Source organism: Rhinatrema bivittatum, chromosome 1 (assembly GCF_901001135.1).
Source record: "Rhinatrema bivittatum chromosome 1, aRhiBiv1.1, whole genome shotgun sequence".
Lineage (NCBI taxonomy): Eukaryota > Metazoa > Chordata > Amphibia > Gymnophiona > Rhinatrematidae > Rhinatrema > Rhinatrema bivittatum.
In genome coordinates this window covers 333,688,682-334,260,625 of record NC_042615.1, presented here as the reverse complement: position 1 = coordinate 334,260,625, position 571,944 = coordinate 333,688,682, and the positions used below count along the sequence as shown (strand labels likewise).

Below are 571,944 nucleotides of genomic sequence, written 5' to 3'. Positions count from 1 at the left end.
CGTGACACACTGACCCATGATCGTCACAGGGCTAGATGTAAAAGTACAGTTTGCATCCACGGGAACCCCCCTGACCCACAATAATGGATGTAAAGCAGAATTATGACATTCCCCATACAACTCACGCTACAAAAAAGATATTCTGGTTCTGGTGTCATCTCAGTAACAGCAACTCAAACTCCTTCTACTTCCAGGCTCAATAGCCCTACTTATGAAAAGACAGCAGTTTACCACCAATGCATGTCCTCTTGAGAAAACACAACAAATAAGACTGATAAAACTCTTACATGCTAGTAAAATATTTCATCTCGGTAACAGACACAGAACCGCCCTAACATACTCCCAGGATCTGTAGTAATGCACATAAACTAATCCGCACACATTTACACCTGTATTATGGAATACACTCAAATAGGAGCAACCCTATCTATGAAACGGCAACACTATAAATATTAAATCAGGCCCTAAAAACCAATACACCTCTTATTAGGAAAACAGAACTAGCAAGCAGCTATAGATCCCCACACAGAAATAATTGTAAAACTATACTAATAAGCAGAATAAATGTTTCTAAACAGCTATGAACAGAATAACATCCAACGATTAAAAACTCATAAAAACTATTTAAAAATTCTCCAAACACCAATAAAATATTTCAAAAAAAGCAGACACATCACATAATATTAAATAATTAAAATGGCAGTCAATCAAGAAAAATAAACTTAAAAAGCCACCTTTACTTACTCCCCTCCAGCAGCTCTCCTACTCCTCTTCCATGCAGGCCGTAACACACAGCAGAAGCAGCAGTAGAGGCTAAGCTCTATGCTCATGGTCCTCTTCCTTAATGCCCATGTCTCTCACACACACACACCATACCAGTCATGCCCCCATGACCAGTTTCTGTCTCTCACACACTAATCATCTCCCAGTCTTTGACACACACACCAGTCACCTTCCTGAACAGTTTCTCTCATGCCATACACACACACAGGCTTCCCACTCCCGTGTTCTACTTACATATACGGGCTTCTCACTCTCATAATCATTTTCTCTGTCTCACACACACTCACCAGTCTCTCACTCCCATGCTTGTTCTCTCCACATGCACAGGCTTCTCATTCCCATAATCACTTTCTTTCTCTCTCACACACACACACACACACACACACACCAGTCACCTGATCTCTCTCATGCATACACACACACAGGCTTCCCACTTCCATGTTCTGTCTTACATATACAGGCTTCTCCCTCACCTGCTGTGTCTCACACACACCCAGGTTTCTCACTCCCATGCTCACTCTCTTCACATGCACAGGCTTCTCATTCCCATAATCACTTTCTCTCTGTTACACACACATACATACACACACACACACACATACACATACACCAGTCTCTCTCTCATTTCCATGCTCGCTCTCCACTGCACAGGCTTCTCATTCCCTGAATCACATTCTTTCTCTCATATTCACACACACCAGTCTCTTTCTCTCACACACCCCGTCACCTTACCAACCAGTCTCTCGCTCTCATGCATGCACACACACACAGGCTTCCCACTCCCATGCTCTTTCTCTCACATAATCAGGCTTCTCACTCCCATGCTTTTTTTCACACACACACCCCCTCCCCCAACAGCAGGCTTCTTACGTCCATGCTTTCTCACATACCCAGATTTCTCACTTCAATGCTTTTTCTCTCTCACACACACACATATCAGTCACCTCCCTGACTAATGTCTCACACTCTCACATACACATCAGTCATCTCCTTGAGCAGTCACTTTCATTGTCTCTCACATATACACACACATCAGCTCTCTGACCAGTTTCTCTCAATCACACGCAGGCTGGCTGCTTCTTTCTCACTCACTTCCTCTTCTCCGCCCCTCCCCGAGCACAAATGTTAGCTGCAGCAGCCTCCTCCGCAAGCCAAGAAAGTAGAATCCCATCGACCGCGGGAGGCTCCTGCTGCTCTCTCCTTTCTCGATTACCGGCTGCTTCGATTGCCCGGGGGCGATGATGCTGCTGTCTCGCTGCTACTTTATCACGCGGCACGGGCCGTCTCTTTCTCCTTACCGCGCACCGCGTATCACTTCCTGTTCCGGGTCACGGGGGGGGGGGGGGGGGCGCGGGAAGAAGAAAAGGCCCAGCCACAAGTGCCACAGCTTCTTTTAGCGCCGCTGCCGTTCCCGCTGGGCTTGAACGTGCTGATAGCTCAGCGGCAACGGCAGCAGGGAAGAAAGAGCAGCGGGAGAGACCGGGAACACGCGACACAGCAGCCGGTGCTTGGCGACACTCTAGGGTGTCGCCAAGCACCGGTTGAGAACCGCCGATCTAGTATCTAGGTCATGCAGTATAGCAGGGATAGTCAACCTTTCCTACATTCGGGCCGATACAGAAAAAAGTGCAGGAGAGGCCTATGTGCGTGATTTAGTATCGGCCCGCATGCAAATGAGGGCCCGCGGTAAAAGGAGGCGCTAGGGACACTAGCGCATCCCTAGCGCCTCCTTTTTGACAGGCGCGGCAGCTGTCAGCGGGTTTGACAGCCGACGCTCAATTTTGCCGGCGTTGGTTCTCGAGCCCGCTGACAGCCACGGGCTCGGAAACCGGACGCCGGCAAAATTGAGCATCCAGTTTTCGACCCGACAGCCGCCGGCCGACTTCCAATTTTTTTTTTTTTAACTTTTTTTACTCTTCGGGACCTCTGACTTAATATCGACATGATATTAAGTCGGAGGGTGCACAGAAAAGCAGTATTTACTGCTTTTCTGTGCACTTTCCCGCTGCCGGAAGAAATTAGCGCCTACCTTTTTCTGAAAGTAAAATGTGCGGCTTGGCTGCACATTTTACTTTCTGAATCACGCGCGAATACCTAATAGGGCCGTCAACATGCATTTGCATGTTGAGGGCACTATTAAGTTCAGCGGGTTGGACTGTGTTTTCCGCCCCTTACTGAATAAGGAGTAAGGGAAAACGCGCGTCCAATGGCAGTGGCAATGGAGCGCACTGTACTCTATCGGCCTGAGAGATAGGGAGCTACCATTACTTTTACGGGGGGGGGGGGGATGTTTCCACACCTGAAAGAAAAGGCCAATCTTCTCTCCCCCCCCCCCCCCCACCAGACCCAAAGACTCCAATAAACCATTCACTCTCCTAGACACACATACAAACACCCTCTCAGACACAAAGACACTCATATACTCTCAGCCACACACACGTTAGGACCCCCGTACCAAGATTTTTTTTTTCCATGTTGCAGCTTTCTGTGATTCCTCCTGTTAGTATCGCAATGATATTAAATAAGAGGAGCCACAGAAAAGCTGTATTTTTTGCTTTTCTGAGCATGGCTTGTGGTGCCTCAAAACTTAACACAAGCTCTGGGCTGATGTTAAATTTTGAGGGTTAAAATGTACATGTCAGATGCCCTATTTTTTTTTTTTTTTTACACAGGGATACTAGCTAATAGCGCTCATCAACACATGTGATGAGCAATATTAGCTATGCGCTGGTATGGGCACACGGTTTGGACGCACTAATCCCGATATTGCATTGGGCATATGTCTAGCGTGTCCAAAACGCAGCATCCGATATTGCATTGGCCCCTATGTTCTATTGGTATGCGTTGTTAGCGGTACCACCTACAAGGGATTTTAGGCTTCAGTAAACTAGATTGAGAGTCTTCCCCCATTTGGTGCCGTCCCTTTGGAATATTCGCTCATTGGAGGTTCAAGGACGGGGATTTAAAGGCTTTTAGGAAAGAAATTAAAACTTTTTTTTAAAAGCTCTTAATTGATTGTTTACATTTTTATACTATTGTTATAGTGTCCTTTACTTGTATTTTATGCATGTACATTTATGTAATCTACCATGATTCCTTATTTGTTGAAAGAAGTGGAATGTAAGAATTTTAAAATAAGTAAAATATAGTATGCTTATGTAGAGGGAGGAGGAAGGGGAGATAAGGAAAATGAGAGAAAAAGGTTGAATGAATCGGGTAGTGAGAGGGTGGGGGAATAATGCAGGAGGAAGGAGACTGATGAGGATGAGCTTGTGGGCATAATGCTCTACATCAACAAAAGAGAGTAGTGAGATGAATTGAAAGGAAATGGCGACAACACCCTATCCCATCAAATCTGTCCAATTACTGTCTTTTTCTTTTAAACTACCAGGATGCCATTATTGCAGCAAAGAAGGCATATATTTACTCCAAGCTATCAACATCATTCAATAATCGCAAAGAGTTATTTCAATCTGTTAAACAGATTATCAATCTGATCTCAGCTCCTATTACTGTGCCATCTCCAGCCCTAGGGCAGAATTTAGTAGACAGTTTTGCAATATACTTCAATGGAAAAGTGATTACTTTCAGGAAGGCATTTCAAAACTCATCCAACATAGTAATTGATAGTTTACTCTCAGAAAGAATGAGATGGGAACACTTTGACACTGTGTCAAAGTCTGACGTCATTCACATTATTAATAAGATGAACTCATCCACCAGTCCCCTTAATCCTTGCTCCAGGGCTCTATTAAATCTCATCAAAGTAGAATCAGCTAATTTCATTGCAGAATTCATCACCGATTTCTGGCACCTCCCCAGGTTCACTAATATCAATATGCCTAATAGTGAAAAAAGTATCTGCAGACCCAACTCTACTCTCAAATTTTCATCCCATCTTGTCCTTATTATACCTTGCTAAGATACTAGAAAACAATACTCAATAACTCACTACTTTCCTCTACTCAAACTCCACTTTGGATCATTATCAATTCGGATTTCGGAAATTCCATAATACTGAAATGCCTCCTTCTAGCTTCGACACCATTCAGCAGGGATTTGATCAAGGAACTTCTTTCGCACTCATTCTATTAGATATTTCTTGTGCTTTTGACACCATTGATCACTTGATTCTTCTATCTAGGAAGCGGTCTCTTGGTATGGTTGGTATTCTCCTTTCTTGGTTCACTGCTTATCTGACTAACCGATCTCAACAAGTAAAATTTGGTTCAGAGAATTCAGCTTGGGTTCCACTTACCTCTGGTGTACTTCAAGGCTCTGTATTTTCAGCCCCCCTTTTTAACATCTATTTGACTACATTATATCAGGTCTTGGGGTACACTACAAATTGTATGCAGATGAGATGAAATTTTTCTTTCTGCTCAAAGCATCCTGGACTCTCACTGAGCAATTCATTTCACTATGTCTTTCTACCAACTATGACTGGCTTAACCACAATAAACGTACTTTAAATGTCACCAAAACTGAAATCATGTTTCTCTCCCGATTCCTTCCTTCTCATATCCCCAAGAAAATAATTTTCAGAAATCAAAACGTCTTTCTTCAAACTACGGATCTTACGGCACCTGAAACCACTATTGGATCCCCCTGACTATCGAACAGTTCTCCAATCACTACTCTTTTCTAGTCTTGAATATTGTAACTCTCTTTTCATAGGTCTCCCGGTATAATCCCTTTACAGATTATACAAAATTCTGCAGCCTGGTTGTTGACTGGAATCTCTATGTGTGATCACATTTCTCCTGTTTTACAAACACTTCATTGGTTGCTAATTTTATTTTGAGTGCAATATAAACTTACCATTTATACTCTCCTGCACCATATTCCATCGCCATGGATACATTAAACATTTACACTCCCACCAGAACCCTATGATCTTCCAATCAGGGACTATTTGATGTTCCCTTACCAAGAGCAGTTCACTTGGAGGAAACCTTTCTTATGGAATTCCCTTCCCACGCAGATAATCTCAGAGCCAAAATTCTTCAAAAAAGCTCTTAAAACCCACTTATTCCAAAAAGTATACTCTATATCAGTGGTTCACAACCCTGTTCTGGGGACCCCCAGCCAGTCGGGTTTTCAGGATATCCACAATGAATATGCATGAGAGAAAATTTACATTTTATGGAGGCAGTGCATGCACATTTTCTCTCATGCATATTCATTGTGGATATCCTGAAAACCCGACTGGCTGGGGTGTCCCAGGACAGGGTTGGGAACCATTTCTCTACATGAATCATCCAGCATTGCTGTCATAGATATATACCTGAGTCCTTCATTATTTGTGATGCAACGGATGTTGATTTGTTTGACTTGATGTCATTTTCTTGTTCATTTTAATTTAATTATGTATGGTTTTTGTAGCCTGCCATGAAAGTAGGAAGGGCGGGTAACAAATATTTAAAAATAAAAATAAATAAATTGTGGAGAAGAATGAATTGTGGGACTTTGAGTGCTTTCTGGCTTTTGTTTTGTCTACAAGTCTTTCCTATGTCCACATTATTTTCTCCTCTCTGGAAATTTAAATACTGTACATACTGGTCACACATATTCAGAACCTACTGTTTTCTTTTTTGCTGGGGGCGCTGTAATTAGTGTTGAGTTCAACACCCCCCAATCATTTTCAAAAGTTAGCTTCTATGCTTGAGTTGCTGAGTCTGTTATCTCAGACTCTGAAGACGTTTGATGTAGCTGGGGGTGACTCTATGGCTGTGCAAAAGAAGGACCCCATGTTGGTCACCCTTTGCAAAGCGTCATGTTTCTTTCTCCTCCTGGATGCATTCATGAGTTGATTGACCTTGAATAGAGTGCTCCAGAAGCAAACTTTAAAGGGGGGGCATGCTTTGGACCCCTTGGATTCATGCTTTGGCTGCTGGATCCAAGGGGTCTGTACACCTTGGATCCAGCGGCAAGGGAACAGTTGTATTTCCCAAAGGGAGATGCGCTGGTGTGTTTTGTGATCAAGTGGGCCACCGTTCTGGTAGAAGGAGGGGCAGCTCTAAAGGATGCTCAGGATAGGAGAATTGAAGCTATTCTTAAGCCGGCCTTTGAGGCCATGGTGATGAATTTGCAAATTGCCTCTTGTTGCTCCCTGGTGGCTTGGCTAGTCTACGTCTCCCTCAGGAGACTGATGGAGCGGGGTGGTTTTAAAAGTTGTGAGTGTGGACAGATAATGTCCATTACTGACAGACATAAGTTTTTTACTACTGTTTGAGGTCCAACTATGATCAAGAAAACTGCCATACCTGTAGTTGAATGTCCCAGCAGTCTCAGTGGTCTAGGGCATAAAAAAATAGAAGGCCTACATTGAGCCTAGCGTAGCCACAGTAAATCCTCCTGGAGTGCAGGCTTTGCCACCTCAGGAGGAAGGGAGCTAAGCTGTAGCTCCTCCAAAAACTCCCATCTGCTCAAGCAGCTGTGAGGTCAAGAACCGAACTCTGGTTTGCATCGAAATCAAAGTGGCGCCATTCAGAGAAACCATCGGGCACTGAAGATGCATAGACATTGAATTGCATCAATGTCGATGGTGCAGAAGAAGTCTGGCTCCTCCAAACACGATGCATCGATGAAAAACCGATGCATAGTGCACTGACACATGATGCACCTGACACACCGAGGAATGGTGAAGCAACGCTTCTGACACAATGCATTGAAGCACCTGTCGCACAGCATCTTCAAGATCTTGATGCTTGGTGCATCAAACCATATGACGTATGACCCATTGAAGCAGCATGTTGTATCGATGCACCCGAGGTATCATCAATGCAATACGGTGCATCAATACAACTTCTCGATGCACCATTGTACCCTGATCAGACCTGCAATCCATTCCATTCTACACCTCTTTGTTCTATGCATTCGACGCATGAGGGGTCTCCACATGGCCCATGTTCCAAACACTCCAGGTCTGCTTACCACTCCACTTCTAATCCAATCTTGCGAGACTCTTTTAAAAAATCCAGTTACGCCTCCTTGTCTCATGGAATCCCAAATCTTGCATGCAACCTTACCCTCTCAACTGTATGCTGTGAAGGCCAGTTCTGTGATCTCCAGTAGAATGTTGCATCTATCATCTCTTATTAACAGAACACTTGCAGTCTCACAGTTGCTATTACAAGGCTTACATTTGAAAGCTCCAGACACTATTTGTTCTGTTCTCCCCTAACAGAGCTCCTATTATGAAGCAAGAACCTATTTCGGTAACTGAGGAAGATGTTCTTCCTCCTACACCAGCTCAAAGAACTCAGCACGCAATTGATCAAGTGACAGAAATAGTCAAGACTTTCTTTTCATCACTTTCTGGAGAATCTACTGCCTCTTTTCCTTAGTTGCCTTCCTCTTTCCTTGCAGTGCTGACTCACATACAGTGATATCTACATTGCCACCAATGCTGGATTCTCCAAACCTTGGTTCTTCATCTTAAGTTGCAAAAGATTCTTCCTCTTCATCCAGGCAAGCCAGTTCATACCAGTGGATTGTGCACTCCAAACAGCAGATGGAGACTGAGAACAAAGACTCATTGACGTCACCCTCATATAGTTCTGCTCAGGCACCAGTCAAATTCCAGTGCTTAATTGTGCATTGACTGAAAAATAATTTTCTCCAATTAGTTTTAAATGTGCTACTTGCTAGTCCTTCTATTATCTGAAAGAGTAAGTAACTGGTTCACATTTACCCATTCTAGACATCTTATGATTTTAAAGACCTGTATCATATCCCGCCTCGGACATCTCTTCTCCAAGCTGAACAGTCCTAACCTCTTTAGCCTTTCCTCATAGGGGAAAGTTGATCAGTTTTGCTCCATTCTTCCCAATGATCTCCAAATCACTCAGGATGCTTTTCTAATAGACGGGGAACAAGCCTTGTGTATGCTTTCCCACCCCTACATCTGGTAGCGAGAATGATTCAGAAGTTGCTTTGTGCCTACACCTGCATGATTCTCATAGCTCCAACATGGCCCAAACAAGTCTAGTATGCACATTTTTTTAAACTCCCAATATATCCTTCAGTTCAGCTAGGAATAGATCCTCATTTTTTGCTTCAGGAAGAGGGCAATTTGCTTCATCCAAATCTGGTGTCCCTTAACCTCACAGCATGGATATTGATTGCTCAATAATAGCCAAACTGTCATTGCCCAAATTGATTGAGGATATCGTTCTGTCATCCTGCAAACCTTCAACCAGGTGCAATTACTCCTTTTAGTGGAATTGAATCAGTACTCATTTTGGTGCATCCAGAATAGCCTCAACACATTCTCTTGAAAACCTAGGCACCTTTTCTTCATGTACATGCACCTCTTATCAGACTCTGGCCTAGATATGTCTCAGTAAGAGTACACTTCAGTGACATAGCAGAATATCGTACATTGGTGAACATTAAGCCCTTCTCACATTATCTTCTGGTGGTGAAATTCATGAAAGCTTTATGGCATTTGAAGCCTCCTGTTCGTAAATCACCAGTACCTTGAAATCTCAACAGTGTCCTTATCAAATTAAAGAAACCTCCCTTTTAACCACTTGACACAGTGTTACTGACATACCTTACATGGAAAGTAGTCTTCTTAGCTGCTGTAACCTCAGAGGATAATTTTCAAAAGGATTTACATATGTAAATGTAACTACTATTGTAACAATTTTCAAAACCCATTTACCCACGTAAAATGCACTTACTCGTGTAAATCCTATGGACAATTCAATGGCATATATTGTAGCAATTTTTAAAAGCCCACTTACATGGGTAAAGTGCATTTACATGGATAAAACCCATTTTTAAGCATGTAAATGTTTTTGAAACCAGGCCTTTAATACATAGAATAAGTGAATTACAAGCTTTTGTCTTCTATGCACCTTATATGCAGCTCTTCCACAATATGGTGGTCCTTCGTATGCATCCAAAATTTATGTCAAAAATAGTATCTGAATTCCACATCAATCAGTCCATATTCAGCCTACATTGATGAGAAGCAATTCCATAGCTTGGATAATAATCAAGCTCTGGCCTACTGTAAGAGAAGAATTCAGTTGCATTGTCAGGCTTCACAGCTATTTGCCTTGTTTGATCCTAATCGACTTGGCGTTCCGGTGTTGAAGTGCACCTTATCCATCTGGATAGCTGCATGCATTTAACACTGCTACACATCAATAGGACTTGAAGTTGCCAATCCGGTGAAAACATATGAGGTTAGAGACATGGCTACCTCCATTGCCCACTTGTGAGAAAATCCTCTCAAAGACATCTGCAAATGTTATGGCCGCGGCAAACCGCGACCGGGGCTGACCATCATGGCCGCCGGCCGTGGCGGTCCGCGGCCGGGACCGGTAACTCACCCGCGACATCGGGGGGACCCGGAGGCTCCTGATGGAGCAGGGAGCTCCCTCAGATGTTCTTCTCGCGGCCTCGGCTACTGCCCGGGCCAGCCGCGGAGCCCAGCGGGGCTGAGATGACTCCTCCTCCTTCCTGGCTGCTTAGGGCCACGCGCGCGGCTGAAGAATAGATTTAAAGGGGCCACAACAGGAAATGTCGTGGCTCCCTTCTGAAGCTGCTTCCTCTTTTCGGGTATTTAAGGCAAGGTCTGCCTCTCAGACCTTGCCTTGGTATTGAGGCTCAGTTCCTGGTTTCCTGTTTGGTGTTCTGGATCCGCTTCTCATCCCGCTTCTGCTCTTCTCCCCGTTGGATTGATTCTTTGGCTCCTGACCTTTGGACTGGTGTTGGTGACTTCTCTGGCTTCGACGTGGACTGGCTCTGGACCCTTCTCCCTCTTGTTCCTGGATTGGCTTCGGACCATTCTCCCGTCTGCTCCTGGACCGGCTCTCGACCTCTTTCCGGATTTCGACCCTTGGATTGGACTGGGACCATTCTTCAAACCTACTCCCCGACCTCTTACGGCCTGCTGGAGGCGCCAGCCATCTGGAAACCACGACCTGCAGGAGGCGCCTGCATCCAGACCATCTTCATTCTTCAGGGAGTCTCCCAAGTCCCAGCGGCCGTGCCCCTATGGGCTCCACCTGGGGGAGTCACGAGCTTCCAGGGTGAAGTCTTCAGCTCTACCTCTCCAACAGGCCTTGCCATCCGACGGTAGAGGCCAACAAGGGTTAACTTTCCTCTCAGTAGCGCTGACTCTACTTCGGAACAGGGGTCCACTCTCCAAATCATAACAGCAAGGCTGCTACAGCCTCTGGCCCCCTATGGGAGAAGGCAGTGCTATAGGGCACATGAAACATGGTGTGCTATCTCCTCGGTCACATTTTGTCCTTGCTTGTGCTGCTAGGTAACCAGTTAATCCTTGGATCCAGCCTCAGTAAGCAGATTGGCTCAGTAAATAATTGCACAAATTCTGAAATTATCACAACTGTGAGGAGTTTCTGTGAAGAGTGTGGAGTTTAATGAAGCAGGCTGCAACTGGGTTAGAAACTGAAAAGCTCTCCAGTGGCTCAATGGCATAGCACTGACTTGTTAAGTAGGCACAACCTATCTACTAATCTTAATATCTGTTCAAAAAAATGTGTCAGAGCTCAGTTCAGTTTCTAGGATGTCTTTCTTAGGAGTTATATACATAAGAAGAAGATAGCGTGTTGAGAGCCTTTTTGACGAGGCCTTCACTCAATTAACTCATTAGGAAGACCAAATTTCTCCTTATCTCTGGACTTTATGTAATTTAATGGCACACAATGCTATATAGTACTTTGATTAATAGGCTTATTAACCTTTTTGATTGTAATCTGCTTTGAGTCCATCCCTGGCAAAAACTGGACATCAAATGTTTATAAATAAAATATCTAATGAAAACAACTGAAAATCTTTTCAAGCAATAGAATGTCCCAGATTATTTGGAGTCAAAGGGACTAGAAAAAAAATAACATATATAATAGTAAGGCAAGCAGACCAGACTCTTTACCTCTTTCTTCCCTCCCATGGTAGAATAGAGTTGTGCCATAAGAAGGGCTACAGATTACCTTCAGCCAAGGTGAAGTCTACACAGCTCCAGTTCGCTATGGAGTCATTATTGCAGCAGGTGACTTGCAAGCAGATTGGAAAACCTCTTTTCCAGCCTCTCTGCTAATATACAGGCCGAAACAGTTAACCTGCCCTTGGACGCGCATTTTCCCTTACCCCTTATTCAGTAAGGGGCAGAAAACGCGCGTCCAACCCGCGGCACCTAATAGCGCCCTCAACATGCACATGCATGTTGATGGCCCTATTAGGTATGTCCGCGAGATACAGTAAGTAAAATGTGCAGCCAAGCCGCACATTTTATTCTAAGAAATTAGCACCTACCCAAAGGTAGGCGCTAGTTTCTGCCAGCACCGGGAAAGTGCACAGAAAAGCAGTAAAAACTGCTTTTCTGTGCACCCTCAGACTTAATATCATAGCGATATTAAGTCAGAGGTCCCGAAGGGTGTAAAAAGTAAAAAAAAAAAAAGAAAAAAAATTTAAATTGGGCCGGCGGCTGTTGGGCCAAAAACCGGACACTCAATTTTGCCGGCGTCCGGTTTCCGAGCCCGTGGCTGTCAGCGGGCTCGAGAACCGATGCCGGCAAAATTGAGCATCGGCTGTCAAACCCGCTGACAGCCGCCGCTCCGGGTCAAAAGGAGGCGCTAGGGACGCGCCTTTTGCATGTTTCTACGGCACCAACTAATTTACATACTGAATCGCGTGTACCAGCTTCAGTCATTCCACACCTCGTTTAGAGCCTGCTTCGCATGAAAGCGTGGTCCGCGACCAGCCCATGGGTAGTGGCTGTGTAGGGCGAGCTGCATTGCAGTCTCAACCCAGTCCTTGATCCTGCTTCTGAATACCTTGCCTGCAGTACCTCGGTCCTGAGTCTTCGTCTGTGCACTCAAGTACCTCGTTCCTGAGTCTACGTCTAGAGTCTCTATGTTCCAGAGCCTTCGTCTGCCCTCGTCCGTAGTCCGGCCTGCTGCTTCTTGCCATTTCCTTGTGGTAGGTCCGAAAAGGCTGGGAATGGTCGGAGGACTGTTCAATTACCAATACCATTGTGTTGGCTCCAGAAGCATGCAGGTCTGGCAGAGAGTCAGACTGTCCGTCTCCACCCATGCTGGGACATGCCTCACCTACCCTCGGTGCTGCCTTGGAGTTCTCTGGAGTCGTGCCGAGGCCCAAGGGCACACTATCCCCTCAAGATGGGATCGCTCTCCTAGCGCTCCCCATCCGTAACAGAATGCAAGGCCTTCTCGAATAGGAAGGCCCTCTTCCCTAACAGTAAGTGAAGTTGAGAGTTCTTTTTCATCAGATTCCCCCATCTACCCTGCTCAGATCTAGTTCAAGATTGGACCACAGGATTTACGGCTGTACTTCTCAGGAACTCCTCCATAAGAGCGAATGCCATTGCAGTCCCGGCCTTGCAGTACAGTTTTATTCTCTGTAAGAAATGTCTTGTAGAATGATCCAGCAAGTTTAAGGACCAAAGCTCAGAGGTAGCTCTTTCTTCCTCAGGGAAATGCTCCAGGATATTGGTGTAAGGGTCATTTAAGGTCTTGAAATGTGGACCCTGGCAATGAGAGGCTGGAAATCTGAAAATCTGGAGAAAGAGTCATTTGTACCTGTGAGGAATTGGGGAAGTAGTAATGTTGGTATTCTCCTGTAATGGGTTTTGGAATGAGGTATTTGCCTTGCAGTCTGGATCATGCAAAACAAACTAAGAAAAAATTATAACATACTGCGTATGAGAAACTGCAGGACAGAGCAGCTGCTCACATGGCCAACACCATTGTTGCACAGATAAATGTTTTCATTTGATACCTTTGAGACCCTGAAGGATAAAGACTGGCAGTAGATGCCTATGCCTGTCTACTATAAGGGTCTAGAGGTCCTGTGTCTGGGTGCCTCATGTCTGGGATCCAGGGGTCTTGGGACCAAGGATCTCGGTTCTTTGAGTCTCATGTCTGAGGTCCTTGGTTCTTACAAAATATGCTTTAAACTTTACTTCAATTTAAAGATAAAGTTACAAACTGAGCACTGAAAAGCCAGCACGAAATAAAACACATTTTAGTGCAGTTTGATAAATAGGAATGGGGCAAAATTTCCAATTAGGTACAATAAGTAAATGCCTAGAAGCAACTGGTCCATAGAAGGCCCCGGCTTTTGCCAAGTGAAAGTGCTTCCACCAAAGAGAAGTGACACCATGAAAGTACCAAATGTGGCAGATATTAGGGAAGGATTCCTTCTCAATTCCTTGGGATCCTCGGAGGGAGAACCTCCAACCCTCTACCTAGATGAGCGAGAGCTGTAATAGGTGTAACCCTGAATAGGATGTAAAAACCTGATAGTCCATTATAATTAATGTGCATAGTGATTTACATATTAGTGTATTACATTTTAGCATACTTTGCTTATAAATATTTAGTGCACTTTTTCAGGTGTGTTAGCATAATGAATTGAAGTAAAATAGCACACTAAGAAAGTGCATTAAATGTGCACTGATGGGTGCACTATTAATAGTGATACACAACTGATAACATCAAGAGTCAAGAGTTATCAACTGTAATCCATGTTACCAACAACAAAAGTGGACAAAATGAAATTTAGAAATAAAGGCTAAAGAAGGCGTCAGCAAGCCTGACGTTGTATGTTCACACAGAGACACCAACCGGTCTTTTCAATCATTCGCCTTCTTTTAAATTTATTAACTTCCAACAACTTTTTGTTCAAAAATTTTTTCTTTTTCTTAAAATATCCTCCGTCAGTCATAGACTGACAGAGGATTTCAATAGGGCCGTATTGAAATTAAATACATCCGCTTTAAAGAGTCTATGACTGACGGAGGATATTTTAAGAAAAAGAAAAAATTTTTGAACAAAAAGTTGTTGGAAGTTAATAAATTTAAAAGAAGGCGAATGATTGAAAAGACCGGTTGGTGTCTCTGTGTGAACATACGTCAGGCTTGCTGACGCCTTCTTTAGCCTTTATTTCTAAATTTCATTTTGTCCACTTTTGTTGTTGCACTATTAATAGCTCATCTTTCTACATTAGCCTCTTAGGAGAAAATCTAATCAGATCTCAGAACGGTTGGAGGGAAATAAAAAGTGTGTTTGTACTTAGGTGAAGGGGAGTTTGATGAGTAAGTGGATTGGAGGCTATTACTGAAGTATCCATTTTGGCTCCTCCTCCTGCATGTTTTGAATCTTTTTACTGGATGTGACAAATTGCTTTTTAGATGACTGTCTTTTGGCTCTCTCCTTTTACAACAGTTTCTGTTTTGATGGGGCTTCTTCTGATATTCTTACCTAAAAATTTATTTGGACAGAAATCAAGCCTTTGAGACAAGGATTTCTAAAGTGTCATCAAACCAGTGCCCGATTTAACAGATTTGTGCCAATAAGCAGGACTAGAGTGTAATGGGGGTGGGAGACCTTGGAGATTGAAAAAAGGGGGAAGTCATTTATCCCCCACCACCCCCAAAAGTACCAGAGTTCCATAGCAGTATCCCTTTGAAGTGGATTCCTGGAGCAGGCTTCTCTTTTGACAAGGGTATTTGGTGCCATCAACATTTGGCGCCCTAGGCAATTGCCTATGTGGCCTATGGCTAAATCCAATCCTGCACCAAAACATGAACTTCTGAGGACATTAAATCTCACAAATTATTTCTAGGTTCTCTTTTCTCTTGTTGTGGAAATGTTTCCTTAATAATGTGCAAGCTTGAGCAGCCGTGAACGGGAATTACTACACAGGATTTGTGGTAAAAGCCACCCCCTTGGAGACAGACATGATGCTGCTGCTGTTATTGTTTGTTTAGAAGTGTTGACGTGTCAGTGCAATCCTGGTTTTTGGGATGGATTTATTTTTTGCTAGGTAAATGAAATCTGAAGATGACTCGGCCACATGGAGCAGGAGTTGAATAAAAGAGGATAGTTTAGACTTGGTGTAAAATATCCCAGATAATCGGCTTTGCTCTAGTTGCATTTCTTTGACAGATATAGAGATGGGAATCAAAAAAATTTTCTACCATTCTACAAAGTCAGTGTTATGTTATGCCTAGGCAGAAATGGGAAGAGAGGCCTGAATCTGTTGGAGGATTTACCATAGGCATTACAGGAAGCCTTTTATCTGTGAGTAAAGTTAAGGCATGTTAGCAGTTGTTATGTAGGTAAATATATATTTAGGTGATGCAAAATGGAAGTGAAAAGTTAAAGCATATTAGTGGTTAGTTTCTGTTTAAGAATTAGGTAGCATACAGTATGCATGCTAAAAGCACCCATGTGCTTTTATAAAAACCAGCTATCTGTGCAGATGGCCAAGCAGGGGCAAAATAGCCCACACACTTTTGAAAATCGAATGTACATGTGCTGCTTTACTCCCCCTTCACCTAAACACACTACAGAAAAATACTGTAAAAGAGGGTGACACGATTTTTTTTTCAGGTGTATTAGTGACAGGAAGAAGTGCAAGCATGGGATTGTAAAACTCAAGTGAAGGGTGGCTATGTAGAGGCTGACAAGGAGAAAACAATTTGCTTAACAAATATTTATTTTCACTGTTCACTGAGGAAAGGCTTGGAGTAGGATAACAGAATACTGCTACTGTTTCGGTCCTGGGCCGGGCCCCAGTCCCTCCACCTACCTTGGGGCCGGCCCGGGCCGCTGAAAGAACTCTCCGTCCGGCAAGGTCGTCCTAGCCTCTCCCGCGGCACTCCCTCCTTGAGGGAGACGCTGTCGATCCGCCACGTCAGGTCCTGCCCCCTAGGTGCGCGCGCAGGGGCTCAAGATTTAAAGGGCCCAGCCCGGGAAGATTCAGGACAGCTTCCAGATAACATCAGACGCTGCAGGGTTATTTAAACCCTGCAGCTGGGCCCATACATAAGAACATAAGAAAATGCCATACTGGGTCAGACCAAGGGTCCATCAAGCCCAGCATCCTGTTTCCAACAGTGGCCAATCCAGGCCATAAGAACTTGGCAAGTACCCAAAAACTAAGTCTATTCCTTGTTACCATTGCTAATGTCAGTGGTATTCTCTAAGGGGCGGATTTTAAAAGTCCTGCTTGCGTAAATCCGCCCGGATTTACGCGAGCAGGGCCTTGCGCGCCTGTTTTCCATAGGCCTGCCGGCGCGCGCAGAGCCCCGGGACTCGCGTAAGTCCCGGGGTTTTTTGTCGGGGGCGTGTCGGGGGCGGGGCCGATCGACACGGCGTTTTGGGGGCGAGATGCGGTGTTTCGGGGGCGGGCCCGGGGGCGTGGTTTCGGCTCGGGGCAGTCCGGGGGCGTGGCTGCGCCCTCCGGAACCGCCCCTGGGTCGCGTCTCGGCGCGCCAGCAGCCCGCTGGCACGCGGGGATTTACTTCTCCCTCTGGGAGGCGTAAATCCCCGAACAAAGGTGGGGGGGGGTTTAGATAGGGCCGGGGGGGTGGGTTAGGTAGAGGAAGGGAGGGGAAGGTGAGGGGAGGGCGAAAGAGGGTTCCCTCCGAGGCCGCTCCGATTTCGGAGCGGCCTCGGAGGGAACGGAGGCAGGCTGCGCGGCTCGGCGCGCGCCGGCTGCCCAAAATCGGCAGCCTTGCACGCGCCGATCCTGGATTTTAGCAGATACGCGCGGCTACGCACGTATCTACTAAAATCCAGCGTACTTTTGTTTGCGCCTGGAGCGCGAACAAAAGTACGCGAACGCGCCGTTTTTAAAAATCTACCCCTAAGTGAACTTAATAGCAGGTAATGGACTTCTCCTCCAAGAACTTATCCAATCCTTTTTTAAACACAGCTATACTAACTGCACTGACCACATCCTCTGGTAACAAATTCCAGAGTTTAATTGTGCGTTGAGTAAAAAAGAACTTTCTCCGATTAGTTTTAAATGTGCCCCATGCTAACTTCATGGAGTGCCCCCTAGTCTTTCTACTATCCGAAAGAGTAAATAACCGATTCACATCTACCCGTTCTAGACCTCTCATGATTTTAAACATCTCTATCATATCCCCCCTCAGTCGTCTCTTTTCCAAGCTGAAAAGTCCTAACCTTTTTAGTCTTTCCTCATAGGGGAGTTGTTCCATTCCCCTTCTCATTTTGGCAGCCCTTCTCTGTACCTTCTCCATCGCAATTATATCTTTTTTGAGATGCGGTGACCAGAATTGTACACAGTGTTCAAGGTGCGGTCTCACCATGGAGCAATACAGAGGCATTATGACATTTTCCGTTTTGTTCACCATTCCCTTTCTAATAATTCCCAACATTCTGTTTGCTTTTTTGACTGCTGCAGCACACTGAACCGACGATTTCAATGTGTTATCCACTATGACACCTAGATCTCTTTCTTGGGTTGTAGCACCTAATATGGAACCCAACATTGTGTAATTATAGCATGGGTTATTTTTCCCTATATGCATCACCTTGCATTTATCCACATTAAATTTCATCTGCCATTTGGATGCCCAATTTTCCAGTCTCACAAGGTCTTCCTGCAATTTATCACAATCTGCTTGTGATTTAACTACACTGAACAATTTTGTGTCATCTGCAAATTTGATTATCTCACTCTCGTATTTCTTTCCAGATCATTTATAAATATATTGAAAAGTAAGGGTCCCAATACAGATCCCTGATGCACTCCACTGTCCACTCCCTTCCACTGAGAAAATTGTCCAGTTAATCTTACTCTCTGTTTCCTGTCTTTTAGCCAGTTTGCAATCCACGAAAGGACATCGCCACCTATCCCATGACTTTTTACTTTTCCTAGAAGCCTCTCATGAGGAACTTTGTCAAACGCCTTCTGAAAATCCAAGTATACTATAGCTACCGGTACACCTTTATCCACATGTTTATTAACTCCTTCAAAAAAGTGAAGCAGATTTGTGAGGCAAGATTTACCCTGGGTAAAGCCATGCTGACTTTGTTCCATTAAACCATGTCTTTCTATATGTTCTGTGATTTTGATGTTTAGAACACTTTCCACTATTTTTCCTGGCACTGAAGTCTGGCTAACTGGTCTGTAGTTTCCCGGATCGCCCCTGGAGCCCTTTTTAAATATTGGGGTTACATTTGCTATCCTCCAGTCTTCAGGTACAATGGATGATTTTAATGATAAGTTACAAATTTTTACTAATAGGTCTGAAATTTCATTTTTTAGTTCCTTCAGAACTCTGGGGTGTATACCATCCGGTCCAGGTGATTTACTACTCTTCAGTTTGTCAGTCAGGCCTACCACATCTTCTAGGTTCACCGTGATTTGATTCAGTCCATCTGAATCATTACCCATGAAAACTTTCTCCATTACGGGTACCTCCCCAACATCCTCTTCAGTAAACACCGAAGCAAAGAAATCATTTAATCTTTCCGCGATGGCCTTATCTTCTCTAAGTGCCCCTTTAACCCCTCGATCATCTAACGGTCCAACTGACTCCCTCACAGGCTTTCTGTTTCGGATATATTTTTAAAAGTTTTTACTGTGAGTTTTTGCCTCTACAGCCAAATTCTTTTCAAATTCTCTCTTAGCCTGTCTTATCAATGTCTTACATTTAACTTGCCAACGTTTATGCTTTATCCTATTTTCTTCTGTTGGATCCTTCTTCCAATTTTTGAATGAAGATCTTTTGGCTAAAATAGCTTCTTTCACCTCCCCTTTTAACCATGCCGGTAATCATTTTGCCTTCTTTCCACCTTTCTTAATGTGTGGAATACATCTGGACTGTGCTTCTAGAATGGTATTTTTTAACAATGACCACGCCTCTTGGACATTTTTTACTTTTGTAGCTGCTCCTTTCAGTTTTTTTCTAACAATTTTTCTCATTATATCAAAGTTTCCCTTTTGAAAGTTTAGCACGAGAGCCTTGGATTTGCACACTGTTCCTCTTCCAGTCATTAAATCAAATTTGATCATGTTATGATCACTATTGCCAAGTGGCCCCACCACCGTTACCTCATCTTACAATGAGGTTCACTCACTTCTGTGTTTCTAGTTGCAGTCCTGACTTCGGCTTGTTCCTGGCTACTGACTTCGGCATGTTCCTGGCTTCTGACTTTGGCTTGTTCCTGGGCTCCGGTTCGACCCACTGAGTCCTGCACTTCCATCCAGGAGGCCTCACCTAAGTCCAAGCGGCTCGGGTTCTCACGGGCTCCTCCCTGGGGGGATCTCGAGCTTCTAGTGGTGAAGTTCCAGTTGGCCTCCTGGCATCTGCTTCCTTTTCTTCACTCCAGGACGTCTCTCCAGCTGCCGCCCACAGGACACCTTGTAAGTCCAAGTGGCTCGGATCCTCACGGGGTCCTCCTGGCGGGATTTCGGGCTTCCAGTGGTGAAGATCCCTCTGGTCTCCTGCCTCGGGCCACCTACCGGTTGCAACCTCTGCTGGGGGCCTCCCCCCCAGTGTGTCACCATCTTTTACAGCCAGCTCAAGGTCCACGAACTCAACAGTTTGCAAGGCCATGGACCCGGCGGACCTTGCTGGCCTCCAGGCCATTCCTGGCATTGCCCAGCGACTACAACAACAACAACTACATTGTCTGGATGTCCTGACAGCCATCGTGGAAAGACTGGCAACCTGAATGGTCGCTACGCCTCCATTACCACAGCCGGTGCCTGCTCAGATGCCTAGCCTTGAACCAGTGACAACCACGCAGCTTCCACCCCATCTCAGTATTCAGGGGGACGCTAAACAGTGCCGTGGTTTTCTCAACCAGTACTTTGTTCGTTTTACCCTGCTTCCATCACAGTACCCTTCTGACCTAGTCAAGACCAGCTACATCATCTCCCTGTTGGAAGGCCGGGCTCTTGTCTGGGCGTTGCCGTTATGGGAACGTAAAGACCCCATCTTGGGGGATCTGGAACAATTTGTGGCTACGTTTAGACAAATTTTCAATGACCCTGCTCGTAATTCCACGGCAGCTACGAAACTACTACGCTTACGTCAGGGTACTCAGTCACTTGCCGAATATGTGGTCGAATTTCGCACCCTAGCCACTAAGCTAGACTGGAGAGAGGACAGCCTCCACGGGATTTTCTTGGAAGGTCTGTCTCCTCACCTCCGGGATGAACTAGCGGCAAGAGAACTTCCCGATGACCTGGATTCCATGATAGATCTGGCAGGAAGGATCGACCATCGGCTGCAGCTATGTAGCCACGAAGCGAGACCCACTCGGAGATTCAATAATGTGGTTCCTGCTTCTCCACGGTTGATGACGTCTCCTCCAAAACTCTCTGGCAACCAAGCACCAGAACCTATGCAGCTGGGACGAGGTCCTCTCTCCCTGGAGGAGAGAACTCGCCGACGTTCCTTGGGCCTTTGTTTCTACTGTGGCAACAAAGGACATTTCCTGGCTCAATGTGATGAACAGCCAGGAAACGCCAGGTCCTAGGTCTCATCGGGGAGCTGACCCTAGGAGAAGCGAATATCGCTCCTCAGTGCACTGTACCAGTGACTCTAGAATATCCTGGGGGTTCGTTTGCTACCCTGGCCTTGCTGGACTCCGGAGCCGGAGGGAACTTTATTCTCCATGATCTGGTCCAGCAGTTGCAGTTGGGAGTTCAGCCACTCCACCCGCCACTCTGAGTTTCCTCCATTCAGGGAACCCTTCTTCCGGGAAGTATTTCTACCAGCACCAAGCCATTGACGCTCCGCATGGGACTTCTTCATATGGAGGAAATATTGTTCCTTATTCTAGAGAGATCTATCCACCCGGTTGTGTTGGGCCTTCCCTGGCTTCAAAAACACTCCCCAGTGATCAGCTGGGAGACTCTTCAAATTGCATCCTGGAGCACCTCTTGTTTCCGCTCCTGCTTAACCACGGTCTCTTGATCCGGAGTTCCACTGCTTACTACTTCCCTTGCTATACCCGAACCTTATCAGGACTATGCGGATGTATTTTCCAAAGAAAAAGCTGAACTTCTTCTGGAACACCGACCCCTTCGATTGTTTCATTGACCTACTGCCAGGTACCATGCCCCTGAGGGTACCTTTGTCCTTCCCGGAGATCAAGGCTATGTCTAGCTATATACAAGAAAACCTGGACCGAGGCTTCATCCGACCCTCCATATCTCCGGCCGGTGCCGGCTTCTTTTTTGTGGCTAAGAAAGATGGATCTCTCAGACCTTGTATCAACTATCGCGGTCTGAACGCCATAACCAAACGTGACAGGAACCCGTTACTGCTGATTCCGGAACTCCTAGACCGTCTACAAGGAGCTCAAATCTTCTCCAAATTGGATCTCTGGCGGGGCCTACAACCTGGTAAGGATACAACCTGGCGATGAGTGGAAAACCGCCTTCAACACTAGAGATGGATACTACGAGTACCTAGTCATGCCTTTTGGTTTGTGTAATGCCCTGGCTGTTTTTCAAAACCTCATGAACGAGGTGCTGAGGGATATGTTGCATACGTTGGTAATGTATTTAGATGATGTCCTGATCTACTCCAAGGATTTGGCCACACATCGTGTACACATTCGACAGGTCCTACAGAAGCTAAGAGACAACCGCCTCTTTGCCAAATTAAAGAAATGTCAGTTCGAGTGAACATCCCTGCCTTTTCTTGGGTACATCGTCTCCTCCACTGATTTCTACATGGACCCAGATAAGGTGGCAGCTATTAAAGATTGGCCTCGCCCTATGGTAGTGAAGTCTCTTCAACGTTTCCTTGGCTTCGCCAATTTCTATCGCCAATTGATACCACACTATTCTCGCATAGTGGCTCCGCTCACTGCTCTTACAAGAAAAGGAGCTGACCCCAGGAATTGGCCACAAGCGGTGCAAAAGCCTTTCAGGAACTAAAGAGAGCCTTTCTTCGAGATGTCTGTCTTCATCATCCCAACCCCCAACTCTAGTTTATCGTCAAAGTTGACACGTCTGACATCATGGTAGGAGCGGTCTTAAGCCAACTATCCAGGACAGGGAAATCCTTGCCATGCTCGTACTTCTCTAGGAGATTCTCCCCGGCGGAGACGAACTACAGTATCGGCGACAAAGAATTACTGGCCATTAAGCTGGCATTTGAAGAGTGGTGCCAGTGGCTTGAGGGGACCCAACATCCTGTAATTGTCTATACTGATCACAAAAACTTAAAGTTTCTGTGTCGAGCCCAACATCTTAACCCTCGGCAAGCTCACTGGTCTTGTTCTTTGGCCGCTTCAATTTCCTCCTTCACTATCGATCTGCATGTAAGAATGTTCGGGCTGACACGCTCTCCCACACCGCTGAGACTGAGGACACCCCCAAACCACCTCAGTACATCTTGGACCCGGCCAAAGTTCTCCTGGCGGTCTCCACAGCTGTACCTTTGGGCAAGACAGTAGTACCTACCCGTCAGCGCAAGAAAGTGCTGTCTTGGGCCCACGACTCGCTAACTGCTGGCCATCCCAGAGTCGCCCGAACCTTGGAGCTATTGACCAAATACTAGTGGCCACAAGTTAAGAAAGACGTACTTCTCTACATAAGTTCTTGCCCGACCTGTGCTCAACAGAAACCTCTGCCCGGTCGCCCCTGGGGCCTCCTCCAACCATTACCCACTCCTACTGAACCATGGACCCATCTCTCCACGGACTTCATAGTGGACCTGCCTCCCTCTGAGGGTAAGACGGTGATATGAGTCACGGTCGACAGGTTTTCAAAGATGGCTCATTTTGTGCCCCTGGTCAAGCTACCAAGCGTGCCTGAACTGGCACAACTCTTTACCCGGCATATCTTCCGCCTTCACGGACCCCCTCTCCATATTTCTTCAGCCCAAGGATCACAGTTCACGGCCAAATATTGGAGAACACTCTGCAAGAAGTTTGGGGTTCAATTAGACTTCACCACGGTCTTCCATCCACAAGGCAACAGTCAAGTGGAATGCACGAACAGAACCTTGAAAGCCTTCCTTTGAGCCTTTGTTGGGGACCAACAAGATGACTGGGTGGCTCTACTGCCATGGACAGAATTTTCATATAACTTCCATCGCCATTCAGCTACCAACAAGCCCCCTTTTCGTGTGTTCTATGGGAAGCAACTCAGACCTCCATTACCTTTGCCTCTGACAATATCATCTCTGGCAGCGCAGATTTCCACTCGACAGCTACATATCTTTTGGAAGTCCACATGGGAGAAGCTTCTACAGACCGCCGCTAACTCAAAGAAATATGCAGATCGGCGGCGCCGCCCTACGCCAGTATTTCACCCGGGGGACAAGGTATGGTTAAGCACCAAGAACATCCAACTACGGACCCCTTCCATGTGTTTGGTTCCTCGGTATATCGGTCCATTTGCTGTTGTGGAACGGGTGGGAGCAGTCTCCTATCGTCTATGTCTTCCGCCCACCTTAAGGATCCACAACGTTTTCCACGTGTCCTTACTCAAGCCATTGATTCTGTCAGTCTTCCATGACAAACCTCCAGACCCCGCTAAACCCACTGCTGAGCCAGATGTGATCTATCAAGTAAAAGAGGTCCTGGATGTTCGGTTCTTTCATAGAAGATGGGAATACCTTCTCTCTTGGGAAGGGTATGGCCCCAAGGAAAATACTTGGGAGCCAGCTTCCAATATCCTAGACAAGAATCTTCTTCGCCAGTTTCGCTTGGACCATCCTGTGAAGCCCAAGCCCCCTGGAAGGGGGTGTAAGAGAGGGGGTACTGTTACGGTCCCAGGCCGTGCCCCGGTCCTTCCACCTACCTTGGAGCCGGCCCGGGCAGCTGAAAGACCTCTCTGTCTGGCAAGGTTGTCCTGGCCTCTCCTGCGGCACTCCCTCCTCGAGGGAGATGCCGTCGATCCGCCGTGTTGGGTTCCACCCATCCGTGTTGGGTTCCACCCCCTAGGCGTGCGCGTGCGCAGGGGCTCAAGATTTAAAGGGCCCAGTGCGGGAAGATGCAGGACAGCCTCCAGATGACGTCAGACGCTGCAGGGATATTTAAACCTTGCAGCTGGGCCCATACCTTACCTTGCAACGAGGTTCACTCGCTTCTGAGTTTCTAGTTGCAGTCCTGACTTCGGCTTGTTCCTGGGCTTTGACTCCGGTTCGACCCTCTGAGTCCTGCACTTCCATCCAGGAGGCCTCACCTAAGTCCAAGCGGCTCAGGTCCTCACGGGCTCCTCCCGGGGGGATCTTGGGCTTCCAGTGGTGAAGTTCCAGTTGGCCTCCTGGCATCTGCTTCCTTTTCTTCACTCCAGGACATCTCTTCAGCTGCCGCCCACAGGAGACCTTGTAAGTCCAAGCATCTCGGATCCTCACGGGCTCCTCCTGGGGGGATCTCGGGCTTCCAGTGGTGAAGGTCCCTCTGGTCTCCTGCCTCAGGCTGCCTACCGGTTGCAACCGCCACTGGGGGCCTCCCCCCAGTGCGTCACCATCTGTTACAGCCGGCTCAAGGGTCCACGAACTCAACAGCTACAATTAGGAATTTTAACAAATTGATCCAGCTACGAATTCGGAGACTGGCTAAGACATGGAAATTTTCACCTTCTCTCACATTGGTTGAAGATATTGGTTCCACTGGAATTTTAGCTGACATTGAGTTTATCTCATGTGAAGATGTACAAAGGGTGTGACATGAACTTTCTGCTATGTGACCCAACATCATCATGAAAACGCAGGCAGAGACCTGATACCAATTTATGATTTTCAGCATCAGTTTTGAAGACTCATTTGCCCTTTGAGGAGGCAAAAATGCTTTCCTTTGTGATGTAGCTATGCATATTTGTTAGGATTTCGCCTGTTATACAGATCCTACATTTATGATGCCTCTCCCCCAGCAGAGGCCCTCAGTATGCCTTATCACTAGTTTTGTGCAGTTCTTTCTTCTCTGCCCTTGTTATGCCCAAGTTCCAGCCCTATGTAAACCTGTCTTGCCATAGTAATCTTGTTTTCTCATTATGTCACTCCTGGCTCCATGATCTGATCCTTGTTCTTGTCTTGTCTGCCTTGCCTTGTGGTCTACAGGCCTTCTGTCTTGCTTTGCCTTGTGATCTTTGGGCCTTCTAGTCTCTTGCCTTCCCTTGAGGCCCTCGGGCCTATCTTGTCTTGTTCCCTATCTTGAGATCTTTGGCCTATTTTCTCTTGTATCCGTTTTGGGACCTTCAGGCCTATTCTAACTATTCCAAGCCTTGCTGCCTTTGGGTTTCTGTGTTCTTTGTTCTGTGTTTCCATTGTCTGCCTTATCTAAGTCCTGCCACAGTCTACCTTGTTGGTCTTGCCCTGTCTGTTCCAGTGTCCAGTTTTGCCTGTGCCAGAGTCCTGTCCCTGCCTTGTCACACCCTTGTCTTGTCTAGTTCCAAGTCCTGCTTAGTAACCAGCCTGCCCTAACCTGCCTACCAAGCCTGCTTGCCTTGTTCTGCCAGCCAAGCCTGCCTGCCAGCCTGCTTGGCTTTTCTTCAACTATGCTTGCCCAACTGTGCTTGTCCAGCCATGCCTGTCTGGCCCTGCTTTCAGCCTTACCTGTCCAACCTTGCCTTGTTCCTGCCTATGTGGACTCACCACATTAACATACTGCCACCATAGACACCTACTGGCCCCCAGAACCCAAGGGCTCAACTTTTTGGGAGAAGGAGCTGACTAGGCAGAAGACCGGCCCTTATCTTGCTCTGAGTCCTGTCTTGCAGTCCCATGCCACTCCCCAGGGGTTTCCTGGACTCTAGGGCCCGTAATAGTGTTCTTATGAAGTCTACAGAATGAAGAGTGATCATAAAACAGAAGGTGGCAGACTGTGCTTCTTGAAGGAAGTCATCTTGGTAAGGAAAAATAAAAACATTGTTTATCCTTAGGTAAGCTGTGACAACTGGTAAGCACTTTATAGAAACTCTGGGTGCTACTGAGAGACCAAATAGGAGAACACAGTATTAATAGTGATGTTCTGCTATGGCAAAATGAAGAAACATTCTGTGTTTGTTGTGAATCAAAATCTGTGTGTGGGTAAACATTCTTGAGGTACAGAGAAGAAAGCCAAGTGCTGTTTTATAACTGGGGAAGAATAGCACTTGAATTTATTCTGAATTTTTCTTCCTATAGGAATTTGTTGAAATTCCTGAAATCCAAGATGGATCAAAGGCCACCTATCCTTTTTGGAATCAGCAAGCTGGAAAATCTTAACTGCCATCCAGCATTCAGATATTTTTACTAGGAGGAGAATTACAATGTGTTTTAGAACACTTTTCCTTTTTTTAACACAGACTCCACTACTAATGATTAATGCAGAAGTTAGACCTTGAGATGACCTGGAGCTAGTTGATTCCTATATTTGATATCTGATTTCCTTGATGTCAGAAGGATAGACAAAGTGTTTGCCACATTCTTGCTTAAAGTTCCTGCAGAAGTCTGTGTTGCGAAACTATTACTGTTTTTTGGGTGATTGAATGTATTTAAGGAAACTAAATGTATCCTCTCTACATTCCAGTTCCTCTTATAGATGGAAGGATATTTCCCTTGCCATCTTCTGAGCAAAAGTCAGGTATAACATATCTTCAGGAGAGATGTATTCCTGGGATGTTGAGGTGAAGGGTCTGAAAGAAAACCTGTGGACTCCTCTTTGTCCAAATGATAGGAGAAAAAGCTATATGATGATTCTGAATTCTCCTGAGATTCAGATAATATAACAGGTTCTTTTAGTGTTAACCTATCCTTGGATAAGAACAATTCTGGTGCCTGGGAATGGATTTTCGTTTGGATCATTTCATCTCTATTTTGATAAGGTAGCATAGTGGATTGAATATCCAATTTGGAAGCCATCCTGTTCCATGGAGGAAGAAGAGAAGGCAATTATAGCATTTCAGACATTTATAGGACTTCTTGGAGTCACGTGATGCTTATGTAGGAGGAGGACATGAACATGCTAGCCTCCTGTGGACCTTTTTCAGAAATATTATTTTTAGTGCATCCCCAGGACTATAAATGGCGAAGCTTTACCTAAAGATGGTGTAAGTAATCCTATCTCAACCTTGTGGTCCGGGCAAACCAGTAAGACTAAAAAACCTGCAGGAAAAGTAACTGCAAAGAAATTAGACTGGAAGACCAGATAGTGGATAAGGACATGGCTGGTAACTGGGCAAACTATAAATTACTATAAATAAATAAGAATCTCATTATTTGCTGCTGGCAGAGATTATATTGACAATCAGGGAAGTGCCACACAAATACCGTACACATTAGCCTCCATGATCATTTGGAGATTGTGGTAGACAAGGTGGCACAATTAGTTTCCTCTATCAATGAAACTATCAATTGTGTGGACAAACTTGAAACAAAGGTGTAAGAGATGGGAGATTCTCTTACAGTTACTGTGCAAAAAATTGAAAAGCTAGAACACAATGATTCCACCCAGCCATCAATAAACTTATAACTGACAGAATTCATCATACCCTGGGGCTTGCCCCCAAGGATGAAAAATGTCATTGAGTTTTAATTTTTAAATTACATTATTTAGTGACAAAGCCCAAATAATGGCATATCCCACAAAGTAGGAACTCTGCATTTTCATAAGAACATAAGAAGTTGCCTTACTGGGTCAGACCGAAGGCCCTTCAAGCCCAGCATTCTGTTTCCATTCCAGGATACAAGTACCCAAACATTAAATAGATCCCATGTTACTAATGCTGGTAATAAGCCGTGGCTATTTCCTAAGTCAGTTTGACTAATAGCAGTTTATACACTTCTCCTCCAAGAACGTGTCCAAACCTTTTATAAATCTAGATAAGCTAACTGCCTTAACCACATTTTCTGACAATGAATTTCTGAGCTTAATTATGTGTTGAGTGAAAAAGAATTTTCTCCAATTTGTTTTGTGTTACTTGCTAACTTCAGGGAATTCCCTCTAGTCCTATTTGAAAGAGTAAACAACTGATTCACATTTACCTGTCATGATTATGTAGATCTCCATCATAGCCCCCTCAGCTGTCTCTTCTCCAAGCCTGAAAAGCCCTAATCTCTTTAGCCTTTCCTCATAAGGGAGCTGTTCCATCAGCAAGGGGTATTGAATCAAGCACAAGTTGCAAGCACATGTGGTCTTACTGAGGGCTCCTGTTTTGGCTATGTTTAATAGTCTAACTTTATTCTTTATTTTTCTAATATATTTTTCTTTATCTCTTCTGTTTTGAATCTGTTCTTATGAGTGGCAGGAATATTGTTTTCCAATAGACATTGATTATTTCTCTTGTTCTACTTCTGTCTTGATTGTGGCTGAATAATATTTAAAAAACCCTTTTTCTCCAATAGTTTTCTATTTCTGCAGGTTCTTACTCTGTCTTGTGTGTTGTGGTATTATATTGTAGGGGTGTGCAATTGTTTTCGCCGTATTGGCAATTCACAACATATATTAGGGATGTGAATCATTTTTTGATGATTTAAAACAATTGTCAGATATATTTTAAATCGTCAAAAATCGTTAGAGCCGCGATACAATAGCAATTCCCCTGATTTATCGTCAAAAAATCGTAAATCGGGGGAGGGCGGGAAAACCGGCACACCAAAACAACCCTAAAACCCACCCCGACCCTTTAAAACAAATCCCCCACCCTCCCGAACCCCCCCAAAATGTTTTAAATTACCTGGGGTCCAGTGGGGGGGTCCCGGCGCGATCTCCTGCTCTTGGGCCACGGCTGCGTTAATAGAAATGGCGCCGGTGGCCCTTTGCCCTTACCATATGACAGGGCAAAGGTAGCGCCGGCGCCATTTTGGTTCCTGTCACCCGACGTCACGAGTGCAGGAGATCGCTCCCGGACCCCCGCTGGACCCCCAGGGACCTTTGGCCAGCTTGGGGGGGCCTCCTGACCCCCACAAGACTTGCCAAAAGCCCAGCGGGGGTCCGGGAGCGACCTCCTGCACTCGCACCTTATTGCCAATATTCAAAATGGCGCCAGCGCTACCTTTGCCCTCACTATGTCATACGACTATGTCATCAGTGACTCACAGGAAAGGGTCGGACAGGTTGGCACGGATACCGGAATGCAGCATATCAGCACTAACATTTTGTTAAATGCACTGAATGCAGCCAATCGCACTGTCATTCAGTGCTCGGTGACGATTTTCCTGATGACCCAGCACTATATGTACTTCAGCACGCGGTGTGCCATGCACTTTCTTTGCAGGGGTGGTGTGGGGAGGTGGTCTTTGTGGAAGGAGGTTGCACTGAGAGCTAGCTAGGCTAGTTAGTAAAGAGAAAAAAAAATATTTATTCTTTATTTGACTGCAGTGCCTGTGCCAGCTAGCTCTGTTTGTTTTTTAAGCAGTTTATTTAGGTGATCTGAGACAGTCTCTTTGTGCCAGGGAGAGAAGCTGCTAGCAGTACCATTTTTTTCATTCACCCTCTGGGCTAGGCTGCAAGCAAGCACGATTTGGGTGTTGTGGCTGGGAGAGATATATTCAATTTTGCTAGAATTTGCATTGGAAAATATATTTCATCGATTTTCCAGCTGTGCCAACAATTCCAGCTTTTTAAAACTGAGTTTGTTTAATTGAACTCACTCAGTCTCTCTGTGCACTGGGCTTCAGTGGGCAGTGGGTAGTTTAACAGACTGAACTTTATTATTGGGACGGTCTGTGCAGTGAAATCCCCAGTCTGGCTCATTTCTGCTTACAAGCAAGCTGCATGTGTGTGCACACCACATACGTTACATTAGTGCATAGCAAGGCACTGTGACAGTGGGCAATGGGTAGTTTAACAGTCTGAACTTTATTATTGGGACGGTCTGTGCAGTGAAATCCCCAGTCTGCCTCTTTTGTGCTTACAAGCAAGCTGCGTGTGTGCGCACAACACACCACACACGTTACATTAGTGCATAGCAAGGCACTGTGACAGTGGGCAGCGGGTAGTTTAACAGACTGAACTTTATTATTGGGACGGTCTGTGCAGTGAAATCCCCAGTCTACCTCTTTTGTGCTTACAAGCAAGCTGCGTATGTGCGCATACCACACATGTTACATTAGTGCATAGCAAGGCACTGTGACAGTAGACAACCAATAGGTACTAGGCAGTGACATTAAATCCATAATGTCAGGGAAAACTAGATGTAGTCGAGTGATTGGGACTGGCAGAGGAGGCACTTCAAAAGACACTATTGCCACTCCCCCATTAAAGTTAAAAAGGGACCTGTTGCAATCTAAACTCTTTGGAGGGGCAGGCAGTTCCATCCAGAAAAAAATGAAATCTGACCATGATGCATCGCCATCGCCACCACCTGTTTCTGGCCCTGTAATTTTAGAGGTGAGAGAAGGGGAGGCTGAGTCATGCCAGACAAAATGTCGACACCCAAAAGCAGCAGGGGGACAGAAGTCTTGACTAACACTTAGCGTTGACAATGTAGTGCAATCACTGTTATCTTCTGATTCAGATGAAGAATCATCTTGTGTGGGATTCTCATCAGAAACGGAAGAAGTAATAGCTGACGAAGCTTTAGGAGGATCAGTTAGTCCTGTCTTAGCCTCCACTTCAGTGCAGCAGGGGAGAGATGAAACTGATGAGGAGGAGGAGGAAGAGCATTCAACGCAGGCACAGAGGGTGACTGAGGCCCCTGGCATTGCTTCTCAGGGTGCACCCACTACCTCAGCTCCATGCCAACATCCACCCCCAAGGCTTTAGAGAAGGGAGGATCACGAAAGATATCTGCAATCTGGAGCCACTTTAAAGTGACAGATGACCCGCATTTTGCTCAGTGTAATTACTGAGGCAGGGATATTAGCAGAGGCAAGCAAATGGGACATCTATCTAATTTTGGCATGACGCATCATATGAAGAGGCAACACCCAACAAGAGTACTTCCAAGCAGCGTAAACTGGTTCAAAAGCAGCAGAGTCAGCCCATGCCCTCATCCCCTTCTAGCAGTCAGGTGGCAGGCCAGCAACCCCCTGACATGTGGCAGAAGCGACAACCCACCATGGAGAAAATGGGGTGGAGTGCGGTAACGCTATCCCGGGGTAGGAGGCAGGCAGCCTCAAAAGCTCTAACCAGGAGCATTGGGGAAATGATTGCCCTTGATGACCAGCCCTTGCAGTTAGTGGAGAATGTGGGTTTCAAGCGTTTTCTGAAGGTCGTAGTTCCAAATTACAAAGTCCCCTCCAGAACCACATTTAGCAGAAAGGTCATCCCCAACCTGTACAAGCAGTGTCGCAGTCGCATGCAAGCACTGCTAGCTAAGGCAGAGGGGAGAGTGCATTTCACCTGTGATATCTGGACCACCATGAATGCTGCACACTCTTACCTCTCCCTGACAGCACACTGGTGGGACCTGGCTGAGGCAGGAGCAGCCAGCAGCTCTATTACTGAACAAGTATCAGGGTGGAGGTGGGTTTTACTGCACACCCACCTGACGGACCAGGCCCATACCGCAGCCAATATTCTAGTATGCATCAGACAGATGCCAGAGGGCTGGCAACTACATCAGTGAGACAGGAATCCTCAGGCAGGGTTCTTTGTCACAGACAATGGTGCAAACATGGTTAAGGCAATAAACAAAGGGCACTTTAGGAACATCCGATGTTTTACACACACTCTGCACCTGGTAGTGAAGTCAGCTCTGGGGTTGGATTCCAATGACAAAGAGAATGAATACCTGCATAGGTTAATACAGAAGTGCAGGAATATAACTGCACACTTCCACAGAAGTGTGAAGGCGGGGCAGGTTCTCCGACAAAAGCAGACTGATTTGGAGATGCCTCACAAGCATCTCATTTAAGACATTGCCACCCTGTGGAATTCCACCTTTATAATGCTAGAGAAGTTAGTGGAGCTGCAGACACCCCTTCATGAACTTTCTGGTACAATGGACATAGGTGTGCAGCATCCCCTAGGGCATCATGATTGATTAGTCATGAGTCAGCTGGTAAAAATCCTGCAGCCCTTCAAGGATGTCACGGAGGAGCTGAGTTCCAGAAGTGCCACCTTGGCTGACATCATTCCTATAGTTATTCTCCTGGATGAACATTTGGAGGCCGTTAAACAGGAAGAGGAAATGACAGTTGAGGTGCTGCATTGTCTGGACGTTTTACAGCAGCAGGTGGAAGAGAGATTAAGGCCTTTAACAGAACACATTCATGCTCGCCACAGTCTGTGATCCCCGTATGAAAGGGAAACTCGCCCTACAGTACGATTGTTTCTTATTGGTGAAGGACCTGCTGTTAGCTAAAGTCCGTGAACAGGAGCACCATAGGCAGAGACAGATTAGAGATGGAAACAGCGGGCCCTTCAGAGAGCTGTGCTGCTAGCCCAAGCAGGAGCAGTTAAAAAGGGACCTGTCGCAATCTAAACTCTTTCAGAACGCCAAAGCAGCTGGCATGAGTGACTCTCAGCCCACCCAAGCAAAGGAGTCTCCCAGCCCACCCAAGCAAAGGAGACACCAGCACAGCTGTCAATGACACGGTATCTCTCAGAGCCGACAGAGAACATGCAGATAGATCCGCTGGCATATTGGGCATACAGGTCCACTGTATGGTCACACCTAGCCAAAGTGGCTTAGTGATATCTGTCATGTCCACCAAACAGTGTGCCAGTGAACGTGTCTTTTCAATAACAGGGGGATATCATGAGCCCTCACCGCTCAAGGCTGGCACCAGAGTTGATGGAAATGCTAGTGTTTTTGAAAGTAAACCTGCCTTTGCTTGGGTTCCCAAATTTTCCCTGTGAATGGCAAGATGAATAAAAGCAATTGAAAGCCTTGTAGCTCCAACTGCCTCCTATGCTCCAGATAATATAAGCACTGCAGCACATGTACCTGACCTGAAACACTGTGCCTGACCATCCACTGTCTAGACCGTACGTCCCTACAAGGGCCTGACCTGAAACGCTGTGCCTGTTCATCCAGGCCTTATGTCCCGACAAGGTTTTGACCTCGATTGCTTTGCCTGTCTGTCCAGGCTTTTATGTCCCTAGGTGGTATTGACCTCTGTCCTCGATTGCTGTGCCTGTCCGTCCAGGCCTTATATCCCTACAAGGGTTTGACCTCGATTGCTGTGCCTGTTCATCCAGGCCTTATGTCCCTACATGGGCTTGACCTCTGTCCTAGACTGCTTTGCCTGTCCGTCCAGGCCTTATGTCCCTACAAGGGTTTGACCTCAATTGATGTGCCTGTCCGTCCATGCCTTATGTCCATATGTGGGCTTGACCTCTGTCCTCGACTGCTGTACCTGTCCGTCCAGGCCTTATGTCCCTACGTAGGCTTGACCTCTGTCCTCGACAGCTGTGCCTGTCCGTCCAGGCCTTATGACCCTACGTGGGATTGACTCTGTCCTCAATTACTCTTCCTGTCCATCCAGGCCTTATGTCCCTACAAGGGTTTGACCTCGATTGCTGTGCCTGTCCGTCCAGGCCTTACATCCCTACAAGGGTTTGACCTCGATTGCTGTGCCTGTTCATCCAGGCCTTATGTCCCTACATGGGCTTGACCTCTGTCCTTGACTGCTGTGCCTGTTCGTCCAGGCCTTATGTCCCTACAAGGGTTTGACCTCGATTGCTTTGCCTGTCCATACAGGCCTTAGATCCCTACAAGGGTTTGACCTCAATTGCTTTGCCTGTTCGTTCAGGACTTATGTCCCTACAAGGGTTTGACCTCGATTGCTTTGCCTGTCTGTCCAGGCCTTATGTCCCTAGGTGGTATTGACCTCTGTCCTCGACTGCTGTGCCTGTCCGCTCTGGCCTTATGACCCTGGGAGGGATTCACATCTGTCCTCGACTGCTGTGCCTGTCCGTCCTGGCCTTATGTCCCTGGGTGGGATTCACCTCTGCCCTCAACTGCTGTGCCTGTCCGTCCTGGCCTTATATCCCTACATGGAATTCACCTCTGTCCTTGAATGCTGTGCCTGTCAATCCAGGCCTTATGTCCCTACAAGGGTTTTACCTCGATTGCTTTGCCTGTCCATACAGGCCTTAGGTCCCTACAAGGGTTTGACCTCAATTACTTTGCCTGTTCGTCCAGGACTTATGTTCGTCCAGGACTTATGTCCCTACAAGGGAAATTTTCTCAGTGGAAGGGAGTGGACAGTGGAGTGCCTCACGGATCTGTATTGGGATCCTTACTGTTCAATATATTTATAAATGATCTGGAAAGAAATACGACGAGTGAGATAATCAAATTTGCAGATGACACAAAATTGTTCAGAGTAGTTAAATCACAAGCAGATTGTGATAAATTGCAGGAAGACCTTGTGAGACTGGAAAATTGGGCATCCAAATGGCAGATGAAATTTAATGTGGATAAATGCAAGGTGATGCATATAGGGAAAAATAACCCATGCTATAATTACACGATGTTGGGTTCCATAATAGGTGCTACAACCCAAGAAAGAGATCTAGGTGTCATAGTGGATAACACATTGAAATCGTCGGTTCAGTGTGCTGCGGCAGTCAAAAAAGCAAACAGAATGTTGGGAATTATTTGAAAAGGAATGATGAATAAAACGGAAAATGTCATAATGCCTCTGTATCGCTCCATGGTGAGACCGCACCTTGAATACTGTGTACAATTCTGGTCACCGCATCTCAAAAAAGATATAATTGCGATGGAGAAGGTACAGAGAAGGGCTACCAAAATGATAAGGGGAATGGAACAACTCCCCTATGAGGAAAGACTAAAGAGGTTAGGACTTTTCAGCTTAGAGAAGAGACGACTGAGGGGGGATATGATAGAGGTGTTTAAAATCATGAGAGGTCTAGAACGGGTAGATGTGAATCGGTTATTTACTCTTTCGGATAGTAGAAAGACTAGGGGACACTCCATGAAGTTAGCATGGGGCACATTTAAAACTAATCGGAGAAAGTTCTTTTTTACTCAACGCACAATTAAACTCTGGAATTTGTTGCCAGAGAATGTGGTTCGTGCAGTTAGTATAGCTGTGTTTAAAAAAGGATTGGATAAGTTCTTGGAGGAGAAGTCCATTACCTGCTATTAAGTTCACTTAGAGAATAGCCACTGCCATTAGCAATGGTTACATGGAATAGACTTAGTTTTTGGGTACTTGCCAGGTTCTTATGGCCTGGATTGGCCACTGTTGGAAACAGGATGCTGGGCTTGATGGACCCTTGGTCTGACCCAGTATGGCATTTTCTTATGTTCTTATGGGTTTGACCTCGATTGCTTTGCCTGTCTTTCCAGGCCTTATGTCCCTAGGTGGTATTGACCTCTGTCCTCAACTGCTGTGCCTGTCCGTCTAGGCCTTCTATCCCTACGTGGGATTGACTCTGTCCTCAATTGCTCTTCCTGTCCAACCAGGCCTTATGTCCCTACAAAGGTTTGACCTCATTTGCTGTGCCTGTCCGTCCAGGCCTTATGTCCCTACAAGGGTTTGACCTCAATTGATGTGCCTGTCCGTCCATGCCTTATGTCCATATGTGGGCTTGATCTCTGTCCTCGACTGCTGTACCTGTCCGTCCAGGCCTTATGTCCCCACGTAGGCTTGACCTCTGTCCTCGACTGCTGTGCCTGTCCGTCCAGGCCTTATGTCCCTACGTGGGATTCACTCTGTCTTTAATTACTCTTCCTGTCCATCCAGGCCTTATGTCCCTACAAGGGTTTGACCTCATTTGCTGTGCCTGTCCGTCCAGGCCTTATGTCCCTACAAGGGTTTGACCTCGATTGCTGTGCCTGTTCGTCCAGACCTTATGTCCATACATGGGCTTGATCTCTGTCCTCGATTGCTGTGCCTGTCTGTCCAGGCCTTATGTTCCTACAAGTGTTTGACCTCGATTGCTGTGTCTGTTCATCGAGGCCTTATGTCCATATGTGGGCTTGATCTCTGTCCTCGACTGCTGTACCTGTCCGTCCAGGCCTTATGTCCCTACGTATTCTTGACCTCTGTCCTCGACTGCTGTGCCTGTCCGTCCAGGCCTTATGTCCCTATATGGGATGGACTCTGTCTTGTATTACTGTGCCTGTTCCTCCAGGCCTCATGTCCCTTCGTGGGATTGACCTCGATTGCTTTGCCTCTTCGTCCAGGCCTTATGTCCCTAGGTGGGATTCACCTCTGTCCTTGACTGCTGTGCCTGTCCGTCCTGGCCTTATGTCCCTGGGTGGGATTCACATCTGTCCTCGACTGCTGTGCCTGTCCGTCCTGGCCTTATGTCCTTGGGTGGGAATAACCTCTGCCCTCAACTGCTGTGCCTGTCCGTCATGGCCTTATATCCCTACGTGGGATTCACCTTAGTCCTCGACTGCTGTGCCTGTTCGTCCAGGCCTTATGTCCCTACAAGGGTTTGACCTCGATTGCTTTGCCTGTCCATACAGGCCTTATGTCCCTACAAGGGTTTGACCTCAATTGCTTTGCCTGTTCGTCCAGGCCTTATGTCCCTACAAGGGTTTGACCTTGATTGCTTTGCTTGTCTGTCCAGGCCTTATGCCCCTAAGTGGTATTGACCTCTGGCCTCGACTGCTCTGCCTGTCCGTCTAGGCCTTATATCCCTACGTGGGATTGACTCTGTCCTCAATTGCTCTTCCTGTCCATCCAGGCCTTATGTCCCTACAAGGGTTTGACCTCAATTGATGTGTCTGTTCATCCAGGCCTTATGTCCATATGTGGGCTTGACCTCTGTCCTCGACTGCTATTCCTGTCCGTCCAGGCCTTATGTCCCTACGTAGGCTTGACCTCTGTCCTCGACTGCTGTGCCTGTCCGTCCAGGCCTTATGTCCCTACGTGGGATTGACTCTGTCCTCAATTGCTCTTCCTGTCCATCCAGGCCTTATGTCCCTACAAGGGATTGACCTCGTTTGCTGTGCCTGTCCGTCCAGACCTTATGTCCATACATGGGCTTGATCTCTGTCCTCGATTGCTGTGCCTGTCTGTCCAGGCCTTATGTTCCTACAAGTGTTTGACCTCGATTGCTCTGTCTGTTCATCCAGGCCTTATGTCCATATGTGGGCTTGACCTCTGTCCTCGACTGCTGTACCTGTCCGTCCAGGCCTTATGTCCCTACGTGAGATTTACTCTGTCCTGTATTGCTGTGCCTGTTCCTCCAGGCCTTATGTCCCTACGTGGGATTGACTCTGTCCTGTATTGCTGTGCCTGTTCCTCCAGGCCTTATGTCCCTAGGTGGGATTCACCTCTGTCCTCGACTGCTGTGCCTGTCCGCTCTGGCCTTATGACCCTGGGTGGGATTCACATCTGTCCTCGACTGCTGTGCCTGTCCGTCCTGGCCTTATGTCCCTGGGTGGGATTCACCTCTGCCCTCAACTGCTGTGCCTGTCCGTCCTGGCCTTATATCCCTACATGGAATTCACCTCTGTCCTTGAATGCTGTGCCTGTCAATCCAGGCCTTATGTCCCTACAAGGATTTGACCTCAATTGCTTTGCCTGTCCGTCCAGGCCTTATGTCCTTACATGGGATTGACTCTGTCCTCAATTGCTGTGCCTGTCCGTCCAGGCCTTATGTCCCTACAAGGGTTTAACCTCGACCGCTTTGCTTGTTCATCCAGGCCTTATGTCCCTACAAGGGTTTGACCTCAATTGCTTTGCCTGTCCGTCCAGGCCTTATGTCCCTACATGGGATTGACTCTGTCCTCAATTGCTGTGCCTGTCCGTCCAGGCCTTATATCCCTTCAAGGGTTTGACCTCGATTGCTGTGCCTGTCCATCCAGGCCTTATGTCCATACATGGGCTTGACCTCTATCCTCGATTGCTGTGCCTGTACGTCCAGGCCTTATGTCCCTGCAAGGGTTTGACCTCGATTGCTGTGCCTGTTCATCCAGGCCTTATGCGCATACATCGGCTTAATCTCTGTCCTCGATTGCTGTGCCTGTTTGTCCAGGCCTTATGATCCTACAAGTGTTTGACCTCAAATGCTGTGCCTCTTCATCCAGGCCTTATGTCCCTACAAGTGTTTGACCTCGATTGCTGTGCATGTTCATCCAGGCCTCATGTCCATATGTGGGCTTGACCTCTGTCCTCGACTGCTATGCCTGTCCGCCCAGGCCTTATGTCCCTACGTGGGATTGTCCTCGATTGCTTTATATGTTCATCCAGGCCTTATGTCCTGGGTGGGATTCACATCTGTCCTCTACTGCTGTGCCTGTCTATCCTGGCCTTATGTCCCTACGTGGGATTCACCTCTGTCCTCGACTGCTGTTCTTGTCCATCATGGCCTTATGTCCCTTTGTGGGATTCACCTCTGTCCTCGACTGCTGTGCCTATCCATCCTGGCCTTATGTCCCTGGGTGGGATTCAACTCTGTCCTCGACTGCTGTGCCTGTCCGTCCTGCCCTTATGTCCCTAGGTGGGATTCACCTCTGTCTTCGAATGCTGTGCCTGTCCATCCAGGCCTTATGTCCCTGTAAGGGTTTCACCTCGATTGCTGTGCCTGTTCGTCCAGGCCTTATGTCCCTATGTGGGCTTGACCTCTGTCCTCAACTGCTGTGTCTGTCATTCCAGGCCTTACATCCCTATGTGGGCTTGACCTCTGTCCTTGACTATTGTGCCTGTCCATCCAGGCCTTATGTCCCTACGTGGGAATGACTCTGTCCTCGATTGCTGTGCCTGTCCGTCCAGGCCTTATGTCCCTAGGTGGGATTGACTCTGTCCTGTATTGCTGTTCCTGTTCGTCCAGGCCTTATGTCCCTACGTGGGCTTGACCTCTGTCCTTGACTGCTTTGCCTGTCCATCCAGGCCTTATGTCCCTACAAGGGTTTGACCTCGATTGCTGTGCCTGTTCGTCCAGGCCTTATGTTCCTACGTGGCCTTGACCTCTGTCCTTGACTGCTTTGCCTGTCCATCCAGGCCTTATGTCCCTACAAGGGTTTGACCTCATTTGCTGTGCCTGTCCGTCCAGATCTTATGTCCCTACAAGGGTTTGACCTCGATTGCTGTGCCTGTCCGTCCAGGCCTTATGTCCCTACAAGGGTTGAACGCGATTGCTGTGCCTGTTCATCCAGACCTTATGTCCATACGTGGGCTTGACCTCTGTCCTTGATTGCTGTGCCTGTCTGTCCAGGCCTTATGTTCCTACAAGTGTTTGACCTCCACTGCTGTGTCTGTTCATCCAGGCCTTATGTCCATACGTGGGCTTGACCTCTGTCCTCGACTGCTTTGCCTGTCCATCCAGGCCTTATATCCCTAGGTGGGATTGACTCTGTCCTCTATTGCTGTGCCTGTCTGTCCAGGCCTTATGTCCCTAGGTAGGATTAACTCTGTCCTGTATTGCTGTGCCTGTTTCTCCAGGCCTTATGTCCCTACGTTGGATTGACCTCGATTGCTTTGCCTGGTCGTCCAGACCTTATGTCCCTAGGTGGATTCACCTCTGTCCTCGACTGCTGTGCCTGTCCGTCCTGGCCTTATGTCCCTGGGTGGGATTCACCTATGTCCTCGACTGCTGTGCCTGTCCGTCCTGGCCTTATGTCCCTGGGTGGGATTCACCTCTGTCCTCGACTGCTGTGCCTGTCCGTCCTGGCCTTATATCCCTAGGTGGGATTCACCTCTGTCCTCGAATGCTTTGCCTTTCCGTCCAGGCCTATGTCCCTGCAAGGGTTTGATCTCAATTGCTGTGCCTGTTCGTCCTGGCCTTATGTCCATCCATGGGCTTGACCTCTGTCCTCGATTGCTGTGCCTGTCCGTCCAGGCCTTATATCCCTACAAGGATTTGACCTTGATTGCTGTGCCTGTCCGTCCAGGCCTTATGTCCCTACAAGGTTTTGACCTCGATTGCTGTGCCTGTCCGTCCTGGCCTTATATCCCTAGGTGGGATTCACCTCTGTCCTCGAATGCTTTGCCTTTCCGTCCAGGCCTATGTCCCTGCAAGGGTTTGATCTCAATTGCTGTGCCTGTTCGTCCTGGCCTTATGTCCATCCATGGGCTTGACCTCTGTCCTCGATTGCTGTGCCTGTCCGTCCAGACCTTATATCCCTACAAGGGTTTGACCTTGATTGCTGTGCCTGTCCATCCAGGCCTTATGTCCCTACAAGGTTTTGACCTCGATTGCTGTGCCTGTCCGTCCAGGCCTTATGTCCCTACAAGGGTTTGACCTCGATTGCTGTGCCTGTCTGTCCAGGCCTTATGTCCCTACGTGGGATTGACTCTGTCCTGTATTGCTGTGCCTGTTCCTCCAGGCCTTATGTCCCTAGGTGGGATTCACCTCTGTCCTCGACTGCTGTGCCTGTCCGCTCTGGCCTTATGACCCTGGGTGGGATTCACATCTGTCCTCGACTGCTGTGCCTGTCCGTCCTGGCCTTATGTCCCTGGGTGGGATTCACCTCTGCCCTCAACTGCTGTGCCTGTCCGTCCTGGCCTTATATCCCTACATGGAATTCACCTCTGTCCTTGAATGCTGTGCCTGTCAATCCAGGCCTTATGTCCCTACAAGGGTTTGACCTCAATTGCTTTGCCTGTCCGTCCAGGCCTTATGTCCCTACATGGGATTGACTCTGTCCTCAATTGCTGTGCCTGTCCGTCCAGGCCTTATGTCCCTACAAGGGTTTAACCTCGACCGCTTTGCTTGTTCATCCAGGCCTTATGTCCCTACAAGGGTTTGACCTCAATTGCTTTGCCTGTCCGTCCAGGCCTTATGTCCCTACATGGGATTGACTCTGTCCTCAATTGCTGTGCCTGTCCGTCCAGGCCTTATATCCCTTCAAGGGTTTGACCTCGATTGCTGTGCCTGTCCATCCAGGCCTTATGTCCATACATGGGCTTGACCTCTATCCTCGATTGCTGTGCCTGTACGTCCAGGCCTTATGTCCCTGCAAGGGTTTGACCTCGATTGCTGTGCCTGTTCATCCAGGCCTTATGCGCATACATCGGCTTAATCTCTGTCCTCGATTGCTGTGCCTGTTTGTCCAGGCCTTATGATCCTACAAGTGTTTGACCTCAAATGCTGTGCCTCTTCATCCAGGCCTTATGTCCCTACAAGTGTTTGACCTCGATTGCTGTGCATGTTCATCCAGGCCTCATGTCCATATGTGGGCTTGACCTCTGTCCTCGACTGCTGTGCCTGTCCGCCCAGGCCTTATGTCCCTACGTGGGATTGACCTCGATTGCTTTATATGTTCATCCAGGCCTTATGTCCTGGATGGGATTCACATCTGTCCTCGACTGCTGTGCCTGTCTATCCTGGCCTTATGTCCCTAGGTGGGATTCACCTCTGTCCTCGACTGCTGTTCCTGTCCATCATGGCCTTATGTCCCTTTGTGGGATTCACCTCTGTCCTCGACTGCTGTGCCTATCCATCCTGGCCTTATGTCCCTGGGTGGGATTCAACTCTGTCCTCGACTGCTGTGCCTGTCCGTCCTGCCCTTATGTCCCTAGGTGGGATTCACCTCTGTCCTCGAATGCTGTGCCTGTCCATCCAGGCCTTATGTCCCTGTAAGGGTTTCACCTCGATTGCTGTGCCTGTTCGTCCAGGCCTTATGTCCCTATGTGGGCTTGACCTCTGTCCTCAACTGCTGTGTCTGTCATTCCAGGCCTTACATCCCTATGTGGGCTTGACCTCTGTCCTTGACTATTGTGCCTGTCCATCCAGGCCTTATGTCCCTACGTGGGATTGACTCTGTCCTCGATTGCTGTGCCTGTCCGTCCAGGCCTTATGTCCCTAGGTGGGATTGACTCTGTCCTGTATTGCTGTTCCTGTTCGTCCAGGCCTTATGTCCCTACGTGGGCTTGACCTCTGTCCTTCACTGCTTTGCCTGTCCATCCAGGCCTTATGTCCCTACAAGGGTTTGACCTCGATTGCTGTGCCTGTTCGTCCAGGCCTTATGTTCCTACGTGGCCTTGACCTCTGTCCTTGACTGCTTTGCCTGTCCATCCAGGCCTTATGTCCCTACAAGGGTTTGACCTCATTTGCTGTGCCTGTCCGTCCAGATCTTATGTCCCTACAAGGGTTTGACCTCGATTGCTGTGCCTGTCCGTCCAGGCCTTATGTCCCTACAAGGGTTGAACGCGATTGCTGTGCCTGTTCATCCAGACCTTATGTCCATACGTGGGCTTGACCTCTGTCCTTGATTGCTGTGCCTGTCTGTCCAGGCCTTATGTTCCTACAAGTGTTTGACCTCCACTGCTGTGTCTGTTCATCCAGGCCTTATGTCCATACGTGGGCTTGACCTCTGTCCTCGACTGCTTTGCCTGTCCATCCAGGCCTTATATCCCTAGGTGGGATTGACTCTGTCCTCTATTGCTGTGCCTGTCTGTCCAGGCCTTATGTCCCTAGGTAGGATTAACTCTGTCCTGTATTGCTGTGCCTGTTTCTCCAGGCCTTATGTCCCTACGTTGGATTGACCTCGATTGCTTTGCCTGGTCGTCCAGACCTTATGTCCCTAGGTGGATTCACCTCTGTCCTCGACTGCTGTGCCTGTCCGTCCTGGCCTTATGTCCCTGGGTGGGATTCACCTATGTCCTCGACTGCTGTGCCTGTCCGTCCTGGCCTTATGTCCCTGGGTGGGATTCACCTCTGTCCTCGACTGCTGTGCCTGTCCGTCCTGGCCTTATATCCCTAGGTGGGATTCACCTCTGTCCTCGAATGCTTTGCCTTTCCGTCCAGGCCTATGTCCCTGCAAGGGTTTGATCTCAATTGCTGTGCCTGTTCGTCCTGGCCTTATGTCCATCCATGGGCTTGACCTCTGTCCTCGATTGCTGTGCCTGGCCATCCAGACCTTATATCCCTACAAGGGTTTGACCTTGATTGCTGTGCCTGTCCGTCCAGGCCTTATGTCCCTACAAGGTTTTGACCTCGATTGCTGTGCCTGTCCGTCCAAGCCTTATGTCCCTACAAGGGTTTGACCTCGATTGCTGTGCCTGTCTGTCCAGGCCTTATGTCCCTACGTGGGATTGACTCTGTCCTCGATTGCTGTGCCTGTCTGTCCCTGCCTTATGTCCCTACAAGGGTTTGACCTCGATTGCTTTGCCTGTCCGTCCTCCGTCCAGGCCTTATGTCCCTACATGGAATTGACCTCTGTCCTCGACTGCTTTGCCTGTCCATCCAGGCCTTATATCCCTATGTGGGATTCCCCTCTGCCCTCGACTACTCTGCCTGTCCATCCAGGCCTTATGTCCCTACCAGGGTTTGACCTCGATTGCTTTGCCTGTTCGTCCAGGCCTTATGTCCCTAGGTGGGATTCACCTCTGTCCTCGACTGCTGTGTCTGTCCGTCCAGGCCTTATGTCCCTACGTTGGCTTGACCTCTGTCCTCAAATGCTGTGCCTCTTTGTCCAGGTCTTATGTCCAGTCCTAACGGCTGAACCCTCATTGCAAAGGGAAACCTCAGTCTCTGGCAATTCAGACTAGTAATCCTTCATAGCATGGATCCTTAAATAAAACATTTTTTTTTAGTTTCAGGGCAGAGAAGAGAACTTCCTCCGTCTTGCTTATGAAGTCATTTTCTGTTTGCAAATGCTTAAATCCTAACAATTTGTACGTTTATACACTCTATGGGCCAACACATTCCAGGGAGCCCTTTCCTGCTCAAAGGAATGGGAACTCTCCCACCTGTTGACCCATGTTCAGAACAAGAAAAGATCTCCAAGGTACTTAGACTGTGGCAAACACAACACAGTGAGACCATGCTCACAGTGAGACCCTGCTCCAGGTCGCCATGCTTTGAAGGCTCATGCTCCACTCTAGGGGAGAACCCATTCCGGGGAGCCCTTCCCGGCTCAAAGGAAAGGGAACTCTCTCCGGGTGTAGCCAGCCTGTATCTACCCTCTGCCCCATGATGAACCGCTGTTTACATGGTAACCTCCTCTGCCTCAGCCTTGAAAATTCTCTTTTGTATATCTGCTAATTCTACCAGATTTTAAAAGACCAGCGAGAGCTCACTAGACGCCAATGGAAACACCCCACTCTAGGGGCGAACCCATTCTAGGGAGCCCTTTCCTGCACATAGGAAAGGGAACTCTCCCCGGTTGTAGAAAGCTTGTATCTACCCTCTGCCTCTGTGCCTTGCTGCCCTACACCAGGTGACTCACTCAACTCCTTGTGGTGTTCTGTCCACTATCATGGTTGCTCAGTGTGTTGGTGCTAGTCTTTCTCCTTGCTATGTTCCTCCTTCATTATGCTGTAGGATGTCGATGTCACTTGTTTTGCCACTTTGCCTGTTGTGCTGCCTTCGAGGGTTCATGCATCTCTTATCGGTGCTCTCTTTTGAAGCTGTGGTGTGTTTCTGACACTCTCGCTGCTACTTTGTGCCTCTATTAAAGCACTCTTCTTGCCACTCCTGGTACCCCTTTACCCCTTTAAAGTACCTTAGGCTATTCATGCTACTTTGGTGCCACTTTGCCACAGTCTAATTACCTTGGAGCTGTTTTGTTGTGCTGATGATTGCTCCCCAGAAGTTTCATCAAAATTGATAATAAAACCCCAATTCTGCAGCCAAAAATAGGCTGCAAATTCTTCCCCCATTGACTTTAATAGGAACCGGAAAACGAATGCATGTATCAACGTATCAGGGCGCCATTGAACGAATGCAACGTATCTGGGCCCCGACGTATACATATCCTGAATGCAACAAATACTTTCTGGCTGCACATCCCTATTATATTCGTTATTATTCTTAAAATCTTTCAAGTCGATTTTAAAACACCCATGTGTGCAAATATCGGGGGATACGCATGTGGCTGGGACCTATGTGCGCTGAGCGCATTTTAGAAAGGGCTCGGCCACATTTGTAACTCCTGAGACATGCAGAAGTGCTGGGCCTGAAGAAAGGGGTGGGCCAGGGGGTGTGGTCTGGGTGGAGAGGGGCGGGGCAGGCCGGTTCAGCGCCATTAGATGCTATCCTGGGAAAGCGCACACCGGCAGCCAGCCAGCGTACAGAGTTTACTTCTGCTCCAGAAGAGCAGTAAGTATAAAACAAAACAATTGGGGATAGTTAGGGTAGGTTTAGGGGTTGGGGAGGAGAGGGGAAGAGGGAGGGTTAGGGTTAGGGAACTGGGCAAAGTCCCAATCGTGTCACCGCGCAATTCTTTTAAAATTCCCCCAGCACATGGGGGAGGCTGCCTGCCTGCATATGCACACGTGGACATTAAAATCTGGCGCACATGCATGTGCAGGAATCGCATTTTATAACGTGCGTGCGCCAGGAACCATGCATGGGCTTTTAAAATCTACCCCTCCGAGTGCTTTAAAGAGAGGACACAGGACTCTACCTAGCAGACATTCTGGGTGTGATGAAATTGGTTGCACAGCAAAGGGTTATTAAACTAAGCACAAGTCTCAAGCACTAGTAGTCTTGCTAAGGGCTACACAGTTTACCTGGTTCCTGTTTTGGCTAAGTTTAAAAGTTTAATTTAATAAAACTTTCTTCTTTATTTTCCAATATATTTTACTTTATCTCTGATGTTTATTTCCTCCCACCCCTAGAATGTTTCCTTCTTAAACGGTTCTTCCGTGGACTTATATTAATTGAATAATAATAGAACTGAGGTACCAATCTCTCAACTTGTTTATAAGTCACTATTAACACCATGTCCTTTATTCATTACAACAATTGTGGTGCTTATGACCCAAGGCCTATCATTTGGTGAATTAAGGATTGCCTGATTTGCCTTTAGCTGTCTGACATGAATAAGGAGCTCATGTATCTGAAAGAGAAATTGTCCAAATTTCAAATAACCTCCTTCCATGCAGCATCCAGACTATCTCTCCCAATTCTCACAGAGGATTCAGAAACCCAGGTATAAATTGTATATAGTGGGCTCTGGTAGAACAAGAACTGTGACTCTGAGACACCCAAGTTCCCCAATTTTGAAGCATCCTGTGTATTTACCATCACTCCCTCAGAGAAGTCAAACATCCAGGATTCAGAATCTCAGGAATAATTGGATTATAGTTGGCTCTAGTGGAATAAGGCCTGTGATAAAGAGATACCGACTTTCCCTGCTGTTACCCTTACATAATGCATTTTCTGCATTGGAAAATGAGGGAGTCCCAGCAATAGAATATGAAGTAATGTCTGAAAGGGAAGTAGTCACGTAATGCACCCAAAAACCTTTCAACATTATCAAATGTCATAAAGAAAGCTGCTTCTGCTGGGAAACTCAGTCATCAGAGGAACCAATTTGGGAACTCAATGAACCCCCCTCCGCGCCCCCCCCCCTCCCAAGGGAGAGAGGGTAAAGAGCCTGCTACCATTTAAGTGAACTGCAGCAGAAAAAAAAGTGGACAATGCAACTATGTAAAGTGAACCGCCAGTCCAGGAAACCCAGAATGAGATTGAAAAGAACGCCAGACCCTTTACTATAAAGGTGCTTAAATGACCATTGAATAGATGATTCAGGAAGGGGATTTGCTATTAATAGCTTGCAGAGAAATATCACTTTAAATCAAAGGAGAGCAAAATTGTAAATGACAGAACTATGACTGGAAAAGTCCTACACTGGAGAATTCTGAATGAGAAAGGAAGTTTTGAGAGAAATGTACTGAAAACCAGTTCTTGGAAGCAAACTAATTTTCACCCTGACTAACAAAAGGAGCCAGACCCTTGGGTACTTAGTTCCCAGACAAAAAAAGATTTAGAAAAACAGGCAGGATGGAAGGGTGTGCACACATTCTCTTCCCATGGTCCTCTCTGCTTGTTGGCCTTTTGGCTGAGAGAAGGTAAACCATCTAGGCTGGGTAACAGTGAATGACTGGCCATGAGCTTAGCGGAGCTAAAATCATTGAAAGTTGAGACTGCAGAGGGCCTGAATCACTGAACGCTAAACAAGCCATGTGCCTAGTGGAGCTGTAAACCCAAGCCAGGGAAAACCCTCCTACCAAGGGAAAAGAACTGAAGGACATCAGCAGATCTGGAGGCAGAACAGTCCCCCAGGAGGGTATGAACCCCAGTGGCAGATCAGGAGGTGACCCAGGGACTCCCTAAAGCAATGGGACCCCTTGAGCAAAGGGACCCCAGTGGCAGATCAAGCAGTCCCCCAGGAGGGCATGGACCCCAGTGGCAGTTTTAGTGGTCCCCCAGGAAGAAAAGAACCCCAGCGGCAGGTCCAGAGGTGCAGTTGGGTTCCCCAGGAGATTATGGACCACAGCAGCATTCCAGGAGGCAGAGTCAGGTCCCCCAGGAGGATATGGACTCCAGCGACAAACTGGGAGATAGAGTCAGGTCCCCAAGAGGGTGTGGACCCCAGTGTTGGCATAGACCTTTCAGCAGAGCAGAAGCAGCACCAAGGAGATGGCAACAGTTTAGATACAACGGACCCCCCCCCCCCCCCAGGCCAACACTGCCCACCAGCCCAGTTGCATGTTTTCACATGGGTGAGACTTAGGAAAAAAGGGGGGGATAATAATAACACTTGATTAAGCGGGAACTCAAGAGGTATGGTGGTATACTGTGGGGGCCAACAACCCCAAATTGCCAAATATTACATATTCTTGCTACCTTGTAAAAATGTATATAGTTGTGTGGCCTGAGACTATTAACCATGATTAGAAAAGTGAGCTGTTTGACATCCTATAGAAATGTATATACTTATATAGTCTAATAAACCTATATGTATTTGTACATACTACTAGCCTTTGTTCACAGTCCCATTTGTTTTGTTGGGGTGAAGGTAGGGAAATCCCACCCCCAAGTGGAGGCACCATGCGCCAGGAATGTGAGGACCGATGGAGTCTGTCTTGGAGGGGGGCTCTCGCCAGGTTGGTCCCAGACCCTAGAAAACCCCACGAGGTAAGCGGTCAAGGGGGCATTATATCAATAAAATATTATATGGCAATTAAAGATTATATGGTAAGGATGGCCTACATTTCTCTGTAGTAGGAAACAAGATGCTAAGTGAAAAATTCAGTTCATACATTAACAGGCATTAAAACTAGGCAGTGGGGGTGGCAGAAGATGGCAAGTGAATTTGGTATGACACCCCTACATGAAACAGGAAGAGGGAAAAGAAAGTAATAAAATCAATCTGCTCAAAATAGCAGAAAAGGTTACTAGGAAGAGCAGCTGGAAAGCTATGATTACAAATGCTCATAATCTGGGCAACAAAATCCCAGACCTGCAGGCCTTAATAGTAGAGGCAGCCTTGGACATTGTTGCTGTTTCAGAGACATGATTCACAAATTTTCATGATTGAGAAACGGCCATCCCAGGCTATAACTTGTTAAGAAGGAGGATTAGCTCTCTATATCAAAACAATATCCAAGCAACTGAATTGTAAGCTACTTGGGGTCAAGAAGAAGCATTATATACTGTCCTAAAAAAAGAAGATGGTGCTTCCATTTTTACTAGAGTGATCTACAGGCCAACGACTCAAACAGAAGAACTGGACAAATAACTCATCCAAGACATCCAAAAGGTGGGAAAGAAGGGAGCTGCTTATTGGAGATTTATTCTTCCAGATGTGAATTGGAATATTCCTTCTGTGGAATCTACAAGAATTAGAGTGATAGTGGATGCTCTTCAAGGGGCCGTATTCAAACAAATGGTATTAGAATCTATTAGGAAGAATGTGATACTTTATCTAGTGCTCACTAATGGTGATAATGTCTCTAATGTTTGGGTAGGGGCTCTGTTATGCTCAGGCTTGTGAACCCTTGGGCCGACGGGAGGATGGTATACCTTAGGAGGAAGATTCATAGGTTCTCCCGTCAGGTGGTGAGGCAGGACAGAAGATGCGACCAGCTGACCCTCGACACTGGAGACGACGGTGGAGGGCAGATGAAGAGTCATGATGTCAAGGAGAGGAACTGTGTCTTCGCTACTGGAAGTCCGCGGTCCCCCCCAGGAGGTGCCCATAGGGACCCGGACCACTGGGACTTAGGTGGACCTTTGAGAGGTCAAGAAGTCGAGAGTTCGGTGCAAGGGCTAACTGGAGCTTCACCTCTGAAAGCTTGTGATCCCCCCGGGAGGAGCCCAGGCCGCTGGTCCAGAAGAAGTCCGAGGTCAAGAGCCACAGGGTCGTCGCTTACCAGTCTGAGGTCTTGCCACTTGCCAGTCCAAAGTCACACACCAGGAATCACCGCTAGCCAATCCGAAGTCAGGAACCAGGAACACCGAGACAAGACAGGAACAAGGATCCCAACTGGAAGAACTCACCCAAGCAAGCAGACCTGACTACGTGGGGGCCACTTCTCTGGCCATCGGCAGGAACCAGAAGTCCAGACAATCAGTCATGGACAGCCAATCGACAGGAGTGAGGTCCGGGGCAAGCAGCAGCTTTGAACAAGGCTGTGAGTCATTCTGGATCTGCCAGTCCTTGCAGATGTTGTAGGAATTCTTGAAGGGGGAGCTTGAACCCCCAAGCTTGGAAACAAGTGTTCTTAAGTTAAAGGAAGTATGGGCTGGGACCCACAAACATGGAATCAATTCTAGGAAGTGCCGAGAGTGGGACTTGATCCCATGACTTTCAGATCAAGGTCTCTTCAGCTTAGGCACTACACCACATGCTAAGTCTAGGAATGAGCAGGGGAAGCCTCCTTTTATACTTCCTCTGCTCTGGCTCATAGGGAACAGCTGTAGCTTGTTAAAGGGATCAGGTTCCTTTAATTCTAATGAGGAGGTGCGGCCTCACACCTAAAGATGGTGGTGGCCATCTTGGATTTCCTCCGCAGAGGAAAGGCTGCAGGGATGCCGCGAGGGGGGAGCAGGGATGGCTTCCCACCCAGCGGTCAGACTGCGGCCCGCGCAGAAGCGACGGGCACCAGCTCAGCGGTTATGCTGGGAGCTGCCGCGGTGGGTCACCACTGCAGCGAGGTAGGGGGCCGTGGTCGTGGCCGTCCATGGCCGCGGAACACAACAGGCTCACCTGAGCACCAGTGATCAGACAATATAGTTTGATACCTCAAATAGGATATAGAGAAGTCAAACGAAGACTCGAGTTTTGAATTTCGCAAATAAGGACTTTGACAAAATGGGGACGTACCTGGAGGAAGAACTAGAAGACTGGGAGAAAATAGGTGAGGTAGAACAACAGTGGGCCAAATTAAAATAAGTTATTACAAAGGCAATAAATCTGTATATTACAAAAGTAAACAAATGTACGAGGAAAAAAAAACTGATCTGGTTCTCTAAGGAGCTGTCTGAAAAAAATAAAGACAAAAAAAACAGCATTCAAGAAGTATAAAGGATCCCAAACAAGGGAACACATGGAATAATATCTGTTAAAACTGAGAGAGACGAATAAAGAAATAAGGAAAGCAAAGGATCAAGTGGAAGAGAGGATTTTCAAAGGGGCATGGGATAAACACTGTGGATTTCTAAAGGCTAGAGGATGGGAATAAATAAAAAAGCTTGGGGGAAACCTGCACGGAGCAGTAGTTACTACCTTGGGAAGCTTGCTGGGCAGATTAGATGGACCATTTTGGTCTTTTTCTGCCGTCATTACTATGTTACTATGAGGTGACAAAACATTTTTCAGATATATCAGAGAAAGAAAGGAGGCCAGAAATGGAATACTAAAATTGAAAGGTGACATGATGCAATGTGTAGAGAGAAAAATGAAGAAATGGCAGAAATGTTAAACAAATATTTCAGTTCAGTGTTCACTAAAGAAGGCCCTGGAGAAGGACCATTGCTGGTGGACAAGACCATAAGAGGGAGGTTCCGTGTGACATGCATGGAACCCGGCATTAACGTGGCGCGAGGCAGAATTTCCTCCCCTACCTCCCGCCATTCTACAGCAGCTTGGACACCAGGAATCGCAGCGGGGGGATGGAACTCACCGATGATGTACGTAAGGGGCGGGAGCACTTACGGCATGATCCCAGGTATCACGGGATCACTAACTGGGGCCCCACTTTTAAACTCTCAGTTGGCAGTATTCGCCATCTTGTTGGCCAGTGACCACGTTCCCTCCCACCCTACCTTTAGTTAATAGGCATGTAATATTGGACAGTTAGCGGAATATGTTAGCATATTATTGATGAGTTATGCATGTACATATTGTCACAGTTGGGGGGGGGGGGGGGCGCGGGCGTACCAGAGTCGTTAGGAAACTTGGTGGTGGATGACAGGGATTTGGGCAAACCTCAGGGCCTATTGGACGGTATGGTATTTCTAGTGGGCATGGGTTGCCTGGATCTGGTGGCCCCTTACTTAGGTATTTGGCGGGGGGGCCGGAGGTGGGGACTGTCTTGCTGTGACAAGGCAGATGGCAATTCGATGCCCGGATCGGGGTTTTCAGTATCCACATGCGGCTCAGGTACTGAGATAGTTGTGTTTGTGTTATTAGTCAATAAAAGCTGTGGCCTGTTTTTCCCAAAATGCATTTCACAGTGTTTTATTGACTCTATTTTGTGTTGTGGTGCTAGTCATGCAGGGCTGGTCGGGAGGGGTGGGGTAAAGCAGTGGTGAAACTGAAAACTTCTTTATATACAAAGCTTGCTATTAATAAACTAAGTCTCGTTGAAACTTCTGAAGCATGGTCCTTGCCTCACAGCAGGGGAGTGGAAAGCAGAGCCGTGGTTGCAAGCCCTGACTTGGGCAAGAAATCACAACACAATCTCCAGTGTTATTATTGCTGCTGACTACAATTAAGAGATCATCAATGCCATATACAATGAAATTTAAAGTGGGATTTGATGCAAAGAAATGCACAGGGCCTAAAAAACTGTCTTCTCCCCCACTCAGGGAATCGTGGACACTTGGCTACAATTTACTTCATGGGAAGACTTGTACATTTAAAACAGTGTTTGAAGCATGGTTCCTGGGACCCTATCCAGGATGTGTTAGCCCAGGGGTTACAGACATAAAGGGCAACTCCTGACCCCTTTCGGTCATCTCTATCTTTCCTTAACAAGTTATAGCCCGGTATGGCCATAGCCCATTCATGAGACTCACTGAGTTATGTCTCTATAATAGCAACAATATCCAAGTCTGCATGTATTATTGTTTTACTGTTTTATTGTTGTATTTTTTGTTATTTAATGTTTGTTGTTTTATGTTGTGTAGTTTATTATATGTACCCAACGAAATATAAGAACATAAGAAATTGCCATGCTGGGTCAGACCAAGGGTCCATCAAGACCAGCATCCTGTTTCCAACAGAGGCCAAACCAGGCTACAAGAACCTGGCAATTATCCAAACACAAAGACGATCTCATGCTACTGATGCAATTAATAGCAGTGGCTATTCCCATAGGGGCGGATTTTCAGAGCCCTGCTCGCGTAAATCCGCCCAAAACCGGGCGGATTTACGCGAGCAGGGCCCTGCGCGCCGGTAGGCCTATTTTACATAGGGCTACCGGCGCGCGCAGAGCCCCGGGACTCACGTAAGTCCCGGGGTTTTCGGAGGGGGCGTGTCGGGGGCGGGCCCGAACCGCGCGGTGTTTTCGGGGCGTGTCGGGAGCGTTCCGGGGGCGGGCCCGGGGGCGTGGCTACGGCCTGGGCGGCCCGGGGGCGTGGCTACGGCCCGGGGTGGCCCGGGGGCGTGGCTACGGCCCGGGGCGGCCCGGGGGCGTGGTCGCGCCCTCCGGACCCGCCCCCAGGTCGCATCCCGGCGCGCAGTAGGCCCGCTGACGCGCGGGGATTTACGCCTCCCTCTGGGAGGCGTAAATCCCCCGACAAAGGTAAGGGGGGGGTTTAGACAGGGCCGGGCGGGTGGGTTAGGTAGGGGAAGGGAGGGGAAGGTGAGGGGAGGGCAAAGGAAAGTTCCCTCCGAGGCCGCTCCGATGCTTGGAGGGAACGGGGGTAGGCTGCGCGGCTCGGCGCGCACCGGCTATACGAAATCGATAGCCTTGCGCGCGCCGATCCAGGATTTTAGCGGATACGCGCGGCTCCGCGCGTATCTACTAAAATCCAGCGTACTTTTGTTTGCGCCTGGAGCGCAAACAAAAGTAGGCTATTCGCGCTCGTTTTAAAATCCGCCCCTAAGTAAACTTGATTAATAGCCGTTAATGGACTTCTCCAAGAACTTATTCAAACCTTTTTTGAACCCAGCTACACTAACTGCACTAACCACATCCTCTGGCAACAAATTCCAGAGCTTTATTGTGCGTTGAGTGAAAAAGAATTTTCTCTGATTAGTCTTAAATGTGCTGCTTGCTAACTTCATGGAATGCCCCCTAGTCCTTCTATTATTCGAAAGTGAAAATAACCGAGTCACATCTACTCGTTCAAGACCTCTCATGATCTTAAAGACCTCTATCATATCCGCCCTCAGCCTTCTCTTCTCCAAGCTGAACAGCCCTAACCTCTTCAGCCTTTCCTCATAGGGAAGCTGTTCCATCCCCTTTATCATTTTGGTTGCCCTTCTCTGTACCTTCTCCATCGCAACTATATCTTTTTTGAGATGCGGTGACCAGAATTGTACACAGTATTCAAGGTGTGGTCTCACCATGGAGCGATATAGAGGCATTATGACCATTTTCCGTTCTATTAACCAGTGGCGTAGCCAGAATTGATTTTTTGGGTGGGCACAAGGTTAACATAGGTGGGCACAAGGCATGCAGGTCTACTAGTTGTTTTCTTACTGATAAATAATGCCATATACTGCACCCTAGAATGGCTTTCTAAGTAGTTTGCAACAGCCATTATGTGTCATGTATGAAACTTTAAAATAATTAACTTCAATTATTTCAAGTATAGAAAACAATCAAATCCAATCATATAATAAAACAAAAATTAATGTATTCTTTCATGAACCATCTTTGCAGAAACCCAGAAATCTTCATAAATACAATAAAATATAATTAATCATCAACAGGCTGGACTACTACTACAGAGAAACTATATGCTAGAAATACTCATTTCTGTCACAAACAGGCAAAACTGAGACCGACCCTTACCTAATATAGAAATTAGAGACTATAAATTAGAAACAGAAACATGCAGAAAAAAACAAAATAGAAAGCCTGAGAAACTAAAATTTCTGAACAGTGGAATACTTAAGAAAGAGCAAAATACAAAAATATAAGAATGCACATTCCCAAAGATGACATATTTAAATTGCTAACATCTCTCTCTCTCTATATATATATATATATATAGATATATATTTTACCTTTGTTGTCTGATCTTTGTATTTTTCTAATCAGTTGGTCCTGGTCTCTCTTTCCCATTTTTTCCCTTGTCGCTCATTTCCTAATTCCTCTTCAGTGTCTTTTCTACTACTGTCTTCTTCCCTTACACACACACACACACACACACACACACACACACACACACGCTTTCTCTCACAGACTCCCTCACACACTCAAGCTCTCACTCTCATATGCTCTCCCCCCCCCCCCCAGCTCACATTCTCTGCAGACACACATACAAGCTCTCACTTTCTCACCCCTCCCCAGGCTTATATTCTTATGCACACACAGACGCACATCCAGGCACCCATTCTCATCCACACACACAAACCCATTCTCCCATTCTCACCCATATATATACACATTCAAGCTTCCATCCTCACCCACATATTCAAGCTTCCATTCTCACCCACATATTCAAGCTTCCATTCTCACCCACACACACAAACCCAGGCTCCCATTCTCACCCATATATATACACATTCAAGCTTCCATCCTCACCCACATATTCAAGCTTCCATTCTCACCCACATATTCAAGCTTCCATTCTCACCCACACACACAAACCCAGGCTCCCATTCTCACCCATATATACACACATTCAAGCTTCCATCCTCACCCATATATACACACATTCAAGCTTCCAACCTCACCCACATATTCAAGCTTCCAACCTCATCCACATATTCAAGCTTCCATTATAACCCACACACATTCAAGACTCCATTCTCACTCCCATACACACCCAGGGTCCGATTTTCACCCACACACACACAAGGCCCCCATTCTCATCCTCACATACACATTCAAGCCTGTGCACAGTTTCCGCTTCCTCCCCCCAGAGCAGGAAGATCAGCTGGCCTCTCCTGCTGCCACTGGCCTCCTGCTATCTTCGGGCCGTATGGCTGACCTATCTTCCTGTTTGGGGGGGGGGGAGAAGAGCGGAAGCGCCGCGCACAGTTTCCGCTTCCTCCCCCCAGAGCAGGAAGATCAGCTGGCCTCTCCTGCTGCCACTGGCCTCCTGCTATCTTCGGGCCGTATGGCCGACCGATCTTCCTGTTTGGGGGGGGGGGAGGAGAGCGGAAGCGCCGCGCACAGTTTCCGCTTCCTCCCCCCAGAGCAGGAAGATCAGCTGGCCTCTCCTGCTGCCACTGGCCTCCTGCTATCTTCGAGCCATACGGCCGACCGATCTTCCTGCTGGGGGGGGGGGGAGCGGAAGCTGTGCGCGGCGCTTCCGCTCTTCTTCCCCCCCCCCCAACAGGAAGATCGGTCGGCTGTACGCAGGAGGCCAGTGGCAGCAGGAGAGGCCAGCTGATCTTCCTGCTCTGGGGGGAGGAAGCGGAAACTGTGCGCGGCGCTTCCGCTCTCCTCCCCCCCCCCCCCCCAAAACAGGAAGATCGGTCGGCCATACGGCCCGAAGATAGCAGGAGAGGCCAGCTGATCTTCCTGCTTTGGGGGGAGGAGGTGGAAGCTGTGCACTGCGCTTCCGCTCCCCCCTTCCCCCCGCAAACAGGAAGATCGGTCGGCCATATGGTTGTAGGACCGCTTCCCCACGTGTGCCGTGATGGCGCGCCAGGCATGGGTTCTCCTCTTCACTGTCGCGGGGATGGGATCCCGCGACAGCCTTGCAGTTCTGGTGTCAGTTGGGTGGGCCTGGGTCTAAATTGGGTGGGCAGCTGCCCACCCAGGCCCACCCGTGGCTACGCCACTGCTATTAACCATTCCCTTCCTAATAATTCCTAACATTCTATTTGCTTTTTTGACTGCTGCAGCACACTGAGCTGACAATTTTAAAGTATTATCCACTATGATGCCTAGATCTTTTTCCTGGGTGGTAGCTCCTAATATGGAACCTAACATCGTGTAACTACAGCAATGGTTATTTTTCCCTATATGCAACACCTTGCACTTGTCCACATTAAATTTCATCTGCCATTTGGATGCCCAATTTTCAAGTCTTGCAAGATCTTCCTGTAATGTATCACAGTCTGCTTGTGATTTAACTACTCTGAATAATTTTGTATCATCCGTAAATTTGATAACCTCACTCGTCGTATTCCTTTCCAGATCATTTATATATATATTGAAAAGCACCGGTCCAAGTACAGATCCCTGAGGCACTCCACTGTTTACCCTTTTCCACTAAGAAAATTGACCATTTAATCCTACTCTCTGTTTATTTTATATCGCCATTATATACATTAAAACATTCATATATATTATGGTTTCCTTGATGTGGTCAGTAAGGAATTGCTAATGTCTATATTTGTTGATGCTTTATAGTATTGTTTATTTGGTTTTATTTTATGGTTTGATTGCTTGCTATTTGATATTATTATTTATTATGAATGTTTAATGTATATAATAGGCGATATAAAATAAATAAATAAGACTTGCAGATCTTGAATTTTATTGCCCAGACTGTGAGCATTTTGATCATAGCTTTCAAGCTTCTCTCTCTTGGCTTGCTTCTCCTCCTGATTTCTATTTTGGCCATTTTCCTGAAGAGTGGACTATTGAGCTGATTAGTTTTGTTAATTTCTCCACCCATTTCCTGTATTTGTTGGGGTGACATTCCAATTCCATTGTCTTCCTTATGCCACCCTCATCTTCTATATGTCAACATATTGTGGCCAAATCCTTAACAATTCTTCACAAGCCAAAACAGACAGTCACCTTACCCTTACGTGAACTACTCTGGGAAGTTCACCATTTTTTAGCAGCAATAATGGGACCAATGGCAATTACGAGGCATCCACAGATACTTCAGATTCCTTGTTATATCATCCTCCAATTCAAATTCTGTCCAGTGCTGCGAAAGGGATGGAGCATAATGTTGCGAGCGCAGCCTATGGCTGGTATTGAGGGCATGGAGGCGCGGTTGCTAGCTCATGGGAGAGCGTGAGCCCCTGAACCACAGCACGACTCAGAGAGGATCCCCAAGGCACACCGTGGGAGGTGAGAGCATGCAAGCATGGGTGGAACAGGAACAAGGCAGGACTAGAACTAAGGCAAGGAACTTCAGAACAGGAACATGGCAGGATCACCCCTCTCCTGGACCTGCACGCACCAATGAGACCCAGCAACATAATGCTGGTCTCAGGAGTAGCCCTCTGGCCTCTCGGAAACCCTTCCAGACCCACCACTTGGGAACAATGAGTGTGTGAGGCCAGACGGAGGCTGAGGACTTGGAACTTGGAAAACTCAGACGAGGACTTGAAACTTGGAAGACTCAGAAGAGGACTAGGAATTTGGAAGACTCAGACGAGGACTTGAAACTTGAGAGGTAAAGGTGGGCACTGCCCCTCAGGGTGCCCTACACAGCCCCCATAAGCTGGTCATGGACCACCCTGTCTGACTGCGTGCATTACACAACCTGGAGAGGCTGGTTGCGGACCACAAGGGAGCAAGACAAGTGCCGGAAGGGGATCCAACCAAACGAGGCTCCAATGACCAGAAACAGGAACTGGATCAATACAGATTTACCCTCGGGGTGGCCATCTGGAGGACTCGAAGAGCTGGAAGACTCAGAACATCAGGAACATCAGGACTTCAGGAAATGGAACAACAGAACATCAGGACCTCTAGACATCAGGACCAAGGAACATCTGGAACATCAGGACATCTGGAACTAGGTCAAGGCAACAAAGGAGCTCCGACAAGGGACGAGACCAGGAACATCGAAGACATGGAACGAAGAGCCATCTTAGACATGAAGACCACGGAGGACCTTGACCGGTGAAGAAGAACATGGATGACCATGGGATCCAGATCCAAAGGCCCTGAGGAACAGGAAATGAGCCCTTTTATAGGGCTGAAACAGAAAACAAGCAGAGACTGGCTTCCGGTGGGGCCACGGTCTTTTCCCGCCACTGGCCTGGGAAGGGCCCAGAAAGTGAGGCAGCACCAACGACAGCGGCGTCTCTGCTGCGAAGATGAAGGAGCAGGCCCTGACGGCGGCACTTAGGCCGTGAAGGAAAGAAACGGCGGCGGCTCCCTGCCACAAAGGTGAGGACAACCCGGGGTGGCACTAGGCCGCGAAGATCAAGGCAGTGGTGGTGGCTTCAAGGTCCCAGCGGCGGTGTTGGACCTCGAAGGCGAAGACAGTGGTGGCTTCCTGCCACGGAGAGCATTCAGCGGCATCTGCAGCAGCGGCACTAGGCCATACAGAAGCGGATCCCAGCAGCGGCTAGGCCACAAAGAAGAAGAAGGTAGCACCGGCGGCAGCTTCAGCTGCAAGAGGAACATTGGTGGCACCAGCAGGGCCATGAAGAAGGCATCAGTGGCATCCGGCCGCGCAGGCAAGGCCCCGGGGAGCGGCGAGTGGTGACAGGAGCAATGTGGCAGTCCAGGCTGCGAGTCCAGCGGTGTCAGCAATGGCGGCGAGTGAGGGCCTGCTCGCGGGATGAGCTCCATAAACAGAAATGTAACACATAACACTGTGCTAATAAATGAAATAAAACTGCCAAGTAGTAATTTCTAAAATTCAGTAGTCCAGCCCCTCCCTCAGACATAGGTCTCTGAAGCATCTTCAAACTAATTCATGCCTTTCTCTGTTTCCAAATATATCCCACCATAATCCTATTTAGAGAGGAGAAAAATGAAGCTCATAAATTTAAGAGAGAGCATCATGAACAAGTACATCATCCCTGGCAGCCAATTCGTTCGAACAATATTTATCTTACCCAACCAACTAGCATACAAATCTTTCCATTTACATGCGTTCTCTTTAAAAGCAAAGAGTATTGGAAGGAAATTCAGTGAATATAATTGACTTAAGTTTTCAGATATTAAAATCCCTAAATACCTAATTTGCCCCTTGACCACTGCAATCGTCCTGTTAGTATCTCCTCCTGAGTTGGGTCCAACACCAAAATCTCTGATTTAATAGTATTCACCTTGTATCCTGAAAATGTACCAAATTCCGTCATTATGTCAAGGACATTGGCCAGCAAGATTTCCAAATTGGATAAATACAACAGTATATCATCCTCATATAAGACGGTTTTCTCTTCTTGTTTACCAACCTAAATACCTGTAACTTGGGGGTCATCTCGAATAAGAACACAAGCGGTTCAATGACCATTGCGAATAACATTGGTGACAAAGGACACCACTGTTGTGTACTTCTCCCTAAGCAAAAAGGAGCAGATAACATGCTGTTTACTCGCACTACCGCCATGAGTCTTTTGTACATAGCCTGGATCCAACTCCTAAAATTAAGGCCTATTCCCACCCTATTTAACATTGTATCCATATACTCCCATTCAAGGCAATCAAAGGCCTTCTCTGCATTGAACATTATTGGTACAGCACCCTCTGGGCCTTGACGCACCTCAAAAATCATCCACGAAAGTTCTTTGAAGGTTATCGTTAGAGTGTATCCCAAAAATGAAACCAGTTTAGTCTCGTGAATAAGCTTATGTAACACATGATCTAACCGCCTTGCCAGTACCTTTGCAAAAATCTTAAGGTCTGAATTCAGTAAAGAAATGGGCCGATAGGACATACAGTCCTCTCTCACCTTCTCTAGCTTCAATATGATGTTAATACTAGCCTCAATCATAGTAGAAGGCATTTTACATAGTCTCTAAGATGTCCTGAAATACCCGCATCAACACAGGGGTGAAATGGACACTAAGGGGGTCATTTTCAAAAGCGATCGGGGTCTCAATTCCATCACCCGCAGGGACTGATATCCTCTTCTTCTCATCCCTGAGCTATTGGACTGTTTACAAGGAGCAAGGATATTTACTAAATTAGATCACCAAGGAGCATATAATTTAATACGAATAAAGCCAGGTGATGAGTGGAAAACCGCATTCAATACTCGTGATGGGCATTACGAGTATTTAATCATGCCTTTCGGACTTTGTAATGCACCAGCGATTTTCCAAAATCTGATGAATGAGGTTTTTCAGGACATGCTTCATTCCTCAGTAATCGTATACCTAGATGATGTCCTCATATTCTCTAAAGATATTAATATCCATCGACAAGTACGTCTGGTGTTGCAATGGCTCCGCAAGAATCGCCTATTTGCCAAATTTGAAAAGTGTGTATTTGAACAACCATCTTTACCCTTCTTGGGATACATCGTGTCAACTTCAGGATTCCATATGGACCCAGGAAAGGTAATAGCCGTTAAGGAATAGCCTCGCCCAGTTGGAGTAAAGGCTCTTCAACGCTTTCTGGGGTTCGCAAACTTTTACCGACATTTCATTCCCCATTACTCTCAGAAGGTAGCACCACTTACTACATTAACCAAAAATGGGGCCAATGCCAGAGAATGGTCTGCAGAAGCAATCCAGGCATTCGAGGAATTAAAACAAGCCTTTCTGCTCGATTCTTGCCTACATCACCCAGATCCCACTCGACCCTTCATAGTGGAGGTAGATGCTTCTGACCGCGGTTGGGGCAGTTCTCTGTCAACTATCTGACAAGGGATCACTTCTTCCTTGCTCGTACTTCTCAAGGAAGTTTACTCCCGCAGAGAAGAATTATGGAATAGGGGACAAAGAACCCTTAGCCATTAAAATGGTGTTTGAAGAGTGGCGCCAGTGGCTGGAGGGAGCTCAACATCCAGTCGTGGTATGCACCGATCATAAAAACCTGGAGTATCTGTGTCGTGCACAGCATCTGAACCCCTGACAAGCTCGCTGGTCCCTGTTTTTTGCCGCTTTAATTTCTCCTTACACTACAGACCAGCCTCCAAAAACATACGAGCAGATGCCCTCTCCAATACCACAGAATCTGAGGACTCGCCCTCCGTACCCCAATACATCCTCGACCCCGCTAAGGTGCTCCTTGCAGCCACCGATGTGGTGCCCGCTGGAAAGATGGTAGTTCCTCTTCGTTTATGCAAGAAGGTCCTGTCTTGGGCCCATGATTCACTCACAGCAGGACATCCTGGGAGGCTTCATACTAAAGAACTAATATTGGTGGCCACACGTAAACCAAGATATCAGAACATATGTAGACTCCTGCCCAACCTGCACTAAACAAAAACCCTTACCAGGACATCCTTGGGGGTTGCTGCAACCGCTCTCTAGTCCTGTGGAACCGTGGACTCATCTTTCTACAGATTTCATTGTGGATTTACCAACATCCGAAGGGAAACACGTTATCTGGGTTTCAGTAGACAGATTTTCTAAAATGGCTCATTTTGTAGCTCTTAAAAAGCTTCCATCTGCACCAGAACTTGCACAGCTTTTTTCTGAGCATATCTTTCGTTTACATGGATTACCACAACATATTAATTCTGATAGAGGAACACAATTTACTGCAAAATTTTGGAAAGCAGTTTGTAAAAAATTTGACATTCAATTGGACTTCACTTCAGCTTTTCATCCACAGGGTAATGGGCAAGTTGAAAGAATGAATAGAATTTTAAAGACTTATTTATGACTATTCATAGGAGCGAAGCAAGATAATTGGGTATCTTTATTACCTTAGGCGTAATTTTCTTATAACCATCATATTCAATCAGCTACAGGATTTTCACCATTTCAATTAGTTTATGGAAAACAACTAAAACCACCCTTACCTCTTCCATTGACGGTACATTCACCTGCAGCTCAAATTACCGCTCAAGAATTTCAATCACTTTGGAATTCAACACAAGCTAATTTGATTCGGGCTACTTCAGCAGCCAAGAAAGTTACAGACAAACATTGCAGATCTGCACCTATTTTCCAACCTGGAGATAAGGTGTGGCTATGTACTCGCAATATTCGACTCAAATTGCCATCTATGCGTTTAGCTCCTAGATATATTGGAGCATTTACAATAGTTGAGCGAATTGGAATGGTGTCCTATCGTCTGAAACTTCCTTCTAATCTCTGAATTCATAACGTATTCCATGTATCACTACTTAAGCCATTAATTACATCAAGGTTTCATCATACTCCACCTGAATCAACAACTACAACTGCGGATGCAGATATCATTTATCAGATTCAAGATATTCTAGACGTCCATTTTTATCATCGACTTATTTTATCACCTAAGTCAGATTAAGAGTCCACGAATCAAATAATTAACATTTTTCTTTTTAAATGAAGCCACTGAAATAGTGTCCTCATAGAACCACTTTCCCAGCATCCCATAATACCTTAGCTCCTACATCTTCTAATTATTAAACATTAAATATTTCATCCATCTCTGAACAATTCTCTCATAGATCCCCTTATCTTGCAATATTCATTCATTTAACACCCACCTCACCCTCTGAGAAGATGCAGACCCAATTTGGAGCGTCAATGAAACCGGCACATGGTGGGATAAATCGATTGTGTCAAACTCACACTCTCTTATTCTCCAAGCGACTTCTCTACCCATCCACCACATAAACATTTTGGAATAAGAGTGAGGTAGTGGAGAGAAGAAAATATAATACCAAATTCCTGCCTCCATATATCAATTAATCCCAATTCTCGCATCTTCCCTTTTTATAAATTTAGTGTACCCTGTTTCCTGAATCGGTTGTGGAGCAAGCCCAGATCAGTCCAAGGCAACATCCAATGCAAAATTAAAGTCCCCACCCAACAATCATATGCCTCTCCTCTCCAAACACAAAAAGTCCCAGAGATCTCTGAAAAACTGTTTAGAAGGCCCATTTGGACCATACACATGACTTCCTCCCTATTCAATGTGCCTTGCAAAATTGAGATATCTCCCTTCTGTGTCTGCAATTTTCTTTCTGTAACAAAAGGTAACATTGTTGCCCATCAGAATAGCGACACCTCTTGACTTTCCCCCTTTCCAAGAGGCAATGTGATAGTCACTAATCCACTTAACCCCTAATTTGTGCTGATATTTGTAAGTCAAATGTGTCTCCTGCAGAAAGATCACATCCACCTGCATCCGCCATAGAGCAAGCAAATCTTTTTAGTCTTAATGGGATGACTGATTTCATTAACATTCTATGAACAAAACCTTAACATACCAAAAACAAAAGGTACATTATGGTAACCATCTACCTTTACTGCTGAAAAAGTAAGAGATCTGAAGTAATAAAGAGTCAAGATCCTTGTTGAAAAAGCAATTTTGCAAATCAAACCCCCATCCCTACTCCTTCCCCCCACCCAACACCCTTTAATAACTCAACACTCTCCCAAATTCCCTCACTTAGACCATCCCCCGCCTCAGCCCATGAACCATCTCCCATTCTTGCCCTCCTCCCCACACATCCAAAATCCTCCATCACAAAGCAGGAATACATACACCCCAGGATCTCCCCCCATTGGAGAAATAGCTGAAGACAGAGCAGTAGAAAGAAGAGAAAGAGAAAAAATATTTAAACTACCAGAAATTTAAAAAAAACCCTACGATTCACCCACAAATCAATTTATTATGTTCAGCACATGTCCAGATTTGGTGATCTAAAAACTGTGATGCACTTCCTTGTGATCTCCTCTTTTGATTATTGTAACTCGTATTTAGGTTTACCCAATTGCACCATTTGTGCCGTGCAATTATGTATCTATCTTGGTTTCTGTAATATATAGTTAGGCTGTCTTGTATTCATGGTTTTAATGTTTGTAAGTGAATCAGGTTGAGGCTGGGTCAGATTATGTTATTGATAAAAAGCAGAGCATTTCTAGCATGGAGGATTTGTAATGAAAAGGATGTGACAGAATTAATTTGAAATATACAGTGTTTGCCTTTTTGCTATGTTTGTAGAGGAGCAAGGGAAGACATTTGTATATTTGTCTAATGTTTTATAAATATTTGTGATTTTAAGATTATGAACGTTGTATTGTAATCTGCCAAGAAATGGTGATTGGTGGTCTAGAAATTTTTTTAAATTAATAAATTCATTTTGAGGCCATGACAGTAATGCAGGGGTTGAGGACTGCATGGTGTGTTTGTGTGTGGATAATTACTTTATTTGAATAATCCTACCATGATCCAATTGTCATTTCTCAGTGAGGATAGAATTTATACAACTTCTTTCATCACAGACTGCAGGACATGACAGGCGGTGGGTGGTTTCCACCTTTCCTAAGGGCGTGCTGAGCTACAGGAAACCTGCCTGAAGTATTCAGTGTGCAGCATGTCAGACCCTTTTTAGGCAGCCAGTGCCAGGATTGTCTACAATAGAGCGCCAGCTACAAACTGTAGCAAGTTCACTGAGGGGCAGGCATCCCTGATCAGCCTTTCCAGTACAGTTCCTGATGCCTTTTCATTCAGAGCAGTGGGAAACAAGATTCTGTCCACGTTTCTGACGGCCTGCCTGACTGAGAGGCTTGCAAAAGAAGGTAAGAGTGCGGCTCATCTCCCTCAGTCCCAGGCATTGTACACAGGTACAGTCTGGCAGAGCGAGCGACATAAACCAGGGGCAGGGATTCGATTTCTGGAAGTCAGACTATTTTCATGTAAGCCATTTTTAGAAGTAGTTTCATGTTTTCAAGTCAAGCTGTTGATGATCGTGTTCCACCTTCTGAAAGATAAAGAATGATAAGAGATTTGGGGAGTAAAATGATTTTATGTAAATATTTTTTAGAGGCTTTTAGAAGTTAAAAAAAAATCTAAACCAAAACAAAGCAAAAAAAAAGCTTTGGTCATTTGTGATCAAGGCTTGAATTCAAGCGAACATACGCTATGCCCTTCACTATAGCACTCAATGAAGCAAATTTGAAATCTTTTACTTTATGAAATTAAATCAAAATTGGCACTTCTCATGGAACAAAGGATGGATGAAACAGGCAGTTGTGGATCGCTAATGCCAGCGTTGGTAATTTGATGAAATAGGAACAGTTATACTTTGCCACTCTGAGCCACTTTATCCATGAGCTGAATATCAAAGAACCTCACTCAGATCTTATCTTTTCTTTCATTTTTAAATGTAAGTCTCGGTTCCATTATATTCTGTGCTGCTTTGATAAATCTGTGGCATCACAGAGCCAAAGACTGAGGACCCAGAGACACCACACATGACAGCTGAACCTCAAGATACCTATGTTTTTGTATTAATTACATTTTCTTTAGTTGAGCTTCCCTGGGTTGTTTTTTTTAATTGTTTTTATTTTTTTAGTGTTACTAGGTCTTTAGAGAAGCCTGAACTAGCCTTCTGGTTTAATGGTGCCATGCAATAAGCCTGATTCAAACCAGTTTCCCATTGACACTGGAGAGTTTGAAGCCCTTTATGGAGTCGTATCACTACTGGCACTAATTGGCACCCAGGTTGGCAGTATTATCCAGGCAGAAGGGCTCCCCTCCCCACACCACATTCCATAAAAGCAGGCAGCATGCCACACACCAGCACACATGAATGTCTGCCACAGAGAGGCCAGGAATGAATCGGTGTGGAAACCTAATTGCTGTCTTGCAGCTTTGAAGGGTACCCCCAGAATAATGTTACAAGGATATTGTCAAAGTAGTATGGGCAGGCTGCTACTCTTGCTGCTCATGCTGTACCCATTTGCTGGAGAGAGGGGGAAAAAAAGGGGTACCTTAGTTTCTAGGGCTATCTTTCTACAACTTTTCACTAAAAATATATTTTTGTTAGGCAAAAAAAAAAAAGATTAGTGAAATAAAGGAACAAGTAAGCAGACAGTTTTTTAAAAATCTTTTTTGTGCAGCAGATTATGCTTACAAGCACACATTACAAATTAGCAACTTCAGGGCATGACTCATCATGCACTTTTCTTTAAGGCAATGCTAGGTTCTCCAGGGTGGCTGGTCCAAGTTTGAATACAATGGATTGCACAGCAGGAAAATACCTTTACTGCCTTTTACTGGCTCTGTGGCCAATAGCTGCATCACAAGGTAAGGCTACACAGTTTCTTTTCTTTCTTGCCTGTTTCATGGATGCTTCAGAATTGGTAAAGCTTTGTATAGCCTTTAAACTTTCACACTACCTTTTAGTGCACAGAGGGCCTGATTTGCTGTGCTTTTTTTCCCCTGTATTTACAGATCAGGAGAAAAATCTGAATGAGTCAGGCCCAGACTGCCATGAGGATCTTACCTCATAAAGACAAGAGCCACCTGACTTTTCTTATTATTTATATTCATCTACATCAAGATTTCACCTTGAATAACAGCCTCCTCACTTCCTAGGAACATAATGCTCTTGGGTGGAGGAGTAGCCTAGAGGCTAGAGCAGTGGGCTGAGAGCCAGGGGGTTCGATTAATAGATTCCTGCTTCTTCCACTGACACTTTTTGTGATCTTGGGCAAGTCACTTTACTCTCTGTTGCCTCAAGCTCAAAACTTTGTAAGTCATCAGGAGCAGGGAAATATCTACTGCATTTGAATATAAAGCACCTTGAGCTCAGGTTTGGAAAGGCGAGTAATTAAATCTAAAATCAAAATCCAAGGCAGGAGAAAAAAGTCCTCTCTGTCCTACAGAGACATTAGGGGCCTTAGCACTAATATCTATAAAATGGAATCTACTTGTGGTATAACCCAGAGTTCAGGTACAGAGTATTGTTTCAAAAGTCAAAAAAGTCCATCTGTCCTAGTTTAGAAGTTTTCTTACATTTCTGGGAGTTGAATGGGATTTCAGTTTTTTTTTAGAGGTAAAAGTCCATTATTTCTGATTCTTATTTTTGGAAATATTTTGAAGTTGAAAGATCCTCTGAAATGCTGGGTACAGCATTGAAAAATAGTCTACAACTATTTGGCTATATTTGCCCTTTATCATTCTTAATACCTGAAGAAAAAACTGCATACTTTACCTAATATTATGGAAAGTTTCCCACGAAGGCTTAAACGTAGTATAAGGAGGGTTATTTTCTAACTGTATATGTTCGGGTAAAGTCTGCGTTTACTTGTTATGCATAGTCTTTACCCCAACATTTCAAACTGAACCCGTGCACATAAGTTTGCTTTGAAAATGTACAGATAATTTGGCTGATATGCGCACACAGACTAACTCACATAAAGCTACATCACCTCTTCAGAAAGCATAACTTGTGTGAGTAAACTTACGTGCATAGGGGCAGATTTTCAAAGCTTATGGGCGTAAATCCAGGTGGTCCTGCGCACCAAGCCAATTTTGCATAGGCCAGGGGACGCGCGTATGTCCCGGGGCTTGAAAAAAGGGGCGGGGATGGAGCCTCCAGGCACAGTGGCCATTTGACGCTATGCCCGGGATCGCAGGCCGGCCATTGGCCGGCGTGCGCAACCTACACCTGCCCGGAGGCAGATGCAACTTATAAGATAAAGGTAAGGGTGGGGTTTAGGTAGGGCTGGGAGGCGGGTTAGGTAGGGGAAGGGAGGGGAAGGTGGGGGGCGGAGGGAATGGAGGAAGGCTGCGCGGCTCGGTGTGTGCAAGTTGCACAATTGTGCATCCCCTTGTGCGTGCCGACCCTGGATTTTATAACATGCGCATGGCTGCGCACGCATGTCATAAAATCGGGCGTACATTTGTGCGCGCCGGGTTGCGCACAGAAATGTACGCCCGCGCGTACCTCTTAAAATCTGGCCCATAGTTTTTAAAATCCAAAAGTATGCACATATCTTCCAACTCTGCTCTTTCTCCAATTCCCCTCCAGAATACCTATTATCAGTTCATATAAAAGTATACATACAACCAGATTAAGTGCATATTTGTATGCACACAGAGCCCTGGGCTATTTTCTAACAGCCATTTACACAGATAAAATTTGGTTTTATGAAAGTAAGAAGCTTTGATTGTTAAGCCCTAAGAGAGTTATTTTCAAAGGGTAGTGTTTTATCTGTAGTCTGGCTCTTTAGAAAACTGTGTGACCGATATGCACATAGAATTATGTGCATGCACACTGTATACACAGGCTTTTACACATGTAGAGGAGAGGCATTCTGGGGATGGCGAATGTGCATAAATTCTCTTGGCAAAACTATGCATACCAAATAGCAGGTGCAATTATATGCAAAACAGTTTTATCACTATAATTTTCAAAGCAAACTTATTTGCGTAAGTCTGCTTTGAAAACTGGTGTAACTTATTCACATATTTGCTGGCTAACTTGTGATGTTACAAAATTACCTCCTAAAAGTGGAAATGCACATGTACCAGAGACTTTAAACCTGTACTCTGCAAAAATTTTCCTTTCATTGCAGGTTGAAATTCATCTCATAGCTCCTTTGTCAGATTTAAATATACACTTTAGTTCCACATAATTACAGTGACACTTTGTCTGAGGCAGTAAATAAACAGTAGGTTAGACAGTCTGTATGGCACTACTTATTAAAGCCAAAGCAGCAAGGGTGCTGCAGGCATTTAAGTCTAAAACTGCTCAAACAAATTGCTGCGTGGGAAGAATAGACTGATATCCTTACAGCACGAGCATGTTGGGTACCTGTGAGTCCAACTTGTCAGAGAAGGGGGTTGTATGAGGCACAGTCAGCATTACTGAGCCTAGAAACCCATTCTTAAGGTCTAGATTTGATCCGTGAACTCTGCTATTGCTCCTCAGATCAACAGGGCTGGGGATGCTATGAAAACAGCGTTCCCCCCTGCCCCGCCCCCCAACACCCCACTCAGCTATTACTGAATAGTGACACCTAGTGGCTGGCCTAATGGCATATTTGTACCAGGCTCCCAAAAGTGCCGCAGTCTATGCCTCTCAGCCAGAGGACTGCTTCTGCGATGACTGGGCTAGAAGAGAGGATGAGATGGTTTAAATATGAGGATAAAATATGGGTAAGTCACAGTTGTAAGCTCACAGTGCCTCAGTGTTTAATCCCGCATGTCATTAATGGATTCAGGAAAGATTCTGACTGGGCTTGGAGTTCAAGGCTGTCAAAAAAAAAAAATCCCGCAAAAGCTCTATTAGGCAAACACCTATGTTATACAAATCCACAAAAATAGTGAGGCAGAGCCTTCAAGTGTCCCTTTGTTGCTAAGAATCACTTTGTGACAGCAAAGTGCTCAGGTTCCATGTGCAGTCCTCCATCGCACAGCTGTATAGGTTTTTCCCACTCTGTCAAAACTCTCCAGCCTCCGTGGAATCTAAGTAGTAAAATTATAAATTTAAACAGAGCAAATATATATATTTTTTTAAATACATGAAGTTCACATTTTCAAAATTTGGCTTGTATGGGGCCAGCCTCGTGACGCAGCCCAAAGTACTGCATGCTGCAGCACAGGAGACTCAAATTTTGAGTCCTACTGCCTGACAGGGCCAACAGAGGTTGGGTGCAATATGGAAGTGATATGCTCAGTCCCAAAAAGGGAGGAAGAGAAGACGTGAACTGCTACTGCAGCAGCCCCTCCCAGTCAGAGGAGTGAGTCTCTTAAGCCTTCCTGGCCAGGAAGAGCACATGTTATCTGGCCATGCCACCTAGGGTGGGGTTCCACAAAAATACAGGAGAATGACACCAATTACATTAAACAAATGTTTGTATGATCCCCTCTGATTTTTTCAATGGTTTGACCTTCAGTTTCATTGCTGCTAAGTATTCCTGCAGCTGCTGCTTATGGGGTGACAGCTTTAGACTCCATGCTGGCCTTCTGATGGCTTGTAAAATTTGGGGGCCGATGCAATACAGTGCGCTGAGCTGAGCGTACTGTTAATGTGCAGTCTGACGCGGGTAGAATAGGCGCTAATCAATCCCGTAATTTATGTTTTTATTTATTTATTTACGTTTTTTTTATATACCGAGAAACGTTGGGAACATCTTCTCGGTTTACAGAAAAAACATAATGCAGCAACAGGCTTTACATTGAATATGGAACACAGAGTGATCAATCTAAGGGTATCCAAAAACCAGAAGAGAAACGTTGAAGACGTCTACTTGGTTTACAGAAAAACGTAATGCAGTAACAGGTTTTAGAATGAACAAGGAGGACAGGGTGACAATTCTATAGGGTATCCAAAAACAAGAGGAGGAGTTACAAATAGAACGCGTAGCAGGAAATTGTATAAAAATTCTAAAAAAAAATATTTACATAGACAAGCGATGCACTGGAGATGAATAACAGTGCAATGTGCGAGGCGGAGGAGAAGGTATAATTGAAAATTGAGGAAGTTAATTGGGAAGGGAAAAAAGGGGCAAAGGCTTAAGGGTCGGGTAAGAAAAGTTAAAGGAGTAGGGTATGTAAGGCGGGGGAGGTAATTGTTATTTATGTGAAGGCTTGTTTGAAAAGCCAGGTCTTGAAGTTCTGTTTAAATTTCTTGGGGCATGGTTCCAGGCGAAGACTTGGGGGCATGTTGTTCCAAAGTGTGGGACCTGCTATGGAGAGAGCACGGTCAGAGTTTGTGAGAGGGTGTGTGCAAGGTTGCCAGATGTTGGTTTCTGGTGGGTGTGCTAGAGGTACGAAATTGGAGGTGCTCGTTGAACCAGTGCATACTTTTGAAGTGTGGAGATTTATGGATGATAGTGAGGGACTTGTATAGTATTTGGGAGGTGATTGGCAGCCAGTATAAGTGTGTGAGTACAGGGGTGATATGGTCATTTCGGTGGGCATTAGTGAGGATCCCAGAGGCCGCATTTTGAAGCATCTGAAGGGGTTGGATAGCATATTTGGGAAGGCCTAGTAGGATGGCATTGCAATAGTCAAGTTTGGACAGAATGATAGCTTGGAGAATAGTGCAGAAGTCGTTGAGATGTAGTAGGGGTTTGAGTTTTTTTTAGAGTATGAAGTTTGAAGAAACCGTCTTTTAGAGTAACGTTGATGAACATTTTAAAATTAAATTGATTGTCTAGGGTGACGCCGAGGCTACGGACATGGGGGGCGAAGGTGATGGGAGATGGTGGTGTGTTGGGTAAAGATAGGTTAAGGTTGATATTGCATGGTGAGATGACTAAGAGCTCAGTTTTAGTAGTGTTGAGGGCAAAGTAGTTGTCAGAAAGGAGGGAGCTGATTGAGGCGAGGGCCGAAACCCAGGTTGCCATGGCATTGGACAGTGTGTCAGAGATGAGTATGAGGATCTGTATATCAATCGCATATACGAAGTATATGCATATAGGAAATAATGCAATAAGGGGATTAGCGCATATTCAACACGCATCCAACATGGAGTGAATCCAATAGCGCTCATCACATGCAAATGCATTGAATGAGGCTATTAGGCATTCACTCCCAATGCAAAAAACAAATGTGCGTCTCGGACGCACATTTAACTGTCATCTATTAATGCCTGCCTGGAGCAGGCGTTAATAGCTGTGTGCATCAAAAAAAGTACAGAAAAGCAGAAAAAACTGCTTTTCTATACTGCCTCCTACTCCCTCTGACTGGGAGGGGCTGCTGCAGTAGCAGTTCACGTCTTATCTTAATATCATTGTGATATTAAGAAGGATGAAAAATAAAAGTAAAAAATAAAATTGACAGTCGGACCCATCACGAAAACCGATGCCGAGTTTATCAACGTCAGTTTTCCTTACTGGCGGACAGCCACGAAAAACGATGCCGATAAACCTGGCATCGGTTTTCGTGATGGCCATCCGCCGCTACGGAAAACCGACGCCGATAAACTCGGCATCGGTTATCGTGAACGGCGTACAGCAGTCACAAAAATCGATTGGGTTCACGTTAGCAAAGATGTGCTAGGGTTGGCACTGTTGGAGCTGTCTTTCACTCTCACCTCCTGAAATTGGGTAATAGGGTGAAGAAGATCTAAGATACAGTCCCACAGTTTCCTGCAGCAAGAATGAGAAAATTCTGGAACTCATTGGCAAACATTTCCATCTTTTATATTACATTACAAAAATGTGGCCTGGTTTGGCCTCTGTTGGAAACAGGATGCCAGGCTTGTCAGACCCTTGGTCTGACCCAGCATGGCAATTTCTTATGTTCTTATGGTCTTAACTTCGTTTTCCATCCTTGCATGTGTCTGTATAAATTTTTTTTTTCCTGTATAATATATGCTTTTTTTCTGGTTGAGAGGTGTTCCCTTTCTCAACCCACCCACCCAATGATCTCTCTCAGGCCCTCTTCTGCCCCCACTACAATAATCCCCCCATTCCCTCCTCTCCACCCTTCACCCCCACTGCCACTCACATAGTCCCCTTAACAGAACAGGAGGGGAGGTGCTGTATTAGGGAGCAGAGGAGTGTTTCCTTGCTCTGTTCTGTCCCCTCCCAGCCTCACCCCTTTCATCCTGTTCCTTTCACAATGGGTTGGAGGGGAGGGGATGAAGCAGGATGTAACTGACTGAGAGAGGTTCCACCCAACCGGGAGGCAGCAATTCTGCGGTCTGCTTCCCCACCCTCCAGAATTTTGCCTCCCCAGGCACACGCCTTTCACCCTTTAATTTACTGCTCACTGAAAATGAATAGATCATCTTACATTCTCTGCTCTTGACACCATCAAAGTGACCAGGCTGTGGTCTGATCTCATGAGCCATAAAGGTCAAAGCCTGAATTGAGGATAAAAAGAAGCAGGTCGATACTGTAAGACCGCGGGAGAGCGGACGAACGCCAGCTCTCCCGGCACGCGCACCAGCCCTTCGCCGGTGCGGGCGATTCAGTATTTAAATGAGGTGACGCGGGAAAAACGGGGAAAAGGAGGCGCTAGGGACACTAGCGTGTCCCTAGCGCCTCCTTTTTGTCAGGAGCGGCGGCTGTCAGCGGGTTTGACAGCCGACGCTCAATTTTGCCGGCGTCGGTTCTCAAGCCCACTGACAGCCACGGGCTCGGAAACCGGACGCCGGCAAAATTGAGCATCCGGTTTTCGGCCCGACAGCCGCAGGCCGAATTCAAATTTTTTTTTTTTTTTTTTTTTACTTTTTTTTACCTTTGGGGACCTCCGACTTAATATCGCTATGATATTAAGTCGGAGGGTGCACAGAAAAGCAGTTTTTACTGCTTTTCTGTGCACTTTCCTGGCGCCGGAAGAAATTAGTGCCGACCTTTGGGTCGGCGCTAATTTCTTAGAGTAAAATGTGCGGCTTGGCTGCACATTTTACTTACTGGATCCCGCGCGCATACCTAATAGGGCCATCAACATGCATTTGCATGTTGAGGGCGCTATTAGGTGCCGCGGGTGGGCCGCGTGTTTTCCTCCCCTTACTGAATAAGGGGTAAGGGAAAACACGCGTCCAGAGCAGGCTGACAGTGCGCTCCGACGGAGCACACTTTACTGTATCGACCTGTGAATAAGGGGTAAGGGAAAACACGCGTCCAGAGCAGGCTGACAGTGCGCTCCGACGGAGCACACTTTACTGTATCGACCTGTTAGTGATTTCACTGACAACACTGATCGGACAGATCTGACCTGGAAACAAAAGAGCAAGAGCATTCAGGGAACCATGCAATTCAGTTTCACAAAGTCACTCTCAGTACTGGAGATACATTTCAAGCAATCAATCTATTAAAGTTGTGCTAAATGTCTGCAATCTGTTTTGTACCATTACAAGTATAAGAGGGTCGCCACAACCACCCTTACAGTAATGCATAGTATTAATGTCAGAGAGGAGGTGTAGTGCTTTTCAGACACTCCCTGAGGAAAGTGTCTGAGGTTTAGGATAGTGATTTTCAACCTTTTTTCTGTTGGGACACACCTTTTAGGTGATGCTCACATGTGGGACACACTGAACACATGATCATTATGGGGCTAAATGTAAACATATATTCTGCAACCTCAGAAATCTCCTGCCTCCCAGCAGTCGGTGAAGAGCAGAACTAGGACATTTCCCCATACAATTCACCATACAAAAAATATATTCTGATTCCGGTGTCATCCCAGCTCCAGCAACATTGTAAAATAATACAAAACCTGAAAAGAAAAAAAAAACAACCTCTGCACATGTGTAGCAAACCTGCCATACCATAGCAGCACTTACTCCAAGGACTGAAACAGCAATAGCCCCTTCCTATGAAAAGGCAGCAATGCACCATCAATGCAAATCCTGTTGAGAAAACCAAACAAATAAGACTGATACAAATCCCTACATGCTTGTAAAATACCTCACCTCTATCACAAACACAGGGCAGGCAGACCAACCTTCACTAAACACAGAATGAAAGACCACAAATTACAAATTATTACAAAATATGGTGGCCAGTGTAATTTTTGGTCTTTAAGATTTGACCATGTATTTCCCCTACTTCAGAAACTCCACTGGTTACCAGTTTGATGTAGAATAATTTTTAAGATTTTCTATCTTGCTTACAGAGCAATCTATAAAGGGAAACCTGATTACCTGGCAAATCTTTTGACTCCGTACAGGCCTACTCGAACTTTAAGATCCTCTCAGCTGGAGTTATTAAGACTTATTTTCCCATGGGAATTAGATTAGAGATTACCAGACAAACCACCATCCAATATCAAACACCTTTAATTTGGAATTTTCTTCCTTCAGATTTAGGAAACAAACAGAACTATTTTAAATATAGGAAGCTTTTGAAATCTTGGTTGTTTACCCAGGTTTTTCCACTCTTCTGCTGACCACTGCAAGATTGTCTGCACAAGACTCCAAAATTTCAGCTGTTAACAAAATAAAATAATACTGGGTCAAACTGAGGGTCCATCAAGCCTAGTATCCTGTTTCCAACAGTGGCCAATCCAGTTCACAATTACTGGCAAGATCCCAAATAGATCCTACGCTGCTACTGTGCAGTAATAAATAGTGGCTATTTCTTAAGTCTGCTTGGTTAATAACAGTTTATTGACTTGTCCTCCAGGAATTTGTCCAAGCCTTTTTTAAATCCAGCTATGCTAATTGCCTCAACCACATCCTCTGGTAATGAATTCCAGAGCTTAATTGTGCATTGAGTGAAAAAGAATTTTCTCTGATTTATTTGGAATGTGCTACTTACTAACTTCATGGAGTGCCTCTTAGTCTTTGTATTTTTTGAAAGAGTAAATAACTAATTTACATTTACCCAGTCTAGTCCACTCATGATTTTATTGACCTCTATCATATACCCCCTTCAGATGTCTCCTCTTCAAGCTAAATAGACCCAACGGGGTAGATTTTAAAAGGTTGCGCGCGCACATGTACATCCGATTTTATAACATGCGCATGCAGGCGCACGCATGTTATAAAATCCTGGGTCAGCGCGCGCAAAGGGGTGCACAATTGTGCACCTTGCGCCCACCGAGCCACACTGCCTTCCCCCGTTTCCTCCCCCCTAACCTGACCTTCCTACCCCTTCCCCTTACCTTTCCCCCCAGCCCTACTCTAACCCCCGCAAAATTTGTATCTTTACCTTTTGCGCCTGCCTCTGGGCATGCGCAAGTTGTGCGCGCCAGCAGCCTGCCTGCACGCGATCCTCCGACACAGTGGCAATGGCCGCTGTGTCGGAGGCCTCTGTTCCTGCCCCCAGACCGCCCCACCCCACTCCTGGACCGCCCCTTTAGTAAAGCCCCAGGACTTACACGCGTCACCGGGCCTTTTTAAACTAGGCCCGGCGCGCGTAACCTTTTTAAAATCCGGCCCAATATCTTTAGCCTTTCCTTATAAGGTAGCTGTTCCCTTTATGATCCTGGTCACCCTTTTCTGTACCTTTTCCAATGCAACTATATCTTTTTTGAGATGTGGCGGCCAGAACTGCACTCAGTACTCTAAGCGATACAGGGGCATTATGACATTTGCCATTTTATTCTCCATTCCTTTCCTAATAATTCTTAATATTCTGTTTGCTTTTTTAACCGCTGCTGCACTCTGAATTGAGGATTTCAAAATATTGTCTTTTCCTGAGTGGTAACCCCTAATATTTAACCCAACATTGTGTAACTACGCTATGAGTTACTTTTCCCCATGTGCAATACTTTGCACTTGTCCACATTAAAATTCATCTGTCAATCTTGCAAGATTGTCCTGCAATTTTTCACAATCCACTTGCGATTTAACAACTCAGAATAATTTTGTATCATCTGCAAATTTAATCATTTCACTCATTGCTCTCTTTTCCAGATCATTTATAAATATAATAAAAAGCACTGGTCCCAGTACAGATCCCTGAAGCACTCCACTGTTTACCTTTCTCCACTAAGAAAATTGACCATTTGGTTCTACTCTCTGCTTTCTATCTTTTAACCAGTCTACAATCCACAATAGGACAAAACCACAACTTTTTAATTTTCTTAGGAGTCTCTCATGGGGCATTTTCTCAAACACCTTCTGAAAACCCAAATAGACTAGATACATCAGCTCACCATTATCCACACGTTTATTAACTCTTCACAAATATGTAGCAGATTGATGAGGCAAGGCTTCCCTTGTGCAAATCCATGCTGGCTGTCTCCCATTAAACCATGTCTTTCTATATGTTCTGTGATTTTGTTTTTTAGAATAGTTTCTACGATTTTTCTCAGCACGGAAGTCAGACTCACTGGTCTATAGTTTTCCAGATCACCACAGAGCCCATGTTAAAGTTCGGGGTTACATTGGCTACCCTCCAGTCTTTCAGGCATGGCAGATAATCCCAAAAATAAGTTACAAAATACCAGTAACAGGGCAGCAATTTCATTTTTTACTTCTTTCAGAGCTCTGGGGTGTATACAATCTGATCTGGGTGATTTGCTACTCTTTAACTTGTCAATCTGCCTTATTACATCTTCTAGCTTCACAGTGATTTGTATCAGTTCTGATTCATCACCATTAAATATAATTGTCAGCACAGGTATCTCCCCAACATCCTCTTCAGTAAACACCAAAGCAAAGAATTCATTCAGTCTTTCCATAATAGCCTTATCTTCCCTAAGTGGCCATTTAACCCCTCGATCATCTTACTGTCCAACCAATTCCCTCACAAGCTTCCTGCTTTGGATATATTTTATTTATTTTGGATATATGTCATCCCTCTCATCCAAAAGGAGTATGTGGTATTAGTTGCATACACATCCTGGCCCGTAGGCGGCACTGATAATAGCTTAGTTTCATTTTTCAGGTCAATATGATGTCCATGTCTCTTTAATAACACTACAAAACAGAGAAGCCAGAAGATCTGGAGAGCAAGAGAAAGGAAAATGTCTACAGAGAGATGAAGATAATCTGACCTGACTGTCATAAGAACATAAGAAATTGCATACTGGGTCAGACCAAGGGCCCATCAAGCCCACCATCCTGTTTCCAATAGTGGCCAATCCAGGCCATAAGAACCTGGCAAGTACCCAAACATTAAGTAGATCCCATGCTACTGATGACAGTGCTAGCAGTGTAGCAATGGAAAAACAGAACCATCACCAATCCTCAGCCATTAAACAATAAAATCAAGAGATATAATAAATACATAAATCATAATAGTATAAACATATTAATAAAAATAATTTTTTCAAAATAAATGATGAATGGAAGAGCCAATAATTAAAAACTCATATAAAATTTGTTTTAAATTGCCCAAATACCAATAAAATATTTCAAAACAGCAGACATATCAAATAACTAATAAGGATAAAGATTCATGCTCTTCACTTTTGATTTCCAGTCACCCTGGGATTGTTGTAGATTAGTAGGAAAGAGATGTACAAACTTTCTCCTCCTTCTCTCATAGATATATATTTATACATACACACACACTCCCTCTTTTATATACATGTACATACACTCACACCATTCTCATACATCTGCTCAGACATACACACACGTTTACCCATGCTCCATCTTATATATACATACACTCACACAAGAAATCTCAAACATCTACATGCTCAGATATACACACATGCTCCCTCTCTCACATACACATACTCAGGCACACTCATGTTCAGAAACAGACACATGCTCAGATGCTCAGACACACACACAAATAGAAATGGCAGGCCTGGACTCCCACCCATTAAGAGAACACCTTATGCTTGGATACCACAACCTGTCCTGATATAAACTGTATAATTTATTGCTCAAAAAGAACTATTTAGACCTCTTACCCCATCTTCCCTAGAGTTTGTTTTCTTCACCTATCTCAATGCTCCCATTCACACACACTTGCTCAGACACACACAAACACATTCCCTCTCACACACATGCTCAGACACACTTATACCCATGCACCCTCTCACACATGCACAGACACACACATACATATGCTCACACACATATGCTCACACACACACACACACACACACACACACACATACACACACGTTCCCTCCTGCTCATATACACATTTATTGGCTCCCTCTCTCACACATACCAAGGACTCTCTTGGCAGCCCTGGGCTCTTTTCCCCCATGCAGGAAACTCTGGAAATCATAACTTATGACATAATAACAGTGTTCCAACTAAAATATAAATTTGAGATATGGCCTCTGGAACTGATATCCGGGTTCAACCATTACAGGCTGTCCAGCCTGAAGTAAATTTAAAACACAGGATTTATCTGGCTAAGTCCAAAACTTAGCCAACCAAACCCTTCTGTATATTGAACCCCATCATACCCATTAACAGTGTGTGAGTAACTTGATTGTCAAACACACACACAGTGATGCGGGGGAAAATAGTTACATAAGAACATAAGAAAATGCCATACTGGGTCAGACCAAGGGTCCATCAAGCCCAGCATCCTGTTTCCAACAGTGGCCAATCCAGGCCACAAGAACCTGGCAAGTACCCAAAAACTAAGTCTATTCCATGTAACCATTGCTAATGGCAGTGGCTATTCTCTAAGTGAACTTAATAGCAGGTAATGGACTTCTCCTCCAAGAACTTATCCAATCCTTTTTTAAACACAGCTATACTAACTGCACGAACCACATTCTCTGGCAACAAATTCCAGAGTTTAATTGTGCGTTGAGTAAAAAAGAACTTTCTCCGATTAGTTTTAAATGTGCCCCATGCTAACTTCATGGAGTGTCCCCTAGTCTTTCTACTATCCGAAAGAGTAAATAACCGATTCACATCTACCCGTTCTAGACCTCTCATGATTTTAAACACCTCTATCATATCCCCCCTCAGCCGTCTCTTCTCCAAGCTGAAAAGTCCTAACCTCTTTAGTCTTTCCTCATAGGGGAGTTGTTCCATTCCCCTTATCATTTTGGTAGCCCTTCTCTGTACCTTCTCCATCGCAATTATATCTTTTTTGAGATGCGGCGACCAGAATTGTACACAGTATTGAAGGTGCGGTACACAGTATTCAAGGTGCGGTCTCACCGCAGGGGGGATCCTGCTCTGAGCTGTTTACTATTAACTGGATAGCACGCAGCAAGATGTGAGCGTCGCAGCTCTGTGCACCCTTCGCACAAAACTGACCTTTTCAGGAGTTGATTTTCTCATCTTCTGGCCTACGGGCCCCTCATCCCTAGCGGAAGCAACTATGGGGGAATCACAGTTGGCGGTGGTAACAACGCTGGAACCGGAGTTTAAAAAAAATATTTGATAAATTAGACTCTGTGTCAAGCTGGATGGCAGCTTTTGATACACGTCTGGGGGAAGCTGAGCATCGAGTTTTAGCTAATCAGGATGAGCACCAGTCCATTACAGCATGGCTCACCGAGATCCAAACTGCACTTATAAAACAGGAAGACCACCTTGAGGACTTAGAGAACAGGTCCATAAGGAATAACCTCCAGCTAGTGAGGCTACCTGAAACCATCCCAGAGGTCCAACTGATCCCCTTTTTGGAAGGCTGGTTGCCGAAGGAGTTGAGCCTGAGTCTTGAGCGGGGGCCCCTAAGGATCGAACAGGCCCACAGAATAGGAATGCATCAGGACCGTAATGAGCACCCATGAGTGGTTATTGCCCGGATCTTAGACTTTGCCTACAAAACTGATATTCTCCGGGAAATACGCATAGGAAAGCGACTTGCCTATGAGAATAAAAATATACTGATTTTTCAGGACTACTCCGCCAAGCTTGCCCTAACCAGGAAGGAGTTCGCCCCCGCCTCTATAAATTGGGCCTATGCCTGGTGCTGATTTACCCAGCACGCATGCGTGTACATTTACCGGAGGGGATACGTTGGTTATATACCTCCAGGGAAGCATTGCAGATGGCAGACCAGATGGAAAGGGCAAAGAACAATGGGAAGGACTGACTGGGGCTGGTTTGAATGCGAGAGGAAGACAATTCATAACCTGAGGCCTGCTGAAGGAGAAATATTAACTTCTCTCAAACAATAACAAATAGTACAATATATAGAGAAAAAGAACCAATTAATACATATTCAATTAACAAACTTAATACAGAAATTTGTATTTTTCATATATTACTAATACATTAATCAAAAATCTGGAAATCACTAGATACAATGTGCAATCCATAACATTTCTCTTACTTATACAATTAAAAATAACTACATTAAAATTCATAACTCACAAAAACCAAATCACACCATACACAATCATAATTACTCATTCTCACATCCAATCCTATTCCCATTAAAAAAATGTCCTAACATATATATCTCACTACATACATGCACAGCAGATCCCTAATATAAATTAAACTCCCACTTTTTTATTTATATCTTTATATAATATCATGGTAAAGTCATTATACCTAAAGAGTTTGACTTTCCATATGTTCCACATCCTGTTGTTCTATAATTTTATACAGTTCCTAAAATTCATAAATCTTTACTTAATCTACTCGGACGTTCTATAGTTTTGGGGACTGGCCCTGTTTTAGAACCTTTAGCCACATTTATTGACCATGTCTTACAAACTTTGATTCCATTGATTGATTCATATGTAAGAGATTACACAGGTTTTATTAAATCTTTATTAGAATTGTCCTCCATTGATTCTTCATTATATTGGTATATAGTGATACCGATATTGCATCACTATATACCAATATTCTGGAGCAGGCAGCCTTGCAAATTATAGAACAGGCTATGGAACATATGGATATGGCAGAAAGTAGATATAGATTCATTGTTCATTTAGCAGAATTGACTTTGATGCATAATTATTTTTCATTTGAATCTCATTTTTATTTACAGACAAAATGGTCCCCATGGTAACACCAGTGGCCCCTACAGTTTCTTGTTTATATGTAGTGGAATTTGAGAGACAATTCATTTATGCTTCTGATTTCTTCATAGATATTATATTTTGGAGACGTTATATCGATGACCACTTCTGGATTTGGATGGGTAGTGAAAACAGGCTTAAAGTATTTAGTCAGTGGATTAATACCTCGGACCCTAATTTAACATTTTCTATCCAGTCTAAATTGCATACTATTTCATTTTTAGATGTTAAAATATATAAGCAGGGAGACAACATCATAACACCAGTGCTTCGGAAATCAACAGATAACAATCTATTACACAATATGAGCTTCCACTCTCATCCTTTGAGAGAAAATAATGAGGTGGGACAATCTTCGAGATTCCAATATTTGTATTCTTTGACTGTTGAACATAAGCAACTACCGACCAATCTCAAACCTTTCATTCCTCGCCAAACTAACAGAGAAGGCCGCACTCAAACAACTGAATGATCATCTAGATGCTAACAACATCTTATACCCAACTCAACACGGCTTCAGAAAAAATCACAGTACAGAAACTCTTCTTATCAACCTATCAAATACTATTCTAAGAGGATTTGACCATGGACAACGTTACATCATCATTCTTCTCGACCTATCAGCTGCATTCGACACAGTTGAACACAGTACCCTAATCTCCAGACTATCTGAAATTGGCCTATCAGGAAAAACTCTAGAATGGTTCACATCCTTTCTCCACAATAGATCCTACAAAGTAAATCTAAACAACCACACCTCACAAGCCATCCCTCTTGAAACCGGAGTACCACAAGGATCCTCTCTTTCGGCCATTCTCTTCAACATCTACCTTTTACCTCTCTGCCAACTTCTCTCAAGCCTCTCCATTACCTACTTCCTACACGCCGACGACATTCAGCTAACCATTCCAGTATCAAACTCCATAGAGAATGCACAAAACCGCTTCCACAACCATCAACAAAATCAAACTCCTATTAAACCAACTAAAACTTTGCATCAACACTGACAAAACTGAATGTATGTTGATTGAAAAAAGCATCTCCAGTGATCATCTAAGCCACCCCATTGTCATTGACAACAACCCCATCAAACTAAAAGAACATGTGAAAGACCTGGGAATCTGGATCCACCCCCAACTCAACCTTAAAAAACACATCACCATGAAAACTAAAGAAGGATTTCACAAACTTTCAATCCTCAAACACCTAAAACCCCTTCTAAACCAATCAGACTTCAGAACCATCCTTCAATCCCTGATCTTCTCAAGCATCGACTATTGCAACGCCCTCATGATAGGTCTTCCGAAATCTACCCTACACCCCCTACAAATTCTACAAAACGCCACCGTGCGAATTCTCACTGGACTCAAAAGAACAGACCATATCTCACCCGTGCTAAAAGAGCTACACTGGCTCCCCATAGCAAAAAGAATTGAATACAAAACACTATCAATGATTCACAACTCTATTCACCACAACGACCACAATTGCCTCAACTCCCTTCTACAAATTCACCACACTCAATGCAACACGAGATCAGCCAATAAAGCACGTCTAGAAATCCCACCAGTCACCACAGCCAAATTAACTACCACCAGAAAAAGATCCTTTTCAATAGCTGGACCTCTCCTCTGGAACACTCTTCCTTCCAGTCTCAGACTACAAAACAACACCAAACTGTTCAAAAAACTACTCAAAACATGGCTCTTCAAGCAAGCATACAAAGACGGAATAGGTTAAACCAACGACTTTGACAATTCCCTACATCCCTACTCCTCCACCCGCCCTAACTACCACATTTCCCCTCCTCTTTCCATTAAACTCCCCCTCCAGACTCAACTTCTTTTCTTCCCCTTAGCTCATCCTCCAACCCAGTACCCATCTAATCAACACACTACCTGATCATCTTAACATTCTTATCACTTGATAATGTATCACTAACCTACTGTCAGTATTGTTCCCAAAATCTTTTACTCACTCTTGTTATGCAGCCCCACTAATCTTTTGTATATATTCGCTATAAATGTAAGTCTGTTAAAGTATGTCTATGCTTTAACAGTATTGACATACTTAGACCTTTAACAGGTCTTTTGTATATATTCGTTATGGGGCGGATTTTCAGAGCCCTGCTCGCGTAAATCCGCCCAAAACCGGGCGGATTTACGCGAGCAGGGCCCTGCGCGCCGGTGAGCCTATTTTACATAGGCTCACCGGCGCGCGCAGAACCCCGGGACTCGCGTAAGTCCCGGGGTTTTCGGAGTGGGCGTGTCGGGAGGCGTGTCGGGGGGCGGGGCTGGAGCGCGTGGCATTGCGGGGGCGTGTCGGCAGCGTTTTGGGGGCGGGTATGGGGGGCGTGGCTACGGCCCGGGGGCGTGGCCGCGCCCTCCGTACCCGCCCCCAGGTCGCGGCCCGGCGCGCAGGAGGCCCGCTGGCGCGCGGGGATTTACGCCTCCCTCCGGGAGGCGTAAATCCCCCGACAAAGGTAGGATGGGGGTTTAGACAGGGCCGGGCGGGTGGGTTAGGTAGGGGAAGGGAGGGGAAGGTGAGGGGAGGGCAAAGGAAAGTTCCCTTCTAGGCCGCTCCGATTTCGGAGCGGCCTAGGAGGGAACAGGGGTAGGCTGCACGGCTCGGCGCGCGCAGGCTATACGAAATCGATAGCCTTGCGCGCGCCGATCCAGGATTTTAGCCGATACGCGCGACTACACGCGTATCTACTAAAATCCAGCGTACTTTTGTTTGCGCCTGGAGCGCAAACAAAAGTAGGCTGTTCGCGCTCGTCTGAAAATCTACCCCTATAATTTTAATTCTGTTAAAGTTGTTCCACTGAATTCAATGTATAGCATTGTTAAAAATGTAAACCGGAGTGAAGGCCCCTGCCAATACTTCAGTATATAAAAGCTTATAAATAAATAAATAAATAAATAAAAGGTAGGCTCAAGGTTGACAGGTTAATTGACAGGTTTCTAGTTGAAAACGTGCTTATAAAAGAGCCCTATATACAAATAGAGAGAATTTATGAGTGAAAAAAAGTAAGGATCCTTTGACGCATATAGTTTGTTCTATTCCATACTCATTTAGGACATCAGAGATTAAGAAGATTGTGTTGAATCATTAGCCAGTTTTGTCCTTATTGGTGCCATTTAATCAATGGCCCATTTTTGCAGTTAAGAAGGGTAATAACTTGAAGGGTAATGTTTATTGTAACATACACAAGATACTTCATCGGATGGATTAGAATGTGGTCAGTTTACATGTGATGTCTGCTCTGCTTGTACACATGTATTATGTCTGTAAACATTTCCACATCCTAATTTAAAGCATCCTTACAAGCTATCTGGACATTTTATGTGTCTGCCTAAAGAAGTGATTTATGTGGTAATTTGCTCTTGTAATTGTTTATATATTGGGCAAACAAGGAGAATTATTAGATCTAGGATTATCGAGCTTAAGAGATGTATAAGATCGAGGAAAGAAAATGTTCTATTTGTTAATCATTGGATATGGATATCACATTTAATGGACAATCTAAAATTTTTTGTGATTCGTCAAGTTCAATTAGATAGAGGTGGAGACATTTCCCTCAAATTATGGCATTTGGAACAACTTTTTTTTTTGTGGCATATAGTGAGACCTGATGGTTTAAATAATCAGATTGAATGGATAAGCAGTTTTTTTGTGAACTGATTAGTTTTTATTTGTTTGGGAGCGCTAGAGAGCGGTCCCGATTCCGGGGGGATGGGTGTTCCCTTAAACCACGGCATAACTGCAGAGCTCCGAAGAAGCGCCGAGGTAGGCAAGATGTGTCCAAGCATGGGCGGACAGGCCAAGCTCAAAGGGCCTGACCTCTTCCGAACCTGAACGCACCAGAAGAGACTCAACAACGCAATGCTGGTCTCTGGGGTAGCCCTCCGGCCATTCGATAGACCTTTCGGACCTGCCGCCTGGGAACAGCAGATGCGAAAGGACGGACAGAGATCGAGGATAAGCGATGGTACAGGAACTGGAACAAGACAAGAGTACTTGGAGACTTGGACGAGACGAGGAGGCTTGGAGACTTGGACGAGATGAGGAGATTTGGAGACTTGGACGAGACGAGGAGACTTGGAGACTCGGATGAGACGAAGGACTTAGAACTTGAATACAGGATGCTCAGACGTGGATAGAGATACAGGATTCTCTGACATGGCTGAAGATACAGGATGCTCAGATGTGGATGAAGACTCAGGGAAGTGAGACGAGGACTTTGGATAGTCAGACTAGGACAAGGATTCAGGATACAGGTACAAGTACAGGCCAAGAACTGCACCGCAGCACGCCCTATACAGCCACATATGGCTGAAAATGGACCACGTCGGAAGCGAAGCAGACTCCAGCGAAGAAGTGAAGAGTAGGATCTGGAAATATGGCAGAGATTCAGGAGAAGCCTGCACTGAGGCACGCCCTACAGAGCCTCCCTTGGCTGGTCACGGACCATGCTGGAGCGGAGCAGGATCCGGCTTGAGTCTAGGTCATGGACAGAAGCAGGCATGAGGTACTCCGAAGACTAGGTACAGGATAGAAGACTCAGGATTCAAGACTTAGAACTTGGAACTTGGATTCAGGAACATTAACAGCAAGGGTCTTTCGGAAGCTTGCGCTGCAGACACAAAGGTAGGCCTTGTGCCATGAAGCACCCTACACAGCCCCCCATGGACTGGTCACGGACCACGACAGAGGCTCGCCAGGAAGGATAGATGAAAGGATCCTGGAGGCTGGGGGAAGAGCACATCAGGATCAGAACTGGAATGTAGAATATCAGGTACACCAAGACACCAGGACCTCTAGACACCAGGGCATCTGGACATCTAGGACATCTGGACATCAGGGACGTCTGAAACATGGAGCATGGAACATCAGGACTAGGAACATCCGGAGATTGGAACATCTGAAGACAGGAACATCTAAGGTCAGGACAGACGAGGACACAGGATCCGACGAGAGACCAGGAAGTACAAATGAAGATGGAGACGAAGGACCAGGAATTCCCACGAGGAACAGAGTGCCTTAAAGAAGTGAAGATGGATCACAGAGGTCTCCTGGATCGATGAGCTGAAACAATGGAGAATCCAAAAGCAGACTAACTCCTTGCAAAAGCCCTGATAGACTGATGAGAGGCCCTTCTTATAGAGCTGAAGAGGAGATGCCTTGGAAATGTTATCAAGTGGGGCTGCAGGGCTCTGCCCACCTTGGGTCCTTTAAATGTTGAAAGGAGGCAAGGCTGCATACCTAAGAGAGGGGCAGGACCAGGGACAGTGGCAGCGACGTCCACACCGCGAAGCAAGGCCCAGATGTTGGTGGTTCCCTGCCACAAGGCAGGCAACTGTGGCGGCACTCCCTGCTGCGGGAAGATCCAGCAACGGCGGCTCTGACCACTGCATGGGTGATGGCGGTGGCAGCAGCCTCTGGGCTGCGGAAGGAAGGAATAATGGCGGTGGCTGCCAGGCCGCAAAGATGGCAGCAATGACGGTGGCCTCCAGGCCACATAGGAAGCAGTATTAGCGGCAGCCTCCAGGCCGTGAAGGAGGAAGCATCGGTGGCGGCCTCCAGGCCGTGAAGAGAGAGATGGTTAGCTGCTTATCCATTCAATGTCCTCTGGGCTGCGCTGCAGGTAAGAGGCTGCTTGTTACTAGGTCTGCAAGCAGTGTTGTAACATTATTGAGTCAATTTTGATTGGCTGATACATTTATATTAAACACAATGTAAATTGTTTTCACCAATACTTGTAAAACTTGTTCTGCATTGAATGAATACTATTCAAAAGGAGGAAAAGACCTCAGAACCCAACATGCATTATTCCAACAGAGCATATAAGCACGTTTTCTCGTCAACATGTTTATATGCTCTGTTTGAACAATGCATGTTGGGTTCTGAGGTCTTTTCCTCCTTTCGAACAGTATTTGCTCAATGCAGAACAATAATATTACAAGTGTTGGTGAAAGCAATTTACATTTGGGTAGATTTTAAAAGGTTGCGAGCGGACGTACATGTACACCTGATTTTATAACTTGCGCAGGCGCGCGCAAGTTATAAAATCAGGGGGTCGGCGTGTGCAAGGAGGTGCACAATTGTGCACCTTGCATGCGCCGAGCTGCGCAGCCTTACCCCGTTCCCTCCTTTCCCGTGTTAGGGAACTTCCCTTCCCCCTAACCTGACCTTCCCACCCCTTCCCCTAACCTTTCCCCCCCTAGCCCTACTCTAACTGCCCCAAATATTTTTGTTTTACCTTTTGCGCCTGCCTCTGGGCAGGCGCAAGTAGTGCGAGCCAGCCGATTGCCGGCACGTGATCCTCAGCACAGCAGCAAATATGGCCACTATGCCGGGAGCCTGACCCCGCCCTGCCCATGTCCCGCCCCTTTTTGCAAGCCCTTGGATTTACGTGCGTCCCGGGGCTTTACATGCGCCGCCGAACCTTTTTAAAATAGGCCCAGCGCGCGTAATCTTTTGAAAATCCAGCCCATTGTGTTTACTGTGAAGTTGTTTGCTTTCCATTGCCTGTAGTGGTTGACATATTTATATGTCAGAGTACGTGAAACCATTGCCATTGTAGGTGATCCTGTTGGAGTTAGTATAGTGGATTAAACCAGCAGCTTGATGGTAGGTGTTTGTGTTATATTTTAATGCATTTTTTTGTTTTTTTGAGTTGATTTGATATGTCTTTACAAATTTTCATTACGTAGCATTAAAAATGTTTTTTTGATTACAGAGATGTGCTTGTGTGATCTCTGGACCATGATGTAATCAGTTTAAATATTGGGCCCTTTTGAAACTTGATCCTTATGTGATTTACAGGAAGAACAATTGTGTTTTTATGCTTAAAAATCTGTATTCAGTGATTTCACCAGTAGACAACTGAGTATGGTTTACTTTTAATTTTACATTAGGTGGTGGAGGCATCACAAAGGTTTTTTTTATATATTTGCAATATAACAGTTTACAAAAGACGGGTAATGCTCTGTTTTATTTGTTGTAGACCTTTCTTAATTTTTCCCAAAACCAGGCTTTTGTCTCCTTCTGAATTGTTTAAAAAATATATATATGAGGTGTTACAGATTACTAGACAGAAAGTGATTTCCCTTTCTAAATATTATTTGCCATAGTTTAAAGCTAGGCCAGCTAATAGAGAAAGGGAAGCAAATTATATGATTCTGTAGATAGCAGTGATGTTTGTTTTTTTACAGTTATTTAATGATAATATTTAAACAAGGGCTACTTTGCTTGTTTCTTTTCTTACTGAATCAGATAAAGACCTGGTTATACTCAGTATTTTAAATATAAATAAGAGTTATTTTGTGGCCAAAAACTACACATTTTTCCTGATGTTTCAAAGTCCACACAAGTGAAGAGGAAACTTTCTTCTTCAAATGAAGCAACCTGTACTGGATATTGGGGGCACATTCTACCTAAAGTTTCCATGTAAGTGTTTGCTAACATATCATGGTAACAAATTTATATTTTATAATTCCTCTCACTTGGAACGTTTTTTGTTAGATAAGACTCATAATTAGATATAGATGGGAAGGGAGGGAATGAGGTCACTATAAATATTTTGCAGCAAAGAATCCCCCATCCATCCTCCTGGATGTGGACTTGAAAGGAATTACAGATAATTTACCTTATCTTTGATTGCAGTGGATTTATTGGTTGTATTTTACCTTTTTATCTTTAATTTTGATTTATATGAAAATAAAAAATTCAATAAAGATATAATTATTATTTGTTGTAGACTTTATCCAGTTGTGATATAATTCCCCCCTGAAGAAGCCTATGATAGGTGGAATGAGGGATTATTTGACGGGGTAATTCTGTTTATGTCGGAGGGCAATTATAAGAAGAGCTCTGTTTATTAGAGTGGCAGGTACAAAAAGTGTTTGGAGAATCCCACATATATATATAAAAATCAATTTATTTATTTATTTATTTAAAATAATTTATATACCGGAGGTTCCTGTATAATATACATATCACCCCGGTTCACAAAGAACAGTAACTATCGCTACAAATAGCGGTTTACATAGAACATAATAAAAGAAGTTTTACATTGAACAAAAACTAAGTAACAAGTTTTTACATTGAAGTAATTGAAATTAATGAATTATTGAAAGTAATGAGATATTATATAAAGATATAAGTGAAGGAGTTTCATTTGTATTAGGGATCTGCTGTACATGTATGTACAGGCATATTTATGTTAGGACATTTTGTAATGGGAATAGAATTGGATGTGAGAATGAGTGACTATGATTGTGTAGGGTGCGATTTGGTTTATGTGTGATGTGAATTTTAATGTGGTTATTTTTAATTGTATAATTAGGAGAAATGTTATGGATTGCATATTGTATCTAGCAATTTCCGGATTTTTGATTAATGTATTAGTAATATATGAAAAATAAAAATGTGTGTTTAGGAACGATAACTTTCAAAGTGGCAAATGAATGCACATTCTTTCGCTGTGCCTAGGGATGCAGCTATTTTACAACATACACGCGTATATGCCCTCACTATGACGGCGATCGGCACCATTTTGAGACTCAAAATGTTATAAAATAACAAGGCCAAGTGCACACGTGCATCCAATTTTAAGTGGACGTGCGCCTGGACACACAAAAGCCATTTTTACCGCGTAAGTGGGGAAATTTGAAAAGGGACGCACGCCGACACCATTGCCTGTTTCACCAGTTCCTCCCCAGTTGGCCCAGTTACCAGCTAGTTCCTCCAAACCCCCTTGGTTTGATAGTCTGTACACCACCTAGTTACCCTAGACCCTTTACACCTCTCCGAAATGGCTTGCTAGGTTTTTTGTTTTTTTGTTTACCTTGCACGCCATCCATAGCAGGAGCAAAGTTATGAGGCAGGGGACCTTGGCATGGGTCAGATTGTGTAAATATTTACTTGCAAATTTCTGGTTACATTTTCAAAACTCCCATGTATGACCCATACTCTGTCCAGATCTCACCTCACCCCACCCCTCTTTAAGAAGTCCCAGTGTGTGCATGCTGTGGGAGATACGCATGTATCCGGGCGTCTTTTAAAATCTGCTTGGCGCGCGCCAGCCCAACATATTTGCTCATCCCGTAATTGATGCGCGCATCAGGCTTTTAAAATTCACCTTTAAGCTTGTTAATTGAACAGATATTAATTGGTTCTTTTCTTTCTCTATATTGTACTATATACTTACTGAACATGACAGAAGGAGCCATTTTTGGTATCTGGGTAAACCAGTTGGAGGAAGGCTGGCAATCAAGTGTTGGCAATTGCAGTGGTGATTGCCATTGTGGCTTTCAGTCAATGAGCAACAGAATATCTTCTCTGCAGTTTTATACTTCCATTAGGGGAGAGCAGCAGAATCATTTAAAAGGACCGGGTTTGTTGAAGCTCATTTGCCACAGCTGAAAGACCTGTTGCTCTGTTTTTTCACACGAAAAGTTTGTTACCTTTATAAAAGGGCAGGAAGAATGACTGGCAACAGTCACGTTTCAGGTTCCATATGTTTCATTCCTTTGTCCGTGAAATGATTGTTCATTTATCTAATGGCAAGCAGTATCTCCGGAGAACACTAAAAACGCGGGCAGTGAGAACGGCCTTCTGTCATATAGGTCACTTTGCAAATATTAAAGTGGAGAAGATGAGCAGTTGACAGTATAGCACTAAGAGTTCTGGGATCCTTGTAGAGGTGGTGAAAATCAAGACTCAATCAGTGAAGGTGTTTACAAGCATTTCCACATTTTTATTCAAAGACGTGGTAGATCTCAGTCCCCTGACATGGACTGTATTTTGCCACTAGGGCTGCATCAGGAGGGACAGAAGCCCATAGCTGCCAACAGATAAAAAGGAGAGGGTGTAGACAAACAAGGATCCAAAATAAAGTAACAAACACAGCAAAAAACAGCAACACAAAACATAAACCATAAAGTGTAAACAGAGAATATATAAAGCAAGGTATATGAAATAATAACTGTAAATTTGAATACTAAACAGAGGTTTAAATGTTTAAAACTAATATGAATAACAAAAACTTAGAAAATAATACATTTTTGAATGTAACAACAAAATGTAACAGCAAAATGTGACAAGAAGTGTGACAAAAGTAGAGACAGGAGGGGAGGAGGGGGAGGGGAAGAAAAGAGGGGAGGGGGAGTGAGGGAGAAGGAAGGTCACTTTACCAATGTGGATGAGGATATGATGAGCAAGGTTATTGGGTCCAGCTATGAGTGGCTTATATAAAGGCCTAGCCCCTTGTCCAAGAGTAGATCTGGTGCCCATGTCCTGTGTGACGTTTTGCAGGGTAAGTGATTTGCAACTGGAGCCTTTATGTGGAATGAATGAAGCTCTATTTCCCACTGCCCTTATCCTTGCTGTCCTATGTTAATGTCAGGCCATGAAAGCAATGAGGGGGTGACTTGTGAAAGGTCTGAGGTCCTAATGCAGTACTTTAAGGTCAGATATACTTTGCACTTTATGCATAGACACTTGGGCCAGATGCACTGATGGGGTTTTGCCATTTTGTGTGAATGAGGAAGAATGTTTAGTACATAGGCCGCAAAAAAGCGGAAAACCCTTTAATACATCTGGATCTTAATAGGTAAGACAGTTATCATTCAATGGAGAAGAAAATGGATTGCATAGATGGGAAAAGGTGATTTATTATGTTTTCACATATGTTGACCTTCCATGCCAAGAGGTCATCATACTTTGTACCTTACTAAGTCATTGACGGGAGCTTTGGAACTCTAAGGGCCAGATTTTATAACATGCGCATGGGCGTAGATTTGTTCACTTAACCCGGCGCAAACAAATCTACGCCTGATTTTATAACATGAGCGCGCAGCCGCGTGCATGTTATAAAATCCAGGGTCGGCACGCGCAAGGGAGTGCACAATTGTGCAACTTGCTTGCGCCAAGCCGCGCAGCCTGCCTCCGTTCCTTCCCTTCTCCATCTAACCCACCCCCCACTCCTAACTAACCCCCCCCCCCGACCTTTGTTGAAGAAGTTGTGCGTGCCGGCCATCCATCCCCCAGCCCAGTGGCTGTTCCGGAGGCCTCGGTCCCGCCCCCGGAACGCCCCTGGGCCGTTGCCTCGCCCACACCCCCGCCCCGGAACACCCATTTTTTCAAGCCCCGGGACTTACATGCGTCCCGGGGCTTGTGCACGCCGCCGAGCCTATGCAAGATAGGCTCGGCGCGCGTAGGGGGAGGCAGGGGTAGGTTTTTGGGGGTTACGCGCTTATCTTACGCGCATAACCCTTTGAAAATCTACCCCATAGGCATTTTTTATATGTGCCATGCTGCTGTATTTTCTCCATTTTTTTCCCCTAAGGATTCTCTCAACCATTTGAAAGGATATTTAGATGAGGTAGTGAGTTTATTGAGGCTTGGGCAAGCAGTTTTAGCTTCTTGCTTGTGCTTTGAGTTGACATCATGCCTTTAGCATCCTCCATGCACTTGGTCCTTCCTGTTCTACAGTAACTTTGCATGTCCAAAAAGAAATGAGGCCCCTGTATGTTTTAGTGAAGCAGATCATGCTTTTCCAGGTTTGGTGAGAAGCCTGCCCAAAATTCCTCATTATATACTCCATTAACAGTTGTTTTGATACTGCCTGTCCAATTAGCCACTTTTTCAGCACAACATGGCATACATGATATTCTCAAATAGCTATTCACCTCATCCTTTTCAGACCTTTAAATGGGTGAATTGATTTCAATGACAAGAGAAAAATACTCCTTTCAAAAAAATCTGAGGAATAGGTATATTTAAATTGAACAATTTTCATCTATCCATCTTTTATATATATATATATATATATATATATATATATATATATATATATATATATATACAAATACTGTGCCAGAAAAATATAGCTTGGTGGCTTAAAATGGATGGTACTGTATCTTGTCTTGTACACTCATCATCCAGCCAAAGCAATGGTTATATCTTGTCACTACTCCCATGTGATTATTAACCAACATCTGGGATCTTGGGTTTTCCAACACTTTTACTAAATTTTGCATTTTGGTATTCTATCATGTTTGCTACAGTTTTTGAGTTTAATTGCTGATGTAATTTTTCAGTTGTCATTTCAGCCTCCATTCCCAAGCAAGAAGACAACAATTCTCAGCTTTCCCAAACAGAGAAAGATACGAGTGCACCAGATTCTGACTGTAATGTTAGAAGTGAGTATGCATGCTAGCAAGAATCATTTTTTTGCTGTTTCTAAATGGCATTTATCCACATGATGGTTTTTCTTGTTTCCCTGATGTGTGCTTAAAGGTGAATTTTAAGACCTGCGCGCAGGAGCACATGTACATGCATTTGCCAGCTTGCACACATGGATGCATTGATTGTATAAAATATGCGCGTATATGTGCGCATGTTATAAAATCGGCTATACGTGCACATAGGCGCACAATTTTACATTGATGCACGCATCTGCTTGCAAATGCCGCCTCGATCGCATAAGTGGGGATTGCATTAGTAGGTACACGCGCCGACACAATTACCTGTTTACCCAGTTTGTTCCCAGTTTGCCCCAATAAAGGAGAGGACTTCCTAATCCCCCTACCTAACTTGCCTCCCTTTTACCCTATTAGATCCGACCCTTAAAACCCCTCTGACTAGCCTAGTTCTTTTTTTTTTTCATGACTTACACACCGTCCATAGCAGAAGTAAAGTTATGCATATAGGGACCCTGGCGCGCACTGGTGAGCATAAATACTTATGCGCTGGTTTCATTCATATTTCCTGGAACGTTCATGCCCCGCCCATACCACACCCATGCCCTGCCCCTTTTATGAAAAAGATTTTTACTTGCATTCCTGGAGATACGTGCATATCCAGGTGTCTCTTGAAATTTGTGCGGTGCATGCTGGGCTGATATATGCATGTATCTCCCAGCTTTGGTGATTGTAGGGCTTTTAAAATTCACCCATTATGTAATAATTAACATTGACCCTAACTACTGTACTCATAACCCACCTGGCTGAGTTACTGCCATTCTTGCCCTCACTATTAGAACTTAATGCCTCCTATGTGCTCATTACCTGCTTATGGAAATATTCGTCCTGCTTATGGAAATATTCATCTATCTGGACTCTAGACTGGGAGTCAATTTCTGGGTAGATATTCTATACCTATTTATACTAAATAAGAAAGCTGGCTTGCAAAGTATTCATAACCAGAATTGTTCTTTAAATATTTGACACCCAGCATCATTTTTCATGATAACTAATTTAATATCAATTTAATCCCAGCCATAACTTAATTTAATTCTTCTCAGCCATGGGTTTGCTGTCTTAGCTCAAATCCCCTTAGTTGTTCTTTGTTGTGTGTTTTGTCTGTCTGTATTGACTAGATTGTAAGCTCCCAGGAGTAGGAATTATCCATTACATCTCTCCTGTTTACATCTGTTATGTGCTATAAAAATGATTACTAATAATAATAACAACAATATTCTTGAATGGTTAATGAATTTTTTCATCTCCCCATAGCTTTGCTTTGCATGTCTGAAAAAAATGAGCAAGATATAAAAGTTATTTCACAGAAAACATGTTTAGAGATCATAATATTCTGTTTGGTTCTCCTAAGCTGTATTGTATGTTATCTAGTATTGGAAGAGTTGGATCTGATGATAAAGTAGGGACATATGACAAAAGTAGCAGCCATGACTCATTGAAACTAATGCTTCCCTTATGATAATTTGTATTTCTGCATGAGGAGGTGACTTCATCTGGAGTACTATGTACAGTTCTGAAGGCTACTCCTCCAAAATTATATAAAACAAAGCAGAGTTAGTTCATAGGAAGAATGCCCAAAATAATGCAAAGTTGAGATTTACACCCTTATAAACAAAAGTGTGTTACCATTGTAACACAGAAAGCATGCACTATTAATGAAGAGGGCCTCGCTGTAAATAAAAGGGCCTTTGGTAAATAAACACAATTAATTTTTGTGAATAGCAGTGTTAGAGAGGGAGGATATGATATATTCAGATACCTCAAAGGTATATTTTATATACAAGAGGCAAACATTTTCAGTGGGAAGAAAATTCTAAAACAAAGGGTCATGGTTAGACTCATAGCATATGGAAACTTTTTTTTTCTCAGAAAGGGAGGTGGATACATGAAACAATTTCTCAGTGAAAATAGTGGATGAAAAACACTAACGGATTTTTTGTGGTATGAAAGCGAGGACAAATCTAGAAATCAAGCTGTCATGTAATGCCTTAGCACTATCCCTAACACCCACTCTGGGTTAATCCCATGGACACTCAGAGGGTCCTGTCAAGCATTGCTCAGGATTCCTTGCACTTGAGCACATGCCCCTATACGAATAACCTCCTACTTGCTAACTGGGCCTCTGCTTGCCTCTGGAGATGTACACTACCTGCAAGATATTGACTGATGGTTTCTAGGGATACTGAAATCCCACAATCCCAACTGTCACACAGTTCCTAAAAAAGTACTTATAGACCAAATATAAAAAATATTGGGAGTATCCATCTGTTACAGGACAGAACTAACAAACTAAAGAGTTTATTAACAGAAAAAGATGTAATTTGCAAACAGCCACCAGGTAAAATAAAAAGAATTCATACAGTTAACACTATCAAAATAAGTTACACTATACTTAATCTGTGCCTGATGAAATTCAGGAGAGGCTGTCCACACAAGGATGTGTAAAGCTGAGACAAGGCCTTGGCATATATCTGGTTCTTCTACACTCCCATCCAAAACTGTAGCAACTTCAGGGTTAGTTTTTTGTATATTGTTTCTGAAGGACTAATCAGGGCACAAATTACGGTAATAGTTTTCTAACCAATGGCACTGCAGGATGTTACAGTCTTATAACTCCCTGATGATTTATTTTTATTTATTTTTATATACTGATATTCGTGGGACATCATACCAGTTCACATAGTTTAAGTACATAAATAACAAAATTTGTTAAAATATATCAGTTAAAAATATAAAACGTGATCACATAATACATAAAATATACAACAATAAAATAAAACAATAAAATAAATCAAATTAAAAAAATGATAAAAAAAAAGAACATCAAATTAGACTGAAACAGAAATATGGCCGAGGGAATAACCAAGATTTCATGTGTGCTCACCAAATGCCTGCTGAAAGAACCAGGCATTTGGTGAGCCTCACTCTGAGTCGAGCAAGCATTTTAAGCCTCAATTTGAACTACAGTGTTGTAAAGGTCAAATACCGCCTTGCTAGTTAGCGTACGGGACAATGAGCTGTCTCTGGGAAAACACAAGTCCCAGGACAAAACATGAAATCGCAGTGCATATAAATCCCCATGTTTTTGCACATAGACAGAATCTGCAGTATTACAAAAGGAAGATAAAATGGGCAGACTTGCTGGAACTTTTGGTTTTTTTTATCTGCTGTCATGCTCTATGTTTCCATTTTTATATAATAAAGCAGTCAATAAAGCATGGCTTTCCTGTACAAGACATAGGATCTTGACTTGGATTCAGAGCTGAATGCAAGTGACTCCAGACCAGGTTTCCTGTACGGTAGGATGAGAATGTAACCCCCATTCTCCCAGGACAAGCAGCATAGCAATCCTCACATGTGGGTGACATCATCTGATGAAGCCCGGCATGGAAAACTTATGTCAAAGTTTCTAGAATTTTGACTGAGCCTCTCTAAGCTTGCTCAGGTATGTATTAACTATGTGGGGTCCCTTCACTCTTTTCTGTGGAACATGATGTTTTGCAGTTGAGTCTGGTCTCTCTCTCGTGTTCTCCTATTTGGGAATTTTTCCGGCATTTTTTCCTGTTTTTTCCAGGCTTGAACACCATCAGAATTATGCAGTCAATGCAGGGTTCCCCCAGTTCTCTCCTCTATAGATCCTTGGTCAGGGTTTTCGAGGTTTGGGTACATTTCTTTTTGGGTCAAAAGGAAATGTACCCATGGTGTGCTTGATGGCCACCACCATTGAATGTGATATTGAATCCCTTTTATTTCGTGACACCATATCTTCTTTTGGGGTTCCAATGGTGCTCTCAGTGCAGGAGGATTATATCTATCACGGACCTCCATGATAGATGTGTCCTTTGCCTGGGGGCATCGTATGACATCCTGGGATGCTGCAAGTATGCTCAGATGACTCCTAAGGGACACCAGGCTCGGTTGGAGAAGATGGACCAGCTCTTCGGGCTCCAGAAAACCGATCCATTGGCATTGGAGACAAACATCAAGGGACCTCGGAGCTGCACCGATGGCTGTTGAGCCATCAATATCAGTGAGGCTATGAGCTCCGTTGGTGTTGATGGCTCCCAGGGACTCCGGAGAAAGGTCATTGCCCAGTTCTTCCAAGCCAAAGGCTTTGGGAAGAACTGATCTGAGCATTGTGGAAAGCCAAAGAAGCATCAGCCTCAGTCCCCATTGATGCATGATGCTGGGCATGGGGATGCACCAGCCTTGGCTGCGATGCCCTGAAGTGACCTGGGTGAGAGTGCTAGTCCTCCATGGTTCCCAGGGGTTTGTAATGGCTCCACTGTTCCTGCTGTCTGCCACTGATCCTCCTCTCAGTTCTGAAGAAGATCTGGTCACACCTTCTGAATCCCAGTCAATCTTGGTGTCAGCGATCTTCGAGGAGGAACTGGAGAAGCGAGTGAAGCAAGCCTCGGCGTTGGTGCACCAATGGCACCGAGTCCAGCTCAGATGCTCCTGAAGCCACTGCTCAGCTTCCTGCACATGCTTATTGGAGTGTTACCTACATCTTTACCAGTGTCTGTGCCTGGGGCAGCATCGATCCAATGATCATCCACAGTTCCTTGGAGGAGGAAACTCCCCTATCAAAGGAGGCGGCCTCAGAGTCCAGGCCCACCCATCCAGCTGAGTTGGTTCCTTTACTACTGGCCGAGGACCAATTGCCTCGGGATCCATCCCCTATCAATGACAGTGTTGCGTCCGTCGGTCTTCGACGGCTTCGCCCCACCTACCTCTCTCTACTCACGGCTCTTCCCACTCACCTTGGACTGATGGCCGCGGCGGCAACTGCTTGCCGTTCTCTCCAGCGTCCCTGGACTGGCTTTGGTGCTGCCTCCTGCCATTCTCCTTCAAGGTACCTCTAGGGCGCGCACGCGCACGCCACCCTCATCTTTAACTCTACATTGGTGCGAACCTCAGAGGCATCCCCCTGTTCTGACATCACGTCTTCCGGGTATATCTGCCTACAGTATTTGCTAGCTCGTTGAGTTAGCAACAGGATTCTTACAGATGGGATTCGCTCTCCGTTCCTAAGCTACTCTGCCACTCCAGCGCTATCTGGAACTCTTACTACCCTTCAGGGTCTCTAACGGGGTACCTGCTCCTCGGGGGCCAATTTGCTTCTTTCAGGTGCTATCAGGAAACCGGTACTCGCTCCTCAAGGGCCCATGTTCCCTGTGTCACTGCCTGCAACCTCTACCCTTCTACTTGGAAGAACTAACTTACAGTTACCATCAGTGAGTACAGAAACCATCTCTCTCCACAGTACTGCTTCACTGGAATCAGGTACTCGCTCCTTGAGGGCCTGCTCTCCACTCCGGTGCCATACCTCTCGTCTAGTGGAATCTCTGTTACTGCTAAGTGAGTACAACGCTATCGAGTCTCTCTGCTCTAAGGGATCAGGTACTCACTCCTCGAGGGCCTGCTCTCCCTGCCTCGGAGCTTCTCCTATTTCTACATTGGGACTCTGAATGTTAATCTATTTGTGTGCTCATAACTCTCAGTCTCTTTCCACTACAGCACTGCCTTGCAGGGGATCCGCTGTTCCAGCATTCTGTGTGAGACACGCCCAGCCGGGCTGTACAACCACTACTCACTATTGCCACCTCTGGTGGCCATTCACACTGTTTAATAAAAGATTCAAATCTGTGTTTGTCTGTCCAGAGTCTAGCCTGACACCGTGATCCCTCACGGGACTGCCCCCCCCCGTGAGCGTGGTCAGCTGCCACAGTGTCCAAGGATCCACCCAAACACCATTAACCATAACAGACAGTGATCATAATCCCTATAACCCTGGGGGGAGGCTTCTCACATATTTCATGTGATGACGCATCGAATGAACTTGTTAGGAGCGCAGAGGCACGGTCCCATCCCAAGGGAGTATGTGAGCCCTTGGATCACGGCGTGGCTCAGGGAGGAACCCCAAGACACACTGCGAAAGGTGAGCAGGTACGAGCATGGGCAGAACAGGAGCAAGGCTGGACTGAAGACAAGGCAAGGAACATCCGGAACAGGAACAAGGCAGGCTCAGCCCTCCAGTGGATCTACATGCACCAATGAGACCCAGCAATGCAATGCTGGTCTCGAGAGTAGCCCTCCTGCCATTTGATAGCTCTTCCGGACCCACTGCTTCGGAACGATGAGTGCATGAAGCCAGACGGAGGCTGAGGGCAGGAACAAGGATACTCGGAGGATTCAGATGTAGACTTGGATACTCGGGAGACTCAGACAGACTTGGATACTCAGGGGACTCAGATGAAGACTTGGATACTCAGGAGACTCAGACAAGGATTCAGGTTGCTCAGAAGTTTCAGGCAAGGATTCAGGAGTCAGGCGAAAGTACTGGGTGAGAACTGATTCACAGCGCGCCCTACACAGCCGCCCATGGCTGGTTGTGGACCACGCTGAACGCGAAGCAGACTCCAGACGAGGCAATAGAACTTGAAGCCAGGACAAGACGAAGATTCAGGAGAGGCCTGCACCAGGGCATGCCCTACATAGCCGCCTATGGCTGGTCACGGACTATGCTGAAGCGGAGCAGGTTCTAGCAGAGTCTTAGGCATGGACAGAAGCAAGCACAAGGGACTCTGAAGACCAGGACAGGATTCAAGACTCAGGATTCTCGGAGGCAAGGCATTAAAAACAGGAGTCTTCCGGAGGCTTGCGCTGCAGAAGAAGGCCTTGTACCACGAAGCGCCTTACACAGCCCTCCATGGGCTGGTCATGGACCAAGACGGTGGCACACCAGGAAGGGTGAACAGACGAGGGACCTGGGAACTGGACAAAGAGCTGAAGATGAGACTGATGGCGTCAGGACAGGAACATCGGACATCAGGAACGTGGAACATGGCAAAACATTAATGTGCGTCTAAAAACATTTTTAGGCTTAAAACTTAACGCCTGCTCTTTGTACACAAAAGCAGAAAATACTGCTTTTCGGTATATCCTCTTACTTAATATCATTGCGATAAGTAGGAGGAACAAAATCTTAAAGCAAATTAAAAAAAAAAAGTTTTAAAAAAGTGCCAGCGGTCGGGTTCCGGAAACGGACGCTCAGTTAACAAGCGTCCGTTTCCTGAACCCCTGGCTGTGCGCTGATTAGGAAAACAGTTGCCGATAAATTCGGCATTCGTTTTCTAAACCAGAGGGCAGCCGACCACTCGCAGGCTCCTGTTGTCAAGGAGGCGCTAGGAGCATGCAAGCGACCCTAGTGCCTCCTTGACAACGTGACCCCCTAATTTAAATATTGCATCGCACCTCCAGAAGGGGTGCCTGGGGGCGTGTTAGGAAAGTGCCCGCTTTCAGCGCATTTTGATTGCATCGGCCCCAGGGTTTGGCTTCTCCAGGTGCAGTCTTCCTTGCCCATGGAGTCTAAACATATCCACTTTGCAGCATGGGCACACCTGGGCAGACAGGAGACATGAGCCTCTCCTCCACTGCCAAAGCATTATTTTCGTTTTTAATTATACTGAATACTAATTTAACACCTATTGAAGGGTCTTATTTTGCATTTATGCGCCTTCAAAACAATGTTACACAATTTTGGATCTGGTTTATTAAGCTTTTTTTCCCATTGACAAAGAATGGGAGAAGAGTCTTAATAAATCAATCCAAAGAGAGAAAACAAATAGGTAGAGGTTCAGAAAGCTGCAGGAATCCTCAATCCTCCCTCATAACCTGATGGTGATTATTTCTCAAGTTAAGTCTTTATTTCAGGTCATGGAGAGTGCTAAAATACAAATGTTATCTATCAGTTCAAAGCAATAACAGATCTTCCCAGGGGAAATGAGAGTGAAGGGAACATAGTAGTGAGTGATGTTAAGTTCAGCCTGATTTCATATATATGGTGGATGGCGTAATATTAACTTGCTCTTTTAATTATTTTCCAGTATTAAGAAAAAGATCAAGTCCTTATGATACCTGGATGACAGGCTTTGAACCAACTGAGGTAAACTGCCAGATTTTTCCAATCACACCTCCAATGCCCTCAGTAGCAGAACCAGTACCGATGGCAACAGACACACCCACACCAACAACCAGGAGTACTACCACCATGGCCAAAACTAAGGCCACGTCTAGACCTGCTCAGCCAGCTGTGCCTGGAAGAGGATCCAGACTCTTTTATCTCTCTCCCCTTGTGCCATACAGGAGCTATGTCCCGTCTGTCAGATACCAAAGTTTTCCTTATATCACACCACAGTTGAGTTCACTTGTTCCCGTTTACCACCCTGGCTATTTTTTTCCTTTGAGAATGAGCTCCTTTGGCTATAATTTGCTTCCCAATGGCAGCCCCCTGAGGGCTGGCTCATCTGAGGAGAGTCGCAGGAAGCGGGAAGCTCCTAGCATATTTGAAGAGACTGATGCGATACCAGAATCCAAGGAGCGAAGGTCTGCCATCAATCTGCCTTCCCTCAAGGTGGGCACATCTGAATATAAGTCTGCAGGTGAGCTGGCACCTGGCAGACTAAGGGTTAGCAAACCGGCCTCCATTGATGCCCTCAACAGGAAATTATTCAACCTAACAGCCCTTCTGGGAAAATGGACCCAATCAAGAAGAAAACGCAGTCAATTAAATAACCTAAATCTTCACAAATGGAAAATCCTCCCCAGAGTGAATAGTTAGTTCAAGAAATCCACCAGCTAAGAAGGCACCATGTTTGTTATCCCGTTGCCCCCTATTACATTTGATACAACTTTCCACTCATGTTTTTACTATTGTCTCTGTGATGTTCTCTCTAAATACTGGTAGACCTTAGTGAAAATAAGAGTGTAGCTTTCTGCACAAATGGCAGCAATTATTTTACTGGTGGCAATTTGTATCCCACTAAACATTTGGAACTGGTTCTCATTACGTTGTTTGTGTTTTTCATTTCATGAACCAGTGTTTCCCAACAGAAATAAAATAAATACTGGAGTAGCAGTATAGTTGAAATGTAGCAGTAAAAAAAGTGGAGATCGGTGTATAAAAGAGACCTTTATTGAAATTTGCCCAATTTTTTTTACTGCTACACAGCAACCTTGGTTCGGCTTCCGATTTGTTTTCTGGGTCCAGTAGTGTAGGTGAAATACACTAAGTTCTAGGTGTGCAGTATTTTCTAGTCCCTTAATTGCGCAATCTAGGTGTCTCTGCAAGCTGACCCGATGATAGGAGCACATTACTGATGACATCATATAACCAAAGCTGAATGCTAGAATCTGACATCAGCAAAGTGTATTCTGTAGTCCAGGGGTTCTCAAGCTAGGCCTCAGGACACACATAGCCAATCAGGTTTTTGGGAGACCCACAATGAATATGCATGAGATAGCTCTGCATGCACTGCCTCCATTATATTCAAATCTGTCTCATACATATTCATTGTGGATCTCCCGAAAACCTGACTGGCTAGGTGTGTCCCCAGGACTGGCTTGAGAACTACTACTGTAGTCAGTCTTAATGCAGCTACCGGATAATCATGTGTATTGATTGAACACTGCCTACCAATTCAGTTTGTCTTTACAAACAATGAGTGCAGTCTTTGTTTTCACTAATAATGTTACAAGTGTTTGACATGGGATTTTTATTCATTCAAATCTTTTATCATTCAAATGAGTAACGTTTTGGTGGACCATTAACTGTTTTATTAAATGCTCTGCTACGGAGAACTCGTTCATGCTATCCCTGTCTCCTGTGTTCCTTGTGTTGTTTTATATTTCTCTATTCATTTTGGTGACTTTAATTGCTCTGTCAGATAGAATTTGTTTTTAATCACATTTTTTTTTTCGGGGTTGGGGAGGGCTTCCAGCTCAGGCAGAATCAAGGCTGGGATCCAGCACCAGGAGGCTTTCATTTGCAACTATGCAGGGATGGGTTTTTTTCCCCTATTTTACAACCCCTCACAACTCAGTCTAATGATTGCAGTGGCAGTCCTCATCTGGGGGCCATACAGCAGGACTCTTTCTGGAAGTCTGAAATCAAGGGCCCAAAGGCCAGCCACTCGTGTTTCTGTTGCATGATGACTGGAATTGACCTTCTCCAGGGAATGTTTGGGTCGATCCATAAAAGGGTCGGTTTGAGAGATATGCAAGGCTGGCAAAAAAAGATGTACCACAGCTTGAAAAAAAAGATATTCAGGGAGGGGAGGTGGAGCCACCAAAGATGCTATATTATTGCCACCTTCCGCTCTGCCCTTTGCCAGTCTAAACAGTTAATCACACATGCACACACATTCAGGTTTTATTTACCTCCCAGCGGCCTCCAGTCCACCCTGAATATATTTATTGCTGCCTAGGCAGGAATAAGTCTAGTTGAGCCTCCATTTTACTATACAGCTCCCTTTATGTTCTAGGGGAGAAAATGTATTCACATTAATTTATTCTCTTCCCGTGCTACATCATGGCAGCCAAGCTATACCACCTTCTGTCTTTTTACTCATTCAGACAGAAGGTGTCAATGTGAAAGGAATGAAGGTATCATTTCAGCCTCTTTTACCCTTGTTCTTAAGAGACAGTACAGCTTTCTCTCCCAAAGATTGTGGCACTAATCTTAAAAGCATTTTAGCAGACAACCAGTATTCTTATTAGACAACCAGCCTAACACTCGCACTAACCACCTATTTGCCTCTCTTTCATCATACCTCACCTACAAATCTTCTCTCACATACATGCACTACCTGTGCGCATACTCAGGGCTGGCACTGGGCTAAACAGCGCCCTGAGGATTAAGGAGACAGGAACAAGGTCTTCCTCTTCCCTGGCATGGTAGTGCTCAAGCTTACTGCTGATGGGAGTCCCTGCTCTCTTCTGCCCTCTCCTAGCCCCCAGACAGCTCTTCCCTTCCTGTCAGTGCCTCTGTTTTGTTGCTGCAGCCCATGCAATTCACCGAGCAGCTTTTTAAACAGTGCAGTTCTCTGTGTCTATGGAGTTCCTTGTAGTTCAAAGAACTGATGACTGAACTTGGTCCACAGGAAGGAAAAGGATTCTGCACTTCTCCTTCAGCCTCCCCCAGGCTTGGCGACTCAGGAGGTCACCCAGCTTGCTTATACCTTTCAACGGCTCTGCCAACACTGTACACACATACAGTCACATACCTGTGACGGGCTGTTGCACAAGGGGTGGGCAAGAAGAACCACCACTTGTGGCACCAAATCGGGAAGGCACCATACCACCCTTTTGAGGGAGTCTACAAACAACATAAACCCAAAAGGGAAAGGAGGTTCCAAAACCAGCCCTTGCCTGGGGCACCATTACATCCAGCACCTGCCCTGCCTGTACTCGTACCCATGAGTCATGTTCATGCATCAACAAACCTATCAGAAAAGACAGGAGACAAAATGTAAACAAACTACATATATTCTATTGAAAATATATGAACATTTTGTTTTAATTTTCTGGGGGTTTCTGGTCTCTTTCAGGAACGAGGGGCACTTTCTGTACATTCCATAGCTGATGACATGCAGTTTCCCTGTATGTGCTGAAGCACTGCAGCAGGTGAGCCAGGTTTCCTATTATATTTCAGTGGTTCTTATCCCTATCCTCAGGATCTCTCTGGCCCAGACTGTTGGTGGGTTTTTTTTGGGTTTTTTTTAGGATATCCACAATGAATATTCATGAGATATATTTGCATGCACTGCCTCCATTGTATGCAAATATATCTCTTGCATATTCATTGTACATAGCCTGAAAATCAGAATGGCTAGAAGTCCCCATAGAATCAAATTGAGGACTACTGATGTAGGTCACTTTCCTAATGTGGATGGTGGGGATGCTGGGCAAGACTCCGGGATACTTGCAGGAGTGGCTTACATGGAGGCATAGCTTCTGTAAGAGGGCATGGCTGCTGAGGATGCCTTGTGTATTGTCCTGGAGGGTAAGCGTGGTAAAAATGGAACCCTTCTGGGGGAGCGATGAGGCTCCTTTTCCTATTACCCCTGCACTTGCTGTCTTGTGTTGATTTGTTCAGTGCTGTAGATTCAAATTCTGCCTCTCCCACTGACACTCCTTGCGACCTTGGACTAGTCACTTTGTTTCTTGTTGCCTGAAGTACCCCATATTTTAAGCTCTTTGGAGCAGAAATTCACTGTATCTGTTTGTAATTTTTTGTACAGTGCTCTGGCTTTTTTGGGATCTGTATAAATATCAAAATAAAACTAAAATAAATTGAAAAATAATGAAAGCAGTCAGTACAGGGACTAGGTATTGAATAGTCTACGTAAGAGAAATGTCTGCTTTGCACTGTAGCAATGCTATTTCCTAATAGGCAGGACAACTGTCATTCAGTGATGGAGAACAAATGCTACCTGCATAAAATATGTTATTTTGTAATGCTTTCTGACATGCTGAGCTTCCTTGCAAGCAGTTCTTCATGGTTTGTACCTTGCTAAACAAGACAACGAAAGCAAAATACACCTTGCTCATATATTAGCAAATCTCAAAAAACAAAGGGGGAGATTTTCAAAGGGAATCGCGCGTAACCCCCAAAAGGCTGCCCCTTCCACCCCCTGCGTATGCCGAGCCTATCCTGCATAGGCTCGGTGGCGCATGCAATTCCTGGGACGCGCGTAAGTCCCGCAGCTTTCCTGGGGGGGGGGGGGGGGGGGCGTGTCGCGGCCGGCGCATCATCGGGGGCGTTCCGGGGGTGGGACTGAGGGCATGGTTCCGACCCAGGGGCGTTCCGGGGGCGTGGCCGCGGCCTCCGGACCAGCCCCCGGACCAAAACATGGCACGCCGGCAGCTGGCCGGTGCGTGCAAATTATGCCTGCCTCAGGCAGACGTAACTTGTAAAATAAAGGTAGGGGGGGTAATTAGGGCTGGGGGTGGGTTAGATAGGGGAAGGGAGGGGAAGGTGGGGGGACCGGAAGGAAAGTTCCCTCCGAGGTGGCTTCGATTTCGGAGTGGCCTCGGAGGGAACGGAGGATGGCTGCGTGGCTCGGCAGGCGCAGGCTGCCGATTTTGTGCAGCCTTGCGCACACCGACCCTGTATTTTATAACATGCATGCAGCAGCTTGCGCATGTTATAAAATCGGGAGTAGATTTGTTCGCGCTGGGTTGCGCGAACAGATCTTCTCCCACACGCACCTTTTAAAATCTACCCCAAAATGAGCAAGTGATTATCTAATACATTGACTCACTGGTATCATATGAGCATGCTAATAGGTCAACAAACTCACATCTGGATTTTGTATAATGTAGCAGCATTAGTTCTAATTATATACCAAAGTTCATTTTGTTTAAAAGTGATTTTCTTTTTCTTTTTCTTTGCCAATAAAAATGTCTTAACTACTATAGTAGTTGAAAAAGAACTTGAAAAATTGAGACATTTTTATTGGCAAAGAAAAATTGATAAAGATCACTTAAAAAAAAAAAAAGAGTACTGGTGTTCAAAAATATTACAAGTTCCACAGGGAAAGAGATTTATAATGAAAATATCATTTGAAAATATAGTGATGAATAGTTTTAAATTCTGCTGCAATCCGGCTTTTATTGTATAAGGAAAAATATTTTTCTTTTTGCCATGTATAGTAACAGGTAGATTTTAAAAGCGTTGTTCGCGCAAAAACGACCCTATACACACATATGTGGGCCATGCGCGAGCAACGAGAAGTTTAAGAAGCCAGGAAGTACCCGCGTACATACCTGTGCATGTGTGAATAATAAGAAGGCAGAAAAAGGAGTGGGACAAGAACATTCTGGGGTGGGGTGAAGACTTAACGAGCATAACCCCTGAATTTTCCAAAGCTGAACATGGCAACGTGCGCCTTGTTTCCTGTGTAACTTTACTACTGGTCCTGATGAGGTACAAGTCTGGAGATTTTGGGCCACAAGGGGTCCTGCACAGCAGGGTGAGGGAGAGAGAAAGAGAGAATCTGACACTCTATGGGCCGGATTTTTAAACATACGTGCGCGGGGTCAGCGTGCACGAGGGGGAGCACACTGGTGCACCTTGCACGCACTGAGCCCTAAGGGAGCCCCAATGGCTTTCCCCGTTCCCTCCGAGGCCGCTCCGAAATCGGAGCGGCCTCGGAGGGAACTTTCCTTCGGCCCCACCTTCCCCTCGCTTCCCCTAGCCGGCTGCCCGCGCGCAATCCCCCGGCATGGCCGTTGTGCTGGAGGCCTCGGTCCCGCCCCTGCCTCACCCCTTTCATAAAGCCCCGGGACATATGCGCTTCCCGGGGCTTTGTGCGCATCGCCGGGCCTATGCAAAATAGGCTCGGCGTGCATAACCCTTTTAAAATCCGCCCCTTTATGTCTCCCACTGTAAGAGGGGCACTTTCAACTCAGGGTGGGTTTGGGGGCAGTGTTACATTGGTCTGCCTTGGGTGCAAGGGCCTGTAGACCCTTGTAACAGATCTCACCCTTGTAACAGATCCCACCCTGAGTTGAAAGTGCCCCTCTTACAGTGGGAGATATATAGTGTCAAATTGTCTCTCTCTGACTCCCCCCCCCTATGGTCGCTCGTAAGTACACATGAAAAGGCTACATGCATACGCATGGTAAGGATATTTTAAATGATTCACATGTACTTGATGCACAATATAAAATTGAGTGTATTTTTGCTTGCATGTCTAATATGCGTGTTTATTGGTGCACATGAGCTCCTTTTAAAATTTACCTGTGAGTATTCATTTTGTGATAAAGTTGTATTTTCTTTCAAAGCAGATCTTTTAAAAGTAATCTTTTGATTTTTATGGTTAAGATTTTCTGAATTTCATTCAAATCAGCCAAGGCCAAGGTCTTATCTTCAAACAATGCCCTAATCAATTGGTAGCATAAAAGGTCAACAACATTTCTCAAAATGCTAGGATATCAGGCTAAAAATTATATCAGAAGTATATTAGAAATCAAAGTCCATCTAATGAGCAAAATCTAAAAGAAAAGCCAGGCACAGGAAAAAAATTTATAGAATTTATTAGAAATAATGTAAGAAATTACACCCACTGTTTCAAATCCAAACTTTGATTCTTCAGTGATACTCATATTATCAAATATTTCATCCTTTTATACTGTAAATGCTAAAACTAATGTAATTAACAGATTTTTTTTATTGTGCCCACCAAATAATCACCACAATGATGTTGGCTGTGATTATTCAAAATGTAAACATATTAAGCTTTTAAACCAATACCTGGACATTTAAAACTAATGAGCAAATTTTCAAAGGAGTTACATGTGGAAAATTAGCATATGTGCACATAAGTAGCTTGTATCACATATATGCTAGTTTATAAACATCAAAAGTATTTGTGTATTTTTTGTTTCACATGCATATTTACTTGTGCAAGAAAAGGTATGTCTAGGGGTGTTCTGGGGTAGAGCCAAGAGGTATGTTCAGAAGTTATGAGATTTATGTAATTCATTACGCAACTTATTCACACAATTTTATTCCTAATTAACTAGCACAATTTATATCAGACTCATCTTTGCTGTTTTTGGGTGGGAGGTCTAGGTGAAAGTAGGAGGGTCTCAGTAAACTGGAGTTGGACTGAGTGAACTGGTGGATGTATTAGCAAACTGGTGATTTCAACTATGCATGCATATTTTAAAATATACCTACTTCCATGTATAAATCAGGGTTTTATGCGCAAATCTCAATAAACCTGGAAGATCTAATAGGGCAAAATTGATAAACTGAAGAGTAGCAAATCAACTGAACCAGATGGTATACATCCCAGAGTGCTGAAAAAACTGAAAAATGAAATTGCATATCTACTATTAGCAATTTGTAAATTATCATTAAAATCAGTTATAGTACCTGAAGATTGGAGGGTGGCCAAAATAATGCCATTTTTAAAAAGAATTGCAGAAGTGAGCCAGGAAACTACAGACTGCAGAACCTGGCAAAATGGTTGAAACTATTATAAAGAACAAAATTACTGAACATAGTTTAATTGGACAAAGCCAACATGGATTTAGCCAAGGGAAACCTTGCCTTACCAGTCTGCTACATTTTTATGAAAGTGTGAATAAACATGATAAAAGTGAGCCAGTTGATATAGTATATCTGGATTTTCAGAAAATGTTTGACAAAGAACCTCATGAGAGAATCCTGAGGAATTTAAAAAATCATGGGATAGGAGACAATAGTTAAAAAATAGAAAACAGAGAGTAGGGCTAAATGGTCAATTTTCTCAATGGAGAAAAGTGAATAGTGGAGTGCCTCAGGGATCTGTAATGGGACCATTGATGTCGGTGCTCTTAGGCCCTTAGTCCCAGTGAAACACTTTTAGACATGTCACATATGAAGTCATTATTCCTGTACTCCTGGGGTTTTTTTTATTTTTGATCATAAGCAGTTTTGAAATTACTATCGACATTATGGTTTCACCCTTGCACTTGTTTTTCCTAGACAAAAGACGCCATAAGTTAGGTAAAAGATAATGAAATACAAGGCTTAGAATATTTTGAACTAATATGAGGTTAGTTTACATTCCATCTAAAGACAGAGACAAGGTCAGTTTACATTTTATCTAAGATTATAGAAACATATCTAGAACTAGAACAAGTACCAGGCCAACTGACAATCCATCTAAGATTATAGAAAATACTCTTAGAACAAGCACAAGATTGCTAATGCTAGCAAATTCCAAGAAAACATTTACATATGAGACAAAGATTAATTAACTTGGAGAATGAAAGCAAATTACCATATAGCCATTCAGATTATTTGTTTATAATAGAAAGCCAATCATAGAAATGTTTACAATTATGTAACCTAGTTTAGGGGTTAGAAATATACAACTGAAATTCTATATAATGCTGTGTTATCAGTAAAATCATTTAAGAGGGAATGTATGCTAGTGTCTTGCCTGGCACTCTTCCTCTTCATAAAGTACCTTATTATTTAATATCTAAGATTTATATTATAGCAGTTAATAAAAACTTTATCTACAGCTAGTGGCTTTAAGCATTCTTATTTTCAATGAACCACAACAATTGGCAACCCAGATGGGACATGAACCCACAATCTCCATCCGGACCTGGAGGAGACAGTAGGTGTGATTGCCTGCTTGGCTGCTCTGTTTAAGGGAGAGAAGCATGATGGTCTTTTCCTTACCTTCATCCTCTCTCCCCTGCCAGCTGGCTTTTTCTCTCCTCTACTCCAGAAAGGAAACCTGTTGATTTTAGTTTTTATTTTGCAGAGCTACAACTGGAGAAAACTTTATTAGGATAAGATTTATGATTTATAGTATAAGATTTATAGTTTAAGAGTTTAGCTAGGGATGTTTGGGTCCTTAGTTATAGTTTACTTGGGTCAATCAGACTAGGACATATGCAGCTTCCTGGAGGGTTATTCTGTGATAATTAGCTAGATTAGATAAGAGACAAAGACAAGATTTAGATTAAGATATGATGATAAAATCAAAGAACTAACAGTTCTGAATTTTAAGATAAGGTATAATGAGATGTCCAGTAGGAGTGAATAAATGAGAGAGAAATTTGAAGTACTTGTCAGTCTGTGTTGTGTATGTGTAAGGGTATGAAAAACAGCAGTACTTGCTAGTGTGAATGTATAATCATTGTCTCTGGGTAATGTATTACTAACTAATGACTTTCTCTGGGTAACGTGTGTTACTGAGTAATGTATGAATACAATTTAATAGTTTCTGTAAATTTAAGGTAAGTAACAGTTTTTTTAGTTTTATATAGTTAAGATAATGATTCATACTTTTAAGGTGTTTTATGTTCTGTTTCTGTTTTGTTTCTGTTAGGCCAAAGGCACATTTAGTAGTGCTTGGAACGTTACATGTTTCTAATGACTTTCACTTGTTATCAGGAGAAAGACTTGAGAGCAACTGAATCTGCGTGTGTGTGTGTGTGAAAGAAAGGCAGAAACATTTAAATATGGCTGCAACTGTATGTGTGTATGTCACTACTGTTAATTTTGTGAATCTAGCTCTGTGCCACTGTCAATTTATGTGTGTGTATGAAACTGCTATGGAGTTTTGTCTGAGTGTGTATGTCTCTCTGTAAGGGTTGTTTAAGAGTTCTACTCAATGGGGCAGATTTTATAAAACTACGCATGCACGTACTTTTGTTCGTGCACCAGGCGCAAACAAAAGTACGCCGGATTTCAATAGATACGCGCGTAGCCGCACGTATCTGTTAAAATCCGGGGTCAGCGCATGCAAGGCTGCCCAAAAGCGGCAGCCTGCATGGGCCGAGCCACGCAGCCTGCCTCCGTTCCCTCCGAGGCCGCCCTGAAATCGGAGCGGCCTCAGAGTGAACTTTCCTTCCACCCCCCCGCACCTTCCCCTACCTAACCCACCCCCCCAGCCCTATCTAACCCCCCCTACCTTTGTTGCACAAGTTACGCCTGCCTGAGGCAGGCGTAACTTGCGCGCAGCAGGCCAGCTGCTGGCGCGCCATGGTCCAGTCCAGGGGCTGGTCCGGAGGCCACGGCCACGCCCCCGGAATGCCCCCGATGACGCGCCAGCCTCAATACGCCCCGGCACGCCCCTGATGACGTGCTGGCCGCAACACGCCCCCCGACAAGCCCCCGACACGCGTCCCGGGGCTTTGTGCGCACCGGCAGCCTATGCAAGATAGGCTCGGCGCGCGCAGGGGGGGGTTGGGGTAGGTTTTCGGGGGTTATGCGCATAACCCTTTAAAAATCTACCCCAGTATGTGTCTCTATGTCCATTATGTAAAATGTAGCACTAACAATAAAATTCTGGGAAATCTGATAGCACTTGTGAAATTTTTATTATTACATCTTAATGCCTTGCAGAAAATAAGAGCTCTCTCTATATATTTTCTTTTCCCTCAGCTGAAAGTTGCCATTTTTCTCCCTTAAAGCAAGTTATGCTAACTTGTACTGCTCCATCCAGTCTATTTGTGTAATTGAAAATTAGTTGAAACTCCTGTCCCATTATTCTTAAGTATTGTAAAAATGCTCAATGCTTAATTAGTGATAATTTTTTTTTCTTATCAGTTGTGCCATGAAAAGCAGATGGGGGAGCTGTCTTTGTTTCATGTTCACTGTAGCTGAAGAATTTATTTTTATCCTAAATAAAGTTCTAATTTGTTCCTTTAAGCCATTTAAAATCCTTCTTAATTTCTGTCTCAATGATTTCTTGATCTTTGTAAGTACTGAAGAAAGTTTGTTGTATTTTCCTTTATCTGCTACAGTGTTAGAATATAGGATAAGGGTCAGAGTCTGTACCTCAGCTTACTTGTGTTGTGATCCCCCCTGCTGCTGCGCTACAGGAGGTCTCTTACCTTCCTCCAGAGGCCGCTCTGAAGCCAGGGCCTTGCCTAAGTTCCATCCGGGACTTGCTCCAGGGCCTGAGAGGCCTAGCTGTGCCTGTGGCTTGCATGCCTCTGTGTTTGGACTTCCTGCTTCCGGCCACGCCCGTTTCCCTAGGGGCTGGCCCGCAGCTCTCTACCCCAGTTATAGGACCAGCGGTGGGCAGTCCTGGCAAGCTCCTCCCAGGGAGTTGCCTTCTACCTCCAGTATTTAAGGACTTTCTGTTCACTTGCAATGGGCCTTCGGATCAGGTCCTACAGTTGTCTGTATCCGTGCTGATCCAGGTCTTCTGTGATCACATATGCTTTGATGGATCCCTGTCCAGTGTCTCTGCCTAGATGTCTGATCCTGTTCCTGCCAGCCGTAAGGACTTTGGATGTCAGTATCCCAGCATTGGAGTTCCTGTTCGCCTGGGTCTTCCCCGCACCCTCCTTTCCTCAGCGTGGTCCGCGACCAGCCTTTCTGGGCTGTGTAGGGCGCGTCTGGGACGGGGTGGTCCGTGACCAGTCTAGCTGTGCTGGCTGAGTAGGGCGCCCTGATGGACAGTGCCATGTTTCCGTCCAGCCTTGTCTACAGTGTCTTGCTTCAGCCCTCGCCCGGATGTCTTCATGTCTCTGCCTTGACCTGTGTCCTCGTCTGGTTCCTGAGCCTTCTGTCCTGTTGGGCCCTGGAGTGGCCAACAGGAGGGATTCGTCCCACGGGCTCTTGAGCTTCTGCCAGCCGAAGGGGCTTCGGATGTGAGTATCCCAGCATCTGAGTTCCTGCTCGCCTGGACCTTTTCCTTCTTGCTTCAGCCCTTGCCCTGATGTCTTCAGTGTCTTGCTTCAGCCTGTCTAGTATGTCTGCTTCAGCCCCCGTCTGACGTCTTCTGTATAAGGACTCTGTCTGCCCTCGCCTCTGTCCGGCCTGCTGCCCATTGCCGTTCCCTGCGGCGGGTCCGAAAGGGCCAGGAACAGTCGGAGGACCGTTCATCAGTCAACTTCCCCGTGTTGGCTACCAAGGGCATGCAGGTCCGGCTGAGGGTCGGACTCCCTGCTTCTGTTCCTGCCTGCCTGGCTCACCATGCCTGCTCAGCTCACCTCCCACGGTGTGGCTTGGGGCTCCTCCTTGAGTCCTGCCGTGGCCCAAGGGCTCACCACCCGCTTACGACGACCGTGCCTGCGCACGCTTGTAACAACTTGTAAGTTTTACTGAGAAAACACATAATTTACAAAAAGTTAACCACATTTACATACATGAGGTAAAAATGATAATTTGAACCAATTAGTAAATAAACTGAGTTACTGATGTGTAAATCAAAATATTTTGATCTCTAGAGACTCCAGAATTGCTTCTGCCATAAAAACAATGCTTGCACTATTGTTTTGTGTATAATGGTGACCCTGATCTTAATGTGTGAAATATTTATGGTACACATGAGGAAGGAAAAACTGTTATGTTATATTATTCCTCTGTTTTTTCTTTCCAATTTCCTTTTCTCAGTGTGTTAAAAAACATCATTATGCATAAAATAATATTTTTTTCTTTTATTCTTCCTTGTTCCTGAATTAAAAGGAATACAATGAAGATTTTGTAAAAAGATTTTTACTTACTAATACTTCAACAAAAATGTATGAATACTACAACATTTGTCAATATGCAAATTTATATTATACTGTACGATAATTAATTGGAAAGAAAATCTTTAATATAGTCTTCCCTGTGCTGAAAACACTGAACTATAAAATGCCTTCAGAAATGTTTAGACTATTGTATGTGATTTGTATTAATGGTGTAAACCGTTTGGATTGGAGATAAATGGTATAAAAAATAATAAATAAATAAATATTCAATTTCCTTGCATAGAGAGAAAAGAGAGATTCTCTGTAATCAAAGTTATTTTCAAGTTCTTTCTTTTTTTTTTTTCTTTTTTTTTTCAATTTTATTTTTATTGAAATTTCAAATTTTCATAAAGACATTACACCTTTGCAACTCTAATACATCCAAAAGCAAAAACATTTTAACATCTTAACACGTTTGCAATCCGTGTAAAATTCTATTTAGATTACAATAAGGAAATAAAGAACTAGAAAAATAGCAATTTAGAGCAGTAACTTATAACTCAATAATATCAAATGTGCTACCTTTACCCCCTTTTACATTTCCCTCATATGGAAACCTTAGGGATGGGAATCCAGATAAGACCGGAGTTGATCAGGATGGTTAAATATAAATCTTGAATCTTGTAAAGATATAATACATCGACATGGGAATCTCAGTGTAAACTTGGCTCCCAATTGTATCACCTTTTCCCTCAAAGTTAAGAATTCCCTCCTCCTCAACTGTGTGTCCCTAGCTATGTCAGGAAATATGCTGACACATTGGCCATGAAACTTTAACTTTTGGTTTTTAAAATAAAATCTCAGGACTGTATCTCTCTCTGATATAAAGGCAAACTGAACAATCAGTACTGCTCTTGTTTTAATATCTAATTCTGACGATTTCTCCAGCAGATCAGAAAGATTTATAGCATTCTCTTTAGATGTATCTTGCTCTTGTTGTAATCCCTTTGTTTCAGCTTTTTGAGCCGGGTAATATATTCTAGATATAACTGGAATGGCATTTTCTACATACTTTAACACATTGATTAAGTAACTCTTAAATAGTTCCATAGGGGAAATCAGATGAGTTACTGGGCAGTTCAATATTCTCAAGTTAGCTTTCCTTAACTGATTCTCCATCTGTTCTATTTTACCTGCATATAACCTCTCAGATTTAATTAAATTCAACTGAACCTTTTCAATATCATCCACTCTTTTTACTACATTATTAACAGTTGTTTCCACATTCTCTACTTTTACTTGTAAGGTCTTATTATCATTCAGCGAATCCTGTACTGTTTTAGCTAAAGTATTTATTGATTTGTGCATTGACAATATCATAACCCCTATTTCCTCCAGAGTAAACTTCTTTGATGTAATCGAAAATTCATCAATCAAAGGCCTTTCCTGTTTCCCATATTTCCCTTTCTCCACATGCTCTTTACTGGGATGAACTTGGGTTAAAGACAACATGTCAGAGTGTTCTACTGAACTCTGGATTTCAGAGTTCAGGAATACAGAGTTTTCCATGTCCTTACATTCTCCTTCTGGCATTTGTATTTTCCCCAAGATAGGATCCTCAAACATAAGTTTTCCCCTTACAGACCCAGTAGGATGCTCTGGTGTTACTGGGGCACCGGGGCTTAAGGATATTTCAAAAGTCTGGAGACTTTGGCCCTGCTCCTGGCTTTTTTCTCCTGCGACTTCTCCACCCGGTGATATTATGGGGGCTCTTGCAAAACAGTCCTGTATAGATGGCTGGTTTGTATCCAAATTGGGTGTTGAAGAAATGTCTCTGATTTTAGCTTTCCTCTTGGTATGTGGCATTTACCAAGAGGATTGCAGCCACACAAACAAAGGAAAAATATTTTAAAAGTACCTTTAATTATGACTCCTTGCGGTAGCACAGTAGTTCAAATCTTCCTAGTTCCTGGCGGCCGTTAACTGTAGAAATCTTTCCAAGGAATTAGCAAAACAGTTAGCTTTCCGGCCTCTACCGGTCTCTGCCGGGCAAAGCCGTGCGCCCCTTAGGCGCGCGGCTTTGGCGACGCGCCGACGGCGATACAGCGCCATAGGGACGCCGGTTATGAGGGCGTCTGGCTCAGCTCCTCCCTCCGACGTCAGCTCAGGCAGGCAGGCAAGCAAAGTTTGAGGCAAAAGTTGGCCGGGTAAGCGACCTTCAGGAAATGGCAGCCGCGATACTGCGCCGTAGGGACGCCGGTTATGAGGGCGTCTGGCTCAGCTCCTCCCTCCGACGTCAGCTCAGGCAGGCAGGCAAGCAAAGTTTGAGGCAAAAGTTGGCCGGGTAAGCGACCTTCAGGAAATGGCAGCCGCTCAAGTTCTTTCTTAGGACAAGAAAGAAAAGGGGGGTTTTAGTGCTGTCTATTCCCGTACCATTCCTGCTATGTAAATGTATAAATTCTAGTCCATGATTTCTATTAACATTCTGAAGGTTTTGTTTTTCAATTCCCTGCTTTTAAATGATAGTTAATGTATTCATGTACTTTGAAACACTGCTGTTATAAATACTCCTATTACATCTGAAAAGAAAAAAGTTTTCTTTCTTTTCAGTCATTTGGATATTGTTTATGAGTCAAGATGGCATCTGAACAGAAAGTAGCCCTACCCTCATGAATTCACTCACTGCTACAGAGAAAAAAAAAATCCACACAGTGTGTGCTTTTGATTCCGTTTTAAAACTCTTATTAATGATGTAAGATTTGTTTTGAGAAACAGAAGTGAATGATTCTGGATCCATGTATTTCTTTACAAAAAGTACCATTTATAGTAAATTGTCTTTTACCTTTTATTTTATTTCAAACACTGCTAAGAATTTTAGCATTGCTGAGTTATTAATGAAAGAACATTTCTGATTTTTTTTTCAATTTTGGCTTTGTATGGTGAAACACTTTTTGGAAATCATTGTTCAATATTGAATTAGGCTTAATTATGATTGAAAATGTTTCTGATATATGATTATTGTCATCCTAAATATTTACTTATAAATTAGTACTGGCTTGAACCTGATTGAATTCATACTTCTGTAATAACTAAATTGACTGTAACCATAGAAAAAACTGACAGAAAAAATGTTTTCTTTCTGACCAGTACTTTAAATTAAGAAAATTAATATACACCCATTTGAAATTACATACCTGCAGTTATAAAATATTCATTGTTCTCTCTTTCCTCCTTCAAACATCACACTAAGAATGACTTTCCAACACTGTACAAACATTCAAACTTATTCTTATCCCATATTGAGCTCAAATGATGAAAGGAAAGCTGTTTTAAAAACAAGAGATTTTATAAATGTATCTTGTTTCAATGTTTAAAGTTGCTGTCCTATCTCTGGGTGTACATATGGAGATAAAACATTTCCTTCCTTTTGGACTTTGTTATGTTTATATATAAAATACTTAAAAAGAAAATGCTGCTGCTGCCATGTTTGTCATCATTCGAAATCTATTGTTTTCTTTATATCCTTCTAGCTAAAGGTAAAGCAGAGTTGCTTACCTGTTACAGGTGTTCTCCTAGGACAGCAGGATGTTAGTCTGCACACGTGCGTGACATCCTCAGATGGAGCCCAGCACACAAAACATCTGTCAAATGTTTCTAGAACTTTGACTAGGCACACTGAGCATGCCCAACGTGCCACTATCCGCATGTCCACGTGGGGGTCCTCCTTCAGTCTTGTAACATAGAATTACAAAACATAAATAACAAACATAGTAGAAAGCCAACTCTGTGGGGTGGTGGGTGGGATTCCTGGGGATTAACATCCTGCTGTCCTAGGAGAACACCTGTTATAGGTAAGCAACTCTGCTTTCTCCTAGAACAAGCAGGATGGTAGTCCTCACACATGGGTGAATTCCAAGCTGCAGGCTGCTCCTAAACTTATTTAGATCCAGATACCAAACCTGGTGCTAACAGGTGCAACAACTGATGTGGAAGAACCTAGGGAGAAGCCTGCCCTGAAAAATAGGATCCTAGGCAGGAAGTGTTGGCTTGTTTCTCACTGAAAAAGGTTCCGCAGGACAGCCTGACCAAAGTTGCTGTCCCTACAGCCATCTCTATCCAAACAGTAATGAGCTGCGAATGTGTGGCGGGAACTCCACATCGCAGTCTTGCAGATGTCGGCCACAGGAACTGCATGCAAATGGGCTACCAAAGCTGCCATGGCATGGATGGAATGAGCCTTGACATGACCTCCAAGCTGAAGGCCTGCCTGCATATAGCAGAAGGAAATGCAATCCGCCAGCCAGTTGTGTTTGAGATGTGCTTCGTTTTTTTCTACCGGGTCGTTTTTTGACTCGGATAATTCGTGGTAAAATTCGGGTTTTCTCGTTTAGTTTTTTTGAAAAACGAAACGAGGAAACCCGAAACCGGGCCAAAAAACGAATCGGGAAACGAAGCTTAAAAAAAAACCACCCCAAGCATTTAAAAGCATTTTCGTGCATACATACAAACTCCCCCCCCCCCCCCCATCCCGATCCCTCCCCATGACTTACGAACATCCCTGGTGGTCCAGCGGGGTCCCGTGTGCCATTTGTTCCTCCGTGCACATGTGCGCCATTGTCAGCCTTGCTCCTCAAAATGGTGCCGAACAGCCTCTGAACTACTATGTCACAGGGGCTACCGGCGCCATTGGTCAGCCCCTGTCACATGGTAGGAGAACCGACCAATGGCGCCGGTAGCCCCTGTGACATAGTATTGGCAAAGGCTATCGGCACCATTTTGATTTCTGGCAGCCGACAACGAAATCGCTCCCGGACCCCCGCTGGACCTCCAGGGATTATTGGCAAGCCTTGGGGGGGTCAGGGGAGGAAAGCCAGCAGAGCGTCGCGAGGGAGGAGCAGGGACGGCTCCCCAGCGGGCGACCAGAGTGCGGACCATCCCTGGGGTGATGGCCACCGGCCCCGGGGAGCGTTTCAGAGGTTGCCGCAGCAGGTCGCCGCCACGGTGGAGGTAGGGGGCCGCGCCCATGGACGGGCGCGGGACACAACACAAGTTCAAATTTAACATGCTATCAACAATTTTTAAAAGCCATTTGCTTGCATAAAGTGCCCTTACATGTGAATAACCTATGGACAATTGAATAGCAATTTTCAAAAGCCCACTTACATGGGTAAAGTGCATTTGCCCATGTAAAACCCAATTTTAAGCATGTAAATACTTTTAAAATTACCCCCACTCTATTTAAAATCCAAAGGTATGCATGTAAGGGTAAACCCCTTCCCAACTCCACCCCAGAAAAGCCTCTGCTCAGTCAGGTAAATTTATGTATGAACAGGACATACGCATATAAGTTTATGCACATATTGGGCAGGCAATTTTTAAAAAGCTCATGATGTCAGTTCATTATAGAAAAAGGCAAAAAGTACATTTGGGCTGTGATGCTTGCAAGATCTAACAGCAAGAAGCCAAAATGCCTGCCCCTCATCAGCATACTTACTAAAACATATTCACCCTATATCCATAGGAATCAATGTGGAAACCCCCAGCACACATATATGCTAGGACTGTGCATGGAAAAAATTTTGGTTTATTTCTTTTATTTTCGGTGAATTTTATGTCCAAATTTCTTTTTTGTTATTTTTTTCTCTTCAGATATTTCAGAGTATTTGTTTTTGGCAACTTGCACGCACACATTGCAATTTGTGCATGAAAGTTGCCAAAAATGAATAAGCCAAACTCGTTACAAAATTTTGAAATGAGTCGAGTTATGGTTTGTGTTGCTTGTAACAAAATTGACTTATTCATCACATTTTACTCTGCGCATCCCTAATATATGTTTGCAAAAACTGCAGCACATGATCATTGGTACCTTCCCAAGACAGTTTTTTTTTTAAACAAACATCTTGATCATCACTGTATTATATGAAGAGTAACATCAGTCATAAAGAGGTAATACAATCCACTCAGATGGGTAAATACACCTTTCTATGAATTTCAAGAAGCACCATTCCACTTTCTAATACTAGGGTTTTCTGACAGCTCTGATATGCTTAAACCAGGGCAAACTAGCATTGGAAAAATAGAGGCAGGATGAAAAGGGTCCTCCCTGTCCCTATATGGTATAGCATGGGGCACCTTCAACAGCTCTTCTTCTGCCTCAACTTTCCTTGTGGATCCAGATCTGCCCTCTTACAGGCTGATTCAGTAAAAGTCGCGAGAGAGCGGGCGAGCACTAGCTCTCCCGGCGCGCGCACAGGCCACTCTCCTGTGCGCGTGATTCAGTATTTAAATGAGGCCCCGCGGTAAAAAGAGGTGCTAGGGACACTAGCGCCTCCCTAGTGCCTCTTTTTTGACAGGAGCGGCGGCTATCAGCGAGTTTGACACCCGACGCTCAATTTTGCCGGCGTTGGTTCTCAAACCTGCTGACAGCCACGGGTACGGAAACCGGACGCCGGCAAAATTGAGCGTCCGGTTTTCAACCCGCGAGCCGATTTAAAATTTTTTTTTTTTTTTAATTATTTTTTACTTTGGGACCTCCAACTTAATATCGCTATAATATTAAGTCAGAGGGTGTACAGAAAAACAGTTTTTACTGCTTTTCTGTACACTTTCCCAGCGCCGGCAGAAATTAACGCCTACCTTTGGGTAGGCGCTAATTTCTGAAAGTAAAATGTGCGGATTGGCTGCACATTTTACTTAGTGAATTGCGCGGGACTAATAGGGCCATCAACATGCATTTGCATGTTGCGGGCTCTATTAGTTTTAGGGGGGGTTGGACGCGTGTTTTCAACCCCTTACTGAATAAGGGGTAAAGCTAGCGCGTCAAAAACGCATGTCCAAACGCGGGTTAACAGTGCGCTCCACCAGAGCACACTGTACTGTATCGGCCTGTCAGTTTCATACTTGAGGTCAGTCAGCTTCATGAACCTGAAATTCTGACAGAAGTACTAAGGTGAGGCTGTAGGGAGAAAGGTCTCTATATCCATAGGCTGTGCACTATATCAGGATAGAGATGAGCCAGCCCTATTAATTCTTCTAGACCTGTCAAGTAACGAAAACCTGTCGGTCTTCCGGCCTATACAATTCTTATTTTACAGATTATTCAAAATTCTGCAACCAGGTTGTTGATTGGAACATCTATATGCAAATACATTTCTCCCATTCTACAAACATTACATTGGCTGCCAATTTCATTTCAGATACAATACAAACTTGCTGTTACTATTCCTACCCTTCTACGTAATATTCCTTTGCCAAGGATTGCAGTAATGCTAAAAATTTGCACTCTTGACTAGATCCTTGCCTTCCTCCAACCAGGGTCTACTGGACATTCCGTCACCATGAGTTCACCTTGAAGAAACCAAAGAACATGCTTTTTCCTCTGCTGATCCTTTCTTATGGAATTCCCTCCCAAAAGAAATAAGAACAACTGCAGAACCAAAGTTTTTCCGAAAAACTCTTAAAAGCTATCTATTTCAAATGGCATATTCCTCCTGAGTACTACAGTGTCAATATCATTGATAGATAATTGAGCTCTTCAGCACTTTTAATATATGTGATGGTCTTTTTGATGTCATTGTCAAGTGACTTCAATGTATCTTATGTGTTTTTTATACCCCACCCTGAACTTAAGAAGGGTGGGTAATAAATATTATAAAATAAAATAATAAAAGTACTATTGATCTAGTTTACCATAATATTTTACTTCATGGGTGTAAGCAGTTGGGACTGGTTGGATCATTTGTAGCTGGATTCATTCTGTACTTGCTGATTTAACTTTTAGAAACTGTTTCTAATTCAAGGCATGTATATTGTGGGATCAAGGTTTGTCCCTTTCACCTCTTCTGTTTAACAATTTTATGTTTCCATTAGGGCACCTGATTCATTAATTTGGTTACATTGGATATTTATTATCTGACGACATCCAGATGATTGTTCCATTACGAAGGAATCCTGTCAGGCCATTAGGACAACTAAATAGGAGAACCTGATGGTTTTGAATGACTGGTTTAAGGAAAACAAGATGGTTATTAAAACTCAGAGAACAGAGATTATGTGTAGGGAAGATGGAAACAGCAGTTGTGAGTATAGGGGTAGATTTTATAAACTTGCTCGTGCACATGGACGCCTAATTTTATAACATGCGCATGCAGGTGCGCGCATGTTATAAAATTGGGGTTTGGCACATGCAAGGGGGTGCACAATTGTGCACCCTGTGCGCACAGAAGCCTGCGGCCTTTACCTGTTTCCTCCCAGGCTGCTCTGATTTCGGAGCGGCCTGGGAGGGAACCTCCCAACCCCCTACCCTAACCTCCCCTTCCCCTTACCAACCCACCCCCTATCCCCAATCTAGACCCACCTAAAAATTGTTTACCTGCTGCACCTGAAATCCTCTGACACAGCGGCAAATGGCCACTGTGCCGGAAGCCTCTGGCCCCGCCCCCACCCCCTCCCCACCCCTTTCCCAAAGCCCCAGGACTTAGACGCATCCCAGGCCTTTACTTGTATCGCCAGGCCTTTCTAAAATAGGTCCGACACGCATAAATCCAATGGATTTACATGCATAGGCTTTTTAAAATCTGGCCCATAGCGAGTACTTCAATAATGTGAGAGGGAACTAATGTGAAAGATATTACAGAGCTTAGAAGATCTTGAAGCTTGACAAATACCTGAAAAGGAAACTCAAACCATAGTGTTTTATGGGCCTGAACCTAACTGAGGTGGCTGACGTGACTCACAGTCCCATCAGGTCCCATGAAGCAGGATATCTTGAAGTCAATGGAGTTGGTTGTCTTCTGCAGGCAGGTCCTCAAATATCAGGTCAATGTCTCTCTCAATATTGTTGTGCTTCAGAGTCAGCACAGCTCAGATAGGGACATGATAAATCAACTCAGCAATCCTATTCACATCAATCTGCTGGCCCCCAAACTCTACATAAGTTAAGGCAGGTAAGTGTCCTCTTAACCATCCCCCCAATTCTTGTACAACCAAACTGGCCAAAGATAACAGAGAGAAAGCATCAATTGATTGCATTGCATTTGGAAAACCCTCTCTCCTATTAAATTGGGGAGGCTTCTAACAATTTGGTTCTGCCACTTAATTGACTGGGGGGTTAACCCCCTGGTCTGCTCTTCTAGGGGGAAAACCCAATAGACATTGGACCCTCTTGAAGGTACTTGGTTACAGTTACTATAACTTTACATTGTTTTTCCCTTTCATCCTCCAAGGATAGCCTCCTGGGAATAAAAGCTTCAGAAATTTACACCATACGTAATCCAGGCAAGTGATACCACCATTCTTCTAATAGCAGCTTGTGCAGGTTTAACACTGCCTGGATTACAGCAACCACCAATGAACCCAAGGTAGTCCATTCAGTTAGTGTAAGATTCACAATATTCTGACAGAACTGAATTAATGCAGAGGACAATAACAAAATGTCCTCAATTAGTTGTTCCTGTTCCTCCACCTGAACAGCCCAGTTTGAGTCAACTGGTTCATCAATAGCTTTTCTCGTATTTTACATACCTGTTTCAGTTGAGTCACTGCAGTTACTTTAGACTCAAAACCCCATCATCCAAACCTTTCCTTGAAATCTATCGCATTGAGCCTCCTGTCTTCTCTAAGCTAAAATGTGGCTTATTACTGAGAGTGTTCTAAAGACCACAACACTACCCCTTCTGGATATACCACTTCAGAAATGATAGGCCCAGACCCTGGCCTTGATTTTTCTATACTGGTCACCCCATACTACTTCGAGTACTCATTGCACAAATAGGCTTCACCTCCTTGGATCCTAGGTCTTGGCTTTTTCTCAACTCTGTGTAAGCCCTGTATGCATCCTCATAAGATGGGGGCTTCTCCAGTACCTTTTTCAATGGCATATCTCCTGCTCTAGGAAGATGACTGGCCTCCACAGCTTTGTCCAGTGTCTCTTCATTCGACTCACACACATACAAAACCTGGCACCCCACTCATGCCAACTCCAATCTCAGAGGACATCAGAGACCATACTCCCAGCATTTGGGCTTACAAAGGTTGGGGAACATTGATTTAAGGTCTAGGCAGGCCCAGAATTAGGCATAGGAAACTTAGGACTGCCTCTGGTTACAAATTTTCATAGGCACTAGAGTACCACCAAGCTTTCTTCTGGGCCTACTGCCATGGTGACAGTACCTCTTGCTCTTTAGAGCTGCACCAAGCCTATAGCACTAAGCAAAGCACTTCAGCACAGGGCCTACAGGGCCTCATGTGTGAACAGACCCTGTGGCACCCTGCCCCCTTGCACGAGTTTCCATGGTAACAGGAAGCCTGTGCGTGAGCAGGGGGTAGGGCACCTCAGGGCCTGCCAGAGTGCAAGAGCTCTCAATCAGGCTCCTCGTTGAACTGTTTTGATGGAGTTGCTACTGCTGTCGGGATGGAGCTGAGGCCCAGAACCAGTGGCAGATGTGAGGATTTGGGCAGGGACAATGGTAGGAGAGATCTCCTTGCACCTCTGAAACTTCTTGGGGGGTACCATCCAATTATTGAGAGAACCTGGAGACTCTCCCCACTTTTGCCTATGGACGGTCCCGTTTTAAATCTGGCCCTGGGTCATGATGGCTGCAGATTTATCTGTAGGTGTCAGGGCAAAAAAGGTGATTTGCTGGGTTGATTTATTTATTTATTTATTTTTCTATACCGATGTTGGTATATATACCTTCACACCGGTTTACAATGTTTCGTACTTAAAAATCACAAAATACAATAAAAAAATTTTAAACCAATCAAACAAGTAACTATACATCAGACTCATTCTTAAATTAATATAAAAGATACAAATCATGAAATAAAATAAAACGTAAAAAGTAAATAATCACATTAAAACTCACCTATTAACATAAAATAATTAACCAAAATCATCAACATATGAAAACATTGAAGATTACTGGCGGACTTCTACTTGGAATGCTTGTACATACATCCATGTTTTTAGTGCTTTCTTAAATTCTTTTAAATCTCTCTGGAACCTTAATTCTACGGGTAATAGATTCCATAGACATGGACTGGCTAATGAAACAGCTCTTTCCCTGACAGAGTTAAGTTTAGCAGTGGCAATAGAAGGAATTGTAAGAAGTCCTTTTCCCGCTGAACGCAGATTTCGTTGAGGGGTGTGTATGCGTATAACTGCATTCATCCAGTCTACTTGTTCTGCATAGATTGCTTTATGTATCAAACATAAAGTCTTACATTTAATTCTATGCTCGACTGGTAGCCAATGTAATGCGGAAAAAACAGGGGTAATGTGGAGAGGAGCCTGGCAGCGGAATTCTGTAAAACTTGCAATGGTCTAAGTGATGACTGTGGAAGACCAAGCAATCACTGAACTGGGGTCTGCCTGCTCAGAGGCTCGTGCTCTGCTAGAGAGGCCACAGGATGCTTTAAACTGAGGCAATGTTAGATCAGAGTTAGCCTGAAACACAGCCACACCCCTGAGGATCCAGTTTGTTCCTTGGAAGTTCAAAAGGGGATTGCTGGGAAAAGTGCAGTGTTCAGGCAACTCGATAGCTGAGGGCTGCAGGATGGAACTGGATTCTTATTCAAATGTGGATGAAGTAACCTAGCATATGTATTCTTGAACAAACCATTCATAGTGAGAAGTAGATTATATTGAACCGAGTTTAGTAGTAATTGCAAATTAAGCTGTGTCCTGTTAATCAAAACCCTTGCATCTAAGTATGAAAGAAATCTGTGTTGTGTTTAAAAGGCCCTTACCCAACAGCAGGTGCATTCAGGAGGACTGGGAGTGATGGTGCTTGTGCAGTAATAAAGATGATTTAACAATCAGGTCTAACTAGGAAATATTCAGATGCAGCAAAGACATCAAAAATATTTTTACCTGGCAAAATCATGGTGACTCACCCCTCCTACCTCCCAATGTAGAGCCAAGGTTAAGAAAGAACACTAAACAGTTCAAATCAGTAGATAAATTGCTGCTACAAGCTGTGAAACTTTTATGCAATTGTGTATAAAATTACAATTTAATTCTGAACAAAGTTCTGTGAGGTTTTTTTTTAACGCATGCAAGCAAGCCGCTTGCAAGTGTGCTGCGTGTTATTTAATATCTGTATGCTGTGTTTCATAAATGTTAATTTTAAATTAACATTTTACAAGAAAACCAATAAAGCCATTGTGGTTTGCAGTGTCATGAGCAGTCACACTTCCTCTCCTCATGGTCTAGCTTAGCAACAGGAAAATGTCTATGCTGATTTTATCCAGCAGCATGTACTCAATCCCAGGACAAGTTTCAGCAGTCCTTCAGCGGATTCTTTCCAGTTTTCTGCCAGTGTCCAGCTTCCTTAAACCCAAATGATTTGAAATTAACCAGTCTTCGTACATTCTAGAATTATCTGACTGGTGGCCTCCCCGTGGCGGGATCTGAAACCTCATCTAACTGGTCCCTGAGCAGTTTAGCTCTAGATGGCAGCAGCACAATGAATCAGAATGTCCTTTTGGCATCTTGCCGAAACAATCACAGGCTAGAGCTCTCCAACTTAATCCATGGATAAGGAGCTTTACCTTCTTCTACTAACTACAATGTGACCTGAAAAATGGGACCCGCAATTCAATACATATTAACATCTAAGCTTCAAAATAGTCTGGCATGATAAAGGAGGTGGCTTTCTATCACACCTGCACATTAATTTATTTAAAGCACCTTCTTGCACCAGTGCCCTTCCAGCACCCTGACGCAAGAGGAGTGTGAGAAACAGGGTGGACAGGCTGCTCTGTGGTTGCCAACTGCTTGCATCAAATGTCAGTTCCTTCGACCCTCCTTGTAGCTCAAAAATGTCAGTGCTCTTGCTGTAATGGCGTGGTTTGAAGGGGAGAACAGGCCAGACCACCAGAGCACCTTAAAGAACCGAGTCCAGCTACTTAGTCTGATCCACTGGAAGAGATACCCATGATGCGAAAACAAGATCAGATGGAGCTTCAGTGAAGAGGGAAATAAAAACTCAGGCCCAAGAAGCATTGGGCTCAGACAGGGAGGAGAGAGCTCCAGGTAATATGCTAAGACTTAGCATATTACCTGGAGCTTGTAGTGTGACTATACCTGACTTGAGGTAAGATGGCTCTATATATTTTTGTTTTATATATAATAAAAGTTGTTTTTGCTGAAAGCTGGAGTGCAGGCAATTTTCTGCCCTCTGATCATCTCCTGGCCACTGAAGCCCAAGACCACACACCAGGTTATCACATGGAAATGTTGGGCTCAAAAGCTTAATAGTCCTGTCTGGGTTCCCAGGTGTGCAAAAAAAAAAAAAAGATTTATCATAGTTTTGTCCAGTGCAAACATTGCTCCAGATTTCCCCCAGCAGTTTTAAAATGGAATTTTCATTGTTCTCTCTGCAGCAATGTTTGCACTGCTGCAAAACCCAAGAACACATTTCATACAGCTGTCCCAGAGCCTCAAAACGTTCAATGCTGAAAAGAGTTGCCCTAGTTTGTGCCAGCATCAAATCCAGCACCCTTTTTCCTCTCCCAGCCCAACAAAGACAAAGAGAAACAGAGAGAAGGAAATCAGGTAAGCATGGGGTTCTCCAAAGCAAGACACAAGGAACGTGCACAACTAAAAAAAAAAAAAAAGTAAATCAGGTAAGTGCTATGGAAATTATTTTATTTAAAAACAATTGAGGTACATATGTGAATATGAGATGCATAGTATACTGTAATCCTTCCAGTTCCTTCAGTCCGCAACCTTGAGATCATCTTTGATGCTGCTCCTTCTCTGCACATTTCCAAAAACATTGCTAAAGTGTCAATTCTTCCTCTATAACAGCTCTAAAACCTGTCTCTTCTTTTTTTGAGCATGCTACCAAAACTTTCACCCACTTTTATCACTTCCTGCTTTAGACTACTGCAACTTCACAGGCCTCCCACAAAACCATCTTTCTCCCCTGCAATCTATTCAAAATTCGGCTGCATGACTTATCTTTCCTTCGATGTTACTATGACCAAGTAACTCCTCTTCTTAAGTCACTCCGTTGACTCCCCATATGCTTCTGCATACAATTCAAACTTCTCATTTTCCACAGATTCTTGTTTGTCATGTATGTTTGTCTTGCCTAGATTGTAAGCTCTATGAGCAAGGATTGTCTCTTCTGTGTATCTGTACAGAGTTGCTTGTGTCTAGTAGTGCTCTAAAAATAATGAGTAGTAATTCCTGAGACAGGTTATTTCAAAGGGATAGATCCAGTATTAAAAAAAAACCCAACATACATACAATACAAAATTACAAACGAAATACCAATAACTAAATAACAATACACAAAAGTTCATATTACATATATTTACATAGCTTTCTGCATCTTCCAAGCAGCACTTTAGAGGATCGATGTGTAAGTCAGATTTGCTAAGGTGCTCCACTACTGGTGTGTGGTACAAGTTTCATAAAACGAGATTCCATTTTGCAAGTGAAAATAACTTTGTAAAACAAATTTATGACTTTTGTATTGTGGCGTTTGAGCATGTTAGGCTGGTTGTTCACATGGTAGCACCTTCTGCTGAGAACAGTGTCACTGCAGTGCCCCATCCTCATCAAGAGATCCAGCAATGGAAAAATAGGACACCGTGCAGGGAGCTTTCAATTCCTAAAGTATAATACAGAGATAAATAGATTTTTAAAGTTATTTTTTTGCCAGCTAAAATGGTATTATACTACAAAATCAGGATCATTCATCTAAGGAGATGTGGTTGAACGTGGCTGACCTTATGAAGACTATGCTTTAAACACTGGAAATTGGATTTGGGGTGTATTTTACACTCTTGGAGCCTGGTCTTGTTTTCCCTGAGATAACGTAAATCATTTGCATCGGTTGATCTACACAAAGTATTTTATTCACTAAACTGCTGTTGCAAGTCAGCTGCTCTAGTCAGGAAAACATACAATTTTAAGGCCATGATACCCAACCCCTACCAGCACCACCATTACTGATTTGTGCAGGCATAACTCCAAAAGTAAAGACTAAACACCAGAAAGTTCAGCTGAGCATCCTGAGACAAATATGATGCGCTAGTTACAGCAAAGAATGGAAACTACAAGTCACACTAGGACTGAATGCAAACCATGGCAGAAAAAGACTAGAAGTCTACCTAGATCAAAGATAGAGCTCAGGCAAGACAAAGCCTTTCCTTTTTTTCTTTTACAAATCCATCATCAGGAATGTTTTTGTTGTGTTTCCTAACCATAAAACATTTATTCCTTCAAAATTAGTATGAAAAAAGAATACAAAAGTGTCAATTAATATACTACTGGCATCCGTTCCATATGTAGCATGCCCTGAAAAGGTTCTGCTCAGCAATGCCTTGCATAAAAGCCATTTCCCCAGAGATGGTGTCTTCAAGTGGATAAAGATCAGTGAGGTGTAAGTTAATGTGCAACGGTGGGAAGGCAACAGAACCAGACTGGAGCGATCTGCTGTTGGCTTATTGTTCCCTTTAGCGATACCTGGAGATGTGCCAACATGACCCTACAAGAAAAATGAAATTAGATATTTTATGCTTTTGTAATTGAGCTTACAAACATTTTGCTTGTATGCAATTACGTCCCTTTCTTCCAAATGGAATGAAAACGGTGATGAACTGGATGTTGGAACGATTCTTTTTTCTTCCTAAATTTTCTTAGGTAATATATTGCTCTGGGGGTGGAGGTGGACAACAGCCCAATCTAAATGGTTGGAATCAAGTATTATTATGCTGATTTTGCATCTATAGTTGTTTGTATTGTGATTTATTCTTGTATTGTATTGTATTGTACTTAATGCTCTGTATTTCATTGTTCTCCACTGTGAACATTACTATGGTCTACAAATCTGAAAAAAAAAAAAATCAATAAATAAATACATTTGAATAAATGTAATAAATGTAACTTTAGATTTCATGCATTTGGATATGCATATCAGAACAATATGTTCACACTTTGTTTCAGTTAATTCATAAAATAGAAGTTTATTTAGATGTATATATATCTTCTGCCACTACACAGCGTGCTGCATTAAACTGAAGCTGCCGTGTTCTACTGAACTGGTGATTTACAGAATCCATTCATACAAACATCCTAAACAGATATCCTTTCACTGAAACTGTTGCGTAGCATTCAATTTCAGGAATAACATCAGGATCTCCAAATGCTAAGTCTGAAGGCAGCGAAGTACTGAGAAGGAGGCAGCAATACATACATACATGCTGGAGATTAAAGGATGCTTCTAGTTCTGAGCACTAATGTTCCACCCAAGGAAAGTTTGCCTCTGGAGCATCTTGCAATGTGTTTCCTGACAGCTGCAAATGAATAAAAAGCAAGCTCATGATGTGTAAAATATTACATGGGATCTTGACAGGGCCAGAAGAATATACTGGAAAACTCTTGCATGAAGAAGTGAAAATGTCAGTAGCATATCATTACTATTGTACAAGATACAATGCCCATCAAACTGATGGAGGGGACGGGACTAGGTGGATCTTCAAGGAGAAGATGTTGCCCATGCTAACTGTCCCTTTAAAGTTTGGCCAGTTAGCGTGGGGAGACGGCACCTGCTACTGATGTGCAGAACACTGCCACATTACGATGGAGGTTCTATCTTAAGTGTGGCCATTGTAACATGACAGCATACTGCATATCATTAGCTAAGGAGCTACTGCATTAAATCAGCAGTTGAACAGGGGCAGTAAAATCAGCAGGTGATGCGAGTTACCAGGCAATGTTACTGCATGTTAGTACAAGGGCCTTATTTTGTAGAATAAGGAGGCCCACAATGTGGGAGATATATCGCATGCTAGTCGGTTGTCCTAAAGTTAGCCGGATAAACTTAACTGAGATATTCAGATGCACCTGCTAAATATGCTGGGCTATCTTAATGTTAGCTGAGTAAGTTTATTCATCTAACTAAGCCAGATAATGCTGAATATTGGTGTTTATCTGTCTAAGTTAGCCAGACAAGTGGCTCAACCCCAGAATGCCCCGACTCTGCCCCTCACTTAGCTGGCTTTTTGGCTGAATAAAAAGTTAACTGTCTAAGCTGCAACTGCTGACTGCAGCCGGATATTCATATGGTGCCATTTGGCCGGCTAAGTCCAAACGAATCCGGCAAAATGACACTGCATATCAAGCCCATATTCTATACAAAATCAAATGGAGCCTTTATTTTTCTGAACTGCAATTTTTTCATTTCATTTTGAAGATTTATTTAATTTTTTTTTGTTTTTTGCTATGGTGCCCTGACGAGGGCATTGAACAAACATGGTGTATGTAAAGAAAAGTGGTAGAAGGTCAATTGAAAGATGATGGTGAGTGATATATGACTGACTAAAGAGAGATGGTCATGCATGGGTTTATTTATTTTTCAGCAACTGCAAGTGTCAATTTAAGGAAATTTATTTTAAGGACCTGACCGGAATGTGGTCAATACAGGAGCTTCTTCTAAAGAAGGGAGGCTCTCCCAAAATATTTACAAAAAACTAGTAATTTCATTTTATATAATATTACACGATTGCCACAGGCTTTTTTGGAACTAATGCTCTTTTATTTTCAAAGTCATCCACAATGAGACTGTGTAAATCAAATTCCACCAGATTTCCCAAATGTGGCCCAGAGGGTGATGGCCTCTTAGAGTTACCTGGACAAAAACACGAATTGAACATTTCCCTCCTCTTACTGGATACATTTCGCCCAGGTAACTTTTTACCTGGGTAAAATGTAACTGGGTAAATCGAAGGACAGAATATAAATTAATTAATTTTTTTTAAAAAAAAGTTCTTTTGGGGGTGGGGCTTAATTTTACTCAGGTAAATCTGCTGCTTATTGTTGTCGCCTAAAGTTACCCAGGTGATTTTAGGATACGATCTTCTCCGACCAGACTCATCCACATACGTTTTAGCTGGGTAGCGCCTGTGTCGAGTGTGAGTATATTCGGCGGCAGACCTACCTGAGTAAGTCCTGCTGCATTTCCCACCCCAAAATACCCGGTGATTACCAAGGTAAATTCCCACTCCCACGCTGCTGAATATGGGCCTCATAGCTCGTGCTGGTTTCGTGGATATCAGGCCAGGAGAATGGACAGTACACACCCAATTCTTTTACTGGCTATGGTAAATGAGAGCTGGCAGTGAGGTATTAACTCCTGAGGGGGTGTACATTAACTGACAGAAAAAAACTGTGCAGTTCTACTCTGTGCACAATAGGAAGGAGGAGTTTGGGTGTCCTTTCCTGAGGAGGGACGAAACATTTATCCTTGTAACATTTTAGACAGATAAGAAGCTACCTATGTAAGCTGGGGATGAGGATGGGGCATTCAGGGGCAGAGTCATCTATCCGGCTAGGTTAGCTGGATAAACACCACTGATTTTTATCCCGTTTCTGTCTTTATGATAGGCACTGATAAATTCCTAGGGGAAATAAAATAAAAACTGAAAACAAAGGTCCATAGGTATAATTCAAGCTCATAGGTTGCTGTGAGAATAATGACAGCTAGTTAACTTAACCCAACGTGATTTGTCACAGAGTACTGTGTTAAGATGCCAGTTATCTCATGTCACTACTTTAGCATTACTAACCAAAAAACACTTTTTAAAGTGGTTAAGTTTGAGTTCTGGATTGTACCTGTTTTGCTCTCTAATAAAAAAAGGATTTTGACAAAAAAAAAACAAAACTCTCTCTCTTGTCTAGCTTCCTATGACCTTGGTGGCTCCAAGGGCAGAGCCTGACCTTTCCGAGCTGTTTTCAGCAGATGGCTGAAGGAAGAGAGACAGCTAGAGAGTTCTTGGATGGTCAGTTATCAGCTCTTTAATGAAGCAGTCCTTCCACATCGCAAAGGACTGATAATGGAAGAGAGAATTATTCTGCATTCCAAAACTGTACAGCTTACTAGAAACTCTTCATGGTTTTGAACTGCGTATGTTATTTCTTTAGCTTTAGAGATACTTTCCTAAATCTAACAGCTGTTCTTTACAATTTCTAGAAGCTAAGTATGACCATGTTGTGATTACATGAATCCTGTAGATTTGCTGTGAAGGTGCATTGCACAGCAGGCAGACATATGTCCCCAGAGCACACTTGGCATGACTGATTTTCAGGCTATACTTTGCAGCTAGACATTTGTAAGATGCCAGTGTCCAAGCATATGAAGCATGAAGCACAGACACGGAATTGAGAAAACTGGATATTAACAATACAGCTTTACTGCTTTTCTCCCAATCTGAAGAAACAACACTGGATATGGAAAGTTAATAGGGAGATGATGGTATTTATCTGCTTCTCATACTCTTAGACTTATTCTAAACTATTGATTTCTCTTCTAAATTTTTCTCTTAAAATAGTTTCTAGGCAGGCAGAAATACCATTTATTGAGCAAACAATCAAAATTTTACACACATGAGTTTAAGATATCAAAAGCTCATGCACCACATCAGCAATGGCAAATTCTTTGTTGATCCAGTAAAGGGTATCACACCCTGCAATGATTTTGGTTTACCCCAGGAGCAATGTGGCAAAAAGAGCTCTTCACTCTTAAATTTGTATGGAGCAAAAGCATTCCTATTTGGTTTAGAAAGGTGTACAGTACCGATATAGAAAGATGATTTACTACACTTTAAACTCAGGTTTGTCAAAAACCACAAATCAGTAGGGATGTGCATTTGTTTCATTATGTTTTCAAATTGTAACGAAAGAAAAACCAATTAAATTTCATTGGTTTTCCTATTGTTTTGAGAAAAAAAGGTAAAAAATTCCTTCTCTACCACTGATTTTGGGATTCCCTGGGATCCTTCAACCCCTCCCCCAAAATTTGCCAGGGCCTGGGATCTCCTTGGGCATCAGAAATGGCAGGTCCCAAAGCAGAGAACCTCAGAGCTCAGACCTGTCTTGTCTTATCATCTAGTCATCTTGATGGGAGCTTCCATGTCCCTGGAAGCTCCCAGTTGGACCAGCACAGAGTATGTTCCCAGGCTGAGGGATGGATATAAGGAGCCTTCACTTGACACACCTTTGCTGGTCCAAAGAGTCTCCTGAGGCTTTGCCTGTGGAAATACTGCTCAACTAGCCTTGATTCCTGATGCACACCAAGGACTGATGCCCTCGGCCAGCCTGGGCCTTCAGTTACTCTCTGTTAACACCAAGGCTCAGCTGCGGCCTGCAACCTTGGACTCAATCCGCGAGGAACAGCCATGGGGTTGGGTGTCGACTCCGCCAGGAGAGCTGGCATAGTGAGCTGCCTTTTTTGATACAGCCTCCATTCTTAAAAGTCCTGTTTGCTAAGGCCTATGGTTTCCTCCAAATTCCTTCCTTGCCCCCTTGGAAGGGAACCCATGTGACACTGGGCCCTTCTGCCCTCCCCCATCCCAAAAATGTTACTAGGGCCTGGACCCCCTCCAATTGCCCCGATCCCTTCTGAAAAAGGGTCCGGAAATCACCCTGGCCCCCACTTACCTCTTGTGTCGGGGAGTCCTATTTGTAAAAGGGACAAGAGGGATGCCCACTCGCCTCCTGTCCCTTGGATGTTCCTTTAAAAATAGTGCCAGCCAGATCTGAGACCCGTGCCATAGTGAACTCTAAATGGTGCCATCTCAGGGTGTCTGGTGTACAACAAAACAGCACTGGATGGAGCTGAGACTACTGCCATTTTGACATCACTATAGTGCAAGTCTCAGGCCTGGCAGGCACCAGTTTGAAGCAATGTCTGAGGGGCAGAAAGCAAGTGGGTATCCCTCCTGCCCCTTTCATTAATAGGATCCCATTGATGAGGCAGTCCTCTGCCCTGGCAACGTTTTGGAGGGGGGGGGGGGAATGGGAGATGGTTTGGAATTGAAATGGAACCTCCATGGAAATGTGTTTTATTTTTTTGGGGGGGGGGGGGGGGGGAGAGGTTAAATGTTTATTTCGGTTTGGCAAAAACCCAAACTGAAAAACATTAAATGAATTGAAATCTGAAACTTCCAACCTTCCAAAACAAACAAAAAACCCCAAAACAAAGCAAAACAAAATGTTGGGGACTGCACACCCCTATAAATCAGACAATAGGGACATGCATCATTTTTTTCTTTAGTTACACACTAGAAAAAATAGTTAAAATCTTTAAACTGTAAGAAAAATGTTATAAGCACAGAACCTATTCTTTAGCATGGCACCTATGAATTCAGCAGAATTGCTTACCTGTAACAGGTGTTCTCCTAGGACAGCAGGATGTTAGTCTTCACACATGGGTGACATCATCTGATGGAACCCGGCACGGAAAACTTATGTCAAAGTTTCTGGAACTTTGACTGAGCATACTGAGTGTGCCCAGCATATCCTATTCCACGTGTCCATGCGGGGTCCCTCTTCAGTCTCGTAACATAGAATTACGATAAGTTAAAACAGAAAATAGGAGAAAACCAACTCCATGGGGTGGTGGGTGGGTTTCGTGAGGACTAACAGCCTGCTGTCCTAGGAGAACACCTGTTACAGGTATAACTCTGCTTTCTCCTAGGACAAGTAGGATGATGGTAGTCCTCACACATGGGTGAATCCCTAGCTACAGGATGCTCCCCAACACAAAAGGGGTCCAACAAGCACCAACCAGGTGCCAACAGGCATAACAACTCTAGTGCTGTTGGTAACCCAGGGGGAGGCAACCTGAACACAAACAATGGACCCTAGGCAGGGAGAGTTGGGTTCTACACCTCAAAGAGATTCCAAAGGACAGATTGGCCAAACCTACTGTCACGTCAGCCATCCCTGTCCAGACAGTAGTGAGATGCGAATGTGTGGAGAGAACTCCACATCACAGCCTTGCAGATCTCCTCCACAGGAACTGCTTGCAAGTGGGCTACCGACGTTGCCATGGCTCTGACAGAATGAGCCTTGACATGACCCCCAAGATGCAGCCCTGCCTGGGCATAACAGAAGGAGATGCAGTCTGCTATCCAACTGGATAGTGTCTGTTTGGCAACAGCAATTCCCAACCTATTCCTGTCAAAAGAAATAAAAAGTTGGGTGGACTGTCTATGTACTTCTGTCTGCTTCAGATAATGCTAAGGCTCTCTTGCAATCCAAACTATGCAGTGCTCTTTCACCTTGGTGTGAATGGAGCCTGGGAAAGAATGCTGGCAGGATGACTGACTGGTTAAGATGGAAATCAGTCACCACCTTAGGCAGGAACTTGAGGTGCATATGCAAGACCACCCTATCATGATAAAACTTAGTATAAGGTGGATAAGTCACTAAGGCCTGGAGCTCACTGACCCCGTGCGCTGAAGTGACCGCCATCAAAAATATGACCTTCCAGGTCAGGCAATTCAGGTCACAGGAGTGCAGTGGCTCAAACAGCTTTCATCAGCTGAGCTAACACCATGCTGAAGTCCCAAGACACAGTGGGAGGCCTTAGGGGAACAAAGCCTCGCATAAAGCATACAATTATTGGCTGTACAGAGATGGGCGTACCATCTACACCTTGGTGGTATGCGCCAATTGCACTGAGATGAACTTTAACGGAATTGGTTTTCAAGCCAGCCTCTGATAGATGTAGAAGGTAGTCAAGCAGTTTTTGCGTGGGGCAAGAGAACGGATCTGGGGCCTCCTGCTCACATCACACAGAAAACCTCCTCGACTTAGGTCAGTAGGACTTTCTAATGCAAGGCTTTCTGGAAGCCACCAGGACTCGAGACACATCTTGAGAAAGATCGAGCGGCTGCAGGATTAACCTCTCAACATCCAGGCTGTGAGCGACAGGGCCTGGAGGCTGGGAATCCACAGCCTGCCCTGATCTTGCATGGTGAGATCTAGGGAAGTCCCCAGATTGATCAGTTTCCAGATGGACAATTCCAGAAGAAGTGGAAACCAAATCTGTCTCGGCCAGTGAGGGGCTATGAGGATCATAGTCCTTTGGTCCTCACAAAGCTTCAAGAGAGTCTTTGTGACTAGAGGAATCGGAAGATACGCGTACAGAAGACTCCTGCCCCAATGTCGGACAAAGACATCCGAGGCTGGTATGCTGTCACCTTCCTGTTGCGGGGGATGTGAACAAGTCCATATCTGGGCTCCTCCAGAGGCAGAAGATCCGGTTTGCTACCCCGTAGTCCAGAGACCACTTGTGTGGTCCGAAGGCACAACTTTGTCTGCTATCACATTCTCCATTCCAGCCAGATTCATGGCTCTGAGTACCATCCTGTGTGACACAGCCCAGGACCAGATCTGAACCGCTTACCGGCACAGGAGGTATGACCTTGTGCCTCCCTGCTTGTTAACAAACCACATAGCAACTTGGTTGTCTGTTTGTATCAGGACAATTTTGCTGGACAGCTGATCTCTGAAAGCCCATAACAAGTACCTGATCACCTGGAGCTCCAGGAAGTTCCTGGGTGGACCATAAGCCCTGGGTACGAAGCCCCTCTAAATGAGCTCCCCATCCCAAGGTAGACACATCCGTGGTTAGGACAATTTGGGTAGGGGGATTTTGGAAAGATATTCCCTGTTCCAAATTTGAGAGAGCTCGCCTCCAGGACAAAGAGTCCTGGAGAGGCAGAGTGACTCGGATGTGAGCCTAGAGGTTCTGAGTGGCCTGATGCCACTGCAATCTCAGGGTCCATTGGGTTCTGTGCATGTGTAAATGTGTCAAGGGAGTAACATGGATGGTTGCGACCATGTGGCCCAACAGCTTCAACATGTGCCGAGCTGAAACCTGCTGGCTCTGTTGAATCACCACTGCCATGGATGCCAAGGCGACCGCCCTGGACTGCAGCAGGAAGGCTTTTGCCTGAGCTGTGTCTAGCAGGGCTCCTATGAAGTCCAACTGAGGTGATGGGCTGTGATGGGACTTTGGGTAGTTGATGACAAACCCTAGTGACTCCAACACCCAGATGGTCAAGCACAAGGATCAATTGGCCCCTATCTGAGAGGTGCTCTTGACCAGCCAATCATCCAAGGGAAAATATGCACTCCTGGTCTGCAGGTGCGCCCCCACCACAGCCAGACATTTTATAAAGACATGTGGGGCCAACGTTAGCCCAAACGGCAACATTCTGTACTGGAAGTGCTGTTTTCCAACCACAAATCTCAGATACTTCCTGTGATCCAGAAAGATCTCGTTGTGAGTGTATGCGTCCTTTAAATCAAGGGTGCATAGCCAGTCCCTTTTTGCAGGAGGGGAAATCAGAGAGCTCAGGGAAACCATCTTGAACTTTTCTTTTTTGAGAAATCTGTTCAAGGCCCTTTGGTTTAGGATGGGATGGAGTCCCCCTGTTCTCTTTGGAATCAGGAAGTACCGGGAGTAAAATTCCCACCCTCTTTGCCCTGGTGGAACAGGCTTGACCCTCTGGCTGTTAAGAGGGCAGAGAGCTCATGAAGTAGTACCTCCTGATGCACTATTGGCCCCCAAAATGGGCAAGGGGGGCAATTTGGCAGGATACCTAACAGATTTAACTGGTACCCTTGACAGACAATGGAAAACACCCACTGGTCCGAAGTTATACTGGGCCACTGATCTGCAAAGAACCGTAGCCTGCCCCCGACTGGGAGGTCCAGCGCTCAGTTACAAGTGGTTGGCTTATACGCCGTATGATCTAGTCAAAACCCCGTCCTGGGATTTGGCTGGGGAGCCAGCTGGAGCTTGGGAGCTCTGTGTTGCCTAGGATGGCCACATGAGCTCACCCTCTGCGAATGGGAGCAAGGGGCTGGAGGATAGAACTTCCTCCAACAGTAGAAAGACTTCCTTTGACCCTGCCTCACAGACCTCCTGGCTGAGGAGGGTGGGTCCGAAGTGCTGGCGGAGAGCTGTTGGAGGGTCTCATGGTGATCCCGCAACTGGGCCACCGAGTCCCTCACCTTATCTCTGAAGAGATTCTCTCCTGTGCATGGCAGGTCAGCGAGTCTTTCCTGTACCTCTGGTCAGAGATCCAAAGCCCGCAGCCATTCCATTCTGTGGGCGCTGACTCCTGCTGCAGAGACTCTTGCTGCTGTCTTGAAAACATCGTAGGTTGAGCGAACCTCGTGTTTTCCACACTTCAGGCCCTGATGCACCAGCAATAAGAAGGCATCTAGCTACTGTTGAGGCAGTCGCTAGGCTGCTTCTTGCTCCTGCTTCCAAAGGTTGCAGGAGTATTGGCTCATGTAGAGCTGGTAAGAGGCAATGCGGGCAATAAGCATGGCCCCTTGGAACACTTTACTCCCAAGAGTGTCCATCACTCTATAATCCTTGCCCGGGAATGCCGAGGTGTGGGTCAAGAGTGCTTGGCCTTCTTGAGAGTGAATTCTACCACTACCGATTGGTGTGACGGCTGACGATTCTCAAATCTGGTAGCCTGTTGGATGAGGTAAACCCCATCCGCCTTCCTGTTGATGGGAGATACTGTGAGGGGGTACTCCAGATCCTCAGCAGCAATTCCATAAAGATCTTGTGCACTGGGACCTCCATGATCTCTTTAGGGGCTTCCACAAACTGAAGGATTTCCAGCATCTTATGCCTGACATCCTCCTCTGTCATTAACTGAAAAGAGATGACCTCTGCAATTGCCTGTACAAAACTTGCAAAGGTTAGGTCCTCTGGAGGAAACCTCCTTCACTCATCTGGAGCAGACAGTTCTGAAGGAAGACCCTCCGAGTCCTTGGAGGAAGATTCTGCAGTGTAATCTCCCCAGGGGTCATATAGGGCCTCATCCTCACTGTAGTCCACAGGGGATGGGGCTCTGGGTGCTCAGCCTTCGTCCAGAGGCACCATTGCCAGCCCCGGCAAAGCTAAATGAGGGCTGCAGGCCTCAGTGTCCCTGCCAGCCTCAATGGAGCTTCCTCCTCGGAGGAACTGGCAACAAGCACTGTATTGTTTGAGGGAAGCATCAGTGCCCCGCCGGGCATCGATGGCCTCCCAGAAACTGGCACCAACTGGGTCGGTAAGCACGTTGAGCCATTCCAGCAGCGATTCCAGCAGGGCGAGTGTCAGCACAGGCACCATCGGTGCCATCGGTTCGATGCCCTGCAATGCCCACTGCACCACCACCTGGACCCTGTGCTCCAGCTCCTCCTTGAAAGTTGCCGATGGTGAAAAAGGTTTAAGGAAATTTCCAAGGAAAAGCCATGAGCTCACTGTACTGTGAGGCGAAAGCTCCATGGAAAAAAGAGACTGAAGAGGGACCCTGCGTAGACTCGTGGAATAGGGCATGCTGGGCATGCTCAATATACTCAAAGTTCCAGAAACTTTGACATAAGAGTTCCGTGCCAGGCTCCATCCGATGATGTCACCCATATGTGAGGACACTACCATCTTGCTTGTCCTAGGAGAACAGCTTACTAATGACCTTGAGAAATGTTACTGGCATAAGCTATGTTACCTGCTGTAATGCTATGCTGGAATTATGAATGTCCACTGTTGCAAGAGATGGAATCCAGGACTCACTCAGAATTCTGTTCTCTTTCTTTATTGATTTGGAATTTCGAACTGTAGAAAAAAAAAAAGAAACAACTCCTCAGAATTCAGTTAGCTTTAGAAATGTCTGTGAGGGACACAACAATCAGGGGTGACTATAATGAGGCAAGGTGAGGTGGCCGCTTCAAGCAGCAAATTTTTGGGAGTGGCAGCAAGTGCCTTAAAAATTGGAAGTGCTGCCTAACTGTGCCTTAAAAATTATAATGCCAGCGGGGTTCCTACACCCCACCAGCAGGAAGACCCATGGCAGCGTGGAGGAATTACATGATTGCAGGGTTCCCATTCTCTGTCATCAAGACGACCCCGCAGCAGTGAGCTATGTAGAGAAATGATGTGCTGGCAGGGTTTTCACTCCCCCCCCAGCAAGAAGACCCTGTGGCAGCCAGTGGCAAAGCAAACCAAGGTGCTGGCAGGGTTCCTACTCCCCACCAGCAAGGATATCCCATGGTGTGGTTTGATGATATTCTAGCAGAGTTCCCATTCCCCACCAGCGAGAATAAGACCCCATGCGGCTCCTGAACTTGAGGTGCTGGTGGGGTTCCCACACCCCGCCAGCAAAAGGACTGCTCCTAAGGTGACCTACCAGCTTAAGTAACTGGAAGGAAGTAAAATGGGTGGGGGTGAGTGAGGAGGAAAGGAAGGGGAGTGAATGAGAGGGAAGGTAAGGGGTGAGTGACAAAGAGAAAGAAAGAGGAGTCAAAAAAGAGAGAAAAGAAGGGGAGTGTGAGTGAAAGGTAAAGTGAGTGGAACAGAAGAAGAATGAATGGAGAGAAGGAAAGGGAAGGTGGTAGGCAAAAAGGGAAGTAATCGGAAAGTGGTGTGTGTGTGAGAGAGCATGTGTGTATGTTTTTATGTATAACGGAGAGAGCGTGTGTGTTCGTGAGAGGGCATGTCTGTGTGTGTGAGAGGGCGTGTGGGTATGTGTGTGCGTGAGAGAGAGAAGAAAGTTTATGCTCCACTTCCGCCACCCATTAATCCATGACAATCTCAGGGAAACTGGAAAGCAATAGCTCCCAGGTATGAAGAGTAGGAAAATGTTTTTTATTCTTAATTTGATTATTGGGTGTTACTTGATGTGTCTGCTGTTTTGAAATATTTTATTGGTTTTTGGGAAATTTTTAAACATTTTTGAGTTTAATGATTGGATATTACTCTGTCTGTCAACTGTTTTGAAATATTTGTTTTATTAGTATAGTTTACTGTTATGATTTATGTTTTATATTTTTTAATTTGTTTTAGGAGGAATGTTTATGTTTCAGATTTTTCATTGTTGCGCTACTTACAGAGTATGGTTTGTGGTTTCCAGTTCAGCTTTTGTCTGCACATTTCTATTTATACTTTATGGCAGAGGTTGCCACAAACAGGACTGGCTTTTCAGGATATCCATAATGAATATCCATGAGGTAGATCTGAATGCATTTCTTCCCTTGGATGCAAATCGATCTCATGCATATTCAGTGTGGATGCCCTAAAAAACAGGTCTTTATGTGTCTTGGGAATCAGAGCTGGCCACACCTCCTTTATGTGTCCTGCATATGTGACTGAGGTGAGATATTCTGCTGGCAGTTAGTTTCTGTGTATTTATCTCTTGTTTATACTGTCAATCTGTAAAAAATCTTAACTGCTAAAAAAAATAAAAACAGTATAAGAGAAACAAAATAAAGTTAAATACATCAAATCAACATACAATACATAATAATAATAAATATTAAAAAAAATAAAATCCTAAAATAAGCACTAATTAAGACAATTTTTGCTCTGACCATGAATGGAGTTATTTTGGGACTCTTAAATGCTGGATGATATTCAATTTTTGTACGCTCTTTTAAATAGCTAAGTTTTAAGATATGTTTTAAATTTTACAAAATCCTTTTGGAGTCTTAAGTCCGTAGGAAGCAAGTTCCACAATTTTGGGCCAGCTATCGAAATTGCTCTTTCCCTAACCTCTGATATGTCTACAGTTCGAATGGAAGGAACGTTGAGTAGACCTTTATTAGCTGATCTAGGATTCTTTTCTGAGATGTGTAAGTGAAAGGCAGCATTTAACCATTCTGTTTTGTCATGATTTAAGGATTTGTGAACCAGGCAGAGTACCTTGTATTCGATTCTTTGTTTAATAGGAAGCCAGTGCAAGGTTATTAGGGTGGGTGTGATATTATCAAACTTCTTTCCTCTACACAGCACTTTCGCAGTTGCATTCTGCAATAATTGTAAAGCTCTAATAGTGGTGGCAGGTAACCCAAGAAAGAGAGCATTGCAATAATCAAGGGTAGAGAAAATTAAAGATTGAAGGATTGTATGGAAGTCATTGAGTTCTAAAAGAGGTTTTAAATGTTTAAGAATGGTCTTTAATTTTTCGTTTAACATCTATTTTAAAATGCAACTCTTGATCAATTATAAAACCTAAATAACGGACCTGAGTGACTGAATTAAGGTGCATAAAATTAGTATTAAACTGAAATGTTTTATCAAGAGATGATTTTCTACTCGAGAATATCAGTTCAGAGAGAGATCTATAGCAGTCTAGCTTGTTGTGTTTTCCTAATAAAAGGTGTCTTGATATTTTAGGGCCTGGTGTAATATTTGCAGTGCTGCCTTTAAATAAGCAGGGTTGTTTTGATTGAGTACTGGTACTCAGTGCTGTTTTGGCATGGGAGGCTTACTATAGGGTTATTCGGTTTACTCATGGCTTTCTGAGGGCCAAGCGTACATCTAATGTGCTTTACAACAGGCCTAATACTATATGGGTCAGGTGTATTTTTCGCAGGGCTTTCTGGTTTGCACCACAGCGGTGCTTGTAAATATAATATATATGTTGTAAGTGACGTTTTTATCGCAGAAGACTATATTTTTGAATGTCCTTTTTCATGTAAAATCTCCTTTTCATGGTCAGGGAAGTGGTTAATATGAAAACAAAATAAATGAATACTATCTGATTGTGTGTGGGGGGGGGGGGGGCGGAGATGTTGGCTCAAAGCTGTATGGTTCGCCTTGGACACTCAATACTCTTGCACTGGCCTGAGAGAGTGCACCACACACAGAGCCCCACCATTCACATCCCTGGGGGCAGATGCTGGAGAAAGATGGGTGATAGGCTTCCTAGGAGTCTGGCGGGGTTGTCAGCTTCCTAGGAATTTTATCACTGCCTCTTCTCTGGGAACCCTGACCTCTGCGCCCCTTCTTAGCATTTCAAATCATGAAAGGGCCAGACTCTAAGTGGGTACCCTCCACCTTGGCCTCCTCAATGATGCGACCTGTGCTGTGCCTTGTGGTGGTGGTGAGGTGCCCTTGCCTTCCTCACCTCAGGCAGCAGATTGCCTTGAGCAGCCCCTGACAACTTCTTTGCCAACAAGATGCTGAATCTCCCTATGTCCTGCGTAAACACTATACATAGCCTCTAATTTTGTTACATGCAGGATGTGACAACACCGGTCCCATCAGTAAACATAAAATTCAATGCAAATTCATTTAATTAGTAACACTGTCAAGGATAATATGATAAGAAAGATAAAAAGAAAAGGAAATGAAAAAGAAAGAGGAAAAAGCAAGTTAGAGAGAGGAACGGAGAAAGCAAAAGAAGAGGAAGCAAGAAAGAAAGACAGTTAAAGATGAAAATTAATCAAGCAAAAAGCATGACAGAAAGACAGTACCATCTGCTCCTTTGAGTTCAGGAAGGTGGCTGTAGTTGAGCCCAGGTAATCGTACGTCTGACCTCGAGAATTCCCATCTCTTTTTATTCGTCTGAGCAAGATTCTTCTCATTGGCAACCTAAGAACAAGGGAATGAATTTAAATGACTTATGTGTTAGTAACAACTGTCAGCCTTTGTAAATCTGTTAGCTATTTGTAATAAACTTGTTAGCAATAATATGACACATTCTGGCAAGAGAACTTCACGACCATAGCCTCACTTGAAGTTTACAATTTCTAATATCATTGGGGGGACCAGAGGCATTGCTAAAGACTTAGTAAGACTCAGGGTGTGGACTCACAAGTCTCTTCCCCTGAGATTTTCCTATAGGTAGAGAAGGTAATCAAGCAGTTTTTGTGTGGGGCAGAAGAATGGATCTAGGGCCTTCTGCTCACACCATAAGGAAAACCTTTTCCACTTCAGTCCTTCAGATCAATCCCCTTTTTGTAAAAAGAGAATCAAGGTACCCAGGGAAACCATTTTGAACTTTTCCTTTCTGATAAATCTGTTCAAGATCCTTAGGTCTAGGATGGGATGGAGTCCTCCTATCTTCTTTGGAATCAGGACGTACCTAAAGTAAAATCCTCACCCTCTTCCTGTGATGGAACAGGCTCGACCGTTCTGGCCATTAAGAGGGAGGAAAGCTCCATTACTAGTACCACCTTATGCACTACCAGCCCCCAAAATGGGCTCGGAGAGAAATTTGGAGGACCCAGTAGTTTCAATCGGTACCCTTGATAGATGATGGAAAGAACCCACTGACCTGAAGTTATACTGGGCCACTGGTTTGCAAAGTACCGCAGCCTGCCCCAAACTGGCAGATCCATTGCCCCAGGTATGGGTAAATGGACTACGTTCCCTACGACCCAGTCAAAACCCTGTCCCTGGAGCTGACTGAGATACCAGCTGGGCCTTGGGAGCTCTTTGCTGCCTGGGACGGCTGCAGGAGCCCTGATGCTACTGACAGGAGCAAAGGGGCAGAGAACAGAACTTCCTCTGGTGAAAGAAAGACTTCTTCTGCCCCAATCTCGCCGACTTCCTAGCAGAGGAGGACAAGTCTGGAGTACTGGCAGAGAGTTGTTGGAGAGTTTCATGGTGGTCCAGGAGCTGGGCCACTGCATCCCTCACCCTATCTCCAAAGAGATTCTCCCCAGTGCACGGCATGTCAGCGAGTTGTTCCTGTACCTCTGGTTGGAGATCCGAGGCCCGCAGCCATGCCATTGTGCCGGCACCGATTCTCATTGCAGAGACCCTCGATGCCATTTCAAAAACCTCATAGGTTGCTCAGACCTCATGTTTTTCACACTCCAGGCCCTTATGCTGCTGAGCAACTGCTCAGCCACCTCCTGCATCTGCTTCTAGATGTCCCACGAGTATTGGTTCATGTAGTGCTGGTGGGAAGTTATGCAGACAATGAGCATGGCTCCCTGAAAAACCTTTCTCCCGAGAGCAGGCAACACTCTGTGATCCTTCCCTGGGGGGTACCGAGGAATGGATCAGAGACTGCTTGGCTCTCGACTACCATCGATTGGTGGGGAAGCTACCGCTTATTGAATCTTGGAGCCTTCCGGATGAAGTAAATCCCGTCAGCCTTCTTATTCACGAGAGGCACAGTGAAAGAGTGTTTCCACATCCTCAGCAGTCACTCCTTAAGTATGTCATGCACTGGGATCACCATGACCTCCTTAGGAGGCTTCACAAACTGGAGGATTTCAAGCATTTTTTTGCCTGGCATTCTCTTATGTCAACAACTGAAAAGGATGGCCTCTGCAATCACCTGCTGAAAACCTGCGAAGGTTAGGTCCTCAGGCAAAAACCTCCTTCACTTCTCTGGAGGAGAAGGCTATGAGGGGAGATCTTCGGAGCCATAGGTGGAATACTCCATGGTGTTATCCCCCTAGGAGTCATAGGAGCCCTCATCCTCACTGACATCAACAAGGGATGGGGCTCTGGGACTTGGCCTTCGTCCAGAGGTACAGGCACCGGTGGGAGGCTGCAGGCCTTGGCGTCTCAGCCAGCCTATACAGAGCTTCATTCTCCGAGGAACTGGCCACAACCACTGTATTAGGCAGGGGGAGGCTTCGGTGCTCCAACAGTGGCTCCAAGATGGACAGTGCCGGCTCCGATGCTTTTGGTGCCGCGGGACAGATGTCCCACATTGCCTGCTTGACTGTCAGCTGTTCTTGCTGCTCAAGCTCCTCATCATCATTGCTAATCCCAACACCGACTGGGAGGAAGGAGAGGTGACCAGATCCTCTTTGGAACTGAGAGGATTGGCGACTGGCCTCTGGACCATTGGAGATCGTTGCAGACCCCTGGCACAGATGCAGAACTGGCACTCCTTGGCAGAGGGTCACTTCAGGGGCATCACAGCATGAGCTGGTGCATCCCCATGCCCGGCACTATGCAAGGATGGAGACCGATGCCTCTTCAGCTTTCCTTGATGCTTGATACAGTCTTTCTCTGGTGCCAAGGCCGATGACGAGTAACCTGAGAACCTCGGCCTGGAGGAGCCGAAGATGGTTGATCTCTGGAGCTTCTATCATCCGATGGCACCAATGGAACCGATAGTCCCATTGATGTCGATGGCTCAGTGTCCATCAGTGTGGCTCCATGGTCCTTCGATGCCGATACCACTGATGCCAATGGCTTGGTCTTCTTCAACCAGAAAAGAGGCTCCATCTTGTCAAGACGAAGACGACCTTCTTTCGGGGTCATCTGGGCACATTTGCGGCAACCCTAGATGTCAAGTGATGTCCCCAGACAGAGGACACACTCATCATGAGGATCAGTAATGGACATGGTCTGAGGGCACCGAGGGCATCGTGTAAACCCGGATGTGGTCATGACAGAATGAAACAAACAGGAAGCAAGATCAAAATTGATACGACGATGGCTGGTGGGCACCAAAGTACTGCCACCGCGGGGAATCGACCGCGAAAGGAAACTTACCAATAAACATTGAAAACCCTTACTAGGAACATTACGGGAAGGACTGAGAGAAAGCAGGTGTCAAATGCAGGTGAAGAATATTGCGTTAAGCAAAAAAAAATGGAACGTATTCCAAAAGAAGCCAAAAAGACCAAAAGTGAGCTCACAAACCACAATGCTGCAGCTCTGGTGAAAAAGGGAGACTGAAGAGGGACCCCGCGTGCACCCTTGGTATAAGGGCATGCTCAGTATGGCAAGTCAAAGTTATAGAAACTTTGACATAAGTTTTCCATGTTGGGGCTCCATCTGATGATGTCACTCATATATGAAGAAACAACAAAGAAGTAGATGCCCAAGAAAGTCTTTGCCATGTGTGAAGACAATCATCCTGCTTGTCCTCGAAGAATCTAACCTATCTTTCTAATTGACCTGGAAACCACGTCTAGCTGTTGAGGCACACCTTTCTTTTCTCTGTAAAAGATATCATAACAGAACACTAAGAAGTCTTGTCATAGATCATGTTTTCTGAAAGTAGGCAAAATTAGGATTTCGGAAATGATGCTGATCTCTTTCCTTTCCCAAAGTCTTCTTAAACATCATTCCTTGTGACCTGGAGCAAAGCCGTATAAGTACTGGACTTTTCAGAAATAATGCTCCATTCCATAGGGGATAGGGTGAAAACATTTTGCAGATTTAAGAATTGTCACCTATTTCTGTGTCCTTTCCTTTTGTTTATTTTGAGAAAAAGATATGCTAGGATATGTTATTATTCATTCAGTTGCTGTTTTCACAGAGAAAATAGAGAGAGAGAGAGACCCTTAGATTTTTCAAAGTAAAGTGGATTCAAGCCCCTCTTTTCCTTGTAAAAACAGTATAAGGGTAATTTCACAAGCCATTTACCCTTGTAAACAGGAAACCATTTACCCTACTTACACAGGTGAAAGGGCTATTTGAAAACTGCTCATCCTGCATGTGGTAACAGTGTGCATGTTGTTGCACAACTCAGGTACTTTTGGAGGCATTCCCAGGGGTGGGGAATGTTACAGTGAATATAGTTTTGTGTTTTCAAAACTATATGTGCTTTTTTTTTTAAGTCAGAAAATGCAGGTACAAATGTCTGCAGGTGCTTTGTCCTGGGCCATTTTTGAAAGGGAAAGTCTGCGCATGCTTATCCCTTGGAGAACTGTTGCAAAATCTGGGGGTAAAATAGCAGTGGACTCTTCATGCATCAAAACGCATAGTTTTGGAAATTGGTCCCATGGGGGTCATGTTTAAAGCTATTTACGTGCAAAAAAAGTACCTCTAGAGCTTTGCACCTGTTTTTGCTGCAGATACTTTTTCTAGCCAATACTATGCACCTAATTTATTTTTTTTATTTAGATATTTTAGATCACAACGGTTTACAAATAACATTCATAATATTGATAATAAAAGTAAATATTTATAAAATTAAAATAAAATAAACTAATAACGTAAAAGGAATAAAATAATATAAACTCAAACACAATAATCAATACAACATAAGTTATCACATTTGATCTCTCTTATTTCCAACCTAAATATAGCTCTCATCATTACAGTTCATAACTCAGTGAATTCTCTCTCTCAAACAAGGTAATATGCATTGATAAACAGCCATGTTTTTAGCTGACTTTTAAAACTCTTCATATCAGTTAACATACGCAACATCTGAAAATCCAACACTATGAACCTAGTTCTGAAAATACAACACTATGCACCTAGTTCTCTCTCCTGATCTAACCCCACCCTGGAAACGCATCCAGTACAATGCAGATAAGAGTACACACCTTATGGAGCTACACACACCTTCTTTTACCTGCGTATGATTGGACAATTTTTAGACAGCCAATTTATGCAGGTAATACTTTTTCTACCCATAGAAATCCCTTTGAAAATTGCCCTCTATAAGATTAATTGTACCCTGTATCTCAGGATCCATTTTCAGTTTAATTTCAGAAAATATAAGGTAAGACAGGATCTTTTCTTGCTCAGTTATTACTTCCATTAGGATAAGAAGGGATGTGCTCCAGTTTGTTCTGCAAAAGCCTAGAACCCACTTCCGCTTTCCCCTCAGATAAGCAGCAACTAAAAAAACGGCATCCAGTGCAAATCACAGTTCCTGATACAGATAAAATGACACTTTGTTATGTACAAACTCAGTTTAAAGTGGAACATTATCATGGAATGCAGTAAAATATACATACACTTGTCTCATTTTATAAGTAACACAGCATTGTGTAAGAAAGTCACAACATGCACTCCTGTATGACCAAACAAGAAAGCAAGTGAAGATATTAAAATTTCATTATAAATGTGTCTGTGTATCTAGAGTATCGCAGGAATAGATAATAGAATATACCAGTGTTGCAGGGTTTAGATTGTAATGGCCCGCCGGAGAATGCAGCTCTACTTTTTTGAAAGGGTTAATATACTTTTTAGTTTTCTCATCAGCCCTAGAATGAAAAAAAAAAAAGGAATACAAATTAGCAATCATCATCAACATCTTAACTGTGCAAATAGACAGAAGCGTATGCAGCTATTTTTCTTTCTACAGAAGCCACTGTAGAACGGGAGCACAAACAGCCAGTGGGGTAGAACTTGTCTGGACTGTCAATGCGTTGGCATCAGCACTGTTCAAATTCTACAAATTCTCAAATGAATGTCACATTTGGCTCCCCCAAGCTATATGTTAAATGAGAAAATATGTGCTTTTTGCCTGTGCATAATCTGTCCCTTAATTAGATTAATATTACTGATCTGCAATATTCTGTAAGATGAATTGTAATCTCCGTTTAAGCACAAGCACAGTTAATGTAGACTGCTGAAAATTAGGTTTTTTTTAAGCAGGCATGTGTAAAGCTATAGCATGTGCATGCCTGTCTCTGCCCTGACAGTATGCACATATATTTCAGTGCCCACACATGTTTGTAATGCAGGGAAATGCATGCTTTGCCTACCTCTCTTTATTTATTTAAAAATATTTAGATGCCGCCTGTAACAACAGCTGTAGGTGGCTTACAAGTAGACATGCACAATAAATACAATTAAAAGTAACATATATTCTGAGCCAGTCCTGCACATCTGAATTGTCATCTTTAATCTGTTCAAGCATCATCAGCGAGGGAGCTGGAACAAGACAGATTTTAACAGTTTTTTAAACATCTTAAGTACCAGCAGTCATTCGCACAGTCTCTGGCACATATATTTTACTTGCACAATATCTGTATGATGCACATAATAACCATCATCATTGATATGTGAAACCACAATTTTAGAAAGCATCGACATGCTCTGCTTCTGAAAATACTTGCACGCCTACTGGGAATTGCCAGTTTGCCAATACCTCCACCAGTTCACCCGGACCGTCCAGCACGTTACCCTGAACCCCCACCAGTTCACCCGGACCTCCCATCCAAAAACCGAAGACAACAGATAAGCATGATTTCAATTGTGCGACTCAATTAGCAGGTGCAAAAGCATACGGACAAGTTTAGCCACATATATGCGGATACTGCTTACAAAATAACAACTTGTGCACATGTATTTCCAAGGGCCACCCAGGAGCACACCTAAAGCACCCCTTGTTTTGTCCTTTAACATTTACGCATGGTGGGGGCTGTGTGTGTGTGTGGGTGGGTGGATTGTGTGCAAGTTGGATGCGTGTTCAAGGGTTGTGTGCGTGGGGGTATCTTGGGAGTATGAGTGTGTATATCTGGAGAGGTGTAAGTGTGTGTGTGTGTGTGTGTGTGTGTGTGTGTGTATGTCAAAAAGTACTATATAACTGTTAACTAGCAGTAGTATGTGTTGGGATATATGTTGTGGGATGATTGCGTGTTTGGGAAGGTTGATATTTCTGGTATTCAGTGGAAGAATAATTTGTATCAGGCTTGTGTGTGTAAGGGGAGCTGTGGGGGATGTAAGGTTTTTGGAAATATGGCTGTGTGTGTGTGTAGATGGGGCTGTAGTTGTGCAGGCGTGTGTGTGTGTGTGTGTGTGTGTGTGAAGGGAGTGAACTGAGAAGCATGGTCATTTTTCCCTCTGTCTGTGGAGGGGTGTAGATATGCTGAGAGCAGCTGTGTGTGTGTGTATGGATGGAAGGATATAGGAATGTGTGAGATGTGTTTGGGGCATATGTATGGGGGGGGGGGGTGAGGGTTATGTGTGTTTCTGTGTATGGTGAATGGGTGTTTGCGTATATGTGTGTGTGGTGTCTGTGTACAATGTGAGAGTGGGGGTGTGGTTGTGGGGAGTATGTGTGTGGGGGTACTGTATGTCGGGGTGGGGTGTGTGCCTGTATTTTGGAAGTGCCTTTTTGCTCCAGCCTCTTTGCCAGTTGCTTCAGTCATGTTCCCTGTTTTTATTTTCTCTCCGGTTCTGTTGCTCTCTCCCAAAGTGCTGCTGGGGGGGGGGGGGGCATTTGGAACACAGCGCTTGTCAGCATTCCAACTGTTTCCCATAGAAAGCAATGGGGATTTTTGAGGGGGGGTTGGGGGGAGGCTCGGATCTCTGAAAATACCGACCTGGTGTTTCTGCTTTTCAAACTCATCAAAAATACTCATATTTTCTTCCTGCATGCTAACTTTGTGAATTTCCATCCTTTTTCGGAGAGTTATTGATCCTACAGACAAATAGAAGGCCATCGATCCCTTTTACATAATTATTTCCAACATTCCGTAGGTTGGAAAGCATTAAAAAAGGCCAGAGTTTCCCTTCCATCCTCACCTGTAACTATTTCGTGCTGTTCCAGCTCCAGTCACAGGGCTTGCACTCACGTTGGAAAGGATGGCAGAACGGCTGGGAGTGATTGGAGGAATCATGATGCTGGGATTCCTGGGGTAATCCAAACTGGTGCTAGACTCCTTCAGCATGGCTGATGGGACTATCTTAGTCACAGCTGCCCCAGTGTCAGGAAGGGAGTTCACATTGGGAGACCTGGCATTCTTATCAGTCTTCTCCGAGTCCACTTTCAACACCTTCATTTTGAATACTTTGGTGTCCTTGATTTTGAGGTCAATGTTGAAGTCCTGCTTAAAAATGACAGCATTAGTACGAAATCAATAGCACCATATACATTTCATAAAGGTTTTAGTAAAAACATGACAATATTACTTGTGATATAATACATAGCTGACAGGAGATTTTAAATAAGAATTATTCAGTGTTTGCTAAATGAATAAGAGTACATTTAAAAAACGTACTCAGGATCTACATGAGTAAAAAAATGAGGTTACGTGACTAGTAAGTATGGCCGAATCTGGCTGAGTGGATTTTCAGCAGACTTTCATAATGCACATAATATTAGCCACACTAAAATGGGGATAATTTGGTTGAGGGACTTTCCTTCCAGGAATTTGTCCAAACCTTTATTCAACCCAGCTTTCTAACAACTTTTACCATATATCCCATGCATTACTTTTACCATATATCCCATGCATTACTTTTACTTTTACCATATATCCCATGCATTACTTTTACCATATATCCCATGCACAACTTTTACCATATATCCCATGCATTACTCATAACCAGGCACATAAACTTTGGTCCCTGATACCTGTATATCCCAAATTAACACATCATTTATTCTTAGTTATTCGCTACATGTTTCACGTATCATAACGAGTTACTGTTGTCTTTACATATATATTTTATACTATTCTATTTATTATTTATTTTATTTCAAGTTAGTTATTTACACCATTATCCATTTTATTACATGTTATTTACTATATAGATTCTCGTCATTTGATGAGTCACTGTTGTTTATTTAATATTTATTCTCATGTTCTGAAACTCCGTTTATTGTAACGCCTCACCGCGATTGTTTTGTTTTATGTAAACCGACCTGATTTGATATTTGTATCGAGAACGTCGGTAATATAAAAATGCTAAATAAATAAATAAATAAATAAATATCCTCAGGCAACTAATTCCAGAGTTTAATTATGAATCAAGTAAAAAAAATATTTTCTCCTATTTGTCTTAAATATATTACCTAGTAAATTAATTGCACGTCCCCTAGTCTTTGCAATTTTTGAAAGAGTAAAAAACCGATTCACATTTACTCTTTCCACTCCGCTCATTATTTTATAGTCCTCTAACAGATATGCTTCTGCTAGATCTAGAGAGGTAAGGAACTCCCCTTTCCTTACTGCCCTCATCAATTACCTCAATGTTTCCATCCTAAAATGGAGTATCCAGAGGTACTGTATATGTTCTAGAGATGTGAATCGGAACCGGAATCGGTTCGGATTCCGGTTCCGATTCATATGTGGGGTTTTTTTCATCGGGCCCGATCGTGGTTTTGTTTATTGGCTGCGCCCGAGCCTATAAACAAAAAATCCACCCGACCCTTTAAAACTAATACCTTAGCTTCCCCCACCCTCCCGACCCCCCCAAAAACTTTTTACAGGTACCTGGTGGTCCAGTGGGAGTCCCTGGAGCGATCACCCGCTCCTGGGCCATCGGCTGCCACTAATCAAAATGGTGCCGATGGCCCTTTGCCCTTACCATGTGACAGGGTATCCGTGCCATTGGCCGGACCCTGTCACTTGGTAGGAGCACTGGATGGCCCGCACCATCTATCGGCGCCATTTTGAATACTGGCAGCCGACGGCCCGAGTGCAGGAAAGTGCTCCAGGAAAGGAGGAAAGGACCACCAGGGACTTGCCAAAAGTCCCTGGTGGTCCAGCGGGGGTCCTGGAGCTGTATCCTGCACGCGGGCTGTCAGCTGCCAGTATTCAAAATGGTGCTGATAGCCTTTGCCCTTACTATGTCACAGGGGCTACCGGTGCCATTGGTTGGCCCCTGTCACATGGAAGGAGCACAAGATGGCGCCGGCCATCCATTGCTCTTACCAGGTGACAGGGGACGACCAATGGCACCGGTAGCCCCTGTGACATAAGGGCAAAGGGCCATCGGCGCCATTTTAATTCGTAGCAAGCCCGACAGCCCGACGGCCCAGAGGGAGAGATTGCTTGTGGGACCCTGCTGGACCACCAGGGCTTTTAGTAAGTCTTGGGGAGGGATCGGGATGGTGGAGGGGTTGTAATACAGTAAATTTGAAGGGTTGGGGTGTTTTTTTTTCTGATTCAGATTTTTTTTTTTAATTTGTTTTTCCGGTTTTGGGTTCGGGTTGCAGCTTCATTTTTGCCGAAAAACGATCCGTGGGAAAACGAGTTTTCCCACGAAGCACCCGAACTGAAACCCGAACCGACTCAGAAAAACGAAGCTCATCTCTAGTTCTCACTACTTTGTTGATGTGAGAGATCATTGACAGATTAGGGTCCAGTTGGACTCCTACATCTCAGACAGCATCTTTGGGTTGGAGAAGGGTTCTGATACAGATGGTTGAACAAGAAGGTGGTGGCTGAGGCGACTCAACCAGAGGAGTTCAGATTTAGCAGGGTTAAACTTGAGCTTATGGTTATAGAGCTATTGTGCTACCGCTGTGAAGCAGCTGTTGAGATTGGAGATGATGGTAGCTTGGTTGGCTCCTATACTGTTGCTAAGTTGGGTGTCATCAGCAAACAAGTGGCAATTGATATTGAAGTTTTGGATAAGGTCACAGATTGGCCAGATGTAGACATTGAAGAGGACTGGGGAAAAAACAGAGCTCTGTGGCACGCTGCAAGTAAGAATTCTCGAGGTGGATGAATTGTAGGCCCACAAAACAGATTGAGATCTGTTTTGACAGAAAGGAAGAGTCTGGAAAATTACAAAACATAAGAACATATGGTGTATCAAGCACAGCATCCTATTTCCAACAGTGGCCAATCCAGGCTACAAGTACCTGGCAAGTAGCCAAACACTAAGAATATCCCATGCTACTGATGCCAGTAATAGCAAAGTCCATTCCCTAAGTCAACTTGATTAATAGCAGTTAATGGACTTCTCCTCCAAGAACTTATCCAAACCTTTTTTAAACCCAGCTACACTAACTGCACTAACCACATCCTCTGGCAACAAATTCCAGAGCTTAATTGTGTGTTGAGTGAAAAATAATTTTCTCCAATTAGTCTTAAATGTGCTACTTGCTAACTTCATGGAGTGCCTCCCGACTCCTCCTATTATTCGAAAGTGTAAATAACCAATTCACATCTATTCGTTCAAGACATCTCATGATTTTGAAGACCTCTATCATATCCCCCCCCTTAGCCGTCTCTTCTCCAAGCTAAACAGCCCTTACACCTATTCAGCCTTTCCTCATAGGGGAGCTGTTCCATCCCCTTTATCATTTTGGTCACCTTTCTCTGTACCTTCTCCATCGCAACTATATCTTTTTTGAGATGTGGCGACCAAAATTGTACACAGTATTCAAGGTGCAGTCTCACCATGGAGCAATACAGAGGCATTATGACATTTTCAGTTTTATTAACCATTCCCTTCCTAATAATTCCTAACATTCTGTTTGCTTTTTTGACTGCTGCAGACACTGATCCAACAAGTATTATCCATTATGATGCCTAGATCTTTTTCCTGGGTGATAGCTTCTAATATGGAACCTAACATCATGTAACTACAGCAAGGGTTATTTTTCCCTATATACAACACCTTGCACTTGTCCACATTAAATTTCATCTGCCCAGTTTTCCAGTCTAGCAAGGTCCTCCTGCAATTATCACAATCCGTTTGTGATTTAACTACTCTGAATAATTTTGTATCATCTGCAAATTTGATATCCTCACTCATTGTATTCTTTTCCAGATCATTTATAAATATATTGAAAATCACTGGTCCAAGTACAGATCCCTGAGGCATTCCACTGTTTTCCTTTTTCCACTGTGAAAACAGACCATTTTATCCTACTCTCTGTTTCCTGTCTTTTAACCAGTTTGTAATCTACGAAAGGACATCGCCTCCTATCCCATGACTTTTTAGTTTTCTTAGAAGCCTCTCATGAGGGATTTTGTCAAACGCCTTCTGAAAATCCAAATACACTACATCTACCGGTTCAGCTTTATCCACATGTTTATTAACCCCTTCATAAAAATGAAGCAGATTTGTTAGGCAAGACTTCCCTTGGGTAAATCCATGTTGACTGTGTTCCTTTAAACCATGTCTTTCAATATGCTCTGTGATTTTGATCTTTGGAATAGTTTCCACTATTTTTCCAGGCATTGAAGTCAGGCTCACTGGTTTATAGTTTCCCGAATCGCCCCTGGAGCCCTTTTTAAATATTGGGGTTACATTGGCCACCCTCCAGAAAAATGAGGAAAGTTAAAAAAGAAAAGAAGGCATGAAGAGACAGAGAGAACTATGGAAAAGACCCCCCATTTCCCTACAAAAAAGAGGCAAGATAAATATAATCAAAGATGTAAAAAGGTCAGAAAAGAATTGGGACTTGTGACACGGTTAACAGACCTGCACTGAAAGAAGGAATAATATGTATGGGCAGAAGCTAACCATAGTTCTGGCTGGAAAACAGCCCCTACGAAAAATAATGTTTCAGCATGAATCAGCATAAACTCACTAGATTATTTGTTTGGTCCCTAAGAGCAGAGTTCCAGGAAAGAGGAAGTGTCTAGAGCCCCCTTCTGGCTATAGCTGTGTGACAGGTATCAGGAATCAAGGAGTATAGAAAGGTCAGCCAATAGACTGTTATAGAGAAAGATATCTGAGCCGCAATAATAGCTTTTTCCTAGGCACTATCAGTGCTAGGGGGTGTACTATCCCCTACCCCTTACCACAGGAACTGAGTAATCCTGTGCCCCAGTGATCACAGGCACTGAAATCTCCCTGCCCTCTGTGAGTTCCCACACAAGAGGTGGAACCTGCCAGGGCAGAAAGATTACTCAGTTCCTCCTTGCTTCCTTGTGATAACAACAGTGCTGGTACTGGAGCTGGAGCTGTGAAGTTGGGGTGGAGGAGGCTGAGGCCTGCAGGCTCCCAGAATACATGGAGTGGAGGGAAGGAATTGGAGGCCTGCAGAAGAGTAGTGGCGTCTGTGCCTGCGTGTAAATCCAGGCCAGCTGACCTGCTGTAGGATACAAATTGTCTAGGACTATGGACAGAGAGCAAACTGGGAACAGAGCCAAAGAAACTAAGCTGCTAGGCCTGGGAAAGCCATGGCTTATGGGACTTTGAGTACCAAAGGGCTGCAGAGCTCTTAGCTACGTATCCACAGAATACTGAATTTAAAAGACTGAAGGAAGAACCAATGGCCAGATAGTGGGACAGGACTGTGAGGAAAGGAGCCTGGGAATAATCCAAGCTAAAGGTAGCAATAAAATGCCCTGTTAGGTGTGGACTTTAACACTAAAATACCTATATTTTTTGTTATTTTGATATAATAAAAGTGAAAAGTAATTATTCCTTAGTTCCCTTGCTGGGGAGATAGTCTCAGGCCTTCTTCAATAAAGATGTATTCCACTGGCAGAGAAAAAGGAAAAATCATTTCTGAATAAGACCTTATAAGGCCAGTTTCCAAAGAATTTAGGCTCCTAAATTTTGGTGTTGGACTCTTAAATTGGTACTTTTGAAAATTTATTAGGATTGAATGCCTAAATTTAGGAGCATAAAAAGTAGGTGGCTGCAGGAATGGAATTAGATTAGGGAAACAAAGTTAGGAGCTGAGCACCGATTTTCAAAACTAGGTACTTAATTTAGGAGCCTAGATCTAGGCAGTGGCGTAGTAAGGGGGGGAGGGGAAATCTGCACCGGGTGCCAGCCAGGAGACAGGTGCCATTGAGAGGAAGGTCAGCAGTCGCAAATGAAGCCCATCCTGCTCGCAGCGAAGACTAGGGAAGCCAATGGCAGCGGGCAGAGCCCATCCTTCTTGCGGTAGAAGAAAAGGGAGGCTGGCAATCAAGAGCGGGATGGGCTCCGTTTGTGGCAGAAGAGCAAGGCCACCGGGCTGCAAGCGGAATCCATCCCACTCGCAGTGGAAGACAGTGAAGATAGTGGCCGGATAGTGACAGGCAGAGTCCATCCCGCCTGAGGCTGAAGAGAGAGAGGCCCAGACTGACCGCACATGAGCCTATGTGATTGAGAGAGGAAGGGGTATGTGAGTGTGCTTATGTATGTGAGTAAGAGATTGGAAACCTGAGTGTGTGCATATGTAAGTAAAAGATTGGGAGCCTCTATGTATGTGTATGGAAGTGAGGTGTATGTGTATGTATGGGAGGATGTGTGTGGGTATGTATGTATGTAAGAGATTGGGAGCTTGCATGTGTGTATGGGATTGTGTGTGTGTGTGTGTGTGTATGGGAGTGAGAGTGCGTGTTTTTGTGTAAGAGAGGGAGCCTGTGTGAAGGGGTGTGTATGTGTGAGGAAGAAAGAAATGGAGGGAGCCTGTGTGCAGGGGTGTGTGAGAGTATGTGCAAGAAAAAGAGGGAGCCTGTGTGAGGGAGCGGGGAACCGGCGATAATGGGGGATGGAAGGAGATGGAGAAGTGAATCTTCAGGGGCTGCCAAAGGAAGTATCCACCCCGAGTAACAAATACTTCAGGTACCTCACTGGATCTAGGCAAATGAATAGCAGGCCTACATTTACATGAATTTTCAGTTGAAAGGCCCCTAAGCTTGGCTGAACATAGCCACCTAACTTAGGGGGTCATTATTCAAAATGCGCTAAGGCTTTTTTGCATGCGTTAAGGGCTTAGCGCATGCGAAAAGCCCCGTTAACGCATGCGATAGCACCATATCGTATGGTGCGATGCAAAATAGGAGGGGTGGGCTGGGTTTGCCTGGCTGCGAAGAGCTATCGCACAGACTTAACACCTATTTTAACAACACCTTTTTGAATTGCATTAGCTGCCGTGACCGCAAGCTCCGAGAGCATCCAACTAGCCTTCAAAAGAGAGAGAAAGAGAGAGGGAGAGACTGGCCATAATGTCATCTCCCTAGATAGGTATTTGTATCCCTATGGTAGGCCCACCTAGTAACTCGAGGTAAGGTTTAGGTATCAGTGTAGGGGGTTAGGGGCCCCTTTGACATTCAATGTTAGACGTACGAACAGAACAGTGGTCTCTTGTGAAGATTTGATGACCTTTGGAGTGAGGAAACTCACTCCAAGATGAGATTTGGGCAATGTTCTCTCAACCTAGCTTGATGGACTCTCTATCTGGGTAACATCTGTTACCCAGGTAGAGAGTTACTAGGTGGGCCTACCATAGGGATACAAATACCTATCTAGGGAGATGACATTATGGCCAGTCTCTCTCTCTCTCTCCCTCCAGTGGTTATATGTGGGAAATACAACAGGATTGGCTCCTATCAGAAAGTCTGATAATGTTATCGCAATTTGCACTAACTTAGCTCTTTGCATAGATAACTAGTGCAGATTGCGATAAATTAATATTTGCATAAACCACGCCCCTTTTGCTATTGCATGTGATACTTACTGCATTTTGATAAATCCAGGCCTTAAAAGCCTAATTTTAGGAGCACTGCTTTTTTTTTAATATAGACCCTTTTAAAAATATTTTTCTATGCTAATTAAATTGGGTCAACAAGTATTTGGCTCCTAAAGCCAAGCTAGATACTTCACTTTGGCTCTGACTCAGTTCAACTATCAAATTTTGTATCTTGCTCACCACTATGAGAGAGAGAAGACAATAGCACAAAAAAATCATCAGCTAGTTGAGGACCAAAATACAACAGGTAGAATAAACCTACATGGAAAGCATAATAGTGATTTTACAGTCAAGTTGTCTTCCCTTTAACTAACACCAGTGTAAGCTTGATGATCCCATGGTTAGCACCTACTACAGCCAAGCAGGAGGCACAGACACCTCCCTCAACGATCAGGGCCCTGATCCCTGGATAGATTGAACCTGCACTGTTGCTGAAACAGCATTTAGAGCCTCTGAGTCCAGTGATCCCACCAGCTAGGTTCAGGGAGACTGCATGATAAGAGATCTGAGGACATTGAGAGGGAATACTATCAGGATGCCAAAATCACTAAATTCTTAATTATTTTCCAAAATCACCTGCCAAATAGATAAGTCTCAACCACTACATCCTGGGACTGAAGTAAAATTTCACACCATGGTTCACCTTCTGCTACTTGGGAAGCTTAAAACTTTTGAGGTACCCATGTACATATGAGGAAACAAACCTATTTTTTTTCATGTGCCCCAATGTATCTCTAAGTTCTTCAAACCACTATTGAACCTATTGAGAGCCCCTTACAATTCCTCAATAAGCGTAGCTACCCAGAATCTAGACTCATATTTACCAAAAAAAACCAAACTATTCTCAAAAAAATATTTTCTAAGATGGAGTTCCTCTAGCCTCTCCTGGAGGCACACCTATCCAGCCAGGTTTCAAGATTGCCACAATGAATATGTATGAGACAGATTTGCATGCACTGGATCTCCAATGATTGCAAATGTATCTCATGCATACTCATTGTGGATATCCTGAAAACCAGAATGGTTAGGAGTGCTTCCAGGAGAGGGTTGGGTACTGTTCTAAGAATACAGAGTGCAAAAGTTTAGATCCTTGTATAACGGAGGGGTGGGAGCATTTCAAGGCTTATAGCAATAGAAGAAGAATCATCATTTCTGATGTAAAACAATTCCACATGAAGCATGTAGCTCATTACTTCTTCATAGTCTCTAATGTGTGGTTCACTTACCTGCACAACCAACAATTTTTGTTCTGTTCCCAGTGAATCTTCTTTCACCTTCTTGTTGACTTTGAATTTTTTAGGAAATGAAGGATTGTCTCTAGCATCTTTCTGAATTTTTACACCAAGTTCCTGAGCAAACCTACATAAAAACACAAACAAGCTTCTTCATGAAAGTAACAGTAACGTCAGGATTGCTCAAAATTTCAACTTGTCAATTTGAAGGCTTTATTGCATAGGCATTGGAATGGAGTAGGCCACATGGACCGTGGTCATGACTAACCTGAATAGGGCATGGGCAGAGTTTAGGGGCGGCAATGCCTGCCTCCCCCACTAGATATAAGGCACAGTCTGTCTAGCCCAGAAGGGAACAGCAGCCTTAACCTTTTGCTGATCCTTCACACTCACTTTGATCTGGCATCTCTATCCATCCTGGCTGCTCTTCCTCCTGCCCAGCACCAGTGCCTTTAACCAGATGAATGCTGTTCCTGAAGCCAGACCTCACATCTCTCTTATTCATTCTGCAGACACACCGTTCATATGGCAGTTGTCTGAACCATGGGGCCTCCATAAATAGAGAGTCCTGCAAGGTTCAAATACTGCCATTTAAACCATATGGTTGCAGAGGAATAGAAAAGGCAGGTGCTGGCTGCAGGAACAGCATCCATCTGGTTAAAGGTAAAGGTACAGGCACTGGGCAGGAGGAGAAGCAGCCCAGATGGGTAAAGATGCTAGATCAAAAGAGAGGAGAGAACAGCAGGAGCAGTAAACAGTTTTGGAGCTCCTTGGGAAGAGGATGAGGGAAAAGAGAGAGATGGCTTAAGAACTGGAGAAGAAAGGACTCAAAGGAAGGTGATGAAAGGGAGCAAAGAAAAATGGGACTGGGAGATCTGAAGAAAAAGCAGAGGGAAATATGGGATTGGGTGCGACAGTGGGCAAGAATAGGACAGCAGAGACATGATGATTTGGGGGTACAGCAGAGGACGAATGGTGACTTGGGGTTACAGCAGAGGAAGAACAGCAACTTGGGGACTGGGTGGGAGAACGGGGACTCAGAATGGGGGAGGAGCAGAGCATGGGTTTAGGGATGGAGGAGGCTGACCAGGGATCTGGGTAAAACAGAATTTGGCAATTGAGTAGATATGAGCAGGAGGGTATTAAATAGGTTGGGGGGTATGAATGACAGTTTGAGATAGAGGGCAGAGAAGGGGGAAGAAGAGTTGAAGGGGGGTGTGCATGGCCTGGAAGACTGGGGAAAGGGTGAGAGGCAGTGGAAAAAGATGGGGACACTATAGAAGGCTCAGAGAGATGAAAGGGATGGGCCTGGGAAGGGGAGAAAACGTGGGAAAGGGGCTGAGGAGGTGGTAATAGAGGGGCTGGGTGAGGATAAATGATAGAAGAAAGGGGCAGGAGGCAGGGGGGGCATGAAAACAAGGGAGGAGCTAGGACTGATGAGGGGATTAGATGCAGAGGAAGGTAGTTGAGGACTGGAAAGGGGGTGAGAACAGAGTTTGGAAATAAGGGACTGGGGAGTGGGGTAATAGGCGATTAGGGAAGGAGAGAGTAAGGACAAAGGCTGAAGTTAGGGGTGGCTGTGGGAATTTGAAAACTGGTGAAAGGAGAAAAAGGGAGACTGAGGTCCCGAAGGTGAGGTGGGAGACAGCAGGGTGAAATAGAACTGGGTGGCTAGAGGCAAAAGAAGAAATGAAGAAAATGTTGCACTTGGAGGTGGACCCTTGTCCTGGAGCAGTGGAGAACGGCTCCCTGGTAGGGTCCAGGAAGCACCTGCCCCCAGGGGGCGGACCACAGGAGGAGATAGAGGCTAGGATGGGCTTCACCACTGGGAGCCCGTAGGGACCCGGGCCGTTTGGACTTAGGTGGGCCTCGCAGGGTCTCCCGGAGAGGTAGTAGAGAGGCGTGCCCACGAGCAGCAAGGGAGTGTGTTCGGACTCTAGGCTTTAGGTCTGGAGGAGCAAAGAAGGCCAGTACAGCATAGGCGATGACAAGGCAAAGGACAAAGCCAGAATCAGGAGAAGTGGTCAATGGCAGCCGAGGTCAGAATCCGAGGATCAGTCCGAGGAGTAGTCAACGAAGCAGGGGTCAGGTTCCAGAGGTCAGATGAGGTCACAAGGCAGGCAGAGGTCAGGATCCAGGCAGTGAACAGAACGGTCAAGGAGCAAGCCAAGGTCAGTACCAGAGAGACAGTCCGAGGGTACTACCTGGGGAGACAGGACAGACAGACGCTGAAACAGAAGGACGCTGGAACAGAAGGATGCTGGACAAGACTGGAACAGTAGGATGCTGGAACAAGGCTGAAACAGTAGGACGCTGGAACAAGACTGTGAACACAGAGGCAAACTAGTACAGTTACAGTGCCGACCCGATTGCCAAGGCAAAGAAGTTCCGGCAGGGACTTCCTTATATCGTACGTTCAATCAGGGCACGCCACGGAGCTAGGACCCGCCCCTGGCCCTACAAGAGGCCGGGTGGTGCGCGCACGTAGGGGCTTGGCCAACGCCAGAGGGGATGCCGAATTCTGGCGTGAGGCCTGGTGCGCAGTGGAAGGCCCGGTGACCGCCGCCGCGGGACGCCGAGGCCTGGAGGAGCTCACAGCTGCCGCTGGGGAGGTCGACCCGTGATCTGCAGAGGAGCTAACAAGGTGAGCAGACCCGTGTGCGGGCCGGGCACAGACGGGGTGCGCAACAGAAAAGAGATGAAAGTAAAAGATTAATCTCAAAGACAGATGTAGGGGAGAAAGTGAAAAAGAAAGGAGGGGAGAAAAGGAAAATGGAAAGGTCACCCTAAAGTTCTTAGGAGAAGACAGGCAAAAGGAAAGAGTAAGAGATACTGGAATCAACACAATTAGAAAAATAAGATTACCAAACAACAAAGACAGAAAAAAGCATTTTATTTTTGGTTTAGTGATTGGACTATGTCAGTTTTTGAATTATGTATTTCTTATCTATTATTTTTTTTATTTTGCTCAGTAGTAAAGGAAATGCCTTTCTGTTTCTATTTCTCCAGTGTTGCATTGCATGCGAAATCTGGCTTCTCGAGATTTCCATTTCAGTTTTTGTATGCATATTTCTAATTTGTGTTCACTCATTCTGTATTTCATGAAGGTCTGAATTTTGCATACATAGCCTTAGTGAGATTATTTATTTATTTATTTTGAGTTTTTCTATACCGGCGTTCATGTAGCAAATACATATCACGTCGGTTTACATTAAAACAGTAGTTATATACGTTGCATAAGAGCATTACATGGAACAGGGGAAAATGTAACTGGGGTCCATGAAGATAAATAACTGGGGTAAATACAAACTACTAATATAACAATCAGGTGTAACGCCAACCATAATGATAGTTCAAGAAATTAACAGTAGATTCAGAGATAGAAGTAACAAACAAATTATAAATTCTTTATTTATTTTGAATTCTTATATACCGACATTCTTGTATAATATACAAATCATATTGGTTTACAATACAACAGAACATTCGCGGCAACGGTGTTACATTAAAACAAAGCGTCTGATAGAATATAATACAATAGAACCTTCGCTAACAAAAAACAATAACAATAGAATATAAATATGCAAACTTATGGACAAATACGGATATAGCATAAAGGGATCCTAAAGAACATTGGCATGATAACTTTAAAGCATTAATAGTAGAGATGTGAATCGTGTCCTCGATCGTCTTAATGATCGATTTCGGCTGGGAGGGGGAGGGAATCGTATTGTTGCCGTTTGGGGGGGTAAAATATCGTGATATATCGTTAAAATCGTTAAAACCCGCTAAAACCCACCCCCGACCCTTTAAATTAAATCCCCCACCCTCCCGAACCCCCCCCAAATGACTTAAATTACCTGGTGGTCCAGCGGCGGTCCGGAACGGCAGCGGTCCGGAACGGGCTCCTGCTACTGAATCTTGTTGTCTTCGGCCGGCGCCATTTTCCAAAATGGCGCCGAAAAATGGCGGCGGCCATAGACCAACAGGATTCGACGGCAGGAGGTCCTTCCGGACCCCCGCTGGACTTTTGGCAAGTCTTGTGGGGGTCAGGAGGCCCCCCCCAAGCTGGCCAAAAGTTCCTGGAGGTCCAGCGGGGGTCAGGGAGCGATTTCCCGCCGCGAATCGTTTTCCGTACGGAAAATGGCGCCGGCAGGAGATCGACTGCAGGAGGTCGTTCAGCGAGGGTTCCGGCACCTCCCTGACCCCCGCTGGACCTCCAGGAACTTTTGGCCAGCTTGGGGGGGGCCGGCCGAAGACAACAAGATTCAGTAGCAGGAGCCCGTTCCGGACCGCTGCCGTTCCGGACCCCCAGGTAATTTACGTCATTTGGGGGGGGGGGGTTCGGGAGGGTGGGGGATTGAAGGAGGTAGGATTTGGCAAGGAAATGTTTAAGTTATTTGGGGGGGGTGCGGGAGGGTGGGGGATTTAATTTAAAGGGTCGGGGATGGGTTTTAGCGGGTTTTAGTGTGCCGGCTCATGATTCTAACGATTTATAACGATAAATCGTTAGAATCTCTATTGTATTGTGTTCCATAACGGTTTAAGACGATATTAAAATTATCGGACGATAATTTTAATCGTCCTAAAACGATTCACATCCCTAATTAATAGTAAACATTCACATAATCCGTAAATCTTAACTTTCATACCGAAGTAGAGTAGTTCGGGATACTTTGGCGTATATGACACCGGGTGTAAGAGGGACAAGGGAAAGGGTAGAGAGAAGAAGTGGGGAGGAGAGGAAGAGCTGTTAGGACGAAAGGAGAGGAACAGGCTAAAATATAGAGTAAGGAGGGATCATGGATCCCAATTATGACCTGTTATGTTCTTTCTTTTATAATAATTATAATCTTTTCTTTTTATAATTATAAAATAGACTCGTGAGTGTACATTAAACTGTCATCCTTAAACGTATAATAAACGTCAGTGTTCACCATTAAGCGTCATTAAACAAGTATTAATCGTCTTTAAGCGTCTTTAATGATCGTCAGCATGGGGAAAAGCTAGGCTGAATAGCCATGTTTTGAGCTTTTTTTTTTGAAAGTCAGTGGGCATGGTTCTTGACGAAGGTCCGGGGGGAGAGCATTCCATTGAGGGGGACCGGCTGTCAATAGAGCGCGTTTCCTTAGAGAGGTCTTGGCTGGGGGGGAGTATAGAGTGCCTTTGTAGGCGCTTCTCACAGGTCTGGAGGAGGAATGGGACCGCAAAGGGATCTTGAAATCGAGAGGAGAAAGATTGTGAAGGGCTTTGTGGATTGTCATTAGGACTTTGTAGAGTATTCTGAATTTGATAGGTAGCCAATGGAGGTTCTGAAGGATAGGGGTAATGTGTTCTCTTATGTTGGTGTTGGTCAAGATCCTAGCGGCCGAGTTCTGTACCATCTGCAGGGGTCTGATGTGGTTGGCTGGTAGTCCGAGGAGGAGGGAGTTGCAATAGTCCATTTTTGAAAATTTGATGGATTGGAGTACTGTGCGGTAGTCTTGAAAGTGGAGGAGGGGTCTCAATTTTTTTAGGACTTGAAGTTTAAAGAAACATTCCTTAGTGGTATTGTTAACGAATTTTTTAAGGTTTAGGTGGTTGTCCAGGATGACACACAGGTCTCTCACTTGTTGGGAGAGACTTAATTGGGATGAAGGTAGGATGTTGGTTCATCCGTAGCTGTCGTCCTGGGAGACGATGAGGATCTCCGTCTTGTTGGTGTTTAGAACTAAATTAAGGCTGGTGAGAAGGTGGCTGATTGACTGAAGGCAGCTGTTCCAGAAGCTGAGGGTTTTGGTGAGGGACTCTGTGATCGGGATGAGTATTTGAACGTCGTCGGCGTAGATATAGGGGCGGATTTTAAGAGCCCTGCTCGCCTAAATCCGCCCAAATCCGGGCGGATTTAGGCGAGCAGGGCCCTGTGCACCGGTAAGCCTATTTTACATAGGCCTACCGGCGCGCGCAGAGCCCCGGGACTCGCGTAAGTCCCGGGGTTTTCGGAGGGGGCGTGTCGGGGGCGGGCCCGAACCGCGCGGCGTTTTCGGGGCGTGTCGGGAGCGTTCCGGGGGCGGGCCCGGGGGCATGGCTACGGCCCGGGGCGGCCCGGGGGCATGGCCGTGCCCTCCGGACCCGCCCCCAGATCACGTCCCAGTGCGCTAGCGGCCCGCTGACACGCGGGGATTTACTTCTCCCTCCGGGAGGCGTAAATCCCCCAACAAAGGTAAGGGGGGGTTTTAGACAGGGCCGGGCGGGTGGGTTAGGTAGGGGAAGGGAGGGGAAGGTGAGGGGAAGGCAAAAGAAAGTTCCCTCCGAGGCCGCTCCGATTTCGGAGCGGCCTCGGAGGGAACGGGGGTAGGCTGCGCGGCTTGGCGCGCGCCGGCTATACGAAATCGATAGTTTTGCGCGCGCCGATCCCGGATTTCAGCGGCTACGCGCTTATCTACTGAAATCCAGCGTACTTTTGTTTGCGCCTGGAGCGCCAACAAAAGTACGCCTATTCGCGGTTTTTGAAAATCTACCCCATAGTGAGTTAGCTTTAGGTTTGCAAGTAAGCTACAGAGCGGGAGGAGGTAGATGTTGAAAAGGGTTGGGGAAAGAGACAAACCTTGGGGGACACCAGAGTGGAGCTGACCGGGTGGGATTCTTTGCTGTTAATTCTGACCTTGAAAAACCTGTTGCTTAGGAAAGATTTAAACCAGCTGAGGGCCATTCCGGTGATGCCTATGTCTGCTAGGCGGTCAAGGAGTATTGAGTGGTTAACTGTGTCAAAGGCTGCCGATAAATCTAAAAGGGCGAGAAGAAACGGTTGTCTATTTTCTAGGCCCAGGAGGATGGTGTCTGTTAGTGAGATTAATAGGGATTCGGTGTTCAAAGATTTGCGGAAACCGAACTGGGAAGGGGCGAGGATCTTGTGTTCCTCAAGGTATTCTGTGAGTTGCTTGTTGACGATTTTTTCCAAGAGTTTGGCAATAAATGGTAAGTTGGCTATAGGGTGGACGTTTGCAGGATCAGCTGCCGATAGATTTGGTTTTTGTTAAAAGGGGTTTGAGAGTGGTGAGCTTTAGAGGGTCTGGTACTAGCCCTTGTGATAAGGAGCAATTTATGATTTCGGCAATGGGCTTAGCGATGGTTTTAGGGATGGAGATGAGTAGATTTGACGGGATCTGGTCTGATGGGTGAGAGGATGGTTTTGAGTTTCTTGAGGATGTTTTCTATCTCCAGAGATGATGTAGGCTCAAAAATTTCGAATCTTGAATCACAGAGGATTGATGAGGTGGGAAGTGGAGGGGACTGGCGATTGGTTGAGATCAGAGGGGTGATCAGATTGGTGATTTTTTTCTTGACGTAGGTAGCACGTTCTGCGGCTTTGCTTAGTGCTTGGTCATCCGGGATAGTAGGAGGAGACGGTTTAGTGAGAGCAGAGACGTATGAGAATAGGGCTTTGGAGTCAAAGATGAAGTGATGTATTTTTTTGGCGAAGAAATCTCTTTGTTCTGAGGATAGTGTTCCTGTAGCGATGCATGAGTGATTTGTACGCGGTCAGTGTCATAGTGGAGGGTTTTTTTCACCATCTGTGTTCTTTGCTTCTTAGTTCCTGCTTGAGGGTCTTCAATTCTGATGTGAACCAGGGTTTCCTGTTATCAGGGTTCCGGTGTATTGTTTTCGTAGTTATGGGGCAGGTTTGCTCTGCCACTTTGTTAGTAATGTTGAACCAAGAAGTAGTGGTTGCAGTTGCATCTGAGAGATCGAGCTGGGTTAGTTCTTTGGAGAGGTGGGAACTGAGTTTGTCCATGGTACATGGTTTCCTGATTTGAACTGTTGTTTTTGTGAGGGAGTGGGATGGGAGATCGGTGGTTTCATGAGTAGTAGAGATCATCCAGTGGTCAGACCAAGGAACAGGTAAGCATTTAGGTTTAGCGGCGATATTGAGGCCTTCCATTTAAGAACATTAAATCCAGAGTGTGTCCTGCTTTGTGGGTGGGACTATTGATGATTGTTTAAAGCCCATGTGACTAAGAGTGGAGAGTAGTAATTCGCAATTGGGGGATTGAGGGGTAGCGTCGACGTGTACGTTGAAGTCTCCCAGGATTATGGCTGGGGAATCGGTGTTGATATGTTTTGTGATGCTTTCGATAAGAGGGGAAGGGTCTGAATCTAGGAGCCCAGGGGGGGGGGGGGGGCGTAGATTAAGCATATTTGAAGGTGTTTGGACCTGAAGATGGTGAATTCAAGTTTAGAAGTTGAGTTAGTGATATGGAGGGCTAATCTTAGATCTTTCCTGGCCGCTAGAAGTAAGCCTCCACCCCTTTTTTTAAGTCTGGGAATTAAGAATATATCGTAAAGATGTATGGGCAGTTGGTGGGTTAAGGCTATGTCAGTGGGTTTCAGCCATGTTTCAGTGATTGCACATATGTCAGGATTGACGTCCAGTAGGTAATCGTTGATGATGTGGGTTTTTTTCGTGAGAGATTGGGCATTGAACAGGGTTAGAGTGAAAAGAGAGAGGCCAAGTAGTTGCGTAAGTGGAGAAGTCATAATGGGAATCAGCCTCTTCTGTTGTATGGTGAGAGAGGTGTTGGGTTTGATGCAGTTTCTGAAGTGATTACTGATAATGGGGATGGGGAAAGTATGCATCTTTGTATCGTGGCGATAAGTGGGTTGAGGCAGTGGGCCTGAGGATATCCTGTGAGCTGTGAGTAAAGTGGGGTACAGGTCTGTGCTGTGAGCGCTGGCAGGTGAGTTGTAAGCCTGAGCACTGAAGAATAGTACCGTTGCCAGAAAAATAGCTGCTAGTGGGATAGTGCCTGTTAACTCAGGTTGTAACTGGAGGTGCTCTACGGGGCTGCACAAAGGGGCGCACAAAGGGGCAGGCCCCTTTGGCGTGCACCTTCGGCGTGTGGCGCCTGGAGGAGGTGCTGGGGTTTAAAACCCCCTGGAGTCGCCTCCTGATTTGTTCTGGGGCTCCCTGCCCCTGATTGCATGTTAGTCTGGGAAGGGGCGAGTTGCGAGCCCTGGAGAGGACTGGTGCAGACTGCCTCGTGGCCAGCGGGGGAGACGTCGGAGGTAAGTGTAAAATTAAATGCAGGCCTTACCCCGGCTGCGCGGGCCCTGGCTCCCATCCCTGTCCGGGTCTTCCGTTCGATCGCGGGTCCATCGGGTCCTGGGCGCGCGGGGATAGTATGTTATTTCTGTGGAAGGACTGATAAGATTTCTGTTTTGTTCTGTTTTCCCAGTGTTTTTTTCTCCAGGAGGTGTTCTATGGCCCACTGTAATATATGCAGTGCTCCAGTAGCATCTTTACTGTTTGAATCCTAACAATTAGTGCTATTATAGTATGGTAGATTTGCTACACAGATTCTGAGTGTCTTTATGGCAGGATTTTGTATTACTTCACAGTGTGCCTGGGCAGTGGAAGCAGTTCTTGCTATCCATCCATTGTTGGGGAAATTTCTGTGGACACAGAATACATGTACAGAGCTCAAGGTGCAGGATGTGTATTGGGGTTTTGTCCCATCCTATTATAAACTCCAGACTTCATTCCCACACAGAATGGGTTAAATGATGCCATCAAATAATTTTAATGGTGGATTTACTGGGTGGCTAAAACTTCTGGGAGGGAGGGGGGTTACTGCACAGAAGACCCTTGTAATATTCCCATGTAGTGTCTGTCTAGCCAATTTAAAGCATATCTCCCCTGCCCATTTGACCTCCCTACCCCTTGCTCTTTCATCAAATTATGCCTATGGGACAGGGTAGTGTAGCGATGCTGCAGAAGGGCCATAAAATCTAGCTACCACTGGGTAGCTGCTCCATTATTTTTTTCTGCTACTAAATGTTATTTCCTATATTTCTATACTTTTTTGGAATATAAGGTATGTACTTTTTAAACATTTGAATGTTTTATGAATAATCAACAATAAACATAAACACTGCTGTTGATTTTAATATCTGTTTTCTTTAATTCATATTCCCCTTTTTCTTCAACTTAGAACAAATACAGTGTTACGAGACATTGTAATAGATCATCAAACCTATACAAGGTTAGCAAAAAACCATCAATAATTAGAATCAGTGAAAATCAACAAATCTTAATCAACAGCAACAGTATCCTTGCCCATCCTTCAAAATGTAAATCTTAAAAGACAACAACCCTTCTAGAATTGCATGGCAAGTTCAAAGAGTGCATTTTAGGACTCCATGACCTGCATGTATATGGTACAAATGCTCCAGGCATTGTGTCTTGAAGTAGCTCTAAGGGGGGTGGAAGAATAAGGATATGTAGGGTGGATTGTGTGTGTGGCTGGGTGGGTTAACTTGGGGTGCATCTGATGGGCTGTAATTAAGGGGAGACAATGTGAGTGGGATTGTGTATGTGTTTGGGGTGTGTGTTGTGAAGTATGTGTGGAACGGTGTGGGTGCCACACTCTTTTCCCCTTGCTCTCTCTACTCAGTGTTCTCTCCTCCCTCCTTCTCCTCTCTCATCCCCTACCACCCCTCTTCTCTCAGCTTTTGGCTACTATTTCTATTCTTCAGCTGCTGAGGCCTGGGCCCCCCACCAGCCACACTTCTTTCTCTCTCTACTGGCTCATTCCCCCTCATATTTCCTTGTATCTGCTGCATGTAGTCCTGCCTGCGATGTGTCACAAATGGACCAAACCAAAAACATTAGCACATTTTTATTTTATAAAAAAAACACACCAAAATACTCTTCATGCTATCCACTCTACGGTTATGAATTTCAAATCAACTTGATTGAATTAGTTGCTCCATTTATTTATTTATTTGTAATGTTTTTCTATACCGGTGTTTGGACCAGGGATCTTCACAACGGTTTACAATAATGCAATTATAAAAAGTATGGAAGTACATGTATAAACATAATAATAAAATACAATTTATGTGAAAAAGGATAAAACTAATTTAAATTCATATTACAAATTAAGATAATAAATAAAGCATCTAAAATAAATGAATGCGGTAATTCAAATGCTGTAGTATGGGCTCCCAATGATTGTATATGATATTCGGCCTCACTATTGTTTTCTGTTAACAAGACTATCTCCATTCTCCTCACTTCTGCCAGTCAGTCTTCATCTTCAAACAAAGAATCTCTTTCTTCAGAGTTCTAAAATAACTCTTCTACCTTCTAGAACAAGTTTTATCAGCCTCTCACACCCATGTAGTTCTTCTTTATTTTGTAATAATCCAAAAACAAAAACCCTAGGATCATCTTGGATGTGTACAGTCATCACAGAGGGAACCCAATAGCCAACAAAAACCCTCAATTATTAGGAGTGGAGTGGGGATGATAGCAAGCCTCGGATGGGATGGCCACCTAACCCTTTCTATCTCTCCCTCAACCCCAATAAAAGTCTTACTATGCTGAGTAACTGGCTATGAAATCTTAAAAAAGAAGAGAGAAGGGGGAAACTAAGATGCTGGCTTGAAAGAGGTCCATTATATGCTAGGGAGGTAAGGTTTCTAGATTAAATAAATGTGCTATATGGATCAGTTGGTCTTGGAACTAACAAGAGGGGGAGCCATTTTACAACTAATTCCTAATGTAATGCAGGATTTGGTGTGAGAAGGAATGGTGGTGGGGCCGCTTAGCAACAGTGATCATAATGTTCGTCAAATTTGATTGCACTATGTAAATCTACAGCTCTAGCTGATCAAGGCAACTAACACATGGAGTATAAAAGAGGATTGGACAAATTCCTGAAGGAAAATTTCTTAGTTAATAGCCAGAATTGGGAAATCCAACGCTTATCTCTGGCAGTGAAACAGATCAACAATTTGGGATTTACTGTGTATTTATGACCCAGACTGGCACTGGCAGAGGCAGGATGCTGAGCTCAATGCACCTTGGTCAGACCTATTATGGCTCATCTTATGTTCTTATCTGGTTCCTCATAGGTGGGGTTGCAGGTTTTAGCCTCAAATTCTATGCCTGCTCAATCTTAGACTTGTGGCTCAGCATCAGAGTTATCAGCTTTCCATCCCTGAAACCTGCTAGTTTGAGACAACCCACATCATTTTTGCCCTTCAATGAAAACTGAAGCAAAGAATTAATGTAGTTTTTCTGCTAGGGCCCTTCTTGTACCTCAGCAACCCTTTTCTCCTGTGGTCATCCAGAGGTCAATTTTTAAAGATGTATGTGGATAAAAAGCAGGTTACCAATGTTAATCAGATTTCTGAAAACTGCCTACCGCATCATGGCAAAAGGTTCATAAGCTATTCCACAAAGCACGCTCTTTGATCTACATTAAGAGGAGGCTTTTCTGGGGATATGTTTAGATCAAGGGAAGAAACGTATACAAGTAGATTTTATTTATTTTTTTCTCCCATCTTTCTGTACAAATGCTCAAAATCTTCCTGTGTACTTTTACAGCAAATTTCTAGCTGCAGAATAAAGTAGGTTCAAGTGACCACATATGGCAAGTTTTAAGGTGAAAGTGTTTGTGTACTCCACTTTGAGAACTGGTGCAAAGCAGCTGGTAAAAAGTAGCCATGGCCTTTGTCCCAATCTTGACTATTTGAAAACTACCCTTTAAACGAACATAAGAATATAAGATATGCCATACTGGGTCAGAGCAAGGTCCATGAAGCCCAGTACCCTGTTTCCAATAGTGGCCAATCCAAGTCACTAGAACCTGGCTAGTACTCAAACATTAAAAAGATCCCAAGCTATTAATGCTGGTAACAAGCAGTGGCTATTCCTTATTGATTAATAGCAGTTTATGGACTTTTACAGGAACTTATCCAAACCTTTTTTAAAACCCAGCTACACTAACTGCTTTAACCACATCCTCTGGCAATGAATTCCAGACTGTAACTGTGTGTTGAATGAAAAAACAATTTTCTCAGATTTGTTTTAAATGAGCTACTTGCTAACTTCATGGAGTGCCCCCTAGTCCTTCTGTTATCTGAAAGAGTAAATAACTGATTCACATTTACTCGTTCAAGTCCTTTCATGATTTTGTAGACCTCTATCATATCGCCCCTCAGCCATCTCTTCTCCAAGCTGAACAGCCTTAACCTCTTTAGCCTTTCCTCATAGGGGAGCCTTCCATGCCCTTTATCATTTTGGTTGCCCTTCTCTGTACTTTTTCCAGTGCAACCATATCTTTTTTGAGATGTGGTAACCACATTCAAAGTGTGGTCTCACCATGGAGCGATACAGAAGCATTATGATATACACCGTTTTATTCGCCATTTCCTTTCTAATAATTCTTAACATTCTGTTTGCTTTTTTGTCTGCCACGGTATACTAAGCTGATGATTTCAATATTTTATCCACTATGATGCCTAGATCTTTTTCCTGGGAGACAGCTCCTAGTATGGAACCTAATATTGTGTAACTACAACAAGGGCTATTTTTCCCTATATGCATCACCTTGCATGTGTTCACATTAAATTTCATCTGCCATTTGAATGCCCTGTCTTCCAGCCTCACAAGGTCCTCTTAAAATTTAAATCAAAGGATGAGCTGGGGGGGGGGGGGGGGAAGAGGGTTGAGAGGAAGGGAAAAACAAATACACACAAACTCTAAGCTTTTTCCTACCTTTTGGCTTTCTTTTATAAGAAACACATAAATTGTAAGCTTTTTCTACTTTTTAGCTTTCTTTATGTAAGAAAATACACCCCCCCCCCCCCACATACACACACACAACACACACACACACACACACACTAAAGAATAGTGTTTTTACCTCTTCACAAAACTTTTAAGTTCTAAAATTTCCCAAAGCAATACTTACCAATTCTCTTCAGCCACCAGCATGATAATCCTGTCTCCTCAGTGCTCCCAGTCCAACTAATTCCCTTACAGGCTTCTTGTTTTATATTCTTGAAAAAGTATTTATTGTTAGATTACATTCAGGTACTGAAGGTATTTCTCTGTCCCCAAAAGGCTCATAATCTAAGGCTTAGAGCCATCAAGCCGTGATTTTTTTTTTCACAGGAGAGATCCCACTATCGTGGGGCGGGGGTGCTGTAATAGTGGGGCCCCTCCCCAGAAAAAAGATTGCAGCTCTATGGTGAGCTCTTTTGTCTCACAACCAAACCTCCCCAGGACAAAAGAATGAGATGAGTGGCCCTTTAGGTACAATGGCAGACCCTATCTCAAGGGACCGCCATTGCCTTAAAAAGCCAGCGGCTTCAGAACTTGGCTGCTGAAAAATAAAGGTTGAGTGAGGATTAAGGCTCCATGAAAAAAAGTTAAAACCCCACCCCTAACCCTCCAAAGTTTAACATTAAAGTCATTGGGGGTTCAGGGGTACCCCACCCCAATAGATGCCTAAACTTGATGGTGTATATTGTCCCACTACCCATCCAAAGGTGTGAATTAAAATCATTGGGGGTTCAGGGCCACCCCACCCCCACAAACTTTTGAAAATAGTTGAAGGTCCCTCGTTGGGGCCAGGGCACCATCTAGTGCCCTGCCTGGTCAATGCCATTTTTCAAAATGGTGCCAACCTGTCCTTGCCCCTATCACATGACTGAGGCAAGGTCTGATGTTAAACTTTGGAGGTGGATGGGGGTAGGGAGGTCATTGCCATGTGTGATTTTTAATCTTTTTTTTTCATGGAGGAGTTGGGGCCACCTTGACTGGTGGCCCCAGGTTCAGCTGGGGCCAACCCTGACCCTCACTCTGCTTTTATTTTTCAACTGCAAATCTTGGGGGGGGGGGGGGGGGGGATTAGTTCCAGGCCATTTAAATGAAATAAGTGAGCCTCTAGTCCCGCATTACAATCACAACAATCACAATTGCTACAAGATGAGTTTTATTGGTAGAGGAAATGGAGAAGGTTACAATCTCTGGGGCTCCCACGTCACATTTACCACTTTTTGTAAAGGTGTTGTTAGTTTATTGCGGCTGACCACTTTCTCAGTCGGCTGTGATAAAATATTAACATCTAATTGTCTATTAAAGACCTTCTTTGCATGCATTAGCATTATTCATGCATGCAAATCACATGCAAAGAAAATCATTGTAATAGGGAAGACAACCTGGGTGGGTCCATGCATAATATTGCGCAATATCGCCTCGATAGTGCTCTATCAGCAAAATACACTGTTTAACATGTGTTACAGCATTACCATGGCTTAATGCATCACCCAGTAAGTTTGTACCTAAGGCAATGGAAGATGAAGTGATTTTGTCAAGGTCATAACGAGCAGCAGTGCTCATACTCTTGCCTATATTTCTCATTACCTTCTATTTTTAAAGGATGCCTTTCTGATTTTAATAGCATCTTTCACAGCACCTTTTAGACATGTTGGCAGTTGTTTAGTCTTCTTTCAACCTTTTCTAATTTGTGAAACACATTTTATCTGGGTATTTAAGATGGCATTTGAAAACAATCACTACAAGATGAGTTTTATTGGTAGAGGAAATGGAGAAGGTTACAATCTCTGGGTTATATAACAATTTTCAAGAGGTGTCCTCAACTGACTCAGGTAACGAATGCACTGTCACTTTCTTGGCAGAGGGCCTTGAGCTCTGCCCCTGCAGAACAGGCTTTACAAGGTTGCTTCAAGAGACTAAGACAGCTGATGAGTAATATGGCTCTGCGGGAGTTGTATTTTAAATTCTTGCATAGAGCTTACGTCTCCCCGGCTACTGATCAACTCTCCCACATGCCGGAAATGTGGTGGGGGCCCCGGGATCTTTTGTGTATGTATTTTTGGATGTGCCTCAGGATATGAATATTTTGGCAATGCATTACCATCTTTCTTGGGAAATGTCTGGGTCAAATCATCCCTCTCAAATCTGAGGCTGTCTTGTTTGATGATATTGCTTCATTGCCAGTGAGAGATAAGGGAGTAAATGTTTTATCTGTAAAGCTTTCCTTTTGGGGGAAAAAGACAATATTGTCATCTTGGATGGTGCCTATGGTGCCCTCATACTGGCATTGACATAATTTGCTTCATAGCGCCATGAGGATAGATAGTGCTTCTATATTTAGACACCAACAAATCTTTTTGGCTATTTGAAGCGGATACATACAAAGCCTACCTGGACACTCCCTGTAGCCTGGCTCTTAAATATTAACACTACATCCATACATCTAGGTGGGTAGAGTTTTCATGTGGAAGTTTGGAAGTAACTCACTCTTGTATGCTGATTATGGGAATTTATGCGTGGGGGAAGATTAGTGGGCAAGGCTTGGGGTGGGTACGGGCGAGTAGTGGGGGTTGGGGGCTGTAAGAGTAGATTGGGGCAAAGTTAAGGGTCTACTGCTTGATAGTTCTATCAGGTTTCTGCTGAAATGGATAGGGCTAGAGGGGAGAAACTGAAACTGAACTTGAAAACGGAAATGTAGTTAAAACAGAAAAGTCTGTTCCTGTATTAGAACAGTATGCCTGGTGTGAATACCAGGCATTGTACCCTTGGCATTGTTTGTACTTTATTGCTTTCAATAAACAGATTTAAACATAAAACAAATCTCTACACCTCATTCCTTTATGGGTAGAAATACCTTGTGTGTTTGGGAAGAGAATAGTGATAGGAGTATTCTATCGACCACCTGGCTAAAATGGTGAGATGGACAGTGAAATGCTAAGAGAAATTAGGTAAGCTAATCAAACTGGTAGTGCAGTAATAATGGGAGATTTCAATTACCCCAATATTGACTGAGTAAGTGAAACATCAGGGCATGCTAGAGAGATAAAGTTCCTGGATGGAATAAAAGACAGTTTTATGGAGCAATTGGTTCAGGAACCGACGAGAGAGGGAACTATTTTAGATCTAATTCTCAGTGGGGCACAGGATTTGGTGAGCGAGGTAACGGGTGGGGCTGCTTGGAAATAGTGATCATAATATGATCAAATTTGAATTAATGACTGGAAGGGGGACAGTATGTAAATCCACAGCTCTAGCGCTAAACTCTCAAAAAGGAAACTTTGATAAAATTAGAAAAATAGTTAGAAAAAACTGAAAGGTGCAACTACAAAGGTAAAAAGTGTGGAAAAGGCATGGACATTGTTAAAAAATACCATCCTAGAAGCACAGACCAGTTGTATTCCATGCATTAAGAAAGGTGGAAGGAAGGCAAACCGATTACTGCATAGTTAAAAGGTGAGGTGAAAGAGGCTATTTTAGCCAAAAGATCTTCATTCAAAAATTGGAAGAAGGATCCTTCAGAAGAAAATAGGATAAAGCATAATCATTGGCAAGTTAAATGTAAGACATTGATAAGACAGGCTAAGAGAAAATTTGAAAAGAAGTTGGCCATAGAGGCAAAAACTCACAATAAAATCTTTTTAAAATAGATTCAAATCAGAAAGCCTGTGAGGGAGTTTGTTGGACTGTTGAATGATCAAGGGGTTAATGGGGTACTTAGAGAAGATAAGGCCATCATGGAAAGATTAAACAATATCTTTACTTCAGTGTTTACTGAAGAGGATGTTGGGGAGATACCCATTTTGGAGAAGGTTTTCATGGGTGATGATTCAGATCAACTGAGCCAAATCACAGTGAACCTGGAAGATGTGGTAGGTCTGATTGACAAACTGAAGAGTAGTAAATCACCTGGACCAGATGGTATACACCCCAGGGTTCTGAAGGAACTAAAAAAATGAAATTTCAGAACTATTAGTAAAAATATGTAACCTATTATTAAAATCATCTGATGTACCTGAAGATTGGATGATGGCCAATGTAATCCCTATATTTAAAAAAGGATCCAGGGGTGATCCAGGAAACTATAGACTGATGAGCCTGACTTCAGTGCTGGGAAAAATCATGGAAACTGTTATAAAGAATAAAATCACAAAGCATTTAGATAGATATGGTTTGATGGGACAAAGCCAACATGAATTTACCTAAGGGAAGTCTTGCCTCACAAATCTCCTACATTTTTATTTAAGGGTGAATAAACATGTGGACAAAGGTGAATCAGTAGATGTGGTGTATTTGGATTTTTAGAAAGTGTTCGACAAAGTCCCGCATGAGAGGCTTCTAAGAAACTAAAAGGTCATGGGATAGGAAACGATATCCTTTTGTGGATTACAAGCTGGTTAAAAGACAGGAAACATAGTAGGATTAGATGGTCTGTTTTTACAGTGGAAAAAGGTAAACAATGGAGTGCCTCAGGGATCTGTACTTGGACAGGTGCTTTTTATATATTTATAAATGATCTGGAAAGGAGTACGATGAGTGAGGTGATCACATTTGCGGATGACACCAAATTATGCAGAGTAGTTAAATCTCAAGCAGATTGTGATGAATTGCAGGAGTGCCTTGCGAGACTGGAAGACTGGACTTCCAAATAGCAGATGAAATTTAACGTGGACAAGTGCAAAGTGATGCATATATGGAAAAATAACCCTTGTTGTGTTACACAATGTTAGGTTCCATCTTAGGAGTTACCACCCAGGAAAGAGATCTAGGCATCTTAGTGAATAATGTGGCGATTAAAAAAGCAAACAGAATGTTAGGAATTATTAGGAATGGAATGGAAAATAAAATGGAAAATGTCATATTGCCTCTATATCGCTCCATGGTGAGACCGCACCTTGAATACTGTGTGCATTTCTGGTCGCCACATCTCAAAAAAGATATAGCTGCACTGGAGAAAATGCAGAGAAGGGTGACCAAACTAAGTGACATGGAATGGCTGCCTTATGAGGAAAGGCTAAAGAAGTTAGGGCTGTTCAGTTTGGAGAAGAGACGACTGAAGGGGGATATGATAGAAGACTACAAAATCATGAAACAACGTGAACAAGTTAATGTAAATCGGTTAATTACTCTCTCAGATAATAGAAGGACCAGGGGGCACTCCATGAAGTTAGCAAGTAGCTCATTTAAAACAAATCGAAGAAAATTCTTTTTCACTCAGCGCATAATTAAGCTCTGGAACTCATTGCCAGAGGATGTGGTTGCAGAGTTATTGTAACTGGGTTTTAAAAAGGTATGGATAAGTTCCTAGAGGATAAATCCATAAACTGCTATGACAGTAATTAATAAGCAATAGTAGCTTGTGATCTATCTAATGTTTGGGTACTTGCCAGGTACTTGTGACTTGGATTGGCCACTGTTGGAAACAGGATGCTGGGCTTGATGGACCCTTGGTCTGACCCAGTATGGCATATCTTAATTTCTTATGTTCTCTCCCAATGACATGGATTTACTGGTTTACACACTGATATTATCATAACTTGATTATTGCAATTCAGTTTTGGTAGGACTCCCTCAAGGGCAATTCCAGAGGCTTCAAATGATTCAGAATACCGCTCCCTGTCTTCTTGTTGGGGCGTAGGATAAAGACCATGTAAGCCCCATTCTTAAGAATCTACACTGGCCTCCTGTAAAGTTCAGGTCCTAATTTAAACTACTGACTCTAGACTTTAATGTTTTGCATAATTTGGGACCAGACTATTTGAAAACTAAATTAAGCCGCTCCCATAATTTGTGATTGTTGCATTCCTATCTGTGCAGTTTACTGAGAATTGCTGCTCCTATAGACATAACAAGAGAGAGTACATGGAAACAAGTCTTCTCCCTAGTGCGCCCCACTCTTTGAAATGCTCTTCTTCTTGATTTGCATCTCAAGAAAGACCTGCTCTGTTTTTGAAAGGCTTCAAAGTCCTTTTTTGTAGCTGCCTTTGGAAGAGGTTAGACAATAGTATTATTGGATTTAGACCCCTTATTTGTATTTTACAATTTTCATTAGAGATTTTTAATTATTATTTTGATTATTTAAAATATATTTTTAATCATGTTACTCTAAGCGCTATTGTAATTTACTGATTATTTTATAATTGATGTAATTGCTTTTGTATTATTAGTTTGTTGTTCTCCACTCCGAGCTCTTTTAGAAAGGGTGGAATCTAAATACAAAAATGGATAAATAAATACATTTTATAGGGCACGCAGGTAATCCAGGTTTTGAGGCAGTTCATTTTTGGGCAGCCTTTTCTTTAATCTTCTTTGGTGCTTTAAGGGTAGGTGACTAGGTGGCCCTCTTGAAGAATAACATGGGAGAGTGGCTTACACCTCTGTGATAGAGTCATGAATGATAAATCTTTAAGACTATTAATCAAAAATACAAAATGAAGCAGTAGGGAAAGGGTAAATGAGTTGACCTTGCACTGGCTAGAAGCTGTGTGATGTGCTTTATGAATAACCTGGGGATTCTACCTGTGGGTAAATCCCTTCTACATAAGGCACATACCTGGGCCTGTAAGGCATGCAAAGCATTTGCAGTGACTGAGCAACGAAGCAGTATCCTGATGTTCAAGGACTTCCTGAAATTGAAAGGCAAATATTTGGCGCTTGCCACTTCTTGTCCCAGGTAGATGCTTGCTGACATGCCATTGCACCACTAAGCTAAACATCGCTGAGCTAACAGAGTTTTAGTTATGGATGAGCTTACAAAGGCAGATTTTTAAAGCCCTCCTTGCGTAAATCCCGGCCTTCACGTGCGTGGCCGGGCCTTCTGCGCGCCGGGCGAATCCTCAAAGAGGACGCCCTCAAGTGCTGGGCCTCTTGGAAGGGGCGGGCCGAAGGGCGGGTTTTGGGTGGGGAGGGGCCGGGGAGGGGCCGGGGCGGTCTGGGACAGCGCCATTGTTCGCTCTGCCAGCGCGCACAAATTACTTCAGGTCGGGCCCTGAAGTAACTTGGAAAAAAAAAAGGTAAAAACATTTTTAAATGGGTTTTTAGAGGGTGGGGAGGAGAGGGGAAGGGAGATTAGGGTAGGGGGTAGGAAAGTTCCCTCCCAGTCCGCTCATAAATTTGGAGCAGACTGGGAGGCAACTGGGGAAGGCTCCGATGCGTCATCGCGCGAATATAGCAGAAATGTACTCCCTCCCCTTGCGCGCGCTGACGCCAATTTTATAACATGCGCGCGCCGGCGCTCACGTTATAAAATCGCTGTCCATGTGTGCACACGCACATGGACGCGCATGCATAGTTTTGAAAAATCTACCCCCAATGTTCACAGACCCTAAATCAGCTGTTATGCAATACTTACCTGGCTCTTCTGTAGTAAGGCACACCCTATGTATGGTTAATTTATTGTATTCATACGCACTGCCCATAATGTGCTATGGCAATAATAAATAATAAGTGACAGTAGAATACCATGGGACATGAATAGCTGTATCAATCTTTAATGGTTAAAAGAACTTGATTAGTTTGTAGCCACTAATGAAAAAAAAAAAAATTAACTGTTACAGCTTAGTACATTTGTTACCAGGTTATAGGCCTGGTTTATTCAGGGCATTCTCCCATTCTGTGCCCCATGATAAGAAATATTGGGAAATCAAATCCTGTGGGTAAATCATTCTAAACAAATGATAATTAATATTCAGCTTAAATTTAGTGGTTGATAACAATGGAAACAATTGCTGGAGCACTGACCTGGCTTGTTTGCAGCTCTAGATATTAACTAGCACAGACTGCTTGTAAATAGCAAATTCCTTTGAGTTACTGATTAAATGGATTTCTGTTATTTTATACTGGTACTGTCACTGCCCGGGGCCTACGTCTTTCATTATTGCTGCCTTGGGAAAGTGGTGACTGGAGGAAATCACCCTCTGCTTGCTCCATGAACACTTAAATTCAAAGACATGCTCTGACTATTTTCTGGTGCTTCCTCACTCCAGGCAGAATATTGCAGTACTGGGGAGTTTTCACACTGCCACACAGTTTTCAGTCCAGGGAAAGCAAAAGTATTTCTTCAGGTGATTAATTCACTAGAACAGTGGTGGGCAATTCCAGGGCTCAAGGGCCACAAACCAATCAGACTTTCAGGATATCCCTAATGAAGGTGCAATAAAATAGATCTGCATACAACTGAGGCAAGTGCATGCAAATCTCTCTCATGCATATTCATTAGGGATATCCTGAAAACATGACTGTTTGCAGCGCTCAAGGAACAGAATGTCCCGCCTCTGCATTAGAAAAACCTGAATCAATCAATCAATCCCTCCAGTTGGCCATTTGGGAATTTTTGGGTGCTTAAATTATCTAAAATAATGAATGATGCCTTCAGAGAAGTGGTTCTCGACCGAGTCCCTGGGAGTAACCTAGTTAGTCTGGTTTTCATGCTATCAATAACAATGTGCAAAAGATATATCTCCATCCAATAATGTGGGTCTTAGGATTTATAGGCTGGATTTTAAAACCCCGGCGTGCGTAAAACCTGGGGTTTACGCGTGTGACCGGGCCTTATGTGCACCGGGCCAATTTTCAAACTGGCCCGGCCAGGTACGTAAACCCCAGGATGCGTGTAAGTGCCAGGACCTCAAAAGGGGGGCAGTCTAGGGGGTGGAGCGGGGTGGCCTGGGACAGCGCCATTCCTCACTGTCCCGGAGCCTCGCACACCAGCTAGCATGCGCAAGTTACTTCAGGTTGGGCCCTGAAGTAACTTGCAAAATAAAAGGTACAAAAATTTAAAAATGGGTTTTAGAGGGTGGGAAGGAGAGGGGAAGGGGAAGGGAGGTTAGGGTAGGGGGTAGGAAAGTTCCCTCCCAGTCCGCTCCTAAATCGGAGCGGACTGGGAAAGGCCCAGATGCGTCACCACGCAAATGTTGCCAAAATCGACACCCCTCCCCCCCCACGCGTGCTGCCGCCAACTTTATAAGATGGGCGCACCAGCGCGCGCATGTTATAAAATTGTGCGTCCATGTGCGCGTGCCGGGTAGCGTTCGCACATGGACACGCGTGCGTATTTTTTAAAAATCTAGCCTTATGTGTGCAATTATATTTCATGCGTAAGGTGCTTCCAAGGACTGGGTTAAGAACCACTGACATGAAGCATGGTAGCTAACAACCTATTAATTTATTTGGCTATCAACTTAAAAGGCATTCTGTCCATGGAAGGCAAAAAATGAGAGAGAATACGAATGGAAGAAAGGAACGGTCTTTTGGGGTGGTTGAAATGTCTGCACAGAATGGTGTGGGAAATAAAACACAGGCAGTCTGCCATTCCCCCCACCTAGACCTTTCGTTCCCATGACAAGTTTGGACTACCTCCCTATAATCTATGAAACAATTATTTTATATCATAAAATGTGTACAGTTCTATTCATCTACTATACCTTTCAGAAAATCCATCTTTGTTAAAGAAGTCATGTTGCAATAGTTCAGCACAGGATGGTCTTTTGTCCGGATCAATTTGTAAACATTTCTGTAAAGACCAAACAAACTTTTGGGTAGTCATGTTAAGAGGAACATAGGACACAGGCCAGGACTGATGCTTTTACATGAAATTAGACTGACACCAAACAGAAGCACAGGGAATATAGGGCTATGGCTTGTTTGCTGCTTTAATTCTCCTGTTTTGCCAGCAAATCAAGATATCTTCCAGCATTGTCAGTCATGCCTTTGAGGTTCACTGCAATAGCTTACACAAACCTCTTGAGCAGTGGTTCCCAGCCCATTCCTGAAGGCACACCAAAACCAGTCTAACCTTCTGCATAGCCGCAATGCATATGGATGAGATAGATTTGCATACACTGGGTCTCCAGTGCTTGCAAAATCTCTCTCTTTCACATTCATTGTGAATATTCTGTCTCCAGGACTGGGTTGGGAAGCGTTGCTCTAGACTGACAGTGACCACTGAAATCCTATGTCATTGTGAACAGATCTGGTTTCCAGGATGATCCAAATTATGTAAATTAACCAAGTACTAGAGTCACAGTAAGTAGATAAATCTCATGTATGTCTACTGTGGAGGCTCAGAAATTCAAGTCTACTTGCAGCCCAATAGGACTGCAGCTGGTCCTCATTCTACTCTGTCTTTACTGTACTCAGAATGCCCGAGTTTTGCTCTGCCACTGTGGGACTCTGCCTATACAAAACCAGGGTGTTATAGGAGTGCAGTCATTACTTGTTTTCCTAGCCTTGAATGGAAGAGAAGGAGAGCGAGAGAGAGGGGAGAAACTGGAGAGAAAGTGAAAGGGATGCTGGAGAGAGGAGAGAATGAATATGCCATGGTCCTACTGAGAACTAAAGGGAAATGGTTAAACAGTGAAAAACCAGTAGGAGCAGCAATAATCCATCCAGCCTTGGTTCTAGTCCCAATGCATTTCTTATGTCACAATTCACAAGCTCTCCACTCTCCCTGTGGCCCCAGAAAGTACTCACCAAGTTTTAAAACAGAAATGCTCTAACCTCCACATAAAGTTTGGATGAGTTAGGTCCAGCCATTCAAACATTATGGGGGTGGAGAAGAGAGAGACACACACACATATACAAAGACAGAAACCACAGCACACAGAGACATCAGCATGATCTGATAAGTCTCTGGCTACATAGGACTGAAATGTGACTTTTTTTGTTGTTTTGTAGTCTTGGCAGATTGTAACACATTTTACTGGACCGCCATAGAAATAAACTATAGATGTTCTCATAGAAACATGATGGCAGAAAAAAACTGTATGGCCCATCCAGTCTGCCCATCTGCCCAATTAATTAAGCATTATAATTCCCATCACTTCATAAGAACATAAAAACATAAGAACATGCCATACTGGGTCAGACCAAGGGTCCATCAAGCCCAGCATCCTGTTTCCAACAGTGGCCAATCCAGGCCATAAGAACCTGGCAAGTACCCAAAAACTAAGTCTATTCCATGTTACCGTTGCTAGTAATAGCGGTGGTTATTATCTAAGTCAACTTAATTAATAGCAGGTAATGGACTTCTCCTCCAAGAACTTATCCAATCCTTTTTTAAACACAGCAATACTAACTGCACTAACCACATCTTCTGGCAACAAATTCCAGAGTTTAATTGTGCGTTGAGTGAAAAAGAACTTTCTCCGATTAGTTTTAAATGTGCCTCATGCTAACTTCATGGAGTGCCCCCTAGTCTTTCTATTATCCGAAAGAGTAAAAAACCGATTCACATCTACCTGTTCTAGACCTCTCATGATTTTAAACACCTCTATCATATCCCCCCCTCAGCCGTCTCTTCTCCAAGCTGAAAAGTCCTAACCTCTTAGTCTTTCCTCATAGGGGAGCTGTTCCATTCCCTTTATCATTTGGTCGCCCTTCTCTGTACCTTCTTCATCGCAATTATATCTTTTTTGAGATGCGGCGACCAGAATTGTACACAGTATTCAAGGTGCAGTCTCACCATGGAGCGATGCAGAGGCATTATGACATTTTCTGTTTTATTCACCATTCCCTTTCTAATAATTCCCAACATTCTGTTTGCTTTTTTGACTGCCGCAGCACACTGTACCGGTGATTTCAATGTGTTATCCACTATGACGCCTAGATCTCTTTCTTGGGTAGTAACACCTAATATGGAACTTAACATTGTGTAACTATAGCATGGGTTATTTTTCCCTATATGCATCACCTTGCACTTGTCCACATTAAATTTCATCTGCCATTTTGATGCCCAATTTTCCAGCCTCACAAGGTCTTCCTGCAATTTATCACAGTCTGCTTGTGATTTAACTACTCTGAACAATTTTGTATCATTTGTAAATTTGATTACCTCACTTGTCGTATTTCTTTCCAGATCATTTATAAATATATTGTAAAGTAAGGGTCCCAATACAGATCCCTGAGGCACTTCCTTAAAGATCCCCTTTATTTATCCCCTGATTTCTTGAATTCAGATACCATTTTTTGTCTCTACCACCTTTACTAGGAGGCTGTTCCACTCATCTTCCATCCTCTCTGTAAAGAAATATTTCTTAAGATTACTCCTGAGTCTACCCCCTTTCAACCTCATCTTGTGATCCCTCATTCTAGAGCTTACATTCCATTGAAAGGGGCTCACTTCCAGTGCATGGAAACCTTTGAGATATTTGAATGTCTCTAACAGATCTCTCCTATCTTGCCTTTCCCCCATGGAGTACATGCCTAGATCTTTAAGTCTATCCCCATATGCTTTAGAACAAAGACCACTGACCATTTTAGCAGCCACCCTCTGGACCGACTCCATCCTGTTTATATTCTTTTCAAGGTGAGGTTTCTAGAATTGTACTTAGCATTCCAAATGAAGACCTACCAAAGACCTATACAGGGGCAGTATCACCTCCCTTTCCCTGCTGACCATTCCTCTCCCAATGCAGCCAAGCATCTTTCCGGCTTTTACAGTATTGAGTTTTGGAGACCACGTTCATTCTTCCTTAAAGTATCCTCTGAAGATGAGACCATGGTGTGGAAAGCTCAGAGTTTTAGAGAATTCTTCGGTTGGTGTAATAAAAGGAGTGAGAGGCTGTGAAAACTCCAGTAGGTGCCAGGATTGATATGGTACTAGAACTTGGGGGAGATTGTTTTAAATTTGCCTGCAGTGGTGCAAAAATCTGTGAGTATTTTTTACCCAATTTTACACTAATTTTCAAAGCAAAAGTAGGTGCATACTTTCCCTTTCAAAAAAATCTACCTACGCACCTGCTAATTTGTGTGGCTAGTTTTGCCTAGAAAAATTAGGTGCAGACTTCTGAAAATTCAAAAGCAAGTGTGCAGGTGCAAACAACTCCTTGCCCCCGGGAACTCTTCAACTGCAGTTAAATGGATGCACCCAGAGGCCTTTCCCCTCACATACAGGCCGTAACAGTAAGGACGCGTAAGAAAGAGTGCGGCAGTGCCGGGCGCACCCTCGTTTGCCACACGCACAATTTGGTTCACATACCGCTTGATACAGTATTCAAATGAGACGCAAATACAAGTGGCGTCCAAAGCGCGTCCATGAAGCGGTAGGCATGCGCAATCCATTTTACTGTATAGAGCGGTATACAGCGCCTATACAGTATCCTGGGTGTGCTGGTACCTGTCATTTCAAATGTCATTTCAAATGTCAATCCACCAGGAAAGCGGATGGTTCTCCTACAGACCCCGCTGCCTTGAGCGCCCGGCGCCAGCAAGCCCCAGCAGCTGGCGATCGCGGCAGGGAGTGCAACAAAGCACCTGTGCGCGCAGCTCCGATTTTCCGCCTCCTTCGGACGGGCAAGAGAGAGACAAAATTTCACGGGCAAACTTTCCCCCAGCCCCTGCTCACCTACCCTGGCCACGGCCACGCAAGCCCCCAGCAGCAGCAGCAGAAGGGCGTCCATGGGTGCCGGTCTCCCGTGCGGGCGCGCTGACAGCTCCGGAACAGCCCCAGTCCTCTCTCTCCTCCTCCTGAGGTGCACACCGCGGCTCCCCTGCCTCCCGGGGGCAGCCGGCGGCGAGAGCGGCTTCAGCAGCTCAGGTCACGGTGTGCGTTTATGCACCTTCCCGCTGCTTTGAGTGCCCACCTGGACGTCCAATTTGGGCGCTCAAGGCAGCGAAGGTGCATGAACGCACGCCGTGACCATTCATGCACTTTCATGCACTTTCGCTGCCTTGAGCGCCCAAATTGGACGTACAGGCGGGCGCTCAAGGCAGTGGGAAGGTGTTCTGTTTTGGTGCTGAGTTTCAGTACCTACAGTTTGATAGATTTTTTTTTGTTTATTTCTACCTAGAGTAGTTTCTTTTCGGTACCTTCCCGCTGGCCTTGAGCGCCTGCCTGTACGTCCAATTTGGGGGCTCAAGGCAGTGAAGGTGCATGAACGCACGCCGCGACCTGAGCACCCGGCTGGACGTCCGAGGTCACGGCATGCGTTCATGCACCTTCCCGCTGCCTTGAGCACCCAAATTGGACGTACAGGCGGGTGCTCAAGGCAGCGGGAAGGTGCATGAATGCACGCCGCGACATGAGCGCCCGGCTGGACGTCCGAGGTCATGGCGTAGGGTGTGTAGGGATAGGGCCTGATACAGGAGCTCGTGCCCACTGCAAGTCAGCGGCGACAAGGAGCCCAGACCCACGAGAAGGCCAGAGGAGCCCTCGGAAACGGTGTCCGTTCTTCCCTACGGAACCGAAGTACTCTGAGGTTAAGCGCAGTGGTGCCAGGTTGGGTTACTTTTTTCCCCCTTGTGCGAGAAGCATTTTTTTTCTGTGGATTGGGTTGGTTTGGGACTGGGCGGCTAAGTTCACCACACTAACGCCAGGGTCAGGGTAGGCGGTAAATTTGCAGGTTAAAGATGCGGCAAAATAGCTGGTTAAAAAGGCGATAATCTGGGCGCACGTTACTGTATCGGAGGGAATAGCTAATCCGATCATTAACATGTCATATACATGCGGCGGGCGGAAAGGGATACGCGTCGATTTCAGTAAGCGGTAAGGATGCGTAAAACTGGATACTGATTCGCGGGTTAGACATACGCATCCAAAATGTGCGTAGAAAGCGGGTTAAAAACAGGGTAACCGCGACCGTGCTTTACTGTATCGGCCATATAGTGTGGGCAGTGTTCAAAAAGCCCATTTCCATGGGTAAAGTACTGTTTTACCTGCAAAAATGGCTTTGCAAATTATCCTCTTCCAATACATTTAAAAACAAAACATTTACACGTGCAACAGCACTTTCAGGGTAAGACTTAAAGGGGGCAGTTTTCAATGGGATTCTCCCCAGGTAAACTTGACTTTACCTATGGAGAAGGTCCCTTTGAAAATTGCCCTGCCCACTTTTCAGAGAAAACGGGAAAAACTGATTCAGGGATGCATGGACATCTCATTTTGAAATTCCTGTGTGTTGTTTATCCTGCATGCTTTACACCCGCAAAGTTTATGGGTTAAAAAACTCCTCATGGCATTGCAGCCATTAGCATTTTTAAAGGGAAACTCCACAGGGAGTGTCCCCTTTGAAAATCTACTTGCAGGCCCACAGGATGTCTGAAAATGGACTTTTAAAGATTAGCAGATGGATTTTAAAAATGGATTTTAAACACATATGTGGGCCACGCGTGAGCAACACAAATTTTAAGAAGCCGGGAAGTACGCATGTACATAGCTGCGCGAGCGTCAAGAATAAGGAGACCGAAAAGGGGCAGGAGATGAGAGTTCTGGGGTGGGCCCAAGACTTTCACACATAACCCCTGAATTTTGCGAGACTGAGCATGGCAATGCACACCATGTTACCTGCATAACTTTACTACTGGGTCCTGAGGCACAAGTCTGGAGACTGAGATGGGGGGAGGGGGAAGAGAGAGAGAGCGAGCCTCTGTTAGAGAGACAATCTGACACTCTCTGTTTCCAATTGTAAGAGGGGCACTTTCAACTCTGGGTGGGTTTTGGGGGGAGCACAAGGGTCTATAGATATTTGTAACACCCCCTCCCCCCCCCAAAAAAAAAACCACCCTGAGCTTAAAGTGCCCCTCTTAGAATGGAAGATGTAAAGAGTGTCAGATTGTCTCTCTCTCCCCTCCCCCCCCCCCCCCCCATGGTCACTTGGAGTACGTGCGTAAAGGCTGCACACACATGCGTGATAGGGATATTTTAAATGATGTGCGTGTACTTGCATGCACAGTATAAAATTAAGCGTAGTTTTGCTCATCTGCCCAATACTTGTTTATGGGCGCACACGCACTCCTTTTAAAATTTACCTGCCTAGTTAAAGGTTGCCCAATTTTTTCATCATTTACTTTATGATCTAGGAGTTGAATGGCCTGTTCCATTTTAATGAATGTACTCATTCATTTTGGATTGCAACATTTTTCTATCTAAATATGTATGGGGTCAATTCACCCAGTTAGAGGTCAGAAATGAGATCATGGAGAGCAGCTGTTTATGGTGAATGGGTGACTTTCTTATCTACTGTCTTGAACTTGGAAAGAGGCTGCTCGGCAGGCCAAACAGCAAAAGAATAGGCTAATAATTAGCACATAATGAGGAATTTCATGCAAGCCCCTCTCTAAGACACAGAATGCATTATCTACCTCATTACAATATGCATGAGGCTCATTATCCCTTTAATGGACATGCAAACTCTGGTCCTGGGGGAATTCTGCGCTACTGCGGAGCGCAGAATTTGCGCAGAATTCCCCCCTGCGCAGAATTGCCATTTTCTGCACAGAAAATAGCAGAGTCCCCGGCATGCCGCAAACGGAGCGCGTCCTGCGTGTGCCGCAGGACGTGCTCCGTTCATGGCGAAGATGAAGGCCCAGGTGTGCCGTTCACGGCGAAGATGGAAGGCCCCCGTGTGCCGCAAACGGAGTGTGCTCCGCTCATGGCGAAGATAGAAGACCCTGGTGAGAGAGAATGTGTGTGTCTGTGTGTGTGTGTGTGAGAGAGGAGAGGAGAAGGGGATGGGGAGAGAGCAGGAGGATGTGAGAGAGAGCATGGGAAGTAAGAAAGGGAGGGATGCTTGAGTGGGTTTTAGAGAGGGAGCCTATATGAGGGAGGGGTTGTGGGGGAGGGGAGGGTGTGAGACAGAGCACGGGAGGCAAGAGAGCTGGGGGGGATTGCTTGAGTGTGGGTTTCAGAGAAAGGGAGCCTATATGAAGGGAGGGGAGAGTGAGAGAGAGCAGGAGGGGTGTGAGAGATAGCATGGGAGGTAAGAGACCGGGGGGGGGGGGGGGGGGGGATGCTTGAGTATGGGTTTCAGAGAGAGGGAGCCTATATTTTATTTTTGTGCAGAATTCCCCCAGGACTAAAACTCACTTTAAAAATATTAGCAACATTTGGGGACAGAGCAGAATATGTGCCGGATCCTGACGTGTCCGCTGCTCCTGTCAAAGCAATGTTCTTGACAGCAAGGTTGGTGTGATTTAGGCAGAGATTACTATTTTTGGGAGACATTATGGATGCATTTCACGCAGAACAGATTTTTCCTCTGTATTTGCAGTACAAAAGACCGTCACAGCAAACAACAAATAACAGTTATGTTAGCATGATCTAAGGTCAAAAGGCCAAAACTCTGCTTCATTTTGATATACTCCAAAACATGTATGTGATGACCCCCTTGGGATTACCATTACATAGCCCTATTTCCAGACCCTGGGCTGGTAGTCAGTATTTAGGCAGAGCAGGGGGTGTGCCATTTCCAGGGAGGCTGCTGGAGTGGTCAGCCCCCTCTGCCTGGGTAAAAGCAGGCCGAGTCATAGATCTGTGTGGCAGCACTGATTTTGTTTGGAGTTGTGTAGCAGTAGGATTTATTTTTTGTTCTAGTTTTGTCTGCTTCGGGGGGGGGGGGGGACCAGGCCTCGTGGTATGTGATGCCTCATAGGTGGGAGCCTTAACCATTTCTTGTAGACTTATCTGTCTGGATGGTTTGCCTCCAGTGTTCCCAGGATTTTGAGGGTCTGGGGAGCTTTTTGTGAGACCCCCTGATTCTTGGCCCAGAAAGGGATTGCAGAAAACTTTTTTTTTGGGGGTGGCCAGCGTAGAGAAGATTCTGCCCGCTCCTTTGGTGGTGACCTGCTTCAAGGGAGCTCCAGAACTGTACATTTCAGTAAAGACTTTGTTTTGGTGGCTCTAGGAGGAAGATGTTTGCTGTCACCCTTCTATGGGGAAAGTCAGAAATGCTGATTGTTCCCTGCTGCCTGGACCCTTTTATCCAAAAGATCCCATTTGCCATCCAAACGTGAGAACTGTGAGTAAGGCTTTCTGGTTCCACCCGGAGATCCTCATCTGAAGCCTTTACCCTGGGGAGAAGTAGTACATTTGCGGTGTTTGATATCCTGCTTGACCTCTAGTATTGTGGAAGGGGATTTCTGCCCATAATTAGGAATACCTCTGTCCACCTGGGAAGGCAGAGTTTTCTATGCCTTGGAGGGTGAGTTTTTTTTCCTTCTCAGACCTCATCTACTGAGAACACTTGCAGAGAGATAAAAGAGAGTGGGGGAACTGAGAGAACAAGCTGCTGGGTTGAGAACTGGAGAGGTCCATAATTCCGACACAATCTGGCTAGCAAAATTAGCTGGACAAACTTGCCCGGCTAAGTTTGGAGGCATATTCAATAGTGTAGCCATACTATTGAATATAGCCAGCTAATTTATAGTTAGCCAGCTAACTCTATAGCTGCCTAACTTTAGGACAGGTCTTTGGCCCAACCAGACTCAGCCGGCTAAGTTATCCAGATAACTTAACTGGCTAACTCAACTCATCCCAGTTATGCCCTCAGAATGCCCCTAACTTAACCTGGCTCAATTCTAGCTTCTTAACTTATTAGGCGGCTAGAATTTGGCCAGAAATGTGCCCAAATATTCATTTACTTGGCTAACTTCTTTTGAATATGGACTAACTTGGCTAACTTCTTTTGAATATAGTGCCACAAACTTGCTTTTGAATAATTTTTCTGCAGTAAAACTTTCTTTGGATACCCATCCTGAGAGTCCAGAGTATTTATTTGGCACTCACATCCCTTCAACATACATTCAAAAAAGAACTCCCCGAGAGAGAGCCACCCTACCTTGGGCCTTGGAGGAGTATCTTTCTCCACAATGGAAGAATCCGACTCCCCTTCCTCAGGGGCCACGTGACTGAGAATGGAGTTAGCTCCATGACTCAGTGTGACCCCAGTCTTCCAGGCTAACTACCAGAAGAGGTGCTACATATACAGTATATGGCACAGCTGCACAGGATGTAATGGGAAAAGGTCAGCATATATGTATCTGTGATTAATTGCACATGTTATTACTTACATATATTTATGTGGATTATGTACTGGAAAAGAGTTGGCTATATAAAAGTATATTCTTGCTGCTAAACAAAACCTTTTATTTTTAATTTTGTAAAAATGTGGCTAAATTTGGCAACCTGAGAAAGAAGGTACAGGAGATGATCAAAGAGAGAGACACTCTGACACACCTCTGCCTGTATTTGTGGTACAGAGTTGGTGTGCACTGTGGAACAGTATTTAGGTTATTTCACTGCAGGCCAAGAAAGCAGAGTTGCTTACCTGAAACAGGTGTTCTCCTAGGACAGCAGGATGTTAGTCCTCCCACATGGTTGACATCATTGGATGGAGTCCACAGAGGTCCCTCTTCAGTCTCGTAACACAGAATTACGAAAAAGTAAACTGACAAACATAATGAAACCCAACTCTGCAGGATGGTGGGCGAGTTTCAAGAGGACTAACATCCTGCTGTCCTAGGAGAACACCTGTTACAGTTAAGTAACTCTGCTTTCTCCTAGGACAAGCAGGATGGTAGTCCTCACACATGGGTGAATCCCAAGCTATAGGCTGTTCCCGAACAAGAAAGGCCAACATGCACCCTACTAGGTGCCAATGGGCACAACAATACTAGTGCTGTTGGTAACAGAGGGAGACAGCCTGAATCCAAACAATGGGCCGTAGACAGGAAGAGTTGGGTTCCACAGCTGAAAGAGATTCTGGAGGACAAACTGGCCGAAGCTGCTATCGTGTCGGCCATCTCTGTTCAAACAGTAGTGGGTGGCGAAAGTGTGACGAGAACTCCACATCACAGCTTTGCAGATCTCAGCCACGGGGACTGCTCTCAAGCAGGCCACCGAAGCCACCATGGCTCTGACAGAGTGAGCCTTGACATGGCCCCTAAGCTGAAGTCCTACTTGTGCACAGCAGAAAGAAATGCAATCCTCCAGCCAGTTAGACAGGGTCTGCATGGTGAGCACAACTCCTAATCTATTCTTGTCAAAAGAGATGAAGAGTTGGGTAGACTGCCTGTGGCCTCCTGTTCACTCCAGGTAGAAAGCCATGGCTCTCTTGCAATCCAAGCTGTGCAGAGCCCATTCGCCCTGGTGCGAATTAGGCTTTGGAAAAAAGGTGGGTAGGATGATGGACTGGTTAAGATGAAAATCTTTCACCACCTTAGGTAGGAATTTAGGGTACATGTGCAGATCCACCCTATCTTGAAAGAACTTTGTGTATGGTGGGTACGTCACCAACAACTGAAGCTCACTGACCGTGACCAAAAACATGATCTTCCAGGTCATGTACTTCAGATCTCAGGAGTGCAGTGGCTCGAAAGGATCTATCATGGGCCGAGCCAATACCACATTGAGGTCCCAGGACACAGCTGGAGGCTGCAGGGGAGGCTTTAACTGAAGCAGACCTCGCATAAAACACCCCACTATGGGTTGCACGGAGATGGGCGAACCATCCACACCCTGGTGGTAGGCACCAATGGCTCTCAGGTGGACGGAAATTGGTCTTCAAGCTAGCATCCGACAGATATAGTAGGTAGTCAAGCAGTTTCAGTGTGGAGTAGGAGAACAGATCTAAGCCATGATACTCACACCATATGGTAAACCTCCTCCACTTCAGGCCATAAGACTTCTTGGTGGAAGGCTTTCTGGAAGTCACCAGGACCCGAGACACATCGTCCGACAGGTCAAGAGGCTGCAGAATTAGCCTCTAAACATCCAGGTTGACAGAGACAATGCCCTGAGGTTGGGATTGCACAGCCTGCCCTGATCCTGTGAGACGAGGTCAGGGGGAAGTCCCCAGACTGATTGGTTCTCAGACACAGAGATCCTGCAGGAAAGGGAACCAGATCTGCCTCGGGCAATGAGGGGTTATGAGGATCATGGTCCCCCTGTTCTGCCGGAGCTTCAGGAAAATCTTCATCACCAGAGGAAGCGGAGGATATGCGTACAGAAGGCCTTTGCCCCAATGGTGGGCAAAGGTGTCTGAGGCTGGTTTGCCGTCCACCCTGTACAGGGAGAAGAACTGTTTCACCTTGCTATGGCAGGGGGAGGTGAAGAGATCCATGTCTGGGGTTCCCCAGAGGTGGAAGATCTGATCTACTACTTCCTGATTCAGGGGCCATTTGTGGAGCCGGAAGGCTTGACTAAGCCTGTCCATCACCACATTCTCCATCCCTGCAAGATACATGGCTTATAGCAGTATGCCCTGGGATTGAGCCCATGACCAAATCTGAACTGCCTCCTGGCACAGGATGAATGACCTCATACCTCCCTGCTTGTTGATGTACCACATCACCACTTGGTCAGGCTGGATCAGGACCGCTTTGTTGGATAGGCAAATCCCTGAATACCCAAAGTGCATAATGGATCACTTGAAGCTCCATGAAGTTGATCTGGCACTGAGCTTCCTGAGCAGACTGCAGACCCTGCGTGCAGAGCCCCTCCACATGGACACCCCAACCCAGGGTGGATGCATCTATAATAAGAACAACTTGGGTATGAGGAGACTGAAACGGAACCCCCTGTTCCAAATTGGGCAGGCTTTCCCACCAAGACAAGGAGGTCCAGAGAGCCGGAGTAACACATGGAGGTCCTGGGTAGCCTGCTGCCATTGGGACCGCAATGTCCATTGAGCTCTATGCATATGTACGCCACCCAGGGGAGTAACATGGACAGACATAGCCATGTGACCCAGGAGTCGGAGCATGTGGTGGGCTGAGACCCGCCAGCTCCGATGAACCACTCCCACAAGGGATGCTAGATCACGAGGAAGAAAGACTCTGGCCTAAGCTCTGTCCAGCCGGGCACCAATAAAGCTCAAGTGAGGGGATGGAGCAAGATGAGACTTTGGATAGATGATGATAAACTCTAGGGACTCCAACACCTGAATGGTGAAGTGCAGGGACTGAAATGCTCTCTCCTGGGGGCACTCTTGAGCAGCCAATCATCCAAGTATTTCCTGAAGTGAGGAAAGACCCCAAGAGGGGCAAGCGGGAGAGTCCGAGGGGGCACCCAGAAAGTTCATCCAATACTCTCGACGAACGATGGAGAGGACCCACCGGTCTGAGGTGACACTGGGCCAGCAGTTCATGAAGAATCGGACTGAAATGCTCCCTCCTGGGGGCACTCTTGAGCAGCCAATCATCCAAGTATTTCCTGAAGTGAGGAAAGACCCCAAGAGGGGCAAGCGGGAGAGTCTGAGGGGGCACCCAGAAAGTTCATCCAATACTCTCGACGAACGATGGAGAGGACCCACTGGTCTGAGGAGACACTGGGCCAGCGGTTCATGAAGAATCGGAGCTGGCCTCCGACCAGAGGGCCTGGTGTTGAGGGTATGGCTGATTGGCTTATGCTCCCTTGCAGCCAGTCAAAACCCCTTAGCAGGGCTCGGCTGAGGCCTGGGGGTCCCCTGCTACCCGGGGCAGCCCCTAGAGCCTACACACTGAGAAAGGGTGTGAGAGGCAGGAGGATAACACTTCCTCTGGTGTTAAAAGGATCTCCTCGGGCCCTGCCGCAAGGATTTCCTGGCAGAGGACAGCGGGTCCGATGTATTGGCAGAGAGATGCTGAAGGGTATCATAGTGATCCTTCAACTGAGCCACAGCATCCCTCACATTGTCTCCAAAGAGGTTCTCGCCAGTACAAGGCAGGTCTGCGAGATTCTCCTGGACCTCTGGCTGGAGATTAGAGGCTCAGAGCCAGGCCATCCTGCAGGCACCAATGCCCGCTATTGCCACCCTAGCTGCCATTTCAAACACATCATAGGTGGAACGCACCTCGTGTTTGCGACATTCCAGGCCCTGCTGGATGACTGCCAACAAAGTGTCTTGCTGCTGTTGGGGCAGGCGCTCAGAGAATTCCTGGACTGGTTTCCAGAGGTTCTTTGAGTACTGCTTTATGTACAGCTGGTAGGAAGAGATACAGGCGATCAACATGGTGCCCTGGAACACCTTCCTACCCACTGCATCCAGCGTCCTGTGCTCCCGACCCAGGAGGCAGAGGCATGGGTGTGGGAACGCTTGACCTTTTTGACAGCAGACTCCATTACGACAGACTGATGAGGGAGATAACGCCTCTCAAACCCCAAAGGCATGCTGTACTAAATAAACAGCATCCAATTCACCAGAGGCATAGAGATAGGATGTTCCCAAATTCTAAGGAGTAACTCCTTGAAGATCTCATGGACAGAAACCACCACCACCTCCTTTGGGGTATTAACAAACTGGAGAACCTCCAGCATCTTATTCCTGGCATCCTCTTCCATCAGAAGCTAAAATGGAATGATTTCTGCCATAGCCTGGACAAATACCGCAAAGGTCAGGTCCTCGGGCGGAGACTGATGCCACTCCTCCAGAGGAGATGTGTGAGGGAAGATCCCCCAATTCATCAGATGAAGTCTCAGAGGTATAATCTCCCTACGGGTCATATGAAGCATCTTCCTCACTAAGATCACCTGGAGACACCAGTGGAGGGCCCCTTGGCTTGGGCACCAAGGGAACAGAGGGACCCAGACCAGGCAGCGCTGGCCACAGCACCGAGGGCCTCAACAGTGCTGCTGGTTGCGACAGGCCTTCCTCTTCCTCGGACCCCACACTGGGGATCGCACTGGACAGAGGAGGCAACGGTGGCCACCAGGGTATCGAAGAACCCCCGGGTATCGGCAGTGGCTGCGTAGGGAGGATGCCAAGAAGGACATCGAGGCACTCCAGCAGTGGTGCCTACATCAAGGGTGCAGGCTCCAGCATTGGTGGAAAAACCAGTGGGGCCGGCGGCTTCATGCCCTGCAGGGCTCAGACGACCTCCAGTTGCATCCTGCGTTCTAACTTCTCCTGGAAGTCCACTGAAGACAGGACGGACAGAGGAGGGGGAGACGTCACCAGATCTCCCTTGAAGCGCCAAGGGGGGATCGGTGCCCGGCACCGATATCAGTGGAGAGTGCCTGGGACTCCCGGGTTCCATGGAGGACAGTGCTTCCTCTCCGCAGGGTCACTTTGAGAGCATCACAACAGGCGCCAGTGCTGACCCAAGCCCAGTACCGTGTGTAGATGGAGACCAGTGACAATGTTTCCTGGACTTCCCAGATGCTCAGTCTGGTCTTTCCCTGGCACCGAGGAGGAAGGAGACATCCCGATGTCCTGGAGCATGAGGACACCGATTAAAGTGGATCCCCAGCACCTCTCTCCATCAAGGGCCATGGTGGAGGGATGGACAGCGAAGGTTCGATGTCCATCAGTTCCCCTCATCCTCTTGGCGTCAATGCCCCCTACGCCGGAGTCAAGAGTTCCAACTTCTTTGAACTGAAGAGCTTCTCCATTTTATCCAGGAGGGCGCGCCATCCTTTGGGGGTTATCTGATCACAAAAATGAGTCCCCTGAACCTCGTGCGATGCCCCCAGGTAGAAGATACACACCCCTCATGTGGATACAAGAGGAACATGGTCCAAGGGCACCGACGAAACTCCGATGACACCATAACCAAAAAACCCGGCGAGTGGTCAATGACCAGTGGGTACCGAAGGGAACACCACCAGGAATCGACCGCACAGGAGGAGAAAACTTACCGTGCCGCCCAACTAACTAAATCGGGGAATGGAGAGGGATCCGGCACAGGAAAGTCAACGAATCGACCAGTGAAAAAGCTTTCCAAACCTAAAAAGAGCACAAGCTCCACAACCGCAAGATGACAGCTTCTCAGAAAAGAAGAGACTGAAGAGAGATCACGCATGGACGTGGGCATGCTCAGTGTGTCTTTGACGTAAGTTTTCTGTGCTGGGCTCCATCTGATGATGTCACCCATGTGTGAGGACTACCATCCTGCTTGTTGTAGGAGAAAAGCATTTCCCTGTAGAGTTCCATATTGAGCGGGGTGGCAAACATACAAGTCTCCAGCTGAATATATCCAGTTAAAGTTATCTGGGTAACTTTGGGATGGTGTTTCGTCTGGCCAGACTTATGCAGACAAGTTCAGTTGTGTAGTACTCAATATTGGCACCATCTGGCTAAAGAAGCCTCATCCCCAGAATAACAGCCCCTGCCCTCTCTCTTGTTAGTAAGCTAAATTTTACCAGGGTAAAATTTAACTGGTGAGAGGGGGAGATGTTCAATTAAAGGTTTTTGTCTAGGTAGCTTTAAACATGGACCTCAGTGTTTTTTTTAATTTAGAAAAAAAATTTATAATTTATATAGAGAATCTACAAATGAACCTTTTCTGGATGCTTTATGCCAAGATATTACATGCTCCTGGCAGTGTCTCTTAATGTATGAGAACGATAGCACTCACTCATGGCGCTCCAAAAAGTCTTAGAGTCAACAAACATGTTTCCTGTGATATCTTATTAGACAATAATTAAAACCACCACCACCTATTAACTTACATCACTCACAATGGAACTTTTGTAAAGACAGTAAAAGAATCAGATATTTTATACTTACATAGAAACATAGAAACTTACATAGAAACATAGAAACTTAGCAGAAAGATATGGAACTTAATTTAATGAGTCATCGACAAGCATATATTTCCACCTGGATCCTAAAACATGCATATCCAGTGACATGAAAACAGGTCATATCTCCCTTTTCTATGAAATGCACAGTTTTTGTCTCATGTGTCATGGTTTCAGGCAGGTTTAATTTCATTGTTTTCAGTAGATAGGAAGTCATCTTGAAGCCACAGTGTTGACTTAGGACTGGTCTTAGGGCTCAGGCCCACAGCACTGTTTGCATGGGGGGAGCATTTCTGCATTTGGATTCCCTGTTGGCTAGGGCTTGTTGGACTGACAGCTTGTGCCACTCCAGCCCTGGGATCGGCAAGAGCTAAACCACCTGGGCACGCTAATGGGGGGAGGAGAGAGTGGCAGAGACTGCTGGGGGTGGGGGAGAAACGGGGAAAAGTCAAAACAAAAATACTGACTTGAATTCCCAATTCCTTTTTCTTAATTATACAGAGTTCATTAATTAATTTCTTATTTGCTGCACCTGTAGTCCACTAAATCCAATAACAAAATTGATCGGTGCATAGAACAAAACAATACACACAATTCATGAAACAATTACACAACAATCATAAATAATTGAGAAGTAATATTATATAGAACATAAAAGCTGGCAGTCAGCTGGGCAGGAACCGTGACTGCTCATTAGGGAACGTCTAGATTAGGTAATGTCTGAAGTGAGCAATAAAGCAATGTCTAGATAAGGCAAGTTACACTGGGGTTTTTGTTTTGTTTTGTTTTGTTTTAATGACCAGCTGCCTCTTGAATTAGAAGGAAGCAAATGTATACATGCGATATAATTTTGCCTCAACGAGCAGCTACATACAGGCACATACATAAAGAGAAATAAAGGCAGTTTTCAAGTGGCCTTATTTTTAGTAGGGAAAATATCTAAGGAATTTACCTTTGCTAAATGTAATACCAAAACAGAAAGTTTAGGGTAGCGTCTTTCCAAAGGTTCAACCTCCCGGATTTCAGGCAGTCTCACACCGACAAACAGTGGATTCTTGTAGAATAGCTCCTGATGCCTGGGAGTTAAATTACCTACAACAAGCAATTATCGCATTACTGATGCTGCCAAAGATCAAAATGCACTCTAGCCCCATAATATCAATCAACTCATCAAAATAGCAGCAGCTGGTAACCTAGTTATTATCTAATGTTATAGGAAATGTTGTCTATCCAGTCAGGTACTTGGCACGGTTCCAGGTTTCATGCCAGGGTCAGGGTGGTTGTATTTTCTGCAATCAGGGACACTTATAAACGCAAGCACTGGCAAAATGTTCTCTGTGTAATCACAAAACGCTAACCTTTTGTGGCAAACATTTTAGGGATCAGTAAGGCTATCTTGTATACCAGTCTAGCATCTTCCACACTGTACATGTGATGCTTGCGTATATATAATAGAATTTGAACAAACATTTTACATTTGTCTCATAGCCCAGACTCTGTCAGGAGAACAAGCAGCTCATGTTCATTCTGAAGCTGACAACAGCACAGAGCACAAGCACAAGGAAATTAATGGGAGTTACATTTATTTCAACTCCATGTATTGACGTTTTAATTACACAGTTGCACCTTTTTCACACATACAATACCTGTAAAGCAATCACCTTATGTGCATATGCAGTTACCTGTCACTGATTATTAACCACTGTATAGCTCTTGTTTGAAGGAAAGAGTAAAATAAGCAGTATATCAAGATCCTGACCTCCTAAAAGCCGAAAGAAGCTGCTGGGTCAAAAAAAAAAAAAATGTCTTCAGTGCCTATAGGACCTACTTGTCTGATTAATTTGTTAAGTGGCTGTACTAATTTTATGGTATTCTTAAAATGCAATTTTTGGTTTTAGATTTCAGCAAAGATGTTGCACACCTTTGATTTGTTTATGACTACTTAAAAGACAGTGGGAGAATCAACATGTGAAATAACCCCCCTTTGTGCACATGGAAGAGAAGCTTCACTTGTCCAGCCTTACTTACAGGCTGATACAATAAAGCCGCGCGGACAACAGGCACTCATGTTGAGCGCCCTCTTTAAATGAGGGTTCGCGCTGCCAAGGAGGCGCCCAGGTGAGGTGGCTGTCAGTGGTTAGGGAAACAGACGCTCAATTTTACGAGCGTCCATTTTCCTAACCTGCTCACAACCACGGGTTATGAAAATGGATGCTTATTAATTCAGTGTCCCTTTTCCTAACCTGACCACCGGCACACTTTTAAAAACATTTTTTTTAAACCTTTTGTTTCCTCCGACTTAATATCGCCACGATATTAAGTCTGAGGTTGTACAGAAAAGCGGTATTGTTAGGGATGTGCAGAGGGATGCCATACGTTGCATTCGGGATTCGTATTCGTCGGGAGGCAGATACGTTCCATTCGGAAAGGGGGGCCCCCGATACGTACATGCGTTAATTCTTATTTGTATCCTGGCTAAAATTGAATTAAGTAGAACCCTCCTGACCCCCCCAAGACTTACCAAAACTCCCTGGTGATCCAGCGGGGGGTCCGGGAGCCATCTCCTGCACTCACACCTTAGGCTGCCGGTATTCAAAATGGCGCCGACAGCCTTTAACCTTTTATGTCACAGGGGCTACCGGTGCCATTGGTGAGCCCCTGTCACATGGTAGGAGCACAAAATGGCGCCGGCCATCCATTGCTCCTACCATGTGACAGGGGCTGACCAATGGCACCGGTAGCCCCTGTGACATAGTGAGGGCAAAGGCTATCAGTGCCATTTTGATTACTGGTAGCCGACGGACTCCCGCTGGACCACCAGGGACTTTTGGCAAGTCTTGGGGGACCATCTTGTGCTCCTACCATGTAACAGAGGCTGACCAATGGCACCAGTAGCCCCTGTGACAGAGTAGGTCAAAGGCTATCGGCGCCATTTTGAATACCGGCAGCCGAGGGTGTGAATGCAGGAGATGGCTCCTGGACCCCCTGCTAGACCACCAGGGAGTTTTGGTAAGTCTTGGGGGGGGTCAGGAGGGTGGGGGGTTTGTTAAATTGGCTCTTTTAGATGGCCGAATAATTCTGGGAAGATTCGTTGTATTCGTGGGGAATCGCAATACGTTTCGCTTCCCCACGAATACAACGAACATGGCCCTATACGTTGCAGATTACAAATACGTACGAAACGAATGCACACCCCTAGTATTTTTTGCTTTTCTATACTGTTTTTCGGGCTGCTCAGAAATTAACGCTTGCTCTAGGCAAGTTTCGCGGAGGCTTGGATGTGCGTTTTGGACTCACTAATCCCCTTATAGTATAAGGGGTTGTGGACGCATGTCCTAAATGCGTGTCCAACTGTGATTTAAACACTGCTTTCAGCTGGGCGTGCTGTACTGTATCAGCCTATTTGAGTAGCTATATGCTACTAAAGTTACCTACCAATCAGCATCTACTCCCAGGGACTATGCAGTAGTTATGTTAATGACCACAGCAGGACTTGCTACCCAAAATGGAGAAATTTTCTATTCATTAAAATAAGGGCAATAATGAGAATGATACGGTTAGTATTGCTCCTGGTTTTCTCCCAAAACCCAGTCCAGCCCTGTAGCCATAATAATGCCTTGCATGTTATGTTGATGCCTTCTGCCACCTTCTTGAATTCAACCTTACAAAATGGATACTTTGGCCTATTTTTATCGCCCCAGAGTTCTGAAGGAACTCAAAGATACAAACTGCAGACTTGCTACTGGTAATCTGTAACCTGGGAGAGGCAGCTCTGGTCCTTGAGTGTCACAAACAGGTCTGGTTTTCAGGATATCCATAACGACTATGCATGTGCAACCCCCCTCCCCCATTCATGGGGGGGGGTGTCACCTTTGACCCCAGGTAAAAGCCTGCCTGCAGCCTCGGGACAGGGTTCTTTCTATGTGTCCACCCTCCAAGTTGTGTTCCAAAACAGAAAAAATGAATTTATCCAAAGTCGAAAAGTAATCATAGTCCAGAAAAAAAGGACAGAAACTTCAACAAAAAGTCCAGAAAAACACCAAACCTCAGGCAATAAAAGCAAAGCTTCTTGTTACTTGCTTCTCAGATCTCTTGCGTACAACCTCAGGACTCCCACACTAAGGATTTTCCTTCCTTCAGGCTCCAACGAAGAGCAGAAAATGCCTCCGTTAAACACTCAGGCTATGGACTTCCCCAGACAAAATGGTGTTCCTTTCCTCTGAGGATCCTTATCCTCTTAGTTGGCTCTCCAGTCTGTACAGAAGGGAGCTCTCTTTCCTCCTTCAGCAAACCCATAACTTTCATACTTCAGCCCTTAACTCCTTGAGCTGAATGCAGGCCTCCTCTGTCTACAGACACCTCCATAGCTTCCCTTTTCTCTGCCTTGTTCCTCATGGGAAGCACCTTTTATAATCCTCCCAAGACCCTGACCACACAGGGGTCCACATCACTGCCTGTAGTCTGAAAGGGCTTACAGAGTGGCCGGAGGGCTACCTCCCTGACACCAGCAAGGGCTGCCCTCCTAACACAGTGGCACAATGTTAGGTTCCATATTAAGTGCTACCACCCAAGAAAGAGATCTAGGCGTCATAGTGGATAACACATTGAAATTGTCGGTTCAGTGTGCTGCGGCAGTCAAAAAAAAGCAAACAGAATGTTGGGAATTATTAGACAGTGAATGGTGAATAAAACGGAAACTGTCATAATGCCTCTGTTTCGCTCCATGGTGAGACCGCACCTTGAATACTGTGTACAATTCTGGTCGCCACATCTCAAAAAAGATATAATTGCGATGGAGAAGGTACAGAGAAGGGCTACCAAAATGATAAGGGGAATGGAACAACTCGCCTATGAGGAAAGACTAAAGAGGTTAGGACTTTTCAGCTTGGAGAAGAGACGACTGAGGGGGGATATGATAGAGGTGTTTAAAATCATCAGAGGTCTAGAACGGGTAGATGTGAATCGGTTTTTTACTCTTTCGGATAATAGAAAGACTAGGGAGCACTCCATGAAGTTAGCATGTGGCACATTTAAAACTAATCGGAGAAAGTTCTTTTTCACTCAACGCACAATTAAACTCTGGAATTTGTTGCCAGAGGATGTGGTTAGTGCAGTTAGTATAGCTGTGTTTAAAAAAGGATTGGATAAGTTCTTGGATGAGAAGTCCATTACCTGCTATTAATTAAGTTGACTTAGATAATAACCACCGCTATTACTAGCAACGGTAACATGGAATAGACTTAGTTTTTGGGTACTTGCCAGGTACTTATGACTTGGATTGGAAACAGGATGCTGGGCTTGATGGACCCTTGGTCTGACCCAGTATGGCATGTTCTTATGTTCTTCATAAGGGGGATCCACAACAATGACGTGGAGATCAACAGGGAAGTGAGGAGCATGGATGGTACCACTCAGGTACAAAATCAAAGAGTGAGGAGAATGTGGAGTAACTGGACTGAAAGTATGAAAAATGGGGATTTCACATTAACACAGGCTAACACTAGGCTGGAGTCAGTCTAGTTTGTCTCCAGGCCTGTGGAAATCACCGCTTATTCACACATATGGTGTCATGCATTGGGATTTTTTTAAACCTGGTACAGAAAAACTCCAGCCTCCAAGAAACTGTCTGTATGGAGTGCAGAGAGTTGTGAAAAGGACCTGTGGTTCTAAATGCTGTACAGAACTCAGGGGCCTGTGGCTCTAAAACTATGTACAGAGCACAGGGAGTGCAGGAGTCCATGGTGGTTTGTGAAAGGGTGTGGTAGAAGCTGAACAAAAAAAAAAAACAAACCAAAGTTTTAAAGTTCAGGTAGAGAGGAAACATTGTGTGAGCTTCGTTGCAGAGACAGCCAGAAAGTTTTAGGGTTGAACTGGCTAAAGGGAGCAGCCCTGCTGGGAGATTGATAGGGATTTAATAGTGAGCAAGTTATTGCTGATCAAGCAGGCTTTTTTTTGTTTTTTACTTTTTTGCCTTGAAAAGAAAAGTGAAAGAAACACCGGTGCAGCAGAGCTGTGCTGAGCAGGGTGAATCCCTGGAAAAGCTGCTAGAGTGGGCTGTGAGTGTGGGGAATGGAAGCCGAGCGGGGCCCTCTTCCAGCAAGCAAGCCACTCTGCAGGGAAGGTGTGTAGCCACAGGAAAACCTGAAGTGGAGCAATCAGGGTACTGCAGCAACTGGAGAAGTAAAAGCAGCCAGAGGGCTGGAAGGAAACACAGCATGGTAGCTGGAAAGGAAACACAGGTTTGGTAGCTGGAAAGGCTTGCCACCATAATGAAACAAGGGAACCCACTCCCAAGAGTCCAGGCCAGGCAAAACAGTAAATTCCTAGACTGGCTGGATAAGGAGAACCAACAGCTCATGGAAGAATTAGATGAGTGGTTGACAGAGGTATCCAGTGAGCAGACTGAGTCATGGCAACAGTTTGAGATTGGTGCTACAGATGGTCCTGAGGAAGACCCTGTAGGGTGCCCAAACACTACCTGGAGTCCAGAGATCGCTCCTGTGAGAAGCTTAGAGAAGGGGGCTGTGAAGAACCCTGAGAGAGGGGTCACAGAGAGCCCTAGGGAGAGTGACACAGACTGCCCAGGAGGAGGCAATATTGCAAAGTTGGAAGTCAATGCTACAGGAGGTCCCGAGGAAGACACTGTAGGGTGCCCAAATACTACTGGGAGTCTGGAGACAACTCCAGTGAGAAGCCCAGAGAGAGAGGACATGGAAAGGCAAGTGAAAGATGCCATGGAGAGCCCAGAGGGTGGCACTGCAGAGACCCCAGCGAGTAAGGCTGCGGAGGAGCCAACTACCGGCATGGGCAAGTGGCCAGAGTGTACAGAAAAGGAAACCATGGAGAGCCCAGAGGGAGGTGCTGTTGAGAACCTGAAGAAAGAGTCCACAGAGAGCCCAGAGGATGGCGCTGTGGAGACCCCAGCGAAGGATGATACTGAGGAGCCAAGGAGGGGCACTATACCAGAAGCCAAGAAGCGGCAGCAGCTGGTGATAGAGGAACCAGCCCTGGTGGTTCCCCAGTCAGTCCATATAGCTCCATTGGGGTGAATGTGAGTCCAGAGCCAGCAAAGGTCTGAATTAAAGGACTGGGGATGTGCACTGCGTGAACAGAATACTGGGTGGTGGTCATGACATAGTTGAGGGCAAACCTAGGAGAAGGGGACTGGGAGGTCTTAGACTCTCCTGGATGGAATACAGGAGGGAGTAGGGACGCTTGGCCCAAAGGGTTCGAGTTGACGGGAGGGGTATGTGAAGCAGTGCCCCTAGTGTTCCCCTATTTACCTGTGTGAGACCAGGTTAGACTCCTGGTCCACCTTAAATGCCTTAAAGACAGTATACTCTATGGTGAGATCCTGCAGGGCAGGTGGGGCTCAGAGGGCATAACCAGAGACTGGGGAATAAGATCTGGGATCCAAATGGGGATAAACCAGACCAGGCCCAGGGGTCCGGGAGGAAGGCAGCTCCTGTATGCAATATTGTCCAAACTCTGAGCTGAGATGAAGCAACACACTCTAAGTAAAGAGAATAAGTACCCTATCTAAGGAGAACAGTCTACTATTGTGCGTGTGTGAAGTTGTGAATAAAGAACCTGTTTTAAGAAAGGCTGGAGGCAATCTAGTTTGTCTTCAAGCCTATGGGAATCACACTTCGTTCCCATAAACCTATACTAATGCTGTCTCTGTTCTCCCTCTAAAGATGGACCATTCCGCTTAGCAGGATCCCATAGTGTTCTTTACATTTACATTGAAAGCCTGGCTGCAGGCCCTCTCCTTGCCCACCTGGAATCCTATCGTAATATTGCTTTCAGGTAAGGCAATGAATGGTAATGTACTCCCATCAGCATTTCTGTCAGAGCAACATAGGATGTGGGTGTAGTGCTACGGCTCTACTGTTCTGGCTGGCCTTGGAGTTTGGAGGGATTCTCGGAAAGGTGGGGCCTGTAGCCAGACTTTCAATGTAAATATCCTGGGACGATCTTGAGCACCTTCCATGTAAGATATTTTTAAAATTAATTTGAGAGGTTAGGGGACTGCAGGGGAAGGATCAAGCACTAAGAGCTGATATTATGTGTACATTTTTTTGGTGGGTAGGGAATCAGCACTGCTTCCCTTCTATTACTTAAACATTTTCACTTAACCAGCTGTATTCAGAACATAGCTAGTTAAATTCTAAGTTATCTGAGTAATATCACCCAGATAACTTTAGCTCTGTATATGCAGCAGGAGGCTTGTCCTTTGCCAATCATGGACCTGTTAGAATTATTTAAAGGTGTAAATAAGCATGTGGATAATTTTTTTTTTTTTAATTTGGCATTTTAAAGGGTGGCTGTTGTCCTAATTTGATTTTACTTTTCCGTTTCTTCTATATATTTTATTACAACTATAAATATTGCTTTAATTGTTTTTCCATTTTAAAGGAGGGGTTAACTATTAAATTCTAACACAAAATACTCTTACAAATTCATCAAAGCTATCCCTGAATTACAACTTTAAAAAACCTGTAAAAAAAAAAAAAAAAAAGGAAAACAAACATGAACCACTCAGGAGACTCATGATTGTGAATCATAAATTTTGGACAAGCACATCATCTGAAAAAGAAAAGTAGTGGTCAAGTATATGAATACAGAAATCACAATCCAACCAAAATTAAAGCCATGGATTACTAGGCATTTGATCGTAAACAGTTTAGCCCAGTCATCTTAGTGTTGCTGTACCTAACATAAGATCCAACACATAACTTCCTTATAATGTGGGTAAGCAAGCTCATAAGAAGTCTGACTTTGCCCACCAAACTGAAGTTCTAGGCCTAAGCAGCTTAAAGCTGGAAATCAGTTTTACTTCATTTTTAAATGTAGCTTGTTCACACCTTTTTCACCGGTAGCTCAAGACAAGTTACATTCAGGTACTGTAGGTATTTGAGCTCCCAGAAGGCTTACGATCTTACAGGTAGATTTTAAAAGCATTGCTCGTGCAAAAACAGCTCTATACATGCGTAGGTGGGTGGCGGCAAGCAACACAAATTTTGAGAAACCGTGAAGTATGTGTGTGTATTAAAAAAAAGGGGGGGGGCGGGGCCAAGAGTTACATGCACAAGTCCGAATTTTAGAAAAGCTGACCATGGCGCGCATCGGTGTGTTATCCGCGTCACTTTACTGCTAGTCCTGAGGGGGGGGGCAAATCTGGAGATCTCAAGTTTCAGAGATTTTCAAGACTGTGGAACTACCATATATTCTCAGGGAGAGGGGGGGGAAGAAGGGGGGGAAAGAACACACTGTAGGAGAGACAATATGACACTATATATATCTACCACTGTAAGAGGGGCACTTTCAGCTCAGGATGGGTTTGAATCATAAAAAACTTATCCAGACTTTTTTCAAACTGCCATAACCATATCCTCTGGCAATGAATTCCAGAGATTAATTGTGCATTGAGTGAAAAAGAATTTTCTCTGATTTGTTTTAAATGAGCTACTTGCTAACTTCATGGAGTGTCCCCTAGTCCTTCTATTGTCTGAAAGAGTAAATAACTGATTTACATTTACCTGTTCAAGTCCTTCATTCCCTCCCCCATGGCCAGGGTGCAAGGCACTGTAGTAGAGATGTGATTCGGCCGAACCTTTTGGTTCAGCCTTCGTTATCGGCCCGCCACAGGAAATTTCATTTTCCCGCGGTTCGAGCCGATTTAATTTCGTCTGCCCCCCCCCCCCCGAAATGAAGCCCGAAACCCAGGGGGGGGGGCAGATGGGGGGGGGTTGTAAAAAAACAAAACAACCCCAAACCCAACCCTTCAAATTTAATTAATTGCAACCCCCCACCCTCCCGACCCCCCAAGACTTGCCCGACCGACTCCCCAAGACTTACTGAAAGTCCCTGGTGGTCCAGCGGGGGTCCCGGGAGCGATCTCCCGCTCTCGGACCATCGGCTGCCAGTAATCAAAATGGCACCGATGGCCCTTTGTGTGTGACAGGGGCTATCGGTGCCATTGGCTGGCCTCTGTCACATGGTAGGTGCAATGGATGGCCAGCACCATCTTAAAAAATGGCACCAGTCATCCATTGCTCCTACCATGTGACAGAGGCCGACCAATGGCACCGATAGCCCCTGTCACACGGTAAGGGCAAAGGGCCATCAGTGCCATTTTGATTACTGGCAGCCGATGGCCCGAGAGTGGGAGATCACTCCCGGGTTCCCTGCTGGACCACCAGGGACTTTTGGTAAGTCTTGGGGGAGGGGGGGGTTGCAAATAATTAAATTTGAAGGGTTGGGGAGGGTTTGGGGTTTTTTATGTGCCCTTTCTCCCCCCCCCCCCCCCCAAAGTACGATAAGAAAACCACACGTCTCTATTTCCTATTTTGGTGCAAACAAATGCGCATCCCTAGTCTGTAAGTGCACTGCACCTCCCCAGAGTTGAAAGTGCCCCTCTTACAGTGGTAGATATATATAATGTCATGTTCTCTCTCTCTCTCTCTGACATGAAAAACTGGTTTTCCCCTTGTGTGAACATACGCGTGTAAATGTCATTAAAGCTCTGGTGGCAATTCGCGCGGGACATTTACTGGAGCCACCTTTTAAGATCACGTGCACGGAAGAGATATTTTAAATGATTCGCATGTATGATATAAAATCGCAGCGTATCTCTGCTCGCATGCCAAGACGCACGTTTCTGGGCGCACGCGCATTCTTTTCAAAATTAGCCAGTAAGGCTTTTCTCCCATTCTGTGTCTATGGGAAACTGATTAGCAAATGAGGCTCTGAAGAAACAGAGGTTCAAGTGACTTGCCCAAGGTCGCAAGAGCCAGCAGCAGGATTTGAATCCTGGCTTCCCTGGTTCACAGCCTGCTGCTCTAACCACTGGACTACTCTATATGCTGGTGGTCTTACAATTGGTTAGTTGCATGTGTGTTGTGTACTGGTTGCAGTAATTTGTCATTTACATGTTGAATAGATTCATTAAAGAGGTTATGTGTGGACTTGCTATGTTCTTTGAGAAAGCTCTGTTTAGTATGAAAATACTGCTGGGGATGTTAACTTTCCTTCTGTATTTAATTTGTTGCATTTTACTACAAAGATTTGGTTTATTTACTTCCTGACAAATGCAAGGGTTTTTTTTTTTTTATCTTTTTTCTTGACTCATATCATTGTTTTTAAACTTTGGACCACCTCTCCTGATTCCCCTGTAGCAAGTGTATTCTGAATTATTTGATCTGAGCTTAGTGGATACGGCTGATTTGGTTCATATCAACTTCTGATGAGGGCTGAGGAGAAAGAGCAAAAAAAAAAAAAGCCATGAAGAAACGGTGATATGAATCCTTACCAGTTACCCAGAGCAGACAACATATAAGGAGCAGTTCTGCAGGGGCAGGAAAGGAATATAGGCTACGAAATTGCATAAGAGAAAATATAACCATCAGCAGGATGTCCAAAGGATGGCAGGGGCACAGAGACAGGTATTTCCAAGGGAGACGAAAGAATCGTTTCTTACCCAAGCATTTCATGATGTGATACAACTGATCAATATCAGAGTCGCCAGGGAAGAGAGGCTCTCCTGTCAGCATTTCTGTTATCAGACAGCCAATCGCCCATATATCTACTGCCCTGTCAGAAAAGTCCAGGAGTTACAGTCAGTGGAGCTCTAAAGACTTCTTGTACCAAACAGCAGCCTGAGGAATAGAAACCATGGATTTTGTGCTAGCACTGGTTTATTTTCAATGACGCTGAAAGCTATGAAACCCTGACAAGTCTGTATGCCCCTTTGTCCCCTTGGCTAAATCGTATATCCTCAATTCATTTCACATTATGCAGGACTTACAAAAAGTTCCAGGATTTACCATCTTGTCTTCTGTTGGTGACAGCAGACAGCATCCCTTTATACCAATATTCCCCAGCAGTTTGCATTGGATTGCAGGACAAATTGGTTAGACAAGTGCTTTGTACTCAAGCATATGATTGGTTGATGCTGTTGGCGTTTTTTTGAAGAAAAGCCAGTCTAACTTGCTATTTTGTTGGTCAGTTCTCTGCAGGTGCCCTGAAGAAGAGTTTACCCTTGAAACATTGATGTTGGGATCCAGGCAAGAATGGGGCATTGTGAACTTCTTCTAAACTAAGTACTTTATTATTAAACCATTTTTTGGATCAAATTTGGGACCTCAACATGAGTGGAGCATTGTAAATCATTCTAAATGAAGTATTATGTTATTTATTTATTTAAAAGTTTTTCTATACCGTCATTAAGTTATTTACCAGCATAACGGTTTACAATAGGGCAGAAATAGAGAAAAAAAAATAGCAAAAACTTTATAATGAAGGTGCCATTAATAATCGGTAACAATTGAATTGCTATAAACTATTTGATTTCTGACGTATTTACTAAACTTTGGACCAATTTGAAGTAATGTGATGAACTGATACTTTAAAAGTTTGATGCGAATAATGATTCTTCATTGGATACTTAACATCACTTTTAAATCACAAGATTAAATTTGTGTATGGTATATGAGGATTATGTAGGGTTGAAAAGTGGGTTGAGTTTATACCCATTTTACCCAGTCTGATGCCATGCCTTCACATTAAAAAAAATTTTAAGAATATAAATGGCAAATGGAGATTAAAAATTAAGTAAAAATAAGTTTGTGCTCACTTATATTTTTGCAATTTCCATTGGTTTGAAACGACTGTTTCTTACGTTACATTTATTGACTTTTTCTCCAGAAACTTGTACAAACACCTTTCAAACCCAGATAGGCTAGATGCCTTGACCACATCCTCTGGCAAATTCCACAGTATGATTGTATGTTGAATGAAAAACTACTTTCTCCAATTTGTTTCAAATTTGCTACCTGCTTGTTTTATGGAATGTCCCCTAATCCTAGCACTATTTGAAATATCCATTGCCTGTTTCCCTAGTCCACCCATCTCATGATTTTAAGTAAAAAGACAGAGTAATTGTGAACCCCTAGGTATGACAAGCTTGAATGGTTAAAGTAGGCCTCTACATACAATGGGTTAAGGAGCCTTACATTTAAAACATTTTTATTAAATAATTGCTATGTTGAGTTTGTGCTTGGGTTTTAAGGTTAATTCAGAGCACAATACTGAGCCAGGCATATAAACACAGAAAATAAATGCATGCCAACCTTCAAATCTTCTACAATCTATTTGGGGAAAAAAAGCCAAATTCTTCCATTGGTTTTCCACAATTATCCAGTTACAGTGAAATATCTCCCCTGTTACTACCAGTTACTCCAAATCTGGCACTCTGTAATCCTAAGTACAGTATCTGCAATTCCTCTGTTGTTCTTACTTGCCATACTTGATATCTCCAACCAACAGTTCTGGAGCTCTGTACCATCGTGTGGCCACGTAATCCGTGTAAACTTCACCAGGTGCTGCAAGTGTTCGAGCAAATCCAAAGTCACACAACTTTACAACTCCAGAATGGGAGACCAATATATTTTCAGGTTTAATATCCCTGTGTATGATCTGAAAGAAGCAGCAAATAGCAAGATATCAACAAAAATGGTTTTCATGTTCCTAAATTATTTATTTAAAAATGTATAACCCACTCTACCTTCAATTCTAAGAACATAAGAAGTTATCATACTGGGTTAGATCAAGGCTCCATCAAGCCCAGCATCCTGTTTCCAATAGCGGCTAATCCAGGTTAAAATCACCTGGCAAGTACCCAAACATTACATAGATCCCATGCTACTAATGTCCATAATAGCATTGGCTATTCCCTAAGGGGGTCATTTTCTATCCCTGTCACACGCGAAAAGTCCCTTTTCGCATGTGATAGCTAAATAGGGGTGGAATCGGGGCAGAGTCAGCACCGGAAGAGGAGGAGTCGGGGCGTTGTCAGGGCGGACGCGACGGAAACTTCACTGGCGGAGAAAAGGTAAGACCCCTTATCGCCGCCAGTAGCGCACCCCATAGCACCACCTTTCACGGTGGTGAAAGGTGGTGCTATGGGGTTCGAAAGCCGGCAGCAATAACACCGCAGTGGTGCGATCGCTGCTGGCTTTCGCAGGCCCGCCCCCTGCTTCGCCCTCCCGCCCCCATTACCGTGGGATTCAAAGAGCTCTGCGATATTAGAAAATCCAGCCCTAAGTCAGCTTGATTAATAGCAATTTATGGACTTCTCCTCCATGAACTTAGCCAAACCTTTTTTAAACCCAGCTACACTAACTTCCCTAACCACATCCTCTGGCAATGAATTCCAGAGCTTAATTGTGCATTGAGCAAAAAACAATTCTAGGCGAATGCCAACTTAAAACATCCATAAAATAAAATGCAAAGAATAATTAAACAAAATATACATTTGGAGCCTGATTTTCAAAAGCATTTATACAAATAAAACTGGGTTTAATAAGTGAAAATCCACTTTACCTGTGTAAGTGGGCTTTTGAAAATTGCTACAATATATGCCATTAAATTATCCATAGGATTTACCCATTGTAGCTATTTTCAAAAGGACTTTAAACGGATAAATAGCTTTTGAAAGTTACTACAATAATAAGATAAATTTACACGTGTAAATCCTTTTGAAAATTACCCCAAAATACTATATTAAATAAATAACACATAAATGTTAGTCTAACCACACACAGCACTATTAACACAATAAAATATGTCTGTATTAATTAAATTCCTTGAATACTTGCTCAAATAATTATGCTTTGAGTAACTTTCGGAATCTGAGAACACCAGATTCAGCCTTTAGCTCTTCAGGCAGAGAATTCTACAATGTGGGGCACAACTACTCCAAATAACCTGTCCCTTGACTCAGAAAAATAGACTTGTCTAATTGTCAGCACCTCTAATAGATTTCAAAAGGAGGAATCCAAGACTCACATCGCAGCATTCAGGAACCCTGCATGAAGGTACAAGGATATATAGCTTTGCTCTGCTAATGCATCACCAAGCTCATAACACAAAGCAAACATAGGGGACTATATACTAATATGGGCTTTCATTAACGCCTCTTCCTTTATTGACTCGTGTTGTGGCAGGAACTATTATCTCTTTGAAAAATACTGTGACTACTTTAGGAGGTATTCTTGATCCACAACTCACTATAGCCCATCAAATCTCTTATACAGTATAATGCAAAAGGCTATTTTTAATCTTAGATTCGCCATCTATGTCCTTTATTTATTTATTTATTTAATTTATTTATTTAAAACTTTTCTATACCGTCGTATACTAGAGCACCATCACAACGGTTTACAGACAGGCACAATTATTTCCTGGGGCCTCATAACTTGAAGACTCTAGTTCATGCATTTATTATCAAAAATCTATTATTGTAATTCTTTCTTGTTAAGTTAACCAAACTATCGATTGAAAAGATTACAATTGCTTCAGAATACATCAGCTTGACTAATTTATGGCATTAATAAATCTGATCATATTACTCCTATTTTGTCACAATTGCATTGGCTTCTGATTAATTACCGTATACAATTTAAATCTTGTCTTACTTTTCATGCATTAAGTCCTGGCTTTCCTTTAGACCTCACTAGACTTCTAACCCCTTACACAACTGAGCCCACACTCAGTTATTCTCAGAAAGGTTTATTATTTCTTCCCCCGCCATCTGAAATTCACCTGGCGTCAACTAGGGATTCCTCCTTTAGTTACTAGGCTCCTTTGCTCTGGACTGCATTACCATTTGACATTCGTTCAGAAGCAAATTATGTCAAATTCAGAAAGGCAGTAAAAGCCTGGTTTTTTTTTAACTCAGGCATTTGATAACATCTTACTCTGACCCCAGTTGTCAGTTTTGTCTGTTTATTCTTTGTCTGTTAATTTTAATTATCTCAATTTATTTTATGTTTTTTATATTTTTTAGTTAGGTTTGGATAAGTTATTGGACGAGAAGTCCATTATCTGCTAGTAATCAAGTTGACTTAGGGAATAGCCACTGCTAGGTAATTGTATCCTGGATTGGCCACTGTTGGAAATAGGATGCTGGGCTTGATAGACCCTTAGACTGACCCAGTATGGCAATTTCTTATGTTCTTAGTTGTATTTTGTTATTAGTAGATTGTTTTATTGTTATTGTTAATTTGATTTTATTACTAATTTATGTATTTTTTTTTAATTGTACCCCTGCTTGGCTAACATGATTTAAAACTTTAATAAAGAAATAAAGAAAAATAAATGCATGTTAACATGCATTGACATGGGCCTTAGCTAATTCTCATCTATGAAGCATGTTAATGTGGGCTGTTGGCATATGGTTTAGCATTATCACCCATTCCTCGATAACTTTAAATTATCATGCATGCCTAACAAGAAATTATTATAATGAACTCATTAGGTTGTAACGCTGGATATTCTAATCAGTCTTAATACTTAAGAGGAAGATTTTAAAAGCATTGCTCATGCAAAACGACCCTGAACACTGGGGGTGGGGAGGGAGAGAGAGAGAGAGACAATCTGACACTCTATATATCTCCCACTGTAAGAGGGGCACTTTCAGCTCAGGGTGGGTTTTGGGGGAGCGGTGTTACATTGGTCTACCTAGGGTGCAAGGGTCTAGAGCCCCTTGTAACACTGCCTCTCCCCCCCCCCCCCCCAAAAAAAAAATCCATCTCGAGTTGAAAAGTGCCCCTCTTACAGTGGGAGATATATAGAGTGTCAGATTGTCTCTCTCTCTTCCCTCCCCCCCTCATAGTCCATGTGAGTATGTGCATAAAGTCTCCACACATACATGTGTTAGGGATATTTTAAATGACTCGTGTGTACTTGCACGCATGATATAAAATTAAGCACATTTTTGCTTGCGTGCCTAGTACGCGCGTTTATGGGCGCATATGTTCCTTTTAAAATGTACCTGCATGTGGGTTAAAACAGCCATTTATGGCAGGAAAGATCACTAAACTTCAGGAGATGCTGGTACATTTGCTGGTCGTGGGACCTGCCTGCGATCAGCATCACTCACCACTGAGACACCCTGGCTTCCGGCGCAACCTGGAGGCCACTGCGCTCCTTGTTTTTGGCAGAATGCTGCCAGTAAGACATCTTCTTCCTTTTTCTCTGTGGGCTCTCTGAGATGTGCGTGTGCACCATGCTGCCATTTAAAGAGCCTGCAGTGGGAACCCAGGATGCCGGTGCTGGCTGATGATGTCATGCGACTGGGTATATAAGACCCAGCCTCGCATTGGAACTTTTCCTCAGCAATGGGTCTCCTGCATCTGCAGTGCATGTTGCTTCTGTGTCTCGGTTCCTGCTCATTCCTAGTGCCTTGTCTGTGTTCCTGGTTCCTGTAGGTTCTCTCCACATCCAGCCTCAACCAGCCTTTCATGTCCAGCCTTGTCAAGATTTCCCGTATCATGTCTGTCTTGTCCAGTTCTTCTGTGTATCTTCGTCTATCCTTGGCCTGACTTCAAGATCTTGACCTCTTGCCTGGCTGACCATGATTGCTTACCACCTGGACCTGACCTCTTGCTTGCTATTAACCATGACTGTCCGCAGCCTGTCCCAACCTTGGCTTGCCCTCGACTCCTCAAGTCTGCTGCCTGCCCTGACCCAGGTGTGCTCTCAGACTCTTGCTTACCTGACCCCTAGGGACCCACCTAAATCTTGCCGGCCACCAGAACCCAAGGGCTCAACCTTCGGGGGAGGCAGCTGGTATAGGTAAAGCTCCATCCTGACCTGCTTCAGGGTGTGTTCAGCAGCTGCCGGTGTAGGCCTTGTAGGTTCACCTACGGGATTGCATAAACTATGTCATAGCAACAAGGGCTCACACCCATGCCACCCATCAGTTTTCTGAGGCCATGAGCTTGTTGGACTCATCTCTGGCCTCTGCTATCGCCAGGCTATGGCTGGGTACCTCCAGGACATGGCTGCCAGGTCTGCTCTGGCTTCCACTCCAGCATCCGTGATGGGGCCTACTATTCCCACTCTTCACTTGCCTCGTTCCCGAGGTACAATAGAGATCCAGTGAAATTTAGAAGCGTCCTAAATCAGTGTTGGATGCAGTTCATACAAGCACCTTTGTTCCCAAAGGATCGAGTCAAAGTGACGTATATTCTATCTTTTTTGGGTGGCTCCACCCTGAACTGGGCCTCACCTCTTTGGAAAAGAGATAATCCACTCCTAGAGGACCTGAATTGCTTCTTGCAAGAATTCCAGCAAATCTTTGATGAGCCTGGTCCTTGCTTCCAAGGTGTCTGAACTCCTGCAGATCAGACAAGGCTCTTGGTCTGTGAGGGAGTATGCAGTGTACATCCGCACACTGGCCTCTGACCTTTAGTGGGGCAGTGACAGCCTGATTGCAATCTTTGGGCAAGGGCTCTCAGAGTACCTTAAAGATAAGTTGGCTGCCAGGGATCTACCTGATACATTGCAGGGCCTAATCAGCTCAGCCATCAGTCTGGATCTGAGGTTCCAAGAAAGGTCCTGGGAGAGGGGTTTGGCTCGCTGCCCTGTCTGCCTCACCCCAAATTTTTAGAAACCAGTGGCCTCCTGCTCACCTTCTGAGCCAGGACCAGCAACAGTAGATGACATGCAGATCGACTGCCTTAAGCAGTTGGTGGTGGAGGAGAAGCAGAGGTGCCGTAATCTCAACCTTTCCCAAATTGTGCCCAATCTGGACACTTCGCAAGTTGCTACCCGATTAAATTGGGAAGCTCAAAGACCTAGGTCTGGTGGGAGAGACCACCTTAGGTCATCCCTGCACCTCTCCACAACTTCTGGTACCAGTATGTTTCTCTCTTGGGGAAGTTCTTCTTGACACTTACCTTCTTGGATACTGGTGCTGGCGGCAGATTCATCATGAGGTTTGGTCCATCACTACCGGATACCGACAGTCCCTTTGGATATTCTGCTCTCCATTTCATCGATATAGAGAACCTATATATACGAGAGCTACCATACCACTCACCATGCAAACAGGTATTCTGCATGGAAAGAAAATAAGTCTTTACGTGCTGCTTAAAGCAGTCAAGGCAGTTATCTTGGGCCTACTGTGGTTCATGCTGCATCAGCTCCACATTGATTGGGCCACGTATAGATCACCAAATGGAGCTCTCGGTGTCATGGGCAATGCCTTGCTGAAGTTCCACCTGGCTTGGACAGTTACAAAAGGGCTTCTGGGTCTGCCACCACAATACACAGAGACTGCAGATGTGTTTAGTGAACAACAGGCAGAGGTCCTGAGACCTCATCACTCCTACAACTGTGCCATTGACTTGGTCCCCAGCAAGGTCCTGCCCATAGGTAGAGTATACCTGCTCTCTGCTCCTGAATATTAGGAATTGTGGACCCTTGACCTGAGGTGGGGTTGGCGCAACCTGCGGGGTTCAGCACTGCAGGTCCCCACAGTCAGGAGGTGAGGCTGGCTGGGAACAGAGGCTAACAGGAACTTCACCAGTACCAACCTGCGTTAGTTGGGTGCCTTGGGTGCCGGGGCTGGCTGGTCTTAGGTGGGGCTCTGTGCGGCTGGTCCCAGAGAGACAGCCGGATGAGGGCAGGAAGAGTCTGAGGGGTTAGGTCCAGTCCGAGGTCGAGATGCCCTCGAGGAGGGAGAGAAGTAGACCCCAAAGGACGAGGTGCCACAGCAGTTCCAGGGGTACTGTAGCTGGATCATGTGGACCAGACCCCGTGCAGAAGCAGGAGTTTGGAGGATAGAGTGCTGAAGTAGACTCTGGAGAGCGGAGCCGCTGTAGCAGGAATTTGTGCAGTATAAGCGCAGAGGTAAACCCTGAGGAGTGGCAGCACAGCCTCAGGATCCCATGATGCAGAAGCACCGAGGCAGGCCCCGAGGAGTGGTGGCGCAGAGACAGGGTCCTGTGATGTAGAAGCGCCGAGGTAATCCCTGAGGAGAGGGAGCGCAGAGACAGGATCCTGTGATGTGAAAGCACTGAGGCAGCCTCAAGGAGCAGGGGAGCCAAGACAGGGTCCTGTGATGTAGAAGCGCTGAGACAGTCCCCCGAGGAGCGGAAGCACAGAGGCAAGGTCCCGTGGTGTAGCAGCACTGAGGCACCCCCGAGGAGCGGGAGCGCAGAGACAGTATCCCATGGTGTAGAAGTGCTAAGGCAGGACCCTGAGGAGCGATAGCGTAGTAGCAGGATTCCGAAGAGCGGCAACAAGGCAGGAATCCGTAGAGCAGGAACAACAGGTCTAGAGTACTGGGGTGAAAGCATCAGAGAAGGAACTCAGGAACTCATTGCCAAGTCAACTAGTGGAGCTTAGAGGCTGCCCTTAAATATCCCAGGCTTCTGATGTCATCAGCCAGGGACGACCATGAAGTTCCCGCTGTTGGCCCTTTAAAAGGAGAGCTGATGGCGTGCACACCTAAGGAGGGCCCAGGTCGGAGCTCTGGTCGGTGACGTTCCAGCCGCCACCTGGAGTCCCAGAGGCCCGGCGGAACACGGTGCCAGTGGCTGGCTGCGGCCGCAAGTACACCCGAAGCAAGGCCCAAAGTAAGACATGGGGTGAGAGTAGTGCCGGCAGCAGATTGCCACGGCTGGTGGACGTAACACTGAAACAGAGACTATGACCAAATATATTAAAGAAAACTTGGACCAAGACTTCATTCGCCTCTCTTCATCACCTGCCGGAGCTGGATTCTTTTTTGTAGCAGGAAAGATAGTCAGTACAGGGATGTAATGACCCATCTTGGCCTTAATTCCATTACCAAGAACATCTCAAAGCTCTTTCACTGCCTTCGGGGCACGCAGATATTTACTAAGATGGACCTCTGAGGGGCTTACAACCTGATCAGGATCTGAGAAGGCGACGAATGGAAGATCGCCTTTCAATACCTACGACGGACACGATGAATACCTAGTGATGCCCTTCGTTTGTGCAATGCCCCTGCAGTCTTCCAATTCATGGTCAATGAGATCTTTAGAGAACTGCCCTACTCCGATGTGATGGTCTATCTGAATGATATCATAGTCTTTTCTAAGTCTAAGTCTCTAAGACCGGAAGGCTCATCTACATACTGCTCCCAGCATCCCTCAGGGAGAGGAGTCCAGAGGTCACCGCAAGCGATCCAGGGATTGACTTCCACAGCCCCAGCTTCCAGAGGCCCCACACCCTTTACAGTAGAGGAGGACCGGAAGGCTCATCTACATACTGCTCCCAGCATCCCTCAGGGAGAGGAGTCCAGAGGTCACCGCAAGCGATCCAGGGATTGACTTCCACAGCCCCAGCTTCCAGAGGCCCCACACCCTTTACAGTAGAGGAGGACTGGAAGGCTCATCTGCATACTGCTCCCAGCATCCCCCGGGAGATGAGTCCAAAGGTCACCGCAAGCGTTCCAGGGATTGACTTTCACAGTCCCAGCTTCCAGAGGCCTCGCACCCTTTGCAGTAAAGGAGGACCTGAAGCGCGCGCCGCCCTTCAATTCACTGAGTGAAGATTAATTTAATGGTGAATAAAGAGGATTGGTAAGTATAGCTTTCAGAAATTTTTGGACTTATAATAGTTTGGTGTAAGGTGAAATTGAGGGATATATTCTTTAGAGTTTGTGTGTGTCTGAGGTAATAAGCAAGCCAGAGATAGTTAATTCTAGTGTCTGTCTTTCCCACCCACTCAACCCTTGATTTTTAGGCACGGTATACTTTCTCATTGACAATCAATCAGGGTCTTATCTAAATCATACTATTGAACCAGCCCTTATTGAAAGTTTAACCATCCACTTGTAGGACACTAGCTGATTAATTAGTAAATTCACCTGTAAATTTAAAGTACTCTCATTCCAGCTCCCTTAGTATCCTAAACTTAACTAGGAACTCAATAAAACTAAGATGAAGGAAGCAGTCCAGCAGTAAGAGGGGGGCTTTCCAGTCTTTTGCATTGAGTGTCACATGTATGATTTTTTACTCGCCAGTGAGAGATTATATGTGTTCACTCGGTGCAAAGAGCTCCTGGATCTCAGGGAACGAGTCCGATCTCTTGAGGCTAGAGTAGCAGACTTGGAGGAGCTGAGGCAGACAGAGAGGTACATTGATGAGACCTTCAGGGACATAGTAGCCAAGTCCCAAATCCAGTCTGGCAGCCCCAATGCTGCCTTGGATCAGAAGGGTCTCCTAGTAGGAGAACATCATCCTGGTGTAGTAGGAAGTGATCCTGTAGCAAGGACCTGCTCTCCAGGTGATGTATTGTCCTCTCGCACTGAGGACAAGTCTCCCAGGGCTACTGCCCAGGAGGGAAGGGTTAGGCCAGCCATCATAGTTGGTGATTAAATTATTAGAAATGTAAATAGCAGGGTGGCTGGTGGATGTGAGGACTGCCTGGTAACTTGCCTGCCTGGTGCGAAGGTGGCAGACCTCACGGGTCACCTAGATAGGATTATAGACAGTGCTCGGGAGGAGCCGGCAGTTGTGGTACGTGGGCACCAACGACATAGGAAAATGTGGGAGATAGGCTCTGGAAGCCAAATTTAGGATTTTAGGTAGGAAGCTGAAATCCAGAACATAATTGGCATCACAGAGACTTGGTGGAAGGAGAATAACCAATGGGATAGTGTTATATCAGGGTACAAATTATATTGCAATGATAGGGAGGATCAACTTGGTGGGAGTGTGGAACTTTATGTCCAGGAGGGTATAGAGTCCAACAGGATAAAGATCATACAAGAGATTAAATGCTCAGTAGAATCTATATGGGTAGAAATCCCATATGTGTGTTGGGTAATAGTATAGTGATAGGAGTATACTACCGTCCACCTGGACAAAATGGTCAGACATATGATGAAATGCTAAGAGAAATCAGGGAATATAAGAACATGCCATACTGGGTCAGACCAAGGGTCCATCAAGCCCAGCATCCTGTTTCCAACAGTGGCCAATCCAGGCCATAAGAACCTGGTAAGTACCCAAAAAGTAAGTCTATTCCATGTTACTGTTGCTAGTAATAGCGGTGGTTATTATCTAAGTCAACTTAATTAATAGCAGGTAATGGACTTCTCCTCCAAGAACTTATCCAATTATTTTTTAAACACAGCTACACTAATTGCACTAACCATATCCTCTGGCAACAATTCCAGGGTTTAATTGTGCGTTGAGTGAAAAAGAACTTTCTCCGATTAGTTTTAAATGTGCCACATGCTACCTTCATGGAGTGCCCCCTAGACTATTATCGGAAAGAGTAAATAACTGATTCACATTAATCCGTTCTAGACCTCTCATGATTTTAAACACCTCTATCATATCTTCCCTCAGCCATCTCTTCTCCAAGTTGAAACGTCCTAACCTCTTTAGTCTTTCCTGATAGGAGAGCTGTTCCATTCCCTTTATCATTTTGGTCGCCCTTCTCTGTACCTTCTCCATCACAACTATATCTTTTTTGAGATTCGGCGACCAGAATTGTACACAGTATTCGAGGTGCGGTCTCACCATGGAGCGATACAGAGGCATTTTGACATTTTCTGTTTTATTCACCATTCCCTTTCTAATAATTCCCAACATTCTGTTGCTTTCTTGACTGCCACAGCACACTGAACTGACAATTTCAGTGTGTTTACCACTATGCTGCCCAGATCTCTTTCTTGGGTGGTAGCACCTAATATGGAACCCAACATTGTGTAACTATATCTTGGGTTATTTTTCCCTATATGCATCACCTTGCACTTATCCACATTAAATTTCATCTGCCATTTGGATGCCCAATTTTCCAGTCTCACAAGGTCTTGATTTAGATCATGGAGCTTATTTTCTATTGCTTCAGCAAGTATTTCCAACTCTATCTTTTTTCTGAAGGTAAAGGTAAGCTTATTATCTATACTATTATGGATTTGCTTGGTGAAGGCTATTTTCGCCTTTATTAATTGGTGATGAGACCAGGGCAATATCGTGTGCAAGGTATGATTAGTCAATTACTGGTATTAGCAAATATTAGGTCAAGTGTGACCTGCTTTATGAATGGCTTTCAATACAAATTATGACCATCCCAGGGCTTCCATTGTTTCTAAAAACATTTCACAGGTTAAGGTTCTCGGTGTTTTGACTACATGGAGTTTAAAGTATCCTACAATTAATGTAGATTCTGATGATGGAAACACCCTAGCGAATAATTCAGTCAGTGGTAGGCAATCTTTTTGTAGTATACCTGGGGGACAGTAGACCAGTCCTATGTTTATTTGAGGAGATTTTAGAATTGCATCCTCATAGGGTGGGGTTAATCACTACTTTGTAAAGTACTAGTGTTGCACTGTGTTGTGCTGGAGGTGGACCCTTGGGCCGAGGTGGAGATGGTGCTACCCGTAGGGCAAGCCCTATGGGTCCCTACCGTTGGTAGGCGGAGCTGGCTGACTGATGGAGGCTGGTTGGAGCTTCGCCAATACCAGCCCTTGTTCCCCGCAGGTTGAGCCCTTGGGTGCTGGGGCCGGCTGGAGTTAGGTGGGCCTCCGTCCAATGTCTTCAGGAGGACAAGGGTGAAGTCAGCCAGGGGCCAGCAGTGGTAGGAGTTGCAGGTCTGATCTGGACAAGGTGGAGTCCCAGAGACCCGAGAGCCAAATGGAATGAGAGGCAGACATGAGGCTCTCGAGTAGAAACTGGCCGAAGCCTGAGAGGCCGAGTCCAGACTGAATATAGTAGAGGTATCGTAGAACTAGCAAGAGTCAAGGCAGGCGGCTTGCATGTTAGAATGGAGAAACAAGGCAATGGTCAGGTCCAGGAGATTATCAATAGCGTAGTCAGGCAAAGCAGAGGTCGGGTCCAGGAGATGATCAGTAGCGTGGTCAGGCAAAACAGAGGTCGGGTCAGGGAGTCAACCGTAGAGCAAGTAGGATCACACAGGAACAAAGAGAACAACAGAACTTGGAACAGGAACACGAACAAGACAGGAACCAGGAACACGAAGGAGTCACCAGGGAAGAAACGAAGTACACGACCAGTGTGGAGACCTGTTGCAAAGGCAACTAATTGTTGCTGGGCCCGGCCTTACATACCGGGACCCAGTGATATCATCCGGGGCTACGGGTTGGTTTCCCGCTGCGGCCCCTTTAAAGGAACAGGAGGTTCGCGCGTGCGCGCCTAAGGAGGGGCATGGCACCGCGGAACATGGACACCTGTAGCTGAGGCAGGAGCATGGACGTCTGTAGCAGAGGAAGAAGCATAGGCACTCATAGCAGAGGCAGGAGCAATGGGACAGGTCCGAGGTCGCAGGCGGCGGCCCATAGCCACAGAAGAGACAGAGCAGGCAGCAGAGGGTAAGAGGGCCTGGCCGCGGGCCTGCTGTGGCTGGCACACGCAACAACTAGCTTGAGTTCTTTTTTTTTTTTTCAAATTATTAATAATCCCCCACCTTTTCATTTGATTCTTGGAAAGTGAAATATATCACAGTTAGCATTCAATTTTTGGTTTAGGAACACATTATCTTTGTCATTCAGCCAGATTTCAGATATGCAAAAAAATAGAGTGATTTAAATATTCTAGCAGATCGTTAATTAGCAGGATTTTTTTTTTTTTTTTTTAAGAGAGATTGAACATTCAGTAGGAGCAGAGTAAACATGAAGCAGAAAGAAAGCAATAAAGAGTTGTTTGCTACTTATATATATACACCATACATTACGAGATAAGACTTAACCTAAGTATTTACACTTTGGATGGGGTTACAGAAGGAAGAGTATGATACACACATGTAAGAACCTGTAAGATATAAATAATACATAAGGGGGCAAGAATTTTTCAGATGAAAGGAAGTTCTAGAGCAAGGGGTCATTGATTCCGTCTGTAAAGGTATAACATGAGGGCGTATTTCATCACAGAAGTGTGAAAGAAGAAAAAATGTATAGAATTCAAGAAGGTAATTTCCTTAGATAGGACTCTAGCTAGTAGGTTGTAGACAGTGTGATGGCACAGTGTGCATCTTTAAAAGGGACACAGATTGACCTGTCAGAAATGGTCTACAGTAGCAGGACTGTTAATATCACCCATTTGGAGATGATGTGTATGTGGGTGTAGGGGAAGATTATTTCCTGCCATTTCAGCACAGGAAGCTAAATTCTCTAGCTACAGTGCTTGCTAGAAATCAAATATGGTCTGCAGTAGGAAGAGAAAACAAATAGATTAGATGGTCAGTGTCATTATTATCTGCCATTGGGGCCGATGCAATACAGTGTGCTTAGCCGAGCGCACTGTATAACCCGCAGTCGGACGCGGGATAAATAGACGCTAATCCACCCCCTAATGCAATAGGGGGATTAGCACCTATTTAATGCACGTCAGACACAGAGTGAATGAGATAGCGCTCATCACATGCAAATGCATGTGAATGAGCCTATTACTCATTCACTCCGAATGGAGCAGGCATTAATAGCTGAGCGCATTGAAAAGAAGTACAGAAAAGCAGAAAAAAATGCTTTTCTGTACTTTTTTATTAAAGTAAAAAAAAAAAAAAATAACTCGGCAGACCGCTGAGTTATGAAGACTGACGCCGGTAAACTCAGCGGCCGTTTTCATTACTGGCAGACAGGCAGGTTATGAAAACCGAGGCTGAGTTCACCGGCGTCGGTCTTGATAACTGGCAGTCGATGCGGGTTGCGTTAGGAAGGAGGCGCTAAGTCAGCACCCGCTTTCAGCTCACGTAATTGCATCATCCCCATTATACTTTGTGTTTCTAAGAATACTGATCAATTATCTTATCCTATTTCTAAAATTCACAAGACAGTGCTGTGCAAACAAAGGTACAAAATATCAGTATTTGCTAAGTTTTATCCATAAATCCCTAGGAAATTAATGTATTAGGATATGAAAATATTTAAACATGTTTTCTCCTATGTTCCACATGCAATAAAAGAAATATGTATTCATTTACAAACAGAAGAAACATGCTGTACTATCTCTTGGTTTTCAGAGTTCAGTGCCTCAAGGCAGCAACAAACTGGATGACCATAAATCTACTTTTATTAAACATAGTTAACACAGACATCTTATGGGTGAGCAGTTCTATGACTTGATAATACCCACCCCCTTGCTTTGATTGATATTATCCTACACCGTTGGTATGAGGTCAGAATCCTTGTCTCTGCCCTTACCATGGAGAACCAAGTATCCTCATAGTAGAACAACTGCACCCCTTCCTGCAACCAAACAGCCATGCAACCAGTAATACTCTCCCACCTAGATTAATTCATCAACATCTACATCTCAAAAGTTAATTACCAAATTACAGACACTTCGAAATGCTGCTGCCAAAACCATCACCAATAGCAGACACCCTTACTGAATCTCTCTGCACTGGCTTCTATCTCTCTGTGCATTAAATTCAAAGCGTTCAATGTTCAAAGACTTGTTGAACAGGCTAATTTTAGCCGGCTACCTTTAGGGAAATATTCAGCTGAACTGAACCAGCTAGGTTTTCAGCTGAATGACTTAATATTATCCTAAATCTATCCAGTCAAAATTTAACTGGCTAGATTTAGTACAATTGGGTTCCTAGCCAGCTAGTGCTGAAAATCAGGCATTAACCGGCTAAGTCTTCTTTATAAAAAGAAACAAAAAACCCCCAGGGACATCCAAATTGAAAAAATGCTACCCCCACCCGAAGCTGGAACCCTCATTTCCATCCTCTAGTCTTTTCAATTTAAAAATACATGGCCTGGTTGCGTTTCCCCTTCCTTCCCCACTCTGTATATTTGAGAAAAACAGCTCACAGAAGAGGGATCCCCCCTCCTTCCCTGCTGCCTTAAAAAGGAGCATGGCTAGGGATCCAGCTCCCTCCTGTTCACAAAAAAATAAATCCATCCAGCAGGAGGATCCTAAGCCGCACAGAGCAGCAGAGAAAGAGGAGGTTAGGTGTATAATCTGATTTTGCTCATATTTATACATTTTCAGGGGCAGCAGGGATCAAACTTGGAACCCCGGGTGTTTAAGATCAGAGGACCTTGCACTGGAGCCACATTAGGTGTATCACAAATTGACGGCTGGATATAAGGACCCTAGCCTGACACACCTTTGCTGGTCCAACAGTCCTCATAGTTAGGCCAACGCAGAAAGGTGCATTCAGGCCAGAACACAGCTTTACCTGCTTTTGATTGCTCATAATCAGGCCGATTCAGAAGAATAAATAAATGTACTAGAATACAAAACATCACCACAGCAAGAACAAACAAATAGCTTGTGACCAAATCTTAATCATCACAAATGTACTTGTCACATTCCTAGGACATCTATCAAGGTTTGATGCATCCCCTGTAAATAAAAATATAAACTACAGAAGGACTAGCCTGATGGCTCAAAATATTAGCTCAACTGCTTGACTCTCTACTGCTGCCTCTGCCCCTCTGGCCTTGATTACGGGACTTCCTTTCACTGTTGTCCTGATATAGCTTACTTCTTATACAGGCTGAGGTAGATCTTCAAAACATATGTGAGCGTACTTTTGTTCGCGCCACCGGCGCGAACAAAAGTACACCAGATTTTATAAGATACGCGCGTAGCCACGCGTATCTTATAAAATCCAGGGTCGGCGCACGCAAGGCTGCGGAAAATCGGCAGCCTGCGGCGCCGAGCCGCGCAGCCTGCCTCCGTTCCCTCCGAGGCCGCTCCGAAATCGGAGCGGCCTCGGAGGGAACTTTCCTTCCACGTCCCCCCACCTTCCCCTCCCTTCCCCTATCTACCCCAACCCCCAGCCCTACCTAAATCCCCCCCCTACCTTTGTTGGGCAAGTTACGCCTGCTTGAAGCAGGCGTAACTTGCGTGCGCTGCCCCGGAATCCCCCGGCAAAGGCCGCAGTGCTGGGGGACTCGGGACTGCCCTCCCTGCCCGCCCCCGAACCGTCGCCACGCCCCTGGACCCACCCTTGACCGCCTCTGCCCCGGACACGCCCCCAGACACGCCCCCTCCTGCCCCTTTTACGAAGCCCGGGACTTGCACGCGTCCCGGGGCTTTACGCGCGCCGGCGGCCTATGCAAAATGGGGTAGATTTTAAAAGAAGCGCGATCAGCCTACTTTTGCTTGCGCATCAGACTCAAGCAAAAGTACGCTGGATTTTAGTAGATACGCGCGGAGCCGCGCGTATCCACTAAAATCCTGGATCGGCGCGCGCAAGGCTATCGATTTTGTATAGCCTGCGCGCGCCGAGCCGCGCTGCCTCCCCCTGTTCCCTCCAAGGCCGCTCCGAAATCGGAGCGGCCTCGGAGGGAACTTTCCTTTGCCCTCCCCTCACCTTACCCTCCCTTCCCCTACCTAACCCACCCACCCGGCCCTGTCTACACCCCCCCCTTACCTTTGTCGGGGGATTTACGCCTCCCGGAGGGAGACGTAAATCCCCGCGCGCCAGCGGGCCTGCTGCTCGCCGGGCCGCGACCTGGGGGCGGGTACGGAGGGCGCGGCCACGCCCCCGGGCCGTGGCCACGCCCCGTACCCGCCCCCAAAACGCTGCCGACACGCCCCTGCAACGCCGCACGCTCCGGCCCCGCCCCCCGACACGCCCCCCTCCGAGAACCCCGGGACGTACGCGAGTCCCGGGGCTCTGCGCGCGCCGGGAGGCCTATGTAAAATAGGCTTCCCGGCGCGCAGGGCCCTGCTCGCCTAAATCCGCCCGGTTTTGGGCGGATTTACGCGAGCAGGGCTCTGAAAATCCGCCCCAATAGGTGCGCCGGCGCGCAGGGGTTTTAAAATCTACCCCTATGTTTTTACCTTTTTCAGAATAAAAAAGGTACGACTTGTTATTCTGGTCACTCCGCAATCTGAAGGTAATCTCCTTCCTCATACTCACTCTTAGGGACGGATTTTGGTTATTGTTAACACTAGGCACTTTTGGTGTTGTGGCTCCCCCCGCCCCGGCAAATGAAATTAACATTGACCAACTCGAAACAGAAATCAAGTAATAAATAAAAATCTTTAAGAAAATATACAACGCTGCAAATTATATAAACAATTTACTTATCCTACTGACAAGTCCATGTCCAAAGCTGCTTGTGCCGTGCTGTCTGCTCAGCGAAGCTGTTAATATTATCATATATAAATATGAGAGTGAAGTCTGGAGTCTATGCATGCAGAGATGCTTTAACCACTTTTGAGTATGGGCCCCCTTGTGTTTTTCTCATATTGATCTCGCCCCTCTGTAAGGAACAGAGAAACTTTATACATAATTATCACAAAATTAAATAAGAGATCTAGAAATAGAACAACAATATATGTAGCTATTCTATCTCATGCTTATTCACTTCTCTTTACATCAGCCCTAAAAATATCAATACACCTCCTGTTAGGAATCCAGAACAAGTCAGGCTACTATAGATCCCTCCACAGAAACTACATGCCAGCAGAATACCTCACCTCGATCACATATGCAAAACACAGATCGACCTTCACCAAATACAGAATAGGGAGACCATAAAGCATAAACAGTATGTGTAAACAAAAACTGCTGGAAATAGCAACAAGCCAGACTCTGTACACAGTGTAACTATGAAAAAGCAAACATCATCATTCCTCATAAAACAATACAATCAAGAAATATATTACATCAATCATAATAGTAAAACCATACTAATAAAAAGAATAAATATTTTAAAACAGCTGATGAACAGAACATCCAATAATTAAAAGCTTGTACAATTGTTTTTAAATTTCCCAAACATCAATACAATATTTCAAAACAGCACACACAACAAACAATACTCAATAATTAAAACTAGTAAAGATTTTAAAAAATCCCCTGCTCTCCATACCTGTCACCTGACAGACCCTTACCAAAGACAGAATAAGAAAGCAACAAACAATAAAATCGAGAAATATAAAACATCAATTATAATAGTAAAGCTGTACTAATAAGAATAAACATTTTAAAGCAGCTACTGAACAGAACATTCAATAATTTGAACCTCATAAAAATGTTTATAAATTTCCCAAAACATCAATACAATATTTCAAAAACAGTAGACACAAACAACATCTAATAATAAAATTAATAAGGAATAAAAAAATCTCCCATTCTCCGTTCCTGATCTTTTTTTTTTTTTTTTTTTATTTCCAGCCACTCTGTGATTTTTGTGGCTTGGGGAGGAGGACGGGGAAGGTTGGCACAGAAACTTTACTCTCTCTCTCACACACACACATACATACGAATACACAGTTACACACAAAAACACAGGTTCTCACACAAAACCCCCTCATCCACATAGGCTTTCACTCACAGACTCTCATACTCACACATATGCAGGCTCTCATACTCACCCCCACATACACATATACACACACTCTCACAGACTCCCTCACTTCCACATCCTCTCTCTCACAAACCAGCTCAAATTCCTTCAGGTTCCCTCATACACACACATTGGTTCTCTGTGTCACAGATTCTCTCATATACACATACAGGCTGTCACTCTTACATGCTCTCTAACTCCCACAGGCTCCTTTTCACAAACCAGTTCTCACTCCCACTGGCACTCTCATACACATACAGACTCCCTTTCACACATGCTCATGCTTTCTCTCACACACACCCCTCCCAGGTAGGCTCCCATTTCATTTTCATCCCCCAGGCAAGTTCCAATTCTTGTACACCTCCCCATGACAAGCTCCCATTCATGTACACCTCCCATGACAAGCTCCCATTCATTCACACACACAGTCTCCCTCAGGCAAGCTCCCATTTATTCACACCCCCAGGCCAGACAAGCTCCCATTCATTCTCACACTCCCCCAGGCAGACTCCCATTCATTCATACACACCCAAGGCAGGCTCTTCTCTCTCTCTTTGCCAGAAGCTTCAGAGCCTCTCTTGCTCCTTTGCTGCTGCTGCATGCCAACTGGAAAGTTGCCCATTCTGTGCTGTCCTCTGTGCCAGCCCCATTGTATTCAGAATTCATGGGGCTGGAATTTTCTCAATGCTGATCTCGTGTATTGTGAGATCAGCATAGAGGTCGTGCTATCCCCGTGCGTTTTGAATACCGCGGGGCCGGCTTAGCAGCAGCAGCAGCAGAAAAGACTCCCTCAGACCTCTTCTTTTCGTCATTGCTGGTGGGATGAGGTCCACTGGTGGTCACATGGGCCTCTCGCCTCTTTTTTTTTTTCGACCGCTGGTGGGATGGGATCTACTAGTGGCTTCCCCATCGAAACACCTATGTTAGCTGTCAATGCCTCCCCTACAGGCTGGTGTCCAGGGGCATTGGTCCCTCCTTCTCAATATACACTGGGCAGTTATTCTAGTTACAGCACTGAGTCTGACAGCAGACAAATATAGGGTTGGTCACAGCAGAGGCTTTTTCTTTCACTGCGTGAGGTAGGAAATTCTTTTTCTCTGCCTGCCACCCCCTGATATTTGCCACCCTAGGCAGAGGCCTAGTGACAAATCTAGGCCTGCTTGCTCTCTAGCAGCTCCATCTGTAATCATACTTTTCATCTCTCAGTGTGCTACATGGCTTTGACCAATGCCAGCAAAGCAGCACTCCGATTAATTTATAATCCTAATGATAGGGAATGGTTCAGTGCGAGGAACTTTCTAACTTTATAATACTAATACCAAATCAAAATGGAAAGTGAAACTAGCATGGATGGAAAAGTTTATATTCACTTATTTCCCTCTGTCCTAAAGGCAGCCATAGCTCAATGCCCCACTGAGAGTTCCTCATTTCAAAATGGAAAGTGAATGGATGAAGTCTGATATAAGGGAGGAGGATATAGGGAGTCTGATATAGGGAGGAGGAATATATAGGAGTCTGATATAGGGAGAAGGAATAGCCTAGTGGTTAGAGCAGTGGACTATTAACCAGGAGACCAGTGTTCAAGTCCCGCTGTTGCTCCTAGTGACCTTGGGCAAGTCACTTTACCCTCCATTGCCTCAGGTACAAAAACTTAGATTGTAAGCCCTCTGGTACTGATTGTAAGCCCTCAGGTACTATAGGTATTTCTATAGGTAAGCCCTCAGGTACTACCCTATCCTAGGGATAGGGAAATACCTATAGTACCTGAATGTAAACCAGTCTGATATCTCAGATTGAATGTTGGTATATAAAAATAATAAGTAAAATTATAGTACAAAAATAAATGAAACCAGCAACTCATGGCCCAGCAGTTTCCTCCTAACTCCTTCAGGCTTCCAACTCATTTGGAACCAGGTCTGGGAACTGGCACCACAACCCTTTAATTCACAACTTCCCAGGGATTGTATTCCTTTTTCATATCTCCCTCCCCTCTTAGTGTACTTTAATGCAGTCATTGCAGTGACAGTGCATGCACCAGTGCGCCTTCCAGGACCCTGCAATCATGGCCACTAAAGCCAGCCACTAGGTGTCACTATTGCACGATGACTATGAATCCCTCCCTCCCAGGGGCTGTGAGCCCTGCCTCTGCATCATCCCTAGCCCTGGCTGACGCGGGGAGCAGAGGACCCGAGCCAGGAATCAAACTCAGCTCCAGCCCACCCATCAATATGTTTTAAAGCTGAAGAGATGATGGATCCATTGTGAGCTCTCTCACATGGACCCTGATCTTCTAGAACCTACCTGGCTGTCTGCTTCCCCACTCTAACTCCCATTTACCCTGGCCAGGTTTTCCTAGACCTAGATTTGCAGGGGGAACAGCAGCAACACTGCCACTACAGAAGAGAAGGCCAGGCAGCACACATCAAGGGACAATAAAAATGCTGCAGCCATATGGCAGTGAGCACAGTGCTTTTGCTGTCCCTGAGATTCTGATGGTACTGATTGTATACTAGGGAAAGGCATAAAGGAAAAAAGATTAAAAGAAGGAGCTAGGAAAATGGACAACAACAGAGGGAGTCACAGATGGAGATATGCAGAAATGGGGAAATCCATGGATAGGGAAGCCAGAACAGGACAATGTGGAGGGCTCAGACTGAAAGAGAGATCTTGGATTGGGCAACAGCAGTGAGAGACTGTAAGCAAAATGGGTGGGAAGGAGCGAGATAAATGGAAAGACATTAGGAGGCATTAGGGGTGCGAGATTAAGAAGAAAGGCATGGGAAGAAGTGAGAAAGGGGAAAGAAGTGAAAAGGTAGTGTAACCCTGACCTGGGGAATCTTTAAGGAGCCACAAGGCACACTCAGTGTCATGGTTGAGTCTCTGTTACCAATCTGTCTTTCTCTATTGTTTCCCCAGCTGGAGGGTCCTCCAAAGGGGAAAGGATAAACCTCCAAGACTCTTAGGTGTTAGCTCTGCTGTCCTTTTTGTAAGCACAAATAACAAACAATGGACATGGTGATGGTGTTGCAGAATAGATTTTATATGGGTACTTGTCCAATACTGATAATCTGACACATAATGCACTGTCTCCTTGGTAAATCCGGAGTCCAAAACATAAATAAAACATACCGTAAATAAAACATCAACTGTTCTCTCTTCTCGGTGACTGGGGCCCAGCCGTTACCCTTTTTAAAATTAGATATTCCTAGGCCACTGTTCAAAGCTACTCCCCTCCAATTTAAGGTTCCCATATACGGTACCTGAGTCTTTTTGATGTTTTGCCTGATCAGAGATGGATTTAGGATTTTGGTGGCCCTAGGCACTGTTGGTGCTGTGGCCCCCTGTCACCCCTTCCCCCCCCCCCCCCCCAACTGAGGTTGAACAAAAGGGAGCAGAAGGTCTCTTAGACACAATCCCCTAGTTTCCTGAGGCGGTTTGGGGTAGATTTTTTGGAAATGTTTAAAAATTCTAAAACAAAAACATTTCTATTTTTTATATTACATTATAAAAATAAATTCGTTTTACAGTATACATATTAGTATAATTTATTGTATTTTTATCGATGAAGAAAAGTAATCTCAAGTATCAGTACAGGGAGGAGAACTCAGAGATAGGGAGAGCAAGGGAGAAAGATCAGAAATGGGGTGAGGAGGAATGAGAGAAGGAAAGAGGACTAGGGATGGGGAGGATGGGAGATGGGGAAGATTAGGAAACTGGGATGGTGAAGAAGAGAGAGAGAAAGGAGGTTCTTGGACTGAAGAAGAGGAGGAGAGAATAGGAAGGGTTGGAAGTGGGTTCCAGGATCTGGGGAGAAGGAAGAGGTAGGAAGGGAATTTCCAGGATTTGGGGGATAGAATCTAAGAGGAGGGAGGTGTCTTCACCATGCTCTGGTCCTGCTCCTTCTTGCATCTCCTCTCTAGCCCTCCACCCAATATGACATACACTTTACACTTCGCACCAATCCCTTCTCTCTCATACACATGAGCACTGGCCCCTACGCTTGTTCCCCCTCTTTCCCACACAGAGACGTACATAGCAGCCAGTCCTCTTCTCATCCCTCAGCCTTTCTTTCCACCCTCCAATTATCTCTACTTTGCCCCTCCCAATGTCCCCAAAATGATCCCTTTTGGCTCTGTCTGCTGCAGGTTCAACCCCCTCCTCTCCTGGTTCCCTGAACACTGCCTGGGAGGGGAGGAGCCGGAGTAGGAAGCAGAGGGCTGTTCTCTGCTGAGTGAGATTCAGCACAGCTGAAGGCAATAAATCATCAGCCAGCCTGCTGCCCCAGGCACAGGCCTAGTGTGCCTGGGGCAGCAGGCACACTAGGCCTGTGCCTGGCACACTAGGCCTGTGCAGGCACACTAGGCCTGTGCCTGATCCTGTCTGTTTCCACGCCTCTCTTTTTTTGTTTTTCTACTGTACTGGACAGGCACCTCCTTTACTTCTCCTCTGTATACTGGATGGGTATCTGCCTTGGATTAACACCTGGAAGGTACCCCTCCTTCTCTCCTCATACACTGGCTACTGGATGAATATCCTCTCCTCGACAATAATTTTGTCATAGAGGCACTGTTTCTCTCTTTAAGAAGGGAATAGGTGGAAAAACTTTCATTCCCTTCTCAAAAGGTAAAATCAATGAGAAGTTCTCTCAAATATCTAAAAATCTTAATTTCCCCTGAGCTGTACACCCAAGGTTTCTCCAAAAAGAAAGGGAACTAAAACAAATACACTCTTTTCCCTTAGAATTTCAACACAAAAATCCACAATTCTTCTAGGAGTTGCCAATACAGACCAGTGGTGCTCACCCAATGTGCCATGGAAAAGTTGCTGTTGCCTGTTGCTCAGGTCCAGACCAGTGCCCAGGCTATGCTCTCAGCACCTCGTACAAACAAGAGACGCCAATGGTGGCTCTCAAACAGGCGCGAGCTCCTTTCTGAGCACACGTGTTATTTATGCATGCCTCTCCTTCCTACCTACAGTACAAATCTTGGAGCGTGAGAACTGAAGGGTAGCATGCAGGGCGAGGAGAGCTAGGCCCTGCTTAGTGTAGCACTTAGATTGCACAGCCACATAGCAGCAAGGAGGAGTCCATGTGTGCTGAAGTGCCGAGGATAGGGAAAAAGCAGTAAACCACAGATAGCGAGTTTCCAAGAGAGCAGAAGAACCTGCAGGATAAGGAGTTGGGAGAGGTGGACAATATGCCAGGGTGAAGATAGCTGAGAATGGTGGAAGTGAAGAAGAGAGCAGTAGAGGGACAGAGTAGGGGGGCCCCCAGGGTGAGACCCCCCATCTCTGTACAACAGCCTGGCCAAAATGCAGCTGAGGCTCCAGAAGTGTTACAGAAAAATGTGCTGAAGCTGTGGACAACCCACAAAAGCAACTTGTACATCATCCTTGAATTCCAGAGAAGCCCTGACAGCAGAGGAACAAAACCAGCAGCAGCTGTCTGTGCACTGTGTGTTTGAATGTCTGTCTTTCTCTCTGTACTCATGTACATGTGTGCTGGTGTATGTAAGCACATGCACTTAAAGTTGGTAAGCGTGCATGGGCTGGGGGGAGGTGCGAAAGCCTTCGGTGCAGATACAGGTATGTCAGTCAGTTTCAAAAGCTATTGAAATGCTGCTCCATTATCAGGGCTGGATTTACCTCTCAATCACTTCTGTGCACCAGTTGGTAAATTTTAAAAGGAACGCGCGAGCAAAAATATGCCTCATTTTATAAAGTATGCGCATAGCATTTAAAACATTGTTGCCATGCATACTTCTACAGCCTTTACACAGAGAGAGACTGACTCTGTGTAGCATCAATTTGACACTATATATCTATGTACCATTCTAGAGGGGCACTTTGAATCAGGGTGGGTTATTGGGAGGTGCTGTTACAGACACATTCAGAGGAATGCATAGTAAAATTGACATCAGTAAAGAATTATAGCCCTTATAGGTGATGAAAAAGAGTAGATTTGTACAATGCAGCTAGCACTGCAGTGCCAAATCAACTCCTCTTGTTAGACTTTTCATCAGTTAAAAGGACTATAATTCTTTACTGATGTCAATTTTACTATGAATCCCTCTGAATGTGTCTGTAATCACAACCCACCTCCCGAAAACCCACCCTGATTCAAAGTGCCCCTCTAGAGTGGTACATACATATAGAGTGTCAGACTGATGCTACATGGTCTCTTTCTCTGTCTCTCTCGTGCATACTTTATAAAATGGTGTATTTTTGCTCGTACATTTATGGGAGCATGCACTTTCCTTTTAAAATTTACCCGATATTGGATAGTTCCTACGCCTGGAGCTAGTTGAAATAGGCAGACAAGACAAACAAAGAAAAAATAAGAGGCTTTAGTTAAGACAGCAACTTCATGGTTGAGAAGAATTAAAATAAATTATGGATGGAATTAAGTATCATGAAATATGATGGAGCTATAACATAATTCATAAATAACTCTGGTTATGCCTCTTATTTAATGTAAACGGGTATAGAATATTCACTCCTGTTCTATGTAAGAACCTGTGAAATTGACTCCCAGTCTAGATCCCAGATAAATGAATGTTTCCATAAGCAGGAAGAATTAAGGTTTAGGTAATGAATACATAGGAGACATTATGTTCTAATTATGAGGCCTCTGGGGACAGAGCTGATGTGGCTCTCTTATTTCCTGATAAACCAGCTTTCTCAATCATGCTTGCATTTGGGCCTAGTTAAAAAATATTGCTGTGCATTTATTTATTTGATTTTTATGTTCCACCTACAAGCTGGAATTATATCTATACTGATGTCTTAGTTTAGTTGCAAGTTTACTCATAGCTCTTAGATGAATTAGCATCTAAGTGCAAAAGGAAGAGAGATTGTTCCAACCTGGTATTCTCATTTACATTTTCTAAAGGGCTGATATTATACTCACATTGTGATTGTGACAAAATCCGATTCCTCTCACGATCTGAAATAAATATTTACGCACTCTGTTGTAATCTAGACCATTTGGAAACTGTTCAAGGTCATCCAAGACGGTGTGATCTACAAACTCAAACACCAGGTACCAGCGCTTCTTTTTCTTGCACACTTCCAGAAGGTTCACCAGATTCTCATGTCTTAGTTGCTATGAGGAGAAAATAATAATAATAATAGTAAATACAATATAATAAATTCCATGGTAAAAACTTCTTCATATAATTAGTTCCATAAGGATGTTCTGGGTAATGAGAATACAGTGGAACGAAGGAAATCTGTTGGACAAGTTTATTTTCTCTCACTTTTATTAAAATCTGAATGGGACAAATACAAACTGGGGCCTACTTAAATCCCAGTTCCATACCATCTTCTCCAAACTCTGCTTATACCTCGGCAACTAATAGTTAAATCTTTCTTTCCTGCCTATGATTCTCTCCTTTCATTGCAGAAGACTGTTGTTGACTGAAAAAATAAATCTTAGCCTGCTGTCTTCCCATTTCTAGAAGTTTTGTAAATATGTTTGTTGTGTGGTTTAAGAAAAAAAAGCAGACTCACCTGCAAAACTACAAAATGCAGGCATATTTAGAAAGCATCAAGAAAAAAATAAGAATCCAGCCCAATAACTACACACTTTAAATGAATAATGTCATAACCTTTCCCTCGAACAAGGTCTCCTCCCGGATTCCCTAAAAAGCGCCGTGGATTCTAAAGAAGCCTCAACTGGATCCGACCATCCTGTCCAATTACCGACCCATCTCTAACTTGCCTTTCCTGGCCAAGGTCATCAAGAAAACAGTTAACCACCAACTCTCAGAATTTCTGGAAAACCAAAATATACTTGTTCCTGCCCAACACAGTTTCAAGAAATTTCACAGCATCGAATCACTACTACTCACCCTCACAGATACAATACTTCGAGGGTTTGACAAAGGTACTTCCTTCCTCCTAATACTTCTTGACATTTCTGCTTCATTTGACACGGTCAACCATGAGATCCTAATCCACAGACTACGAGAAATTGGTCTCAATGGCACCATTCTCCAATGGTTTCAATCATTCCTGTCCAACAGATCATTTAAGGTAACCTACAATAGTACAACATCAGACTTAATACCCCTATCATAGGGTGACCCACAAGGCTCATCCCTATCCCCCACCCTCTTCAATGTTGATATGCTGCCATTATGCAACTATTTGGACAAAGCAGGCCTTTCCTATTTCCTATATGCCGATGATGTACAGATTCTGCTTCCCATCAGAGATAGCATCAATAACACACTAAGCCGATGGGAAACATACCTTACTGATATAAAACGTATCCTCACCCAAATGGCACTCACGCTCAACCAGAACAAACCGGAAATTCTTTGCCTTTCGAGCAAAACTTCAACTCCCCCCACTGACCCTACATCACCGTTCAAATACAAACTGCTCACAACAGTTAGAGATCTCGGAGTCACCTTGGACAAGGAATTAAATTTTAAATATCATATCAACACTCTGATAAAAGAAGGATTCTACAAACTACAAATCCTTAAAAAAGTCCAACCCTTGCTACATCCTCCAGATTACCGGACAGTGCTACAATCCCTCCTCTTTGCCAAGTTAGATTACTGCAACTCCCTCCTAATAAGCCTTCCCGCTGCCATCCTCAAGCCCCTCCAGCTCCTTCAGAATGCAGCCGCAAGATCACCAAATAATAGCAAAAATACAGATCACATCACACCCCTACTCAAACAACTCTACTGGCTACCTGCCCCATTCAGATCTCAATATAAGACCCTCATGCTCATCCACAAAGCAATCCACAATGACAAGACCAGATGGCGCCAAGAACCACTGCACCCCTGCATCCCTACAAGGAATCTCCGCTCATCCAACACAGGTTTACTTACAACTCCCTCCATTAAGGAAGTTCATCGAGTCTCCACAAGAGAACGCGCTGCATCAATAGCAGGGCCCCCACATCTGGAACAACCTCCCGGCTCCTCTCAGAATTGACCCCTCTACACCTTCCTTCAGAAAGAGTCTCAAAACTTGGCTCTTTAGAAAAGCATTCCCTCCAGAAAACTAACTCCCGGCTCCCTGTCCCCCTTCCCTGGCACTGCCAGCTGCCCCCCCCCCCCCTGCCTCTGTACATAGCAAGTTTAAACTCAGAACTTATTTACTGTTAGCAGAGTTATTATGTAAAGCAAGTTTTTCTTTATATTTACTCAGTTAATTTGTTATACTGTATCATGTCACCATAAGGCTCGCCCTTTGACATCCTGTTGTATGTAAATCGGTGTGATATTTCGAATCGAATATCGGTATAGAAAAATAAATAAATACATACATACATACAAATATAGTAGGGTGACAATTTTGTCCCATTATGATAACCTCTCCCTCCTCCCCCAAAAAAAAGAACACGATGGTCTCCTCAACAATATTCAAGATAGAATTGTTACCTCCAGAGACCATATTGCCCTTTGGTTTCACACTAAAATATTAAATCGGTCCATTATTATGTCCTCCTTGGACTTTTCCTCTACAGTAATTTACATATGAAAAATTTGGATGACCAACCAGGAATTTTCACAAGCTTCCTGCAGATTTTAGGAGCACGGATTAGAATAAATGCCCTCCACTGAGATATTTCATTTTTTTCCTTAACGGTTGTGTCTTAAGGGAAGCTAAAAGTATGTAGGTAAGAAGACATCTTTCATTGTAAAACATTTTTTGGAAAATTAAAGCAGCAACACAAACAAAAATTAAAATGAGCAAAACCATTAGTACCTTCTCTTTTTCATTTTCTTATTTTTGTTTCATTTACTAAGGAGATCAAAATTTCTCCTTCCCTATACCCCCAAGATATCTCTTCTTCCCCCATCCCCAAGCCAATCTCCCTTTCTCCCTTCCCTGCATCCATCACTAAGATCTCTTTTCTCATATCCCTAAAAAAGAATAAATTACTTTATAAAGTGAAATATAATTTACATTATTTAATAGGCAAATGTGCCACAGATTTGCTGTCATTTGTCAGAAGCTTTCCATAGAATCTACCCCTGAGATGAAACAGGAACCTGGGGACTATGTTTATTACGCATATTCTGTAGATGTGTCCCTCCTGGCAAAAAAATGTTTGCATATCTATAATTTTTGAAGGAGGAACATATCTATAGAGTGTTACTTTGTTTTATTTTTAGGGATGGACTTTGGGCTAACAAGGGTGATATATTTTGTTTCATCATTATAAGGGATATTTTGTTCCTTTATTGCAGGGCTCAGTTTTTAAATAGGTTTTGGTGGGTGTATCTCTGTGTGTGAGTGCTTATGGGGGGTGGTTTTAGGTAGCTGGGATCTCAATAACATTTTAATAAAAATAAAGTTGTTGTGTGATTAAAGATTTTGAAGATATAAGAAGAGTTTTTTTATCTGGCATTTATATTTGTGTGTGCAATATTTGTGCAGTAAGGGTATTGGGGCTTCTTTGCATACTCTTCTTATATCTTCAAAATCTTTAATCAAACAACAACTTTATTTTTATTAAAATGTTATTGAGATCCCAACTACCTAAAACCACCCCCCATAAGCACTCACACACAGAGATACTGACACCCACCAAAACCTATTTAAAAACTGGGCCCTGCAATAAAGGAACAAAATATCCCTTATAATGGTGAAACAAAATATATCACCCTTGTTAGCCCAAAGTCCATCCCTAAAAATAAAACAAAGTAACACTCTATAGATATGTTCCTCCTTCAAAAATTATAGATATGCAAACATTTTTTGCCAGGAGGGACACATCTACAGAATATGCATGATATATATTTGCATATAAAGAAGGCAGTGTATGCAAATACATCTCATGCATATTCATTGTGGCAATCCTTAAAACCCAACTGGGTTTGGCTCTCAAGGACAGAGTTTGAGGACCCTGTCCTAAATGAATAATATTTTCTGGATCCCATTAAGTTTGAGTTTAGGGAAGGCTACAACACAAACAGTATTGTTTGGGTTTACAGAGGATTTTGGATAGCGGTATAGATTCCCTGATGGAGCTCCTGGAATTATGTTCTGCCTTTGATATTGCAGATTACAACATCTTAATTGATTGTCTGAAAGTCCTTGGTATTGGAGGCAGCATGTTGCAATGGTTTGTCTCCTTTCTTGGAGATAGATCTCATACAGTTAAATAGGCGATTCGTTGTTTTCAATGTGGATGCCATAGTTTGGAATACCACAAGGCAAAGTTTTATTGCCTTTGTTATTAAGAACATAAGAACATGCCATACTGGGTCAGACTAAGGGTCCATCAAGCCCAGCATCCTGTTTCCAACAGTGGCCAATCCAGGGCAATCTACCTCCTGCCAAATGGTAGATTAATATGTGAGCAAAACATAGAGAAGATAACTTTCAAACCAATGCACAAAAGACATATACACGCATCTATGGTCGTGCATAACTTTACTATAGCACATATGTGTATTTTATAAAATATACATCTTTACCCTGCAACATACATGCTTATGTAGGTTTATGTATGAATACATGCAATGCGTTGAAATTATTGAATGTATTCACTAGAGGAGACGCTAGGCATGTGGGGATGGGGGTGGGGACTGTTAAGGGTGTGCAGGGGTATCACTGGGGGGGGGCACAAAGTGGCATACAGGTAGGGCAAGAAGCAATAGTTATGTATGTATACTGTAATAGAATTATATTCTATTAACGGCATGATAAATGTACGTTTCAAATTTTATATAATGCAAGAGTAAAATAGTTAGGGGTGACAAGGTATGAGAAACTGAACTTTCTCTGAGACATGTAACAGATTTAATGGTGGCCACTAGAGCAGAGTAAACCACTGTCCATCTTCCAGAAGGGAGAGATGCGGCCCTGCCATACAGTTCCAGTAACTTCCCAAAGCAGTGTGTGCTCTCTGAATTCTCAGAACTATCCCTTATAAATGATCATTTATCCGAAAGGAGTATTCTGATTGTCTGGACTAGCCAGCTAGTTCCCTCATGAAAATGGGTCCCATGGCTCATGGATTGTCCCTGTTCTGGTGTTCTTTCAGACCTGGTGGCAGGACACCACTTTTAGGTCTTGGTCTTTTTTTTCCTAGGTGCATTAGGGGACTACAAAAAGTCATACCACTAACTCCAGACTTCTGCTGAAAACATAGAAATATACCAGTATGGATGGCACACTAGCAGCAACAGTACACACTAAACTTTGTGTTTCTATTTCTCTGTATAGACGGAGGACCTGAATAAGGCGGCCTGGGAGCTGTGCAGAAAACACCGGAGGAGGCTGGATCAGCTGCCTGCAAGGTGGGATGGGGCCAGATTTAAATTCATGATATGGCAATTAGGGAGATTAGAACATGCATGTTGCAGGGTAAAGATGTCCAGAAGCAGTGGAGTGCTAATTAGGAAGCCTAACTTTCTAACTAGGGAGGTCATGAAGCTCCAGCATATCCCGAATGACCCCCAAATACAGGAGAGTGGGCTCATACAGGAAGGAGAGCACGTGGGAAAAAAAATCCACCAAAGGCTCAATGCAGTCTTTCACAACAACTGCAGTGTGAAAGACCGGAGCCATGAGTGATGGGACCTCTGACATCTGATAAAGCGGAAGCAGGCCTGGATTGAGGGCCGAGAGGCTTGCCAACCAGATCACCTTCCCTGCAGCTGCACAGATGATGCTCAGCACCATTTTCAATGCAGCTATGAGAGGGCTAGGACCCTGGATACCTCACAAACTGAAGGCCATCCAGATGAGCTATTTTTACTGTAATTTCTTTTAAGGAGCTTGTATATATGTAATTATAACTATGTAGAGTTCCACAAATTTATATAAGTGGTCCCTGCCAGGGAAGTTCCTGGGCACATGGACACACATGGAGGAAATTGGGCCTCAAAGCCTCATGACCACCCTGGGTTCCAGCACAGGGGGAGGGGGGAACATTAATATTTTTTTTTTTGCCAATAAGTTGTTGTCATCATTGTTCTATCTCGCCATTAAAATACTGTGCATACCTGTGCACCAGTAAAAAATGAAATGCTTTACTGGGGCTGGGAAATGAATAGTTCAGCAAGAAAGCCCCCACAGCTCTGTACTACATGATGCCTCTCTGGATGCGGACACCACCAGCCTTGGCAGCACCACCACTCTGGATAGTGCTTCCCAGGCTGAGGTCCCACCTGCCCCGTGGGATGCACCACCTATTCCTCCATCACCACCCCATTGTGCAGCAACCTCCTGTCACCACCACCACCACCAGAAAGGGTTGCTCCCCACTCTCTATGGGCATAAGTGGCTGAGGAGGATAGGCCCATCACTAATGCTGACTTTTCTTTGCAGCTGCCTCAGAGCCCTGTAGGACCTGCCAGAAGCAATGTGATGAGCCACTGGTTCAGGTCCCAATCCCTCCAGGGGCAGCATTAGCTGCGATAAAAACCCACAGAGGAAGAGCATAAGGCTTTGCTTCCCACACCTTGAAAAAAAGAGGCTGACCAAAGAAGCCCAGAATAAAGTGAATGTATCTATGATCAGCACATTGAGCAATCCATGTAAAGGAATGCACCTTCACCTTAGATATAATCTTTACACACCATGTAAATGAATGTACCTTCACTTTCTAAAATGCCTTTGAATCAGAGTGTTCCTTTCTTGTATAGCCTGTTGACCCTGGTGATGTATCCACTGCATTCCTCCTGACTTAGCTCTTCCTCCTTCTCTTCCTTTTCATCTAGGTGATCTTCAAGTCCCTCTGGAGAAAGCAGGCCACTGGTTCTGGCCAGGTTATGAAGCATGCAGCAGGCTAGAAATAGACTTTAGGGGGGTTGTAGAGAAGACAATCCCCCAGATATGACTAGACAGCTGAAACATCTTTTGAGTAGGACGAAGGTTTTCTGATGACTGCCCTGGTCTGCCAGTGGATCCTGTTGTAGTAAGCCTCTACTATACTCTGTGGGTTAGCTAGCAGAATCATAAACCAGGTTTTGAGTAGATAATCTATATAACCTATAAGAAAGAAGTCAAAAAGATCAGAGTTAGATATCCTTTAGTATTGGGCAGGGGGGCAGTTTCACGATTAAGGTTGGAGAAGTCTTCCTGGACCAATGTGGTAAATCCACCTAGATATGAGGTAGACCAAAAGAAGAGGCTATTTGCTATGTGGTGGTAGTGCTAAGTGCATTCCTACCTAGAAGCCAGCCCCTGGTGATAGAATTAGTCATGAATTCCTGACTGTGAGAAGATGTAGGCATTGTGACTAGACACGATGTTGAAGATGCTGCTCTTGGCGTTCCAGACCACATGCATATTGAGGGAGTGGAAGCTCTTGCAATTGTGGTAGTTGGCCTCATTGTCCTCTAGTGCCCTTATAAGGTTAAGAGTTCAATTGATAGCTCCCAAGACAGAAGAGAAGCATGCAATGTTGTACAAATCAATCATTATTTGTTGTTGCTTTCTGCTTCGAAGAAAAGATATATATTATTGAGTTTTCCTGAGAAGGGCAACCAGAGCTGCTGAATATATATGGAGGTGGCAGACTAGCTTAATCAAGCTCTGACACCTAGAGGTGTGTGGAAGATGCTGGTGGCCAAAAATGCCACTACTGCAAAGCGCAGAATTTGCACAGAATTCCCCGCATATGCAGAAAATGGCAGAGGAGACGCCAGTATGCCCCGAACAGAGCAAGCTAAGATGAAAGCCCTGGTGTTCCGTTTGTGGCAAAGATGAAGGCCCCTGTGTGCCGCGGGACACGCTCCGCTCACAGCGAAGATGAAGGCCCCAGCGTGCCATTCGCGGTGAAGATGAAGGCCCCCATGTGCCTCGAACGGAGTGTGCTCCACTCATGGCGAAGAAGGCGGCCCCGGTGAGAATGAATGTGTATGTGTGAGAGGAGAGGGAGAGGGGTGTGAGAAAGGGGAGGGGGTGTGAGAGAAGAGAGGGAGAGTGGGTGTGAGAAAGTGGAGGGGGTGTGGGGGAGGGAAGTGAGAGAGGGGAGGGGAGCAGGGGGTGAGAGAGCATGGGAGGTTAGAGAGCGGGAGGTGCTTGAGTATGGGTGCAGAGAGAGGGAGATTGTGAAGGAGTATGTGTGTATGAGAGAGATTGGGAGCTCGTGTGTATGAAAAAGGGATTTTGTGTATGTGAGGGTGCTAGCCTGTGTGAAGGGATTTTGTATGTGTGAGACAGAGGCTGTGTGAAGGGATACATGAGAGAGAGACATAGGTAGCCTGTGTGAGGATGTATGTGTGAGAGAGAAAGGGAGCTTGTGTGGGTGTGTATGCAAGAGAGAGAGCCCTGTATGAGGGGATGTGTGTGTGTGTGTGCAAGAGAGTGAGGGAGCCTGTATGAGGGTGTGTGTATGTGTACTAGAGAGAGATGGAGCATGTGTGTATGAGAGAGGGAGGGACAGAGGGAGCCTGTGTGAGGGGCAGTACTGAGAATGGGGTCAAATTCTGGGACTGGTGATAGAGTGGAAGGGGTTGAGCCAGTTAGACAGTCATTAGCAGTGATTTGTTGTCTTTTTGACTGATACCAAAATCTGTAACAGGGTAGACAGCCAGGAAGGCGTGGAAAACATGAGGAGGGATCTAGTGAAGCTCAATGAATGGTCTAAGGTCTGGCAGCTAAGATTTAATACTAAAAATATGCAGAGTAATACATTTAGGGTGCAAAAACCCAAGGGGAAGGTACAGTATTGAAGGTGAAATTTTTCTAAGCATAAAGGAAAAGCGAGATCAAGGGGATCTTAAGTTGGCCAAACAGGTAGCTAAAGCAATGGCAAAAGCCAGAAAGATGCTTGGCTGCTTAGAGTAAGGAATGGTCAGCAGAAAAAGGGAGGTGATATTGCCCTTGTATAGGTCTCTGGTGAGAACTCGTTTGGAATACTGTGTACAGTTCTGGAGACTGCACCTTCAAAAGGATATAAACAGGATGACGTTGGTCCACAGGGTGGCTACTAAAATGGTCAGTGGTCTTCATTCTAAAGCATATGAGGATAGATGTAAAGATCTAAACATGCATACCATAGAGGAAAGGTGAGATAGGGGAGATATGATAGCCATTTAAATATCTCAAAGGTTTACATGCACAGGCAGTGAGCCTTTTTCAATGGCGAGGAGGCTCTAGAACCAGGGATCATGAGGAGTACAGTTAGGAAATATTTATTTACAGAGAGGATGGTGGATGTAAGGAACAGCTTCCCAGTGGAAAAAGTGAAGACATAAAGATTAACTTAATTCAAGAAATCATGGGATAAATACAGGGGATCTCCAAGGAAGTGATGAGAATTACAATGTTAAATTAATTGGACGGATGGGCAGACTAGATGGGCCATATGGTCTTTTTCTGCCGTCATGTTCCTATATAACATATTTTTCTGCTCTTTTATTTTACATGTAACTTTTTTTTTTTTTTTTTTTTAAACACAGATGAACCCGGGTACGTTTTTGTACCTGGGAACAGTTCATGCATCATTCTCATGCTTTCCTGAATCCTGAATATATTAATAATGGTTATGTCTTTCACTGTGTGCTTGTCACAGTCAGAGAAAAGGTGTTCAGCAGAATTCAGAGATCTGACAGGTGTTGCAGTGAGAATGCTTCTGCTATGGCCCTTGGAGAGGAACTGAGACCAACTTCTCATTTCATATTGGTCACTTTAGCTGGGATTTGAACTGGTGGCTTAGAAGTAAAAGGCTCTGTAATATTGTGACCATCTTCCTGAGCCATCCAGTCCCAGTAATTCAATATGGGATGGTTCTTTGGTAAACTCTCCAGCTGTGAGATATAGGGCCTTATTCTAAAAAAGACCGTTTCCTATCTAAAGATATTTTCTATATTAAATAAATACCAGAGTCTGCTGGAAAAGGAATGTTAATAATTCATACTATAATTAATGATGCATTAAAATAAATGATCCATGTCTACAAGGCACTTATTTTTTTAAACTGCACATTTCATAACCAACAAATCATGTTTAAATCAATTGAAGAACAGATTCACCCATCTGGAGCAGATTGCAGCACTGAATTGTAAAGCCCTGGTGAACAGTGATGGATTTAGGAATTTTCTGCCCCTGGGTACTGTTGGTGCCATCACCAACCCCCCCCCCCCCCCCCCAATCAAACAAGATCAGATCACAGGGATCAGAAGGTCTAAGGCTGAGCAAAGAAGAGCTACTCTGCTCTGCAATCCAACCTCTCCTTTCCAGTTATTAAGGAACTGGGGGGGGGGAGGGCACAGGAGAAAGCCTGGAGCAGACAGAGAAAAGGGGGATCATTTTGAGGAGGTTAGAAGGCCCTGAGTGGGTGATCATTGTGGGATGAGAGTAGATCAGGGGTGTTGGTGTGTCAGATTGGGTGAGAGGTTAAAGAGGGGAATTCAAGGGGGATCAACACCAAAATCCTAACTCCGTCACCGATTCTGGCCCACTAGGGATGTACAGATGCAAATTTTCATTTCGGTTTGTTATTTTGTTTTATAGGTCATCTGTGTTTGTTTGGTTCATTTCAAACAAAAATAAATTCATGTTTTATTTGTTCATTAAGTTACCATTTAAGCCAATGGAGGAAGCACTAATCCTATTTTAGGTGCCAAAATTGGAGTTTTCTCAGCAATTCTAATGAAACTTGTAGAAAGACATAATCAGAAAAGGGAAAGAACTCCAAGGCACCTAGACTATGGCAAAGAGGCACCAAAAGTGGCGTGAATAGCCTAAGACACAGTAAAGAGGCAAAGGGATAAGCAGCAGTGGCAGGAGTTCTCCAAGGCACTGTCAGAGGAGCAAAAAAGCAGCAAGAATGGAAGGAACACACAGCAAGGTGAATTTTCAAAATGCGACAGGCAAAAATATGCTCTATACACGCATTTGAGACACAACTGCATGCAATCCATATTTTATGAATGGGTCACATACGCACATATATCAGCCTTCGCTCGTAAAAAAAATATGAACGGAGAAAAGGAGTGTGTTAGGAGCATGGTTAGCATGTACATGTGTCATGAGCTACTTTAAAAGTGACATACACATGAATGTCATCAAAACTACACGAGTACCTTTACTACTGCTCATTCACAATCACTGCAAACTTTCCTGATGTTCTGCCACTTGGTGTTTGGTGAGCTGGCTTCTCTGGGTGAGTTAATATGGCAGCAGGCTAGGGAGCGGCAAGGAGTGTCCCAGGGACAAGCAGGGCTTTGCTGGGGGATAACTGAAGACTACTATCAAGGTTGGTGATTTAGTCTGGCGCACACATTTTACACACAAGACGTGGAAAGACCCGGTAGACTGGGTTAAACTGAGGGTGGGAGCAAGTGTATATAAGACATACATGGCTATACTAGGGGGTGGAAGTTCATGGTGGACGATACGTATCCAGAAAAACTCTAATGGGCTTATGGGTAACTCCTGTTATAATAGCTGAGAAGGGAGAGAGAACAGAGGAGGAGGAGGAGATACCCCTTACAAAGAATATAAAGGACTAGGGCACAGGTTTTTGATCTGTCAGAGGAGTAAGTCTTGTGTAGATTCACATTTAACAAGGAAAGCTTTCTGTACCTAAAGTATGCCAGCAGTTAGAGGAGGACCTGCACCCTTTCACCTACAGGGGCCATATCTTACCAATATACATCAAGGTCACTACCACTCTGGCATTTTTGGCCACCGGCACCTTTCAGGCACTTCTAGTGGTCACAGCTGGAATAAGCCAGTGTGCTACCTCCATGTGTTTCAAGCAGTTCCTGTTGGAGGACAGCTCCAACCTCAACAGGGAACTACTCCCCTGCCCTACACTTAAGGCACTGTCTCTGCTCTTCTCTGTGCTCTCCCCTACAGTAAGAAGAGGATATGCACTCCGAAACTGACTGATGATCCTGCTAGCTAACCTACAAATCACTGCAGAGGCTCGCTACAACAAGGCCCACCGGAAGACCAGGGCAGTCATCGGAAAACCTTCAACCTACTCAAAACACACTTCTGATGCCAGGACAGATCTGGAGGATCTGTGAGATCTTTCTAGTCTGCTGAATGCTTTATAATAGGGATGTGAATCGTTTTTTGACAATTTAAAACAATCGCCAGATATATTTTAAATCGTCAAAAATCGTTAGAGCCGCGATACAATAACAATTCCCCCGATTTATCGTCAAAAAATCGTAAATCGGGGGAGGGGGAGGGCGGGAAAACCGGCACACCGAAACAACCCTAAAACCCAGCCCGACCCTTTAAAACAAATCCCCTACCCTCCCGAACCCCCCCAAAATGTTTTAAATTACCTGGGGTCCAGTGGGGGGGTTCCCGACCCGTATGACATAGTGAGGGCCCGTATGACATAGTGAGGGCAAAAGTAGCGCCGGCACCATTTTAAATATTGGCAATACGGCGCGAGTGCAGGAGGTCGCTCCCGGACCCCCGCTGGACTTTTGGCAAGTCTTGTGGGGGTCAGGAGGCCCCCCCAAGCTGGCCAAAAGGCCCTGGGGGTCCAGCGGGGGTCCGGGAGCGATCTCCTGCACTCGTGACGTCGGGTGACAGGAACCAAAATGGCGCCAGCGCTACCTTTGCCCTGTCATATGGTAAGGGCAAAGGGCCACCGGCGCCATTTCTATTAACGCAGCCGTGGCCCGAGAGCAGGAGATCACGCCGGGACCCCCCCCACTGGACCCCAGGTAATTTAAAACATTTGGGGGGGGGTTCGGGAGGGTGGGGGATTTGTTTTAAAGGGTCAGGGTGGGGTTTAGGGTTCTTTTGGTGTGCCGGTTTTCCCGCCCTCCCCCGATTTACGATTTTTTACGATTTAAAAAAAACAACAAAAACATGACGATCAGATTTCCCTCCCCCCCCCAGCCAAAATCGATCGTTAAGACGATCGATCACACGATTCACATCCCTACTTTATAACCTGGCTGAAACCAGAGGCCTGCTTTCTCCACAGGGACTAGAACAGGGGTCGGGAACCCATGGCTCGCGAGCCAGATATGGCTCTTTTGAGGGCTGCATCTGGCTCGCGGACAAGTGTCGCCACACTTCGCGGTTCCCCGCTGACCCAGCTGCTCCCCGGTCCTCCGCCGCCCGGGCTTAAAATGCTGTCAGCCCGGGCGGAACGCGGCAGGACAGCTGGAGTCAGCGGCACCGGCGTGCTCTCTTCTCCTCCCTCCCCCCCCCCCCCCCCCGCGGCCCGGAAGAGGAAGTGGAGAGCATCGGGTGCCTGCGCGGGAAGAAGAGACCGTGGTCTCTTCTTCCCGCGCAGGCACCCGATGCTCTCCACTTCCTCTTCCGGGCCGCGGGGGGGGGGGGGGGAGAAGAGAGAGTCAGCGGCACGACTGGAGTCAGCCGGGTGCCTGCGCGGGAGTCATCGGGTGTCAGCCGGGTGCCAGCGCTGGAGTCATCGGGTGCCTGCGCGGGAGTCTTCCCGCGCAGGCACCCGATGCTCACCACTTCCTCTTCCGGGCCGCGGGAAGAAGAGAGCGCACCAGCGTGCTCTCTTCTTCCTGTGGCCCGGTAGAGGAAGTGGTGAGCATCGGGTGCCTGCGCGGGAAGAAGAGGCCACGCTAATGTCCGACGGGAAGAAGACTGCAGCGCGGCTCGGAGGAAAATGAAGAGTTTCAACCGCGACCGATGGGACTCCGCCTTCGCCTCCGCGAGGGCTGAAAATGAAGGAGGTTAGCGTTGGGAAGAGGCTGCTGCTGCTGCCGCGAGTTCCCGGGGTGGGGGTGGGGGAGAGTGATAGTGAATGAGCGAGCAAGCATGTGTGTTTGAGATCCTGTGTGTGTGAGTGAGAGATTGCATGTATGTGAATGATTGAGAGCCTGTATATGTGAAAGAGAGTATGTCTGTGATTGAGAGCCTGCCTGTGAGAGAGAGCATGAATGTAAGTTTACCATTGGGAACCTGTATGTGTAAGTTTGTGATTGAAAACCTGTTTGTGTGAAAGAGTATGTGTGTATGATTGAGATCCTTTGTGTGTGAGAGAAATCATGTGTATGTATGATTAAGAGCCTGTGTGTATAAGTAAGAGAGAGATCATGTGTGTCTGTGTCTGATTGACAGCTGGTTTAGGTGATGGAGTATGTGATTGAGAGCCTGTGTTTCAATGAGAGAGAGAGACCATGTGTGTCTGTGTGTGATTGAGAGCTGATTTAGGTGAGGGAGCATGTGAGTATGTGATTGAGAGCCTGTGTGTAAATGAGAGAAAGAGAGGACATGTTTGTAAGCATGTGAATGAGAGTCTGTGTGTGAGAGAAATGTGTGTGATTGAAAGCCTGTGTGTGTGTGTAAGCGTGAAAAGATAGACAGCATGTGTGTAAATGTGTAATTAAGAGCCTATATAAGTGAGAGAGAAAAAGCATGGGTATATGTGAGTACTGAGAGCATGTGTGTATAGGTGTGTCATTGAGAGCCAGTGTGAGAGAGAGCGCTGGTATGTGACTGAGAGAGAGGAGAAAGTTCCAAGCAAACCACCCCGCCTCCTCCTAATTCAGAACAATCTCAGGACACCTGGATATCAAACGTTCCCAGGTATGCAGAGCAAAAAAATTTTTGTATCCTTATTATTTTTCATTACTGGATCTTTGTGTCTGCTATTTTGAAATATTTTGTTGGTATCTGGAAATGTTTTATGAGTTTTTAATTATTGGATATTCCACTCATCAGCTGTTTCGAAATATGTTCTTTTTGTTAGTACAGTTTTAATGCTGATGATTTTATATTTCTTGATTTGTTTTATAAGGATGGGTGATGTTTCTTTTTTCCTTTGTTACACTGCATACAGAGACTCTGGCTTGTTGCAGTTTCCAATTCACTTTTTTCTGCATGCTTCTTGTTATGCGTTTTGGTCTCTTTATTCTATGTTAGGTGAGGGACAGCACGTGATTCAGGTGAGGTTTTCTGCTGGCGTGTTGTTTCTGTGTAGGACTCTATAGCAGCCTGACTTGGTCCGTTTTCCTAATAGGAGATGTATGTATTGGTGTCTTAAGGCCTGGTGTAATATTTTCAGAGACTTATTGTACATTAAAAGTGTGATCTTACATAAAATGCACACATTTACTTGTATTTAGTTTTAAACATATTGTATGGCTCTCATGGAATTACATTTTAAAATATGTGGCGTTTATGGCTCTCTCAGCCAAAAAGGTTCCTGACTCCTGGACTAGAAGATCATCCAGATGATGAGGAGATGGCACCTGACCTGAGTCATTAGGAATTACAGGAGATACAACTGCAGACACCGGGCTATACATAAAAGGAACACTGATACAGACATTTTAGACAGTGAAGTTGCATTTATTTACAGAATGTGCAAAGATGAAAAAGGTGTATTTACTTACATGGAATGCTCAATGTGTTGATGAATAAAATGAAAGATTTCTGGACTTCCTTGGCCGGCCTCTTTTTTGGGGTCAGAGAAGCTCTGGTACATTGGCCTGCCCAAATCTTGTGCTCCTCCACAGCAGGGTTCTATTACAGCTTACACTGCCCTCAGAGGACTAAGGACCTGGGAGCAATTACTCATCTGAATAACTGCTGGAGGGCTCTGAGGCACCTGTGAGGATGGGCTGGCAGCAGTGATGAGTCTATTCTTATCAGCCACTTGTGTCCTGGGGGGGGGGAGGGAGACTCTCTTTCTGGGTGGTGGTTTTTGCTGGTCAGAGTACCCTCAGTATGGCAGAGGTATCACTAGACCAGGTCTGTTAGATGACAGCTTAGTGTTATTATGCAATGGTGGTGCACCATTCTCCCACTGGGTGAGGTATCTTGACTGAGGGGTAGCATAGGGACTGTAGTTTTTCAGATGCGGCTCATAGGAAAATTTTAAAAAAGATTTCTAGGAAAAAACTTAAAGAAAGTGTAGAAGACATAAGAAAGAGGTTCCCACAAGCTAAGGACTAGTGTACAGGGAAGTGCTAAAGGTAAGGTATCCTGCCTTGGAAAGCTCACCAGAATCTGAGTCAGAGTCTACTAAAATCTGTCCTACACTGGGTGGAAGTGGTACCTGTCCCAAAGCCCTGACCAGTATATTAGGTGTGGAGGTGACAAGATAGTGAGTTCTAGTGGTTACTGTTTGAATACAGATAGTGTGTCAACAATATACAGAAAAAGTTCCAGGTTAGACATTCATTTTTTCAGTCATCACTCAATAAAGCTTTTCATTTTCTACCATTGCACAGGTGTAAAGAGTGTTTTAATGAAGAGATTGCCTCCTGAGCAGGAAAAGTCTCTGTGATGACAATGTATAATGGCAAATAAATTACTCTGGTTTTCCCCACTGTGCAGGAATCCCAGGAATTCATGAGGCCTTGGGTGATTCAATGACTCTCCCTGTGTGCCCACATGCCCAGAATCTTAACTTAAAGGGGAACACTTATATAAATGTATAGTACTATATATAGTTATAATCAATATATACATACAAGAACTTTATACATAAAATCTTATAGAAAATGCTCACCTGCAAGGCCTTCAGCTTGTGAGGTGTCCAATGGCCCCATACCTCCAGCAGCTGTATCCAAAATGGTGCTGAGCACCATCAGCTCTGCTGCGAGAAGGTGATCTGGCTGGCAGGCCTCTCAGCTTTCATCCAGGCCTCTTGCTTTACAAACCATCGGAGATCATACCACTTGTGGCTCAAGTCTTTCACACTTGCAATTGTTGAGAAAACTGCATTGAACCTGTGGTGGATCTTCTCCAACATGCTCTCCTTCCTGTATGAACCTGTTCTTCTGGATTCAGGGCCATATAAGACGTGCTGGACCTTTGTGATCTCACAGACAAGAAAGTCCACCTTTGTGATCTCACAGACAAGAAAGTCCACTTCCCTAAGTAGGAAGTTAGGCTTCCTCAGTAGCGCTCTACTCCTTCCAGACATGGTACACGTAGAAAGACATGCACGGGAAGCAAGCCCTTTATACCTGCATACAAGTGCAAATTGCACATACAGTATTTGCACATATATAGTGGTGGGATTTATGTACGTAAATATTACACACAATTATAATTAAAGCAGCTAGGAAATATACGAGTGTTTGATGTTACTACTGCGAAGTGCAGAATTTGCACAGAATTGAATTTTTTCATGCAGAATTTGAAAATGCTCAGAGGGCCACAAATTTTAGCTCATCCTGCTTGTGGTTGAAGTCGAGGGAGACTTGGTGGGCCACGAGCGCAGCCCATCCCGCTCCTGGTGAAGATAAGCAGGCCCGGAGGCAGAGAGGCAAGAAAGCTGAGCTTGTGAACCTGTGTGACAGAGAGAACGTATGCATGTGAAGATATGTTTGTGTGTGTGTGCGCGCGTGTGCATGTGTGTGAGAGAGCGAGCCTATGTGAGGAAAGATTGTGAGTGTACAGGTGAGTGAGAAACTGGGATCCTGTATGTGTGTGTGAAAGAGAGAGAGGGATTGTGCATGTGTGTGTGAAGGAGGGTGGGTGTTTGTGTGTGAGAGAGAAAACCTGTGTGAACGGGTGTGTGTGTGCGGTGAGCAAGAGTGGGAGCCTGTGTGGAAGTAGGGGTGTGTGTGTGTGTGAGTGTGTGTGAGAGAGAGAGAGAGATTGTTTGAGGGGGTGTAGGTGTATGCAAGAGAGAGAAGGAGCCTGTGTGAGGGTCTGTGTGTGTGTGTGTGTGTGTGTGTGTATGAGAGAAAGAGAAAGGGAGGCTGTGTGAAATCGTGCATATATGTACAAGAGAGAGCACCTGTGTGAGGGTGTATGAATACAAGAGAGAGAGAGGGAGCCTGCGTGAGGGTGTGTGTGTATAGAGAGGTCCAGAGAGTCTGTGTGATGGTGTACACGTGTGTGTGTGCGCAAGAGAGGGGGAGCCTCTGTGAGGGGGGGGGCTGTATGTACAGGAGACAGAAGGAGCCTGTGTGGGGGGGTGAGTGAAGTAAAGCGATACAGTATGTATCCTGTGTCTTACAATATATCAAGCCAAGAGTTTCTAATGGGACTATGTCCCTTCTTCTACCTTACCAAACCTTTGTCCTCTAATTTATGTTTGGATGGGAAACAACTGATGAAAACAACAGTTCTGAACCAGCTTCAGGTGATAAGACAATTCCTATGAATCACTGGAATACATTTAATATTAGAGAGCTTATGGATTACTGGTGGTGGAGGTGGGAGAGGGAACGAGGAAATTGAAACACCAAGGCCATGGAAACCCTGATTCCTCGCAGCTAGGTGTTTTGTGAGAGTCCTTACATAGCACATGATCCTACATGTACTGTAGAACATAAGCAAAAGTAATCTTCTTGCAGTAGATCTCCATTGAAGGGTAAGTCTTTGAGAGACAGAAGTGTTGTTAACTCCAAGAAGGGATTGGCAGATGGGAACTGGGAGCCTTCAGGAAAGAAGCAGGTCACTCCCTGCAAAGATAGCATGGAGACGGGTAGGCTGGGTGCTGTACATATATTAGACACCTGTATTAGACACCTGTATTAATGCAGGTAGGCCTTCATCTCTGTAGTGTATATAGTAGCTCTTTTCTGTGACATCTGAAGGTTATGGGACATTGAGATGACTTAGTAGACCTTGCAACAGCAGCCAGTTTCATTATCTCCAACCTGAACATCTATATAACACCTCTTCTGTGTTGCAAAATGTGCTGAATCAGACAGGGCCACTTCATAAGGGTTCCTAGTCTTCCTATGGACACAAAGTTTTTTTCCTATATAGTCTAAACCCCTGCTTGTGGCTTGGCTACTCTATCTGTAGCTTTTTGGAAGAAAAGAGATAAATACCTATGATTTGTGGTCTCCCTTACTGATTACTGTTTCAGGGGTGCAAGGAATAGACAACAAAACCAAATCAATATGTTGATGTAAGAGTACATAATGGGAGGATAAAAATTAGTGAACAAACTTGCATGGAAAACAACATGCAGGGCTATGTGTGGGTCAGAGAGATATGGCTATAGAATGCCCTTAAAGGGACTTTACTGTAGAAGGAAATGAACCATAGCATGCAAATAACACAGACACACACCCAAACTGAATAATACAAATAAAAACTTTTATATAAAGCTTTAAACTTTTTTAAAAGTCAGAAACTATTTACATATTAACAAAAATTAAATTGGGCAGGGGTGGGACAAGCTAGGGAATAAATTACTTACATCAAAAAATGGCCCAGGTACCTTGGGAAGCCAGGTCCTGAAGGCCTAGGGAGCTGATGGTGCTGGCCTCATGCCCATCAGTTCAAGAGCTGCCGTGTTGCTCTCTTGAGCCTTGGCTAGTTGCTCCACTCACTCTGATCTGCCTCTTGAGTTCTGACCACTTACAAACCATCCCACCATCATCCCCTGGCCAAAAGCCTCCTGAAAAACTGATTCCTGGCCTGGAGTGGGTGCCTCAGCCACTAAGCCAGTAATTGGCAGGGCTGCTGAGGATGGCAGGGGGTGTTGAAGGGATTCTTGGTCTCCCATGGCCAGCAAAAGCTGGCCAGTCTGAGGAACCTGCATCCCGAGGTCTCAAGGCAGAATGGGGAGGAGAACCTACTGGGAAGGAGAGAGGGATATAACAGCTCTGAGGCTGGCCTGGGGCCACCATTCTCCCACTGGTGGTGGTGGTGATGATGATGGAGTGAGTGGCAGCGGTGCTGTCTGCTGTTCCCCTGCAGTGGCTGCAGCTGCGTCAGCTATAGGAGTGGCAGGGTGCTTGGCTGCCTCTTCCTCCTCCTCCTCTTCTGAGCTGGTAGAATCTGTGAAGAAAGCAAACCGCACTGTTATTCTATCAACTCATAAGCTCCAAGGTGTGATTTGCAGCTTCATATGAGCTGTTAAGATTGAATAGCATTAGTGGGAGAGATGGAGACACACCCATGTCAATATGTAGTGGCAAGGCCATAGATAAGTTCCCTGACATACTTGAGACATCATTATTGTAGCATTTTAGAATGGTGCTTAGATATTAAAAGGGACATGGAAGTTGGCTCAAATTTTGGATAGTTAGCGTAGGGCTGTGGTCTAGAGATAAGTCATCAAGCGCCAGAATGCAGCACATAGTGTATGGGTGTTTCAAGGATGGGGGCATTTACTTTCCATGGTGAGATTTGTAGGAGTAGGTTCTCTTACCCTTTTGAGTTATATACTTATAGAAGTCATATTTCATCACCGTGCTGGACATTACCCAGGGAATAGGCAAGGACAAAGCCAATGTGTCTTAGGGTTTCTTTTTTTAAAAACTTTTTATTTAAAGACACATCAATACATAATCATGAACAACAGGATTAGCCAATGTAAAATAAAATGAGAGGGCATTTTTGATACAAAAAGATCATCAGCACATCAAGCAAAAGATAAGAGGTTTTTCATAATAGGCTATAAGTTAACACACCTCCATTGCTAATAGACCTCCCATATAGTCTCATATTTTTCAATTTTATCATGAAGAGCAAAGGAAATACTTTCCATTATTGCAATATCAGTCACCACAGTTCTCCAATGGGTAAGTAGTAGGTTAGATTTCCAATAATAAGCTATGGTGGTAATATGGGCTGCATGTAACAAATGTGTAATAAGTATGCGAGGTGGCCCATTCAGATCTTATCTTCCATCTTACCCAAGAGAGATAGTTAAGTTGTGAATTGTACAGTAGTAGTCGTAACATCTAATATAATAGATTGTACCTAATCCCAAAAATGTAATAGATTGTACCTGATCCCAAAAATCTTTGACTATTACGCAGTCCCACCACATGTGCAAGTAGGAAGCAGAAATACCACACCTCTCCAACATAATGGACTAGCTGTACTAAATCGAGCAAAGTATAAAGGATATCAATATGTTTGATGCAATAGGCCAATTCCCGAAACATGTTACATTTCGACAGTTTAAGAGTCACATGCCAAATATCTCTCCAATCATCCTCATCCAAAGTTAATGATAAATTATTATTTAATTTTTGTATAAGAGAAGGATTTGTTTCAAGTTTTTTAATCCCATCTTGTAAGTATTTATAAAAGTGAGAAATGAAATTGGAATGAAAACTTGGTTTCATGAGAATTGTTTCCAAACCTGTGCAGGATCTCAGCAGTGCTACATCCCATCTAGTTCTAAAGACATCTTTTTGTACTTGGAAGAAAACATAATGAGTGTGATATGATATACCAAATTCAGCTTTGAGAGTATCAAATGTTTTGAAGTGATCACCCCACCAAATTTAGTCCAATAATCTCAAACCATGATCAGACCTGCCCCTCATCTCAATAGACAAGAATGGACGCAGATAGTTGGGGGTTATATCAAAGAAGAGATGAAGGAAAATCAATAGGATGTTACTCTTCACACGAGTGACATCATCAGATGGCGCCCAGCACAGAAAACTTTTGTCAAAGTTTCTAGAAACTTTGACTGGCACACTGAGCATGCCCAGCATGCCACTAACTAGGCATCTATATGCGGTCCCTCTTCAGTCTCGTAATATAGAATTATGAAAAAATAAAAAATAAACTAGGAGAAACCTAACCACACAGGGTGGCGGGAGGGTTTCGTGAGGACTACCATCCTGTTGTCCTGTTACAGGTAAGCAACTCTGCTTTCTCCTAGGACAAGCAGGATGGTAGTCCTCATACAAGGATGAATCCCTAGCTACAGGCTATTCCCGAAACCCAAGCAAGACGAACAGGCACCTAACCATGTACCAACGGGCACAACAATAAGGTGCTGTTAGTAACAAGGAGACAGCCTGAACGCGAACAATGGGCCCTAGGCAAGAAGAGTTGGGTTCTACAGTTGAAAGAGATTCCAAAGACGGATTGGCCAAAACTGCTATCGTGTCAGCCATCCTTGTCCAGACAGTAGTGAGAAATGAAAGTATGGATAGAACTCCACGTCACAGCCTTGCAGATCTCATCCATGGGGACCGCACACAAGTGGGCCACCAAAGACGTCATGGTTCTGACAGAATGAGCCTTGACATGGCCTCCAAGCTGATCCGCCTGAGCGTAGCAGAAGGAGATACAATCTGCTAACCAGTTGGACAGTGTCTGCTTGGTGATAGCGACTCCCAATCTGTTCCTGTCAAAAGAGATGTAGAGTTGCTTGGACTGCCTGTGTCCTGCTGTCTGCTCCAGGTAGAAAGCTAAGGCCCTCTTGCAATCCAAGCTGTGCAGAGCCCATTCGCCCTGGTGCGAATGAGGCTTGGGAAAAATGGTGGGTAGGATGACTGACTGGTTAAGATGAAAACCCGTCACCACCTTACGCAAGAAATTAGGGTGTGTGCGCAGGACCACTCTATTGTGAAAGAATTTCATGCAAGGTGGATACAAAATCAAGGCCTGAAGTTCCCCAACTCTGCGCGCTGAGGTGACCATTACCAAGAAGATGACCTTCCAGGTTAGGTACTTCAGGTCACAGGATTTAAGTCTATGAAAAAGAGATGCAAAAACTCCTCTGAGTAACCAGCAATAGCTCAGTGCCATATAATGTTTGTGCAATATAAACTTGTTGGCCATCATCTGGGTCATGAAAAGCTCTGGAAACAGGAAAAGCTAGTGCTTTACTAATCAGTATACAAGCATCCCAGCTCTTAGTATTAAATGAAGAGGCTATCACAGTACCTACCCAAGCACTCGCCAATATTTCATTTTCAGTTTTAGACATATGGGTTTTTTGAAGAAACGCCAAGTAAATCTTTTGCTTTTTAAGATACTATAAAATCCTAGCCCATTTAATAGGCTTAGAGAAAAATAGACTAGACAAAGACATCTAATATGTCAACAAAATAGTGTAACAAGTCCCAAATGAAGATAATATAAAATGAAAAATTGTCTTCCCGTTATAAATTTTCCACAATCCTACCATTCAAAATAATAAAGTCAAAAAACATTAAACTGTATCTACGTTTTTCTGTTATTCCCAACTTTTTACACACTAGAAGAAACCAAAAATAAACTTCAGACTAGTGTGATGTATGACAAACCATATTACTAAACCAAACCTTCCACCCGCCCATCTGTAAGCATACATTTTCCAACTTAAATTTCCACCTCCTTCTACCCTTAACTCTCCCATTTACCCTTCAACTGCTTATAATTTATAGCAACGCAAAACTGTTGCAATGATGAGTAGGTACAAACCCCAAACTTAGAACTCATACAGTGTACTCTCAAGAGAAAATTAAAAGAAACCTATAGTCGAGGTATCTGGAATCCAAAATACAGTGGCTTGCAAAAGTATTCAACCCTCTAAAAAAAAATCAGCAGATTTGTGTGGGTTACAGATGACACTTACACAGATTGTTCCAGACAGTATGTTTATTGCAAACCAGTATGCTCTTAAAGTAAATTTTCAAAACAACAATTCATTATTTCTCTGCATTTTTTGTAAACTAATACTAAAAACTGAAAAATGCTGCTTACGTAAGTATTCCCACCCCCCACCCCCCTTCAGACTAATACTTGGTAGGAGCACCTTTTGCTGCAATAACACTAAGTCTGTTGGGGCTAAGTTTCTACCAGCTTTGCACACTGTATGGGAGTGATTTTTGCCCATTCTTTCTGGCAGATTTAGTGCCATAAATTCTCGATTGGATTGAGATATGGACTTTGACTTGGCCATCGCAAGACATTCACCTTTTTTGTTGTTCAACCACTCCTGTGTTTCTTTGGCCTTGCGCTTAGGATCATTGTCTTGCTGAAAGGTGAACTTTCTCCCAAGTTTTAGTTTTTTTAGCAGACTGAAATAGGTTGTCTTGCAGTACCTCCCTGTATGTTGCACCATCTATCTGTCCTTCAATTTTAACAAGATGCTCAGTCTTCCCTAAGGAAAACCATCCTCACCACATAAGAACATGCCAAACTGGTTCAGACCAAGGGTCCAACAAGCACAGCGTCCTGTTTCCAACAGTGGCCAATCCAGGCAATAAGAACCTGGCAAGTACCCAAAAACTAAGTCTATTCCATGTTACTGTTGCTAGTAATAGCAGCGGCTATTTTCTAAGTCAACTTAATTAATAGCAGGTAAGGGACTTCTCCTCCAAGAACTTATCCAGTCCTTTTTTAAATACAGCTACGCAAACTGCACTAACCACATCCTCTGGCAACAAATTCCAGAGTTTAATTGTATGTTAAGTGAAAAAGAACTTTCTCCAATTAGTTTTAAATGTGCCACATGCTAACATCATGGAGTGCCCCCTAGTCTTTCTATTATCCGAAAGAGTAAATAACTGATTCACATTAACCCGTTCTAGACTTCTCATGTTCTTAAACACCTCTATCATATCCCCCCCTCAGTCATTTCTTCTCCAAGCTGAAAAGTCCTAACCTCTTTAGTCTTTCCTCATAGGGGAGCTGTTCCATTCCCTTTATCATTTTGGTCACCCTTCTCTGTACCTTCTCCATCGCAATTATATCTTTTTTGAGATGCGATAACCAAAATTGCACACAGTATTCAAGGTGCGATCTCAGCATGGAGCAATACAGAGGCATTATGACATTTTCCGTTTTATTCACCATTCCCTTTCTAATAATTCCCAACATTCTGTTTGCTTTTTTGACTGCCGCAGCACACTGAACAGATGGTTTCAATGTGTTATCCACTATGACGCCTAGACCTCTTTCTTGGGTGGTAGCTCCTAATGTGGAACCTAACATTGTGTAACAATAGCATGGGTTATTTTTCCCTATATGCATCACATTGCACTTATCCACATTAAATTTCATCTGCCATTTTGATGCCCAATTTTCCAGTCTCACAAGGTCTTCCTGTAATTTGTCACAATCTGCTTGTGATTTAACTACTCTGAACAATTTTGTATCATCTGCAAATTTGATTACCTCACTTGTCGTATTTCTTTCCAGATCATTTATAAATATATTGAAAAGTACGGGTCCCAATACAGATCCCTGAGGCACTCCACTGCCCACTCCCTGCCACTGAGAAAATTGTCCATTTAATCCTACTCTCTGTTTCCTATCTTTTAGCCAGTTTGTAATCCACGAAAGGACATCGCCACCTATCCCATGACTTTTTGCTTTTCCTAGAAGCCTCTCATAAGGAACTTTGTCAAATCCTTCTGAAAATCCAAATATATTACATCTACCGGTTCACCTTTATCCACATGTTTATTAACTCCTTAAAAAAAGTGAAGCAGATTTGTGAGGCAAGACTTGCCTTGGGTACAGCCATGCTGACTTTGTTCCATAAAACCATGTTCTTCTATATGTTCTGTGATTTTGATATTTAGAACACTTTCCACTATTTTTCCTGGCATTGAAGTCAGGCTAACCGGTCTGTAGTTTCCCAGATTGCCCCTGGAGCCCTTTTTAAATATTGGGGTTACATTAGCCACCCTCCAGTCTTCAGGTACAATGGATGATTTTAATGATAGGTTTCAAATTTTTACTAATAGATCTGAAATTTCATTTTTTAGTTCCTTCAGAACCCTGGGGTGTATACCATCTGGTCCAGGTGATTTAATACTCTTCAGTTTGTCAATCAGGCCTACCACATCTTCTAGGTTCACCGTGATTTGGTTCAGTCCATCTGAATCATTACCCGTGAAAACCTTCTCTGATACGGGTATCTCCCCAATATCCTCTTCAGTAAACACCGAAGCAAAAAAAAATCACTTAATCTTTCCTCGATGGCCTTATCCTCTCTATTTGCCCCTTTAACCCCTCGATCATCTAACGGTCCAACTGACTCCCTCACAGGCTTTCTGCTTCGGATATATTTTAAAAAGTTTTTACTGTGAGTTTTTGCCTCTACGGCCAACTTCTTTTCAAATTCTCTCTTAACCTGTCTTATCAATGTCTTACAATTAACTTGGCAACGTTTATGCATTATCCTATTTTCTTCTGCTGGATCCTTCTTCCAATTTTTGAATGAAGATCTTTTGGCTAAAATAGCTTTTCACCTCCCCTTTTAACCATGCTGGTGATCGTTTTGCCTTCCTTCCACCTTTCTTAATGTGTGGAATACATCTGGACTGTGCTTCTAGGATGGTATTTTTTTTTTAACAATGACCACGCCTCTTGCACACTTTTTACCTTTGTAGCTGCTCCTTTCAGTTTTTTTCTATTTTTCTCATTTTATCAAAGTTTCCCTTTTGAAAGTTTAGCATGAGAGCCGTGGATTTGCTTACTGTCCCCCTTCCAGTCATTAATTCAAATTTGATCATATTATGATCACTATTGCCAAGCGGCCCCACCACCGTTACATCTCTCACCAAATCCTGTGCTCCACTGAGAATTAGATCTAAAATTGCTCCCTCTCTCGTCAGTTCCTGAACCAATTGTTCCATAAAGCTGTCATTTATTCCATCCAGGAACTTTATATCTTTAGCATGTACTGATGATACATTTTCGTCTGGACTGGCGTCTCAACCGACTTGAAGTCTGAACATGTTAGCCTAGAAAAATATGTTTTTCTAGGCTAACATGTTTTTTTAACGACTGGAAGTATGGAATTAAGAAGAGATACTTTTCCTTTTCCCTCATCTACTTGACGTCATGATTGTTTGTTTTGACATCCCCATTTGCATAGAGTGACGTTCTGTTCCCGCTCTTGGCATAAACAGGATATTTAAAGAGACGCTCTCGTTAGCCTCGGTTCCTCCGTTCAGACTGCAAGACGGTTGAGACGCCAGTCCAGACGAAAATGGTAGCCTTCTACTCAAGATAAGTATTGCTGTATATTATTGATGATCTTTGCATATCTTATTGAAATTAGTTCTTTTGCTACATTTTTATAGACACGATGACAGATTCGTTTAAATGCCCCTGAAGAAGCACTGCTTGTGTGAAACACGGCCGTGTTGAGCGCTTGAAAATTCCTGGACTGTGGTTAAAAACTCTTTTTATATAAAAAATTCTATAGAGAAAAAAATCCAAAAAAAAGCGTATAGAATAAAATGCTATTGAAGGTGAATGATTGAGAAAACCGGTTGGTTTCGGTAGAAATAAAACAGGCTTGCTGACACCTTCATTAAGGCTATTTAGAAAATTGATTTTTGTGTTCCCATTTTTTGATTGATTGGGGTAATTGAAATCTCCCATTATTACCGCACTACCAATTTGGTTAGTTTCTCTAATTTCTCTTAGCATTTCACTGTCCGTCTTACCATCTTCACCAGGTGGATGGTAGTATACTCCTATCACTATAGTCTTCCCCAACACTCAAGGGATTTCTACCCATAAAGATTCAATTGTGCATTTAGTCTCATGCAGGATGTTTATCCTGTTGGACTCTATGCCATCCCGGACATAAAGTGCCACACCGCCTCCTGAGTGCTCCTCTCTGTCATTGCGATGTAAGCTTTCTACCTAAGAGCCTAAATTTGGCTTCCAGAACCTCCCTCCCACATTTTCCTATGTCACTGGTGCCCACATGTACCACGACAGCCAGCTCCTCCCCAGCACTATCTAAAATCCTATCTAGGTGACGCGTGAGGTCTGCCACCTTTGCACCAGGTAGGCATGTTACCAGGCGATCCTCACACCCACCAGCCACCCAGCTATCTACATTCCTAATAATCAAATATGCCACCCTCATATTTTACTGCTGGGGTCATGTTTGCTGAGGAATGCATAATGTTAGATTTGCGTCACATATAGCGCTTTGAATTATGGCCCAAAAGCTCTGTTTTTGTCTCTTCTCACCACAAAATCTTATCCCACATTTTAGCTGGGTCACTCTGATGCTTTTTGGCTAACTCCAGACGTGCTTTAATGTATTTTTTCTTCAGTAATGGCTTCTTTCTAGCCACCCTCCCATGCAGGCCAGTTGTATGCAGAGCTCTTGATATGGCTGACTGGTGAACCTCCAACTCCACTTTTGGCCACTGAACTCTGTAGCTCCTTCAGAGTGATTGTTGGCCTCTCTGTGGTTTCCCTCACAAGTCTCTTTCTTGCTCTGATGCTGAGTTTTGAGGGATGGTCTTGTCTAGGTAGTGTCTGGGTGGTATGATGCAGCTTCTATTTCCTCTCAATTGATCCAGCAGTGCTCTCTGGGATATCCAAGCACTTGGATATTATTTTGTAGCCTTTTCCTATCTTGTGCATGTCTATAACTTTATCTTTAACTTCCTTAGAATGCTCTTTGGTTTTCAATTTCACAGCTTTCCTTCAGATTCACAGTCTGACCAATGGTATTGGAATTAGGGGGTCTTTTATCCAGAAAAGCTGACCTTTTTAATGATTTACAGGTAGAGGCCAATTGTAAGCCAATGGTTAGGGCAATATTTTTCATCTGTGTAAACTTGGAGCTTCCACAGCACAGGCGTTGAATACTTATGCAAGCAGCATTTTTCAGATTTTAATTTTATTTTGCAAAAAATGCAGAGAAATAATAAATTGTGACTTTGAAAATTTACCTTAAGAGCATACTGGTTTGCAATAAGTATATTTTCTGGAACAATTTGTGTTAAGTGTCATTTGTAATCCACACAAATCTGCTGACTTTTTTTAGGGTGTCAAAAACTTGTGAAAGTCACTAAATATACTGGCCATTTAAAAAGGGAGCATTCTGCCAGACCAAATAAACAAATCTCCTCCAAAGCAATAACACAAAATCACAAAAAAGACAAAAGAATTGCCCGTGATAATGCCCAAAATAACAAAGTTCACTAAAAGATATCTTCAGAGTTATTAGGAAAAACATATGAAGAAATGTTGTTACTATAAAACAGAAAAGATCCTATACTAAAATGTTAAAAGTATAGTGCACAAACATTAAAGATGGTCCCCAATCCAGCCTCAAACAAAGAAAAGGTCCAACAAATAACAATGTTAAGAGTCAAAAAGAACAGAGAGTGGATCACATATTGTATCAATCTTCCTAACACTACTCAACGAAGAGATGACTCCTACCCTTGTAGTTTAGCTGGCAATGTTAAACAAAACATTACTCCAGAGAAAAGTCTCAACCTCTTCTGGTGATTGGAATACTCAATGCTGGCCATTTTCCAGAACAAAAAATGTTTTGCCGGGTACAACATTGCATACTGAAGGCCTCTCTTCCATAGGGTATGTTTCACCTTGGCGTAACTTTGCCTTTGTTTTTGCGCTTTCGCTGAAAAGTCTGGATAAAGAAAAATTGTCTTTCCCTGATAGAAGAGTTCCTTCTTATGCCTTGCCGCATCCAGAATCTTTTGTTTATCAATAAAATGATGTAGCACGAGGTCTGCTGTTCGGTCCTTGTGGGGGAGCCAATGTTCTGTGAGTCCCATCAGTTTCAATACAGCCCCTCTGTATTGTTGACGCCAACATATTCGGCAGCCACTTTGAAAAGTGCCATTGCATCGCATCCTTCAGCTGATTCTGGTAAGCCAACCACAGTCTATTATTATGGCGGCTTCTATTTTTGAGGTCCTCAGTTCTGTCTGTCTTCGAGAGGTTTAAGAGATTTCTCCAATGTATCTATTTTCTTGCCATATTCCATATAGCCAGGCTCTAAATCACATACCTAAAGGTCAATGCTCTCCAGTTTTTCCTCCTATTCCTGTACTGAAGCCACTACATTAGCAACTTTCTCTGCCACAATAAAGTTTAACATCAATATTTTGAGTCATTTTGTCAGGAAAGATATCAAAATATATTTTTTTAAAGTGTCTTCCACCGCTGTTAACACTTGTGAACCATCTCTATCTTCCTCACCAGAAGGCAAACTTCCATTACGCTGCTAACTCCCATATCTGAGCCAGTCTTACCAGACATTTGTTTATTTCAGTCTTGGCTGCTCAGAGTTTAGCAATGGAATGTTTCTGCAACTCGTTAGAGCTCATGGCGGTGCAATTAAAAATACACTATTAATATGAAAAATAATAAATGAAAAGGATCAGGCAGGAGCTCTATTATTTAGCTGCAGTAAGACCTAGAACATCACATGGTCCCCTGCCAGTTTGCTGATGCTTTTTGAGATACAGGGTCCTGCTGATTGGCAGGGAAATAGTGGGGCCGGTGATTGAAGCAGAAAATACACAAATCATGTAAGCATCTCCTGATGGACATATAAAGAGCATACCTCTGGCCTCCTCCTGCCTTGCATGCAGCCACTCCAGCCACTCCCCAAGCTTGAGAGACAGCTCAAGGGCCTTCTTTTTCAGGTCTTCAATCTATACAGAAAAAAAAAGGAATACAAAGTATTGTGTTCAGTGTTGCTGGTTCTTTGACCTCCAGATTACTATGTTTTTATTTTTTCTACTAAAGTCTTGAGTCAGTAGAAGGGATCCTTGCTCTCCCTTCATGTAGCGAGATGTGGTGTCCTGACACCTGGCCAGAAAGTTCGCCAGAAGAGGTACAATCCATGACCTGCCAGTTTGCGGAGGAAACAAGAAGGCCAGGCCAGCTATTCTGAAAACCTCATTCTGAAAACCCCATTCTGAAACATTATCATTGAAAAGGGATATCTCTGGTACAAGAAAAAGCACACAGCTTTGGGTCTTAAGTTAAACTGTATGACTGGTCCAATTCTCTCCTTTCTGGAAGGAGGACATTATTGTGCTCTGCCACAGGCACCAGCAATATAATTTGTAACTCATCCCAGAGGATGTTTTTCCTCTTACTTGGTTCTTTCCTCTAAATATGACTTTTGGCGCAAGTCATCCTTTATTATTCTAACCTTTTTTTTTTTTTTAACTCATTCAGTACAACAGTTTAGGATCACATGCACATTTTTTATGCCATTAACGACATATAAACCTGTAACAGCTTCCATATATAACCTATTACCTCTTGCCTTACTAGAAGGTGACATTGTCCCCACTTGTAACCCTCCCTATAGCTCTACACCATTCTAAAAGCCCCCCATAGCCTTCCATACCCACTCCTAACACCCCACCCCATAGGTTACCAACATGTTCCCCTACACCCACACCCATCCCTCTACTAGTACCCACCTTCTAAGTTCCCACAGTGTACTTACCCCACGAGGGGAGGAAACATCTCTGTTATAATCTGCCTGGAGTCCCCTCCAGGCCTTCCTCATTCACGGGCAGTTCCTGCACAGCCTATAGATGGAGAACAGGAGCTCCTCATTTCTCACCACCATGGAGGCCAGCCGTGCCATGTCTCTAGTGGTGAAGTTGAGTTTTCTTGCTGGGGGGGAGGGGCATCTTGAAATGAGCCTGCCCCAGAGGAACTGGAAGTTTGCATGCATCATGAAAATAAATGCGTACATACGTGCGTATGTAACCACGTGCACGCAAACATGAGCGCAAAGATTTGCATGGCTAGAGCACATTTGTGTGTATATTTTATATAAAAGATGCACAGATTTTATAATCTGTGCATATGTGCTTGTGCAGATTATAAAATATGAGTGTACATGTGCACAAGCCCATATATGAGTGTTTATGGGCTTGTGAGCAGTAGTTTAAAAGTTATCTTCTCTGACTTCAAAAGAAGGCACCAACAAGAATGGCATGAACTCTCGAATGCAGCAAGAGAAGCAAGGTGGCACCAAGAATGACATCAACATCCTAAGGCACCAAGAAGGGGAAATGAGACAGAAAAGGTTTGTAAAGGAGTATGGGTTAGACTGTCCTTAAAAGTCCAGGATCAGACATTAAGCCTGCTCTACATTAAGACAGTCCACAAGGAAAACCTGGCTAGAGCAGGCCTCAGACAAGAGCAGAAGAAAGCAGGAGCTATGCTAAACCAACTTAGATGTAAACTGCTGCATTTCTTTTTCCAGCAGTTTTGTTTGTTAATTTGATTGTAATTAATAAAAACTACAAAAGAATAGCCAGAGTACAGAAGAGAGTCTGTCCTTCAGTAAGCCAAAGATCACTTACGGTATCACATATGAAGTTAGAAGTGGGATTTTGTGCTAAGTGCCTGCACATGCAGAGATCCATGCCAGTAGGAGATTTTTTTCTGGGGCCTGGCTGCAACAGAAGCCCAAAAGTTAATTTACAGCAGGCTAAGGAGGCTAGCTTCATCTAAATAGACAGAACTAACTCAAATAGAGCCAAACAGGCTTGGATTTTTTTTCTATTTTCTTTCAGAAACAAGGAGTATTTGCATTTATGTGGTCCTGGACAAAAAAAAAGTAAGGAACTGCACAAACAAAAGCCTCTGTGGTGCTAAGGCTTATTATCAATAAGGAGCAATTAGTGCAGACCCTCGCTGAAGGGCAGCAGCAACTTCAGAAAATGGTTCAAATTCTACATGAATAATTTAACTAGCAATAAGGGGTACTGACAAAGCAACAGAGTGCACTGACTAACAGACCGATACAGTAAAAGTCATGGGAGAGCGCCTCTTTTTGGACAGGAGCGGCGGCTGTCAGCGGGTTTGACAGCCGACACTCAATTTTGCCGGCGTCGGTTCTCAAACCCGCTGACAGCCACGGGTTCGGAAACCGAATGCCGACAAAATTGAGTGTCCAGTTTTCAACCCGCGGGCAGATTTTAAATTTTTTATTTTTTTAATTTTTTATTATTTTTAACTTTTGGGACCTCTGTCTAAATATCGCCATGATATTAAGTCGGAGGGTGTACAAAAAAAAAGTTTTTACTGCTTTTTTGTACACTTTCCTGGTGCTGAGAGAAATAAACGCCTACCTTTTGGGTAGGCGCTAATTTCTGAAAGTAAAATGTGCGGCTTGGCTGCACATTTTACTTTCTGTATCGCGTGGGAATAACTAATAGGGCGCTATTAGTTTCGCTGGGATTAGACGTGCGTTTTCGACGCGCTATTACCCCTTACTGAATAAGGGGTAAAGCTAGCGCATCGAAAATGCACATCCAAACGCGGGTTAACAGTGCGCTCCACCGGAGTGAACTGTACTGTATCGACTTTAAGATAGTCCAAGCAATGCAAGCCACCCCAGCATGGCCAGCCCCATTGCCTCCAGTCTTGTTTAAATTGAACTCAAAACCATACAAAGTGACATATATTTTCTTATTCTTTATTGCATAGAAAAAATATTACAACAATCTTTAAATATTTAACATATTACCCACAAAAATTTGCATCTAAAAATTCTCCCTCCATTCATACATCATACATACTCTTACATACTTCTACTATCTTCATAAAAACTGTCCCAATCCTCTCAGATTGAGTTACATGCCAAAACTTCCTTTCTTACAATATATTATGAATATGAAATACAATTTATTAAATAAGCAGAGAAAATCCCATTTATCATAAATTATCACTCAAGGGACTTTGTTTCACTTCATGTCGGCATCCGTTTGAATGTTACGAAGGTGGCAGTGCGCTAAGATTTACAAGATATGGTAAATCACAAAGGAAGGGTGGAAGAAGTGTTTAAACCCAAGCGTCTGGGCAAATACTTGTTGAAAAAACGTGGAACAGCATGAATGGAATGGTATACTAATATGTACGTCTAAGAGAAATCTTTTTGAGGACGTACAGATGAGATCCTTTCAGAAATATGTGATGAGCATGAACAGATGAGCAGTAGGAGATTTGTTTATATATCTCCTGAGGAAGCCTGTGGGCGAAACATGTTGAGAGAATAAGAAAGAATAAAAGAACAATTAAGAATTTGTTGTTTTCTAAATGAGTGATAATTTATGATAAATGGGATTTTCTCTGCTTATTTAATAAATTGTATTTCATATTTATAATATATTGTAAGAAAGGAAGTTTTGGCATGTAACTCAATCTGAGAGGATTGGGACAGTTTTTATGAAGATAGTAGAAGTATGTAAGAGTATGTATGATGTATGAATGGAGAGAGAATATTTAGATGCATATTTTTGTGGGTAATATGTTAAATATTTAAAGATTGTTGTAATATTTTTTCTATGCAATAAAGAATAAGAAAATATATGTCACTTTGTATGGTTTTGAGTTGATAGTTGTGTGATATATAATTTAAGTAGCCAAAATAATTATATCTTGTTTAAATTGAAGACAGGAAAAGATCTGGATGTGTTCTTAAGACATTTTTAGAGAACCACCTGCACGGATGACTGGTCAGAAGTCCTAGACACCGATAACAAATATAGCAACCATCAGTGATGGACATCTTTTTTACCACAGATACAATCTTTGAAGTCATTGATGGTGGGCTTCTTAACGGCAGACATTTTCTGAGAAGAAATTGTTTTTGTTATTCATATAGCACTAAAAAGTGCTGTTTGGGGGACAACAAAATAATTTAAAAACTGAAAATATTTAGAGATATCATTTAAACAAAAACAGAGAGATAGGGTATACATCTGTGCTGCTACTCAGATGGAAAAAGACTGTGGGGCTCACGAGGCAATGCCCGCATGGGAATTCCTGCACATGTCATGGCTAATTCAACCCTGCCTTTCGTCAGAGGCAGCCTTAAGAGGGAGGAGGGCAGGTTGGAGTACTGTAAACTGCTGGGCACCTTATGGGGTACCTTAAATGTGTTGCTGCAACCGAATGTTTTACCGCAATGTTTGTATTTATACGAGTGCCTTGAAAATATTGCTACAACCTATTGTTGTGTTGAGATATTTGTATTCTTATTTAAATAGTTATGTTGATTAATTTCTAGTCCTGTTCTACATTTTACCTAGTTTAGTCCTATCATTGATCTATATCAAATTTAGTCCTTACTAAAGACTCCTTCAGACTGTATGTTACCTTTTGAATATGTTGTACCCTGCCTTGGGTGAATTTCTTATTAAAAAGGTGGGTAATAAATCCCCTGATGCCGTGTTCAGTTGAGCCCTCTTCCGTGACAGGATGCAGCCAAGATGCTGCATGTACAGCGAGATGCCACCATGATCACCACCGCTCCTGGCCATCCCTCTAGACCAACGATGGGCAATTCCAGTCCTTGAGGGCCGCAAACCGGTCGGGTTTTCAGGATATCCCTAATGAATATGCATGAGAGAGATTTGCATGCACTCTGCCTCAGTCATATGTAAATTTTTTCATGCATATTCATTAGGGATATCCTGAAAACCCAACCGGTTTGCAGCCCTCGAAGACCGGAATTGCCCACCTCTGCTCTAGACGCATGTCTGACTGACCCGAAATTAAAGGGCCTGTGGCAGGTATAGGACCATGGCGCTCGCTGATGCCATCACTGCCTCAGCTCTATATTAGGGCTCTTCAGACTCGCTGTCCTTGCCTCAGCAACAGGTATCCTGGCATCCTCCTTGCTCCAGTGTGTGTTGCTTCTCCTGTGTCTGTCCTTGCCTTGCCTCCATCTTGCCTTCTCCTGACCCTGTACATGCCTTGCTTCGGCTTTGTCCTGTTAGTCGTCCTTCCCTGCCTTCCTAGCCCTTGCCCGGTCCCTCTCTGTCTGTTTGCTTGTATTTCCTTGTCTTGTTCCCTTGACTTGATTCTCTGGTTGACCTTGGCTTAAAATCAGACCTTGCTTGTCTGCTGCCTTGACCTGACCTCACCTGTACTCTTCTTGTCTTGACCTCTGGCCTGTGCCTTGTTCATGCTATCTGCCATCTGCCCCGACCTCGGGCGTGTATTTCTTCCTGCTGTTTGCTGCCTGCCTCGATCCACGCATATCTGAACTCTCATCTTGGATCACCCGAGCGACCCACCTAAATCTTGCCAGCCCCTGGAACCCAAGGGCTCAACCTGTGGGAATGGGGCTAGTATAGGCAAAGCTCCAGTCGATCCCACTACCGGGCCCTATCTGTCAGCCGACTAGGTAAGCCTAATGGGTGTGATCACTAGGCAGCATCAACCACCTCTTGGCACAAGGGGTCCACTTCCCCAAAAACATTACAAAAAGGCCATGGAGGAAGAGTAGCAAGGAGAAAGGAGGGAAAGCATTCAGGACAGGCCTTCAGGGAGAAGACCAGGGAAGAGAACACAGGAAGGGATAACAGGATGGAAGGCACTTGAGAGGGTAAAGGGCAGGAGGGTGGGCCCTCAGGAAAAGTACACAGGAGAAAGGCAGGAGGGACAGAACCCGAGAAGGGGCTGCAGGGAGGAAAAAGCAGAAGGGAGAGCACTCAGGTTGAGGGAAGTAGATGGAAGGAAGCAGAGGAAGAAAGAAGGTACTTGGGAAGGGGCAATGGTGAAAGTAGGGCATAGCACTCATAAAAGGGGCTATAAGGGAGGGCAGGAGGGAGAGCATACTTTATATAAGAAACGATTTCTCATTAATATTATGTTTTCACATAAATGATTCTGGTGTGCATATTACAGTTATTAATCAGTTTTCTGTGTGGCATTTAACCATGTAATATTTAAAGAGATCTACCTGTGGAGATCTACAAACTTTTTGGAAGTCTGGAAAGGGGCCCCACGCTTCCCAAAAGGCTAGGAACTCCAGCTCTAGTGAAATTTCATCAGCCTTTGCAAGAGCTATATTTCTGAGTCAAGTCTACTCTACTGAATAAGTGCACATACTGTATTTGGTTTTCACTATCCTAATTCATCCTCTCCCATGGGAACTGATCCTTCCTAACAGTGAACAAGATTACTAGGAGTGCATAAGGAAAAATATTTTGTTTCATTTTGTTTCCCATTCATTTCATTTTCTTATTTCATCTATTTTATTTGTTTGGTTCATTTAGATTTTAGCATATACTATTTTATTCTTTATAACACATATTTTTGAAAATAGTTCATCCTAAAACACTTTAACATGCACTAAACAACAAATGACAAAATATTTTGTTGTATTTTTGTTTCATTTCAGATGGGAAGCATCATAAAAAGGATTACACAATTGTTGTTGTTGTTTCCCTATCATTTTAAAACAGAACATCTAAAACCACTACTATTTCTATTCATTTCTATAGCACCGCTAAATTATGCATTGCTGGCTCCTCCCCTACAAGTTAGGGAGCAGACAACAATATTTCCTGCAGGACATCTTTTTCTGATTCAGCACCAGAACATTGTCCACACAGCAGTTGTGACAAACAGCTAAAGAAGTGCCCTATTATCAGGTCTTCCTACACCTGTCTCAGTGACCTCATAGCCAGTCAAGCTGTCAGGATATTCACAATGAATATGTATGAGATCAATTTACATATGCTGAGTCCCCTACTGAGTGTAGGGGTCACTAGAACAGGTTTGGGAAGTCCTAGTCCTATGCATATTGAAGGCTCATGCACAATATCATCTTTAGATAACTCAAATATTGGTGCAATAAAAGGTTATTGCAACTTGCAAAAAAAAAAAAAAAAAAAAATAATTGTTAAAATGAAATATAGCCTTGCTCCTAAATTTATATACCCCTGGTAGAATTTGTAAGATGTGTAGTATTTTAAGAAAACATGAGTGATCAGAAAAAACATGTCTGTTATTTTTAATGTGTTTCAAATTAAGCAATTATGCATCACAAAATACACCATCATTAAACAAACCATAGCAATAAAGGAAATAATAAAATGGTCCTGTTCAAAAGTTGACATACCCTTTTTATGATAGTTATGAATGAGGACCTTTATTTTCTTATGTGGTAAAGCTCCCCATTCCTCTTGGCAAAAAGTCTCCAGATCCTGTAAATTCTTTGGTTGTCCAGCATGAACTACATGTTTGAGGTCTCCCAAAAGTAGCTCAATGATATTGAGGTCAGGAGACTGTGATGGCCACTTCAGAACCTTCACTTTCTTCTTTTACAACCACTGAAGGGTCGACTTGGCCTTATGTTTCAGATCATTGTCATGTTAGAAAGTCCAAGCGCGCCCCATGTGCTGCTTCCTGGCTGAAGAATGCAAATTCTCCTACAATATTTTCAGATCAGATGCTGCATTCATCCTGCCATCAATTTTGACCAAATTCCCTGTGCTGCTGTAGTTCACATACCCCCAGGACAGCAGATATCCACCTCCATGCTTCATGGCAGGGATGGTGTGCTTCTCTTCATAGCATTTATGACTGTGACCATAAAGTTCAATTTTGGTCTTATCATTCCAAATTATTTTGTTCCAGAAATTTTGAGGCTTCTCTAGGTGCTATCTGGTGTATTATAAGCAGGCTGTTTTGTGGTGTTGGTACAGCAATGGCTTTTTTTCTGGGAACTCTACCATGAAACCCATTTCCTTTTTGTGCATGCTGAAATACCCACACCACTTTGTTTCAGAGAAGCCTATATTTTAGTAGAAATTGCTTGTGGGTTCTTCTTTGCATCCCAACAAATTTTCCTGGCATTTGTGTCTAAAACCTTTCTTGGTCTACATTGGTATTAACAGAATCCATAATTTTCCACTACTTAATCAGAGTTTGATCAGTACTGATTGGCATTTAAAAATTTTTGCATATCATTTTATATCCTTTTCCTGATTTATAAAGTTGAACTGTTTTTGCTCGCAGATCCTTTGACAGTTCTTTTGCTTTCACCATGCTTCAGTAACCACCAAAATCAGTGCAGCCCTGGATGAAATGCACAAGGTTTCTCTAGAGCTACGAAAATCATTGACTATTTATACACAGACAATAATTAAATCAAACAAGGCACAGGTGTAGATACCTACCCTTCATTGACATCTCAACCTGTGTGTATCAACTTAAGTATATATTATCAGCCCAAACATTCAAGGGTATGTAAACTTTTGAACAGGACCATTTTATTATTTCTCTTACTGCTATGCTTTAATGACTGGGATGCATAACAGTTTTAATTTGAAACACATTAAAAATTACAGACGTGTTTTGTCTGATAATCAAGTCTTCTTAAAATACTGTACATCTTACAAATTCTGCCAGGGGTATGTTATCTTATGAACATAACTGTAGGTGATGTCAAGTTTTAGAAAGCTCCTTAGTCATACCCATTCCTCTTAGCACTGTATAAGTAAATCAGAGTTCAGCTTCATTTTACATTTGAAACACATTGTAAAATAAGGGGCGCTCAGCCTAGCGCATGGGTTTACTTGCGGTGGGCATGCAATAATAGCGTCCAATGCAGCAAGGAGATTAGCCTGTCTTATATGCGCACCTTAATAAAAGCATACCAGATAGCACCCATTACATTTAAATTTCTTGTAGATGAAGACATTAGCTATTAACGCCTAATGCAGAAAAATATGCGCAAAGGCTGGGCACCTAATGCACATTTCTTTTAACACGAGGGATTTAATTCCAGCTCCAGAGGTAAAGTTAACTTGCAGTCAAAGGCTCATGAGAAACATAAAAAAATATGGTCCACTGTGTTGCGATAACTTTGTCCTCCTTCATAGTATCATCCTAAGAGTAATATTCAGTCATTGGCCAGATTGCAAAAATAGCCAGATAAACTTATCGAGCTAATTTGGGGCCAATACAATAAAGTGCACCTAGCCTAGTGCATGGATTTACACGCGGTTGGATGCGCGTTTTGGACGTGCTAGACTAGCACTCGATGCAATAAGGAGATTAGCACATCCAAAACACGCGCCCAAACAAATGCTGATAGTGCCCATTACATGTAAACTTCATGTAGATGAAGCTATTAGCTATTACCCCCGATGTAGAAAATCACTGGGTGCCCAACACACATTTTTTAACGCTGTAAATTTAACTCCAACCCCAGGGGTGGCAAAACGTCAATCCGTGAGTCAAGGGCTCATGAGATATTTAAAAATATAGTCCTCTGTGGTTCCTCCTACTTAGTACGTTGTGATACTTAAATTTACTGCTTGCGGTGTTGAAAAAGAAATGTATATCGGCTTGATTTAAAAAAAAAAAAAAAAAATTCTTCTGAACACACACCCATAGCAAGGGGTGCTTAGCTATGGGTGTCTTCAGCAACCTCAGCAAAATCGGCCAGAAGAAACGGGATAAAAGCACACACTCATATTGAGTGCCCGCTGCAATTGTGGGCGCCCGATGCTTTTGAGCACTAGGGATACACAATTCTCCCCTAGCGCAGCCTTTTTTATGCAGCCACCTCATTTAAATACTGCATCAGGTACTAAAGGGATGTGGCAGCGTGCGCATTAGGAAAATGGGCGCTCAATACAAGTGCCCATTTCCAACACACAACTTATTGCATCGGTCCCTTTGTAGAGATATTCAGTGGTGTAGCCCGCAGTATTGAATATAGCCAGACAAGTTACTGGCTCCATTTAGAACCACTCTATCACATGACCAGAGTTAGCTGACTAAATTATCTGGCTAACTCTGAATATCTGAGTTGGCTAGATAAATTAGCTGGCTAAATAAATTCCACCCCAGAACACCCCTACATAATCCATCTAAATTTGAGATGGATAATAAGTTACCCAGCTGGATAAATGGGGGAAATAATGAAAAATCAGCAATTAGCCAGATAATTTGTGAGCTGACTAAATGCCACTGAATATTGACCCCTATGTATACAAAACTGAGCATATTCTTTCATTTTCAGAAGTCAAAATGAAGAAAATATTAGAGAATTTTAAATATAGCTGCCCTGGAATTGATATAAGTTTTTTCACACACTGTTGGGGAAAAAAAAAAAAAGAGTCCAGATAAGGATGCGCAAACTTTAAAATGTTTGTTTTGTGAATGAATCTGCATATTTTCTGTACCATTTGTGAGTTGTTAATTTATTCATGGAACAGATAAGAGGGTAAAATTCTTTATAAAAGGCAGAAATTTGCATCAAACTATATGTAAGGCAACAGAAAAGGCACTGCCTGGCAAAATTCTATGTAGACCCATGCTAAAAATCTGCCAACTACTGGTGAATTTTGCATGTTTCACACCATCAAGAAAAAAAATATGGTACTGATTTTCTTTTTCTTTTTTTTATAAAGGGTGATGTGAGAGTGAGCCCTTGGTGCTGCGGCAGAGCTGACACAGCTTCATAGGCAAAACTACAAGGCCTACATCAGCAGCCAGTGGACGCGCACTGTAGCAGGATAGACTGGAGCTTCACCTATACCAGGCATCTTCCCTGCAAGTTGAGCCCTTGGATGCTGGTGGCTGGCAGGTCTTAGACAGAGAGAGAGAGTCCAAAGGTATGCAGGGGTTAGGGCTAGCAGCAGACAGGAATGGAGGTAGGCCAAAGTCAGGGCAGATGGCAGACAAGTGGTCAGGTCTGAGCAAGAGGTCAGAATCCAGAAGTCTGGCCAAAAGGTGGACGGAGACATACTAAAGGCACTGGAAGAGGCAGACAAGGAAGATTGGACAAGGCAGGCGAGGCTGGACAAGGCTGAAGAACACAAGAGAAGGCAGGAGAACATGCACTGCAAGACAGAAAACCCATTGCTGAGGCATTGAGTCAGTGTTTTAAGAGGCCTTAAATATTTCAGGTGTGTGATGTCATCAAAGGGCGCCACGGGGGCTTTTCCCGCCACAGCACCTTTAAATACTGATGCGTGTCATGTGCACATGTCTATGGGGCCTAGAAGCGGTGCCACTTGATGGTGGCATCCGAGCCGCAACAGAGGTCGGAGTCAGCATGATCATGGCAGTATCAGGCGTGGAGAGTACAACGACTTGCGGTGCCGAGCTGCGAACCACGAATGCTAACATTTTTATTGGGAACTGTGGCAAAATTTATGAGATTTTCTTATGAACTTTGTTTCTGTGGTAAATGTATTCACACATAGCTATTCCAGACTGAAGTTAATGTTTATGCTCTTCTCTTGTCAGGACAGTTGCTGGACACAACACTGCCCAAGGCAAGGGCTGCTTTCAACAACCCCTTCCTTTCAGGCTCACTGCTCACAGACTCAGTCAAAAGGATGATATGCCACCCCCACCACCAGAGTTTGGTGCCCAAGATGGTTGCCCCTTCTTGCCCACTCTTTGAAATGGCCCTAGTTCTGGTGATAAAATCTGTATTAATAGCAAACTGACAGAATGCAAGGTCTGTATGTAGTATCAACATCTGAAGAGTAATCTCAAAAGGGCAGCTGATAAGACTCTAAAAGTGTGAGTTGTTTTACATAAGTACATACTAGGAGCTACCCCAATGGCTCCGCTTTAGCACTGAACACTGCTGGGCAGGCACCCAGATTTGACTCCCATACCTGACTCTTGCTATTCAGATCTGCTGGGGCGGGAATGATGAGCAGTAATCGCAAACCTAGAATGGACAGGGTCAAACTCTAGGATAAAAAAATAAAGTGGGAAAGAGAAGTACCTACTACTGCTTTTTTTTTTACATTCTTCTACCCTCAACCAGGCATGCCTTGGGAAAACATATTTATTTTTACCTGTATGTTCTCCTTACTCCCTGTTTGAAATGCACACAATGTTGTAATATTACCTCCTTATAATTACCCCCTTACTATTAACATGTTGTGGGGGTAATTTTATAACAGTCTACCTAAATTAAGTGGCAAATACGCGTGTAAGTTACGCCCAGTTTTAAAGGTGGACTTACATGCTTCAGTACATGTTGAAAGATATCCCACCAAATTTACCTGCACAGAATTACACTCACTTTATTATGTATGCAGAAAATTTTCAATCAAATGTATGGGCATACTGTGAAAACACAGAAGTATGTGGGTAAGTTCGAACTGCTCCCCAATCCCACCTCTCCAGCAATACCTCTGCTTGGGTCAGATAAACGTATGAGTGAAGAGGCAGCACACACACGTTTTGTTTATCTCACATATCGGGGGGCGGGGGTGCAATTCAATCAGAGGCCATTTCTATTGCTAAAACACTTTTTTACCCGCTGAAATGCCTTTGAAAATTGTCCCCTCTATGGTGATTTTGGCAGAAGGTTACAGACATCGATAATCAAAATTTATCCCTCTTGGAGAATGCTTTCATTTCAAGAGGGCGGAGACAATTTTCAAACTCCCTGTCCAGATGAAAAGTCCATGGGTTACCAGCTTATAACTAATTTTCAAAGGGAAGATATGCACACACTTTCCCTTTAAAATTGTTCACGGGTGCAAAAGACTCAAGGACTTTGTAGTTGCTTTTTTGTATGGGTAAAATTTCGATGGACGACAGCATGCCTACATCGGACAATTCTACCTGTGTGCATTATTTTCTTCCCCTGATCTAAAATATGCCCCCAGGAAGGCCTCCTTGCAGTCGGGCTATAAATGTGTGCGCTATGAAAAAGACTGCAGGATTGAGGGAGGGCAATTTTGCTTGGGTAAATGGCTTCAAATATTGCCCTCTATAGCAGGACCTGGAATGAGGAATGATTGAGGCTGTATTCTTTTTATTTTTAATCTGCTTGTTTTTATCTCCCTTTTATTTGCTTTTAATTATTTAACCTCTGTATTATTGTATTGTAATTTATTTTTATCTGTTATTATTATTATGTATTTTATGATTCTAATCTATTTGTTTTTTATCTGCTTTTATTTGTTTACTTTGTAAATGGTTGTGATTGGTCACAGAAGGATGGTATATAAATACAATAAATAAATAAAAATAACCGCACATACAAGACCAGCTGGGTCAGAGGACGTGGTGGGAGGACAGAGGGTGGGAGGGGGGAAGGTTACTGCCTATTCAGTTCCAGTATAGCTGGTTTCTTGTGATTTCTTGTTTGTATATTCCAGCCCTGTAATACTTGAACAAGGTAGCCGAGTGACAGTAAAACTGCATAGGCCAACAGATCAAAGGAGTTTAAACAATAGAGCAGTGGGAGGCTGAATGCAGGAGAGTTCAGCAAGAGGGGAGGGTATCAACACCTTGATGTCAGTTAAAGTTAGACAAAAGAGGGCCAGGCAGGAAGGCAGCCAGTAGGTATTTGGTGGTTTGTTGATTCTTTCATCAAGTGTACTGCAAAAATGTCTGGGCCCTTGGATCTAACCATTCTTTTAACTAGAGTGATTTCGATGGGGCTTGACTTATTGGCGACAGCCACACTAGACAATTCTGCTGGAGATGCGCAGTTGAATGGGAGGGATATAGACTAAGAAAGTAGAATTGTTCAAAACTGCATTTTACATGGCTCCAAGTTCAACAGTTTAAAAGCTATACACTGACCAGTTATCTCCCTTTCCATATAAGGGAAATTCAAGAAAAAAAGCAGGGAATGATTTGTCACATTGTGGAAGAGAATTAGTCTTTAGCTAGAAAAAGGAATAATAATAATAATATGCATTAGTATACGGCTAGAGGCAAAATAGGGGGTGTAGAAAAATGTGTATCATGTATAGCAGAGATGTGATTGGGGTGGAACTACTTGGAGAAAAACAACAGCACAGCTTACTTAAAAGAAAGTGGGTACACACTCTCCAGACTTGTAACAGGAGGTGGCTCAAAACAATTTGCTCCCTGAGGAGAGGAAAGAGATGGTGCCTCCCCCCCCCCCCCCCCCAAGGTGTGGTCCAGGTCAGACCGGCTGCAAAATCAGTGATAAAGCAAAAGGTAGGGGGTCCCCCATGGAAATGCTGGGAAATGGGGGGAGATGGGGTCAAGGCTCCCAGAGGAGAAGCGGATAGTGATATTTCTAGGAAGCTGGAAACCCTGTCACAGTCCCAGGGGAAGTGGGAGATGGATGAATGGTGGCAGGTTCTGTGTGTGATACACTCTCTCCAGGCTAGAGCAAAAGTATCAGGCACCCTGGGCAAACTTTATAGCTTTACACACAACTCCTCCCCTGTCCCTCACCATACACAATTTAAAACATTATGCATTTATAAATTTCAGATTTTACATAAAAAAGAACATTCATAGCACAATCTTCTGAGGTAAAAACACTACTTACAACATGTATATTATATTTACATGCACTGTCGTGGTGCCAACCAGAAAACCCTGCCAAAAAGCAAAAAAACCAAAGACACTTGGAACCCATATATTATTAGGCCTATTGTAAAGTGCATGCTGGGCCAGATCTTAAAATCTACGCCCGATTTTATAACATTCGCACGCTACCGCTAAGTGAGAATTGGACACTCATTAGGTGGAATTGTTTTGAGAAATAAAAGTTGGGATTTGAGAATATAAATACATGGGGATACTTGGAAAGATCGTTTGAAAGATATGTGTTGCGGTTCTGGCCGCGAGCGCTGCGACCAGACCCTTACCTCCATGCTCCTGGACCTACTCCCGCTTCTGGAGGCCTTGTTTGTGCCCTGTTTGGCAGCGTCCTTGTGGGGGCCGCGCCGCCGGGAAGCTTCCCATGGATGCCCTGCTTCTAGGCGCGCGCGCGCCACTTGGACGCTTTTCTAGGCCGTTTCCCACCAGTGGTGATTCCGCCCAGTTCCTGACGTCAGACGCCGTGGCCTTGATAAGCCGGCCGCAGACACTCAGTCTTTGCCTTGCAATGGGCTTCCCTCCTGGTTCCCTGTTGCGTCGTGCCCCGGAATGAGTTGCCTTGCTACTCGCTCCGTTCCTGCTTACCTGCTACAGTACCTGCTTGGTTCCAGTACCCGAGTCTTGCTACAGTTCCTGCCTGGTTCCAGAACCCGAGTCTTGCTACAGTTCCTGCCTGGTTCCAGTACCCGAGTCTTGCTACAGTTCCTGCCTGGTTCCAGTACCCGAGTCTTGCTACAGTTCCTGCCTGCCTGGTTCCAGAACCCGAGCTCTGTTACAGTACGTATCTACTGTCCTAGTCTGGTTCCAGTTCTCAGTCTTGATCAACAACCCGCCTAAGTCCCAGCAGCCGGGCCCCTACAGGCTCCTCCCGGGGGGGCTTTGGCTTCCTAGGGTGAAGCCGCCTAAGTCCCAGCGGTTGGGCTCCAACGGGCTCCTCCCGGGGGAGTACCAGCTTCCAGGGTGAAGAGCACCTCTACGTCCTGCCTGAACATCTGCCTCCTGGTCTGCCACATACTAGAGACATTGACCACCTTTCCCAGTCTCCTGCAGGTCGGCCTAAGGGTCCACTAAACTGAGACTCCATAACAGATTGCAAGGCCATGGACTCGGCGGATGAGCCCGCTCCCTCGGATCTGCCCGGGATGGCCTGGCAGATGCTACAGCACCAGAGCTGCATTGATACTCTGGCAGCCAAGGTGGAATGGCTATCCTCGCCTCCTGCTGGCGGGGTCCCCGAGGGACACAGCTCTTCTGTGACTCAGCTACCGGCACCCTCCCGCTATGCTGGGGATTTAAGGACCTTCCGCGGCTTTCTGAACCAATGTTTCGTACGGTTCTCTCTGTTGCCTCGGCAATTCCCCTCGGATGCGGTGAAAGTGGTGTATATTCTGTACCTGCTTGATGGGAAAGCCTTAATATGGGCTTCTCCCCTTTGGGAAAACCATAATCCTTCGCTAACGAACTTACAACAGTTCATCTCAAACTTTCGACAGGCCTTTGATGAGCCCGCCCGAGTAGCCACGGCTACATCTGATCTGCTGCAACTCCGTCAGGGGGCTCGCTCCTTGGCAGATTATGCTATGGAGTTCCGGACTTTAGCCCAAGAAGTAGGTTGGCAAGCTGGCAGTCTTAAGGCCATCTTCTTGGAGGGTCTGTCCAGATGCATAAAGGATGAGATTGCTGCTCGAGATCTGCCGGAGGACCTCAACGCCTTGATAGAGATAGCCGCCCGCATTGACTGCCGCCTACAACAACGGGCCAAGGAGCAGCGCTCCTCTCGCCACAGTTCTGTTGTTGGGCTGGCGAGACCTGTGCCTTCTCCTAAGAATTCTCGTCCAGATGCTCCCACCTGCGTACCCATGCAGCTGGGACGGGTCCCGCTCTCTGCTGAAGAGAGGCAACGTCGCCGTTCATTGAAGTTGTGTTTATATTGTGGTCAGAAGGGCCACTTCTTGGCACGCTGCCAGGAGCGTGCGGAAAACGCCAAAGCCTAGGAGGTCGGGAGGAGCTCCTCCAAGGCTATGCTACAGCTTCTCAATGTATCGTCCCTGTTACCCTGGAATACCCTGGAGGGTCCATTGAGACGATTGCATTCCTGGATTCTGGAGCCGGAGGTAATTTATCCTGCAGGACTTAGTCTCCCAGTTGCAAATCCCTATGCATAGACGGGAGGTCCCGTTACGAATTACCTCTATCCAGGGGACGCTCCTTCCCGAACCTGCCCTGATGTCCACGGCACCCATTACTGTCCGCACCAGGGCGATCCATTCAGAGGAGATAGCCTTCCTAGTGTTGGATAAGGCTGTCCACCCCATGGTGCTAGGGTTGCCGTGATTACAGAAGCACTCGCCCACGATTCAGTGGGATACTCTACAGATTGTCAAGTGGAGCCCTTTCTGCCTAGCTAACTGTATGAAAGTGCCTAGGACTCCCGCACTTCCGTTGATGCACTCTGGCCTAGGTCCTCCTGCATCTTATGAGGACTTTACGGACGTATTTTCCAAGACCAAGACGGAGATCCTTCCGCAGCATCGTCCGTATGACTGCGCTATAGACCTGTTACCTGGTACTATGCCCCCCCCGAGGAAGGGTGTATCCCTTATCTTTACCTGAAACCTGGGCCATGTCCGAGTATATTTCAGAGAATTTGGACAAGGGGGTTCATTCGCCCGTCCAAGTCGCCTGCAGGGGCAGGCTTCTTCTTTGTCAGCAAGAAGGACGGCTCGCTGAGACCGTGTATAGACTATCGAGGCCTAAATTCCATTACTAAGCAAGACCGTTACCTGCTCCCATTAATCCCGGAGCTCCTTGATAAGCTCCAGGGAGCGAAGATTTTCACAAAGTTGGACTTACGAGGTGCTTACAACTTAGTCAGAATTTGTCCCAGAGATGAGTGGAAAACCGCTTTTAATACCAGAGATGGGCATTACGAGTATCTTGTGATGCCTTTCGGCTTATGTAATGCTCCGGCGATGTTCCAGCACCTTATGAATGAGGTGTTACGGGACCTTCTGAACACCTGCGTAAACATTTACCTCGATGATGTGCTAGTATACTCCCAGGACCTGCCTTCACACCGTCAGCATGTCCATCAAGTGCTCCAAATACTTAGGGAGCATGGTCTGTACGCGAAACTGGAAAAAAGTAGTTTCGAGAAGACGTCCCTGCTGTTCCTGGGCTACATAATCTCTGCAACAGGCTTTCAAATGGATCCTGAGAAAGTGGTGGCAATTAAGAACTGGCCCCGGCCGAAGGGCCTTAAAGCGTTGCTACGCTTCCTCGGCTTTTCCAATTTCTACCGTCACTTTATTCCTAACTACTCCCGTATTGTGGCCCTGTTGACAGCCCTCACCCGAAAGGGGGCCAACGCGGTGGATTGGCCTGTTCCTGCCAGCCAAGCCTTCAAGGCCCTTAAGGCAGCGTTCTTGTTAGACACCTGCCTTCGTCATCCGGATCCCAGCAGGCCCTTTGTGGTGGAGGTCGATGCCTCCAATGTAGCCATGGGGGCCGTGCTGAGCCAGTACTCTGATTCTGGACAATTGTTACCCTGTTCTTATTTCTCAAAGAAATTCTCCCCAGCAGAGAGCAACTACTGTGTTGGTGATAAAGAGTTGCTAGCCATGAAACTTGCCCTGGAGGAATGGAGACAGTGGTTGGAGGGAGCCAACCATCCGGTTACGATTTACACCGACCACAAAAAACTTAGCATTCTTGAAGCAAGCCCAATGCCTGAACCCAAGGCAAGCCTGGTGGTCGCTGTTTTTTTGATCGGTTCGACTTTACCTTACGCTATCGACCCGGCTCTAAGAATGTTCGAGCTGACGCGCTCTTGCGCTCCTCTGAGGTTGAAGAGACTCCTGACACTCCTCAGTATATTTTGGATCCTGTAAAAGTGAGCCTTGCAGCAACCTTGGTGTCCTCCCAAGGGAAGACTGTCGTTCCAAGTCGCTCCCGGAGAGCAGTTCTCACTTGGGCCCATGACTCCCTCACTGGGGGCCATGCTGGCTGTAAAGGGACCTTAGACTTGTTGAACAGATTCTACTGGTGGCCGACGGTGAGACAGGACGTCCAAGCTTTTGTGGGCTCTTGCCCTACCTGCGCTGTTCAAAAGCCGCTCATCGGAAGGCCCAGGGGCCTCTTGCAACCTTTGCCCATCCCGGTGGAGCCTTGGTCACACATCTCCACCGACTTTGTCGTGGATCTTCCTGTCTCAAGAGGTAATTCGGTCATTTGGATGACTGTAGACCGATTCTCCAAGATGGCAAACTTTGTACCCTTGCCAAAGTTGCCTTCCGCACCTGACCTAGCTAACCTCTTCGCTCAGCATATCTTTAGACTTCACGGTCTCCCGTAGGATAAGGTCTCCGATCAAGGACCACAATTTACTGCTCGATATTGGAAAGCACTTTGCAAACGCTTCAATGTGCAACTTAGTCTTTCGTCTGCGTTCCATCCCCAGAGTAATGGGCAAACGGAACGGACTAACCGAACCTTGAAGAGTTTTCTCCGTTCATTCGTGAATGAACGACAAGATAATTGGGCCAAGCTACTCCCGTGGGCGGAGTTCTCGTATAATAATCACACGCATGTGTTACTGGAAGTTCGTCTTTCCTCGTCGTCTATGGGAAGCAACTTCGACTGCCCTTGCCTTCGCCTGAACCTAGTGCACTCCCGGCAGTGTAACTTTCAGCCCGAAAGCAAGATCCATAAGGCTGCCCAGTCCGCCAAGAAATGGGCGGATAGGCATCGTCAGCCAGCGCCCATCTTCCTCCCAGGAGACCGCATCTGGCTTAGTACACAAAATCTACAGCTACGTATTCCGTCTCGAAAACTAGCTCTGAGATTCTGTGGGCCTTTTCGAGTCGCCGAACAATCTCATACCGATTACGCCTACCCTCCTCCATGTGTATACATGACGTGTTCCATGTGTCATTGCTGAAGCCTCTTGTTTTATCCAGATACCACTCCCGGGCTCCTGAACCATCGGACCCTTCAGTACCGGACGAGGTTACGTATCAAGTATGTGAGGTCTTGGATGTCCGGTTCCATCAACGCCGCTGGAAGTACTTGCTTGCCTGGGAGGGTTGCAGACCCGAGGATAATTCTTGGGAACCGGCCCGTAACATCCTCGACAAGGACTTATTACGGTAGTTCCATCTGGACCACCCAAGTAAACCCGGACCAGCTAAGAGGGGGCGTAAGAGGGGAGGTACTGTTGCGGTTCTGGCTGCGAGTGCCGCAACCAGACCCTTACCTCCGTGCTCCTGGACCTACTCCCGCTTCTGGAGGCCTGGTTTGAGCCCTGTTTGGCGGCGTCCCCGCGGGGGCCGTGCCGCCAGGAAGATTCCCATGGACGCCCTGCTTCTAGGAGCACACACCACTTGGACGCTTTTCTAGGCCGTTTCCCACCAGTGGTGACTCCGCCCAGTTCCTGACATCAGACGCCGCAGCCTTGATAAGCCGGCCGAGGACACTCAGTCTTTGCCTTGCAACGGGCTTACCTCCTGGTTCCCTGTTGCGTCGTGCCCCGGAGTGAGTTGCCTTGCTACTCATTCCGTTCCTGCTTGCCTGCTACAGTACCTGCCTGGTTCCTGCTTGCCAGCTACGGTTCCTGCCTGATTCCAGTACCCGAGTCTTGCTACAGTTCCTGCCTGGTTCCAGTACCCGAGTCCTGCTACAGTTCCTGCCTAGTTCCAGTACCCGAGTCTTGCTACAATTCCTGCCTGGTCCCAGAACCCGAGCCCTGTTACAGTACGTATCTACTGTCCTAGTCTGGTTCCAGTTCTCAGTCTTGATCAACAACCCGCCTAAGTCCCAGCGGCCAGGCCCCTACGGGCTCCTCCCGGGGGGGGCTTCGGCTTCCTAGGGTGAAGCCGCCTAAGTCCCAGCGGTTGGGCTCCTACGGGTTCCTCCCGGGGGAGTACCAGCTTCCAGGGTGAAGAGCACCTCTACGTCCTGCCTGAACATCTGCCTCCTGGCCTGCCACATGCTAGAGACATTGACCACCTTTCCCAGTCTCCAGCAGGTCATCCTAAAGGTCCACTAAACTGAGACTCCATAACAATATGGGTCCAGTAGTGAACTGAAACAGTCTCTCCTGAAGAAGCCTGTGAGAAGGCAAAACATGTCAGGAGAATTATAAAGTCTTGCAAAGAAGGATAAAGAGAGTTTTCTCAATAATAACAACAGATAAAAATAATTTCACTATGAGAGAGATAATCAATAAGTATTTTTAATGTGTGTGTGGATGGATGTGTGAATGATTTTTTATCTAATTATTTTTTGGAAATATGTATTCCTTTGTATATTCAATATGTAAATTATTGTGAAAAGATCTTTATTAAAATATTTTTTGTAATTGAAATAAAATTTACAATATTATATGTCACTATATGATAAATTTTGATTGGTGGTGTGATATATTGTTAAAATTGCCAGGATTGTGTATCCTTGTTTATTGAGGCAGAGCACAGCCATTTCATTGACTGTTTGGATAAAACTCTCATTCTGAGGAGTGTGTGGGAGAAGAATCTGAGGGCATACCAAATGGCTTTAAATTCCAACAAATTGATACCACAGCAGAATTTCTGACCTGGGCCATGTTCCTTAAGAAGGAACAAAGCCAGGATATGCATCCATGCTCATTGGCACTTGGTACGGCAATAGCTGTAGTGAGAGACTATTTCCAGAACCTCTCATCATGTCAGTTATGGAGACTGGAAGTAAGAGGGGCTGAGTTAATTGGTCCCAGTGGAAAGAAAGAACCCCATTAGAGAAATATCATGTTGAGACACACGAGAGGCACTACATGGGCCATACGGCGTAGCATCATCAGGGTGGTACAAATTGGAGTTTGATGACATTGTGACAAGTCGATGGCCAAAGACCTCAGCTGAACATCCCTTTTGGCTGGCAGGAATGCCTTATCCTTGCCCCAATGAATTTGATTCAATCAGATGGGATTAGGTTCAACTTAAGGTTGATTGTGCAAGTCCTAAGCACTAAGAACTGCTTCTTGAAATGGATCCATCACCAGTCAACATCCAGGTGTAGAAAGGCACAATTGTAATGTAAGAATGCAACTATTACCACCAAGCAGTTTCATGGAGACTCTTGGGGCCGTTGAGAGACTAAAAGGAGACTTTGTACTGATAGAGGGATCCATCCAGCACAATCAAAGAAACTTCCAATGTGCCAGATAAATCGGAATGTTGATGTACGCATTATTCAGGTCATGGGTACATATCCAATCTCCCTGGTGACTGAAGGGGAGGATGGTGGTGGAGGATGTTCATCTTCAAACTTCTCCCATAGTAGGCTCCCAGTCAGCCTTCATAAATCCAGGATAGGTCTCAAGTCTCCCAACTACTTGGTTATGAGTGAGTGGAGGAGTAGCCTAGTGGTTAGAGCAGTGGGCTATGAACCAGGAGACCAGGATTCGAGTTTTGCTGTCGCTCCTTGTGACCTTGGGCAAGTCACTTTACCCTCCGTTGCCTCAGGTACAAATTTACAGGCCGATACAGTAAGGACACGTAAGAAAGAGTGCGGCAGTGCCGGGCACACCCTCATTTGCCGTGCGCACAATTTGGTTCACATACCACCCGATACAGTATTCAAATGAGACACAAATGCAAGCGGCGCCCAAAGCGCGTCCATGAAGTGGTAGGCGTGCGCAATCCATTTTACTGTATAGAGCGGTATACAGCGCCTATACAGTATCCTGGGTGCGCTGGTACCTGTCATTTCAAATGTCATTTGAAATGTCATTCCACCAGGAAAGTGGATGGTTCTCCTACAGACCCCGCTGCCTTGAACACCCTGCTGGACGTCCAAGCCGGAAGTCCAAGGTCGCAGCTTGGACGTCCAGCCTGGGCGCTCAAGGCAGGGGGAAGGCCCATGAACGTCTGTCGGCATTGAAGCAAGTACCACACACTAGTTACTCACCAAAATACTCTTTCTTCATGTGCAGCACCAGCTCCTTCTCTAATTCCAGGGACTGACCCACAGGCTGGAGCGTGGACTGGCCCGCGGTGGGCCAGTGCCATCAGCCTCAGGGTCGCCCGGGGCCCCGTAGCGCGAGTCCAAGTAGCTGGAGCGAGGGCCGATGAGCCGCTGGTCGAAGCCCATGCCGATGCCACTGTACCGGTTGCTGCTGGGCTTGCTGCCGCTGTCGTAGCCGGTCAGGGCGTGGCGTGCGTTCATGCACCTTCCCGCTGCCTTGAGTGCCCAACTTGGACGTCCAGGCGGGTGCTCAAGGCAGCAGGAAGGTGCATGAACGCACACCGTGACCTCGGACGACCAGCCGGGCACTCAGGTTGCGGCGTGCGTTCATGCACCTTCCCACTGCCTGCAGGGCCACTTCTGCCCAGATCCACAGTCCAACTCGTCAGGAGCATCCCTTTTGCCTCTACATCAGGTAAGCTGCAAATTCCTGACTTGCTCCCACCAGCCCGATCTCCAGTAGGGTTCATGCTAACGTGGCAGCTGCACATGGCATCCGGGCCAGGATGGCTCCCAATCCCAGCTTTCTTTCCCTCGGCTGAGCGGGACAATCTGGGCTGGGGCTCGCGGATTCGACGCTTCCAGCTTCGAGGACTCCGTCTCAGTTTCTAGCGCTGGGGTGCGCCTTTCTGTACGGGCTTGCTGCCGCTGTCGTAGCCGGTCAGGGCGCAGTGTGCGTTCATGCACCTTCCCGCTGCCTTGAGCGCCCGCCTGGACGTCCAAGTTGGGCGCTCAAGGCAGCGGGAAGGTGCATGAACGCACGCCGTGACCTTGGACGTCCAGCCGGGTGCTCAGGTCGCGGCATGCGTTCATGCACCTTCCCGCTGCCTTGAGCGCCCGCCTGGACATCCAAGTTAGGCGCTCAAGGCAGCGGGAAGGTGCATGAACGCACGCCGCGACCTGAGCGCCCGGCTGGACGTCCGAGATCACGGCGTAGGGTGTGTAGGGATAGGGCCTGATAGGAGCTCGTGCACACTGCAAGTCAGTGGCGACAAGGAGCCCAGACCCACGAGAAGGCCAGAGGAGCCCCCGGAAACGGTGTCCGTTCTTCCCTACGGAACCGAAGTACTCTGAGGTTAAGCGCGGTGGTGCCAGGTTGGGTTACTTTTTTCTCCCTTGTGCGAGAAGCATTTTTTTCTGTGGATTGGGTTGGTTTAGGACTGGGCGGCTAAGTTCACCATACTAACACCACACTAACGCCAGGGTCAGGGTAGGCGGTAAATTTGCAGGTTAAAGACGTGGCAAAATAGCTGGTTAAAAAGGTGATAATCTGGGCGCACGTTACTGTATCTGAGGGAATAGCTAATCTGATCATTAACATATCATATACATGCGGCGGACGGAAAGGGATACGCGTCGATTTCAGTAAGCGGTAAGGACGCGTAAAACCGGATACTGAATCGCGGGTTAGACATACGCGTCCAAAATGTGCGTACAAAGCAGGTTAAAAACAGGGGAACCGCGGCCGCACTTTACTGTATAAGCCTGTTACATTGTAAACTCTCTGGGGATAGGGAAATACCTACAGTACCTGAATGTAATCCACTATGAAGCACTGAAAAAAGTGCATAAAGCGGAATATTTAAAAAAAAAAAAAATCCAAATAAATAAATATGAGGAAATATTAGGAGTTAAACCCCTGACCATGCTCCTGCAGTGGAATAGACTTATTGACTACTAGTGAAGTAGTAATTCCACTTCCTGGTATAGCAGAATTGAGTGAGATGAATCCAAACTGAAGACTGGAAGTTGGGAGTAACATGGGCTCATCAGAAACCCAAGTGGTAACCACACCCCTCAGTTTTTAGAATCCATCAGTCCTTGGTGATTTCTTTCCATTCATTTAAGCACTGCAGCATCCTGCCCTAAACTAGGGCCTCATTCCAAAACTAGGACCTAACCTCGATTAGGTATGCTGTTCCATATTTGATTGGTATTCTTCACATGGGCATCCACACTTTGGCAGCTGGTGCTGTGGCAGAGAAGCAGAGATCAGTCAGGTTAGGAAGAGTAGAGGGGGCCAATCCTGAAATGAAGGCCATCTAAAGAAAGAAACAGACACCTGTTATAGTTAGTGAGGTTTTGGGTGGAACCTTGGACACTGTGGCAGCTGACCACGCCCATGGGGGGGAAGTCCGTGAGGGGTCACAGGTCAGGCTCAGCTCTGGACACACAAACACAGATAGTTCTTTATTTAGACAGTTTGAGAAGCCACCAGAGGTGGCAGTAATGAGTAGAAGATGTAGCTCGGCTGGGCTAGTATTCCCCAGGGCGCTGGAACAGCGGTTTCTCTGGTAGCAATGCTACAGTGGAGAGAACTGAGAAAGTGAGTACAATAGAACATGCACAGAGTCCCAAGTATGGAGAAGCCCCGAGATAGGGAGAGTTGGCCCTCAAGGAGTGAGTACCAGATCCCTGGAGGTAGAGAGACTTGTTGGCAAAGTACTCACACAGCGGTTCCACATAAGAGATGGCACTGGCGCTGGAACGGGGGCAGGCCCTCGAGGAGCGAGTACCTGGTTCCAGGGAGACAGCTCTGAGGAGTAGATGATAGCAGTGCTCACTGATGGTGTCTGTAGCGAATTCCTCCAAGTAGAAAAGGAGATAGGTGCAGGCAGCGGGTCAGGGAACATGGGCCCTCGAGGAGCGAGTGCCGGTTACCTGGCAGCGACCTGAAAGAAGCAAAGAGGCCCCCGAGGAGCGGGTACCCCATTAGCAGAAAAAATCCAATAGAAGTTGGAAGGCAGAGTAGCTGGGTACGGAGAGCGAATCCCATCCATAAGAATACCCTTGCTATCTCAACGGCTAGCAATAAACAGTAGGCTTAAATATCCGGGCAGCATGACGTCATCACAGTGGGACGCCCCTGAGGAACGCGTCAATGAGGAAATAAGAATGAGGGCCACGCGGCATGCGCACCTTAAGGTACCTGGAGAGCATGGTGGGAGGCAGCGCACAAGCCGATCCGGGGACGCCGGAGAGGATGGCAGACGGACGCCGCAGCAGCCAGGCGTCCATCAAGAGGAGTTGCCGCAGTCAAGGAAAGATAGGCGGAGTGAAGCCATCGGGCAGCGACGGTCGCAACAACATCTCAGCTCAGACAGCTATTCTGTCATTCCTGGGAGAGACTGGATGGTTGCATACTGCCCCTTGACTTGGGTATTGCATCCTCGCCTTTACCTCCAAAGAGATTGGGTCCTGTACAAGAAAAATCACACAGCTTTTCAAGAACGTTCACTCACAGATGTGAGTTGAGATTTCCAATAAGCTCCAAGGATTCCCCCAAGGATCTGGAGGTTGTATTGAAGGAATAAAACACAGAACAATTGAGATGGCACTGACACTCTTCTGCATTCAAGAGAGCCTGATGATATCCTTTCTACTTTCCCTCCAGGAGGAGTACCAACTGTTTCAACTTCATCACACCATCATGTAAGTACTAAAGTTCTTAGGCTGTAATGTGAGAATGCTTCCCAAAGTCAGTGCACAGACTAGGGTCATTACCTGGAGATGAGTTGGAAACAATGTAGGTCTTCATAGCCCACAGCAGAGGTGGCTCCACAACCACAGACTAGTGAGGAAGCTAGTACACTTCAAATCCCAGGGCCTCTAGCACCCCGTACTTAAGATTCAGTTTTCTAGCAATCAGTAGACAGGAACCTGGGTATCTGTACTTTGGTTTGAAGGCCTGCTGACTCAAAGGGAGGATTCCCGAGTCTGAAGGCAGTCCAATATGAATACCCGGTCCATTTTGTTAAGAGATGTGGAATATAAGGGGGTATCCAGCGAAGCTGAGGGCACTGGTGGGTCAAGTAAGGTGTCTGCTGGGATTCTCAAAGACCCCTCTTTTGAAACATCTAGTGTGACACTGAACCAAAAAGAGATCCCATCCCTGCAGATCCACCCCAGAAGGTGGGTGGCCCTGCGCCCGAAGGGGGAGGTTATCTAGATTAAATCAGGTTAGATCGCCCTGCCAGGGCAGATGGAGGCCCCTGCAGCAGTGAAAGCACTTCCCTTGGAAGTCAGAACCCCTAGAAGGAACAATTAAAGAGTAACTTATTTGCCGTTAGTCATTGGCTAGTTAAGGTCTTGGCCAACTCTGAAATCAGGCTCACACACTACAGTGACCTGTAGATGAGCACTGGAGAAGATACATCTTTCTCTGAAACTAAAACCAGGACATCCCTCTCCTGGGACACACCTGGGGGAAGGGGTCCAGGAAGCTCTAACATCTTAAAAGCCCCAACAGCTGCCTGCCACCATAGGTGTGTTACACTGTAACAATAAAAGAAGCCACTTCTAACTTTGTATATAAAAAAAATTAGATTTATTTTGATTATGAACATTTAAAAAAAACGATCATTGTTTTGGACATCAGATAATGTATTCTTAAACAAACTTTATAACAGATGACAAGACGTAAACAAGCCTTATATTATTATTACAGTTTACATAATGTATATTGTATAAGTAGCTTCTCTCATAATATTGTCTAGGGATCATTAAGAGTAAAATAGTGGTAATGTGGAGCAATTCCAAATTCTTGTCTTTTATTTTTGCACTGACACATACTCTGAGTCATTCTGATGGGCCAAATCAGGAGCTTCGGGATTGTAAGTGGATGAATATGCAGAGATGTCTTCTTCCTTTAATCTTCTCTTTGTGTCCGATGATAAAATATTAACAGTGCCTTTTATAATTTCTCAATGCCTTGAAAACGATGTTGAGAACAAGTGTTTTTTTCTGACTGGATGTATCTTCCAAATTCTCTCTCATAAAATGTCTTCATGTACAATATCCTATAAGAAGAGCCAAGCTATATGATGCTGGTCACATACAGTCATGGCTATTTTCTAGTACTTAGCAACAAATGTCCATCATATTTTTACAATCATTGTCTCTGCAGTTTCTTCTGACTGACGACAACATATTGCATGCTATTTAGATCCTCAGCAAATATTGTCAATCTCCAGCATACCATTGTCTATTGTATTTTATTTGAACAAATGCAGAAACATCAATCAAAATCTTCAGCCCTTTTTGTTATTAAACAGTCATTTTCAGTATCTGCAGTGTCAATGCAGCAAACACAAGAAGCAATTACTCCTTCATCACTCTACAACACTATCAATTGTAAACAATACTCCAAGCCACATCTGGCAGATTAAAATCTCCAACGAGCAACACTTCGTCCTTCTTTCCCACTTTTTGGAAGTCTTCGATCAGATCTGTCTAGTTCTTCTGTTTGAGTCCTAGGCCCATGGACCACACCAATATAAATGGAAGTGACATCTTCGTTTTTTAGCACAGTCCATAATACTTCTTTGCTGCCCATTGTCCCTTGCATTTCAGTTGCTTGGATATTGTTTTTGATATAAAAAGCTCTCTCTCTCCCCTTTTCTGTCCTCTCAGTCCTTCCTTATCAAGTTATAGCCCAGGATGGCCATATCCCAATCATGAGACTCAGAGAACCATGCTTTCATTACAGCAACAATATCCAAGTCCACCTCCAACATTAAGGCCTACAGCTCTGGGATTTTATTGCCCAGACTACAGGCCTTAATGGTGGAGGTGGGCTTGGACGTTATTGCTTTGATGGAAACATGATGCACCATCTTTAAGCCTTTTCCACTAAAAAGAAACAGCAGAATTACAAAATCAACATTAGGAAATATTTCTTCACAGAGAGTGTGGTGGAGGCCTGGAATGCCCTTCGGAAGAGGTAGTGAGGATGAAAAGAGTAAACAAATTCAAAAGGGCATGGGATAAACACTATGGATCCCTAAAGACTAGAGGCTGGAAATGAAGAATAGGGTGCATGGAGGTAAGGCGCACAGAGCCACCAGTTACTTCTCTTAACTGAAGATATGGGGATTACAACCCTTAACCAATTAGCCTTTCATTGTGATAACATCGCTCTCTGCTTCAACAGGGTGGGGGGGGGGGGGGGGAAGAGGGAGATTGGATTCAGAAGACAGCCAACGCTGGGCCCCAACTTTTATGGTCCAGGATACTGATACACAGACATTAGGGATAAAGCACAGGACTGGTTCCATAGCCAAGTCCAAAATCAAAGCACGCTCAAGCAGCATTATCTGAATTATCAAGAAGGCTGCTCACCCAGTAAAAATGTTGCTTGGTTTTGATTGTAAATATTGCTACTCAATATAAAACTTGGGGATGGCTAGCATGAAGCGGCAGTTGCTACCCTTGACATAAGGCTTGGGGAAACCTGCACAGAGCAGCCATTACTACCTTTAATAGAAACACTAAGGTAACCTGCATGAAGCAGTAATTACTACTAGGGAAAACTTGCTGAGCAAACTGGATGGATCATTTGGTCTTCTATCATCATTACTATGTTACTACGTAAGACAACAGTGCACCAGCATCAAAAATATAACAGAGAAAGATACTTTTCTTACATAAACCATCACATAATTTCAGTCTTACTGACTAACTCCAATCAGCAGGATAGCTCTTATCAGAGACAAAATGATAGTGGAAGGGGCAAGAGGCATGTTTTTCTAAACATAAGAAATTGCCATGCTGGGTCAGACCAAGGGTCCATCAAGCCCAGCATCCTGTTCCAACAGAGGCCAAACCAGGCCACGAGACCTGGCAATTACCCAAACACCAAGATCATCCCATGCTACTGATGCGAGTAATAGCAGAGGCCATTCCCTAAGTCAACTTAATTACTATGGGCTGTACAATTGTGACATTCTGTTGATGTGAAATCAGGTAAAAATATGGCACATCCCAAATACATCACTGCGATTCTTTTGGTCCATCAATACCTATTCTTAGTTATTTTGGCCCCAATGTTCCCACTTCTTTTGAATTTCAAAATGAAAAAAGGTACAAAGTTTTAATGACAGAAAAGAAATACACAAATCTAATAAATGAATAATAACAACATCATCAAAAGAAAGGTTAACAGGAAAGAAAACTAACAGAGGGAGGAACAGTAGCAAGGAACAGGTAAACTAAGGAACACGGGCGTCTCTCTGACTTTAAATAGCAAGGCAGACTAATCAAGGCACAAAAAAGTCTAGGAGGCACTGATGAAAAATAGCTGGCAGTCAGGAGGAAATGTTTGTTTGTTTCATACAGTATAAATTATTCACTATCCTTACTGGTTGCAATCAGCAGCCTCACACAGAACATGTCACAGAAGGTTACTGCTGGTGAGCACAAATAGCTTAACCACCTGGTTAGTTTGCAAGGTATAATTTTCTAAAGGTTCGCGGATCAGATGACCAGACGTGGTTATTCTTTGTATCATTCTTGTCATCAGCCTCTCTTATCAAAACAACACAGGGCACCAAGATGAGAAAAAGGAATAGTTTCCCCCCTCCTAACTCAATCTATAGCAATGCTGGATACATAGAAAGAAGTGTTTCAATGGGCTAGTGCTCAATGGGGTGCAACTGACAGAAAGGTGCAGAGCCATATATGAGGAAAATACAAGGAGCTAACAATCGGGCCGATACAGTACAGTGCGCTCTGATGGAGCGCACTGTTAACCCGCCATTGGACGCACGTTTTCCCTTACCCCTTATTCAGTAAGGGGCCGAAAACGCGCGTCCAATCCCCCGAACCTAATAGCGCCCGCAACATGCAAACACATGTTGATGGCCCTATTAGGTATTCCCGTGCGATTCAGAAAACAAAATGTGCAGCCAAGCCGCACATTTTGCTTTCAGAAATTAGCGCCTATCCAAAAGGTAGGTGCTAATTTCTTCGGGCACCGGGAAAGTGCACAGAAAAGCAGTAAAAACTGCTTTTCTGTGCACCCTCCGACTTAATATCATGGCGATATTAAGTTGGAGGTCCCGAAACTTTCCAAAAGTAAAAAATAAATAAATAAATAAATTTTGAAGTCGGACCGTGGCTGTTGGGTTGAAAACCGGATGCTCAATTTTGCCGGCGTCCAGTTTCCGAGCCCGTGGCTGTCAGCGGGCTCGAGAACCGACGCTGGCAAAATTGAGCATCGGCTGTCAAACCCGTTGACAGCCGCCGCTCCGGTCCAAAAGGAGGCGCTAGGGACACGCTAGTGTCCCTAGCGACTCTTTTTACCTGGTTTTACAGCTGGGCCTAATTAGCATACTGAATCGCGCGCACAGGAGAGTGGCCTATGCGCGCGCCGGGAGAGCGGGCATTCGCCCGCTCTCCTACGGGCTTTACTGAATCGGCCCGAATATAAGGAGGCTTTTAGGAAGTGAAGTAAACAGTAACCACTACTGGCAAAGTAAACTTAACATGATTTTACTCTAATTATTATGTATGTTAATGGTGCTATAGGCAGACCTGGAAGCAAAACTAGGTTTATTTAGGGAGGAAAGATTTGTAACTTTCTCCATCCTGTTAACAATTAAGCTGCTTGCGGCAAGGATGTGAAATACACAGGCTGAATGTCTAACTTGTACATGTCAAAACCTAGTTAATCTATGTCCATACATCATTTGATTGTGTATCTGGCAGAAAAGATAGATAAAAAAAATAAAACAACCACCAAAGTTGACAAGTGAGTTATCTGATTATGGATTAAGCAAATAAATCTGTGAGAACACTACATTATAACAGTGCCAGATGTCTGGTCAAGACAAATACTTTTGCTACAGAACACTAATTGAATATGTGGTCTCATCTTTAACTGAAAATGGATGTCTTCAATTTAGCTCCTCTTATTATTTTTATGATCATCTCCTGCTGTCATTAATGTTCAAAGGTGGTTTCGCCCTCTGCTTTCACTGGATTTATGACATTACTCTGCAGGACCCTAATGCCTATAGTGAGAAAAGAACAGGCAGACATCAAAATACATGGCCTTCCTAAATAAAATTCTAGCATTTTTTTTTTTAAAAGAAAGAAAAAAATTAAAAAATGGATTAACTTAGAGAGCTCATCATTTCCATTTAGAGTCTTGCATCCCATGCCACAAATAACCCTGCAAAATGGCACCCAACAGCACCACAAAACCCTAAGTCTCTCCCGTGTCCAATGAGAAAGAGCCAGGAAAACCTGCCACCAGGAATTTTCCTGCACATGACTCAGTAAAACCGGGCAGCTGCCCAGATCAGGCACTTTCAAGTTTATCAGATGAAATTCAAGGCACAATGTGATGATTGGATTGGCATTTGGGCATGGTGAAGGAAGGGGTTATGGAGCGGGAGCTAAGCTCGTAGGAGCCAGGCTCAACACCCAGCTCAGATTTGGTGGCACTTCCCACCGAAGAAGATGCTCCAAGAGTCCCAAACTCCAAAACAGTTCCTCTCGGTGCGAGAAACTTGCAGGGCAGAATAGAGGCTTGGGGTTGAGCAAGAATGGTCAAGGGGATCCCGTAACATGGCAGGTGTCAAGCTCGCTTGTTGGCTTCATTTATGTTAGCAAACATAAATCAAAATGTGCCTTTTGGAGGCCCAAAGTAATAACCAAAGGATGACTTTTCAGGACTGAAACCGAGCGGCAGAAGGTTGCCCCCTCATGAAATGTACATCCCACCAAACGATGACAAAACCACTTCTAGCAATTTTGCAGGTCCTAAGATGACCCATCTTATCTTATTTTTATTTATTTATTTTATTTGTGTTTTTTTCTTGACCGACCATCATCAGAGATATCATGCCGGTTTACATGTAACAGGGGTAAAAACAAAGTAGGAAGAGAGCAGTTACAAAAAAAAACAGGTGAACAGAAAACTGTTCACCTTATCTTATCGTTTAGAAAGTGACTGCCTGAGAAGGATCCGCTCATCATTTTGATGGTACTAAGTACTGTTCTACCCACCTAAAAGTGATACTTTATCAAGTGCTTCCTTTGCTGGTCAAGACACAGCTCCAGCTGTTGGCCAGACGAGGACACTGTGGGGCACACAAACTTCTTGCGCTACCATTGCTGCTTTAAAATATGGAGCCCAAAAAACTGCTCCATGCTCTAGGCACGGTCTCACCTTCATATATGTGTGCATTTACTTATTTCCCCCATACTTCTTACTCTCTTCTTGTGACAACGTAATAGGTTCTTTCATCAGAACCCTCATCCCAGGCAAAGAAGTTGGGCGTGGGGGGGGGGGGGGGGGTGGCCACACAGGTCAGACTCCTGAGGGAATTCTGCACACAAACATAAAATTCTGCGAAATTCTGCATATTTTATTTTGGTCAAATTAACACAAATTACATGACAGTCAGAAAAAAGTTATTACTTAGAGATGCAGAATTTTAAATATTTGGAGCAGAGTTTCCCTAGAAATTCACTGTAAGAGTGTCCCTTCCACTCGCTCTCCCTACTCCCCTGGCCACTTTGCCCTCTCAGGCCCCAATTCCTCCACCTGCCAATATCTCTCCCCTCCACCTCTAGGCTCAACCCCTTCCCCTCTATCGCCAGTCCCAGAGTTTGACCCCATTCTCAGTACTGCCCCTCACACAGGCTCCCTCTGTCCCTCCCTCTCACACACATGCTCCATCTCTCTAGTACACATACACACACCCTCATACAGGCTCCCTCACTGTCTTGCACACACACATCCCCTCATACAGGGCCCTCTCTCTTGCATACACACCCACGCAAGCTCCCTTGCTCTCTCACACATACATCCTCACACAGGCTACCTATCTCTCTCATGCACCCCTTCACACAGGCTCTGTCTCACACATACACAATCCCTTCACACAGGCTAGCACCCTCACATACCCACGATGCCTTTTTCATACACACAAGCTCTCAATCTTTCACACACATACACACTCCTTCACAATCTTCTCATATAGGCTCCCTCTCTGGCCCTCACACTCAAGCATCCCCCCCTCCCGCTCTCTCTCCCTCACACACTCCTGCTCTCTCACCTTCCCTGCTCTCTCTCACTCCCTCCTGCTCACCCCTCTGCTCTCTTTCTTACACCTCCTCCCCCTCCCTCCCCACTCTCCTCACTCCCATACCCCTCCTCCTCCCACACACACACACACACACACACATTCATTCTCACCAAGACCTTCATCTATGCCGCGAGCTGGGCGCGTCCCACAGTGGCTTTCATCTTCACTGTGAATGCGCACGCTCCATTTGCGGCATGTCGGGGCCTTCATCTTCATCGCACATTGCGCGCCGGGGCCTTCATCTTCACCACAAATGACACGCTTCATTCACAGGACACCGGGGCCTTTATCTTCTATGCCATTTTCTGCGCAGAATTTGGCAATTCTGCGTGCGGGGGGGAGGGGGAGGGGAATTCTGCGCAGGACTAAAGTCAGACTAAAGGCAAAGGCAAAGGGTAATGAGAGTAAGGTGAAGCCCATGGCTGAGGCGCCCTTAATCTGTCCCTGATCCCATGCTAACCCATCAATTTGACCTTAGAACAATTTTGTATAGGATTAAGCAACTTCCCCACCCCTTTCTTCAACTAAACCAATTCTGAAATGAGCTCACACCTCAGATATCTGACCAGCAGATAGCAGGCAGGATACAATTTTTATCAGGGGCAAAAAAAAAAAAAAGCATCCAATATGTTCCATAATTTTCTTTAAAAAAGTCAGACTCTTCTGCAACATAGGTCCTAAAGGTTAAGAAGTGTACTTGTCTAGGCTTGTTTCTCCATGCCAGAGTGATCATTACTGGAAAAAAATAAAAAAGACACTGATCTGACATTCCTTTGCCAAATCATTAACTAAGCCAATAATGAAACCAAGAATTACTGCTTTAACAAGTTTAAAAAAAAAAATCTAAAGTACAGAAATTAAAGCAGCAGCTCTGCTAACTGAATTATTTTGTAGCCGACATGAACTTATCAGTTGGTCATACTACTCATATTTGTTTTGGCCCAGCAGCTTCATCCCGATCCTTTCAGCCTCCAGCCCAACTGGAACCGGCCCTCTGCTGGGCTCTCTCTCCAAAAGCCTTCCTACACAACTACACAGGGGCTTTCCTCTGTTTCAAATCACACACACACACACACACACACACACACACACACACACACACACACCCTCCAGGACTCTGCAATCACGAGTGCTAACTCTGGTATTTATTAATTTATTTATTTTTAACTTTTCTATACCGACGTTCCTGTAAAAGATACATATCACATCGGTTTACAATGCAACTGCAACATTCGCTCAGGGGCGATACAAAGAACAGGGGGGGACAATTAACCATGGAACAGGGTCATAACAGATTAACAAGAACAAATGAGTTGATAACTGAAAAAAAAAACAAACCAGAATCATTGAGCTAGACTGTAGTGTCCGAGTGGAATGTCAGCTTGAAAGTGTCAAGCTGAAAGTGAGGAAATATTAAGTGTCCGGGAAGGCTTGGCTAAATAGCCATGTTTTAAGTTTGTTTTTTTTTAATGTTGATGGGCAAGGCTCTTGCTGGAGGTCAGGAGGCAACGCATTCCATTGATGGGGTCCTGCTGTTGATATGGCACGCTTTCTTAAGGATGTTTTCGCTTGGGGGCATATAGCGTATCTTTGTAGGCACTTCTGATTTGTCTAGATGAGGTATGTGGTCTTAGTTGTATAGATGTGTTGAGAGATGTGAGGTTGTGTTTAACTTTATGTATGATCGTGAGAACTTTGAAGAGTATTCTGGATTTGATGGGTAGCCAGTGGAGGTTCTGAAGGGTGGGGTGATATGTTCCCTTTTTTTGGTATTGGTGAGAATCCTGGCAGCTGAGTTCTGAACCATTTGGAGAGGTTTGATAGAGTTGGCCGGGAGACCGAGAAGAAGGGAATTGCAGTAGTCCAGTTTCAACAGGATGATGGATTGCAGTACCATTCTGAAGTCCTGAATGTGAAGGAGTGGTTTTAGCTTTCTGAGGACTTGCAATTTGAAGAAGCACTCCTTGGTGGTGGTGTTCACAAATTTCTTAAGGTTGAGTTGGTTATCCAGGATAACGCCTAAGTCCCTAACAAATGGAGAGTGATTTATGATTGAGTTGGCTGATTGGGAAGAGGACGGTGAGACAGGACGCATGGCGAGGTCTTCTTGAGAAATGATAAGAATCTCTGTCTTGTTGGAGTTTAGGACCAGGTTGAGAGTGGAAAGAAGGTGGTTAATTGATTGAAGGCATTTGTTCCAGTGGTTAAGAGTTTTTTTTGTACAGATTCTGTGATCGGGATGAGTATTTGGACATCATCCGCGTACAGGTAGTGGTATAGTTTTAGCTTTGTAAGTAGGTGGCAGAGTGGTAGAAGGTAGATGTTGAAAAGTGTGGGTGAGAGGGAAGATCCTTGGGGAACACCCAGGTTGGAGTGGACGAGGAGAGATTCTTTATTGTTTATCCTGACTTTAAAGCATCTGTTGGACAGGAAGGATCTGAACCAACTGAGAGCAGATCCCTTGATGCCTATTGTCAGTTAGACGTTCTAAGAGGATGGCATGGTTCACCGTATCAAAAGCGGCAGATAGATCGAGGAGTGCAAGTAGGTAGGTTTGTCCTTTTTCCATGTTTATTAGGATGGTGTCTGCAAGGGATATAAGAAGTGTTTCTGTGCTTAATGTTTTACGAAATCCATATTGAGAGGGGGAGAGAATGTTATGTTCCTCCAGGTATTCTGAAAGCTGTTTGTTAACTATTTTTTCCATGATTTTTGCAATCATGGGAAGGTTAGCTATTGGGCGAAAGTTGGCTGGGTCCGTTGGAGACAAGTTAGGTTTTTTTAAGGGTACGGCTGCCAGATCCTCAGAAATCGCCTGCGGCGCTGGGGTGTCATCTGAGCCTCCAGGCTCTCCATGGTCATCATGAAGTGCAGACTGTTCCGCCAAGACCAAAAGGAAGGGGACTCAGCAGACCGCCACGTCGAGAGAATAATCTTCTTTCCCACCAAACAGGCCTTGGAGAGAAGCAAACGTGAGCCAGGGTCCCGAATCCGAATCGGGGAGATGCAGCCAAAAAGTAGCCACAACGGAGCAATAGGGAAAACAACATCCAGCAGGTCTGCTAGGGCAGGGGAAGGAGGAGAGAGGGGGGGGGGAAGGGGGAGAGAGGGGGGAAGTTGTAGAAGCGAGGCTGAATGATTGTCTGGTTGGTTGGTACTATGGAATGAGTGTTTCCTTTGAAATGGGGGTGTATGGATGTTGGAAGGTGGGGGCCTTGGCTGGGAGGGTCCCTACCCCTTTGAGGTGGGATACGAGGCATTCCTGTGGATGTTGGTTTTTCTGGTATGCTTAATCTTACACGGGTGATATCATGGAATGTCTGTGGATTACGCTCCCCGGTTAAGCGTTCTAAAGTTCTCACTTTACTGAAACGTAAGCAGGTGTCGGTGGCATTTCTACAGGAGACACATCATGCGGTATCGGAACTTAGGTACTTGAAGCGGGACTGGGTAGGAGAGATTAGAGGGGCAGGGGGGTCCTCTAGATCAGCAGGGGTTGCTATTTTAATACATAAAAACTTACCTTTGCAGATATTGAAGGAAATCGCAGATCCTCAAGGGTGATATATTATTCTCATTGCTGAATTGTATGGGCAAACTATAGTGCTTTGTAATGTATATGCCCCTAATACCTATAACCCCCATTTTTTCAGATGTTTATACTCATATTTGCTACCACATTTGACTGACATACTTGTAGTGGGCGGAGATTTCAATACAGTTAAAGATGGAGAGTTGGATGCTCGACCCGCGAGACAGAGGGAGCATGGAATGGGGAGGGGTCCTGTAATGTTGGAAGATAAACTGCATTTACTAGACGTGTGGAGAACTTTGCATCCGCTGGAACGCGACTTTACCCATGTCTCGCGGGCGCACGACTCGCAATCCAGATTGGATTGATCTGTGCTGTTATTGTATAACCCAATAAAAATTGTTTAAACACCAAAAAAAAAAAAAAAAAAAAAATAGGTTTAAGAATGGCGAGCTTTAGTTGGTCTGGTACTTGGACTTGCATTAAGGAGAGGTTAATGATTTCCGAGATTGGCTTTGAGATGGTGTTTGGGATGTTGAAAAGAAGGTTGGGCGGTATTGGGTCTGAAGGATGCGAAGCTGGTTTAAGTTTTTTGAGGATATTTTCTATTTCCAGGGAAGATGTTGGCTCGAAATCTTCGAGCATTGAATTGGAAGTTTAGGGGAGCCTAAGCCATTGTGCCTTGGTAGCCACAAGGCACAATGGCTTAGAGTCCCCTCCCTCTGAAGGGTGGTGAAGACTGCCCCTGCAGCAATCCCATCCTCGGATGACTTAGGGAACAGAAGCCTTGCCCCGTAATCAAACTCAGGTAACCCTTCATGGCAATGCAGAATGCTTGAAACTCAGCTACCAGACCAAACGCCATTCACTTTTAGGTACTGCACAGCTCCACCTTGGTACCCAAGATGTTTTTTGCCTTTGCCTTCAGTAATCTCAGCACCAGGTCTTTCCTCTCGGTGGTCCCCCCAGCCAGGTACTAGCCATGCCTGGTCCTGTTCAGCTGCTAAAATCCAACACATTCACACTCTCCCAGGCCAGGAATACTGGAGAATGCAAATTTAGTACTATCAAAAAAAAATAAAATAAATCATTTGAATTTAAAACTAAATGTTCTAAGTTCAGATATTTTAATGCCATTACAGGCTTAGTTCAAATTTTCAGCTGGTTTGATAATTGGAATTTACAAAAAGCACACATTTTCCACCTTGTACCTTGCATGAGGCAAGGGAAATCTGTAGCCTGTGTCAATAATACTTTACTTTGTCATCATTTCAGTTTTATATACACAGACGTCCTGCAATCCACCAGATGTGCTGGCACAGGGGAGAGCAGAGAGGAAAACGATGGTCTTAATTCACCCAAATTCATTTTGATCTCTGAAGGGGGAATATCAGGAGATATTAGGGCTTTGCTGGCATTTTTTTTTTTTTTTATGGTTTGTCACTTCTCTCTGGACATGTTGGTATCATAAAAGCTATCACAGTCTGCAAAGAATATGACTATTGGAACAATGCACTGCAAAAACAAACAAATGAAAACCCTCCTCAAGGCATCCTATGACTAAGAGGACTGATAGGAACTGTACCTGCATTAATCATTTTCAATTCTTGCTTTGCTTTGCAGCCTTCCCCCTTGGGAACAGTCAAGGGAACGCACAACGCTGCAGGTGCTTCAGGCCAACCAACTGCAAATCCAGGACACAGGCAGCGCTCAGCTGAATGGAAAAATATCTCCAAGGTGACGTGGGGGGCAAAGGAATCCTTCCACTGGTGGAAAACCGCTACAGTACAAGTGGTGTCAAGAGCATCAGCCCTCTGGAGAATCAGGCAGTGGTTAAAGGGATGTGCCTGCCCCGAGAGTCAGTGTGCTCTGCGTACACAGCTCTATATGACGCACTTCCAGAGAAGACAGACGTGGGAGCGAGAGCAACGTCCAAAGCTCGCCAGCTCCTAAAATATGGGTCTCCAACCTGCTGAGCCGCATCCGACGGCAGACACACAGACCATTGGCAGGGGTCAGGATTGTGACCCTACATCTAAAAATGTGTGACTCACCCGCTTTTAAATTAAGGAAGGAAATGGTGCTTTGGTCCAACTTCTGCCGCTGCTTTCTAAGCTCCGTGATCCTCATGCAGCCTTCAGGGGACCAGAGAAGGTTGCACTACGCCAGTGCCCAAGTCTCTATGGCTCTGCCCTTGATCAGCGAGAGGACAGGTGTTTCACCCCAGCAAGCAACTTGGTCACACGTCATTTCCAGGCCACAAATGCTTTCTAACAACACGCCAACACTAATGCTAAAAGCACATATTTGCCAGGAAAAGAATCTACTTCCATTTTCTTGCAGAGGATAATTTACAAATGAACCTCTGTGGGTAAAACGGCGTTTTCCAAGCAGAAATGGCCTCTTATGAAAATGCCCGCCCGATACGTAGGGAGAACCGTGTGTGCACAAATTTGCCTGGACGGAGCAGAGGTGCTCCTGGCTGCAGAGATGGGGACCGGGTTTGGACCTGTGCACATACAAAACCTGTGCCTACATTTTCTGGGAAAAATTGCGTGGGTGTTATGGTAGGTGGAACTCGTGCGGGTAGATTTGGTGGGCTCATTTTCAAAGCAGACTTTTGCATTTACCGGTAAGTCTGCTTTGAAAACTGGAGCAACTTAACCTGCATTTCTGCCAGCGTTTCTTACTCAGGCTGTTTGAAAATTGAACCCCCCTCCTCCCCCCATAATTGTACTGTGCCTGCTCTGTGACAGATCAAGAAATGTTTCCTTCATACAAAATGGGTCTTCCACATAGGATTTCAAATTAAAAAAAAAAAAAAAGTTATCCTATGTAATACAAAACATAAACAACCCCACAAGATATCTCAAAGCTGCAGCACGAGCTAAATCCTTTACAGTATTGGCTTGCCTGGCTTCTTGGCTCCACACTTTTTCTCTAAGTATCTCTTTTTTTGACCCCCAATCTATTTCATTTCTTGTATACATACACTCTTAGGATAGGAGATGTGAACATTTCCTTGTGGCTACCTCATCTGTTATTAAAAATCTCCTCTTTGAATCCCCTCTCCAGTATTGAAGCTTTGCATGCCAGCCGGGCCTTCTGATGAGGGTCAGCAAAGCAGTCCTAAGATGTAAATTTATAAAGGTTGAGTGGGCTAAGGATTGCTGCTTTAAGCTTTGTAATTACAATAGAAAAAAAGGTACACAATGAAATAACCGGCTTAAATTCAGCATTTGTCTCTGAGCTACTGCACATAACTCACCTTCAGTAGTCTGATCTCCCGCATGGCAATTTTTTTAACCATTTTGTCGTCTTCGCTTTCCAAAAATTTCTTGACTGCTACTATCCTTCCACTGTCCTTGTTTCTGCACTTCATTACCATGCCATAGCTTCCTTCTCCCACAAGCCCAAGGTTCTCATACTTTTCCATGTCAAGTAGAAATCCACTGGATCTTTGTGCCAGAAGCTGCAAGACAACACCACATGCATTCAATGGGATGCCCAGACACACAGCCCTGCAACAACGGCGGCAGCGGTACCCACCGGTTCAGCAATCGCACAATTCTACTGAAGCTTTCGCTATATTCTGCCGACAGCATTCACCTTCATCATCCTCCCTTACTCATTGAAAACTAGGCAGTTCTTTTACTTAACCCAGATTTTGGATGTTTTTATCTTACTTCCATAAACATCTCCAAGACGTTTCAACAGAAACTGATTTGGCTTCTGAAAACGAAACATTTGACTATTCAATTTACTTTTTTTTTTTTTTTTTTTTTTAATGATTTTTTTTTTTTTTTTTTTTAATTTTGCACTCCTAACTCTACTTGAAAACAATGGCAAAATATCTAAATAAATGTTGGTCAAAGGCAGGGTTAGCTTAATTGTCAGAACATAGGATCATGGGCCTAAAAATTCTACCTTACTTCCCCTGTCCACTTATGTGACCCTTGAGCACAATACTTTTGCCTCCCCGCATTCAAAACTCATATGTGACCTCTTTGGCTCACTGCAAACAATCAGTTCTCTCTCATATACTCAATGCATTGATACTCTGTTAGCAATAATTATTATTACTGAAGAGTACAAACGTGCTACATCACAACTGAACACCTAACAACTACTCCTTAAAACAGAAGCACTATACTCAAAAGTCAACAGTTGAGGTTTTTGTCTTCTTTTTAAACCAGGGCTCAGCTCAGCTCATGACTATTGCTGCAGGAACATACACAAAAGAAGCCTTGTCCTAACTGGATAGTATCATCCCCACTACTTACCAAATGCAAAAACTATTTCCTACTATGAGAAGAACATAGTGTGGTTGCCATGTAAGTCCACTTGGCAACATAGAAAGAAAGGGTCAACTAAAGTTAGTCCAATAAAAAGATATCGCCTAAAACTCTTTCGTTGACCTATATTCCAAAATGAAGAAATCCAAAAACATTCAGGACCACCAAATTACGGACAAGGCCTGGACATTTGCTAGGGAAGGCGTTTGTTAACCAATGCCAAAACCCATTAAAGAATACTGTCAGTTGCCAAGGCCTGACATTTTGAAAAGCCAAACAATAAGTGCTAAGTATGTCAGATACTGTACATTACTTAAACTTTGCCAAGAAATTACTGATTTTATTTGGGAAAAGAACTGGGTAAACTTTCAGATTAAAAGCTAATTGCTAATATTGTTTGGACCAAATTATGAGAAGATATTTCCTTTTCTTTCATATTATGTCTCATAAGTTCTCTCATTGTTTCTGTGCAAAGTTTATTTTTTGTATTTATTTTGAAAGGTGTAAATAAATAATTAAAAAAAAAAAAAAAAAGGGGAATTGCTGATGATATCCGCATCTTTTTAATAAAGAGTGTCATTCACATTAGGCACAGTTTACCCAAACTCAGTAGTCAGAAAATGTTCTTCTATATAATGTGCCTCCGGCTTAGAACTATTTGATGAAAATGTTCTTTCATGTTTAAACATACTATTTCTACTTACACCCTGGGCTTGACCTTCAACGGCTGTATGTAATGCTTTTTACTATGCTGATTTATGGCTGGATCTTGACCTGTACACTACTTGTTCATCTTTTATAGTTACATTGTGCCAAGAAAATTTATAAATAAAAAAGTTAAAAAAGAAAATGTTCTTCCAGAAAGTTATTTGCCAGCTTTGACTCTAAGGCCTCCTCCTGCATCTCAGAAAGACCAAACAAATTCCCTCAGACCAACTACCTGCTCTGACTCGCTGAATATACTATCAACTGTAGTGCTACCTGTATGAGCTCCATTATCCTCTTTAGACATGCAGAGTCACTCTGCTGACGTCAGCAACATCTGTATTTTAGCAAAGGAAGCCAACGAGCATATTCACTTTTTGTCGTCATCACAAAGTAAGAATCAGAAGTGCCATGCTTCAGTTACCACACTGTCTCATTCAGACATGCTCAAAAGCATTTAAATGACACTACTACAGAGAAATGTGTGCGGGGGGGGGGGGGGGGGGGGCAGGAAGAAGAGATAAAAATTAATGGTAGAAATGTATTTTAATGTTTGTATTGAACTTACAGAGAATGTTCATCATCAGTTTGTGAAGACTCACATACAATCAGAGGTCTTTGATATGGTCCTCCCACCTTCTTGGAAGGTCCTCAAAAGTAAGCTGCTTGCCCTTCACCCACAGTGACCCCTCGAGGCCTCTCTGGCCCAGAACTCTGGCAGGGAAATTTCTTCTGTATTTGCATCTTTTATCCTGCAGCTCTCTCTGGGCACTGCATCCCCCTGAGGTACCACTAGTCTGCTCCCCTTCCCATTCTAGGTCTCTGGAAGGTCTTGGACATTCCCTCTTCTTGAGTTCCATTCCAGAACACCCTTTTTTTTTCTGTTACTCTTTTTTTTTTTTTAAACTCTTGTAACTTTATTTACAGACGCTCGCCTTTTGTTCCTGGGTTGATGGTTGTTGCTTCGGTATGTCTGGATTGCTTGGCCTTTTGTCTGCATGATTCACAGTGAGTAGAAATTCTTATCACACCTCTTGAGAACTTCTCATATAAGCAATCCTCTATAGCAGAGATTCTCAACCAATCTGCTATGGTACACAAGCTCAGGTGTGCTGTGAAATTTTTCCCCCTCCCTCCACCCCTGCCAAAGAAGAGAAGATAGGAGTGGACGACAGCTGCCTGTGCTGCTTCTGGCAGCAAAATCATCCCCTCTCCCTTTCCCCTGTCATGGCCTACCGCCAGCAGCAGAAGTCAACGAGCAGAGTGCCTTAACTGTTTCTGCTTTCTCCTCCTTCCAGCTTCCCGCCAAAATCAGAACTTTATGGGGCCAAGGGATCTCCTGAGATAATGGGGGGTCTTGCGCAGGTCTGACTTCAGTGGGAAGCTGGCAAAGCAGGAGGCAGCGGGAGCAGGTAAGAAGTGTCACTCACCTGACGGAGATGATTCCAAGAGGAAAGAGGAAAAGGGTAATGCCAGGGGATGGGGGGAGGGGAAGGGAAAGGGAAAGGGAAAGGAAGGTAGTGAGGCTGGGTGGTGCTGCCAGTGAGATGGGAGGAGGGAAGGGTTGCTTCCAGCGGAGAGGAAAAGAAGGAAGTTAAGATGGTGTTGCCAGGAGTATAGGGGAGGGAGAGCAAGTGGTGTGGAAGAAAGGGATGGTAGTAATACCAGAGGATGGTGGGAGGGAAAGGAAATGGTGATCCCATAGGGAGGGGTAGTGAAAGTGGTGATGCCAAGGGGTGAGGTGAGAGAAGGGAAAATGGCAATGCCAAGAGGGTAGGAGAAGGTGAGAAGGAAACTTGTGAAGCTAGGGAGTAGGGGGGAAGGCAAGGGAAGGTGATGCCAGAGGGGGATGGAAAGTGAAATAATGTCAGGGTATGGGAAGGAGGAAGGGAAGGAAAGGTGATAATTCCAGGGGGTGGGGATGCCAAGGGATGGGAGGGAAGGAAAGGTGATGCCAGGGGATTGTGGGGAGAGGAAAGATGATGGCGTGCTATGATAAGGTTTATTGTAAAGCCTGTGGCTGAATTACTGTTTGCTGTAAACCGAGGTGATGTGCATTATGTGCTGCGGTATATAAAAAACTTCAAATAAATAAATAAAGGTGAACCCAGCACTGGGTGTGCAGTAGCATAAAAAAAGTTTTGACCCATTGCATTTAGAAATCCTTTATTCCATCACCTGAAGCATCTGTATAACTTGAACATGGGTTCTCTTAAGCGCCATCGTTGTGGTTCTCATGCTATGCCTATCTTGTTATATTCCCCAAGACTAATTTTCTGGGGACCAAAGCTGTCCAATTTCCTCCAACTGATGCTCTTGAATGAATGTTGGGAACCAGAGGGAATATCCTGGAGATCTTCTTACCCATCCCCTTAACAACTTAACTTTTCTCTCACATCTTGGATGGCAAGGTATTTGTGAGTGTTTGTATGATGGTCGGAATTTATATATTCCTTATGTGTGCTACAGCATTTGTGCTTGCTTGTATTGACAGTCTGTGTGCACAGGTTTCAGTGTACAAGCAGAGCTCCTGGTTTTCTATGGTAGCTCAGGGGCAAAGATTTTTTAAATGCTTTGACAATTCTGCTGCATTTCCATCAAATTTACTTTGCTTAGATGTTAAACATTAAATTATAGAAAAGTAGTTTTCCAACCTTCCTGTGTTTGAGTATTTTGTTATTTTTCTTTTTTGATTTTCTTTCATTCCTTTCACTATTGTAGTTTTAGCTCTTCTTTACTTTTCATTGCTTTTTTCTCCCCCTTCCTGTTTATTCTGTCTTAAGAACATAAGAAGTTGCCATACTGGGTCAGACCAAGGATCAATCAAGCCCAGTATCCCGTTTCCAACAGTGGCCAATCCAGGCTACAAGTACCTGGCAAGTACCTAAACATTAAATAGATCCAATGCTACTAATGCTGGTAATAAGCAGTGGCTATTCCCTAAGTCAACTTAATAGCAGTTTATGGATTCCTCCAGGAACTTGTCCAAACCATTTTTAAACCCAGCTACACTAAATGCTTTAACCACATCCTCTGGCAATGAATTCCAGAGCTTAATCGTGCATTGAGCAAAAAATAATTTTCTATGATTTGTTTTAAATGTGCTACTTGCTAACATCATAGAGTGCCCCCCTAGTCATTCTATTATCTGAAAAAGTAAACAACCGATTCACATTTACTGGTTCTAGTCTTATCAAGATTTTATAGACCTCTATCATATCCCCCCTCGGCCGTCTCTTCTCTAAGCTGAACAGCCCCAGCCTCTTTAGCCTTTCCTCACAGGGGAGCCATTCTATCCCCTTTCATCTTCTCATCTCCTTTTCTATCATACAAATACAGACTCTTTTTCCTAAAGGTATATTTTCTTTTGCCATCTCCACCTCTCTATTATTTTCCCCTTTCTTCCCAAACTCCCTCTTCTTCCCACTCTATCCTGTAATTTTTCCTTCCTCCAGTCTCTCATCCTTCTGTCCCCCCCGTTTCACCCTTTACCTTTCTTCTCATGCAGCCTGATCACCCAACCTCTCGTCCCTCCTTCCCAGGGCTGGCCCCAGAGCAAATAGCACCCTGGCTGAAAAGTGTGAAATGCGCCCCCACCCTACTCCATACATTCTCTTCCTCTTCTCCTCCTCCCACTAAGCATTATGTCTCTCCTCCTCCTCCCCTTCCTCCAGGCATTCTCCCCCTTCTCCCTTCCTCTATGTACTCTTCCTATTCTCTCCCTGTACCCCCCACCTCCCCCTCCTTCTCCAACCTCCAGACAATCTCTCCCTCCATCCAGACATTCTCTTCTCTTTCCCTTTACGTATCACCCCTGTCCAGGCATTCTCTCCCCCTTCTCCCTCCCCTCCCTCCAGGTATTCTCTCTCTAACATTAATATTGTCATTTCACCTTATTTCTCCACCTACTTACTCACTACTAGAGCTCATCCTCTCCTTCTCCCCTTCCAGTTCTCACTGCCCCAGTTTTTCACCTCACTAACTCTCTTTTCCATTAACCTTCTCAGCCTTCCATCTCCTCCTCATCATTTTCTAGATGTCCAAATCCATTCTCCTTACCCCCTCCATTCTTTCTTTCTGACCCCCTCATTCTTCACTATTCCCAGCTGATGCTCTCTAACTTTCCCCCTTCAAGCTCTCCTATACCCATCTCTTCACCTTTTTTCCTTGCCATTTCTCCACATCTTCTATTGTTTTGCCTCCTCCTTTATCTCTTTCCATCCTACCTCTCTATCTCTTACTCCACTGTCCTTCCTGGTTCTCACAATCTCCCTATTTTCATCTCTCACCAATTTATTCTGCCTCCCAAACTCACCTCCTTCCTATTCCCCCCTCTTTCTCTCGCTTACCTCCTCTCCTTTTCCACAGGCTCCTGTTTCCCTCTCTGTCTTTCACCCACTCTCTAGTCCCCCATTTCCACCCTTTGTATTCACCCCATCCCCAGCCCTCGTCCACTTTCTTCTGCCCGTCATCCCCTCACCAACTCAAGTTCCTTCCCTGTTGCTCACCCTCTCCCCTAGCTCCAGGCTCTTTCTTCTGCCATCTCAGGTCCTCTCTCCCTCTTCAACCCCGATCCCTAATCACCTCTCCAGTTTCCTTTCTCTCTCTGCACTCTCCCCCCCCCCCCCCCACCCCTCATCTCCAGATTCAGTCTGCCCCACCCTGATCCCCTGTACATTCTCAATATTCCTCCATACAAATGTGGTGTTCTTTTCCTCTCTGTTTCATCAGTCCAACTCCTCTCTCCCTTCCCATCCTCAGGCCTAATCTCTCTAACCTGGATCCTCTCCCCCACTGCCCCCATCTTGTGTGCGCCCATCCTTTCCCTGCCATCCACCTCATTTACAGACTCCCTGTCTCCCCACCACCATGACCTTATGTCGTTCTCCCTGCCCCCACCAACACCTCATTTAAAGTCTCCTTCTTCCTGTCTACACCACCCCATTTGATGTAGCCCATCACTTTCCTCTGCTGCACAGGGCCAGTCTTACGGTTTGAGCTGCGAGATCCTATAATCTCATGGCTCAGAGTGAGATTGGCCCAGCACTGTAGAGGAAGCTGATGCGCTATTAAATGCCACTCTTCCTGCCAGCCAGGCATGGCGGGGGGGGGGTGGGGCATGGAGACAGACCTGGCCCACTTGCCTTTGGAGAGAATTAGCCTTCTCAAGCCTCATCTTATACTGTCCCACCTATGATCACAGCTTCTGCTCAGTCTCTGGCTGAGCAGCCCAATGAATGATGCTGGCAGCTCCCAAGATGCCCCAGGCAACCATCGAGCTTGCTCTACCCATACTTCCCCTCCCTCTCCCCTATTTTTTTTTCTATCTCTACCCCTGCCAATTTCTCAGCCCTCCTGGTCTCCCCCTGCTTCTCCCACCTTCAACCCATCAACCTCTCTCCCTCTGGCCCTTTGCTTTTCTCCTCCAAGAACTTATCCAATCTTTTTTTAAACACAGCTATACTAACTGCACTAACCACATCCTCTGGCAACAAATTCCAGAGTTTAATTGTGCGTTGAGTGAAAAAGAACTTTCTCCGATTAGTTTTAAATGTGCCCCATGCTAACTTCATGGAGTGCCCCCTAGTCTTTCTACTATCCAAAAGAGTAAATAACCAATTCACATCTACCCGTTCTAGACATCTCATGATTTTAAACACCTCTATCATATCCCCCCTCAGCCGACTCTTCTCCAAGCTGAAAATCCTAAACTCTTTAGTCTTTCCTCATAGGGGAGTTGTTCCATTCCCCTTTATCATTTTGGTCGCCTTTCTCTGTACCTTCTCCATCGCAATTATATCTTTTTTGAGATGCGGCGATCAAAATTGTACACAGTATGCAATCCAATGACATCACCCACGTGACATATCTAATTCAGCCCTGCTTGTCGATGTAGAAATCTTTTTTAAAAAGGTGCATGCTGCAATTCCCAGAAGTAAAAATGATACTGTTCACTTAAAAATGACTTTTGTATGAGAAAAAGGTTTAAAAACATGGGAAGGTCGTTACTTTTTTTGAGGGGTTGTTATCTATAGAGTAAAAGAGTTTCTTATAGCTTTGCAGTTTTTCTGCCCGCACAAATCCTGCAAAGGTTAAGTCTTTGGGCAGGGACCTTGACATTCCTCCAGGAGAGAAGGGTGTGAAGGAAGGCCCTCTGAATCCTCAGTGGGTCATAAGGGACAAAGGTCTGGGTATGCCGCAAGGCCAAGGCCTCGCGGGCAGCGACGGCCCCGATGGACCCACGGGCAGCCCCAGTAGAGCCGGCCAGGGAGCAAGAGGGCGCAGCAGCGTCGCCTGCCTCAAAGGGCCTTCCTCATCCGAGGCGCCATGAACTAGGATGGCATCGGGCCAAAGACGTGATGGTGCCCCGGGGGCATTGACGGCCACAGGGGCACCGGAGCCAGCTGAGTAGGGAGGATACCAAGAAGGACATCGAGGTGCTCAAAACAGCGGCTCCAGCAGGGAGGTTGCAGGGCTCGATCCACTGCCAACTGCACCCTGCCCTCCAGCTCCTCCGCGAAGATTGCAGATGCCAGAACCGGCTGCGCAGGAGGAGGGGGGGTGTCACAATCTTCCTCAGCGCCTCGAGGGAGGTCAGAACCTGGCACCGGAATCAGTGGGGACTGCATTCGGGGGCATCTCGGTAAGAACTGCTGCCATCCCGAGCCCTGCTCCATGCGTCGAAGGCAATCGATGTCAATACTTTTTTGATTTCCCATGGTGCTCGGCCCAGTCTTTCCCCAGCGCCGAGGTGGAAGGAGAAGATCCAGACGTCCTCGACCTAGAAGAGAGCGAGAGGCTCGAGATCCCCAGCCCCCCTGTTCCTCCGGGGTTACCAGTGCAGAGTGAGATGGCAAGGGATTGGTCCCCATCGGTTCCCCTCGATATCGAAGACGCCGACGCTGATGGCTCGGACCTCTTAGGGCTAAAAAGCTTCTCCATCTTGTCGAGGCGGGCCCGCTGGACCTTGGGGATCATCTGATCGCAAAGCCTGCACCCCCCAAACGTCGTGGGATGCCCCCAGGCAGAGGATGCACCTTTCGTGTGGATCCGTAATAGACATGGTTTGAGGGCACTGGGGGGGCACCGACAAAAACCTGACACTCCATGTCGAAAACAAGGCTGGCAAACAGTCGATGGCCTGCGGGCCCCAAAGAACACTGCTACAGGGGAACCAACCACGAAACGAGAACTTACCGCGCCGCAGGACTAACTAAAGGCAGGGAGAACCGAGAGGGACCCAGTGCAGGAACAAGGTAAAAAAGTAGCCTAAAAGTGGAAGTTTTCCAGAAATAAGAGCACGAGCTCCAAGACCGCGAGACGACAGCTCTGCGGGAAAAAAAAAAAAAGACTGAAGAGGGACCCCGCATGGACGCATGGATTAGGGCATGCTCAGTGTACCAGTCAAACTTTTGACAAAAGTTTTCCGTGCCGGGCTCCATCTGATGATGTCACCCATGTGTGAGAACTACCATCCTGCTTGTCCTAAGAGAAAACTAGATACTTTGTATGTAGCAGTCAAACGTCTCTCCCTTTCTCTCTCTCTATTTAAAAAAAAAAACACTGTCCAAGGACTCCTTGCTTTCTGTTGCTGTTAGTGGGATCATGACATGAACTGGTGTCTTTCCAGTGACCTCTTCCTGCACTGGCAGAAGCCCACAGTATAGATAATATACTATTAGTCACCCAGGAGTAGCTCAAGGCAATCTGCTACCTGAGGCGAGGGATGAGATGGCGTCCCCCCCCCCTCACCCCTCCTCCCCTCTCCCTTTTACACACACACACACACACTCAAGCTGCATCCCTGCCCCCAAAGCTAACTGCCATATACACACACACAATTTTCTTCTCTCACGTGGAGCCTCTGCTCATTCTTCAGCCGCCACAGCATGGCCTCCAGCAGCATCACGCAGCAGCGTCCTTGCTCTCTTCAGATGCCACCAGCCTGGCCTCCAGTGGCGGCCCGTGGCAGCATCCTCCAATCTTCAGCTGCCGCCAGCCTGGCCTCCGGCAGCATCACGCAGCAGCGTCCTTGCTCTCTTCAGGTGCCGCCAGCATGGCCTCCGGCAGCGTCACGCAGCAACGTCCTTGCTCTCTTCAGGTGCCGCCAGCCTGGCCTCCTGCGGCAGCCCGCAGCAGCATCTCTCCTCTCAACAGCCACCACCGGAATGGCCTCTGCTGGCGACCCACGGCAGCGTCCCTGCTCTCTTCAGCTGCCGCCAGCCTGGCCTCCGGGGCAGTGTCCCTCTTCTCTTCCGCCGGCGGCCTGCAGCGTCACTCCTCTCTTCCGGCGCCGCTGGCCTGGGTCTGCAGCCACGGCAAGGGCAGGCAGCGTGAGGCAGAATCCACAGCGGGTTTCTGAGAGAGGAATTTTTTGCCGCCTCAAAATTCTGCCGCCTGAAGTTGGGCCGCCTCACCCTGCCTCATTATAGAACTTCTCCTGCAGTCACCCTTTTACGGCAGTGCAAGGTACTGTCTGAAAAAAACTCTGTGAATAACCATCACTAGATCTCAAATAATCTCCCCTTTCTATACATAATTTAATTTACTTAAGTTTTCCATTAACAATGAACCCAGTTGTTTTTGGTCAAGTATGCCCTTACAAACAAGGGCGACAACACTGAATTTCTTTTCCCTCAATTTAACAAGAATAACAATTTACCTGGCTTTGTTTCGGCAAGGACCTTTTTTTTCTAAAGAGTACCTTCCCTCTTTATCATTAATCTGAAGTTACATTTTTACATATAAACAAGCTGTTGCCTGGCACCATCTTGGCTGTGCTTCCAGCCTGCACAGAATCCCAAGTCATACTCATGACACTTTACTGCTTTTTAAAAGGCCTCTGTTTGCCCAAAAGTAAGAAGCCTTTTCTTAAGCTTGGGGGCTTGACATTCCAGCCATGGCAGAGCTTCAGTGAACGTTCATTTTGAAACAGTGTATTATCTGGAAAGGATCAAATGCAAAAATGCTCAACAACAGGACATTATAGGCAAGGTGCTGAAAGGTGCTCAGGGGAAAAAAATGTGTCATTTTGATTTTTTTTGTTTCACGTTTTATTTTTAATGACATTTTGTTTTGCACGCATTAACAATTTAGAGGTCGATACAGTTATGCCGCGTTAGAAAGAGTGCGGCAGTGCCAGGCGCACTCTTTTTTGTGTGCATTAACGGCACATGCAAAATGTTTTAGTGCACACTAAAACATTTAGCAGCTACTAAACAAAAAGAAATAAAACAAATCATGATGCATCCCTATACACTGCACATCTGTTTGGAGCACAGATAGAAGATGGTATGCAAGGCAACCTGGCCTAGAAGGCAGTATGCCAGCCAAATATCTAATGGTTGCGTGACAGAAGGTATCATTGACTCCTATGGAACTGGAGTGAATGTTTTGGAAAGTATGCAAACGAGGCAATGTGGAGATTACAGAGTGGGCTTTATGCCCTTAGATAACAGTAACATCACGGCTAGGAAAGTTGTAAGTACAAACAAAGAAAAAAAAATACCTTGAAATGTATGTATGCAAATGCAAGAAGTTTTAAAAAAATAGGATGAGAAAGTTAACATGTAAAGCACTTAATGAAGAGAGAGACATAACTGGCAGCATTTGGTGGAAGGAGGATAACCAATGGGACAGTGTGATGCCAGGGTACAAATTATATTGCAATGACAGGGTGGATAAAATTGGTTGGGGGGGGAGGGGGGGTTTGCTGCATGCATAGAGTCAAACAGGAAAAAGATCCTGCAGGAAGCTAAATGGTCTGTGGAATCTTTATGGATCGAAATTCCATGTGTGATTGGGAAGAGTATAGTGATGGGGGGGTTACTGCCTGGCCAGAATGAACAGACAGATGATGAAATGCTAACAGAAATTAGGGAAGCTAACAAATTTGGCAACACAATAATAGAAGATTTCAATTAGCCCAATATTGACTGGAAAAGTGTCACATGAGGACATTCTACAGAGGCAAAGTTTCTAGATGAAATAAATGACTGCTTCATGCAGTATGTGGTCCAGGAACCCACAAGAGAAAACAGGATACTGGGCTTGATAGACCCTTGGTCTCACCTAGTATGGCGGCTCTTTTGCTTGTGACACTATTGAATGCAGTATTTCAAGCTGTAACAGATGAGGGCGCTGTGCCAGAACAATCAGGAAATGCAGTCAGGGCCATGAAACCATCACTCAGGCACAGGTGTCCACACCATCAAGGCAAGCAGGCACCTGAGAGCATTCTGCTGGTGAAACGCCATCCAGAGCACTAGAGCTGGCCGCATGCGTTGAGCATGCCCAACACAGCAATCAGTAGAGGGCTCTGTGGTAGGAAATAGCACACAACTGCAAGAGCCTGGGAGCTGTATAACATAACAGCGCCAGTTTCAGGTTGACTGGCAGCCATTTTGAAAACCCCAAGCTGCAAGGCAGGAGAAAATGGGGATCACTCCTGGCCATGGATGGAGTGTGAAAGTTTTTATTTTTTCATTTGTTTGTTTTGGATGAATGGAAGAAATGAAAACCAAACGAAATGAAAACTTAAACAAAATGAAAGCATTTCCAGGGCATACCCCTATTCCAAATGAAGTCTCAGAGACTTACAGACAAATGATCACCTCCTTTTGCCCCACTGGCTCTCTCCCTATGCACTCAAGCACCCTTCTGGCTTTTGCTGTTGCCTCATCTACCTATTTATCCATTTTAAGATTATCCGATATGATCACCCCTGGATCCTGCTCTTGTTTTGTGCATAAAAGAAATTCACCCCCCTCACTCCCTTGGGTTTTTTCAACCCAAATGCATGACCCTGCCTTTTTAAGCAATAAGTCTTAGCTGCCAGACTCTAGACTTTTCCTAAAGCTTCACTAGATCCATCCTCATGCTATCCACACTTTCCTGAATGTTTACCTAATAACAGATTTTGGTAGAAACCACAAAATGCCAAACCTTACCCAATAGCCCTTCCCCAACATCACTTATGAAAATACTGAAGAGAAAGGGACCGATTCCTTTGGCAAACCACTGCTGCCCCTCCCTCAGCATCCTCGGTCGTTTCCCACTCATTCCGTTTCTAATCCAGTCACTTACTTTAGCACCCATATCAAGGGTGCTCTGTTTATAAGTCACCCTTGCCAAACACTGTCAAAGGCTCTGCTAAAATCAAAGTACACAACATCTAACCTTCTAGTCATCCAGTCAAAGAAATTGATTAGATTTGTCTGACAAGATCTACTTCTGTCAGTCACTTTAGGTCCCATACCAAGGACGTTCAATTCCTTTATAAGTTTCCTATGCAGAACCGTGTCAAAGGCCTTACTGAGATCCAAGTACACTACATCTAGCGCTCTGCCTTGATCCAGCTTGCTGGTCACCTAATCAAATAAAATTGATCATATTCACCTGACAAGATTTACCTCTGGTAAAACCATACTACTTCGGATTTTGCAATCAATTGGATTCCAAAAACTGCACTATCCTCTGTTTTAGCAAGGACACCTTTAATTTGCTTACCACTAACAGGTCTATAGTTTCCAGCCTCCACTTCAATTTTTATGAATATGAACCATATCTACTCATCTCCAGTACTCTGAGACTACTACCGACTGTAAAGAAGCATTGAAAAGGTCAGCCAGTAGAGCTGCCAGGACATCTCTAAGTTCCCATAGTACCCCCTGGATGTATCCCATCCAGCCCCATCGCATTATCTAGTTTAAGTTTAGGTAGCTCCTCACGAACACACTGTTCCGAAAATCAATTGAGGTTTACCTCACTTCCAATCTTATTTGTTTTCATTTTTCCACAGTGAACAACGAATAGAAATATTTTTTAAGCAATTTTGCTTAAGAACATAAAAAAGTGCCATCTTGGGTTAGACCGAGGGTCCATTAAGCCCAGCATCCTGTTTCCAACAGTGGACAATCCAGGTTACAAGTACCTGGCAAGTACCCAAACAGTAAATAAATCCCAATCTACTAATCTGGTAATAAGTAATGGCTGTTCCCTAAGTCAACTTGATTAATTGCATTTTATGGACTTCTCCTCCAGGAACTTATCCAAAAGATTTTTTAAACCCAGCTACACCAACTACCTTAACCACATCCTCTGGCAATGAATTCCAGAGTTTCATTGTGCACCGAGTGAAAAATAATTTCTCCAGTTTTTTTTAAATGTTCTACTTGCTAACTTCATGGAATTCCCCCTAGTTTTTGTATTATCTGAAAAAGTAAATAATCAATTCACATTTACCTATTCTAGTCCTCTCATAATTTTATAAACCTCTTTCATATCTCCTCCCAATCATCTTCTCCAAGCTGAACAGCCCTAACCTCTTCAGCCTTTCCTCATAGGGGAGCTGTTCCATTCCCTTTATCATTACTTTCTCCAGTGCAACTATATCTTTTTTGAGATGTGGTGACCAGAATTGCACACAGTACTGAAGGTGTGGTCACACAATGGAGTGATACAGAGGCATTATGACATTCTCTGTTTTATTCACCATTCCTTTCCTAATAATTCCCAACATTGTTTGCATTTTTGACCACTGTAGCACACTGAGCCAACAGTTTCAATGTATTGTCCACTATGATGCCTAGATCTTTTTCCTGAGGTAACTCCTAATAATGGAACCTAATATCGTGTAACTACAGCATAGATTACTTTTCAATATGAGCATCACTTTTCACTTGTCCAAATTAAATTTCATTTACCATTTGAATGCCCAGTCTTCCAGTCTCGCATAAGAACATAAGAACATAAGAAAATGCCATACTGGGTCAGACCAAGGGTCCATCAAGCCCAGCATCCTGTTTCCAACAGTGGCCAATCCAGGCCATAAGAACCTGGCAAGTACCCAAAAACTAAGTCTATTCCATGTAACCATTGCTAATGGCAGTGGCTATTCTCTAAGTGAACTTAATAGCAGGTAATGGACTTCTCCTCCAAGAACTTATCCAATCCTTTTTTAAACACAGCTATACTAACTGCACGAACCACATTCTCTGGCAACAAATTCCAGAGTTTAATTGTGCGTTGAGTAAAAAAGAACTTTCTCCGATTAGTTTTAAATGTGCCCCATGCTAACTTCATGGAGTGTCCCCTAGTCTTTCTACTATCCGAAAGAGTAAATAACCGATTCACATCTACCCGTTCTAGACCTCTCATGATTTTAAACACCTCTATCATATCCCCCCTCAGTCGTCTCTTCTCCAAGCTGAAAAGTCCTAACCTCTTTAGTCTTTCCTCATAGGGGAGTTGTTCCATTCCCCTTATCATTTTGGTAGCCGTTCTCTGTACCTTCTCCATCGCAATTATATCTTTTTTGAGATGCGGCGACCAGAATTGTACACAGTATTCAAGGTGCGGTCTCACCATGGAGCGATACAGAGGCATTATGACATTTTCCGTTTTATTCATCATTCCTTTTCTAATAATTCCCAACATTCTGTTTGCTTTTTTGACTGCCGCAGCACACTGAACCGACGATTTCAATGTGTTATCCACTATGACACCTAGATCTCTTTCTTGGGTTGTAGCACCTAATATGGAACCCAACATCGTGTAATTATAGCATGGGTTATTTTTCCCTATATGCATCACCTTGCACTTATCCACATTAAATTTCATCTGCCATTTGGATGCCCAATTTTCCAGTCTCACAAGGTCTTCCTGCAATTTATCACAATCTGCTTGTGATTTAACTACTCTGAACAATTTTGTGTCATCTGCAAATTTGATTATCTCACTCGTCGTATTTCTTTCCAGATCATTTATAAATATATTGAACAGTAAGGGTCCCAATACAGATCCCTGAGGCACTCCACTGTCCACTCCCTTCCACTGAGAAAATTGCCCATTTAATCCTACTCTCTGTTTCCTGTCTTTTAGCCAGTTTGCAATCCACGAAAGGACATCGCCACCTATCCCATGACTTTTTAATTTTCCCAGAAGCCTCTCATGAGGAACTTTGTCAAACGCCTTCTGAAAATCCAAGTATACTATATCTACCGGTTCACCTTTATCCACATGTTTATTAACTCCTTCAAAAAAGTGAAGCAGATTTGTGAGGCAAGACTTGCCCTGGGTAAAGCCATGCTGACTTTGTTCCATTAAACCATGTCTTTCTATATGTTCTGTGATTTTGATGTTTAGAACACTTTCCACTATTTTTCCTGGCACTGAAGTCAGGCTAACTGGTCTGTAGTTTCCCGGATCGCCCCTGGAGCCCTTTTTAAATATTGGGGTTACATTTGCTATCCTCCAGTCTTCAGGTACAATGGATGATTTTAATGATAAGTTACAAATTTTTACTAATAGGTCTGAAATTTCATTTTTTAGTTCCTTCAGAACTCTGGGGTGTATACCATCTGGTCCAGGTGATTTACTACTCTTCAGTTTGTCAATCAGGCCTACCACATCTTCTAGGTTCACCGTGATTTGATTCAGTCCATCTGAATCATTACCCATGAAAACCTTCTCCATTACGGGTACCTCCCTAACATCCTCTTCAGTAAACACCGAAGCAAAGAAATCATTTAATCTTTCCGCGATGGCCTTATCTTCTCTAAGTGCCCCTTTAACCCCTCGATCATCTAACGGTCCAACTGACTCCCTCACAGGCTTTCTGCTTCGGATATATTTAAAAAAGTTTTTACTGTGAGTTTTTGCCTCTACAGCCAACTTCTTTTCAAATTCTCTCTTAGCCTGTCTTATCAATGTCTTACATTTAACTTGCCAATGTTTATGCTTTATCCTATTTTCTTCTGTTGGATCCTTCTTCCAATTTTTGAATGAAGATCTTTTGGCTAAAATAGCTTCTTTCACCTCCCCTTTTAACCATGCCGATAATCGTTTTGCCTTCTTTCCACCTTTCTTAATGTGTGGAATACATCTGGACTGTGCTTCTAGAATGGTATTTTTTAACAATGACCACGCCTCTTGCCTTTTATCACAATCCGCTTGTGATTTAACTCCAAATAATTTTCTGTCATTTGCAAACTTGATCACTCACTCACGATTCCCCTTTCCAGATCATTTATAAAAATATTGAAAAGCACCGGTCCAAATACACATCCCTAAGGCACTCCACTGTTTACCTTTCCTCCACTAAGAAAACAGACACCTGTTCTCGGTTTCCTATCTTTTAACCAGTTTGCAATCCACAAAATGACAATGCCTCCTATCCAATGACTTTTTAATGTTCTTAGGAGTCTTTCACTTTGTCAAACACCTGCTGAAAATCTAAATACTCTTACGGGCAGATTTTAAAAGGCCCGTGTGCGTAAATCCCGGGGTTTGCGCACATGGCTGGGCCTGGCACGCGCCGCGCAAATTTTCAAAGGGGCCCGGCCATGCGTGCACAAGTCCCGGGCCTCTTCAAAGGGGTGGGCCGGAGGGCACGCTCTGGGCGGGGTGGAGTGGGATGGAGGCCAGCTGGAACAACAGCCATTAAATGCTGCCCTGGGGTAGTGTGCGCCGGCAGCCGGCCGGCGCGCGTAAATTACTTCTGCTCCCGAGGAGCAGCAAGTAATAAAACAAAAAAATTGAGCCAAGGTAGGTGAGTTTTAGGGGGTGGGGAGGAGAGGGGAAGGGGAAGGAAGGTTAGGCAGGGGGTTAGGGAAGTTCCCTCCCAGTCCGCTCCTTAATTGGAGCGGACTGGGAGGGAACTGGGGAAGGCCTGATTGCGTCGCCACACAGAGTTTGCGAAAGTACACCCCTCCCCTTGCACGCCGCACACATGTGCGAATTATAAAATCAGCGTGTCCGTGTGTGCGCATCATGAAGCGCTCACACGATACAAAATCTACCCCTAAATATACCAGCTAACCTTTATCCACAAGTTTATTAATCTCTTCAAAAAATGTCGCTAATCTGTAAGGCAAGACTCCCTTTTGGTAAATCCATACTGAGGGTGTCCCATTAAACTATGTCTACCTATAAACTCTTTGATTTTGTTCTTTAGAATAGTTTCCACAATTTTTCCCGGCAATGAAATCAGGCTCACCAGTCTATAGTTTCCCGGTTCACCCCTGGTGCCCTTTTTAAATATTGGGCTTACATTGACCACCCTCCTGTCTTCAGGTAGAATGGATGATTTTCATGATATATTAGTAGTAATTTGTAACCTATCTTCTGGTTAATGTTTTAGTTCCTTCAGATCCTGGGGTGTGTACCATCTGGTCCGGGCAATTTGCTACTCTTCAGTTTATCAATCTGCTCTACTAAAGCTTCCAGGCTCATCATGATTTGGTTCAGTTCCACTGATCATCACCCTTGATAATTGTTTCAGGAACGGGTATTTCCACAACATCCTCATTAGTTAACACTAAAGCAAATAATTCATTTAGTCTTTCTGCAATGGCCTTATGTTCCCTAAGTGCCCCTTTTATCCCTCGATCATATAATGGTCCAACTGACTCCCTTACAGACTTCCTGCTTTGGATATATTTTTAAAAGTTTTTATTATGAGCTTTTGCTTCTATAGCCAGTTTCTTTTCAAATTCTCTCTTAGCCTGTCTTATTAATGTTTTACATTTAACTTGCCAGTGCTTATGATTTATCCTATTTTCTTCAGATGGATCCTTCTTCTGATTTTTGAAGGAAGTTCTTTTGGCAAAAATAGTCTTTTTCACCTCACCTTTTAATAATACCGTCATTTACCCTTCTTTCCACCTTTTCTAATGTGTGGAATACATCTGGACTGGGCTTCTAAGATGGTATTTTTAAACAATGTCCACACCTGTTGTACACTCTATAGCTGCACTTTTCAGTTTTTTTCTATTTCCCTCATTTTATCAAAGTCTCCGTTTGAAAGTTTAGTGCTAGAGCTGTAGATTTACTTAATGTTCTCCTTCCATTCATTGTCAAATTCAATTATGTTATGGCCCCACCGCTGTTACCTCTTGCATCTGAATTCCACTAAGAATTAAGATTTAAAATGGTTCCCCCTCTCGTTTGTTCCTGAACCATTTGCTCCATGAAGCAGTCATTTACTCCATCCAGGAACCTTACCTCCCTAGCATATCCTGTTACATTTACCTAGTCAATATTAGGGTAACTTAAATTTTCCATTATTGCCCTGCCAAATTTGTTAGCTTTCCTAATTTCTCTTAGAATTTCATTTTCCATCTGATCATTTTGTATAGGTGGAAGGTAATAAACCCCCATCGCTATACACTTCCCCAACACACATGGGATTTCTACTCAAAGATTCTACAGGATTTTAGTCCTGTTGGACTCTATGCCATCCCCCCACCAAGTTGATCCGCCATATCACTGCAATATAATTTGAACCCTGGTATAGCACTGTCCCATTTATCCTCCTTCCACTTCATCAGCCTCTACATATTCCCCCCTCTTCACCTCCGAATCTCACAATGCCACTTTTTCACTTCCTTCTATCATTAACATATTTTTTAAAAGTCTTGTCCTTCTATTTTACCATTTTGGCTATTTTTTATTCTATTTGAATTTTTGCATGCCTGACTGCTCTCTCAGCTTCTCTTAATTTTTCCAGATAGTGTTGCCTGTCTTCCTCTTTCTGTGATCTCTTGTATTTTATGAACGCGCTAACCTTTTCAGCCTCTTCTTTAGAAAACCATAGTGGCCTTTTTTTTTCCTCTTCCCTTCATTTACTTTCCTAAAAGAAGATTAGTTGTCCTTATATCTCATTATAACTTTGCCTACTGTACGTCTACTTCTCCTAGATTTTACCAGCCAGTTTGCAACTCCCCCATTTTAAGCAAGTTAGTTTTCCTTATGTCTAGGACCCTCGCCTTTGAATGAACCTTCATCTCTTGCACCCTAATCAGTGGATCCCAGATGATAGTCTAGTACAACATCAGAAATACTGTCCCTGTTGGTAAGCACCAGGTCCAGTATCTCCCCCTCCCGTGTGGGTTATGTTACCGGTTGACAGAACAGTTCTCCTTGCAGAGGATCCAGGATCTCCCTGCTTCTGGAAGACACTGCAGCGAGAATATCCCAATCAACATCCGGCAGATTGAAATCCCCTAGCAATAGCACCGTCCTTTTCACAGAAATCATGTGAATATCCCCTATTAAATCTTCATCCATTTCTTCTGTCTGTGATGGAAGTCTGTATATTACACCAATATTTATTTATTTTATTTATTTTAATTTTTTATATACCGGCATTCGCGATGGGAGTCGCATCATGTCGGTTTACAATTAACAGGGTGTGACAAGAGGAGAAAAACTTAGAACATTAACATGTGATATAAGAAGAAATAGCAGTTACAATAAAACAGGGACATAAAGTAACTTGGAAAGTAAGGAAAGCGATAGAAAATTAACAATGTGATAAAAAGAGTAACAAGGTAATATACCGTATATAATAAATTTATATAATATAATATAATATAATATATAATATATAACATACCGTATATATAATATACCGTATATAATATACCGTATATAATAAAAGCAAAATAAAAAAGCAACATAAAAAAAGCAACATAAAAGCAACATAAAAAACATATAAACAGATGTTCCATTCCCTCTTTCTATATTAACCCACAGTGCTTCTTTCTTAACTCGTAAGCCTAGCAATGCTGTTACTTTAATATTGGGGGGGGGGGGGGGGGGTTATATATATTGCCATGCCTCCTCCTTTCCTTCCTAAATAGAATGCAACCTAATATAACTGTATGCCAGTCATAGTTTTCCATGTATAACATCTCCGTGACAGTTACTATAATCTAAATCAGCTTCTTCCACAATTGCCTCTATATCTGGGACTTTGTTTCCCATCCTCTGAGAATCAGAGTACATATCTTTCCAAATATTGCCCTTTTTCCCTATATCTCGGATTTCTATAGGAATATTTAATGTTTTACTTATCTTAGGCTTTTGTCCACCCATTCCCAATGATTCTAGTTTAAAGCCCTCCTCAGTAGGTTTGCCATTCGGTGTTTAAAGACACTGTGCCCCTTCCTCAACAGGCGGACCTCTTTCTCTGCTCATTCCTATTTGTGGAAGGTTTCTATGGTCCCACTCCAAGCTCTTCCCCAGTGAATACTGAACAGATATTTGTTAAACAATTCCACTTTCTCCTTGTCATATACTACGAATTCCTCCCTCTCATTAACATATCTAAAAAAAAATAAAGAGAAATCTTCCTGTTTTAACTTTATTAGCTACTTTTTCTTTCATTTACACCTTTGCTTTCCTGACTACTTTCCCAAAGTATCTTAGCTTTCCCAGATATTGTCGTCTGTCTTCCTCTTCCTGTGACCTCTAGCAGTTTACGAATGCTAACTGTTCTGGCAAATGGTAACAGAATCAGCCCGTGACACTGAACCTGGTGCTTACAAATGTGGAGAGTGTTTCTGATGTCATAATAGAGGCTCACCTGTTATTCAGTGACCACCAGATGGTATGGTTCAGTATTAGAGCACAGTCAGTGGTGGTTCATTTAAAGACAGGGGTTAAATGAGGTAATTCAAGAAGTCATTAATTGGGTAGAAAAAACAAGGGAAGTAGAAGAACAGTTGTCAAAACCGAAAGAAGGTATTAGGGCAAAGAAGAAATTTTTTGCTAAGAAAGTAAATAAAATTAAAAGGAAAGAGGTCACTGCAGTTTTCTAAAGAAGTGGCTGAAAAATAAGAGAAAATAGGTTCTCCCTGTTTCTAGATGACACCACAAATGTTCCAATCAAAACCTGGCAGACTGAAATCACCCACCAATAGCACCTCCCCTTTCATAGAAATTTTGTGAATGCCTTCACCTAAATCTCTATCCATTTCTTCTGCCTCATAAAGTCTGTATAACACACCAATTTAATGGATGCTCCATTCCCTCTTTCCTGATTATCCCAAAGTGCCTTCTCTTTATTTAATGTTTTAGATTCCACTTTTCCATTTACACTAGTTTGTTCTAAGCTTACTTCATAAGCCCTGCATTTCTGTTGCTTTAAAATATATATATCTATATATGTCACTCTTCCCCCTTTCTACCTACACTATCCTTCCTGAATAGACTATAGCTTGATATAACCTCATCCCAATCAAGGTTCTCTGTGTACCATGTTTCTGAGTTTGCCAGTGTGTCCAAGTCAGCCTCTTCCATGACTATCTCCAGAAACAGAATTTTATTTCCCGTACATCAAGCCGATTCAGTAAATCGCGCAGGCGAGCGCCCGCTCTCCCAACGCACGCCCAGGCCACTCTACTGGGCACAAGATTCAGGCAAATGAGGGCCCGCACTAATAAGGAGGCACTAGGGACACTAGTGCGTCCCTAGTGCCTCCTTATTGGCGGAAGTGGTGGCTGTCAGCAGGTTTGACAGCCAACGCTTAATTTTACCGGCGTCGGTTGTCAAACCCGCTGACAGCCACGAGTTCGGAACACGGACGCCGGCAAAATTGAGCGTCTGTTTTATAACCCGCGGGCAGATTTTTTTTTTTTATTTTTTAAGATATTTTTTTTTATTTTTAGGGCCTCCGACTTAATATCGCTATGATATTAAGTCGGAAGGTGTACAGAAAAGGTGTCTCAGAAATTAACTCCTGAGGAGTTAATTTCTGAGAGTAAAATATACGGCTTGGCTGCACATTTTACTTTCTGTATTGCGCGGGAATAACTAATAGGCTCATCAACATGCATTTGCATGTTGCGGGCGCTATTAGTTTCGGGGGGGGGGGGGGGGTTGGACATGCGTTTTCCACGCGCTATTATTACCCCTTATACAGTCAAAAACGCACGTCCAAACGGGGGCTAACTGTGCGCTCGGCCTCAGCACACCGTACTGAATCGGCCTGTATGCGCATAAGGGTACATAGCTTTCCAAATGCTTACCTTTTACCCCTTACCCTAAGGGCTTATGTTTTCCTGAAGGCTTAATATTTCCTGAAAGCTTAATATTTGTACAGCGTGACACCCTTAACAAACTAATAACCTACTCAAGAGTCTGCTGCACTCTCCCAACCTCTGAAAAGCCTTAAGAGCTAAAAGAAAAACAAAAACCAGGTTAGACTTCACAGTCATTTTTTGTGGGGGAGGGAAAGGGGGGAGGGGAGGGAGTGTGGCAACATTGAAAGGTTCGTTCTGACCTTATTACACCTCAGACAGTACCAGGCACTGAAAGAAGATCTAAGACACCTTGGTACAAAACAGATCCATGGTTCTTCACAAGCTTAAGCAGAGCATACAAATAGCCCTAGGAGTTATTCAGTAGAGAGCAGATTGACAGATCAATTAAATCTGCTCTTGCTCTGTCTTGAGATAATACAAAGTCACTTGATTTTAGCTGCTCATAACTTTCAGGGATAAACCCGTTACAGACATAACAAGTACATACATATTTAAAAAAAAAAAAGCTCTCAGCACCTGGACATAGTGAAAATATGTGTTGTGTGTGTTCAATCAGGTTTAATTATTTTACAACAAGAAGCAATCAAATCAACAACATGAACAGTCAATACAATTATGTACAAATAGTATACATTTGCAGCAATTAAAAATGAACAGAAAGAGGTATTTATAAAACAAAACGATACATGGGAGCCCACATATTACACAACATTAAGAGACCACTCTTTTTGGCAGCAGCAACCCCATATTTGTATAACATTACAGTATTCCACCATATATCCATTTTTACATCTGAAGTGTCTTTTCAATGATTCAAAATTAATTTAATTTCCACAGCTAGTAAAAAATCTAAACGTCTTCTAAGAGGCCTTTAATTTTATCCTTAATGCCATTTGTTTTCCAAATAACGAACCTATCAGATAGATCCCCTGTTAAATTAAGAGCAGCACAAAAGCTGTTCCATAAGGAACTCCAGTAGTTTTGCAAATTCTTACAGTAAAACAGCATATGATAAAAGTGCCCACCTCCATATGGCAAGACCAACAGTTATTTTTCCCATTCATTAAAAATCTGGTTATTTTTTACAGGCGTCCAAATTGCTCTGTGTAACACAAAGAATAAAGACTGGATTATAGAGGCTAATAACGACATACGATTTGATTTCTCCCAAATTTTAAACCATTGGTTTTCATCCAGCTCTATATTTCCATCCCAGAACATCTTTTTTTTGCAGATCCATTTTTAATAATTTATAAAAGTTAGAAGATTGCTTAGGTAACGACATTATATTTACATAAGAACATAAGAACATAAGAACATAAGAAAATGCCATACTGGGTCAGACCAAGGGTCCATCAAGCCCAGCATTCTGTTTCCAACAGTGGCCAATCCAGGCCATAAGAACCTGGCAAGTACCCAAAAACTAAGTCTATTCCATGTAACCATTGCTAATGGCAGTGGCTATTCTCTAAGTGAACTTAATAGCAGGTAATGGACTTCTCCTCCAAGAACTTATCCAATCCTTTTTTAAACACAGCTATACTAACTGCACTAACAACATCCTCTGGCAACAAATTCCAGAGTTTAATTGTGCGTTGAGTAAAAAAGAACTTTCTCCGATTAGTTTTAAATGTGCCCCATGCTAACTTCATGGAGTGCCCCCTAGTCTTTCTACTATCCGAAAGAGTAAATAACCGATTCACATCTACCCGTTCTAGACCTCTCATGATTTTAAACACCTCTATCATATCCCCCCTCAGTTGTCTCTTCTCTAAGCTGAAAAGTCCTAACCTCTTTAGTCTTTCCTCATAGGGGAGTTGTTCCATTCCCCTTATCATTTTGGTAACCCTTCTCTGTACCTTCTCCATCGCAATCATATCTTTTTTGAGATGCGGCGACCAGAATTGTACACAATATTCAAGGTGCGGTCTCACCATGGAGTGATACAGAGGCATTATGACATTTTCCGTTTTATTCACCATTCCCTTTCTAATAATTCCCAACATTCTGTTTGCTTTTTTGACTGCCGCAGCAAACTGTACCGACGATTTCAATGTGTTATCCACTATGAAACCTAGATCTCTTTCTTGGGTTGTAGCATCTAATATGGAACCCAACATTGTGTAATTATAGCATGGGTTATTTTTCCCTATATGCATCACCTTGCACTTATCCACATTAAATTTCATCTGCCATTTGGATGCCCAATTTTCCAGTCTCACAAGGTCTTCCTGCAATTTATCACAATCTGCTTGTGATTTAACTACTCTGAACAATTTTGTGTCATCTGCAAATTTGATTATCTCACTTGTCGTATTTCTTTCCAGATCATTTATAAATATATTGAAAAGTAAGGGTCCCAATACAGATCCCTGAGGCACTCCACTGTCCACTCCCTTCCACTGAGAAAATTGCCCATTTAATCCTACTCTCTGTTTCCTGTCTTTTAGCCAGTTTGCAATCCACGAAAGGACATCGCCACCTATCCCATGACTTTTTACTTTTCCTAGAAGCCTCTCATGAGGAACTTTGTCAAATGCCTTCTGAAAATTCAAGTAAACTATATCTACTGGTTCACCTTTATCCACATGTTTATTAACTCCTTGTGTACTTTCAGCTCATCTGACAATGAAGACAGGACAATGCCACTAGAAAATATAGTGTCTCAATTGTATCCATCTAAAATCAAATTGGGAAAATCAAATTCTTTTTTCAAATCAAAAATGTGTCTTCATAGATACAGCTGGGACCACTTAGAGATCGGTTCCTGCCTAACTTTAAATAACTGTTGAGTATTCTCTCTATGGTATCTTTCAATGTTCTTACAAACAAACCCCTAAATATTGCAAAGCTACATCCGTCCAATTAAAAGTATAGATCTCTAAATCTGTTTTCATAGTGTATTTAATCAATGGCATCACTCCAAACTTTGACCAATTAACTTTATAACCTGAAACTCCAGAAAACTGCTCAATAATAAGCAGTAACCTAGGAATGGATAAAAGATTTATATACACCACAATATCATCGGCATAAACTGACAGTCTAGAATCCTGCTGATTATATCTCACCCCCTTCAAACTCCAAATCTTGCCATATAGCAATACGTAAAGGCTCCAGAGCTATATTAAATAATAGGGAAAATCCTCTAAAGTTAAATTGTTGACAAATAACCTTGCCTTGGGCCCTATGTACAGAATTTTACACCATTTTAATAAACAGAGGACCAAACCCGAACTGTTCTAAGCACATGCTATCAAAGACTTTTTCTGCACCTATAGATAAGAGTGATCAGAAGATTTGCTTGAGTATCAGCCACCAACAAAACGTTACAAAAATAGCCTTGCGTTATCTGAGGTCAAATGAAATAAAGCCATTTTGATCTCTGTGAATTGTGACTCCAAGAACCTTGTTCAATCTCAAAGCTAAGATTTTTGCAAATATTTTGCAATCCACACTTATAAAAGAGATGGGTCTATAATTAGATACAAGTTAAGAATCTTTATCAGACTTTTCCAGCACTATAATTCTACCATAAAGGAGCCTCAGGGACTAACTGAATCAATAAACTTTTGAAATAGTTTTAAGATTAGGAATCAACTGTTCTGAAAATGCCTCATAAAACTCTATGGAAATGTCATCTTTGTCTGGGACTTTCCCAGAGGACAAAGACTTTATTGCCAATGAATTTTCTCCAATTTAATAATATCTTCCCTCCAGCTTCCATTTATCCTCTAACAAAATAGAAGGATGAAGTAGATTACCCCATTTTTAAAGACATTCAGTAGGAGGAATTTCTGAAGTATAAAGCCCCTCATGACAGTTTTTAAATTGTTGCAATATTTCTTGACCTTTATATAAATTTGTACTATCCCTCCTTTGTATATGTTGTAGTTCTAAATTTTAATCTCCTAATCCAAAATCTCCAGGTCTTTACTTCTCAATTAGACTTTACTTGCAAAATAATTAAATCTCTACCTACTGGATGTTGCAATCTCCATGGTTCTGACAATGCCAAATCTTTCAAAATGGAATGTAATACTACTCCTGCTTTCATTTGCCTTGCTTTAAAATTTGACCAATGATCTAAAACAAGATTAAAATCTCCATTCATAACTATAGGGAGATTACCCAATTCTGTTAAAACTGATACCAATTTCTTTTAAAAGTCTGGTGAACCCATCATAGTTGCATAAATATTAAGAAAGGCCATTTCATTACCATCCTGCTCAACAATAACTTACCTCTCTACCTTCGTTTTCAGATTCCGGGGAAACAACATTAAAAACTAAAGAGCTTTTCAATAAAATTGCCACCCCGTTTTCTTACCCAATGCAGGGGGAAAAGCTTGAATCACAAAGCCGCAGACTGACAGCGTTGCTGATTCTTTATAATTACGATGAGACTTAGGAAAAAAAACACATTACCTCGGGGTGCTTTCTTTTTTCTTTTTAATATAACAAAACCTTAGGGGATTATTCAAAACTTTGACATTTAAAGAGACAAATGTCTCTTTAGAGCTTAGACCCTATTAACCGGTAAAGGGAGTATCTAGAAGCAAAAATCCCGCTTGAACCGCTTACATTAATCATAACCTAAACCACTGTAAACCGAAACTGCCAAAATTCACCTATACATTTCTCTCCACACTATAGCTGTAAAATGCATTGATCCATCATAGGAAAATATATAACATACATAAACCAAACCTGCAATAAACAGGACAAGCATACCCGAGTTCCCGTCAGCAACATCCAGACACCATCAGAGAGTCAAAGCAGTTCTGCGATTTCACACCCCAAAACACTTCTTTCATAATCTTGTATCGCTGCACTCACACCCTCTTCAGAGACAAATCCCTACTACAGCCACCTAATGAACTGCACGATCTTCTTAGAAAGACAAAAAGCAAAGGCACTCATTCTTACAAACAATACCAGCTCTTTCCCCAAAAGAAAGACCAAACAACTCTTTGTCATTTTCTTACCTCAACAACAGGCACACCTCTAGTATCAACAGACCAAGCTGCAAACAAACCTCTCTCAATAGACACTGACACTAACATGTGACCTCACAGAGCACAGACCCACATCAGCATCAACAACTTTATTGCACAGACATTAACGCCAGCGATAGCAACACAGCCGGACTACCAAACACCTCCATAAACAAATACTGCGAAGAAAGTATCAAATTAGATCTCTGCAAGGCAAATCCAAGCCAGTCTTAGAAATTCCACAGATGAAGAGAGCTCAGGGGTTAAGATTGAATCAGGCTCATTTGATTGCCATCGAGGCTCCAGGTAACGCTGCTGGATCTTCAAAGGTTTTCGTCATATTCTCGGTGACCCTCATCCTCGCTGGGTAAAAAAAAAAAAAAAATGACGATAACAAGCATTTAGAGCTTTCAGCTGACTCATTGAGAAAAATTATTTTCGCTGTTGCACAGTCACTTTGTTAACATCAGGTATGATTAAGATCTTCAAACATAATAATTTGTATTTCTTAGGTCTCAAACAACCTCAGATTCTATAAGAAATAAAGATATCTGATGAAATGGAAATTATAGGAGAGGGGAGAACCTCGGTTTCGAGATGGTATGCTTTTTTGCAAAAGCAGCTTTCAAGTCGAAGAATTAGAGCTTCTGGCCCACTACTGGCAAAAACAGTTAGGAACACAAATGAGCCCTGCAAAGATTAAAAATTTGTTTCTTGCAGCTCATAAGCTCTCTGTCGATAGCCTTGGGGAACTGCAATACACAATTTTACACCATTCATAGATAATCCTAAGCGTTAAAGGATGGGGTTATCAGATATTGACCTTTGTCACAAATAGCATATGGAGAGTAGCGCGCATAAAAAATGTCGTTTTTGGAGGAATGTAATATCTGTTTTAAACCAATGTGCAGGAATTAACTTACCATTTCAAGGAGATGTCTTGCTTCTGGGTGATTTGTATGCTAGTACCATTACCAAACTTTCTTTTTCGTATGGCCATAAATGTTTTGTGAAAGTGAGTCTCTTGCTGGCACATAAATGTGTATTACACTATTGGGTGGAGGAGTCTGCATCTTCCATTGCATTGTAACAGGAACGCATGTCTTTCATAATGCATATGAAACTAAGGATGTGCACTTTTCTCTACACGAGGTACATACAGACTGGATTGAAGCCTGGCAAAAATTCCACACTCTGCTGACAGAAAATAGGAAGAAAACTCTGGATGAATTAAGGTATACAGTGTCCTGGTCATGACCATTACTGTTAGCTGTCTGAGGAATGCATGAGGGGAGAATGGGGTGTGAATGATGGAAATAGGTGATGAGTGCATGCTTGTAGGATTGAAGAGGGGATGACATTCTACTTTAGAATGTTTACATATTTGTTTTGTTCTCATTTGTATACTACTTAGAAAAATGGATATGGCACTGTTAACTCACTTTTGCCTTTAATATTGCTTATGTCTTGTAATACCCCTTTGAAATCATTGCTCATCTGTTTTCTTGTTATGTCCAAATTGTGCCTTTCCAATAAACAGATTTTTGAAAAAAAAAAAAATCTTCCCAACTTCAAAACTTTGGGGCGCATACGCAGTCACAAATGCAGAACATAGAGGGATTGACACCAAATACAGAATAAAGTATAAAAAGAAATGTGCAGACAAAAACTGAACTGCAAACTTCAAGAAGCCAGACTGTATATAGTGCAACAATGGAAAACAGAACACCATCATTCTTCATAAAACAATCATAAAATCAAGAAATATAACATATCAATCATAATAGTAAAACTGCTAAAAGAAAGAATAAATATTTCCAAACAGCTGATGAATAAGACATCATTCAATAATTAAACTTTTTTTTTAAAGTTCTCAAAAAGCAATAAAATATTTCAAAACAACATTCAAATAACACTCAATAGTTAAATCTAATAAGAATTAAAAAAAATATCTCCTGCTGTCTATACTTGAGATCTTTTGATTTCCAGTCTCCCTGAGATTGTCGTGGATTGGAGGAGAGAACATAAGTTATGCCATATTGGGTCAGGCCAAGAGTCCATCAAGTCTGGTATCCTGTGTCCAACAGTGGCCAACCAAGTTACAAGTACCTGGCAGGTACCCAAACATTAAATGAATAGATACCAAGCTATTAATCCTTATTGATTAATAGCAATTTATGGACTTCTGCTCTAGGAAGTTATCCAAACCTTTTTTAAACCCAGTTACATTAACTGCCATAACCACATCTTCTGGCAATGAATTCCAGAGCTTAATTATTCATTGAGGGCCGGATTTTAAATGCCCTGCGCGCGTAAATCCGGCCGGATTTACGCACGCAGGGCCCTCGCGCGCCTATTTTGCATAGGCTGCCGGCGAGCGCACAGCCCCGGGACAAGCGTAAGTCCCAGGGCTTCGTAAAAGAGGCGGGGGAGGGGGCGTGTCCGGGATCAGGGGGCGGTTCGGGGCAGGACCGGGGGCGTGGTGCCAGCCCGGGGGTGTGGTCGAGGCCTCCAGACCAGCCCCTGGGTCGGGTGATGTCGCGCCAGCAGCCCACTGGCGCGCAGATTTACGTCTGCTTTCAGCAGGCGTAAATCTGCCAACAAAAGGTAGGGGGGGGGGTTTAGATAGGGCTGGGGGGGTGGGTTAAGGAGGGGAAGGTGCGGGGTGGGTGGAAAGAAAGTTCCCTCCGAGGCCTCTCTGATTTCGGAGTGGCCTTGGAGGGAACAGGCAGCGCGCGCCAGGCTCGGCGCGCGCAGGTTGCACAAATGTGCACCCCCTTGCACGCGCCGACCCCAGATTTTATAAGATACGCGCGTATCTTATAAAATCCAGCGTACTTTTGTTCGCGCCTGGTGCGCGAACAAAAGTACGCGCTCGCGCAAAATTATAAAATCTATCCCTGAGTGAAAAAGAATTTTCTCCGATTTCTTTTAAATGAGCTATTTGCTAACTTCATGGAGTGCCCCCTAGTCCTTGTATTATCCAAAAGAGTAAATAACCAATTCACATTTACCCATTCAAGTCCTTTCATGATTTTGCAGACCTCTGTCATATCCTGCCTCAGCCTTCTCTTCTCCAAGCCGAACAGCCCTAACCTCTTTAGCCTTTCCTCACAGGGGAACCATTCCATCCCTTTATCATTTTGGTCGAACTTCTCTTTACTTTCTCCAGTGCAATTATTTCTTTTTTGAGATGCAGTGACCAGAACTGCACACAGTTTAAGGTGCAGTCTCATCATGGAGCAATACAGAGGCATTATGACATCCACCATATTATTTGCCATTCCCGTCCTAATAATTCCTAACATTCTGTTTGCTTTTTTGACCAACACAGCACCCTGAGCCGACGATTTCAATGTATTATCCACTATGATGCCTAGATTTCTTTCCTGGGTGATAATTCCTAATATGGAGCCTAACATTGTGTAACTATAGTAATGGTTATTTTTCCCTATATACATCCCCTTGCTTTTTCCACATTAAATTTCATTTGCCATTTGGACACCCAATCTTACAGCTTCATATGGTCCCCCTGCAGTTTATCATTCACAAATTTAAGCACCTTACTCATCGTGCCCCTTGCCAGATCATTTATGAATATGTTAAAAAGCACCTGTCCTAGTATTGAATCCTGAGGCACTCCACTGTTTACCATTTCCACTGTGAAAACAGACCATTTAATCCTGCTGTCTGTTTCCTATCTTTTAACCACTTTGCAATCCACAAAAGGACAATGCCTCCTGTTCCATGACTTTTTAGTTTTCTTAGAAGCCTCTAATGAGGGACTTTGTCCAGCGCCTTCTGAAAATTCAAATACACCACATCTACCATTTCACCTTTGTCCACATTTTTATTCACCCCTTCATAAAAATGTTGGAGATTTGTGAGGCAAGACTTCCCTTGGGTAAATCCATGCCAGCTGTGTCCAATTAAACCATGTCTAAATGTTCTGTGATTTTATTCTTAACAGTTTCCACAATTTTTCCTGGCACTAAAGTCAGGCTCACTGGTCTATAGCTTCCCAGATCTCCCCTGGAGCCCTTTTTAAATATTGGGGTTACATTAGTCACCCTCCAGTCTTCAGATGCAATGGCAATTTTAATGTTAGGTTACAAATTTTTACTAATAGGTCTGAAATTTCATTTTTGAGTTCTTTCAGAACCCTGGGGTGTATACAATCCAGTCCAGGTGATTTACTACTCTTCAGTTTGTCAACCTGGCCTACTATATCTTCCAGGTTCACCATAATTTGGTTCAGTTCATCTGAATCATCATCCTTGAAAACCATCTCCAGAACGGGTATCTCCCCAACATCCTTTTCAGTAAATACCGAAGCAAAGAATTCATTTAGTCTTTCTGCAATGGCCTTATCTTCTCTAAGTGCCCCTTTAACCCCCTCGCTCAACTAACAGTCCAACTGACTTGCTCTCAGGCTTTCTAATTCAGATTCTTTTTTAAAAGGTTTTTAAGAGTTTTTGTCTCTACAGCTACATTCTTTTCAAATTCTCTCATAGCTTATCTTATCAGTGTCTTATATTTAACTTGCCAATGCTTATGCATTATCCTATTTTCCTCTGATGGATCCTTCTTCCAGTTTTTGAATGAAGATCTTTTGGCTAAAATATCCTTTTTCAATTCACCTTTTTAACCATACCGACAATCATTTGGCCTTCCTTTTATCTAGTCTGTGCTTCTAGGATAGTATTTTTAAACAATGTCCACGCCTGTTGCACACACTTTACCTTTGAAGCTACACTTTTTTTTTGTCTATTTTCCTCAGTTTGTCAAAGTTTCTCCCTTTTGTAAGTTTAGTGCTAGAGCCATGGATTTACTTACTGTCCCTCTTCCTGTCATTAATTCAGACTTAATCCTCTCTCTCTCTCACACACACACACATACAACCAGGCTTTCACACACACTCACACATATATACAGGCTCTCAAACTCCCAAACCACACACTTACTGCATTTAGGCTCTCTCAAACACTCACCCACACATACATACAGGTTCCGCTCACACACAGAGTCACATATGCATACAGGCCATCTCACACATGCACACACATACAACTCACACATGAATGTAATGTAGGTTCTCACTCATTCACACATGCATAAAGGCTCTCATTCACACATTCATATAGGCTCTCATTTTTACACACACACATACAGTCTCACACTCACAGGCACTCACACACAAATGCATGTGTTCAGACGCTGACTCATGCACATTTACACATGCAAACAGGCTCTCACACATGCTCACACACATGCATACAAGCTTTCCAACAATCGCGCATACACACATGCACTCTCATGGCCTCCCCTTACACACTGTGCCCAGTTGGCCCTCCTCTTTCTTTGGGCTGCAGCAGGATGGGTTCTGCCGCAGCCCCACTGGGCCTCTTTTCTTCAGGCCATAATTGAATGGGTCTGCCACAACCCTGTGGGCACTTCAGTAATCATGTTTGTAGCAAGGTGAGACAGCCACCGTGTGTTTTTGGAATGCACTTTTTGTTGCTTCCAAAATTTTGTTGCCTGAAGTGGATACCTCACTTTGCCTCATGTTAGAACTGCCCCTGCTTGTGTGTGTTCAGCAATGCCAAGATCATGGATGTCGTTTTGCCTGCTTCAATGATTTTAAGTCCTCTAAGATCCTTTCTAACAACTGAATCTTGTTTACTTTTGTTGAAGTTCCATTATCTTTTCCTTGTTTATCAGAGTGTCCTGTTCCAGAGTGCCCATTTGCAATTGCATATCAGCAAACTTGCTCTTTAGATCTCAAATATCAAATCCAGTTTCTGCCAGCTTAGCTGAATTGTCTTTCAGCATTTCTTTAACTTGCAGCATTTCAGACATAATAGACCATAAGGAAATCTCAGACTCCTTTCCCACTACTATTTTGCAGGCCGATTCAGTACGGTGCGCTCAGGCCGAGCGCACTGTTAGCCCCCGTTTGGACGTGCGTTTTCAACAGTAAGGGGTAATAGCACGTGGAAAACGCGCAGCCACCCCCCCCCCCCCCCCCCCGAAACTAATAGCACCCGCAGCATGCAAATGCAAGTTGATGAACCTATTAGCCCCGTGCGATACAGAAAGTAAAATGTGTAGCCAAGCCGCACATTTTACTCTCAGAAATTAATGCCTGCCCAGAGGCAGGAGTTAATTTCGGCCGGCACCAGGAAAGTGTACAGAAAAGCAGAAACAACTGCTTTTCTGTACACCCTCCGTCCTAATATCATAGATATATTAAGTCGGAGGCCCCAAAAATAAAAAAATCTGCCCATGGCCCGTGGGTTGGAAGATGGACGCTCAATTTTGCCGGCGTCCATGTTCCGAACCCGTGGCTGTCATCCGATTCGACAACCGTCGCCAGTAAAATTAAGCATTGGCTGCCAAACCCGCTGATAGCCGCCGCTTCTGCCAATAAGGAGGCGCTAGGGACGCGCTAGTGTCCCTAGCACCTCCTTTTTACCGCGGGCCCTCATTTGCATACTGAATTGAGTGGCCTGGGCACGCGTTGGGAGAGCGGGCGCTCGCCTCGGGGCGCTGGCTCTCCCGCGCGTTTTACTGAATCGGCCTGTTTGCTGGGGATGTTGGAGCTTGTTTTATGCATCTCACTGCTTGCTGGATTCTCAAAGAAGAATCTACTTGATTTGTTTGTTACCATGATCTTCGTCAAAAGCTCTTAGGGTGGAAAATCTAATATAGGATAGAAAATACAATATTTTAGAGAACTCAGGGAGTAAGTTCTTAGGTGGCAATCTTGTGTGCTGCTTACTAGCCACCCCCCCATGGCCGGCGCTTCCATTAGGTGAACTTCGGCGGTTGCCTAGGGCACCGAGCCCTAGGGGGCGCCGAAGAGCAGCCACATTGTGCCGCAAGCAGGGCCTATCCTGCTCACGGCAAAGAGAAATAGAGACTGTGTGCTTCACAGCGCCGAAACAGGTAGGGGGGGCACGCCCGGGGGGGGGGCAGCGCAAGGGTCGCCTGGGGCGCCCAGTACCCTTGCACCGGCCCTGCCCCCCCCCCCCCATTTTCACTATGTCTTTTAATGATAAATGGAACACTGAAAAGAGCAGTTTCTGTAAATAATTACAGCAAGCCCTGTTCAGCATCCCCACACCCAACCGATTATAAGATAAGCAAACAACACAAGGCATGCTGATGTACAGCTAGAACACCATGTTTCCTCATGCTTCATTGTTTCACATACTAACATTCTTTAGCGATTCCAAACCACTAAAATAGGAAACTAATATATTCTACGTTTCTAAATAATAATAAAGCAGAGTTGCTTACCTGTAACAGGTGTTCTCTGAGGACAGCAAGATGTCAGTTCTCTTATCAGATGGAGCCCGGCATAGAAAACATATGTCAGGGTTTCTAGAACTTTGACTGAGCCTCATTAAGCATGCTCACACATGCAGTATACCATGTGTTCAACTGAACTCTCAGTTGTAAACCTCTTAATACATTCTCTTCACTCTGAACTCATCCAACCTAATAATGCTCTCTGGACTTGATATCCTTATTTCTGATATTGTTCAAATTGTTTTTTTTTACTGTTGCACAACTGCTAAGAAAATGTATAATGTTCACATTGTTTTTTCTGTTACACAACTGCTAAGAAAAATGTATATTTTTGTAAACAGTTATGATGGCTCTACCGAATGACGGTATTTAAAACTCAAACAAACAAATAAATAAATAAATGTGGTCCCCTCAGTCTTATAACATAGAATTCAAGAGAATAAAATAATAGAGAAAAAAAAACCACGTAGTGGAAACCCAACTCTGTGATGTGGCAGGCAAGTTTCATGAGGACTGGCATCCTGCTGTCCCTGGAGAACACCTATTACAGGTAAGCAACTCTGCTTTCTACGAGGACAAGCAAGATGGCAGTCCTCACACATGGATGAATCCCTTGCTACAAGCTGCCCCCCAGCAGAAAAAGGGGGCCAAAAAACCCCCCAAAACACCACAATAAGTGCCAACAGGCACAAGAACCACTTTTGTTGGTAAAGAAAGGAGTGGGCAGCCTGAACAAAAACAACAGGCCCTAGGCGGAAACAGTTCTACACCTCAAACAAATTCCGAAGGATAGATTAGCCAAACCTGCTGTCGCGTTGGCCATTCCTATTCAAACAATAATGTGATGTGAATGTGTGGCGAGACCTCCATGAGGCAGCTCTGTAGATCTCCTCCATGGGAACTGCTCACAAGTGGGCCACAGATGCTGCTATGGCTCAAACAGAGTGAACCTTGACATGGCCCCCAAAATGCAGTCCCGCCTGGGCATTACAGAAGGAGATGCAGTCTGCTAACCAATTAAAAAGCGTCTGCTTGGTAATGTCGATACCCAACTTATTCCTATCAAAAGAATCAAAAAGTTGGGTGGACTGTCTTATGGCTTATGTCCACTTCATATAAAAGGCTAAGGCTCTTTTGCAGTCCAAACTGTGCAGGGCTTGATCACCTTAGTGCAAATGGGGCCTGGACGATGGACTAGTTAATAAGGAAGTCCAACCTCACATTAGGCAGGAACTTAGGATGCGTACATAAAACCATCCTGTCATGAAAAAAACTTAGTTGTTAGGAATTGTGGACTCTTGCCCCGAGGTGGAGTTGCACTACCTGCGAGGTTAAGCCCCGCAGGTCCTCACCATTGGGAGGCTGGCCAGGAGCAGAGGCAGACAGGAACCTGGCCAGTACTGGCCCTCATTCCCTGCATGTTGAGCCCTTGGGTGCCGGGTTCGGCTGGTCTTAGGAGAACCTCTGTGTGGCTGGTCCAGGAGGGAACAGGTGGCTGGAAGCAGGGAGTGTCAGAGAGGTCAGACTCAGTCCAAGGTTGAGGTACCCTCGAGGGAAGAGAGAGAGAAGGCCTCAAGGGATGAGATACTACAGCATTTCCAGAGATAGCAGAACAGGACCACATAGGACTGGCCTTGAGGAGAGGAAGGGCAGGAGCAGAGGCCTGTATAGTGGTATGCTGAAGCAGGGCTAGAGCGGGGAATCCGCTGTAGCAGATTCTAGTAGAGTAGAAGCGCTGAGGCACTGCCCGCGGTGCGGCAGCGCAATAGCAGGAACCTGTGATGTAGAAGTGCTGAGGGATGCCCCGAGGAGCGGGGGCACAGAGACACAGTCCTGTAATGTAGCAGCACTGAGACAGATCCTGAGCAGGAGTGTAGAGACAGCGTCTCGTGATGTAGCAGCGCTGAGCCAGGTCCCGAGGAGCAGTAGCACAGAGACAGGATCCCTGAAGTAGAGGTGCTGAGCCAGGTCCCGAGGAGTGGGAGCGCGTGGCAGGATCCAGATATAGAAGCGCTGAAGCAAGCCCCGAGGAGTGGGAGCGCCGAGACAGGGTCCTGGATGAAGAAGTGCTGAAGCAGACCCCGAGGAGTGGGAGCGCCGAGGCAGGGTCCCAGAGGTAGAAGCGCTGAAGCACGCCCCGAGGAGTGGGAGCGCCAAGGCAGAGTCCCAGATGTAGAAGCGCTGAGCAAGGCCCCGAGGAACGGGAGCGCAGTAGCAGGATTCCAACAAGAAGAGCATAGATCCGTAGAACAGGAACAACAGATCCGGAGTACTGAAGCAAGCACCAGCTAGGAACCAGGGAACTTGTTGCCAAGTCGGTTAGTGGTGGAAAGAGGTAGTCCTTAAATATCCCGGGCCGGTAATGTCATCAGTTGCGGACAAGCCTGAAGTTCCCACCATTGGCCCTTTAAAGGAAGGACAAATGGCGCGCCTAGGGAGGCCCAGGTCGGAACGCTGGTCGGCGGTGTCCTAGCCACCACGTGGAGCACAGAAAGCCAGGAGGGACACGGTGGCAGTGGCTGGCTGCGGCCGCGAGAGCACCGGGAGAAAAGGGCCAAGCCAGACATGAGGTGAGTTGAACCAGCCACTGGTAGCCACAGCCAGTGGACATAACACTTAGTGTAAGGTAGATAAGTCACTAAGGCGTGGAACTCGCTGATTGTGTGTGCTGAAGTGGCTGCCACCAAAAATACAACCTTCCAGGTCAGGTACGTTGAGATACCAAGATACAGTGGGACACCTTAGGGGAGGCTTCAACTGAAGCAGGCCCTACATGAAACATACAACTATAGGCTGTACAGAGATGGGCATACATCGACACCACAGTGATATGCGCCAGTTGCTCTCACATGTACTCTAATAGAGTTGGTCTTCAAGCCAGCTTCCAATAGGTGTAGAAGGTAGTCAGTTTTTGGGTGGAGTAGAAGAAAGGATCTAGATCCTTCTGTTCATGCCACATGGAAAACCTCCTCCACGTTAATCCATAGGACTTTCTAGTGGCAGGCTTTCTGGAAGCCACCAGGACCAAAGACAAATTTCCTGAGAGATCGAGTGGTTGCAATATCAACCTCTCAACATCCAGGCTGTGAGTGACAGGGTCTGTAGGTTGGGATGGCACAACCTGCCTCGATCCTGAATGAGGAGTAGAAACCAGACCTGTCTCTGCCAATGAGGGGATATGAGTATCATAGTTCCTCTGTCCTCACAAAGCTTCAAGAAAATTTCCACTACTAGTGGAGCTAGAGAATACTCAAACAGGAGATTCTCACCCTAATGGTGGGCAAAGGCATCTGCATGTCTTGTACAGGGGAGCAGAACTGAGGAGCCACCTTCTTTGAAGGCACTTCCACATCCGGGCTTCCCCAGAGGTGGAAGATCCAATTGTGAGGGCTGAAGGCACGATTCAGTCTGTTCGCTGTCACATTCTCTGTTCCGGCCAGTTACATGGCCCTAAGAACATAAGAAGTTGCCACACTGGATCAGACCAAGGGTCCATCAAGCCTAGCATCCCATTTCCAACAGTGTCCAATCCAGGCCACAAGCACCTGGTAAGTACCCAAAACATTAAGTAGATCCCATGCTACCAATGCCAGTAAAAGCAGTAGCTATTCCCTAAGTCAACTTGATTAATAGTAGCTAATAGACTTCTCCTCTAAGAACTTATCCAAACCTTTTTTAAACCCAGCTACACTAACTGCCCTAACCACATCTTCTGGCAACAAATTCCAGAGCTTAATTGTGTGTTGAGTGAAAAAGAATTTTCTATGATTGGTTTTAAATGTGCTACTTGCTAACTTCATGGAATGCCCTCTAGTCCTTCTATTATGCAAAAGAGTAAATAACTGATTCACATTTACCCGTTCTAGATCTCTCATGATTTTATAGACCTCTATCATATCCTCCTTCAGCAGTCTTTTCTCCAAGCTGAACAGCCCTAACCTCTTTAGCCTTTCCTCATAGGGGAACTATTTCATCTCCTTTACCATTTTGGTCACCCTTCTCTCAACCTTCTGCACAGCAACTATATCTTTCTTGAGATACAGTGACCAGAATTACTCTCAGTACTCAAGGTGTGGTCTCACTATGGAGCAATACAGAGGCAATACATTATGGTTTGTGGGTTTCATGGATCCTTGGCCCCAGGTGAGAGTTGGTACTGCTTGTGGGGAGGAGCCCCAGAGGTCTACACCATTGGGAGGCGAAGTCAGGTACAGCTGGAGCTCTGGGAGAGAATCTGTGGGGAGGCCCCGAGGAGCGGGTGAGTGACACAACAGTGAAGAACTCCACAGTAAGCAGGTTGGAGAGGAGAATAGTAACTGGGTGGAGACTTCCGAGAGGGTGGCACTAGGCAGGCCAGAGGAGTGGGAAGCGCGAGGTAGGAAGAGTGGGAGGTATACTGCAGAGGCAACCTCGAGGGGTGGAGCTGCGTAGCGAGGAAGGTACAGATGAGATGCCGTAGGCTAACCCGCGGAGCGGGGAAGCCAGAGTCTGGTCCCCAGGTAATGATATAGGCAACCCTGAAAAGCAGGATAGCCTGGACAGTCTTTGGAGTAGAACGTGAGCACTGCCCCAAGGAGCAGGGAAGGGTGGAGATAAGTCTCCCAAATGGTGAGAGTTTCCCACAGGCAACTCCGAAGAGCGGGAAACCAGCGAGTAGGACTCCTGGGAGGCGCAGGGTTAGCCCGAGGAGCGGGGGAAGCCAGGAGACTGGGTCTCTGGAGATAGCGCACACAAGCCCCAAGGAGCGGGTACCTGAGCCAGTGTCCAGAGTCCAAGAAGGGTCTGGGACGGTCACCACAGGTCCAAGGAGACAGGAGCTAGTAGAATAGCGATGGAACTCGTTGCTAGTAGGGGGCGAAGGCGGTGCTTAAGAAACCTGACCCAGGGATGTCAGTCAGGGATGCCCCATAGATTCCCACCGTAGCAACTTCAAAAGAAGGCCCGGTGGCGTGCACGCGCACCTAGGAAGGCCCAGAGCCGGCGTGGATGGCAGCGGCATCCCAGTCGCCACGAGGAACCAGGAGATATGTGGCAGTGGAGGCTAGCCCCAGCCGCGAGCAGACCCAGAGAGGGAAGCAGGGCAGTACAAGATGTAAGTAGACATGGTCGCAGCCATCTGCGACCGATGGTCATAACAGTACCCCCCCCCCCTCTTAAGGCCCCCCTCCCAGGGGTTTGGGTTTGCGAGGATGCTTGGCATGGAACTGCCGGATGAGGTCTTTGTCTAGGATACTGGCAGCAGGTTCCCAACTGTTCTCCTCGGGCCCAAAGCCTTCCCCATGACAGAAGATATTCCCACTTTCTACCACGTTTTCTAACGTCTAGGACATCTCGGACTTGATATGTGATGTCTGCTTCCGAGGACAGTGGTTGATGCTCTGGTGTTTTTTTTTTGTTTTTTTTAATAAAGTATCCGGAGAGCACCAAAGGTTTTAGTAGAGAAACGTGGAAGGCGTTGTAAATCTTAAGTGAGGAAGGCAGCTGGAGTTTGTACGTAACTGGACCCAGACGGCGGAGCACAGGAAAGGGGCCAATATGCCTGGGAGCGAAGCGAGCCGAAGGCAGTTTGAGTCTCTGGGCAGCGTGCTTGAGCAACTGTTGGATTTTGTGTCTCAATTGATGCAATTCTTGAGCGGTTGATTGTGCTGCTGGTGAGGCCATGGACAGAGGACGAGGAAGTGGTGGCAAAGGCTGGCATGCATAGACCACCTGGAAAGGAGACGAGCCGGTGGAAGCAGACTGTTTAGAGTTTAGAGCAAATTCTGCCCATGGAAGGTCGGCCCAATCATCCTGTAGTAAGCTCACGTAGGGCCGCAGGAATTGCTTTAAGGTTCTATTAGTCCTCTCAGATTGCCCATTGGCTTGGAGATGGTAAGTCAAATTTCTTGCAGAGAGATTTCCAGAAGCATGCAGTGAATTGAACTCCACGGTCCGAGAGGATATGCTTGGGGAAACCGAGAAGCCGGAAGACATGCCGGATGAACAGCTTAGCAAGCTGTGGTGCAGAAGGGAGACCAGGTAGAGCCACAAAGTGGGCCATTTTAGAAAAACGGTCGACGGTGACCCATATGGTGTTGTTGCCATTGGAGACAGGCAGATCCACAATAAAGTCCATCGCGATATGGGACCATGGTTCACTCGGAATGGGGAGGCTTATGACAGGCACACGTGGGACAGGACTCTATGTAAGCTTGTGTGTCCTTTCTTATCGTGGGCCACCAATAATACCGCTGGAGTCTAGAGAGAGTTCTGGATTGGCCTGGATGTCCCGAGATCAAGGAGTCGTGAGCCCATCAAAGAACCCTCCATCATAGTGGGTGAGGGACCACCATCTTCCCTGGTGGGACTGGAAAGGTGGCGGACAGGATAAACTTGGCAGGGTCTATTATGTGCCGCGGGGTATCGGGTACATCCTCTGCGAAGAAGGTTCTGGAGAGAGCATCAGCACAGCCATTTTTATTGGCTGGACAGTAATGCAGCAGAAAATTGAATCGGGTAACGAAGAGGGCCCAACGGGCCTGGCGATGGTTTAAACATTGAGCATGATGTAAATACTCGAGGTTTTTGTGATCCATGTATACTGTGATCTGGTGTTGGGCTCCCTCGAGCCAAGGTAGCCATTCCTCAAAGGCCAGGTTGATGGCCAGCAATTCTTTATCCCCAATGGTGTAGTTATGTTCCACCGAAGAGAAGGGAAAAAAAAAGAACACGGGTGTAAAGTATGGGTAATTGAGTATTGGCTCAGAACGGCTCCTACGCCAACAAATGGCCACGTAGGGTCCGGATGGCAGAGACATGATTCCTTGAGAAAAGTGGCTTTAAGGTCCTGGAAGGCTGTCATGTCTTCAGGCGACCACTGAGAAGGGTTGGCCCCCTTGCGAGTCATAGCCGTGAGTGCACGGTCAGGATAGAATAATGGATAAAAGAGCGATAGTAATTGGTGAAGCCAAGGAATCTTTGAAGGGCCTTGAGGCCCTTAGGCTGAGGCCAGTCACGGATGCTCTTCAATTTCTGAGGGTCCATCCTGAACCCTTGGCTGGACAACACGTAGCCAAAGAAAGGAACAGTCTCTTGCTCGCAGGAGCAGTTCTTGAGTTTGGCAAAAAATTGGTTATCCCGCAGACGCTGGAGAACACAAGAGACAACCTGTTGGCCCCTGAATGAGAGGTGCTCATGACCAGCCAATCATCCAGATACGGGAAAATGTGAACTCCCAAGTCTGCAAAGGTGCACCACCACCACAGCTAGACATTTTGTAAAGACACATGGGGCTGACGCAAGCCCAAATGACAAAATGCAATACTAGAAATGCTGCTGTCCCACCACAAATCAGATACTTCCGGTGACATGGGAAGATCTTGATGTGAGTGTATGCGTCTTTGAGATCCAGGGAGCATAGCTAGTCCCCTTTTCACAGGAAGGGGATCAAGGTGCCCAGGGAAACCATCTTTAACTTTTCTCTTTGAGTAATTTGTTCAAGGCCCTCAGGTCTAGAATGGGACAAAGCCCTCCCGTTTTTTTGGTATCAGGAAGTACTTGGAGTAAAATCCCCCGCCCCCTTTGCCCTGGTGGAACAAGTTTGACCTGTCTGGCCGTTAAGAGGGAGGAGCACACCACTACTAGTACTTCCTGATGCACTACTGGGCCCCAGAATGGGCTCAGGAGACAATTTGGTGGGGTACCCAATAGATTCAATTTGTACCCCTCGTGAATGATGGAGAGAACCCATTGGTCTGAGATTACACTGGGCCGTTGGTTCGGAAAGAACTGAAGCCTTCTCCTGACTGGCAGGTCCATTGTTCCAGGTACAGGCGACTTGGCTATGTCCCCAGAGATCCAGTCAAAACCCCATCCCTGGAGTTGAGTGAAGTACTGACTAGGGCATCGGGGCTCATTGTTGCCTGGGACAGCCACGAGAGCCCTGATGTGACTGACAGGAATGAGGTGGCAGAGGGTAGTACTTCCTCAGGCAGAAGAAGGATTTCCTAGGCCCAGACCTCGATGACCTCCTGGATGAGGAGGGCTGGTCCTGAGTGCCAATGGAGAGCTGCTGAAGGGTTACATGGTGGTCCTGCATTTGAGCCGCCGTGTCCGTGACCTTATCTCCAAAGAGATTATCTGCTGCATACAGCACATCAGCGAGTCACTCCTGCACCTCCGGTCTGAGATCAGAGGCCCACAGTCAAGCGAACTATCAGGCACTGATTTCGCTGCAGAAACCCTCAATGCTGTCTCGAAAACATCATAGGTCAAACAGACCCCATGTTTTCTGCACTCCAGACCCTTATGCACTAGTGACAGGAATGTGTCTTTCAGCCACTGAGGCAGTTGCTGAGCAACATCCTGCACCCGCTTCCAGATGTCTCGCATATATTGGTTATCTAGAGCTGGTAGGTTGCTATGCGGACAACAAGCATAGTGCCCTGTAACTCCTTTCTCCCAAGAGCAGCCATTGTTCTGTGGTCCTCCCATTTGGCCTTCTTGAGAGCAGATTCAACTACCACCGACTGGTGGGGCAGTTGATGCTTGTTGAATCCGAGAATCTTTTGGACAAGATAAATCACATCCACCTTCCTATTCACAGGAGACACTGTGAGGGGGTGTTCCCACATCCTCATCAGTGATGGAGTAATGGACGGCCGGTGCCATCGAGTGCTCCTACCATGTGACAGGGGCCGGCCAATGGCACGGATACCCTGTGACATGGTAAGGGCAAAGGGCCATTGGCGCCATTTTGATTAGTGGCAGCCGACGGCCCGAGAGCGGGAGATGGCTCACGGGACCCCCACTGGACCACCAGGTACTTGTAAAAAGTTTTGGGGGGTTTGGGAGGGTGGGGGAAGCTAAGGGAACAGTTTTAAAGGGTCGGGGTGGGTTTAGGGATTGTTTTGGTGTGCCATTTTTCCCACCCTCCCCCAAAACGATAAGAGAACCCCAGGAACAAAATTGTGGGGTTCTCTTATCGGGAGCCCCCGATTTCTGATGCTTTTGAAAATATCGTCTGATATTTTCAATCGTCCGAAGCCCGATTCACATCCCTACACATCATGCACTCCGGGTCATGGTCAATCCCCCGCCATATGACCACAGTAGTAACATCTCATTTGCTGTGGGCACCCCTCCAACCTAGCTACGGCCATATCTAGCAACCACTTATGCTGCCTAGTGCTTTAAAAACTCTTAATGCTCTTGTTCAGTATCTTACCAAAAAAACATACTGCTCTGTAGATAGCACCATCCCTGGGAATTGGTAGTCCTGAATCGCCCCAACTGCCCAGGGTCCACTAAGCTCATTTGTAGAGCATAGACGAATAGCACTAAATTGTCTAGTTTTTGATCTGGAGACTTTGCAGTAAGGGATGTAAAGTATTGTATAGTGCAAGGTTGCAAGAGCCGGAAAATTAAACAGAAGAACTTATAACCAATAAACTTAGCAAATGTATTAGCGAACTCTGGGCGATTACCATCCTATAATATTTCAGGGTTACTTTCCCAGGGTCCTTCAAAGGCTATTGTGCATATGCTAGAGACTAGATTATAGGCATGTATAAACCACCATTTCAGTCACTTGCAGTAATGAGGAAATTAACTTTGAGTAGCCCCATGCTGTGCAAGCTTTGATACCACCTTGTGAACACTAGATGAAAATATCCTACTTGGACAACAATCGCTCATTGGCGACGGCTCCACACATGTTCACCAAGGTGACTATGCTGGCAGCAGTGTTCAGAAGGAAAGGGGTATTGGTACACCTGTATCTGGACAACTGACTCATCCAAGCACAGTCATCAGATCTGTCATCAGGCAGTACAGAGGGTCCTATAAAGTTTGAGGTCTTTGGGATGGATGGTGAATTTAGCAAAGAGTTACTTAACACCACCCCAGTCACTAGAGTACCTGGGAACTCATTTCGAAATGTTCATCTTTAATGAGCTGCTGAATCTGTGGACTGTCAAACACACCGGCCTTTATCCTTTCAAACGACAGGCTAGGAAAAGCCAAAATGAGATACTTGAAACAGTCTCCTTCAGTTGGCAAAGTTTTAACAAATTGCTTCATGAGATCCAGTTTTATGTGCAGAGGTGAGAATATAATGTTTTTTCTGTCAACAAGTGGCTCATGTAGAATGTTTGGATCACCAGGTTTGAGGTCAGATTTTGGAGGCCAATTCGACTGCACCCAATGCTTCTCACGAGCTCTGCTGTCCCACATACACAGAAAACAGGGATACTTGCTGTATCCACGTTGCTGACCAAGAAGGAAGCAGACCATTTTAAGGTTAACACAGATGATGCAATTGTGCTTGTGATAGTGCAACAAAATTAAGCAAACTACTTAAATCTCAAGCGGATTGTGAGGCTGGAAGATTGGGCATCCAAATGGCAGATGAAATTTAATGTGGACAAGTGCAAGGTGATGCGTATATAGGGAAAAATAACCCTTGCTATAGTTATATGATGTTAGGCTCCATATTAGGGATTACCACCCAGGAAAGAGATCTAGGTGTCATAGTGGATAACACATTGAAATCTTCAGCTCAGTGTGCTGTGGCAGTCCAAAAAGCAAACAGAATGGTAGGAATTATTAGGAAGGGAATGGCAAATAAAATGGTGATGTCATAATGCCTCTATCACTCCATGGCAAGACGGCACCTTAAATACTGTGAATAATTCTGGTCACCTCATCTCAAAAAAGATATAGTTGCACTGGAGAAAATACAGAACATAAGAACATAAGAAAATGCCATACTGGGTCAGACCAAGGGTCCATCAAGCCCAGCATCCTGTTTCCAACAGTGGCCAATCCAGGCCATAAGAACCTGGCAAGTACCCAAAAACTAAGTCTATTCCATGTAACCATTGCTAATGGCAGTGGCTATTCTTTAAGTGAACTTAATAGCAGGTAATGGACTTCTCCTCCAAGAACTTATCCAATCCTTTTTTAAACACAGCTATATTAACTGCACTAACCACATCCTCTGGCAACAAATTCCAGAGTTTAATTGTGCGTTGAGTAAAAAAGAACTTTCTCCGATTAGTTTTAAATGTGCCCCATGCTAACTTCATGGAGTGCCCCCTAGTCTTTCTACTATCCGAAAGAGTAAATAACCGATTCACATCTACCCGTTCTAGACCTCTCATGATTTTAAACACCTCTATCATATCCCCCCTCAGTCGTCTCTTTTCCAAGCTGAAAAGTCCTAACCTCTTTAGTCTTTCCTCATAGGGGAGTTGTTCCATTCCCCTTATCATTTTGGTAGTCCTTCTCTGTACCTTCTCCATCACAATTATATCTTTTTTGAGATGCGGCAACCAGAATTGTACACAGTATTCAAGGTGCGGTCTCACCATGGAGCGATACAGAGGCATTATGACATTTTCCGTTTTATTCACCATTCCCTTTCTAATAATTCCCAACATTCTGTTTGCTTTTTTGACTGCCGCAGCACACTGTACCGACGATTTCAATGTGTTATCCACTATGACACCTAGATCTCTTTCTTGGGTTGTAGCACCTAATATGGAACCCAACATTGTGTAAATATAGCATGGGTTATTTTTCCCTATATGCATCGCCTTGCACTTATCCACATTAAATTTCATCTGCCATTTAGATGCCCAATTTTCCAGTCTCACAAGGTCTTCCTGCAATTTATCAAAATCTGCTTGTGATTTAACTACTCTGAACAATTTTGTGTCATCTGCAAATTTGATTATCTCACTCATCGTATTTCTTTCCAGATCATTTATAAATATATTGAAAAGTAAGGGTCCCAATACAGATCCCTGAGGCACTCCACTGTCCACTCCCTTCCACTGAGAAAACTGCCCATTTAATCCTACTCTCTGTTTCCTGTCTTTTAGCCAGTTTGCAATCCACGAAAGGACATCGCCACCTATCCCATGACTTTTTACTTTTCCTAGAAGCCTCTCATGAGGAACTTTGTCAAACGCCTTCTGAAAATCCAAGTATACTATATCTACCGGTTCACCTTCATCCACATGTTTATTAACTCCTTCAAAAAAGTGAAGCAGATTTGTGAGGCAAGACTTGCCCTGGGTAAAGCCATGCTGACTTTTTTCCATTAAACCATGTCTTTTTATATGTTCTGTGATTTTGATGTTTAGAATACTTTCCACTATTTTTCCTGGCACTGAAGTCAGGCTAACCGGTCTGTAGTTTCCCGGATCGCCCCTGAGAAGGGTGACAAAAATGATAAAGAGGATGGAACGGCTCCCCTCTGAGAAAAGGCTAAAAAGGTTAGGGCCGTTCAGCTTGGAGAAGAGAAGGCTGAGGGGAGATATGATAGAGGTCTACATGAAAGACTTGAACAGGTAAATGTTAATCTGTGATAGGGATGTGAATCGTTTTTTGACGATTTAAAATATCGTCCGATATATTTTAAATCGTCAAAAATCGTTAGGGCCACGATACAATACCAATTCCCCCGATTTATCGTTAAAAAATCGTAAATCGGGGGAAGGGGGAGGGCAGGAAAACCGGCACACTAAAACCCCCTAAAACCCACCCTCCCGAACCCCCCCCAAATGCTTTAAATTACCTGGGGATCCAGCGGTGGTCCAGAACGGCGGCGGTCCGGAACGGCCCCCTCAATTGAATCCTTTTGTCTTCAGCCGGCGCCATTTTGCAAAATGGCCGCCGCAAAATGGCGGCGGCCATAGACAAAAACGATTCGACGCAGGAGGTCGTTCCGGACCCCCGCTGGACTTTTGGCAAGTCTTGTGGGGGTCAGGAGGCCCCCCCAAGCTGGCCAAAAGCGGGGGTTCCGTACCGCCGCTGAACGACATCCTGCAGTCGATCTCCTGCCGGCGCCATTTTCCGTACGGAAAACGATTCGCGGCAAGAAATCGCTTCCTGAACCCCGCTGGACTCCCAGAAACTTTTGGCCAGCTTGGGGGGGCCTCCTGACCCCCACAAGACTTGCCAAAAGTCCAGCGGGGGTCCGGAACAACCTCCTGCGTCGAATCGTTTTTGTCTATGGCCGCCGCCATTTTGCGGCGGCCATTTTGCAAAATGGCGCCGGCTGAAGACAAAAGGATTCAATTGAGGGGGCCGTTCTGGACCGCCGCTGTTCTGGACCACCAGGTAATTTAAAGCATTTGGGGGGGGGTTCGGGAGGGTGGGGGATTTAATTTAAAGGGTCGGGGGTGGGTTTTAGGGGGTTGGCTCACGATTTTAACGATATTTTTAAAACCCAAACGGCAACAATACGATTCCCTCCCCCTCCCAGCCGAAATCGATCGTTAAGACGATCGAGGACACGATTCACATCTCTAATCTGTGATTTACGCTCTCAGACAATAAAAGAACTATGGGGCACTCCATGAAGTTAGCAAGTAGCTCATTTTAAACAAATCGGAGAAAATTCTTTTTCACTCAACGCATAATTAAGCTCTGGAATTCATTGCCAGCGGTTGTGGTTATGGAAGTTATTGTAACTGATTTTAAAAAAGTTTGGATAAGTTCCTACAGGAGAAGTCCATAAACTGCTATTAATCAATAAGGAACAGTAGCTTGGGATCTATTTAATGTTTGAGTATTTGCCAGGTGCTTGTGACTTGGATTGGCCACTGTTGGAAACAGGATGCTGAGCTTGATGGACCCTTGGTCTGACCCAGTATGGCATGTCTTATGAAGATTCGGAAGAGCTGATGGTGGATTCCCCAGTTACAGAGTCCGAACCAGAGATGTCTGGTCTGGAGGAGGTATAGGTAGCTGAAGGGGATGATCCTAAGGTGATCAGGTTGTTTCAAAAGAAGGAATTGTGGCCCTTGATTCCACATGTGCTTTCAGAACTTGGCATTAAAGTATCACAGCAAGAGTCCGACCAGGAATGAGTAGGACCTGTCATGGATGGATTGAGAGGTCCGGAAAAGGCCTTTCCATTCCCCAAGTCGGTGAAGAAGTTGGGCTGAAGATCAGGATGAGGACAGCAAAATATTGTACCCATTACCAGAGAAAATATGCTTTTAATACTTCTAAAGGTGGATGCATCGGTCGCTATAGTGACCAAGAAGACAATCAGTTCAGTGGAAGGGTCTGCAATGCTGAAAGATGTGCAGGACCAAAAATTGGAGGTTCACCTCAAGATAATTTTTTGAGGTCTCATCTTTGGGCATCTGGACTGCTGTATGTAGCAGTTTTATGCAGACAGAGAAAACGAGGGTTTCTTCGTCAGCATCCTCCACTAAGCGGGCTGGAATCAGCAGTGGCCTATATGACTTGATTAGAACATCTTCCAGGATCATGACGTCAGTGGTTTCAGCCAGGCAGCTGCTGTGGTTGAGAAACGGGTCTGCGGATGTTTATTCGAAGTCTCAGTTAGGGGACCTATCATTTAAGGGCAAGATCTTGTTCGGAGGGGATCTGGAGCAGCTGGTAGAACATCTCAGTGAGTCCAAAGGATATAAGTTCCCAGAGGACAAATCTAATGGGGGAAAGAGATCTTTTCTGACTTGGTCACGCTTCAGGGATAATTGGAGATTTTGACAGAACAAAAGCTCTTCTTCATCGCAGAGGCAGGTCTCAGACAGGTTCCAATCCTTCCGGAATGGTCAAAACCCTACCTGCAAGAACTCGCGCCGGGGGAGCTAAGTCTTCACAATGAAACAAGGCTGGTCCACTCTTCTCTTCCGGCTGTTGGGAGGGCGGTTAGCCATCTTTTATGAAGAGTGGGCCAAGATCATTTCTAGGGATGTGAATCGGGCTTCAGACGATTGAAAATATCGTTGATATTTTCAAAATAGTCAGAAATCGGGGGCTCCCCCAAAATGATAGGAAAACCCCACGATATTGATCGTGGGAGTTCCCTTATCGTTTTGGGGGAGGGCGGGAAAAACGGCACACAAAAATAACCCCTAAACCCACCCCGACCCTTTAAAACTAACCCCTTAGCTTCCCCCACCCTCCCGACACCCCCAAAAACATTTTACAGGTACCTGGTGGTCCAGTGGGGGTCCCGGGTGCGATCTCCCGCTCCGGGCCGTCCTCCCGCTCCCGGACCGTCGGCTGCCACTAATCAAAATGGCACCGATGGCCCTTTGCCCTTACCATGTAACAGGATATCCGTGCCATTGGCCGGATCCTGTCACATGGTAGGAGAACTGGATGGCCGGGGCCATCTTGTGCTCCTACCATGTGACAGGGGCTGACCAATGGCACCGGTAGCCCCTGTGACATAGTAAGGGCAAAGGCTATCGGCGCCATTTTGATTACTGGCAGCTGACGGCCCGAGTGCAGGAGATCACTCCTGGACCCCCGCTGGACCACCAGGGGCTTTTGGCAAGTCTTGGGGGACCCTCCTGACCCCCACAAGACTTGCCAAAAGTCTAACAGGGGTCCGGGAGCGACCTCCTGCACTCGGACCGTCAGCTGCCAGTATTCAAAATGGCGCCGATAGCCTTTGCCCTTACTATGTTACAGGGGCTACCGGTGCTTTTGGTCAGCTCCTGTCACATGGTAGGAGTACAAGACGGCGCCGGCCATCCAGTGCTCCTACCATGTGACAGGGTCCGGCCAATGGCATGGATACCCTGTCACATGGTAAGGGCAAAGGGCCATCGGCGCCATTTTGATTAGTGGCAGCCGATGGCCCGGGAGCGAGAGGATGGCCCGGAGCAGGAGATCGCTCCCGGGACCCCCACTGGACCACCAGGTACCTGTAAAAAGTTTTGTTGTTTTTTTTTGGGGGGGGGGGGGGGGGGGGGGGGTCGGGAGGGTGGGGGAAGCTAAGGGGTTAGTTTTAAAGGGTCGGGGTGGGTTTTTTGTTTATGGGCTCGGGCGCAGCCGATAAACAAAACCACGATCGGGCCCGATGCAAAAAAACCCACATGTAAATCGGACCCGGAATCCGAACAGATTCCGGTTCCGATTCACATCTCTAATCATTTCCCCTTTGAAATAGCATTTTGCCAAAACATGGCTACATTGTTTTAAATTAACCACACAATTTTTGTTTTTGGCAAGAATCAATAATGATGACGGACAATTTTCAAACTTCTTGCATTGCTGCAGAGTACATCCATATGTTCACTTTGAAAGTTATCTAAGGATAAAGTACCCACAGTGAGCTGAGCTTCCTTTTTCTATCTGAAATTATGCACATAGTATACTTCTCAATTTAACACCACCCGAGGAACTCCTCCACTACAATGCAGGTAAAAGTAAGAACCTTATGTCTATAGGCATACTTTTACCCGCATCCAAGGTGGGCAATTTTTAGACAAGCAATTTGCACAGGTAAAATACTTTTACCTATAGGAAACCCTTTGAAAATTACCCTCTTAGCTTTTAGATTTTTTCCTTTCTTTTACAGTGTTTTGGCATTTATTGAGCTAGTACATGAACAATGATCCCTTACCACATTTAAAGTTATTTTAACTGCAGGCTAGTGAGCTATAATATTTGATATGGTTAATTACTGCATTGATACAGATTTCTGTAATTTCTAGTAAACTGAGGTATATGGCTAACAGTATGATCCTTTTCTTTTTTTGTTCCGGCTCTAGTGCTGCTGGGTAGAAGCAGATCCTAGGATCTAGGCAACTGGAAGTAGAATGCTTGAGAAAGAAGGGAAATATTTTTGTCCAACTTCTACCGTATCTTGCAAAAGTTTCCAAACCCTTGTACATTTTTCACATTCTGCTTTGTAAAAAAATACAAATCAAAATGCATTAAAGTAGGAGGTTGTTTCACGATCTAAATAACATACTGTAAACTTTCATCATGAATGAACAATTATAGAAATATACCAACAGTAATTAAGAACAGAAAACCAAAGTCTTGATTGAATAAGTCTTCACACCACTTGATTCAAAGGAAACCCTCTTTTGCAACAATAATAACCAAGATTCATTTAGGATAAGTGTTTACCAGCTTTGTACGGCTTTCTTTGGGTGGGAGGAGGTAGGTGAAGACCTATCTCCACCATCCTTCCTGGTGCTCAATGTTGATGGGTATCAATGCCTTCCTGATATCAACGCATCGCCAATAGATGATGCAGCTCTTGGGTCACTTGCATCAGTGCCTCAGCTGCTGCTGTCAGAAGGCTGGGCTTAAATATCCTGAAGAGCTTCTCCACGAGTTCCAGCCACAAATGACATCTTTTAAGGCAGGGCTTCCCAAACCTGTCCTAGGGACCCCACAGCCAGTCGGGTTTTCAGGATATCACAATGAAAATGCATGAGATACATTTGCAAGTACTGAGTCTTCATGATATGCAAATTTCTCTCATTCATATTCATTATGGATATCCAGAAAATCTGACTGGTTGTGGGGTCCCTAGGACAGGTTTGGGAAGCCTTGCTCTAAGCTCATAGTCTCACAGGGAGCAGCCCAAGACATGGTTGGCCCCCAGGGAAAACCCATCTAACATAGGCTTCCTTTACTATTTCTCTCTCGACAGAATTAAACATCTGATTAGAAGCATAAAATCAAGCTAGATATATTTATGAAGCTCCCAGTTATCCCATTTTTTATGGATAAATGAAGACTGACTTGAAATTTCAATTTCATCTATAATGCATATTTTTAGATAGAAAGGATGATGACACTTTTGACTATTGTAATATTATTGGACAATACATAATGACTATTGTAATATTATTGGATGATTTGGGGTTACTTTTTGGCACTGTTTGTATACTTATATCTTCCTGATTGCGCATCACTTTAACTTATACAGAATTAGTATAAAAAGTTTTTAAAATAAAAATAAAACATGATGCATTTGAACAGGGGATTCTTATGGAAGGCGCTGGTCATCTTCGCCTTCTGAGGTCCCTAATGAAAACACATAAGTGAGATGAAATCAAATGACTCAATAGCGAGGCAAAACACAACAGATGTTGCTCCGGAGCACTGGATCTGGTGCACTGCGTGACTCACAAAAAAATAAAGGAAATGTAGAACCAGTTGAAGAACCTACCTAAGAGCACTAGAAGCAATGAAGTCTTCCACCACAGCAGCTGAGAGAGAGAGAAAAACCACACATGAAAAGCTCCATGGAAAAGATGAGACTGAGGGGCCCTGCATAGGATGCAATGGTATGTCAGGGCTGCACATACCTAGTAAGGTATGCTCAAATCTTTGAAGTCAAACTTCTGTCCAAGCTCTATCTGATAATGTCATCCACATGTAAGGACTGCCATCTTGCTTGCCCTTGGAGAAGATGCAGTTTTTTCCTATTCTTCATGGCAAAATAGTTTAAGCTAATTCAAATTGAGTGGGGATTATCTGTGGACTGCAAATCTTGCAACAGATTTTCTATTTGATTCTGGTCTGGGCTTTTCTGGGCCATTCAAGGACATTCAATTTTTTCTTACTGAGTGACTCCATTGTTGCTTTTGCTTTCTGCTTAAGATCATTGCCCTGCTGAAAGATGAATCTTCTTCCTAGTCGCAGGGCTATGGCAAGGCTAGAACAGATTTTCTTCTAGTATGGGGGTGGCCAACTCTGGTCCTCAAGAACCACAAACAGGCCTGTTTTTCAGGATATCCATAATGAATATGCATGGAAGAGTTGCATACAGTCTCCATTGTATGCAAATTATCTTATACTTATGTATTGTGGATGTCCTGAAAACCTGGCTTGTTCATGCTTCTCGAGGACCAGAGTTGGCCAACCCTGCTCCAGGACTTTGCACTATCATTCCTCCCCACACCTTCATCTTCACAAGCCTCACTGTTGCCCCTGCTGCAATGCACTCCCATAACAATGCTACCACCAACATGCTTTAGTGTAGGGATGGTGTTATCTGGATGATGTGCTATGGTTGTTTTACGCCACATCTATCATTTAGGATTGATAGCAAAAAGTCCACTTTGGTCTCATCAGACTACAAAACCTTATATCACATACATAGTGTCCCCCGAGGTGGTTCTTTTGCAAACACTCTGCGGCACATCGTATGGCTTTTCTTCAGCAGGGGCTTCCTTTGTGTGGCCCTAACATACAGGCCATGTTTGTGGAGTAATCATAGGTATCCCTACAAGGTGGCCAGGGCCAACCCAAACCAATTGCTAGCCACCTCAATTTAATATATTGTATTGGGTAAAGATAAGCCAAATTTCTGCTTGATAGATACAACACCTCCTCCCCTCTCTTGCACTGGCAGGAGCAGGAGTTGCATATAAGTCTCTCATCTCCTGCTGCTGCTGCTGCGTGGCCAGCCTCACAGAGCGAGACCAGTCCCATGGCAGCAGCAGCAGATGTTCCTAAAATACAACACCATGACACAGTGATCACCAGCAGACTGCATCCCATTTAAAAACAGTTAGAGGCCTAGCAGCCATCTACAAAGCCCATCTCACAGAGGTCAAAAAGGAAGAGGGTACCCGACCCAGCAACTGCCACCAGATTCCACTGGTGGCTGAAGTAAGAGGGCTGGCAAGCTGCCAACATATCCCATTCCAGTGGCAGCAGAAGAAGAGACCCAGAAAAAGAAGAAGGCCAGGAGAGAGAGCGTGTAAAGTGTATGTTTATGAAAGAGAGGGTGTATGTATGAGTGAGAGAGGCTGTGTGTGAGAGGCAATGCGTGTGTGTGTGTGTGTGTATGTGAGAGAGGCTGCGTGTGTATGAGATAAAAGTCTGTGTGGGAGGGGCTCTGTGAATGTACACGCGCATATGTGGGTGAGAAGCTCTGTGATTTGTATGTGAGTGGCTGGGTGGAGGCTGTGGATGTGTATGGGAGAGGCTATAGGTATGAGAGAGAGACTATGTATATGTGTGCACCTGTGGCGGGGAAGAGACTGTGTGTGAAAAGGAGTGGCTGTATGTGTGTGTATGGAAGAGAGAGAGGCTATGAGTGTGTGTGTCTGGAAGAGCATGGGAGATTGTGCGCGTGGGAGAAAGGCCGGGGGTGTGTATGGGAAAGAGAATATCTGTGGGTGTGTACATAAGTTTGTGATAGAATCTGTGGGTGTAGGTGTGTGTGTGATAGGAACTGCGTATTTGAGAAAGAGGTTATTTGTGTGTGTGTGGGTGAGAGATAGGCTGTGTGCGTGCATTGGGGGAGAAATACTGTGGGTGTGGGTGTGTTTATGAAAGAGAGGGACTGTGTTTTGTGTATGTGTGTGTTTGAGAGAGAAACTGTGTGAGAGTCAGAAGCTGTGTGCTTGAAAGAGAAAGTGGAGAAGTGTGCACCTTCCCTGCCTCTCCCACACTAATCCATGACAATCTCAGGGAATCTGGAAATCAAAAGCTCCAAGGTATGGAGAGGGATTGTTTTTTATCCTTATTTGGTTTAGTTTAAGCTTAGAGGTTGAATTGTCTACTGTTTTGAAATATTTTATTAGTATTTGGGAAATATTGGATATTCTATTCAACATTTTTTAAATACTTTTTTTATGAGTATGATTTTATTAGTATGATTGATATTTGATGAGGAATGTTGATTTTTCTATTTATCACATAATCAAAAAGAGGAAAGTTTTATAATTTTATTTATATTCACAAAAACATATATTCACAATGTGTCCATAAATAAAAAACCACATACACACTCACTCACTCATTAAAATCTTCACACTGAGGGTACACAGCAGGTCAGCATATACTGATAATCATACATTTACTAGAACATGATAAACACATTTCCCTGTGGAATTTTCTATTTATCCATAGTTGTTCCATATACAGAATCTGGCTTATTGTGGTTTCCATGGCAGTTTGTCTGCACATTTCTGTTTATATTTTCTAGTCACTTTATTGTATATTTGGTGGGGTCTGTCTGCATTCTGCATGTATGACTGAAGGAGAAATTACTACTTACCTGATAAATTCCTTTCTTCTAAGGAAGACAGGCCAATCCCCACAAGTGGGTTATGCACCTCTACCAGCAGATGGAGACTGAGTAAAAGCTGACATCACACATATATAGCTCAGCCCTGATAGCCCACCACTATTCTCTGGAAAATCCAAACTGTGGACAAACTGATTAGACTTGAAATGATTATTAACAATCATTCATGCTTTCAACCAACAGAGAACACTGAGTGTAGATCAAAGAATTAACATTTACCTGGTCCCTCCAGTTTAGTGAAACACTTACCTGTCTTCCAACAAATAGCAGGAACATTACCCTGCAATGTCCACATCTAAATAGCAAACAAAAGCAAAAGCCCGGCAACTGAGGACGGGTCAGGGATTGGCCTGCCTTCCTTAGAGGAAAGGAAATTATCAGGCAAGTAGTAATTTCTCCTTCCTCTGCACTCAGGCAGGCCAGTCCCCAAAAGGGGGATATACCAAAGCCACTCATGAGGCTGCCTGTGGTCCAGGTCAGACTGCATGTGGGAAAGCTGTGCCCTGCAGAGCCCGAATGGCCAAGCAGAAGACTTGGGAAGGAATTCAAGAAAGACCACATCACTATCTAGGAAAACTTGGCTGGAGAAGATAATCAAGGCTCCACCCACAATAGCACCTGAACCCTAGTGGAATGCGCTCTAAGTCATTCAGAGAAAAGAATCTCTGCAACCACTGATGGCCATGACAACATCCTTTTTCCAACAGGCTACTGTTGCCCACAATTGATCGGACTTCCTGACATGTTTAGTAGCATCCACACATCTCAGATGCTGCTCGCCATCCAAGATATGCAAGAAACAATCACCGATTTCTATTCCTGCCCAGCACAGGCAGGAGAAATAGACTGATTCAAATGGAACGTCAAAAACATTTTCAGCAACAGAAGGTACAGTCCAGAACTGCATCAGCCCCGGAGTCACACATAGAAAAAGCTGTCCTTAAGGAAAGTAGCTTCAAGGAAAAGCTACGTAGTGGTTGAAAGGCAGGAGCCACCAAGAATCCAGAACTAGATTAAGGTTCCACAAGGGCACCAGTAGCCATTAGGGAGGACAAACATTTTCAGCTTCCTTCAAGAATAGAGACTCATCTGGAGGGGGAAGACCAAGGCCCTCTATTGACTTGCCCCCCTAGAAGAGGCAAGAGCTGCCACTTGAAACTTAAAAAAATTAATGGAATTTCCACTTTGGGAGGCTGAGAACCTCGCATCAGATCTTGAAAATACTCCAAATGCTAACATTGGCCAGAGACGTAGAAAAATCATCTCAGCCCAGCACAAGGTGAAACCACTGCAGCAGAATAACGATGCTTCAAAACAGACTAGATACAGAATGAGTCGTTGCATAATAGATCCAGCCAGAGTGGCCACTTGATAGGACCGCCAACCAGTAGCCTTTGCAGATCAACCTACCACAGCCTCCAGGCCAAGCCAGAGCCACAAGAAACATGAATTTAGGTCTGTCTTGTGATTTTTCGCATGACCCTGTCTAATAGTGGCCATGGCAGGAAGGGATATAATTCCATGCTCCATGGCGCCTCTGGAACAAGAGCATCAATATGCAGAGCTTTGGCCCTGCCTGTGACTGGAGGACCTTGGAATCTCTCATTGGCTGACATCGCAAGCAAGGTCAGAAGGGTGACCCCAGTGCATCACCAAAAGCAGAATGGCCTCGGCTGACACTGCCCATTTGCTCTGACACCTGAGGGCTCTCGGTTCTGGTTTGAGGAAAGAACTATGCCCACCATGGGCACATTGCCTGACATTGTCCTGACCATCTGAGCCTCTAGAAGCTCGATGAATCACAAGCACGCCAGCTAAACTACACCTGTTTCCAAATGACAAGCTCCTCGGTGCCCCAACGATCCATTCTACCATTTCGGCGTCTGCAAGGAAACTCCTTTCCTGAGAAGATCCGCTTGCAACCACCATTGTAAGTGGATGCTCACCTTCAAGAGTAGCTCTGCTTCCTATCAAACCTCACACCCAGATATTCCAACGACTGAGATGGCTGAAGACTACTTTTGGCTAGGTTCACCACCCAACCAAGCTCCTGCAACAAGGAGACAGCTTGCGGGTCACCAGATGGCTCTCTTCAAAAGACTTGGCCCGAATCAACCAGCCTAAATATGGGTGTACAAGGATCCCATCCCTTCTCAGTTCTGCCGCCACTGTCCCCATATCCTTGGAAAAGGTTCTGGGAGTGGTGGCTAGACCAAAAGACAGCACCCAAAATTGATAAGGGCACCCTTGCACCAGAAGACACGGAAAGCTTTGTTGGTCTAATTGGATAGGAACATGGAGGTACACTTCGGACAGATCCAAGGTTAGAAATTCCCCTGACTGTATGGCCATTATCACTGAAGGCAATGTTACCATGTGAAAATGAGACACCCACAAATGACAGTTGAATCCTTTAAGATCCAGGATGGGACAAAAGGAGTCCTCTTTCTTGGGCACAATGAAATAAATGGAATATCGACCCATATTTTCTTGAGATATGGGTACTGGAACCACAGCCCTCAGACTGATGAGCCTTGACAGCGTACTCTTGACTGCCTGCTTCTTCTGCGGGGAGTACAGGGAGACACCATGAACACGTCCCGAGGAATACTGCGAAACTCCAGCACATATCTTTCTAGTATTACCTCCAGGACCCACTGATCCCATTAATCTTGACCCACCTCTCATAAAAGAGAGAGGCGTCCCCTTATCTCCTGTTCCCGGGGATTGCTCGGCAAACCTTAATTGGGTGCTCAGGAGGTTTCACTACCCGAGACCATTCCTCACTTGGGCTGTCTGGGACGAAAGGACTGACCTGCCAAAAGGCCGTCCTCTGAAGGGTTGCCCCTCTATAGGACAAAAATGCCTGGAAGCCCTGAGCTGACCCCTCATACCAAAGGGGCACGGTGACTGCTTCTTAACCTCTGGCAATCAAGGAACCGGGGATTCACTCCACTTACTGGCTAGCTTCTCCAATTCATTCCCAAACAAGAGCGAACCTTTAAAAGGTAATTTCATAAGATTAGCTTTTGAGGTCGCATTAGCCACCCAATTTCTCAGTCATAACTGACGCCTGGCTGCTGTTACCGAAGCCACTCCTCTGGCCAAGGAGCAGACCAAATCGCAGCACACATCTACTAAAAACGCAGTGGTGGGTTCCATAACTGCCCTGGAATTCACACCAGTCATCAACCTCCTGAGAGAGAAGCAAACAAGAGAGTGGGCCACCAGGGTACAACAGAAAACTATCTGCAATGCCATTGCCACTGCTTCAAATACTTGCTTAAGGATGGCCTCAATCTTTATATCATGCACATCCTTCAAGGCCGCTTCTCCCTCCACAGGGATAGTCCATTTAAAGATAGCACAGACAAAAGCATCCACATTTGGAAAAAGCAGACGTTCTCCCACCACTGGATCCGGGGGGTAAAGGCCCACCCCAAGGTCTGACCCTCTTTAAAATTTGAATCCAGGGCATCCCATTCAAGATCAATCAGTTCTTGAAAGACTTCCATAACCAGGAAAATACAAGAGGCTTTATGCAAAGAAACCAAAATAGGATTTCTCTTTGGCTCAGACATGGAATCTGCCCCAGGGACTCACAGAGTCTTCAATGCCTGGGAAATCAGGGCTGGTAAATCATCTCTATGAAAGAACCGCAACAGTTCTATATGGTTCCAACCTTGGGGGATTTCTCCATCCTCCAGTGAGTCAGGATCTGCCTCATCATCAGTGCCATCCAGATGCTAGTCAGGTACACCTGCAGCTCAAGGTGTACTTCGACACTTAAACACCGCACCAGGAGAGGGGGAGACCACTACCTGAGGATCTGAACCAACAGGCTTGGATGGCACTGAAGACTGCACCTGAAGAAATAATTGCAATCCTTGAAAAAACTCTACCCAAGAAAAGGCAGAAGGATCCATGCCAAGACCAGGAGGCACTTGCACGACACCCATGAAGCTGCCGTCCCCTGCTGAGGAACCAGTCAAGGGAGTTCCAAGGTCAGGCATCGCTCCTGACATATCCTTAACCAGGCCATCATCAGGCTGAGAAGACCCAGGCTTAGTAAAATCAGATGAAGATAGTTCTCTCTGAGACTAAGCAGCGCTGGCATAAGTTAGAAGTTACTCCAGGCTGAGATGCCCTAATATGACAAGCAGCACAAAAAGAAAGGTGCTTAGGTTTCTTAGCCACCGGCGCCATTAATCCATCAGTACGCTTAACAGGCGACTGAAGATGTGTGTCCAGCTTAAGCCCCGCTGAAACAAAATTTATGCACATAAATTTTATGACCACAAAATTTAAGCATCCCAAGTTTGTGCGCCAAAAGGCTAAGCGCATGTCATCACTCCAAACCTTGGCGCACAACTGATATGTGTTAGTGCACGCGAAGGTCACATGCACAATTCAGACGTACTTGTGCATACTGACCATCCATAGAGGGCAGCTGACTGTGCAGAAAAAAAAGCGTGAAATGCCACGGCGGCCTACAAAAAAGATGCCTAACAGCAGGTCCTAGCCCAACTGGGCCACTCAACCCACCAGGCTACCCAGGTCCTGTAACCCCCACGGGAGCGGGAACCAATGTGGGGGTTACAGGACACCGAGCACAGAGACCAGAGGAAGTCCTAAACGAACCCCTCCACTCTGTCCGTTTCTCTTTTTTTTTTTTTTCAAAACTTACCTTCCCGGCTGAGTACGGAAACAGTCTCCGGCTGCAGGTGTGTGGGGGGGGGGGGGGGGGGCATTTATCGTCACCGCTGCACTTGGCTTCCTGCATCCACAATCAGCTGCTTAATCAGCTAAGCCCACACCAGCCTATAACCAGCTACCAGATCAAGGCACTCATCTGAGGGATCACAGAAATCACCTCAGGAATTCTCAAATGGGGGAAGAACCATTAGGTATCACTGCAGGAGAGCGGGGCAATCCAAATCTCCAATTAATTCTCCTCTAAATTTGAAGCAGTCCCCAGTAGGGAAATGCACATCCACCATCTGCTGGAGACAGAGAGTACTGGCAGGCTGATGTCACTGCAGGGGTATAAATATTGACGTCAGTTTGCTCTGTCTCCCATCTGCTGGTAGAGGTGCATAGCCAACTGGTTCTGGATTCATCTGTCTGGATGCTAAGAAATGGCAGGCTGTTGGGGCAGAGCTATATTATCTGTGATGTCAGCTTTTACTCTGGCTCCATCTGCTGGTAGAAGTGCATAAACCACTTGTGGGGATTGGCCTGCCTGCGTGCAGAGATAGTGTGTAATTCTGCTAGTGTAGCTTCGGAAAGATCTGTTGCACTATAGAACTTATTGTTTCCCACATACTAGATAAAGTGTTGCTCCTGATCCAGTGTAATATTGCAGTGCTGCCTTTTCCTAGGTAGGGTTGTTGTTTGAATTCTGGGAATTAGTGCTGTTATAGTATGACACATCTATATATCTATATCGTCACTTTGGCTTGCCCTTTCCCTTCCCTCAAAATAATGCTGTCTAGAGTTGCCATTTGGAATAATCCTGAAATTGTTGAAGTCAACATTTTTCCCAGTTTCAGCCACTTTAGCTCTTTTCAAAAAATCTTAGGCCTCACAGTGACCTTCTACAGCAGTTTCCTTAACCCATGGCTACTGAGTTTGGAGGAAAGCCTGATCACAGTACTGTCTTCCTGATGCCAACTTGTTTCCACATTACAATGATAGACCTGGCAGTATTCCATGGGATATTCAAACATTTTGAAATTTTTATAGCCATCCCCAAATTTGTACCTTTGACAAAGTCCCTCATGAGAGGCTTCTAAGAAAACTAAAAAGTCATGGGATAGGAGGCGATGTCCTTTCATGGATTACAAACTGGTTAAAAGACAGGAAACAGAGAGTGAGATTAAATGGTAAATTTTCTCAGTCGAAAAGGGTAAACAGCCTCAGGGATCTGGAAAGGAATACGACAAGTGAGGTTATCAAATTTGCAGATGATAAAAAATTATTCAGAGTAGTTAAATCACAAGCGGATTGTGATACATTACAGGAGGACCTTGCAAGACTGGAAGATTGGGCATCCAAATGGCAGATGAAATTTAATGTGGACAAGTGCAAGGTGTTGCATATAGGGAAAAATAACCCTTGCTCTAGTTACATGATGTTAGGTTCCATATTAGGAGCTACCACCCAGGAAAAAGATCTAGGCATCATAGTGGATGATTCTTCAAAATTGTCGGCTCAGTGTGCTGCAGCAGTCAAAAAAGCAAACAGAATGTTAGGAATTATTAGGAAGGGAATGGTTAATAAAACAGAAAATGTAATAATGCTTCTGTATCGCTCCATGGTGAGACCGACCTTGAATACTGTGTACAATTCTAGTTGCCGTATCTCAAAAAAGATATAGTTGCAATGGAGAAGGTACAGAGAAGGGCAACCAAAATGATAAAGGGGCTGGAACAGCTCCCCTATGAGGAAAGGCTGAAGAAGTTAGGGCTGTTCAGCTTGGAGAAGAGACAGCTGAGGGGGGATATGATAGAGGTCTTTAAGATCATGAGAGGTCTTGAATGAGTAGATGTGAATTGGTTATTTACACTTTCGAATAATAGAAGGACTAGGGGGCATTCCATGAAGTTAGCAAGTAGCACATTTAAGACTAATTGGAGAAAATTCTTTTTCACTCAACGCACAATAAAGCTCTGGAATTTGTTGCCAGAGGTTGTGGCTAGTGCAGTTAGTGTAGCTGGGTTAAAAAAAGATTTGGATAAGTTCTTGGAGAAGTCCATTAATGGCCGTTAATCAAGTTTACTTAGGGAATAGCCACTGCTATTAATTGAATCAGTAGCATGGGATCTTTTTAGTGTTTGGGTAATTGCAAGGTTCTTGTGGCCTGGTTGGCCTCTGTTGAAAACAGGATGCTGGGCTTGATGGACCCTTGGTCTGACCCAGCATGGCAGTTTATGTTCTTATGTTCTTAACTTGATGTTTTTACCTTTGCATCTAATTCATTTCATGAAAAAGAAACAGGTTGAGTTTTCATGCAGAATTATTCTAATCAGCTAAACTATTTTAAGTTGAAACAGGTCAGCTCTATTGGAGAAATTACTTATCTGATAATTTTGTTTTCTTTACTGTAGACAGATGGACTCAGGACCAATTTTAAAGCTGACGTCACTCTACACACACCCCCCTACAGTAATCGCAGCCCTTCAGTATTCTTTTCAAAAGCCACTGTGAACATACTGTTGAAAAAACTTGATTTAAAATGATTAAAAGCGAATTACCGTCACTGTACTCAACCAAACAGTAAACCCCAGTAAGAATATAGATGCATTGATCCAGGGACTGGATGACGGCTTACCCATAATCTCTTGGACTTGATATCCACTCCATGGGTGAATCCTTGGCACTGTTCTTGGGCCACCATGGGTGGGATACTCAGTCCAAGTGTCTACACTAAGGAAAATAAAAAAGCAAGTTTGCTTACTGTAACCGGTGTTTCCATAGATAGCAGGATGAATTAGCCATGCTGTCTGGGAAGGGTCGCGACCTGAAGTAGGCAGAGTCTCCTCAGCTAGTAACAGAGCTTTGACTCTGCAGCTGCGCGGTGGTATTCCCGCGCGATTCCCTCTCTTCTTCAGTTTCTTTGTAGCCAAGTGAGAGGTAAGGTGCGGTAGTGTGTCCTGTAGTTGACTGTCTAGGGAGGAGGGAGGGAACGCATGGCTAATTCATCCTGCTATCTACGGAAACACCATGAAATGCTACTATAGCACTAATGTGTACTCTGACTGAAGTAGTAGCTAAACCCACTTCATAGAGGGTGTGTAGATACTGTAGTAATTGAGAGGTGGTAGCAGAAAAAGGATTGATGTTCCTAGGAGTGCACCAGGTTAGATAGCGATGCCTGTATAGTTACGTCTGGTGGAAGGTTTCCTGGATGCGATGAGGATGTCTTCCACATATGTGGGTAAATTAAGGTGATTTAATTCTTGCCATTCAATCTCCATGCTGTGAGATGAAGCGATTGATTCATTGGGTGAAGAAGAGAGCCCCCTTCTTGCGTTAGAAGATGTGGAGGGTTTTGAAGCAGTATTGGTGAGCGAATGGAAAGATGCATCAGATACGCATACCATGGCTGCCTTGGCCATGCTGGAGCGATGAGTATCATGTCCGCCACATCCTGTATGCACTTCTGAACTATCTGAGAAATTACTGGAATGGGAGGATAAGCATACATCAAGCCTGTCGTCCATGGAATTAGGAAGGCATCTGGGGCGAACCGTATGCTGCTGGGATAAATGGAGCAGAAGGTTTGAACTTGTCTGTTGCTTTCTGTGGCAAAGAGATCTATTGACGGAAAACCCCATTGTTGAAAAATGTTTTTTCCACCACTTCTGGTTTCAGGGTCCACTCGTGTGGATGAAATACTCGGCTTAGACAATCGCTGTTATATTGTCTAGACCCGGAAGGTAAGTGGCTTGGAGTGAAATTTGGAACTTGAGAGTCGAGTGAAGTATCCGAAGTGCTTCCCGACAAAGTATCCAAGAACCGGCCCCTCCTTTGTTTATGTAAAACATTGCCACTTGGTTGTCAGTATACACCATGAGGTTTGAGTGTTGGATTTGAGTGGAGAAGGTTTGAAGTGCTTTCCAGATCGCTCGAAGCTCTAAGAGATTGATCTGGTACATAGATTCTTGGGGAGTCCCGAGACCTTGTGTTTTCAGATCGCCTAAGTGGGCCCCCCCAACCCTTCCTGGACGCGTCCGTAGTGAGTGTGAGCTGATGTGGAGGTAGACGGAAGGGGGCCCCCGTTGATAGGTTGGAAGGAGAGAGCCACCAGCGAATGTCCTCCTTCATTGTGTTAGTAATGTGAATCTTGGAGCTGAATGGTTGTAGAAACTGAGACCACTGTGTCTTTAGCCCCCACTGTAAGAGGCGCATGGGAAGCCTGGTGTGGGGAACTATGTAGATGGCTGCCGCCATATGTCCCAGAAGTTGAAGGATTTGGCATGCAGATGCTTGAGTTTTGTTGATGAGGCTGTGCGCTAAAGTCATAAGAGTGCACATCCTGTCTGGTGGAAGATGGGCCTCGTATTGATGAGAGCACCTATAAATTGAAGTATCTGTGTAGGTTGGAGTTGGGATTTTTCGAAGTTGACCAGGAATCCCAATGCTTGAAGGCAATTTATCGTGCATAAAGTGTGCGCCTTGAGAGTGGATGGATCGGAAGCCACTATTAACCAATCGTCCAGATAAGGAAATATTTGGATCAAAAGTTGTCTGAGATGAGCCACCACCACTGCTAGACATTTTGTGAATACCCTTGGGGCTGAAGACAGACCAAAGGGGAGCACCTTGTATTGGTAGTGTGAACTCTGAACTTGAAAGCAGAAGTACTGCCAAGAGGAAGAGTGAATTGGTATATGTGAATAAGCATCCTTCAGGTTGATGGAACATAGCCAATTGTGGGGTTGTAGCAGAGGTAGGATATTTTTGAGAGAGGTCATTTTGAATTTCTCTTTCTGAATGTATTGATTTAGGAGGCAGAGATCCAGTATAGGACGGAGGCCTCCCGATTTCTTCGGAATGAAAAAATATGGGGAATAAAAACCCTGATTCTGATGTTGAAGAGGGATTGTTTGAATAGAATTCTGGAGTAGGAGGTTGGATAACTCCGTCTGGAGGGATGATGAATGGGTGAGTGTATCTCGTGTTGGAGACAGGTGAGGAAGGGGTGGAATGTTTTTGAAATTTAGATGGTAACTTTCCCTGATGATGTTGATGACCCATTTGTCTGAAGTGATCAATTCCCAATTTTTTAGGAAAAATTGGAAACTACCTCCTATGGAGGCTGGGGGTGGTGGTGGCTGGATTGTACTCAAAAAGACGATTGTTGTTTTTGCTGTGATGCTGGTGTTTGCTTGTGTTGTCATTGCTGTCTAGGCCTTCCCCTTGACACAGTTTGAGGTGTAGATCTGGGGGGAGCATATGGCTGTGGTCTATACTGAGAATAAGGTCTGGAATATGATCGTGGGTAATACTGACGACGGTAAGGTTGATAAAATCTCTGCTGATGCTTGTGTGATTCTGAGGGGAAGGTAAGAGATGGTATGGCTGCACTTTGTTCTTTCAAACGGGAGACGGTGGGGCCGATTTTAATTCCTACGCACGTGGGGTACATTTGTGCACGCTACCCGGCACGCGCCAATGTACACTCGATTTTATAACATGCGCGCGCTGCCGCGTGCATGTTATAAAATCCGGGGTCGGCGCGCACAAGGGGGTGCACACATGTGCACCTTGCGCGCACCGAGCCCAAGGGGAACCCCGATGGCTTTCCCCATTTCCTCCAAGGCTGCTCCGAAATTGAAATCGGAGCAACCTCAGAGGGAACTTTTTTGGACCCCCCTCCCCCCCCACCACCTTTCCCTCCCTTCACCTATCTAACCCCCCCCCCCGGGCCCTACCTAAATCCCCCCCTACTTTGTTCGATGGAGTTACACCTGCCTCTCGCAGGCATAATAGGACCTGGCCAGCCGGCGCGCGCAAGACACAGGCCGCTGTGTCGGGGCACTCGGCCACACCCCAGCACTGCCCCGGACTGCCCCACAAAATAGGCTCGGCGTGCGCAGGGGCATATTTCCTCAGGTTACGCGTGTAGCCTTTGAAAATCTGCCCCTGTGTCTGAATTGGTCACCAAAAGATTGTCTCCCATGCATGGAATGTCCACCAGTTTGTCATGGACATCAGTGCGAATAGTGCTTGCCTTGAACCAAGCAAGCCATCTGGCGGCTATGGCCGAAACGGAGGCTCATGTAGACTACTCGAACAATTCATAAACTCATCTGAGTAAATATCTAAGTCCCTCTTCCAAAACCAAAAACGGTTGTGGAAGGGTATTATGCTCTGAAATACAAAGTGGGCACAGTTTTTGAAGAGTCTCGAAGAGATATTGAGTAGTGTAAAACTGGTGGTGTTGAATTCTAGATGTCAACATGGAGGAATGATAAACTTTCTTTGTGAAGTCATCCAAACATTTATGTTCTCTATTTGGTGGAGCATTGGAATGCAGTTTTGAGCATTTTGCCTTTGCAAGAGCTGACTCCACTACCACTGAATGATGAGGAAGTTGAGGAGATTCGTAGATTGAAGCGTTGCGAATCTTATATTTAACGTCAATCTTCCTGGAAGTTGCGGTCTTGGAAAAGGGTGTTTTCCAATTTTTTTAAAAGGCGGTTTTGTAAGACTGAATGCGGCAGTAGGGCAGTTGGTTCAGCAGGGGTTTCAAAAATTTTGAGAATGCCCATCATTTCCGTTCTAGGATATGAGATTTTACCTGTTGGAACCTGGAAGAGCACCTACTTTCTCAATAAATTTAGAGTAGGTTAAGTCTTCAGGAGGAGAATAAGGCTCCTGTGATCCCTCTGGGGGATCCAATGGTAATCCCGTAAAAGAATTGGATGAAAATGTAGATACTTGTGAAGCAGGGCTCACTGGGTGGTGCTCTGGTTCTGAGATGGGGTCCCCCGGAATGGGATCCGGTGAAGGAGGTACAGAGGTTTGTGGAGAGACCACTGGTGGTAAATGACGACCTTGTTCTAGGACTTGAAAGAATGTTGATAATACTTCTGATATTTTTGACATTGCAGAGGCTGCAAGGGTTCCTTGCGGAGGGATATGCAATTTTTGTCTTTTATGTGGAGGATGAATGCCAGGTAGCACAATATGTTCCGGTGAAGTATTCTCACCATGAATGCTGGGATTTTCATGTGCGTGTTTTGGTGTCGGTAGTGCAGATACTGTTGAGAGAGAATGTGCACTAAGATGAGATTGTTGTGAGGAAGCTGATTCTGCAGCGTCAGAGAGAAGTTCCACTTCAATTTCTTGGCTAGATGTGGAGGAACCAGGGGAATGCTCCTGATGCTTCCTCTTTGCTGTCTTTTTGGAAGGAGTATGTTCCAAAAAGGAAGGATGTATTTTGCTATGAGACTGTGTGACTGAAGCATGCTCCGTAGATGTTTCGTGGTAGATGTTTCCAGTGTTGACATATGCTTCGAGTATATGGCCTGTTTCGCACCGTGGCTCGAAGAGATGTCATCTTCTAAATGTGCAGTGTGCTTCATGGTGGCACCGTGCTCGTGATGGCATCTTGCATCATAGCAGCGTCCTGCTTCGAGGCAGCGCCGTGCATAGATATAGGATCTTGCGTCATAGACGCTTGTCTCTTTGGCGCAGAATGGTGGGGTTCGTTTGGCTTTAGCAGCCTAGAACCCATCGACGCATCTCCCTTGCCGTATGCCTCTCATTCCTCTTCCGGAGCCCCGGTATGGATCGAGGGTAGTTGGGGTTTTTGAATGCCCGGCATGCTTCACTCCTCTTCAGAGGGGCCCAGGGAGAAAGCCCATTTTCTATAGGCCTTACCTGTCTTTGCCGGTCCCGGCGAAGAATGGGCCGATGTAGGTGGGGCATAGAAGCCCATCTTCAGGCGCTCTATTTTTGCTGCTTGGTGGCATTGGGCCCGGGGAGACATGCGGCCGCAGTTTCGACATGACTTTTGGTCGTGATCTTGGCCTAAACAGAGGTAGCAATAATTATGTCCGTCGGTAACGGACATAATTTTGCCACATTGACAATATTTAAATCTAGACGGCATCAGAGCCATCTGGAGATGAAAGGATGAAAAACGGCAAAAAAAAAAATCACTGAAGAAAAAATCAGTGAGGAGAAAAATGTGTGAGGAGAAACCCCACGTGCGATCGGCTCGCGGAAAAAAAGAAACCGAAGAGGAGAGGGAATCGCGCGGGAACATCACCGCACAGTGTCAAAGCTCTATTAATAGCTGAGGAGACTTCGCCTACTTCAGGTCGCGACGCTTCCCAGACAGCATGGCTAATTCAGCCCTGCTATTGACAGGAAATTATCAGGTAAGCAATTTCTCCAGTTCCTAGCATGTTGCCAGATGGACTCAGGACCAATGGGATGTACAAAAGCTACATCCCATGGGCAGCCTCCCGATTGGGGCGGGAGGCTGCCCATGGTCCAGTTAACACCACCCTTGAAGAGGCTGAATCCTCTCGGGCCTGTACGTCTAGGCGATAGAACCTGGAGAAGGTATGCAAGGAGGACCACGTCACTGCTCTGGAGACAGCAATCTAGCATCTGCCCATGAGACCGCCTGAGCCTTACTGGAATGACCTGAAAAGGTAATGGCTTTCCTGCCTCCACAGAGGCTCCTGTGGCCACCTCCTTAATCCAGCAAGCTATAGTAACCCATGAAGCTGGTTTGCCCTGCGTCCTTCCACTGTGCAGGACAAACAGTTGGCCTGTCTTTCGGTCCAGTTCTGAAACTGCCAGATACCGCACCAAAAGTCTACAGTCATTCAAATGACAGAGGAGACTGTATTCTTCCAAGTCCTTGTGCTTATCTAGGGATGGCAACAAAATGGACTGATTCAAATGAAGCTCCGAGACCTTGAGCAAGAAGGATGGAACGGTACGAAGCTGTAAGGCTCCTGGAGTCATCCAGAGAAACGGTTCCTGACCTGACAATGTCTGTAGTTCAGAGATTCTACGCGCCGAGTATATAGCGACCAAGAACACTATTTTCAAGGTTAATAAACGCAAAGAAAAACTGTGCAGTGGCCGAAAGGAGGCCCTGCCAAAACTTCTAATATTAGATTAAGATTGCACAAGGGAACCAGCCATCGTAGGGGTGGCCGGAAGTGCTTCACCCCTTTCAGAAAAACGGGCCATGTCCGGATGAGTGGACAGATGGGTTCTGTTCACCTTGCCCCTGAAACAGGAAAGAGCCGCTACATGGACCTTCAAGGAGTCGACCCTTTATTCAAGCTGACCTGCAAAAATTCCAGAATTAGTGGGATTTTGACCGTCCGAGGGGGGACACCACTTTCCTCGCACCAGGCCTCAAATACTCTCCAGACCCGCACATACGATAGGGAGTGGAGGAAGGTGGCAATTACTGCCACAGAATATCCTCACTTCATCAAGCGAGCCCTCTCAAGGGCCAGACCGCAAGTCAGAATGGAGTCGGATTCTTGTGAAGGCCCAGTCCCTGCTGTAGCAGGTCCCTGGCAGAGGGTGTGTGTGTGTGTCTCTGTGTCTCTGCATACCTCGGATGCCTGGGCCAATCTGGAGCTACTAGTAGGACTAATCCCCTGTGGTGCTTGATTCTGCGAATGACCCTGCCCAGCAGGGGCCATGGAGGGAAGGCATACAGCAACTCTTCTTCCGGCCAGGTCTGAACGAGAGTGTTGATCCCCAGGCACCACTGATCTCTTCTTCCTCTAAAGAATCGTGGAATCTTCACATTGTGAGATGCGGCCAACAGGTCGATGGACGGGAGACCCCAGCAATCTACTATCAGCTGAAAGGCTCTCTCAGACCATGCTCTCTCCTGGATCTAGACTCTCCCTGCCTAGAAAATCTGCTCTGAAATTGTCTTTTGCTTTGATGTGAGAGGCAGAGATTATCTGTAGATATATTTCCGCCCATTCCATAAGGAGTTCTATCTCCTGTGACACTTGCTGACTCTTGGTTCCACCCTTGCCGTTGATGTAGGTTACAATCGTTGGATTGTCTGACATTACATGGACCTCTTGACCAGAGACTGTGACTGAATTGTAAACACTCCAATCTGACTGGCTGGGCTTCCAGGCGGTTGATGTTACAGAGGGCCTCTTCCTCGGTCCAAGGTTCCTGGGCAGTTTGGAACGACAGTGAGCTCCCCAGCCCTGGATGCTTGCGTCTGTTGTGAGGTACAGCCAGTTTGGAGAGGATAGGGGTACAACCCTGCTCAGATGAGCTTCCTGCAGCCACCACTGGAGCTGAGAGCATACTCCCATCAGTAAGTGGAGGCAAATCGAATAAGTTTTGAGACTGTGGGTTCCAACGTGACAGTAGTGAGCATTGAAGTGGTTGCATGTGGGCCCTCACCCATGGCACTACCTCCAGGGTTGCCGCCATCAAACAGAGACCTTGGAGATACCTCCACACCATCAGGAGTATTGTGCTCATCGACTGACGCACTTGGGACATCAACTTCTTTATCCAAGTGGTCAGAACGAAGAGCTTGCCCTGCTTGTTGATGAACTGGACTCCCAGATATTCCAAGGACTGGGAGGCTTGAGACTGCTTTTGTCCAGGTTTACGACCCAACCGAGCTCCTGAAGCAAGGAAGTCACCCGGATCAACCAATTGTCCAAGTCCGAATACACCAGGATTCCCTCTTTTCTCAATGCTGACGCTAAGACCACAATAATCTTGGAAAATGTTCTGGGGGTGGTGGCTAGACCAAAGGGCAGTGCCCGGAACTGATAATGGCGACCCAGTACCGCAAAGCATAGGAAACTGTGTTCTTGATGGATTGAAATATGTAAGTAGGCCTCGGATAGGTCCAGGGAGAATAAGAATTATCCCAATTATACGACTATTATTAAGGAGCGTATGGTTTCCATGTGGAAATGATTCATTTGTAGAATTCAGTTGACGCTTTTGAGGTCCAGGATGGGGGCGAAAGGAACATTCCTTCTTGGATACGATGAAATAGATGAAATAATGCCCCGTATTTTCCTGGGACGCAGGTACTGGGATTATAGCCCTTATCCTGAGGAGCCTGCTTCTTGTGCTGGGAGTGGCAAGGAGACATCATGAATATGTCCCGAGTACTGTGAAATTCCAGCGCATATCCTTCTCGTATGACCTCCAGTACCCGTTTGTCCAAAGTGATCTCGATCTACCGCTGGTAGAAGAGGGAGAGTCGCCCCCTTATCGCCTTGTTTCAAGGGTGGGTCGGCTAAATTCCACGGGGGGGTGGGGGGGGGGGGTGGGTTCGGGACAAACCTGAACCCGAGCCTGCCCTTTTCTTGGGCTGTCTACTACAAAAGGGCCGAGACCTCCCAAAGGGCCAAGATATCTGAAATGTCGAGTTTCTGTAAGGGCAAAAGCATTGGGAGCCCCTGAATCGATCCCTCAAACGAAAGCAGTTACAGCACCCCTTGCCTGTCTTCTGGTAGCTGGGGAACTGGAGATTTGCCTTATATTCTGGCTAGCTTTTCCAATTCGGTTCCAAAAAGGAGTGATCCTTTAAAGAGCATCTTTGTAAGACTGCCTTGGAGGTTGCGTCTGCTGAGCAATTCCGCAGCCACAGCTGTCTTCTGGTCGCTACTCCTCTGGTCGAAGTACAGACTAGATCCAAGACCGGGTCAACTAAAAAGGCGGTGGCAGGTTCCATAACTGCTCTGGAATTTACCCCCATGTCATCCACCTCCTGAGAGAGTAGGCACGAATGAGCTACCAGGGCCCAACAAGGAGCAATCTGTAAGGTCACTGCTACTGCATAAAAGGCTTGTTTAAGAATGGACTCCTTCCATCTATCATGAGCATCGTTTAAGGCCGCTCCTCCTTCCAGTGAGATAGTTCGCATCCACTTTAGGGAAATGCAAAACACTCTCTCACTGCCGGATCCAGTGGGTATAGAGCTTCTAACACTTGTCCACCTTTAAAACTTGCTTCCGAGGCATCCCATTCCAGGTCAATCAACTCCTGGATGGCTTCCAGTACTGGAAAGTAGCAAGAGGCTTTCTGTAGGGAAAATCAGAATGCTATTCTTTTGTTCCATCAGAGTCTGCCCTAGGAACTCCCAGCATCTTCAGGGTCTGGGAAACCAGGGCCAGCAGTTAATCTCTATGGAAAAACCGTAACATGGTCCGAGCCTGTAGCTCCGAGATGCGACGAGCCGAAGAAATTGCCACAAGGAAAACCGTCTTCATAGTGAGGTCCTTGAGGGAAGCCTCCTGCAGTGGCTCGAAAGGAGCGCCCGCCAGAGCCCGGAGAACTAGGTTAAGGCTCCATGACGGGCAGGGATCTCGAACCGGAGGCCGAAGATGCTTAACCCCCTTCAGGAAACGAGCGATATCCGCTTGGAGAGGTAGAGAAACCTCTGTCTGTACCAGGGCATTCAGGGCCGCCACTTGTACTCGGAGAGAATTGTATGCCAGGCCCTTATCCAATCAGTCTTGCAAAAACTGAAGGATTAGGGGAACCGTTGCTTCCGTCGGGCGGGTCCCATGACCGACACACCAGGACTCGAAGACCTTCCACACTCGCCCGTAGGCAACAGAGGTCGAGGGCTTACGAGCCCGGAGCATCGTTGAAATCACCGCCTCCGGATAGCCTCGGCGGCGGAGTCGACGTCGTTCAAAAGCCAGGCCGCAAGACAAAAGAGTGCCGCCTGCTCGAAAAATACCGGGCCCTGATGCAGGAGCCGGGGAAGATGACTCAGCCGGACCGGGCCGTCCACCGCCATGTGGAGTAGATCCGCGAACCAAGGCCGACGCAGCCATTCCGGGGCCACTAGGATTACGGGACCGCAGTGGTCTTCGATTCTTCGGAGGATCTTGCCCACCAATGGCCAGGGAGGAAACACATAGAGGAGCTGACCTGTCGGCCACGGTAATACTAGAGCATCCACCCCCTCCGCGCCGCGCTCCCTTCTGCGGCTGAAGAAGCGCGGGGCCTTGGCGTTGAGGGCTGTAGCCATCAAGTCCAACCGTGGCGGTCCCCAGCGTTGAACCAGAAGGTCCATCGCCTCGGCGGAGAGAGACCATTCGCCAGGGTCCAACCGCTGACGACTCAGGTAATCCGCCTGAATGTTGTCTACCCCGGCGATGTGTGAGGCTGCGAGACGTACAAGATGGAGTTCCGCCCATGCCATCAGGAGCGTGGTTTCCGCGGAGACCTGCTCGCTCCGCGTCCCGCCTTGACGATTGATGTAAGCCACTGTCGTTGCGTTGTCCGAGAGAATTCGTACCTCCCTGCCCCGAACCAGGGGGAGGAAACGCTGAAGCGCCAAACGTACCGCCCTGGTCTCCAGACGATTGATCGGCCACCTTGCCTCCTCCGGGGACCACATCCCCTGTGTGGCGCTTCTGCCGCAGACGGCGCCCCAACCCACGAGACTGGCGTAGGTCGTCACTACCACCCAGGAGGGGACTTCGAGCGAGACGCCGCGGGCCAGATGAGCTGGAACCAGCCACCAGTTCAGACTTTCCCGAGCCGACTGAGGGAGGGGCAGAACTACCTGATACTCCTGCGACACAGGTTTCCAGCGAGACAGCAGGGACGCCTGCAGTGGACGTAGGTGTGCAAACGCCCAGGGCACCATGTCGATGGTGGAAGCCATCACTCCCAGAAGCTGAAGATAATTCCACGCTGTAGGGTCCGACAAGGCTGCAAAACGATGGATGTGTTCCCTCAGGGAGATAGCCTTGTCCGGACGCAGGAACACCATGCCCAGATGTGTGTCGAAGGTTGCTCCCAGGAAATCCAAGCGTTGAGATGGAACGAGGGAACTCTTGGGGAGGTTCACCACCCAGCCCAGGGAGCGGAGCACCTCCAAGACCCTGGCCACCGAGTCCTGACCATGCGAGAAAGACTTTGCCCGCACCAGCCAGTCGTCCAGGTAGGGATGCACTAGTATACCCTCCTTCCGAAGGGCCGCCGCCACTACCACCATGATCTTGGTGAACGTCCGGGGAGCCGTAGCGAGTCCGAAGGGTAGGGCCCGGAACTGAAAGTGTTGCCCGAGAATCTTGAAGCGTAGGTAACGCCTGTGGTCCGGACGTATCGGGATGTGCAGGTACGCCTCCGTCAGATCCAGGGAAGCCAGGAACTCGCCCTGATGAACTGCGGCAATCACGGAACGCAGCGTTTCCATGCGGAACCGGTTGACCCGCAGTGAGCGGGTCAAATCCAGTATGGGCCGGAACGAACCGTCTTTCTTGGGCACCACGAAGTAGATGGAATAATGGCCCGAGCCCACCTCGCCGATGGGAACGGGCACAACAGCCTCTATGGCCTGCAGCCGGTCTAGAGTCTGTTGAACCGCCACCCTCTTGAGGTCGGAGCCGCAAGGAGAGAAGAGAAACCTGTCCCGAGGGGGGCGGACAAACTCCAAGGCGTAACCGTATTGGATGGTGTCCAGGACCCACTGGTCTGAAGTAACCTTTGCCCACTCCTCTGCGAATTGTGTGAGTCAGCCTCCGATGGTCGGGCAGGAGGAGTGGGCCGGTCTGGCATCATTGAGCAGATTTGGCGGGGGGGTTCCCCTGCCCCGAGCCCTCCCTCGAGGGCCTCTGCCCTCGAAAGGAGCGCGACCACGGCTGCGGTCTACTCGAAGTTGTGCGAGAACTTGGCTGCCGGTACGTCCTGTAGCGCCGCTGCGCCCGAGCCCTGGTTCTGGTAGAAGCAAAGGCTCGGTAAGGTCTCTGCCGATCCTCGGGTAGACGATGCACCGAGTTTTCCCCCAGAGACTTGATGATCTGATCCAGGTCATTTCCGAAGAGGAATTTCCCCCGAAATGGAAGGGACCCCAGGCTCGACTTGGAGGAGGTGTCCGCAGACCAATTTCGGAGCCACAGGAGTCTACGAGCCGCCACCACCGACACCATGGACCGGGCCAGGACGCGAAAGAGGTCATACAGAGCATCCGCCCCGTAAGCGATGGCAGATTCCAGGCTGTCGGCCTGAGCGGCTTCATCCGGCGGCAACTGCTGCGACGTTAGGAGCTGCTGGACCCAGAGAAGACTGGCCCTCTGGGTCAAAGAAGTGCACATGACGGCGCGCATCCCCAAGGCGGAAACCTCAAAAACCTTCTTGAGGAACGTCTCCAACTTGCGGTCTTGCGTGTCCCGTAGGGCCGTTCCGCCAGTAACTGGGATCGTAGTCCGCTTAGTCACCGCCGAGACCGCCGAGTCCACCTTTGGGAACCGAACGAGATCCAGGAAATCCTCCGGCAGTGGGTACAATTTCTCCATGGCCCGGGCGACCTTCAAAGATGCCTCCGGGACGTCCCATTCCCCGGTGAGGAGCTGAAGAAACGACTCATGGACCGGGAAAGCCTTAGCCCTAGGCCTGAGGGCCGCCAGAACCGGGTCCCCTTTTTTGGAGCACGTCGCAACCGCTGGGGCCACAGGTGCCGGGGGATCCGGCGGAGGGTCCAGATCGAGCTCTTGCAAGGTCCGTTGTAGTAAGTCCTCCAATTCTTCCTTGTGGAAAATGCGCAGGGCTCGCGGATCGTCGCCTTAGGCCTGCCCCTCCGAATGCGCAGGATCCGGAGGGTCCGAGGGGTCAGGGCCCGAAGGGAAAGCCGCTCCCACCGCAAGCGACTGGGATGGCAAAGCTGAGAATCCTGTGGCCGTCCCAGGTGGAACCAGGGACCCGGGGGCGGGGACCGCGAGTTTGGCGATCTTGGGTGCAGGAGGTCCCGCGGGAGCACCCCCTGGATCCGCCAGGCCTTGTAAATAGGCCGTGTGCATCTTCAGGATGAAGTCCGGTGAAAAAAACGGCAGCCCAGGCGAAGGTGCAGCAGCAGGATCCCCTTGTGGGAGCCGGCAGACAGGCCCTCCTCGGGGCCCCGGTGCAGGCGGGGGGCTCCCTGAACTGCGTCCTGCTCATCCGGAGCGCGGTCCGCGCTGAAATCTTCATCCAAAATGGCCGCCGTTCCCGCCATTGCCGAGAACGTGGCCGGCCCGCGCTTCCCTGGCTGTGGAGAGGGGGGCGCTGGGCGCGAACCCGAGCCGTGCGCAGCGCCTTCCCCGTCGGGGAGGCAGCGTGGGCAGACTCCCTCGTTAGAAAAACGAGTCCCCGCCTCGCCGCAGGTCTCGCAACGAGACCCGCGCGGCATAAGGAGAAAAAATGCCGCCGGAAGAAGCCTCGGGGGGGGGGGGGGGGGGGGGGGCCGATTCGAAAAAGCAGCGCGGGGGGGCCTGAAGGCCGACACAACCCGCCCGAGTGGTCCCCAGGCGCCGGCAGGAAGAACCGCTGCCGGCGCGCCCAGGCCCGAGGTAGAAGTCGCCGGGCCGAGGGACCACTGAAAAATGTGTGCAGGAGCCGGCAGTCCCGGCAAATGCCGAGAACAAGCAGCTGAAAGGCAAATAAAACACACTTACCCCAGACGCAAGTGAAACAAGCTGCAGGAGGAGACAGAACACAGAAAAAGCACGCCTCCTCAAAATTACTGACAGGAAGATTTTCTCTACTAATTTTTTTTTTTTTTTTTTTTTTTTTTTTTAACAAACTTGATCCAAATTGTTAATATCAAAGGAAATGACAGGAGAGAGACTCAAAAGAGCAAAATAAAAACTCAGAACCTGTCACCTTGGGGAAGCACTGATTCCCCAACTCACATCTGCTGGAGTCAGAAAGATACTGAGCTCCAGTAGAGGGTGCGCTGGTACAGGAGGCGGTGCCCTCGAGCTCTGTTCTGACTCCATCTGCTGGACGGGGGACATAACCCACCGTCTGGACTGATCCTGGTACGTACAGGGAACAGACTGTGAAGCCCTCTCATATGACGAGCAGCGCAGAGAGAAAGGCGATTATATTTCTTGGCAGCTGGAGCCATTGGTGGCAGTAACTATGTATTCTGTCAGCTCACGCTTAAAATTTTATGTGCAAAGATTTTGGGTGCCTAGGCGGGATGCGGCAAGGCATACGCACAGCCCGTGCGCCCAGCTTTACCTGTATTTTGTGCTTAATAGATTGTGCATGTATGTGTGGGCATAGCCGACATACTGCACGTACCAAGGTTCTATGGAGGGCAATATGGCACGCACAAAGATGTATGCAAGATGGTGCCGTCATGGCCTACCATGCATTGTGCCAACCAAGCCTAAAGCAGGGCCTAGAACACTAGAAGGCCACTCAACCCGCTCAGAAGCCCACTTCCCCTTACCCCAATGGGATCGGGAATGTTGGTATGGTAAACAGAGCAAGGAGATTGGAGGAAGTCTTACTGAAACCCCCTCCAAATGTCTCTGAACCGGGAGGTAAATTTATTTATTTAATTTTACTTACCTGGGGTCAGCGCTTACTGGCTGAGTATAGAGATGGTCTCCAGCTGCAGGGGGAAAAGGCTTTGGCCATCACTGCTGTACTTTGCTTCCTGCACCTGCTGTCTTTCAACTTAAGTGGCTAAGTCCAAGCCAGGAACCGGCTACCTGATCAAGGTACACCTCTCAGGGATCTCGGAAATCGTCTCAGGAATTCTCAATTGGGGAGGGACCTTTAGCTATCACCAAAGGAGAGGGGGCCTCAATTTTTTTTCTCCAACTTAAATGTAGAATTTCTCCTTCCAAAATGTACAGCAATCCCCACAAGGAGAGGTACATCCACCATCTGGTGGAGACTGAGAAATACAGGAGAGCTGAATTCACTACAGGGGTATATGTAAGGCGACATCAGCTTTGAAATCTGACAGTCTCCATCTGCTGGCAGGGAAGCATAACCATGGGTCCTGAGTCCATGTGGCTACATGCTAGGATATTGCTTGAGGCCCTTAAGGCAATTTTTTTGAATCAGAGTTAATTTGTGTTTGCTAAGACAAGAGATGTAAAGACTGACACAATCAAGACAATTTTTAAATTCTTAATTACTTTTGGAATATTTCAGTAAATTGTTCTTTCACACTGAAAGTGTAAAGTATGTTATGTAGATCAGTGAAAAACTTCTACTTCAATGCATTTTGATTTGTATTTAGTCATCAAAATATGAAAAATGTACTAGTGCTTTTCAAAAGCACTGTTTATTTATACACCAAATGAAAAACAAAGTGGTTTAAAATCAAAGTTTAAAAAAAAGTGATGAAAATAGTATTGCTTATGGTTGCTGGGGCGTTGAAAGAAAACATAAGAATATAAGAAATTGCCATGCTGGGTCAGACAAAAGGTCCATCAAGCCCAGCATCCTGCATCCATCAGAGGCCAAACTAGGCCACAAGAACCTGGCAAGTATCCAAACATTAAGATGATCCCATGCTACTGATGCCAGTAATAGCAGAGGCCATTCTCTAAGTCAACTTGATTAATAGCAGTTAATGGACTTCTCCTCCAAGAACTTATCCAAACGTTTTTAAAACCCAGCTACACTAATTGCAGCAAGCACATCTTCTGGCAACAAATTCCAGAGCTTAATTGTGCATTGAGCGAAAAAGAATTTTCTTTGATTAGACTTAAATGTGCTACTTGCCAAGGTCATGAGGTGCCCCCTAGTCCTATTATCCGAAAGTGTAAATATCCGATACACATCTACTCGTTCAAGAGCTCTCATTATTTTAAAGACCTCTATCATATCCCCCCCCCCCAAGCCATCTCTTCTCCAAGCTTAACAGCCCTAACCTCTTCAGCCATTCCTCATAGGGGAGCTGTTCCATCCCTTTTATCATTTTGGCCACTGTTCTCTGTACCTTCTCCATCGCAACTATCTTTTTTGAGATGCGGCGACCAGAATTGTACACAGTATTCAAAGTGCGGTTTCACCATGGAGCGATACAGCGGCATTATGACATTTTCCATTTTGTAAATCATTCCCTTCTTAATAACTCCTAATATTGGTTGCTTTTTTTTTTGTCTGCTGCAGCACACTGAGCCGATGATTTCAAAGTCTTATCCACTATGGTGCCTAGATCTTTTTCCTGGGTGGTAGCTCCTAATGTGAAACCTAATACCATGTAACTACAGCAAGGGTTATTTTTCCCCCTATATGCAACACCTTGCACTTGTCCACATTAAATTTCATCTGACATTTGGATGCCCAATCTTCTAGTCTCTCAAGGTCCTCCTGCAATTTATCATAATCCGCTTGTGATATAATTACTCTGAATAATTTTGTATCATCTCCAAATCTGATAACTTCAGTTGTCATACTCCTTTCCAGATCATTTATAAATATATTGAAAAGACTGGTCCAAGTACAGATATCTGAGGCACTCCAGTGTTTACCCTTTTCCACAGAGAAAATTGACCATTTAATTCTTCTCTGTTTCATGTCTTTTAACCAGTTTGTAATCCACAAAAGGACATTGCCACCTATCCCATGACTTTTTAGTTTTCTTAGAAGCCTATCAAGAGGGACTTTGTCAAACGTCTTCTGAAAATCCAAATACATCTACCGGTTCACCTGTATCCACGTTTATTAACCCCTTCAAAAAAATGATGATTTGTGAGGCAAGACTTCCCTTGCATAAATCCATGTTGACTGTGTTCCATTAAACCATGTCTTTCAATATGCTCTGTGATTTTGGTCTTTAGAATAGTTTCCACTATTTTTCCCGGCACTGAAGTCAGGCTCACTGGTCTATAATTTCCCGGATCATCCCTGGAGCCCTTTTTAAATATTGGTTTTACATTGGCAACCCTCCAGTCTTCAGGTACAATGGATGATTTTAATGAGAGGCTATAAATTTTAACAGATCTGAACTTTCATTTTTTTAGTTCCTTCAGAACCCTAGGATGCATACCATCTGGTGCAGGTGATTTGGTACTCTAGTTTGCAAATCTGGCCTACATCTTCCAGGTTCACAGTGATTTGGTTCAGTTCATCTGACTCATCACCCTTGAAAGCCATCTCTGGAACTGGTATCTCTTCAACATCCTTGTTAGTAAACATAGAAGCAAAGAATTGTCTTTCTGCAGTGGCCTTATCTTCCCCAAGAGCCCTTTTAACCCTTCGGTCATCTAAAGGTCAAATTCCCTCACAGGTTTCTTGCTTTGGATATATTTTAAAAAGTTTTTATTATGAGTTTTAGCCTCTATGGCCAACCTCATTTCAAATTCTCTCTTCGCCTGTCTTATCAATATTTTATACTTACTCGACAATGCTTATGCTTTTTCCTATTTTCTTCAGATGGATCCTTCTTCCAAGTTTTGAAGGATGATTTTTTGGCTAAAATAGCCTCTTTCACCTCACCTTTAAACCATGCCAGTAATCATTTTGCCTTCCTTCCACCTTTAATGTGTGGAATACATCTGGACTGCATGTCTAGGATTGTATTTTTAAATAATGTCCATGCTTGTTGAACACTTAATGTTTGCAGCAGCACCTTTCAGTTTTTTTCTATTTTCCTCATTTCATCAAAAGTTTCCCTTTTGAAAATTGTGTTAAAACTATAGATTTACTTATTGTCCCCCTTCCAGTCATTAGTTCAAATTTGATGATGTTATGATCACTATTGCCAAGTGGCCCCACCACCATTAACTCTCTCACCAAATCCTACATTCTACTAAGAATTAAATCTAAAATAGCTCCCTCTCTCGTTGGTTCCTGAACCAATTGCTCCATAAAACTGTCTTTCATTCGATCCAGAAACTTTATCTCTTTAGCATGCCCTGATGTTTCACTTACCCAGTCAATAGTGGGGTAATTGAAATCTCCCATTATTACTGCACTACCAGTTTGGTTAGCTTCCCTAATTTCTCTTAGCATTTCACTGTCTGTCTCACCATTTTGGCCAGGTGGATGGTAGTATACTATCAGTATTCTCTTCCACAACACACAAGGGATTTCTACCCATAAAGATTTGATTGTACATTTAGGCTCATACAGGATCTTTATCCTGTTGGACTCCATATCCTCCCAAAGTGCCACACCCCCCACCAAGTTGATCCTCCCTATCATTGCGATATAATTTCTATCCTGATATAGCACACTGTCCCATTGGTTATCCTCCTTCCACCAGGTCTGTATGATGGCAATTAGGTCAATCTCATCATTTATTGCTATACACTAACTCTCCCATCTTACTTCTTAGATTTCTGGCATTGGCATACAGACATTTCAAAGTGTGGTTTTTGTTTTTTTTTTGTATTAGTAACCTACTTTTCAGGTGATAGGGATAATTTGGAAATCTTTAGCTCAGGTGATTTTTTACATATAGGTACATGGACTATGTTTGCTTTTATTGGACCCTCTGTTGGGATGCCCTAACTAACCTGTTTCATTAGTATCCTTCAAGGATACATTCCTCTGAATCATGCTCTGCTGAGTGACTGTCTGCTTTGCCCCTTGTGTTTAAAAGCTTGCAGGACTTGTTCTTATAACAGCAGGAGTAGCATTCCCATGTACATTTGTATGAGCTGCTGAACTCTTAAGCAGACAGGAATCCTCCTCTGATACAATCTGCTAAACGTTTGCTTTCCTAGGAGACAGATTGTAAGGGTTGGAATAGGTGGACTAGTTCTGAGACCCCAGATCCAACAGGGCTCCTAAGATGACATGTATGGCATTTTGCATCAGGAGAGTGAACTAGATTTACCATGGTTAGTAAGGTGATAGCGAACAAACATTTGTCCTTCTTGAATATGCTCCTAGATCAAATGGCTGATAGCTTCTTATTTAAGACTGTTGCACATAGATTCACCTTGAGTATCTCCTAATTCAGGAAGAATTTTTTCACCAACTGTTGTCCTAGGAAGCACTTGTGAGGGTTTAACAGGTTCAAATAAATGGCAGGACAAGAAAATTATCACACTGTCTACAAGGACATCAAGGATCAAGCCCTAAGAAAATGCTCAATTCCATACCTTTCAGATAATATAACAAGGTTGATCTCTATTCTCTTGGCCGTTCAAAGAGTACACATTCAGTTTAAACCAGGCCAATTTTGTTCACATGAATTCTGAAAGCCTTTGCATATTCAGGACAGCATGTAAGCTCTAAACAATTGATAGTTTATTTGGTTCTCCTAAAGGGACAAGATCCTGGATTCAGATTTCTTGCAACTACTCAATCCAGAGTGGATCATCCTGAATCAAACAATTTGATAAGGAATTTGGGAGGTAACAGCCATCATACCATAAGCTTGTAAATGAGCTGTATGCAATCCTGAAGATGTTGAATGACCTATAATCACCGTGATCTCAGAATAGTCTACTCTTATTCAGTCGCATTCTATGAAACTGACTTGCATAGCTATTATCCCACACAGCATCCTTAACATGGATAGGTGCCAAGTTAGTATTTTCCTTGCAAAAACCATACCTGAAGCTAAGACTCATCTTACTAATACAAAAAGTGATGTCTTGCAAAACACTTGTGAATTCTAGTTGAAGTGATGGGGTAAAATGAGATTTGGCATACTTTGTGAACCTCTGTGACCTCAGTGCATGGGTAGTAATCCACAAAGCAATCTTGGCAATAACACAAAATAAGGGATAGCCATGCCCTTTAAAGAGGGGATTCGGACTGATCAGTGCACAGTGTTAGCCACAGCAACCTATAACATATGTAGACCCCTGACTACAACAGCCATAACAGAAGGTAGGGCTGCTGGCCAACTCACTATATACCAGAGTCCTCTCTGCTTAGCACCAGGCATTTAGATTTGCAAGCTTGGCAGGTATTTCAACATGCTTGCACTCTCTTAAATTTACTGTTTCAAAATACTAAATAAATTATTTAAGACTATTAATGCAGCTAAAGACTACTTTGGCAGGACCCTTCAGCCAGATTTTTTCATGACTCTAGAGTCAACTCTGAGGAAGTTTGTTCTCCTTTGCTAGGAAAGAACAGAATTATATGAGTCTGGTCTTAACAGCTCACAAATATATCATTGAGAAGATTTCAAATCAGGTCATGTTGCTTCTGGCCCCAGGCCTCTTTAGCAAACATCATGGAAGACCATTTCTTGAAGTTACTACTTTACTCCAATAATTTCATTGATACCCTACTTCCCCAAAAAACAAAACAGAAGCAACATTGAGATTCCACTTCCTTCCTTTTAATCACTGGACATTTTTAAGAGCAATTGAACAGTTGGCTGTATTAAGTGCAGTGAGGAATAGACCAGATTAACATTTGATATCCCTGGCAACCTTATGATTTTATTTCATGATTTACAGACGCTATAGAAGCAATAAAACTGAAGAAATTATGATTTAATACAGCTGGAAAAGCCTGTAACACATCCAATGCATCAAATACCTTTAAATAAAAGTAGGCCTAGCTACACAAAATAGCTGAGAAGAAAGTGACACTAACAGGTCAATGGACAGAGTGGTTCAATCTGACTTTCTTTGGATAACTACAAACATGTGAATGCCACTCTTGTCAGATGCCAATGTGCATTCAAAGTTTGAATACATGTCAAAACAAGTGTGATCTTATCAAAAGATCCAGGTGAAATATTTAGCATAAGTAAAAACTTTAGGAATTCTCTGGCTAGAAAAGGGGAGAGTTAGAAATGGTAAAGCAAGGTGGTAAAGAATGCAGACAAAAAATGGGCAGCTAATAAAGAATAAACTAGGTAGTACTGTTGTTTTAAGGGTTACAAACAGTAATTCTTAATATTGATGCTATATTTAATGCACCAAATTCCTGACCATATTAAACGGGAGAATCTAAAAATATGCTGCTAAAGCAGACTTCAGAGTAAGATTGGTATGCTCAAAACTTCCAAGTCAATCCATTCCAAATATCTTAATATCCCAGATTATTCCTCTTGTCTCAAAATAATTGTTAAACCTGAGAAAACGTCAAGCACAGAGGTCTTAAGATAAACTAAACTATGCTTAAAGGACTACTACCATCTTATTCTTCACCATACTACATAAAAAACTTGAGCCACAGTGTTCACTCCTAAAACTGTGTTCATGCAATTTAATACCAAAAGCAATTCCTCAGATTTTCACTTTAATCTTTTTTTAAAAAATCAAAATTAAAGAAAAAACTAAGTTTGCTTATGTGAACACTGTATGAAACACTCAAAGTCAAACATGAAGAGAAATGTTAGTACAAACTCAAAACATACAGGTATCCAAAATAAGTTTATTGTTTAAGAACCATATTTGCAAAATCAGTTGAAGTGACCAATTTACTATTTGGCAGAATTGGTCAAAAACGTATTTGTCTTGAAAGTTAAAATACTTATACTTCTGAAACCACAGTACAACAAAATCAAACCTATTTGACACACCTTGAACTATCAAAACAACCATTTTTCCTTGTCAACACTACCAATTACTATATGGTGAGACCTTTGTGTGGCCTTACCATATTAACTCGAAATGATGCTCTGTCGCCTGAAATTTTCTTGCATTAAACAGTAATTCATCAGCAAATTCCAGTCACTGATGGCACAAAAAATGGACAAGTTTGGCTAGGAAAGGCATTGTGACATACCTTCACAATCTGAAGACAAACATTCAAACTACACCTACTTCATTAATTTGGTTAGAAAGCTCCTTATAAGAATTAAAGTAAATATTTCAGAACAAATGGCTTTGAATATTTTGCATAATATTTTAAAGCAGCAATTAAAAATCAAAGAAAAACACTGTCATGTGGCAGGAATCCATACTGCATCATAACACTATCAGAGCTTCATTAAGAGAATTAGGGACAGTGATCAATGCTGCAGACATCAGTAGTTTATTATTGTATGTTAAGTCAAACATTCAAAATGGAAACTTGTAAAGTAAAAATATATTTTCCACCTGCAATAAGTGACTAGATTCTACTAGCATATAATGCTTAACACATTACAGCAATAAAGATGGTAAACCATTGTCTTCTATACCTACTAAAGCCAAGATGGTAAGCCACTTGTGTCAAAAGGGTCGCAATGATAGTTTACTACCATCAACAAATTAACGAACAATAACGCTGGAAAAACCTGTTAGTTCGCTTCATGAGGTACATTTACTAAAAAAACAAAACAAAAATAAAAGACAGGGACAAGAACACTTAAAAGTCCACAGTAAAGTAGGTGAACAATCACCACGTAAACTTCTCTGAATAATGTTCCAATGTTTATTCATGGCAATTAAGTAGTAAGCCAAAAAGCTTAACAACTCTGTAGCTCTTCTAAATTTGCTTTTATAATTAAATTTGTGATCAGTTCTGGTGCCATTTGCCATAACAGTTCAGATGATGACAGTGTTAATAGTATAATAAAGTAAAAAGAAAACAAAAATCACACCAGGAAAACTGCTGGCAAAATGCTTTCTGAAGAGCAATTGGAATGAAGGTTAGAAACCAGTCCAAGGTTATGTTTTGTGTAAGGTCTTCAAGTACAATACTTCCAAGTAACATATCTGGGGAAAAAAATAAAGCCAAGATAGAAAATTATAAAAAAAAATCTGTGTCCCAGAAATGTATGAAATAGTGCAAGACTTAACCAACACGGAAGACCTCAAGATAAAAAAAAAAAAAAAAGAAATAAAAAGGAAAAGAAAATGCAAAATCTCATTTTGCCATGTAGATCAACTTGTGCAACATCTGCCAGTTCATTAGAAGTTCAGCAAACAGTTGCTTAATGCTACTATACCAAGTGCATTTTTGCTATCAGTTGCAGTGAAATGAGGTCTTCCATGCTTACAGCAGCTTTAAGTGGTCACTTTAATTTCCTCTTGATGCACCAAAGCTTGAATACTTGAAATCTACAGCACTAGGTTGGACAATACTTGCTACATTATTTGCAGTTTACTGGCAAGTAGCCACCACAGGCAGACAGTCATCCAGAAACTGCAAACCTCTGTAAATTATTTAAAGACTTACAACAAAAAGGATACAGCTCCCCTACCCTTAAACCCCAAAATACAGGGGTATAGACATTGGTTTTATAAGAATTGTGCAAAAATAAAAGATTAAAAAAATATCAAAAACTGGAAAAAGCAAACACTTGGAGCTGCTGTTCTTTTCTCTGAAAATTGCAGTATCCTCATCTTACAAGCTTACAGTCAAAGAGTACTTTAACAGTTAATAAACATGCACACTTCAAGGGCTCAAACTAGAGATGCTGCTTTCATCTCAATGTGCATTTATTCCATTTAAAAAAAAAAAAAAAAACCCAAACAAAAAAAAACCAAGTTACTGTTTAATATGTCTTCCTCCTACTACCCTCTTTCCACCATCTCTTCTCCCTTCATGAATACATATAAAGTTGATAAAGAGTTGGTATTTTAGAATTGAGGTGAATATGTACATTCTAACAGCTTTTTACTGATGTAAGATACTGCAATTTTTTCTACATTTTTCAATGATTCTTTAACATTTTGCAGCAGTTTGGCTTTGCAGCACAGCAATCCATTCATTATACAAAAACCACCAGCAAGACTGGAATGATGTATTAATAGAAGGCACCATCATGCTTATTACATTACCAGAGAACCCAAATAAAAAAAAATTCACTGTATAAAGCTTAAAGGAAAATCAGAAAGAACAAGAAGAGCTTGCTGAGCAGCTAGCCGTCCCTATACTGGTAGAAACAAATCTTAAAATATGAGCTACCAAAACTTTGTCTAGTACTCAGGACCATAAACCTTGATGTTCTGGATAACTTTTCAGTTCAGAACTAGATCTGCTGTCTTCTGGAACATAAGATTTCTATGTGTGCGTGTATCAGTCAGTGCAAGCAAATCAGATGCCTGCATCATTTCAAAAACTGTTCTCTATCTGAAAGAGGACAAAGGATTCTCTTTTAACCCCCTGCCTCCTACTGCAGATGTCAATGTAAATGAGTTCAGAGTACCACTTAGTGCATTTAGATGAGTGCATAAACGCAAGTTTGTGTGAGGAGGGAGGGGGGGAGGGAGTTTGAGCCAAGAGTTCTAAAAGGAAAAAAAAAAGGCAAGATTCTCAGATTGCACAAATTGCAACACTTTTGTTCCCAACAGTAATATGCAGAAACACTAACACTTTAATACAAAATGTGCAGCAGAGGGTTTTGTCTGAAAGGACCTGAATTCAATCGGGCATGTCTTTTTTTTTTTTTTTGCAGTGTTTTAGATAATGGTCATTTCTCAGGCCTTAATTCTTCAAGTCTAGATTTATAAATTAACGGAGTGAATCCTGTTGTGAAACCGGGGAAACAATGTTCACCTCAATTTAAACTCGTAACCAAAGGATGCTTTTCACATCAAAGAAATGATCAAAAAAGGCTGTGTCACATTCCAAAGCCAAAAAAATTAACAAGAATGCAAACACGACAAATAATGTAACCACTGCTGAGACAACAGTGGCTTTTTTTTTTTTTTTTTCTCAGCGACGTCCTGTGAAACGGCCTTCCATCTGCCCTGTTCCTCTTCCAGAGCCCAATTTCTGTGCCATGCCACCCCTGGGTGGAGGTCCTCTTCCATCACGATCCCGCATCATTCCGCTGCCCACAATTCCACGGGGACCCCCAGGTCCTCTATCATTGCGTCGAATATCCCTGCGGTCATCTCCCCCTCTGGTCTCTCTCTCACGAGCTGCTCTTGTTTTCTTCTCTTCAACGTTAAGGCGCACTTCACCACGGAACATAATTGGCTGTAGGAATCAGACAATGATAGACAAGGTAAAACAAAAAAGGATTTCACCACAGTTTAACTTAGAATGTTAGACAACATGACAACTGGTATTACTGCAATTTGTATTAAGTTATGGAAATGACAATCTCAAATACTGGTATTTCTGCTGTTTAACCTTTAATTATAAGCTCTGGCTATTCACTTCAGTACTAATCAAAAGATTCCCTTCCTATGGATGGATATGTTGGCTTCTTTGGTTCTTTGAAAACTTTATGGAAAGAACTGAAATATAAACTGTCACAAATGTTGCTAGAAACCATCACAGTCACTGCAACATTAAAAAACTAAAAATTTTAAGTCAAGATATCCCAAATCTGTCCTAATGACCCCACTGCCAGTTGGTTTTCAGAATATCCATGAGATAAATTTACAAACATTGTAGATCCACTATAAGCATATTTATCTCATGCATCTTCATTTTGGGTATTCTGAAACTCAACTGGCTGTGCAGTCACCAGTAAATGTTTGGGAAACTGTATTAAGTACTAGCATATATTTATATGGAAATATATTCAACTATAATACTGTATTATGGAAAAATACATGATAACTTTTAAACAGGTGCGCAGGTGAACATGTGTGCGTTTGCAGGCTCATGCCCATGGACGCGGCTATTTTGTAACATACATGCGTATATGTGTGTGCATGTTATAAAATAGGCTGAACTTGTGCACATGTGCATGCAAATCCCGCTTCCACCACATAAGTGGGAGGATTTTAAAAGAGACATGTCCACCCCACTGGCCAGTTTCACCAGTTCTTTCCTAGTTTGCCCAGGTAAGGGATAGGACTTCTAAAACCCCCCTAGTTTAATAACCAACCCTTAAAAACCCGCTGACTAGCCTAGATATTTTTTATTTTATTGCTTACACGCCATCCGAAACAGTAGCAAATTTACGTAGTAGGGGACCCCGGCCCGCGTGCACCTCTTGGCCTTTCCCAGACATACCCATGCACCGTCCAGTACACACCCACACCCTGCCCCCTTTTCAAAACTTTTGACTTGTGCACATAGCAGGAGATAATGCGCGTACATGGGTGGCTTATAAAATACGCTTAGCACGTGCTGACCCAAGTTTGCGTGTATCTCCTGGCTTTTGCGTGCACAGCGCTTTTAAAATTCATCTTTTCTTTATGTGATATATTATAAGATAGAACAATTACAGTAAAATAATTATCCTCCACAGGTAGCGACTGCATGAATTCACGATGATAATATGACTTGTTGCACACTGCTCAGTTATGAGTTCTAGAATTAAAATTGTTTCAGACCAGTTTCATAAACAAGAAGGAACAGTTGTACACTGTTTCTATTGATATACAAGTTAAGATAATAAAGGGGATAAGCCCACATGAACATGTCACACACACATGCCTATCAAGGATCTGTCCCCTTGCACCTTGGTTTATGTGGACACGGAGTATGAAATTCTTTTATCAGTATAGCATATTAGTATGCTATCTAACTAATCTACAATGCCTGCATATTTAGAACACTTTATGGCGCAAACAGTATTAAGTGGCTGTAGGATTATCACTATAGTGGTTCATTTTTATGCAACTACTCCATTCAAGATATATACCAAATCACAGGATGCACCGCAAACAAGCGCAACAAATCTCAGTGTCTGCAGTCTCCCCTTACACAGTATTATAGTGGGAATATTGTAAGAAAAATAACTTTACATATTTTAAGCTTATAAAATTCCAACCCACAGCAACCTGACTGTCCAAGGTTTAATACTTATGTAACAAGATGTCATCTTGGGATCCCATCTGCAAATCCTCCATAATATAGCTTTGAAACTCAACCCATAGGCAAAGAAATATTGAACATATGCAATATGGGATTAAAGTAAAAAAAAAAAAAAATAGACAATGATCACACCACCATCTCATACTATCTACTCAATAGTATGAAGCTGGTTACCTGTAACAGGTGTTCTCAAAAGACATGTTGTAAGTCCTCACAAGTGGGTGACATCATCTAATGGAGTCTAGGCTGGTGAAGTTTACTACATAGCTTCTAGAAGCTTTTGGCACAATGAGCTTGAGCATGCTGTCACATGCTACCACCAGTTCTTAATATCACTCAAGACATAGTTGGCCAGCTCCAAGGGGAGATGGATGGGTTTTGTGAGGAAATGCATTCTGCAGTCCTCTAGGAACACCTACTTACTTGTTAAAGTTAATCAGTTTTCACTTTCTTAGAAGACAAGCAAAATGTTATGTCCTCACAGTTGGGGAATCCCTAGCCACAGGCTGCCTCCGACAAAAGGGGAAAAACAGAAAAACACCACCAATAGGCAAAACTATTTTTGGTGGCAACAAGCCATTTTTTTTTGGTCACTATTTTTTGAGAAGACAACTGGCCCTGGTAAGATGGAGTTGTGTACTAAACCTCAGCTAGACCCCACAGCACAGATTAACCAAACCTGTTGTCATATTGGAGAGTCTGTCTAAAGAAAGAGACGTGAAAGTGTGGACTGAATTCCATGTCACAGCTTTGCAATTCTCTTCCATGGAGGCCAATCTCAGGTGGGCCATCTTAATATTATGAGACTTAACATGCCCATCCAGTCAAACCTATCTGGCCATAACAAAAAGATACAATCTACTATCAGATTAGAAAGGGTGTGCTTGGCAACAGTTCCAGGTTTGTTAGTGTCAAAAGAAATACAAAAAGCTAAGTGGACTTTCTAAAGGCTTTATTAGTCTGCTCCAGATAGACGGCCAAGGCGCATTTGTAATCCAAACTGTGTAAGGCTTACTCACTTTCCAGTTTGGATCGCAAATGAGGAAAAACATTGTAAGGATGATTAACTGGTTAAGGTGCAAGTCCAACAGTACTTTAGGCAGGAACTTGTATACACAGAACCACCCTATTAAAATAAAAAGCCCCCCAAAAACAAAAACTTAGTATACAGCAGATAAGTCACTAAAGGCCTGGAGCTCACTGATTCTGCGAACTGAAGTGACAGTTACCAAGATCAGGTATTTCAGCTTACAGGAGTCTAATGACTCAAAGAAAACTTTCATCAATTGGGTAAGTACCATGCTGAGATCCTGAAACACCATGGGAGGCTTCAATAAGCAAGATCTGCATGAATTTGACAACTAAAGGCTGCACTAAGATGGGATCACTTTCTATATGTTGGTGATACACACCAATTGCATTAAGATGAATCCTAATGAAATTAGTCTTCAGATCACACTCTGAAAGATGTAGAGGGTATTCAAGCACTTAATTTGAACAGGAGAAAGGGTCTAGAGCAGGGGTCGGCAACCTATGGCATACATTCCAGTGGTACGTGAGGACATTTTTAATGGCACAGTAGCAGCGGTATGGCACTGAATAGAGCTAAGCAGAAACTCCATCCACCACTGCATCAAGCAGGCAGCTTGCTACGCATTGCAACATTCCTCCCGTGTCACCGCTCTTATCACAAGAATGGCCCTGCAACAGCAGATGACATTTTGTAACTTGATTCCTGCTGCCAACCACTCCAAGATAAGACGGGCCACCGCAAAGCCCATCCCGTGGCAGCAGAAAAGAGAGAGGACCTGGAAGGCAGTTGAAGACGAGAGAGGCCTAGCAGGCTGCTGCAGAGCCCATCCCGCAGCAGCCGAAAATAGGAGGAGGACCCAACAGCTGCCAACGGACACCATCAAGTGGCGGCTGAAGAAGGGGCCCAGGCGCGACTGCGTGTGGGAGAAGGAGTGTGCGTGCGCGACTGCGTGTGGGAGGAGTGTGCGTGCGCGACTGCGTGTGTGTGACTACATGTGGGAGAGAGCTTACAGAACACCCTCTCCCCAATCTAGGGAGTAGGCATCTGAGGCTAATTTGCCTTGTCCCTCTTCTGGAGCAGAAATTGAGACCTTTTTGTTCAGAGGAGTTCCAAACAGATCCATCACAGGTGTTCCCCACTCACAGAATATCTGGTTTGCTACTCTCCTGTCCAGGGATCTTTTGTGTGGTTTTTAGATCTGACTCAATTCGTCTGCCAGAACATTCTTCTTGCCTGCCAGGTATGTGGTCCTTAGGCCCATTCCCTGAGAAAATGGCCCAATCCCACATCTGCAGATAACAAAGAATAGATGCCCAAGGGTCTTTTTCCAAATCTTTAATTGGTGGAGACGTATTGATTAATTAAAAGTGCCCAACTCGTGCCGAGTTTCGCCACATTCCAGTGGCTGCCTCAGGGGCTATGAGTAGACATAAATATGAATATAATAAATCATAAATACATTAAAAATCATAAAATAAGTCAAAAAATAAATTAATAAAATGCAAAACATTTAAAATAGTCAATAAAGTTAAAATATAGTAAAATGAACCTCAAATAATAAATCAGAACATACATTGATTTTTATATTTTAGCCACGCGTATCTTATAAAATCCGGGGTTGGCGCGCGCTGCCTGTTCCCTCCGAGGCCACTCCGAAATCGGAGTGGCCTCGGAGGGAACTTTCTTTCCACCCCCCCGCACCTTCCCCTCCCTTCTCCACTCCCCCGGCCCTATCTAAACCCCCCCCCCCCCACCTTTGTTGGCAGATTTACGCCTGCTGAAAGCAGGCGTAAATCTGCGTGCGCCAGCGGGCTGCTGGCGCGCCATCACCCGACCCAGGGGCTGGTCCAGAGGCCTCGACCACGCCCCCGGTCCCGCCCCTCCCCTTTTACGAAGCCCCGGGACTTACGCGCGTCCAGGAGCTGTGCGTGAGCCGGCGGCCTATGCAAAATAGGCGCGCGAGTGCCCTGCGCACATAAATCCAGCCGGATTTACGTGCACAGGGCTTTTAAAATCCGGCCCAGTATGCAGCGCCATTTGAGAATGGAACCGGGAGAAGCTTAAGCGTTACATTATTTATTCAAGGTGTGCTTTATCTATCCTTTTTCCAAGTTTTCTTCTTTTTCCTTTTTTTCCCCTTTTTTCTTTTTAAATTTTGGATCTGATTAATTGTTTGATTTCACAGATACGTCTAATGTGGATGTTGTTGGAATTAACTAATAGTTATTCAGTGTGCTCTCATTTAAGGTAAAGATTTTACCTTTCCTAAAATACATATAGGTCTCCTATTGTCTAATAATAGTTTTTAGATTGATGTTGCTCACATGCTGGGTTTTTTTTTTTACTCAGTTATTAGTCTGCTTTTTTCACTCAGTTATTAGTCTGTATGTCATGTTTATTCAGTTAGTCTGTATGTCTTTTCTTATATGTATGCTATATTGATTTTTACATGTTACATTGATTTTTATATTTTAATGTATGTTCTAATTACTTATTTATTATTTATATGAGGTTCTTTTCACTATATTTTAACTATTTGTTTTAAATGTTTTGCATTTTATTAATTTATTTTGACTTATTTTATGATTTTTAATGTATTTATGATTTTTATATTCATATTTATGTTTACTCATAGCCCCTGAGGCAGCCACTGAAATGTGGCGAAACTTGGCGCGAGTCTGGCACTTAATTAATACATACGTCTCCACCAATTAAAGATTTGGAAAAAGACCCTTGGGCATCTATTCTTTGTTGTTATCCTCGCAGCATTGTTTGATTGCCTACCTTGCTGTTTTCTGGGCCCAATCCCACATCTGGACAGCATCCTAACAACTAAGGTATGAGAGCCTGTTCCTTCCTGCTTGTTTACATAGAACATTGCTACCTGATTGATAGGGTCATTCTTTAAACTGCGATATGCTGTTATCACGTGATTATGGCCTTATCGCACGTGATATTAGCCGCATCGCAGCAGTACAATTTAAATTAGGGGAAGGGGAGGAGTGAGGGTGGGGTTATGGTCCAGCAGCACTGTGGGCGATAATTTTTCCATATTGCCAGCAGTACCACGGGAAATAACACCTTTTCCCGTGGCACTATGGGGGCGAAAGCGAGCGGCCCAGCTGCAACCACGGCAGGTGAAAACGCACCACCGTGATGCGGCCGGCTGCATATTTTCACCCCCCTGCCTCTTTTTTCCCCCCACAGGCCATCATTCTGCTATATTTATAGCAGAATGATGAATCCCGGGGTGAGTTAGCACAATTTTGTTGGCTCTTAGCTCTGAGAAATTTGATGGATCTTTTCCCTGAGTGGACAAGTTGGATGCACTCAGAATAATCTGAGTGGGAGAAATTTGGAAGGAGATTCCTCTGGCTAGATTTGTTTGAATCAGTCAGCTATTTGGTGATGTGGATGCTCTAAAAAATTAAAAGTGACTTCAGTCCACTATAATCGTGGACTTGTCTCATGTGGAGACATGCCATGGGTGTTACATATATTGTTTATGCCTGCTGATATTTCTTCTTCTGTGGACACAAGCATCATGATTCTTTCTTGCAGGAGAAAGGCTTTTGACTAAGTTGTATCTAGCAGAACTCCTATAAATTCCAACTGAGGTGACAGGTTCAAGTGGGATTTGGGATAATTTATGACTAACTAACAACTCTAGCATCTAGATGGTTTTGCTCATTGATTCTATGGCAACTCTTTGTGATGAACTCTTGACCAGCCAATTGCCCAGGTAGGGAAATATGTGCATCTCTAATATGCATAGGTTGGCAGCCACCACTGCAAGACATTTTATGAACACATGTGCCACCGATGCTAAACCAAATGGAGGTACACAATATTGGAGGTGAGGTTTCCCCATTACAAATCTGAGATACTTCCTGTGACCAGGAAATATCAGTGGGTGTAAGCAGCCTTTAAATCTAGGAACAGCCTCACCTTTTTCCATTAAGGAAATCAAGTTGCCCAGGGAAATTATCAAGGTGTTTTGTTTTGGGGTTGTTTTTTTTAACCAGGAATATGTTCAAAGCCATTAAGTCTAGGATGGGATGGAGTCACCCTGTTTTCTTTGGAATCAGGTACTTGGGAAAAAAACCTCCCAATCCTCCTTCCCTGGTGGAACAGGTTCAACTGTATAGACCTATAAAGGGAAGAAGAGTTCCTTTTGCAGCAGTTCCTGATGTTGAGCAGACCAAGAGCTTCTCAGAGGATAGTTTGGGAAGGTTTCCAATAGATGTAATATATATCAATTTTTGATTATACTGAGAACTCAAATGTATGAGGTTATTCTGGATCTATGGTTTAGGTAAAGCCTTAGATTTCCCTCAACAGGAAGGTTCTCCAGCATGCATACTGGGATTTTGGCAATGGTTTCCTGATTGCAATCAAAACCACTGTCTCAGGTTTTGGCTAGGTTGCTAGCCTTGGTTTTGGGGCCCTCTGAGAAGGGAGCAAGGTCCCTGCTGTTGATGGGAACAAGGAAGTGGGGGGGTAATGCCTCCTCATATCATAGAAGGGTCTTCTTGGCACTCAACTCAAATATCTCTAGAGAAGAAGTCTGGAGAGGCAGTGGCAAGATCCTGGAGTGTAGCACACTGGTCCTTAATTTGAGTCACTGCTTCCTTGATGTCATCTCCAAAGAAATTCTCGTACTGCATGGTATTTCAGCGAGTGTCTTGCAAATTATGACCAAGGTCCAAGGCCTGAAACCATGTGAGCCTGTGGAAGATAAATACCCAATGCAGAGATTCTTGATACAGTTTTAAACACATTGTATGTCAACCAGACCATATATTTTCCTCCCTCCATACCCTGACACTAATGATTCTAAAGCATCAAGCCTCTCTGGAGGAAAATGCTATGTGGGTATTTAATATAGTACCCTTATAAAAACTTTTCTCCCAATAAAAGATCAATATTATGAGAATCCTTCCCCAGAGGTATTGAAGAGTGGTTTCCAAACCTCTTTGCCTGTTTAAGAACAAATGTAACCATAACGGAATGATAGGGCAATAGTTGTTCAAATCTGGGAGCTTTTTGGACACTATTTATTGCATCCACTTTCTTGTTTACCAGTGAAAGGGGAGGGGGTCTCTCTTATTCCCATCTGTCTCCGCTGCAGGATCTCGTGAATGGGCAATGGCAATCACCTTTAGGTGGAATGATCCACGAACTGAAGAATGTCAAGCATTTTTACCCTGGATTCTTCCTCCTTCTGAAAATTAAATGGAATGTTTCTCTACATTCTCTTCACAAAATCAGCAAATGAAAGATCATCTGGGATTTTCTCCTTTTTCTATTGAGGAGCAGAATTCAAGAGGAGATGCGTTGATGTCTCTTGATCAGCACGGTTCTCAGATCTGTAGGCATAACCCCAGGAATAGCCTGACACTGAGCCAGTATCAAAGGCTGGCAGTGTGGTCTGAATGTGCATCTGACTAGAAGACTGTTTGTGAGGGTACCCCCTTTGTTGCAGTCTAGACCACCATTGAATTTCTGTGCCTTGGAGAAGCTTCTTCTCTGATATACTATTAGTTCTAAGCAGCAACAACATCCTCTGGAGGACATCTTCCCAAATGTGGAACACCCTAAAAAGTCATGGCCCTCCCCCAAATAGAGCATACATCTGTTGTATGGGGTCTGTGAGAGACATGATGCCTGTGCACAGGGGAGGCATTTAATGATGCTGTAAGTCTTTTCTGTGACAGACTGAAAAATGAGGCAAAAACCAAACTCCTCGATTTTTAAAGGAAAAACTGGATTGATACCTCCAAATACTTGGATATCTATGCATGTGGCAGCAACTGAAAAACAAGGAAATTTGAAAATGACTAAAAACCTACCTAATCAACCAAGGAGGTTGAAAAGGACACAAACCAAGATAGTCCACAAAACAATTTTTGAAGAATTCTCCTGGGGATGAAAACATGTGACCATTGGGTGCACAGAAAACGAAATAAGTGGCCTAATGCAACATCTGATACAGGATGGCATGCACATGCTCAATAGTGTGTGCCAAAGCTTCTAGAAGCTTGCAGTAAACCACCTGCTGGGCTCTGTCTGATGACATCACCTACCTTTTAGGATTTATCATCCTGCTTGTTCTTGGAGAAGGGTTCTATCCTTCTTTACCTAGTATCAAACTTACTTTGGCAAGTAAAATCCTTTGAACTGGTTCAGAGTCATCAAAAACCACAAAGCCAAAGTTTGGCAGTTTTCCTCCAACACCCTTGGTATTGATGCGAAGTTCAACCACATTCCCATAACCTGGTGAGAGAAAAAATTATATGCTACCAATGGTGACATGGCTATCCCACACTATTTCAAAAATCCTCTCTGAAATAATTGTATTTCAATAATCAGGTAGGTGGATCAATTTCTGTCCATTTCAATTATCACTGCCTCCCTACTTGTGGTAGGATTCATAAGGACAACTTTTTTTTTTTTTTTTTTTTTTTTTTTTTTTTTTTTTTACTACCAAGGTCACTTTTTCACTCCCATAGAAAAAAATCCATACAGTTCTAGCCAAATTCACTGGAAAGAAATAGCCAAGCAGGTCCAGTATTTCCCTCCTCTTCTATTTGTCATGTCCAATCAACAAGTGGACTCTTCTGATGTGACAATTGGGTGGGAGTATGGAGCATGACAAAAAGAAAAGGGAAATAGAGCCCAATTGTAATTTTCTTTGCACCCAGTTAATTTGATTGAAATGGAAGAGCTTGTTTGTTTTTAAAGAAACCATTTTAGAAAAAAATTGACCCATGCAGTTCAACTCCATGACAGAAAGGGCAGGCCTTATGGCAAATTTTAATTTTTCAATGAGTAGAAGATACTGCAGCTTTAAACAGCAAAAGCTTTACTCCTGGGGGAATTCTGTGCAAAACATTTACAAATTCCACACCCAATATTTTAAAATTCTAGACAATTTGTTTATATAACACAATATAATAATGGTCTTTGACTAATAGTTAATTTATAATGCAGTACAGAAACAAGTTATTTAAAGATACAGGATTTTAAATTTTTTGTGTGCAGATTTTAGCCCCTCCAGTTGCTCTCCCTTCCCTTAGGCTCGGTGACCCTCCCCCAGGTCTCCCCCCCCCCCCCCCCCCACCCCACCTTTATGGCTTCAATTCCTTCCCTATGCTTGATCTCTCCTCTCCCTCAGTCATCCATCTATTTCACTTGCTACCTCCCCTCCGGGCTGATTCCTCTCTTATCCCGGTCCCCCTCCTCCAGATTTTTCTCCCTGCTCCAAGCAGCTCAAATCCCCTCCCACATTCTCTCCCCAAGCCTTGAACCCCTTCCTCAGCTCCCCTCTACAGTTCCCACCCCTCAACTCTAGCAAGACCCTCTGTCTACCCCCCCCCCCCAACAGGGCTTGACTCCTTGAGGGGGAGGGGGCAAACAAAGAGATCCCCCTTCTCCAGTTCTTTCCCCTCACCCCGGTAAGACCCCTTAGTTTTCTGTCTGCCATACCCTCTTTAGCAAAACCCCCAGCTCTCTCCTACCTTCTCCCAAGTTCACTGTCTACCTCATTCATTCAGGCTCCCCCGGAACCCCACTGCCCCCTCTCCTTTGTTTGGGCTGCACAGGCCAAGGTTGATATAGGCTCATCTCTTCTGGCTGGGGTGGGCCACTTCTGACTTTCTCAACTCTTCTGGGTCTGCATAAGCCAGCCTGCCACTGATCCTCTCTCATTTCTAATTAACAAATGATGTTCCTTCCTCTCTTTTTGCCCACACGGGCTTCATCTGCCATTGCTACTGCTGCTTATAGATTCTCATATCCAATTCTGTGAAGCAAACAGAATTCTGTACAGGAGCGTAATTCTGCCCAACTGCGTAATACAGAGAGTAAAGATAGTCTACCATATCAGCTTCAAATAAAGTTGAAACAGTTTTAAAGATATCTTCTCTTGAAATCATTTTCAGCTATTTATTCCATAAACAATCTATCAATGCATCATGATAGAATCAATATAAGTTCTAATGAGAAGCACAACAGTCTCTACATTTACACTTTTAAACGATGGAAAGTGAGAGAAGCTTCCAAAATGTTTGTTCCTGTTCATACCCAGATCAGTCCAGACAAGTGAGATTTGCATCCCTACCAGCAGATGGAGACAGAACAAACCTTTGAGGCACTGCTACATATCCGAGAGTGCCACTTATAGTCCCTCAGTATTTTTCTGTCTCCAGCAGATGGTAGAGGAACAAACCTGCACTCTGACAAAAAAAAAGCAAGAGAGAATGAGAAGTTAAGAAGTTGGACTGAGGCTCCCTGAGGTGTTAGGTACTTTCTTGGACCATCCCTCAGGTGGAGCCAGGCAACCTGGGGGGGGTGGAAACCTCTAATCTGGCTGTAGCTTACTGCTTTCCGGAGGTATTGATAGCCAGGGAACTGGCTCCCTCGTGGCCTCTGAGGTCTCCTCCTGCAAGCTGCCATCCTCTTCAAGGGAAGTGATCCTGTTCTCTAACTTTGTATTAAGTTTTTCTGGGGAAAAAAAAGTTAGCAAAGCGGTTTAACAAGAAGGCAGGAGCTTCAAATCTGGGCAGCATGGTGGTTGAAGCGCTTTAGGTGGCTGGAACTGTTGGCGCCAGCTGGAGCGGGAGAGTGTGATAGGAGCCGCTTTTGTCTTCCACCGGGGGATCCAGGTGAAAGGAGGAGGTTTGCCACGCGTTGCTTGGGCTGGCACAGCAGTGCCTAAACCATGTGGGCAGCCTGTTTTTTTCTTCAGCGCGCTCAGGCTGAATTTTTTGGCTTTTGGCGACTGCGTGGATTATGGTGCTGAAACCGCGCATGGCAGCATGGAGAGCATGTGGTCTCTGTTCCACGAGACTCAATACATGTTCCCTCAGTACCGACTTTGTCGGGGGAAGAGGGAACCTCCACGGGAGTGGAAATAATGGAAGGCTTTTAGGTCTTCGGGGGCCGTGGCTGCAGTCCTGAGGGGAGGGGTCCACCTGGTGCAGCTGTGCCTGTGGGAGATTTCCCTCTGCCTTTCACCTGTGGACCAGAGTGCCAAGGAGGATCGGGGGGGGGGGGGGGGGGGGGGGGGCGAGGGAAGGAGAGTCTGATGAGAGCCTGCTCGGTCAGGGGGCAGAGGACCTGGAGGAATTTTCTCCGGAGTTTGTCCTACTCCTGCATAAGGCCCTTCCTGGCAAAGAAGGGAGCAGCCCAGAAAGAAGCAGCCATGTTGCTCTTCCAAAAGATCACAAGGAGTTTTTCTTCAGGAGGCTCTGGAGACCTGCTAAAACGCTTGGGCCTGGGTCGAACAGGAACAGAGGCAGATCCCAGGGATTTGGACAATTCTGATGACCTGCAGGAGGATACTGCAGACCCTCATGGGGCAGGTCTGGTTGTGGATGCAGATGCGGCTCCAAATGCGGATCCTGATGTTAAGGATGACCCTGATCCGGATGAGTTACCGGTAATGGAGGATGATGATCCTCAGGTGGTCTGCCTGTTTAAGAAGGAAGAGCTGCAACACCTCATGCCCCAGGTGTTGGAGGAATTAGGGATTAAGGTGGCTCAGGAAGAGAGAGTGATAACGAAGGGGTGAATCCGGTCCTGGATGGACTGTGTGGTCCTCCTAGTGCCTTTCCCTTGCCTACGAAAATTCAGAAACTGGTGAACCAGGAATGGGAAAGGTCAGCAGGACTACGGCTAAGCTTTACCCGTTGATGGAAGAGACCATAGAGCTCATAAGGGTGCCTCAAGTGGATGCTGCGGTTTTGATGGTTACCAAGATGACCACCATTCCAGTGGCTGGTTAAGTTACTCTGAAGGATATGCAAGACCGCAAATTGGAGATTCAGTTAAAACAGATGTTTGAAGTTTCAGCCTTTAATCTCCTTCTGCAATTTGTGGCAGTATGATTCAGTGGTGCTGGGTTTAGAAAGCATAGGAACAGGCCTCATCCGAGGCATTCAGTCCATGAGGTCTGCGCGTTTGGAGGCTGGAGTGGCATATGTGGTGGATGCAGTGCATGACTTGGTGCGCGCTTCGGCCAGAAGCATGGTCTTGGCGGTAGTGGCCTCCAGGCTTTTGTGGTTGCGCAATTGGTCGGCTGACATGTGGTCCAAGTCCCAGCTGTGCAATCTTTCCTTTAAAGGGAAACTCCTGTTTGGAGAGGTTTTGAATCAGTTGATGAAGACTTTGGGGGAGTCAAAAGAGAACAGGTTATCTGATAAGAGGAGCAGCAAGAAGGTTTTCCTGTACTGGTTCCGTTTTTGGGATTCACGATGGTTCCAGACAAGCAAGAGTTCCTCAGTCTCAGGACCAAAGCAGTCTTTGGGACTACAGCAGTCCTTTCAGGGCTCCCACAGATTCTCTAGAGATGTCACCAGTCAGGAGACTGGAGGAGGAAAGTCAGCACAATGAAGCCAGGGATGCCCAATCTTCCACACAAGTGGTAGGGGGCAGATTGTCCAGCTTTTACTAGGAGTGGGTCAAGATTACATCGGACCGCTGGGTTCTGGAGGTGGTACGAGACAGCTATTCTTTAGGATTTTCACGCCAGAGAGGCATTTCTAGAGTCCCAACTACTAGTCTTGAAGCAAGTGAGAAGCAGTGAGAGGGACTCTACAGAGGTTTAAGTTTAAACTTAGTTCCACAGTCCTGTTGGTCGAGCAGGGACAGGGGAAGTGCTCCATTTATTTCATGGCCCCCAAAAAGGAGGGCATCTTTTGACCCATTCTGGATTTGCAAAAGGTGAACGTAGCCTTGTGGGTTCCAAGTTTTCTTATGGAGACTTTGTATATGGTCATAGCGGCAATGTGCAGAGGAGAATTCTTGGTGTCTTTGGACCGGACAGAGACTTATCTCCATATTCCATTTGGATGGACCATCAGATGTTTCTGCGGTTCATGGTGTTGGGACAGCATTTTCAGTTCCAGGCTCTTCACTTTGGCTTGGCCATAGCACCCTGAACCTTCACAAAAGTGATGGTGGTGGCAGCCTTGAGGCAGAGGATTTTAGTCCATCCGTATCTGAACAATTGGCTCATTCTGGCGAAGATGGAGGAGTGTGTTCGATCCATCCAGCAAGTTATGGACACCTTGAGTTTGCTGGGTTGGGTGATAAATGTGGCAAAGAGTCACCTAGTTCTGACCCAGTCATTGGAGTATCTGGGAGTGCAATTCGATACCCGAAAATGCAAGGTGTTCCTAACTGCAGACAGATTGTCGAAATTATAGGCACAGGTGACGCGCTTGCTATGTCTGTCGGTACTAACAGTCTGGGATTATTTGCAGGTCCTAGGCTCCATGGTTCTGTGAGCCTTTTCGCACATGCGACCTTTGCAGAAGGCGCTCTTGACCAGGTGGAATCTGTTGTCAGAGGAGTATCATCTGCCTTTGCCTCTTCTACGCAAGTCCAGGTCCAGTCTCCTACGGTGGCTTTCGTGCCAGAACCTGGAAAAGGAGTGGATCTGGAGGCCCCAGACTGGGTGGTAATGACCACAGACGCCAGCCTCAATGGTTGGGAGGCGGCGTACTTGGAGCAGTCTGCCCAAGGTCTTTGGTCAACAACAGAGACGTCCTGGTCTATCAACCAACTGGAGACAAGCGCAGTCTGCAGGGCCCTGGAGGCCTTTCCACCTCGATCAAAGGTTGGATGGTTCACTTTTTTTGGACAATGAGACAGTGGCGTACATCAATTGTCAAGGAAGGACAAAGTCACGCGGTGGCTCTGGAGGCTCAGCAGCTGTTTGGGTGGAATGTCACCTCGAGGGAATAGCGGCATCTCACGTCGCAGGAGTGGATAATGTGCAAGCGGATTTCATCAGCAGGTAACAACTAGATCGGGGGACTGGAAGCTGTCCCTAGAAGCTTGAGATTGCATTTGCGCCAGTTTGGGCGTTCCCCAGTTGGATCTCATGGCAAGGCGTGCCAACGCAAAAGCAATAAGGTTTTTCAGTCGCAGAAGAGAAAAGTCTGACCGGAAGGTCTGGATGCTCTAGTGTCTCTGTGGCTGACAGGAGTTCTCCTGTACATTTTCCCTCCTTGGCCACTCGTCGCTCGAGGCACGTAGAATCGCATCCAGGGAAGGTGCTATTGCTGGCACCAGAGTGGTCGCAGCGACCATGGTTTGCAGATCTGGTGCATCTCATGATAGCGGAACCCCTTAAGTTAGCAACCTTGGCAGGTGAGTTTTGGCAGGGTCCCATACTTTCGGATCAGGAGGATCACTTTTGTCTTGCGGATTGGCTTTTGAGAGGTGGTAGTTGCACCTGAAAGGATATTCGGAACTAGTTATTTCCATATTACTCCAGGCTAGAAAACCCTCTACTTCTCTCACATACATCAGAGTATGAAATGTGTTTTGAGTCTTGGTGTCTAACAGTGACTGGATCCCCTGACTGAATGCTCCTCACATCTTAGCCTTTTTGTAGCAAGGGTTGTCTAAGGGTCTAGCCCAGTGGTTCTCAACCTTTTTTCTGTCGGGATACAGCTGACAGATGGTTCTCACATGCGTGACACACTGAACACATGACTGTCACGGGGCTAAATGTAAACATATACTCTGTATCTACAGGATCCACCCTGACCCCCAACAATGGCTACAGAACAGAACTAGGACATTCCTCGTTCAATTTACCATACAAAAAAGATGTCTGGTGTCATCTCCGTAACAGAAACAAACACTCTCCTACCAGGTGCAATAGCCCTCTTTATGAAAAAAAAAGAGTAATTTACCACCTATGCATGTTCTATTGAGAAAACAACAAATAATATTGATACAAATGCCTACATGCTAGTAAAATACTTCACTTTGGTCATACACATAGAATAGACCTTCACCAAGTACAGAAAGACCACAAATTACAAATATGGAAACAGAAACTGGAATGGAAACCCAAAAAAGCCACTCTGCATTATGTGCAAAACAGAAATATAGCACTTAACAGACTTCCAGGATCTGCAATAATGTACACAAACTAATGCGCACAAAGTTACACCTGCATTATGGAACTCAAACAGTAATAACCCTACCTATGAAAAGGCAGCACTGCAAAAATTACACCAGGCCCTAAACACCAATAAACCTCCTATTAGGAAAACAGAACAAGCCAAGCTGCTATAGATCCCTACCAAGAAACTACAAGCTTGCAGAACACCCTTAGCTGGGTCACAAACTTAGAACACAGACAGACCCTCACCAAATACAGAATAAAGTGATCATAAAGCTAATGTTTGTGTGTTTCACTGCATACAGAGTTTGGCTTCTTGCTGTTTCCAATTCAGTTTTTGTCTCCACATTTCTATTTATACATTCCTCGAGAAATATAAAATAATTCTAAAACTAGAATATAATAAAATGTTTCAAACAGATAAATGGAATAACATCCAATCATTAAAAATTTTCAAAATTAAAAATTCTCCAAACACCAATAAAATATTTCTAAAAGCAGACATCACATAATACCCAATAATTAAAATGCCAGTCAATCAAGAAAGATAAACTTAAAAAGCCACCTTTACTTACCCTCTCCAGTAACTCTCCTACTCCTTTCCTTTGTAGGCCAATAGAACATACCAGAAGCAGCAAGGGCTGCTGAAACTCTGTCCTCACGCTCTTCTTCCTTATGGCCCATGACTAGTCTATTTCACACACACTTTCTCTCTCACACACCAGTCACCTCCCTGACCAATGTCTCTTTCTCTCTCACACACACACACACGTCACCTCTCTGAAAAATCTCTCACACCAGTCATGTCCCCGACCAATCTCTTTCTCACACACACCAGTGACTTTCCTGAGCAGTATCTTGCTCTCACACGTTTTCTCTTACTTACACACATGCTGGCTCACAAGCAGAGTCCTGACAGGCTAGAAACTGCAGCAGGAATGACCTCCCCGCCCCGCAGTGGTAAGAAGGCAGCATTCAGCTGATTGCTTATGCTATCACGGCACAGAGCAGTCAGCCTAGAATGTAATTATGTTTTTTCTTCTCCCTACCCCAGCCTTTTATTTTTTTTTGCAGTTTGATTATGTTTTCTTGCTGGTGTCACGCTGGCAAGAGAAGGGGAGGTCAGAGTGGCCAGCCAACACTGATCTTCAGCTGCGAGCAGCTGATGGACGGCTTTCCCCAACAGCCGCGCGGCAGGAAATCTTGGCGGCCACATTCTCAGCTGACTGCTCTGTGCCGCGATGTTCGCAGCACAGGCAAACTGCTGAGTGTAGCTGGGCCAGGGAGAGTCTTGGGATGTGATTGCTACCTCATGGCCTTTTCTTCTTCCCGTGTTCCCGGTAAACATCACTTTCTCTTCCGGACCACAGGGGCGGGAAGAAGAAAAGGTCATGTTCCTATTGCCAGCTTTCACCAACACTGCTGCCATTCCCCCTTGGGGCTTGAATGTGCTGATAGCCCGAGCAGGAAAAGCAGCAGTGTTTGTCTCGCTGAGGTGAAGGGGGGGGGGGGGGGGGGGGGGGGAGGAGAGCGGCAAGTGCATGACACACCTGCCGGTACTTTGTGACACACTAGTGTGACACGACACACTGGTTGAGAACCACTGGTCTAGCCTATAGTTTGCTCTGCATTCAAATTTCTGCCTTGGGCTCCCTTAGGGGAAAATTGAGGGGGAGGTTGTTGGGCTCTCATCTTGATGTAGTTCAGTTCTTGAAGGGAGTCAAGCATTTGCATCCTCCAATTCGGAAGTTATGTCCGGACTGGAACCTCAACTTAGTTCTGTGAGTGCTCTGTGGAGCTCCTTTTGAGCCTTTAAGGGGAGAGTCTTTGAAGGTCCTGACATTGAAGACCATTTTTCTGGTGGCTATATGTTAGCCAGATAGATTTCGGAGCTTCAGTCGCTGTCTTCCAGGGATCCTTTTTTGCGTATTTCTACTGACAGGGTGATGTTACAAATGGCCCCCTCCTTTTTACCGAAGGTGGTTTCCTTCTTTCATATAAATCAGATGGTAGAGCTTCCGGCTTTTCCAGAGTGGTCTAGGGAATGCCCACAGGATAGGGAGTTTCATCTTTTGGATGTTTGGCAGACCCTGTTGCAGTATCTGAAAGTCACCAACAGATTTCTGCAACTGGATCACCTTTTTGTGTTCAGTGGCGGGAAGAAAGAAGATAAAGCTTTTAAAGCCATGATCTCATGGTAGGTGAAGGAGACCATTTGCATAGCTTATAATTGTATCAGTCGTGAAATTCCAATAGATCTAGCAGCGCATTCTACCAGGGTGCAGGCAGTCTCCTGGGCAGAGTGTCAGTTGGTGTCTCTTCAGGGCTGCGGCGTAGTCCTCGCTTCATACTTTCATCAAGCATTGCTGATTGGACATTCGGGCGCAGGAAGATGCGACTTTTGGTGAGCGTGTTCTATGCCCGTGTCTTTCAGGTTCCCGCCCAATCTAGGGATGCTTGGGTATACCCCACTTGTCTGGATTGATCTGGGTATGAACAGGAAAGGAAACCTGGTTCTTACCTGCTAATTTTCGTTCCTGTAATACCACAGATCAGTCCAGAGACCCACCCCTTTGCTGCCAAAAGACAATTTCCTGGCAGTTGGTAAACCTTATTGCAGAAATTTTGCAAATTGTAAATATGTTGAGGGTTTTATAATTAAGCAGTTAGACTATTTTTTTCCTCTGGAAGAATGAGATGCTCCAGTTCAGGAGGTTCCAACCCCAAGTTACCTGTTTGCCCTGGAAAGGGGATTAGTGTCTACTTTTTGGCTTGGGTACAGGTCAGTACTGAGGGACTGCAGGTGGCACTCTTGGATATGTAACAGTGCCTCAAAGTTTTTCTCTGCCTCCATCTGCTGGAAGGGATTCAAATCCCACTTGTCTGGACTGATCTGTGGTATTACAGGAATGAAAATTAGCAGGTAAGAACCAATTTTCCTATCGCACACTTTCCCATCTCTTCATAAGAAACTTTAGTATGCATGTCAAAATTACATCAATGCCTTGGTATCTATATACTGGACCTTTAATCTTCACTTCAAAGCTTCCTGCTCAGGCAACTTCCATATATTTTGTTACCCTAGCAAAATCTGTCTTTCATCCTCTTATCTCCATTGCCTGCTATCTTTAACTTGCTACTTTGACGACCTCCTGCATCTATTCCTTTCTCACTTACAAAACTTTTTCCATCCACTCATCTATTTCCCTCACCACACAGGAAGTGCCTTTTCCTGATCTATTTTTTCAAGTACTTCCTTTGCACTACTTTCTTCAAGATATCTAACACAAACTCTAAGTCACCTTACCTTTAGACCCTGCTTTTACCTCAGTCCTTCATATGAATCTGTCAACTTTTCTTCCTGATCCTCTTAATCCCTTTCTCGCTCATCTGGTACATTCCCTGACATCTTCCCATATTGAATTCCTCCCTTGTATCTAATTAGATCAATCTCTGATCTTCCCTTCCTTTCTAAAGCAGTGGAACGAGTGGTGCACAGGAAAACTTGGATCTCCTGCCCCCCTTGCCATAAAAGCATTTCAATCCGTGCTCAGACTGCTCCACCCTACACAGTTCTGCTTCACCTCTAATGAACACCTTCGCTTCTCTCTCACCTTCCACCAATTCATCCTTGCTCTCCTCACACTATCTGCTGCCTTTGAAATAACTAATCACTCTACTTCTATCTACCTTTTTTACATACAGGGGATTTCCGTACAGTGTTACAGGCACTTATTTCACCGAAGTTGGACTACTGCAATGCCCTTTTGTTGGAAGTTCCAAATTCATCTTTACGCCCTTTACAACTATTACAAAAATGCAGCAGCGCGCTTATTAACCAATAAGAGGAAATATGACCACATTTCACCCGTTTTGAGAGAGCTGCATTGGCTGCCAATCCAGTCAAGAATTCAATACAAATGTCTATTATTAATACATAAAACATTATATGGCAGCAATACCAAATGGTTAAACGCATCTCTTCGTATTCATACCCCAGCCCGTAATTTAAGATCTTCAGGGAAAGCACTGCTTACGATTCCGTCACCAAAAATAGCACATTTGAGTTCAGTCAAAGAGAGGACCCTCTCCCTGGCTGGCCCAATAATTTGGAATGCACTACCACTTGACATTAGAACAGAACCAAGTATTCAGAAGTTTAAAAAATTAATAAAGACCTGGCTATTTGAGCAGGCATTTAATGAAGTAAATTGAGTCAATAGTTGACTTATACAGCTTATTAAGATACGAACTTTTAGCAAGTTTTTAGTTTATGGCTTTATTAGTAAGAGGATAAATTCCATAATATAGGGTTAGGAAGGTGAGGGTAGAATCCTCAAAGCCAAGTAATTCTGCAAAATTCTGAGGGATTAATGTTAGAATTAGCTGCCGAAATATTGGGCATAAATGCATAGAATTGTGTTAGGAACTAATTTTAGGAATTAATTTTATGCTTGTTTTATTATTTTAATGTTTGCATATTTTAGGTTTATTTTATTGTGATTCAATTGAGATGTAATTGTACTGTACTGAGATGTTATTTGTCGTATTGTTAACAGACTTGATATCTTTTGAGGAAGGTCAGTATATAAAAATGAACAAATAAATAAATACATACTCTCTGTTCTTGGCATCTGACACTGTCCTCACTGTTTACTTCTTCCCTGTCCTACAGGTCTTTTACTATCCTGATAAAAAAAAAAAGCCACCTCAGTCCTCAGTGTCTTACAAGGCTCTGCTCTTGAATTATTCCTCTTTTACAGGTACAACATCTCTGAATACCCTTTATTTTCTTAGCTTTCATATTACACTGATGACACTCAAATTCCCTCTTATTCAATAAATCTTCTCCTCCCTTCCCAATGTTGTACCTGCCTCACTGCTTTATAAATGACCAGAGACAAGTGGGTAAGGGACAAATGTTAGTTGGATTTGGACTGATTGAGAAAAGCAGCAAGAGATTGATATTGCAAGGACAGAGAAAACTTGGAAGGGTAGAAAGTTAAGATCCAAAATACCAAAATTGTGGTTTGATAGTTTTTTTTGGATAGACAAAACAGGTTGGCGATTTTGTTTAGGCTTGTAGATAGGAGGAAAGCAGTAAGCAAATTAATGAAGGCGGGGAAGGGTGGTTAGAAATATGTTTATTGAATAATTCTATTTGAGTTTTCTTATTTAATGTATGTTTAAACCCTGCAAGTCCTATATCTAGGGACAGTTGTCTATAAGTAATAAATAAAATGAAATCTGCCTCATTGTTGTATGCATTCCCATTTCCTAATGTTAAACCCACCAAAACAGAGGTTATCTACTTTCTTGCTTCTAAAGCTTTTCCCTATGTCCCACTTGAATTCTTCTGTGGACTCTCCATTTCTGATTCTATGACAAGCCTAGGAAGTCCTTGACCTGTCCCTCTCCCTCTCCCCATGCAAGTCTTCCCTTTGCACTTCCCTCCACTTTCAACTGTTTAGTGTCCATAAAATACATTTCACTCTTTTGATATATGTTGTATCCTCCTTTATGATCTCTTACCCAGGCTAGAGTACAAAAGCCTTGGGTTCTGGCTTAACTATAACATCCCACAGAACTCTGCAAATCTTCCTTCTCTACTGTCTCCCAAGTTACTCCCTTGTTTCATGCACTATTGGCTACTCATTAAATACTACATAATGTTTAAGCTATTAACCTTTAAATACAAATAGCCTTGTTCCTGTCTACCTTTTCTCCCGTTTCCCCTTGTCCAGCTCGCTTGTTACATTCCTAATCTTGCATCCATCTCACTATTCCCCCACACTAAGCAAACCACTTTTTCCAAGCCTTCCCCCCCCCCCCCTTTTAATTATCTAAGATCAGCCTCCCCCAGATGTTCAGGATGTCATTGCCCTCTCTACATTAAAAATTAAACTTAAAATTCACTTATTCTGTCTGGCCTATCCTGATGAGTAACTATTCTGACCCTGTATTCCATTTAACATACAATTTTGCACTCTTATGTTGTACATGTGTTACTTTAAAACACCCCAGACGGAATACCATACAAAAACCCATTTTTAATAAAATGTAACCAGATTATCTTCATTTTCTCACCTTTGACTTCCTTCCTCTTACCATTCAAGACTTTCCATTTGCTGGCTAAAAGCTGGAAATGCTTCCTCTGAAAGTTCAACCTTCAGCTTTGCATGGACACCAGCAAAAGCAACCTTGCAAAAGTGAACGTTAACCTCCCTCATTCTCTTCTAGAGTGAAGCACAGTATCTCCAGACTTAAACTCTGGGTTTTCTCCATCATAACATGCAGTGCAACTGCCAAACAAGGCTGCTGTGTTTTTTTACCAAAACAGGTTTATAGACAAACCTCTTCTTTTGGTACTAAAAATTGTCCTTGGATTAATTTAAATTCTCCCTCTTCCTTTACTGAAGAGACTTTGTACATTGTCTTATCAGTACGTTGTACTTTGTACATTGGTAAATGCAGAGCAGATGAATGAATTCCAACATCTTTTATTTAACTTTAGCTACTATTGCTTTAAAAGATAGTTTCATGTTTGATTTTTTTTCTTTCAGCAAATCAAGGGGGTAGCCCATGGGGGCTTCCATGGCTCCTGACGTAGCTAATTTAATGTTGGAAATTTTGAGGAGGTTTGGCTCCCACGGTGCCCATGTCACCATTTGGCCCTGTGGAACGCTATATTGATATTTTCCTCATTTGAATTGATTTATTTATTTTATTTATCGTTTTTTATATACCGTCACTCAGAGATATCACGTCGGTGTACAGAGAACATAATAAGAATAATAATAATAAAAAATAATAATTGATGATAGTCTTTTCTGATTTTATGATTTGATTGAACTGTGATAACTTAAAATTTACATACACTACTAGCAAACAATGTGCATCTTACTTGGACATTAATATTCAGTTACTTGGAGATAAATTTGAATTTTCAATCCATAGGAAACCTGATAGGAACACCTTACTGCAGTATACTAGCTGTCATCCACAGAAGTTGTAAGAATTTGCCACACAGCCAATTTTGGAATTTAAGGCGCTTATGCTGTACATTTCATGAATACAAGCCTAAAGCAAAAGAAAGGAATGGGTATTTTCAACAAAGAGGGTATCCTGAAGGGCTTATCTGCAGAGCATATAAATGAGTGCAGTGGGCAAATAGAGACCTGCTACTACAATCCAATTAAAAGCCGATCAACAGCCATCCAGTGTGTGTGTACTCCCACATTCTCTTTTGATCTATAACACTGGTCTAATTTGCAACTTCACACTTTTTGATGAACCACCTCTGTGTTGAGTCTGGGACACATTAGGGATCTTGTATGCTCAGAGTTTGACAACATTACAAATGACAATATCAAAGAGGTAAATGTGGTCATTTCTCGTTTACTCTCAATCTTTTTCCGGATCCAAGTTGCCTCTAGATATTCTGTCAGTTTTCTTAATCAATTTCACTCCACTTGTCATTCAGTTGGAGTCTTGTACATGATACGGTGGTGCCCATGTGACTTGATTTAGGTGGGGAAAACAAAATGTAGGCTTAAAACAAGCAAATGTTGCTTACCTGATGTAACAGGTGTTCTCACAGGACAGCAGGATGTTAGTCCGCACAAATGGGTGACATCGAGGATGGAGCCCAACCACGGAAAACTTCTGTCAAAGTTTCAGGAACTTTGACTGGCCCCTACTGGGCATGCCCAGCACAGCACTAACCCTGCAGCCAGCAGGGGTCTCCCTTCAGTCTTGTTTCAAAGCTACAGGCAGTGCCGAAAAATAAAATAAAAACGAACCCAACACCGCGGGGTGGCGGGCGGGTTTCGTGAGGACTAACATCCTGCTGTCCTGTGAGAACACCTGTTTCATCAGATAAGCAACATTTGCTTTCTCACAGGACAAGCAGGATGGTTGTCCTCACAAATGGGTGAGTACCGAGCTGAGGATGTCCTAACATGCACCAAATGAACCCAACGGCGTGCAACAGGCACAACAACTGGGGTGGAATTTGGGAGAGGGCATTCGCACCCTACCGGGAAGGTGGAAGGGTGTTGGTACATCAGGTTGGAAAAAGGTTACGCAAGACAGATTGGCCAAAGATGGAATCCTGTCTTCCAGCTTTGTCCAAACAATAGTGGGCTGCAAATGTATGGAGGGAACTCCAGGTTGCAGCCTTGCAGATGTCAGGAAGCGGCACCGATCGAAGGTGTGCTACTGAAGTCGCCATGGCCCTCACAGAGTGTGCTTTAACACGGTCTTGAAAAGGAATGCCAGCTTGCTGATAGCAGAAGGATATGCAGTCCGCCAACCAGGAGGAAAGAGCCTGCTTACCCACAGGTTGCCCTAACTTGTTAGGATGGAAAGAGACGAATAATTGAGTGCTCTTCCTGTGGGCAACTGTACGGTCTAGATAGAAAGCTAGAGCCCGTTTACAGTCTAGGGTATGCAGAGTCTGTTCCCCGGAGTTGGAGTGGGGCCTGGGAAAGAAGATAGGTAGTATGATGGATTGATTAATATGAAAGTCCGAAACTACCTTAGGTAAAAATTTAGGGTGAGTGCGGAGTACTGCCCGGTCCTGCAGTTTAGTGTAAGGCGGATAGGTAACTAGGGCCTGTAATTCACTAACCCTGCGAGCTGAAGTGATAGCCAAAAGGAATAATACTTTCCATGTGAGATATTTTAAGTCACAGGAGTAAAGAGGTTCGAAAGGTGGTTTCATAAGGCAACCAAGAACCAGGTTAAGGTCCCAAGATGGGGCCGGAGGACGTAAAGGTGGCTTCAAATGGAGCAATCCTTTAAGAAAACGTGTAACAAGGGGTTGTACTGAAATAGGGACACCCCCGATACCTTTATGGAAGGCGGCTACCGCACTGACATGCATTCTAATGGAAGAGGTCTTTAGACCTGGTTCTGATAGATGCCAGAGATAGTCCAATAATTTAGAGATTGGACAGGAAAGGGGATCAAGGGACTGAGAAGTGCACCATGATATATACCTTTTCCATTTGTAGGAATAAGATTTTCTTGTGGAAGGCTTTCGTGAAGCGATCAGGACACGAGAAACTGAATCTGAAAGGTTAAATGGCTGAAGGACTAACCTTTCAACATCCATGCCATCAGGGACAAGGCTTGGAGGTTGGGATGGAGGAGGCATCCGTCGTTTTGAGTGATCAGATGCGGGTCCTTTCCTAGAGGAATGTGCCTGCGGATGGAGAGATCCTGGAGTATGGGAAACCACACTTGGCGTGGCCAGTGCGGTGCTATCAGGATCATAGTTCCCCTGTCCTGACGCAGCTTCACGAGAGTCTTCGACAGAAGAGGAAGTGGAGGGAATGCATAGAGCAGACCGGTTGTCCACGTGAGGGAGAATGCATCCCTCGGCCGAGAGTGTTGGCTCCGAATGAGAGAGCAGTAATTGTCTACTTTGTGGTTCTGAGAGGACGCAAAGAGGTCTATGTGGGGATAACCCCATTTGTGAAACAGAGAGGTCGCTACCAAGGGATTGAGTGACCACTCGTGTGGTTGGAAGACACGGCTCAGCTGGTCTGCCAATACATTGTCTACTCCCGGCAGGTAGGTGGCCCTGAGGTACATGGAGTGGGAGAGGGCTTCTGCCCAAATCTGCGCAGCTTCCTGACACAGAAGGAAGGAGCCTGTGCCTCCCCGCTTGTTTATGTACCACATGGCCACCTGGTTGTCCGTCTGAATTAAGATTGCGTGGTTCGATAGGCAATCCTGAAAAGTCCTGAGAGCATAGCGAATTGCTCACAGCTCCAGGAAATTTATCTGGTGTTTGGCTTCCTCTAGTGACCAGAATCCTTGAGTTTGTAGATTGTTTACATGGGCTCCCCAACCGATGTTGGAAGCGTCGGTGGTGAGGATTACCTGAGGGTCTGGTGGAAGAAAAGGCAAGCCCTGTAGGAGGTTGAATTGATTTGTCCACCAGGCAAGAGACAGACGGAGTGCATCGGTGATGCGAACAATGGAGGACAGAGGCTGAACAGCTTGGGTCCATTGCAATCTCAGAGTCCATTGTGTGACTCTCATGGCCAGACGGGCCATGGGAGTCACAAACTGAGGAGGCCATGTGTCCCAGTAGAATGAGGAAGTGGCGAGCTGTAGCTGTAGGTTGAGACTGCAGCTGGCGAGCTAGGGACACAAGGGTTTGAACCCGTGGATGAGGAAGGAAGGCTTTTGCCTGTAAGGTGTCCAAGTCTGCCCCAATGAAGGATAAGGTCTGAGATGGGACTAAGTAGGATTTCTCGTAATTGACAAGAAACCCTAGAGAAAGCAGAGTTTGAATTGTTAGGGTCAGGGAGGACCGAGCAATTTGCTGGGTAGGGGCCCTGATTAACCAATCGTCCAGGTAGGGGTAGACGTGGACACCTTCCTTCCTGAGAAAAGCTGCAACCACAAGGCATTTGGTGAAAACTCGTGGTGCGGATGCCAGGCCGAAAGGGAGCACTCTGTATTGGTAGTGATTTCGGCCTACTAAAAAACGGAGGTATTTGCGATGAGACTGAGCTATCGCAATGTGAGTATAGGCATCTTTTAGGTCTAGAGAGCATAGCCAGTCCCCTCTTTGCAGCAGAGGGAGAAGCGAGCCCAGGGTTACCATCTTGAACTTCTCTTTGTGAAGGTACTTGTTGAGGGCTCGTAAGTCCAGGATTGGTCGAAGTCCTCCTGACTTTTTTGGGATCAGAAAGTACCTGGAGTAGAACCCTAGTCCTTGTTGTGAGGGAGGAACGGGTTCTATAGCGTTTGACTGGAGGAGAAGGGAAACCTCCTGCTCTAGAATAATAGAGTGATCGGTGAGTCTCCACGCCTGCAGGGGTGGGGAGTCCGAAGGGAGAGTCAGGAAGTTGAGGTGGTAACCCTGTGCAATTATCGCTATCACCCATTGATCTGTGGTGATATGCTGCCATTTTTCTAGAAAGTGGCTTAACCGACCTCCTACTGGTATAGTTGGAAGAGGGATTTGGCATCTGCTCTCTAATTGAAAGTCAAAAACCCGATGCAGGGCCAGGTTGTGGAGCTGTTGCGGGTTTTTGTTTTCGAGACTGACGAGGCTGAGTTTTATGGTAAGGCCTCGCAGGCCTAGACTTGGCAAGTGGGGGATAATACTTCCGTGGACGGAAGAATGACTTTTTTTGAGTCCTTCTTAAATGGTTGTTTAGAAGGCAAGTCAGAAGGAATAGATGAGAGCTGTTTAAGTGTCTCATGATGATCCTTCAGTTCTGCAACAATTTGCTGAATTTGCTCACCAAATAAATTATCCCCTAGGCAGGGCAAATCAGAGAGCCTGTCCTGAACTTCCGGGCGAAGGTCAGACGACTTAAGCCAAGCCCAGCGTCTGGCAGAGATGGCCGTAGCAGAAAGTCTAGTGGAAGCATCAAAGATGTCATAAGCTGTTCTTATTTCATGCTTCCCAGCTTCAAACCCTTTATTTAGTAGGGACTGAAGCTGTGGCTGGAACTGCTCTGGTAAGGCATCTGAATACTCCTGCATCTGTTTCAGGATGACCCTATTGTATTGGGTCATATACAATTGATAAGAAGCTATTCTGGAAATTAACATAGCTCCTTGGTATACTTTCCTACCTATACTATCTAGGAATTTATTTTCCTTAGTAGGAGGTATGGAAAAATGTGGCTTTAATCTTTTAGCTTTCTTTTGAGCTGATTCTACCACAACAGAGTGATGATCTAATTGTGGTTTCTGAAAGCCAGGTGCTGACTGTACAAGATAAGTAGAGTCAGCTTTTTTGTTCACTGGAGCAACAGAACCAGGAGATTCCCAATTCTTTTTTAAAAGGTCCAGAAAAACCTGATGAATTGGAATAGAAGTGATGACTTTAGGGGCATCCAAGAATTGGAGCAACTCCATCATCTGGTGCCTGTCATCTTGTTCTGATTGAAGCTGAAAAGGGACCAACTCCGACATGTCCTTCACAAAATTTATGAAAGAGAGGTCCCTCAGGGGGAGAACGCTTTCTACTCTCCGCAGGAGAGGGTGGTGAAGGTAAATCATTGGTGTCAGTAGAGGTATCATCACCCCAGGTGTCATAAGGATCAGGCTGCTGACCTGTAGGACCATGAGGGGGCTGTATACCTGAAGGCCCCGGTTGAGGCTCCGAGAGATTCGAAGGAATCACCAGGGGCATCGAGAATTTCCTCGATGGAATCGGTGCCGGCATCGAAGGAATCGGTGGAGCTGATGTGTGTATCGCCCCCAAGGAATGTATTTGTGGCGAGGGACGACAAGGCACCGATGGAACTACCCCCGAAGGGGGAATTCGGTACGGTGTTTCTCCACCTGATGAGAAGGCTGTCAGTGACCCGGGTGTTGCCGGTGGAAGGGCATTCATAAGCGCTTCCATCCGAGCAAGCAGCGGTGCCAGTGCTGCTGGAATCGGGTCGGTGACCGGTTCCACTCTCAGTGCCGGGGTCGGTGCCGAAGGAGTCTGGAACCGTAGCATCGCCTTATCGATGGCCTCCTGGACCAGCCGGTCCAGTTCTACCCGGAGACCTGGGGTAACAAGACCCGGCTCTACGGATGAGGGAGGCTGAGGCTGAGCCGGAGGGACCACCGTCACTGGTGGAATCGCGGCTCCCAAACCCCGGAGGGGTGAGGGTTGCCTCGGGGTCTGCGAGACAGGAGTGGACGGTGCCACTTCTGGTCGAGACTTCTTCAACGGAGGCTCGGACAGCACGGAGGTCGATGACTTCGATTCCTCAACGGTCCGAGACTTATGACGTCGATGGCGATGTTTGTCTTTCCGATCCCCTCGATCTTCGGGGGAAGGGACAGGCGTCGATGGCCGGACGGTCACCGGGAGGCTGTCGATGACGATGGGACTTAGACTGTGCCGGTTCCGATGACGTCGATGCAATCGATGGCGTCGGAGTATGAGCATGGAAAAGGAGTCCCATCTTCTCCATTCTAGCTTTGCGACCTTTTGGTGTCACTAAGGCACATTTGGTGCAAGTCAGGACATCATGCTCACTCCCTAAACACAAAACACAGACTCTATGTGGGTCTGTGATGGACATAGTACGTGTGCAGTCCGGGCACCGACGGAACCCCGACGCCATGGCCATAGGCCAAAAATTTAGCTGCGGGACGGTCGACTGCCAACAGGCCTCGAGGGCCAAATTCGACCGTAGTCGACAAAAACGACGGCAAAAAACTTACCGAAGTACCGCGGAGTAAAAATTGAAGAAGGGAGACCCCTGAGGGGCAATTTTTTCTTCAAGAAAAAAGTTGAAGAGATTCCTGTCAGGAATGTGGTAAGAGCTCCTTAACCGCGTGGCAACTGCTATGCGGAAAAAAGAAGACTGAAGGGAGACCCCTGCTGGCTGCAGGGTTAGTGCCGTGCTGGGCATGCCCAGTAGGGGCCAGTCAAAGTTCCTGAAACTTTGACAGAAGTTTTCCGTGGTTGGGCTCCATCCTCGATGTCACCCATTTGTGAGGACAACCATCCTGCTTGTCCTGTGAGAATGGATGATACAACACTGTAGTTTCATTTCGCAGGACATCCAAGAAGCCCCTGTCATGCATTGTGCAACTATGCAACACATTTTCTGATTTACATTTTGTCATCATTGAACATCTACAAAAGCGTCATCAGGGAGGAGACTTATACTTTATTATTGCAGCTTGAACAAAAATGGATTTATAAACTCTGCTCTGTACAATCAGGTGGTTTTAACAAGGGGATTAAGTGGTCAGCATTGCTTTAATTGTATATTGGGTCGTAAGTAAGCTTAGAGGCTTGTGAGGTATAGAATGTTTAAATATTACTGTCTTTTGTTATACTTACATCTGTTTTTGTTGTTGTAGAATTGTGTGAATCTGGACTCCTGAAGAAGGTGGGAAGACTACTGAAACATTGGCCATGTTGGGCAACAGGAGCGGATAGCATTGGTTATTTCATTAAAAGTTGAACAACTGTTTTTTTTAATTGAGATAAGTAACTGTTACAGATCATATTTTGGTGAAGGTCTTATTTCTTCAAGAGTGGGAATGTGTTGTAAAAATATAAGCATGCTAAGAATAAGTTAAAAAAAAACAAACAAGTGAAAAAATGAGTGTATAAGTATGAAGAAAATGGTAAATGATTTTACAGCCACTGCTTTGTCTGAATCCTGTCTGAAGCCTATTGCAGGCAAAAGACAGGGGATTAACCTGACAGCATTTCTTTTTGTTTCTGATACCATTTCTTCTTTAGTGGTTTTCAGTAAGTTGCATGGATATTCAATATAGGTATCTTATTGGGTTTTTTTGTTTTCAATAATAGTTTTCTTAAATGTCATGTTTTTGTATATCAGTTCATTTTCAGTATGGTATGCATGTTAGGGTACCATTTTGGGGGGAAGAATAAACGTGCTACACAATCTATTAGTTTGGTATCATTCTTCAAATGTATATACATTTGAAGTATATCTGAACAAATGGCTTCCTCCACCACTTACCACTCACATTTTCCAGCCACCCACCTGAATTTCACCTCAGTATGTGTCTAACACCATCCCCATTCATATAATCACAGGCTGGAGTAAATACTCCATTATACTTCGAACACTTGCAAAGATACGATCCATGCTCTTCCACCCTTGAAGAGAAACAATATTCAGAAACTAAAGACTGCAGCTGAAACACCCTTTACAAGCTCCTGTTCCCAGAACACCAGATCCATCCACAAAAACCTAGAATTAATTCATGATTTACTCACAGACCACAGATATCATGTGCCTGATAGAATCCTGGATAGGAGGCAGACTCCTCTCCTCCATTTCCTTCAAATCTGCCTGCAGGGTTACTCCTTTGCCCATTCTCTGAACCAAATAGAGTATGGCGGGAGGATTGCAATACTCTTCAAAGAAATCACTGGCCTAACCCACACCTTCACCAGAGAACTGATGGCATCGAAACCAAAATCCATTCTGTCAAATATTCTAAATGAGGGCTTTTCCTGGTTTACCACCCAACATGATGCAACAATGAGACCCTCTAGGAGCTTCTAAAAATAATGTACAAAATAATTGTGTATCCCAGAACACACATCTTGGGTGTCACATGGAATGATGGTATATAAAACATCTAACTAAATAAATCAATCAACAGGAAAATTGGTTCTTACCTGCTAATTTTCGTTCCTGTAATACCACAGATCAATCCAGACAAGCAGGTTATGCATCCCTACCAGCTGGAGGCAGAGAACAAAACCTTGAAGCACTGCTACATAACAGAGTGCCACCTACAGTTCCTCAGTATTGAACTGTACTCAAGCTAAGAAATTAGAAACTAATTAAAACCCCTCTAGGGCAAACAGGTAAAGTAGGGCCAGAAACCCCCTGGCCCTGGAGCCCCCTCTGATCTCTATAAAACTCTACAAACTTAATCAGAAAGGTGCAACTATATTACGACTACCATCAGAAAACAGTCTTTCAGCAGTGAAGAGGAGGTTCTCCTGACTGATCTGTGGTATTACAGGAACAAAAATTAGCAAGTAAGGATCAATTTTCCTTTCCTGTACATATCCAGATCATTCCAGACAAGCGCTTAATTTCCAGATCCTGGAATTAGTTCACCCTATTTTTACCTGTAGTCAACCATCAGGATGAATTGCTATGAAACATTCAATCCCCCAAGTGAATTTCTTTAAATGTAAACTCCTTATCATGTACCATATTATTCATAATATTGTTTGTTACCGAATAGTAATGGCACCATCCATGTAAATTATGATCTTTATTTTTCTTTGATATAGGTGCCCTATTGTAAACAGTTATGATGGTACATAACTTAATGACGGTATATAAAAACTCTTAAATAAATAATAAATAAATACCCCTAGACTGGGCAGGAACCCGAAAGACCCGTGTGCAAGACACCCTTACTAAATGACGCATTTTGTTGGGCTGGCACGTCTAAAACGGTAATGTCTGGTGAAAGTGTGCAGCAAAGACCACACCGCCACTGCAAATTTCCTGAGGAGAAAGTAATTGACACTTGGCCCAGGAAGCTGCCTGTGCCCTGGAAGAATGCGCTTTCAGTCCCTCTGGAACCCTACGCCTTTTACTAATGTAAGCAGAGCAAACAGCCTCCCTAAGCCATCGTCCAATTGTGGCCTTCTAGGCCTTATCTTTCTTCACTCCTCCAAACAATACAAAAAGATGATCTAAGCATCGAAAGGAATTTGTGACCTCCAGATAATGCAAAATAACTGGTGTACATCTAACAGATGCAGTTCCCTCTCCTGAGGGGAATCCCTGGACCACTCTGGAAAGGCTGGAAGATCTACCGTCTGACTCACATGGAAAGAAGACATCACCTTTGGCAAAAAGGAGGGAACTGTTCGCAATGTAACTATCATTGGAAATGCGCAAAAAGGGGTCTGCACGACAGAGCCTGCAACTCCGAAATCCGCCTAGCCGAACAAAGTGCCACCAGAAAAACTGTCTTAAGGTCAGATCCTTCAAAGTTGCCCTTCGCAAAGGCTCAAAAGGTGGCCCATAAAGAACCCGAAGAACCAACCCGAGGCTCCAATTGGAACACAATTTCGGCACCAGCAGGCACAAATGCTTCACTTCTTTCAGAAAATGAACCACATCTGGATGGGAGGCTAACCACCTCCCACACACCTTGCCCCTAAGGGAACTCAAAGCACCTGTACACGTAGTGAATTGTAGGCCAATCCCTTGGACAAGCCCTCCTATAAAAAGGATAAAATATGGGGTACGTCCACTGAAAGGGGATCTAGGTGGCGCTGCAGACATCAGGAATCAAAAACCCTCCAGATTCTGGCTCATTAATTATGAATTTGAATTTGAATCAGTTATTTGTTATTATGCCTCTCTATCCGCTTTATGTAAACAGACGTGATGTCCCATACGAACTTCGGCATATAAAAGCGTTAAATAAATAAATACGCTAACGAGGTCGAGGGTAGAAATCCTGACCCAGAATTCACTTGGTTTAAATCCTCTTTCCACAATTATTCTAAAACCATCTACATTGGACAGGCCTCCTCTCACCCATATCCCCCCGCCTATGTGGTGTGCCACAAAGCTCAATTCTATCCATAACACTATTCAACATTTACTTGGCCCCACTTGGCAAACTGTAGATTTCCAAATTCCCTATCACTCCTATGCTAAGGTTATTTAGTTACTGTGCCACCTAGCCTCTGACAGGATCAAGCAATTACAAATTTAAATAACTGCAAGCTGGTTGTACCTTAAACTAATGATGTTTAACTCCCAAAAAATGAAGGTGCTATGGATTGGAAAAACTGACCATACCCATTTCCACTCTAAAGCACCCTAGAGGGATCTCTATAGCCACCAAGTTGGAAGCCTAGACTTCATATTTAGATGCCGCTACGAGCAGTTTGGGTTATAAATTTATTAAATAAATACAGATGCTCAAATACTGTTACAAAGTCAGTCAATTCTGCCCTTTCATTAATGGCATCGCCACTGCTACAGTTATCGAGGCCTGTGTAATTTTCTACTTGGACTACTGCAATTACCTTTACATTGGTCTGCCAAAAAAGCTAATCACAATCTGCGGCTCATACAGAATGCTTTTACAGGGAGCCTGCTCAACACCAGCAAATTCGATCTGGTTACCCTATTCCTAAAAACACTACACTGGCTCCCAAAATTATACTGCACCACCTTCAAAATCCTAGTCCTGGCTTTCAATGCACTCAAGGGCTAGGCATCACACTACCTAAACAATCAACTCTCCCTGTATTATTCCTTCCTGCGTTCTGCTCACTCGGCTGACAGTATCAAACCCAAGGAAATGCAGCTCTCCACAAGAAAGAGAACCTTTGCTGGATCTGACCCTGCCCTTTGGAACTCTACTTCGGGACATTAGACTTGTGCCTTTATCTTACCTCCAGGAGGGGGGAAAAAAACCAACAAAAATACCAACAAAAAACTAAAAATCTGGCTGTTTGTAGAAGCTTTGGACCCATAACAGTCCCTCCTGTCTTCAACTTAAGCCACCTAAGCTTACCACTCTAGCTCTTCTGTGTTGCGACCCTAAATTCCCCTGTATTCAGATCTCACTGTATGTTATGTTACCCCAGTATATTGCAACCTTAATCTACCTCAACTTTTCCCAACTTCATTCAGCCTGTATATATTGCTTCTCCTCCCCTGTTCTATTAAGTACATCCTGATTTTTTTTTCACAGTGGTATAGACTGCCTCACCTCCCCCCCCCCCCCCCCCATTTAAATAATTTTGATATAATTTTAAGTTACTGTTGAACTTTACATCTATTCTTACACATTGGTTGTTTATTGTAACTTTCACTTTATTGTGAACATGGTGGTCTGTTGTGCACCATTACCTTTTGGAGACCCCTCTATTCTGTAACATGCTCTGAACTCATCCTCTGGAAGAGCAAGAGATAAATGATGGACTTGGCCAATGTTTACTTTTAAAACATCCTGTTAACACTGATTTTTAAGGACAAACTGTAAAACCACTTACTCATGAAGAATTCTTTTAATTCACTTTCATCGATGTCATGTGGCAAGTTGCCAACGAAGAGTTGGTGACTGTCTGGGTAGCGAATTATGCGACGGTTATCAGATTCGCCCTGCTCCATGTCCCCTCTGCCTAATGTCCATTTAAGACAAGCAAGTTAGATTTGAAAAATTTAAAACTAAAGAAACTTGCACACATCTATAATGGAACTCATCTTGTAAAGACTGTGTATGGTTTAGAGAATATTACTGGTCCTGGCAGTGGCTTTTCCAAGCAAAAAACCCTAATTGCAAATCTGGTACAGATACAAGACAATGCTCTAATCTTAACCATATCAAGTCAACTTACCCAATAAATTTACCAGGTTTTGTAGTTAGTTCACTGGTAGAGAGGAATCCACGGCAGAACTAGGGAAGGGAATGGTGGACCATTTCTTTTTTAAGGTATTGATTTTTCTCAGTTTAATATTAATGTGCTATATAAAGGAAAATTGGTTCTTACCTGCTAATTTTCATTCCTGTAGAACCACAGATCAGTCCAGACTCCAGGGTTTTGCCTCCCTTCCAGCAGATGGCGACAGAGAAAGCTTTACTGACACTAACGTAACCTGGTGTGCCATATGCAGTCCATCAGTACTGACCTGTACCCAAGCTAAGATGGCAAATACCAAAACTCAACTTAACCAAACCCCATCCCCCACCAAACGAGCAGGGGGAAGAGAAACACACTGAATCTGAACGAGCTTTACAATCAAATAAAACAGAATATATGTCAACAGCACAGATCTAGCAGACTCTAAAAATCCAGACAGTGGTCTCGACTGATCTGTGGTACTATAGGAATGAAAATTAGCAGGTAAGAACCAATTTTCCTTTCCCTGTACGTACCCAGATCAATCCAGACTCCTGAGATGTACCAAAGCTTCCCTAAACCAGGTGGGACTGTGAGAGTCCCGCTCAAAGTACACTCTCCAAAACTGCTGGACTCTGGTGTCTGGACATCAAGACGATAATGCCTGAAGAAAGTGTGTAAAGATTTCCAAGTAGCCGCTCTACAAATCTCTTGTAGCGACAATGACATTCTGCCCAGGATGTCAACTGTGATTGTGTCCAGTGAGCTCTCAGACTCTGAGGCACCGAACAGCCCATGCAAATGTACACCATAAAGATGGCCTCTTTCAGCCATCGTGCTATGGTTGCTTTCAAAGCTTTCTGCCCCTTCTTCGCACCATTCCAAAGAACGAAAAGATGATCGGAAACTCTGAAACTGTTAGTGACTTCCAGATACCGTAAGAGCTTGCTTCACATCCAAACACCTTAACTCCTTATTCAATGCAAGTGTCCTATCCAAATTTGTGAAGGCCAGTAAGTCCACTGTCTGGTTCAAGGGAAAGGAGGAAACAACTTTTGGAAGGAAAGAAGGCTCCGTTCACAAAAAAAAAAAAAAAAGACACCTGAATCCAAAAACCTGAGGAAAGGTTCTCTACATGATAGGGCCTGTAGCTCTGAAATCCGCCTAGCCAAATAAATTGCCACCAGAACAACTTTTAAAGTAAGATCCTTCACAGTTGCCCTGTATAGCTGTTTGAACGGTGCCCTCCACAAAGTTTTAAGAACTAAGTTTAGGCACCATGGAGGACAAGCTTTCTACACCAGGGGATGCAAATGTTTGACACCCCCCCCCCCCCCCCCCGTAAAAAAGTACCACATCCGAATGCACAGCCAGAGATGCACCGTGCCTCTTGCACTTAAGGCACCCAAGGCAGCCACCTAGACTCTTAACGAGTTGAAAGCCAAACTTTTTGCCAAGCCTTGCTACAAAAAGGACAAAATGTGGGCTACCGAAGCCCAAAAGGGATCCATATTTTGCTCCTTGCACCAAATCTCTAACACCTCTCTCACCTGCACGTAAGCTAGGGAGGTGGACTTCTTCCTTGCTTGTAACATAATGGTAGCCACATCCTCCGAATAACTCTTCTCTTAGGCGCCTCCTCCTCCCAAAAGCCAAGCCGCGAGAGAGAAGCAAGCCGCCTGATCCAAAAACATAGGACCCTGGTGAAGCAGATTGGGAAGGTGAGCCAGACGTAGTGGGCCATCCACTTGAGACTGACTAAATTCACGAACCACGGGCAGCAAGGCCTTTCTGGTGCTACCAGAATCACCTGCCCCGGATGAAGCTTTATCCTTTGCAAGACTTTGCCCACCAGTGGCCATGGCAGAAACACATATAGGAGAATTCCTCATGGCCACAGGAGGAGCAAGGCATCAACCCCTTCTGCCCCGTGCTCTCTCCTTCGGCTGATGAATCTCTGAGCCTTGGCATTGTTGCACGTTGCCATGAGGTCCATGCAAGTACTCCCCACCTGTGACGAATCAGGAGCATGGCCTCCGCTGACAACTCCCACTCCCCAGGATCCAACTGTTGGTGACTGAGAAATCCACCTGAACATTGTCTAACCCTGCTATGTGGGAAGCTGCCAGCATCTCCAGATGGTGTTCTGTCCAGTGGACTAACTCCGGTGCCTCCTGCGCCACCGCCTGTCTCTTGGTACTGCCCTGACAGTTGATGTAAGCCATCACCATTGCACTGTCTGATAATACTCTCACTGGCTTGCCCGGAACAAGAGATAAGGCCTGCAACACCAGACACACTGCTCTTGTCTCTAGAAGGTTAATGGACCAAGATGTCTCCACCAGAGACCCTGCACCACTTGAGTCTGACACAGCCACCCAACCGGATAGGCTGGCATCGGTTGCGACCACTATCTAATTTGGAATCTCCCAAGGACATCCCACAGTTCAAACTGCCCTGACAGCCACCAATCCAGACTTGCCCTGGCGCATTCCGTAAGAGGCAGTGGTAGATGAAATTGCTCAGAGACTGGATTCAACCTGGAGAGCAAGGCCACTGAAGAGGCCGCATACGAGCCAAGGACCAAGAGACCAATTCCAAAGTGGAAGCCATAGAACCAAGAACCTGTAGATAATCGCAGACACTGGCAACTGGATTGCTTACCAATCTGTCCCTAGATCTTGACAACCCGCTCATCGGTGAGAGAAACTCTTCCAAGCCTGGTGTCGAAGTGTGCTCCCAGGAACTCAAGAACTTGAGATGGCACTAGCTGGCTCTTGGGGAAATTCACAACCCAGCCAAGGGACTAAGGGTGGCAGTACTACTGTCACCCACCGATGACAGAGGTCCTCTGATTTTGCTCAAATCAACCAGTCATCCAAATATGGGTGGACTAGGACACCCTCCTGCCGAAGAGCTGCAACTACCACCAACACCTTCGTAAAGGTCCTCGGTGCTGTTGCCAATCTGAACAGCAGGGCGCAAAACTGAAAATGATTTCAGAGGATCATAAACCTGAGAAACATTTGATGGTTTGGACGAATCAGAATGTGCAGCTAGGCCTCAGTCAAATCTAGAGAAGCCAAAAACTCCCCCTTGCGTACTGCAGCAATCACCTACCTCAGCGTTTTCATCCGAAAATGATGTAACTTAAGTGCCATATTTATCTTCTTTAAATCTAGAATCAGATGAAAGGTGCCGTCCTTCTTTGGGACCACAAAATAAATGGAATACCTTCCTAATCCTCTTTCTTCAATTGGCACTGGTACTATGGCCCACAGACGTAGGCAATTGATGGTTTCCCAAACCACTAACTTTCTGCTCATAAGTGCAAGGGGACCTCGAACAAACCTTTTAGTGGCTGAGCAAATAAAGCGTAACAGTGTTCTATCACACTTAGGATCCATTGATCAGACGTGATCTTGGCCCACTCCAAGAAAAGATGTTAACCAACCTCCGATGCGTAGAACCAAGGAGTGGGCCAGCCTTGCTTCATTGAGAGGACTTGGCACCAGGGGCTCCCTGACCGGAGCCATTTCTGATCGGTCTCTGGACTCTAATAGGACTGGGTCCAAGACTGTTGCCTCCCGGCTCCTTGTCTCTGACCTCAACCCGAAGGACGAGACTAATGGGAACGCCGGCTCAACCAGAAACTAGACCGTATCGAAGAGAAGCGTCTGCCAAACCTCTGCTTGTCCCCTGGCAGCTTGTGCCCTTTAGTCTCTCCAAGAAGCTTCACTAACTGCTCCAAGTCCTCTCCAAAAAGCAACTTCCCCTTAAATGGAAGCGATCCCAGCTGAGACTTAGACCAACATCTGTAGACCAGTTCTTTAACCACAGAAGCCTTCTGGCGGAAACCGCAGACATCGAACAAGAGGAAGTGCGTATAAGATCATACAAGGCATCCGCCCCATAGGCTACAACGGCCTCTAGCCATTCGGCCTGCTGTGCGTCCTTCTGAGAAAATGACTTGGACTGCAACTGCTGCACCCAGCGCAATCCGCTCCGGAGCATAAAACTGCTACACACAGCAGTGCGAATGCCCAACGCAGACACCTCAAAGATCTTATTGAGATGCACCTACACTTCCTATCCTGCATATCCTTAAGTGTGGCCGAACTGGTTACTGGGATCGTTTTCTTTATCACGGCAAACACCGAAGCATCCACCTTCAGCACCTGCAAAAGATCCAACGTGTCTTCAGGCAAAGGACACAACTTCTCCATGGCTCTGCCAACCTTCAAGCTTAGATCTGGAATCTCCCACTCCCGAAGTACTAATTCCTTCACCGACTTGTAGAAAGGAAACATTTTGGCCCGTTCCCTCAGACCCCACATGACTGGATCCACTTCCTCATGGTCCAAATCCACTTGAGGCTCTTTAATACCCAGTTCATTAAGAATACACAGTATTAAGGGCCACAATTCCTCCCAGCAAAAGAGGCGGACCACTTTCGGATCATCCCACTCCACAGGGAGAGCTTGATCCTGTGCCTCATCCAGGTCAGTGCAATCCAAACGAGGATCTACCCCAGATGGATTTGCCGCCAGGGATTCCTCGGCCTCCGAGCTCTCTGAGCTATCATTGGCCTTCCCCTGGGGCAACTGACGAGCCAGAACTCTCCTAACTCTGGTTGCTCCACTAGTGGCTTGAGATGACAATGTACAGCTGCCCTTTTCGCCAAAAAAGCTTTATGCATTATCAAAATGAAATCTGGCGAAAAATCCCGATTCCTGAGGATCTTCATCCTCACCCCCCCCCCCCCCCAACAGAGAATCCTGGGGCCCCTCTGGGAGCCTTCAATCAGCCAGCTACAGTGGTGGGGGCAGAGCAGCATCCCTGCAAAGCCTGACAGTCACAGCAGCAAAGGAAGACAAAATGGCCACCGTTCCTGCCAAAACCAGAAAGGCACTGTCAGGCTGATCTGTTTCTCCCATTCTAAATGCAGAGGATCGCTGCCTGCTAGCAATTCCCCCCCACTCTACGTGCTCCCCAAGCTGCCTTCCCCTACAGAGATGCAACGGGAGCAAATGCCGGCATGGGAGAGGTGCGCATGTGTCTCCACACACTGCGAGGCTTCGTGGCAGAAAACTTCGGGGACCTTTCTCCTGCCTGTTTTTGTTTGTTTAAACAAACAATCCCCTGGAGCTGACCACGCCGCTAGCAGCTGATCTGCAGCATGGCCGACGACCTGCAGAACACTGAGAAGCCAAAGAACCCAAACGGCAAATAGTGTTTTGTTTTTTTTAAACTTTATACTTGCTGCTTCAGGCTCCGGCTGTCCACCTGAGGTGGGAGGGGGGGGGGGATGGAGAGGAACTGGCCCCATCAGTTATTTCCCCCCTCAGCGGGTAAAGGATCTGGGCAGACTTAAGGGTTTCCAACCCCTTCCCGCATGTGAGCTCCTCCACCTCAAAGGATGGCCCCACCAGGGCCTACCGACCTTCAAGGAGGGCTAAGAAACAATCAACTCTGACACCTCTTTCCTCTCTCTCTTTTAAATCGCTTCAGATTTCAGGATCTGCACCACCTTCCATCTGCTGGAGACAGAGAAATACCGACGGACTGCAGGTGGCAGTAAAACTCTCTCTGTCTATCTGCTGGAAGGGAGGCAAAACCCAGGAGAGTCTGGACACGTACAGGGAACATGCCTGAATTTCTCTCCATATATCCTATTCTAATTTTCTACAATTGAACACATGCTACACATGGTGAAAACACTGATTTGAGTCCATTCGGCCCAGCATCCTGTCTCCAATAGTGACCAATCAGGATCTCAAGGAAGTATCCAGCAGATCCCAAAATGTAGATACATTTCTTGTTGCCTACTCCCAGGGGATAAGCAATGGCCTTCCCCAAGCCTCTGTAGTTAATTTATGGATTTTTCTTCCAGTTAACCTGTCTAAACGCCTTTTAAAAAAAAACTCAGCTATGCTAGATGCCTTGATCACATCCTCTGGCAACAAGTGCTAGGAGTGAAAAAAAAACATTTTCTCCAATTTGTTTTAAATCTTCTGTTTTTTCATGGGGTTCCCACTAGTCCTTGTACTATCTGATCCTCTGGGCACCTGCACTTCTTGATGGTCATCAATAGGAGTGCTATTTTAATTTCTGCTCTCAAGGGGACATTTGCAGGTCAGTTTAAAAATATTTGTGAAAAGTACTAATATCCAGCTTTCTGCTAAAGTAAGTTACCACAGTGTATACTACCAATGAAGAGAGGAAGATGTATACTAGAAGATTTAAAAACTACCTGATGTTGATCCATGACAACTAGGTAAGAAACTGGACTTACCAGAACAGCTAAACATTTATATGAAGAACTGCATTAAGTTTTTGACCCCTATCTTAGGTCTATGAGAAAACCATTTGCTAAGCTAGACTTTTGGTTGTAACAACTTCTAAAACATTAGCTTCATTCTCCCTGCCTTTCTCCCCACTTTTAAAGACAAAGGGGAGCCCATCTGCAAATGAAGAGACTAGGCCAAGTAAGTGGACATCAGTAAAACATCTGGTTTATGTAACTGTTATTCCAATGTCACTTGCTGCTGTCTATTTAATTATAGCTTGCACGTCTTAACCATTTTAATTCACATTTTAAAGTTTTAAAGATGTGCCACATTGGCTATAGCTTAATTTGTACATCTGTGGTGCAGCTGAAGATAAAAAAAAAATATATATAATTTCAGTAGAAGCTCAACAGGATCTAACTTAGCAGAACAAATCAATATTATAAATTCAATTTACATCTGTTTCAAGAACTGCTGGAAGGTGTTTACAATTCTGGTGGAGGGGCAAATTTCCATTTTAATCAGCCCTAACAATTTCCTTCCAGTTTATTGCACATTTGCACAAGATTTTCATTTCTTTTTTAAAGGTTCTCTAATTGCAATCTATAGAATATTACAAATTACCTGGCCTCAGTCCCCGTGGAGGAAAACTTGGTCGCTCTCGAGGACGCTGCTCCCGCACACGAGGAGGCTGAGCCTGAATTTCAGGTTTACTTTCAACCCTTGGCTGGAACAGCAGGAGAAACCATTACAGAAAAATACTATTTACAAAGAGAAGATGAATTAGGCAAAACCTATAAAACTAGTCCCTGGCATGAGCAATCTTAAAATGAGAAGTTATCATTATGAAAATGCAAAGTGTCCTATGAAGGGAAGGCACACCAGCCTCTGTTTTTAATGTTGGAATATTTGTGATCTTCTATAGGAGCTCACTCATAGAATGAGTAATTAATACTGCCCAGTTGTAAATGGTGTTCCCTGTACTTACCCAGATCAGTCCAGACTCCTGGGTTTTGCCTCCCTTCCAGCAGAGACAGAGACATTTTTGCAGCCACTGGTATATAACCTGGTGTAGCACCTGCAGTCCCCTCAGTATTTCTCTATCTCCAGCAGATGGAGGAGGTGTAAAATCTGCAGTTTTGAACCTAAAAATAAATAAATAAAAAAATAGAAGAGGGACAGAAAGGCAGGAGGATATCATGTGGCTTTTTCTCCACACCAGCTGTGCAGAGAAGAGCTTTGGGGGTTAGTTTGATTTTTGCTCTACTGCTTTGCTTCCCTGGCCCGCATGGTCGCCGCTGGGACTCAGGATGTTTCGGGAGCTCCGATGTGCCGTTTGTGGGTCTGCTTCCTCATGCTTGTCATGTACAGGCTGCTGTGTCCGATACCTCACCGGTGGTGAGGCATGTCGGGGGTGGGTGGGGGTTGTCCCGCGGTGTCATCTCCTCGTCAGCGCCGGTCTGGTGGATCGAAAGCTGCACGGGGTGAGAATGAAGATCCGTTGCTGCTCAGTGCGGGAGCAGCAGCCATTTTGGACCTTCTCGTCTAAAGCACAGATCACAGCAGGGGGAAGGGGGGGGGGGAATCTCTCACCCACGCTTTCGCCGACCGATTTAAGCCCCAAGGAGGCCCGGGGGAGGGGGCATCCAATCCTCTGGATGAGGATCTGGATTCTTTCTCCCCTTTTTCACCTGAGTTTGTGCTCTTGATGCACAAGGCTTTTTTAATCCATGAGGCTGCAGGGCGGCTTTCGCAAGCACCGGGCTGCTGATTCCCCAAAGGGGAAGAGATCCAAGCTCTCGGGGGCCCTGGGAGCCACAAAGGTTTGGCGGGTCCAGGAGCCTCCGAAGGCTGGTAATTTGGAGGGAGTCTCCTCCAAGGAATCTGAGGGGGAATTGCTTCTGGTGGTTGGCGTTTCAGACACTGATCCTGATAAGAATTCGCAGGACCCGTCCGAGGAAGTGGAGTTGGTCCCATCCGTAGAGGGCGATGACCCCAAGGTGCTTTGCCTTTTTCACAAGGAGGAGCTGGGTCCCTTGATCCTGCATGTTCTGGCGGAGTTAGGCCAGGGCATGCATGTGGATTCGGACCACGAGGAAGTAGACCCAATCATGGCGGGCCTGCGGGGTCCAGCCAAGACTTTTCCTTTTCTTAAGTCAGTGCAGCAGTTGGTGGTTAGGGAGTGGGATACTCCAGACACTGGCCTGAAGGTAAGCAGAGCTATGGACAAACTGTATCTGCTGCCCGAGGACACTTTGGAGTTGCTTCGGATTCCGAAGGTGGATGCCTCAGTTTCGGTGGTTATAAAGAGGATGACCATTCCGGTTGCAGGGGCCGCCACTCTGAAGAATGTGCAAGATACAAAGCTTGAGCTGCATCTTAAAAAGATTTGAGGTGTCAGCGCTGGGCATTTGGGGGCTGTCTGTAGCAGTTTTATGCGTCGAGCATCTCTGTGGTGGGTGCAGCAGTTACAAGAAAGTGCAGATGTGCCACCTAAGAACATAAGAAATTGCCATACTGGGTCAGACCAAGGGTCCAACAAGCCCAGCATCCTGTTTCCAACAGAGGCCAAACCAGGCCACAAGAACCTGGCAATTACCCAAATACTAAGAAGATCCCATGCTATTGATGCAATTAATAGCAGTGGCTATTCACTAAGAAAACTTGATTAATAGCAGTTAATGGACTTCTCCTCCAAGAACTTATCCAAATCTTTTTTGAACCCAGCTACACTAACTGCACTAACCACATCCTTCGGCAACAAATTCCAGAGCTTAATTGTGTAGAGTCTCAGAAGGCAGAGCGTCTGGAAGTTGCGGTTGCGTATGGTGCTGACGCCTTATATGACTTCATTCGTACTTCATCCAAAATGATGGTTTCCACGGTTTCCGCCAGGAGACTTCTTTGGTTGTGGAACTGATCTGCTGATGTTTCCTCAAAAGGCTCAGCTCAGGGCATTGCCATTCACTTTGAATGCATATACAGCGTTGCTCTCTGCTTCAATAAGGAAAAATGTGGAAAAGAGGATTTACCATTCAGACAACATCCAACAAGGCATTGGTCTGTGCAGTCTGGATAAACAAGCATCGGGGTAACTTGCTTGATGCGGCGGTTGCTACCATTAACCATTAAGTCTTATGCTCACCTTTGATGCAACTCCAGCTTTACTCTCTGCATCAATGGCAGGAAATTTTAATCAAACAGTTACCAGCAAGGGCCCTGAACTTGGTGGTTGGTGAAACAGCTAAGTATGGGAAAAAAAAGCGTGGGAGCTTGCTGGGCAGACTGAATGGCCGATTGGTCTTTTTCTGCCGTTATTTCTATGTTTCTATGTAAGAGCAAGCTTTTTTTTGGTGAGGACTTGGATCACTTGATAAAGCTGTTGGGAGAGAATAAGGTTCACAAATTGCCGGAGGACAAGCCCAAGGGGTCTAAGGGATCCTTTCAGTCTTGCTCCCGGTTTTGGTGGCAGAAGCGCTTCAGGCAGAGTAGAGCCCCGGTTACTGGTCAGCGGCAGGCTTCGGGGAGGTCGCAGTCCTGGAATTACTCCTTTCAGACCTGCAGACAGGGAATGAATGGCTCCAGCCAGGGTTCTGGAGGAGCCAAACCCTCGCAATGAAGCGAGGCTGGTCCACTCCTCCATCCTGTTGACAGGAAGTTGTCTTACTCATTTTTATGAGGAGTGGGCCAAGATCACGTTGGACCAGTGGGTTCTAAGCGTGATAGAACACTATTACGCTTTAGATTTTGCTCATCCGCTGAGAAGCCTCTTCATAGTGTCTCCCTATGCCATGATGGAAAAGAAGCAAATCATGCTTCAGACTCTCGATCGTCTGCATCAGCTGGGGGCCATAGTTCCAATACCTCCGCAGGAGCAAAGAACAGGTTGTTACTCCATTTATTGGTGCCCAAAAAGGATGGGGCATTCCATCCAATCTTGGACTTGAATAAGATGAATCTAGCTCTAAACGTTCTTCGTTTTCAAATGGAAACTTTGCATTCCGTCATCACAGCTGATTGAAGAGGAGAGTTTTTAAGCATCCCTGGATCTGACGGAGGCGTATCTGCATATCGGAATCCATCCGGATCAGAGGTCATCTTGTTTCATGGTCCTAGGACAGCATTTTCAATTTTGTGCCCTTCTGTTCAGCTTGGCAACAGCTCCCCGGACTTCACCAGTGATGGTGGCGGCTCTCAGGAAAGAGGGCGTGCTTGTACACCCAATATCTGGATGACTGGCTGATTCGAACAAAGTCTGAAGACCTGTGCGAGCAAGATGCGCCACTTGCAGTCAGGCTGGGTAGTGAACTTATCCAAGAGCCAGCTTCTCCCCTCCCAAGTACTGAATTTTCTGGGAGCATGTTTCAATAACTGAGTGGGGAAGGTTTTTCTCTCTGAGGAGCATATGCTCAAGTTATAGGTGTGGAGTCTTACAGGCCTGTGTGCTCAGGGTATGTGCTCAGGGTACTTAAAGGCATTTACCTTGGAACTCATTCCCTGGGCATTTGCTCATATGCGGCCCCTTCAACAGGTGTTGCTTTCCTGCTGGGATCCAGTATTGGACCAGTTTCACCTTCTCCTACTGCTTACCGATTCAGCAAGGTCCAGTCTGTCATGGTGGCTTTCTCGCCACAACTTGAGCCGTGGGATGGACTTAAATGTTCCTCAGTGGATAGTGGTGACTACCGATGCCAGCCTCTCCAGTTGGGAAACAGTCTGCCAGTCCCACTCTATCCAAGGTCAATGGTCAGAGGAAGCTTCGTGGTCCATCAACCATCTTGAGGTGAGTGGTGCGGTTAGCCCTCCAGGTTTTATTACCTCTGTTGCAAAACCATCTGGTCAGGATTCTGTCCGACAATGCGACAACAGTGGCATACATCAACCACTAAGGGGGGGTCCAAGAGTCTGGCAGTTGCTCAGGAAGCAAAGATGCTCATGTGTTGGGCGGAGCTGCATTTGTCTTTGATAACAGCCTCCCATATTGCGGGGTCTGACAATGTGCAGATCAACTTTCTAAGTCAGCAGCAGGTGGATCCCGGAGAATAGGAACTCTCGGAAGAAGCGATGCGTCTCATTACCTGCAGTAGGGTGTTCCTCATATGGATCTAATGGTGAATCAGCGGAATGCCAAGGCCCCTCAATTCTTCAGCCATGGGAGAGAGCGAGGAGCGGAAGGGGTTGATGCCCTGGTTCTTCCTTGGCCAAGCAACATTCAGATCTATGTGTTTCCACTGTGGCCGCTGGTCGGCAAGATAGTCAAGAGAATAGAGGTACATGCATGAAGAGTAATCCTGGTGGCTCCAGAGTGACCTTGGAGACCTTGGTTTGCAGATTTGGTCAATCTGGTGCTGGACGGCCCTTTCAGGCTGAGTCTTCTTCCAAACCTACTACCATCAGGGACCCATATTTTTAGATCAGGCAAATCGCTTTTGTCTAGCAGCTTGGTTTTTGAGAGGCAGCGATTAGGAAAGGATATCTGGAGGATGTTAATTCTACTCTGCTGCAGGCTCAAAGGACTTCCACTTCTCTGGCGAATGTCAGAGTGTGGAGGATTTTCGAGTCTTGGTGCACTGATCAAAAGATCGATCCACAGCAAGCGTCGGTAGGGCAGACCCTGGCTTTTCTGCAGAAAGAGTTGACAAAAGGTTTGTCTTTCAACTCCATAAGAGTTCAGGTTTTGGCTCTGGGCTTTTTCAAGGCCAGATTCATGGAAAGCCTCTGGCATCACATCCAGATGTGGTGATTTTTCTCAGGGGGGGGGGCAAAGCATTTGCAGCCTCCTAGGTCAGTGTGTCCTTCTTGGAGTCTGAATTTGACTCTCAAAGGCATGTGTGCAGCACTGTTTGAGACCCTTAAAAAGGGCTGCCTTAAAGGATCTCACTTTGAAGGTGGTTTTTCTTGGTGGCTATTTGTTCAGCCAGAAGGGTCTCTGAACTTCAAGCCTTGTCCTGCAGGAAGCCTTATGGATCTCAGATTTGGGGGATCTCGTTGAGGACGGTTCTATCTTTTCTACCCAAGGTGGTTTCAGCATTCCATTTAAGTCAATCTGTGGAACTTCTGGCTTTTCCAAATCTGGAGCCTGGGACACCTCATGCTAAGGAAGTAAGGCGTTTGGATGTCAGATGAGCCTTATTACTCTACCTGGAGGTTACTAACAGTTTCAGATTGTTGGATCACCTTTTCGTGCTGTGGAGTGGTGCGAAAAAGGGTCAGAAAGTTCTGAAAGCCACGATTGCGGGTTGGTTGAAGGAGGCCATTGTCTCCACTTACATTTGTTGCGGTCGACCTGTCCCGGAGGAAGTACAGGCTCATTCAACCCAGTCCCAGGCAGCCTCCTGGGCAGAATGTCAGCTAGTGTCCCTGCAAGAGATTTGCAGGGCAGCAACTTGGAAATCTTTGCATACCTTTGCTAGACACTATAGATTGGGCGTTCAAGCGCTGGAAGTTGCTAGTTTTGGCGAGAGCATCCTTCAAGTGGGACTCTGACAGTCCCACCCAGTTTAGGGAAGCTTTGGTACATCCCAGGAGTCTGGACTGATCTGGGTATGTACAGGGAGAGGAAAATTGGTTCTTACCTGCTAATTTTCATTCCTGTAGTACCACAGATCAGTTCAGAGTCCCACCCAAGGGGTGTGTGCTTTTGGAGAGTCTGCTCGATCTGTCTTTTTATCTGTTGTCCTTTTTGTCTGAAGAATGGCACAGGCTTCTTTTTCTCCGTGAAGTATTCAGATCGTTTATGGCTGTATGTTTTTTCCTCCGTTCGTTTGAGAGGGGTTGATTCTAAAATTTGTTAGGGGTGTTTTTACTGTATTAGCTTGGGTACACAGTAATACTGAGGGACTGCAGGAGCTACACCAGGTTATTTGCTAGTGGCTGTAAGAATTTATCTGTCTCCATCTGCTAGAAGGGAGGCAAAACTCAGGAATTTGGACTGGACTGATCTGTGGTACTACAAGAACAAAGGTTAGCAGGTAAGAACCAATTTCTCTCTCATTTTCACATCTCAAAAATGAAAGATTGGATTCACCTGGTTGAAAACTGGACCCATGGAATTCAGTTCTAAACAGTCACAATGTCTCTCAGCAAAATTATTCCTTCAAATAAAACTACTTTCATACTTGTGGCTCCTAAGCACCCAAATCAAAGGAACAAATAAGTCCTTCTGTTACTACTCAGGTCTTTTAAGTGATAGATTTTTTCATCTCATTAGGTATGCCTCATGTGATCATCATTTCACTTCAGTGGACACTAGTAAGGAATATGCTTGTGGATCATTTCCATTACAATTACTATACTTTCCAAGATACATCAAGATTACACATGCAGAATGCATTGATAAATCCCACGATTTCACCATTAACAAGGGAACATCACAACTGTGTTATGGCCCAGGAGGAATCAATCAGTAGTAAAGCATTACAAAATGAACAGGGTGGTTAGTACCTTCATTTTTGGTCAGATTTCCAATATCATGCCATAAGAACCACACACAAGTCTAGTTTCCTGGCAAATATTCATAAATTTTGACATATAATTGTACTAATTTAAATAAGAAAACAGTTAATTTATATAACTCTGGTTAAGGCAAAAAACCCAAACCTTTTTTTGCAGCCCTTGAGAACTAAAGTTAGTCATTCCTGTCCAAAGCTTTCTCCTTATAAAAATTCATTATAGGTGGTACTGCATAAGACCAAGATGTCTTCCCTCTCCCTCCTTAAATGTTTGCTCTGATAAAAATATGTATGCTTCAAAGGGCAGGTGGGGTGAGAGAACAGCAACTACATACATTTAACTTGTCACTCAAGTAATTACTGGATTTTGCTTCTCCTCTGCCCCTTCAGTAAAGCAAAGTGCATGGAAATCTATTAAAATAGCAGGTAGAATGCAACATGCATTTCCTGTAGTTCTCCACCGCTTGTCATGGTGTACTTATGAATGCTGCTGTATGCAGTGAGATTTACAAGTTTATTTAAATAGATCATTGTAGTTTTACAAGATAAATATTTTACTTAAAATGCAAAAATCTCCCTACAATTCTAGAATATATAGCTTTATCCATGGTTGAATCACCTTGTGTCTGCAAGGACCTTTACATCTGTTTCACTATGGCAAGTTTATCAGTATTACACTAGAAAAAAAGTTTAAGAAAGTTTTAGTTTTGCTTTTAAGGAGAGGTCATTCTCTCCCTATTCTTACTATTGTGAACTTGTATAATTCAGAATAGCTAATTAAATACAATTCACACTCAAGTTCAGTTCCATTATCTGCCTGACATTAGACATGACAAACTTGTAAAAATGTAAGCAATTACAATCTCTGTACAAATAGCTTTAAGCAATTTGTGGAGGAGACAATCTAATGCATTCACAGATCAGTTACCTGTGAGGCTGGTGCTTTAACAACATGGGGTGGAATTCCAGAGGAAGACACAGTACCACTAGGAGGCAGGTTTTTACTAGTCACTGAAGCCCAGGAGAAAGCCTGCAGGAAATGCAACAAACTTAGGCTACTACTAATGAAAAAACATTCATGTAGGGAAACTAGATTTGGAAGATGCACTGTGTGATTTCTAGCAGCTTTTAGTGAAACACTAATAGCTAGTGTAAACCTGTATATGCGCATGACTAATACATGCACAACCAGCTTGTAAAGGTGATTTTTCTCATTAATGATGTAGCAGGCAGCTGTATTTTAGTTTGTCAAAATATTCCAAGAAGACATTCAATCATTAGGTCATGCAAATGAAATGTGGAGTTTCCACCTCCCCTATCCTTTTTACAGCAAGCTTATTCTTTTCTCTTTTAAATTGTTTTACTTATCTAGAAAACACTTTACAGCATGAATTAATCGCCATAAAAGTATAAGAGGATCATCTCTGGTGAGTTGGTTATGCCACGAAATGCTAAGGGCCATGCAACAACTTGGAAACTAAGCACTCTCCATTCCCCAAACACCAAGCACTTCAACTGTTATAACCTGAAACCTAGGGTCATACTTACTACCTGCCATGGTTTTGACCTTGTTATCCAATCAGTATGTTAACAGTATGGGGAACACTTGATGTGGGTGTACAGCGAAACCAAATTGAGCTCAATAATTTATACAGCAGCCATCAGTAAAGGACTGATATTTTTTATAAAGCTGGTCATTTTATGACTATCAAGCATGACATTAAAAAAGTATACCACTACAAATGGGCAAGTGTGATAATTATCATTGTGGTGTTTTGAGGTGACCTTTAACTTAAAATCAAATCCCTTACACATATGGATTATGGAGTGTGGGCTGTCACATTCTAGGGGTGGAGTTTGACATACTAAACAGACAAATGAAGAGTCACAGATCTTAATTTTGTATTTTCAAAGTTTATCTGAATTGCCAACTTGTGCTGGCTTGGCTCCTAATGCCAACACTGCAAAAACAAGGTGTTTTCAAGAACTATTGCACTATCAAACAAGGATCAAAATTTTTTTTGTAAGGACCTGCAAATTAACTTAAGCAGTCCCATATTGGGTATATTTTATGAATTCAAGTTAGGTTTATGATTTAATATAAATTTTCCCTTTAGCATAAAGTACATTTACATTTTGAACACATGATCGCATAAGCCTTAGGTTTTAGGAAAATGAAACTGGATGCTCATCTAACCTTTGGGGGTTCTTGTGGTAAAGAAACAGTTTCTACAGGAGGTGGAGAAGGCGACTTCTCCTCCAGCTCTTCCAAGTTCTTTTCTTCCACTTCACACTTCAACTCCTCTGACTTTGGTTCCAACTCTGGTTCAGGCTCAGCCTCATGAACAGGTTCTTCTAAAGACTCTTCCACACCATTACTGTAAGAATCACACTGCATTTAGCCTACTAACCGGTTTGAAATAATTATACTAACAATTTATTTTGTTGCCTAAGGCAAGTTTACTCCTTGGCAATTAAAACACCCTCCCCCACTAACAAATATTAGCTAGCTAGTGACATACATCAATAGATATAATCTGTAATCTTAGGATACTAGTTCGTATACCATAATTCTGTCCTGAAAAGTGATGCTTCGGGGTGAGTACAGATCTCCAGACTGTCATGTTCAGTTAGAGAGACCAACAGCAACCAAACAAGATGCCAACAGGCATAACACAATTGCGGCACTATGAGTAACAGGAGACTGGCTGGTTCTCACAAGAAGCACGGGCACAGAGTTGGGTTCAGGCCTGGAACAAGTTACGCAGGACGGACCGACCAAAGGCACTGTCCTGATGACTATCACTGTCAAGGCAGTAGTGAGCCGCAAACGTGTGGAAAGCGCTCCAGGTTGCGGCCCGGCAAATTTCCACGACGGGGACAGCACGCAAATGAGCCAACGCTGCCATAACCCGCACAGAATGAGCCTTCACTCTGCCAGCCAGCTGAAGGCTCGACTGCACGTAGTAGAAGGCAATGCAATCTGCCAGCCAGTTAGACAAGGTCTTTTTTCCCACTGCCATTCCCAGCCTGTTAGAGTCAAACGACAAAGAGCTGGGTGGATTGCCTGTGGCTCGCATATGATTAAGCGTGATTACAGTCCAGGGTATGGAGAGAGCCCGTTCCTCTGAGTGGGAATGAGGCCTTGGAAAAAAAGGGGGGTAAAACAATCGACTGATTGATGTGGAAATCAGTCATGACCTTGGGCAGGAACTTAGGATGGGTACGCAAAACCACACGGTCGTGGAAGAACTTTGTGTACGGTGCGTACGTTACCAGGGCCTGAAGCTCACTGACCCTGTGAGCAGAAGTGATCGCCACCAGGAATATGACTTTCCAGGTGAACTTCAGGTCACAGGACTGCAGTGGTTCAAAGGGAGGCTGCATCAGTCTTGCCAGGACAACATTGAGGTCCCAGGACACTGCCGGTGGCCGCAGAGGGGGCTTCAGCTGGAGGAGACCCCCCCATAAAATGGCCAACTAGGGACTGGTCCGAAATGGGCTTACCAGCGACACCTCGATGATGCGCGCTGACAGCTCTGAGGAGCACCCTAACAAAACTAGTCTGAAGTCCAGACTCTGATAGGTACCACAGGTAGTCCAGCAGCCGGGGGAGAGGGCACAAGAAGGGGGTCTAACCCATGCCCTCCACACGAGATGGAAAAACGCTTCTATTTAAGCTGTAGGACTTCCTGGTCAAAGGTTTCTGGGACTCTACCAGAACCCAGGAAACAGAGCTGTAATGGCTGGAGGATTATGCACTCAACATCCAAGCTGTGATGGTCAGTGCCAGAGGTTTGGGTGGCGCAGGGTGCCCTGGTTCTGTGATATGAGGTCAGGCGTGCCCTCATCCCCAGCAGGATGGGCGCATGCACAGGCAGGTCCTGGAGAAGTGGGAACCAAACCTGTGGAGGCCAGGAAGATGCCAAGGATCATGGTCCCCCCGTCCTGCTGAAGCTTTGACAGAGTCTTCAAGAGGAGTGATAGAGGGGGGTACACATACAGGAGGCCCTGCCCCCAGTGAAGGGAGAAGGCATCGTAGGCCAGATGGCCATTCCCCACTACTAGGGAGCAGAACCTGCTCGCTATGTGGTTGAGAGGGGAAGCGAACAGATCCACATCTGTTCGCTTGTCCTGTGAGATAGCAACATTTGCTATCTCACAGGACAAGCAGGATGGTAGTCCTCACATATGGGTGAGTATCGAGCTGAGGATGTCCGAACATGCACCAAATGTACCCAAGTTGTCCAACAGGCACAACAACTGGGGTGAAATTTGGCAGAGGGCATCCTGAACTGCAAATAGTACTGCCTGCAAGCTACAGAATGCTCCCACTAAACCAAGAGCGGAGGCTACAGAAGAGCTCTCAAAATATTTCCTGCTGAAATTCAAAAGTTGTTTTTTTTTTTAAATCAGACTTGATCCATCCAAAACAAAAGAAAACCAAGGAGAAAAGAGAAAAATTCCTAAATTAGCTTTCTAGTCATCCCAGTGGGGAAGAAAATCCACCACTGTCATCTGCTGGAATCAGGAGAATACTGAGGATTAGCAGAGGGTGCACTGCCTTATAAGGAAGCACCCTTCGAAGTTCTCTCTGACTCCATCTGCTGGAAGGGGGACATAACCCATTGTCTGGACTGAGCCCAGTACGTACAGGGAATGGGAAGAGAAACCCTGGCCATATTTCTGAGAAGGGACAAGTTTGACCACCTTACCTCAAAGCTTGGCAGATTGAGAAGCTTCTGCGCTGAAGACTGAAATCTGTTGGGTCAGAGAGGGGCAAGAGAAATGTCAGTGGTAGCCATACTCTGCAATTTTCAAGACCCAGCACTCCTGGTGATACACCACCACTCCAGGAGGAAGAACTGAACCCTTCTCTCCACCAAAGGAGGCAGGTGTCAAAGTCATCAAAAACTGGTACTAGAATTAAGACTGCATCTGCTGCTGAGCCTTTGTTGATACCTTTTCCTCTGACAACCTCAAGCAGGCAGCTGCTGCTGAAGAGTGGGAAGAATTTGATGCTGAAAAGAACAGAAAGGATGTTTCTGGAAGAATGGATGTGTGTAGGAAAAACAAGAGCGGGCTAGTACCCCGCTGCAGCTGATACTGTAGGGTAAATTGATGCTCCTTAATCACATTCATCATCTCTTGAATTTTATCACTAAATAATTTGTACCCTGTGCAGGGAACATCTGTAAGATGATCATGCATTTCCTCTTGGAAACAGCTTGTTTACAACCATATGAGCATAAGAACATAAGAATTGCCATGCTGGGTCAGACCAAGGGTCCATCAAGCCCAGCATCCTGTTTCCAATAGAGGCCAAAACCAGGCCACAAGAACCTGGCAATTACCCAAACACTAAGAACCACCCATGCTACTGATGCAATTAATAGCAGTGGCTATTCCCTATGTACAATTGATTAATAGCCATTAATGGACTTCTCCTCCAAGAACTTATCCAAACCTTTTTTGAACCCAGTTACACTAACTGCACTAGCCTTTTAGCTCCAATGAAAGTGGCTGAAATCCAGGCCTCAGTATTAAAAGGCATCAAACAGAAAGGATGAAATGTTTCTTGCATTCCTCCATGTCCTCCACTGCTTGACAAAAGTACATCTGCTTAGGGTCAGATGATTCTGTCAAAAGCTTTAGCTTTTGCATATATTTGTGCAAATACTGCACCATGTAGAGCTAGTATGCCACAATCCAGGCATTCAGTATGGATCCTGGAAAGCCTTTTTCTGCCAGACATCCACACTTTTGGATCTTTCCCATTAAGTGTGTTGGAGTGATCATGATATTGCGAAGCATGTTTCAATGCTGATTCTGCCACCACAGAATAGTGAGAAGTTGGACCACCCCAAAACCAGAAGTCTGTACTTTAAGTCCAACTTTTGGACCACCAGAAGGCAAGATGCTTGTGTTTGCCTCATTCTCATCTGAGGATGTGAACTGGGATAGCCACAGAATCTGCTGGAGCTTGAAGGAACAGAAAAAGTCAGAAGACATTTGCTCCTCAGGTTCTCTTCCTTTTGTAATGGACAGTGTTTTTACTAGCTTATCCAAGAAACTGGAGTAGCAGAGATCATACAGAGAAGTATGTTGTTCAAAGTCCTGCAGAGAATTTGATAGATTCTCCATGGAATCTTCTTCCTCCCCTCCACCACAGGGGAACATCATGAACCCTTGTTCCTTAATTCCAATTGTTTCTAAAATGTTCAATGGTTTATATGCACCGTTTATTGTATCGCCTCCTAGCGAAAGTTAAGTTCTTTGTAAACCGGTGTGATCTATATCCTTTATAGGAATATCGGTATATAAAAATTCAAAATAAATAAATAAATAAATAAAACCCAACGATAAGGGTGACTGAAGAGGTGATCTCAATTGGTCCAAGGGGAAACATCCAGTAGGAACTCAGAACAAACTGATCCCACTTTTTCCCCTTCTGATTTTTGAAGGGATATCCCTGGAAAAGGAGAATCTGTCACCTCATGGTAAAGACTTACTCCCATCACTGGCTTGAGTAGAAGTAACTCACTGGTGCAGGACTTTGGGCTGAGTCACTGTATGGAAAAATGTCCTCTATCTTGAACAGGAGACAATCTCCCTCTTTGATCTTCAGGTTTTAAGAAGGCAGAGACATTCTGCACTAACTCCAATAGCTGGGATCCCAATGGCAAAGGGACCCTCTGTGCCGGAGTTGGAGGAGAAATTGGTTTAGTTAAAAGGTGGGGGAAAAAAGTGACTGAAAGATAGTTATACATTCTTGGCTTCCTGCTCTTTACGCCAGACAACATGCCCTTTATTTCATCCTTCCATATTCTTGATGTACATATCTACTGGAGAAAAGAATGGATAATGATGGGAGAAATTACTGAAATGAGATTGAGAACGTGTTCCATAGTTCTAGATTAAGCAAATATGAGATCCCAATGCAAGACTCATTTACCAAACAGCTCGAATTCAGAGGTGTAACTTACGGTACAGGATGAGCATCATAGTAAGCACTGTTCGTGTTCTCCTGCACAGGCTCAGGAGATGGTTGTCTTTCCTCCTGTTCTTCTTCTACCTCCTCTTCAGATTCTGACAGAACACAAACACAGAGCAACTATGTTCACTAAATGTCCTGTGTAGTAGCTGAAGAAAATCTCTTGACATGCATACACTAAGATATTCAAAAGATGGCTCTCTAATACATAACTGCTCAAAATGTTTGCTATAGCGAGGTAGATATTGAACCCCACTGTGCAGCTCAGATAGTTAGCTGGATAACTTAGGCCATATATTCAGCAGTGTGGCTGCGCCACTGAATATATCCAGTTATCTGGCTAACTTTAGGACAGCCCTATGGGCGAACCTCATTCGGCTAAGTCAGCTCCTCCCTGGAATGCCTGTGCCCCGCCCACCACTTATCAACTATCTATTGTACATCGCTTTCATTTATGTAAGAAAAGTGATACATCAAATAAAATAAATGTATCCATCTAAATAGCGCTGAATATTGCCCACAGTGCTGTTTTATCAAGGTCCATTCTAATGTTCAATTTCTAATCCTACCCAATTATATAAAAGCAGAAATTTCAAATTCTAAGTTGGAAATCAATACTTGCCTATTACCCTTAAAAAATGAAAGAAAATGTAAAATCCCTCTTTTTCACATTTATATTCATTTTCATTCCACATTTCTTATGTAAGGCATAGCAAGCTGGAGATTTACAGTGACTTAATATTCTCTGTTCATCCTGATGCTGCTTCAAAGCAAAATAAAGCTGGTAGGTATGCTCGCCAGAACAAATTGTATTGTAGTTCCCTCAAAGTTGCATTCCCTATTAGCCTAGGAATCCTACAAAATGCACTGCGGAACTGTTTCTCCGTCACTTGCAATGGGAGCTCAGCCCTCCATTTTGCCAATAGAAGTCTAAGTGCAGGTGGGTCTCAAAACACCACTAAAAAGCCTTGTAAAAGCAAGACACCCATTTTCCACCCGTCACCAATTTGAAAGAAATCCTCAATTTGACCTGAAATTCATCCCTGAGATTACCACTAGAAAGAGACCACCAATAATGGCGAAGTTCATTATACGCAAAGCGCTGCCCTGCTGTTATGCCAAAATGGGGCTCTATGTCTTGAGAAAAGTATTCCCATCTGCAGAAACTATCTGCACCACATGAGACATTCCATTTCGCTCCCAGTCTACAAAGGATTTAGTTTGTAATCCTGGCAGGAAGTCCCCATTACCTAAGAGGTAAAAAGATAGATTCCCGGTAACTATGGCGAAATCCAATACACAGGAACTGCCAAACCCAACAGATAGACAGTATAATCCAATGGGTCTGTAAATTGCCTGTTAGGGCTGAGGTCTCTGCATACAAAATAAAACGCAATGCCAGCAGCACCACCCATCCTGCTTCCCATGTCCGGGGTGTATACAGAGAAGCATCAAAGAGCCAATCCAGCAAATGTTGCAATATACAAGCTACATTGCACATTTCAATTTGGGACTCCCAAACCCGCTTTACCCCAACCGTCCAGTAAGTGCGTAAATGAACACGCTTGCATAACATAACTCAACCTTGTCTCTTTTCTGTAATAGAATTGGCAACACTTGTAACACAAAGCCACTGAGGCCAAAGCATCACCCTAAAAAGATTAACACGTCCAGACACTGAAAATGGCAAAGAATTCTATTTTTAAAACTTTTTCATTCCCTGCAACAGAAGTAAAACATTCAGATCATAAATGCGATGCAAATTCAACGAAAGAAAAATCCCTAAATAAACAAAAGAGCCAATAGTCCATTTTAAGGGAAATGCATTCCCCTATAGAGATTGCACTTGGAGATCAGACGCCAAAGCTTCAGACTTCTTCATATTGAGTTTAAAACCCGAGAAAGATCCAAAAAGCAGACATTACCCTAAGCACCACTGCCAAAGACTCCAATGGCCTAGATAAATAGACTAACAGATCGTCAGCAAAAGCCACAATTTTAAAGACCTGTGTCCCAATTGGTGTGCCAGTTATCCTGTCATCCTCCTACACAGACCGCAGTAGGGGTTCAAGTGTCAGAAGAAAGAGCAATGGCGATAGGGGGCAACCCTGACGTGTCCCTCTCAATCTCAAACTCTGTCATTTGTCCATTAACCCAGACTCGTGCCGTGGGAATAGAACATAACTACACTACATCAGAAAAGATCCCAGAAAACCCAAACTGCTCCAGAATGAAAAATAAATATTCCCAATCTACCCTGTCAAATGCTTTCTCAGCATCAAAATTGACAAGAAGAGAAGGAAAATGGGCAGATATACTTCAGGATACAGAAAGCATTATCTTACAAATATTAAAAGCTGCATGCTTCCCTCTTACAAACCCCACTTGATGTTCCACTATCAATGTTTTTACCTCTAGTTAAATTTTGTCTTTGTCTTTCTACTTCCTGGCTACTCTAGCCCCCAAGTTCAATCTCCTTGTTATTTGTAACTTTGCTTCGGCTCTCTGGTTTGGTTAATTAGTTAATCCCTAAGTTCTATGTAAAACGGTTTGATATGAATCCCTTAATGAAAACCGGTATAGAAATATGTTAAATAAATAAATAAATAAATAAATAAATAAATATAAGCAGATGAGCAACCAAATGGTCTGCAAATATTTTAGCCTGAAATTTGATTGAAATTAAGCGAAGAAATCAGTCGCTAGGATTCTGGAAGCATCAAATCCTTCCCTTTCTTTGGAAATACTTTAATCAAAGCCTTATTAGTAGGGAAATGGAACCGTTGCATCTTTCAGCTGCATAAACAGTCTGTAGGGAGGAGGCAACTCGCTCCTTCAGAAGTTTATAAAATTCTCCTTCATAACCATCCAGTCCAGGCACCTTAAATAGAGCAGCATGTTCAATCTGAACTTGGACCTCCATGGATGTTATAGGTGCATTCAAATCTTCCAATTATAAGGGAGTCAGCCTAGGTAAGGAAAGACAGCGAAAAATCCTCCCTAGCCCCCAAATCTCCCTTTTCTCCAGCATACAAAGATTCAAAGAAATCTAAGAATACAATACGTATATAGCAGGAGCAGAATTGACTGCCTTACCTTCAAGTATTCTGGATTGCAGCTATACAATGAATACCCTCCCTACGTTTAACTAAGGAAGCCAGCAGCTTACCCGATTTATCCCCAAATTTAAACAGTTGGAATTTGTTATAAAACAGATTTATAGGCTCTCTGATGTAAAAGAATTCAACTCCACCTGGAGTACTGCAAGCAGTCCAATTAGTGGGCATAGGAGAAGCAACAAACGATCACATCTCACCTGTTTCTCTAATGCCAAGAGCCTTTTATCTAACATCTTCCACCTCCAACTCAAATAGGCTATGACTTCTCCCATCATAACAGCCTTGGTGGTTTCCCAATAAAGGGTAGGGTTGGAAATATGGGCCTGATTTTGTTCATGAAAAACGTCCCACTTTCTTTCTAGGAAGGACCTAAATCCCACATCGTTATACAAGCAAGCAGGAAACCGCCACCCCCTAGGTCCCACAATTCATTTCACGCCAATGAAAATCCACCCAAATGAGAGCATGGTCCGAAGTTTCCATAGAACCAATAATCACCAGATTAATCTGAGAAAATAGAGAAGAGGCGGCCAACAGGTAATCAATCCTGGATTATGTTGGCTCAAGAAACATGGGTATAATCCCTTTCAATGGGATGCAAAACTCGCCATGCATTCTAAAGATCCAAACTATCACAGAGTCAGGAGACAGTTTTGTTTTTCATCAATCTCTCTCCAGCTGGACAATGGGACTTATCAAGAGTAGGGTAAAAAACATTGTTCAGATCTGTCCCACCAAAGTATAACCCTCCCTCATGACCTGTAGTTTACATAGAAATCTGGAAAAAGGTACACATTAGAGGCATAAATGTTACACAACAATAAGGGCTGCCCATTCAAAGACCTCCTTAATATTAAAAACCTGCTGCCTGGGGGTCACATGATATGGTGGGCTCTGTAGGACATGAGCTGCAGAGCTCCGGGTGCTGCCGCCTCGAGTTTTACTTTTCTTAGCATTTACCCTGCGATCATAACATTTTGCTCTGGGCTGTGACTGCTGAGTGCTCTTGGCTTCTGTCTGGGTGTGCTCTGGTGCGTTTACATTTTGCTATGTTGCTCCAATTAGTAAAAAAAAGTTAAGGACCCCAACAAATCTGCATCCCCCAAAATGGTAGATGGGATGGGTTCGGTATTGGCAGAGGACATGGATACCACTCTGGTAACTAAATTAACAGGCAGTTGTTACTGCTTTAGATGACTGTCACTCACATTTCTACCCAACTAGAAGAATTTAAATCTTCTTTCTCCGAATTGGGACCATGGCCTGATCACGCTGAAGAGTGGATCTTAGTGGTAGAAGATTAAGTGTTGCAGTTGGAGATGCAGATACATAACTTGGAAAAAGAAATGGCAGAGAAAAATGATAAACTGGTTGATTTTGAAAACAGGGCACAGAGGAAAAGTCTTTGGTTTGTTGGTGTTTGAGGATTACACCACAGATCTAGGCACTATCCTGGAAAACTGGTTGCTAGACGAGTTGGGCTTACCTGATTTAAAAGGTAAAATGATCTTTGAGAGAATGCATCACATAGGGCCTAAAACCTCAGGGAGAACTAGGCCCAGAATTATCATGGTCAAAATTTCTCACTATGCCTTTAAGGGAATGATCCTGTGAGCGTTTCAAAAAAAAACAAAACATACTCTACAAAGATAGAGTTCTTATATCCAGGATTTTTCCACCCGAATGATGCTAAAACGTAAAGAATTATCTCCCATTTGTACCAATTTGGCTAAGAACAACATCTGATTTGCTCTGCAGTATCCAGCTTACCTCCATATATGGCATCAAGGTAAAAGCATGATTTCCAGGTTTTAGAGGAAGCAAATCAGTTTGTCTCGCATCTATTAAAAGAGTGATGGTACCTGCAGGCACGTTGTGCCTGAGTACTTCATTTCAAGCAGTGATTGGACCGGTTACTTATTGGCTGAAGGATCATTGCTTTATGAGGCTTTCCTGGATCCACTTGGACCATCCTTGACTAGAACTGTATTCCAGCGGCTTATTTCTTTGACTTTCTTATGGATTTTTCCTGGTCACCGCAATATTTTGCTTTGAAGCACAGTTTGCTGGCTTTTCTTCTACATGATTCTGAGAGGAGATCATGAGCTGCATGCTCGTTGCAAGGATTGTGGGGTTCTTTTTTTCTTTATATATACAAGTAGGCATTGCCTTTCTTGCACTGACTAATGATAAGTTCTTGCAGGCACTTTGGCATCCGCGTCATGGGTTCATTTTGTGTTTGTTTTGATTAGTATTTCAGTCAACTTATACTCATGTACCTGCTTTTTTTTCCCTTTATGAAGGCTGTTTGACATTTGGTTGATCTTTGGCACATTCCAGTGGATGACAGAGGAGAGGATCACCTTGCTGGTGGCTGAAAGGAATTAGTAAGTTTTTGCTTGGGACATTGTCTTTTTTAAAAGTATTGGGGCAAAGTTAACTATTTGGGAATATTATTTAGTGTGTTTGTGCTTTTAATAGTCAGTAAGGCAGTGAATTAACAAGTTAAAAAAATACAGTCTAATATGAAAATTTTTATTGATTTTATAAAAGATAAAGGGAAAGTGGTGTGGTTCTGAGCCACTCTCCGATACACAAAGTGTCATGAGAATACATAAACTCCACATGTCCCCTAACCACCCTCCCACCCCAAACTACAACATTATAACCTCCTGGTAGGGTCCAGAGTCCACTGAGGGATCCAATCATAATTCAGCGAATAAGATAAAAAGTCCTGGAATTGAAAAAATAGTTACTCATTAAGAACAGAACTGCGGACACTCTGTGGGAGAGATTGTAAGTATGCGCCCCACACTTCCAGAAATCGCTTCCGGTGGCGTGGAGAGAGTCGCATTGCTGCCGCATCCATGAGCATCATACAGTGAAAAAGGTTGCGCCAAGTCCAATAGGAAAGGGAAGATGCATCTCGCCAATGCAATTAAATAACTTTCTTCCCCACCAAACATGCCTTTTGAATTAATAAGCGGGATCCCATACCACGAATACGTAATGGAGAAATGCAACCAAAAAGAAGCCACAGGGGAGACACAGGAATATTGACCCCAATAAGGTCTCTAGATATCTAACCAGTCTAACCCATAAATTATATATAGCTGGGCATTCCCTAAAAGCATGAGATAATGTTCCTCTTGCGTTCCCACAACACGCACAGGCTGGGGATAAGGAGATTCGCAAGTTAAAGGCCCCCCTTGTGCTGAAACATAGCTCCTGCGCAAAAATTTATATTGCATTTCTCTAAAATACAAATTCACTGATATCTGGGAAATTCGTCGAAAACAGGCTTTGATTATATAGCCATTAATGACAAAGACCCCATCCCCATTCCATCTGTCAACCAGAACAGAGCAAGTATCCACAACATTCAGCTGAGGCGTTTGTAATATTGAGATAGTGAAGGCGCCTGCTCCTTTTCAAATGAAAAAATAGTATCCAATGTGTGAAAGTGGGAGGCCTGCCAGACAGAGGAGGGAAGAGAGCCCACATAATGCTGTAATTGCAAGTATGGAAATACCTCAGTAGGAGATATGTCATTATGCTTCTGTAGGTCTGAGAAGGCCACAATGGTACCGTCCGGAGTCAAGACATGACCCAACAAAGTAATGCCCTTAGCCAGCCATCGCTGATAAACCACTGTTTGGGAGCCTGGGGTGAATTCCGGATTTCCCTGGACCGGTAAAAAATAGGCACAAATATTTGGAATCTGCAATAAACACACAAGTCGCGTCCAAGAGATCCTAAGGGGTTTAACAAGAACATTCTGCACTATAAACGTAAGGCTGTAGCTGGAGCTTGCAGAACAAATCTAAGGGAAAAGGAGGCAGTTAATTCCACATCTGCGGATAAGTTAAGCACAGTTGATTTGTCCAGCAACCAATCTCTCATCAGGCATAGATTACTAGCTAAATTATAAAGAGCTAAATCAGGGACTCCCAATTCCCCCCTCCCCCAGCGTTCAAGCATCCACGCCAACGAGACCCGGGATTTTCCCCCCTTCCAGTAAAACCGGCGTTGAGCCCTATCCAATTGCCTTAGGTCTACCACGCGCATATGGAGTGGCAAATTCTGAAAGAGGTATAACCACTTAGGTAGTATCATCATTTTAAAAAGATGGACCCTACCACCCAACGCTAGAGGGAGCCGTGCCCAAGTGAGCAATTTATCCTGAGTGTACTTTAGTAAAGGGGTCACGTTTAGTTTATATATATGGGACAAATCCCAGGGTAGGACAATTAGACTGTGTGTATTTTTAAAAGTCTGTAAGGCAGCTAGTAAGCAGAACTAAGTGTTTGTATTTAAAAAAAAAAAAAAAAACCCACAAAAAAATCCCCCCAGAAAGTAGCCAGAAGCTAGAAATAAGCTAGGAGCAGTGTATACCTAAGTAAAAAGGCTGAAAAGTTCAGCTCAGTAACTCACCTTGGAAAGGTATTGAGGTAGTGCGATTTGGTTTGAATAGGTACCAACATTTATTAATCAAGAGAGCAGTGAGTCCCTCTGGCTGACTAACTGAAGTTAGACTGTTTGTATTTATAGTACTCCCTGACTTTGAAAAGTGACCAATCAGTGAGCTCGTCAACGACGTGCACCACATATTTACGTAAAACTCTTATTCAACTAATGGTTAACAACATCTTTAGCGCACGTAACGTTCTTACGTGAAACTTTTATTTGACAAATAATTGACAGCTGACTGCAAAATTTCAAAATGTCATTCTTATATATGTCCTGATGTTATAAATGGATGTCCAACCACTCAAAAATGATTACAGTGGAATTCTGACTACTTCCACTCGATCTTACTATTAAGACCTTTTGGACTGATTGGTCACTTTTCAAAGTCAGGGAGTACTATAAAATAACTATAGCAGCAGTTGTTGGCATTATGAAGCCCGTATGTTGAAAGACTAAGAGTTACGTGAGTACAAAGACTGTAATAAGAAAAAAGCTGACATCGTAATTAATTTTTAATTTGCATTATGTCAACTGCATTATTTCACAGAATCCGCCCTGAGGAAGCATTAGGCGAAACGTTAACGTTGGCGGTGGCGTGCAGCACAAACTTGTTCAACATGAAGGAAAATTATAACAAGTTTTAAGATAAGTGCTTTACGATGATATCTGGCAAAGAATTACTGAAATTGGAGACATGTTAATTCTGTTTTAGAAAAAAAAAAAGACACTAAATTGATGGGCTTATAGCAAACATAAGTTATCGTGGCAGTAAACAGCGAGAATATACATGCCGTCAGTGTGACAATAAACGGCGAGAAGAAAACATGCTGTTGAAAGCAGTCAGCATATAAGGCTTTTGGACTGCTGGGACATTAGCCAATACATCGTGCTATTCAGTACGCTGCAACATTGATAAAGTTTGTTGCAACAAAACAAGCGATATCAGTTGTTTATACACAACGGGAATTGAAAAGCTGCTCAATTATAAAGAGTCAAACATGTTTTTATAAAAAAAGAAAAGAGACGTAATCAAGACCTATGATTGAACTTACTGGTTATAAAATTCATGGTCAGCCAGACCTTTTTTTTTGCCAGTTCTGAGGTCTTTGTCTCAAATAAAAAATAATTGGTATTAATAACTTTCAATAAAGTTTAATAAAGTTTATTTTTAACAGAGTTTCAGAACATATGATAACTTATGTAAGTTGTTACAGTTAGTTTTTGAGTATACTTGAATTGGATACTAGCTGGTCCCTTTTTTTCGTTTATCAAATTTGAATTAATGACTGGAAGAGGAACAGTATGCAAAATCCACGGCTCTCATGCTAAACTTTCAAAAGGGAAACTTTTGATAAAATGAGAAAAATAGAAAAAAACTGAAAGGAGCAGCTACAAAACTAAAAAAATGTACAAGAGGCGTGCTCATTGTTAAAAAATACCATTCTAGAAGCACAGTCCAGATGTATGCCACACATTAAGAAAGGTGGAAAGAAGGGGAGGTGGACCAGGGACAAGCCTCTCGCGAGGCCCCGAGGTGAGCAAAAAAATAGAAAGAAAAAAAAAAAACGCGGCAAATTTAAAGCAGGAAGCAGCAATTGGAAGGGCACCGCTAAGCCCTCCCTGGAAGCCCCAACGCCTCCCCAGAGCCCTTTAAAGGGCTGAAAACGGCTGCAGGCGCTCCCTTTTCTTCGGCGCCGCCGCCCTGCACTGCCCCCTCGGTCCGGGTCGGCCCTCCCTGCGCGGTCGGCGTCGGCCCATCAGGGCCAGGGGAGGTGGACCACGGACAAGCCTCTCGCGAGGCCCCGAGGTGAGCAAAAAAATAGAAAAAAAAAAAAACCACGGCGAATTTAAAGCAGGAAGCGGCAATTGGAAGGGCACCACTAAGCCCTCCCCGGAAGCCCCGACGCCTCCCCAGAGCCCTTTAAAGGGCTGAAAACGGCTGCAGGCGTCGCACGCCTAGCGTCGCGCAACAAAGGGGCCTGCCCCTTTGTGCGCACCAACACGTAGAACAAGAAGCTACCTGTGCCATCTTATGCCTATCCACCCTCTCCATTAATCCTACCGCCCTAAAGCAGTTTCTCCTCAAGCATTCTTCCAGCTTCTCCAGGATTCAGCATCCAGCATTCATCCAGCCACTCCAGCACCCAGCACCCATCCAGCCACTCCAGCACCCATCCAGCCACTCCAGCCACTCCAGCACCCATCCAGCCACTCCAGCACCCAGCACCCATCCAGCCACTCCAGCATTCATCCAGCCACTCCAGCATTCATCCAGCCACTCCAGCATTCATCCAGCCACTCCAGCACCCAGCATTCATCCAGCCACTCCAGCACCCAGCATTCATCCAGCCACTCCAGCACCCAGCATTCATCCAGCCACTCCAGCACCCAGCATTCATCCAGCCACTCCAGCATCCATCCAGCCACTCCAGCATCCATCCAGCCACTCCAGCATCCATCCAGCCACTCCAGCATTCAACGTCATTCAACATCCAGCTTTCAACCAGCCCGTCTAGAATCCAGCACCCAGCATCCATCCAGCCACTCCAGCATCCAGCATTCATCCAGCCACTCCAGCATCCAGCACCCAGCATTCAACGTCATTCAACATCCAGCTTTCAACCAGCCCCTCTAGAATCCAGCACCCAGCATTCAACCAGCCCCTCTAGAATCCAGCACCCAGCATTCAACCAGCCACTCCAACATCCAGCAGTCAGCCAGCCTCGCCAACATGATCAACATGATGCAAACCTTCCCTATCCCTATCATCCTGCACTCCTCCCTCAGAGTTAATTCACCCTTTCCCAAGATACAACGCTCTAAGAGATCCCTGATCCCCATCATGATCTCCCCTCTAACCCAATTCCTAGGCCTATTCTTAATCACACTAACCCTCCTCAACTCCCAATCTCTATCAAAAAAATCTCACTTGCTCAATGACTACCTACTGGACACCCAACCGGACCTGTGTGCTATAACTGAAACATGGTTAAAAAACACGGACACACCACTAATCAACCAATTACCCACACATCTTTACGACTTTTTCTCCATCCCTAGAACAAAAAAAAAAAAAAAAAAAAAAAAAAGAGGGGGAGGATTACTGCTAGCTGCCAAAAAAGAACTTAGACTAACCCAGCATGCAATTAAAACTTCAACTAAACTTGAAATCGGGCTATTCAAATCCAATCAACTCCAAATCTGCCTCATCTACGCCCCGCCTGGGCTCCTAGACTCCGACCCATCACCCCTCATAGAACTTATAGCCAAACACATCAATACCAACTCACCAGCGATCCTGCTAGGAGACTTCAACATTCATGTGGACTCCCCATCTCCCTCAGCTAACTGCGAAGCCCTCCTCTCATCCTTCATGGCCATGGGCTTTAAACAAATTATTAACAAACCCACGCACAAAGCAGGACACACACTAGATTTAATATTTACGAATGACCCGATCTCGACCACTGCTCTTCCTACCTGCTCCCCCATCCCTTGGTCAGATCACTCAATTATAGAAACGGAAATAGCCATAAAGAATAAACCCACCAACAACATCTCCAAATCCACGATCCAATTTAGAAAAACATGCTCCATGGAAACTCTCAGCAACACGCTCACCAAGGAACTAACTAACCTGGACCTCACAAATGCGGACACCGCCGTGAACTCCTGGCTAATCATCACCCACGCAGCAGCTGATAAAATATGCCCCTTGACATCCAGAAATATTAATCCTGCCCGTTCTAACAAAAAACCCTGGTTCTCATCAGAATTAAGAACACTTAAAAAAAAAACCTTCAACATAAAGAACAACAATGGCGGAAGAACCCCACTAATACTGCACGGGCCTCCTACAAAACCACTATGAGCTACTATAGGGCCACTATTCTTCGTACCAAAAGAGACTTCTACACCAAAAAAATACACGGCTTCATATATGACCCAAAAACACTCTTCTCATATGTTGCCACACTCACCACCCCTATTCGTCCTATCATCCAGGAAGAAGCACAAAACAAATCCACCGAGCTGGCAGTCTTCTTCGACAACAAAATAAAAAATCTACTTAGCCCGCTAACATCCTCCAACCCCATTCCTAACCCCATTCACAACTCCCAGCCGCCACCGGACCAAAACCACACCCCTTCAACACACAAACGGTCCCTAGAATCTTTTGATACCACATCATCCCTGGAAATAGAATCTATCATCAAAAAAATGAAGCCCTCATCGCACCCAGTAGACCAAATTCCGACCAAACTCCTTCTTACAATTCCTAACATCATCGCCAAACCATTGGCCGACATTATAAACTGTTCACTCACAAACGGAACAGTCCCAGACACTTTGAAAACAGCCTCGCTGAAACCTTTACTAAAAAAAACCCAACCTGGACCCATCTAATCCCACAAATTTTCGCCCTATCGCTAACTTACCTTTCATAGCCAAGCTAATGGAAAAACTGGTCAATACTAGACTCACAGACTACCTCGAATCCCACGACATCCTATATCCATCGCAATTCGGTTTCAGAAAACGCAAAAATACAGAAACTCTCCTACTCTCATTAACTGACAACATCCTGTTGGGTCTTGACAAAGGTCAATCATACCTTCTAGCTCTGCTAGACATCTCTGCAGCGTTCGACACAGTTAACCACACAATCCTCATCGACCGTCTCATGGAAATAGGTATCTCAGGTGCTGCACTCCTCTGGTTAAAATCCTTTCTAAGCGACAGATACTACAAAGTAAAAATAACCAACAAAGAGTCGCACCCGGTAGCTGCCAAACAAGGAGTTCCCCAGGGTTCCTCGCTCTCACCGACCCTATTCAACATATATCTTCTCCCCCATGCCAACTCCTCGATAACCTCAACCTCAGATACTTCATCTATGCGGACGACGTGCAGATCCTAATCCCCATCAAGGAACCCGTCTCCGACACGCTAAACTACTGGAATAGCTGCCTTCACGCCATTAACCTCCTTCTCACAAGTCTCTGCCTCGTTCTCAATATGTCCAAGACCGAACTGCTAATCATTTCCCCTAATGATAACATACTAGCCATCAATAATAACACACCTCTAGTAAATCAAGTGAGAGACCTTGGAGCCTTCCTAGACTCCAGAATGAACTTTAAAAAATTCAACACCACCAAAGAAGGCTTTTACAAACTACAGGTATTAAAACAACTAAGACCTCTCCTTCACTTTCATGACTACCGTTCGGTCCTTCAAGCCATACTATTCTCAAAGATAGACTATTGTAATGCGCTGTTACTTGGTCTCCCGGCCTCTTCTACCAAACCTCTTCAAATGCTGCAAAACACCGCAGCCAGGATCCTCACAAACTCCCGCCGCATGGACCACATCACCCCGATTCTAAAAATACTTCACTGGCTACCCATTCGCTCCAGAATTCTCTTCAAGACACTTACTATTATCCACAAAACCTTACTTCAATAATCCTCGCTCCAACTTAGCATACCCCTCAAACCACACTCCTCTGCAAGACCCACCAGATCTGCATATAGAGATTCCCTCCAGGTTCCCCCCAAAAAATCCGTTTTTCACAACTCTATTGAAAAACGGGCACTATCAATTGCTGGTCCGCATCACTGGAACTCCCTCCCGCCAGATCTCCGCCAGGAACATTGCCATATCACGTTCAGAAAAAAATTAAAAACTTGGCTGTTCGCCCAAGCTTACCCCTGAAAAGCCTCAGGGTCACCCACACAGTCTCTTACCCCACGGATGCGTCCATTTCCGCAACACAAAGGAACTGTTGTCCAACTAATTGTACTCTCTTATAACTTGCTTAATTCATATACACTATGTAAATTTGTACATAATTCTTATCCTGTAAGCACCCTCTCCTGCTTTTGCCCTTCTCTCCAGTTAGAATTTGTTTAAACTATCTTTTCTCTAACAGCCTAGTTCCACATTCCCTGTTATAATGTAACTTTTGTTTGCTCTGTTAACTGGTTCCCCCTAGTTTATTGTAAACTGGTACGATAAGACCTGGTCTTGAGCATCGGTATATTAAAAGAATTTAAATAAATAAAATAAATAAATAAGGCAAAACTATTACCGGCATGGTTAAAAGGGGAGGTGAAAGAAGCTATTTTAGCCAAAAGATCTTCATTCAAAAATTGGAAGAAGGATCCAACAGAAGAAAATAGGATAATGCATAAACGTTGCCAAGTTAAATGTAAGACATTGATAAGACAGGCTAAGAGAGAATTTGAAAAGACGTTGGCTGTAGAGGCAAAAACTCACAGTAAAACCTTTTAAAAATATATCCGAAGCAGAAAGCCTGTGAGGGAGTCAGTTGGACCGTTAGATGATTGAGGGGTTAAAGGGGCACTTAGAGAAGATAAGGCCATCGCGGAAAGATTAAATGATTTCTTTGCTTCGGTGTTTACTGAAGAGGATGTTGGGGAGGTACACATACTGGAGAAGGTCTTCATGGGCAATGATTCAGATGGACTGAATCAAATCACGGTGAACCTAGAAGATGTGGTAGACCTGATTGACAAACTGAAGAGTAGTAAATCACCTGGACTGGATGGTATACACCCCAGAGTTCTGAAAGAACTAAAAAATGAAATTTCAGACCTATTAGTAAAAATGTGTAACCTATCATTAAAATCATCCATTGTACCTGAAGACTGGAGGATAGCTAATGTAACCCCAATATTTAAAAAGGACTCCAGGGGCAATCCGGGAAACTACAGACCGGTTAGCCTGACTTCAGTGCCAGGAAAAATAGTGGAAAATATTCTAAACATCAAAATCACAAAACATATAGAAAGACATGGTTTAATGGAACAAAGTCAGCATGGCTTTACCCAAGGCAAGTCTTGCCTCACAAATCTGCTTCACGTTTTTGAAGGAGTTAATAAACATGTCGATAAAGGTGAACCGGTAGATGTAATATACTTGGATTTTCATAAGGCAATTGACAAAATTCCTCATGAGAGGCTTCTAAGAAAAGTAAAAAGTCATGGGATAGGTGGTGATGTCCTTTCGTGGATTGCAAACTGGCTAAAAGACAGGAAACAGAGAGTAGGATTAAATGGACAATTTTCTCAGTGGAAGGGAGTGGGCAGTGGAGTGCCTCAGGGATCTTTATTGGGACCCTTACTTTTCAATATATTTATAAATGATCTGGAAAGAAATACGACGAGTGAGAATCAAATTTGTAGATGATACAAAATTGTTCAGAGTATTTAAATCGCAAGCAGATTGTGATAAATTGCAGGAAGACCTTGTAAGACTGGAAAATTGGGCATCGAAATGGCAGATGAAATTTAATGTGGATAAGTGCAAGGCGATGCATATAGGGAAAAATAACCCATGCTATAGTTACACAATGTTAGGTTCCATATTAAGTGCTACAACCCAAGAAAGATCTAGGCGTCATAGTGGATAGCATATTGAAATCGTCGGTTCAATGTGCTGTGGCAGTCAAAAAAGCAAACAGAATGTTGGGAATTATTAGAAAGGGAATGGTGAATAAAACGGAAAATATCATGCCTCTGTATCGCTCCATGGTGAGACCGCACCTTGAATACTGTGTACAATTCTGGTCGCCGCATCTCAAAAAAGATATAATTGCGATGGAGAAGATACAGAAAAGGGCTACCAAAGTAAAGGGAATGGAACAGCTCCCCTATGAGGAAAGACTAAAGAGGTTAGGACTTTTCAGCTTGGAGAAGAGATGGATGAGGGGGGATATGATAGAGATGTTTAAAATCATGAGAGGTCTAGAACGGGTAAATGTGAATCAGTTATTTACTCTTTCGGATAATATAAAAGACTAGGGGGCACTCCATGAAGTTAGCATGGGGCACATTTAAAACTAATCGGAGAAAGTTCTTTTTTACTCAACGCACAATTAAACTCTGGAATTTGTTGCCAGAGGATGCGGTTAATGCAGTTAGTATAGCTGTGTTTAAAAACGGATTGGATAAGTTCTTGGAGGAGAAGTCCATTACCTGGTATTAATTAAGTTGACTTAGAAAATAGCCACTGCTATTACTAGCAACGGTAACATGGAATAGACTTAGTTTTTGGGTACTTGCCAGGTTCTTATGGCCTGGATTGGCCACTGTTGGAAACAGAATGCTGGGCTTGATGGACCCTTGGTCTGACCCAGTATGGCATCTTCTTATGTACCCACGGGGAGAGGGTATTTTGTTGATTTTTGACCCTTGGGATGGGAGGAAGTGGCAGGGAGGAGCAGCATCCCAACATATCTGATTCGAGTATGATTGGGACGACGTGTTGGGTTTCATATTCTTGTACCCAGTAGTTTTATTTGTGGTTGGTGGAGCTTTTACATAATTTTCTTCCCTAAAGATAAGCATTCTAACCATGCTGATGGTGTGCTGGAGCTGTGGGTGTTTATCTTTCCCAGTTTTTTCTGGCTGGGTAGGTTATCTCTATTTCTCTTTTTACAATTGGGGGGGGGGGTGTCAATTTTATTACTTGGATAGTAGTAGGCTTGGGAACGCCTTTTAAGAGGAGAAGGTGCTATCTCACTTAAACAGACTGAAATGTCATATCACATTTCTACAGGAGACATGATGGTTCCTGAATATTCTAAACTTCGCAAGTGCTGAGTGTCGCAAGGTTTTGCAGCACAAGGGACTTCTATTAAAAAAAAAAAGTGGTTGGCCATCTTGATCAACTGTAATGTGACTTTTCAGTTATCCCAAACCTGTATTGACCCTCAGGGCCGGTATGTGACTATTAGTGGCTCTGTTTGGTAGACCGGTTCGACTGGCATCTATCTATGCCCCAAATCTCTATGATCCTAGTTTGTTTGTTTTTTACTAATATAGTTACGGTATTGGACTCTTTGGGGATGACTCCTTTAATTTTGGGAGGGGATTTTAATTGCATAGTCTATGGGACATTATATAAATAATTTCACACCCTCCCCCCCCCCTTCCCTCTTTTCTGCCTTGGGTGCACATAAGGGTATTCCCTTTCTCAGTGAGCAGTTACATTTTTTGAATTCTTGGCACATATTACTACCAGGGGAGGTGGGGGTACACATTCATATAGCTAGGGCTCATGACAAATTCAGAATTGATTTTCTGTTGGTATCTGAGACATGTTTCTTATTTACAGTTCTTCAGATATTGGCCTCATTGTAATTTCAGATCATGGGCCTGTTTCTTGTATATTAGCTACCGTATTTTCCGGCGTATAAGACGACTGGGCGTATAAGACGACCCCCAACTTTTCCAGTTAAAATATAGAGTTTGGGATATACTCGCCGTATAAGACTACCCTTCTGTGTCACTACATAACCATACTGTATGTGGTATCCAGTATACAACAACCAGCCAATCACGGCAAGCGATGTACCTTACCAGCGATTGGCTGGTTGTTGTATACAAATCCTGCTTGGATTGGTCAGCTCTCTCTGCTTGCCCAGCCCTCCCTGTCTCCAAGACTATCAGAGCAGTAACACATCCCTCTGGCCCACCCTTGTATCCTATTACCGGTACCTCCTTCTCTGCCTCTCAGATCTCGCTCCTGAGGACTGCAGTGAAGCAGCGCAGACATGCATGTGCGAGATCTGAGAGGCAGAGAAGGAGGTACCGGTAATTGAGATGTGAATCGGAACCGGAACTGGTTCTGATTCCGGTTCACATCGTGTTTTTTTTTTCGTCTGGCCCGATCGGGGGTTTTTTTTTTTTGTTTTTTTTCGAGCCGATAAACAAAAAACCCACCCCGACCTTTAAAACTAATCCCTCAGCTTCCCCCACCCTCCTGACCCCCCCCAAGACCTGCCAAATTAATTCAATTAACCCCCCACCCTCCTGACCCTCCAACACCTGCCAAATTCCTCCCCTTTCATATCCAAGTTATTTTTCCATGTTTTTTGTAACTTTCTCACATCCAAAACATTGTTATAATATTTGTTAAGTTTCATACCATATTTGTTCTTGTATTGGGAAATGTTCTTTACTTTGTTACTCTCTGCCTTTACTCACATTGTTAATTGTAAACCGGGTTGATGTGATTCCTATCATGAAACTCGGTATAATAAAAAAATAATAAATAAATTAAATACAACCCCCACCCTCCTGACCCCTCCAAGACCTGCCAAATTAAATACAAACCCCCACCCTCCTGACCCCTCCCACAAGATCTGCCAAATTAATTTACTGCAACCCCCACCCTCCTGACCCCCCCAAGACCTGCCAAAAGTCCCTGGTGGTCCAGCGGGGGTCCAGGAGCAGTCCCGGGAGCAATCTCCTGGACTTGGGCCGTTGGCTGCCAGATGGAGCCGACGGCCCTTTGCCCTTACTATGTCACAGGGGCTACCGCTGCCATTGGTCGACCCCAGTGACATAGTAAGGGCAAAGGGCCGTCGGCGCCATTTTGATTGCTGGCAGCCGGCGGCCCAAGTCCAGGAGATCGCTCCCGGACCGCTCCTGGGCCCCCGCTGGACCACCAGGGACTTTTGGCAGGTCTTGGGGGGGTCAGGAGGGTGGGGGGTTGCAGTAAATTAATTTGGCAGGTCTGGGGGGTTTTGTTAGATTTTTATTTTATATTCGCTCCATAAGACGCAGACATTTTCCCCCCCACTTTTGGGGGAAAAAAGTGCGTCTTATGGAGCGAAAAATACAGTAATTATTCGCCCTATAAGACGACCCACGACTTTTGAGAAGATTTTCAGGGGTTAAAAACTCGTCTTATACGCTGTAAAATACGGTAATCTCACTTCTTTTTCAGGAAAGGTGGAATGGAGGATACCCAGATGGTTAGCCCTAGATAAGGCATTTGAGGAATATTTGTCTAACAAATGAGGAAAATAACCAATTTCACAAGGATGATCCAGTTCTTTTTTGGGAAACCGCTAAGGCGGTTTTGTGGGGTGATATTAGCTATACGATAAAATGGAAGAAAGAGCTTGACAATGATCTCATCTCTCACCTGTAGATTGCAGTTTCTCCAGAATTGCCTGGCTAGTGACCGATCCCCACAAGCTAAACGATACTTCTGGGCAACCTCCAAACTTTTAAATGATAAATTACATCAAAGGGCCACCTCCTCTCTTTCTAATTTATGCCATATATTTTTCTTATATGGAAACAAAGTGGGGAGAATGCTAGCAAACTCTGTGAAAACCAGACATTCCTCCTCATTTGTCACCCATATTAAAGACTCTGGAGGCACTTCACTTACTTCCTCTTAGATTCGTACAAGCCTTTGGGAAATATTACCAGCACTTACATTCAGCTGAGGCTAGTAATATTGAGGCTATGGAATCCTTTTTGGGACGTATAAATTTAACTGTCTCCAGTACATGTGGAATCTTGGAATAAACCCATACATATCCAGGAAATTCAGCAAGTGATAGCAGAGCTTCCCCTGTTGAAATCCCCAGGTCCTGATGGACTAACTGCCCAATTTTATAGAATTCTTAAAGGGAGAGTGCCTGTGGTTCTTAAGATGTTGATACACTGGTTCAGCTGAAGCGGATGCCAGATTCCCTTAAGAATGCCAACATAGATCTGCCGAAACCAGGGAAGTATACCTCCTTGGTGATGTCTTATCGCCCCATCTTTCTTTTGCATTTAGATAAGTTTTATGCTAAATTGCTTGCCAATAGACTTAAAATGATTTTACCTACTTTAATTAACAAGGGGCAAGTGGATTTTGTTTATGGCAGATGGGCGGTTTTGAACGTTAAGTGGGTTCTTACTTTGCTGGAAAATTGGAAAAGATGGGGAGTTGTAGACCCTGTCTTAATCAGTTTTGATGCAGAAAAGTGTTCAATAGAGTCTTGTGGAATTTCCTGAAACATGTTCTACCTATGTATGGGTTTCAAGGTTTCATGTGGAAGTGATTCAAGTCTTTTATACTCTAATCCCACCAACCAGAGTGTGGGTGAATAATTTATTTTCTCAATTCTTTCCTTTAACTACAGGTACCAGACAGTGGTGTGCCCTTTGTCCCTTTTGTTTATTTTGGCCCTTGAACCTTTGGTATTGATGCTTACTGATATAATAACTGCAAATGAAGCCTTATTTAAGCTTCCCTTTCTTAAAGTAATATTTGCAGAAATTTTACTTTTTCTATCTAGGGCTCGGGTGTATCTGCCCTGTACGTGAGAGATATTTGCCAGATTTTGCAGTTTCTCTGGCTTATGCCTTAATTTGGATAAATCGGAGGTGCCTGATCTTTCAGGTACTCTACAGCATCTTTGGCAGGACTTCCCTTTAAAGTGGGCCTCAGGTACTCTTAAATATCTGGGTCCACATAACCAAAGTGACCCAGTTATGTGGTATTCCTTGAGTATTCCGCATCTCATTTCCCTATTTCCTTTATGAGTCGTATCACACTCAAAAAATGATGCTTCTTCCTAAAGTGTTGTTTATATTACAGATGCTTCCAATTATACTCTCCCATAGGGATATACTGCAGATTTCCTGAATCTGGTTGAATTCTGTTTGGAAAGAAACCCAGGATGTCTCATGTAAACCTTTGAAATTACCACGGGAGTGGTCATTTTTAATGCTTAGAGGCAACATTGGGTTCCCTTTCAGGGATGGAGAGACCTTTTAGAGAGATCTTGAAAGGGCTCAGTTTTGCTGTTGCACTTTATTAATTTGAGCACTAGGAAGGTTAATGCATTCTCTTCCTATGTCTCATTTGGGGCATACATCCCATAATTTTCTCCAGTATTTGCAAATCCGAAGCTATATCATGTCCAATTTTCATTTACAAACTAACCAGCATACTTCAGGAGCTTTCCACTTTTATTTGATGTGTATCAACAAAAAGCATACCTTGTCAAGATTGTATACATTTAGTTTAATCGTATGAGTTGCTGGCCTCTTTGGTACATAGAGCTGGGCATTTACAGATGAAGATGACTTGTTTATCTGTGCTTAATTCCCTCTATTGATTTCAGAGGAAGTAGTATTTAGAGAACTTCCGTTTAAACCTCTGAACAGAATGATATATTCTTCTGATCGTGCTTTTAAGGCTGGAATCGTTGCTCATAACAGGTGTCTTAAATGTGGTCATGTGGCAGCCAAGTTGAGCAATGGATTTTGGGAATGTCCTCTTATTCAGAACTTTTGGGCAGCTATATTTCATTCTGTGGAGAACTGGTGGGAAACATCCATCCACAGTTCGGCAAAGATATGTCTTCTGGGAATGCCTTCAGAGGATGGGGGCTTGGGGGACAGAAGGTAATATTTTTCTTTTTAAAAACGGTCTCTGGTGGGGAAGCAATGTATTCTCCTCAGGTGGCTGGAGTTAATTCCTCCCACTAGAGACCTTTGGTATAAAAACTTGATTGCTTTATGTTTGGAATCCAAATCCATTAAACTGAAATCTTTTTCATATTTGCGGTGATTCAAGGCTATTTGGTCGTCCTTTCTTTCCACTTTACTCTCTGATATTAAGGCTGTTGTCACCCATGATATGACTCCAATTGTTAATTAGGACTCCCATTGGCTTCCAGAAGTATGTAACAGATCTATCACATACATTGCATGTCTTAAGGATAGACTTATTTGTTAAGGTCCTCAATTTCTATGTTTTTCTCTTTTTGTCTTTCCTCTTCAACCTGGTCTTTTAGGCTTCATATCCACCATTTAGTTGTTTCCCTGTTTGTACTGGGCTAGGATGAGTGGAAGGGCTTGACATTTACATCTCTTTGGTGAGAGCACTATCATTGGCAGGACCATTATTATGGAACACATTACCACTTGAGCTAAGACTAATGAAAGATTTAAAACTCTTCAAAAAAGCATTCCACAGTGAGGTCGCTGAAGGAACAACAAATACATTCAGCTGAAAGTCACCTATAAAAGCAGAGTTGTTTGTTTTTATTATTTTGCTCATAATTAAATATTAATTTAAAAACAGTATGCACATATACGATTAGCCTGGCAATCATAAATAGCATCTCCAACCCACTTTTCAATTAGAATATATTATTGAACAATGTAACCGTAAAATATTGGCACCGCTTGGATAACTTAGAAAACTATCAAACCTATTTCGTGCCTAAATGTAAACCGTTGTGATGGTGCATTACTAAACGACGGTATAGAAAAGTTTTAAAATAAATAAATAAATAAAATATGGTATCCATGTACTTTGATTACCAAATGTTTTGATTTTTTCTTTGTATGAGACCATGGGTTAGCATTGTATTGTACTGTAAATAAAAAAATCTTTATGGAAAAAAAATTATACCACCTGGATCCTTAATCTGCTCTTGAACAGTAAATGTAAAAGTTTTATAAATTAGAATATCCTCCCCAGCTTTTTTGGAACCTGAGGATGCCCAACAGGCAGTGCCTACCCACCATCTAGCCAGCTTTCCATGCTCTAGGTCGCTCAGGTGGGTTTCCTGAAGCAGTGCAAAACCTGCCTGTCTTGCTAGGGCTTTCAATATCTTTTGCCTCTATCGGCAAGCCCAAACCTGCCACATTCCAAGAAGTCACTCTACTGCCATTCTTATTCATAAGACTCAACAGTAAAATATCTAAGACCTCAACAAGCATTATACTATAGGAGCTTCTCCCACCAGACTAGAAGGAACCCCACCCTTTCCATGAAGCTATCTTCAGTCAGGCCCCTAACAACCAGCCTGCAGTGCAAACCCAAGAAATACACCCCCATGCTATACAACCCCCCCCCCCCAATCCATCAAAACCATTTCCCCACCCAACCCACAGTTTCCCCTACCCTATTTGCTTCCTCATCCCTTACTGACCCCCCCCCCCCCCCCGCCTAGCTCCAGCTAGCAGAGAAAACACGTGTGAATTGCAATTGGGCCCACCCATTACCCACCCTCCTATACAGGGTCTATATATAAAGCATGAAAAGACATCAACTCCCCTGTAGCCCTCAGATAGGAATAAAGATAAAACAAACAGCACTACACCAACCTCTGTTCATAAGCTATAAAAAATCAGTACAAGAAGGGGGACCCACCAAGAGTATCCACCACAGGGCCCAGACCCGGGCCTGCACTTGAATGATATTAAATCATATTGCTCCTGCAAATAGCAGTAAAAGGAAAACAAACTGTGCCCATAGGCTAAGTTCAATCTCCAGTTCCCCATTTAGGGATACCACTATTCACCAATGCAGGCAAGAAGTCCACAAAACCCAGGGCTTCAATGGGCATAGAAAAATTGTGATTTACTCTCAGCTTCGCAGGTTTCAACAAAGCAAAACAAGTTTTACGGGCATATAGGAGAAAAAGCCCATCTGAGGCCCAGGAGCTTCACCAAATAGTCCTGGAAAATTAATATTTTGCGATCTGCAATCTTTGGCTGTAAATCTTTGCGAAAAACTTGTAGAACAGCCACTTTATGCTGGAAGTTAAAAAAAAAAAACAAAAAAAAACCCCAAAAAACGAGCGATCACTATGCGAGGTCTCCCCCGAGTGTCTGGAAATGATCCCAAGTGAAGTGTCCACTCAATCACCAGGCCCAGATTAGAATCCAGCTGAAGTTCCTGCGTCAGCCAAGACACAAAGTTCGTGAAGCTCCGTATCAGAGACAGATTCAGGGATTCCCATAAAATGCAGATTCTGTAGGACTTGTTTTCCAGGTTCTCCACTCGATCATCCAGTCGTCGTGTCACCGTGGCGTGCAAGTCTTGAAGAGTGGCCTCCGTTATCCATGCGCCACTTCGGCATCCGACACTCGTCCCACCGCACTCATCCTGTAATATCACTGTCCATGTGGCAAAAATCACATTTTTTGAAAACCTGCTCGAATTTGGCATCCAAGGTTTTCGAGATTGCTGTGGATGAGCTATTTCCCAGCTGCCAGTTTTTGACCTGCTCCACCATCTTGGGGTCGCCGGGTTTCACCTTTTCTTTTTTGGGCAATTTTAGAAGTTATCGCGATTCCCGAACCAAAACTGGAAAAGTTACCCCAGAACCATAAAACGAAGAAACTTTGATGTTCTTCCCAAATGAGTATGTTCAGATACGCTTCCGTCAAGTCCAGTGAGGCCTGAAAAACTCCACACAAACTGCTATCACCATCCGCAACGTTTCTATACAGAAAAAACAGGGAACTCGCAGTATCACATTTCACATTTTGTAGATAAGAGGATGGAATGAAAGGCTCCCTCCTTTTTCAGCATGACACAATCAAGTACCTCCTGCGACTGTGCTCCTTGGCCTCCACCAGTACTATCATGCCAGCAACTGAAGGCAACACAACATGTCCCGAATCGCTGCTTGTCTCTGAGACTGCAATATGACACCACGAAAGCTTCCTTGATGGGGCAAAAAAATTCTAAAGCACAGCTGCCCCTTACTACCTCTAGGACCCATTGGTCTTAGGTAATCCTGTTCCACTCTTCGTGAAACTATGATAGATGGCCTTCCACCGCCATCTCAAGAGTCAACCAGCCTGGCTTCATTGTGAAGCCTTACCCCCACCAGCCCCCTCAGGGAAGTCAATGGGCACCTTGAAAGGACTGCTGTCTACCGGACACCTGGTTCTGCCCTGAAGACAGTGCAAAATCCTTATTGAGACGAAAAATGCTGCTCCTCCCGAAAACTAGAGCGAGGCAGAAGAGACTTCCTGACTGTCATTTTATCCTCCAGCAGCTTATTTCCTTTAGACTTCCCGAAAACCTTCGTCAATTGTTTCAGGTCTCCCTGAACAATTTTCCTTCCTTTTAAGGGAAGATTGCAGAGCTGAGATTTGGGCCACATATCAGCTGACCAATTCCACAACCACAGCAGACGTCACACCGAGACCACTACGACCACATTCCTGGCCAAAGTCCAGCTCAAGTCAAAGCGCATTAGCCTTATATGCAATCCTGGCCTCCACCCAAGTTGCCTAGTTATCATCAGCATCTGAAGACTTCTCCTGAGACTTCTGGACCCAGCATAAACAGGTCCTCTGCATCAGACTTCCAAAGATCGATGTTCACAGGCTCAGCACAGAGACTATAAACATTTTCTCTCAATGAATCTCTAGCTTATGGTCCGGGTGTCCTTTAACGCTGCCAAACCCACAACCAAAATGGTCATTCTTGTTAGTGACCGCTGAGGGCAAAGCATGCACTTTCAACAATACCAGCAGCTGCAAGATATCCTCCATGAGGGGATACAACTTTGCTATGGCTCTAGCTACCTTAGGGCTCACCTCTGGGAAGCTCCATTCCTGGTTCACCAGCTTGATCCTTTTAGAAAGAAAAAAAGGCTTTCAGTGAGCCCCAGAGTCCAACAAATACCACATCCACCCCTTCATTGTCAAACTCCTCCTGGACCACCTTAATACCCAGTTCCTTCCGAACATGGGAAATAAGGGGCCTCAACTCTTCCTTATGGAACAGACAAACCAACTGTGGATCATCTCCCTCCGTTATCGGGACCCTCTTCCGGATCAGCCATGTCCTTATCCAACCTGATAGACATCCACTGTGAGATCTGTTGGGTTATCCTGATCCACCCCCGGACCAACCCTAAGATCATCTTCTGGGGCATCCACATCCGAATCATCTTAGCCGCCAGGCCCCTCAGCATGGTCCAGCGAAAGAGGTCCCCTGGCCAAGGAGCCCCTCAGCCTCTTTGCAGCAGGACGAGACAGCTGACAGAAATGCCCTTTTATAGCTAGTGCTTTTCCTGATTAAAAAGGCCTTATGCATAAGCAAGACAAATTCTGAGGAAGACTCTACATCATCTGCTCCCCTATCCGGCCCAGAACTTGCATCTCCTTCACCCCCCAAAATTGCTAGAGACAAGGGGGGAGGGGAGTCCCTGGGCTCCAGGGAGTTCGACAAATTCTGAGCTGCAACCCTTTCTCCTGCCTGACAGGTTGTTTAGGCTCCCAGTATTGATCCTGAGAGGGCCTTGGGAACCTGTGGCTCTCCTATCAGCCTCGTTGCCCGCAGAGGGCCCCTCCCCTCCAGAAACACACACAACCTCATTTTTGTTAACAATTCTCTCTCTTCATGCACAGTCGCTGCTTCTCAAAAGCCAAGCCATGAGACAAAAAAGTGATCCTCCCAATCCGAAAATATGGGACTTTGCACAGCAACCCCTGCAGATGAACCAATCGAAGAGGACCGTCCGCGAACCACGGATGTTGCAGCCACTCCGGTGCCACCAGAACCACTGACCCTGGATGCGCTTCTATGCAACAAAGCACTCACCCTATGAGTGGCCATGGAAGAAACATACAGAAGGATCCCCATCGGCCATGGGTACACTAGAGCATCTAGTCCCACCAAATCAACTTCTCTTCTGTGACCGAAGCACCTTGATGACTGTGTTGGCCCCCGTCACTTAGGGAATGCCTCAGCTGGATCTCAATCTGACACAAATGCGATTCCAGGCCTCTGGGGACAGTTCCCACTCCCTAGGATCCAGTTGATGCTGACTTAAGAAATCTGCCTGCACGTTGTCCACTCCTGCTATGTGAGAGGCCGCAATCCCTTCAAAATGACGCTCGACCCACACAAACAGCAGCTGATCTTCCAAAGCCACAGCATGACTCTGTTCCTCCTTGGCAGTTGATGTAAGCCACCTTCATCGCATTATCTGAAAACACTCGCACCACTGGACCACCGGCAGAAACACCTCCAGAGCTCTGCGAACCACTCTCGTTTCTAGGTGATTGATGGACCAGGCCTTCTCCAGCATCGACCAGAGACCCTGGGCTGAACATTCCAGGCACACTGCTCCCCAGCCCTTTAGACTGGTATCTGTGGTCAGCACCACCCAATCTGGAACTTTGAGGTCCACTCCCATTTCCAAACTGCTAGACAGCCACCACGCCAGGCTGGACTTGGCATCCATCCACAGAGGCAAGGGGACAAAATACTTCAGACTTCGGATCCCACTGGGACAACACCACCATCTGCTGTGGCTGCATATGAGCAAAGGCCCACGGAACCAGGTCCAACGTCGAGGCCATGGAACCCAGGACCTGCAGGTTATCCCAGACCCTCAGAAGTGGGAGATGTAGAAGTTGAGAAACTTGTTCCTGCAACTTCACCAACTTGTCTGCTGTCCGATATACCTTGCCCCTCCGAGTATCAAAACAGGCTCCTAGGTGATTCCAGAGATTGAGATGGGACCAGGTGGCTCTTTGCCACATTGATCACCTATCCCAAGGAGGTAAGGAGATGCTTCACTCATTGTACCGAATGAGCACACTCCTCTTCCATCTTCACCCTGATGAGTCAATAGTCCAGGTATGGGTGAACCAACACCCCTTCCCTCCTCAAGGCCACCACTACCACCATTACACCTTCATGAAGGTTTGAAGTGCCATGACCAGACCGAAGGGAAGGGCTTGAAACTGGAAATGCTGACCCAGCCCCTTGAACCGCAAGAACTTCAGGTGGTCCTTTCAAATGGGAATATGCAGATAAGCCTCAGTGAGATCAGACGCCAGGAACTCTCCTTTGCGGACTGCCGCAATTACCATACGCAGCGTCTCCATCCAGAAGCGCAGAACCCACAAACTCAAGTTCACCTTCTGCAAATCCAAGATCCTGCCCTCTTTTCTGGCACCACAAAATAGATGGAATACCTTTCCTGCCCCTGCTCGCTCAGAGGTACCGGAAGGATAGCCTCCAAGCTTATCAACTTGTACAGGGTTCCTCCTATCGCTTCCTGTTTGCTTCGAGAATTACAGTGCAACTCCAGGAAGGCATCCCTGACCGGGCAAAAAAATTCTAAGGTGTAACTGTCCCTTGCCACCTCCAGAACCCACCAATTGGAGGTCATCTTAACCCACTCCTCAAAAATGGGACAACCTGCCTGCGACCGAGGAGTGGGCGAACCTGGCTTCATTGGGATGGCTTACCTCCTCCGACCCTGACTGGACCCGCCGCTGGAGGACCTGCTGGCCCCTTGAAAGGAACGCTGACAATTCAACAACTGCTTAGGCCCCGAGGAAGGACCTCTAACCGGACCGAAATTTCCTCGACTCTCGGAAGCGAGGACAAGCAGGAAAGTTCTTCTTAACACTTTTCTTGTCCTCTGGTAGCCTATGGACCTTGGTTTCCCCAAGGGACTTCATGAGCTGATTCATATCCTCCCCGAAGAGAAGTTTTCCCCGCTGACCAATTGCTCAGCCACAGAAGGCACCATACAGTCACTACAGAGACTATTCTCCTAGCTGCAGTGTAGACCAGATCATATAAAGCATCTACCACATAAGTCACCCCTGCCTCCAGACGAGTCACCTTTGTGGGGACAGGACTCTTGGAGACTCCTGTTCCTGCAGCTTCTGGATCCAACATAAGCAGGGGCGCTGCATCACGCTAGCACACACTGTAGCCCGGAGACTCAAAGCTGACACCTCGAACATGCGCTTCAATTGAACCTCCAGCTTGCAATAATCCTGGATATCCTCGAGAGCAGCAGCTCCCACCACCAGAATAGTGGTCTTCTTGGTCACTGCCAAAACTGCCGTATCCACCTTAGATGTTTTAAGACGATCCAAATTATCCTTCAAAGGATACAGCTTTGCCATTGCTCATTCAACCTTTAAGCCTGCTTCCAGGGAGTCCCACTCCCAGCTAATAAGCTTCTGAATCTTCTTAGGAATGGGAAAGGCACTAGGTGGACCCTGCAGACCATCAAGGACCAGAATGACACCCTCGTTGTCAGACTCCTCCTGAGCCAACTTTACTCCCAATTCCTTCAACACCTGAGGAATAAGAAGCCACAGCTCCTCTTTTTTAAACAGGCGTACCACCCAGGGGTCATCACCATCTGCCCCAGCTTTTTCAATGAGGTTTGGTTCATCCTTGCTCCCATCCAAGTCCAGGTTCTGCTCCGCATCTGGATCTCCCTCCAGATCCGCAACTAGAGAGAGAATGCCACATCCTCTTGTGGCTCAGAGTCACCCAAATCTCTGAGGTCCAACTCTGAACACATGGTCCAGGACCCGCGATGCTGGTCTTCCCTCCCCGAGTGTGCCCCTGAGGTTGCCTGAGATCTTTTGGATGGGCCTGAAGACTTCTCCTTGGGTCTCTGCTTAGCTGCCTTCCTTGCCAGAAAAGCCTCGTGCATAAGCAAAACAAATTCGGGAGAAAAACCTCACAGGCCCACAGCTACCCTCTCAGGGCTACTGGGATCTGAGACTGGTCCCCTCATCACTATCCTCGTGACCCTGCCCTGCAGGAGAAAGAGGCAGAGGGGAGTCACCAGATTCATGGCTTGTCAGGGCCCCCCAGACTGCAATCCCCCTTGGGAGCAGTGAAGATGGATACCCCCACCTTAGATCCTCCTGCAGGCCCTGCTGGGCTTTAGAACCCTTAGCGGAGGGCACAGAGAGAATGTAGGTGGGCCAGCCAAGTGCTGCAAGCCCTACAGGCCTCCACACGCAGTTTCTCCTTCCAGACCACGTTGGCTCAAGCGTGTTCTCCGTTCTGAGATAGGCTGCACCGTGTGGCCAAACTAGGCCTTGTCACTGCACAAACTCCAATGGTGCGTAGTGGGATTGTAAACGGCTGCGAAAATCCAAGACCACAGCACACTAAAGGACTGATCCCCACCGGGGAGACTTCCCTGATGTGAGGCTGGATCAGAAGTGGCAAGAAAACAGGCGCGCTAAAAAGAAGAAACAAATGCCCGGAGCAAAGTCAAGCCACAGTGCAGAGGAACGAACAGATCCCTGCTGGGGAACTCACAGAAATCTCGCCGGCACATACAGCTCCTACTTCTTCAGGTACCCTGACACTTATGGATGTCGACTGCCCCAGCACCGCGCTGCAGGCCTACTCTCCTGGCTCTCCCTCTGTGATCCTTATAAGAAAAAATTAAATTTTGTTTTGTTTTGTTTTTAACAAAACTTTACAAAAGGAACAAAAAGGCAAGAAAAACTCCAAAGGGGATACTTTCCTAAGGGAGCCACTAGTGGATAGGAGGGGAGCTCGGGCACCAAGAGGGAGCCAGTCCCTTGGCTATCAGGGGCCCCAGAACCAGCGGGCAGCTACAGCCAGGGTATCCAACCCCCCATTCGCAAAGCACAACCCAAGGGATGGCCCACTAAGGAACCTGGCACCTCGGGGAACAGCTCCAAATCTCCAACTCCAGATCTGTCAGGACTGCAATTTTCCATCTCTACCATCTGCTGGAGACAGAGAAATACTGAGGGACTGCATGTGGCCCACTCAGTTATTGTAGCAGTGCCTCAGTTTTTGTTCTCTGCCTCCATCTGCTGGTAGGGATGCATAAACCTACTTGTCTGGACTAATGTGGGTATGTTATGGAATGATCATTTATGTGAACATCTTTTCTCTAAGAATAAGAATTATTCAGATATAAGAGATTCCAATACTGCGATTAAGGAATTGGACTTAAGCTCATTTTGATAGTATACTTTTAAGATTAACCAAAACAAAAAAATATGGGAAATAAAAAAAAGTATTTGAATAAAGGATGTGAGAGGAGGCTTTTTTGACCTGTGACTTGTTTGTTGAGTTCTATTCAAGTATTAGCAGTTTAGACAATTGTGAGATCTTTTCCTACTTTTTAGCTCTAATGTAAAATAAAAATTTTTTTTAAATAAAATCAGGGACTTTGGAATATTTTTCTTCCTTTTGAGTGATTTTTAGGTTCCAATATTGTGTTTTTGTTGATTTATTATCTGGGATTAGGGCTAGCCATTGGACTCAAACTGGAATTTGACATGGATTTATGGTTATTTTGACTTGACTTTAATTTTCTATTCTTTATCTTTATTAAATGAACAAAAACTACAAAAACAAACAAAACAAGCCAAAAAAACACCCCCCTCAAACAAGCTTGCTTGGATAAAAAAAAAAAAAAGGCTTCAATGACAATGTAAATATCTTAAACAGGTCAAAGACTGGAGATTTTAAATCCACAGTACAAAATCCCAGGAGTAGTGAGCAAATTACCTAGGAGTTTGCCTGAAAAGAAATGTTTTCAGGATATTTTTGTCCCCAAACCTATAATGTGAACTATTTGCAGTCATACTAACATTTTTATTTTGTATATTCTGTTAAAGCTTCCTCTATGCTTATGGCCAGGGACATAAGAACACTTAATCTTGGCAAATGTTTTCAAAATTGTATAATTAAAACAAACAAAAAAAAACCCCCCCCAAAAAAAGCTCTCCTTCCTCACCCCAGAGACTGGCAAAAAAATAAAAACAATGAAAAAAAAAATGAAGAAAGCAAAATTAAGAAAAAAGTTACATGAAAATTTGGCTAAGAGCCAAAAAACATGTCCATTTGCACAAATGACTGAAAAAACTGAGAAGGCTCACGTAGCAGGCAGCTGCAAGGAAAGGTCCATACATGCTCAGAAAAATTTTCTGAGCACAGAGCTTTTCTGTCTTGGCACCATCAGGATGTCACTACCACTTGCGTAGCCGTCATTTTCCTGCTTGTCCATGGAGTACAATCATTTTAAAAATACAACAATGCTTGCGACTGAATAACTATCACCTTATAATTAAGATGGTGTGGTATTGAAAATTATAGGATATGCCACCAACTAGTCAGAAGCTTCAACAGCAGATTACAACAGGTCAAAAGTCAATAGAATAAAATTAGCCAAGAGAAGTTTAATCCACAATTATGCCTTGTTTTAGAAACAAAATTGCTAAATACATGTCAATCCCTCAACCAAACAAAAAAACAAAACAAAACACTAAAGGCAACTGAAGACTAATACAAAATGAATCAAATTCAACCAAAGGCTATTTAATAGGAAGAGAAACTAGGTCAAATAGCAGGTCCTACTCATATAGATGATGTGTCTCTACCTTCATCCAGCTCAGCTTCAGAATCTCCAAACACCTCATCTTCATAGCGGAAAATGTCATTATGGACATAGAATTTGTTTGGAACAGATCCCTGCACAACACAAAACAAAAAGTCAAGGCTCAACAGCAATTTTGTTACAATAATTCTGCCCTGTTCACATGAGTAAATATGACCAACTATTTGGATGTGTGGGGCCATAGTCAGCAAGCCTAAAAATTGCATACAAAGAAGCCAGCAGAGAGCACCTACAATATATAGCAGAAAAAAATAGTAACACTCTTAAAACAGATGCCTGGTGGTAATTAAGTAACCTAACCAATTTGCTAGCACAACTAGCATAAGCACTGGAATACATTGCTGGAGAGAATAAAGATGCTTACTTGTAACAAGGGTTCTTGATAGACAGGATAAAATAGGTCAAAATTAGTGATGTTATCTGATGACACAGACATGAACCCAGCTCTCAGAAGTGTTTGAGAATGTGCAGGATTTCCAGCACGCAGTGGTGCTCCATGAGCCCCTCAGTCTTCTAGACTAAGGTGATTCCCTAGGGAGGCAGGCAGGCTGGTAACATTCTACTAATTTATCCTGCTGTCTGCAGAGAATACCTGCTACAGATAAACAACTTTGCTTACTCTTAACAAACAGGATGAAATCAGCCATAACCAGTGGGGAGTCCCAAGCTGAGCATTTGTTTGAGGAGATGCTGACAGGCAACCTGGACACCACCCTGTGGAGAATGGACTACTAGTTGAACAGGATGTGCAGAACTTCTAAGCCAAAGTTACTGTCTCTCGGAACATACTGTCCAGACAGTAGTAGAATGTGAAGGTGTAAACAGATGACTAAGTGGCAGCTTTGCATATGCCTTCAATAGAAGTGGTCCTCAGATGAACAACTGAGGTTGCCTTTACAGAGTTTGTAAGCTGTAATCCGGCCAGAGCACAGCAGTATGCTATACAGTCTGCCAGACAACTGAAAAGTTCTTTTGGCTACTGCCCTTCCCAATTTCTTGGGATCAAAGGACACAAACAGTTGAGAAATTTGACAGAGAGGTTTGAGTCCTCTACAAGTAATACACTAGGACTCTATGCAGTCCAAGAAGTGAAGAGCCCATTCTCCTTTGTGTGCATGCAGTTTTAGAAAGAATTTAGGAAGCACAATTGTTTGATGTGGAGTGCAGATACCACTTCCAGAATAAACTTAGAGTGAGATGAAGCTTTGATTTACTTAATTGTGAATCTGTTGAGAAAATATACAAATTAAAAAAAAAAGAAATTTAGGGAGAGTGTAAAGAACTATTGTGAAAAATCTGAAGGCATGGTAAATAGACTGTATATTTCACTCACTCTTTGTGCCAAGGTAATGGCCACAAGACCATCACCTTGCAGGTGAAAAACGTCAGGTCTATCGACTCAAGAGATTCAAAGTGAGGTCTCATGAGTTAAGCCAAGACCACCCACTGAGGTCCCCACAGCATTGGTAGTTTACTGACTGGAGGCTTAGGATTAGTATAACACAATCTTTTCATGAACTTTGAGACTAAAAAGAGGGAGAAGGATATCTTTGATAAATCTTGACCTCAAGCTTCTGGCGCGAATCCTAGCGGAACGTTTAAAGGCTATTTTGCCTGGCTTGATACACAATGATCATGTTGGCTTTGTTCCACCTCGAATGGCTAGTGATAATATTCGCAAGGTCATAGATATTATTGACTGGGTTCGGAGCAAGCAGATCCCCGCGTTGTTGTTGGCTATTGATGCTGAAAAGGCCTTTGACCTTGTTCATTGGCCCTTTTTGTTCAAGGTGCTAACCAAAATGGGTTTTGGACAATACTTTCATAGATACAGGCTCTATATGATTTCCAAATTTGCATTGGTATCATGGGGCAGCCATCATTGACGCTTACCGTAAGATAGATACTAAGCAGTGGGTCTGCCTAGAGCAGGCAATGATAGGAGCTATGCCGATACAGGCGCTATTCTGGCAACCCAAGACTACCTGGCGACCTATAGATTTACCAGTTTCTTTACAAACCACACTTAATGTATGGTCCCCCAGTGGAGGGGTCCAATGGTGGGTTCCTTCACCTACTACCAACTAACGCATCTCTTTCATAATATCTGCTTCCCAGCTGGCCTTCACTCCCGGGTTTTCCCATACATGGGTGACTAGGGGAATAGCCACTGTTAGCAACTTTTGGTAAGAGGGAGACTTAATGTCCTCTCATGCTTTACAGGCTAGATTTAGGGGAGATTTACAAGATATTTTTTTTTTTGGGGGGGGGGGGGGGGGGTGTCGCACAAGTTCGCAATTTCCTGCAGAAGATTAGGGATACCCAGGCGGTCCGCCCTACTAAATCCTTGTTCGAGTCATATTGTGACCATGCTGTTAGGATCAAGGGGATTATCTCTAAATTATATTCACTCCTAAACACGCACTCTCCCTGTGTATTTTCACATGTAAGGGCCTGGGCAGGTGAGTTGGGAGATACATTAACTGAAGATGACTGGGACATTGTCTTTCAGAGGATAGCAAAATGTTCTCTCTGCAGCCATTCAAGAGCACTGCTACAAGTTATTATATAGGTGGCATTTAACCCCGGTAAGACCACATACTATGTATCCACATGTCACTAATAAATGTTGGCGGCAATGTGGGCAAATGGGATCATATATTCACATCTGGTGGTCATGTCCTGTAGTGCTCCCTTTCTGGGATAGCATACGAGGCTGGCTGAGGGAATTAATAGCTTTGGACATCACTTTACTTCCAGCCCAGGTTTTATTGAATCTACCCAGCGATGCTTTGGTTAAAACAACGCAAGCATTTGTTTCTCATGTATTTATAGCAGCTCGCTGTGAGCTAGCTAGAGCCTGAAAAATACCAACTACACCACCTTTGCCTGCTGTGATTCATAGACTTCACTCTTGCTATCGAATGGCACACCTCACTGCCATACGATGAGATAAATTACCCACTTTTCATCGAATATGGGAACCCTTTATTAAGTGGCTTACCACTCAATCAGCTGTTTCTGGCCAGTAAGCAGGCTCTCCTTTATCCAGTTTACATCACAGCCCCAAGGGTATTCACTTGGAGAAATAAACACCAGGAGTCAAACTTGTGTCTCAGAGATTTATTTTCCCACAGAGTTCCAACAGACTATCGCTTTGCTGCTAGCGACACGCTGCTTTAGACAATACTACTCCAATCAGTATACTGAACACCCTTTTTCTTGGATCATTGACAACGGTTTTAGAGATAAGAGGAGACGGGGGGGGGGGGGGGGTGTTATGAGAGCTGTTATGTTATTTGAGAATGTTCTTTAATTAACTGTAGTTCTCTAAATGGAAATAGCTTTGACCTCAATGTTTTACTGTATTTATAAATGTTTCTTTGGGTCAATAAAAAATTTATATGCAAAAAAAAAAAAAAAGGAGGAGATAATTACTCAGTCCATCTGCTGGTGATTAACTGCAACGGCACCACAATTCACCTTGACTAAAGTTCTGAGGCCTGATGAGAACAGATATCGAAGGTGGTTTCTTGGACCACAAGTGAAGGGGTCCAGATGACTTTTCACACCACACATGGAACCTCTTTCACTTGAAACCATAAGACCTCCTAGTGCAAGGTTTTCCAGCTGAAATTAGAATATCCTCCACATTCCAGGGAAGGAGCAAGGAAACGCTACTGTGCACTCAATGCCATGAACACAAAGGATGAAAGATTCAGATGGCAGAGTTTTCCATCCTTCAAAATGAATCTAAAACACACCCAGCTAGATTGGAGACTGAACTGAAACTGAAGAGGAAAGGATACTGCACATGATGAGATCAAGCTGGGCCGTGCCCTGTCCTGTAGGATTATATGGACAATGAGTGGAATTGCGGGGTATGTTTAGAGTAGACAGACATTCCAGTCTAGCATGAAAGCATCAGGAGTGGACCTGCAGCTGCTCGATTTCATGGAACAGAATCCTCAGATGCATAATCCATAATGGAAAAACAGAACATCCATGACCCTCTGATCTAAAAGCCACTTATGAGGCTGCAGGACCCTGCCGAGCTGGTCCACTAGTGTATTCTGGACATCTGGAAAATAAATCACTTAGAAATAGGAACTGACAGGTCTACAACCAAACCCTTAGGGCAAACTTGCAGAGTGTACAAACCCATACTGCTATGAATGTTTCTATATAAAACACAGTCACCCTATTGTCTGTCTGGATCAAGATTCTTTTGTCCAACAATAGGTGGGAAAAAGTTCATAATGCATACCAAATGGCTTGCAGTTAGAGAAGCTGCTTGTGTTCACACTCCCCAGATCCACAAAGCACTAGTGTGTACTCTCCAACCTTTGCCAGAAGCCTCAGTAAGCAATATTACTTGATATGCTGGTGGTACTCAGACATCCTAGGGCAAGAACTTCTGAGTTCTTCCGCCACTGCAGAGATGCCCACCATCCTGGGAGACACAGATAGCCGGTGAAATATTAGCTGAAGCAATTGATCCTACTGATTCTTGAGGGCCCAATTAAGACTACGCATCGGAAGGCAAGCCGGAGGAACTATGTGAACTACTGCAGTCATGTGACAGAGGAGACTAGGATTGATCTTGCTGATGTAAGGCACCATTGCATAGGGGACCTCAAAAGTCCCACTGACGTCTCAGCCCTCTTGAATGGTAGGAAGCTTGAACCCATGCCTGTGGAAGTTCTATGAGATGGCATCAATGGGGGGGAGCTTTCCCAACAGACATGGGAAGAAGGGGTGTCTGACTCCCAGGAACCCAAAGAGGGCTCACTACGGTTGCACCAAGGGTTTGGAACCTTCCTTGATGTCACCTTCCATAGCATTTCCATCTTCCAGATGTACTTCTGAATTGCTCATGGGGCATCCTGCTTCAGCTAGGACAAGGAGACATCAAAGTCCAGACCCAGGCAGCAATGGCAGATGGTATAGGTGTCTGATGACCCAGAGCTTACATCAATAGGCCTTAACTCAATAACCAAGGGTTTTCTTCAATATTTCCATGGCAAAATCCTTTTTTGTTAAAGAACAGAACTTAAAATGTTCTTTTTGAGAGGTTGCAGAGACAACGGCCTGAAAAGAAAACTTGCAATTCAAGAACAATGAAAAGCACCAAAATTAAGAATGGGAAAACCATCCATGTGGTAGCTTGGACGAAGAAAGACTGAGGGGCTCATGAGGCAATGGCCATGTGTATGGCCAGAAATACCTCTGAGCACAGAGAACTGGGTCCGTGTCAGTGCTGTTGGATGATGTCACCCACTAGTTATGGCTAATTTGTTTCTGCTTGTCAACTAAGAAATATTATGCAGATTAAAGACAGCAACCAAGAGGTGAACATCTGTACCACTGTAAAGAATATTCCAAGCAGCATTAAAAAAGAAAAAGCCAAAAATATCCCATATGGAAGAATTTCTGCAAAGTTACTTACTTCTGGAGCCAGAACAAAAGTCTGCATAAACTTCCGCATCGGCTGCCCACTATTCGACAGCTCTCCCATGACCTGTACAACAACCCCATCACTCAGCGTTGCATGTGCATCCACATGACGGATCTTGGTGTGGCATTCACTAAATTGTAGGGACATCACCTTCTTGTGAATCTCCTTAGGTAGAAGAGAAAAAAAAAAAAGCAAACTTACTGAAATACTTCATCTTACTCATGTCTGTCAGGAAGCCAAACATCGATAAATCAGTAAACCCTGCCACAGTTGCATGCTGGCTTGTGTAACCTTCATCTGAAGTCACATTTTACTCTTCTGATATTGTTCTGATATCTTAGTATAGCAAATGTTGCTTACCTGTAACAGGTGTTCTCACAGGACAGCAGGATGTTAGTCCTCACATATGGGTGACATCACAGGATGGAACCCAATCACGGAACACTTTTGTCAAAGTTTCTAGAACTTTGACTGGCACCTACTAGGCATGCCCAGCATGGCAGTAAACCTGAAGCCAAGCAGGGGTCCCCCTTCAGTCTTGTTTAAAGCTAAAAGAAGGGACAAAAATAAAATAAGAAAACGTAATGAACCCAACACCGCGGGGTGGCGGGCGGGTTTCGTGAGGACTAACATCCTGCTGTCCTGTGAGAACACCTGTTACAGGTAAGCAACATTTGCTTTCTCACAGGACAAGCAGGATGGTAGTCCTCACATATGGGTGAGTACCGAGCTGAGGATGTCTGAGTATGCACCAAATGTACACAAAGACATGCAACAGGCACAACAACTGGGTGGAATTTGGCAGAGGGCATCCTGAATCCTAACAGGCAGGAGGAAGGGTGTTGGTACATTAAGTTGCAAAAAGGTTGCACAAGACAGATTGGCCGAAGATGGAATCTTGTCTTCCAGCCTTGTCCAAACAATAGTGGGCTGTGAAGGTATGACGAGAACTCCAGGTAGCAGCCCTACAAATATCAGGAAGCGGCACAGAGCGTAGGTGCGCTACTGAAGTTGCCATGGCCCTGACAGTGTGCGCTTTAACATGGTCTTGAAGTGGAATGCCTGCTTGCTGATAGCAAAAGGATATGCAGTCCGCTAACCAGGAGGAGAGAGTCTGCTTGCCTACAGGCTGCCCCAGTTTGATGGAATGGAAAGAGATAAACAATTGAGTGCATTTCCTGTGGGCAGCTGGACAGTCTAGATAGAAAGCTAGAGCCTGTTTACAGTCAAGGGTATGCAGAGCCTGTTCTCCTGAATTGGAATGGGGCCTGGGAAAGAAGGTAGGTAGTATAATGGATTGATTAATGTGAAACTCTGATACTACCTTAGGCAAGAACTTAGGGTGAGTGCAGAGTACTGCCCAGTCGTGCAGACGTTTAGTGTAAGGTGGATAGGTAACTAGAGCCTGTAACTCAACAACTCTGCGAGCGGATGTGATTGCCAGGAGAAAAATCACTTTCCATGTGAGATAACTAAGATCACAGGATTGGAGAGGCTCGAATGGTGGTTTCATGAGCTGACCCAAAACCAGACTGAGGTCCCAAGAAGGGGCTGGAGGGCACAGTGGAGGCTTGAGGTGGAGCAAGCCCCTCAGAAATCGTGTTACCAGGAGTTGTACTGAAATAGGAACATCCCCGACACCCTTATGGAAGGCAGCTACCGCACTGACATGCATTCTGATGGAAGAAGTTTTAAGACCTGATTCTGACAAGTGCCAGAGATAGTCCAGAAACTTTGTGGTGGAACAGGTAAAAGGATCCAGGGATTGAGCAAAACACCATGATTTAAATCTGTTCCATTTGTAAAGGTAAGATTTTCTCGTGGAAGGCTTCCGTGAAGCAATCAGGACACGGGAAACAGGCTCCGAAAGGTTGAGTGGCTGAAGAATTAACCTTTCAACATCCAGGCAGTCAGGGACAAGGCCTGAAGATTGAGGTGGCATAGGCAGCGCCGTTCTGAGAGATCAGAAGCAAGTCCTTTCCCAAGGGAATGTGCCTGCGAATGGAGAGGTCTTGAAGGATTGGAAACCACACTTGGCGTGGCCAGTGAGGTGCTATCAGGATTATGATTCCCTTTTCCTGACGTAGCTTCACGAGAGTCGTTGAGAGAAGCGGAAGTGGAGGGAATGCATATAGGAGACCGGTTGCCCATGAGAGGGAGAACGCATCTCTTGGCTGTGAGTGTTGGCTGCGAGTGAGAGAGCAAAAATTCTCTACTTTGCGGTTTTGAGGTGACACAAAGATCTATGTGGGGATAACCCCAACATTGGAATATTGAGTCCGCTACTGTGGGGTCGAGGGACCACTCATGTGGTTGAAAGGCGTCGACTCAGCTTGTCTGCCAACACATTCTCCACTCCCGGCAAGTAGGTGGCCCTGAGGTACATCGAGTGGGAGAGGGCCTCTGCCCATATCTGTGCTGCTCCCTGACTGTAGGTAGGAGCCTGTTCCTCCCTGTTTGTTGATGTACCACATGGCCACCTGGTTGTCAGTCTGAATTAGGATGACTTGGTTGGACAGATAATCCTGAAATACCCTGAGAGCATATCTGATTGCTCATAGCTCCAGGAAATTGATTTGATGTTTGGCTTCCTCTGGAGACCAAGCTCCTTCGGTCTGAAAATTGGCGACATGTGCTCCCCAGCCGAGGTTGGAAGCATCGGTGGTGAGAATTATTTGAGGGTCTGGAGCCTGGAAGGGTAGGCCTTGGAGGAGATTGATCTGATTTTTCCAGCAGGCTAGAGACTGACGAAGTGGGTCGGTGATGTGGACAACGGTCGATAATGGTTGGACGGATTGAGTCCATGGTGACCTTAAAGTCCACTGCATGACTCTCATGGCCAAGCAGGCCATTGGGGTAACCTGTACTGAGGATGCTATGTGTCCCAGCAGGATGAGAAAGTGGCGTGCAGTCGAGCGGTGCTGAGACTGTAGCTGGTGTGCGAGAGAAATGAGAGTGAGAGCCCGCTGTCGAGGCAGAAATGCCTTTGCTTGAAAGGTGTCCAAGTCTGCCCCTATGAAGGACAAAGTTTGAGATGAGACTAAGCAGGATTTCGCGTAGTTGATGAGAAATCCTGGCGAAATCAGAGTGTGTAAGGTGAGATGTAGGGATGACAGAGCAGCTTGCTGAGTGGGAGCCCTGATCAACCATCGTCGAGATAAGGGTAGACGTGAACAACTTGAGTCTTGAGGAAGGCTGTTACTACTACGAGGCACTTGGTAAAGACTCATGGTGCAGATGCCAGGCCGAATGGTAGCACTCGGTACTGCTTGGGGCCTACCAGAAACCTCAGAAATCTGCGGTGAGATGGAGTTATCGCAATGTGTGTACACATGTCTTGGAGGTCTAGAGAGCAGAGCCAGTCTCCTCTTTGCAGAAGAGGAAGGAGGGAACCCAAGGTTACCATCTTGAACTTTTCTCGTTGAAGGTACTTGTTGAGGGCACGTAGGTCCAGAATTGGATGAACGCCTCCTGATTTTTTTGGGGATTAGAAAGTACCGGGAATAGAATCTTAGGCCCTGTTGGGAGTAGGGCACTGGTTCTATTGCTCTGGACTGGAGGAGGAGGAGGGAGACCTCCTGTTCCAGGAGTGATGAGTGGTCGGATGTTCCCCACATTAGCCGAGGTGGGGAATCTGGTGGGATGGAGAGAAAGTTCAGGCGATAGCCTTGAGAGATTATGGCAAGGACCCACTGGTCTGAGGTGATTGTGTGCCACATGTTGAAATGCACAATCGACCTCCTACTGGTATCTGTGGCAGTGGAAGCTGGCTGCTGCTCTCTATGCAGGAGCCAAAAACCGGAAGCAGGGCCCGGCTGAGGAGCTGCTTGCGGCTTTTGTTTCCGAGGCTGACGAGACTGGGCCTTCTGGAAAGGTCTCGTGGAACGACAGACGGTGGTGGATAGGACTTCTTTGGACGGAAGAATGACTCTTTAATAACCTTCCTGAATGGCTGTTTGGAGGAATACTCAGAAGGCATCAGAGAGAGTTGGCGAAGGGTCTCATGATGCTCTGAGTTCCGCCACCGTCCTCTGGATCTGTTCGCCAAACAGATTGTCTCCTATGCAAGGCAGATCAGACAATCTGTCTTGTACTTCAGGGCGCAAGTCCGAAGATTTAAGCCAGGCCCATCTTCTTGCAGAAATAGCAGCTGCAGATACCCTGGAAGATATCGTACGAGGACCTTATTTCATGTTTCCCTGCTTCAAAACCCTTGTGAACCAGGGTTTGTAGCTGTTCCTGAAATTGCTGAGGCAGGGACTCTGCAAAGTCCTGTATCTGCTTGAATAAGACCCTGTTATACTGGGTCATACACAGCTGGTAAGAGGCAATCCGAGAGATGAGCATTGATCCCTGGAAGACACGCTGGCCAATGGCATCCAGGAATTTCTGCTCCTTACCTGGAGGGGGGGGGGGGGGAAGGAGGAGTGGGGTTTTGAGCATCATGCCCTCTTTTGGGCAGATTCTACAGCCACAGATTGGTGATCCAGCTGAGGTTTTTTGAACCCTGGGGCTGACTGGACCAAGTAAGTGGTATCTGCCTTTCGGTTGACTGGAGCTACCAAACTAGGGTGTTCCCAGTTCTTTTTGAGAAGATCCAAAAGAACCTGATGAATAGGGATGGAGGTTATTTCCTTGGGAGCATCCAGGAATTGTAACAGCTCCATCATTTGGGGCCTATCATCTTGTTCAGTCTGTAATTGGAAGGGCACCAACTCAGACATTTCCTTCACAAAATTTATGAAGGACAAGTCCTCTGGAGAAGAACACTTCCTGCTTTCAGTAGAAGGTGGTGGCGATGGTAAATCATCCGTGTCTGGAGATGAATAGTCAGTCCAGGTGTCATAGGGATCAGCACCTGTCCCTCTAGGAATATGAGGATGGGACGATTCCCGAAAATCCTGGTCTAGGCTCTGAAGGCATCGAGGGAAGTACTGGAGGCACCGATGAAGGCATAGAGGGCATCGATGGATGGATCGGTGGCGCCAAAGGCCACATCGGCTCCCGATGGAGGAAGACGGAACAGTTTCTCCTCCCGATGAAAGAGTAAGTGGAGAAGGCACCGGAGCCATCGGTGATCAGGTATCCATCGGTGGAAAGGCAGCTATAAGCGCTTCCATCTTCGAAAGCAGTGGTGCCAATGCTGCCGGGATGGGATCGGTGGTCTGTTCCGCAACTGACACCGGTTTCGGCGCCGGGGGAACTTGGAATCTGTGTACTGCCTCATAGATGGTCTCCTGAACCATCCAATCCAGTTCTTCACGGAGACCTGGAGCAATCAGCCCCGGCTCCGGAAGGGGAGAATGAGGCAGAGGCATAGCCGGAGGGACCACCATTAAAGGCGGAGTTGCGGCTCCCGATACCCGTCAGGGTGAGGGTTGCCTCTGTGACCAGGTGCCAGAAAGGGGCAATGCCTTTTCTGGACGGGGTTTCTTCGATGGCAGCTCAGACGATGGCGAAGTCAATGATTTTCCTTCATCGATGGTCTGAGGCTTCCGGTGTCGATGCCGATGTTTCTCTCTATGATCCACTTGGTCCTGAGGGGGAGTAGAGGTAGTCGATGGCCGGTAAGTCGTCGACGCCGGACGGTCACCAGCCGGTGTCCGATGCTGGCACGAAGTGGACAGTGCCGGTTCAGACGACGTCAATGCAATCGACAGCAGAGTTTGAGAATGGAAGAGAAGTTCCATTTTCTCCAGTCTGGCTTTGCGACCTTTTGGTGTCATTAAGATACATTTGGTGCAAGTCAGGACATCATGCTCGCACCCAAGGCACATTACACAGACTTTGAGGGTCTGTTATGGACATGGTGCGAGTACAGTCAGGGCACCGACGGAACCCCGACGCCATGGCCTTTGAAAAATTGAGCCACGGTACGGTCAACGGCCAGTAGGCCACAAGGGCCAAACTCAACGGAAATCAACCAAAAACGGGTAAAAGACTTACCGAAGTACCGCGGAATCAAAAATTCGAAAGGGAGACCCCTGTAGGGTATGAAAGTTTTTAGTAATTCCGTGAGAAACATTCCTGTCAGGAATCTCTGTGGAGCTCCTTAACCCATGTGGCTACTGCTACATGGAAAAAAGAAGACTGAAGGGGGACCCCTGCTGGCTGCAGGTTTAGTGCCATGCTGGGCATGCCCAATAGGTGCCAAAGTTCTAGAAACTTTGACAAAAGTGTTCCGTGATTGGGCTCCATCCTGTGATGTCACAATATGTGAGGACTACCATCCTGCTTGTCCTGTGAGAAAGAAGGAATAATACACAAGATACAAATGTATTTCAGCACATATCCCCCAATGTACTGTTTGCAATAGGATCAACAGCACTGAAATCCAGAATCGTGCAAACGGTAACCTTAAAACGATACTGTACTTATAAAATGTTCTGAAAATGAAGGCGTGCCTTTCCGCTTTCAACTTAATTGTTGCCTTTTAATCCCTTTTTTCCTGCATGATCAAGTATTTTAACTTTCACAAATGCTACAGCACCCTGACATCTATTACAGTTAAAGCTTCCTACCCATTGGTTATTAGCTCACTTTGAACATGCTTTGATAGTTTAATACATTAGTCTAAAAGGAAAAATTAAAAAAATTAAAAATAAAAAACACAAGTACTTGGATCCCAGGATATATTATAAGCTGAACAGAACACTGGGGTCCTATTAAAAAGGAACACACTTTCCAGGCACTGAAGGAATAAATACATTCCATGAGTGTGCATTTAAATTCTTAGAATATACACTTATATCATTGTTTACTTAATGCACACAAAAGAGGGAGTAAAAATGCGCACACATATAGAGCAATGCAACGTAACTAATACGTGGCGGACATCAATCACTGGTAAATACATCTCAGTGGGAAGGACTTTTATTGTAGAGACAGACATAGTGGTGAACATTGAAAAAATACCATGGTTTATAGTGTGATTACAGGGACCCCGACATGGCCATGTTTTGCATCAGAGCTGCGTCAGGGGGCCCGGACACTGTGGAAATCTGTAAACAAGAGACAAACATATATATATATATATATATATATATATATATATATATATATATATATATATATATATATATATATATATATATATATATATATATATATATATATATATATATAGTATTGAGCAGGATGGCTAGCACTAGAATTGAAAACTGTTCAAAAAAAACAAACTGAAGGAGGAAAGACTATTAAAAGCAAAATAATTTTATGTTTTCAATGTACACCACTAATGTGTCTGTCTCTACAATAAAAGTCGTTCCCACTGAGATGTATTGACCAATGTTTTATTGTTTACTTAATACCAAACAAAAGGGGAAATCTTTCTTACCTGTTAATGTCCTTTCCTTTAGTCCAGTTACACCAATCCAGAGTAGTGCGTTGTTTCCCCCGGTCACTTTTTCTTGTGACATCTCTATTTTTGTGGTGTAGCCCAGGAAAATCCCATTATTCTAACAAAGCACTAAATGTTTATTTTATTTTTTTATTTTTTTTAACTATTTAAACAATCGGCAGACAATACAAGTAGAAGCAAAATGTACAGCAAAACTACTTGGTACCTCAGCTCTAGACATAGGCTTTCTGTCACAAACTTAATAGAAGAATAGACAGTATCCCTCCATTCAAGCACTTAGAATCCAGGCCTATTTTGTTTGAATGTCAGAGGCCCCTATAGATGTTATGCCCCTCCCCCTCTCTTCCAAGAGCTGCCAGTAAGGCCCCCCCACACCTTATTATAAAGAAAGGACTTCTTGCGTAAAGCAAATATTTTTTCAATGATAGTGATATCCTGTATTTGCTTGTGCTAACGTGAGAACAGAGGCAGTATTTTCCAGTTTGTAGCAACTGTAAATCTAGCAGCGAGAAGCAGACGATTTCCTAGCTACACAAAGAACTTGCAAGCGCCACATCTGACCAAAGCCCCAGCAATCACAACACTGGACTGATTCTCACCTGGCATCCCATTATGTCTATCATTTTAACTTACTCGCCATTCCAGAATTCCTCTACTACTGGACAGGCACACCATGCATGGAGGTATGATCTGTCCTCCCCTCAACCCCTCCAACGCTTCGCCCCTGGGGAAAACTTGGAATAGTATAAAGGACATCTATAAGTTAGCCTAACCAGTTTATACATCAGCTCCGTCCTACGGCTGCATATTGATATTTTATATACCTTTTTCCAAATACCCCGCAGTCCTTATCTATTAAGTGAATACCCAAATCAGCATTCCATTGGACTATCAATTTGGCATTAGACTCCCTTCCCTCATGTGTTCTAATAATCACCCGATATAGTAGCTACACCCCTCTTTCCTACTCCTACCATCATAAACACTTACTCTACCTTTTAAGGTGTCCACCTAGTCTATTTTACCCCCTCCATCTGAGTCATCTGGGCCTTGAATCTGTCATTACTTCCCCTAGACCCTTTGTCCAAGTCATACTCAATTTGCAAATCTTCATAAGGAGAACCAACACTCTTCATCCCATTTCTGTTCTAAATATTGTAGCCCCAGTCTACACCAAATTCGAGTCTGCATGAAAGGTTTGTATTGAAAGGTAGGGGTTTTTCCACAGCACAGCCATCGGTGTATGAGTATCCATAACCACTCCCATCCCCTTACACACTGTCCAGCAAACCCCGAGCGTATGCGCAATTATGGGACAAGAGAGGGTAATCATCCTAACCTGCGCCGACATGGCAGGGCAATATCTATACACCCAGTCACACCTGCTTCCAGCAAATACCAGGATTGTGAACAATCCCGAATGATCCATGCTCAGACTCACAAGACGCAAGACCCAATAATACCCTAAAAAAAGGGTAGTGCCATCCTACCACTATGTTTAGATTTTCATAGCACACAATTTCACCCTGGGAGCCTTCCCCTGCCAAATAAACTGATAAAGTTGCCCATTGAGATTATCAAAGAATTTTCTAGGCAAATCCACAGGAAATAAGTATATAAGCCTAGGAACAATGTTCATTTTGATTATTCCTATGCAACCTGTCCAGGTAAATCAGAAGTCCAGACCACCTCTGTAGGTCTTCTAGTATTTTACTGTATACAGGAGCATAGTTCATCTCACTAAATGTTTATTGAACATTAGAAAGTAGCATACTGACAAATTACAAAACCAGGATCCTTTGACACCATCTCTACTCAAGAGAAAGGGAGACAGGATACAAACAAATGAACAAAGAACAGATAGAGGAGCATAAACATACCTCAAGTTAACTCTGCATATATACACAAATATACTCTCTGGAAAGGTATGCACACATCTTCGTGGCTTGCTTAAGCTTAACTTCCTGGTTGGGTCCTTGACTGGTGTAAATTAACATGTATGAAAAATTTCCCCTTCCTTCTCATCCTGTTACACCAGTCGTAAGAACATATAAGATAAGATTTGCCATACAGGGTCAGTCCAATGTTCCATCAAGCCCAGTATCTTATTTCCAACAGTGGCCAATCCATAAGAACGTGGCAGGATCCCAAGAAGTTGATAGATTCCATGTTGCTTATCCCAGGAATAAGCAGTGGATTTCCCAAAGTCCACCTTAACAATGGTTAATGGACTTTTCTTCCAGGAACTTGTTCAAACCTTTACAAATCCAGTCACATGATGCCGTGGTGCTAGACAGTCGCAGCTTTCCTCTGCTCTTGGCCCCATGACCTTAGGACAACTCTATCCCCCCAGTTTATTCCAGACATCCATACAGAAATCCCTACTGATGCTCTGGGGAGATCAGACCATATCGGATCTGCCGAAATCAGCGTCTGATCAGGTGGTCTATAGTGAGGAGCTTGGGTCCAATGAGGACAATTATGGTGGATGGATCACTTCCCGTGGACATTGCGGAGGCCCCTGCCATTAACCAACTTGGTGACAAAATACACTCAAGTCTGGAAATAAAACTAGAATCGGTAGTGGACAAAGTGTTGCAAGTGGTATCCACAGTGGGCGAGACTACAGCATGGTCAGATAACCTTACAGAGCGAGTGGAGTAGCTAGAGATGTCGCTCACTATAGCACAGCAATGGTTGGAAGTCCTGGAAAGGGGTCACAAGCTGATGATCAAAAAGCAGCATGACCTAGAGCACCAAGGCAGTCGTAATAATTTACGAATCATTGGTGTGCCGGAGCAGGCTGAAGGTTTTGAACCTGTGGGGATTTCCTCTACATGGCTGCTATCACTGCTAAATGCCATGTTTAAGGGAGGCAAAGTGAAGCTAGATTGGGCCCACAGGGCCTTGGCGCTGGCCCCCAAGGCAAATGAACGGTCGTGTGCAGTAATTGTAAGGGTGCATAATTACAGGGACAAGTGCCGTCTTCTGAAAGATATCAAGTTTAAGGGCCAATGCATATTCATTTTCCAGGACTATTCAGATGTGCAACAGCACAGAGTTGCGTTTGTGGAAGTTACAGGAGTTGCGCAATCTGGGCCTGAGCTACGCTATGTTATACATAGCATGCTTGCAGGTGCTTCACAGCAACAAATCGGAGATATGTGGCTGTGCAAGCTACATGTGCACTGATTCAGAAGATACGAGCTGCAGTGGCTGTTCCAGTTGAGGCTCCTTGAAACTCCACTTGGCCTTATATCCTTTTTTCTTACCCTACATTAAAGTGTCTCTGCAGCTGTATTTTCATATTCCTGCTTGTTACCAGGAGCAGCAATATGCCATCTCCTGGAGGGAGTTGAGTTGTCTTGCACAATTATGTTGGCTGCTGCTTGTTCTCTCAGTTGCGGGGCTGGGAGGGGGGGTGCGGGGAGGTGGGGTTTTTTTCCCTTGTTTATTTCCTCCCAGATAATTTTGCCACTCAGAAATCAAGACAGTGGGGCGTTGTCCGCATTTCTTGGACTGCCTTACACCGGAAGTGCATTCCTTTTCTACAGACCAGTATCAACAGTCTACCTTGGCAATTCATGGGACACCTATTGTGGCGCATTGATAGTGGTGTTTTGGCGTCGGATGCCATATTGTGGACTGGAGTTGTCTGACTTTTTGCTACAGAGGTTATGGATGTTGGGACATTTTGCTGTGGAGGAGTGGGGCGAGTTGTGTGCAGGCTTTCTGTTTGGAAAGAGGGAAGGTCTCAGGTGTTCTCCCCACTTGTCCTGGTTTTTCCTGGAGAGGTTGTGGGGTCAACCAGGTCATCCTATGGGGAGTCTTCTATGGGCACTGGGATGGTTTTGTATGTGGTTTTGAGGGGCTAATTGTGTTTATTGGGATTGTTTTTATTTATTTGAGATTTTTTATATACCGAGGTTTAGCAATAAGCCTTCACCCCGGTTCACAATAGAACAACTTGTTACATTGAACGGTCAAAAAAAGAACAAAGAAAGGTTACATATAACGGTAAAAGGAGAAAACAGAGGTTAATGTGACTTCGAACTAATTGGCTAATAGTCAGTGATTGAACTTAAACATTTGAGAAGGGATGCGTCAAGAGCAGAATAGAAACTTTGCTAGCTCAAGTTGGAAACTGAGAGAACATTGCTAGCTCTGGGAAACTGGGAAAGAACATATGTTATTATGTACAAGATTATATGTCCGGGGGGGGGGGGGGGGGGGTGGTGCATAAAGGAGCAGAGGGGAGGAAAAGGGAAGGAGGGAGCGTAATGGATTCTTGGTGTGTCTCTCTTGTATGGGTGATGTTGAAGATGGTATTATGGGATTAGCCTATGCCGTCTCTGAATGTTTTTGTGAATAACCAGGTTTTCAGTTCTTTTTTGAAGGATTTGTTGTCGGTTATTGTGCTTATGTATTGTGGTAGGGAGTTCCAGATGTGAGGTCCTGCGATTGAGAAAGCTCTGTTTCTTGTGCACGTGAGCTTAGCCGAAGGCAGTGTTGGTATTTCCAGTAGTAGTTTGTTGGTGGATCTTGTGAGACGTTGAGGTTTCAGTAGGTTTATCATGCTGTAAAGTGAGTTGTTTTCCGTTTTGTGTATGCCGTTGTGTACTAGAGTAAGGGCTTTGAATTCGATTCTCTGATCGATTGGGAGCCAGTGAAGACTTTTTAGAATGGGGGTGATGTGATCCGATTTTTTCTTTCCTGTTAGGATTCTGGCAGCGGCATTCTGTAGAGCTTGGAGTGGTTTTAGTGAAGATTTGGGTATCCCTAGTAAGAGCGCGTTGCAGTAATCGAGGCTGTTGAAGATCAGTGATTGTAGAACAGTCTGAAATTCCTGATGGTGTAGGAGTGGTTTTAGATGTTTCAGGACTTGCAGTTTGTAGAATCCCTCTTTGGTTTTGGTTGCGATGGTCTTTTAAAATTGAAGTCTTTATCAAACCAAATTCCGAGGTTCTTTGTATTGTTTTTTATCTGGATGTTGATGTTGTCTATTGTAAGGGAGTGTGTAGTGATGGTTTGTTCTGGGATGTTTCTTCCTATGAGGATGCATTCAGTTTTATTCATGTTCAAGCATAGCTTCAATTTGTTTAGCATGTTTCTGATTAGTATTAGATGTTTTGCTGCAGTGGAGAGATTGAACTTGCCCGAATCAACTTTACCAATAATTTCTAAATTATATTACTTGCCACCAAAAAAATAAAAATAAAAAAATCAGTAGGTGTAAAGATTGTTGGGAATTTGCAAGTTGATGAGTTGCAGGAAAGACAACCCACAGTGGATAATACTATTAACATGTCTGAGATCTTGGAACAGTCAGAAGAGAGTTTAGCAGTGCCCTCTACATTGATAGTCTCATTCATGTTAGAATCTGACAGAAAGTGGGTTAAGAAGTATTTTGTCAATAGGTCTAAAGAATTAATGGGTTGCAGGGTCCAACTTTTTCCAGACCTTGCTCCTTCAACCCAGAATCATAGGAAACAATTTTTATTATTAAAAGTACAAGTGATACAAATGGGGATGTACTTCATTTTGAAGTACCCCTGTAAATGTATAACAAAGAGTGAGGGTAACACTTGTGTTTTCACACAACCTATGCAACTAACTCATTTTAATGAAAACAGATTAAGGCCCACTTTGAGTTCCACACCTGGGACCACAGGATAGAGCTGTTTGGATGTGAAACTGTCTCTCATAAGTAAATAGATAACATTTCCCAGGTTAGTAAACTGATATGTTTAAAATTATCAAGGATTTGGGTATCTTGGAACCTGGAATAGTGGGCTTGAAAGACAGGTTTTGGGATTTTTTTTTAAAAGAATTTATAATTTAAAGAGATTTGATGGAGGAATGGCAATATGTCAATTAATGGAAATATATTGGGTAATGTTTATCTTTAATTGTAACCTGTATAAAATTCAAGATATGTATGCTTGATATGTAAAAATAAAAATATAAATAAAAATTTAAAAAAAAAAAAGGGCTTTTACTTGCAGTTACTTAGGCTGATAGAAGCTTTCTCTTCTCATCTTCTTATTCATAGAGGAGACTGGAATGTTGGGTTGGATCCTGGTCTGGGCAGGACTTCGGGGGGGGGGGGGGGGGGGGGTGTCAGACAGGAGGCATAGTGGATACCCTAAAGGATATGATGCTGCCTCTAGACTTGGCCATTTGGAGGGAGCAAAATCCAACCGGTAGATGATTACACCTGTTTTTCACCTCATTTTCATTCCAGTAGCAGGATCAATTTTTTATTTTTAGATGTATTAGTTCGTTTATGGCCCCGATAGGATTGGCGGATATCTGACCTGCTGTTATTTCTAATCATAACCCCATTTTGTTACCAGTGCGCTTAACTGGCAGTCCAGTGGTGGGGAAGGATGGCAGTTGAATGCTTCCCTGTTGCGTTTAAAGCCTGTGTTTGATCCAGGATGCAGTGAAGGAATTTTTTTGAGATACATAACTAGTGATTATTCCGTCTTAATATGGGAGACACTAAAATCTGTATAGCAAGGGCGGATTACTAATTTGCTTCTCAATATAAGAAGGATGGGGCTCGTTGTGAACATAACTTGGAAACTCAGATTGAGCAGTTATGGAGGATGCCATAAGCATACTGGCTCTTATCGCACCTACAGGGCGTTGGAAAGGAGAAGGGCAGCTCTCCGAGAGTTGCAGCTGGAGGACGTGGAAAGGGTTTCCCAATATTCCCGGCAGAGAGTTTATGAGTTCAGGAACAAAGCATGGGCCATGCTTGCCTACTTGCTGCAGTGTAGGTCACAGAGGACTTTAATCTCTGACTTATGGCAGACCAATGGTGCAGTAAAATATTCTGACAGTATCGATGCCCAGTTAAAATTATTTTTTACAGTTATACTCTGCAGACGGGCCTACCTCAGATGAGGCAATTTCAGAACACTTAGATGGCCTACAGATGCCCGTCCTGACTGATCCTCTGAGAGAGATAGCAGAGTTGCTTACCTGTAACAGGTGTTCTCCCAGGACAGCAGGATGCAGTCCTCACATGTGGGTGAAGTCACTGGACGGAGCCCTATCATGGAAAACTTTTCTGTCAAAGTTTCTAGAACTTTTGACTGGCATACAGCTTGCTCAGCATGCCATGATCCCTGGAGCCACAGGGGTCTCCCTTCAGTCTCATTTGTAGCAAAAGGTGCGAGCAAAAAAATAAAACGTTTCAGACCAGACTTCACAGGGTGGCAGGTGGGTTTCGTGAGGACTACATCCTGCTGTCCTGGGAGAACACCTGTTACATGTAAACAACTCTGCTTTCTCCCAGGACAAGCAGGATGGTAGTCCTCACATGTGGGTGATTAGCAAGCTACAGGTTGACTCATATTTGTTTGGACCACCAGAGTACAACTTGTGCAACAGGCACAACAACTGGCGTACTGTTGGGAAAAATGAGGCAGCCTGAAAATCACAGACTGGATGTGGATGGAGTTGGGATTATACTGGAAATAAGTTCAAGACGGATTGGCCAAATGCAGAGTCTTGACTTCCTTCCTTGTCCAGACAGTAATGTGCTACAAATGTGTGAAAAGAGCTCCATGTTGCAGATTTGCAGACGTCAGCAAATCTGCACTGAACGAGTGTGCTACTGAGGTTGCCATGGCTCTTACTGAGTGCGCCTTCACTAGTCCCTGGAGAGGAAGGCCTGCTTTTTCATAGCAGAATTCGATACAGTCTGCTAGCCAGTTGGAGAGAGTTTGCCACTGCAACTCCTAGTCTGTTTTTGTCAAAAGAAACAAAAAGAGTTGGGTGGATTTCCTATGGACTGCAGTGCGGTCTAGGTAAAATGCAAGTGCACATTTACAATCCAAGGTGTGTAAAACTCTCTCGCCCTGGTGAGAGTGAGGCCTTGGGAAAAAGGTGGGCAAGACTATAGGCTGATTCAAGTGGACGGCAGTAACTACCTTGGGAAGGAATTTAGGGTGAATACGTAGGACCACTTGGTCATGCAGGAACCTGGAAAAGGGTGAGTATGTAACAAGTGCTTGTAACTTACTAACCCTTCGAGCAGATGTAATGGCTACTAGGAAAAGAACTTTCCATGTAAGAAATTTAACATCGCAGGAGTGCAAAGGCTCAAACAGGGATCGCATGAGCCTTGTAAGTACTACATTTAGGTCCCATTCAGTGACTGGTGGCCGTAGAGGGGGCTTGAGTTGTAGTAGGCCCCTCACAAATCTACTGACAAGGGGTTGCGCTGTTACCGGGGCATCCCCAACGCCTTTGTGGTACGCTGAAATAGCATTCAGATGTACCCTCACTGAAGAAGTCTGGAGACCAGAGTCTGAAAGGTGCAAGAGATAGTCTAATAGAGAATAGCATGGGGCAGGAAAAAGGGTTGATACCTTTTTGCGTGTACCACATGGTGAATCTTTTCCACTTAGAATGATAGGATTTTCATGTGGAAGGCTTTCGTGAGGCTACAAGCACTTGAGAGACATCAGCTGAAAGGTTGAGCGGTTGCAGGATCAAGCTTTCAACATCCAGGCTGTGAGGGATAGGGTCTGAAGGTTTGGATAGCGTAACATGCCTTGGTTCTGAGTTATGAGAGTGGGTACTGTGCCCAGGCGAAAGGGTTCTCTGATCGAAAGGTCGAGAAGCATGGGAAACCATACTTGTCGAGGCCAAAACAGGGCCATGATTATCATTGACCCTTTGTCCTGTTGTAGCTTCACAAGAGTTTTGGCTATCAGCGATATCGGGGGATACACGTATAAGAGGCCTGTGTTCTAGGGGCGAGCAAAGGCGTCCATGGTTAACTTGTTTTGTTGCCTGTGCAGGGAACAGAATCTGCCACTTTGTGATTCAGTTCAGATGCAAAGAGGTCTATTGTTGGTTGACCCCAGCGTTGGAAGATTCTGGTCGTTACCACAGGATCCAGAGACCACTCGTGGGGATGGAACCGTCGGCTGAGGTGATCTGCTACTACGTTCTGCGTGCCTGCCAGATAAGTGGCCCGTAGATACATGAAGTGTGCAAGGGCCCAATCCCAGATCTGCGCGGCTTCTTGGCAGAGGCGTTAAGAGCCTGTGCGGCCCTGCTTGTTCAAAAACCAGATTGCAACTGTGTTGTCTCTTTGAATGAGAACAGTCTTGTATGAAAGGCAGTCCTTGAACGCATATAGAGCATAATGTATAGCTCGAAGCTATAGGAAGGTGATCTGAATTGTTGCTTCGAGCTGTGTCCAAGTACCTTGGGTTTGAAGATTGTTCACATGAGCTCCCCAACCCAAGGTGGATGAATCTGTGGTCAAAGTTATCTGTGGAACCGGTTGCTGAAAGGGTAGGCCTGTTATCAAGTTGACTTTGTTCGTCCACCAGAGAAGGGATAAACCTAACTGGTGGGTTACTTGAACCTGGGATGAAAGTGGTTGAATGGCTTGGAACCATTGAGATTTCGAAGTCCATTGAGTTATTCTCATGGCCAATCTGGCCATAGGAGTGACGTGGACCGTGGAAGCCCCGTGTCCCAGTAACTAAGAATTGATGGGCTGAGGCTGTTTTCTTTGTGTGCAGAGATACAGCTAGTCTGGAGAGTGTGTCTGTGCAGTCGTTGGGCAGGAAGGCCTTTGCCACTGTGGTGTCCAAATCTGCTCCGATGAAAGTCAGGAGGTGAGATGGAGTCAGGTGGGATTTTTGATAGTTGATGAGAAATCCCAGAGAGTGTAGCAGATTGATAGTGAGCTTGAGAGCGTCGAGAGCTCCTTGCTTGGATTGGTTCTTGATGAGCCAGTCGTCCAGGTAAGGAAAGATGTGTATGCTTTTCTTGCGTAGATGGGCCGCCGCTACTGCTAGGCATTTTGTAAATACATGGGGTGCAGAGGCAAGTCCAAAAGGCAGGACCCGGTACTGAAAGTGTTGATGTCCCACTAGGAAACACAGGTACTTGCGGTGATGCGGGGATATTGGAATATGAGCGTAAGCGTCTTGAAGATCCAGAGTACAGAGCCAATCTCCTTTTTGCAGAAGGGAAAACATGGTGCCCAAGGACACCATCATCTCGCCGAGATAGCAGCTGCAGATACCTTGGTAGCAGTGTCAAAGATATCGATGATCTGATCTCATGCTTGCCTGCCTCAAAACCCTTGTTTACTAGGGTTTGGAATTGATCTTGAAATTGCTGAGGCAGGAAGTCTGTCAAGTCTTGTATCTGCTTAAATAAGACCCTATTATATTGGGTTATATAGAGCTGATAAGAGGCAATTCTGGAGATGAGCATTGATCCCTGGAAGACATGGTGACCAATGGCATCTAGGAATTTCTGTTCCTTGCCTGGGGGAAAGGAAGTATGAGGTTTTTATCTCCTTGCTCTTTTCTGGGCAGATTCTACAACCACAGATTGGTGATCCAATTGAGGTTTGTGAAAGCCTGGAGCTGACAGTATGAGATAGGTGGTGTCAGCTTTCCTGTTGACTGGAGCAACAGAGCCAGGATGTTCCCAGTTCTTTGAGGAAATCCAGAAGAACCTGGTGGATAGGGATGGAGGTTATTTCCTTGGGAGCATCCAGGAATTGCAGCAACTCCATCATTTGATGCCTATCATCCTGTTACATCTGTAATTAGAAGGGAACCAATTCAGACATCTCCTTCACCAAATTTATAAAGGAAAGGTCCTCTGGAGGAGAACGCTTGCTGTTTTCAGTAAGTGAAGATAGTGAAGGCAAATCATCGGTGTCTGGTGAAGAATCATCAGTCCAGGTATCATAGGGATCAGCACCTGCTCCTCTAGGGACTAGAGGAGGACAAGGCGGTGGGATCCCTGTAGGTCCTGGTCTAGGCTCCAAAGGACTCGAAGGAATAACTGGAGGCACCAGTGCAGGCATCGAGGGCATCGACAGATGATTCTGTGGCGCTGATGGACGTAGCGGTACCGATGGATGGATCAGTGGCACCAGACGTATCGGCATCGATGGCTGAGGCATCGGCAGAACTCCCGATGGAGGAATGCGGAACGGTGTTTCTCCTCCCGATGACTAAGTAAGCAGGGAGGGCACAGGAGCCATCGGTGACCCAGGGTCCATCAGTGGAAAAGCGGCCATGAGCGCTTCCATCCTCGAGAGCAGCGGTGCCAATGCTGCTGGAATTGGGTCAGTGGTCGGTTCCGCAATCGGTACCGGTGTCTGAAGAACTTGGAGTCTATGCATTGCCTTGTCGATGGCCTCCTCAACCATCCGGTCCAGTTCTTCTCGGAGACCTGGAGCAAGCAGCCCCGGCTCTGGAACAGAAGGAGGCAGAGGCATAGCTGGAGGGACCACCGTTAAAGGCGGAGTCGTGGCTTCAGATACCTTGTCGGGTGAGGGTTGCCTCTGTGACCCGGTCGCCGAAAAGGTCGGTGCCTTTTCTGGATGGGGTTTCTTCGACGGCGGCTCAGACAATGGCAAGGTTGATGATTCTGCTCCCTCGATGGTCCGAGACTTTCGATGCCGGGTTTATCTCTATGATCCCCACGGTCCTGAGGGGGCGTAGAGGGTGGTAAAGGCAGACAAGTCGTTTATGCCGGATGGTCACCGGCCAATACTGGTGCGAAGTTGACTGTGCCGGTTCTGACGACGATAATCGACGGAAAACAGGTAAAACAACTTACCGGAATACTGCGACTTGAAAAAGTTGAAGGGGGGACCCCTGAGGGGTAAATTAAATTTTAGTAATTCCATGAGGAAAATTCCTGTCAGGAATCTCTGCAGAGCTCCTTAACCGCGTGGCTACTGCTGCATGGAAAAAAGAAGACTGAAGGGGGACCCCTGCTGGCTGCAGGGTTAGTGCCATGCTGGGCATGTCCAGTAGGGACCAGTCAAAGTTCTGGAAACTTTGACAAAAGTGTTCCGTGATTGGGCTCCATCCTGTGATGTCACCCACATGTGAGGACTACCATCCTGCTTGTCCTGTGAGAATCAAAGTTACAGCCATACAACCTAGTAACAGGCCGATTCAGTAAAGTCTAACTTCAGTTAGTCAGCCAGAGTGACTCACTGCTCTCTTGATTAACAAATGTTGGTACCTATTCAAGTCACACTACCTCAACACCTTTCCAAGGTGAGTAACTGAACTGAACTTTTCAACCTTTTTACTTAGGTATACACTGCTTCTAGCTTATTTCTAGCTTCTGGCTACTTTTTGGGGGTTTTTGTTTAAGGTTTTTTTTTTTTGTTTGTTTTTTTTTTAATACATTCAGTTCTGCTTACTAGCTGCCTTACAGACTATTTAAAAATACAGTCTAACTTGTTTATTCACTGCCTTACTGTTAAAAGCACAAACACACTAAATAATATTCCCAAATAGTTAACTTTGCCCCAATACTTTTAAAAAAGAATGTCCCAAGCAAAAAAAAAAAAAAAAAAAAAAAACTTACTGATTCCTTTCAGCCACCAGCAAGGTGATCCTCTCCTCTCAGTGCTCCCACTCTGTTTGAAGCCGCAACATTTTCTTGATAAGATCTTGCCCTAATTAGTCAATCATCCAGATAAGGCTACATCATAATCCCTTCTTTCCTTAAATAGGCCACTATTACAGTTATGACTTTGATAAAAATACTTAGTGTCTTGAACAAGCCAAACGAGAGTACTCTAAATTAAAAATGCTTCTTCAGAATTCAAAAGCAAAAGATACCTCTGATGACTCTCCCTGATGGCAATGTGAAATCCTTCTCAAACCACTGCAAAAACTAACTACAGTGTCTCCATTCTGAAATGGAACATACAGACTGCTGTTTACCCCCTTTATATTGAGAATAGGCTTATCCTTCTTGGGAATTATAAAATAACTGAATAACATTCACAAATCTGAACATCGCACAGAACTGAAGTCACAGCACTCAACTTCAGGAGCTTCTGAAGCATTGCCTGAATCGCCAGCTTCTTGATGGGCAAGTCACAAGGAGAAACCATAAACGCATCAGGAATTGAAACAAAATCCAGAACATAATCGTATTTAACATCTAGAACCCACTGATCTGTGGTTATGTGGGTCACTCTTGGTAAAACTGTTGCCCGCAGAAATTACCAAAGAGTGAACACACCGCACTTCATTGGAGAGCATGACTTCTCAGAAGCAGCTGTTGAGTCAGATTTTGGTTTCCTGAACCCCTGAAGGACAGGTTCTTCCCCCTAAACCTAAAGGCTTGGGAACTAGAATGCTTGTCCAATCTATATCTTCGAGTCTCAAAATTGACCATAACCTCTATCTGCTTGATAGAAAGAGTGCCCTTTATCTTTAGGAAGTCTGAGGACTGGGATTTCCTAGGATCTTGACCTACAGATGCTCTCCAAACAGTAATTTCCCTTTGAAGGGTATCTAGCAAAAGCAGGTTTTGGGCCAAGTATCTGCTGACCAGTGCTGAAGCTAAAGCAGTCTCCTAGATGCTACAGCAGATGCTACTGAAGAAGCCCTTAGAAGATCATACAAGGAATGTGCTAGGAATATAGCTCCCGATTCCATCTGGGCAGCCTCTTCACTCTCTGGAAGATGCTGAACCGACAATGCTGCCACAAACAGCACTCTACTGAGAGAGCCATAGACATGAAAACATGCCTCAGAGGAATCTCAGTCTTTCTGTCCTGGGGATCCCTTGAGTGAAATTCCTCCCTCCGCTGGGATAATAGTTCTTCTGGTTACCACTAAAACCAGTGCTTACCATCTGAAAATGTTTCATGGCATCCTGCAAGATAAGATATAGCTTACAGAACTACTTCACCCCATGAAGCTTGGACTCCAGAAATTCCCAATCCGACACCATTTATTCTACTTCTGAACGATGAGGAAAAAGATGACTTAAAGGCACCTTTCGTAAATGGATCCCAGTCAGGAGCCTCTTCAATCTTGGTATCTGAGATCCTTAGGGATATCACAACCTTATCAATGAGGGATGCTACATAATTCTTATGAATTATCCTCAGAGGGAACTTCCCCCTCCTCCAGAGATTCAAACCTCCTCAGGATCTTTGGGCATTAAAGGAAGACATATCCTTTGAACCCACGGCCAACCTGGTTCACTTAGCAACTACCTCATCAAAAGCAGCTTCCTAAGGGAAAAGCACAAAATTGAAGACCCCGGAAGCTACTCCCTTCAACAAGCCTCTGAGTAGCACAGAAAGTTTGGTGAAGGAACCTAAAATCTGTAGAAAAATCACTAGATGCAGGCACAGAAGGAGTTAAAGACATAATAGAGGCCCATCCTCCAACAGCAGACATCTGCACTATATGAGAACAGCCCAAAATGGAAGACATTCCCACTGAATGCAAAGTTAACCACCCTGCATTTAGAGCAGGAATTGGAAGGTGCCCCCACTCTCACTGAGGCCTATTCTGTCACAGCCAACTATGCTCCACTGGAAGACTCTCTCTGCATCTCCCTACTCTTTGAGTGGGCTGTGCAAAAGTTGTCTGCAGAGGCAGCAGAGTACCTGCATCCACATGCACCCCGGAGATGGTCCTGCTCCTTTTCAATCACTGCGCTGAAAAGACATTGTGGCCAAGAAGTGCTCCAAGTAAGAGCAAACAGAACCCCCCTAAGTGAAAAAACACTTACTTCCAAATGCTACTGTACCCACCCTACTAGTGAAACACTCACACTGCCTCAGAGCTTTAGTTGCATGCAAGCCTTCCTGCTGCTTCTCAGAACAGTTCTTTTTTTATTTTCAACTTTACAAAAGACTTGATTCAATATGGCAGGGGTGGGGGGGGGGGGAAGGGGATCTTCCTCCCCCCCCTTCCCCAATTTAAGCTGATCACTAAGACCCGTCAGGTTCTAACAAACCCCCTTTTTGATGTTGGGAGATTCAGCAGCAGATCATGATAAAATGGGAAACCAGTAGCCTGCCTGCAAATTGCAGGGAACCAAGTCCCTGCCTTACCACCCAAAGGAGAGCCAGGTCCAGAAGAAAAATCCTGCTGTTACACAGAACGTCCTACCATCTATTAGAGGCAGAGAATACTGGGATTTTTCCTTGGCTGTACCACATATAAGTAGTAATAGTAACATCACAAGAAAAAAACTGTGTATTCTGGCTCCATCTGCTGGCAAGGGTGGGGGAACAACCCAATAGTCTGGTGCAGCAGGATGTGAAGGAAAGGAAAATTAACTGAAAATGGAAATTTTGTTCTTGTTTAACAGACAGTAAAACTGACGGAAAGGAGTTAGGCTTATATAACACAGAATGACTATGATGCATTTCTAATTACGAAAGAAATAGGACACAATGTTGTACCACAGTTTTCCCACAATTTCCAATACCAACTTTAACCTGTACAACATCTGCACTTCCAAATCATTCACTATGCTTTCCCCCTTTCCTCCATCTACTAAGTACAATGGGGCAATAGCATGGAAACAAGCTCTTATAGCCTAACAGAGGTAATAAGAGGCACTTGCTTGAGAGCATCATTAAGTCCCTTTCATGTTTTCTTTTATTGTTTTTATAATTATGATTTTTGGATTTTTAGCCCATCTTTCCAAATGATGCTCAAGGTACAATTCAGGTACAATAAGTCCCTTCCCAAAAGAGCTTACAACCTAAGTGGGTACCTGAGGCAACAGGAGATAAAATGACTTGCCTCAGCTCATTAACATCTTTTTGGGAAGCAGGATTTGAACCCTGTTTCCCAGATCTTCAGCCCATTGCTCTAAGTACTAAGTTACACCTCCTTGCAGAGCTGGAAAATATTTGAGGTGAGTTCAAATCGGGGACTTATGCAACAGCAACAGCAATATTACCTCCCTTTTCCTTCTGGTGTTCCTCACCTTACACACCCAAGTATATGGCTAGCTTCCACTGTTCTTTATTGTACTGAATGGAAACCTTTGGGTCATCTGATTTGATCATTCCTAGGTCTTATTTCTGCTTGACAGTTGCTAAGTTATCATCCTAGTAAGTAGCTAATGGGATTTTGCTCTCTAGGCGCATAGTATTACATTTGTGCTTCCAGACCCTTGGCCATTCTTGTGAGTCAACAATTTTTCCACCCCTCTATGTGACTACCCCATTACAGATGTTTGTCTGCAAACAACTTCATGAGCTTGCACACCTTCCAATGGCTAAAAGAGCAGAAGGCTATTCAGTATATAAAGTTGCTCATAGCCACTACCAGAATGAAGTACAGAGTAATGCAACTAGCTTCTTTAATCTCTTGAGATCTGTGAGAAAGCAAAATTGCTTACCTTGTAATAGGTGTTATCCCAGGACAGCAGGATGTAGTCCTCACATATGGGTGACGTCACTGAACGGAGCCCAGGCGGGAAAACTTTCTGTCAAAGTTTCTAGAAACTTTTGACTGGCCCAGAGAGGCCACTGAGCATGCCCAGCATGCTATGATATTCTCTGCCACAGGTGTCTCTTCAGTCTAGTGTGTAGCAAAAGCATTAGCAAAAAAGAATAAGAAAAATAGAAGGCCCAACTCCGCGGGGTGGCGGGTTGGTTCTGTGAGGACTACATCCTGCTGTCCTGGGATAACACCTATTACAAGGTAAGCAATTTTGCTTTATCCCAGGACAAGCAGGATGCTAGTCCTCACATATGGGTGATTAGCAAGCTAGAGGCTGAGCCATTTTGTAATGGAATGTTGTGGTTGAAATGAGTCAGCCGAGGATTGCAGCACATTGGATGTAGAAGGAGTTGGGTTTAAGCTGGAAACAAGTTCTTTAAGACAGATTGTCCATAGGCTGAATCTTGTCTTCCTTGCTTGTCCAAACAGTAATGAGCTGCAAAAGTGTGAAGTGAACTCCATGTTGCTGCTTTACATATGTCAAGTATTGGCACTGAACGATAGTGTGCTACTGAAGTTGACATTGCTCTTACTGCATGTGCTTTTACTCGCCTTTGGAGAGGAAGGCCTGCTTGTTCGTAACAAAACTGTATACAATCTGCTAACCAATTGGATAGAGTATGTTTACCCACTGCTTTGCCTGGTTTGTTTGGGTCATAGGAAACAAATAGTTGATTAGTTTTTCTGTGGACTGCAGTGCGGTTTAAGTAGAAAGACAGAGTACGCTTACAATCTAAGGTGTGTAAGGCTCTCTCTCCTTGGTGAGAGTGAGGCCTTGGAAAGAATGTGGGTAAAACTATAGATTGGTTTAAGTGGAATTCCGTAACTACCTTAGGGAGGAATTTAGGATGAGTACGGAGAACCACTATCATGTAAGAACTTAGTGTAGGGTTCATATGTGACAAGTGCTTGTAACTCACTAACTCTTCTAACTGATGTAATGGCTATGAGGAAGATAGTTTTCCATGTAAGAAATTTTAAGTCACTGGAATCAATGGGTTCAAAAGGAGAACGCATGAGTCTAGTTAAAACCAAATTTAGATCCCATTGTGTGACTGGGTGTCTAATTGGTGGTTTTAGGTGAATTAAACCTCTCATAAACCTGCTGACAAGAGGTTGTGTAGAGATAGGTGCATCTGCTATCTGATTATGATAAGCTGAAATTGCACTTAAATGTACTCTTACAGATGAAGTCTGCAGACCAGATTCTGAAAGGTGGTACAAGTAGTCCAGTAAAGACTTTGTAGGGCAAGTGAAAGGATTGATGTCGTTTTGCTTGCACCACAAAGTGTATCTCTTCCATTTGGAAGCATAGTTCTTTCTTGTGGAAGGTTTACATGAAGCTATAAGAATTTGGGATATGTTGGATGAAAGATTGAGTGGTTGCAAGATCAAGCTTTCAACATCCAAGCTGTCAGTGATAGGGATTGAAGGTTGGGATGTCGCAACCGACCCTGATCCTGAGTTATGAGAGTGGGAGCTACTCCCAGTCGAATGGGATCCTTGACTGAGAGGTCTAGAAGTGTGGGAAACCATACTTGTCGAGGCCAATATGGGGCTATGAGAATCATGGTCCCCTTGTCCTGTTGTAGCTTCACTAGAGTTTTGGTTATGAGTGGTATCGGAGGATACGCGTAGAGTAGGCCTGAGTTCCAAGGGCGAGCAAAGGCGTCCTTGGATGGCCTGTTGTTCAGGTTGTATAGGCAACAATACCACTTTGTGATTCAGATGTGATGCAAAGAGGTCTACTGTTGGTTGTCCCCAACGTTGAAATATCCTGGTCACTACTGTGGGATCCAGGGACCATTCGTGTGGTTGGAATTGACGACTGAGTCTGTCCGCCACTACATTGTGAATGCCTGCTAGGTAAGTGGCCTTGAGAAACATGGAGTTGTTCAAGGCCCAACCCCATATCTGAGCTGCCTCTTGACAAAGGAGATACGAACCTGTCCCTCCTTGCTTGTTGATGTACCACATGGCTACTGTGTTGTCTGTTTGGATCAGCACAGTCTTGTTTGTAAGGCAGTCTTTGAAGGCATGCAGAGCATAACATATAGCTCGAAGTTCCAGGCAATTGATTTGAAATGTTGCTTCGAGCTTTGTCCATGTTCCTTGTGTTTGGAGATTCCCTATGTGAGCTCCCCAACCCAAGGTGGATGCATCTGTAGTCAGAGTTATTTGTGGGACTGGTTGTTGAAAAGGAAGGCCTTTGCACAAATTGTCCTTGTTCACCCACCACAGTAGAGAAGAACGTAGTTGGTGGGTTACTTGAATTGGAGAATAAAGTGGTTGAATGGCTTGGATCCATTGTGATCTTAAAGTCCATTGAGTTATCCTCATTGCTAGTCTTGCCATAGGAGTGACATGAACTGTGGATGCCATGTGGCCTAGTAATGTTAGAAACTGATGAGCTGTTGCTTGTTTCTTGGAGTGAATCGAGTTTGCCAGTAGAGACAATGTGTTTGCTCGATTTTCTGGTAGAAATGCCTTTGTGAGGTTGGTGTTCAAATCTGCTCCTATGAATTGTAGGAGATGGTTTGGAGTTAGATGTGATTTTGGATAATTGATGAGAAATCCCATGGAGTGCAGTAGAGCAATAGTTCGGTTGAGAGACTGTATTGCTCCTTGTTGAGATTGGCTTCTGATGAGCCAATCGTCCAGATATGGGAAAACATGTACACCTTCTTTGTGTAGTTGTGCAGTTATTACTGCCAGACATTTGGTGAACACTCTTGGGAGCAGAAGCTAGTCCGAATGGTAGCACTCTGTATTGGAAATGTTGAAGGCCCACCATGAAGCGCAGATACTTGCGAATAGGAGGGTATATTGGTATATGGGCGTAAGCATCTTGAAGATCCAGAGAACAGAGCCAATCTCCTGCTTGAAGAAGTGGGAGTATTGTGCCTAGGGAAACCATCCTGAACTTTTCTTTCTTTAGAAATTTGTTGAGATTTCTGAGGTCGAGGATGGGACGTAGGCCTCCAGTTTTCTTTGGAATGAGGAAATATCTGGAGTAGAATCCCCTGCCCTGCTGAGACCTGGGCACTGGTTGAATAGCCATGGCTGTCAGGAGGGTGGATAATTCTATTTGTAATTGAATTATTTGGGAATTGTGTTGTGGGTAGGAAGTTGGTGGGAATTCTGGAGGAATTGAGAGAAAATTTAGTTTGTAGCCGTGAGCTACAATGGAAAGTACCCATTGGTCTGAAATAGGAAATTCTTCCTCCCACTGGTATGTGTTTGGGGTTTAGGAGGGAGGGCCTGTTCTCTGGACTGTTGTTCAAAAACCCGTAGCTGGACCAGTCTGTGGAGGAGGCTGGGTACGGGCTGTTCTTGGTTGCCTGGCTTGAGAGCGCTGGGTAGGCCTAGAAGGTCTAGCCCTGGTAGGCTGATTGTAGTACCTTCTTGGTCTGTAGTATGGTCGTCTAGGTTCTCGACGAGGAAAACGCCTAGGGGCCTGAGTTGTTGGTTCTTGTGGTAATTGGGACAGCTGTCTTAAGGTCTCTGTGTGATCCTTAAGTTGTTGGACAGCATCCTGTACTTTTTCCCCAAACAAATTATCTCCACGACATGGCAGATCTACAAGCTTGCCTTGCACTTCAGGCCTGAGGTCTGATGCTTTCAACCAGGCCCATCTTCGTGCTGTAATGCCAGCTGCTGCTGTTCTTGAGGCTGTGTCAAAATTGTCATAAGCAGCCCTTACCTCATGTTTCCCAGCCTCCAGGCCCTTGGTAATGATGGTTTGTGCTGATTCTTGGAATTGTTCTGGGAGAGAATTCGTAAAGTGTTCCATTTGCTTCCAGAGATCCCTTTGATACTGTGTCATATACAGTTGATAGGCGGAGATTCTGGAAGATAGAAGTGCACCTTGGTACACTTTTCTGCCAAGGGAGTCTAGAAAACGATGATCCTTCCCTGGAGGAGCTGAAGAATGTGGACGTACCCTTTTAGACTTTTTCTGGGCAGATTCTACCACAGATTGATGTGGTAGCTGTGTCTTTTGAAAGCCTGGTGCTTGCTGCACTAGGTAGGTAGTGTCTACACGTTTGTTAACTGCTGGAACCGTGCATGGGTGTTCCCACACAATTGTTGTTGTAGGTCCAACAGGACTTCGTGGATAGGAATTGCTAAGACTGTTTTGGTGGGTCCACAAACTGTAGTACCTCTAGGGTATGTTGCCTTGAATCTTCTTCTGATGAAAGCTTGAATGGTATTGTATCTGCCATTTCTTGGACAAAACTGGAAAAGGATAAGTCCTCTGGTGGGGATCTTTTCCTTACTTCAGGAGGTGAGGGTTCGGACATGAACTCCTCAGAAGAGGTGTTTGATCTTTGATCATCCCAAGAATCTTCTTCATCTGGTTCTTGATAGGGAGTTCTTGGGGTTTTTCTTAAGTTAGTGGAAACACCTGATGGTCCAGGTAAAGGTTCATCGATAGAAATCATTGGAGGAATGTTTTCAATGGTTTTCTGAGGAGTTGTGTCTGACTTTTTGATATTTTTGTAACAGACGTTGAAAAAGTGCTAACTCCTGAGGGTCACTATCATCTGGGACTGTTGTCATCGATGAAATGATAGGTGGCCTCGACGTCGTTGTCGAGGGTGGTCCTCTCGGTGTCGATACTGTCGATGGTGGTATCATCAAAGTCATCGGTATCGATGAAAAAGATGGGATTTGAGCATATATCGACGTCGATGACGTAATAATCTTTGGTGTCGACGTCGAATCCCTCTGTACCGGAGTCAAGAATGACCCCGGCATCAGTGTTACCACCGGCATCGGCAAGTTTGCCGGCATCGATGTAGTAATCATCGGCATCGACAACGAAGTCGGTACTGCAAGTTGTTCCTTCAGAGCCTGTGAAATCGCTTGTCGGATTATATCTGACAATTCCGGCCGCGCAACCGTTGGGATCAGAGTGGTTGAGGGCGGTGGCGTAGGCTGAAGCACAAGTTCCTGAGACGTACCTTGTGTTGGATCTGGTGTTGGCAATGGAGTCTAGGTAGGCCGAGGCGTTGACAACTCAGACATCTCCTGAAGTCTAGGCCGCTTCGCTGTCGAGGCTTCCTGGGAAGCAGGATCGGACAACGAGGGGCTTCGATGCCGGTGTCGATGTTTCGACTTCGATTTTTCTGTCGATTTTGTCGACGTCGAGGACGATGAAGGGGACGAATGATCCCCCGACGGTCCCAGGCGAGGTTTTTTAAGGACTATGCGCTTAGTCGCTCCAGCCGGAGACGACTTCGATGACTGTGATGGAGAAGGTATAAGTTGCAGGCTGAATAAATGCTCCATTTTTTCGAGCCTGGTTTTTCGGGTTTTTGGCGTCATCTCCACGCATTGTGGACAGTTATGAACATCATGTTTATCTCCCAGACACATCACACATTCGGTGTGTGGGTCTGTAAGAGACATTTTTCTTGTACAAACAGGGCATTTTTTGAACCCTGTTGACATTGTGAAAAATCGACAGCCGTCGATTCGACTGAGGAGAATCTTTTACTCCTTGAAACAGAAAATTTAAGACTGGGTTACTTACCGGCCGGCCGGCAAGGAAAAACACCGAGAGATTTTCTGTGAGAGAGAATATCAAACTCAAGACTATTAAGTCGAGAGAAAAACAGTTGAGAAACTCAACGGCTCCGGACCCGCGATGCTAACTGCAGCGCGGAAAAACGAAGACTGAAGAGAGACACCTGTGGCAGAGAATATCATAGCATGCTGGGCATGCTCAGTGGCCTCACTGGGCCAGTCAAAATTTCTAGAAACTTTGACAGAAAGTTTTCCCGCCTGGGCTCCATTCAGTGACGTCACCCATATGTGAGGACTAGCATCCTGCTTGTCCTGGGATAATTACCTTCATCATATTCATAACTGTTCTGAGGACCAAGGGGCTCAGAATTCAAATCATCAATATGGAAACAAGCTGTGTAAACAAATGGGTCTTCAGGCCAACCTAAAGTAAGACAATGTATTTTTTGTCAGAATCTCAATTAAAAATGCCCCTCTGCATTTTCCCTCATTAAGCACACCCCTGATAAGGTAGGCACATAGAGGAGTGGAAACATTAATGGTGACTCACAAGAATAGCCAAGGGTCTGTTTGTTTTTTTTGCCAGAATCTGTTAAGACTGCACCTCCTTGCTATTTTCCCTCATTAAGTACACCCCTGATACCATGCCTAGATGATACATACCTTTGTTGGTCAAGAGGACTGGAGGAAAAATCTCCTCAGAAACAAAGTCAGTGAATTCATTTGACCAGCAAGGGGTTGCTAGTATAGCAATAGTGATCTTCCCTCCCTGGGACTGAATGTATTGCCCCAGTCAGCTCTGGACAAAAGATCTAACCACCACAGTGAGCCAAGCAAAAACAGTTTAAAATGTTATTTTAAATGAACTGATACATACAGCTTGACCATATACAGCTTCCTGGGGCTTCCCACTGGCATCTAGTCCACCATGTACATAGGAAGAATTCCGTCCATAAAACCTGAAAAGATATTGACATTTTAAAAGCAAACACACTCATTCAGGGTACACTAAACTTGAACTTTAGCAGTTTTCTGTTGCTTTACAACTTTTCAGTTTTTTTCAATCCATGATCTCCAGATGATACTTACTTTATAACAAAGATTTATATCACCATAGAAAACATTTCAGAACCCACAACCAAAGTGGTTAACAGTCATAACAGCTCAACATCTAAAAGTAAGTTCTTTGAGAAGAGAGATCTTAGAACTGTTTTTGGTACAATACAATGAGCACATACAATTCTCCATAGTTATCCCATGGAATACTTAATCAGGATTTGTATTTATTTATTTAAAAATGTTTATAAACCACCTTTACAACAAATGTTTGTCAAAACGGTTTACAATGATTAAAATGTACATAATACATATCATAAAATGACAAAAATAAACATACAAAAAACAGTAAACATTAACAATTTTGTGATTTAAAACCTGGAGGCAAGACTGTCTCAGTGTTCATTGATGAGCGGATGGATTAACCTTAGAAGTGTTATTGAGAAGTAGACAGTGATCCAAAAGCTAGAGAGAAAAGGTATGTTTTTAGGTCTTTCTTATTAAATTTTTGTAAGATGTTATCTGCCTTAGGTAATCTGAGATGAAATTCTAGAGTGAGGAGCCAACGACTGAGAAGGCATATCATCAAGCCTCACAAGACAGACAGTAGGGACTTCCAGGAGATTTGTATGTGAAGAGCATAATTGCCTATTATATTGTTATAGTATACTGTATTGAGGCTTACCATTTTCCTTTCAAATATTTTCAATAATATGGATACACAATGTAGATAAAAAGGATAAATAAAACAAGTTCTTTCTTTAAACAGTTGCTAATTAATATAAGAAGCACTGAGCTACTAATGAAAAAGGCATGAGCTAAATAAATGAAAGCATACCAGGCTCCAGCAATCTCACAGATGACTAAAGCTTGAAAAACAGAAACCTTGCCTATATTCAGAATCCCCAGTTTCTATAGCAGCTCAGGTGTAAATTCTGCGGCAAGAATTCAGACATTCTACAGCAATTCTGTGGCACATTTGAATGAATATACAGGCAGATGGAACACTGGTGCACGGAACACAGGTGCCCATGATTGAGCGCCCGCTCTCCTAATGAGTGATCAACCGCTCCGGGTGCCCGATTTAATATTTAAATCAGAGGCTGCGGTAAAAAGGAGGCGCTAGGGGAAACTGTGTGCCCCTAGCGCCTCCGTAGCAGCGAGTGCCCAGAAGAGGTGGCTATCTGTGCATTAGGAAAACGGACGCTCAGTTTTATGAGCATCTGTTTTCCTAACCTGATCGCCAGCACATTTTAATTTTTTTCTTTTTTGGACAGTTCTAATTTTTCAGTGAATCCACTTAATATCCCCACAATATTAAGTCGGAGTAAGTACAGAAAAGCAGTATTTTCTGTTTGCTGTACACTTTTTGGGCTCCTTAAAAAGGAATGCCTGCTCCAGGACAGGCGTTAATTTTGGAGAGTAAAAGGGTGTGCATTGGGTGCACTTTTTTTTTTTTTGCATTGGGTGGGGGGGGGGGGGGGAGAGCTAATTGCCTCATCAACATGAACTTACATTATTAGCTATTAGCTTTGAGGGGGAGGGGGGGGGGGAATGTTGGACGCGCATTTTGGACCTGCTAATCTCCTTATAGCATAAGGGGTTGTGGATGCGCGTCCAACCACGGGTTAACAATGCGCTCTATTGAGCGCACTGTATTGCATCGGCCCCATAGAGTGGCTTGCACAAGTGTTTGACCCCTAAAAAAAGTCAGCAGATTGCAAACCAGTATGCTCTTAAAATAAATTTTCAAAATCACAATTCATTATTTATCTGCATTTTTTGTAAAATAAACTAAACTGAAAAATGCTACTTGCATATCTATTCAACCCGTATTGTGGAAGCTCCAAGTTTACACAGATGAAAGATATTGTCTTATAAATTGGCTTACAACTGATCGCTAACTATGAATCATTAAAAAAAAAAAGGTCAGCTTTTCTGGATAAAAGATACCTTAATTCCAATACCATTGGGTCAGTAAGTTTAAAACCTTTACAACTACTGCTCAATGCAGCCGCGCACCTCATTTCTGGAACCAAATGACGGGATCATATCACACCCATCCTGATGGATTTACACTGGTTACCCATTAGCAAACGTATTAAGTACAAAATCGCAGTTATTACTTATAAATTTATTTCTGACTCTATTCCTTCAAGGGGCAATGCTTTATTACATCTATATTGCCCCACTCAACAACTTCACTCTTCACAAAGAGGCCTTGATGTACCTTCCCCATACCATGCAAGGCTATGTCCAGCCAGGGACGGTGCTTCTTCTGTTCCGGCACCAATTTTGTGGAATATTTTCCCAGTGGAACTGCGACTAGCAGACAGCTTAAACACATTCAAATCCCTATTAAAAACATGGCTTTTTAAACAGGCTTTTTATTAAGCTATGGCATTATTGCAAGCATCTCCTGATTTGGCCACTGTCTGTCCATATTGAAGTATATTTCCTGATACATGTATGCAATGAATTATTTTATTTATATTTATTTATTTATATATATTTATTTATTTATTTTTTTAAAGAATTTTATTGATTACAAAGAAAAACAGAACAGTAATAGAACCAAATACAGATAGCTTCCTTAAAAGGAACAGTGATCAAATACAAAAAGGAGCTATCACTGTGACCCACTCAAACCCCCCTAAGGCATTCACAACAAGTTAGCATACAACTTCACAAAAGCCTGGGAGCATGGAATCAATATACAGAACTACAGAATTCACTAGACTAAGTCAGCATCAGAATCAAAATACTGGGTATAAAGATAACGGGAAATTAGGTAACAGCCACAGCCGAGTTGAGCTTGAGAGAGCCACAAATGTGAAGAGGGAAGGTCTGGCCCATCAAGAAGCTAATAAAATCTTATGTAGAAAAAAAATCAAGAAAAGCTTTCCAAACAGCATGAAAGGAAGCCATCTGATAGTTCTGCACGGCAGCTGTGGAAGCCAGTCAACAGTGAATATGTAATCTATCCCAAACCCTTTGAAAGGAAGGCATTCCCTTCTTGTTTCCAGCCATTTTATGTATGTTTTTATGCTGTACATCGCCTAAGTTTTTTTAGGCAATTAATAAATTTTAAAGATAAACAAACTGTGAATCTGAAGGAAAGCTGTGAAAATGAAAACCAAAGAGCACTCTAAGGAAATTAAAGTTATAGACAAGCCCAAGATAGGAAAGGCTTCACAATAATATCCAAGTGCTTGGATATCAGTACCTGAATATAAACAGATGTGATATCTCAGATCGAATGTCGGTATATAAAAATAATAAATAAATAAAAATATCTCAGCGAGCACTGCTGGATCAACTGTGAGGAAAAGGAAGTTGCATCATACTACCTAGACAAGTCCATCTCTCAAAACTCAGCATCAGAGCAAGGAAGAGACTTGTGAGGCAAGCCACAGAGGCCAACAATCACTCTGAAGGAGCTACAGAATTCAGTGGCTGAGACTGGAGTGGAGCTGCGCCAGTCAACCATAATCAAGAGCTCTGCAAACTGGCCTGCTTGGGAGGGTGGCTAGAAAGAAGCCATTACTTAAGAAAATCTACATCAAAGCACGTCTGGAGTTTGCCAAAAAGCAGAGTGACCCAGCTAAAATGTGGGATAAGGTTTTGTGGTCGGATGAGATAAAAATTGAGCTTTTTGGCCAAACTTCAAAATGCTGTGTGGCAAAACCTAGCACCACCCATTCCCACAGTAAAGTATGGGATGGCAACATCATGTCGTGAAGATGCTTTTCCTCAGCGAGGACTGGGCATCTTGTTAAAATTGAAGGATGGATGGATGAATGGATGGAGCAACATACAGAGAGCAACTGCAACATACATAAGATGACCTGTTTCAGTCTGCTAAAAAACTAAAACTTGGAAGAAAGTTCACCTTTCAGCAGGACAATGATCCTAAGCACAAGGCCAAAGCAACACAGAAGTGGCTGAACAGCAAAAAGGTGAATGTTCTATAATGGCAAAGTCAAAATCCAGATCTCAAACCAATCGAGAATCTGTGGCACTATTTGAAAATTGCAGTCCATAAGCGTCATTCAACCAACCTGAAGCAAATCTGCAGGAAGAATGGGAAAAAATAACTCCCAGTGTGCAAAGCTGGAAGAAACTTACCCCAACCAACTTAAAGCTGCTACTGTGGCAAAAGGTGGTTCTACCAAGAACTAGTCTGAAGAGTTTGAATATTTATGCAAGCAGCATTTTTCAGTTTTTAATTTTATTTTACAAAAAATGCAGAGAAATGATGAATTGTGACTGAAAATTTACTTTAGAGCATACTGTTTGCAATAAATATACTGTCTGGAAGAATGTGTAAGTGTCATTTGTAATCCACACAAATCTGTTGACTTTATGGGCTTGAATACTTTTGCAAGCCACTGAACATAAAATTTATATTAATAAAATTTATATTAATATGTAAAGCTATTTTACCTTATAAAAACAAAGAGCTTTTCCAATCTTTCTGGTGTGTCTGGATATTTGATTTTATATTTCTCCATTTCAGTTTCAATTGCTTTCTTTGTCCTCTATTCTATCCTCTCCTCATATAGCTTGTCACTGCAGCCTATCTTCCTCCCTCAACCTCAGGCCAATCTTTCTCTCTTCTTCCTCCCCTTGGGATGATGCTCTGCACTCTCTCAGCCCTTCCGACCCCAAGCCATTTCTCTCCTTTCCTCTAATTTGGCAGAAGGGTAGCATCTGCCTTTACCTGCTACCTGGATTTGACTGCATAAAACACAGTAGTACTAGCATGTGGCTCAATGGTTCAATTGGGTCTTGGCTTTATAAGGCAGACGCAGAAAGAACCATCGCTCCTGTCCTCCACTTCCTGCCATCATCTCTCTGCACAAGGGGTGTTGGGGGTGATCCAACAGCCACTAAAGACTTCTGGTTTCCCACAATTCCATGGTGGATTCCTCTCAGGGAGAGGGGGGGGGGGGGGGGGGATTCTGCAGCCCTTGGCATGTCCATGGGAGACCAGAGCCTCTACCAATGCTATAGCATATGATGCCCCAATAAAAAAAAAAGATATCCCAGAGACAGAGAACTCAACTTTGATTTTTAAACAAAGTACATGGCTTTTGCAAAGAACTTCCATTTTTCTAAATCTGTAAAGCAAGTTTATTTACCCTAAGCTCCATAGACAGCAGGATGAATGATAGGTGATGTCATCCAACAGTAAGGAACAAATCCATCTCTGAGTATGGAGGTTCCTGTCTGTTGTCTCAAGAGTCCCTTGGTCTATTGTAGAGTTTAGTTTTAGATATCTATTCACCAGAAATACAAGTGACTAATAAGAATGACCAATTCATCCTGCTGTCTACAGAGAACCCAGTTTATGTTAAGCAAACTTACTTTTTCCATCGACAAGCAGGACTGAATTAGCCATGACATGTCGGAAGACCCAAGATGAGGTATGCATACAAAGCAATACTGGGGGGAAAAAAAAAAGCAACCTGACCCCACCAGTGAAGAGCCTTCCCATTATGAAATAGAGGAGAAAGTATAGAGACTGGACTGAATGTGGTGCCTGAATGAAGGGGATTCACCCTGGCTGCAAGTGGAGACTGGAGGATGTAAAGGATATGAGAATTAGAGGGAAAATAATGGAAAGAGGGGACAGGGGTGTAATTGGGGAGGAGGGAGCTGGGGCTTCCCTCCTTCTCCATTTCAAGTCCTCCCTCACTCCTTATTCTCTTCTTCATCCCAATATTTCACCATCAACAAACAGGCCTGAATTAGCCACAACACATGGGTGATGTCATGCAATGGTGCCAAACGGACCCTTCATTCCTAGCACATAAAGCTTTTGATCAATTGAGCATGCATGGGAGTTCCTGTACACACTGCATCATGGGTTCCTCAGTCTCTTTGTCCAAACTTCCACTCAGATTTGTACCCCCCCCCCCCCCCCTTCTGATTTGGTACTTTGTAGTTTTCTTTCTTCTTTTAACTTGTTTTGAGTTGACTTGCTGCCTCGGCAGCCCCTCAGCAGCAATTTCAGTGTTTCCAGGAATGTCTGGCTTCAAGGCAGCTACTTCTAGTGTGTGGCTAAAAGATATCCATCACTGATGGCAATATTTGTTACATATGTTTGGGGGCCAGATCATGACATAGCCAACTGCTATGATTGTGGCCTCATGTCAGAGATCCCAGAGGAACTGGGTCTGGAAGATTGAAGAACTTTGCAAGTCAGTAAAAAGCTGACATAATTCCAATGATTCTTCATTCTGGGTCAGTGAAGACAAATAATTTGAGGTGAGTTTGTTTTTTTGTATGTTTAAGGTGTGTTGATATTTTCTGAGATTGATTTGTGGTTGCGTCTATTTTATGTTTTTAGAATAGCAGAACCAGTCCCCTGATGCAGGCAGCTAATTGCTGCTGAAATGCTGCAGTGCCAGGTGATGGCTATAACTGCGTTTGCCAGATTAAGGGTTCCTTTAAGAGCAGTCCTAGAACAAATCAGAGACGAGAAATGGGACCTGAGACACAAACTTGGGGATGTTATGCAGACAGTTTACAGCTTGACCCGTGTTTTGTAGCTGTTGCCGCTAATCTTACACAATCACAGAATCGGAAGCGGTCAAAGGTGGGGATACAGACTCTGCTAGGTCAGACCAGCTTAGAGCATATGAGATTGAGTCCGATAAGAACAGAATTGGGACGAAAAAAACTGTAGGATCCTCAAGGATAGAGCCTGAATACCACTGCATTGGGACTATTGCTACAGCAGCCAGGACGGCAGTGCGGATTAAATAAAAAGTGTTCTCATTTGTTGAACAGACATTACTTTTTTTTTTTTTTAGTTTGAGATTTATACACATTTATGTGCTTTTTCCCTTTTTCGTCTGGGATATATATTGGGGTGCGAGTCGAAGTGATTGTTGTGTTTGTATTTGTGTTAGTCTGTTGTGTATTGGGTGGGTTTGTTTGTCTGTATTTGTGTTAGTCTGTTGGGTGGGTTTGTGATGTAAGGTTAAATAAAGAAGTCATAATAGAAAATTGTTTTATAATAATAAATAAATATCAGACCTTAATAATGAGGAACACATGTATTTTTTGGATGTCCTTAGATATTACTGTAGGTCAGTGATGGCCAACCTTTTGAACTCAGTGTGTCAAAATTCATAAAAAAAACCCGAGCATAACTCGGGCAGTGTGTCACTTCTAGAAAAATCCATAATTTTGTGATATTTGTAGCTCTAATTAATAACAAAGTTATCATTTTAATATATGTACTGTATTTATTAATAAAGCAAAAACAAATAATTCTTTACCTTACCTGCTTAGTGACTTTTTTGTTGCTGAATTTCATTGGCTAAATCTTCAATTGAAGGTTGGTATTTCGTACACTTCAAGCCCAAGCAAGCGTTACAAACTTCATCTGTCAGTCTGTTTCTTTTAATGACTCCCATTCATTTTCTCACACTACCTCCCGATCCCCCAGGCATGCACACATTCATTCTCACACACACAGACCCCCAGGCAGGCACCCATGCATTCACACACATACACCCCCAGGCAGAGTCCCATGCACACACTAAAGGCAGACTCCCCTCTCTTTCTTTTGCCAGCAACCTCAGAACCTCTCTCATTCCTCTGCTGCCACTGTCACTGCTGCCACATGGCTATTGGGGAGGTGCCAATTCCTGCTACTGACACTGAAGTCCATTCTGCTGCCTCCTCTGTGCAGGCCCTGTAGGCTTCCACTTTCTCCATGCTGATCTCGTACATTGTGAGATCCGTAGAGAAAGTGCTATTCTTGCACATTCACAAAGATTACATGTGCCAATCACTAAAAAGTAATCTATATTTTTTTTTGCCTTTGCTGTCTGATCTTAGTTTTCTAATTGGTTGGCCACAGGCTTTTTTTTTTTCCACTTTCCCTTTCTTATTTTTTTTGCCAATTCCTTTTATATTGCCTTTTTTTCTGTTTCTTTTCTCTCCATCTTCTTCCCTCAGGGGAAGAAGATGGAGAGAATGAGTCAGGTTCTCATTCTCACATGCATTTCTTTCTCTCACACACACACAGGCTCTCACTGTCACATGCTCTCTCATACAATCATTCATACACACAATTTCTCACTGGCACATGCTGTCTGACTTACACACTCAGGCTCTCTCTCACTCACACATGCTCAAGCACAGGCTCTCACTCTCACATGCTCTCTCTCATACAATCATTCGTACACACAGTCTCTCACTGGCACATGCTGTGTGACTCTCACACACAGGCTCTCTCTCTCTCACATGCTGTCTTGCTCAAGCACATGCTGTCTCTGCAAACATTCAGGTCCTCACTCTCAAACACAATCTCCCAACTCATCTCATACACGCACGCACACACACACACACACACACACACACCCTCTACAGACCCTCAGCCTCTCTCTCACCTCTGGGCCTCCTCTTCGCGGGTCGCCGCAGGATGGGCCCTGCAGCGGCCCTGCTACCGGGCCTCTTCCTCTTCTCGGGCCGCTGCAACTTGGAATTCGCGGCGGCCCGTAAGCATAAGTGCTACTCCTCTTCTGCACGCGCTGATGCTTCTTCTCCTTCTGCCCACGCGACTCCGGCAACGTTTACTTCCGGGGCCGCACAGGCAGGAAGGAGGAGGAGCATCAGCGCGTTTAAATGCGATCTGTTTCTTCTGGCCGTGGTGATGTGAACCTCACCACGGCCCTGCCAATCACTGCGCCGAATGAGCCTCCCTGCGCCCGGGGGCATTGGGGAGGGGGGTGGAGGGGTCCGGAGGGTGGGGGGATACTAAAAAACAAATTTTAAAGGCTCGGCACAGCCGATAAAAAAAAAAAAAAATTCCCGATAGTCCATGAAATGCTGCGCGTGTCAGCAAAAACGTCTCGGTGTGTCACCTCTGACACGCGTGTCATAGGTTAGCCATCACTGCTGTAGGTAGACAGTCATCAGCAGTAATTTGGTGCTTTTTTGTGGTTCCCACTAATAAGACCTGAAAGAATTACAATAGTTAACTCTGGTTGCTACGAAAGCAAGCACCAAAGTTTTTAAATCATGTAGCTCCAAAAAAATGCCATAAACGATGTATAAATCTATGATAAGCTGAAATTTAAGATGCCATACGGTCCGATACAGTAAAGCGCAGCTGTGGTTACCCGGTTTTTAACCCGCTTTGGATGCACGTTTTGGATACGTAAGGCATATCCGCGATTCAGTATCAGGTTTTATGCGTCCTTACCGCTTGCCGAAAAGGACGCATATCCGTTTCTGCCCGCCGCGTGTATATATATGTTAAGTTAATGATCGGATTAGCTATTCCCTCCGATACAGTAACATGCGCCCAAATTATCACCCTTTTAACCAGCTTATTTACTGCGTCTTTAACCTGAATATTTACCGCCTACCCTGTCCCTGGCATTAGTGTGGTGTTCAGTCAGCTTCGTACCGAACAGCGCCATGGACAACATGTATATACTGGCTCTGGTGATATTTTTTATTCGGTTGAGAAGCAGAATGAGAAATGCTCGATTGAGAAATGCTCAGCAGATTGGAGAGGCAAACAGGGGAGCCCAGCAGCAAGGAGAACCCATCCAACCGGAGTACCCAGCAGCAAGAACGGTGAACCCAGCAGCAAGACCGGAGGAGGTATGTGCTCTGTTTCGGTTCAACTGTACCATCCATCTCTGGGCGTCTCTGAGGCTCCGGACATGGACGCCTCTACGGACGCCGGAGAGATGGGAGCCGCCAGGCTAGGGTTAAACTGTACGTCTCTGAGGCTCCGGACATAGACGCCTCTACGGACGCCTCGCCTTCCTCCTGCGTCTAGAATAAGGCTGTAGTAGACGCTGAAATAAGAATGCATAGCTGAGTTGAGAATACAAACTTGAGAATACACAGTGTTGCAGATCCATGTATGTACGGTTAAATAATTTTTATGTGCTGCCAAACTGTACACCAGAGAATCCACAGTGTGGCATATCCATGTATGTACTGGGAAACTTTTTCTATTTGCCCTGCTATTAAATCTATATGTGCACCCGAGAATCCACAGTGTTGCATATCCATGTATGTGTTAAACGATTTGTGTGTTCATCTATTAATTTGAATTTCGTGTGTTTGCCTCTGTTGTATTCCATGCAGGCAGAGCAACGTGCCATCGGCAGGCCAGGCCATCAGCAGGCCAAGAAGTTTCATTCGCACACTGACAACTCTGTTTGGCATGTGTATCCGGGCGTCCATGATTGGAGGCCCCGCTGCCTTGAGCGCCCGGCCGGACGGGTCGCGGTTTGGACATCCGGCCGGGCGCTCAAGGCAGCGGGGCCTACAGGCGGGAAGGTCCATGAACAGAAGCAGTGACCTCGGACGTCCAAGGTCGCGGTGTCCGTTCATGGACCTTCCCGCCTGTATCCGGGGCGTCCATGATCGGAGGCCCCGCTGCCTTGGGCACCCGGCTGGACGTCCAAGGTCGCAGCTTGGATGTCAGCTGGGCACTCAAGGCAGTGGGGTCTGTAGAAAAGAACCATCCACTTACCTGGTGGAATGACATTTGTAATGACAGGTACCAGCGCTGCATACCGCTCTATACAGTAAAATGGATTGCGAATGCCTACTGCTTCATTGACGTGCTTTGGACGTTGCTTGGATTTGCGTCTAATTTGAATACTGAATCAAGCGGCTTGTGAACCAAGATGTGCACACGGCAAACAGGCAGGCGCCCAGCACTGCCGCACTTTTTCTTACACGTCCTTACTGTATCGGCCTGATAGTAAGATGTGAATCCAAAATAACACCCAACATACATACAGTATCGTTCAATGGAATATTAATTCCAGCCAGCAATAGAATCAATGGAGAAAGAGTAGTTCTAAGCTTAAACCAAAGTTTCAGATTTAGCCGGATTTACTTGCAAATGATTTGTTAGCCAGAGATCAACAGAATTCAAACAGGAATTTAAAATATTAACTTCAAATTTAGAACAAGTTTTAACAAAATGTGATTTGAATATCTTCTGCATAATATGGATGCAGACAACCATGAATGATCTTGAATCAGAGAAGTCAAAGGTGAAATGAAAATATTAAATAATGAAGAATAGAAGCCTATGGAACTCCCGCTGGCAGGCTCTTAATACTTGATTTCTCATTAGCCCAATCCATTTGAAATGTCTGATCCGTGAGATGGTATTCTTAACTGGTTTATATCCTATCTGCAATACCTATTTCAAACAATCTGTTTATAAGTAAAGAATGATTAATAGTATCAAAAGCAGTAATGTCTAAAAAGACAGTAATAGCAGTATCACCCAAATCAGAATGATCTGTTAATGACAACAAAGCAGATTCTTTACTATGATTAGTACAAAAACCAGATTGGTTGGGATCTAAAACATTGAGAAATTACTACTTACTTGATAATTTCCTTTTCTTTAGGATAGTCAGATGAATCCAGAACAAGTGGGTTATGCACCTCTACCAGCAGATGGAGACTGAGCAAACTGACATCACAGTATATATACCCCATGCAGTGATATCAGCCTGCCAGTATTATCTTCAAAAGACAACTGTGGACAGACTAGTAACGATTGCCTGTTTTTACCGCCGGGCCTAATTTGAATAGTGAATCGCGCGCACAGGAGAGTGGCCTGTGCGTTCGCCCGCTCTCCTGCGGACTTTACTGTATCGGCCCAATTGACAGAAGATATAAACCTAACTTCTTCCCATGACACCGCCTGAGTCGTAGTGGCATGAGCTCTAACCTGACTAGGTAACAGCTTGCCAGCATTAACATATACTACCATGACTTACCTCCTTAATCCAGCAAACTATTGTAGCCCGCAAGGCAAGATCTCTGTTTAGTACCGCCGTGAAAGGCAAACAGGAGATCCATTTTCCGTAAAGGCTCAGTAACCTCCAGATACCGGACGATACATCTCTTGACATCCAAGGGTCACAACAGACGATACTCCTCTACTACTCTCTCTCTGTCCAGAGATGGCAGGGAGATGGACTGATTCAAGAGAAATTCAGTGACCACCTTTGGCAAAAAGGAACAGCACACAGCTGTACTGCTCCTGGAGACACTCGGAGGAATGGCTCCCAGCAAGACAAAGTCTGCAGCTCGGAAGCTCTGCGCCCAGAACAAAATTGCCACAAGAAACACAGTTTTCAAGGTCAGAAACTGCAAGGACAGGTTATACATCGGTATAAATGTAGGACCCATTAAGAATTCCAAGACCATGTTAAGACTCCATAAGGGTACCGGAAACCGCAAGGGAGGATAAGGATGTTTCACGCCTTTTAAGAAACAAGTCACATCAGGAAGAACTGTCAAGGGGCCACCACTTACCTGGCCCCTGAAACAGGTGGGAGACGCCACTTGTACCTTTAAAGAATTAAGGGCCAAACCTTTAGTCAAACCATCCTGCAAAAATTCCAAACTGAGTGTGATCTTGGCTGAAGAGGAAGAACACATCGATCCTCACACCAGGCCTCAAACACTCGCAAAACCTGCACATAAGCCAAGGAAGTAGATAACTTTCTAACTCTAAGCAAAGTGGAAATCACTGCCACAGAGTATCCACATTTCAGCAAGCAAGCCCTCTCAAGGGCCATACGATAAGACAAAAGTCAGATCTTCATGAAGAACCGGACCCTGCCTTAGCAGGTTCCTGTGCACAGAAGTCGAAGCAAAGAGCCCCCAAGGAGCCGCTGCAAATCCGCATGCCACAGCCTCCTGGGTTAAGCTAGAGCAACCAACAGCACCATCCCCCTCTATGGCGCTCTATCCTTTGGATCAATCTGTTCAACATGCGACTGAAGAATCGTGGAACTTTCGCATTGCGAGAAGTCACCGGCAGGTATAGAAATGGGGGACCCCAGCAATCCAGAATCAGCTGAAATGCCTCATCTAAAAATGCCCATTCTCCTGGGTGCAGACTCTCTCTGCTGATAAAGTCTGCTCTTACGTTGTCTTTTCCTGCTAAGTGTGAAGCTGAGATCTGGAGATACACTTCTGCCCATTCCATAAACTGATCTATTTCAAGCGACACTTGCTGGCTCTTTGTTCCTCCCTGCCGATTGATGTAAGCCACAGTTATTGCATTTTCCGACATTATCCAGACAGACCGATCCTGCAGCCTGTCGCTGAACTGCAAACATGCTAATCTGACCGTCCTGGCTTCCAGCTGATTGATATTCCAGAAAGACTTCTCTGCATTCTAGCACCCTTGCGCTGTCAGCTCCTGACAGTGAGCACCCCAACCAAGGAGGCTTGCATCTGTGGTCAGTACTAGCCAGTCCAGTGGTGTTAGGAAGACTCCTTTCCTTAGATGATCCACCTGCAGCCACCACTGCAGTTAGGAGGAGCTGAATCAAATAGTCCAGAGGCTGCAGGTTCCATCGAGCCAGCAGGAAGCACTGAAGAGAATGCATATGTGTCCTCGCCTAAAGGATCACTTCCAGGGCCGCCGCCATTAAGCCAAGTATTTTCAGGTAAGACCATACGGTTGGGCACAGTGTTCAGATGTAGCCGTGTCGTCAACTTCTGAATTTGAGCTTCCGGCAGGAAAGCCTTGTCCTGCTTTGTGGCAAACTGTACCCCGAGGTATTCCAAAGACTGAGCAGGCTGAAGGCTGCTCTTGGCCAGTTTCACCACCCAGCCAAACTCCTGCAACAAGGAGACCACCTTGCAAGTCACTCTGCAGCTCTCTTCCAATGACTTGCCTCGAATCAGCCAGCCGTCCAAATACAGGTGTAAGAGGATCCCATCCTCTCTCAATTCTGCCACCACTACCACCATTACCTTGGAAAAGGTCCTTGGGGAGATGGCCAGCCCAAAGGTCAGGGCCCAAAACTGATAATGGTGATCCAGAACTGCTCCAGTCAAATGGGAATAGGAAGATATGCCTCGGACAGATTCAAAAAGGTCAGAAATTCCGACTGTATAGAAGCTAGAGTAGCAGACTTGGAGGAGCTGAGGCAGACAGAGAGGTACATTGATGAGACCTTTAGGGACATAGTAGCCAAGTCCCAAATCCAGTCAGGCAGCTTCAGTGCTGCCTTGGATCAGAAAGGTCTCCAGTAGAATATCACCCTGGTGTACCAGGAAGTGATCTTGTAGCAAGGACTTACTTTCCAGGTGATGTATTGTCCTCTCGCACTGAGGACAAGTCTCCCAGGGCTACTATCCAAGAGGGAAAGGTTAGGCCGGCCATCATACTTATAGAAATGATGGCAGAAGAAGACCAAACGGCCCATCCAGTCTGCCCAGCAAGCTTCACATTTTTTTTCTCATACTTATCTGTTTCTCTTAGCTCTTTGGTTCTATTTCCCTTCCACCCCCACCATTAATGTAGAGAGCAGTGATGGAGCTGCAACCAAGTGAAATATCAAGCTTGATTAGTTATGGGTAGCAGGGGAAGTAACCGCCGCAATAAGCAAGCTACACCCATGCTTATTTGTTTTACCCAGACTGTGTTATTCAGCCCTTATTGGTTGTTTTTCTTCTCCCCTGCCGTTGAAGCAGGGAGCTATGCTGGATATGCGTGAAGTATCAGTTTTTCTTCTCCCCTGCCGTTGAAGCAGGATATGCATTGAAAGTGAAGTATCAGGCTTATTTGGTTTGGGGTAGTAACCGCCGTAACAAGCCAGCTACTCCCCGCTTTGTGAGTGCGAATCCTTTTTTCTTCTCCCCTGCCGTTGAAGCAGAGAGCTATGCTGGATATGCGTGAAGTATCAGTTTTTCTTCTCCCCTGCCGTTGAAGCAGAGAGCTATGCTGGATATGCGTGAAGTATCAGGTTTTCTTCTCCCCTGCTGTTGAAGCAGGGAGCTATACTGGATATGCGTGAAGTATCAGTTTTTCTTCTCCCCTGCCGTTGAAGCAGAGAGCTATGCTGGATATGCGTGAAGTATCAGTTTTTCTTCTCCCCTGTCGTTGAAGCAGAGAGCTATGCTGGATATGCATTGAAAGTGAAGTATCAGGCTTATTTGGTTTGGGGTAGTAACCGCCGTAACAAGCCAGCTACTCCCCACTTTGTGAGTGCGAATCCTTTTTTCCACATTTCCTCTTGCTGTTGTAGCTTAGAGCGATGTTGGAGTCACAGTAACCATGTGTATGTTTATTGAATAAGGGTATTATCTCCAGGCAGTAGCCGTCATTCTGGCGAGCCACCCACTCTTTATTGACGGCCTCTTGATTTTATGGATCCACAGTGTTTATCCCACGCCCCTTTGAAGTCCTTCACAGTTCTGGTCTTCACCACTTCCTTCGGAAGGGCATTCCAGGCATCCACCACCCTCTCCGTGAAGAAATACTTCCTGACATTGGTTCTGAATCTTCCTCCCTGGAGCTTCAAATCGTGACCCCTGGTTCTGCTGATTTTTTTCCTACGGAAAAGGTTTGTCGTTGTCTTTGGATCATTAAAACCTTTCAAGTATCTGAAAGTCTGTATCATATCGCCTCTGCTCCTCCTTTCCTCCAGGGTGTACATATTTAGATTCTTCAATCTCTCCTCATAAGTCATTTGATGAAGACCTTCCACCTTTTTGGTCACCCTTCTCTGGACCACCTCCATCTTGTCTCTGTCTCTTCGGAGATACGGTCTCCAGAACTGAACACAATACTCCAGGTGAGGTCTCACCAAGGACCTGTACAAGGGGATAATCACTTCCCTTTTCTTACTCGATATTCCTCTCTCTATGCAGCCCAGCATTCTTCTGGCTTTAGCTATCGCCTTGTCACATTGTTTCGCCGACTTCAGATCATAAGACACCATCACCCCAAGGTCTCTCTCCTGCTCCGTGCACATCAGCCTTTCTCCCCCCATCGAATACAGTTCATTCGGATTTCCACTCCCCATATGCATGACTTTGCACTTCTTGGCATTGAATGTCAGCTGCCATGTCTTCGACCACTCTTCCATCTTCCTTAAATCCAGTCTCATTCTCTCCACTCCTTCCGGCGTGTCCACTCTGTTGCAGATCTTAGTGTCATCCGCAAAAAGACATACCTTACCTTCTATCCCTTCCGCAATGTCGCTCACAAAGATATTGAAAAGGACCGGTCCCAACACCGATCCCTGCGGTACACCGCTTTAAAACCGCTCTCTCTTCAGAGAGAGTTCCATTTACCATCACACATTGTCTTCTGTCCGTCAACCAGTTTGCAATCCAGGCCACCACCTCGGCACTCACTCCTAAGCTTCTCATTTTATTCACCAGTCTCCTGTGCGGGACAGTGTCAAAAGCTTTGCTGAAATCCAAGTATATGACATCGAGTGCTCTTCCTCGATCCAATTCCTTGGTTACCCAGTCAAAAAAGTCAATCAGATTTGTCTGACAGGATCTTCCAATGGTGAATCCATGCTGCCTCTGGTCCAGCAATTCTCCCGACTGTAGATAGTTCACTATTCTCTCTTTCAACAGTGACTCCATTACTTTTCCCACCACCGAAGTGAGGCTAACCGGTCTGTAGTTACCAGCCTCTTCTCTGTTCCCACTCTTGTGAAGCGGGACCACCACCGCTCTCCTCCAATCATTCGGCACCACTCCCGTTTCTAGGGATCTATTGAATAGGTCACACAGCGGACCCGCCAGCACATCTCTGAGCTCCCTCAGTATTCTGGGATGAACTTCATCAGGCCCCATGGCTTTGTCCACTTTCAGTTTCACCAGCTCTTCCCATACATTTTCTACTGTAAATGGAGTTACATCTACTCCATTCCCCTCCAGTTTCTTGTTAACAAGGGTCGGTCCTTCTCCAGGGTCCTCTTTAGTGAACACAGAACTGAAGTATTCATTTAATATTTCTGCCATTTCTTCGTCTCTCTCCACACATTGATCCTTTCCACCTTTCAATTTCACTATACCACTTTGAACTTTTCTCTTTTCACTGATGTATCTGAAAAATGTTTTGTTACCACTCTTTACCTCTTTGGCAATCCTCTCTTCCGCTTGACTTTTTGCCATCTTGATTAATTTCTTCGTCTCCCTCAGTTCTACCAGATATTCTTCTTTGTGTTCCTCCTTTTGGGATTTTTTATATTTCTTGAACGCTGTTCTTTTAGCCTTTATTTTGTCAGCCACCTCCTTTGAGAACCAGATAGGTTTCATTTTTCTTTTGCTTTTCTTTACTTTTCTAACATATAGATTAGTTGCCTTGGTGATTGCTCCTTTTAGATTGGTCCACTGTTGATCCACATCTCTCTCGTTTTCCCAGCCTTTTAGTTCTTCCTCCAGGTACTTCCCCATTTCATCAAAGTCTGTGTTTTTGAACATCAAAACTTGGGTTTTTGTGCTTCTTTTCCGTGTCCTTTTTGTGATATTAAACCATACCGTTTGATGATCACTGGTGCTGAGGTGGGCACCCACCTGGACGTCTGAGACATTATCTCCATTAGTGAGCACTAAGTCGAGTATAGCTCCTTCTCTCGTGGGTTCCATTACCATTTGTTTGAACAAAGCTACTTGCAGGGCATCTACTATTTCTCTACTATTATTAGATTCTGCAGATGGGATTCTCCAGTCTACATCTGGCATATTAAAGTCTCCAACGATCACCACTTCTCCTTTCTTTGCTATCCTGTGGATGTCTTCAATCAGATCTCTATCCAGCTCTTCCTTTTGGTTTGGAGGCCTGTAAACCACTCCAATAAAAATGGATGCCCCATCTTTTTTTAAGTCGGCCCATAGTGCTTCTTCTTTGCCCCATCTTCCTTGCAGCTCAGATGCTTGGATATTGTTTCTGACATATAGAGCCACTCCTCCCCCTTTCCTATCCTCTCTGTCCTTCCTTAACAAGTTATAGCCTGGTATTGCCGTATCCCAGTCATGATATTCCGTAAACCATGTTTCCGTGACAGCAACAACGTCCAAGTCCGCCTCCACCATTAGGGCTTGCAGCTCTGGGATTTTATTACCCAAACTACGAGCATTTGTGCTCATAGCTTTCCAGCTTTCTTTACTCAGGTTACTGCTGTTCCTGGACTCCTTTTGTGACCTATTTAGTTGAGTTTTGTTATCCACTTTTCTCTTTGCATTTGTGCAACGGAAGAGATTAATGCCTCTGATGACAGAGTCATCCATCACTGTGAGCTTTTTCCTCTGGTTTCTGATTTGGAATTTCTGTATGCATTGGGTTTTTTCTCTCTTTTCCGATAACATTTCAATCTTTTTCTCAAGGACTTCTTCAGAATTTAATACAGAGAAGGCATTTTGTACTTGTTGCACTTGATACAGTGTGTGTCTACGGAACACAGGTCTTATTCTACCAGAGCCCACTGAAATACTTTTAAAGTTCCTTAATGGCCTGTGTGAGTGGTGGGATAGAGTTGTGGGTTGCACAGCTTTCAATAATGGGTGTCTGTGGGTTACAGGTCTTATCCTACCTGAGCCCACAGTAAATCTCTTTTTTCTTGAGTTTTGGTTATTCAGTGGTAAGTGGAAATTATTTCCTGAATAATGTACCGTGGCTGAGACTCTCTTTATTGAAGCTAATTCAGCTTTAAAGTCATCCAGCTCCTTTTCCAAGGTAGAGAGTTTTGAACAAAAGGGGCAAGCCTTAAGTTTCCATATGATTACCCTCAATATAAAGGCCCCACAGCAGTTGCATTGAATAGTACTCATTTAGGTAAGTTATTTGATTGGTGCACCTAAGGAATAATCAATTTACTAATTTATCTGGTTGCCTATTATGAAGTTAGGATGACTACATTAGAAATACAAACCTAGGGGTGGGTGGGCAGAGGGGTAGGGTGGGAGGGAGTTAAACAGTTTATACCTAGGTCAAGCTGGGTATATATATATATATACTTGGTGATTCAATTATTAGAAATCTAGATAGCAGGGTGGTTGGTGGACGTGAGGACCACCTGGTAACTTGTCTGCCTGGTGCGAAGGTGGCAGACCTCACACATCACCTAGATAGGATTATAGACAGTGCTGGGGAGCCGGCTGTTGTGGTACATGTGGGCACCAACGACATAGGAAAATGTGGGAGAGGTTCTGGAAGCCAAATTTAGGATTTTAGGTAGAAAGCTGAAATACAGAACCGCCAGGATGGCATTCTCTGAATTGCTTCCTGTTCCACATGCAGGTCCCCAGAGGCAGGCAGAGCTCCAATAGGTGGATGAGACGATGGTATAGGGAAGAAGGATCCAGTTTTGTAAGGAACTGGGGAAACTTTTGGGGAAGGGGAGACTTTTCCCGAAAGGATGGGCTCCACCTTAACCAGAATGGAACCAAGCTGCTGGCACTAACTTTTAAAAAGGAAACAGGAGCTTTTAAACTAGAACAAGGGAGAAAGCTGACAGTCACTCAGCAGTGCATGGTTTGGAGAAATGTATCCTTGAAGGATACTAATGAAACAGGAGAGTTAGGGCAGTGGTCCCCAACTTTTTTTGCACCAGGGACCGGCTTCAAGCAAGACCATTTTTCCATGGCCCAGCAAGGCAGGGTGGGGCAGTGGCGGGGCTTTGGTCATATGGGGGCGGGGTTATGGATGGGGTTGGATTTTAGTGCATACTTATTTAATTATGACATTTATAATATGACTCAACTCACCATAGGTTCAGAATGTCCATTCTCTCTCACACATACACTGTCACATACATACACATTCATGCTCTTATACCCAACCATTAGCTCTCGCTCTCACAGACACTGACACACTCCCCGTCTACCCCCCCCCCCCCCCAACACACACACACTCTTAATCCCCTGGATTTTCTCATACACACTCATGCTCTCACTGGCTCCCTCCCAACCTCAGAGCCTCTCTCATTCCTCTGCTGCCACTGTCACTGCTACCGCGTGGCTATTGGGGAGGTGCTGATTCCTGCCACTGGCACTGAAGCCCATTCTGCTGCCTCGTACATTGTGAGATCCGCATGGAGAAAGTGCTACTCTTACACATTCCCAAAGACTACATGTGCCAATTAGTAAAAAGTAATTTATTTATTTATTTTTACATCTGCTGTCTGATCTTAGTTTGCTAATTGGTGGGTCACAGGCTTTTTTTCCCCCCACCTTCCCTTTTATTTTTTTGCCAATTCCCTTTATATTGCCTTTTTTTCTATCTCTTTTCTCTCCAACTGTCTTCTTCCCTCACACACAGTCAGGTTCTCATTCTCACATGCTTTCTGTCTCACACACACGCTCTCACTCTCACATACTCTCTCTCATACAATCATTCATACACACAGTCTCTCACTGGCACATGCCGTCTGAGTCTCACACACACACACACACACACACACACACACACACACACACACACACACACAGAGGCTCTCACATGCTCTCTGCAAACATTCAGGTCCTCACTCCCACACAGTCTCTCAACTCATTACACCCACACTCTACAAACCCTCAGCCTCTCTCACCCCTCTGGGCCTCCTCTTCACAGGCTGCTGCAGGATGGGCCGCAATGCTCCTCTTCTGCACGCGGCTGAAGCTCCGCCTCCTTCCTGCCCGCGCAGCTCCAGCAACATTTTTCTTCCGGGGCAGGAAGCAGTGGCTGAAGCTCCTCCTTTTTGCCTGCGCGGCTCCGGCAACATACCTGTGTCAATCCAACATAGTTTTGCAAAGGAGTGCACCCGAGCTGTCTAATCCCTAAACCTTTAAACGCTGAGTTTAGGCGTGAAAAATCGCACCAATAGCTGACCAGACACTCTACCCAATCAGCGTCAGCTTAGCTTGTGACGTCAATGACCTTATAAGGAGACTGCAGCAGGGAACCCCGCTCGCGTCTGAACTGTCTCAATAGAGCTGAACCCTACAGCTAACACTGCTCTGTCTGACTGTGAATGGTGCAGCTCGGGTGCACTCCGTTGCAAAACTATGTTGGATTGACACAGGTATGTTAACAATATAATGTATATGTACACTATCTTAATATATGTGCACCATTAGCTACAGTCTGTCTGCCACCTACCCTTTTGTTTCCTGGTAGTTATTTACTCTTTTGCATTTACAGATTGCCGTTGTTAAAATTAATTCCTCCCCGAAGCAGCTGCATAGGCGAAACACGGGACCGTGTTGGGGGGCTTTCATGCAAGTTTCTGTGCTTGAATTGAGGAGTTGCCTGAATAAAAATATAACTGTTACAGCCAACCTTTTGACCAGGAATCTGACATATCTTGCACTTGTCGTGTATACTAATGTCTACCTTAGCCCATGTGCTCAACCTATGATGTTCATCAAGGGGGTGAGAGGATGACCAGGCTGCTGTCTTGAAGATTCCTTCCAGCAGGGCCAAGCTGTCTTCTGCCCAGGATGAGGCTTGTGCCCTTTGTAGAGTGAACCTGGAGCACTACCGGGAAGGGGGGGGGGGGGGGGGGGGCGCTGCTGACCTGACAATAGGCCTTGATTCTTTTGACTATGGTGGCCTTCGAAGCTGCCTACCTTTTTCAGGCGCCACCAAATACCTCGAACAGCTTCTCTGTTCTTCTAAAATGTTACTTACAAATATGTCAAAAAAATCTGATGTACACATAATAGTCACAGTTTGCTATTTTTTCCCCAGACAACCCTACTGCAAAGGGCTGGAAGAGATTGTGGTTAATTTACAAGGAGTGCCTCTACTAATTTGGGCAAGAAAGAAGAAACTGGACCTTGTGAATTTCCTCACCAAGGATCTCTACAGATCAAATTCTGCAGCTCTGAAAAGAGTTAACCAATCAGGTTTTTCAGAAATATGCCCTTATTGGATGGTCATTTTAATAGCTCAATGAGGTCATCTGTCTAAGGCCTCTAGCATCTTTTTGAGATCCCACTGGAGCACAACTGGATAGAGTAATGGCAAAATGTGAACTATCCCTCATAGAAAACACTATATCAAGCTGCACTGCTACTAAAATGCGTTTAACTCTACATACAAACGCTGCTACTTAGGTCTTTTGTACGACCAAGTGTTAGCCCTTTGTTCAGGCCCGCTTGTAGGAAGTCTACGTTTGTGGGATGACTGCTTCCTAGACGTTAAGGGTCTTGCTTAGCGAAGTAATTAAAAAAAAAAAAATTTTCTCCAGACCTGACACAGGTTAGGGAAACAGAGCTTCCGTTCCTCTAATCTAGTTGGATTTATTGAGGCAGAATGACCTTTCTTTCACCTGTGCCTTTTTCAGGACCAGACCACAAAGGGATTTTTGGACGGCTCTTCCATTGGATATGGACCCTGCCAGATAAGGCCCCATTCCTTTAGGTAGATGCGATGGGGTAAATGTGAACAAGAACTTTGACCAGATAGACATGGCTAGTTCACCGCCTTCCTTATTTTCCAACCTGTAAGTGGCTATAGTAGAACCTAGAGTAGGCTGGGGCTCGGTCATGGACATGTCCATCTCTGGGTCTTGGCCCTGTTCTATGACTTCAAAATATATCTGCTTTGGTGTTTGCATATGTTGCCATTAGGTCTGTATGCAGGAGTCCCCACTACCTATCATCTGAAAAGCAGTTGGACCTAATGTCTAGCTGTTTCTGCTGGGGAATTTTACTTTTAGGTTCCTCTTCCCTCCTATATAGGCTGCTTGAGGGAATGTTCTTTCCTCTACTCGAGTGGCGAAGCTGCTTTCTGCCCTAGTGTGGACTGCTAGTGGCCCCTTGCTCATGTCACCACTATGGCCTTATCTGAGGAAGTCCTGCCTACTGTTTCTCTTACTAGTAGATGGAAGGATCCAGGTTAACCTGATGGCTCTTGTTCTTATGCACCTGGGTCATCTGGCCCTATCAATGTGCATCCTACCCCTTCTGAGTAGCATTCACTGCGACCACCATCCCAGAGGGTTCTAGAGTCATCCCCTCCTGGAGGTTTGAGGGTTAATGCCACCTTTTTAAGCTTTTAAGAACTTTACTACCCAGCCTGACTGTGGGAGGGGGGAGGGTGGAGTACTATCCCAGGGGCCTGACAACTCCTTTGAGCTAGCTGACATGGCCCTTAGAACATTCATCTAGATACAGGTGAACACTAATGCCCCGTGTCTGTAGGCTGCTTCTCACACTAGCCTAAACCTTGGTAAAGATTCTGAGGACTGTCATGGGCCGAAAACTTGCTCTTCAAAATGGAAATAAGCTCCTGCTGTGTCCAAAGACACAAAGTGCTCTCCCGGCACTGTTGGAACCAAGGCATCAACCTGGTGCAATTCTCAGACCATTCCATTCTTGCTGCATTCAGGGGTAATTCTGTTAAAAATTCTTCCCCTTCTTTGCCCCCTTTTTAGGGTAATCCAATCAGTAAGGACAATATATCTAATGACATTATGCAAGAGCAGAACCTTTGGTTGCTTCCTAATACCCTGAAGGGAATGATCCCCTTCCATTAGGTCTTTAGCAGAGTCATTGCCATGCCTACAGAGGGGTTCCACACTGGGAGTAAGGATGCCAGCTCCTTTCCAGAACTGGCGTAACATGGTGGGATTGACTTTATCTGATGACAACGCCCCCTCTTCCTCAAAGGCCCCTGGAGTAATTTTCTCCCAGATTAAGTGCTTCACTGAAAGCCTAGGAGCTTAAATGGGCTCTAAAAGGACAAAGGGAAACCGTTTTGTCCCTTAGTTGCTGTTCTTAGGGGGCAACAGTTAGCTCTTAGTGAATCAGGCATACTAGGATGTATGGTTAACTGATATTTTATATATATCTTGCCCTCATGCAATCTGGAGCAACAGAACCCTGTCAAGGATCCCTGCTGCCCTCCTGGATCTCTAGCAGTGGCAATCCCCTCCTGGATCTTCCCCCGGGGCTGTTCCTTCATATGCCTACAAAGGGAGGAGAGGATTCACCTCCTCATAAGGACCTGGCAATTCCCAGATTCTGCTCCTGATTTGCTGAGTTAAACCCTAAACCAGGATGAAAGAACCTGTTGGCTGAGTGTCTGCTTGGCTTTACAGTTGGGGTAATACCAGGCAAGAGGAGCCTGCAGGGCTGCAAAAAGTCTGCTTGCCTCCCTAGGCAGAGCACTACCATTCAAGAGGAGCCTGCAGGAATGAAAAACCTCCTTGATCCACAGAGCAATACCATTTAATGGGAATTTACAGAGGTGAAAAACCTGCTTGCTCCACAGAGTATTATCATTTAAGAGGAACTTGCAGAGACAGAAACCTGTTTGGTTTTACAGTCAGAATTACCTACTCGTATGTGAAACTATCACTTGAACATTTCAGGGCTGCAAATCATTTTCTTATGGGCTACTCAGATTGAAGGTCTATGCAGAATGTGTGGTCAGGCAGCCCAACTGAGGCCTTTCCTAATAGATGGGCCATCAGTCATGCCCTGCAGCTGGAGTTAAGCTTGCTCTCCCCTTTTTTCTTTTGTCAGCCTCCCACTTTTAGGTAAGCCAGGAACACTAAAATAGATTTGCTTGCTGTTAGTTTTGTCTATCAGATCCTTAAACAAACAAGCTTCAGGTTCTGCTCAAAGGTATTGTGTTAGTGCACCTAGGCAATAGGAGGCAAATGTTTGAGCCACTCCCCCTAAGGAGTTTTTAAATCTACAGCAGTATAATATATTGAGCAGGGCTATTGTTACCTAAGGATTTATAAATTCTAAGATTGCAGCCTTCTAATCTGGCTTACTCTGCTAAGCACATCAAAAATAGTCAAATCATGAGAACCACATTGGCAGCCCCTGAGGCAGCCGTGGCGAAACGTGATATGTCAGGCTTTGCCAAATGGGGGAAGTATCTCATTTTTTACTAAATATTAAAAACTTCTAAAAAAGTTTTAAAAGTTCTAAAAAATCAAAAATTATTTATTTACTGGACCAATGATTAAAGTGTACCTCGAGCAGTGAAAACACCGGAAGGCATAAGAATCTGTCCCAGTATCCGCGGGGTGGTATGATGGTCCCTATATAATATTATCTAGAAACGTTCTCCGTCTTCTTTAATTCTTGAAAGATATTGTTGCAACATGTTTTCAACAATTAATCTGCTAAGCATCATCAAACAATGTGCTTTCATATTGTCCAGTCTTTGGAAACAGACACAGATGTTTAACCTTGCAGTAGTTCTTATGGCTTTGCCCAGCCTGAACTTGGCAAATCTCCTCAGGATATCATATTATGTGCATAAATGATGACACACCAGTATTACAACCAGGAAAAACAGCCCAACTGTGTTGGGGGGGGGGGGGGCAGTTTCCCTTCCCCTGAGTTAAGTGAGCACGTTCAGCTGCTGTCCTCTCTCTGTCGGATGCATATTTCCACAAAGAAAAACGGACCAGCCGCTACTCACCACCTCTGGAGAGCCACTGCCTGCTGATAGCAGACCCAGCTTCTACTTACTTCTGCTGCTCCATCACCTGTGAGAGAGAGGAGAGGGAGAAGCAGGGGTAGAGAGAGAAAGAGAGAGTGTCTTTCAAGCCCTCATTTTTTTTTTTTTTAAAGGGCTGCCAGGCTCCTGAGAATTCAGGAACCACTCTCTGATGGTACCACAGACCCCCAAAGGGTATTGTGACCACCTTTGTGCTCTGGAGACTCCACAGACCCCAAAAGGTACTGGACCAAGCACTGTTTTCTGGAGGCTCTACAGATCCTCAGGGGTACAGGGGCAAACTTCCATGAGCTCGACCAAGGCAGAACCTGGAGACTGCTCCCACTGGGAGAAGTAATCCTTAGGGGAGTTGTCCTAGGAGCAAAAAGGACTCAACCAGGCCAGGGCTGCACCCTGGACTCTGGGAGCTGCATCCACTTGTCCACCATTGCCAGAGACAAAGACTACTGGTATTGGACCAGGATTACACCCCCTTTATAGCCAGAGTGAGGTCAGGAAAGAGGTGTATCCTTGGTCTGTGTTAAACTGTGGAGGAGGGAAAACCCCTAGAGTAATAGACTGGTCTAGCAAAAGAGAAGGAATTATAGGTAACCAGTTACACCTAAATCCCCTTACCCTTCATCTCTTACATAATTTTTTCTCAGTCTGCAATCACCTTCTCTTAGCTTTCCATACATCTATTTTGCCCCATCCCTTCATTAATCCTAACTTTCCTCAATCTTCAGTTCTTGCTCTGAATAAACAAACACTCATTTCTTCCTGCCCACCATCTCATCTCTTCTCCATCTATCCATCATCTTTTCCTAGTTTGTACTCATTTTTCTTCTAAGGAACTCTGCTCTACAAAGATTTTTTTTTCTTCATCTTTGTCACTCTGTGGATGGAATACCTAGTCTCCAACTCGAGTGAAAAACAGTGACTTCCAGATGGTGCTTAAGAAAAGTCCAATAAAAAAAATAAAAAAAAACAAAAGTTATTCTCATCACATAGCATAGAAGGGTGGACACTATGACCTTCAATTCAATGAAGAGTATCACACAAAACCAGCAGCACTTCAAAGAATTAAAAAAATATAAATAAATGTAGTTATATTTCTAAAATACAAAATGAAACATTGGTATTTTTTAGAATGCAATTATAATGGAATTTGCTTCCAGCCAGAGAATCTCTTGCTTGTTTGAATAAAGGACATGATAGTTGTCCTTCTGCAGAACAAAATAGTTTAAATACAAAAGATTAAATTAAGAACCCAGTATATCCTAGTATATTGCAGTAGTTCAAACCTTTCACCCTAGAAGTTGTAGGATCATATGAGTTGTGATTATCTGTATTGATAAGAAAGTGCCAAACCAGAATTTGTTAGTAACGTTTGCATTTATCTCAGATAAAGATAATATCATGAAGTACTTCTTTTGAAATAGGTCTAAAACCTTTTATGGTTACAAGATCTGGATTTATCCAGATCTTATAAAAACTACACAGTCTAGGAGAAAGAAATTTCTCGATCTAAGACATCAAGTAATTGAACAGGGTGGTCAATTTTTACTTCGCTACCCCTGCAAATGTGTAACTAAAATCAAAGGTCAGACATATTATACTGATCCAGAACATCTCAAAGCACTCCTGGGGATAAATCAGATGGCGGGTAAAGGTAATATGGAGAATTAACTTACATTTTCAAAGTTTATATTATTTCATTAGGTATTGTTCTAGATAGATATACTTCTCTAATTTTCTTGCAACGATCACAGAAAAGTTTGAGTAAATATCCCGCTTATTTTATTTCATTGTTAATGTAATTTTTTTCTGTAATTTCTATACTGCAAGTAATGCTTGTATTGTATTTAAAAATTAATAAATAAAGAATTGAAAAAAAAAAAAAAGAAAGTGCCAAACCTTGCTCCCACACTAGACTAGACTAGAGTACTACAAAGTGTGATTCCCAATCTACTCTTAGGAGCTTATATACAATTTATACCATTGCTGATAGCTAGACAGCAGAATGGAACAGTAAAATTGGAGAAATTACTTACCTGATAATTTTGTTTTCATTAGTGTAGACCAGTGGTTCTCAACCGGTGTATTGCGACACACCAGTGTGTCGCCACACTTCCCGGTCCCCCACTGACCCAGCTGCTCCCCGGTCCTCCTCCGCCCGGGCTTAAAATGCTGTCAGCCCAGGCAGAACAGCTGAAGTCAGCGGCACTGGCAGGGTCTCTTCTTCCCGTGGCCTGCCCCCCCCCCCGCGGCCCGGAAGAGGAAGTGGTAAGCATCGGGTGCGTGCGCGGAAAGAAGAGACCATGCTAGTGTGGTCAGAATCGGCCCGAAGAACAGAAGAGAGGTGCGGTCTGAAAAATGTGCAGCACGGCTCGAAAGAAAATGAAGAGCGTCAACCCCAGCGGCCGATGGGACTCCTCCTCCGCGAGGGCTGAAAATGAAGGAGGTTAGAGTTGGGAGGAGGCCGCTGCTACCGCTAGTTCCCGGGGGGTGAGGTAGAGAGAGTGAATGAGCAAGCATGTGTTTTGAAATCCTGTGTGTGTGAGATAGCATGTATGTGTGTGATTGAGAGCCTGTATATGTGAAAGAGTATGTCTGTGATTGAGAGCCTGCCTGTGAGAGAGAGCATGAATGTAAGTTTAGGATTGGGAACCTGTATGTGTAAGTTTGTGATTGAAAACCTTTTTGTATGAAAGAGTATGTGTGTATGATTGAGATCATGTGTATGTATGATTAAGAGCCTGTGTGTATAAGTTAGAGAGAGCATGTGTGTCTGTGTGTGACAGAGCTGGTTTAGGTGAGGGAGCATGTGAGTATGAGATTGAGAGCCTGTGTGTAAATGAGAGAGCGAGCATGTTTGTAAGCATGTGAATGAGAGTCTGTGTGTGAGAAAAAGACAGCATGTATGTGTGTGATTGAAAGCCTGTGTGTGTAAGCGTGAAAAGATAGACAGCATGTGTGTAAATGTGTAATTAGTGAGAGAAAAAGCATGTGTATATGTGAGTACTGAGAGCATGTGTGTATAGGTGTGTAATTGAGAGCCAGTGTGAGAGAGAGCGCTGGTATGTGACAGAGAGGAGAAAGTTCCAAGCAAACCACCCCTCCTCCTGCTAATTCAAAACAATCTCAGGACACCTGGATATCAAACGTTTCCAGGTATGCAGAGCAAAAAAAATTGTTATCCTTATTTTTCGTTACTGGGTCTTTGTGTCTGCTATTTTGAAATATTTTATTGGTATCTAGAAATTTTTTATATGAGTTTTTAATTATTGGATATTCCACTCATCAGCTGTTTCGAAATAATCTGTTCTTTTTGTTAGTATGGTTTTATTGCTACTGATTTTATATTTCTTGATTTGTTTTATAAGGATGGGTGATGTTTCTTTTTTCCTTTATTACACTGCTTGTTGCAGTTTCCAATTCAGTTTTTTCTGCATGCTTCTAGTTATGCGTTTTGGTCTCTTTATTCTTTGTTAGGTGTGGGTCAGCACATGTGATTTAGGTGAGGTTTTCTGCTGGTGTGTAGTTTCTGTGTAGGGCTCTATAGCAGCTTGACTTGGTCTGTTTTCCTAATAGGAGATGTATTGGTGTCTTAAGGCCTGGTGTAATATTTCAGTGTTGCCTTTTCTTAGGTAAGGTGGTTACTGTTTAAGTGCTGGAAATTGGTGCTGTTTTGGTGTGGAATGTTTACTATTTATGCAATTTCTGTTCAGACAGAATATATATCTTTTCCTTGTGTCATTTTAAACAATAAAAATAATTACCAGACCTTTACGTTTTATTTCCACCGTGAATTGTAATGAGCAGTGTGTCACACATGTGAGCTTGGCCTGTCAGGTGTGACACGATGGGAAAAAGGGTATAGTGTACTCCTGATAGCAGTTGGAGATGGAGTTAGATTTCAACGCTGACGTCAGCCTACATATAACTGTGGAGGAAGCTTAGCTCTTCAGTATTCTCCTCAAAAAGCAATTGTGGATATGTATGTGTATAATAACTTTTTTAACATGGCTAACTTGATTAATAAGGACTGGTTCAACTGATTTCCAAATTGGAGACCGCCAGTGCACTCAACCGAATAACGCCGACACCCGGCAACTATGGGTGTCTTGAACTAGGGGTAATACCTGGCTTACCTGTGCCTTTCTTGTTCTCAGGGATTGCCATCCAAGTTTTCCGGATTCCGGGGCAGCCGTGGGTGGGATGATGAGTCCATCTGTCTACACTAATGAAAACGAAATTATCAGGTAAGTAATTTCTCCATTTCCTATCGTGTAGCAGATGGACTCTGGACCAATGGGATGTACAAACGCTACTCCCGAACTGGGTGGGAGGCTGCCCGTGGCCCACTTAGTACTGCCCTTGCAAAGGTTGTGTCCTCCCGGGCCTGGACATCCAGGCGGTAGAACCTGGAGAAGGTATGTAAGGAGGATCATGTCGCCGCCCTACAGATCTCAGCAGGCGACAGCATCTTGGTTTACACCCAGGACACTGCCTGGGCCCTTGTAGAATGGGCTTTGACTTGTACAGGTGGAGGTTTCCCTGCCTCTACGTAGGCCGCCTTGATAACTTCTTTGATCCAGCGGTCTATGGTTGCCTGCGAGGCTGCTTCCCCGTTTCTTCCCGCTGTGAAGGACGAATAGGTGGTCCGTCTTTCGTACAGATTCCAATCTTTCCAGGTATCAGACTAGGAGTCTGCAGACGTTTAGATGGCGAAGGCGGCGTAAGCCTTTCGAGTCCTTATGTTCGTCTGGAGATGGCAGCGAGAATGTTTGGTTTAGATGAAATTGAGAAACCACCTTCGGGAGAAAGGAGGAGACAGTGTGTAGCTGTATGGATCCCGATGTGAACCTGAGGAACGGTTCCCGGCAGGATAGCGTTTGAAGTTCGGAGATGCGACAGGCTGAACATATTGCCACTAGGAATGCAGTTTTCAAGGTTAGGAGCCGTAGTGACAGACCACGTGTAGGTCTGAAGGAAGCTCCCGCTAGGAAGTCTAGAACTAGATTGAGATTCCATAGGGGCACCAGCCACTTTAATGGTTGTCTGATTTGTTTGACCCCTCTCAGGAAGCAGGAAACATCTGGATGGGTTGATAGACTGACGCCATCCACTTTGGCTCTAAAACAGGCCAGCACAGCCACCTGAACCTTGAGGGAGTTGAGAGACAACCCCTTCAAGCCATCCTGCAGAAATTCCAGGATCATGGGGCTTTTGACTGTCCAAGGAAGGATCTCGCGGTCCTCACACCAGGCTTCGAATACTCTCCATATTCGTAAGCTAGAGACGTGGAGAACTTACGTGCTCAGAGCAAGGTGTCACTGCCTTCGAGTATCCGCTTTTCTTCAGGCGAGTCCTCTCAATGGCCAGACCTTAAGAGAGAATTGAGTCGGATCTTTGGGGAGGATCAGTCCTTGCCGGAGAAGGTCCCTGTGTGGAGGTAGGCACAGAGGGTTCCCCACAAGAAGTCTTCGCATGTCTGCGTACCATGGCCTTCTTGGCCAGTCCAGAGCCACTAGAAGTACTAGTCCCGTGTGGTGTTCTATCTTGCGGATGATCCTGCCCAGTAGTGGCCATGGGGGAAAGGCATACAGCAGGTCTTCCTGTGGCCAGGTCTGGACAAGGGTGTTGATTCCCCGGGAATGCGGCTCTCATCTGCAGCTGAAGAACTTGGGAACCTGAGCGCTGGATCTGGTTGCCAGTAGATCCATGGCTGGGGTCCCCCAGCGGTTTATCATCAACTGGAAGGCTGTGGTCGACAGCATCCATTCCCTGGGTCTAGTCTCTCTCTGCTGAGGTAGTCTACAGAGATGTTGTCTTTTCCTACAATGTGGGCGGCTGAGATTCCTTGCAGGTTTGCTTCCACCCACACCATTAGGGGGTCTATTTCCAGGACACCTGTTGGCTTCTGGTTCCTCCCTGGCGGTTGATGAATACAACTGTTACGTTGTCCGACATGACTGACAGATTCTCCCCAGAGTCTGTGGCCGAATCGTAGGCAGGCTAGTCTGACTGCTCGGACTTCCAGTCGGTTTATGTTTCATCCCGACTCTTCCTTGTCCCATTGTCCCTGTGCCGTCAGTTCCTGACAGTGGGCTCCCTACCCTCGCAGGCTCACATCCGTGGTGAGCAAGATCCAGTTCGGTGAGGATAGCCTTATTCCTTTGCCCAGGTGGCCCTCCTGTAACCACCATTGGAGCTGCGTTCGAACCTCCAGTGGTAGCTGGAGGTGCATAGAGTAGTTCTGGGACGTCTGATCCCATCGTGACAGTAGGGAATATTGTAGTGGGCGCATGTGGGCCCTTGCCCATGGAACGACTTCCAGGGTTGATGTCATGAGACTGAGGACTTGGAGGTAGTACCATACCTTAGGGCGAGCATAGTTCAGCAGTTTTCGCAATTGACCCATCTGTTTCCTTCTCCTTGGAGGGGGGAGGACAACCTTGTCTTGCTTGGTGTCGAACCAGACTCCCAGGTACTCTAGCGACTGGGAGGGCTGTAGGCTGCTCTTGGCTTTGTTGACGATCCACCCAAGATTCTGCAGTAGATTCATGACTATGGTGATCGCCTGGTGACTTTCCTCTGGAGATTTTGCCCTGATCAGCCAATCGTCCAGGTAAGGATGTACGAGGATTCCTTTTTTCCTTGGTGTTGCCGCCACTTCCACCATGATTTTGGTGAAGGTTTGAGGGGCAGTAGCTAGCCCAAAGGGTAGCGCTCAAAACTAGTAGTGATGGTCCAGTACCGCAAAGCGTAGGAAGCGCAGATGGTCGTGCGTTCCGGATGCGCCGGTGATGTGCGTGCAGGATGCATGTGCAGGCTACCACTTTGTGCTCCTGTGCGAGATGTGAGCGCTGCTGTGTGCACAGATCTATTTATGCGTGCCGCTAGGCACCCGGCACCAATGCGCGCACCTGGCTCGTCGCTGTGCACACGGATCAGTTGTACAGACAATCTGGCAATCAAGGGGGGGGAAATGGCGCAGACAACCACATGAGCAAGATGGTGAAACACCCCCCCCCCCCGGAGGGTCTCCACGTGTGTGGACCCTCGCACCAGATCGGACCCTCGCACCAGCCCGGACTGGGCTGCTCAACCCAATTTTACAGAGGCCGGAAGGGACGATCTGTGCGGCAATTCGAGCCTCGGAGACCGGAGACTTAGAAAAAGTTTTCTACCTTACCTGGTCTTGGCGTTTCCCAGCTCGTGCCGGGCGGTCTCCGGCTGCAGGGGGAGAGGGAATTACCTTCACCGCAGCGCTTGATTCAACACCTGCTGCCTCTAAACCACCCTAGGGCTAAGTCCACGCCGGAAGCCGGCTACCAGACTGAGGCTTACCTCTGAGGGATCTTGGAAATCACCTCAGGAATTCGACTGGGGGAGGGACCCTTAGGTATCACCGCAGGAGAGCAGGGCTAGTCTTCTTGAGGTAAATTTTCTCTCTTCTTTGTTTTAGAATTTCTAACACTATTCTAGTGTGTGGATGTGTCCCTATCTGCTTAGGAGACTGAGAAATACTGAAGAGCTAAGCTTCCTGCACAGGTATATGTAGGCTGACGTCAGCAGTGAAATCTGACTCAGTCTCCCATCTGCTATCAGGAGTACACTATACCCATTGGTCCTGAGTCCATCTGCTACACGATAGGAAAGTTCTCTTTTCAGGCATACCTGTGAATCTCTTTTCATATAGCATCCTGCCGCTATCTGGAAGCTACAACTTCTTAGCAAATTAAAATATGAATATACAGTTTACTTATATACAAATATAAAAATTGTGCTCCTCAGCTGCTGGATGCACATGATGTGGGGACTGACCTGTTTCGGAGGAGGCAAGGTTTGAGAGCCAGCTAAGGAGGCTAATTCTGCCGCTAGTGAGGTCTATCGAGAACGGACCCCGGAATTCCCGGTGAGGAGGAGGGGCGTGACGTCACTTCCGCCCCCACAGAGCTTCTGCCTATAAAATCCAGCGTACAGCGGCGTGCTGCCTAAGCCGCGCGTGCGGCTTGGTAAAGAAATTGCTCTACAGCTGGGAATTATTTCCTTTTTTTAACATTCGAATAAATATATCATTCACTCCGAAGCAACAGCCCTCACTGAGAGCCCATTGGGAATAATAGAAAGAAGTCGGTAAGCGGAACCTTATTACTTTGTTAGTGATTTATTTCCTTTTTTAAACTATGCCTCATTCGAAGAGAAAGGGGAAGGTGAGGGAGGGAACCTCGACCCCACTTTTACCTTCCCCTGCTCAAACAAAGATTAAGGAATTTTTTGCCGCGGTAGGGGACACCCCTGGAGAGTCAGCTGGGACTTTGGTTTTGGAGCAAAATCCAAATCCCCTCAATGAGATATCTTTGAGCCCAGGGGCTCCTGAGACTCCCTCACCCCCGGTCCATAATAAATCAACTGATTCTACTGCTCCCATGCGACCAGAGATGTCACAATTGAGAGAGGTGTTACTTTAGAAATAGTCAGACATTTTTTGGCCAGAAAGTTTGGTGTTACCAAGACTTTGTTAAACAAACACAAATAAGGAGAAAAAACTTTGAGATGAGAGGAGAAGCAGTGCAGAAAGGAATATCATTTAAACTTCAATTTCCATGTAAATGTTGTTTGGTATATCAGGGGAAGAGATATGTCTTTCAAGATCCCTCACATTTGAGGACCTTTCTGGATTCTCATCCTAACCCCATATAAACAGGCTGTTTAGTGAATAGAGAGTATAGCAAAGATACCGCTCACGACACATTCTGTTCAATATAATTATATTTTCTTTGTATAAAACGCTCCTTTGTTAAACTCCCCCGTTTTACTTTTATTTAACTACAGATACAGAATGTTTATGTTTCTTTAATGTATATCTTGTGAGATATTTACCATAATACTGTATGTAGTATATTCTTGTACAAGTGGAGTCTTGTAATAATTATATAAATCAATAAAGAATTAAAAAAAAAGAGATGTCACAATTGAGAGAGGTGTTCGAGGGAGAAACAGCTGATGTAAAAGATGGACAGAGTCAAGGCGAGAAAGTTTTGATCGCCTTGAAAGAATTAAACATCGGGACACTAAGTGGGACTGGCAAGTTGAAGTCACTTCCCACTGAGGGGGGATGACACATCAGATAAGGGTTGTCTAGGAGATGTTTCTTTAAGATCTACGTTTAAAATACCTGAGATTACACTGTTAGAGAAACCAGAAGTTGTAACTTTAGATGCATTATGGAGTGCTGTGTTGGTATTTGAAAAAACAATGATTTCCTTAACTCAAGCCTTTCGAGGTTTTCAAGATCAAAATGCAATAGTTAATCCGGTAGTACTATCTAACTCTAATAAGTTACAAGAAATGGACTCTCAGGTAGCTCAGATAAAAGTAATTCAGTCAAATTTGATCCAGGGTGAATCTAGAACAGACTCAGATACAATAATCTGAGAGTGGTAAATTTTCCCAAGTGTAAACTTATCTCCCCTAAAGAACAACTAAATAATTATCTCCGGGAGATGCTAATTTTTTCCCCAACAAATATGCCTAATATAACTAAAGCATATTTTATGTCTGATACCTAAAGAAATCTGAAGGGGAAGATATTCTGGGTGGAGATATTCCTAAAAGTGATCTTTCATCAGTTTCCCCTTTAGAAGATCTATCGGGGTTTTTAGAAACCTCTCAAGAAAAACAGATAGAGAAAAGGGGTATACTGTTGGTTACTTTTGCCTCCCCCGTTGAGAGAGATAATGTATTAAGAAATTTCCTTAGGAATAGGAATAAACAATATTTAGGAGAAAAGGTATGGATATATCCAGACGTAGTTAGAACAACGCAAATATGTCGTAAAAAATTTCTGAATCTGTGTCCAAGAGTTCGTGCCCTGGGTGCGCAGATACTGATTGAATTTCCTTGCAAATGTATAATGACAATAGATAAAGTACGATTTGTATTTTTTGAACCAGATCAATTAGAAAAATTTTTGCTTTCAAGAGAAATAACTTAAACCTGATGTGTACTCAGTAGTAATGTAATTACCCGTACCACTTTCTAATATGATAAAATGGAAAGTATGGTTAATTATATGCTTCAATTACTTACAATGGTCTCCCAGATTTTCATAGTAAAATGAGGACAGCATAAATGATAAAGTTTATGGAATATAATGTTAAACTTACTCATATGGATGTATAATATGTAATGCTATTCCTTATGGTAAGGTACGTAATCCTTATTTGTATTATTTTGAAAAATTTAATAAAGTATAAATTAAAAAAAAAAAAAAAGATGTACATGATGTCAACTCATCCCCATTTCTAAAGTGAACTAATATCGCTGTTTGAGCAGCAAAATAGCACAATTTTGATATAGACTAACTTGCAAGGTACCTTATTTGTTTTGGATAATAAACAAATACCATCACAAGACTGGATGCTATGGACGGTGTAAAGTACATAGAAAAACTATGACAGCAGATAAAGACCATCTAGTCTACTCAATTTAACACCTGGCACAGTGCCATAGACTAGCTGATTTATGGCTTTCCCCTCACTTCTTCACAACCAGGCAATCCATGTACTTAATCCTATGCTTTCCTGAATTCCATTACTGTCTCTACCATCTCCAACGGGAGGCTATTCCTTATATCCATCACCCCCTCCCTCCACAGCTTCTTCACCTCCTCCAGGATAGATGTCCTTTAAAACGTTTCAACACAGTGTCTCTTATCCAATTGGCATTATACAATATCAACATACATTAGAACCCACAACTTAAAAAAAAAAAAGGTAGAGACCAGTTACATGGAAACATGATGGTAAATAAAACTAAATTGATCTTGTGGTTCTTATGCAATACTGCAGAGCTTACAAGAAGTAGACCTCAGATGCTCTACTTGCATTCTAGGATTCGCAATGCTTATCCCTGTGCTTTCTTTAAATCTGATATTTTAGCCTCTAATCTCCAGTAGAAGGCTGTTCCATGCATCCACAACCCCTTCCTAAGAAAAAAAACTTCTGATGAAATTCATAGACATTTTTCATTTACTGATGACACTCTAGGAATAACATTGCAGGTTATGAATATTTGCTACTACTCAGTTACCTGTGCAAGAAGTCAGGTGCTTTGTTTAGCAAAGTATAATACTGCCTTACGAACTCCCGCCCTACAAGCAGGGGACTTGGCTTCTCCATCACCATTTCTTTGGTACAGAATTTTAAATGCTGAAATAAAAGAGAAACCAATTATGCATTAGTGTAAAGCTAGGTTGAGTATCATAAATGGTAGAAAATCAAGCCCTATCTTATATAAAATGGGTAGAAGACATTTAGTAAGCTAACAAATGTTGAAAGATGAAAACTGTTAAGACTACTGAAGTTCATGCCTATCACCAGAACACTCTTGTGGAATTTCTTACACAAAATTATTGCAAATTAACAGAGCTTATAAGAGTGGTAACTAACATTTGCCAGTATTTACTCTAACAGTTGTTTTCAAACAACTTCACACTGTCCTATCCATTTAAGCAAAAATATAAAAACATTTTCCTATAGCTTCATTGATATTAAGTGGTGCAATTACTACTTGCAAGTTTTTTTTTTGTTTTGTTTTTTACTAGTTTTTCCTGCAGTCTCAGTACAACTAGAAGAAAATTTTTTGTGATTGCTGCACAAACAGATGTCGACAGAAAGACTAATTGGTCCACAGAGATCTTCCAATTTGTATATCTATTATAATGCCACAAATCCCACACTAATCCTTTCCACCAAGGTCCCTTTCTGTCTGAAAATTTGCATCTTATCTTCTTTTCCGCTCCTTTCTTTTGATGTTCTTTTTTAGCTCCTTCACGCTAACCATATAAAAGACATAGTATAGACCTTGCACTATTTTGTGGGCCTTCCTTTGAATTGCCTCCACCAACGTTTTTCTGCAAATGTGGTCCTCCAGAATTGAACACAACATTCAATGTAGGTTTTCATCAGAGAGCTGTACAGATATATTGCTTCCTCTTCCTACTAACACCATGCCTTACACACAACTAAGCATCCTATTTGCTCTCCCCATAGCTTTATAGCACTATTTGGTCCTTGGACTTCTGCAGCCTAGAGGTTAGAGCAGTGGGCTACAAACCAGGAGACCAGAGTTCGAGTCCTGCTGTCGCTCCTTGTGACCTTGCGCAAGTCACTTTACCCTCCATTGCCTCAAGTACAAACTTACGGGCCGATATAGTACAGTGCGCTCCAGCGGAGCGCACTGTACTACGTCCAACGTGTCAAACGCACGTTGGACGTGCGTTTGACACGCTAGCTTTACCCCTTATTCAGTAAGGAGTAATAGCGCGCCGAAAACGCGCGTCCAACCCCCCTGAAACTAATAGTGCCCGCAACATGCAAATGCATTTTGAAGGCCCTATTAGGTATTCCCGCGCGATTCAGAAAGTAAAATGTGCAGCCAAGCCGCACATTTTACTTTCAGAAATTAGTGCCTACTCAAAGGTAAGCGTTAATTTCTCTCAGCACCAGGAAAGTGCACAGAAAAGCAAAATTGAGCGTCCGGTTTTCAACCCACGAGTCCATTTTAATTTTTTTTTAATTTTTAACTATTTGTAACTTTTGGGACCTCCGACTTAATATCATGGCGATATTACAAATAGTTAAAAATTAAAAAAAAAAAAAAAAGTAAAATGGGCCCGCGGCTTGAAAACCGGACGCTCAATTTTGCCGGCGTCCGGTTTCCGAACCCGTGGCTGTCAGCGGGTTTGAGAACCGACGCCAGCAAAATTGAGCGTTGGCTGTCAAACTCGCTGACAGCCGCCACTCCTGTACACAAAGAGGCGCTAGGGACACGCTAGTGTCCCTAGCGCCTCTTTTTACTGCGGGCCCTAATTTAAATAAATTAGTTTACTGAATCGCACGCACAGGAGTGTGGCCTATGCGCTCGCCCGCGATTTTTACTGTATCGGCCAGTATGATTGTAAGCCCTCTGGGAATAGGGAAATACCTACAGTACTGAATGTAACCCACTTTGAAGTGCTGAAAAAAAAGTGCAAAAAGCGGAATATAAATAAAGTGTCATAGCCAAACCACTGACCATGCTGCTAAGCTTTAAATTATAGTAATTGTCCTATTATCTGGATTACCCTGGGACCTGAAGTAAATTGAATAGTGGGAAGAGTCAGATATCTGTACTTATAACATATGATGGCTACCAGAGTAAGACAGAAGAAAAAACAAGGCAGAGTGAAGGATAGAATATTTTTTAAAATGAAACTGCTTAAACATGCCAAAAGAATCTGGAACCAGGAAATGTGTGTGAGTGTGTAGGAGACAGGCTAAAGGCAGTGTTCACCAAAAATTTTAGATATCTTTTTAAACCGCAAACATCACACTAACATAAATGTGCATGTGTGTCCAATCATACTGACATTTTTGCCTCCTTTTTACCTGCATTAAAAAAATATTACAACAAACTTAGGGCCAGAAATATGAAGGGTTTTCTCCCATTCTGTCTCTTTCAGGAAAATGCTCAGTATTATGGCCTTTACAGCACCATTACGCTACAAGGACATCCTAGATGGAGTGTTTTTTCTGTTTTCTTCCTAGTGTCTGCTCAGTTTTGTTTGTTTTTGGGGTTTTTTTTTTGGGGGGGGGGTTGGGTGTTTTGGTTTTTTTTACTTACAAACTTTCAAGATATTACATCAAAATAACCTTGAGTACAATAGAGGATGTATACTTCACAATCAACAAAAATAAAAAAAATATATATGACTCCAATAAAAAGACTACCTCAAATGCATCCATCTAGCCCACAACTAAGGAGGGATTCGAGCTACACAAGCTAGTGAGGGACTGGCACCAAATGAAAATTAAAAAAATAATAATAATTGTCAAATCTACAACTTCTATAGTATATTGACTAGCAGAATCTATACCTCACCCACCATCATATGGCTACCCAAATTGCCCAACTTTTTTTGCATTTAAACGCAAAGCTATGCAAGTTTTAAAAAAAAAGTTTAAGAAAACATTTATACAGATAGCGAATTATAAAATATGCACCTAGAGATAGAACCTACAGTCTCATTTTAAGAAACTGCTTCCTATGATGCTGGGTTTTCTTACAAACAACCGGAAACAAGTATATTTTTCACCCGAAAATAAAGTTGCATGATAGAGACTTTTTCTTGTGCAAACACAAGAGTCACCAGCAAAGTTGCTCTCTTGACTTCTTCCTCTCCTGATCTCTCCAACAATGCAGTTAAATCCAGGCTATCAAGAGATAACTCTGCTACTGCTTGATCGCCTCTCCAATCCTCCATGCTCTTTCTTCCCAGAAGATAATAGATCTTACTAAGAAGTGGGATTGCCTTCTCTGGCACTTTCAAAATCTCTTATGTAAGTCCAGGGCAGGAGAAGTTGCAGACCTGAATCCAATTAAGAGGTAGTTGGGGGTCGCAGCAACACTCACCTATGAAGAAACAGCCTCCTTTGGCAATATTGACACAAAACGCCACTCTTCTGCCTTTCCTGTCGCATTCCAGAACTGGAATTGTCACCCTGAAATGCACAGCTTCAGATCTCCCAGCTCTTGCAGCAGCAGCAGCCAAATCTTCACTGACATCACGTGTTCTCAGTTGCCCAGTGTCACCTCCCTGGACAGCTGAGGAGTCTATTGAAGAATGGAACTAAGGACGTTCTCTGTCCCAGAGCATGCAGCCATCCCCCTCTGCCTCATGTGCTCCCATTGACCTCATTTGGTTATTAGATTGCATGAAGTCCATAACAGTTGTTTGACAAGCCATGGAACCACCCAAGGACAAGGGGGGGGGGGCTCCCCAAATCTTCCCCTTTCACTTTCTAACTATTGAGGAAAAGAAAGAAGAAATAAGGGACTCTCGTAAAGACCAGGCTTCAGCGTAACTTCACGCTGTAGTCATCTTGAATCCCTCTGGATCTCATATGTATTCAGGCTTTGTCAATGCGAACAGACTACATCACCTCAAACCTCCCTCATACTACAGAATATGAACAAAACAGAACACAAGATCTATAGATCTTCCAAATTCATGAACTCAAAGCAATCTGGTGTTAAGATTTGAAAGGAGTAGTCATACTTTCTTTTAAATATTACTATGAATCAATGCTTCTTTTTTTCCCCACTGAGACTAGAGTTCAGTATGAGTCCTAGCTCCTTGGTCAGTTCATCTACTCTAAACCTTAGTTTCAGGCAGCTGTGCTAGGCCCCTGCCCCTTCCTCCGTGCATCTATACCCCCTCAGCCTTTACCCCACCTTAATCCCAAGCCCATTCCTTTCTCAGTGATGCCCAACATTTCCACGCTGCAAGTGAATACAGCAACTATGCAAAATGCAAGGGTGCATTTAAGTCTGCTTCTTTTAAGCTTTCGTACCAGCTAATGAAGGATCAACTGTAAGAAAATTAATGCTTACATATAAAAAAAATTAATTTTAATCCAAAAGATACTACAAAAATGTCACTTTGTTTAAACAAACTTAATATAGATATAAGATCTTTTCATGTTGCTTCAAATACTTTTATTTTTAAGTCACTATTAAATGCCTTAAGTCACTCAAAAGCACACTTAGTACAATACACAAATAACAAAGATATGGGCTAGTCTAAGAGTAAAGTGAAAGAATTAGAGCCCTCAAAATATCAATTTGTTTATAGGCTCTTTTCAACTTTTTTCCTCTTACTATTTCTAACATTTATCTTTTACACTTTTTGAATACAAAATATATTTATGACTGCTACATACATTATTTTTAAAAATGTCATTTCCCAATTCAGTTCATCTTATATTCTTAACTCATATCAGTATGATGCTTGCCTGAGAATCTAGAAAACAAGTGTGCTGTGCTAACAGAGCAGTTGCCATGAATTAGGATGAAGAAGTTGGGACCAAAAAGTATGTGCCAGTCAAAGCTAAAATTCTGCAATTCAATTCATTCTACATCCACAGACTATAAATGAAAATATATATGGATGCATACAAACCGGCACGTTGGCAACATGAAAAACAAGTACATAAGGGCATGGTTTGTACAAAAAGCTTATAGAACTAAAAAGCCCTGAAAGATTTATTTCTATTCTAAAACTGAAATAGGCAATAAAAAAAATTGCTTACCTATAAACAGGTGTGCTCTGATAACAGCAGTATGAGATACATGATTCAATCTCATGGCACAGAATGTTTCTAGAGCTTTCTAAGAAACTTTTTCAGGCACATGCAGTTTTACTTGCATTGCCAGACTCACAGCCAGTCAGTCATCAATTAGCTGAGAAGCTTAGTAAGAAGAGACTATGAAAAGAACTCCTAGGGGAAACAGACGGATCTTGTGGCTCGCTGCACTGCTATCATCACAGTACACCTAGTACCAGGGCCATTTTCATTTATACCAACAGCTTTCTGGCATAGGAGATATGATCTTGTTCCTCCCTGCACTGTTCAGGTAGAACATGACCACCAGATCGTCTCTCCACTAAGGCAATTTTGTTGGTTACCCAATTCCTGAAGGCCTTAATAGTATTCAGTACTGTCCTCATACCCAAGACATTGCTAAGAAAATTTCTTGCAGAGAGAGCAAGAGTCCTGAGTGTGCAAGTCCTTTAGATGAGCTCCATAGCCTAGGCTGGATGCATGATAATGCACATATGGTATGGATGAATCTGGAAGAGAAAATCCCAGCTCACAGTGGAAGGCCCACCAAGAAAGACTCTTAGCTCTTGTTACTAGAATGCAGTTCTGCAGTCTGTATGGTCCAAGTCCCATGTTCCCTAAAACAGCCACAATGTCTTGGGCTCTCATCAGGAAGATGTGTTTAATATTTTTTTGATCTTATCGACTGATTTAGACTGTAATCCACCTCAAGACTAATTTGGAAAAGGCAGAAAATCAAATATTTATAAACACTTCCCTTAAACGCACTCTACGAGAAGGCCCACTGTATTAAAGAAATTTATTAAAACCATATTGCCCGACACGAGCATTGCGTTCAGAGAACAAGCTATTGTTGACTTCTTCAGCCAAAGCAACCCCATTGCAAGAGACCAGATGTCATGCTTTCACTTTTGCCGCCCCTTTGCTCTGGAATGCTCTCCCGCTGGAGTTGCATAAAATCACAGATTACAGATGCTTTAGGAAAGTGATGGTTAGGCTTGCTTTTAATTGAGATGTTTTATGTTTTAGCTTTTTTAGTGTTTAATTATTTAATTTTACCATTTGTATTTATCGTATTTGATATTGTTGTAATCTGCTTCAAACAAAAAATGTTTTGGTAATGATGCAGAATAGAAATTATTGTAAATAAATAAATGAGAAAACAGTGCAGAGGGAAATTGAACTATTCCCTTTTTAAGAACTATGCTGAAGTCTCATGGGTCTAGGATTGGTCTTAATCCCCCTGGTTTTCTTGGGAACCAAGACCACCTAGAGTAAACAACACTCTCTCCCCTATGGTCTGAGCAGGGCCTGGTGTAAAGCAGGCCTCCTTATCCTTTTGGGCAATTTGGAGAAAGTTTCTAACAACCTTTAACAATCTAGGATCCAACTGTTTGCAATTACAAAAGACCAACAGTTTATAGAGGTTATTTCATCTCCTGGGCTGAACCATCAACAGAACTAATCAGCCATGGTGGTATATAGGAAACATGTCAAGACTCTACCAAAATCAAACTACTGCTAGTCCTATGGATCCTCTGCATGAGTAGGGAATAATTTGCTCAAACTGAGCCAACTCTATGATAAGTCAAGAGAGCTGGATACAAACAGGGCAACACTGAAGCTTCCACAAGGTACCTCTAAAGCCCCATGGTTATTACATTGCATAACTATCATATTTATCATTATATCTGTTTAGATTGTTAAAATTTTTAAGTCTTAATAAAGGTGTCATGGGTCCTCCTGAGACATCTAAATCTGCACAAAAGTGGGAAAAGAAATATCTTCATGAAAGGATATATTTCATGCCAGATGCAGAGAGAACTGAGAGGAAGGCTGGAGTGTAGGCTTCAATATTACTGTTGACAAATTGGGTTCAGGGACCTTGGACTCCCACTCCTCTAAGAAATGAGGAATTAACAGGCTAGACTAAGCATAACACAAGTAAATGATCAGTTATTGACTAAACCTTCGAAGGATTGAAATCAAAATGGTCACTGATGTAACACCTTACATCTTGAATGCCAGTACAGACCCAGCATCTATGCAAATGTGACTGGAGGAGGGTTATTCGATACGCCCACTGGAATCAAATTGCTCATTGAATGTGACTTGATGTACCTGAAGTGATCAAATGTTTCTGTAATCATCCTATCTCCATTCAAAATCATATAACAGCTGAGGAAGGCCTTATAGAGGACTGAACATCCTTAAAGACTATTCCTCACTGTCCCGGCGCACGCAAGTTACTTCAGGTCGGATCCTAAAGTAACTTTCAAAATAAAAGGTAATAAAATTTAAAAAAGGGTTTTAGAGAGTGGGGAGGAGAGGGGAAGGGAAAGGAAAGGGAGGGCAGGGAAGTTCCTGATGCGTCGCTGCACAAATTTGTGAAATTCTACCCCCCCTTGCGCTCGCTGACCAGGATTTTATAACATGTGCGTGCATGTTATAAAAGTGCATGTCCATGTGTGCGCACCTGATAAAAAATCATGAGGAAAATAGACAAACATCTCCTAAACCCTGGGATGCTTTTCCAAACATGTCTTGAAGCAGAAACAAAAAACCCCTCTGATAGCCAGTCACTCATGTTAGAGTAACAAACATTATTTCCAGAGCAGTTTTTAATATGTTGGGGAATACACACTCCTTTCTGAGTCACTGTTGCCTGTCTTTTTACTAAATATTGAATTAGTTCATATTACTCTTAAAAATAGTTTTATATATTAAATAAATGTGGTTGCTCCTTAACTAAAAGGTGTATGCTTGGAATTTTGCTGTGAACACATCACATTTATAAAAATCTCATGAACAGCGAGAATAAACCCACCTAACGTAAAACCATTCATTTTATGCCATATGTGAATGGAATTTTCTTGTAATAGATTAACACCTTCTGGCTGTTGAGACTATATATGACTTAAATTTAAAAAATGCTTTTGTTTTGTGGGTTTAACCTAATGCTTTAATTTGAAGATTTTACAGTTGCAATGAAACCTTCTAAAAGCACAATGAATTGCTAAGAATTACCATGGCAACATTATATGTTCTTGCCTTAGGCCTGGTCATATAACTCAGCATTGACTACTGCTATGAAATTTTAGCTAGAATGAAAGTCTACTGGCAAGAACAAAGCTTTGAAACAGGGACTCTGGCCTTGCTAAAACCATCAATAACCTGTATTCAATTTGACCTTGAGCAGATCCCCCCCAATTTGCTCTGGATCAGGCATTTCTCTACTAAGACAGAGAGATCATTTAGTATTTTATTACTGACTCTGCAATAAAGGTTTAATGCAGTTTTGTTTTTATGCCACAGTGTGCGGCATGTTTCCTGTTTCAGTACTCAATATACCTTTCATCATAGTGCAGTGACTGCAGCCAGCATACAAAACAGGATAATGAATATTGCAACATAATTTTGAGTCTATGGGGAAGAATCTTAGTAAATGTTGCCTTTAACTGCATTTCCAACTAGGCATTTGGGGACTGGAGAAAGAGGAAGAAGCTAATCTGTCACATCAACTAGTCTTGAATGTTCATATATGAATCACTATCTCACCACCATTTGCCTTAAGAGTTAATTCTCAATCATATCTAATAAAGGATATGTACACCTTATGGCCATATCAAAAACAGCATTAGTAGAACCTGAGAGCCTGTAATAGAAAAATAGAACGTAATTTATAGCTCCGTTCTTTGTGTGTTGGGCAACCGGATAGATTAGATCTGTTGAAGAGCACTTATGTACAACATTTTAAAATTGAAATTAATGGGCAAAATCACTAAATGTTTGAAAAGACAGCCTATCGAATGAGTACAATCACTGTACTTAAAGTGCACAAGAATCAAGGATCCTGAATGTTTTCCCAACAGTAGCGAGGCAAGACTGCACCTCTATAACAACATTTAAGGTACGACCTGCACACAAGAACCCTCTAGTGCATTATCAGGATAGGTGCAGAGAAGCACGACACGGGAGCAAAGACAAGGTGTTTTTATTTTTCTCTAAAATGGGAGCCGTAGCTCGGTTTAAATAGTAACATGCCCAATTCATACCTTGGCAAAACAATCTTTTCAGAGAAAGGAGCGCGCAGAACCCCCTTGTTAAACCGTACATCCGTCATGGGTGAAGTTAAACAAAGCAAACAAAAAAAGGATCAGCAGATTCCAACGTCGGCCAACATTTATGTCGAGCGATGACTGAAACCACAAAAGATTAACAGTGCGAAAACGATGGACATAATCCGCGTTTCGTGCAGACAACTCTTTACACTGAAAATGTCAGACGTCAAGAAAAAAAAAATTTGCTTTAAGGGGGAACAAAAAAAAAAAAAAAAAATAGGCATAAACTTCCGGGGCACGAGAAATAAACAGAGTAAGAGGGACTGGTGCGTGTGTGAAGAGGCCGGCCTGAAAGCTTTACATCGACCCGCCTCGGAGAGGAGTCCTCCGGCACATTCCGGTTTTTGTGAGGTGGGGACAAACAAAGAAAGAGGAGCAGGAAGCGGAGGGCGCAAAAGAGCGAGGCAGGAGACACCAGCAAACAGCCACGGCGCTACATTTACTCAGAGACAAAGACACACACACACACCACCCCCGAGTTCCTCCCCCGGGGGGGGGGGGGGGGGGGGGGGGGGGGAGAGAAACCATAAAATGACAATAGAAAAAAGTAAAACCGGCTGTAAAAAGCAGAGGCGGCGCACCGTACCTGGGGCCCACAGCCGCAACTCACCTAAATCAGCAGGTCACAGGCAGCCGATCCGGCGCGCAGACGAGGCCCGGGGAGGCCGATGGCGGCTTCCGGCACCGCGCGCGCCGCTGTTATCTGTAAAGATTATACCTATCTATCTATATATATATGTGTGTATATATATATCTCTGCTTAAGAGTGCGAATATGTATATATAAAATAAATATATATATATGTGTGCTGGTATGTATCTTTCCACAGTCCTTATAGCGGGCCGCGCTCTCAGCGCTCATGTACATATGACAGCAGAGCGCTGCTGCTGCTGCTCGTGTTGATGCTACTGCCGGCAACACAGCTCGCGGATGGGAACCGTTCCTGCCGGGCGAGTGCTCGCGCCCTCAGTCACTGGCTCGTGCACCAGCCGACGCGCCGCTATTAAAGGCGCAGTTCCCTCCTCAAGTCTTTCTTATTGTTTCGCTTCTGAGGCCCCCGCCCCTGCGCTCGTCTGTCGGGAGATTCCGTCGGCAACCGCAGCCAATCCCCGACAGCTACCCTGCTGCCGAGCCTCTGACGTCAGAGCGATGCCTTCCCGCCGACCTTCGCAAGGCACCGATTTTTTTTTGGCCGACTACTTGACGTCATACCCACCGTGAACGCGCGCTTGCGCTTGCTTCTGCCGGCGGTTGGTGGGGCATGGAAGATCCGGAAGTGGACGATGCTGCGCTCGTAGGGAAAGTCATGTACCAGCTCGTGAGATCGAGTCTCTTTCGGGAGATCACAATAATATTTTTGCCTTCATGTCCTACAGGACTTATTTACATCCATTGCATTATAAACAGTATCCCTACTGTAATATCGTATTATCATTCAGAAAAGTGATCCAAGAATATACTATTTGCAGAATGCTGGAGGAAAAATACAGCTTTCCTCAACTTGGAGTGGTTAGCACAGTGGGCCATGAACCGGGGAATCTAGGGTTCAAATCCTACTGCTGCTCTTTGTGACCTTGGATAAGTCACTTTACCCTCCATTGCCTCAGGTACAACGTCAGACTGTGAGCCCTCCAGGGACAGGGACATAATCATCCTATTTGAATATAAATCACTTTAAAGTGGTTGAAAGGCAGAATATAAAAATATTATACATAAAAAGTGCTACTTAATGACTTATCCATAAGAGTAAAATATTAGTAAATTCCAGCCTCATTCAATATTACATTTAAGTTCACAGGGTGATTTTTAAAAATATTTTAAAGAAAAGTTGAGACTATACCAAACATTTACTTCAGGAAATTTCTAAAATGACACAGAAGCTCTTGAACCTTATAGATCAGAAACAATGCAGATATAAGATCCAGGGCACTGGCCCATAAACTCTCTTTTCCCCCTCCCCCTGACATTTTGAGAATTAACTCAATCACAATTAGCTGCTTCCCACCCCAAGAATAATCCTATAAAACACATAATTGGACATTACACAAATCATCTCTGTTCTACATTCACATACAGCTGTCATCAGTGTCATATAACGAGACAGAGAAACCACCCTGTTAGTTCGATCCTGCAGGGGTCCAATGGCTCTGTCCATACCTGCCTCTTACCAAATTCTGTCCAAGCAAAGACAGGACACCCCTGCTCATAAAGCACTAGACACCGCTAGAAACATTTTGAACTATTGTCTCAAGGTGCTGGACTTACATGTCAGAGGCATCTTTAAACAGAAGTACCTTCTAAGTCAGGGGTAAGCAAACATTTTGAGCCAAGGCCCCCTTCCATTCATGAAATTCGTTGGGACCTTCCAAAGATGGGTTATTATATATATGTGTGTGTGTAAAAAATAAATACACACACACATACATGAATATTCACCAGGCAGCCACACTGTCAACCAGTGGCTCAAAGTCCCCATTTTGTTTGTCTTCAAGTTGCTGAAAGGCGTAAGTTCACACATACACATAGGCACAGAGGCAGACACCCCATATCCAGGCCAACCGACATCCAAACACAGAAATGGAGACTCCACACCTAGACAGACATAGTTGCCCAATATCCAGACAGACAGAAACAAAGACCCCCCAAACCCATACACAGACACCCCACAGAAAGACAGAAACCCAATACCAGACAGGCACAGATATAGACAGAAACCCACAGACAGACACAGAGGCAGGCATAGACACACCACACCCAGACACAGAGAAAGACACCGGCAGACAGATAACATCACACATAGAGACATAGACCACACGAACAGGTAAAGCATACCAGACAGGTACACACACTCCACACCACAATTAGACACACAGACCACACAGCACAATGGTAAGGGCTGAAAAATGTTTCAAAAACTTAAGTGCCAGCCAAAATTCTTTAGGAGCTAAATAAAACTCCATCCCACTCTGCCCAACTTTTTTTTTTTTATTGCTTTTTTGTTTTCACTAATTAATCCTCTTTTTCTCTCTCTTTTTGCTCTTTTTTTTCTTATTTCCTTATTTAACTTTTTTTTTTAATACTTATTGCTTTTATCCTTCCTTCCCACATCCTCCCTAATGCCTTATTCACTCAGGTCTCTTTGCCCATTCCTCTTCTCCTACCTCACCATTTCTTTTCACCTAGGCAACAGCTGTGATCTTTTTCCTTGCGTAGGGATCTGGCAGCAGCAGGAACTCCTCCCAGCTGAGGCCTGAAAGAGTTGGTTCTTTCTGGATTGTGGAACACTGCAGTGGCTCCTCTCATTTCCAGTTCTGCCGCAGAGTAAGAAGCTCCTTCCGCACCGGGGCCCACCACATTAGAAGCAACTCCTCTCCCTCGCCACAGAAAGAGACTCATGACTAAGCCATGGCATGCTTACGAAGATGTCAGTACATTCTTGCAGCCCCTTACCTGATGAGCTTGCAGTGCCTCCACAGCACAGGGACTTCACAATATAGCCATTTTCTTCTTTCTTGATTGGGCCCCCTCTTCAGGATTGTTCAAGCTCCGCCTGGGGGGCCTGACCCCCCAGTTTGCTCACCCCATTCTAAGTAACAAAGAAACCCCTGGCCAGTTTCAACATTGTAATAAATCAACCACTAAAATTATTCGAGAGTTAAGTCTGGGAGGATAGGACAGAATCCCAATATAAATCCAAAACCTTAAGTTCTACAATACCCTGTGTTCAGAGACATTCTCCAACAAAGGGAGTAGAACAAGGACATTTCCCCTTATCACTCACCATAGAAAAATAATATTCAAATTCAGGAGTTACCTCAGTAACACTCTCTTCACAACTAGGAACATTACGTAATAATCCTAAACCCTGCAAAAAATGTTTTCAGGACCTATAGTAAAAACTGCCATATCATAACACACTAACTGCCAGACTCAAAACAGTAACAACCCTTCATATGAAAAGGCAACACTGCAAATATTACAGCAGATCCTAAAACACCAATACAGCTCCTGTTGTCATATACAGACATACATGCTCTCATACACTCCTCTCACACACATGCTCATGTACACACAAACATGCTCTGACACACATGCTCTGTCACAGGCACACACACACACATGCTCTTACAAATGCTATCTCACACACTCATACATTCACTCTCAGGCTCTTGGGGCTTTCACCTCAGCCCACAAGGCCTCTTCTTGGGCTGCTATGGGATGAAGGCCATGGCAGCCCCACTAGGCATCTTGGGATGCAGCGGGATGGGGACTGTTGCAGCCCCTCTGGACCTCTTCTTGGGCTTCCGTGAGATGGGATCTGCAATGGGCCTGCCAGGCCACTTCTTGGGCCACTGTGGGATGGGGTCTGTGGCGGCCCTGTCGGGCATCTCCTTGAGCTACCACAGGTTGGGATCTGCAGCAGCTGAAGCTTTCTGTTTTGCTACCCGACAGCTGTTGGACCCCATAAACAAGCCCTTCAGTACTTTATGTAGCTACATTGACAATACCCAGGCATGCACCTTTCAGTAATTTCAGCGGCCACATCAGACACCCCCAATAAACAAGCCCTTTGTACTTTCAGAGGCCACATCAGACACCTCCATAAACAAGCCCTGCAGTACTTTCAGATGCTACATCGGATCCACCCCATAATAAGAACTAAAGTAGTTTCAGCGGCCACATCGTACCACTACCAGGCACGCATCCTTCAATACTTTCAGTGGCCACATCGTACCACTACCAGGCACGCATCCTTCAATACTTTCAGTGGCCACATTGGACACCCCCCAGGCAAGCATCCTTCAATACTGTCAGTGGCCACATTGGACAACCCCCCATGCACGCATCCTTCAATACTTTCAGTGGCCACATTGGACACCCCCCAGGCACGCATCCTTCAATACTTTCAGTGGCCACATTGGACACCCCCCATGCACGCATCCTTCAATACTTTCAGTGGCCACATTGGACACCCCCCAGGCACGCATCCTTCAATACTTTCAGTGGCCACATTGGACACCCCCCAGGCATGCATCCTTCAATACTTTCAGTGGCCACATCGTACCACTACCAGGCACGCATCCTTCAATACTTTCAGTGGCCACATTGGACACCCCCCATACACGCATCCTTCAATACTTTCAGTGGCCACATTGGACACCCCCCAGGCACACATCCTTCAATACTTTCAGTGGCCACATTGGACACCCCCCAGGCACGCATCCTTCAATACTTTCAGTGGCCACATTGGACACCCCCCAGGCACGCATCCTTCAATACTTTCAGTGGCCACATTGGACACCCCCCATGCACGCATCCTTCAATACTTTCAGTGGCCACATTGGACACCCCCCAGGCACGCATCCTTCAATACCTTCAGTGGCCACATTGGACACCCCCCATGCACGCATCCTTCAATACTTTCAGTGGCCACATTGGACACCCCCCAGGCACGCATCCTTCAATACTTTCAGTGGCCACATTAGAACCCCCCAGGCATGTGCACTTCAGAACTTTCAGCAGCCGCTGAACACCCCACATAAACAAACCCTTCAGTTATTTTTGTGACCACATCAGGCACCCCCCATAAGCAAGCACTTCATTAACTTCAGTGGCCACATTGGACACTCCCCATAAACAAGCCCTTCAGTATTTCAGCAGCCACATCGAACACCCCCCCCCCCCCCCCCCCATAAACAAACCCTTCAGTTATTTTTGTGGCCACATCAGGCACCCCCCATAAGCAAGCACTTCATTAACTTCAGTGGCCACATTGGACACTCCCCATAAACAAGCCCATCAGTTTTTCATCATGCACATTGGACATGCCACTTAAAAACAAGATATTCTGTAATTTCTGTGGCCACATCAGACAACCCTCAGGCACATGCCTGTCAGTCATTTCAGCGGTCACATCGGACATCCCCCATAAAAAAGAGCTCCAGTACTTTCAGCGGCCACATCGTACACCCCAGATAAACAAGCCCTTCAGTACATACAGCGGCCACATCAGACAGCCCCCATAAAGAAGAACATCAGTACTTTCAGTGGCCACATTGGACACCCCCCATAAACAAGCCCTTGAGTAATTTCAGTGGCCACATTGGTCGCTCCCCCATAAACAAGCCCTTGAGTAATTTCAGTGGCCACATTGGACACTCCCCCATAAACAAGCCCTTGAGTAATTTCAGTGGCTACATTGGACACCCCCCATAAACAAGCCCTTGAGTAATTTCAGTGGCCACATTGGTCGCTCCCCCATAAACAAGCCCTTGAGTAATTTCAGTGGCCACATTGGACACTCCCCCATAAACAAGCCCTTGAGTAATTTCAGTGGCTACATTGGACACCCCCCATAAATAAGCCCTTGAGTAATTTCAGTGGCCACATTGGACACTCCCCCATAAACAAGCCCTTGAGTAATTTCAGTGGCTACATTGGACACCCCCCATAAACAAGCCCTTGAGTAATTTCAGTGGCCACATCGGACTCCCCACAGTCATGCGCCCTTCAGTACTTTCAGTGGCCACATTGGACACCCTCCATAAACAAGCCCTTGAGTAATTTCAGTGGCCACATTGGACACCCCCCATAAACAAGCCCTTGAGTAATTTCAGTGGCCACATTGGACACCCCCCATAAACAAGCCCTTGAGTAATTTCAGTGGCCACATTGGTCGCTCCCCCATAAACAAGCCCTTGTGTACTTTCAGCGGCCACATTGGACACCCCCATAAACAAGCCCTTGAGTAATTTCAGCAGCCACATCGGACACCCCACAGTCATGCGCCCTTCAGTACTTTCAGTGGCCACATTGGATACCCCCCATAAATAAGCCCTTGAGTAATTTCAGTGGCCACATTGGACACTCCCCCATAAACAAGCCCTTGAGTAATTTCAGTGGCCACATTGGACACTCCCCCGTAAACAAGCCCTTGAGTAATTTCAGTGGCCACATTGGACACCCCCCATAAACAAGCCCTTGAGTAATTTCAGTGGCCACATTGGACACCCCCCATAAACAAGCCCTTGAGTAATTTCAGTGGCCACATTGGTCGCTCCCCCATAAACAAGCCCTTGTGTACTTTCAGCGGCCACATTGGACACCCCCATAAACAAGCCCTTGAGTAATTTCAGCAGCCACATCGGACACCCCACAGTCATGCGCCCTTCAGTACTTTCAGTGGCCACATTGGATACCCCCCATAAACAAGCCCTTGAGTAATTTCAGTGGCCACATTGGACACTCCCCCATAAACAAGCCCTTGAGTAATTTCAGTGGCCACATTGGACAATCCCCCATAAACAAGCCCTTGAGTAATTTCAGTGGCCACATTGGACACTCCCCCATAAACAAGCCCTTGAGTAATTTCAGTGGCCACATTGGACACCCCCCATAAACAAGCCCTTGAGTAATTTCAGTGGCCACATTGGACACTCCCCCATAAACAAGCCCTTGAGTAATTTCAGTGGCCACATTGGACACCCCCCCATAAACAAGCCCTTGAGTAATTTCAGTGGCCACATTGGACACCCCCCATAAACAAGCCCTTGAATAATTTCAGTGGCCACATTGGACACCCCCCATAAACAAGCCCTTGAGTAATTTCAGTGGCCACATTGGACACTCCCCCATAAACAAGCCCTTGAGTAATTTCAGTGGCCACATTGGACACTCCCCCATAAACAAGCCCTTGAGTAATTTCAGTGGCCACATTGGTCGCTCCCCCATAAACAAGCCCTTGAGTAATTTCAGCAGCCACATCGGACTCCCCACAGTCATGCGCCCTTCAGTACTTTCAGTGGCCACATTGGATACCCCCCACAAACAAGCCCTTGAGAACTTTCAGTGGCCACATCGGACACCCTATTCTCTGTTGAGTGAGATTCAGTACAGCAGGAAGGCAGCAAATCTTCAGCCAGCCTGCTGCCCCCTCCAGATTTTTGCCTCCTTAGGTACAGGTCTAGTGTGCCTATTGACAAATACAGGCCCTAGTAAATAATTCTAATAACTTAAAGTTCTGCATGTCCAGGAAGAAAACCTATTGGTGAGATCCATGGATAAAAAAACTAAATTATGTAGTGCAAATGTAACCAGTGATTGGCAGTAAGAAAGAGAGTTTTGATTGGATACAT

The 571,944-nt window shown here is 44.6% G+C and overlaps 2 protein-coding genes and 1 long non-coding RNA gene across 13 annotated transcripts; 1 reads left to right on the top strand and 2 right to left on the bottom strand.

Annotated features, from left to right (window-relative positions):
- Positions 1-127,988: 127,988 nt before the first annotated feature.
- Positions 127,989-335,739, bottom strand: CDKL2 (cyclin dependent kinase like 2). Of its 9 annotated transcripts, XR_003856264.1 has the most exons (15): positions 335,627-335,739; positions 308,080-308,283; positions 237,841-238,035; positions 213,123-213,301; positions 211,305-211,417; positions 200,775-200,914; positions 184,032-184,120; positions 160,995-161,127; positions 152,136-152,440; positions 149,773-149,866; positions 144,422-144,539; positions 140,677-140,783; positions 130,566-130,665; positions 129,481-130,199; positions 127,989-128,978 (listed from the first exon to the last, which is right to left on the bottom strand). XR_003856264.1 is itself a non-coding variant. In XM_029598291.1 (14 exons), exons 1-13 carry the CDS (start codon positions 335,702-335,704, stop codon positions 130,606-130,608), a joined length of 1,815 nt encoding a protein of 604 aa, XP_029454151.1. In that variant the 5' UTR covers positions 335,705-335,739; the 3' UTR covers positions 127,989-130,199; positions 130,566-130,605. The 9 variants fall into 9 exon arrangements, 8 of the variants coding, with proteins under 8 accessions (XP_029454151.1, XP_029454170.1, XP_029454192.1 ...); XM_029598291.1 differs by having other exon boundaries at positions 127,989-130,199; XM_029598310.1 differs by having other exon boundaries at positions 127,989-129,857.
- Positions 335,740-335,769: 30 nt separating this feature from the next.
- On the top strand, positions 335,770-360,076 carry LOC115089917. Its single transcript, XR_003856272.1, has 3 exons — positions 335,770-336,105; positions 336,788-336,870; positions 359,479-360,076. It is a non-coding gene; the product is annotated as an uncharacterized LOC115089917 (long non-coding RNA).
- A 33,837-nt stretch (positions 360,077-393,913) lies between these two features.
- Positions 393,914-563,980, bottom strand: G3BP2 (G3BP stress granule assembly factor 2). Of its 3 annotated transcripts, none has more exons than XM_029598259.1 (12): positions 563,744-563,980; positions 554,614-554,732; positions 518,107-518,188; positions 488,034-488,207; positions 482,568-482,658; positions 451,188-451,290; positions 446,399-446,579; positions 445,130-445,231; positions 437,375-437,477; positions 430,113-430,241; positions 404,828-404,946; positions 393,914-395,840 (listed from the first exon to the last, which is right to left on the bottom strand). In XM_029598259.1, the coding sequence occupies exons 2-12, from the start codon at positions 554,706-554,708 to the stop codon at positions 395,574-395,576; spliced, it is 1,446 nt and encodes a 481-aa protein (XP_029454119.1). In that variant the 5' UTR covers positions 554,709-554,732; positions 563,744-563,980; the 3' UTR covers positions 393,914-395,573. The 3 variants fall into 3 exon arrangements, with proteins under 3 accessions (XP_029454119.1, XP_029454129.1, XP_029454139.1); XM_029598269.1 differs by having other exon boundaries at positions 488,034-488,204; XM_029598279.1 differs by lacking the exon at positions 445,130-445,231.
- Between the last annotated feature and the right edge of the window lie 7,964 nt (positions 563,981-571,944).

Coding starts and splice junctions, on each gene's coding strand:
- G3BP2 (XM_029598259.1), bottom strand. CDS start 554,708: ATGGTGATGGAGAAGCCAAGTCCCCTGCTTGTAGGGCGGGAGTTCGTA. Junction 488,208..518,106: donor AAGCTGTATATGGTCAAGCT/GTATGTATCAGT, acceptor CTTCTACCTAAG/GAGATTCACAAGAAGGTGAT. Junction 446,580..451,187: donor TATGATGCTCATCCTGTACC/GTAAGTTACACC, acceptor TGATTCTTACAG/TAATGGTGTGGAAGAGTCTT.
- CDKL2 (XM_029598291.1), bottom strand. CDS start 335,704: ATGTTAGTGTCAGTGTCTATTGAGAGAGGTTTGTTTGCAGCTTGGTCT. Junction 308,284..335,626: donor GAGGTGTGCCTGTTGTTGAG/GTAAGAAAATGA, acceptor GTTGTCTTGCAG/CTTCTGGCACAAAGATCCAG. Junction 238,036..308,079: donor GGGAGATCAGACTACTGAAG/GTGAGTTATGTG, acceptor TTCTCCTCATAG/CAACTAAGACATGAGAATCT.